The 546,815-nt window shown below is 37.3% G+C and overlaps 6 protein-coding genes, 1 long non-coding RNA gene and 1 other non-coding gene across 13 annotated transcripts; 4 read left to right on the top strand and 4 right to left on the bottom strand.

Annotated features, from left to right (window-relative positions):
- Nucleotides 1-39,458: 39,458 nt before the first annotated feature.
- Nucleotides 39,459-389,503, top strand: ARHGAP39 (Rho GTPase activating protein 39). Of its 2 annotated transcripts, XM_051971244.1 has the most exons (13): nt 39,459-39,553; nt 141,003-141,118; nt 153,156-153,315; nt 193,176-193,613; nt 267,811-267,894; nt 312,823-314,236; nt 335,607-336,168; nt 364,814-364,906; nt 371,787-371,860; nt 377,858-378,057; nt 380,920-381,011; nt 386,897-387,066; nt 388,824-389,503. In XM_051971244.1, exons 3-13 carry the CDS (start codon nt 153,236-153,238, stop codon nt 389,016-389,018), a joined length of 3,402 nt encoding a protein of 1,133 aa, XP_051827204.1. In that variant the 5' UTR covers nt 39,459-39,553; nt 141,003-141,118; nt 153,156-153,235; the 3' UTR covers nt 389,019-389,503. The 2 variants fall into 2 exon arrangements, with proteins under 2 accessions (XP_051827204.1, XP_051827205.1); XM_051971245.1 differs by lacking the exon at nt 364,814-364,906.
- An 8,650-nt stretch (nt 389,504-398,153) lies between these two features.
- On the top strand, nt 398,154-401,432 carry C1H8orf82 (chromosome 1 C8orf82 homolog). Of its 2 annotated transcripts, none has more exons than XM_051971251.1 (3): nt 398,154-398,378; nt 399,553-399,601; nt 400,357-401,432. In XM_051971251.1, the coding sequence occupies exons 1-3, from the start codon at nt 398,208-398,210 to the stop codon at nt 400,800-400,802; spliced, it is 666 nt and encodes a 221-aa protein (XP_051827211.1). In that variant the 5' UTR covers nt 398,154-398,207; the 3' UTR covers nt 400,803-401,432. The 2 variants fall into 2 exon arrangements, with proteins under 2 accessions (XP_051827211.1, XP_051827212.1); XM_051971252.1 differs by having other exon boundaries at nt 398,280-398,378; nt 398,591-399,601.
- Nucleotides 401,433-406,560: 5,128 nt separating this feature from the next.
- LRRC24 (leucine rich repeat containing 24) lies at nt 406,561-431,390 on the top strand. Its single transcript, XM_051971247.1, has 5 exons — nt 406,561-407,062; nt 426,724-426,898; nt 427,249-427,527; nt 428,687-428,855; nt 429,942-431,390. Exons 2-5 carry the CDS (start codon nt 426,734-426,736, stop codon nt 430,898-430,900), a joined length of 1,572 nt encoding a protein of 523 aa, XP_051827207.1. The 5' UTR covers nt 406,561-407,062; nt 426,724-426,733; the 3' UTR covers nt 430,901-431,390.
- On the bottom strand, nt 421,682-427,417 carry LOC127544577 (uncharacterized). 2 transcript variants are annotated; one of them, XR_007949478.1, is made up of 4 exons: nt 427,324-427,417; nt 424,812-424,938; nt 424,023-424,336; nt 421,682-421,857 (listed from the first exon to the last, which is right to left on the bottom strand). It is a non-coding gene; the product is annotated as an uncharacterized LOC127544577 (long non-coding RNA). The 2 variants fall into 2 exon arrangements; XR_007949477.1 differs by having other exon boundaries at nt 421,682-424,336.
- Nucleotides 431,391-431,793: 403 nt separating the features above from the next.
- LOC127544575 (uncharacterized) lies at nt 431,794-433,661 on the top strand. Its single transcript, XM_051971250.1, has 2 exons — nt 431,794-431,947; nt 432,270-433,661. The coding sequence occupies exon 2, from the start codon at nt 432,306-432,308 to the stop codon at nt 433,440-433,442; it is 1,137 nt and encodes a 378-aa protein (XP_051827210.1). The 5' UTR covers nt 431,794-431,947; nt 432,270-432,305; the 3' UTR covers nt 433,443-433,661.
- Nucleotides 433,641-439,580, bottom strand: LOC127544574 (leucine-rich repeat-containing protein 14-like). Its single transcript, XM_051971249.1, has 3 exons — nt 437,836-439,580; nt 435,279-435,896; nt 433,641-434,688 (listed from the first exon to the last, which is right to left on the bottom strand). The coding sequence occupies exons 1-3, from the start codon at nt 438,117-438,119 to the stop codon at nt 434,121-434,123; spliced, it is 1,470 nt and encodes a 489-aa protein (XP_051827209.1). The 5' UTR covers nt 438,120-439,580; the 3' UTR covers nt 433,641-434,120.
- Nucleotides 439,581-450,429: 10,849 nt separating this feature from the next.
- On the bottom strand, nt 450,430-474,066 carry LOC127544578 (leucine-rich repeat-containing protein 14-like). Of its 3 annotated transcripts, XM_051971254.1 has the most exons (6): nt 473,083-474,066; nt 469,407-469,527; nt 461,759-461,813; nt 458,956-459,399; nt 456,972-457,595; nt 450,430-456,205 (listed from the first exon to the last, which is right to left on the bottom strand). In XM_051971254.1, the coding sequence occupies exons 4-6, from the start codon at nt 459,348-459,350 to the stop codon at nt 455,638-455,640; spliced, it is 1,587 nt and encodes a 528-aa protein (XP_051827214.1). In that variant the 5' UTR covers nt 459,351-459,399; nt 461,759-461,813; nt 469,407-469,527; nt 473,083-474,066; the 3' UTR covers nt 450,430-455,637. The 3 variants fall into 3 exon arrangements, with proteins under 3 accessions (XP_051827214.1, XP_051827215.1, XP_051827213.1); XM_051971255.1 differs by lacking the exons at nt 461,759-461,813; nt 469,407-469,527; XM_051971253.1 differs by lacking the exons at nt 461,759-461,813; nt 473,083-474,066 and having other exon boundaries at nt 469,407-472,581.
- A 5,395-nt stretch (nt 474,067-479,461) lies between these two features.
- On the bottom strand, nt 479,462-479,571 carry LOC127546079 (U6 spliceosomal RNA). The gene has a single exon (XR_007949940.1). It is a non-coding gene; the product is annotated as a U6 spliceosomal RNA (small nuclear RNA).
- Nucleotides 479,572-546,815: the final 67,244 nt, after the last annotated feature.

Genomic DNA, 546,815 nt, shown 5'->3' on the forward strand with positions numbered 1-546,815 from the left:
TACCCTTGATGCTAATAGGTTTTGCATCAAAGAGCATGAACCGGAAAGGGGACTACTTCTCAGGGAATCTGGAATGGATTTTTTATTCAGGAAGGAGTAAAACTAGATGACTTCCGAGGTCCCTTCCAATTTTCAGTTCTGTGCTACGTGTTTCCTGATACCCTTCTCTCCAGTACTGAGTGTCTGGTGTCCAAGTATTGAGATTTATCTTTTTGTGCCTCTGTAGAGGGAGCTCACCTGACGGCCACTGGCCTTCTGAGGAGCGCCAGGCATCCGATAAGTCGTCTTTTCTGAGATCCTGTTCCTATGGCTTGACCTCAGCATTGAACTTTAAGTTCAGTGAAGCCCGTTCAGAATACTTTGGCCTAAATCTCTCCTAGGAACTTGGAATGCCTTCTTAGATGAGGGGCTCCAAATTCATGTCCAGCCCCCCGGCCTTTCCTTAATGTCCCTCACTTTTATGGACAGTGGCAGTTCAGCTCACAAATAGTTATTTGTCAATTGTCTGTTGTCTCTTAATTCAACAAAGCATTTCATAAGCTCCTTTTGTGCAACACATTATGCTGAGGACTGAGGGCTAAAAAAAAGTATAAAACTGATGAAATGAGAGCAATTGACACCAAATGTTAGGCTACTCCTAACTAGGTGGTACCTTTCCTTACCCAGTAGCCTCAGGGACTCTTTGGAGATCTCTGGATACAAGAGATGAGATAATCAGTCACCACTCCCAATGAAGGTTGCAGCAGGCACACTTTATTTGGTACAGCTCATGATGTCTCCCATGATGTCTCTCCTTCTCCCTCGTCCCTTATATGTTCCCTGCAACTGTCCTCTGTTTCCCCCAGATCATATGCCTCAGCAACAGTCCTTCCAATGGAGGGCAGTGCCTGCCCCTTTCTTGGCACATACTCCATGTATGACTATTTGTGACTTATTTCTCTTGCTGGAACACATAGTGCACACTTGTCAGCAGAATACACGCCCAGGTGCCTCAACCCAATTCTGGTTTGTACTGTTAGCCAAGGCATTGTGTTATAGGGGTCATGGGAAACAGATGGAGTAAAAGGTTTCAGGGCCCAACAACCAAATGATGAGAGGTTCAGCACCAAATGATGAGATTTGGTAGCAATTCACATGTGAAGAACTCAAAAAGGTTTTCTCCTTGCCAGAAGGTATATTGATTTATGAGGTTACAGACACAAGGCACCAGGTGTGATAAACATGAAATAAATTTGGGAGAGCATATAGCATATAGAAATAGATTTGGGAGAGCAAGGAAAGATTATTTTGGTTTTTTTAAACAATTAACAAGGGAAAAGACAAGTTCCCTAGTGGAACTTGCAATTAACTCAGAGAAAAGGAATACACCATGAGGTGGGAGTATGCCATTAATTGACAGGCTAAATCCTAAAAGGGATTTAGCATCCTAACAAAGAGAAAGATACTTTGAGACATGGGGAAGGGAATGGAAAGAAAGATACCATGAGCTAGAACTCCATGGTGCACTAACCCAAAAGGAAATCACCAAAGATTGTGTAGGTTATGGACAGATTTATTTTTTAAAGGGGAAACTTAGCCTAGGGGTTTGACATCATAACTTGACTTTCTGATTGGGGATTAAGGTGGGGTTATCCAAGACCTCCACAGAGAGTGAGATTGTAAGGTTGAGCTAATCCCCATCAGTACCCTTATTTTACCATCCTTCAGGATCTCTCTACCAATCCCATTTAGTTACTCATCAAAACCTTCTCCCTGCCCTGTATGAAACTGAGGATTTAGCAGAGGAAACAAAACAAACACATGTGAAGGAATCAGAACTAAGTGTTAAATTGCATGATATTGACACCACATACAAAAGAAATTCTGAGGAGGATAGATCATGTAGGCTGGATTATTTGAGAGAGCTGAAATTGTTTTTTACCTGACCCTCTCTTACTCACTTGTGCTTAGGTGCAAAGAGACTATGTGGCATGATGGGGGAGGTCAGCCCCAAATTTACCATCATATGGCTTCAGGGCCCCCATATTGCCTATATGACCTTGAACAAGTCTCTCCCCTTCAGTATCTCTACCAACTCTTAATATTGAACTTTAGAACACTTGCAGAGGGAGTTTTCTCACAAGAAACTTTCCTCACCAATGATATCATAGATTTGGATAAAATATAAGATGGAATCACTTGAAGGAAAAATTAATTTGAGGGCAAGAAGTTTATTAGTTCACTTTTGTATTACTTGACCTGAAAACTATGCTAAGATGCCCAGGTTAAATCACAGAAATTTCAGAAACCCTGGGACTTGTGTAAAACGTTTTAGAAATGGGATTTTCTAATGTTTCTCCTTGGTCCCTCTTGGAGGTAATAATGGAACTACAAGTTGATCTTGACTCTCCCCCTAATAGTGTTGTCAGCAGTGGTATCATCTGTAGTAGTATCAAACTTAAAGAGGTTATCTCTGTAGTCAATTGTTGACTTAGAAAAATATAAATTAACATTGTCTGTGCTGTATTATATGTTTATTTTGTTAAACATTTTCCAGTTATGTTTTAATCTGGTTCCATTTGGTTTTTCAGGCCTCAGGTTTGATATCTCTAGTGTAATAGATGGCAAACTCAACTTAAGAGTCAGGAAGAACTGAATTCAAATCCTACGTCAGACACTTAATAGCAGTGTAACACTGGACAAATCTTTTTACCTTTTTCAGCCTGTTTCCCCAACTATAAAATACAGACACCTCTTTCCCTGGGTTGTGAGGATAAAACAAGATATATTTGTAACATTCTTTGCCAGGTGAAAGTCAATATAAATGCTATTTATCATTATTATTATAAAACAGTACCAAACAGAGAGTGCAAAGTGGAGCCCTAAATAAAGAGAAACATAGATTCCCAGCCATTTTTTTTGGTTGGAGAAATTTAAAGTATATGTTACTATCTTCCACACAGATTGCTGAAAAATTACCGTGACACAAATGTTTGTGGCAGCCCTTTTTGTAGTGGCCAGAAATTGGAAACTGAGTAGATGCCCATCAATTGGAGAATGGCTGAATAAATTGTGGTATATGAATATTATGGAATATTATTTTTCGGTAAGAAATTACCAACAGGATGATTTCAGAAAGGGCTGGAGAGACTTACACAAACTGATGCTGAGTGAAACAAGCAGGGCCAGGAGATCATTACATACTTCAACAACAATATTATATGATGATCAATTCTGATGGACCTGGCCATCTTCAGCAATGAGATGAACCAAATCAGTTCCAATAGAGCAGTAACGAACTGAACCAGCTACACTCCGTGAAAGAACTCTGGGAGATGACTAAGAACCATTACATTGAATTCCCAATTCCTATATTTTTGCCTGCCTGCATTTTGGATTTCCTTCACAGGCTAATTGTACAATATTTCAGAGTCCAATTCTTTTTGTACAGCAAAATAACGGTTTGGTCATGTATACTTATTGTGTATTTAATTTATACTTTAATATATTTAACATGTACTGATCATCATGCCATCTAGGTGAGGGGGTGGGAGGAAGAAGGTTTGGCAATTGTCAATGCTGTAAAATTACCCATGCATATAACTTGTAAATAAAAAGCTATTAAAAAAATAAAATTATATCCTCTTATCCAAAAAAAGAAAAGAAAAGAAAAGAAAAATTACCATGACAGCCCTCTTTCTGGGCACTTTGAATGGCTAGGTCCCTCACCCCAATTATTTTGGGAACCCATAGCAATAGAACTCTGCTGGAAAACCTGAATGAAAGAGGAAGTGTTCCTTTCTATAGTCAGGAGCTCAAGTTAGCTTTGCTGAGGTATTCATGCCTAATGATGGGTCAAATAACTTTGATTATAGATAATGAGTACTATGTCTAATGTAATATGCTAAGTGTTAAAGGAGGCACAAAGATTAACTCATGGTAGCTTCTCTGAAAGAGCTTATGATCTAGTAAGAATGGCAATATATACACAGATAAACAGAAAATGAATTAGAATATAAGAAGTACAGAAGAACATTATAAAAGTGAAAAATCATATCCTGCTGAGGGCATTAGGGAAGATATCACAGAGGGAGCGATTGAATTGGTCTTAGAGGATAAGAACATTTCTAGGTACAAGGAAAGATAAAGATGCTGAATTCTGTTTGGAAAATAGTAGTCCATCCAGTTTGATTGAAATGTAAAATATGTAAGGCAGAAGACTATGAAACGAGCCTAGAAAAGTAGGTCATAAGTAATAAAAACTTATTTAGAATAGTTGCAGTGAGAGTGAAAAGAAATACTTGACTTACAAAGATATATAGTTAGAATGTGGCTTATCTAGCATGCGAGACCATAAAATGAGCCTAGTTAAAAATATCTTTGAGCTTATGAGCTTATAAGAGTAATGTCATTATTACCAGTATAAAAACATCCATAAGAAGACCAGGTTTGGGAGAAAAGATAATAAATTCCATTTTGAACTTGCCGAGTTTGAGATCCTGATAAGACTGATAAAATTACAGAAACTTAAGGAGTTAGAAGGGATCTAAAAAGAGGGACCTGCTCCATCCCATAGCTGAATAGTAATTCTATTTCCAACATTCCTGACAAGTAATACTCTGCTCTTTGCTTGGTGACTGTACTATGATAGCCCTTTTAACTTTTAGATATCTCTAATTGTTAGACAGTTTCTCCTTAAATAGAGCACACTAAATGTATTTAGTCTTTACCATTTCTCTTGATTTTATTTTTTGGGACCAAGTAGAATCCTCAATCACTTTTCCACATGATAACCCTCAAGTACTTGAACATAATTTTCATGTTTCCCTTAAATCTTATCCAGGCTAAATCCCAATTCCTCAACCACACGTTAGAAAGCATGGCCTTCTGTCCTTTCACTCCTAGTCATTCTCCTCTAGAGAAATTGTCTGGTATACATTTGAAAATGTGAGATAAGACTGACACTCAGGTGAGAGGTGGGGATTTGAGATAAAGATATGGGAGTCAATTGATAAATGGTGAAAGAATATGAACAAATGAAGAAATTAAAACCATTTCTTGTCACGAAAAAATGCTCTAAATCACTATTGATTAGAGAAGTGCAAATTAAGACAACTCAGAGGTACCACTCCACACCTCTCAGATTGACTAAAATGACAGGAAAAGATAATAATGAATGTTGAGAGGATATGGGAAAACTGGGACATTAATATGTTGTTGATGGAGTTGTGAACTGATCCAACCATGCTGGAGAGCAATATTGATCTATGCCCAAAGGACTTTCAAATTGTGCATCTTTGATCCATCAGTGTCTCTCCTAGGTCTGTATCCCAAAGACATCATAAAGGAGGGAAAAGGACCTATATATGCAAAAATGTTTATGGCAAGGAACTGGCAATTGAGGGGATGCCCATCAACTGGAAAATGGCTAAATAAGTTATAATATATGAATGGTATGGAATATTATTGTTCTATAAAAAACGGTCAACAGGATGATTTCAGAAAGGCCTGGAGTGACTTACATGAACTGATACAAAGTGAAATGAGTAGAACCAAGAGAACATTGTAAATAGCAACAATATTATGTGATGATCAATTCTGATGAATGTGACCCTTTTCAGCAGAGGTGATTTCAGGCCAGTTCCATTGGTCTTGTGATGGAGAAAGCCATCTGCACCCAGAGAGAGGCCTGTGGGGGCTGTGTGAATCACAACATAATATTTTCACTTTTTTGTTGTTTGCTTACATTTTGTTTTCTTTTGCATTTTTCCCTTTTTTGATCTGATTTTTCTTGTGCAGCATAAAAAATGTGGAAATATGTATAGAATTGATATATCTAACATATATTGGATTACTTGCTGTCTAGAGGAGGAGGTGGAGGGAAAGAAGGGAGAAAAAATTTGGTTTTTTGGAAGGTTTTGCAAGGGTGAGTGTTGAAAACTATGCATATGTTTTGAAAACAAAAAGCTTTTAAAAAGATAGAGTCATCTGAATAAAGAGAATAATTAAAATTAGAATGAGTAAGGTTGGCAGGGTAGAAAGTGTTGAAATATAAGAGATAAAAAGACTATTAAAAAAAAACCTTGAAAGGAAGAAACCCATTCTGAGAGGGAGAAAAAGGAACTAGGGAAGGAGTCAAAAAGGAGGGGGTCAGTGGAGACAGGATAGAAAACAATATCATGGAACATAAGGGTGAAGCAAATATTAAGGAGGTCAACAGTGTCAACTCAATCCAGGATGAACATTGAGAAAAGGCCATTACATTTGTCAATTTAGAGATTAATGACCTTGGAGAAGAGAATTTCAAGGAATGATAGAGGTGGTAGATACCAGATTTCAGAGGGTTGAAGAATATGTAGATAGTGTAGAAGTGATGGCAATGAACGTCATTTTGAAGTTTGACTGTAAAAGAGAGGGAAAGTAGCCTGTGCTATCTTGAGGCTGAAAGATGTATTTGTCTTTAAAAGATAAGGAATAAGGAAAGGAAAGAGCCAATGGAAAGGGAGGGACTAAAGATGACAAAGGAAAGGGATGATGGAGTAATTAAGATTCTATAGGAGATACAGTGAAGAATGAAGAGGTTAGTCAGCCTCAGAAATACCTTTTCTTTTGAGGAGGTAAGGTTGAGTATGGCTAGTTATTCAGAGGTTTTGAGATTGTAGTTGAGGGAGTTCCTATCATATAAGCCGAATCTCCTCTCCTAATAGAAGGAGTGGGGAGAGGGTATTAATCTGCTTAGTGTTTAAGAATCATGGAAATATAGTTGGGGCTTGCAGGGAAGTTTTGAAATAGACTCAGTGATGTGATAGCAAGTCAATAAGTCATATAAAAGAACTGTTAAGCAGCCACGAAGGCTCAGCTAACCTAATGGGCAAAATAATTGGGTTTTGTGATCTCCAGCAGCAATTCAAAATCTTTGGGCCAGCATCAGAGAAGATGGTTTATGGTGGTGACCTCGGATTGGGAATCAGAGTGGAAGTGACAGAAGGTCTAGAATAATTTGAGAGAATGAGAGCTTCCTTTCCCACCCTCACATACACATTCAGTATGTATATGCTGACATGCCTTTAGGTCCTTGCCTTTTTCCCTGATACTTTCCACTCTTGCCTTCCCCTTTCAGGGCCAGGTCAGGATTGGCCCAAGGCAGTGAAAACATGTTTCAGGAGTTGTGCTATCTGAAAATATGGCAGTGGCTGTGTATATTCTAAAAGGTGCCAGACCTGATCAAGGAATTCTAACAGGAACATAATGCTGGAGAATTAAAGGAATATAGTTTGTCTGAGTAAGATCTCTTCTCCTTGAATTGGGAGGGCAGGGAAACTCCTGGTCTTCTTGGATATGACAAAGGCTGGTCTATGGATATAGAAGTGAAAATGTCCCCTTTCTGAAACTTCCCCTAAAGTCTGATACCCTGGTCTGGGGACTCTTCCAGAGTCTCAGTGGAGATAAAGTCTCATAAGAATGAACTTAGTGTCAGTTGCAGGGATATTGAAGTTTGAGACTGACTAACTAGAAGAGTCATAGTTTCCTTGACAATTGTTGTATGGCCTCATAATCATGTTTCTGAGTGTTCTTCAGAGGACTCACAGGTCTCTTCTAGACCTTCCTAACATGACCATGAAATTCTCTTCTCTACGCGCTCACTGCATTTTAGCACAGTTTAATATCTTTCACATCAAATATTGCATCTCATTTCCCTTCCTTTGATCAAGATTTCTAGTTTCATACAGTGGTGGTACCTCCCTGATAATCCAAGAGAAGAATCTTTTCCCCAAAATCTGCCGGCAGCTAAGGATTGAGAGATGCCCAAAGTTTTTTACACTATTAAGTAAGAATCGGGCCCATATGTAGTAGTAGTTTTCACTATCAGCAATATTCTGCTGTATGGATTTTTATTTCAGGTTATAAGAAAGGAATACCACAGACCTGATCCTTGTTTTCTAACATTTCCTGGGACTAACAAACTATATTGTAAACATATGTGTGTGGTACAGAAAGCAAAATCAAGAATATTAAACCTACACACAACTATATAGTATTTCAGTTTAATAAATATCATTTATTCAATTAACAAGCATTAAATCTGTGCTAGATATTGTGCTAGGGGCTTGGGGAAAGACTGAAACAACCTCTACTTTCAAAGAATTTCCCAATCAACATTCTGTATAGGTCAGAGGTGAGAACCTTGAAATCTAGAGGCCTCTAGACTTGAATTTGATTTCTGGCAAATCCTTGAACATCTTATAAAGGGAAAGTTTATAATCTGGAAAGGAAAATTGTGACCCTAAAGAAGTATCATTGCTTCATCAAGAATAAGTCATATCCAACAAACCTCATTTCCTTTTTTGCAAAGAATAATTAGACTAGATCAGAGGTGTGCCATAAAAACACTGTACCTAGATTTTAAATATGTTTATTTAATATTTTCCTCCAATTATGTATAAAAATAATTTTTGTATTAATAGTATTTAATTTTTTCCAATTATATGTATAGTTTTCAACATTCATTTTTGTAAGATTTTGAGTTCCAAATTTTTCTCTGCCCCTCTCTTCCCTCATGTTGAACATATTTCCATATTAGTCATATTATGAAAAAACAAAAGGGAAAAACCACAAGAAATAAGAAACAAAAAACAAATTTTTAAAAAGTGAAAATAATATGCATTCAGATCTGCATTTAGATTCCATAATTCTTTCTCAGGATGTGAATGGCATTTTCTATCAAAAGTAAAAATAATTTTTAACAATTATTTTTTAAATTTGTGTGTCCCAAATTCTCCTATCCCCCCTCTCCTTCACTCTTATTGAGAAGACAAGCAGTTTGATTTAGGTTATAGATGTGCAGTCAGGTAAAATATAGTTCCATATTAGAGATGTTATGAAAGCAAACACCCCAAGAAAAATAAAGTTTAAAAAAAAAGTATTTTTAATCAGTATTCATATTCCATCAGTTCTTTCTCTGGAGATAGATAGCATTTTTCATCTTAACTCCTTCATATTGTATTAGATAATTGTATTGCTAAAAATAGTTAAGTCATTCACAGTTGATCATCATACAGTAATATCGCTGTTACTGTCTACAGTGTTCTCCTAGTTCTGCCATTTCATTTTATATCAATTCACGTTAAGTCTTTCCAGATTTTTCTGAGAGCCTCCTGCTTGTTGTTTCTTATAGTATTATAGTATTTCACCACAATCATATACTATAATTTGTTGAGCCATTCCCCAATTGATGGGTATCCCCTCAATTTCCAATTCTTTACTATCATAAAAGAGCTACTATAAATATTTTTGTGCATATAAGTTCTTTTCATTAAAAAAAATCTTTGTGATATAGATCTAATAGTGGTATTGCTGAGTCAAAGTGTATGCATAGTTTTATACCCCTTTGGGCATAGTTTTAAATTGCTCTCCAGAATGGTTGAAAAAGTTCACAACTCCACCAACAATGCACTAGTCTCAATTTTCCCACATTCCCTTCAACATATGTCATTTTCCTTTTCTGTCTTACTATTGGATCTAATAGGTGTGGGATGATACCTCAGAGTTGTAATTCGCATTTCTCTAATCAATAGTGATTTAGGAAAAAAAAAAAAAAAAAAGGAATTGGCTGAGTTGGATGTAAAACTCAACATATGATAAGCAAATTGATTTGGCTATAAAAGTCAGCATATGATGAAGCATACTATTCTTCTCCAGAGAAAGAGCTAATATTCTTTGAATACAGACTGAAGCATGCTAATTTTTTTCATTTTCTTTCTTTATTGTTTCTCTTTACAAATCAGAAAACTGGGCAGAGATAAAATAATTTGTCATTAATTACATAGCTAATACATTTCTGCACCTGAAACAGAGAATGGTGGGCTTACCAAATGCAGAGGGTGACTGGCTTTCTCACCTCACACTGCCATGCTGGGTGCTGCCGGGGGTACCCAGATCCTTCCCAGGCAGTTGCTGGACAGAACCTGCTGTAGGCTGAGATGACTGATGCCAGGATCTCTCTTTGATGGCGTAGAGGGCCGGAACTCTGGAAAGGTGTAATTGAATGTAGGTCAGCATGGTGCTTATAATTAAGTACCTACTCAAAGTGAGATAATGGTTCTCTATGGTGATGTAATGGTTGCATGTGCTCAGTGTGTTATAGTGATGTAATGGTGCTGAGATATTTGAAGGAGTCTCAGACACAGCTCTCAGCCACAGACACAGAAAAGACTTCAAGCTCCAGACTTCAGACACCGGACTCCATCTTTGACCAGCCATCTAGTGGTTGTCTGCCTCCTTCACTTCTCCACCTAAAGACCAAGGAGAGCTAGTCCAGACTTTACAGATAGTAGTTTCAAGTACCAGGGCTCAGGGAATGTTGATCATGGAGCGTGACTCTCCAATCCCGAAGCTGGGTTGGGGAGGTGTTTGGGCAAGGTTATGTGGGGTTCCCATGGCTGCTTCCCCTATTTCTGCAGGTGAGGCAGAATTTTAGTTTCCCTACAGTATTTTAGCATTCTCTTTTCTTAATATGATCTGAGTTGAGAGTAGTTAGCAAACAGAGGGACTTGGGCTATACTTTTTCTTTTATTTGATTCTTCTTGTACAAAATGAATATAGAAATGTTTTACATGATTGTACATGTATAGCCAATATTTGATTACTTGCTGTCTCAGGGAGGGAGGAAGGAGAGAAAGGAAGGAATAAAGTTATCAAATATAAAGCAATTATATCCAATAAAGATGCTAACATTCATATAGCATTTGTTTTATGCTAAGCATTTTGCAATGATGTGATCTTCACAACAACATAAATAAGCAGAACCAAGAGAACAATATTCACAATGACTAAACCTAAAAAAGAAGTTGAACTCTTAAGTAACTGAAAAAATAATCAAAGAGAAGTAGGGTTCTATTAGGAAAGAGAGATGTGGTGACTATATTGAATATTTCAGATTATTTTTGTCACAAAGGAGTGTTCTAGAAAAGGGTTGGGAAATGACCATGATGTAAAAACCAAAGGCAACTATAATTATATAAGTATGTACATATGTATGTGTATGTGTATATATATGTATTATATACCTATATCTATACATATACATATATACATACACACACACATACATATATGTATACATATTTAAGAGAAAACCAAAAAAAAATGAATTCCTGGAAAAGGGAACTAATTTTCAAAGCAATAAATAATGGACAATCTAATGCTATACTGTATTCACATAATGTAAGAAATACTGAAAAATTAGGTTTCCACAGAATGCTGTAAGCTTCAAGGTAATGTAAGATACCACTTGTAAGTACCACTACCAAATGGGTTTTCAGAATGTGAGAAATTAAGGAAAGTTAAGATTCCACATTACAATTAAGATTCAATCTTTTAGAAGCCTCGAGCAAACAATGAATTGGGGAGCTAGGAAGGCACAAGCAGACTCAGCCAATCAGAAAGAGTCTTATGGTTTTAAGAAAACCACAAGCTTAGAGCAGACCCAACTCAAACTGGTTGGAGTCAGTGACTTGACCAAATCTCTATTGTGCTGCTTGATAGGCTAATTAAATATTAAGTAACTCACCCCTCAGGAGGAGGTTTCCATCATTTTTAAACATGGGATATATGACAAGAAAGGGGAGACATGCTTATTCATATTTAGGGGAAAATATGCAGTGGGTGGAGCAGAAAGATTGTAAAATGGAGGGGAACAGACCAATTCGTTCTCTGAAGGGAGAGATTGCACCTAGCAACAAGTATAAAGCTTTTCTTTCTGTGCTCAGTGCTCTCTTCCTGAAGAGGAGGGGAGCCCACTTCTGGCCAGAAATGTTAAGAGGATTAATAAATTTTCCTCAATATCTGATTTTCAATGTCAAGTGTTAACAATTAAGTCTAACAATGTTAAGACCCCCGGCTGATGGACTCTAATAAATTGGATGGAATCTCCTTGGAGGATTTAAGAGATTACATGAAAGACAAGAGATGTCCCTCAAGATAAAAATGCATAGATTTTTAAGATCCCTTGAAGGTATATTAACAGCACAGAATTATATACTATAAATTGTAAACATAAAATAGGGTAAGAGAGACATCAGAGTAGGATAACCTTTATGCAGGAAGGATTTGTGGAGAAAATAAGATTTTAGATCTTGAAGTGCTTATGAACATGGAATAAAAAAGGCTATTCAAGATGGAATAAGGATGTTCAATCATAGAGAAAGAAATTATCATCTTACTATAACCAAGTTTTCTGATTTGGGAGAAAGGAAAGATTGAAATAAAGACAGATACTGAGTGGGTAATCTAGTGGCTGAAAGAACTTTACTGACTTGTCTCAACTATGTTCCACTCTTCATGACCCCATTTGGAGTTTTCTTGGCAAAGATACTGGAGTGGTTTGCCATTTCCTTCTCTAGGTCTTTTTGTAGATAAGAAAATCAAAGCAAACAGAGCTAAATGACTTGCCCAGGATCACACAGCTAGTTAGTATCTGAGGCTGGATTTGGGCTCAAGGCTTCCTGACTCCAGGCCTGACCCTCTATCTACTGTGCCACCAAGTTTCCCTGGAAACTTACCATTGTTCTTAATTGCTCAAAATATATTTAGGATGGTTCATCCACTTACTTTTCTTTGGAATGCTATGGACACAATAAACGTCTTAGGCTGGAGTTGAAGGAGCTCCTTTCCAAAGCACCAATGAATATTCACTCCTATTTATTGTTTTTTCAGGTTCTTTTCTGGTGTTTATTCTCAGATGAATAACAGGAACTCAAATAAAGTTTTCCATAGACATTAATTTCCTAATCAATAATCCTTATGAGGAATCTCTCTCAATGGAAAACAAAGCAGATTATATACTTTAAAAGTATATTTCTTTTAAAGGATTTTTTAAAGGATTACATTCCTTGTGGCTTCTCTGGTATTTAACAAACTACATAAATGACACTTCTGCAATTATTTCTGGTATTATCCTAAATTTAAGCCATAATTTCCAGTTGATGATACAAAGAATCATTTTTTGCTTCAGTTGAAAGGTAAAACAATATAGTAGAAAGTGGTCTTGGAATCTGGAGGGCTAGGTTTGAATTCTGACTTTGATATTCACTGGCTGTATAACCTCAAGTAAATTATTTAATGCTTCTGAGTCTGTTTTATCATATGTAAAAGGAAGCTAGTAAAAATACTTTGTAACCCTCAAGTAGAAATCTGAGTCTTTGGAATGCAGAATGGATTTTCCCATTAAATCAGTATTATTAATGGTAGTTAAGTTCATAGATATTCCAGTGCTCATAATGTACCTATAGTATTAATGATTCCAAAGAATTTAATTGATATATGTAATCATGTTTATGGACAAAGTGTTGAGTTCCAAGTTGAACACCAGAAGCACATTTCCACCTCAATGGGACTGGGAACTTTTCAGATGTTTAACCTTGTTTCAATGGGATTCATCAAACTTGAAATTAGTGGTGATAAATCCTGTGGCCTAGGACAGGGACCTGCAGCAGTACTGGAAGAAAGGGATAGAAAAAGAGAACATAGGGTGAGATGGGGAATGAATTGGGACAGTTCAAAGGAAAAGGAGTTATAAGAACCAGAAAATCTTGCTGGTGGGATCCCCTAATCCCCAGGAAATTTCTTGCCATTTCCAGTTCCCATTGCTTTTTTTCTTTTCATTTGTAGTTCCCAAGGATTTGTCTATTTCCTTTTCCACTGTTACCATCTATTTAGTTTCTACTTACCACCGTCTTTTTCCCTGATTCACTACAGAAGAGTCCTGTAATTCAAGCCCTGCTTTTCTATCCTTGAAGCAAACACGTAGCCCAATTTTTTTTTTTTTACTGTTAGTAATGAATAAAATAGAAGAAAAATCTGCCTCAGTCACTGCCAAACCAGCTTTTCTCATTTTTCCCCCTTCAGTCTCAGTCTCCAAGAGGAAGCAATGATGACTCAGTTATATTTCAAAGGATGTCAAACCCAGGTGATTGTGGGAACTTTATAAAGGGGTGAAGCTCTTTAGAAGAGGGCAGGATGGGGAACAGGGCGGGTTAGCAGATGAAATGGAAACTGGGGATGCCAATTATTTAATCCTTAGGCTTTTCACAAAGACTTTCTTATTTTACTACAGTTGTAAATTGTTTTTTGTTCTTCAAATCTCTTTGGATCCTTCCTTTGTCCTTATCACATTCTGCACTGTATCTTATTTATTCAAATAACTATCCCCTCTCTCCATCAAGAGATTATGGATAGAGCCCATGTCATTTTTCAACTTTGCATCACCAGAAACTAACACTGCTTCTAGTAGACATATAATAAATATTCATGTCATTGAGTTGACTCTACCAATGTTGGGAAGAAAGGTGACGTGCAGTGGGGCTCACCTTCCTAAACAGATTTTACTGCCCAATCTCAGACTTCTTTAGAAAAGATGAGGAAAGATAAGGCTGAAGTGGGATTGATGAGGGTTAGAGTAGTCTAGATTCCTAGTCATCTAGAGGTTAGTGGCTATAAAAGAGTTATTAAGAATCTCCTTTAAATCGGCCACAGGTTTTAGGAATGAAAGAATTCACTCATTCTTGAATGTTAGTTGCAAAATGAAAGTTTATTGTTAGATAAAAATCAATTTACCCAGAGACTGACTTCTATAGTGGCAGATCTATGGAAAATGGAGTTTTGCACTGAGAATGCAGTTCTCAGTGGACAGAAAGTCCTGGCAGCTGAGTGAGCCACTGAGGTCCCTCTGCAAAGACTTTAATTGATGGAAGCTCATTATATTGGGTATCTTTGTGGGGGCTGGGAAGCCCTAGCAGATCAGAACCAGAGGGGGCTGGGCAGCCCAAGCAAGTCAGAATGGGGGCTGGGACAACCAGATCTCCTATTGGAATTCAAAAGGATGCTTTTGACAGGATTTGTAATTGAATGTCTGGCATCCTGAAAAGACAACTTGTCTGGGGAGGATATGCCTCAGCCAGGAGGGGCTGGAAATCTGAAAGGAATCACAGATCAGTAGGAAATACAGTTTCTTAAAGGGATTACAACCCGCTTCAGGATTCCTAGGTGTCCATCTAAAGAGCATTCTTAAGTTTGGTATATATAAATCAGGGACCACTTGTATCATTGAAACCTTCCTCATATTATTATGTTCATAAAGTCTGTTCATTAGTGCAGGAAAACCCCAGCCACACTTCATTTCTTATTTCCCAGCCACCTTTTCCACAACCTTCAGTACCCTTGACACCCTACATGTACTCAAACTCCACTCCATGTGGAATCACAAATCAATTCTGCCCTTGATACCGGAAGAAGTGTGCCAATCTACTCCCTAATGCCTCCTCTATTCAATCTCTTCCTTCTACTGAGAGTCAAAATGCTCCATCTTGACCTCCACTCCCCAATGTGAATTGTCCCTCCCTTTCAGTTTATTTAACTTATTTAATATTTTATTTTTCCCAATTACATATAAAATAAATTTTTAAACATTTATTTTAAAACTTGGAATTTTTTTCATATGAAAAGATGCTCTAAATCACTATTGATCAGAGAAATGAAAATTAAGACAATTCTGAGATACCATTACACACCTCTCAGATTGGCTAGGATAACAGGAAAAGATAATGACGAATGTTGGAGAGGATGCGGGAAAACTGGGATACTGATACATTGTTGGTGGAATTGTGAACAGATCCAACCATTCCAGAGAGCAATTTGAAACTATGTTCAAAAGTTATCAAACTGTGCATACCCTTTGACCCAGCAGTGTTTCTATGGGGTTTATATCCCAAAGAAATCCTAAAAAAGGGAAAGGGACGCACATGACAAAAATGTTTGTGGCAGCTCTCTTTGTAGTGGCAAAAAACTGGAAACTTAGTGGATGCCCTTCAATTGGAGAATTGCTGAATAAATTATCATATATGAATGTTATGGAATATTATTGTTCTGTAAGAAACGACCAGCAAGATGATTTTAGAGAGACCTGGAGAGACTTAACATGAATTGATGCTAAGTGAAATGAGCAGAACCAGGAGATCATTATATACAGCAACAACAAGTCTATACAACGATCAGTTCTGATGGACGTGACTCTTTTCAACAATGAGATGATTCAGACCAATTCCAATGATCTTGTGATGAAGAGAGCCATCTACAGAGAGAGGACTGTGGGAATTGAATGTGAATCACAACATGGCATCTTTACTCTTTTTGTTGTTTGCTTGCATTTTATTTTGCTTCTCTTTTTCTCTTGTGTGGCATGATAATTGTATAAATATGTATGCATATATTGGACTTAACATATATTTCTACTATATTTAACATATATTGGACTACTTGTCATCTAGGGGAAGGCATGGGGAAAGGGAAGGAAAATTGGAACACAGAGTTTTGCAAGGGTTAATGTTGAATAATTGTCCACCCATATGTTTTGAAAAAGAAAATCTTTAACTAAAAAAAAAAAAAAAAAAAAAAAGCACTTTGAGTTTCATATTCTCTTCCTTCCACTCCATCCCTCCTGCTATTAAGGCACATGTGAAGTTATGCAAAACGTTTCAGTAAGAGTCTTGTTGTGAAAGAAAACATAGATCACCCCCCCCAATAAAAAAACCTCAAGAAAAATAAAATTTAAACAAAAAGTATGCTTTGAATTGTATTCAATCAGTTCTTTCTCTGGGTATTGATAGCATCTTTCATCATAATTCCTTCAGAGTAGTCTGAGATCATTGTATTGCTAAGAATAACAAAGCATTCACAGTTGATTATCCCACATCATTGCTATTATTTTGTACACAATACATTTTACTTTGCATGAGCTCATGGGTCCTCCCCTTTTAAAATGTAAGTTCCTTAAGGACAAGGACTATCTTTGCTTTTGTATCATCAGTGCTTAGCACAATAGCAGGCAGCATACTAAAAATTTAAATGCTTTTTCATTTATTCAATATAAATTTCATGTTATCAAATAAAACAATGTCCAAATGAGAGATTTTCCAAATTATATTTGTGGGAATTTTAGCCAGTATGTATGAATTTTCTGATGGAATATAAATGTGAGCTTTGACTAAAGGCTTTAAAAAAAAACATTCTTTACAATGATAAAACTTTTCTCTAGCCTGTTTATTTGAAATCCAACTGAAAGCTTTCTGAAAATTCATTACATTTATAGGGTTTTTCTTTCCACTATGAATTTTATGATCTTCAGTAAGATGAAAACAAAGTATGAGACTTTCCTACATTCATTATATTTATTGATTTTCTCCAGTGTAAATTCTGTAATGGAGGATATTTTAATTATAACTAAAAGCTTTTCTATATTCACTATACACAAGGTATGTCTCCATTATGAACTTGCTGGTATATAAGACTTGAGCTATGAACAAAGGCATTCTCAAATTTATTGCACTCAAGAGAATTCTCTCCAAAGTAAATTTTATGATGCTGTATGAAGACTGATCACTTTGGAAAGTAAGGACTGTCTCACTTTTATATCTGTATTGCTAGCAGCCAGTAGCCTGGAACATAGGTGGCAATTAATAAACATTTCTGAATGATTGATTAAAAGTCTTCCCCACATGCATTACAATTATGAATTTTCTCTCCAATATAAATTCTTTGAGGTAGGCTAAATTGTAGTCTCTCATTAAAGGCTTTATTACATTAATTATACTGGAATTTCTCTCCCATATGAATTTATTAATATTAAGTAAAGGTTGGGCTCCAATTAAGAATTTCCTCCTTTTTCTATACTTTGTTACTTATTGGGTATGAATTTTTGATGTCGAGGAAAATAAGAATTGAAACCAAAAGCTTTGTGAACTTCAGCACATTTGTATAGTTTATCTCCAGCATATACTCTCTGATGTAGAAAAGGGCTAGAGTTTTTCACATTTATTATACTCATATTTTTTCTCTAGTGTGAATTCATTGATGTCAAATAAGGCTTGAACTTAGACTAAAGGCTTTGTCACACTGAAAAAAATTAATGAAGCTTCTGTCTAGAATGAATTTTTTGATGTTGATTTAATGATGAGCTTTGCCTGAAAGCTTTCCCACATTCACTATATTTATAAGGCTTCACTCCTGTATGGATTGTTTTATGCTGAATAAGTGTTGAAGTACAACTTCAACAAGAAGCTTTCCCATATTCATTGCATTTATAAGGTTTCTCTCCAGTATGAATTTCTCTCTCTTCCTCTTTTTTTTTTTTTTTTTTGCTGAGCAATTGGGATTAAGTAACTTGTCCAGGGTCACACAGGCAGGAAATGTTAAGTGTCTGAGGTCAGATTTGAACTCAAGTCCATTGGTGCTCTATCCACTACACCAACTAACTGCCCCCAGTATGAATTCTCAAATGCAAAATAAGATGTCATTTTAATCCAAAAGTTTTCTCACATTCCTTACACCAATAGAGCTTTTCTCCTATATGGATTGTTTGATGCTGAATAAGTGTTGAGACCTGACTAAAGGCCTTCTCACATTCATTACATTTATAAGGTTTTTCTCCCGTATGAATTCTCTTTTGGCATAAAAGTGTGCTTTGAATCTAAAAACCTCCACATTCATCACATTCATAGGGTTTCTCCCCAGTATGAATTCTTTTATGTGCAATGAAATCTGAATTATAGTTGAAATTTTTGCCATAAATGTCACATTTATGGACTTCCTCTTTTATAAGTTTTTTTTTTCTGATGTATTATAAGGTTTTAGTTTAGATTTAAGTTTCTACCAAATTCATTACATTCTTTGGCTTTTTCTCCCAAGAAGTTTTTCCTGTGAACAATTATCATTTCTGTGAAATTTCCATCCTGAGAAAGGAATTTCCCCAGTTTCTGCCCAGATGGATCTTCTTGCTGTTTCTTTAATCTACCTTCATGTACACAAGGATCCCCAAACTTATATGCCATGGGATCACCTCTTTTAGTGCTGTAATGTTGGGGAAATTGAGGCAAGATAGAGATTAGAGAGTTTTTAATATTTTATTTGAGAGGGAGAGATTTGCTGGGAACAAAACAGGATTCATGTTGGCCCCAGGGCTGAATTGGACTCATGTCTCAAAGCATCCAACAATAAGTGAAGAATTCCAGGGATTCTTATAGGGTTCCGGTGATCAGGGGAACAAAGCAGAGTGGGGTTAGAGCTCTGGTGAGCTGGAACTTCCCGGAACGGACCATAATTCAGTTCTGACAGGTTGGGGGTAAGAAAGGATCATAAATCCTGTTAAGTTGGAAGGCTAGGAGCCAGGATGTCTGATTCAGAGGGTCCCATCTAGGTATCTGAGATAAGTCATCTGCAATTTATGGCTCTATGGAATGCTAATGGTCAGGGCTCCCAGCCCTAATTTATATCAGTTCTAATGGTCTGGAAGTAGGGTTGCAACCGGGGGGATTAAGGCAGAACAATTCAAGGAACTGAGGCAGAACAATTCAGGGAAACTAAGACAAAACAATTAAAGGGAACTGTGGCATAACAGTGTCTTCCTGATAAAATATTCACACTTTGGGGTAGATTATTTTCAGAATCTGCAAAAATAAAAAAAAATGTAAAATTTCATGTGATTCCTATGATAGAATAAAGGTAGTTGCTGATGTGGGAAAAAATCATCATAGAAAGTAATGGTTAATAATTTGGAATTATCAAGGAAAGTCATCAACCTATTCATATCCTTTGGCCTAGAAGACTTACTACTGTGCATAAATCCTAAAGATACTAAAGATTGGAAGGTCTTATACATACCAAAATATCTATAACAACATTTTTATGGTACAAAAAACCCACAACTGGAACAAAGTGGAGTTCCCAGTGATTAGAGAATGGTTGAACAAATTGCAGTATATGAATGTATTAGAACATTACTGTCCTATAAAAATGCCAATACAAGGAATTCATAAACTATAGGAAGACCTATATGAACTGATACAGAGTGCAATGAGAAACACCAGTGTGATATACAAAATGACTAATACTGCAGTGACTAATACAGGCCTCAGAAAACAAATGATAAAATATGTTTTTCTCTTTTTGGTGAGAAATGAAGAATTTGGAAGCAAAATATTATGTATATTGTTAGAGAGTATCTGTGTCAGTTGGTTTTGCATAACATCTTTTTTTTGGTTGCTGTTAATGCAAGGAAAATGGTTATTGTTGATAAAAAACTAGGATTCAGGGAATAATGATTATTTAAAAGAAATATATAGCTTTGATATCAGTAGAACTGGTCTTGAATAACTGGAAATGAAAGGAGGAAAAGTCAGCAGAGAATTAAAATGGTTTCTTTGATCCAGTCTTGATTCTTCCTGTCCTAACTGAAACAGGCCTTGGGTTGCTTAAGGAGACAACATGATACAGTAGAAAAAATACTTCTCTGAGGATCAGGCAATTTGGTTTCCAATCTCACTTCTGCTGTTAATTTAATGTGTGACCTTAGGCAATTCATTTGACTTCTTTATTTAAGAGTTTCCTAATTTATAAAATAAGAGGATTGCATTAAACAGTCCCTAAAGTCTCTTACATTCAATTTTAAAAGGATATAATAAATATATGTGGATGCTTACAATGGTGTGATAGGAATAGTCTGATAGGTCTGTTTGTGTAGGGAAGTTGTGACTGCTTTGTGGTTAAACTCTCCAGAGAGTTACCTGATGGTACAAAGAGATTAGGGGACATCCCTAGAGCCTTATAGACACATAGCTCAGAAGTAGAACTTGGTCTCCTGATCCAAAAAACATCCCTGTCCTGACAAAAGGGAAGGGAGGAAGAAACCTGACCAAGTTTTCTCCTTCTGTTTCCCTCTCTCCTCCTTCCCTCTCAGTATTTCCAAAAAACACATTTGCTCCAAACGCTTGAATTTCCTCAGCCATTTGGAATAGAATTCCTGTCTGATATAATTTCACTTCATCAGATAGTTTTCAAAATTTTTTTATACTCAGTCCAAGTTCTTTGATTGATTGAGACATGTTCTCATTTAATTAATATATCGGGACTAAAATGGGGGTGGGAGACTCGGGTCTGGCATTGGGAAGTCCGAAATTCCAATCTGGCCTCAGACACTAACTAGCTGTGTCTCAGTTTCCTCATCTATAAAATGAGCTGGAGAAGGAATGAAAAAGCATTCTAGTATCTTTGCCAAGAAAACCCCAAATGGGGTCTTGAAGAGTAGAATGTGGCTGAAATGACTGAACCCCAAAAAGAATAGGTATCATGGCTATCCTGTTACTGTTCTCTACACAGAACATATATTTAACTAGGAGGACTTGTCCCAAGGGCCTTGGCTGCCTTTAACTCCTTTATATTTGTTTTTTTTTCTGATCTTATTTCTCAAGATGGAGGCTTGGAAATGTCTACCCCTACAACAGAATGAGGGTTTGAAAGGACTGGAGAGCTGCTGGTGCACTGACCGCAGTGTCTGCTGGAATACTTGATAGCAAGAGAGCAGTAGACTGTGAAAGCAGCTGAGTTTGGGTTTGGAATGAAGTGACTGATAGTGCTGAGCTAGGGTAAGATGGAAAATGTCCCATAAATACCTTTTAAAGAACTGTTTTATGTATTGATGAGGTTTAAACATTAACTTCCCAGCAGATTATAATAGTAGTTCTAAGTCAAATTACTTAAATGCTGCTCTATTAAAGCACACTTGTGAGGAGGTATATTTTTATTTAACTTTTCTTTTGTGAATAGAAATAATTACCTATTCCAAACTTGATTTATAATGTATAGTGGGCATTTATTTTACTCTCCGTTGAGGAATTCTAGACTTATGACCCATAATTTAATTTCTACAATTAGAATAATCCTCAAGGTGGGGGGTTTAAGGAGCCAATAAGTGTGGGGGGAAAAAAGGCTCCGTCTCATCAAAGATCAGGTTTCCCATGACTAAACCTGGTTCAAACTACATCTGGATACAAAACAGGAAGTGCTGCAGAACTTCAGGCCCTCTGTGCCCAGGCTAGATTTGCACTCCCAGTACTGAACTGAGACTGCTTTTTACATAGTATATGTTAAATACATTTTTTGTTGAATTAATTTGAAGAATCATCTAATTTGAAGAACAAAAAATGTACTGGTTTATGCTGGAAACCGGTTTCCAGCCGGTGCTATATCACAGCTCAGTCATAGTTTCTGGTTTACAGGAAAAGATGGGGTTAAGAAGTTAAAATATTCTAGAAGAGTGACTGTGAGGAACTGGTTAAGCCTTCTAATGGAAGAGCAGAAAGGAATGGATGGGGGAAGGTAATCTATAAGGGAGACATTTAGGTATAAAGGATATGGATTCTAAGTTATTAGCTATTTAGTCTCTCCATCTCAGTAAGAAAACTAGGGACACTGGCCCTGGAGTTCTGGGAGAAATAGAATGTAAGATAATTCAAAAAAGCCATTTAATTTCCCCATAGCTGCGCAAGAACATATTACTGTCTCTGATCCAAAGAGAGATGAGGAAATCTTGGTCTATTTTTTCAAGCCACAGGGAGAACCTTATTTCTACTAGTCAAATCTAAATATTCAGGGCTTCTCTTCCCTCTTTCTCTTATGGGGCATAATTTTTTGTTTTATCTTTGGCTCTTTAAATCCTCTTCATTATTGTTTCCTTTTTAAAATATTTCTTCCATTCTTTCAGGGAGTGATTCAATCTCCCTAATAACTTGAAGAACCAATAGGGCACTGAAAATTTCTCCATCACCCTCTATATTTTCCAGAAGACAAAAAGCTTATTCTTTTTAATAGCCCTCCTGGCTAATCTGTGTAGTTGACTAATGTGACAAACATGATTTTTCACTACTCAGTGAGTTCAAACTAGGGTTTCTAGAAAGAGACGTGATTTAATTAGTGGTCTTCCTACTTTTTTCATGATTGGATAATGTAGCCTACTCAACAATGGTCTAGACTAAATTTCAGGGGTCCTCAAACTACAACCAGCCAACCAGAAGCAGCAGCTGAGGACGATTATCCCCCTCACCCAGGGCTATGAAATTTTTTTATTTAAAGGCCCACAAAAGAAAGTTTTTGTTTTTATTATAGTCCCGCCCTCCAACAGTCTGAGGGACAGTGAACTGACCCCCTATTTAAAAAGTTTGAGGACCCCTGGCAGATATTGGGTGCGTTTACCACCTTATATTTGGTTTTTGCAGTGTTTAACCTGAGTGTGGCTTTTATAATACCCTTATTACTTTGCCAAATGGTTTTTGGTTGGAAGAACATGAGACCAATTACTTAACACTGCAAAGATCTCTAATTTAAATCTATGTGGATCCTTATAGAGGAGGCCTCAGTTATTGTGGCCAAAAAATTTTTCACTGGGTATCCAGGCTTCTGGTAATGATTGTTCTTTGAATGATAAGCACCCTGTCCATTCCTGGGCCTGAACTCAAAACTTTTCTACTTTAGTAATGTTGCCAGAACTTTTCTTTGCTGGTCTAGGCCTCATCTTTGGTAGATTTGCTCCTAAATCTAGCACCTGAGACATCAAAAAAATGGAAGGTTTTAAATATAATGACTGGCAATGAAACGAGAAGAAGAGAATAACAAAAGTCATAATGATAAAAATGAAATAAAACATATTTAGTTTGCTTCTCTCTCACTTTTTACAGAAATTATTTAAGTCTTTTCGGTTCTCAAGCCTCCGAAAGCACTATTATCTCCTTTCTCCTAGCCTTTCCAGGCTTCATCTGAAACTCTGGTCTCTTATTTAATTAAGAAAACTGAGCCCAATCTATAATGAACTCTCTCTTCTCTGATTCTCACTTCAAAATCTGTGACATTTTCTCTTTCTCTTTCTTCTAGTTTTGAATAACAAAGAGGCCCTTTTCCAGTCCAAGGCCAACTCCTTTATATATGTCCTAGATCCATCCCTTCGAATTTTCTTCAAAAGATTGCTTCCTCAATCATCTTCCATTCTAACCTTCAACTTTTCTGATTATTCTTTCCCTCTTGTCTTCAAATATTATCAAGTGTACCTCATTCCTTAAAACGCTTCACTAAGCCCTATTATCCCTTCCAGCTATCATACTGTCATCTCTCTTCCCTTTTTCAGTTGAAATCCTTTTGTTCATGTAGACTTCCTCTCATTTTGCAAATCCATCAACAATCTGAATTCTGTCTTCCAAACACATCAATGGATTGAAACTGCTTTCTCCAAAGTTATTAATACTCTCTCACAAATATTTTAAGTAAAATTTTATTGATCTTTTTACATAACATATTTTTCAATTTATCTCACTTCCCTCCTCCTTCCAGAGAGCCATTCCTTACAATGAAAAATATTTTGAAAGGAGGGGAGGAAGTACAGTGGGTTTCTTAACAAAAATTTATCACTTTCTATATGGCACAGTTTTAAGTAAAGGGTATACAAAGAAAGAAAGAACTGACCCTTGCCTTCAAGAAGCTTATATTTTAATGGCTAAAACAACTTATAAATAACAATGAACATACAAAATAATATGGCATAGCTTCGGAAATATAGTGATAGTTTGGGGATATCCTGGACTTGGGGGGGCTTCTGTTCTAAAAATAAGTCAGTAGTCCTAAATCTTCTGGCTTTGGAAACTCCCACACCAAATCTGTCTGATTCTGACTACTCCTTAGTCAGATAGCTTCTGGCCTCGGGAAACCCCCACACCCAATGGGCCTGATTCTGGAGACCACTCCTTAATTCATTGCTGAGTGGTAATCTTGTCAGTGATGATCTGGTCAGTGAGAACCAAATTGTGAGACTACTCCCTAGCCTTACCCTTGAGCCACAGAAGTAGCACATCTATGATTGAAAGCTGTGTAAATGTGTCTCCTTGCTTCTGTTTCTCTGCTGAATTCTCTCACAATTCAGTCCACTTTGTAATGGCGTTACCATCACTTTCAATAAACTTTGCCCCTTGATTAAGAGATGGGTTCAAACTGAAAATTCTTTTGAGACACTGGTCTGGGATTCCAAACTTTTGGGCTTCCCCTTCCCAATTTTAACACAAAATACATACAGCTCCAAAGGAAGGGGAGATTGGAGTGAAGATAGTAGCAAGGTTATGGGGGCAATTGGGGAGAGGTTTTTGCCCAGGATCAACCTAGGCTAACTCTAAACCCATTTTTCTCTCATACCACTTTGTACATTTAGAATCCACTTCCGTCAGAATTTTGTGTGTGATGTGGGACAAAGACTGAAAATTCAGAGAAGTCAAGGCCTACTGAGCCAAAGAAGCAGCCATAGGGACACACAAGACGGTGATTTTTTTAAAAAATTGTGTCAGTCTTTCAAAATACAAAGCCTAAACAAAGTGGCTGAGTTTTACGGGAATACTTCCCAGCCTGGAACTTAGAGGCTTGTGCATCACCTCCATTACATTCCCTTGACATTTCCAGCTAGTAAGTTAGCTTTCCACATAGTCTACCTCTCTTCTGAGAATGTCTCCCACATTGAAAGATAAGCCAGTGGAAAGATTTTTAGAATTGCACATGTTTAACCTCTATTTCATTATTTGCTGTCCAGGGAGAGGAAGGGAGAAAAATTTGGAACAAAGGGTTTTTCAAGGGCAAATGTTGAAAATTATCTTTGTGTGTATTTTGAAAAATAAAAAGCTATTATTCTTTTTTAAAAAAATGAACCATTAAAAAAGCAAAAAGGACCCAGAATTTGAAGTCATCCTCTTGAAATCTTCTGAATTTAAGGAAGGTTTACTGGATTCAATGCAATCAACATATAATAAGTACTTACTGTGTGCAGGTACTATGTTAAGAATTGAGGATATAAAACAAGGTAAAAGACAATCCCTTTACCCCCAGAAGCTTACAATTTAATGGGGTTCAACCATCACAAAATAAATAATTTCTATCATAAGGAAAGGTGTTTGTAAAAATATAAACCATTGCATAAATGTGAGCTGTTATTACTATGAAATTTTGTTCTGAGGTTTCAATTCCCATGTCCCAGTTGAAGATCTCATACTACCAATAATCCTCATAATAATTTTTAATATAATGATAAAGTATATTTCTGTGATTTCCCAGTCTGGTATCTACTCCAAATACATGAAGAGCATTCACTAATAAAAGACAGAACTATAGAATCTTATATTTTCCCGGGATCTCAGGTAATTTACAACAAATTATACCTATACAGCAATTCCTTCTATAACAATCAGCCTTACATAAAGAACGAGATTATAAATAAATTAGAGGAACATAGAATAGTTTATCTCTCAGACTTGTGGAGGAGAAAGAAATTTGTGACCAAAGATGAACTAGAGACCATTACTGATCACAAAATAGAAAATTTTGATTACATCAAATTAAAAAGCCTTTGTACAAACAAAACTAATGCAAACAAGATTAGAAGGGAAGCAACAAACTGGGAAAACATCTTCACAGTTAAAGGTTCTGATAAAGGCCTCATTTCTAAAATATATAGAGAACTGACTCAAATTTATAAGAAATCAAGCCATTCTCCAATTGATAAATGGGCAAAGGATACGAACAGACAATTTTCAGAGGATGAAATTGAAACTATTACCACTCATGAAAGAGTGTTCCAAATCATTATTGATCAGAGAAATGCAAATTAAGACAACTCTGAGATACCACTACACACCTGTCAGATTGGCTAAGATGACAGGAAAAAATAATGATGAATGTTGGAGGGGATGCGGGAAAACTGGGACACTAATGCATTGTTGGTGGAGTTGTGAACGAATCCAACCATTCTGGAGAGCAATCTGGAATTATGCCCAAAAAATTATCAAATTGTGCATACCCTTTGACCCAGCAGTGTTTCTATTGGGCTTATATCCCAAAGAAATACTAAAGAAGGGAAAGGGACCTGTATGTGCCAAAATGTTTGTAGCAGCCCTATTTGTAGTGGCTAGAAACTGGAAAATGAATGGATGCCCATCAATTGGAGAATGGCTGGGTAAATTGTGGTATATGAATGTTATGGAATATTATTGTTCTGTAAGAAATGACCAGCAGGATGAATACAGAGAGGACTGGCGAGACTTACATGAACTGATGCTAAGTGAAATGAGCAGAACCAGGAGATCATTATACACTTCGACAACGATATTGTATGAGGACATATTTTGATGGAAGTGGATTTCTTTGACAAAGAGACCTAACTGAGTTTCAATTGATAAATGACGGACAAAAGCAGCTACACCCAAAGAAAGAACACTGGGAAACGAATGTGAACTATCTGCATTTTTGTTTTTCTTCCCGGGTTATTTATACCTTCTGAATCCAATTCTCCCTATGCAACAAGAGAACTGTTCGGTTCTGCAAACATATATTGTATCTAGGATATACTGCAACATATCCAACATATAAAGGACTGCTTGCCATCTAGGGGAGGGGGTGGAGGAAGGGAGGGGAAAAAAAAATCGGAATAGAAACGAGTGCAAGGGATAATGTTGTAAAAAAAATTACCCTGGCATGGATTCTGTCAATATAAAGTAATTATTAAATAAAAATTTAAAAAAATCACACTAAGACTTAATTAAAGTGACATTAAAAAAAAAACAAAAACAAAAAAAACAATCAGCCTTAGCTTGAAAGACCTCTAATAATAGGAAATTACCATTTCCCCAAGTCAACCCATTTTACTTGGGGTTTTAATTCAATCAGTTCTATTCCATAACTTTTTTTAGAAATACCAACTTCTCTTCAGATCCTTTTTTCCCATTTATTGGATACTTCTGCCCATCCTATTTCTAACTACTTATGCATATCCCATTTCTGTTGTGTTTTATAGTTTACAAAGTGCATTCTTCATCGCAACACTAAGGAATTCTTAAGGAGTTTCCTGAACTTGTCTTTTTGAGTTGCCATATTCTCCAGAAACACTGGACCCAAAGCATGCAGGAGGCTCTGAATGTATCTAGAATGAATTCCCCAAACTGACATAATTTGTTATTTGCACCCCAATTTGGGCAAGCTCTATGACCTTGGGAGCCAAGACAGGTGTCAGTCTGTCTACACCAAACTCAGAAACTTTTTGTGCAGCTGGGACTCTTGTAGATAAACAGAGCAGTTAACAAGAAAAAAGAATGCTGCTTTTGCCATCTTACTTATTCATGATTTCTCTTCCCCTTCTCTTTCTCTTCTCCTAAGCCACTACCATTTGGGGAAGATTACTGTTCCTCCTCTTCCCTTGTTTGCAATTTCATAAACATGCAAACTTCTGGTAGGATTGTAAACTCCTTGTACTGGAGTCTTTCATGCCTCTTTTCTCTTGTAATAAATCCAGTTGCAACAGTATCTCATTGACTTACGGTTTTTTTGTTTTGGGGTTCTGGGTGTTTTTTTTTGTTTGTTTTAAACAGGTGACATTTTAAATTCCTACTTAACAGGTAAGGAAACAAGTTCAGAGATGAGAAGTGACTTTAGGGATAACTAAATGTTCCCAAAACACTAGAAATAGGTTTCAATGTGGGGGGGAAGGGGAGAAGCAGGATAAAGATCTGAAATGGCACAAGGGAAAATGTGAGCTAGGTCAGGAAACTGGAGTATGGAAAAAAGAATCATAGAAAAGGAAAAAAGAATGACCAATATATAATTGGAACAAAAATAAATTATGAGGTTCTTCCTGAAGAGAAGAAAGCTAGGTCTTACAAAAAGTAAACAACTACTCGGTTCTAGGAGAACTTGTCCTTCCAGAAGAATAAAGGGAGTCTGTGAGTGCTAGTAAATGAGGGATTTATGCAGGAAGGATCAAAGGAGGAAGAATAGTGACTCTGCTCAGGGCTATTGAGGTAGCAGTGGGTTGACCTGGTAACAACAGGGAGATTTATTATTTTGCTGGAGCATATATTAAATATTTAACTGAGAACTTCTGACCATTTGTCAAAATAGATGGCTACCAACATCTAGTGAGTTATGAAACCAAAAATATGACAAGAAGAAACCGAAAAAGCACTGCAAAATATAGGCAAGAAATGGAAAATCAAAGGGACACAAGTCCCTTTCCTCTTCCCCTCTCTATCACAACTGTCCTCTGAAGGCAAATGATGAAAATAAGAGCTGACTGGGAATTAAAGAATTGCCTAGGTTGACAATATATGAGAAAAAAACTTTGGATTTCTGGACTATAATTTAAAATGTGTGAACTGCAGGCTTCTGTTCAGGGATTTAACATTTAACAAAGAATTGTAAAAATGTATTTGCCTGAAGCTTCTATTTCCTACCATTATTTAACATAGTTTTAGAATGTTAGCAATCACAATAAGGACACAGAGAAAATTAAAATGTTCTGAAAATATGAGTTTATTTAGGAAAAGTTTATTTAGATCTTGGGCCTCCTCATCCTTCAGCATCTTTAACTTTGGCCTTCTCACCCTGTTCTTCCACCATGCTGGCTCATTTCTCCTTTTGTTGAGTTATTTCCCAGAGCCTCTATTTTGGGGAGGGGTTCAGACTGACCAATTTTCATTCCACTTCTGTCTTTCTGAACTTCAATAGTATCATTCACATAAGGACTTTTAACCCCTTTATATTTTATATAATAATTATTATCATTATAATATATTTATAATTATAATCCCTTATAATCTACTTTATAATCTCCCTTTTGTGTTTTATATTTCCCCATTAGAATATAAGCTACTTGAAGGTAGTTACTGTTTGTAATCCAAGCACTTAGACTAAAGAAGTAAAGACTTCATGTTTGTTGCCTTGCAAAATATACATGGGAAGTCAATTTATCAATTCATCCTGAAGACATATATAATTATAAAACACTTTGCAGAAATAATGAAAGACAAATAATTGGAGGAATATTCAGAGTTTATGCTTGATTATGCTAACATGATAAAAAACGATGACATAAATTAAATTACTTTCCATATTTAGTGTTATACCAATCAAAATACCAAGGGACTCAGGTGAACTGCTTGCTGTAATACAACTAAGAAAAATAATACGAAATTCATCTGAAGAAACAAAAAGTCTAGATTCTCAAGGGAAATAACAAGAGGGAAGTATGAATGATGGGAAATAACAATTCTAGATACTCAAATTATACTATTGAGTAATAATTACCAAAACGATTTGGTACTGGTTAAAAAAAATAGGTTAGTGGAATGAGTCTAGCTAATAAAGAAGCTGAAACAACTGAATTCAGGAATTCAGTATGCAATAAAATCAAGATCACAAATTGTTTAGGGAAAATCTGCCTATTATATGAGAATTGCTGGGAAAGTTGGAAAGCAGTTTGGCAGAAAATTGATCTACTCAAGCACTTTATACTATCTATTAGGTTCTAAATGTATACACAATCCAAATATAGGTACACCATTTAAAAATTTTAGAGAAAGATGGAAGGCAATATTTTTCACAAGTACAGCTAAAAGGATCATTCTTAAAGAATAGAGGAAGTAAACCTGCCATCTAGGGGAGGGAGTGAAGGTAAGGAGAGAAAATTTTTCAGAAGGTTTTACAAAGATCAGTGTTGAAAAATTATCCATGCATATGTTTTATAAATAAAAAGCTTTAATAATAAAAAAGAGAATAGAGTAAGTGCTAAAAATAATAAAAAAATACAATATTCAAACTAAAATTTAAAAACTGTTGCATAAGTAGTCACCAAAACCATTTGGTATTGGCTAAGAAATAGATTAGTGGATCAGTGAAAAAGGTTAGGTTCACAAGACAGAATAGTCAACTATAGCAATCTAGTGTTTGACAAACCCAAAGCCCCTAATTTCTGGGAAAAAAAATCATTATTTGATAAAAACTGCTGGGATAATTGGAAATTAGTATGGCAGAAATTAGGCATGGACCCACACTTAACACCATATACCAAGATAAGATCAAAATGGGTCCATGACCTAGGCATAAAGAACGAGATTATAAATAAATTAGAGGAACATAGAATAGTTTATCTCTCAGACTTGTGGAGGTGAAAGAAATTTGTGACCAAAGATGAACTAGAGACCATTACTGATCACAAAATAGAAAATTTTGATTACATCAAATTAAAAAGCTTTTGTACAAACAAAACTAATGCAAACAAGATTAGAAGGGAAGCAACAAACTGGGAAAACATCTTCACAGTTAAAGGTTCTGATAAAGGCCTCATTTCTAAAATATATAGAGAACTGACTCAAATTTATAAGAAATCAAGCCATCTCCAATTGATAAATGGGCAAAGGATATGAACAGACAATTTTCAGAGGATGAAATTGAAACTATTACCACTCATATGAAAGAGTGTTCCAAATCATTATTGATCAGAGAAATGCAAATTAAGACAACTCTGAGATACCACTACACATCTGTCAGATTGGCTAAGATGACAGGAAAAAATAATGATGAATGTTGGAGGGGATGCGGGAAAACTGGGACACTAATGCATTGTTGGTGGAGTTGTGAACGAATCCAACCATTCTGGAGAGCAATCTGGAATTATGCCCAAAAAATTATCAAATTGTGCATACCCTTTGATCCAGCAGTGTTTCTATTGGGCTTATATCCCAAAGAGATACTAAAGGGAAAGGGACCTGTATGTGCCAAAATGTTTGTAGCAGCCCTGTTTGTAGTGGCTAGAAACTGGAAAATGAATGGATGCCCATCAATTGGAGAATGGCTGGGTAAATTATGGTATATGAATGTTATGGAATATTATTGCTCTGTAAGGAATGACCAGCAGGATGAATACAGAGAGGACTGGCGAGACTTACATGAACTGATGCTAAGTGAAATGAGCAGAACCAGGAGATCATTATACACTTCGACAACGATATTGTATGAGGACATATTTTGATGGAAGTGGATTTCTTTGACAAAGAGACCTAACTGAATTTCAATTGATAAATGACGGACAAAAGCAGCTACACCCAAAGAAAGAACACTGGGAAACGAATGTGAACTATCTGCATTTTTGTTTTTCTTCCCGGGTTATTTATACCTTCTGAATCCAATTCTCCCTATGCAACAAGAGAACTGTTCGGTTCTGCAAACATATATTGTGTCTAGGATATACTGCAACATATCCAACATATAAAGGACTGCTTGCCATCTAGGGGAGGGGGTGGAGGGAGGGAGGGGAAAAAAATCGGAAAAGAAACGAGTGCAAGGGATAATGTCAATATAAAGTAATCATTAAAAAAAATTTTTTTTAAAAAACTGTTGCATAAACTTTTGCAGGCCTTCCAAGATAAACATACACAATACAAGGAATAGAGATAAACACTCTCCATACACATATTCCCAATCAGCACAAACACATAATCTGGACACAATTAAATTTAATTCAAAAAGTATTTATTAAGCATCCACTATGTATCAAGCATTATAATAGTTCAAGGAATAAAAATACAGAAACAAAACATTCTCTACTCTCAATGACCTTAAATTTTATTAAGAGAAAATAACATATACAGAAATGAGATAAATGGAAAATATATAAACGTATAGAGAGGGAACGAGGGAAATAACTCCTCTCATTAATAACTGGGTGGATCAAGAAAAGCTTCCTTTTACATTTTGCCCTAGATGTGAACTTTGAATGGAACAAAAGATTCTAAGATGAAGTGAGAAAAAAAAAAAAAAAGCATTCAAAGAATGGAGTATCCCTTACCAAGTCATGGAGAAATTAAATTGTAAGTGTGAGAACAAGATGTAAAATTGACAGGCATTTAGAATGCTTGAAGAGAAGAAACATGTAAGTTGGAACCAAAATATGAGGGGCCTTAAACTCCAAATAGAGAAGTGTGTGTTTGATCACAGTTTGGTAGCAGCAGCAAGAGGGCCTGTGGAGCTCTCAGAGTCTGACTCATCACTGAACAGTGATTTCTCCCCTGAGGGAAGGGGAGAAATAGAAGAAGGGAGGAAAGGGAGGGAGAGATGAGGAAAGGGAATGATGGAAGGGGGGAGAAGGAAAGGAGAGATGGAGGGGGAGGAGGGAGAGAGGGGAGAAGGAAGACGAGAAAAGAGGAGGGAGAGAAAGAGAAGTTAAAGGGGAGGGGGAGGGGAGGAGGAGACGGAAGAGGAGAGATGGAGAGGAGAGACTCACCCCTCTCAACGCACACTCTGGAACCCATATGCGCCCGGGCATACTCACATGCACGAGGTCCCCAGGAGTGAGATCTGGCCGGGTGAAAGTGAACTGAAATCAGCTTGTGAGAAATAAACCTCTTAAAGTCAGAAATAGGGAGGTGAAAAGTTTAGTTTATTAGCAGTTGCAAATAAAGGGGTCTCCAATGGAATGGACACATTCCCGACGAGCGGGCGGATAACTTTCCCAAACGCCCATAGTATGCTTCCCCATGTTTTCCCCTGCTTTATCTTGCATCTCTTGAAATGAAGGTCAAGTTCGCCAGAGGCAGAGAAGATAATATTTATTACTTCATTAAGTTAGCCTAATATCTGACCTTTGCAACTTTAAAACTTGCAACTTTAGACTACCGGTTAGGCTGGAACTAGTTACATCCCAGTCCATGAAATACTTTTTGCAAGGAAGTCCTTGGAGGATTCGTCTCCTTCACAGTTATGGGGAAACAAAACATCGTTTGCTTTTATCACAATTTGGAATCCAAACTCACCCTCGCTTCGGGATCCCCCGCGTCGTCTCAAATCTCTGGCCCAGCCAGGGTCGGAAGCACTCTCCCAGCGCCCGTCCAGACTGGCACACCCTGTCCCTATCCCAGGGACGCTCTAGGCTTCCAGGAGGACCGTCCGCCTCTCTTTTCTCGCCCCAAGCCTGATCACTCTTCTGGAGCCGCTTCAAGGACTCCCAGCCTTGGAAGCTAAGAGCTCGTTCCTCCACTCTCCGCCGGCCTCTCCTCCGCCTGTCGGGCCGGCCCTCCCACGGACCCTGCCTTCTTCCTCGGCCTTCTAGTGACCTCGAACACCAGTAGCCACTCCCCATCCTTTTCCTCGACACTCGTTTACCGCAGTGTCGAGGGCGCGGAGCTCTGGCGAGGAGGAGAGGAAGCCACCTGGCTCAAGATGCTCTCGGCGTGCAGACAAATCTTCCTTCCGTGGTACTATCTCCTGCCACCTACAGTCGTGCCTAGCGCTCCCTTACCCTTGGCCCTGCCGTGCCCTCAGCCAACTTATGAATAAGATTTGCAAAGCGCTTTACATATATATTGACTGGTTTAATCCACCACAACCTTATCCGGTTGGTACTATTTATCCCGCTCGTTTTACAGGTGAGGAAACAGACTGAGATTAAATCACTCGCTCAAGGTCACACAGGTAGACAGAGAATGTGAGCTCGGGTGTCCCAGACTCACAGATCCAACGCTCCAGCCACAATCCCGCCTGGTACTCATCCCATATCATCTCTTTCCCCCTTTCTCGATCAAAAATTTAGAAAGGAAACTGTCTACACTATTTGTCCCTGGATCTTCTTCTTTGCTCGCTCACTTCTCAGTTCCTCCCAATCTGGCTTCCAAAACCTTCATTCGACTGAAACTCCAAGGTTATCCAGGATCTCCTAATTGTCCGGTCCGAAGGTTGTTTTAAGCTATTTTGTTCTTTATTTTTCTTCACGTTCATTCTTTTTTGGATTTTGTAGCATCTGAGAGGGGCCACTTCTCCTGATACACCCTTTTTCCTGCTTTTGGTTTTTAAAAGTTTTTACTCTGCTGTACCTTGATTCTTTATGTTTGACCAATCCCTAGTTTCCTTTATTCAATCATCATCTGTCCAGCCCCTGGACTCCTGAGTTCAATACTATATATTAAGGAATTTTTATATCCTGGGGTTTATGCTGGATTTCTTTGTTAAGGACTATGCATTAAACTCAAATCACCCTGGCTCTCTTTGGCCAACGGTAGGTCTCTATCCAAACCCCAGAAGACCATTGTTTGGGCCTTGATTGACTCAGTTTCTGCTTGGACCAGAGATCTTCAAGGTCTTCCCTTAAAAGTGATCATTCTTTGTCCCAAATCTTACCTAGCCTTAATTGCTGAATGGGTGTTGCCTCAGTCGAAGGAAGACCTGTTAAAGAGCTTAAGGTCTTTTAATTTTAAAAGGCCAAGGTTTCTCACTGCATTCAGGGCCATCTCTAGTTGGCTGGTCTTACCTTTGGATTGGGATGGCTCTGGAAGAGAGAGTGAGACTGATGACTTTGCAAGCCTATTCTCATTTAAATATAATTCATTTGTATGTCATGGACCTCTTTGAGAATGAAAAACAAACAAAAGCTTTAAGGGGCATTAACCAGGGAAAGGTATTTAATGGCAGACCTGGAATTTGAACTCTAAATGTCAAATCCAAAGCTCTGCTTCTAAATCAGGCATTCTTTCTAGAAGAATACCATTCATAAAGTGCTGAAAAACTTATGTGTCATTGAAACAATACTATCTAACTGACTTGATCATCTGGGCTCTTATATAAACCTCAGTTCTTCATAGCCACCCCGGATCCCTATTTATCTGTCTTCAAAATTATTGTTAGCTTTAGATTGGCTGGATTTCAAGGCCAGGTGTACACAAGCCAGGAAACCTTTAGCTGAATTGGCTTTACTATGTTATATCCTTATGGAATTAAATTCTTAACGTCTTCTCAAAAGCTATAGCAATATTTAACTGGAACTTTCAAATACTGTGCCATATACATTAATTGACACAATGTATGCTGTGCTTCAAATGAAATATTTGAATATTCTAAACATAGCAAAACCAAATTTATGTGATGAATAGTGAATAGTACAAACCCATTTTCTTAATTTACCCAGTTTAAGTACAAAGACGTGATGATAAGGAGAGAGACATACCAGATTTAAAGAACTAAAAAAGGCCATTACATTTGTGACATTGGTCCCTATATGAGGTCCCTTTGTTATATGGTGTCAATACGTGGCTTCCTTAAGCCTCTAGAAAGACTAATTACTATGTCAATTATCCAGCAGATTAGTTGACTGAATACAAAGTCTGAATTGCTTTACCAGGCATTGAACTTCTAGAACTTCCTGCCCAGGTGGTAATAAAATTGTTTCAACATGCTGGAGGTAACCTTTTCCTAAAAGGCTGAGATCTTCTCCACAAGAGGGCATTAGGCCTGCAAATGCCTAGGCTGCTCTCCCACAGCCAACCCATGCTATCTTGATGGCACCAAAGCTCTTTTGATTAATCTCTTGGTATGAATTTAATCCAATCAATGGAATGTATCCCATAATCCTAATCTTGATTTTCTATATGGAGGGTTATATGCAGGGTTTTTACTATGTTAAAAGAAAAACCTCCAAACCAATCCTTGTATTGCGTTTTAAAGCCTTGTGAAATGAAATGCTTATAAGGGGGAGTTTGTAGTTGCCTTTGTAAATATGGAATTTTTCACTTTTAACCAGGTTGAGGGTAACATGCCAGAGAAGTTAGATGGTTCTTTGGTGGGCCTTTAGGCCTAGAAGCTAGGAAGCTTCTAACATAGGAGTTTATAGTTAATTGTATTTATATTTTATTCTTCTTCCTAAATCATGAGCCCCATAAGAGACAAAAACATGTTTTTATCAAGTGCAAGTCTGCACAAAATAAATTCCTAAATATTTGTTGAATATAAATTGGAGAAAAATGTCAAGGGAAAAAATGAAAAGAACCTACCTATCTCTGTGTCTTTATTCTATTTACTTTGATTCAACTAATACTTGTTAAAGTCATTCTATGTGCAAAGCATTGTTAGCTCCTCTAGATACTACCATATAATTCCTTCATGTTAACTGAATTCCTTTCCTCTACATCCTATGATCCCACAATCCTAAATCCTATCTTTGAAAGATTGGGAGTGCTAGGCAACAAAAACTAGAGTTCCTTTTCCTATCTGCCATTTGAATGAATGAATATATGAATGAAGAAAGCATTTATTAAGTGCTTGCTGTGTAGAAACCATTGCATTAAATAACTGTTTGGACATGTATACTTATTTTGTATTTAATTTATACTTTAATATATGTAACATGTATTGGTCAACCTGCCATCTGAGGGAGTGGGTGAGAGGAAGGAGGGGAAAAATTGGAACAAAAGGTTTGGCAATTTCAATGCTATAAAATTACCCATATATATAGCTTCTAAATAAAAAGCTATTTAAAAAAAACAACATCATTGCATTAAGTGATGGTGTTACATATGGAAAGTAAGATATTTACTGCTCTGAAGGTACTCACATTTTAATGGGGGAAGTAAACATATGAAAAGTTTTAGCTACAAGAGTGATGTAAATGTCTTATGGTCCTTAGGGTATAATGTCAAAGGAGATGGCAATGCATCTTCTTGAACATCATTTTTACTGGTAAAATCATAGCAATTTCTGATGTGGAAACATCTGACATCACTAAGGGCTTTGGTGGCAAAAACTTTGCTTTCTGGGTCTTTAGTAGCTGTGACTGCAGACCCTGCAGGGGTATTGATAGTCTAATTAGGAATTGTTTCCCAGTATGATGGCGGATGATACAGGGAAAGCATTGCTATTTTCAAGGCTCTTGGTTCTAGGATGCTAGAGTCTGAGGAGTGAAGATAGTAGTGGAGGTGGTTGTGTTTTAATTTGCCCTGAACTTGCTGCTGCTTCTCAGGGTCCCTTGCTGTTTTCCTAGACTGGCTTGTCTATTATGTGCCTGGTGATTGGTGAGGATGGGTGGACTGTTTTCCACAAGAGCTATCTCCCTGGATAATGGCTATGAAGGCTAGGTTGGAAACAAGATTGGTGATTTTGGGTGCCACCACTTTCAAAGCTCAGGTGCATATGAGCCTGTTGGTGGAAGTGACCAACAGTGGTGATGGAGATAAGTAAAGTAGATCCCTTTTCCACAATGATTTCTTCCCCCATTGGTGGCTGTCAAGGTTGTGCTGGAAACAGGCCTGGTGTTTTGGGGTCCTGCCAAGCTAGGCTGGCTTGACTGACAGACTAAATATCTATTCCCTCTCTTTTCCAAGGTGGGCAGGCCTAGAATTTGGAGAAGACCTATCATGGGGTGGGTTAGGGAACTTGATATCTACATTTAGTAGTTTTAAAAGTTTAGTTAATGCTTTTTAACATCACAATTATTTTCATACTTGCCTTCTCATAGTGAGGCTTCCCTTGTAGAAAAAAAAATAGTTAAAGCAAAACCCAAGGATCTATCAACTGTAGTTGACAGCATCTGCAACATTTCACATACTAAGTACCTACCTTGCTAGAATGGGAGTGAATTTTCTAATTTCTTTTCTTGGGTCAAGATTGATTATTATAATTGCATAGCATTCAATTTCTTTTTATTGTTTTCTTTACTTTGTTGTAGTCATTGCAGTTGTTGTTTTCCTGGTTTTTAATTTCACTTTGCATCTTTTTGTCTTCTTTGAATTCCTCAAATTTCTTGAATATTTTTACTTGCAATGACTCAGGAATATTTTATTAACTTAGTTCACCACAATTTACTTAGCCATTCCTCAGTTGATGGGCATTTCTTTTATAATCAAATGCTTTCCTACCATAAAAACACAATACATGGCATATATGAAAACCAAAAGATATCATTAAAAATTAAATTATAATAAAGAATATAATCTTCCTGTGGGCAGGATATGTCGCTTTTGTGTTTGTGTCTCTGCTGTTTGCAAGTGGTAAGTAATTAATAAAAACTTTTCCTTATTCATTAAATTTAAGAGCCGTCAAATGGAAGAGATTTGATTAGTCATTCTTGGTTTCAGAAAGCAAATAGAGGAGCAGGTTTCATCATAAGGAAAAGATTTCTAATAATCAGAGCTGCCACAAAGTGGGGTGGTGATCTTTAAGCTGGGGCTAGCCAGTTGTGTCATGTGGAGGTTCTCAGAGGTAGAAGGGCATTACAAATCATCTAGTCTCATTCTCTTATTGCCTTTCTCTTCGAAGACCTCAGTTTCCTACTCTCTCCAAAGATAAGAGTGGTCCAAAGACATAACCATTTTTGCATCCTGTTACCCTATGGCTGTCTGGTGAAGGCTAGGGATTCCTTCTCGGAATATTTTAAAATACATTATCTATATCTATATCTATTTATCTATCACAAAAGAAATGAGATTAATGGAAATAAAGATGTAATGTTTTTCCTATCCAAGATCACGGACCTACGTTAAAAAACGTTTCTTAGATGATGAATATTATAGTTTTAAGTTCTATGGTCTCAAATGACCTTTGCAGTTCCTTCCCATTCGGGAAGGCTGGAACTCCATCTCCCATGATCCCCAACAGCGAGGGCTCACGCCGTGGCGTCCTCTTCTCGCTTCTCCACTTTCTGCTCCACTTTTTCCTAGCGCCGCCTGGTGGCTGGCGGTGGTGAGAAGAGGCTGCGGGGAGAGGCGTGAGGCGTGAGCAGGAGGCGGAGTAGGAGGGCGGGGGGTTGCGCTTGGTGACGGGAGGACGCGCGCGGGCTCCGTGCTCCGCGCAGGATCTGGAGGCAACAGCGGCGGCGGTGGCGGTAGTGGCAGTGGCAACGGCAGCGGCGGGGGTAGCGTCGTGGAGCAGCGTGCAGCTGCAGCCGCAGCCGCAGCAACCGGGGCCGCAGGAACCGCAGGAGACGCAGGAGCCGCAGCCGCAGGAGCCTTGTGCGGCGCGGACTGGGCCGGGCCGGGCCGATATGAGGGACTCCGTCCGCGCCGCCGCCGCCGCCGCCCCCGCGGCTCGCGCCCCGCCGGCCCTGTGAGAGCGAGCGCCCGGGGAGGAAGATGGCGGAGAGGTAGGAGCCCCGCGCCGGCGACCCAGACGCTGCGGCGGAGCCGACCCCCGGCCTCGGCATTGGAATGGGGGAAGGGGGGGAAGGTTGGGTGGGAGTCTGCTCTGGTTCTGAGGTGCTTATGGGCGGGGGTTAGGTTCCTCTGATTTTGGTGGGGCGGTTTTAGGGTGTGTGGATGTGGGGGGCTGGGTCCCTCTGGGTCTGGTGGGGTGTCCTGGTTCTAGGGTGAATGTAGGCGGGCTGGGCCTCTTTGATTGTGAGGGGGGGATTTCTGATTCTAGGGTGTATGTGTGGGGGCAGGACTCTGGGTCTGATGGGAGGCCTTGGCTCGAGCGTGTGTAGGGGGGGCTGGGCCCCTCTTCGTTTGGTGAGGGGCCCTGGTTCTAGGTGTGTGTGGTATCTTCTGTTCCGGCGAAGGGTACTGGGTGTAGGGGCTTTGTGAGGGGCTGGGCCCCTCTGGGTCTGGTGGGGGACGTTCTGGTTCTAGTATGAATGTGGGGAGTCGCTTTAGTTCGGGGCGGGGTAGTCCTGGATCTGGCGAGTATGGGGTGGGGGTTGGGCCCGTCCGGGTCTGGTGGGGGGATTCTTCTGGTTCTGGGGTACATGTGTGTTTGGGCTGGCCCCTCTGGGTGGGTGGTCTTGATTCTGGGGTCAGTCGGTCTGTCAGTCTCGCTATCTTTTTGGGAGGGACTGGACCCCTCTGGCTCTGGAGGGAGTCTCTGATTTTGGAATATGTGTGGACGAGGTTTGACCCCTCTGGCTTGTGCGGGGATGTGGCGGGGAAGGTGCGGGCCGCCTTGGGAAGAGCTGTGTGTAGGGCCGGCCCGAAGGCGCTGCTTCCGGAGCTGTGCTTGAGGAGGGTGGTGTGGCGCCCCCCCCCCCCTCCTTCCCGGGGGGCGCGCTTAGGATATGGAGGGGTATGTAGGAACGGCATTGTTCTGGGGAGGGGGCTGAAGGCCTCGAGGCCTAAGAGTGTGCAGGGATGGGGGGGGAGTATGGGGGTGAGGGAGAATAAGGGGGTATTTGGCCCTCCTGAGGTAAAGTAAGGTAAGGGTGACTGGGCTCTGGATTTGTGGGGGGGGGTGTGTGTGACACACGTGTACTCTTGCTAGTCTGGGGGGCTGGATTCCTGGTAAGAGCTTGTTCCAGAGTGGATGGTGTATAATAAGTCTTACCTCTCTAGGAAAGAGGAGAGATAAGGGGTCATTCCCCATAAGGACATCAGTCTTTGTTTTGAGGGATAGTAGGAAGTGGGGCAGAAGAGTTATTTGTGTGTGGTGGAAGCCTGGGTTGGGGCCCGATCAGGTAGAGGAGAGTGGTCATGTGGGTAGGATAGGTCTTGAGTCAATTAGGTGTTTGGCCTGAAAAATCTTTTCTTTGGGGAGTGTGGAATGGGCAGGTAGTGACACCTGGTTCTTGAGTAAATTGAGGGAATCCTGGTTTCCAGTGGAAGGGAATTGAATTTTGGGAATTTACTATGTAATCAGCTTCCCTGATGTGACATTTTAATGTCTTGCAGACAAGTGCACCCTGAGGTGACTCCTGAATGCTGCTAACCTCTGGGTCCCTGAGTTAGGTGTTTTGACTTCTGTGTTTTAGGCCAGGTGTCCCAATGAAGGGAATTAGAAATAAAGGGAAATAATTGTCATCGGTTTAGTTTAGGGGTTAGATTCTATTTGGGGAGATTAGGAGGTGAGATATCTGCGATTGTTGCTGTTAGTTCATCTGCAGGAAGCTTTGGAGGTTGAGCATTCCCTCTTATCCTTTTTTTCTGACATGTCAAAGCAGCTCCCTCTGAAACCTGGTCCCAATGTTCAGGAGCGTGTGCTTGTCGGACAGTAAAGAATCAGTGTAATTTGTGCTCCATGAGTTGGTTGTGATGGTGGTTTTTGAATTAGTGACCTTTAGAATGTCTTGCATTTTAAAACATGTGGCATATTCTGTGTACTTTGGTAGCTGTGGGTGTGTTAGATGCTGTTTCTCTCCATGCAGCTGCTTTGGGAGCTCTGCAGCTTGGAGCTGCAGAAACTGCAGAATAGATTTTTGCCCCCCCTGTGATATTAGTTTAATCAACCCTCCAGTGACCTCTGCAGAAAAATCTACAGTTGCAAAGCTTCTGTATCTCACCTGGCACACACAATATGGTGATCTGTCTTTTTAAGCCATTGAGGGAAATTTAACACTGTATGTCCAAAGTAACTTTGGTAAACAGCAGGTGGCTTGCTGGTGAGCCATACCTTTCTTTTCTTCTTGAGAGTGGGGGGTGGGGGAATGGGAAGATAGGAGATATCCTATGAGGTGTGACTATAAAGATAATTTCCATTGTGACTTTTAGAATTAGACTTGCTGCTTCATAGTTACTCCTTATTCTCACCTGCTTGTTAATGAGATATTTATTTTGCTTTGGTGTATGGTACAAATCTATGAAATGGCATACTGGTCTTGGGAGTACTAGTCCTTCAAGAACCCTATAATACTGATTAACATGACAGCAATGTTGAATTCATTTTATGCTCCAATTCATTGTTTTAATAATGCCTTGTTCCATGCCTTTTGTACTTGTACAAAGTACAGCTATATTGACTACTAATTAATCTGTGGATGGGTCATCTTTTTTAAAGTCTTTTTTTCCTTGTTCATTTGTAAGAAATCTTCAAAATTGAAGTGAACCTCAAATTCTTAGTTACCCAATTTGCCTAATCTAAATTAATACAAAATACTTTGTTAATTTAACTTTATAGTAAAATAAAACAAATTTGCAGTATTTTCATGGTACTTTAACAAATGCTGTTTTCTACTTTCCCCCTGTGAAGGCTGGGTGATGACCACTTGGGTATATATTGTCAAAGTTAGTTTTTCAAGGGTTAGGTTGTCCTAGATGTCCTCAAGAGATCCCTTTCAATCCTGAACATTTTTAGTTTCTTTTATATGTTTGGTGTAGTACTTTGTATACTGTAGACAATAAATGTTTATGGAATATATGAATGATTGTGAGTTTTATTAAGTGATAATGAAATTTTAACTAGTTTCCAGGTATTTCTATTAAGCTGAACTAAACCTGACTATCCAAAATAAAATATGTTGGATATAATACTACCATATAAGATATTGCTCATACTGTTTAAAAAAAAAAGAAGACTTTTATGTGATTAATTTTAACTAACAATGAAGAAATGAGTAAGAGAAAGTAGGCATTTGGATTTCATCAGTAGTACCCTTCTCTCTGCCCCACTGTTATCCCAGAAAATTGGATTGTTAAGATATGTTTCTGAGAAAAATGGGAAATCCTCCCAAATTTATGGAAATTATCCTTTTTCAGGTTGGGTTGTCAGTTTTCTTTTATGTCTCAGAATCATCATAGAAAAAACACATCTAATCTTATTTATATATTATGACATTGGTGTTTACTATTTATGAAGAAATTTTTCAAATTGAGTAAGATAAATATGTTTGTATACTCTAGATTTTGTAGTTGAGAACCTTTACTATTTCAAAAAAGGACAACCCCCCCCCATAGTATATTTTAAAATAACATTTTAGAAAGCTGTTTGTATTAACCTTTTCAGCTATTCTCTTCCTTGTCTGTATTAATCTTTTTTCCTAGCTGTGGAGGAAGTCTTGAATTGGAAGCAGTGTTCCTCATGGAGCTTCTGCATGTCCTTGGACAGTTTAATAACCAGTTTCATTGAATTAAACCCTGTGATATAAACCAGGATTCCAATTGGTTCTTTGGTGCTATAAGGAGAAAAAAAAAGCTTTTGCTAATTACTTCCTCTCTTGAATATACTTCTTCATTTATTGTACTTTAGCATTACTGAATCGTAGCTTGACAATTTTATTATTTCCATGTTTGAATCCAAAGGTCTAAAACTTCATAGTGCCCAGTCTTCTTGTATGTCCTCTGTAAATTATAATATAGATTGTTTCTCCTTATTTGTAATCTTGGTACAAACTTTGTAAAAGCAGATAAAATGCTTTAAAATGATTTATGGTTTTATGAAACAACATTGGATCTTGTTTTATTTTCTTATTATACCCATTCCATACTTAATTGTATAAGACTGTTCTTGGTTCCATAATTGTTACTTGCTTTATCCCTTTCTTTTAAATATTTTAAAATGAAGTGTCACTGGTATTTTTGGAAGATTTTTTCGATAGGCATATTAATAGATCTTAAATATTAGGCTTCTGTCTCTAGGGCTTTGCTTTGTTTCTGTTTTCCTACTTTTCATTCAACAGTCTTTTAATGAGCTCAGTACAGGGGGAGATAAGGAAATATAAATCGTTGATTTCTGACTCCAGTGTCTTTTAATCTTGAAATTGGGGAGACAGGAGTATATAAATGTGTAAAGATAATAAGCACCATCAGTATAAGATGTATTAGAGGAGGTCAGAGAAGGGAAAAAGTATTTGTGTGTTAGATTGTTTAGGAAAAGCTTTATGGAGGAAGTGAGATCTAAGCTGGGCCTGTAATAATCCAAAGTGAGTCTATTGTGCATTGGACTAAGGTCAGTTGGATTGGACTGGAAAGTTCATGAAAGAGAAGATTTGAAAATTATAATAGATAATGTTTACATATTATTTAAAGCATTTGTTGAATGCTTTAGATGGATTATCTCTCTTGATCCTCACCACAGCCTAGATAGGCATTGCTAATTATCTGTTTTATAGATAGTTAAGTGAGACTCTGAGAGGTTGTGACTTGTCTATTTGAAGTAGCATCTAAACCCAGATCTTCCTGATCCTCAAGTTTACCATTAATGGCCTATATTGTGTTCTGACTGATTTTGTCTTTCAACTAGATTGTAAGCCCTTTAGGAACTTTTGTGTCCCTTCTAGCAACTAGCACAAGGTTCCAATCATGTTCCACCGTTTTTCAAATGAGGAAACTGAAACCCAAAAAAGAGAAATTATTTGTCCAATAATAATAGTCACTTCCATTTGTAAGATACTTCAGGATTTGCAGAACACTATTAACATAGATTGTTTTATTTAATGCCATAAAGAGCTTTGAAAGGCAGTGTATCCTACTGGATTGAGAGATGGCCTTGAAATCTGGATGGTATGGTCTCAATTCCCACTTCTGACACATACTGACTTTATAATCCTGGGCAAGTCATTTAACCTCTCCATACCCTGGGTAATTCTCAAAGACTTGAAACTAGTTTTCAATTTTCCCACTGGGAATTCCTTTTCCCAATTAAATCACAGATGGGTAGAAAGTTACTTGGTTGAGTATTGTCATTGTCTGCATTTTACAGATAAGGAAACTTACTCTGGGATGTAGGGAATTGGCCTGCATCACCCAGTTCTCTTCTACTATACCAAACTTTCTTTCAGAATCACACAGTATAGTAAGAGTGACTTTAAGCTCTAAAGCTGGGACTTTAATTTATCCCTTCTCCATCTTGACTTTTTCCATCATAACTGATATATTGAGAGGCAGCATAAGAAATTAGATGGAAGCCATTCTCTAATTGGTAAATGGTCAAAGGATATGAACAGACAATTCTCAGACGAAGAAATTGAAACTATTTCTAGCCATATGAAAAGATGCTCCAAGTCATTGTTAATCAAAGAAATGCAAATTAAGAAAACTCTGAGATACCACTACACACCTGTCAGATTGGCTTGGATGACAGGAAAAGATAATGCGGAATGTTGGAGGGGATGTGGGAAAACTGGGACACTGATACATTGTTGGTGGAATTGTGAATACATCCAGCCATTCTGGAGAGCAGTTTGGAACTATGCTCAAAAAGTTATCAAACTGTACATATCCTTTGATCCAGCAGTGTTACTACTGGGCTTATATCCCAAAGAGATTTTAAAGGAGGGAAAGGGACCTGTATGTGCAAGAATGTTTGTGGCAACCCTCTTTGTAGTGTCCAGAAACTAGAAACTAAGTGGATGCCCATCAGTTGGAGAATGGCTGAATATATGGTATATATAGAATATTATTGTTCTGTAAGAAATGGCCAGTGGGATAATTTCAGAAAGGCCTGGAGAGGCTTACATGAACTGATGTTGAGTGAAATGAGCAGGACCAGGAGATCATTCAACAACAATACCATATGATGATCAATTCTAATGGACGTGGCCATCTTCAACAATAAGATGAACCAAATCAGTTCCAATAGAGCAGTAATGAATCAGTTCCCATAGAGCAATAATGAATTGAACCAGCTACACTCAGTGAAAGAACTCTTGAGAAATGAGTGTGAACCACTACATAGAATTCTGAATCCCTCTATTGTTGTCCACCTGCATTTTTGATTTCCTTCACAGGTTAATTGTACACAATTTCAAAGTCCGATTCTTCTTGTGCAGAAAAATAACTGTTTGGACATGTTTACATATAGTCTATTTAACTTCTACTTTATCATACTTTACATGTATTGGTCTACCTGCCATCTGGGGGAGGGGGTGGGGGAAAGGAGGGGAAAAATTGGAACAAAAGGTTTTGCAATTGTCAATGCTGAAAAATTACCCATCCATATATCTTGTAAATAAAAGCTATAATAAAAAAAAAGTAAAAAAAAATTACATGGAAGTTTTTGGGGAATTTTGTAGACAGGCCTGTAAGGAATAATGCCTAGCCAAGTGCACTGTCTGCTTTAGTAGTCCCAGTATCAAGAGAATTCAAAGAAGGCTCCCCAGCACATTGAGTGTCCCTCTAGCATATCTGTAGAGAGGATGTGGACAAGAGTCACAATAAGGGCAGAAATGGATGGGTGGTTTGCAGTCTGCATTGTTAGAGAGAATTATGCACATTGGGAAGATTATAGCTCCATTAGAATGTTGTACGTGGAAATAGTGTTGCATGAACATTAATCTGACAGTTGTATATAGTATGGATTAGTTATGTGGGGAGGTTTTAAAATTGGTTGTTTGGACATTATAATTCATTTCCCCATAAAATTGATCTAAATTGTAGTTGGATTTTTAAGGTATAATAGAGTTAACATTTATTTAGTCTCTGAGTTTTGCAAATTGTTTTTACATATATTAGCTCATTTGATCTTAACAATTTGGGGGTGGTATGCCTTGAGGTAGGAAGTGGGGTAGATGCTATTATTATCATCACTGTTTTATAAGTGAGGAAACTGAGACTTAGAGCATTTAGCTGACTTGCTCAGAATCCTATAAGTAGTAAACATCTTAGGAAGTAATTTAAACTGGGAACTGGGATGTTCCTGAAACGCTATCCCAGTTTCTTTGCAAAAGCCTATTTTATATTATTTTGCTATAATAGTAACAACTGTCCTATTCTGTATACTACAAGTCTGATAGCAGTTTGATGTTTTATGGGTTACTCTTTTGTTGGGGATAGTTTGATCACTGAAGCATTGTCTTGAATATCTTTCTATGTATTGATTCCTTCCTTGCTATTTACAAATGCTCTCAGGTGTCTTGCATCCTTTAAAAAACAAACAAACAAAAAACTTTCACTTTGGATTTCTATTCAAGTTATCCCACTATATACCCACTTGTTTTTGTTTTTGTTTTTGTTTTTTTTTGTTGTTGTTGTTCTTTCTTTCTTTCTTTCTTTCTTTCTTTCTTTCTTTCTTTCTTTCTTTCTTTCTTTCTTTCTTTTTTCTTTCTTTCTTTCTTTCTTTCATAACTTATTATTGATAGAACTCATGCCAGGGTAATTTTTTTACAACATTATCCCTTGCATTCACTTCTGTTCCTATTTTACCCACTTGTTTTCACAACCAAACTTCCTGAAAATGCTGTCTATACTCCTATTTCACTCTCATTTCACTTACTGCCCACTGTCTGGAAATCTGACTTTTAACAACGAAACTGCTCTCTTCAAAGTTACCTTATAATTTCCAAATGTGATGATCTTTTCTGAATTTTCATCCTTTTTGAATTTTATATGTCACACACAACTACTACCCACCTCCTCTCTCTTTCCTTTCTGACTTCTCTTTAATTTCCTTTACTGGATCATCCTCCTGTGAAAAATGGGAATCTGCACTATATCTTCTTGGTAATCTCATCAATTTCTATAGGTTCAGTCAAAATCTCTACAGAGATGCCTCCCAGATCTATATATCTCTAATTTCTCTTCTGAATTCTTATCCCCTTCACCAGATGCCTATTAGTTATTGTGAACTGGATGTATCATAGTCATCTCAAATTTAATATATGTTATTTTTTTCTTCAAGTCTGTCTTTCCTTTTCCCTATTTCTATAGAGGGCACCATCATCCTTCTAGTTAGCTAAATCCATAACCTCAGAGATATCCTTGATGTATCATTATCACCTTCACTACAAATAGCCAGTCACTTTCTAGTTGATGATACTTTGACAGTATCTCTTATAGCTGTACCTTTTCCTCAACTCACATGGCCTAGTTCATGCCGTCATCATATCTCACTGTACTATTATAATAGCCTCTCAAGTGGTCTCTCTACCTCAAGTCCCACCACTCTTTAATCTATCACACAGTTGCCAAAGTGATATACCTAAAGAACAGGTGTGACCTTTTCATAATTCCTGCTCAATAAATTCCAGTCATATCCCATTATCTCCAGGATCAAATATAGTGGCTTTTCTTATTTTTTGTTTTTGTTTTTGTTTTGCATTTAAAGCTCTTTATAGTCTGGTTCTATCTTTTCTTTCCAGGCTTATCACAAATTATTCCACATACTTTGTAGTCTAGCCAAACAGATCTTTTTGTTGTTCCTAACATATGGAATGTTATCTTCCATCATTGTGCCTTTTCTTTCTTTTCTTTTCTTTTTTTACGTTGTGCCTTTTCAAAGGTTGAATGCACTTAAACTTTATTTTTTACCTCTTTGGACTCCAAACTTCCTTTAGAGTTCATATTAAATACTACTGCCTACTTGAGATCTTTCCTGCTTTCTCCATGTGCTTAATAATAATCCATATCCCCACAAATTACTTTTTTACTTTGTATATTCTTGTATGTATTCATGTTATTCTCCCTGTAAAATGTAAACTCTTGAAGGCAGAAGTTATTTTATTTCCTATCTTTGTGTCTCTAGCAGTTACAATACTTGGCACATAGTTGCTTAGTAGAGTTTATTTTTTCTTTTCTTTTTGTTTTTTTTATGGAAGACTTGACAGGTTTGGTAACTGGATAAACTGTAGTTTTCAAACCTAGATGGTTGGAAGATTGATAGATGTTGTCAGGAATTGGGAGCCAGTTTAACCTCGGGGAGCTAGGAGGATGATGATTGGTTTTAAGACCTTTTAAATATAAAGGGATAGGGCTTAAAACAAACAAAAAAAAATGATGGAGATAACTTCAGTTCTGTCTGTCTCTCTTTATCTTTTTCTTTATATACATGTATATGTATTTACAATAATGATATCATAATGAGTAGTAACTATTAAGAACAAAGAAAAGCAGTTGAGACACCTAGAAATTCCTAGGAGACCAAATGCAAAAACAAAAAAAGCTGGTAAAGAAAATTTGTGGCCTGAGATGTTAACACACAGTTAATACACAGCCACTGTGGGCAGCTACGTAAGTAATGCAGTGGATAGTAACAGGAGTCAGAAAGACTCATCTTCCTGAAAGATTGACTAGCTGTGTGATCCTGGGTATGTCACTTAATCTTGTTTGCCTCAGTTTTCTTATCTGTAAAATGAACTGGGGAAAATGAAAAACCACTCTAGTATTTGTGCTAAGAAAATCTCAAATGTGTCATGAAGAGTCAGGCTGAACAACAGCAGCAACTGCTGAGCTTCTCAATTTTTTCTTCATTTTTTTTAAGATTTGTGATCTTTTGTTGGTCTGGGTGACTTTCACAGCTCATAGATGTAAAAAAGGTTTTATTATAAGCAGTACAAAATTCTAAATTTGATTGATAAGTTTAATTTTAATGCATAAAGTAACATAACTAATTTTTTCTGTTGATCCTTCTCTGTCCTCATTATTATTTTTTGTTATTCCTTTACATTTATTCTTGCCATTTATGTGGTCATAGGCATCGTGTACTCCATTTTCCTAATTCTCTTTTTCTTTCACATTACTGCAGATTTCCTTTCTATTTTTCCTACTTGTCCTTTTTAATTACATTATAGCCTTTGTCACATTAAGGTGCTGCAATTTTGTTTAACCATTGAACTGTTGAGTTTTAGTTTTTTTTTGCAATTATTTGTGTAATGATTTTATGAATATCTTTAAACAGCTAAGATTTATGTAGCATTTTAAAATTTGCAAAATGCTTTATTCATACTATTTTATTTGATCCTCACAGCAGCCCTATGAAGTACTTGCTATTGCCAATTGACATTTTACAGATGAGGAAACTGAGGCTGAGTAGTTTGAGAAGTTGACCTTCTTATTCAGGGTCATTTAACTAATAAGTGGCTATGGCAGCTTACTAGAAGTAAAGTAGGCAGGATTTGAATTCAGGTTTTCTTGACCAGTGCTTCATCCATTAGATTATTTTGCTGTCAATAAAGAAAGTTTAAGAAACCCTAACATTTTCATGATTAGTTTCTGTTAATGAATCAAAAGGGTGGTTATTTTACTTATTTTTATTGAGTATAGCTAGATTGTAATTTCCATCATAAGTAAATATTAATATGTTCAAATGGTTTAGATATCATTTCATACTATTGGATACATGGTGAATAATTTAATAAACATTTTTAAAGGGACTTTGTTTTCAAGCATTTCAGTACTCTCCTGAGTTTTGGGAGTACTGAGGCAAAAATGAAAGTTCTTTTCATTAGGAAGCTTATCTTCTACTGATAGAATAGCAGACAGATAGAGCATATAGTGAAGAAGAGAGAGAATTATTATGGGAGATAAAGAAAAACTGAGTAATTAGTAGGTGACACCTGACCTGTTCCTTTAAAAGAAGCTTAACATTCTAAGAATTAGAAGTAAGGTTGGGAGGTGGTATGTTTTTAGGGATGGGGGACAATATTCAAAGATGTGGAAATGGGAGACTTGAAATTTAGTTTGGAACAACTAAACTCAGTTTTGCTTAGTTTAGTTTAGAACTGTTTACAGTTTATAGTTTTGGTGCACTTTATTTGAGGAAAGGGGTAATAGGGCCAAAATGCTTTGGGGAAGATTATTTTAGACATTTGAAGATCTCTATTAGGTATGAATATTAAAGAGAGAGAGAGAGAGAGAGAGAGAGAGAGAGAGAAAGTGTGTGTGTGTGTGTGTGTGTGTGTGTGTGTGTGTGTGTGTGTGTGTGTGTATGCTTCTGGAGAAGAGTGAAATAATAAGCCATTTAAAAAGATGTAGTTCATGCAAGGTGGAGTATTATTGCTCTATTTCTGAGTATGAAAGCCTTATAGGAAATGGATTTTTAAAAGCTCCATGGATAATGTAAGGATATAACTTTTTTTCTCCTGGAATTTCATCATGAAAATTATCCACAGGAAATCCTTTGCAAGTAGTTTACTCTTAAAAGATGTCTGTTAAATGGAATTAACACTAGAAGGAACCTGGTGTGTCAGTTGGTGTATATGCAGGCATGAGTGTGTGTGTGTGTGTGTGGTAATTTTTTTTCGGTTATACATGTGCATTTTTTTAAACATATTTTCATATGAGTTATGTGAGAAACATCAGAACAAAAGGAAAAATCCAGAGGGAAAAAAAGTTAAAACAGTATCTACATTCAGTCCCCATATTTTTCTCTCTGGATGCAGATGGTATTTTCCATCCAAAGTTTATTGGAATTGTCTCCTATCACTGAATTGTGGAGAAGAGCTAAGTCTATTGTAGTTGATCATTATCATACGATCTTGTTGCTGTGTACAAGTATTTTCCTGGTTCTGTTTACTTCACTCAATATCAGTGCATATAAGTCTAGGCTTTTCTGAAATCAGCTTGTTCATCATTTCTTATGGAACAATAATATTCCATTACTTTCATATAACCACAGCTTATCCAGTCACTTTCCAATTGATGAGCATCCATTCATTCTCCAATTCTTTTTTTCTTTTTTCTTTTTCCTCAGTAATATTTTATTTTTCCAAATACACATAAAGATAGTGTTCAGCATTCATTTTTGTAAGATTGTGTTACAGATTTTTTTCTTCCCTCTTCCCTTCCTAAGATGCCAAGCAATCCTTTTAAGTCCTTTTAAACATATTGCCATATTTTATCATATTACACAAGAAACATCAGACCAAAAGGGGGAAAAAAAAAACATAAAAAAGAAAACAAACAAAAAAAAGGTGGAAAATACTATGCTTTGATCCACATTCAGTTTCCATTGTTTTCTCTTTGGATGCAAATGGCATTTTTCATCCCAAATGTATCTGAATTGCCTTGAATCACTGCATTGCTGAGAACAGTCAAGTCCATCAAAGTTGATCATTACATAATATTGTTACTGTATACAATGTTTTCACGGTTCTGTTTGCTTTACTCAGCATCAATTCATGTAAGTCCTTTTAGGCTTTTCTGAAATAAACTTGTTCATCATTTCTTATAGAACAGTAATATTCCATAACATTCATATACCATAACTTATTCAGCTATTCCTCAACTGATGAGCATCCACTCAGTTTTCAGTTTCTTGCCTCTACAAAAAGGGTTGTCACAATCATTTTTTTATGATCTCGCTGGTCTACAGAGCCAGTAGAGACACTGCTGGGTCAAAGGATATGGACAGTTTGATAGCCCTTTGGGCACAGTTCCAAATTACTTTCCAGAATGGTTGGATCATTGTCTTTCTTGAAAATATTATATTTCTTAAATTGTTCTGGTTTTGCTCAGTTTATTCTGTGTAAGTTCATGCACTTTTTTTCAGGTTTGTCTGACAGCTATGGGTCTTCACATGGGTTTCATTCTAGTAAATCTAATAAAAGTCAAATTACCATCTTATTTTAGAATCATCTTGCTTATTAACTATGCTTTATGTATTCTCTGGCACCTGAGATTGACTTTGAAGTGATTTAAATCAAAGGATATGAACAGACATTTCTCAGATGAAGAAATTGAAACTATTTGTAGCCATATGAAAAGATGTTTCAAGTCATTATTAATCAGAGAAATGCAAATCTGAGATACCACTACACACCTGTCAGACTGGCTAGAATGACAGGGAAAGATAATGTGGAATGCTGGAGGGGATGTGGGAAAACTGGGACACAGATACATTGTTGGTGGAATTGTGAATATATCCAGCCATTCTGGAGTGCAATTTGGAACTATGCTTAAAAAGCTATCAAACTGTGCATACCCTTTGACCCAGCAGTATTACTACTGGGCTTATATCCCAAAGAGATCTTAAAGGAGGGAAAGGGACCTGTATGTGCAAGAATGTTTGTGGCAGCCCTCTTTGTAGTGGCCAGAAGCTGGAAATTAAGTGAATGCCCATCAATTGGAGAATGGCTGAATAAATTGTAGTATATGAATATTATGGAATATTATTATTCTGTAAGAAATGACCAGCGGGATGATTTCAGAAAGGCCTGGAAAGACTTACATGAACTGATGCTGAGTAAAATGAGCAGGATCAAGAGATCATTATATACTTCAACAACAATATTATATGATGATCAATTCTGATGAACCTGGCCCTCTTCAACAATGAGATGAACCAAATCAATTCCAATAGAGCAGTAATGAACTGAACCAGCCACATCCAGCGAAAAAACTCTGAGAGATGACTATGAACCACTACATAGAATTCCCAATCCCTCTATTTTTGTCCGCCTGCATTTTTTATTTCCTTCATAGGCTAATTGTACACTATTTCAAAGTCCGACTCTTTTTATACAGCAAATTAATTGTTTGGACATATATACATGTATTTAACTTATACGTTAACGTATTTAACATGTATTGTTCAACCTGCCATCTGGGGAAGGGGTGGGGGGAAGGAGGGAAAAAGTTAGAACAAAAGGATTTGTAGCTGTCAATGCTGAAAAATTACCTATGCATATATCTTGTAAATAAAAAGCTATAATAAAAAAAGTATTTGAAAAAAAAAGAAGTAATTTAAAGATTTTAAGAGAGGTGATTGTAGAAGGAGGTATATTTCAAGTATTCAGGATAATTTGTGCACTTTCAATGAGGAAGACAATGGGAATGCTGAGCTTAGGGAACAACAGATATGTCAGTTTGGAGTCAACAAAGAGTACATTAAAAGGAATAATGTTAAATAAGTTGGGAAAGGGCTAAGGAACTCGTTATACAACCAAAATAACTTATCCAGCCAGAATGAGCATCTTTTTCCAGGGAAGAAGATGGATATTCAATGAAATAAGCAAATTTCACCTATTTATGATGAAAAAACCAGAACTTAACAAAAAGTTTGATCTACAAATATAGAACTCAAGAGAAACCTAAAAAGGTAAAAAGAAATCTTGGGAACTATATTTCTGCTATAAAGATGTATAAAGAATACATGTATACCATGTTCTAGAAACTAGAGGTGGAAAGGATATTGTAACAGAAAAAGGGTAAAGTGGGGGTACTACATATCACGAAGAGGCAAAGGAAACCTATTATATCTGAGAGAAAGAATGGAGGGGATGAATATAGTGGGTATCTTATTGCCACCAAAATTCGCTTTAAGAGAAAAATTTTAGACATATTCAATTTGTGGTGAAACTTCTCCCATCTCATTGAAATGTGGAAAGGGAAAAGTGAAAAGGGAAGGAATAAGCTAAGCAGAAGGGAATACAGAAACTGAGGAAAAGGAGTAAAATAGGGGAAGGCACTCTAAGGCGGGGAGAGGGATACTAAAAAGGGAGGGCTGTGAGGAGCAAGTGGTGCTCACAAGTTTAATACTGAGGAGGGGGGAAGGGAGAAAGAAGGGAGAAAAGCATAAACAGGAGTTAACAAGATGGCAGGTAATACAGAATTGGTCATTTTAACCATAAATGTGAATGGGGTAAACTTGCCGATAAAGAAGAAGCAGTTAGCAGAATGAATTAAAAGTCACAATCCTACAATATGTTGTTTGCAGGAAACACACCTGAAGCAGGGAGATACATACAGAGTAAAGGTAAAAGGTTGGAGCAGAATCTACTATGCTTCAGTTGAAGTCAAAAAAGCAGGGGTAGCCATCCTAATCTCAAATCAAGCAAAATCAAAAATTGATCTAATTAAAAGAGATAAGGAAGGGCACTATATCTTGCTAAAGGGTAGCATAGATAATGAAGCAATATCAATATTAAACATATATGCACCAAGTGGTGTAGCATCTAAATTCTTAAAAGAGAAATTAAGAGAGATGCAAGAAGAAATAGCAAAAATATAAGATTGGGGGAATCTCAACCTTGCACTCTCAGAATTAGATAATTTAAACCACAAAATCAGTAAGAAAGAAGTCAAAGAGGTAAATAGAATATTAGAAAAGTTAGATGTGGTAGATCTGTGGAGAAAACTAAATGGAGACAGAAAGGAGTACACTTTCTTCTCAGCAGTTCATGGAACCTATACAAAAATTCACCATATATTAGGACATAAAAACCTCCAACTCAAATGCAGTAAGGCAGAAATAGTAAATGCATCCTTTTCAGACCATGATGCAATGAAAATTACATTCAACAAAAAGCCAAGGGAAAATAGACCAAAAAATAATTGGAAACTAAATAATCTCATACTAAAGAATGATTGGGTGAAACAGCAAATCATAGACATAATAACTTCACCCAAGAAAATAACAATAATGAGACATCATACCAAAATGTGTGGGATGCAGCCAAAGCGGTAATAAGGGGAAATTTCATATGTCTAGAGGCCTACTTGCATAAAATAGAAAAAGAAAAGGTCAATGGATTGGGCTTGCAACTAAAAATGCTAGAAAAGGAACAAATTAAAAACCCCTAGTCAAACACTAAACTTGAAATTCTAAAATAAAAGGAGAAATCAATAAAATTGAAAATAAAAAAAAACTATTGAATTAATAAAACTAAGAGTTGGTTCTATGAAAAAACCAACAATAGACAAACCCTTAGTAAATCTGATAATATCTTAAATCTTAAGTAAATCTTAAAAAGGAAAGAAGAAAATCAAATTGTTAGTCTTAAAAATGAAAAGGAAGAACTCGCCACTAATGAAGAGGAAATTAGAGCAATGATTAGGAGTTACTTTGCCCAACTTTATGCCAATAAATTCGACAACTTAAATGAAATGGAAGAATACCTTCAAAAATATAGCTTGCCCAGATCAATAGAGGAAGAAATAAGTTGGTTAAACAGTCCCATCTTAGAAAAAGAAATAGAACAAGCTATTAATCAACTCCCTAACAAAAAATCCCCAGGACCAGATGGATTTACATGTGAATTCTACCAAATATTTAAAGAACAATTAACTCTAATGCTACATAAACTATTTGAAAAAATAGGAATTGAAGGAATCCTACCAAACTCCTTTTATGACACAGACATGGTACTGGTACCTAAACCAGGTAGGTTGAAAACAGAGAAAGAAAATTATAGACCAATCTACCTAATGAATATTGATGCTAAAATATTAAATAAAATATTAGCAAAAAGACTACAGAAAATCATCCCAAGGATAATACACTATGACCAAGTAGGATTTATATCAGGAATGTAAGGCTGGTTCAATATTAGGAAAACTATTAGCATAATTGACTATATCAATAACCAAACTAACAAAAACCATATGATCATCTCAATAGATGCAGAAAAAGCATTTGATAAAATCCAACATCCATTCCTAATAAAAACACTTGAGAGTATAGGAATAAATGGACTTTTCCTTAAAATAGTCAGGAGCATATATTTAAAACCGTAAGTAAGCATCATATGCAACAGGGAAAAACTGGAACCTTTCCCAGTAAAATATGGAGTGAAGCAAGGTTGCCTACTATCACCATTATTATTCAATATTGTATTAGAAACGCTAGCCTCGGCAATAAGAGTCGAGAAAGAGATTAAAGGAATTAGAGTAGGCAATGAGGAAACCAAACTATCACTCTTTGCAGATGATATGATGGTATACTTAGAGAACCCCAGAGATTCTACTAAAAAGGTATTAGAAATAATTTATAGCTTTAGCAAAGTTGCAGGATACAAAATAAATCCCCATAAATCCTCACCATTTTTATACATCACCAATAAAATCCAACAGCAAGAGATACAAAGAGAAATTTCATTCAAAATAACTGTCAACAGCATAAAATATTTGGGAATCTATCTACCAAAGGAAAGTCAGGAATTATATGAACAAAATTACAAAAAACTTTCCACACAAATAAAGTCAGACTTAAACAATTGGAAAAATATTAAGTGCTCTTGGATAGGCCGAGTGAATATACTAAAGATGACAATACTCCCTAAACTAATATATTTATTTAGTGCTATACCAATCAGACTTCCAAGAAAATATTTTAATGATCTAGAAAAAATAACAAAATTCATATGGAAGAACAAAAGATCTAGAATCTCAAGGGAATTAATGAAAAAAAAAATCAAATGAAAGTGGCCTAGCTGTACCTGATCTAAAACTATATTATAAAGCAGCAGTTACCAAAACCATTTGGTATTGGCTAAGAAATAGATTAGTTGATCAGTGGAATAGGTTAGGTTCACAAGACAAAATTGTCAATAACTTTAGCAATCTAGTGTTTGACAGACCCAAAGATCCTAACTTTTGGGATAAGAATTCATTATTTGACAAAAACTGCTGGCATAACTGGAAATTAATATGGCAGAAATTAGGCATGGACCCACACTTAACACCGTATACCAAGGTAAGATCAAATTGGGTCCATGATTTAGGCATAAAGAATGAGATTATAAATAAATTAGAGGAACATAGGATAGTTTATCTCTCAGACTTGTGGAGGAGGAAGAAATTTGTGACCAAAGATGAACTAGAGACCATTATTGATCACAAAATAGAAAATCTTGATTACATCAAATTAAAAAGCCTTTGTACAAATAGAACGAATGCAAACAAGATTAGTAGGGAAGCAACAAACTGGAAAAACATCTTCACAGTAAAGATTCTAATGAAGGCCTCATTTCCAAAATATAGAGAGAATTGACTCTATAAGAAATCAAGCCGTTCTCCAGTTGATAAATGGTCAAAGAATATGAACAGACAATTTTCAGATGATGAAATTGAAACTATTTCCACTCATATGAAAGAGTGTTCCAAATCACTGTTGATCAGAGAAATGCAAATTAAGACAACTCTGAGATACCACTACACACCTGTCAGATTGGCTAAGATGACAGGAAAAAATAATGATGAATGTTGGAGAGAATGTAGGAAAACTGGGACACTGATGCATTGTTGGTGGAATTGTGAACAAATTCAACCATTCTGGAGAGCAATCTGGAATTATGCCCCCAAAGTTATCAAACTGTGCATATCCTTTGACCCAGCAGTGCTACTACTGGGCTTATACCCCAAAGAGATACTAAAGAAGGGAAAGGGACCTGTAGGTGCCAAACTGTTTGTGGCAGTGCTGTTTGTAGTGGCTAGAAACTGGAAAATGAATGGATGCCCATCAATTGGAGAATGGTTGGGTAAATTGTGGTATATGAATGTTATGGAATACTATTGTTCTGTAAGAAATGACCAACAGGATGAATACAGAGAGGCTTGGAGAGACTTACATGAACTGATGCTAAGTGAAATGAGCAGAACCATGAGATCATTATATACTTCAACAATGATATTATATGAGGATGTATCCTGATGGAAGTGGATTTCTTTGACAAAGAGAAGATCTAATTCAATTTCAATTGATCAATGATGGACAGAAGCAGCTACACCCATAGAAAGAACACTAGGAAATAAATGTAAACTGTTTGCATTTTTGTTTTTCTTCCCTCTTTATTTCTACCTTCTGAATCCAGTTCTTCCTGTGCACCAAGAGAACTGTTCAGTTCTGCACACATATATTGTATCTAGGATATACTGTGACATATCTAACATGTATAGGACTGCTTGCCATCTGGAGAAGGGAATGGAGGGAAGGAGGGGAAAAATCGAAACAGAAGTGAATGCAAGGGATAATGTTGTAAAAAAAGTACCCTGGCATGGGTTTAAAAAGTATTAAAAAAAAAAAAAAGTTGGACTTTAATAAAAAATAAATAAGTTGGGAAAGGCTGGTTAGACCCAAATTTTGGAAGATTTAAAGTACTGAATTGAGGAATATGAATTTTTTAAAATAAGCTTTTTCTTTCAAAATATATGCAAAGATAATTTTCAACATTCACCCTCGCAAAACCTTGTGTTCAAATTTTTCTCCCTTCATTCTCCTAATCCCACTCTTCTAGACAGCAAGAAATCCAATATATGGTAACATGTCCAATTCTTCTATACATATTTCCACATTTATCATGCTGCAAGAAAAATAAGATCAAAAGAAAAAAAATGACAAAGAAAACAGAAAGCAAAGAAACAACAAAAAAAAGGTGAAAACACTATGCTGTGATCCACATTCAGTCCCCACAATCCTTTCTGAAAGCAGATGGTTCCCTCTATCACAGGTCTGTTGGAATTGGCCTGAATCAGCTCATTGTTGAAAAGAGTTGAAAAGAAAACAGTCTTGATGTTGCCGTATACAATGATCTCCTAGTTCTGCTCATTTCACTTAGCATCAGTTCTTGTAATTCTCTCCAGACCTCTTTAAAATCATTCTGCTGATGGTTTCTTATAGAATAATAATATTCTATAACATTCATATACCATAACTTTATTCAGCCATTCTCCAACTGATGGGTATCCAGCACTACAAAAAGGACTGCCACAAACATTTTTGCACATGAGGGTCCTTTTCCAACTCTTTATGATCTCTTTTGGATATAGGCTCAGTAGAAGACATTGCTAAATCAAAGGGTATGTACAGTTTTATGGCCCTTTGGGCATAATTCCAAATTGTTCTGTAGAATAGTTGGATCAGTTCACAGTTCCACTAACAGTGGAATTACTACTACAGTAGTAATTTAGATCATTTTTTCATATGACTAAGAAATAGCTTTAATTTTTTCATCTGAAAATTGTTCATATCCTTTGATCATTGATCAGTTATCAATTGCAGAATGGCTTGTATTCTTAGAAATTTGAGTCAGTTCTCTATATATTTTAGAAATGAGGCCTTTATCAGAATCCTTGGATGTAAAATTTTTTCCCCAGTTTTACGCTTCTTTTCTAATCTTGGATGCATTGATTTTGTTTGTATAAAGCCTCTTTAATGTAATCAAAGTTATCCATTTTGCTTTTCATATGGTTCTCTAGTTCTTTTTTGGCCATAAATTCCTTCCTTCACAGATCTGAGAGAGAGACTATCCTTTGTTTCCTAATTTGTCTATAATAACATCTTTTATGGCTAAATCATCAACACATTTTAATTATATCTTAGTATAGGTTGTTAGATGTTGGTTAGTGTCTAGTTATTATCTATTGTGTCTTTTGAACTTAATCTATTCCACTGATCAACTAATCTATTTCTTAGTCTGTCTCAAATGGTTTTGATGACTGCTGTTTTATAATATAGTTTTAGGCCTAGTACAACAAGGCCACTTTCATTTGTATTTTTTTTTTCATTAATTCCCTTGAAATTATTGACCTTTTTTCTTCCAGATGAGTTTTGTAAAGTAATTTCTTGGCAGTTTGATTGATATGGCACTGAATTTTTTGTTGGAGATTCTGGAGTAGGGGATTGACATAGTCAGATTTTACTTTAAGCAGAAAGACCAATTATCAGGGTCTTGTAATAATAGACATAAAAGGTGATGACCATTTCTATTTGATTTACTCCAAAGGACAGCACTAGAAGCAGTTAATAAGAATTTATTAAGCACTTGCTATATATGTCAGGTCCTGTCCTAAATGCTAGGGATACAGTGAAAGACAAAAACTCGTTCTTTTATTCATCCTTTTGTAAGATCCGGTCCTGACCTTCTTTCATACTCTATAGACTTCTTCTCTCACCTCCCTTACTTTGTTTTTCATGTTGTTTTCTGTCTTTAAAATACTTGAGAGTCTATTTGTCAAAAACAAACAAATAACTTAAACCCAGGGACTATATGAACACAATTACAAAATATTTTTCACGTTAATGGAACAACTGGAAAAATATTAATTGCTCATGGGTAGTGTCAGCCAAAGCAATAAAAATGATAGTTCTGCCTAAATATGTTCAATGCCATATCAACTAAACTGCCAAAAATAGAAACAGTCATAACAAATTCATGTGGAAGAACATATCAAGGGAATTAATGAAAAGAAATGTGAAGGAAGTGAGTGGTCCAGCCATACCAACTCTCATAAAAGTGGTATTAGAATGTGGTAATCATCAAAACTCTTTGGTACTAGTTAAGAGAAAGAATGGTGGATCAGTGGAATAGATTGATCAATCTATTAATTAGCTTGCTAATTAATACAAGCTACAGTATTAATGACTTGTAATCTTTAGTGTTTTACAAATCCAAAGATCCTAGTTTTGGGGACGAGTTCACTATTTGACAAAAATTTCTGGGAAAGATGTATAGCAGAGTCTAAGATCAAAACAGATAAATGATTTAGACATAAAGGATGACACCATAAGCGAATTGGTAGAAGAGGAAGGAATAGTTGACGTGAACAGAAGAATCTGTTACCAAACAAGAGAAAGAGAGCATTGCAAGATGTAAAATTGATGATTTTGATAATATTGATTTTAATAAAATTTTGTACAAAGAAAAGCAATGCAGTCAAGATTGAAAGGAAAACAGAAAACTGGGGAAAGTTTTTTCAGAAAAAGTTTCTTTGATAAAGGCTTCATTTTGCAAATATTTAGAAAACAGTAATTTAAAAGAATGCCAGTCATTCTTCACTTGATAAATGGTCAAAGGATATGAATAGGAAATTTTCAGACGAAGAAAGCAAAGCCATAAATAATCAAATGAAAAAATGCTCTAAAAGAACTCTATGGTACTATCTCACATGTATCAGATTTGCTAACATGATAGAAAAGAAAAATTACAGATGTTGGAGAGGGTGTGAGAAAATTGACACTAATGCATTGTTGATGGAGTTGTGAATTGATCCAAGCATTTTGGAGACCAATTTGAAACCATGCCCCCAAAGTGTTATTAAACAGCAATACCACTACTAGGTTCGGATTTCAGAGATTAAAACAAAAAGGGGTGGTGGGAGGATCTATGTGTACAAAATTATTTATAATAGTTCTTATAGTAGTGGCAATGGATTGGAAATTGAAGAGATATCCATCAATTGAGAAATAACCAAACAAGTTATGACATATAATATGATAGAATACTTATTGTGCTATAAGAAATGATGAGCAGGATAATTTCAGAAAAACCTGGACAGATTTACATGACGTGATGCAAAGGAAAGTGAGCAGAACTAGGAAAACATTATACAAAGTAACAGCAATATTTATGATAATCAATTTTGAATGATTTAGCTATTGTTAGCAATGTGATTATCTATAACAATTCTGAAGGATTTAATGTAGAAAAATACTATATTTGCAGGAAAAAAACTGATGGAGTCTATTTTCAAAGCATAACTTTTTTTTACCTTAAAGTTTTTTTGCTCTTTCACAAACATGACTAATTATGGAAATATATATTGTGTGACTGCACATATTTAATCTATATCGAATTGCTTGTCTTCTCAATGAGAGAAGGAAGGGAGGAAGAAAATTTAGAATTCAAAATAAAATTTTATTTTAAAAAATGTTTAATAGTATTTTATTTTTTCAGTTACATAGTTACAGCATTCGTTTTTGTAAGATTTTGAGTTCTCAATTTTTTCTCCCTCTCTCACTGATCTTCCCTCTCCCCAACAATCATTTTAAATATATTTCCATATTTGTCATATTGTGAAGGAAAAATCAGAACAAAATGGAAAAAAAAAAAATGAAGAAAAAAAAAAAGCAAATAAACAACAAAAAAAGGTGAATGCTTCAATCTGCATTCAGTCACCATAGCTCTCCTTCTGGATGCCGATGGCATCTTCCATACAAGTCTATTGGAATTGTCTTATATCACTATATTGCTGAAAAGAGCAAAGTATATCATAGATGATCATCACATAATCTTGCTGTTATTTGTATAATGGAATTCAAAATTTTGAAAAATTTACATAAAAATTGTTTTCATGCATAATTAGAAACAAAAAAAAAAGAATGTAAGTTTCAAGTGACTTAAGTGACTTAAGACTGCCACTGGCAAAGTCAAGGAGTATAGGGAAAAAGGGCTGATTGCCCTGGGCCATAACTCCATGTGACTTGTCTGTGATAGAAAGTCTGGGGCTTTCTGCTGACTAACTTTCCTCAGCCCATTAGCAGATTACAGTAAATATGGCACTTTATATTGAAAAAGACATGAAGTTTGCTTGTTGACATCTATTTCACGAACCACTTTAGAAGAATTATAGCCTTTGAGTAATTGTGAAGTGAAATTTGAAGGAAAATTGTCATACCAGTTGTAGATAGTGGCTATCTTGTTGTAGAGTCAAGCAAAGTGAAATTCAAGTTATATTGAAATTTCTCCCTAATATATCAGTTGTATTGGAACAAATTCATGTTTTCATCATTACATGATTTACATTTATCTTATTAGAATATGAATTCATTCATGAGATGTTACTTTTGCTTTTCTCTGTGTGCCCAGACCTTATCACAGTTCTTGTCAAGTATATAAATTCTTAACAAGTGCTTGCTATGATTCATCTTTTTCAATCATTGATTCATTCTATTTCCACTGTATGTCTGTCATTGATGTGACTGGCAATATATGTGGACATTTATACCTTAGAAATTGCTAAACAAATACTCACATGTGCCAAAATGTTTGTGACAGCCCTGTTTGTAGTGGCTAGAAGCTGGAAAATGAATGGATGCCCATCAATTATGGAATGGTTGGTTAAATTGTGGTAAATGAATGTTATGGAATATTATTGTTCTGTTAGAAATGACCAGCAGGATGAATACAAAGAGGATTGGCGAGACTTATATGAACTGATGCTAAGTGAAATGAGCAGAACCAGGAGATCATTATATACCTCAACAATGATACTGTATGAGTATGTATTCTGATGAAAGTGGATTTCTTCAACAAAGAGATCTAACTCAGTTTCAGTTGATCAGGGATGGACAGAAGCAGCTACATTCAAAGAAAGAACACTGGGAAATGAATATAAACTACTTGCATTTTTGTTTTTCTTCCCGGGTTATTTATGCCTTCTGAATCCAATTCTCCCTGTGCAACAAGAGAACTGTTAGGTTCTGCACACATATATTGTATCTAGGATATACTGTAACTTATTTAACATGTATAGGACTGCTTGCCATCTGAGAGAGGGGGTGGAGGGAGGGAGAGGAAAAATTGGAACAGAAGTGAGTGCAAGGGATAATGCTGTAAAAAAATTACCCTGGCATGGGTTCTGTCGATAAAAAGTTATTTTAAATAAATAAATAAATAAAAATAAACAAATACTCACACTTCAGAAATCAATAAACAAATCCAGGCTCAGTTTATTGTTTTGTTAAGAAAGTGATGGGGGAAATGTGAGTAATATAGGTAAAATTTAAAAATATGTTGTATTTATCAGTATACCATTGCTCATATACCAGAAATGTCCCTTTTTTGCCTATTGCCTTTATTCTGGGTATGTTTCTCACTTTCCTTCATTATCTTTTTCTTGATCTGAGTTTTACTTTTGAATGCAAATTTTTTATGTTGGTTTTGTGCTTGGCAGTGTACTCCTTAGGAATATTTCCTCAGCTAATGAATTAAAGAGAATTAAACAACATTTCTATTTGTATTACCTGCAAGTTACAAACCTCTATCCATTTTATAGAATTAAAATATTTGTATAAGCATTGGTTCACTTTATCCATCTTCAAACTTCAGCCAACACTATCAGAATATTACTGTACTCTAGTTTATCAAGAAAAATGAAATATTTCTCTTTTTAAAAAATATTTCTTTAAAAAATCCAAAAAGCAGAGCTTTAGTGGTCTAAATTTCAAGAAGGAAAATTTCCCTTTTGTTTGGAGGTTGAATAGTAGAAGAATGTTACATAGAGGAATATAAAAAGAATCAGAGTAATTATACATGTAGGGCTAATAGAATTTTTCTGAAGAGGATAGAATTGGAGGAAGAAGCGGCTTTTTGCCTTCTATGAAATGAAAAAGCACTATAGTGCTTGCAGATGAAAGATCATCCAGTCAGGGTCGGAGACATGATGGGTCACCACCGAAGCAACATTGGTTGGCCTGATAACAGTAGACTTATTGTCTTCCTGGGACATGTTTCTTAGACAAATCAGAAAACTTTCCAAAGCTTGTTAAAATAGATCACTATGATCCACTTTTGGTGACTCATGTGAGCCCAAATTATATTGCAAGAAGGGACTTAAGAAATATTGCCAAGTAATATGAAGAAAGAAAGGAATAGAATTAACAGTTTAGCACAAAAGATAGTGCCCAAGCAATGAGTTCCCTGAAAATTAGAATGATTCAAATAGAATGCTATGACTTCAAGAGACAAAAACATCAAAATAATGTCAAAAGGTTAAAAAAAAAAAAAGGCTCATATCTCTTAAAACCAGAAGGTGAAGTGGAATTAGAAGGCAGCTGCAAGTTACTCCAAAATGAAAATTCCCAAGAATAATATAGTCAAAATTCAGAGATGGCAATCAAAGAAAAATGCTGCAAACATCCAGAAAGAAAGAATTCAAGTACCTATGAGGTACAATCAGGACCACATATAATTTAAAGCTAACTCTCTAAAGAAGCAGAGAATTTAATATTTGGAATAAGTTGGAATTTAATATTTTGGAAGGCAAAGAATATAAGTTTACAAGAAAGAAATGCGTCTTTAATGAAAATAGATAACTTCCATGTATTCTGGGGGAAAAGACTAGAGCTGTACAGAAACTTTGGAGTTTGAATTGAGAAACACAAAAAGGTAAATACAAACAGAATAAAAAAGTATTCTTTATTCTTATATTAGATGATACATGTGTTGCCTTTGAAACCCATCATCTTCAGGGGTCATCGAGGAAGTCTGATTCAATAAATTTCAGGAGTAGGTCTGCCATGGTTTGTTAATCTTAATAGGAAGACAAAAAATGGCTTTATAAGGTAGGGCGAGTAGAATGGTATACAGTATAATGGAGGGTGGAAAGGAAGACAGGTGATTAAATCATGAAAAGCTTTGAATGCCAAAGAGAGTTTGTATTTGATCTTGGAAGTGATAATCACAAGATTTTATTGAGGATGGTGATGTCATGGTTGAATTTGTACTCTAGGAAAATCACTGAGGGCTGGAGGATGGACTGGAAGGGGACTTGAGGCAGAGAGACCTACCATCAGATTATTGCAATAGTCTAGGTTGATGAGGACCTAGGTTGATTTGTCAGGATCTGCCAAAATAGTGGCAGGCTCAGAGAAGAAAAGGAGATGCATTTGGGAGAAGTTAGATGAAATTGGCAGCTATTGGCAACAGTTTGGATCTGAAATTGTGGCGGTGTTGAGAACTATTGAGGGATACAGGATGACACCTAGGGGGATGATCCTTGGTGACTAGGAGGATGATGTTGCTTTTGACAGTACTAGGGAAGATAGGTAATAAATGGGTTTGAGGGAAAAATTATGATCACCCTTTTGGACATAATTGAGTTTAAGATGTTTACTAGACATCCAGCTTGACATGTATGAAAGATATTTAAAGATATGGAATAGGAGATCAGTAGGGAAATTGAGGCAGGAAAATTAGATTTGAGAATTATTAGCATAGAGATAGCAATTAAATCCATAGGAGCTGATGGAATCACCAACGGAAATAGTATAAAGGGAGAAGAAGAGGGCTAACAGAGTCCTGAGGGATACCCAACATTGATGAACCTGTCCTGGATAAAGAATTCATAACTGGGCAGCAGGAACTGGGCTTCCTTTCCTTTTCCTCTTGTAGAAATCATGTACAGTAAGTGGTGGAATGTGCATGAGCAGATGTTATAAGCCTTACCTCTTCCTTTTAGAGTGTGAAGAACACTGCAAACTCATTAGCAAGAGATGGAAGTTGTGCCTACTCCCTTTTGTGCCTGCTGTTTTTAATAAAGCTAGAAGGTGCATAAGCAGATGGAAGATACCCATCTCTTACCCTCTCTTCCCTTCAGAAACTGGAAATCTTGCCTTCAGAGGCAAAGAGGGTACAATAGAATATTGCTGTCCATTGAAGGCAAGAGGGACAAAAAAGAAGAAATGATTATTCAGGAAGTGAACAGCTAGCTAAAGAAGTTGTTATCTGAGAAAAGTAATTGGAGAGATTGAACTGAACTTAGACAAAAACTAGAAATTCTAAGAGGTAGAAAGCTATTCTAGAGATAAAAAATAATCCCATTAGGAAAGGGAAAATGGATGTCATTTGTAAGAAACGGGGAAAAGGACAGTTTGGCTGGGATGTAGATTACATATAGAGAAATATGTAATAATAATAATAATAATAATAAACCCTGCAAAAGTATGTTGGAGCAAAGTTATAAATGACAACCCAAGAAGTTTTTTTCTTACAGGTAATAGGAAACAATTGCAGTTTTTTTGGACAGGGGAATAGCATGCTCATTATCTGTGCTTTTAAAAATATAACTTTGGTTGTTGATTGTTGTCCTTTGTGCTAATAGAGGATCAAAATGATACCACTGTGTTGGGATCAAGATACAATATGTCCGACTATGGCTGACAGATCAATATGAGTTCAGAGCATTCTACCATAGGTTGGGCACAAATAGTCCATATGAACATTTGGAGTGGAGATGGCTTTAAATTTGCACATCTCACATTGTTGTTAGTTCCAGAGTTCTTCAGAGATACCCTGAGAATAACCTTGTATTAATTTTTTTTTACTTTCCTGTGAGTATTTGCCTTGAGTGAGTTCTCCATAAAGTAGTCTTTTTTTAGGCAAACTGTACATTTGGCTCCTAAATAACATGGCTAACCCTTCCCAATTGTGCTCTCTGCAATAGAGTTGGAATACTTGGCAGTTCAGCTCAAGAAAAGGACTTCAGTATCTTGCCAAGTGATCTTCAGAATCTGAAAGACAATTCAAATGGAAGCAATTCAATTACCAGGCATGGTGCTAGTATACTGTCCCAAGTTTCATAAACATGCAACAATGTTATCAGCACAGTGATTCTGTACACCTTCAATTTGGTGGGCAGTCTTAGACTTCTTTTCTCCCACATTTTCTTTTAAAGCCTGCCAAACACTGAGCAAGCTCTGGCAATGCTTTCTTCAATTTCATCATTTCTGTATATATCCCTGGAAAGTGAATTATCCACAACATTCAGAATTTCTCCATTTGCCGTAATCAGTGGTTGCATGTATGGATTGTGTGATGCTGACTGGTAAACTCTTGTTTTCTTGGGGTTGTCAGGTCAAAATTAGCTTAAGCAGCAGTGAATTAATCCCTACTCATTGGATTACAGCCTCAAAGGATGCACTGAGTGCACAGTCATCTGCAAACAAAAAGTCATCCACAAGTTCTCCTTTCACTTTAGTCTTGGCTTGTAGCCTTTTCATGTTAAATAATTTATAGTCAGTGTGGTAATTAATTGATGCTTTTTTCTTCCTCATTGAGAGCCTCTACAAAACTGCTGAAAACATGCTTTAAAAAAAAGGCATGGGAGCAAGCATACAGCCCAGTTTTACTGTTAGTGCCTGGGATTTTGCCATAATTTACCACAGGCCCCAATGATTAATAGCATCAATAGGTTGATGAGTATTGTGTACAGACCTCTGTTCTGCTCCTGCCATTTCTCCTGGAGTTGTTGGGCAGCAAACATCATATTGACCATTCCTCAGCCATTTTTGAAGCCACATTGCTTCTTGGTTAGGTGATCATCATCTGGGTGAAAAATTAGCCTATTAAGGACTCTGGAAGAATCTTTCTGGCAATGATTAAGAGAGATACTATGCCCATTCCCTCTTCCAACTCCCAGATTGTCACAGGACAACCTATTGACTTTTCCTTTATAGGGATGGACAATGGAGGTATCCTTGAATTCTTGGGAATAACCTCCTTTTGCCATATAACTTGGAAGATTTCAGTCAGCTTTTGTATGAGCAGTGGCCCCTTGCCTTGTAAATCTCAGTTGGAATAGAATCAGTACTAGGTGCTGTGCTACATGAGAGGAATTTAATGGCGTTCAAAACATCTTTTTCAGGTAGTAGTGCAGCTAGAGAGCTATTGGCTTCATCCTGAGGTATACAGTCAGGAAGTTCATCATTGGCTGATAATGCCGCATCTCTTGAGGATAATACCCATGGAAGTGTTCAGTCCATCTCTCCAGGATCATGTCCTTATCACTAATCAGTGTGCCCCCATCAGCTCCAAGTAGTTGAGATGCACCATAGGTCTTTGGCCCATAAATAGCTTTAGGGTAATATAAAAGGATTATTACTATAAGGAAAAAAACTGAAATTCGTTTGGCTACTTAATTGTGCCAAGAGTCTTGCATTTCTCAAAGCTTCACTTGCACTTTTTATGGAGTTAAATGCTGCCTTCTTAGAGACTGATGAATTGTGTAGTAAAAAATTCTCCTCTCATTGGAGAGTTCTCAGTTTTTATTTAGCAGCTTCTGAATTATCCCATCATTTTTGTCAAACCAGTCTTGATATTTGAAAGTGTTCTGGCTCATATGAGTAAATGGGGTGCTGTACACTAAATCTCTGAAATTTATCCATTCTTTTTCTGCTCCACCTTTGTCAACTGTTTGTTGGCCTAGCTTTCCCTCCAGCTTAACAATGAAAGAAGGGAAAGTGCTCCAATCTTTTGGTTTTTAAAACTTCTGGTATTTGTCTTGCTTTGGGACTATTGATGATGGTGGCAGGATACTTTGCTGCAAATGACAATTACATTGTTATGAACCTTTTGTTTGCTTCTTTTTTACCAGCTTATTGTCTAGGGGCAGCTAACTGTTACAGTCAAATAACAGATTTTTTAACACTTATTAGCTGTGTCACCCTAGGCAAGTCATTAAGCCACAGTTGCTTTATCCCCCCAAAAAAAACAACAACCCCAAAACCCCACCAAAAAATCCCTCAAGTATAAAAGCTCTTTCTAAAAATAATAACAATTAAAAAGCAAGCTTATTGACTAGATTAATTTTGAATGCAAAACCTATGCTGTTGTCACAGTATTCTTCATCACTATGGCCACTCTAGAAAAACATGTATCCAGCTCCAGCTATATCTAGGATATAGGTAATGGGACCTCCATTTGCCAACCTACTATTTGGATGTGATACTGCTGAGTTCTCTCATGGCAAGAGCTGTTTGTCTTTCAAGTCTATTGTGTTTTTATTGTCCATTAGGAGTGCACATTCCATCTGCCAGTGGTGAGTGGAATCATTCTGACAAAAAGTTTTTGTACACTTTTGATTACAGGATAAGGTCCATTGCTAAGCAAGCCAGGATTAAGTTAAGTGAAACAGACAACCTTTATTTTTATTTTTTATTATTTAATTTTTAAAAACTAATTAAAGCTTTTTATTTACAAAACATGCATGGGTGATTTTTCAACACTGACCCTTGCAAAGCCTTCTGTTCCAAATTATCACCTCCTTCCTCCCCATCCCCTCTCCCAGATGGCAGGTAATCTAATACATGTTAAATATGTTAAAATATATGTTAAATCCAGTATATGTATACATGTTTATACAGTTATCTTGCTGACAAGAAAAATCAGACCCAGAAGGAAAAAAATTGAGAAAGAAAACAAAATGCAAGCAAACAACAACAGGAAGAGTGAAAATTCTATGTTGTGAGCCATACTTAGTTACCATGGTGCTCTCTCTGGGTGTAGATGGCTATCTTCATCACTGAACATTTGGAATTTGGTTTGAATCATCTCATTGTTGGAGAGCCATGTCCATCACAGTTGATCGTTGTATAGTCTTGTTGTTGCTATATATAGTGATCTCCTGATTCTGCTCATCTCACTCAGCATCAGTTCCTATAAGTCTCTTCAGCCCTTTCTGAAATCATCCTGCTGGACGTTTCTTACAGAACAATAATATTTCAAAACATTCACATACCACAATTTATTTAGCCATTCTCCAATTGATGGGCATCCATTCAGTTTCATTTCCTTGCCACTACAAAAAGGGCTGCCACAAACATTTTCCGTCCTTTAAGATTTCTCTGGAATTTAAGCTCAGTAGAAACACTGCTGGGTCAAAGAATATGCACAGTTTGATAGCTTTATGAGCATAGTTCCAGATTGTTCTTCAGTATGGTTGGATCCACTCGTAGTTCCACCAACAATGTATCAGTGACCCAATTTTCTCACATCCCCTCCAACATTTGTCATTATTTTTTCCTGTCATCTTAGCCAATCTGGGAGGTGTGTAATGGTATCTCGGACTTGTCTTTATTTGCATTTCTCTGATCAATAGTGATTTGGAACACCCTTTCATATGACTACAAATAGTTTCAATTTCTTCATCTGAAAATTGAAGCAGACAATTTTTAGAGTACCTTTTCGAGCCCCTTCCTTACTCCAGAGATGAGTAGTACAGTCCTTAAAAACAAAACAAAACAAAACAAAAAACTTTTTTTTTTTTTTTAAGTTAAGGCCTGGGCTGCCTTCAGGCATAGTTGTGAATACAGCTCCCAGAGCACCTATGCACCTGTTTCTTCATCACTTGCCTATTGCTTTGAGGTAGGTAATAAAGTTGAAATACTATGAGGGATATCTTTTGATTTGTGCATAAATTAGATTTAAGTGAGGTAGAGATGCTCAAAGTTGTCAACCTCACTTTCATCCAAGTCCATTGGTAAGCCAAAAGTGAAGATGACTGGTTATGGCTTGGAATGCAGAGGATGACCTTGGCATCTACTACATCTAACCAAGTTCTGAGGGCCTGCTTCAGCTGTCTAGGTGGCCAGTGAAACAAATTGTTCACATCTTCCTATTCCCCTAAGAGACGTTTTCACATGCTCATGACAGATTCTCCCTAACTCACCAACAATTTTGAGATTTCCATTTATCTCCATCCTGGTTTATCTACCTGCTGAAATGGTTTTACTGGTTTGTGGCTGCTGTACATTCTGTAACTTCTCAGAGCCACAGGTGGAAGTTGGATAGCAGGTAGCTATCAAAGGAAGGGGAATAACTCCCCCAAAGAACTCTGTAAGCTCTCATACCAAAGTTCTCCTTTTCCCTGAACACCTGTATAACTCATTGCTTTGATAGCTAAATGAAATATAGATTAGAAAATAATTAAACTAGTTGAAGAAAGGACAATTAAGAGGTTATTACAATAATCTAGGAGTGTGATAACGGTCTCGATTAGAATGGAGATTATAAATGTAGAGGATAAGAATGGAAGATGGACTGCACAGGTAGAATCAACAAGATTCTGATAACTGATTAGATGTGTGGTGGTAGGAGATGAACGATAACTGAATGTGAGAATCTGAATGACTGGAAGGATTATAATAATATCAACAATAGTAATAGCATTTATGTAGCATTTTATAAATATTATCTCATCCCCACATCTACGAGTAAAGTAGGTGAAAGTAGAAAGTATTTGGGGAAGTAGGTGACTTTTATTATTCCCATTTTATTTTAATTTTTTTTCCTGAGGCAATTGGGGTTAAGCGACTTGCCCAGGATCACACAACTGTTAAGTGTTACTGAACTCCATCTTCAGTGCTCTTAACCATAATGTAGCATTTGGAGAAAGGTCAATGGCTGGATAAACAATTTTGCCATTACAGTATTACACTTAAACATAAAAAAGAATGAGTGGTTTAAGAAATATCACAGGCCTGTCACAGAGATTTAATATAACAGTGATGAGAATCTTAATTATCCAGACATCTGCTAAGTCTCTGTCTCTCAAAGTAGATAAGAACTACTTGTCTTAATGATAATTTCATCCTTTAAAAGATAGAGAGATCAACAACAATTCTGTTCTAGATCATATTCTCATCAACAAGAAAAAAAACTACTAGATTTACAGTGTTTTTTAAGCTCTGGAGTTAATCTGCTATTTGAGGGAAACCTTGGGGAAAAATATCTTCTGTCTCTCTGAATTTGGGATTAAAAAAAAGAACTGAGTATAAACTGCTGTATATCTTAAATTTTAGTACAACAGATTTATTTAATTAAAAACCAATTTCCTTTTTCAATAAAATTATAAGCCTGATAACCACAAATTTGAATCTGTGGGGAAAAAAGTACTCCATACAAAGCTGTGAATCACAGCTCCTTTTCCCCACTTCCTCCCCCCTGTCTCCGGAAAAGACCTTGTGAAGATGTACTAGGGTACATGCCAAGGAGTTGGTCTTGATAGAAGAAAAACTATCTGTTCAGAGACTGGAATAAAGGAAAAAATAGTTAGGGCTTATGTTAAAGGATATGAGATGAGGAAACTGAGGTGAGTGACCTTGATCCATTTCAGTAATATCTTCAGTTGGACGTGTCAGAGGGGAGTTTCTTTGGGAAGGTTTGAGAAGATGTAGTTTGGAACAACTACTGGGATGAGTAGAAGAAAATTGATTTGGAGTAGTAGAAGGATGGGTCTGGTTGAGATTAAAATATATGAATTTGGTAATGGATCCACTCATCGATGTTTTGAGACATATTTTCCTTTCAGCAGTACTTGATTGGGTGTGGGATAAATGATGGAAGCAATTGAGAATTGAAGTTTGGCAGGTATGAACATGCCTGCCCTTGGCAGGGCAAGGGAGCAAGCGATTGGACAACAGTATAGCTAGAGCTGCATTGCCTTCTTTGAATGGCAAGATCAAATAATATGACTGTCTTTGTGTTGCTGAGGTAGTGAAGTGGATTGAAAAAATTGAAGAACTGAGATTTTAATGTCTTTGAGGTTAACTTCATATGTGTGTGTATGAATATAAATATACATATATATACATGTATATATATATATATATAAAATTTTTATTTAGTAAGTACTTCTTTTCCATCAGCATGTAAAATTGAAATTCCCTAGTATAAGCTAAGGAAGTGAAATGAAGAGAAAGGTTGAGTCAACCACTGACTTCAATGAGACTTGAATGAGAGCATCTTAGGCATTAAACAGAGGTGATATACTTTGACCAGAGTGGCCTTGAAGGTGCTGCTTTGTGATGGGAGTAAATAATAACAAATTAAGAAGTGGCTTGGAGTATTCTGACTTCCTGCTGAGATCAGTTAACTTTCTAAAGTAGCCTATTTTATTTTTTGATATTTTGTTTTGAATTTTTTCCTTATATCAAGCCTTAATTTGCATCTGTCCAGCTTTTACCCAGTCCTCTTAGATCTGTCCTTTGAAGCTATGAACCAGGCTAATATATTTTTCTTTGTGAGTTCCTTCATTTATTTTAATATAGCCATTATATCCCCATTAAGTCATCTTTCTGCTAAACTAAATAACCCTTGTTGTTTAAACCAAGACACACATATATGGCATGAGCTTAAGAGAGTCTTTTCATCATCTTGGTTGCCTTGTTCTGGATCTTCTTTAGATTATCAGTTTCCTTTCTAAACTGAAGAAAGTACTCCTGACATAGTTTTCCTGGCCCACAATACACATGCTTAACTGTGCACACTAATGTAGTCTCTTAATTTAGCCTTAGATTTTTATTACAATTTAGGCTGGCCCCTCAGCAGTGTTGTAGCACATCGAGCTTGTTCTTCAATTTAAAAAACTTAGATTCTTTTTAGACAGATTGGTGTCCAACCACAGTTCCTACAATTCATGCTTGTTTGTGTATTAAATTTTTTTCAAGTGTAAAACTTTCCATTTATCCTTATTAAATTTTGTTTTATTAAATTTAGTTCTATCTAGCCCAAGAGGTCTTTTTTGAATGCTTATTACCGTATATACTCGAGTATAAGCCGACCCAAATATAAGCTGAGGCCCCTAATTTTAACCCAAAAATCTGGGAAAATTTATTATATCAGTAGGTTTAGGTAGCGCACTGGTGCCGGTATACGTATGTAGAGCGGTTGCCAGCATTAGTATACAGTCCGGTTACCGACTGTGATACTACAGGAACAGCCGCATCACCGTAGCAACGGTGGGCCCTGTAGTATCACAGTCGGCACTCGCGCTGTATACTACACAGCAGGAGGGCATTCAAAGCGATATTTACACATTTTTATCTAGTGACTCGAGTATAAGCCGAGGAGGGGATTTTCTGCCCAAAAATTGGGCAAAAAAATTCGGCTTATACTCGAGTATATACGGTATTTCTCTTGATTTTGTCAAATGTAAATTTGATAAGTTTGCCATCTGTGTTTTTATCCAAGTTGATAAAAATTTTAAATAGCACAAGGCCAAGCACAGATTCCTAGGATATACTACTGGAAAACTCCTTCTTTGATAGCTTTTATATCTATTCTTCTTTTTCCTTGGTTATTTGTTAAAATCTATTCTTATCTACCACAGTCTTCTTCATTGCTTCTCGATGTGAGATGTTTATTTTTAATTCATTGGAGACTTGTTTCATGTTTTGTTGTCATATGGCAATATTGATCGAATATTGAAACCTGGAAGGAGGGTCATTAAAATAGCTTTGAAGTTTTCTAAAAACTTGCTCTCCTATTTTTCAATTGTGGACCCAATTTGTTGTCTATTTGTATTGTCTATTTTAGATACACGTAGTGATGGACTCTACAGGTTCTTCATCAAAATGCATGTCTAGGCTGTGTCCATTCTTCATACATTTGCTCTTTTCTGTGTTGATGGTCAAGTCAACATATTTTAAGTGGTATGGATTTCTTCTAGGAGACCTTGCAGTATTTTCAAAAACAGGATATATGGAAGACCTCATTGCTCACAGCAAATATTTTTTACTGTCATTAATTAATTTTCAGAATACTAAATGCATTGATTACCTCATTTGTCAATGTTTTGGGAGGGGAGTGTGTGTGTAGGAGGGAGGGAAGCATACTTAAAACTACAATTAGAATTTCTGTTTTTTTGATGCTTCTTCACTAATTAAGTTTTCCTTTAGTAGTCTATTTTAATAAGACATAATATTTTACTTTTAGCAAAAGCTATATATTTTACATTTTTGGCTATAGTCTTTTAAAAAGCTCTGTGTGTTCAACATCTTTTATTTTTACATCACTTTTATTTTCTAGTATTTGTTTCCTCCACCTGTCCTTCATAAAAAAAAAATTTAGAAAAGCAAGTTGGGGGGAAAAGACAGTTCAGCCAAACTTACCAATATATCATCCAGGTCCTACATTTTACAGTGTTCTGTATCTATAGTCTTCAACCTTCAAGGGATGGAGTTTCATTCTCAGATTTCTTTTTTAGAGTCAAACTTGGTCATTATAATTACAAGCATACAGTTTTTTTCTCAATTGAAACAATCTTGTATAAAGTGAAGCACATCAGTGTGAGATACGTATCAACACATTTCATTAAAATTCTACTTTGGGATCAATGATTATGTTTTTGGAGTATCAGAGATTTTGACTTGTGAGGGACTTCAGTTACTATCTTAAACACTTCATTGTAACATATTTGAGAAGTGCTCATCAAGGTTCAACTTGAAGATCCATAATGAAGATCTACTAACTCTCCAGAAAGCTCATTACAATTCATTAATGTGATAGAAAAGGAAAATGACAAATGTTGGAGGAGGTGTGAGAAAATTGGTACACCAGTGGCAATGAACTGGAAATTTAAGGAAATGTTCATCACTTGAGGAATAGTTGAAAAAGTTATGGTATATGATTGTGATGGAATATTATGTTGTTATAAAATATGATGACCACTAGGGTGTTTTCAGAAAAACCTGGAAAGACTCACACGAACTGATGCTGAGTGAAGTGAGCAGAACCAGAAGAACATTGTACAAAGTAATAGCAATATTGTAGGATGATCATACAATTCTGAAGGATTTAGGATTAAAAAATGTTACCCACCTCTAGAGAAAGAACTGTTGGGTCTGAAGGTATATTGAAGCACAGTTTAAAAACAACAACCCCTTTCTTTCTTTTCTTTATTTTTTTTTTGGTGGGGGTAGGAGCGGGAGAAGAAGAGGAAGTGTCTTGAGTTTTCTTTCATAACATGACTAATATGGAAATTATGTATTGTATAACTGCTAATGTGTAATTATAACCTATATAAAATTGCCTACCTTCTCAATTGAGGGGTGAGAGGAGAGGAAGGAAGAGAATTTGGAACTCTAAATTTAAAAAATGAATGTAAGAAATTGTTTTTATGTATAATTACAAAACCCCTCTTTTACTCCAACAAGAAACCCGACAGTGTAAGCCCGAATACATTTTTGCATAACTTCAAGACCTTTTTATATCATATCTTAATGTGAATTTCTGCAATTTCTACCTGTTATTCTTTGTTCTGTCCTCTATGGCCAAACAGAAAAAGTCTAATACCATTTTCACATGACAGCAGCACTTAACTGAAGAAAGTGCAGTGAATTTGGAACCAGAATACTCAAGTCCTGACCTTAACATTTACCTTAGGCAAGTTCTAGACAAGAACTATTGAAATTTTATCTTTCTCATGAAAATGAAGCTAGTTTTTGTAATGTCTACCTTAGAGGGTTGTGAGGACCAAACAATTTCATGTGTGTAGAATGAATTGTAATGTTTATAACACTACTCTTCTTATTTTGAGTGTGTTACAAAGTAGTAGAACAAAGGAAAAACCATTAGTACCCAAATTAGAGAGGTCACACTCATCATTGTGTTCTTCATAGCGCCTAAAATGGTACCTTTTACATAGTAGGTACTCATTAGTTGTTGGTGAATGAATATAGCCACTGCAATGTAATTTAATTTTTGATAAATTATTTGAGTTGAAATAAATGACTGTTATTTATTTGAAACTTTTTGCAGTTGTTTTTAGATATGCATAAATTGATTAATTGTTGATAATTCCACAATGTCTTGATATTCCAAAAAGATTAGGCCAAACAAAGCATTTTATCTAAATACTGTAGCTAAGAAATAAAATATAGAAAAATGGAATTGATGAGCTGTTGGAATATGAATTAAAAGCATATATCATAATAAACCAGTAAAAAGTATCATCAAAGAATTCTATAATGCAGGAAGTGGGCCAGTAGACAAGTATGTAACTAAATGAGGGATAATAATTGCTGAAACCAGATGCTGTCTTGGGAAGACTTTGGTTTTGGGGGAATTGTCCACATTGTTGATATGACAGAGCTATTGAATTCTACACTAGAAATGGGTAATTCACAGACATCTAATTGGGATGATGAGAGCTCGGTAATACCCAGTGCTGTTATGCAAGAAAGTGAGTGGGTATAATGAAACCTTTAAACAATAGTGCCTATTTAATAGGTTTTAAATATTTGTTTGGTTAGGAGGTAACAATCCTCAGTTTCAGAGTTCTTGTCAAATGTGGTCAAAATCTTTTTAACTTATGTTAATCCTTAGGGATATGGTATCCTTTTGTTATATAATAGTAGAAGGAAGAATGTAAGGGAATAAATATTTCTATAACACCTACTATTTGTCAGGTACTTATGCTAAACACTTTATAAATATTATGTCATTTGATTCTCACAGCAACTCTATGAGGTAGATGATGTTGTTATCCTCATTTCACAGTTGAGAAAACTAAGACAGAGATTATGTGATTTATCTAAAGTCGTGGAAGTGAGAGTACCTGAGGCTAGATTTGAACTCATACCTTCCTGAGTTTAGGATTGGTGCTCTATCTAGAGCAATCCTTAGCTGCCAAAACATGTTGAAACATCAAATGACTAGTTAAGATATCTCTAATCTTTTAAATTATTTTTCTTATAATTAGAAGCAAATTTTTAAGAATCAGGGAAAATTCATGATTGTCCCAAGTATAAAAATAGAGTATACTGGAGAAGTTGAGAATAAAGAAGTAATTTAAAGGCTTTCTAGAGTACAATCAGTTTAACAAATATTTCAGGGAATCAGAATCTCAGTTGGAAGAAATCTCAGAGCCCATCCAGTCCAACTTGTATTTGACTAAGAATTTCTCTTACCACATTCCTAGCAAGTGTTCATCTAGCCATGACTTATAAACCACTAGGGGAAAGAACCTATTAACTTTTTTGAAGCAGCCCATTCCATTTTCACACATTATTAGGAATATAGTGTTTATTCATAGGAAGTTTTTTGTTATATTGAGAAATGTAAGTTTGCCTCTCTTTAACTTAAATTCTAACTATTCCTACAGGAGATATCTCAGACTGTGTGAGGACTAAATGATTTAGTGTAAGTAAAGTGACTTGTTAACTTTAAAGCAAAATATGTCAGCTGCTGTTATTATTCTGAATGAATTCCAAATTATATTACCATAGAAAACACCATCAGTCCACAAATTACATGTTGTATACTATGACTTGTTAAATGTAATATCTTCAAAGCAGTGACTTTGTTGTTGTCTTTGTATCCTTAGCACATAATTTATTTTTTTTTTTTTTGGCATAGAGTATTTGGTTAATAGGTTCTTAGATCTAGAGCTAGAAGGGGCCGCCAAGACCTCTTAATCTTCTTGGAATAAGGATACTGAGGTCCACTGTCAATTGTGTCAAATGACATACCCAAGGTCAGCCTTGATTTAAATAATAGTCCTGCCCTCTTGGGTACTTAAGTGCTTGGGAACAAGCATAATTCTGTCCTACTTGAAGGTGGTTATCATTCAGATACCCTGCTGTTAGTCAACTTAAATCTTCTCTTCGTTCAACATCCACTGTGATCTCTTGAATGCTTCTTCCCATCTTAGAATTTTTCCTTTCTCTTTCTATCATCTGATTGAGATCTGTCATTCTTGACATTGCATCTCTTGCCATCTCTTTCTGTTCATAGTTTCATTCATAGCCTCCTACTCAATTGATCATGGTAGTAGAACTAGAATATTCTTTGCTTCTATTCCCTGCTTCCATACTCTCCTTTGAGCACAATCTGTTCCTTTGAGGTTCAAATTATCCAGAGTTGTTCCCCAGTCTGATACTGGTGGCTATCTACTTTCTCAGTGAATTTAATGACTGGCTCACAGTCCTTCCACACCAACTCAAATCCTCATGCTAGGGAATTTCAATATGTACATTGGTTTTTTTTTTTTAATAGCTTTTTTATGTACAAGATATATGCATGGGTAATTTTTCAGCATTGACCCTTGCAAAAACTTCTGTTCCAACTTTTCCCCTCTTTCTCCCCACCCCTACCTCTAGATGTCAGGTAGACTCATACATGTTAAATATGTTAAAGTATATGTTAAATACAATATATGTTTACATATCCATATAGTTATTTTGCTGCACAAGAAAAATCAGATTTAGACATAAGGTAAAAATAACCTGAGAGAGAAATAAAAAATGCAAGTGGACAAAAACAGAGGGAGTGGAAATGCTATGTTGTGGTTCATACTTATTTCCCATAGTTCTTTTTCTGGGTATAGCTGGTTCTCTTCATTATTGAACAAATTGAACTGATTTGGATCATCTCATTGTTGAAGAGAGTCATGTCTATCAGAATTGATTATTCTATAGTACTATTGTTGAAGTATATAATGATCTCTTGCTGCCACAAACATTCTTACACATACAGGTCCCTTTCCCTCCTTTAAGACCTCTTTGGGATATAAGCCCAGTAGTAACACTGCTGGATCAAAGGGTATGCACAGTTTGATAACTTTTTGAGCATAGTTCTAAATCATTCTCCAGAATGGCTGTATTCACAACTCCACCAACAATGCATCAGTGTCCCAGTTTTCCCACATCCCCTCCAACATTCAGCATTATCTTTTCCTGTCATCCTAGCCAATCTGACAGGTGTGTAGTTGTATCTCAGAGTTGTCTTAATTTGCATTTCTCTGATTAATAATGATTCGAAACATTTATTTATTTACAAGATATATGCATGGGTAATTTTTTCAGCATTGACAATTGCCAAATCTTTTGTCCAAATTTTCCTCTCCTTCCTCCCACCTCCTCCCACCACCTCCCCCAAATCGCAGGTAGACCAATACATGTTAAATATGTTAAATACAATATATGTGTACATATCCATATAGTTATTTTGCTGCACAAGAAGAATCAGACTTTGAAATAATGTACAATTAACCTGTGAAGAAAATAAAAAATGCAAGCAGATAAAACAGGGATTGGAAATGCTATGTAGTGGTTCACACTCATTTCCCAGAGTTTTTCATTTGGTAGAGCTGGTTCTATTCATCATTGAACAAATGGAACTGATTTGGTTCATCTTATTGTTGAAGAGAACCACGTCCATCAGAATTGATCATCATATAAAATATTGTTGTTGAGGTATATAATGATCTCCTGGTCCTGCTCATTTCACTTAGCATCAGTTCATGTAAGTCTCTCCAGATCTCTCTGAAATCATCTTACTGGTCATTTCTTACAGAATAGTAATATTCCATAACATTCATATACCACAAGTTATTTAGCCATTCTCCAATTGATGGGCATCCAATCAGTTTCCAGTGTCTAGCCACTACAAAGAGGGCTGCCATAAACAATTTTGCACATACAGGTCCCTTTCCCTTCTTTAAGATCTCTTTGAGATATAAATGGATCAAAGGGTATGCAGAGTTTGATAACTTTTTGAGCATAGTTCCTAATTGCTCTTCAGAATAGTTGGATCCATTCACAACTCCACCAACAATATATCAGTGTCCCAGTTTTCCCACATCCCCTCCAACATTTGTCATTATCTTTTCCTGTCATCTTAGCCAATCTGACAGGTTTGTAGTGGTTCTCAGAGTTGTCTTAATTTGCATTTCTCTGATTAATAATGACTTGGAGCATCTTTTCGCATGGCTAGAAATAGTTTCAATTCCTTTGTCTGAGAATTGTCTGTCTATTCATATCCTTTGATCATTTATCAATAGGAAAATGGCTTGATTTCTTATAAATTAGAATCAATTCTCTATATGTTTTGGAAATGAGGCCTTTATCAGAACCTTTAGCTGTAAAAATGTTTTCCCAGTTTTAGTGCTTCCCTTCTAATCTTGTTTGCATTAGATTTGTTTGTACAAAAATAATCAAGATTTTCTATTTTGTGATCAATAATGATCTCTAGTTGTTCTTTGGTCACAAATTCCTTCCTTCTCCACAAGTATGAGAGATAAACTATCCTATGTTCCTGTCATTTATTTATAATCTTGTTCTTTATGCCTAAATCATGGACCCATTTTGATCTCATCTTAAGGTGTACGGTGTGAAATGTGGATCAATGCCTAGTTTCTGCCATACTAATTTCCAGTTTTCCCAGCAGGTTTTGGTCAAATAGTGAATTCTTATCCCAAAAGTTGGGATCTTTGGGCTTGTCAAACACTAGATTGCTATAGTTGTTTACTATAAAATGACTTACTTTTTTATATTCTGGGTAGTAGAGTTAGGTGGGTTTGGAACTGGTTGAGTGAAAGACCCAAAGTTGGAGTGATCACTCAAAAATCATACTATGAGAAGATAGAATTAGAATTGTACATCCTAGTGGAAAAAAAGACTTGAAAGAATAAGGAATGGTACCATTGAAACAGTTAGGTAGTATAGTGACTAGAAAGTTTAATTTGAAGTCAGGAAAGTTTAAATTCCACTTCTAACTTAGACACTTACTAACTGTGTATGCCTGAGCAAGTCACTTAAACTCTTTCAGCCACAGTTTTCTCATCTGTAAAATGGAGATAATAATAATAATGTCTCACAGGATTGTTTTGAAAATAAAATGAATTAATATGTAAATTTTTCAAATCTTTTCAATCTTTTCAAATCTTAAAGTGTCATCAATATTATTCTAACTTTTGAAGTTTTGTCACATTAACAGAGACTAGACCTGTTTTGCTGAGTTTGATAGGTCGTAACAAATTTTAGTAATAGAGAGAAGTAGCTTATAGCACAATCTTTGGAAAAAACCTATCCTTTAGAATTGTTTAAAAATGGGATGATTGCTTCAGGGAATAATGAGATCCTCATTACTGGATGTTTTCAAGTGAAAGCTGGCTTTCTTCTTGTTAGCATACCACAGGTGCAATTCTTGATTTTGATATTGAATAGACTAGATATTTACAATTTCTTCTGATTCTGTAAATGTGTCCCCTTTTTTTTTTTTTTTGTCCTGATTTTAGGATATTAGTCTTTTTTAACCTAATAGATTAAAATTTCAAATTCTTTGAATTAAAAAGCACAAAATTAAAAAAAATTGTCAGGAAAGACTTTTATCATTTATTATTTCATCTCTGTGGGGCAGAAGTTCTTAATCTTGTTTTGGTTATAGACCTCTTTGGCATTTTTGTGAAGTCCGTGACCTGTTTATTTTTAAGTGCAAAAAATAAAATAAAAACATACGAATTACAAAGGAAACCAATTATATTGAATTATGTTTGTCATGGGGGAAGAAAGCCCAAGTTCAGGGGCCCTCAGGTTAAAGATCCTTTCTCTAGTGAAATCCTAGGAAAGAAACTCCCTCCACTAATATAATTCAGCACCTTGTCTGCTATTCCTGCTTTGAAGTGGTTACCTAGAGATTTACCCACGGTCACTCAGTCCTTCTGTTTTCTGAGGAAGAATTGAACCCAGAGCTCCTGGTTTTGAGACTAGCTATAGAGATAGCTAGATAGACTTTCTGATGATAAAGATCAGATTTTGTTTCTCATGGTTAACAACTACCAATCAACTCTTAATACTTTAAAATATACATTTGGATCTTTTTTTGGTTTGAAAATTTCAGACCAGATACCTTTTTGAGTTTAGCAACATTTTGGGAATTTGTATCATTTTGCATGGCTATTGCTTATTTACCTCGGTGGGGTGTTGCTTTAAGATTTTTCCTGTCTGTGCAGGTCTTCTAAAAGAGGCTGAATGACTACTTGTTAAGGATGTCAGAGGCAGAAATAAATACAAGTTGGGAAGGTCTTCTCTTTCAACTCTATGATTCTTGGAAGAAAATAAGAAAGATACCATGTACTTACTTACAAACTTTATCTCATTTGAACCTCTCAGTAATCCTCCTTCAGGAAGAAAAATGCTAGTATTTTTCTCTTTTCAGAGTTAAATTAAGGAAACTGAGGCAGACTGAGGTTAAGTGACTTACCCAGGATCAGATGGTAGGGGTAACTGAGGCTGAATTTGAACTTAGGTCTTCTTATTTTTAGGCCCAGCACATTGTTCACTATGCCACTAAATGCTTCCAATTTTTTGGAATTCATTCATTGTTTTCATTTACAAATTTAAATCTCAAACTAAATAGGTTTTTAAAACAAAACAAAACATTGTAATCTTGTGTTGAAAACAACAGAATTTAAAGTCTTAAGTGTGGAATATAAGATACTTATTGAACATATATCATTTGCTTGACTTAGTGCCTTTTAAATTAGGTAAAATTTACATGGACTTGAACTTTTATCTCAGAAAAGCGATCTTGTTTCTAGAAAATCTTCAGTTAACAGCCATGGGAATTTAAATGTATTATATATTAAAATGACATTCTTCTCTCCCTTAAATGGGCCCATACTGAGGATTTTCCCTATCACTGGTCTTGGTGAGAGGAAAACTTTCAAGAGATTTTCGTTTTATAAAAATACTGTAATTGTCTTCTAGAAATATCCTCTATCTTGGGGAAATATAAAGAATAGGAATATCTCATTATATCTTTAACAGTCTAATTGATATAATCACTTCCTAGAGATAGATCTAGCTTTGACTCTGTTCTGAATGTGCATGGTAGGCAAGATGAATAATGACTGTATGGACAGCAGTGTAGATCATTTGTAAAGTTACATGGATGACATTGTATCCACTTATTTATTATAACATATATTACATCTTTTCTCAGAGTGTGTTGTAGTGCAGAAATATTCATTATAGAACCATGGAATGTTAATAATCCTGTAAGAAACTATAGAGAAACTCTGGTCTGTAAATTCTTCTTAATCTAGGTTCTTCTAACTTTAAAAAGTGATTTTACTAACTGCATTTTAATATAATTGGTTTCCTTTGTAATATTCTGTGGAGTCCATAAGTTTTGCCAGACTGTCAAAGGGATCTATTTCTTATTATTATTTAGCTGTTTCAGTTGTGTCTGACTTTGTGACCCCATTTAGGGTTTTCTTGGTAGAAATATTTCAGTGGTTTCCCATCTTCTACACTTGAGGAAACTAAAGCAAACATTGTTAAGTAATTTGGCTCAGGGTCAGACAAGCAAGTAAGTGTCTGAGGCCAAATTTGAACTCATATATTCCCAATTCTAGGTCTGGTGCTGAATCCACAGCTGCCCTGTTAAATCTAATAATCTTTTCCAAATCCAGTGGTCTTTTCTTACTCTTCATTTTCCTCAACTTTTCTTAGTCTTTGATACTGTCCACCTTCTTCTCCTTGATATTCTCTTTAGGTTTTCTTGACACTGTTCTCTCGTGGTTCTCCTTCTACCTGTCACATTGTTCCTTCTCAGTCTCTTTTGTTTGACCTTCACCAGATCATGCCCATTAATTCTACATGTCTCACAGAATTCTGTCCTTGGTCCTCTTCTTTTTTCTTCCATATTGTTTCACTTGATCATTTCTTTTTAGCTCCCATTTAATTTCCATCTCTATGTTAATGATTCTCTTTTTAAAAAAATATATATTTTAAAATTTTTATAATAGCTTTTTATTTTTCAAAACAGTTTTCAACATTCACCCTTGCAAAACCTTGTGTTGCATATTTTTCTTCTTTTTTTTACCTCTACCCCTTTCCTAGACAGCAAGTAATCCAATATATGTTAAACGTGTGCAATTCTTCTAAACATATTTCCACATTTATCATGCTGCATAAGAAAAATCAGATCAAAGAGAGAAAAAAAAAGATAACCAAAAAAGGTGAAAATACTATGGTGTGATCCACATTCAGTTCCCTTAGTCCTCTCCCTGGATGCAGATGGTTCTCTCCATCACAAGTCTACTGGAATAGTCCTGAATCACTTCATTGTTGAAAAGACCTAAGTGTATCACAGTTGATCATCATGTAATCTTGTTGTTACCATGTATAATGATCTGGTCCTGCTCATTTCATTCAGCATCAGTTCATGTAAGTCTCTCCAGATCTCTCTGAAATCATCCTGCTGATCATTTCTTACAGAACAATACTATTCCCTAACATTCATATACCACAGTTTATTCAGCCATTCTCCAATTGATGGGCAGCCACTCAATTTCCAGTTCCATGCCATTACAAACAGGGCCGCCACAAACATTTTTGCACATACAGGCCCCTTTCCCTCCTTTAAGATCTCTTTGGGATATAAGCCCAATAGAAACACTGTTGGGTCAGAGGGTATGCACAGTTTGAAAGCCTTTTGAGTATAATTCCAAATTGCTCTCCAGAATGGTTTGGTGCCATCACAATTCCATCAACAGTGTATCAGTGTCCCAGTTTTCCCACATCCCCTCCAACATTTATCATTATCTTTTCCTGTGATCTTAGCCAGGTATGAGGTGGTACCTCAGAGTTGTCTTAATTTATATTTCTCTGCTCAATAGTAATTTAGAACATTTTTTCATATGATTAGAAATGAAGGCCTCCCAATTTTAACCTTTTCATCATCTCTCAGATAGGCAAGCCCCTTTCTGTCCTTGTGGAAGACTCCGTGACTTATCTCTTTGACAGTTGTAATTGACTGTTGGTAGATCTCTGCCTAAATTCTGTCCCTACTTCATCCTTCATTAAGCTGCCAAAATGTTTTTTCTAAAGCTCATGAACCTAATATCTCCCTACTCAGTAAACTTCAGTGGTTCCCTATTGCCTATAAGATTAAATATGAATTTGACATTCAAATCCCATCATAACTTCTTCTTCTCCTGTCTTTCCAGTGTTCTTCACCTAGTTTCCGCTATGTACTTTTTAATCCAGTGGCATTGACTTCTTTGCTGTTCCATGAACAAGACACATGTCTCTAGACAAATTTTTTGGCTGCCCTTCAGGGCTGGAATCTTCTGTCCTCATTAGCCTCCTGGCTTATCCAATTTCTTTTAAGTCACAACTAAAATCCCATCTAATACACGAAGCTTTCCCAAACCCCTCTTCCTTCTGTTAATTATTTATTATTTATCCTGTATCTGTTTTCTTTGCACATATGTTTGCTTGTTGTTTCCCCATTAGATTATGAATTCCTCAAGGGCAGGGACTTTCTTTTTCCTCTTTTTGTACCCACAGCCTTAACTCAGTACCTGACACATAATAAGAGCTTAATTGGTGTTTACTAAATTTTCTGTAATGCTAATTGAATAGTTGTTTATTGTTTATATAAGTTTTAGTCATTTTTTGTTTATCATTAATAGAATACAATTTTAAGGAAACCAAGTTTAATTTTTCATGAATAATGAAGACACATCTAAAGTATAAAGTGATTATCCTTTTGCAGATTTCACTACCTTTATACTCTGTGTAGCTAAGACCATAAAACAGTGAGATGAATAGTTGTTCATGTGTGACTTATAAAATAATTTTCCATATGATAATAAAACTGCATATATATATGAAGGCATTTCTCTTCATACAAGTTTAGTTTTCTTTCATTCTATTCTGATCTTTCTATTCTTGAACTTACTCTGAAAATGTCAGTAATTCATTGCATTTTATATGAAATTATATCTGGCATACATATTCAGATTCAGCTGTTAGTCAACTATTTATTTATTAGATAACTGCTATGTGGAAGACACTTTGCTAAGCACTGAATATGCACAGAAAAGGAAAAAATAGTTGTAACTCATAGGCTAATGGGAGAGACAATGTGTAGACAAGAATTATAAAGGAGGGCAGCTAGATAGAAGAGTAGATTAAGCACCAGCCCTGAAGTCAGGAAGACCTGAGTTCAAATTTGACCTCAGACACTTCCTAGCTGTGTGATCCTGAGCAAGTCACTTAACCCCAATTGCCTCAGCAAAAAAAGAAAAAAAGAAAAAAGAATTATAAAAGAATAATTGGGGGGAAGTAATCTCAATGGGAAGGCATTAAGATTAAGGAGAATTTGAAGGTTTCTTGAAGAAGGTGGTATTTTAGTTGTGACTTTAAAGAAGCCAAGGAAATTAGGATGAGGAGACTTTCTAGTCATGTAGGAGAGTCTGTCAAAATATAATGCAGGATGGAGTGTTTTTGTGTGAGGAATTGCAAAGAGTATACATTGGACTATTTGATCCCATGAAAGGTGTAAGAAGACTAGCAAGATCAGAAGACCCAGGCGGTGGAGGAGTTGTTAAGAGCCAAATAGAGCATTTTATATGTAGTGAGCCATTGGGGTTTATTAAGCAGGGGTTTGACATGATGAGCTCTGTGCTTTAGGACGATCAATTTGACAGCCAAATGGGGCGGATATAGTGGAGTGGGGAGATACTTGAGGAAGAGTGACTGTTGCAATAGTTCATAATTTGTAATAGTTTAAGCATGACGTGTTGAGGCCTACAGCAGGGTAGAGGTGGTGTCAGGAGAGAATGGGGACTATATGAAAGATATTGCAAAGGTAAAAATGTCAGAACTTGAAAACTGATTAAATAAAAGTGTGTGTGTGTGTGTGTGTGTGTGTGTGAGAGAGAGAGAGAGAGAGAGAGAGAGAGAGAGAGAGAGAAACTGAGAAGTTGAGGGTAACAGTAGGTTGTGAGCTTGGGTAACTAGGAGAATGATGGTACCTCAAAAGTAATAGGAAACTTCAGAGGTGGAGAGGGCTATGGGAAAAGATGCAATTGTATCACACACACACACACACACACACACACACACACACCTCGCATTTGGGGTTTGGGATTAAGTGACTTGCTCAGGGACACACAGCCAGGAAGTGTTAAATGTCTGAGACCAAGTTTGAACTTGGGTTCTCCTGACTTTAGGGCTGTTGCTCTATCCATTGCAACACCTAGCTGCCCTGAAAAGATGCAATTGGGAAGCAAAAGGGGTATGCCAGAAAGTTTTAGAGGTGTAAAAAGCAGTTTATTGTTGATTCATCTATCATCATCATCATCATCATCATCATCATTGTTATTATTTATTTTTAAAGAAATTTTATTGATATGTTTTATTTTTATAATATACACAATTACAGATTATTTTCTCCTTTGGAGGAGCTCTCTTGTAACAAAGTAAAACAGTTAACTAAGACTAATAATATAGCTACTCATCTGAAAGCATACTCAGCACTCTACTATTTTCTCTTCTTCCTAATCCCTCCCCATTAAAAAAGAAACATTTTACATAACCTACATAGTCCTGCAAATTTCCCCATTGGCTGTATGTTCATATATAAATACAAACATACATATATTCATGTATACAATACGCAATCATATATACATGTACACATAAAATTCTGCACTACAAATCCTTTACTTCTCCATAATTGTAATTTCATTATCAATCTTATTGGATTATGAGTGATCATTATTTTTTTTAAACCTTAATTTAATTTTAATTTTCAGTTTCACATTCTCTCTCTCCCTTTCCCCAGCTCCTACTGAGAAAGCAAGAAATACTCATTTTGGGGTTATTTAATTATACATATTTATTCTATGACAGCTAATTGGCACTATGGATAGATCTGGAGTCAGGAAGACTCATTTTCCTGAGTCCAAACTTGGTCTCAGACACTTAGCAGCTATATTTTTCTGGGCAAATCACTTTACCCTGTCTCCTTCAATTTCTTCATCTGTAAAATGAGCTGGAAAAGGAAATGGCAAACAACTTTACTATTTAGTCATGCAAAATATTTCCACATTTAACTTTTCCCAAAAGAAGAATGAAAAAAATAGAAAATTATCAAACCATCATAATTTGGTGGATAATAGTTTTAGAAATCATGAATCCTTGAGAATGGGGAGATCTTTGTATTTAGCAGGATTATTAGTCTTTTTCCCAGTTGATTTTCTTTATGATATTGTTGTTACTGTATAAATCGTTCTTCTAGTTCAGCTCATTTTCCTTTGTGTAAGTTCATATAAGTCTTTGTAGGTTTTTCCGAAATCATCCCCTTCATCATTTCTTATAGTGTAATAGTTTTCCATCACATTCATATACCATAATTTATTTAGCCATTCCCCAATTGATGGACATCCTGAGTTTCCATTTCTTACCTACCATATTTTGAACATATGGATTCTTTTTCTTTTTCTTTGATCTTCTTCAGCTATAGCCCTATTAGTGGTATTGTTAGTCCTAGAGTATGCATAGTTTTATAGATCTTCAGTCATAATTCCAGATTGTTCTCCAGAATGGCTAGACTAGTTTACAGCTCTACCAGCAGTGTGCCTATTTTCCCTCATCCTCACCAACATTTATTGTTTTTCTTTTTTTTCATGGTAGCCAATCTGAGGGGATAAGGTCTGGTACTTAAGAGTTGTTTTAATTTGTGTTTCTTAAAGTTTGGGTAACTCCAAGGTCTACAGAACCATTGTGCTGGTCACATTGTTGTATGCCTGTGAAACTTTGACATTATATCAGCAAATTGAATTATTTCCATTTGAATTGTCTTAGGAAGATTCTGAAGATCTTTTGACAAGAAAAGATACCAGACATGAAGGCCTTTTCTTGAGTTGAATTGCCAAACATTCAGACTCTGCTGCAGAGAACTTTGATAGATTAGCCACATTGTTAGGGTGCCAAGTGTAACTTGCCTAAAAAAATCTATTTTATGCAGAACTCAATACAAGGCAGGTACTCACAGGGAGATCAGAAGAAGTAAAACAAGGATTCTTTCAAGATCTCTCTGAAGAACTCTGAAACCAATTATGACAAGTGAGAGAAGGGGCACAGGACCATTCAGTATGGTATGTAGCTATCAAAGAAGGCTTTTTGAGTAAATCAGAATCTTATAAGGTAGCTCAAAAGAAACATGAGATGTCTAGTCTTTATTTCATTTCTACTCCAAATGTTCATATGGACCTGAGAGAGCCCTCTGAAATTTTATTAGTCTGACTAGTCATGGTCGGACACACTGTACCTTGACCCTCAACATAGTGAAGTTATTTTGATCCTCTTCAAGTATAAAGAACAACCACTAATTTTCATTTCTCTAATTATCAGTGATGTATAGTATTTTTATATAACTACTGATAGTTTTGATTTCTTTCTCTGAGAACTCATTCAGTAATTATTGAACAAGTTGTTCCCAAATGCTATAACTTTTATGCTGTCCTTTGTTGATTATCATAAAGCCCTTGACTCATTTCTGCCTTATTTGTATACTGCAAATGTGTACACTAGACCCATAGATAGTGAGAATGCTAACATATGTCATATTCACATGGAAAACTATTCTTTAAAACAAGTCACTAAAACAGTTTCAGAAAGGATTGCTTTAAAATATGGCATTTTACAGAGCTCTAATTTAAGACTACTATGCTTCTGCCCAACTTCAAATCCATTTTTTTCCTTAGTAGAACTAAGTTTGACTTCCAAATAATCAGTAAGCACTCAATAAATTCTTTATGCCAGGCAGTCTAACCAAAACTTCTCATTAATCACTTATGTGTATAATGATATGGCCTCACTGAAAACAGATTTAACATTTTCTGTCTTGCAGATTCTTTATCCAATGATAAGAGAATACCATTTCGGCTCAGCAGATATAAAATTCTTAATATACAACAGGGAAATCTAGAGACTGAAGAGGGATTCAGGATTGAATCTGGAGGTGACATTGAACCAGAGTGGATTATGTTGATACTTTGTTTCCTCTAGGCAATACGCACTGAGACTCAGTCAAGAAGACTGAGGAGCAAAATTAAGTAACTTATTGGCACCCTCAAATCAGAGTTGAATGGGAAGAACACATTTAATTAAAGCAATTAATAGCTATATGATACAGCCTTAATAATACACTCTCAGAGTTTTTAAATGGATTTTAAGAAATGTGGAAAGTATCTTCACAAAAACTTCATCTAATATAAATGAGATACAAGTCTTCTTCATCTAAGATAGCTATGGAAAGATTGGTATTTCCTCGCCAAAAAGAAGGAAAAGGATTGATAAATATTCCTAGGGCATTTGATAAACAGGTCAATTTATAGAATCATTTTTTGGAACAAGCATTCATTAGTTAATATTATATTATTATTATAATATATTATTGTATATTATTAGCAATAATAATATTGCTATTATAGTAGCAATAATAAAGACTAATAATAAGTGCATGCCACTGGATTTGTTGTAGTTCAAGAAGCATTTATTAAATATTACTATTAGGGGCAGCTAGGTGGCACACTGCATAGAGCACCAGCTCTGAAATCGGGAGGACCTGAGTTCAAATCTGCTCTCAGACACTTAACACTTCCTAGCTGTGTGACCTGGATAAGTCACTTAATCCCAGTTGCCTGAGCAATAAATGACTGACTGACTGACTGACTGACTGACTGACTGAATGAATAAATAAATAAATAAATAAATAAATGAATGAATGAATGAATGAATGAATGAATGAATGAATAAATAAATAAATAAATAAATGTTGCTGTTGTGCCACCGTTCCCTTCTATTGTCCTGCCTCAGTTTCCCTAAATTGTTCTGCCTCCGTTCCTTGAATTGTTTGTCTCAATCCCCCTGGTTGCAATCTCCCTTTTCTGCTCATTAGAATTAAGATAATTAGGGCTGTGGAGATCTGGCATTCCAAAAGATAAAACTCCAGATGTCCTATTTCAGATAGCTAATTGGTATTTCTAAGTCCTAGACTTCCTGGCTCTAGTTAGACACCTCTTAAGTCCTCTCAATTACAGATTCCTGCTCACCAGAGTTTTGGACTCCACTCCCCTGCTTTGGATTCTACCCTGGTTGCTTAGAGCCACATGTATATATATTTCATGGGAACCTCACATTCCCTGCTGGATGCTTTGAGACATCAGCCCTGGGGGCAATATGCCCTCAGCACAATTTCTTCCTCTCAAATAAAATATTAAAAACTCTCTAATCTCCATATTGCCTCAATTTCTCTGGCATTACATTGCTATATACTGTGCATTGTACGCAGTGTTACAGAGTATATATAGAGAATGGTGCTCACATCCTAATGGGGGAGACGTTATGCAAACAGCTATGTTCAAACAATCTATGTCCAGGATAAATTGGGAAGGCTCTACTAACATTTAGGGAAGAAAGGATTGGGAAAGGTTTCATTCTAGAAGGTAGGATTTTAGCTGAGACTTGTAGGAAACCAGGAGATACAGCCAAAGAGGAAGATGTAACCAGAAGATATTTATCTCTTTTTGGAGCCCATGAAATGACTGAGATTCAAGAATGGAGTCAAAAGAGTGAATACAATCTAATTTAATTCAGTTTACCATATATGGGCAAAGAAGTGTTGGACAGATAGCTGATTTAATCAGATTTACTTGTGGAAACAGAAGGGTTGATGGTCACAAATTAGGCCCAGGTGATTGCCACCAGAAACTACAGGAGACTAGATTTAGTAATTAATGTAAATTATATAAAGAGATTATAGAAAAGTAACACAATACATTGTAAAAACTCAGCACCTAACAAATACCTAGCAAGATAGGATCTGATGGCTAGAATTATATATGTGAAGCTGACTGTCCTTCATTAACAGACACAACAAAGTCCTATGCTACAAATAAGTGTTTCAAAAAATGCTGCAGAACTTGAACCAAGAAATTTTACTGGAATAAGACCATTATCACAAACTGAACTTTGCTTTTAGTTTCACAATAGATATCTCTATTCCAAATACTAATGTAATAATCTTCAAGTTACATGGAACAAAAAGATTTTGAAATATTGAGAGCTAGCAGAGATCAAAACCACATAGGAACAGAACAAGATATTGTTCTCTCTGTCACTGGAACTGTGTTGAATATTCTTTCACAGAGCCATCTGAGCTTGAGCTTACTTCTCATACTTTTTTCAACTACCAAAAAAAATTATTCACCTTTACAGTAATCTGTAGAACATTAAATATAAAAGAATAATTGTGAGGTATTGACTTGTTCTACACCTGTTTCTATTTGAATCCCACCAAAGAAAAAAGGGAAGGAGGGTTGGAAAAAAAATATATGATAGCATCCATTTATATAACTCTTAAAAGGTTTATTTACAGCAATCCTCTGAAGATTATATGACAATTATCATTTCACCCCATATTGCCATTAAAAAAACTAAGACTTCTAGAGAATAAATATTTTGCTCTGGATCAAATACTTAAGGTAATTTGTAAATGTTTGTGAAATTAATTCTTTAATATGGAGGCATGGTGGAATAATAAAAAAGCTATGAGTTGTTTGTTGGATGTGCAAATAGGGCAAAGATTTTAATTCTAGAATATTAGATTGAATCTCTTAGGATTAAAATTAATAATGATATAATATAACCAATGTGGAAATGTTTAATATGTTTGTATATGTATAACCTATGTCAGGTTGATTGCTACCTAGGGGTGAAGTTGGGGGGGAGAAGAAATGGAAATCAAAATATTATAAAGGTAAATGTCAAAAACTAACAAATAAAAAGGAAACTTGATTTTGTAAAACAAAAAATTAATAGCGATGAATATTTCTTGTCTGTGGGTTAAATCAATTTCACAATCACAAAATAGAGGAGGCATGTGTCTAGATACCAGTTTATCAGAAAAGGATTTTTGGATTATGTAAGATCAGTATGAATAATTGAAATATGACAAAATAGCTTAATGTAATATTAGTCTGTATTCACAGAAGATGTCTTGCTGTCCTTCATACTTATAAACTTGGAGTATTCTATTTAATTCTAGTCACCTCATTTTAGGGATGAAATTGACAGTTTGGAAAGCTGCCAGAGCATAGTAACCAGGATGGCAGGCCTTGAGATCTTGACGAATGAGGAAGGAGCTGGTGATATATAGTTTGAAGGAGAGCAGACATAATTTATTAAGTGTTTTACTCTGGGACAGGCACTGTGCTGACTTCAAGTATTTAAAGGGCCATTATGTAGAAGAAGAAATAGATGTTCTCTTTGACTCCAGAGGCAGAACTAGAAGCAGTCATGTGAATGCCTGTGGAATGTAAGCTCTTTATGATCACGTCTCTGTAGATTTCCCTATAACCTAGAACTAGAGTAGGTTTTTAATGAATACTTGATTGATTGGATGAAAAGAAAATTGTGATTCAATATAAAGAAGAGCTTTCTATCAATAAGTGCTTTAGAAGTGGAATGTATTGCTGTAAGAGTTGGTGAGTTCTTCATGAAAATATTGGAATAACCACTTGTCAGGTATATGGTAGAGTAAATGATTATTTTGCCATGGGTTTTACTAAATTGCCTTTGAAGTCTCTTCTAACACTTAAGTTCTGAGAAGTCATTTAATCTCTTAAAGAGAAAAAAATTCTGAGTTTGGAATCAATTGATCTGAGTTTGGATCCTGTCTCTTACCCTATACGTGTAACCTTTAATGTTTTATTCATCTTCTTGGGAACTCAGATGTAATGTGATTTGTAAATAAAAAGCACTAACTAAATGCAAGAGTATCATCTTCATCTTCATTTCCTTCCCTTCTCCCCCATTCTCTGTTGATTAGTTTCACACAAAAATGGTCCAAGGACCAGTTGTTATCCTGCTAATATTGTTTTATATTTAATATTCTGCAGAATATTACAGTAGTCGATAAGACTACTTTTTGTAGTTGATTGCATATTGGGTTGTAAGTTTATTTGATTAATATAGGCTCTCTAAAAGCATCTTCAGGATAATTCCAGTAGCACTGAAAAAAGGGATGATATACTTGTTTAGTAACGATAACATTATTTTTTATACCTCTGAATCTTTTTGGATCGCCTGTTTTTTTTTTGCTCTCATAGTCAATATTTGTTTCCTTGTGTTTATGGATTTTTGGGGGATGATACAAGCTATGAATTTTTGGTATAAAATATGTAAATATTGGTTTATATTTGTACTGTAGTCATCATTAGTTTTCTTATAGTTTGTGTGATATGTGTGATATATTCTTTTCAGAAAGGTGAGTTCAAGTTTACCTGCAAGAAGAAGCTTGTAAAGTGCTTCACTAATAATTTATATGTAATTTAATGTATATATATGTGTGTGTATGTATATGTATATATATACTAAATATTTATGTAATAATATATATGTCAGATGTTTGAACTAATAATTACGTACATTATCTAGTCTTGCTGCTTTACAGTTTTGCAGAGAGACTAGAGTTTGTCATCTTTCTTGCTATAACTGCTCTTTCTTTCATTAGTGACGCCCAAGATATTGCTTCTCATTTGGTACAACTTGTAATTTTTCTCACATTGGAATTTTTGTTAATATATACAGCAGAAATCTTTAAGATATGTCATGGAATGAGGTTGCAGGCGGGGGTAGAGAGAACAGTGGCATGACTATAAGGGATGTATGATTCAACCATATTGAAGGTAGGAAAAAAATTCCACTGAGGAAATATAAACCTTCCCTGTTCCTAACTTCTCTATCATATTTGAGGATACCACCGTATCCTTCATCTTGGCTTGTAGCCTTGATATCATATCTGATTGCTTATACATATCTAGTCTTATCTTAATTGTTTCTGCCTTTCTTAACTGTCCTATGCCTCTTTCCTCATTCACCCTGTGGCTAACCTTCATCTTCTCTTGTCTAGGCTATTACAGTAACTTTGTTCTGTTTTCTGGGCTTTAGGTTTCATCCCACTCTGATTTCTCTCATTTATTCTACTGGGAAAATGATTTTCCTAAAGTTCAGGTCTTAGACTGTCACCCCTTTATTTCATAAACTCCACAAGCTCTATTACCTGTATGATCAAATAGAAAATCCTCTACTTGGCTTTTAAAACCCTTAACAATCTGGATCCTTTCTACCTTTCAAGTTTTCTTACACTTTATTTCCCTCCGTGTATCTTATGATTCAACAATACTGTCCTTCTTGCAGTTCTTTGCATGATGCATACACCATCTCCAGCTCCATTCCTTCTCATTGGCTAATCCTCGTTCCTGTAATGCTCTCCTTCCACTTCTCTAGCCTAGCTTCCCTCAACATTTAGTTCAAATCCTTATAATTATAATTATACAAATAATTATGATATATATAATTCCCAAGTAAACAAGACAACCAGACATTCCCACATCCTTGTACTCCAGAGGTTCTAGCTTGCTTGCTTCGGATTTCTTTACTTTTTAAGTCTTTGTAGTCAAGTTTTCTATTGATGTTTAATTGTTTATTTTTCCTTTGTGCTGATTTTTCTCCTTGTATCACCTTAAGTTTTTGAATTTTGTTTTCATTTGTTTTATTAAGGAAATGTAGAACTTCCTGATTTCCTTCTTTTTTCCAGATTCTGTTCACATTTTAACTAGGTGATGATAGCTACTTGATCCATTTGCATATAGAAAAAAATTATTAAAGTAATCTTTCCTGAAGATATTCCTTATTTTCTCTCAAATGGCTTTTGCCTTGGTTATATTTGTAATGTAATGTAATGTAAATTACTATTTGAAAGACCCTGAAAAGTTTTTAATTGTGTTGTCAAATGCTATTGGAGATTATGTTTGTTTATAGTGGTCATATAAGACTATGGCTGTTTTGGATTACTCTGTTTTAGTGCAATTGGTCTGTTATTGGGATTCCTGCATCAAATGAAAAAATGGAATTCAAATCTAAATATGTCCATCGTTTCAAAATAATTTGACAGTGATGATATTTTTGCCATCTCTTTTGATATTATAATTTTTAAAATTTGCTTTATTAAGTGAAGATTTTCACTGACCTCAGAATCTAATAGTAGCTTCTTGATTTCATCTCTTATTCTGTCTTATTTAGTCAAATTTATCTTCATCATCGTCATCATTCTACCCTCTTTTGCCCCTACTTAAGGCAATAGTAATTCTAATAATGCTTCTAAAATTAGCTTTCTTTTATGTAGATGCTTCTGTCTTTGCTTATATCCTAAACTCCATAATCTCCTCTTCTAAATTCCATTGGCAAAGTAGGAAGAAGGGGATACAGTAGTCAGGAAATAATTTGCTATACCGGTTTTCCCACCTCCAGTTCATATTTCACATTGTTGGTAGACTAATCTTCCTTATGTACAGGTCTGATCATGTCATTCCTCTGTTCAAATCCTTGAATAGCTTCTATCCATCTTTAGATATATGGTCCTATGATCATATTGCTTCTCAAGTAAAATCCAATCTCCTTAACTTTTTTTTTGGCGGGGGGGGGGTAAGTTCTTCTGCAATGTAATGTCACCCAACTTTTTTACCTTTTCTTAAAACAATCCCTATTTTAGTCTAGCTTTTAGCTGGATTGGGCTATTAAATTGTACAGTCTTGTAATTTTTCACCTCTTTGGGACTTAGTTTCCTAATTTGTAAAATAGTTGGCTTTGAACTAGATCTCTTTTTCCATCCTGATAAAATATTACTTCCTCTTGTTCTAGTTTTCAATCAAACTGGCCTACATTGGGTAGTCTGTGTCTCGGCTATGTGTTTTTGAATAGGTTTTCCTTATTTGTTTGAATTCTCTCCTGCCATCTCACCTCTCAAAGAGCCTGAACTTCCTTTTATACAGAGCTTAGATGTCACTTCCTACAGAAAGGTTTTTGTGTTGTCAATTAGGAAGTATTTCCCAAATACTTGCTATGTGCTAAGTAAGCCCCAGGATACAAGGAAAGAAAAAAAGTCTCTTCTGTTAAGGAGCAAACATTCTAATGCTGATGAAAATGCAGAATAAGTTGCAGGTAATATGGGAGGGAAAGACTGTAGGCAGTGGGTGGGACTTTTGGGTTAAAGAAATTGGGATGGAAGGTGGAAATGGAAGTGAGGTGACAGAGTATTCTAAATGTGGGAAAAGCCAATTCAGGCAAAGGAAAGAAGAAAAGAGTTGAAGTGTGTTGTTCAAGGAATTTTAAATAAGCTCATGTGGCTGGATTGTAGAATATATGGAAGAGGAGAATATTGGAAAGGTGCAAAGGGATAAGGTGATGAAGAGCTTTAAATGCCAAAGAGAGTTTATATTTGATCCTGAAAGTATCAGAACATAGCATGTGTTGATTTACATACAGTCACCATAGTTTTCTCTCTGGATGTATATGGTGTTTTCCATCCAAAATTTATTGGAATTGCCTTGAATCATTCAATCATTGAGAAGAAACAAATCTGTTATAGTTAATAATCCCACAATCTTGCTGTTGCCATGTGCAATGTTTTCCTGGTTCGGCTTGCTTTACTTAGCATTAATTCATGTAAATCTTTTCAGGCTTTTTTAAAATCAGCCTGTTCATCATTTTATATAGAACAATAATATTATGTTACTTTCACATACCATCATTTGTTCAGCCATTCTCAAACTGATTGGGCCATCTATGCATTTTTACAATATTTTGCCACCACAAAAAGAATTTCTACAAACACTTTTGCACTCATGAGTCCTTTTCCCTCTTTTATTTTTAATTATGATTTCTTTGGGAAACATACCTAGTAGAGATATTGCTGGATCAAAGGATATGCACAGTTTGATATCCCTTTGGACATAGTTCCAAATTGCTCTCCAGAATGGTTGGCTCATTTTCACAACTCCACCAACAATCTCATCAGCTCTTTTGAGAAGCTTTCTCAATTGAGGGGCATGGAGAACTTCTGCAATACTGACTAGTAGAGTCATAAAGCTTTGCAATTTAGTGCAAGAAAGGACCTTGGTGTCTGGTGCCTTCTCCTGCCAGGTGATTTTCAGAATCTCCCTAAGATAATTCAAATGGAAACAATTCAGTTTCCTGGCATGGCATTGGTTCACTGTCCAGGTTTCACTGGCACACAACAATGAGGTCAGCACAACAGCTCTGTAAACCTTGATTTTGGTGATCAGTCTAATTCCTGTCCTCTCCCACACCTTCCTTTGGAGTCTCCCAAACAAAGAGCTAGTTCTAGCAATGCATGCATCAAGCTCTTTATCTATGTGACATCCCTGGAAGGTATACTACCAAGATAAGAGAATTTATCCACACAACTTATCCACTTCACCATTTATTGTAACTGATTGGATCCATTTATGGATGGGGTGGTACTGGCTGATGGAGTGAGGACCTGTATTTCCTTGGTGCTAATTTTTAAGCCAAAATTAGCACAAGAAGCAGAATTGATCCATACTTTGATGCATTTCTGCTTCAGAGGCTTCATTGAGTGCACAATCATCTGTAAACAAAAAATCATGCAAACCACGCCCCCCTTTTAATTTTGGCTTGCAACCTTTTCTAGTTGGAGAATTTATCATCACTGTGGTAGCTGGCTTTGATTCCATGTTTGTCTTCATTGGGAGACACTGGCACAGGATCACTCAGGATAGTGTGCTCTCATTAGAGCAGGTGCTATGCCTTTGAGTAGAGCAGAATTGAATTAGCTCAGAAGAAACACGAGATGTGCAAAATTAGAGAATCCACCTCAACTGTTCATAGGGACTATTTGTGTCCAACCTGGTGCAGAGCATTCTGAGCTTGTATTGGTCAGACACACTGTAACTTGACTCTAATGAAGTGATGTCATTTTTATCCTTTTTGAGAACAAAGGACAACCACTAACTATACTGACTGGATGATCAATTGTATTCTGTTTAATTCTAGTTACCTCATTTTAGGGATAAGTTCATTGTACATAGTGGAATCCTGAAATTTTAAAAAATATATTTTGTGAATACATTTGATGGAGAGTATGCCACAACGAATAGAAAGCTAGCATTAAAAGATGAGAAGGTCTGGATCCAAGCTTTTCCTCAACACATAAGTGGCTGTATGACTGCAAATTATTTAACGACTTTGTGCCCCAGGCAGTTTTCTAAGACTTCAAAACAGTTACCTGTATAAATTGGTAGCAGATGTTCCTCCTCTGGAGCTTCTGGCATTAATGAATTCATAGGTATTTTTTTAAAAGCACTTGAATATATTGAACATATTAACATTTATTTTAAAACTTTTTATCATGATTAGATTTAATTGTTCATAGTTATTTTCATATAAAATTCCTAAATTGGAGTTTTAAAATAAATAATATTTTTTCTCAAATGTATGCAAAGATAATTTCAACATTCATCTTTGCAAAACCTTTCTCCTTCCTTCTTTTCCCCCTCCTTTCCCACAGCAAGCAGCAATCTGATATCAGTTAAACAGAACATTTAACATTTAAAAACTTATTTTTCATTAGCATTTAAAAACTTACAGCATAAAAATGTTAGGCACAACTCATTTACTTTATAATGTCTTTCCACAGAAGACTTAGAATGGTGACCCAGAAAGTTGTTTTTTTTTTTTTTTTTGAAAAAATAATTTTGTCTGTTACTGACATAAAGATTTTGTTAGTATGCCACTCTTCATCTACAAATATATCATTCTCCATCCAAGGTCAACCTTTATAACAAATAGAAAGAAAAATAAGAAGAAAAAAACAATTCAGCAAAACTAGCAAAACATTAATCACATTTGACAACATATGCAGTGTTCCATATCCATAATCCTCTGTTTTTCCAAAGAAAGCAGAGGGGTGCATTTCTTTACCTCATTTTTGCAGACTGATTTTGTCTTTTAATTAGAAAGCTTTATATTTTTCTTTTGTTCTGTCCATTTACATGTTGTAGTCCCGTCTGTTATTTTCCTGGTTCTACTTACTTCACTTTGAGTGAAGTCATATGTTTTCATATGCTTATGGGAATTCTTAATTTGTATCATTTCTTAAGACATAGTAAGAAACCATTATATTCATGTACTGCAGTTTAATTATTCCCCATCAATGGATATATACTTTATTTCCAGTTCTTTGCTATTATAAAAAAGCAGTGCTTTAGAAATATATACCTAAAAGCGAGATCTCTGGGTCAAAAGATATGAATATTTTAATAATTTAATCAGATAGTGTCTGGAGAACGCCACTGGAAGGGTTTTAATCACAGCAGAAGTCTATTATTGTGTTTGTGTTTCCACTACTCTACCACCACCATTTTCATCTTTTGTCACCATTGTTAGTTTGCTGAGTGCAAGTGGAAAAATCCAATTAGTTTAGCTTTGCATTTCTTTTATTGTTAACTGATTTGGAGCAATCCTTCACGTGTTTCACAATTTATAATTCTTAGGAGTTTATATAATAATCATAACAATTACTTCTAAGAACTTTTATTTTCATTCCCAGTGCAAAAAAGTTTTATAGCAAAAAAAAAAAAAAATACCTCATGCATACACTTACAAAAATACTTCTTTCCAATGTGATTCCTTCTGCAATAAGCATAGTGCAGGTAGATATGTTCCCATTTTAAGAATGCTTTCTTAAGACACAGTCTTACATTCACATACTACAATTTGTTTAGCTAGTTCAAATAGCTAAGTGATAACTTTTTAACTTTACAAAAAATTTAAATCAAGATTTCTTTTTTTTTTTTAAGGCAGAATTCTTTAAAGTAGCAAATTATATCAGTAGTTCAGAAACAGATACAATTTACAAAAGTATAAGATATAAATGAATATGTCAGGATGCATTGGAATATATAATAAATATTTAATAAACATTTATATTCAGATCACCATGTTATAAATAGACATATATAAAGATTAAATAAGATTAAGCATTGATTTCTGAGAACTTATTAGTAAAGGGACTAAGACACCAAAACTCAATGTGCATTTGTGTAATACCTAATCACATAAATGCAGCAGAGAAACATAAAACAAAATACAATATTATTTCTAAGGGAAAAAGTCTTTTTCAACTATGAGAATCATGAAAGCTTTTATGGAGGAAGAGATAGGTACTATTATTATCCCTATTTTATTGCTGAAGAAACAGAGGCAGTTGTGAAGTAACTTGCCAAGAGTCAGCTAGTAAGTGTCTGATGCTAGATTTGGACTCAGATCTTTATTATTCCAAGTCCAGAGTATTTTCCATTGTCAACACACACACACACACACACACACACACACACACACACACACACACACACATTCTTAAGGTTTTTAGTTTGAATTGCTGGGGGAAAAGATGATGGGTTCAGTTTGGAAGATGTTGATTTTCAGGTATTGGCAGATTATCCCAGTTGGTGTGGCCAGATATTCTAGAGGCAGTGAGAAATATGAGGCCAGACTTCAGTGGAGAGGTCAAAACTAGAGCTGAAAATTCGAGAGTAATCCCTATAGAATTGGTATTGGAAAAATGCTCTAAATCATAAATTAGAGAAATGAAAATTAAAACAACTTACCACCTCATACCTCTCAGATTGGCTAAAATGACAGGAAAAGATAATGATAAATGTTGGAGAGGAGGTGGGAAAATTGAGATACTAATGCACTGTGGACTTGTGAAATGATCCAACCTTTCTGGAGAGCAGTCTGGAGCTATTTGATCCAGAAGTGTTTCTACTGGGTTTATATACCAAAGAGATCACAAAGGAGGGAAGGGACCCACATATGCAGAAATATTTGTGGCAGCTCTTTTTTGTAGTGGTGAGAAACTGGAAATTGAGTGGATGCCCATCAATTGCGGAATGGCTGAACAAGTTGTGGTATATGAAGGTAATGGAATGGTATTGTTTTATAAAAATGATAAACAAGCTGATTGTAGAAAGGCCTGGAAAGATTTACATAAACTGATGCTGAGTGAAACAAGCAGAATCAGGAAATGTGAGATGATCAACTATGAAAGACTTGGTTCTTCTCAGTAGTTCAGTGATCCAAAGGAATCCCAATAGACTTTGGACAGAAAATGCCATCTGCAGCCAGAGAAAGAAATAAGGAGATTGAATGTAAAAACATGCTATGTTCACTTCTTTTTTCTGTTTTGTTTTGTTTTTTAATTCTCTCATGGTTTTTCCTGTTTGCTGATTTTTCTCTGCCAACATAATTCATAAAACAGTGTGTGTTAAATAAATAAACTAAGGGAAAAAGTGATATTTGAAGTTGTGAGAATAATAAATAATGAACGACAAAACAAATTGAAAGGAAAGGAGAGATAAGTAAGCATTACAGGAAGGAGCTGAGATGGCAGAGTGAAACCAGGAAGCTGCTCCAGCTTTCCCAAGTTGTTTTCAAAAACTACATAAAACTAAGCTTTTGAACTGAATCATAGAGCTTACTGAGAGATGGAATGAAACAATTTTCCAGCCCGAGATAGGTCAGAAAGACTTTAGAAAAGGTCAGTTTCACTGCAGTGAAAGGAATACTCAGCTCAGCTCAGATAGTGTCTGGAGAAAACCACTGGAAGGGTTTTAATCATAGCAGATTGGCAATCAAGTCCTGGTCCTGGCTCAGTAAAACAGTAGCAGAACAGACCAGTTGGGCAGCCTCCAGTCCCAGGTAAGAAGGCAAATTGCCAATCTGGGAAACCAGGTAAGAACTGTGGGAGTACTTCGGGCTGCCCCTGGTGATATGAGCAAGACGCCCAAAACAATGCCCCCTCTGCTCAAAGTTGCTCAAGCTTGGACAGAGCCCCTTGTACCCTAAGAGCAGAGCTTAGTTTAAAAGTCACAAAATTGTGGGGGTGGGGGTGGGAAATGGAGAAAGAAATAAAGAAAATGAGCAAGAAACAGAAAAGTACCTTGACTACATAGAAAGCTTACTGTGGTGACAAGGAAGACAAATACCAATTTAGAAAAGGACAAAATGCCTATGTGTAAAACCTCAAAAGGAAACATGAATTGGTCTCAAGCCCAAAGATCCTTCTTGGAAAAGCTAATAAAGGATTTTAAAAGTCAAGTAAGAGAGGTAGAAGAAAAAATGGGAAAAGAAATGAGAAATGTGCAAGAAAGAATCAACAACTTGGAAAAGGAAGGACAAAAATTGATTGAAGAAAACACCTTTAAAAGTAGACTTAATCAAATGAAAAAAGTGATGCACAAACTAACTGAAGAAAATTATACATTAAAACATAGAATTGAGTAAATGGAAGCAAATGACTCAGAGACATTAAGAATCAACCAAACAAACTAAAAAGAATGAAAAACTGGAAGAAAATGTAAAACACCTCATTGGAAAAATAGCTGTCCTGCACTGATGCATTGTTGGTGGAGTTGTGAACGAATCCAGCCATTCTGGAGAGCGATCTGGAATTATGCCCAAAAAGTTATCAAACTGTGCATACCCTTTGATCCAGCAGTGTTTCTATTGGGCTTATACCCCAAAGAGATACTAAAAAAGGGAAGGGGACCTGTATGTGCCAAAATGTTTGTAGCAGCCCTGTTTGTAGTGGCTAGAAACTGGAAAATGAATGGATGCCCATCAATTGGAGAATGGCTGGGTAAATTGTGGTATATGAATGTTATGGAATATTATTGCTCTGTAAGGAATGACCAGCAGGATGAATACGAGAGGCTTGGAGAGACCTAAATGGACTGATGCTAAGTGAGATGAGCAGAACCAGGAGATCATTATACACTTCGACAACGATATTGTATGAGGATGTATTCTGATGGAAGTGGATTTCTCTGATAAAGAGACTTACCTGAGTTTCATTGGAGAAATGATGGACAGAAACAGCTACACCCAAAGAAGGAATACTGGGAAATGAATGTGAACTATTTGCATTTTTGATTTTCTTCCCGAGTTATTTTTACCTTCTGAATCCAATTCTCCCTGTGCAACAAGAGAACTGTTCGGTTCTGCAAATATGTATTGTATCTAGGATATACTGCAACATATTTAACATATATAGGACTGCTTGCCATCCTGGGGGGGGGGGGGAGGGAGGGGAAAAAACGAAACATAAGTGATTGCAAGGGATAATGTCTTGTAAAAATTATCCTGGCATGGATTCTGTCAATACAAAGTTATTATTAAATAAAATAAAATTTAAAAAAAAAAAAAGAAAAAGAAAAATAGCTGTCCTGGAAAATAGATCCGGGAGACAGAATTTAAAAATTATTGTTTTACCTGAAGTTCATGACCCAAAAAAGCCTGAATACCATTCTTTAAGAGATCATCAAAGAAAACTGCCTTGATGTACAGAGGGCAAAATAGTCATTGAAATCACCTCTGGGAAAGAAATCCTATAAGGAAAACTTCAAAAAACATTGTTGTGAAGATCCAGAAGTATAATCTCAAGGAAAAAATACTTAAGGATTTCATGGCTGGGGGGAAGAGGAGGGCCACAGGGAGAAAAAAATTGTTATTTAAAGGTTAAAACTGTTTATATCCCTCTATAGGAAAATGATACTTGTAACTCTTGAGGACTGTATCTTTTATTAGGGCAATTAGAGGGGGCTACATAAAGTGTGGGTACAAATTGACTCTGATATGATATTAAAGAAAAATTAAGGAGTAAAAAAAGGATTGTACTGGGAGAACAAGAAAAGGGAGGTAAAAGTGAGGGTAAACAATCATATGAAGAGACATAAAAGAACTATTAAAATAGAGGGAAAGAAGGAAAGGGGGAATGAGTATTGTCTGAAGGTTAATCTCATCTGTTTTGACTCAAAGAGGAAATAACATATACACTCAGTTGGGTATAGAAATTTATTTTACCTTACAGGGAAGTAGGAGGAGAAAGGAGTTTTTATGAGAAAGAAGGGCAGAATCAGGAGGAGAAAGGAATAAGAGAAGGGAGAAGGGGTAATAGAAGAAAGGGTAGATTGAAGGAGGGGTTGGTAAGAAACAAAACACTGATGAGGGAAAAGAGAGTGGAAAGAGGAGGAAAAGTATATACAGGAATTATAAATAGAATGGAGGGAAATACACAATTGGTAAACATAACTGTGAATGTGAATGGGATGAACTTAGCCTTAAAGCCAGCAAGTACCAGTGTAGATTAAAAATCAGGGTCCTACATGTTGTTTACAAGAAACACATTTGAAACAGATATACAGACTAAGATTAAAAGGCTGAAGCAGAATATATATTACAACTTCAGCTGAAGAAAAAAAAAAAAGCAGAGGTAGCAATTCTGAGTCGGGCAAAGGAAAAGCAAAAACATATCTAATTAAAAGAGATAAGGAAGGAAGCTACATTCTACCATATTCTACCATAGACAAAGAAGTGGTATCATTACTAAACATACATACAAAGTGGCACAACATACAAATTCTTAGAGAAGTTAAACCAGTTAGAGGAAGAAATATAATGCAAAACTATACTAGTGGGGGACTTCAACCTCTTCCTCTGAAAATTAGATAAATCTAATAACAAAATAAGAGAGAAATTGGGGGGTGGTGGTAATAGAATCTTAGAAAACTAAGGGATGATAAACCTTTGGAGAAAACTGAATGGGGATATAAAGGAATATACCACTTATTCAGTAGTACATGGCCCCTAAACACAAAAATTGACTATGGATTAAAGCACAAAAACCTTACAATCAAATGTAGAAAGCCAGAAATGGTAAATCCATCCTTTTCAAATCGTGATGTAAAATTACATTGAATAAAGGGCCAGGGAAAGACAAAAACTAGTCAGAAATTAAATAGTCTAATCCTAAAGAATAAGCGAGTCACACATGTGCTAAAAATGTTTGTGGCAGCCCTTTTTGTAGTGGCAAAAAAACTGGAAACTGAGTGGATGCCCATTAGTTGGAGAAGGGCTGAATAAGTTATGATATATGAATGTTATGGAATATTATAGTTCTGGAAGAATTGATGAGCAGGATGATTTCAGAGAGGCCTGGAGAGACCTACATGAACTGATGCTAAATGAAGTGAGCAGAACCAGGAGATCATTATACACAGCAATAAAAGTAGAAGGGCTTCTTTTCAACAATGAGAGGAATGAGGCTAGTTCCAATGGTCTTGTGATGAAGAAAGTCATTTGCACCCAGAGAGAGAATAGTGGGAACTGAATGTGGAACACAACATAGTATTTTCACCCTTTTTGTTGTTATTTGCTTGCATTTTGTTTTTTCTCATTTTTTTCCTTTTTGATCTGATTTTTCTTGTGCAACATGATATTTGTGGAAATATGTATAGAAGAAGTGTATGTGTTTTAACATATATTGGATCACTTGATGATTAGGGGAGGAGATGGGGAGAAAGGACAGAAAAAAATTATTACACAGGGTTTTGTAGAGGTGAATGTCAAAATTATTCATGTATATATTTTGAAAGTAAAAAGTTTTAATTAAAATTAAAAAGAATGAGTGAGTCAAATAACAAGACATAGAAATAATTAATAATTTCATCCAAGAGAATGACAATAATGAGACAATATACCAAAACTTATTGGAGACAGCCAAATTAGTTCTTAGGGAAATTTTTATATCTCTAAATAATTACATGAAGAAAAAAAAAGAGAAAAAGAAGAGCAGTGAATTGGGTATGCAACTAAGGAAGTTAGAAAAAGCTTAACATTTTCTAAGTTATGTGACCCTGGGCAAGTCACTTAACCCTAATTGCCTCAGGAGGGAAAAAAAGCTAGAAAAAGAACAAATTCAAAACTCCCAGTTAAATACCAAATTAGAAATTCTGAAAATCAAAGGAGAGATTGAAAGAAAACTATTGAACTAATTAATGAAATTAAGAGTTCATTTTATATAAAACCCAATAAAATAGATAAACCTTTAGTTAATTTGATAAGAAAAAGCAAAGAAAAAAAAATTACCAGCATCAGAAATGAAAAGGATGAATTTTAACATCTATGAAGAAATTAAAGCAATAATTAGGAGCTTTTTGCCCAATTGTATGTCAACAAATCTGACAATCCGAAATAGATGAATATTTGCAGAAATATAAATTTCCCAGATTAATAGAAGAGAAAATAAAATAGTTAAGTAACCCCAGTTCAGAAAAAGAAATTGAGCAAACCATATTGAACTCCCTAAGAAAAAATCACCAGAACCAGATGGATTTACAAGTGAATTCTACCAAAATATTTAAAGAACAGTTAATTCCAGTATTATATAAATTATTTGGAAAAATAGACAAATAGGAGTCCTGCCAAATTAATAAAACAAATATGATGCTGATACCTAAATCGGGAAGAGCCAAAACAAAGAAAATTTTAAACTATCTCCTTAAGGAATATTAATACAAAAATTGTTAACAAAATATCAATAAGGAGATTACAACAATTTAGCAGCAGAATTATATGCTATGACCAAATGGCATTTATACTGGGAATGCAGGGCATTGGCATAATTGTCATATCTATAACAAAAACTACCAGAAATCATATGATATTTTCAGATGCAGAAAAAGCTTTTGATAAACTACATCACCTATTTCTATTAAAAACACTAGAGAATATATGAATAAATGAAGTTTTCCTTAAAATGATAAGCAGCATTATATATATCTAAAACCATCAGCAACTATTATATGTAATGGAGAGAATAGCATTCCCAGTAAGATCAGGAGTGAAATAGATTGACTTCTATCATCACTATTCTTCAGTATTGTAGTAGTGATGTTAGTTTTAGCTATAAAAGCAAAAAAAGAAATTAAAGAAATTAGAATAGGTAATGAGGAAAAAAACTGCCACTTTGCAGATAGCTATTTAGAGAAGTAAAAAACTACTAGAAAATCCTAGTAAAGTTGCAGGATATAAAATACACCCACATAAATCATCAGCATTTCTATAGTTGTCAACAAAGACTAGCACCAAGAGATAGAAAGAGAAATTAACTTAAAGTAACTTTAAATAACTTAAATAATTTAAAATAACTGTAGACAAATAAAATATTGGGGGTTGGTCTGTTTGCCAAAAGAAACCTAGGAACTATATGAACACAGTTACAAAATACTTCACACAAATGAAGTCAGATCCGAACAATTGGAAAAATATTATTTGCTCATGGGTAGGCTGAGCTAATAAAATAAAAATGGTAGTCTATCTAAATTAGTCTACTTATTCAGTGCCAAAAATTATTTTATGGAACTATAAAAAAAAAAAAACAGCAAAATTCATCTGGAAAAAGAAAAGGTAAAGGATATCAGTAGAACTAATGGGGGAAAAAAAAAAAAGGCAAAGGCAGGTAGCCTTCCAGTACCAGATCTAAAACTATATTATAAAGCAGCAGTCATCAAAACCATCTAGTACTGGCTTAAAAACTGGTAAAAATTCCAGTGGAATAGGTTAGATATACATGATGCAATAATTAACTATAGTAATCTAATGTTTGGCAAACCTAAATACTCGAATTTCTGGGATAAAAACTTATTATTTGACTAAATTTGCTGGGAACACTGGAAAATAATACGTCAGAAACTTTGCATATACCTTCATCTCACATACCCCATACCAAAATAAGGTCAAAGGGATTTATGTATAAAAGATGATATAGTATGAGCAAATTAGAAGAGAAAGGGATAGTTTATCAGGTCTTTGGAGAAGGGAGGAATTTATGGTGAAAGAAGAACTACAGAATATTGTGAAACACAAAATAGATAATTTTAATTACCTATTAAAAATATAGCTAATAGCTATCAGATTGGCTAAGATGACAGGAAAAGGTAATGATAAATAATGGCGGGAAAGTGGGAAAATTGGGACACTAATATATTGTTGGTGAACTGAGCCACCCATTCTGGAGAGCAATTTGGAGCTATACCCAAAAAGTACAAAGAGAAGGACAAAAAGATTAGGTGATAAGAGAGGAAAGAAGAGGAATAATAGTGAAGGTTGACAAAATCTAAAGATATTTGAAAAATGACCACTATTTTTTCAGAAGTTGGACTTTTCCTATTAGCTAACTAAGCAAAATCTGTTTTTTTTTTTTTTTTTTTTTGGGGGGGGGGGTTGGTTTGTGAAGCACTTGGGAGTTAAATGACTTGCCCAGGACACAGCTTGGAAGTGCTAAGTGTCTGAGACCACATTTGAACTCTGGTCCTCCTGACTCCAGGGCTGATGCTCTATTCAATAGAAGTTGGATTTCTAAAGAAGTAAAAAAAACCAACCAAACAAACAAACAAAAAGAAAACTCTGGTGATAGCTTGAGGGACTATTGAAATCAAGGGATGATAGGAGAGGGGAATGGAAGAGAACAAGCATCTTTAAAGCATTTACTCAGTGCCAGCTATTACATTAATAATAAGCACTTTATAAATATAATCTCATTTGATACTTAGAATAGTCCTGTAAAAGAGATGCTGTTACTTCCTCCATTTTACAGTTGAGAAAAATGAGGCTAATAGAAGTTAAATGACTTGCTCGGTATCACACAGCTAGTAAGTATCTGAAGACATAATTGAACAAGGATTGTTTTGACTCTAGGCCCAGAGCTCTCTCCGTGGCACCATTTAAGCATATTTTAGTTAAGAGAAAAGAAATTACTAGCTAAGGAGAGAGTAAAAACTAGGAAAGTAAGAAAGGAATGACTGATAGAACAAGGTGGTTATAGGAGAAACAATATAGGCTGAGATCAGATTGAAAGTATAGTTGGAGAAATGTTTTAGTAAAAAGGTCTATTTCATTCCATGGTTGGACAAAAGGATAAGTAAAGATGTTAGAAGTTCTACAGTGTAAAGAATAGATCACTGAAGGAACATTATCAGTTTCAGTCTTCTCAGTAAAAAAGGAAAAAAGGCTATCTACAGAGATGGATGGAGTAGGAGGAAAGTAAGGAGTTTGAAGAAAGAAAAAATGTCACCATGGGAAATGTGATAGGTAACCAACAAAAAATGAATAAAACCTTGATTTCATACTTCATTCCTTGTATAGGCAAGTTTTTAAAATTACTTCTTAAAGGCCTCAGCAACCTGATATGATTGTTCTGTGAGCAATATTAAACTGGTATAATGTCCACGCTAACTTTCTGGAGGATCTCTGGATCTCGGTCTTTAGGTAGAGAAGTGATGAAGGCAGGAGAGCCACCATGAGACTAGTCAAAAGATGGAGTCCAGAGTGTGGAATCTGAAGTCTTCTCTGTGTCTGTGGCTGAGACTCTCCATTCCCAGTCCTCTCAGCCCTTAAATACCTCAGAGCGATTACATTACTACAGCAACTGAGCATGTGCCAACTGTATATGTTTAACTAGAGAACCATTATCCCATCAATCACACTGAGTAGGTGCTTAATTATAAGCATCCTACTGTCCTTGATTCAAGTATATCTTTCCAGAGTTCTGGTCCTCTACAAACTGGTTTCACAGTGTTTTTCTTACTGCTTAAGAAGGAATTAAATTATATAAAACATACTCTCAAATTTAAAAAGTGAAAGGAAAAAAAACCTCAAAATATTCTGTGTGTGTGTGTGTGTATGTATATATATATATATATAACACTGTAGTAGATTAGCAGTTTTGCCAATGAAGCAGCAAGGCACAGGTTGACATTTTAACAATATTGGAGTTGAGTATCAACTTATACTAAACAAACCTTACACAAAGCCAAAAATTTTTAAGGTCAGAATAGAGTCATCAAAGAATCCTATTATACAATAAAAACAAACATAAGGGCCTATATATAATAGCATTTATATAGCACTTTGGGATTTAATCAGTAAGATACATTATAGGAGACGAGTAGAGAGTGTCTGATCAGTATTGGGAATAAAACCAAGATGAAAGATCAATCTATTAAATAATCCTCATCATTTGACTAAAATTTAAACTTTGAGAGACCTTATGTCAAATTCAGGGGACAAAAATCTCATTTGCAGACTTCCAATTTATTTTATTTATATTTTTGTGAACTATACTTTTCCTATTCAAGATATGACATGTAGCTATTTTGATAGTATTCTTCCTTAAATAGGAGTCCCTTAAAATAACAATTCAGTGTAGGTCAAAAATAAATACATTCTCTTTCCCATGTAGCTGTCTCTTACTCCATATTAATATTCTACTCTGTCCTGATTTCACCACCAGGTAGTTGCCTCTTTCATCCCTATTCTCTCACTTAGATAACTTCAGCCCTTTTTTTCTTTTGGTTCCTTCCCTATTGCCTTCAAACATGCCCTTGTCTCTCCCTTCTGCTATACCTATTATTCCATATCTTTCTTTTCTTTTGTGTCTAGAGTCCAGGGGTCCTCAAACTATGGCCCGCGGCAGCTGAGGACGTTTATCCCCCTCACCCAGGGCTATGAAGTTTCTTTATTTAAAGGCCCACAAAACAAAATTTTTGTTTTTACTATAGTCCAGCCCTCCAACAGTCTGAGGGACAGTGAACTGGCCCCCTGTTTTAAAACTTTGAGGATCCCTGGGGACTCTTTGAGAAAACTTTAAAATTGTAGTTTTCACTTCCTTTCCTCTAACTCTCATCTTGACTCTTAATAATGCCTTCTACTGTCATCATTCAGCCAAAACTAATTTCTTTATTAGAAAATATATTGGGTTTTTTTTCCTTCCCAATCCTCATTTTCTGTAGCCTTTGATATGATTGCTGACTCTCTTTGATACTCCTTCTCTCTAGATTTTTGTGACACTTTTCTGGTTCTCTTCCTTACTTATATGATGACCATTCCTTCTTATGTTCCTTTGCTGGATTTTCCCTCTATGTTATTTTATTTGGTGATCTCATCAGAACTCGGAATTCAATTATCATCTTTATGTTGATGATGTATGATGATGAAATGTGTTTATCCATCTCTGATTTCTCTGTTGAACTTTAATCTCCAACTGCCTGTTGGATATCTAACTGGGTTGTCCTGTAAACGTTTTAAATCATATATAAACTGAACTCATTATCTTTCCTCCCAAATCCTTTCCTTTTCCAAACTTTCTGTTATTATAGAGGATAGCACCACACCAATCCCGTAATCTAAGCTCATAACTGAGATGTTATCCATGACTCTTCACCCTCTAGGAGGAGTTTCCTCCTCCAGTCTATCCAATTGCCAAGGCATATTTATAATCTCATATATTTTCCTTCTCCCTCTAACACTGCTGTGATCTTAGTGCAGGCTTTTATTACCTCACATTTTGGGCTTATACCCCAAAGAGATACTAAAGAAGGGAAAGGGACCTGTATGTGCCAAAATGTTTGTGGCAGCCCTGTTTGTTTCCAGCTTCTAGCCTGGAAAATGAATGGATGCCCATCAATTGGAGAATGGTTGAGTAAATTGTGGTATATGAATGTTATGGAATATTATTGTTCTGTAAGGAATGACCAGCAGGATGAATACAGAGGACTGGTGAGACTTACATGAACTGATGCTAAGTGAAATGAGTAGAACCAGGAGATCATTATATACCTCAATAACGATACTGTTTGAGGATGGAAGTGGATGGAAGTGGATCTCTTCAATAAAGAGAGCTTTAATTGATCAAAGATGGACAGAAGCAGCTACATTCAAAGAAAGAACACTGGGAAATGAATATAAACTGCTTGCATTTTTGTTTTTCTTCCTGGGTTACTTATACTTTCTGAATTCAATTCTCCCTGTGCAACAAGAAAATTGTTCGGTTCTGCACACATATATTGTATCTAGGATATACTGTAACCTATTCAACATGTAAAGGACTGCTTGCCATCTGGGGGAGGGGGTGGAAGGAGGGAGGGGAAAAATCGGAACAGAAGTGAATGCAAGGGATAATGCTGTAAAAAATTACCCTGGCATGCGTTCTATTGATAAAAAGTTACAAAAAAAAAAAAAAGAAGAAGAAGAAGATCCCATCTTAAGTGGAGGCCAAGGTTGTCCTTCCAACTCTTGCCCAGATGCTAACCTTTACTTGTAACAATTTAGGATCACATTCCTCTGAGTAGTTTGTGGCATATTTCTTTCAGATGGTGGATTACTGGCTTGATGATCCATCAAACAATCATACCTGAATTCAAAACTCCAAATACTATCAGTTACAGAGCCAAGAGATTTTATCTTTAAATAGCAAGTTTCATTAATCAAAGCTTCAGGTGAATTTAGCTCTCAAGGGTCACATATCCTAAATAAATATTGACTATAAACTTACATTGATAACAGTAAGAGATTCATTCTAGAAAGTTCACAGCTTATCTTCATATCTAAGTAGATAGGTTATTGATTTGTGTGATGTTGAATTTAAAACCTATCTATATCAAAACACGTTCAGGCATTAATCATGTTCAAAGGGACAAAGACATAGACCATTGTTCTCATTGGGAACAACTTTAAAATTACTCAATACAACCAATTAAAACTCACATAGAAGATAGAATATACTGTCCTAATTTCACATTAAAGAACCTTGTCAGAATTAATAATAATTTCTTCAACTTTAAAAAATTGTTAATTCAACTTCCTCCAATTGAGGAATCTGTAAACTTTTCTGGAAATATAAATTAACAGGAACAACACCAATATTGTTAAAATTTCTCTAAACACAATCATTCCCACCAAAACATTCCTACTTGCAAAATTAATTTTAGAGGTTATAAATTGTCTTTAATGGTACATTCTTGAGGTTCTTCCAGAAGTCCTTTAAACTTGGTGTTCTCAGCCTCCAGATTGCAGTCTCATTCATCTGTAATGTCTGGTAAGGTCCTTTCTACTCTGCTTCTTCCAGGACTCCTAAAACTGCAAACTGCAAAAGTTTCGTTCGGATCAGCAGTCCTTACTTCCTAAGGGCTAAAAGTGATGAGGACACTGCCAGTGTATAATTCCTTAAAAATTTACTGTTTCTAGAGGGTCTTTCCCTTCCTCCCCTTCCCCAATTAAAATAAGCCAATCTTATATGGGAAAAGTTCCAATTTACTTCTAGGGACAGTTCTAATTCTTTAACAAAGCAATCCATTGATCCAAGGCAATTTAGTCTCTAACATCAATTTAGTAATCAGTTTCTTAATTGGATTCATTCTTTCCACTTTACTTGTTGAGGGCAGATGCAGATGTATGGAATTGCCACTCAATTTGCAATCCTTCCCCATTTTTCCTTATAAAATCTTAGAAGTAAAATGTTTCTTTATCAAAATTTATAGTCTGTGGCGAGACTTACATGAACTGATGCTAAGTGAAATGAGCAGAGCCAGGAGATATACCTCAACAACGATACTGTTTGAGGATGTATTCTGATGGAAGTGGATTTCTTTGATAAAGAGAGCTAATTCAGTTTCAATTGATCAAGGATGGACAGAAGCAGCTACACCCAAAGAAAGAACACTGGGAAATGAATGTAAACTGTTTGCATTTTTGTTTTTCTTCCCAGGTTATTTATACCTTCTGAATCCAATTCTCCCTGTGCAATAAGAAAACTGTTTGGTTCTGCACACATATATTGTATCTAGGATATACTGTAACCTATTTAACATGTAAAGGACTGCTTGCCATCTGGGAGAGGGGGTGTAGGGAGGGAGGGGAAAAATCGGAACAGAAGTGAGTGCAAGGGATAATGCTGTAAAAAATTACCCTGGCATGGGTTCTGTCAATAAAAAGTTATTTAAAAAAAAATTACAGTCTCTACCAGTCCATATTTAGGTATAATTTGTTCTAGTATTATTCCACTAACCTCTCTGAAAGCAGCAGAGCCCAGGGGAAAGTTTCTACCTATGCCCATTTCATTAAAACCTAACTTGAATATTTTGGAGCCAGGCTCCCTCCCTCTGGAGGGACACCTCCTCAATACTTTCTTATCCTTAGACATACTACAAATTTTTGAGATACAATTTGTTCCACAGTTACACATATCCCTATTTGCCAAATTTCTTGCTCTTACAATTCTTTGTTAAAGGGATAAAGCAAGACAAACCTTAAGATTCAGAATACAGGTCATATCTATAAACTTTGGACCATATTTCATAAAATTTATACCACATCTGACAAAATGTTAAAACATTAGCTCATATAATTTCTATAAGTTGCCCACTATGCAATTTAATTTCAAGCAACATAGTAGCTTTAATGTATTTCATCTTATTTAGGAGATATAAACATGTGACCTCTTTAGATAAGTTATCAAAGAACCAAATTTTTTTTGCTTCAAATCAAATACAGATTTAAATTTCTAATAACAGTAGTACTTCAATGTCTCTACATATATATTTCTAAAATCTTATGTCAGAATAAATAAATTCGCAATTTTAACAGGAGATAATAGTAATTATCTCATACAATTTCAGAATCAGAATTACAATTTAAACTAGCACACAGAAGAAAACTTACCTTTTCAAGTCTACAGGCTTTAAGAAATTGGCAGACTTTAGGACCTTGGGGAGAGAGTCAGAGGAAATTTGAAACCCGGTGTTCTGTGTACCAGTGACTCCCCACCCTCCATGCCAGAAATGCCTAGGAGCCATGTTGAAGATGTTGGGACATGAGCAAAAACCCTAGAAGAATTCAGGCCAGCCAGGGATGTCAGCCTAGCCAAGACAGACTCCACAAGCCTCTTCAGGGGAGAGAAGCTTGGAAAATCCCAGAGAATAGCAATTTTTTCCTTTTGCAGTTTTTCTGTAAGCCTCAGGTTCAGCCCCTCAAAAGGTTTTTAGTCATGTAAATTAAGCTTACTTAAAAATACAATAGACTGAGTTATTATGAGAGCTGATAGTTGACTGAGAGATGATAGTGCTAAACAACTTAAAAACATAGTCTCAAAAACACCAGAATCTACTAAAATGTTTTAACAGTTCTGTAAACTATTTTTGCAGACCCAAATTGGCCAGTTCTAGGTGCACAGAAGTGTCGGTTTTTTTTTTTTCTTTTTGATGTGGAAATTAAAAACTGTCCCTATCTCTGAACTAGTCCTTCCTCTCTCCCCAACTAAAAGCTTTTTGCATAAAATCAAGTGTTTTTAAGTCCCAAATAGCCAGATCTTTTCCATATTATAGAAGACAAAACATAGGTTCTGACACACACTGCTTTTCTGAATCAATCAAGCTCCCCACCTTAGGATAGAAGGGAGGAGAGGAGTTCTGGAGCCAAAGCTATAAGAGTTGGCCAACTGGGTATTGAACACTCCTTTGAATTTACATCTGGCTCGGGAGATGGACAGTTTTCATCCTAAACATTTTGGTACTTCCCCAATTCTTCCTAAAGAATTTTTCCCATCTTCCCTGGACACTAGATAGCTTTATAGAGCCTTAGATTGTTCCTTTTCCAAGTTTCACAGTATCTTATTCTCTTTGGTGGAAGTATCACACGATTTTACCAAAAGGAAATTGGAGAACCCTTATGGACTTGAACCACTTAAGAATTTCCCTATAGCAAAAAGAAATAGGAGGCTTTTATAGATTTTAACAGCTTAAATTCTCCCAATCCCAATCACCCAGGTGGTTTACTAGTTCTTGGAAAAGGTAAAGTCCTCTTATGGACTTGAACCAGTCTCTTCTATTCCCCTCTCCCCATCCAGTTTCTTGTCCTATCTAGGTTGTGCATTTACCTGACTGATTTCAAATTTTTCTCATCTGGCTTATCTCCTGAGCCAAATTAATCCTGTCTTTGCTAGCCTTTACTTTCTCTGAATGTCTCTCTTCAGGAATTTTTTTTTTCCTGATCAGAGCAGGAATTCCTGAGCCTAATCCAAGGACCATAGGACAGTTCTGCGGAGGGTGCCTTCCCAAGGATTCAATATTGAGAAAACCCTAATGAACTGGAAATATCCCCAAACAAGTCCCCAGAACTGTGTGGGACAATAACTTTTATCCAGATTAAAATCAGAGGCTCTTGACCTAAAAAGAAAAAAGGGGGGGAGAGGATTTATTACCATTTTAGGAAAAAGGTCAACTCCCAACAGACAAGGTGTCAGTAGAAGAGTGTAAAGCACAAATTGCAAACACAAGATTATATAGACCCTAAATGCAGAAGTCCCCCCCCCCCTTTTTTTATTATCTGGCAGGAATCCAGGCTTACTCCAAACATAGAAATCTATCCCAGAAACTAAAGAATACTAGTAAATAACAAACTCTTTGCCCATTAAATGCTAATTAAGAATTGGGGAACAGGAGGGGAAATGTTCATCCAATACAATGCAACACTTGTAGCTTTTTAGCTATAGCTCAAGTCACAATTAGGGCATGGGTCAAAGCCTCATCCTTATGAGAGTTCTCTAGTTTATCCCGTTCCCTTCCTTCTTTCTTCCCTCCCTCCTTCCCTTCCTTCTTTCCTGCTTGCCTGCCTGATTTTCCTCCTTCCCTTTCCTTCCTCTCTCCACATAGTACCCATATTCTTGCCTACAGGTGCTCTTAAAAGTTTTTTTTTTCCCTTTTGAATCTCTGAACCCTCCCAAGATATCCTGAGGTTTACTGACTAAATTTCTTTCTTAAAGACGGTGCTATAAATCAAAATCACTCTGATACTCATTGATTGGCCATGAATAGGTCCCAGGCCAAGTTAACATTTGTTCATTGTTTGGGTCCTAATTGCCTCTAATTAAATGTAAATAGCAATAGACCCTTAGGATCTTCCCCCTCCAGGATTTATTTGTTTATTTAGATTTTTTGGGGGGGGAGGAGATTCTTGACCTCTATTGATGTCTAGCTTTAATCACTGAATGGGACCAGGCTCAGACATACTGATATCTGTTGAAGACTTTAGCCTAAAAAATCCAAGGTCTCCCATTACATCCAGGGCCATTTCTAGTCATGTTGATCTTTATTTGGCCATTGGACTCAGATGAGTCTGGAGGGTAAAGGAAGGCAAGTGATCTTGCCTAGCTCTTTCCACTTAAATCCACAAATCCATTTAAATCCATTTATTTAGGTATGGCATAGTGTTTTTTATGTAGTATTTTATTCTTCACCTCCCACCCTCACCCCTTTACCCCCTCCCCCCATTTACATTATATATGTAAAGATAATTTTTAACATTCAGTTTTACAAGATTTTGAATTTCAAATTTTTCTCCCTCCCCTTCCTTCTTCCTAAAATGGACAGATATAGGTTATATACATGTGTTATCGTGTAAAAAACCTATTTCCATACCAGTTATATTTGTGAAAGAAGAAACAAATCAGAAGGAGAAAAAAAAAATAAAGTACATGAAAAAATATGTTTTAATATGCATTTAGAGTCATCAGTTCCACATCTGGATTTGGGTAACTTTCCTTTATGAGACCTTTGTGTTGTGGCCATCTTGATTGAGAGCTCAAAATATATGAGCCCTTTGATGTCAGAAGTGAGTTGAATGAGGCAGGAGACTCAGAGAACTCCAGTTTATTATGCCATACAGCCTTATTCATATACATTTTTGCAAGTGTGATCAGTGAGGGGACCTTAGGCAATCCCTAGTCACTATTCAGAGAAGCAGCTCGTGGGCTTTGTGTATATATGGTATCTGCCAATGGAAGGAGAGCCAATCCAGCCACATCAGCAACCTGCTCATAGGCGAGAAGCCCTGAGCAACCATGCTAGTGACCCTCAAGTCGATCCCTTTCCCATGTTGTACATCACTGCTCCTTGCTCAATAAGGGTGTTTCTGCAGGGTGGCAGAAAACTTACTGTGCATCAAAGGTCAAGGTAGCCTCTGTACTCCCTTTCAGCAGAGTCCCATACTTTAGCACCTTTGTGCTTATCTTGGATCGAAGTGTTGCTGAGAAGAGTTGGGTCATTTCATAACTGATCATTACATTGATAGTGTTTTCCTGGTTCTGTTCATTTTACTTTGTACCAGTTTGTGCAAGTATCTCCAGGGTTTCCTGAAAACTGCCTGTTCATTATTTCTGATTGCACATGTATACCATTGCAATCATATACTAGTTTGTTTATCCAGTTGATGGACATCTCAATTTTTAATATTTTGTTACCATAAAAAGAGCATCTATAGATATTTTTATACAGTTGGATTTTCCTTTTTTATGATCTCTTTGGGATACAGATATAGTAGTTGTATTGCTAGATCAAAGAATATGTACAATTTGATTGCCTTTTAGGCATCGATTCAAATTACTCTCCAGAATGATTGGGTTAGTTCATAGCTCCTTCAACAATAGGTCAGTGTCCTAGTTTTCCCACATCCCCACCAATATTTATTACTTTTCATTTTTGTCATAATTAGCCAATTTGATAGGTATGAGGTGGTACCAAAAGTCACTTTAATTTACAGTTCTTTAATCAAAAGTTATTCAATGTATGTCTTCATATACCTGTTTTTTGATTTTGATATCTTCATCTGAAAATTGCCTTTTTTATATCTTTGACCATTTATCAATTGAGGAATAGTTTGTATTCTTATAAATTCAGTCCTCTATATATTTGAGAAATGAAGCCTTTGTCAGAGTCACTGACTGTATTGATTGTATTCCAGCATTCTGCTTTCCTTCTAATCTTGGTTGCATTGTTTTTCTCTGTGCAAAAGCCTTTTAATTTTAATATAATGAAAATGATCTATTTTGCATTTTTAAATGCTATCTCATTTACTCATGAACTACTCATTCAATTTCTCATTTAAGAAATTGAATCCTATATCCACTTGGCATATATATGTTTAGTATTGATTTTACTTTATTATCTATGGTATCTTTTAGCAAGATGTAGTTTCCTTCCTTATCTCTTTTAATTAGGTCTATTTTTGCTTTTGCTTTGAGATCAGGATTGGTTTTTTCTTTTTTTCAAATACTGTTCCAGCCTCTCTTGTTTGTCTCTCAATTTCAAGTGTTTCTTGTAATCCACATATTGTAAGATTCTAGTTTTTGTTACATTCTGCTGACCACTTCTGTTTTATGGGATTTGTCCCATTCACATTTATGATTTCTGTGTATATCCCTTCATCCTATTTTTCCTCGTATTTGTTCTCTTTCCTTTCACCTTTTCCTTCCTCACCAGTGTTTTGCTTCTGTGTACCATCTCTCCTGATCTACCTTCCCTTCTGTCAGTTTCCTTTATCTTCTTCCCTCCCCGCTTTCTTGTTGGGTAAGATAAAGTTCTGCATTCAACTGACTGTATATTATTCCCTCTTTAAAGCAATACTGATGAGGGCAACTTCCATCTTCCCCCCTATTGTAATAGGTTTTTTTTCATCTCTTCATGTGAAATAATTTACCCCAGTCTACCCCTTTCATCCTTCTGCATCTAGTGTACTCTTTCTCATCTCTTGGTTTTTTTCCCCATTGTCATTCCCTCACATTCTCTTTATATCCATACCCTCTGTTTATGTATATTCCTTCTACCTGTACTATTTGTGGTACAATTTTAAAAAAACAATTTCATATATCATCTTCCCATGTGGGGACATAAACAGTTCAGTTTCATTGAATACCTTATATTTTCTTTTTCCTTTTTATCTTTTTAAGCTTTTCGGTCTTGATATTGGAGATCAAATTTTTTGTTAAATTCTGGTCTTGTGAAAACTTGAAATCCTTCTATTTCATTAAAAGAACATTTTTTTCTCTTTTAGTATTATGCTGAATTATTAATTAAAAATAATGACATGTTTAATTCTTTTCCCTTGAATTATTATACTTAATTTTGCTGGATAGAGGATTCTTGTGGTCCTAGCTTCTTTGTCTTCTGGAATATCATGTACCATGGTATCCATTCCTTTTCATGTTGCAGCTGCTAAGTTCTGTGCAATTCTGAATGTGGCTCTGATATTTGAATTGTTTTTCTAGCCATTAAAAATTTTTTTTCCTTATCCCAATAGATTTTGAAATTAATATTCCTTAGAGTTATTTTGAGATCTCTTTTCTGATATTCTGATTCTTTCAATGCCTGTTTTGTTCTCTAGTTCCAGGCTATCAGGGAAGTTTTTATGATAATTTCTTGAAAGATGCTGTTCAGGTCCTTCTTTTGATTACTGTTTTCAGATAGTCCAGTGATCATCCTTTGATTTTACTGCAAAGCTGGTTAGTTTATCATCATTACCCACAATGCTTGCTCTTGGTTTTGAAAATGTATTATTATTAGAATTTTTAGGAAACCTCAATTTAAGCCTTTGCTAAAAAGTTTTATTTTGTCAATCTTTTTCTGCATCTATTAAAATAATCATGCATATATATTTTTTGTTTTTCTTATGGAGATGGCCAGTTGTACTTATAATTTTCTTTATATTGACGGAATCCAAGCTCCTTTGACCTCCAGAGTATCATATTCCAAAGTCTCCATTCCTTTCTTGTTGTAGCTGCTAAATCTTGGGTGATCTTGACTATGTCTCTTTGGTATTTTTATTATATTTCTTGGCTGCTTTCAATATTTTCTCTTTAAATTAAAAGTTCTGGAGTTTAAATATGATATTCCTGAGAGTTTTCTATTTGAGATTTAGGAAGTGATTGGTAGATTCAATCTCTATTCAGTTTTTTGCTTTGAGATACCTGTTTGAACCAAATAGCTTCTTTAAGGTTCTTTCCCTTTCTAATTCTGTGATTCTCTGATTTAGGGAGGGCAGAAAACAAATGTTATCTGCCACTTGAGATCAGTTCATTACTACACCTACTTGTAAATTGAGCCTAGCTCTTAACCTTGGTTTTATTTATATTAAAAACATTGCAAAATCCTTCCCTTTCATTGAAGGTCTATTTTAGGTACTACATCCTCCATGAAGATCTCTCTGTACACCTTTTTTCCTTCTTCCCAAACCTGGACAACTCTTTTGAATTTTCTTTTGTAAACCAATTTTCCCTGTATTATGTTTTAAGCTTCTTGAATCTATGGTCTGTCGTCATTCTAATTACTAAACATAGTGCCTTGCCTGTAGAAGGTGCTTGAGTTGAAATACTAAGATTCCATGGAGTAGGAAAGGCTCTTAGTTTGGGTTTTGGACAATGATTTTGAGAAGGGTGAAATGAATAGGGATTTTCCAGATAAGAATAATAGATGTTGGACAGCCTAAACAATGTCATGTAAAAATATAGATGGGTGAGAATTTGGTCACAGAAGAACCAAACTTTAAAGAGGGCTTTTCTATTTGATTTGCCTCTGGATAAATTGGGGATTGGATAGTGCCTCTAGGCCTTTTCTTTGTCTTTGAATATTGCCAAGGCAGATGCTCTTTGCCATCAGGAAATATTTAGGCAGTAATGATGTAGTCATCTGTAAACATGTGGGAGCAAGCATAATTCAGCTGATATTTATTTCATATCACTTCTGTGGAGAGCTCTGTTGAACTGACTGGCTTTACTGATAATTTCTTTCAGTGTTGAAAAAGCAGTTTCTCCATTGGACCCATCTTGATTAATAACAAAGAAATGGTGGCTAAAGTAGAAATGACATTAATTTTGGGAGGCAGTGACCATTTAATTATAATCACAGATTTAGAGCTAGACATTAATTTTAGAGGTCATTAGATATAGTCTTCTTGTTTTATAGAGGAAGAGTCAGGGAAGGAAGAAGGTAATAAGTATTTACATAGACTCTACTAGGTGCCAGGTACTGTGCTAAGTACTTTATAAATATTATAGACAGGCCCAGAGAGGTTGTAGCTTTTCTGAGGTCACACAGATACTTAAGTGGTAGAACCAAGATTTAAACTTAAATTTAGTACTCTTGGAAAAATTACTTTACATTCTTCAAAGTGGCATATCTTTTAAGTTTGTGATATAAAAGAAGGAGTAATGGAAGACATTAATTTCCTCCAAAAAACTACTTATCTTTCAAAATTCCTTGTGACTTTTGAAGACACTAGTATCCTAAGTGGTTCATGCTCTAAATTTCAGTGTCAGTCTTGATTCCATACTTTACTCATTCTACTTCCTCATCAAATCAGTTATGAAATTTCATCGTTATTTCTCTTGTAGCATCTTCCAAATGTTATCTTCTCTCCACTCACAATACAACCACATCAATTGACACCCTCATTATCTTTCACCCAGACACCCACAGCCTCTTAATTGGTTTCCTGCTTTCTTTCTTTCCCACTGCAATCCATCTTCCTCACAATTGCCAAAATGATTTTCCTAAAGTACCTGTCTTACCATAACATGCTCCTTTCCAAAGCGCAATAGTTCCCTATTGTCTCTAGAATCAATTTAAAATCCTGTTTGCCATTCAGCTTTTGTTACTTAGCCTCTCTGTGGCTTTCTAGCCTTACAGATTATTCTCTTTTCTGAATTCAGCATCCAAACTGCCCTGTTTGCTCTTCTTCCAAGTGTTCCATCTCCTGTTGTTGTATCCGGAATGCTTTCTCTTGTCACTTCTACTTCTTTGAATAGCTGACTTCTTTCAAGATTCGGCCCAAATCTTAACTGCTTGAGGTCTTTCTTTTTCAGCTTGCTACTAATATCTTCACCTCCAAAAGTATCATAACCACTGTGTATCTTTTTATAACTATTTACATATTTATCATCTCCTTTGAAATGGAAAATGCCCTTGTGCACAGTGATTGCTTTTCCTCTTCGTTGTTACCCTCCACACTTAACATGATATTTAGCACATGGTAAATAAAAGGTTTAATAGATGATTGTTGATTGTTTCAGGCCACTAGCTTAGCCTTTTGAATTTGGGGAGTAATTGTTGGTTAAAAAAATTTGTGTTGGGACTTGAATACAAGTCTTCAGTGTGTCAATCTAGATACCTTTTTTTACTATAGCATACTCATGAATGCTGAGGCTTTTTGAGAACAAAATTCTGAGTAAGAAGGAGAAAATTAGGATTAAGCCCAATGTGGCTGCACAGGCAACTGTTACACATAAAGCTCAGATTTTAAATGGACATGTATATTAGTTGAAAACCTAATTAAGATTGGCAAAGCCTTATAACTCTGCATGGGCTAAATCTCAGATCAAAGAGGTTTCTGATAAGTGTTAATGACCAAACTTTTTAAGTATGATAAGGACAAAAAAAAAATCATGAAAGGGATTGTGTGCCTTGGGATGGATGGAAAAAACAGTTCTTTGAGCCACACAGAAGGTTAAGCTATATAATTCTCATTTAATTTTGTTTTTTCTTAAGATTTATCTTCACAATAAGAAATAAGAATTTTTCTGCCATATATATGCCCACAGCCTCTATACCAGGTGCTTTGGATATAGATACAAACATAAAACAGGTTCTGCCCTCGAGGAGAGCACTAGGCATAAATGTAGAGGCATATACTTGGATAAAAAGTGACAACAAAAATAAATGAAAACAATTTTTAAGTACAAAAAAGACAAGAAATGGCTTATAAAAAGCTCTGAGGGAGTACATAATTATCTTGTATATTCCTATGTGAAATTTTTTTTTTTGAATTCCCTCTTCTTTTCCTTTCTCTTCTCCTGCTCTTTTGAATATGAAATTCTTGAAAGGAAGGACCATAGTTTCACCTTTCTTTGTATACCTGGTGTTTTGCATGGTGCCTGGCATTTAGTGATTATTAAATGCTTATTGACTCATTGCTGCCCTCAGCACTGCCCCCACCCGCCCCACCCTGGTACTCATGCATATGGTCTAGGAGAGCAACTGTTGTTGAGATTTGATACTAACAGCTGCCCTTAAAAGATGCTGCAACATTCCCATTCTCTACCTCCCCCACTGAAAACCCAGAAAAGAGAATTCATCAGAAATCAATTATGGTTTTTATTGATGGAAATGATATTAAAGAAAATGCATTACTTTGTTTTGCCTTTTTAAGTGAAATCTTTAGACTTGAAATCTTAATGCAAACAGTGGCCGGAATTATTGGATATTTTCAACACAATATCACATACATAAATCTACCTTTTTAAACTTTTTTTTTGGGGGGGGGGGATGAAGAAGACAATCTTTTTTTTTTTTAATTTTAAATTTTAATTTTTAAATTAATTTTTTTTCAAAGATCTGTCTTTTTTCTTTTCTCTCCCTCATTGAGAAAGTCCCTTGGGAGGGGAAGGGAGAAATACATAGACCCAAACAAATTGCCGAATTATCCGTGTCTAAAAATAAATGAAATAAATAAATTGAAATCTGCACTTTGGAATCTATCTCCTTTCTGTGAGGAAATCTGTAGGTTCTTGGTTTGTTTGTTTTTTGTTTTCAGTGAAAAGTCACTAGAATGAGCCTAACATGTTGAAATATCCTGTAACTGACAATTTAGTACAATGATTATTTAATTTGTTATAAGAAGTTAAACTTGAGTTAATATATAGTGTTCTGAGCTGCCATTATCACTGGCAATTGTAAGCTTCTAAGCTATATAGTAGTGCTAAAGGATATAGAGTCAGAATTAAACAGTATTTTGTATTCCAGTGTAATATCTGTAATAACAGTTTGGTCAGTATAATTTAGTAAGATAAATGTTTCCTCAAAACACTGCAGTTTTTTTTTTTAAATTAAAATATAAAAAATGGTTATAAATAATCATTTGTATTTTCAAATATTTGTATTTAATTGTTTTATATATATATTTTGCTGAGGCATTTGGGTTTAAGTGACTTGCCCAGGGTCACACAGCTAGGAAGTATTAAGTGTTGCGGCCAGATTTAAACTCAGGTCCTTCTGACTTCAGGGCTGGTGTTCTATGCCATCTAGCTGCCCATATTTTTTTTAATTAAAATTTATTTTAAACTTAAGTACAATAAGAAAAGGAAAAAAGTAACATTGCCATCCACACCCCAGAACATGAGAGGATTCAATATAAAACAATAAATTTCGATTTCAGGAAAATCTATATAATAAATACACTTATTTTCATAGTTGTTTCCTTGTAGGCTTTCTTTTGTTATTTGCTGTACACTTTTTACTTTATTTTTTATAACCCTCTCTCCTTACCTTAAGGCTGCAATTAAGCACTGAGATATACATACATCTTTAAACATGAGCATATATATACATATATACACTTTAATGTACATATATGTAAGATTGTATTTTACTTATTTCCACTTGTCATCTGAATCTCTAAAGGTGAATAGCATCTTCTTTCACAAGTCCAAGGGTTTTTTTTTTTTATGTATTTCTAAATCAATCAGCTTATTTCCATCTGAGAGACTTATTTATTTTAAATTAAATTTTTAAACATTTTCAGAATTTTTAAATTTAAATTTTAAAAATTATATTACCTTTACCTATGAACAGTTAGTATTTCTTCAGGTATTTAAATCTGTTTACGTGCATAAAAATGTTTTGTTTATATTCATATAGTTTCTGTGTGTGTATTGGCAGGTATAATTACCATAATTCTTAATGCCTTTATTTTTCAAAATGCCATTAGTCTTTGTGGTAGATAAATGCATAACTGGTTTGAGTATACATTCATTTGAAAATCCATTGAAATTCTTCAAGCAAAGCCAATAAAGACAATTTAAATAATGGAAATGCAGAAATGCAAAGTAAAAATCTTAAGTCTAGAAAATAGGATCATCTATATTTATCTGGGAGAAATTGCTGCTATGGAGACAAGTTTTTTAATGGAGATTTTAGCTACAGATAGCTTGAAACAATAAGTTGAAATGATATAAGTGTATATGAATAATACATTTTAAATGTAGAGATTTTCCAGAGAAAATCAGATGCATTTAATAAGCAAACATGAATCTTTTCAAAATCATGTGTGTGATCTTTGAAGGAATAATTGCATTATATAAGAGTGTTTAAAGAATTTGCTAGGGACAAAAAGCTTCATATAAAAAAGAAAATGTTAATGCTACTTGCAGCTCTTGAAATAATCATAAGAATAATTAGTGAATTTATATAGAAAGTAATTAAACAGTATTTTGTATTCCAGTGTAATATCTATAATAACATTTTGGTCAGTATAATTTAGTAAGATAAAATTTCCTCAAAACACTGCAATTCTTAAAAAAAATTAAAATGTCAAAAATGGTTATAAATAATCATTTGTATTTTCAAATATTTGTATTTAATTGTTGTGTGTGTGTGTGTGTGTGTGTATTTTTTTTTTTTTTTTTTTTTTTTTTTTTTTTGCTGAGGCATTTGGAGTTAAGTGACTTGCCCAGGGTTACTCAGCTAGGAAGTGTTAAGTGTTTTGTATTCCTCTTGTAAAACAGGAAAGAATTATCTGTTATATGAAGACTTTTGTGATCAATTAAGGTCAATAAACATTAAGAGCTTACTGTGTGCCAGGCACTGGACAGCCCCTTGCCTAAAAAAGTTTACATTCAAATGGGAGAAGCCAACAAAAAACAGTTGAAGGAAATTGGAGATGGGGCTGGAGGACAAGGTCCTCTGGTAGGCAAAATCCTGCATACCCCGTGTTTTCCCGATAATAAGACACTGTCTTATTAATTTTTTTTTTGGACAGAAAAACCCCAGAGGGCTTATTTTCAGGGGAGGACTTATTTTAATGAACATTGACAGCAATTTTAATAAACAGGTAAATGTGAACAAAAAAAAGTACCTTTATTCAATCATGATCATGCCATCTTCTTCAACAACATTGTCATAAGTGTCCATACCCTGAATTCCATCCTGGATGTCTTGCGCCTCTATTTCCTTCAGAAGAAGTGGACCCAATCTGTCATGTCCAGCAACATAGCTCTCTTTAAATGAACATGTCTTGTCCAGGTTACCTGCTCGTAGTGCCTTGGCGACACAGCTGTCAATAATTTTATCCCATGACTTCTTCACCCAAGTCACAACTTCTTGAAGACAGGGCTTCACAAAGTTTCCATGCTGATTTCTTTCCATTCTATTTTCAATGTAGTCATTGACTTCTATGCGCAAATGGTCCTTGAATGGCTTGTTTATTGCAATATCAAGGGTCTGGAGATAGGCAGTCATTCCTGCAGGAATCATTACTTGATCTATTCTTCTCTCTGCAAGGAAGTTCTTCATTTCTTTAGCGTGGTGAGTGCTGGCTGAGTTCTTCTTTTATCCTCCATCATGCCCCCTGAGTTCTTCTTTTATCCTCCATCATGCCCCCTCACTCCCGCTTACATACCGGGTTTTTATATTGTCCTGCCTCAGCTCTCCTCCGCGGCACTGCTCTCAATGGCGCCAGCAAGCAAATCACTGGGGAAGAACAGGATGATGCGCTCACTGCTGCAGCTCTGATTGGATGCAGCTCGGAATACGGTGTGCATTTCACCTGGGGGGGGGGGGGGGAACGGTGCATACAGAGGGTACCGTAATGTAGTGTGTAGCACAGGGGATCATCTTCACTACAGTAGCAATCTCAGTAGGGCTTATTTTCAGGGGAGGGCTTATTTTAGAGGAATTACATAGTAAGGGGAGGGCTCATTTTCGGGATAGGTCTTATTATCGGGGAAACACAGTAGATGAGTTAGAAATATATCATGGAAAGGAATGAGTATCAGTTGAGAAATTAGAATCTTCTTTTTGCATTGCAAATGAATGAAGCAATAAATATAGTTAAATATGCTGATTCGATTATATATTAATATATCATTGAAATTATGATTTTTTTTTTGTTTTTTAGATATTTTGTGATAACATCATTTCAACAGAAATTTTCAATGTAATTGACAGATTTTCAAAAATGCAAATTATATTGTGAACATTATATTGGATTTTGTATTAATGGAACTTAAAGTCAAGGCAAGCGTAATTGTAGTGTTCTCTTTTTTTCAAAAATATGATCGTTCTCTGGGAGCAGGTTTCTTGGGGAGCTTCTGGAGACAGCCTTAGTTTCACTTCAGAGTAATAATCACCTCAAATGCAGCCAGGTGTTAAAAGTTCAGTCCTTTATTGTGTCTTCCAATAGTCTGGTTAGCTTTCTTTGAGGCCTCTCTTCTTGGTTCCAAGAGCTCTTGCAGCTTGTCCTTTGTCTCTTCCAGCTTCAGCTTCTCCTCTTCCAAATCCTTCATTCTCAATCTCCCGACTGAATTCTGGCTCAATCTCCCGATCTGACTCACTTCTTTCTTCATCTCCTGAAGTCTCCTCTTCCTGGAGGCTTCTAGCTTATATAAGCTCTCTAAAGGTGTGAATTCTAATGTGTAAACTCTCTTAAAGGTGTGACCTCTAATGTGTGAATTCTCCTAAAGGTGTGAATTCCAAAGATGTGAACAAAGATGTGAATTACATAAGCATTGTTTCTATCAACTCCAGTGAATTAACACTTTGTAAGGATTCTAACACATAACAACAAACAATAGTTTAAAATGTGGGCCCTGAAAAGGGACCCACATGTGCAAAAATGTTTGTGGTAGCCCTTTTTGTAGTGGCAAGGAATTAGAAACTGAGTGGCTGCTCATCAGTTGGGGAATAAGTAAATAAGTTATAGTATATGAATGTTATGGAATATTACTGTTCTGTAAGAAACGATCAGCAGGATGATTTCAAAGAGGCTTGGAGAGACACGTACACAACAAGAAGATTACATTCTGATGGACATGCCTCTCTTCAACAATGAGATGATGCTGACCAATTCCAACAGTCTTGTGATGGAAAGAGCCATCTATACTCAGAGAGAGGACTTGGGAATTGAGTGTAGATCATAACATAGCTGTAAATTCCAGATTAGCTCCTTGGAGGCCTCAGAATCAGCCAGAGTCAGGATAAGCAACAGTCCTTGATCTTTAGGGAGAGAAGTGAAGGAAATGGACAAAGCTGCCAGGAATTTTGCCAAGGATCTATCCTTGATTCTAGAGTCCAGAATCTCCACACTTTTCTCCTCCTGGTCCTGAGGCCAAGTGAAGTTCTCTCCCCTCTCTCACTCCACCCCCTAATCCTCGTCTACAATTCTCTTAACCCCAAGCATTGAGCCAGCACTAACTGAGAGAAGAGAAATTCCAAATATATGCTAATAAAGTTATTGTCCAATAGGTAATTAGCCTTGATTCAAGCACATCTTTTAAGAGTTTTGGCCTCTTACACATAGCATTTTCACCTTTTATTGTTTGCTTTCTTGTTTTTTCTCTCATTTTTTCCCCTTTTGATCTCATTTTTCTTGTGTAACATGATAAATATGGAAATATATTTAGAAAAATTGTACATATTCAACCTATATTGGATTATTTGCTGTCTAAGGGAGGGGGCAGGTAAAGAGGGAGGAAGAAAAATATGCAACACAAGATTTTGCAAGGGCAAACTTATCTTTGTTTGTATTTTTAAAATAAAAAACTATTATCAGAAAATTTGAGCACATTGCATGTTTCAAAGAGGATCACTTTTTTTCTATCTTTTTTTTATTATAGCTTTTTATATACAAAACATATGCATGGGTAAATTTTTAACATTGACCTTGCAAAACCTTCTGTTTCAACTTTTCCCCTCCTTCCCTCCACCCCTTCCCCTAGATGGCAGGTAGTCCCATACATGTTAAATAACAATATATGTATACATGTTTATTCAATATACATATATATTTATACAAGAAAGATCGGATTTAGAAAGAAGATAAAAAAACCTGAGAAGAAAAAACAAAAATGCAAGCAAACAATAACAGAAAGAGTGTAAATGTTATGTTGTGGTCCATATTCATTTCCCAGTGTTCTTTCTCTGGGTGTAGTTGGTTCTATTCATTACAGATCAGTTGCAGTTGATTTGGATTCTCTCATTGTTGAAGAGAGCCATATCATCAGACTTGATCATATAATCTTGTTACTGTGTATAAAGATCTCCTGGTTCTGCTCATTTTACTTAGCATCAGTTCACATATGGCTCTCCAATCCTCTCTGTATTCATCCTACTGGTCATTTCTTATAGAACAATAATATTCCATAACATTCATATACCACAATTTATTCATCCATTCTCCAATTGGTGAGCATCCCTTCAATTTCCATATTGGCTTTGCCTGGGAATAGTCATTATATCAGTTTAGCCTAGCCAGGAGCAATTGATATTTTTCCAGTTGTTTAAATCTGACTTTGTGTGAAAAGTGTTTTATAATTATTCATATAGTTTATGGGTTTGTCTTGGCAGGTAGATTTCCAAATATTTTATATTGTCTATGGTTATTTTAAGTGAAATCTCTGTTTCTATCTCTTGATTCTGAGTCTAGTTGATAAAATATAGAAGTGCTTATGACTTAGGGATTTATTTTATATCCTACAACTTTGTTAAAGTTGTTAATTATCTCAATTAGTTTTTTTAGTTGATTCTTTAGATTCTCTAAGTATACTGTCAAATGTGCAGTGAGTGAGTTTTATTTCCTCATTGCTTAGTTTAATTCATTCTATTTCTTTTTCTTCTTATTGCTAAAGCTAACATTTCTATTACACTTGAATAATAATGGTGAAAATGGGTGATGATAATGATGATAATAGGGATGATAATGTTTCTCCTGATCTTAAATTAGGAAGATTTCTAAAGGTTCCTCATTACAGATATTTGTTAATGGATTTGGATAGATATTTCTTAACACTATTTAATGCTTGTGATTTTCTGTTGTTTTGCTTGGCTTGGAGATATGCCTATTATTGGGACAACTGATGGTGGGGAAAGTCACTAGTTCAAGCTGTGAAGTGAAAGTATAGCTTTCTGGGACCAAAGGTTGATCAGCCCAAATAAATAGGGAATTTAGGCAGGAGTTATGTCTGGAGTAGGGGTCCAGAGTGTGGGGATTTGGGGATGAGGGTTGGGGGGTTGGGAAAGGATCAGCAAATGAGGTTTGTTTGGTTGGGTTTTTATTTTTTGTTTTGTTTTTAAATACAAAGTCCCTGAACTAAATGAGATTACAACCTAGTGGAAATTTATTTAATATTTGTTCCAACTCTATTTTAGATCAGCAGATACTTATTAAGCTCTAAAGCCTGTTGGAAGTTTCTAGCTGGATATTTTCTAAGCATCTAAGCTTGGTGGAACTCACTATTTTCATATTCAGTTCCAGGTGTCTTCTTAAGTTTCTGTGTTTCTGTCTGGGATACCATCATCAGGTTTACCCTGCTCCCACTCCTTAGTCCCCCATCAAATCAGTGCCAAGGCTTTTACAACATCTATAATAATCTGTCTCGTCATTCCATGCATACTACCAATACCAATTGGTACCACACTACCATACTACCATACATACCATACTACCAATTCTATGAATTCAAGTCCTCATTGCCTCTTATATAACTAGCTTTCTAATTGATTTTTCAGTCTACAGTCTCTCTCCCCTTTGCAATCCATACTCTCAAAAGCTGCTTAATATATGTTTGAAAGCATACTAATAATTATCTTTCTCTTGTTCAAAAGTCTGTAGTGGCTGCCTTTTGTCTCTAGAATAAAATAGAAATTCTTCTATTTGGTATTTAAAGCTTTACCCTTCTTTACATATTCCAGGGTCTGGCCAAATTGGTGACCTGGTCTTTCTCTTATATAATATTCCATTTCCAAAATCATCTTCTGTACTGGTTTTTCTTGTCTGGAATTATTTCTTCTGCACTGCCACATTTAGAATCCTTGTTTTCTTTTAAAAATTTAAAATGTTGAATTTAAATAGAAAAAAAAAAGCCTATTCCTAGATAGCCTGTAGAAAACAAAGAAACCATGATTTTTCATTTCATATTATTTTCTTTCTTTAATTTTTAATTGTAAAGCTAGATATAGATCAAAACTAACATCAAATTCTTATTAGCCACTAGTTGATAAAGTGCTGTATTTAGAGGCAGGAACATCTGAATTCAGATATTCTCTCAGACACCAGTTTTGTGATACTAGCAAAGTTGTAAATGTATCTGTCTTTGTTTTCTTTTTTAAACTTTAAAATAAATTTTTAATATCACTTTCAAAACTGTCCAGTGTATCTGTGTTTTCTTATGATCTTCCTTGTTTTTCTCTTTTGTACATTTTTAAAAGTGTTTCACTGTTCCATTTTGGGGGGAAGGTATATTGATATTGTTGACCTGATCTTTCCCATGCTTACTCCCCCCAAATAAAGAAAGGCCCCCCCCTCAATTCCAGTAACTAATCATCTTCTGTTTACTGTAGAATGTTTCTCTTATCATTTCTTCTGAAATATGGAACCTAGAGCTGTTTAGAATATTCCAGATTTGGCTTGACTATAATAAAATATGTATGACTATTATCTCCCTAAATATATTCTCTTTATTAATATAGCATGTCCCAAAATTCTTAGTGTAATTTTAAACTTTAATAACTTAAAACTGCAACAAGAATATTAAGATGTTCTATATCCCGAGATCTTTTTTGGCTTTTTTGATAGTTGGATAATACTTTTGAATCATAAAAGAGCATGATTTCCATTATCTTCTCTCATCTGTTTTTAAGAAGTTTATTTTTTGAACTAAAAATTTTGTTTTGTGTATTTCAGGCCATTCTTCCAGACTATGGCAGTCCTTTTGAATATTTATTCTCTTATCCTATCTGTTAGCTATTACTTACAATTTTGTTTTATCTACAAATTTCATAAGCATCTCACAACTTTTAAAACTGTTAATACTGTGGCATGAGGCAGATTTCTGCTATTAGCACACTGCTAGATAACTCTTAGATTAGCACAAATCTACTTAATTAATGCTTTTGAGATGTGATTGTTAAACCACTTATTCTCTTAACTGTATTGTTGACTAATACTTCAATTTTTTTTACATCATCAAAGAATTTTCACATTTTGCACAAATCTACTTAATTAATGCTTTTGAGATGATTGTTAAATCACTTATTCTCCGAACTACATTGTTGACCAATACTTTTATTTTTATTTTTTTAGTGTCATCATGAGTTTTCACATTTTGCTGAAATCAGAATGTTATGTCTTTCCTCTGATCTACCAGTTTTGAAACCTTAGCAATAAAGAAAATACTAATTTGTTTGTCATCCTTTAGCGAAGTGTTATTAGATTCTAATGATAGTTTCTTTGATTTTTACAGCTCATAAGCTATACATTTAATAAACTGATTATTTTCTGTTACAGAATATTACCAGTTATTTTCCTGATTCTGGACACTACCTTTCTTTCCTTTTTTGATCTTGAAAAATACCATTTTATCTTTTTCCCATTTTCTTGTTTTTTTCTTTTTTTTCTTTCTTTTTTTCTCCTTGCCTTCCTATTAGATGATTCCCTAGCTTGAGACATTGCATGAATGTTTATTAAATTAAATTGGTGATATAGAGTCTCTATTTTAAGCAACTCAGTGCTTGTTGATAAGTCAATAAAAGAATTTTGAGAATAATTAGTACTTGCTTATAAAGTAAGTTGCATTGTTCCAAAGTCAAGTGGATCATTTCTTGAGCCTAATTTTCCCAGACCTTTTCTCAATTGAACAACTTAATTCATTTTAATTCTTAAAGATTGTCCTTGACCCCAGTATGGTTTTTTATTTTTTATCTCATGCATTATGTTCTTTTTTGGGGGGTTGGGCAAGATAATTGGGGTTAAGTGACTTGTCCAGGGTCACACAGCTAAGACGTGTTATATCTGAGGTCAGATTTGAAGTCAGTTCCTCTTCTATCCACTGAGCCATCTAGCTGCCCCAGTCTCATGTGATATGTATGATAGTACATAAGTACTGTAACTTAGAAGATACCTTGATTGAAATTCTTAAGTATAAATGCTGTTTCTTGTGTGAAGATATTGTGTTTTTAGTTGAATACCATGTTCAGTTGTAGTGCTAATTTATAGCAAAATTATAAAAATTTAAGTTACATAAAATTTTACTGTGCCAAAAGATCATGCTGTTCCTTACTTGTACACAATGTGAGATTTTGTTAAGTGATTTGAGTAGCATACCTTAGAGATTATGGGTTCAGTTCTAGACCATTACAATTAAGCAAATCATAGAAATTTTTTGAATTCCCAGTACATATAAAAGCTATGTTTATACTATATTGTAGTTTATTGAGTATGCAATAGTATTGTTAACCAAATTATATATAACCTAATTGACAGTTCTTAAAAGGATCAGGTAAAATAATATTTATTAAATGTAAATTTTAAATGCATCAATATGTTAATGTTGACTACATATTAACCTAAGTACTCTAGAGATCTGTTCCAAACTTACCAATCTTGCTGCTAACTCAAGCCTTGATCTATAATATTTCTCTTAGTTTTCTCTCCTCTTAGGTTGGAGGGCTGTAAGATACAAGGATCAAATTTCCCCATTCCTGATTTCTTTTGAGGTTGTCTTATTAGATTATAGGGACTGTCTTTTTATTAATTGTATCCTGAGCATGTATCATAGTGTCTGGCAAATAATAGGCAGCTAATGAATATTTTTATTGGATTATATTGGTTTGAATTGGAGAGAAATGGAAACAAAGAGGACAGAATACTTGAACAAAGGCAAGGAGACAGAACAGACAAACTTTGTCTAAGTCCTGGTAACTGCTTTTAATAAATACTATATTTATGGGCTGGGTAATATAAGAAGAATAATCTAGCCAATTCTTTTGAACTCTTCATTTTCTTATTTGTCCTGGTTTTGATTTCTTTGTCCAGGCAGAACCAATCAAAACCCAATCAAAATTGGTCATCTTTTCAGCTATTCAAAAAGCTTAGAATCATCCAATGCCTTCATCTTAGCAGAGGATAATAGTTATTATTTTATGGTGGTATGTCAAGCATGATCCTACAGACCTTACCTATCTTTCAAAATGACACTCTTCGAAAATTTCATCTATACTCAATAACTCTACTTGAGACCACTTCCCATTTTTCTTTAAGGTTTTGTTGATGAGGTGTTTTGACATTGTTGCCCTCTTCTGAGTTTGTGTCTTGATCTTCCCTTCTCATTATAACTTTCTATGGTCAGATCTTTTTTTAAGGTATTTCAGAGAGTAACTAGTCCAACCTTTTCACTTTACAAAATAAGGAAACTAAGCCTGAGAGAAGCCAAGTGACTTATCTAGGGAAATATGATCAGAAAGTATCCAAGGCAATTTTTGAACCTAGGTCTTCCCAACACCAAGTTCAGCACTTTATCTACTATAATATATTGCCATTCATTAAGCTCATCGTTATTCTGGGGTCTAAAGTCCAGTAGTAGAAATGCTTTTTAGAGTAGTAAATGCTATTCATAATTAATTGAAACTGATTCTGTAATTTTGTCTATTGGACATCAGAAGAACTTGGAAATCAGAAGGAACAAGACTCTAACATCATATTGTTATTGTTTTTCAGTCATGTGTGACTCTTTTTGGAATGTTCTTAGCAGAGATACTAGAGTGGCTTGCCATTTCCTTCTTCAGATCTTTTTACAGCTGAGGAGATTGAGGCAAAGAATTAATTGATTTGACCAGGGTCACACAGCTAGTAAGTGTCTGAGGCTAGACTTTAACTCAGGAATAGAGAGTCTTCCTAACTACAGGAGCCAGTGTTCTTTCCACTGTGCCACCTAGCTGCTCACAACACAATATAGTATATACATTAAAATGGAATTCAAGTGGATTGATTGCCTTTTGCTTTAGCTACAAAAGTAAGAGTAATCTCTACTTTTTCCTAGCCAAATAACTACAGACTGGACTTTGAACAGAGTTGGTACTAGACAACGGAAGGCAAGACTATGTCTATGTTTCAAAACCACTTAGATTTTTTTTTTGTTTGTTTTTAACTCTCTGTTTCTTAGCATTAATATTATGGAGTAAAATTAAATTGTAATCTAGAACTTGATAACCTCAGGTTAATTCCCACATTAGGGCATCTCAACAAATGTGCCTGGGAGATTTATTTATTTATTTTCCCCCAAAATTAATTTTACTTGAAAACAGAAGAAGCAAAAAAAAAAAAAAAAAAAAAAAAAAAAAAGGAATACAAAACACAATGAAATAAAACAGAGAAGAACATTATCATGTGCCCAGCAGAACATAAGGGAGGATTCAAAATCTATGTCAACAAATAGCAATTTAAGAAAGTGTATATATATATATATATGTATAAAAAATTATATTCATGAGTGTCCATCTTTTCTTTATTCCTTATAAATTGTTCTTATATCTGTGTTGCGTACCTTTCTTATTTTATTCTTTTTTCTCCCTTTCACCCCCCCCACTCCCAAGAAGGCTATAGTTAAGAAAGGATATATTTATATATACATATGTAGATATAGACATACACAAACATACACACACTAACATACACATATCTCTCTTTCATCTCCCCAACATCCTGAAACAAGCTACCATTAAGAAAAGATGTATTTATATATACATATGTACACACACACACACACACACACACACCAGATACACACATCTTTCTTATCTCAGCTGACTTTCATTAAATTCTGCTCCATAACTTGGTTTACTATTAACCTTCCCCTACCCAGAGATCCCTCCTTTGTCGTCTTCCCTCACCTTTGCTTCCCCATCCACTCATCCCTCCCCTTCTCATTTCTTTATAGATTTTGAAGGGTGCTGTACCTTTCATGGTATATATGTAGTGTTGCCTATTGAACTCATTCCCAATGTGAGTAGATTTTCAGAATTGCATGCCCTCCTCCCCCCTCTGATGCCCAAACATTTCCTTACCAAGACTTTATACCACTCTGTCAGGATTTCTGCCCCCTCTAATGCCTCTGTGTCTATTCTTCTTCTGCATATCATTTGCATAACACGATTAATATTTGTACCTTTATTCTGCCAATCTTTCTTTTGAGCTTACCCTATTCTTGATGTAAATCTTAAATATAAACTATATATTTCTTATGTTAAAAAAATAAACCATTTGTCCATGTTTAAACAGGTTGTCCATGTTGAGTTCCTTAAAATTGCACTTTGATATTGGTTCTTATATGTTAAATTTTCTGTTAAGTTTGGGTTTGGTTAATAGAAAGTCCTGAAAATCTGCAAGTTTGTTGAATGTCTGTTTTTTTCTCATTGAAAATTATAGATAATTTTGCTGGATATATTTTTGGCCAGAGGCTTAGTTTTTTTGCTTGTTGGTAGATTGGATTCCAAGGCCTGTGGTCTTTTATTGTAGCTGCTGATAAGTCTTGTACAATTCTAATTGTAGCTCCAGCATATTTGAATTATTTTTTTTCATTGTTTGTTGTAAAATTTTTCTCTTTGATTTGGGGGTTTTGAAATTTGGCAATAATATTCCTGTGTGTTTTCCACAAAGGAACTCTTTGAAGCTGTGATCAGTGGATTTTTTTTTCCCATTCCTACCTTCCCTTTGTGTGTGACGAGGGCTAGACCCCCTTACCCAAATTAACTAATCAGAGACCTCTTCAGTTAGAAAGAGAAAGCATTTATTTAGTCCTTACCTGGAGAAGTCCAAGCACACCTGGGAGGCATAGGAGTTCTCAGCTTTCAGTTTGTGCTCCACTTGACCAGAAATAGGAGAGCTGTTTAAATAGCAAAAAACCCCAAGCCTTTTCATTGGATGTCCTAAAAAAGAAGTAACCATTATTGACTAATGATCATCAATATTGTCTACTTCCTGTGGGTCACATCAGTTCCTGTCATTTCCTGAAGCTTAGACCTCAGTTCAGACCTTTCTTGTCTTAAAGAATTCTAGATCTAGAGATCATGTGACTTCTTTAACCTGGGCCCTAGTCTGACCTACTTCATCTCAGACTTTTAGAGAAAACTTCACCTCATGTCATTCCAGGACAATTTTCTAGGATTAATTCTTGCATTATTGTGTCAAAGTTATCTTTTTGGTCACAACTTTCTGGCAGTCCAAATTATTCTTTTATTTTCTCTACTTGATCTGTTCTCGAGATTTGTTGTTTTGCTTATGAGATGTTTCATATTCTGTTCTATTTCCTCATCGAAAAAGAATTTATTATTTCTTAATCTCTCATAGCTTCACTGGCTTCCCTTTGCCCAATTCTAATTTTTAAAGAATTATTTTCATCTTTGTACCTTCATTTCCTTTTCTAATTGGTTAACTATTTTTTTTTCATAATCTGTTCCCATAATATGTTTAAGTAGTGGGATTCTTTCTTTGTCAATTCGTTTCTTTCTCCCTTTCTTTTTCTTTCTTCCTCCCTTTTTAAAAATTTATTTATTTTGCTGAGGCAATTGGGGTTAAGTAATTTGCCCAGGGTCACACAGCTAGGAAGTGTTAATTATCTGAGATCAGATTTGAACTCAGGTCCTCCTGACATGAATTCAGGTTCTCCTGACATGAATTCAGGTTCTCCTGACTTCAGGGCTGGTGCTCTGTCCACTGTGCTATCTTACTGCCCCAGTTCATTTTTTAAATAAGAGGTATTAGTGTCAGTACCTCTAATCGTGGAGTAGGGGGGATGATTCTTCAAGCTTCCCTTCAGCTCTCCCCTTTGACCAGGAACCCCAAACCAAGAGCTCCACCCTCCTGCAAGTGCCCACAGCCAATGTGTCTTACATTTAGATTAAAAAAATAAATTTTGTGAATAGGAAGAGTTATGGATAGACAGCAGTTTGTCTGAAAAAGATAGGAGCAGTTTTATTTAACTGAAAGCTGGATATTAAATAGGTTATATATCCAAGAAAATTTTGACTTCATTGAGAGGCATAACTTCAGGATTCACGAGTGTTAGACTTTCTATTCTAGACCATGTTTCAGACATGTTCGTAATATTATATTTTATTTCAGTTCCATGTTTCATTAAAGATAGTGATAAGTGTAAGAGCATCCAGAGGAGGGAACTGGACCTCCATCTCATGTGATTGAAGATCAAGAGACTGGGAATGTTTTTAGCCTGGAGAAGAAAACACTTTAGAGTAGACAAGATAACAAGTTTCAGGTATTGGAAAATTGTGTCATATGGAATAGAGATTAGAATTGTTTTACTTAATCCAGAGAGCAGAAGTAGGAGCATGGGTATAAGTTACAATAAAGACTTGATGAAAGGAAAAACTTTATTAAGAGTTAAATAGAAGTAGAATGGACTGCCTGGGGGAAAGATTTTCATGCAAAAGCTGATGATTACTTGTTGGATATGTAGTATGGTGTAGAGCTATTTTAATTTTTCCCTTTACTTATAAAAGTGTTTTTTATTCTCTGCTTCTATATCTTTAGCATTCATTCACTTTTCAAGTTCTGTAATCTGTTCTCCATATTACAACTTATTTTATAAAATGTACTAATATATATATTTTTTAAATGACAAACATCTCCTGATATTTTTTCATTTCTTACAGCCTTCCTTTATCAGAAAGAAAATCAGTCAAGCGATATCAATCAAGACATCAAATGATCCTGACAGCATATATAACATCGGACATCTATAGTCTTTTACTTTTCTGCTGAGGAAGAGGTATGTTTTATTACCTGATCACTGGAGCATTGATCTTTGCTTTTTGGATGATTGATGCCATTACTCATTTCAGCTGCCTTTTTAGTGGTATTTTAATTTGTATGTTAGTTGTATACATTTCTCCTTGCTTTTTCATTGTATTAAATTTTATTCTTCCCCTTATTTCTGTACAGTCCTTATGGTCTTTGTTTCTTCTGATGCTGTTATGTTCCATAATATTCATATATCAAAATTTGTTAAATTGATGCTCACCTACATTGTTTCCAGCATTTTTGCTATTCCCCTAAAAAGGACAAACATGGATATTTTGATTTATATGGAATCTTTATTTTATTTTGATCTCTGTATAGAGACTGCATGTCTAGAATAGAGATAAGTCAAAAGCAATGAGACTTGAGTGTTTTTTCTGACAAAAAACCAAAATCGTTTCCACAGTATTTAGACTAATTCATGGCATGACTATCATCTCATAATTCTTCCAAGATGGGCTTTCTAGCTTTTATCATTTCTCCTCTCTTCCACTTCCCCCCTCTCCCAATTTGGTTGGTGTGAGGTAAAAGATCAAAATTGTTTTCTTGGAAAATCTTTAGTTATTAGCACTTTGGAGTATTTTCTTCCTTGAGATTGATGATTTGCTTTTACATTTCTTTTGAAGATTGTTCATTTCCATTTTGCTGTTGGGGGCTGGCTCATTGTAATGCATTCGTGTTGATTCTTTTTATTCCTTTTATGATCTTGGATATTAGATACAGATATATAAAATAAACTTTTATTCTTTTGTTTTTAATAATATCAATATTTCCCCAGTTTCTCGGTTCCCCTTCCAGACAACTATCCCATATAACAAATATTTTAAAGGGGAAAAAATAGAACAAAAAGTAGGGGAAAAGATATGTAAAATTGAATATATCAAAAAATCTGAAAATATTTGCAGCGTTCCATGTTCATGGACTTCTCCCATCTGCAAAGGAAAGGAGTGAGGAGGAATATCTTCTCACAATCTCCCTGCTTTGAATTCATGCTTTTCCTGTAATTTTGCAATACTCACTTTCTCTTATTTATAGTAGTGGGTCTCCCCATTTATATATTTATGTTGTAGTCATATTTTTTGTTTTCTTGCTTCTGTTTATTTCACTATGCACCATTAAATATCTCCATGCTTTGTTGTTATGATATTTGTTGATTTAAAAAAAAAATACACACGAATATTCCTTTATAATCATGTACCACATTAGAGAAATTAGAGAAATGAGGATGCAAAGTTAAGGAGACAAAGCCTTTCAGCCAGTGAAAATGCCCATAATCTGGAAGTAAATAGTCCCTTTCAGACACAGTAAGGAAGCTAGTTTCATTGGATCAAAGAGTAGCTATAAGGGAGTAAGATGTGATACTTGAAATTTAGGAAGGAGCCAGTTAAGAAGAGCTTTAAAAGCAAAAGATTTTTGTGTATTTGATCCTAAAAGTTATAGGGTGCCCCTGGAGTTTACTGAGTAGAATGATAGGAATAGAATTCTGCTTTAGGAAGGTGAGTTTGATAGCTGATCAGAGAAGAATGGAATGGAAGGGGGAGAGATTTGAGGTAGGGATACCAGTTTGCAGGCTATTGAAATAGCCAAGTGTGAGATGATGAGAGCCTGCATGCATGTGTATGTGTGTAAGTGTACGTGAGAGAGAGACAGAGAGAGAGACACACTGACTGAGAGGAAGAGAGGGAAGGAGAGGTTGAGAGGGAGGTGTGAGGGTGGGAGGAAGAAGGGAGAGGGGGAAAGAGGAAGAGAGACATTGAGAGACTGCATTAGTTGCATGTCAAAAATAGAGAATGGGTTTTTTGTAGCAGGTATGAAAGTAGAATCAGCAAGCTTTGGAAACAGATTGGCTCATAGCATGGGAAAGTGAAGAATTGAGTATACGCCTAAATTGTGAGTGAGCCTGGGTGAATAGGAGGATGGGGTTATTTTCGAAAATTATGAACGAGTTAGGAATGGAGTACAGTTCAAGGGAGAGAAATTCCTTTGTTTAAGATGTCTTTGGGACATCTACTTTAAGATGTACAATTGACATTTATTAAAGAAATTTAATACAACAGAATATCATACTTTTAATATATATCTGATGCAAAGAATTTTCCTGGAGTGTTAGCTTACTTATTCAAATGGTGTTTCTCCTGTATTTCAGAGTGTCCATTAGCCAAAACAGAGAGGGAATGGAGCTTTTCATGGGAACAGCTCTGTTTTATGAAATTCATCTTCTGTGTAAACCAAAGAAGTCATAATATGCAAACTTAGTGGTACTTTGTTCTTGGCTTTTATACTTTTTTTGTACCCTATAAGAGATTGCCTTCAATGAATGAATGAACAAATGAAAAACATTTTTACTTAGCCTGTGTATAAAATTGTGCATATAACATTTTATAAATGGAAAAGCAAGACATTTTCTCACAAGCTTATATTCTAATAGAAGAAACAACATATAATAGGAAATTTCATAAAACTTCAAGTCAAATAAAAAGACCTTGTGGTCAATCTGTGGCATGAATGGCAAAACTTATGGCAGTTAATTTTTTTCAATGTTGTTTGCATGAATAAAATATAGTCCTTTTCTGATACTGAGCCATATGATAATGTCTAGAACTTTTTTTGTGTCTTCAGTGCATACAGAGGCATTTGCCAGGTCACATCTCTATAATGTCTGTCTCATGGACAGTAGCTGCTAGTAGTTGTTTGCAGACTCAATTTGGATGACACAAATTTAGGACAGAAGTTCCAAAGTTTAACACCTCCAGGGGAAGGTCTTGTTTGGTCTGGTAGGAGAATATAGATGTGATCAGATAGATGACAAGATTATGGCCATGATTAAGTATGGTTATATCTGAATGTGCAGATCCAAGATACCTTGAACCCAAGGTAGTTTTATTGGGTGTGGTATTGGTGGAGGAATAGCTGTAGAGATGCTACAAATGCTTTAAATAAATGAAATAATCTTAAAGTATTTGTACAGATATATTTGCCTGGTATATTAATCCTTTCTAGTACTTTATCCTGTTCTCTCCATTAAATGATCATTATTTTGATATATAGAGTTCCTATTTTCTCTTCTTTGCAGAAAACCTACTTAAACATGCCCCAAAATTGTATTAATTTATCACTATTTCAAAGATACATATTATAGACAAATATAATGTGTATATGTGTGTGTTTATGTATGAATGTATCTTTTTTAATCTCTATGCAGTCCAAAGTTTTTATTTTAAGGGACAGGATATATATTGGTATGTTTTTGGGGTTTTTTTTTAACAACACACAAATGTGTTTGTTTTAACAGTTGGAACTGATGTCACAGAGGAATGCATATTTTGAAGATATTGCTAGCAATGGCTCAACTCTGTGAACTTTCATAAATGACATCTAAATTCAATAATTTGATGAGTAAAAGATAATTTTTTAAATTGTTCTTCTGAATTTTAGGAAATTGTTCCTTACAAAGGAATATTTTCTTTTTTTATTCTAAAAATTTCCTTTGTAATTGACTATGCAAAGTTGGTTGTATGGCCTGCTTAAAGAAAATAAATAGAGCCTCGATAAATAAATAAAAGCAGGAACTTGTCTGAATGTTCCCAAATTCCTCTCCAAACAGTGTTAAAAATTGCCTCAAAATAATTCTGAAGCAGCAGAACCAACAAAAGGACATATTAAAAAAAAAATTCCAGCCGAACCAGCTTAAAAAATTGACATAAAAAATTTGTCTCACTGAGGCGAGAGTGGAGTTTAGTCCAGCAGGGTGCATACCTTTAAGAAGGTGGCAGCAGATTTTGGGGAACAATTGCAGCTTCTGAAGCTCTCAGTCCATAGAAGATAAGGGGGTCTACTACTGATCAAAAGGAGATTACAAGGGAGTAAGGATTCTGTTGCATTGCTCACAGAGAGAGAGAGAGACAGACAGATAGACAAAACATCATCTTTCAAGAAATTATCAAAGAAAACTGTCCTGATGCCTTAGAACTAAAAGATAAAATAGAAATGGAAAAAATCCACCTATTAAACTTCCAGGAATATTATAGCCAAATTCCAGAACTCCAGGTCAAGGAGAAAATTTTCCAAGCAGCTAGAAATAAACAGTTCAAATATTGTGTAGTCAGAATCAGGCTAACCCAAGATTTCAAAAGATCAGAAGAGCTTGAAATATGATTTTCCAGAGTGCAAAGGAGGTAGGATTACAACTAAGAATCACCTACCCAGAACAACTGATCTGTCAGAGGGAAATGAATATTCATTGAAGTAGAGGACTTCCTACCATTTCTGATGAAAAGATTAGAACTGAGTACAAAATTTGACATTTAAATACAAGGCTTGAGGGAAGCATTAAAAAATAAACATAAAAATGAAATCATAAGGGATTCATTAAGGTTAAGCTGTTTGCATTACTACCTAGGAAGATAATAATTGTTATACTTAAAACTTTATTATTATTATTATTATGGCAGTTAGAAGGAGTATACAGAGATAGATGTCATAGTTGTTAGTTGATTGATGGGATGATATCCAAAAAAAAAAAAAAAAAAAAAAAAAGGAGGAGAGAGAGATGCCTTGGGAGAAGAGGGAAAGTGAAATAGAATGGGGTAAATTTTTTTTGCATGAAAGATAAACCAGTGAAAGATAGATAAAGAAAAAAAGTATGGGCCAGTAGAATTTCAATAGTTTGAGTCTTGGAATTGGTACATTAATGTGCCCAATCTTGCATTCTACTGAGATTATTCTAGTATTTAGAATTAGTGTTTAGCTTACAGAAGAAAAGACTTACATAAGGATACAATATTTTTCTTGAAATGTTTCAAGGGCTATCATGTTAGAAGAGGGATTAACCTTGTTTTCCTTTGCTTCAGGAGGCAAAGCAATAATCAACAGATGGAAGGTGTAGAGAAAGAGAGAGGTACTCTTAATATTAGGATTATTAATTAATATTAGGAAACATTTGTTAGAGATATATAACAGTGAGATCAGTTGTGTTAGAATACATAGCTCCAAGAGGTCATCAGGTCTAGTTTGAAGGTGTCAAACATGCTGCTGGTAACATTCTTGAGTTCTAGGGAACCAGATTCAAAATGTGCTTGTGAAATATTTTTAAAAATGAATAAAATATAATGTCAATTTGTGGCTTTCTTAGCCAATATGCATCCAGTAGGGACCTACAGTTTAGTGTTTCCATTTCTATTTGAGTTTGACATCACTGATCTTGATGATCTCTTCTTGGAGATGTAGAGCAAATTAGATACTCTATGAGGCCTTTCACAGAAAGGATTTGATTAGATGAAGATTAAATCAGGACCACATTGTTGTGTAGATATGAGTTGGAAGAGGAAGAGTTTTGACATTGAAAGGGAAGAGCAATTATATGATGAGGGTGTTAGTGACTATTGACATGGATATGAACTACCGTATTCTTATTTGTCTGTTCTTCAAGTTTCCCTTATTCCACAGTGTTTTAAATATGTTGGAATTTCCAAAATTTAGGAAATACTTCTGCTAGTTTTCATTTCTTTCTTAAACTTCTTTGTTGGCTTTGGTCCTTCAAGACCTCTCTCTTGAACTGCCTCTGTTTCCCTTTGTTTATGTTTTGTAGTTTTGGTCATGTAGTTCCTGACTTTCACTTGGCAGATAGATTCCCAAATATTTTATACTGTCGACAGTTATTTTAAAAGGAATTTCTCTTTGTATCTCTTGCTGTTGTATTTTGATGGAGATGTATAAAAATGCTGATGATTTCTGTGGCTTTATTTTGTATCCTGCAACTTTGCTAAAAGTGTTGATTATTTCTAATAGGTTTTTAGTTGATTCTCTGAGTTCTCTAAATATACCATCATGTCATCTGCAACGAGTGATAATTTGGTTTCCTCATTACCTACTGGAATTCTTTTAATCTCTTTTTCAATTCTTATTGCCAAAGCTAGCATTTCTAATACAATATTAAATAGTAATGATCATAATGGGCAACCTTGTTTCATTCCTGATCTTATTGGGAATGGTTGCAATTTATCCCCATATGATGCTTACTGACAGTTTTAAGTAGATGCTACTGATTATTTAAGGAAAAGTCCATTTATTCTGATACTTTCAGTGTTTTTAATAGGAATGGATATTGGATTTTATAAAATGCTTTTTCTGCATCTATTGAGATGATCATATGGTTTTTGTTAATTTGGTTATTGATATTGTCAATTATGCTAATAGTTTTCCCAATATGGAATCAGCCCTGTATTTCTGGTATAAATCCTACTTGGTCATGGTGTATTATCCTGGGGATGATTTTCTGTAATCTTTTTGCTAATATTTTAGTTAAGATTTTAGCATCAATATTCATTAGGGAGATTGGTCTATAATTATCTTTCTCTGTTTTCAACCTACCTGGTTTAGGTATCAGTACCATGTCTATGTTGTAAAAAGAATTTTGTAGGAATCCTTTAATCCCTATTTTTTCAAATAGTTTATATAACATTGGAGTTGGTATAACATTCAGGGCTGGTTCTTTAAATGTTTGGTAGAATTCACATGTAAATCCATCTGGTCCTGGGGATTGTTTCTTAGGGAATTGATTAATACCTTGTTCTGTTTCTTTTTCTAAAATGAGACTATTTAAGCCATTTACTTCCTCCTCTCTTAATCTGGGAAGCCTATATTTTTGAAGGTAGTCATCCATTTCACTTAGGTTATCAAATTTACTGGCATAAAGTTGAACAAAGTAACTTCTAATTATTGCTCTGATTTCCTCTTCATTGGTAGAAAGTTCTCCCTTTTCATTTTTACGACTAACAATTTGATTTTCCTCTTTCCTTTTTCTAATCAGATTTACCAAAGGTTTATCTATTTTATTGGTTTTTTCATAAAACCAACTCTTAGTTTTATTTATTAATTCAATAGTTTGTTTTTTTTTAACTTTCAATTTTATCAATTTCTCCTTTTAATTTTAGATTTTCAAGTTTAGTATTTGATTGGGGTTTTTAATTTGCTCTTTCCCTAGCTTTTTATCTTGCAAGCCCAATTCATTAATCTTTCTTTCTCCATTTTATTCAAGTAAGCCTCTAGAGTTATAAAATTTCCCCTTATTACCACTTTGACTGAATTCCACACATTTTGATATGTTGTTTCATTGTTGTCATTCTCTTGGGTGAAATTATTAATTGTGTCTGACTTGCTGTTTCACCCATTCATTCATTAGGATGAGATTGTTTAGTTTCCGATTACTTTTTGGTCTATTTATCCTTAGCTTTTTGTTGAATGTAGTTTTTATTGTATCATGATCTGAAAAGAATGCATTTACTATTTCTGCCTTTCTGCATTTAATTTTGAGGTCTGTATGTCCTAATATATGGTCAGTTTTTGTGTAAGTTCTATGAAATGCTGAGAAGAAAGTATACTCCTTTCTGTCTCCATTCAGTTTTCTCTAAAGATCTATCATACCTAACTTTTCTAATATTCTATTTACCTCTTTAACATCTTTCTTATTTGTTTTGTGGTTTGAGTTATCTAAATCTGAGAGTACAAGGTTGAGCTCTCCCACTATTATAGTTTTCCTGTCTATTTCTTCTTGCAATTCTCTTAACTTCTCCTTTAGGAATTTAGATGCTATACCACTTGGTACATATATATTTAATATTATATTGCTTCATTGTCTTTGCTACCCTTTAGCAAGAGATAGTTTCCTTCCTTATCTCTTTTGATTAGATCAATTTTTGCTTTTGCTTGATCTGAGATAAGGATGGCTACCCCTGCTTTTTTGACTTCACCTGAAGCATAATAGATTCTGCTCCAGCCTTTTATTTCCTTGCTTAAATGTGTTTCCTGTAAACAACATATTGTTGGGTTCTGGCTTTTGATCCAGTCTGCTATCTTTCTCCGCTTTATTGGGAGAGTTCATCTCATTCACATTATGGTTAAAATTGCTAATTCTGTATTTCCTGCCATCTTATTATCCTCATATTATGCTTTTCTTTTTCTTACACTCCCTCCCCAGTATTAAACTTATGGACACCACTTGCCTTATGCAGCTCTCCCTTTTTAGAATCCCTCCAACCTCCTTTGAGTCCCTTCCCCTTTCTTGTACTTTCCCTTATTACTCTTTCCCTTTTCTTTTTTCCTCTCCCACTTTTTAATGAGGTGAGAGAAGTTTCTCTGTAAACCAGATATGTCATTTATTTTCTCTTTGAGCCAAATCTGATGAGAGTAAGATTCACACAATGTTCCTCCCCCTCTCTAAATTCCCTCAGATATGATAGTTTTCCTTTGTCTCTTCGTGGGATGTAGTTTCCCTCTTTTTATCTCCCCTTTTCAATTTTTCTGATACTATCCCCTTTCCCAATTTATACATGCACTCTTTATGTATGTCCATAATAGAAATACAGTTCTCAAGAGTTCTTTTTACCTTTTTCTGCTTCTCTTGAATCCTATGTAGAAGCCAAATTTTTTGTTTAGCTCTGGTTTTTTCATTAGAAACAAATGGAATTCACCTTCTTCATTAAATGTCCATCTTCTTCCCTGGAAGAAAATGCTCAGCTTAGCTGAAAAGTTTATTCTTGGCTTCATTCCAAGTTCTTTTGCCTTTCAGAATATCAGATTCCAGGCTCTTCTATCTTTTAATGTGGAAGCAGGTAGATCCTGAGTGATCCTTATTGTAGCTCCTCGGTATTTGAATTCTTTTTTTTCCTGGCTGCTTGTAACATTTTTTCCTTAGCCTGATAGTTCTGAAATTTAACCACAATATTCCTTGAAGTTTTTATTTTAGAGTCTCTTTCAGAAGGTGTTCGATGAATTCTTTCAATGCCTATTTTACCTTCTGATTCTATTACATCTGGGCAGTTCTCTTTTTTGCATCATAATTTTCAGGAAGTCCAAAAAAATCCTCAGATTATCTCTCCTAGATCTATTTTCCAGATCTGTTGTTTTTCTAATTAGGATATTTAACATTTTTTCCTTTTTTTTTTTTTTTTTTTTTTTTTTTTTTTTGGTTTTGCTTGACTAATTCTTGATGTCTCGATGAATCATTCATTTCTATTTGTTTGGTTCTGATTTTTAATGAGTTATTTTCTTCATTAGCTTTGTAAACTTCTTTTTGTATGTGTCCAATTGAGTTTTTAAATGAGTTGCTTTGCTCTATGAAATGTTTTTCCATTTCACTAATTTTTTATTTTTTTACTGAGTTATTTCTTTTTCCAATTCACAAATCCTACTTTTCTGGACATTCTTTACCTTTTCAAATTTATATTTCAGGAAGTTGTTTTCTTTTTCCACTTTATCAAAATTTTTTTAGTAAGTTATATGCTTTTTCTGTGCTCTCTTGCAGAGCGTCTCTTTCCTTTCCCTATTTTTCTTCTAGCTCTCACTTAAGATCTTTTATAGTTTCTTCTAGGAGAGTCTTGTGTGATGGGGACCACATTACATCCCCCTTTGGGGTTTTGTCTGAAGACTGTCTGCTATTAACCTCCTCGGGTTTGAAAACCTGCTCTCTTTCTATATAGAAGGTATCAATGTTTAGAGTTTGCTTGGCTTTTTTACTCATTTTTTTTTTTTAAGACTTTAGGGTCTGCCTTCAGGGCAAGGAGGTTACCAGCTTCCTCTGCAGAACCGGTATAGATAATATGGATAGTAGTTGTCCAGCAAAGGGACTGCTAGGAGCAACAGAGCTACGGCAGTGCTCTGGGAATAGCCCCACACAAAGGAAGTGTCTCTGCCCTGGGAAGCGAGGCAGTGGTGTGGAAGTTCTACTGCCCTTTGCAGAGCTCCCCCTCCCCCTCAAGCAGAGCTTCCCCCCGCCCTCCCCTCCCCACTCCCCCTCCCCGCTGTTCTGATTTGTGACTACCCTGGGCAAAAGCCCCCTGCTGCAGAATGCAGCTGCACAGCTGTGCTGTGGTCTGTGCTGAGTCACTTCCAATGCTGGGTGGGTGTAGCCAGATCCTGTTAGATACTGGCGTTTTGGGGGGTTCCTTTTACCTTTGTCATTTGTGTAACTTCTCTGCTGATCTACTGCCTTGCAACTAAAGCAGAGCAGACAACCTATGGTAGAATCCTCCCTGCAAATTCTCCATCCATGGAGACCAGCCCGGCCCTGATCTGCTCAGTGTGTTAGCCTCTGTGTTCTCCCTCCCTGCCTGCACTGGCCTGTTCCTGCTGATCAGGACAAACCTTTTCTGGCAATCTTCCAGATTATCTTTAGTTGGTATTTTGTGCTACTCCCAATGTTTGTGGATTTTACCAGTCAAGCACTATTTCTGAGGCTGAATTTGGTAATTCGTAGTACGGGTAGAAGAGGAGGTTAGAATGATACGTGTGTCTTCTCCATCATCTTGGGTCCGCCCCACATGACCGGTTTTGTAATGGAAATACCACTATCTACAAAATAATTTTTTGTTATAATTTCTGTTTTCATGTGACTTGTCAGTGATGAACTTTAAAGTAACAGACTTAAGCTTTAGGAGACAATGGATTGGTCACCTATGGAATAATACATATGTGAATTTAATTTTACTTTGTACTTAGATTTATATTTGTACTTTGATTTGATCTTGATATTGTACTTGAAGTATACTAGAAATTTGATTTTTATATCTGGTGCACAGGACAGAAGTTCTAAAATGTTAAAATCTGAGTTTTAGAAATCCAATATCTTTGATACTAACAATCTTATAGCAACTATACTTAGGCTAGTTTTCCAAATGATTCTAAAATTTGGGCTGTATTTGACAACTAGTCTGTCTGTTACTTTTCATACTGTCATTGTTTTCCTGACTGCTTGTGATTTCATGTAGGAGATCTGAATTTAACATACAAGAAAGAAGTCACAATCCATTTTTTTGTACCTGATGATTATTAAACACTTGAGTTTGATTTATTGCGGGGGGGAATCTCAATATATTAAAAATATTAAAGTAGAAAAAGATGATAATGATCTAAAAGTGGGAAGTTAGAAACTGGAAATATTTTAAAGAACAAGTTTTGTTTTGGATTTTTTTTTAATTTCACAATGATTAGATTAAACTAGTGCAGGGAATCAAAAATAGATTACTATTTTGGTAGGATTTTTAAGATTAAAAAGGGTTTTCCTAACAGTAACTCTTTGTGGTATGTAAAAATGTCATTACCTCAATTTTATTGATGAAGAAACTGAAGTTCAGTGAACTTCACTTCAGTGAATCAGTGAAGTTAATTGATTGTTTAATATAATTTTAGATAGTAAGTACAGTTGTCATGGTAATCTTAAGCTGACTCTAGACCCTGACTTTTAACATTAAACTACATGTTGCCTACAATGGCATAATAATGACTCTGTGTAAAAGTCTAAATGGTCTGTATTTTCACCTTAAATAAAGTAGCAACAGCCATTTCCTGGCCCTGAATCAAGGATTTTCCTTTTACTCTCCATCCATAAATTTTCTGTTCACTTTATTGCATCTGGATCCTATGAAGAGCATTTGAAAAGATGAGACCTTGTTTTAGGGGAACTTAAGAATGACAGGAAGAGAGACTAGAGAGGATACTGCTACTTTCTTTTATAAGATTGGGATTGCATATGACCTTTTTTTGAGGAGACCAAATTCTTTCCTTTTAACAAAAGAGGAAAAGATTACCAACCTATCAAGTGTCATTGTTCATCACTATAGTACCAGACATAGTACCTTGGTGGCTTGTTGAATATAATGGTGAAATGTTAGAATGAATAGTTTCTATTTAGTTTGTTAGAATTAAATTTCTTGATACGAAGATCTTTCTTTTTGGATGCCTACTGTATTGTACTGTGTCAGAGGCTATTATTGAGAAAATCCAAATTTTTGTCATTAGAAAGCCTTCACTACCTTTGAGTCTGTTTTACTTTGGTAAGATTGGTTGTTCTTTGTTGGCTGAAAGAAAAATGAGCTTCCTTTGGTTTCTAAGTCACAAAATAAAAATGATTTCTCCCTCCTCCCCTATAACTGAAGTTTTTAGTTTTCTTTTTGGAGCTTAGGAGCAGAAATCTGAAAATTTGTGTAAAGATACTTTTTTTTTTCCTTATACAGCTCGTCACCCTCCTATTTGATGGTGAAAGCCTAAGGATGAGTCAGTGAGGTCCCACTGATTGCTGTGGTAACAGACTGAAATGTCCCAAACTCAGGATTACGATTGCCGGAGTCATAATACTGATATACAGGATCCTAGGAGTTCTGGATCAAGTGCCAGGTAAGGAAAGGGGAAGGGGAAGGAGGAGAAATCCACATCAGTTTTTCTGGAATATGTGATCAAGTATATTATTTTAATTTTAAATAATTCTTTTATTTATATTTTTTGCATATTAGCTTTTAATATATTGAGTGTCAGCATTATTGTTCCTGGGTTTGTTTGGTTTTTTTCCCTATTAAGAAGATGATCTTTATACTGAAAAAGGTAAACCAAAAAAAAATTATTAAAAGGAAATTGAAAATCATAATAAATGAGAGAATAGTATGCAAAATCCTGTCTGCCTTCATTGAGTATAAAGCAGCCATGCTGGATAAAGTATATTGAAAATATTTGTATCTGTAAGTATTTAAGGTCTATTAAAAAATTGAGACAGCAGGAGAGAACATTTTCTGAAAACTTTAAACATAAGTCTCCAGAAAAATTGTTGAACCAGATGACTAAACAGATGGTTTTGGAACAGTTAAAAAGAGATAGAGTGATCACTAAGAGACTACATGAGTCAGAAAAAGATATTTCAGTTTCTTTTTGTTTTTTCTTTTAACAGGATTACTAAATTGATAACCATACAAATATAAAATCTCAGAATTAGAAAGTACCTCAGTCATCAGCTGGATCATAAGTTCATAGTTTCAGAGCTGAAAGAAAATTTAATGATCATCAATTCCAAATTCCTCATTTTACTGATTTAAAAATTTCATTTCAGAAAAGGTTCACTTAAAAGCTTACCTAAAGTCAACAGCAAGTAATTGTCTGAGGCAAGATTTGAACACAAGTCTTTTTGTCTCCAAGTTCAGCACCATCAACTATGCTACACTGACTTGAAGTCTAACATATCTTTGTAATACTCCTTATAAGTGAAATTTTAATCCCTGCTTGAAAGGGGAAATTTCATCACCTCTCTTTGTAATCAGTTCTACTTTTCTGGCAGTTCTGATTTTTGATTTTGTTTTTTTTCCTTCTCACATTGAACTGGTCTGTTTTCTGAGACCAAACAAAATAAATTTAATTCTTCATGATTGACAGCTAAAAATACTTAGTTCAGTTATTTTTTAGAGGCATTGTGATGTTATGGAAAGAATACTGAATTGGGAAATAGAGAATCTGAGTTTTGATCACTTCCTTACTTTTTAAATAACTTGTTGCCTCATATTATTTTTCTGAGACTTGTTTTCTTTTGTAACAATGAAGTACTTGAACTGGATCATCTTTAACTTCCCTTCCTATTCTACATTCTGTGATTCCATACTAACCTTATGTCTTTTCTTCATGTTAAATATCCTTAATTTCTTCAGCTAACCCTTATAAAGTATAGTTTTATGTTTCATCACTGTCTTGTTTACCCTTTTTTAAACATAATTCATCTTGTCAGTAACTTTCTTCAAATATGGTGGCCATTTCAAATATGTTTTGACCAGGGTATATGAGTTTTGATTATCACTTCAATTGTACGTTTTTTGTTCTAGACACTATTTCAATTACTATTGATTTGATAGTTTGGACTGTTGTGTACCTGTAGTTTACTCAGGTTTTAACAAGGAATTTGATGATCTTTCATATCCTTGTAGACAAGATAGGTAAGGTGGGTTATAATAGACCCCTAAAAGGACAGAATTCTAAGGTAATTTAAAATCCCTCTCAGCTGGGAGGGATCTTAGGCAGCATATGATGCTCCCTGTACCTGAACAAAAGTTCTCTCAAATTAAAAATAGAAAACACAAATTGAGGCTAAGAGAACTTTAGTGGTGTGGCCAAAGTTTCATGGCTGATAATTGGGAAACTCAGGCATAAACTCCAATTTTCTGACTTCATATCCAGAGAATATGGTAAAGGAGAATTAAAATTATCAACATGAAAATCATACATCCACAAACTTCTGTCACAAAAATAAGACATTAGTACTTTACCAAAAATATAAATACTTTATTCCAAATGAGAAATAACAACATAGTTATATTAGAAGTGGTTAGGGAAAAGAGTAGTGTCTAGCTTTAGCCACACCCTTAAATATCAAAAAGATATTTCATTCTTTTATAGGATTCTCCAAAATGAGTTTCTAGTAGCTTCTTGTCTAACCTCTGTTTGAGGAAGCCATCACTTGTTAATGCCAGAATTGAGATAGAAATTCATGTTTTCTGATTCCTATTCCAACATTCTTTATTCCATATATATGGGTCAATTTAAAGCTGTAATAATAGAATTATACAAACTAATGCAGAGTCAAGTGAGCAGCAGAATCTCTAGAGAATAGTTGAAGTATTAGCAGCAGCATTGTAAATGGAATTAATTGGAAGCTAAAGAACTTAAATCATTTTGATGAGCATATGCAGCTTCAAAACACCAGTGGTAAAATGTTATTTCTACCTCTTTGAGAAAATGTTAAGAGTTTTAGGTTTAGAATGATATGTATTTTTTAAAGATCTAATAGAATGAATTAAATTTTTTTAATAATAATAGCTTTTTAAAAAAATTCATGTAGAGTGTGCATGTTTTATAACATTCACACTTAAAAAACCTTATGTTCCAAATTTTTCTCCCTCCCTTTCCCCCCAGACAACAAGTATTCTAATATAGGTTAAACATGTGCAATTCTTCTAAACATTTACACATTTATCATGCTGCGCAAGAAAAATCAGATCAAAATGGGGAAGAAAGGAGAAAGAAAAAAAGAAGCAAGCAAAGAACAACTATCAAAAAAGGGGAAAATATTATATTGTAATCTGCCTTCAGTTCCTACAGTCCTGTCTTTGGGTGCAGATGGCGCTCTTTATTACAAGTCTATTGGAATTGGCCTGAATTACCTCATTATTGAAAAGAGCCCAAATCCATAAGATTTGATCATCTTTTAATTTTGCTATTGCTGTGTACAATGTTCTCCTGGTTCTACTAGTTTCAATTAGCCTCAGTTCATGTAAGTCTCTCCAGGCCTTTCTGAAATCAGCCTGTTCATCATTTCTTACAGAATAATAATATTTCATAACATTCATATATCATAATTTATTCATCCATTCCCCAGTTGATGGGCATCCCCTCAGTTTCCAGTTCCTTGCCACTACAGAAAAGGCTGCTATAAATATTTTGCATAGGTGGGTCCTTTTCCCTTTTTTATGATCTCTTTGGGATACAAACCCAGTAGAAACACTGCTGGATCAAAGGGTAATATCACAGTGTAATAGATCTTTGGTTATAGTTCCAAATTACTCTCCAAAATAGTTGGATCATTTCACAACTTTACCAACAATGCATTAATTAGTGTCCCAGTTTTCCCACATCCCCTCCAACATTTGGCATTATCTTTTCCTGTCATCTTAGCCAATCTGAGAGATATATAGTGGTACCTCAGAGTTTTCTTAATTTGCATTTCTCTGGTCAATAGTGATTCAGAGCATTTATTTATATGACTAGAAATAGTTTAAATTTCTTCATCTGAAATTCATTCTTTCATCTGAAAATTGTCTGTTCATATCCCTTGATCATTTATCAATTGGAGAATGGCTTGTCTTATAAATTTGAGACAATGAGGCCTTTATCAGAATACTGGGATATAAAATTTCCCCCCAATTTTCTACTTCCCTTCTAATCTTGTCTTGCATTGCTTTTGTTTGTACAAAACCTTTTTAATTTAATATAATCAAAATTATCCACTTTGTATTTCATAGTGTTCCTTAGTTCTTCTTTGGCCATAAATTTCTTCCTTCTCCTCAGATTGATTGTTTCTTATAGAATAGTAATATGCCATTTAATTCACATACTATTAACTTATTCAGCCATTCTCCAGCTGATGGACATTTATTTCCTTGCTAGTACAAAAAGAATTGCCACAAACCTTTTTGAATTTTTTCCTCTTTTTTGTGATCTCTGAGATATATAGACCCAGTAGAGACATTGCTGCATCAAGAGGTATGCACAAGGGCATAATTCCAAATTGCTCTCAAATGGTTGGATAGTTCAGAACACCAATAATTTATTAATGTCCCAGGTTTTGTACATCTTTATTTATCATTATCATTTTATCATTATCTTTTAGAATGAAATTTGTAGTAGCAATAAATATAAAATACTGAATTTTGGGGATCAGCCAATCCAACAGGTTTGCTTATCTAATTTGGAAGAGAAATGGCTTGATACCATGAAAAAAAGCCTTAGGAATTTTAGTAAACTGAAAGCAGGAATTGAGGCAAAAATGATCTTAATGTCTTCTCCCCCTTATTTATATTTCTCAATCCAATCTACTTTAACAAGAAGAGGGTGGGGGGGGGAAATGCCTAAAAACTCACTTTGCTGCAAATTAAGACAACTCTGAAATATCACTACAGACCTGTCAGATTGGCTAAGATGACAGGAAAAAATAATGATGAATGTTGGAGGGGATGCAGGAAAACTGGGACACTGATGCATTGTTGGTGGAGTTGTGAACAAATCCAACCATTCTGGAAAGCAATCTGGAATTATGCCAAAAAAAAATTATCAAATGTGCATACCTTTTGATTCAGCAGTGTTACTACTGGGCTTATATCCTGGAGAGATCTTAAAGGAGGGAAAGGAACCTGTATGTGCAAGAATGTTTGTGGCAGTCCTGTTTATAGTGGCCAGAAACTGGAACATGAATGGATGCCCATCAGTTGGAGAATGGTTGGGTAAATTGTGGTATATGAATGTCATGGGAATATTATTATTCTGTAAGAAATGACCAGCGGATTAATACAGAGAGGATTGGCGAGACTTGAATGAACTGATGCTAAGTAAAATGAGCAGAACTAAGAGATTATTATATACTTCAACAATGATACTGTATGAGAATGTATTCTGATGGACGTGGATTTCTTTGACAAAGAGAAGATCTAACTCAATTTCAATTGATCAAGGATGGACAGAAGCAGTTACACCCAAAGAAAGAACAGTGGGAAATGAATGTAAACTGTTTGCATTTTTGTTTTTCTTCCTGGGTTATTTTTACCTTCTGAATCCAATTCTTCTTGTGCAACAAGAGAAGTGTTTGGTTCTGCACACATATATTGTATCTAGGATATACTGTGACATATTTAACATGTATAGGACTGCTTGCCATCTGGGGAAGGGGGTGGAGGGAGGGAGGGGAAAAGTCAGAACAAAAGTGATTGCAAGGATAACATTGTAAAAAATTACTCAGCCATGGGTTCTGTCAATAAAAAGTTATAATTATTAAAAAAAATTTTAAAAACTCACTTTGCAGGGGAGACACCTTTCATTTCTAGGCATGATAAAAGCAACACAGATTTGTTTTACTTGGCTATAATTTGGTTACAATAGAGGACTTTTATTTGGCTGGGTGAATCAGCTGATAATAGTGATTGGGGTGGGGGAAGTGGCATGAAAAAAGAAAAGAATATTAATGAAACATTTAAAACATACTGAGAGAAGACCAGACTGTGCTGTATAAGAGTTTGGTATTTGTCCATGTTAGTTTTAATTTAATGACTGTGGTTGATGTGTTTTTGACTTGTTTTTTTGAATATTTTGTCTATAAATTCCATTTAAGATTGAAGGTGGTATCTTTCTGGTTTCATTTATAATTCAGTTTTCTGGCCTATTTAACATATAGACAGGTATATGTTTGTTGATTTCATGGTTCATAATAATTTTTCAAGTCTATTTTAATAATAGAACCTAATAAATAGAATTTAATGAATAATTGTCAAAATTAACGAGTGTTAATGATGTATTAAAGTCTTTGCTTTTTAATCCTGTTCAATTAAGACTTTATAAATGCTTTGGATGAAGAAATGTATAGTATATCTATCTATTTTAGATCTGTAGTCTCAAAAATATTATAAATGGCTGTAACATTGTATTGAATTTAATGCCTTGAGTTTTAATAGTTATAAACATTCCATTACTTTCATATATCAACCATTCCCCAACTGATGGCCATCCACTCAATTTTCAATTCCTTGCTAATATAAAAAGAACTGCTACAAACATTTTTGCCCATGTGGATCCTTTTCCATCTTTTATGATTTCTTTGGGATATATGCCCAGTAGAAACACTGCTGGATCAAAGAATATGCACAGTTTGATAGCCCTTTGGGCATAGTTCCAAATTGTTCTCCAGGATGTTTGGTTCAGTTCACAACTTCACTAACAATGCATTATTGTTTCCATTTTCCCATATTCCCTTCAACATTTATCATGATCTTTTCCTGTCATCTTAGCTGATTTGTACTTCTCACTTTCTACTGCTGCTTCCCTACTGATTAGAGATGCCTTTTTTTTATATCCTAATGTTTCTCCCATCTTCAGAAATCCTCACTTGATCCATCTGTCCTTATTAGCTATCATGCCATATCTCTTCTCCCTTTTGTAGTTAAAAATTCTTTCTTGGAGGCCTCATTAACTTCTCAAACATTAGTTTCATGTGACAAGGGGAGCCTGAAACTGAAGTGGGATCCTGAAACTTTCTCCTTGAAGGAGTTTCAGAGAATGAGTTTTGTCCTGGTCAGGGAACCAAATGATGAGGTTAGTGGCAGGTTTGGGGTTCACAGAACCAAATGAAGACGTTTGGGGTTGTGTCCTCAAATGATGACGTTCAGCACAGGGTACTCTCAATTCTCCTAGGATTCAGCACAGGGCAGGAAGTTGTGGGAACCCCTTCTGGCGGCACAGAGGTCCTTTCTAAAGGAATTTACAAACCCGAAATTATTGGCATTGGGAAGTCAACCTTTGCTATGAATGAATAGAAAAACTGAATTCCTAAGTGGCAGGATCCTGATGGAGAAGTAAAATTTCTTGCAGAGAAATCCTGACAGAGTGGTATAAAGTCTTGGTAAGGAAATGCATGAGGAAGAGATAAAGAGGGGGTAACACTGAAAGAGAATATCATTTCAGCAGGCAGAGGGTTGTAGCTTATGCCAAGTGGGGGGCTGGGGTGAGGGAGAGGAATGTTAGGTCCTCTGCAAGGACGGAGCCCTACCTTGGCTAGAAACTATGGGGTTGCTCTTAATAGGGGCTGGATGAAGTTTATTTTTTTTGTTTTGCTGGATGAAGTTTGAGCTGGTATCAGAATAGAAAATCTTGGAATTGAATGAGTGCCTCTGGGCTAATTTCCAATTCAATAGGGAGCTTGATCACTAGTGAGTGTTATCAGTGGGGATGGTATCCATCTCAGGATAACAGAATGAAGCTGTTTATCCTTTTTCCCTCCAGTGGGGTCTTTTACAGAGGCCAGAATTCAAGGAGACTTTCTCCTTGGAGTTTCAGAGTCCCCCTTCAGTTTCAGGCTCCCCTCATTATATGGATGACTCCAAAATCATTTCCTTAGTGATGGGCTACCATTTTTTGAGTTTCCCATTTCAGTAATTAAAGTATTGATCATTAACACCTTATTATCTGCTCTTAGTCCTTGCTCTTCTGGCTTCCTGGATTGAGCACACCCAATCTACCTAAAGACCACCCTCAATTCATCTGGAGATTATTTCCTTACCCTTGGATTACAGAATTAACATATCTATGTTTGAAAGCTGTATAAGTGTATCTCCTTGCTTCAGTCTCTTTTCTGGATTCTTAGAATTCAGTCTACTTAGTAATGGTGTTACATTGCTTTTAATAAAATCTTTGCCCCTTGACTAGGATAAAAATTAGTCATAATAACTTCTGCTCCTATTTCATATACAGTCAAGTTTTATTGAATCTGCCTCTCAAGTCTTTCCTGTTTCTTTTTTTTCTCTATTCCCACTTTTCCCACCTGCTTGAATTAATGACAATAGTAATTAGTCTTCCCAGCTCCCTTTTGTTCCATGCTCTCTCCATTCCTCTCCCCTCCTCTTTCCCTCCTACCCCTGCCCAGTGTTTCCTTCTCCCCCACCTAACTGATTTTCCTTATTCTTGTATCTGGTGTGTCACTCTTGTCTTCAGTGACTTCTTATCTACTGAATTGCTTAAATTCATCACTATTCAAAATGTAATATCATCTTATATTTATTTCCAGCCTGGTCTCACACAATTCCTGTCTAGATATGATATATTTTGTTTCACATTTATTTTATTTCTCTGTTCTGGGTAGATGCCCTCTATGTTGCAGGCACCTGCCCTCCCTCATTGCAATATCTATTGAAATCCTCTCTTTATAACTTTCCTCAAATATCATCTCTACAGTGGTCTGATCAGAAACATCCTTTTTATATCAGTTCCTCATTTGTGAAATGAAACAGTTGGACTAGATGAACCCTTAAGTTCTGCTCAAGCTGAAAGTTTATGACTCTATTTTCAGACATTCCATCTGGTCACCCTTGAGAACAGGAACTATGTCAATTTTCATCTCTATCTTGCATTCAGTTTTGGTCCTTGAACATATATAATGAGACATTTAATTAGAGTTCTTTGAACTTAAGTTAAAAGGGTATCTCTTACTTCCCCCTTTTTCTATCTAATGCATATCATGAGATGAAGCAAGGTATAATGGAATGTTTACAATATGGAGTCAGAGAACTAGGTTCAAATCTCAGTTAAACAGATAAATTAGTACCTGTAAAATGAGAATAGCAGATTCAGTGGCTTCCAGTTTCTTTTCAAGGATGATTCTGTCACATAAAAGTAAAATGGAATCAACTCCTATGTTTTCTTTTACTTACACATATACATACATACATACATACGTACGTATATAATACATGGTTAGACTTTCCATATCTTATCTGAATCACTTATTCCATGTTCCTCATATCTTTAAACAGATAAATTTTTATTTTGTAACACTTTGGCTTTTAAATCAACATTGTGAGTCTATGCTGTCTTGATTGTTTGAATCAGTTAGTTTGAATAGACATAGCCTGGATCCAGCCTATGCTTCATTTGCATCTGACTAGTTGTCACCTTTCCATATAGTCTGCTGTTATGCACACTACTTCTATTCCTTTGAACCAGTTGTAAAGACTTGTAGAATATACTAAGAGAATGAGGAACCAAAAATAAGTAATTCCTGAATAAATTCACAAGTAAAATACCTAAAAGAAGAAATTTGGAATGAATGTCTGTCATAAATTACAGCTCTCAATACAGTAATAAAAATTTTACATATACATGTAAAATACATAGTGTATATAGTTTATCTAAAGAAGCACAGTTTTTAAGAGATTTGAAATGCAAAAATACTAAAGTAGAAGAAAGTTTCCCTCAAAAAAAGCAAAAGACGAAATATTAAAGGTATATGGTCAAATTATTCTGAAGACAAGCAACTTAAGAATTTTATATATCCTAGAAGAAAATGATTGGTCAAAAGAATGTTAAATAACAGATGGAACTAATACAGATTTGCCCAGAACTTCTGAATACAGTGAACTGAGCACCAATCAAAAGAATCCATAGGTCATCTCCATTGGACAGTGGGGAAGATTGGGTGAGAACTTCTTCTGTTCTAGATACCTACATTCATGAAACATTCCTTAAAACCCTACTCTTTATTACAGCACTCTGCTCTTTGGAGGAACTAGAATATTTAAATAAGACCACTCACAGATGATTGTAATGGAGAATATAAATAATAAGTCTGTTTAGTATAAAATAAATTAAGAGGACATCAACCAGAAAATATGTATTATCTACTCACTCTCTCTCTCTCTCTCTCTCTCTGTATGTATGTATATATATATATATATATATATATGTCTCTCTGTCTCTCTCTCATACACACACACACACTCTCATAAAGTATATAAATATATTTATATTATGTACATATATTTGGACAGTTGAGAATATTTGGACAGTTGAGTGCAATGGATAGAGTGTCAGGTCTTGAGTCAAGAAGACTCATTTTCATCTTCATGAGTTCAAAACTAGCCTCAGATGCGAGCTATATGAACCCTGGGCAAATCATTTAACCCTCTTTGCCTTGTTTTTTTCATCTGTTAATGAACTAGACCAGGAAATAGTAAACCATTATGTGTACTTTGCTAGGAATATTCCAAATAGGATCATGAAGAGTCAAACAGGAGTAAAAAAAAATGTCTGTATAACAAATTCATATTGATTTCTTTCTTTTAGCTTTTTAAATAGTAAATCACCTCAGAGGCAAGGATAATTTTTTTCATATATCCCCATTATAAGAAACTATATATATATTTAAATGCTGATAAATTAGACAATGATTTTTAAAATAGTGTTTCTAAACAAAATTTGCATTATTTCAAGTGGTAACAGATCTGTGAATTTAACACAGACCAAGATTTTTCTAAGCCTCAGATTTGCTGAGGCTAAATAATTGATAATCAATAATAATAATAACAACAACAACAATAATTATCCCTACCAGCCTTATCAGAACAATACTTTCCACATTTAATCTCAATTACCCCAGAAATGATTGTTGCTACACAAAACTTAATGGCTTTCTGGCTTAGTGGAACTTTCCCGAGGCATACAATTAACAATAGTATCAAAACAACTTTGAAAGACTTAGGAAGTCTGATTAGCATAGTGATATTGTTGTTAGGTTATTTCAATCATGTCTGACTCTTTGTGACCCTTTTTGGTTTTTTTGTTTTTTGGGGTTTTTTTGGAAAAAAATACTGGAGTGGTTTGCCATTTCCTTCTCTATCTTATGTTATAGATGAGGAATCTCTGAGGTAAATTGAATAAAGTAACTTTTCCAGGGTCATAGTGAAACCAGATTTGAACTTAGGAAAATGAGTCTGGATTCCATATACTCTGCCATCTAACTGCCCAACCATAATTCTAGAAGACTTTTAATGAAATATGTTGTCCATATCTAAGTATAGAGAGGTGGTGTTCTCAGAGTCTGGGTTTAGGCTTACGTTTTTGTTTATGCTTTTTAGACATAACCAGTGTAGAAGTTTGTTTCATGTGATTTTGTGTGCTTGTTTTGTTTTGTTTGGGGGGGGGGTGCTGCTTTTTTAGTAGGGGCAAAGAGAAAATTAGAAAGAGAGAATGGATATCTGAAAATAAAACAAAATTGAATTTTTAAAAATCTAAAACAATTTTTCTCTTATTTTTTCTAGTCTTCCCTATAATTTTCATTTATCAATCCTTTTTTTTGTTTGTTTTCTTGTGTCAAGTAGAAAAATTACTGTAGGTTTCTTCTATATGAAGATGTGTTCACTTTTTACCCCCATCTACCTTTTTCCACAAATTATCTTCATATATGTGATTACAATTCCCTGATTGAGTAGTTTCTTGCCTCAAGCAGTGGTATAAAGGAAGTAGTACTTTGAGAGGATTGGGGTTTGAATTCTGGCTGTACCATTTTATTGTAGTACTTTCAAATTACTACTAAAGTAGTAATTTAACTAATGTTAAATTAGTCCTTTGATCTCTCTGGACTTTACTTACCTCATCTGTATAATGTGCAGTTTGAAATAGTTTTTAGAATCTCTTCCAATTTTGAGTCTATCTGCCCCTTCTTCCCTCAATTTCCTGCTATTTTTATTACATTATTAATACTTAGAGCACCGTATATATTTTTGTTCTAGGCTGAAATGAGCAGGTCTCATGAGTTTCCTATCTCTGAACCCTGTCTAAAGGCTTTTTCCTTATGATAAAAAATTTGTTCAAAACATAACATCAAACTTGCTTACGTTCACAGTGTCCTCTGGCTTCTAAGTTTCACTTTGGGATCCTTTTGCAATAGATTCAGTGTGTGTTTTTGATTATGGTGATTTCTTTTTTACTGTTACTATTTTGGTCTAGCTGTATTGCCTACATTATGGGATGCAAGTAAATGGGTACCTATGAAGCTTGTCTGGTCAATATGGGACCAGTCAATACAAGTATGCATGATGAGTTTGGCCTGAGAGCAAATATAGTAGTGGACTAAATTGCCTTCAGGAAGTTAAAGTTCCGTTAGTGACTCTTCTCAAAACAAAAGACTATCTTTGTAATGCCATCATCATTCTCTTGTTGGCTTTATAATGCAAAAAACCATGGACATAATAACATTTTCTAAAAAAATCATAAATCACTATCCCAGGACAGGATAGAGGCATATGCTAGGTGTGAACAGGCTTCAAGATACAAATGATGAAGACCTTTGAAAGTAGAGGATTCCAGGTTGGAAATATAGGATAGGAAGAGAAAATGGGACCCACATAAATCATTAGCATTTTTATATATTATTGACAAAGCCCATAAGTAAAATTTAGAAAGAGAAATTACATTTAAAATGATTTTAGACACAATTAAGTACTTGAGGGTCTATTGGCTAAGACAAACCCCAAAACTATATGAACATTACAAAACACTTCTCACACAAATAGAATCAGATCTAAACAATTGGAAAAATATAAGTTGTTCATGGTTAACCCGAACTAATATTATAAAATTGTAAAAAATGACAATTATGCCTAAATTGGTTTACTTTGTTAAGTGCTGTACCAGTCAAACTGCCAAAATATTGTTTTCTAACACTAAAAAAAAAAAAATAATAACATAATTCATCTAAAACAAAAGATCAAGAATATCAAAGGAATTAATGGGAAAAAAAATACAAAGGATGGTGGCTTAGCAGTACCAAACCTAAAACTGTATTATAAAGCAGCAGTAATCAAAACTATTTTTACTGGCTGAGAAAATGGGTAGTCTTGTGACAAGAGTGAGAGATGGAAAATAGGCAACCCAGGATTTTCCTTTGAATATCCTTATGATGTTATGACCAAGGCCTCTAACATATTGGAAGGATCCCATGTCACATTTAGTAGGAATCATAGGTAAGAGCTGCTCACAGTTACTAGGTTATGGATAGTTAGATGACATTTGGAGGGAACATTCAGAATGATGATTTCACAGAACCATTTGCAGGTAGGGGTCTTTAAAAATACCTATTTGATTTTTATATCACATTTCCCACTGAATCCCTTTATGTTCGTCTTCCCATAGAGCCATTCAATGTAACAAATACTGAAAAATGAGGAACATACAGAAAGAGTGTGAAATTTGTAGTGTTAACAGTCATAGTTGCCCATTTCTTTGGATGTCCCTGAAGCATGGGGAAGAGTTTTTTCATAGTTCTTTTGGTTTTAGGTCAAAACATTATAATTTTATAGCTTTTATTTTCAGTTGTCTTGTTCCTTCCCTTTATATTATTGCCTATTTATTGTTTTGCCTTTGTTTACTTTACACCTATACAAATAAGACCTTTCATCTTATATGTATTTATCATAGCAATTTCACTTAACAGTAATATTTCATTATACGCAGGTAACACAATTTATTCAGCCATCCCCAGTCAATGTATATCTACTTTGTGTATTTGTTTCTAGTTGTTTGCTACCACAACAAGGGCTACTGTAAATATATTTGAGACCTTTCTTCTTGTCACTAAACTTTTTGGACAAATATGCCTAACAGTGAAACCTGTTTTTTTATGGTTATGGGCATGAAAGTAACTTTCTTTGCATAGTATCAAATTTTTCCACAGTGAAAAATTCAGAGCTCCAGCGATAATACATTATTCTTCCTATTTTTTATAACATGAACAGATATATTCAAAAATAAGTGCAGTAATAACACTCTTGTCTCAGTGATTCCTAGATTTAGTAAGGTGCTAAGGAGTTCCTACAGTCATTTAGTAAAGCAAGTAAGCATTTCCTCAACTTGAAATATTTAAATTGAACAAGCATATCATTACTTTTGTGTTAAAACACTAAAAATGTCAAACACAGACAATTGTGAGGTTTTGTAATGTATAATAAATTCAGAATAAGCAAATAATGAAAATTAAAATTTACTTGTGATCTCTTTCAGATGCTGTTCTTTCCTTTTTTCCTATTTAGTCAACCTTTCATTGTAGGAACTTGGCACCTTTTTCACTAGAATGACTGAATTATATATTAGAGTGGCTGGAGCACACAGATATAATCTGTGCAGCCTGAATGTCTTGATATCTTAGTGAAATTCTCAGCCCCATTGGTAAGAATGTTGGGTGCTCTAAATGCTATGTTGTAAAGCTTTAGTTGAGTTTAGGAAATATTTTTTGCTTCAAACATTATAATGCATTAGGTTGTTTCACCCCTCTGTAGAATGTGCAGACAGAACTCCTAGGAAGAAAAATAGTTTTCCAAAGAGTTAACCAGTACTATGACAATGTATTTGATTTGGCAACAGCCAGCTATTTCCCTCCCTTAAGAATATGCTTCTTATTTCTTCCCAGGCTCTATCTATTGCCTCATGGAACGGTTTTTCTCATTTATTACCTGCTTTTGATTCACTATCCACTTCTCACCCCATCCACAGCCCTGTTTTTTTCCTTTTTCATTTGGCCCATAATTTTCTCACTGTTAACAATATAATATTTCAATATTAGCAGCTGTATTATCTCTTTTGGTTTCTTCATTGATGTTACATTGTTTCCATTTTAAAGACTTATCACTCATATAATTAAAGAATCTTAGAGTCTTGGAATCAGAAGGAACAGCTCTTTGGCTCTCTGATAAAGACTATGGATTCCTTTTCAGAATAATTTTTTAATGCATAAAATAAAGTTCATAAGATTACAGAGGGCACCTAGGTAGCACAGTGAATAGAGCCAGAACTAAAATCAGGAAGACATTTTCCTGAATTAAATCTGGCTTCAGACATTTACTAGCTGTGTAGTCCCTATTTGCCTCAGTTTCCTCACTTGGAAAATGAACTGGAGAAGGAAATGGCAACCACTCCATTATCTTTGCCAAAAAAAACTCCCAAATATAAATGCTAGGGAAACCAATTATATCAAAATACAATTACACACAATACTTGGACTTACATGGATTAAAAAGATGGTGAAATATAGTTTTTACTCAAGTATTTCATAAGTAAATAAAAGTGAGTAAGTGAACAGAATATATGTATTAAATGTTTACTATGTACAAAGCATTGTGCTAAATACTGGAGATATAAAATATAGAGACAAATCACCAATCTCAAGAAACTCATTTGAATATGGTAGAAAACAAATATGGGTTTCTGCTTGCAAGTCAACTGGAAATATCTAATAGCCTATAGTAAAGCAGATAGGAATATTTCTTTAATGTCGTTTTTAACTAATAAAATCATAACTTTATAATGTTGAATAGTTCAATAGTACCAAGGAATTGGCAGCAAGAGCTTTCTTTTCTGAACTTTCAGTAGCTGTGGCTTCTAAAGAGATTAGCATTTCAGTACTTCCCCATTGGTGTCAGGTCTGTAGTAGCTAGAGATTGCTGGACTAGAGGAATGGTGACTTAACATGCCACAGGCTGCCTCTTTTCTCTTAGTCATGGTGCCTGCCTTGCTACTTCCTGTGGGCTGGTATATTTGCCCCATAGGTGACAGTTGGGGTTAATTGATGCCCTTACAATGAAGATTGCTTTCCTGAATGATGGCTTTTAAAGTATTGGTTTAGAAAAATTCAGGTCACTTTTCCCTCAGAAGAAAAGTAAGGTGACTTGTTTTCATACTAGCTACATTCTTCTATATGTGGTAACAACTGAAAGAAATCCTTAGCCCTAGAAGACAGAACTAGGACAAATAGATAGAAATTACCAAACTATAGCTGTTTTCTCAGTATAAGGAAGAACATTCTTTAAGAGTTTGAGTTCTCTACAAGCCTGATCAGATTGTTTTAGGGTGGAAAAACTTCCTCCTTTCTGGGTATCAGGGATTCTGTGATTTTAAGTACCCAGCAAAATTATTATATTTAACCAAAGAAAGATCATGACACAGTGTGGTAGAGCCCTGGGCCTGGAATCAGGGAGACTTAAATTCAAATCTAGCTTCAGATATTTACTAGCTGTGTGACTCTGGGTAATCACTTATCACTTTCTACCTCAGTTTCCTGAAGAAGGAAATGACTAACTACTCCAGTATCTTTGCTAAGACTCAAATGGGGTCATGAAGAATTGTACATTACTGAAACGAATAAATAACAAAAAAATAACTGATAATTGACACAAAGCCTACCTGATTTAAGAAATGTTTCTTCCTTACCAACTATTATATTGTATATGTCTCTTTCTAGAACTAATTACTACTATAGTTAAGATTTTCATCAACTCTCACTTAGATTGTTGGCAGTTTTTAATCAGCTTTGCCTGAAATCCTTCTCCACAATAATCCACCTTCCACTCAGCTGCCAAGACGATTTTGATAAATAATAGGTTTGACTGTATCAGTCCCTTGCTCAGTGAATTCCATTGGTTCTTTATTACTTTCAGAATTAAATACAAACTTATTTAGTTGCCTTTTAGAAGCCTTCATAACTTGGATTCTTTTTACTTCTCCTACATTCTTTACACTTTTTTTCTCTTCCATGTATTCCATGATAACAGGTACATAATCCTACTTAAAGTGCTGTGAACATGGCATTCCATTTATTATCTAACTCCCAACTCCCCACCTTTGCACTTGATTTCACCACACCTGGAATGGAAGGAGTAGGGGGGTGTTCCCTAACTTTCTTCAAGAGTTAGTTCATATCCTATCTACTTCAGAAGATTTTTTTTTTTGTTCTTATAGTTACTAATGCCTAATGTCTTCTCTTCATAACCTGCCTTCCCTATATATAGTTTTATTTACAGTTGTTTGTTTGTTTCTCCATTACAATGTAAGCTTCTTGTGGTCAAAGAACTTTTCTCTTCCCTCAATTACCCACTTTGTTACCATTCTTTGTATTTGTTGATTTTTAACCATTTGTGCCTGGCACATGATAAGTAAAGAACTAAAGAGTGTTTTTGGATGGTTCAGCTCCCCAGTTTATTTGGTTTTAATAACCTTGCATCTCATTATGCTTATGTATGAAGAATATCAATTTATTTGTGTATTCTTTTTTCCTAAAATATATATATATATATATATATATATATATATATTTAAATTTCAATAATATTTTATTTCTCTAATTACATGTAAAGATAGTTTTCAAAATTCATTTTGTAAGGTTTTCATTTCCAAATTTTTTCCTCTTCTTTCTTCCTATCACACAATGTGATAGGAGTTATACATGTACCATCATTTTAAACATTTTCATAACTGTCATGTTGTGAAACAAAAATCAAAACATGGGGAAAAAAACAAAAGAAAGAAAAAGCAACCAAACTAAAAGTTGATTCACATTCAGTTTTCATAGTTCTCTCACTGAATGTGGATGGCATTTTCCATTTCAAGTTTATTGAAATTGTCTTGAATCAATGTATTGCTGAGAAGAGCTGTATCTATCATAATTGATTATCACATGATTCTGTTGCTACTGTGTTGTATCTTCTGTTGTAGTTCTCTGGGGGCAGCCTTCTTTTCAGTAGAGTAACACGAGAATAGCCAGGTGTTAAAGTCTCCTTCACCTGGTGCTCAGCTAGCTTTCTTGTGGCCTTCAGACCAGACTTGGTTTTCAGTGGAGAAGTGCAGGAGGACAGGCCAGCCACCACAAGGCTGATGAAGATAGAAATGAATCTCTCTCTCTCCTTGGCTCTGACAGTTTGAGCTCCCACCTCCATTCTGCTTGTCTTCTTTGGCTCTAAGTCTGAGTCTCTCGATCCCCCAGGAGAGCCACCAAGAGCCTGACCTAAGATGGAATGAATCTCATCCAGTTCTTGCTGGCTGTTATATACTCTACTATAATTACATTATCATAGGTGTGAATCTTGTGGAATTATATTAAGTACTAAGTACATGTACTGAACTAGAGAACTATTAATCACCATGCTAAACTAGATAACCATTGTCTTTATCAATTCCACTGACTTAACACTTTGTAAGAATCCTTGTTTCAGAGTTCAGAGTTCTGGCTCATAACACTATTGTATACAATTTTCTTCTGGTTCTGACTTATTTTAATTTGTACTTCTCTAATCAATAGTGACTTGGAGCATTTTTTTATATAACTACAGATGCCTTTAATTTAATAATCTGAAAATTACCTGTTCATATCCTTTGACCATTTATCAGTTGGAGAATGATTTGTATTCTTATTAATTTGATTCACTTCTCTTTATTTTTTTTGGAAATCATGACTTTCAGAAACTAGGCATTGACCCACACCTAATATACTATACCAAGATAAGGTCAAAATGAGTTCATGGTTTTGATATAAAGAGTAATAGTATAAGCAAATTAGAAAAACAAAGGATAGTTTACCTCTCAAATATGTGGAGAAGGAAGGAATACAAAATGGATAATTTTGATTATATTAAGTTAAAAGGTTTTTATGCAAACAAAACCCATGCAGACAAGATTGGAAGGGAAAAATAAATTGGGGAAAATTTTTTTACATTCAAGGGTTCTGATAAAAGCCTCATTTCTAAAATATATAGAGATTTGATTCATTTATAAGAATTCAAGCCATTCTCCAATTGATAAATGGTCAAAGGATTTTCAGATCTTTTGACGACAATTTTCAGATTAAGAAATTCAAACCATTTTTAGTGATATGAAAAGATACTATAAATCACTATTGATCAGAGAAATGCAAATTAAGACAACTCTGAGGTACCACTACACCCTTTTCAGATTGGCTAAGATGACAGGAAAAGATAATGACAGATGTTGGAGGGGATGTGGGAAACTAGGACACTAGTACATTGTTGATGGAATTGTGAAATGATCCAATCATTCTGGGGAAGAGTTTGAAACCATGACCAAAGGGCTATCAAACTATTCATATCCTTTGACCCAGAAGTGTTTCTACTAGGCTTGTATCCCAAAGAGATCCTAAAGGAGGGATGTGCACATGTGCAAAAATGTTTGTGGCAGTCCTTTTTCTTAGTGGTAAGAAAATGGAAACTGATGAGTGGATATTCATCACTTGGAGAATGGCTGAATAAGTTATGGTATATGATTGTCATGGAATATTATTGTTTTAGAAGACATGATCAGCAGAATGATTTCAGAAACACTTGTGAATTGACACTAAGTGCAGTGAACAGAACCAGGACATTATTGTACATGGCAACAGCAAGATTATAAGATGATCAATTCTGATGGATGTGGCTAATTAGAGATGATTCAAACCAGTTCCAGTGGTCTTGTAATGAAGAGAGCCATGTGCACCCAGAGAGAGGACTGTGGGAACTGAATGTGGATCTTTTTGATGTTTGCTTGCTTGCATTTTGTTTTCTTTCTCATTTTTTTTCTTTTTTGAGCTGTTTTTTCTTATGCAGCATGATAATTGTACAACTATATATAGAAGAATTGCACGTGTTTAACATATATTGAATTACTTGCCATCTAGGGGAAGGGAAAAATTTTGGAACACAAGGTTTTGCAAGGGTGAATGTTGAAAATTGTCCATGCATATGTTTTTTTTTTAATAATTGTAACTTTTTATTGACAGAACCCATGCCTGGGTAATTTTTTACAACCTTATCTCTTGCACTCACTTCTGTTCCGACTTTTCCCCTCCTTCCCTCCATCCCCTCCCCCAGATGGCATGAAGTCCTACATGTTAAATATGTCACAGTATATCCTAAGTATAATATATGTGTGCAGAACTGAAAAGTTCTCTTGTTGAACAGGAAGAATTGGATTCAGAAGGTAAAAATAACTCGGGAAGAAAAACAAAAACATGCATATGTTTTGAAAATAAAAAGCTTTAATAAGGAAAAAAGAAATGATGCCTTTATGAGAAACAGTGGCTGTAAAAATTGTTTTCAGATATGACCTTAGTATTTATATTAAACTCTCTCAAAGTATGTTAGACCAGTGGTCTTTAATAGGTACAATTCATGGAGGAACTGAAAGAAAATAATGGAGCTTCTATTTACATTTATTATTAACTAAGCTTTACAAATAATTACATGGATTGACACTGGCACCTTCACTTGATTCTTATGTCAAATGATCACATGTCATGCATAGTTCAATTCCTTGGAAATACAGGGAACTTGATGATATTTAGAAATGAGAACAGGTTTGGGTTGTAAATAGGAAGTCTTTTGCTCTATTTTAAGGACAATCACCAAGGTCTTTCTTCTTCCGTCCTTCACATGCCTTCTCCTCTTTCACCTGTCTAACATAAAAAGTTTGCCCTACTATCTGCCAAGGGAAATGCCTCTGCTTTCAAAAGGGATCCCATTTCATCCATCTCTCACAGATTGCTTCTTTCATCATTTCTACTTTCTCATTTATATTTTATTTCTTATCTGTTTAATGGCTGCTTCCCCTACAGCCTTACATTTTTCAGAAATTCTCACTTGATGCTATCATCCTGTATAATTTTTACCTTTTGTGGCAAAACTTTAGAAGATCCTTTGCTACAGATGCCTCTATTTCATTTTCTCTCATTCTTTTCTTAATTCTTAATTTCAATCTCATCTTTCAACTGAAGCTGTTCTTCCCAAAGTTAGCAGTGATCTCTTAATTGCTTTTTCTCAGTTGCCATCTTTCTTGACTTCTCTGTATCCTTTGAGAATGTCACTCAGCCCTTTCCTCCTTGATATACTTTTCTCTCCCCAAGCTTTCAGGATGCTACTTTCTTCTGGTTTTCTTCTTACTTCTCAGACCACTCCTTAGTCTTTCTGACTAGATCTTCATCTACATAATGCCTGCTAATCACAGGCATTTACAGTGTGTGGAACATATTGCTAGGATATGGATTTTGATTAATATGTATAAATTGTAAATCATGTTCTTTTGATGTTTGGGACGATTTGGATGTATTTGGCAGGTTCCCCTTTGTAATCTTATTTCCTGCTGAAATATCGTGACTAGAAGGGTAGACAGTACTCAGGGGGATCAGCACAAGATACAATTTTAACACACCTATCAGGATCCAACACTTTTCTCTACAGGATTTTCTTACCCCCCCTTGAACCTAGGCATCAAAGCTCCTGTTTCTCTATCCCCTGGAGAGTTACTCAGGTCAAATATGTCTATTTTATCATATCAGTGCAACATGTCAGTGAGAGATCTACCTTTAGTATTTCAAACAACCAAGATCTGACATATTTGATATTGGTAACTCCAAGAGAATATGCTAGTTAGCATTGGTGGAGTTCTCTCTCTCTCTCTCTCTCTCTCTCTCTCTCACAGACACACATGCACACACACACAATTATGTGTATACACTATATACATGCATACATATGTGATATATCTACACATATATGTATGTATATGTCTGTTTATATCTATGAAGTGTACTCATATGTCTTGGTGATCACAAAAGCTTGATTTGAAAAGTCTTCAAGATCTAACTCAGTTTCAATTGATCAAGGATGGACAGAAGCAGCTACACCCAAAGAAAGAACACTGGGAAATGAATGTAAACTGTTTGCATTTTTGTTTTTCTTCCCGGGTTATTTTTACCTTCTAAATCCAATTCTTCCTGTGCAATAAGAGAACTGTTCGGTTCTGCACACATATATTGTATCTAGGATATACTGTGACATATTTAACATGTATAGGACTGCTTGCCATCTGGGGGAGGGGGTGGAGAGAGGGAGGGGAAAAGTAGGAACAGAAGTGAGTGCAAGGATAATATTGTAAAGAAATTTTTTTCAAAATTTAAAAAAAATAAAAAGCCTTCAAGGGGGATATTCCCTTCAGAAGCTAAATGGTTTGTATATTCTGCACAGCACCAATTTTCTTTTAAATGGCAGAGAAATGGGAATATATGGGAAAATTTTTATCTAGGCTAGAAGTGGTTCCATTAGTACAACTTCTTCTTTGGCATTCATTTGTGTTTGAGGACTTTTTGTTTCCCACATCCTGCCACCTGTTATGGCAGAAGATGGGGGGGTGTGGAAATCTCATAAAAATCTAGGCTTATCATACCAAATTTAAGTAGGTGTAGTTACTATTATTGTTGTTATTAATATTTCTTTACCAAAGAGCTATTTCCCTGTTTCTCTAACAGCTAGTTTTTCTTTAACATGTCTTATTTTGTTATAATAAATTTCTAGCCTTCTTTCTATGCCTGTTTTCTTGTAGATAAGACATCAGGTTTGGAGATCAGTACTGAATGACTTTTCTAGGAGATGATAAACTCCATTTTGAAATTTGTGTGTGGAATCATACAGTGATTATCCAGTTTTCCATCAGGTGTGAACTAACCAACTGCAGAGGGGGTCCAATTCCAACCTTTCTATAACACTTCCTAAATAGAGTATTGCACAATATCCCTGGAAGGCATTCAAATTTGCATTTATGAAAGGCATTTTGAAATTGGCAAACCTGAATTTTAATCTGTGGTCTTAACATTTATTGTCTACGTGATCATGGTAAGCTCTTTCACCTCTGAACCTACATTATCTCATCTATAAAAAGGAAAAGATAATACTTTTATTCTATATCTGATAAGGTTTTTCTGAGGAAAGTGGTTTGCAAAAGTGAAAACACTACGTAAATATGGAGTATATCACTGTTACTGTCATGATCAGTATTATTTATAGACAGCTTTGTGCCATTATGTTTAACTTTTATGATCCAAAGGGCTACACTTGTTGAAGTATAAATCTAATAGATTTTTGGATTTTGAGACCATCTATTTCACCTCTTTGATTTTACAGTTAAGAAAATAAAAGGAGACTCAGAGATATAAAACATTAGTGATAAAAGGAATTCATTTATATATGTCTTTTATTGTTCACAAAGTGCTTCACAATCTAGAGAGATTCAAATCTAAATCCTATGCCAAGGAGTTGCTCCCTTTGGGTTATCACTGAGTGTTTGAGGGATTGTCTTTCTCTTGAGGATAGAGCCATGTAACTCCTAGGTCATTAGCAATTGAATCAAAATTTCTCTTCAACTTACCAGTAATAAGACAAGGCAGATTTTCTCCACTTTCCCTTTTTAGAAATAAGTGTTTTCTGTGTTAATTTGAGAAACAATCTGGGGGGGAGGGGGAGAGAGAGAGAGAGAACACGAACAAAAAGGGGCAGCTAGGTGGCACAGTGGATAGAGCACTAATCCTGAAGTCAGAAGGACCCAAGTTCAAATGTGCTCTCAGAAATTTAACACTTCCTAGTTATGTGACCCTGAGCAAGTTCTTTAACCCCAATTGCCTCAGCGAGAGAGAGAGAGAGAGAGAGAGAGAGAGAGAGAGAGAGAGAGAGAGAGAGAGAAACAATTTGCAAGGCTTTTACCAAGCCCTGGTTCTCTAGCCAGTCTAGGATCAGTCTTCTACAATTTTTGTTGTACCCTCTTTCCAGCTATGATGCCCAGTTATTGTACTTAGTGGCTGTGAGCTTTGTCAGAGTTTTCTGATTATAAAGCTAATGTGGGTGTAAAATTAACGTTTTAAAACTTGGGGCCACTTTAGCCATAACATTTGTACATTGCATTATATACAAAATAATAAACTTAAAAGTCAAATTCTGAAGTTTTGCTTGTGTGACTTTTATCACAGAAGTTGCTTTTTTTTTTTTTTTTTTTAATGGAATGATAATGGAATGGTTACTTTCCTGCTGAGCTTTTGGGTTTGTGACTTGCATGGTTTTCATAGTTTATAGTTCAGATTTTTTTATGTCCCTCTGCCATCTAATGTTGTTATTTTTGTTCAGTCATTTTTCAGCAATACCCTGGTCTTTGAAATTCCATTTGGGGTTTTCTTCACAAAAATACTTGAGTGGTTTACCATTTTTTTCTCCACCTCATTTTATTGATCAGAAAATTGAAGCAAACATTGTACCCAGAGTCACATAGCTAGTAAGTATCTGAGGCCAGATTTGAACTCAGGTCTTCCTGACTCCAGTGCTATTCACTGAGCCACCTAGCTGTTCCTTTGCTATTTATTTTTATTTTTAATATTTCATTGAATAATTTGGAAGCTACACCATTTGTCATATTTGTCAATATGATTAATATTGATACTAATTCATTGTCTTTGGCACCTGTCAACAAATTGTAGTTTATCTGTTTTAATCAGGTCTATTTTTGCTATTACTTTGAGATCATGATTATTATACTTTTTTTACTTTATCTGAAGCATTACGAATTTCTGTTTCAGCCTTCCACTTTAAATTCTATGTATTTCTTTCAAATGTGATTCTTTTAAACAACAAATGATAGGATTCAGATTTCTAAGTCATTCTGCTATCTTCTGTTTTATGGGTGAATTAATCTCCTTCACACTCACAATTCTAGTTCCTTGTTACTTTCCCTTTATCTTATTTTCTTATCTTTCCATCTTTTTTTCCCTCCACTGCTTCCTTTAAGTATTTGTTTTGCTTCTGACTTAATTGTTTCCTTAATAACCCTTGTTATAACTCACTTTCTTTTCCTTAATCCCATTTTTTCCTTCCTTTTTTCTTGTTGGGTTATATATACTTCTATATCCATCTGTGTTTGAAAGTCATTTTTGTCTCATCTTTGAAATTTCCATCAGTAATGCATGAAAACAATGAGATAATTGATGCCAGTTCCAATGATCTTGTGATGAAGAGAGCCATCTACACCCAGAGAGAGAACTGTGGGAACTGCATGTGGATCACAACATAACATTCTCACTCTTTTTGTTGTTCACTTGCATTTTGTTTCCTTACTCATTTACTTTCTTTTTTTGATCTGATTTTTCTTATGCAGCAAAAGAATTGTATAAATATGTTTAAACATATTGGATTTAACATTTTAACATGTTTAACATACACTGAATTGCTTGCCATCTGGGGGAGAGGTGAGGGGGGAAGGAGAAGAAAATCTGAAACACAAGGCTATGCAAGGGTCAATGTTGTCAAATTATCTATGCATATGTTTTGAAAATAAATAAATTATATATATATATATATGGAATGCACAGAAAGTCTTCTTTTTCATTAAAAATCCTTCCCCCCCCCCCTTACAAGATTGTATTCACTTAGATCTTTTGCCTTCTGGAAGATAATATTCCAAATTCTCCCCATCTTTATTGTGATGGCAGATAAATTTTGTGTAATATTTACTGTAGTTTGTTGGTATTTTTCATTTTTCTTTGACCTAGAAGCCTGGATTTTGAAGATCCATTCAGAAGATGATCAACTGATTTCCCCTTCCTATTTCTGCTTTTTCTTCCCTTCTTCCTGGTTCTTAGCATGGCATCTGGCACATACTAAGTATTTAATAAATGCTTATTAAGTTGACTACTCCCATTTGGTACTATTTGCCATCTTGTACTCCTAAACATTATCCTCTTTCTGGGTTTTCCTGGTAATACTCTTGCTCTTATCTTTTGGCCATTCTTTTATTAGATTGTTCATTATCTCTGTCCTTGCTCCCTTGGTGGGGATACCCTAGAGCAGTGGTTTTCAAACTTTTGTTCTCAGTATCCCTTTATACTATGAAACATTATTGAGGATCTGTCCAAAGAGTTTTTGTTTGTGGGGGTTATGTTTTTAAATATTTACCATATTAAAAATAAAATTTAATTTTGAATTTGTGGCTCTGCTAGAAGGGTTTCAGAGATCTCCAGGATTCTCTAGATCACACTTTGAGAACCACTGCCCTAGAGCTTTGTCCTGGACTCTTTTCTTTCTTTCTTTTTTTTTCACTTTTAATGTATTTTCCTTTAATTACATGTTAAAACAGTTTTTAACAGTTTTAATTTTGAGTTCCAATTCTATACCTCCCCTTTCCCTGAAATGGTGAGCAATCAGATACAGGTTAAATATGTGTATTTATTTAAACCATTTCCATGTTAGTCATTTTGTGCAAGAAAAGTTGAATAAAAGAAAAAGAAAGCAAAATATAGCATGCTTTAGTTTGTATTCAGATAAACAAAATGAATTCTTTTTCCATTGGCTGATCATGTGCTTCATCATTAGTCCTTTTAGGATTGTCTTAGATCCTTGTATTGCTGAGAATAGCTAAGTCATTCACGGTTTTTCATTATAGCTACTGTTGTTGCTGTGTACACTGTTCTCCTAATTCTGCTCACTTCACTTTGCATCATTTCTGATGTTTTTCTGAAATCATCTTGCTTGTCATTTCTTACAGCACAGTAATATTATACCATACTCATACATATAGTTTGCTAAGCTGTTTTGTAATTGATGGTTATTCCTTTGATTTGCAGTTCTTGGCTACCACAAAAAGATCCACTGTAAATATTTTTGTACAAACAGATCCTTTTTTTTCCTTTTTTTCCCCCCTGGGGACCTTTGATATATAGATCTAGCAGTGATATTGCTCGATCAAAGGATATGTAGTTTTATAGTCTTTTGGGCATAATTCCAAATTGCTCTCCAGAATGGTTAGATAAGTTCACAGCTCTACCAACAAACAGTACATTAGTATCCTAGCTTTCCCATCTCCCCTTCAACATCCATAATTTGTCTTTTCCATTTTGTCCAATTTGTCCATAATAGGGTCATATTAACCAATGGTGGTTACTTAAAAAGTTGTTTTAATTTATAATTCTTAAATTAGTAATGATTTAGAGCATTTTTTCATATGACTATAGATAACTTTGATTGTTTCTTCTGAAAACTGCCTGCTCATATCCTTTGACCACTTATCAGTTGGGGAATGACTTACATTTTTATTAATTTGACTCAGTGATATCAGAGACACTTGTTGCAAGAGTTTTCTAGTTTTCTATTTTCCTTTTCATTTAGATTATATTTGTTTTGTTTGTACAAAAACTTTTTAGTTTTTATGTAATCAAAATTATCTATTTTATATTTTAAAATTCTCTCTTTATTTTCCTTGTTCCGAATTCTTCCCTTTTCCATAAATATGGTAGATAAAATTTTCCATTCTCTTTTAATTTTCTCATGAGATTACTCTTTATGTGTAACTTATGTACCTATGTTGACCTTAAAACATTTTTCCAAGCTTTATTTTCCTTATCTGCAAAATTCATGTAATATAGTACTTGGACTACTTTCTTTGCAATGCAGATGTATGAAAAATTCTTTGTAAGCTTCACTGTTTTAAGTAAATTTGATAATAATTAAATTAAAGTAAAATTAAATAATACTGCTTAGTTATGTTTGGGATTATGGCTATTCACCATTTTTGGTTTTGCCCATGGCTCCTGGGAACAAAGATAGGTATCTAGATCCTGGGAGTGAATGCAGCATAAAGCCTGCTACTACTCTGTGTTGCAAAGAATGACATTAACACAGCTGTTCTGCCTTCCAGAAATTTACTCTTTTGCTAGTGGTGATGATTTGTGGGGTGACCAAAAGACATTCCCATGCTATGCACACATACCATTTGTTTCTGGTTTGCAGTTGCTCTTTCATGAGGGATCTTATTTTGACTCTGCTAACTTCTCGCAGTTGGTCTAAAACCTTTATTCAGAAAAAAAGGGACTTTTTGGCTAAATTAACTGTAGTTTATTCTGAATAAAAAAACTTTTAGGGAAGACAGAATAGATATTTTATAGTATTTGAAAGAGTACCCTGCAGAAGAGGAGTTGTAGTAGTTTTTCTTGACCTCTAGATGACAGAACTGGAAGCAGTGAGAGAAATTACAAGGAAGTAGATTTTGACATAAGAAAGCACTTACAGGGCTGGAGTGGAAAGAGCACTGGATTTTCCTTTGGAAGTACTGGATTTGATCCATGATTCTAAAGAGTTAGTACTTGTGTGGCAATAGGAAAGTTACTTCAAAACCTGGGCTTTGGTTTCATGATCTGTTAAATGAGCAGATTAGATTTTAAAAATAAGATTCTTTCTGTCTTGGGAACCTATAAGTAAAAACAACTGAATGGACTGTTTAAGACATACAGTGAGCTTGCTGCCATTAAAAGTATTCAAATAGAGGCAGATGAGTACTTGTTTTGACTATTGTGAAATATATTCCTATTTTAACTGAGTCTTGGAACTAGATGTCTTCTGAGACCCCTTCTTTTCTCTAAGGCATTATAATTTCTTCTTTCTATATGCTTACAAGGCTTATCTGCTTGCTTCTGTTGTTTCTTAGCCTTCTGTTAATACATGTCATGCTGCTTGAAGGCACAGAATTAATTATACTAATGAGGCCTCAAAGTCTTCCCAGTTCCCTGCTTCTAGATAATTCTTCTTTTGAAGCATTTTGCTTCAAAATTTTTTAATCTTGTTTTTTAAAAAGTGTAAAGCTGTAGTTTATGCAAACTATTCTGCATCTATAATTTCTTACGTTGTTCATAAAGCCTTTTTCAACAAAAACAAAGGAAAAATGTTCCTGTATCTCCCATTCTACTTCTTTCCTAATGTCTAACTTAAATATTTATCCTGTTAGTGGAAATGAGAACTATCTTATTTGCATGAGAGATCCTTTTCCATATTTCTCATCTTGAAACTGATCCATCCTAAATTTCCATGATTTTTCCTAACAACTTTTAGTCTCATTGGCATGGCTTATCCTGAAGGAAAATGTTATTTGGAAATCAGAAGTTAGACTAATTAAGACTTTAAAAGCACTTTTCTAAACCTTGTGTCAAGAAACCCTTTAACAAAATTTGTCAGCATATTGATTGTTCTTATAGGTCATATTGTAGTCATTTTTCTTGGCTCATTTAGCATTAGTTTTGTGGGGCTATATTTGTTGTTAGGAGAAAAGATATCTATAAATGGAAATTAAAATGTCATCTTTAGCATCATAGACAGTGTTGCAAGAATAAAACTATTCTGTTAAAAACCCTTTCAATTATAAAACTAAGAATAGTGTGGAGAAAATAGGATTTCTTCAGTATTAGGATCTTACACTTATGTATTTCTCACTAAGAATAAATTTATTCTTATAGCCCAAACCTAGAATCACCCAATAAATCTCATTTTAAACATTCATGAAATAAGTCTCTCCAGGGTAAATGTTTAGAATAATGGCTTAAAAACCTGAATGAAGGATTATGTAAATAAGCTGGTCTTGCTAATCTTGTTATTTTTCCAGCAAGTCTCTATACCACCTCTGGGTCATATAGACAGCTTAATTTCCCATGGCATTTGTAGTATTGTGACAAACTACAAGATTTAGCATATATTCACAAATTAGAGATTTAAAATACTAAATCTTGTGGAAGACACATAATTTACATTATAAAATAGTTTTGAGATTCATTTAAAGGTATTTGCTTGTCTTATTTAATATGGAATGCTTTCAATTAATATGCTGTATGTGGGCCTGGAGTCCAGAAGACTTATCTTCATGAGTTTAAATCTGGCCTCAGACACCTTTAGCTATGTGGCTTGGACAAGCCACTTAACTCCATCATTGCCTCAATTTTTTCTTCTCTTTAAAATGGGCTGAAGAAGGCAATGGGAAACTAGTCTTTGCAAAGAGAATCATAAATGGAGTTTCAGAGTCATTTGTTTCTAAAAAACAAAAGAGAGCAGTGTTACATCCATACTTGTTATCACCAGTAGACTTCTTGTTACTTTATAGTATAATGAGTAGAACTTGATTAATTACTTTGTTTCAGCATAGTGTAGTGTATATATCTATGATTAGTCAGATATTTATTAAGCGTCTGCTATATGCCAGCCACTGCGCTAACTTCTGAGAGGACGTTGTGATCTAATGAGGGAAATACTACAAATTGTTATGTTCAAATAAGTTACATATAAGAAAATAAGAAATGATTGACAGAGGGAAGGCACAAGATTTTGTGCTGGTCTTTGTCTGACTACGTGAGCACTGCCTATTTTGGGGGAAGTTGTGGTTCATTTCTGTAGACATGACTCAGTAGACTTTAGGCTATCCCAGATGCTGGAGATATGTGTTTAATAAATACTAAAGGATAATTAAATAAGCTCTGAGTGGGAAGACTAGTGTCACATACACACACACACACACACACACACACACACACACACAAAATTCATTAAAGCATCCCACTATTTAAAGACTCATGGAAATAATCAGTATACAATTTAACTTAAACGTAATCACAGAATGTCCCTTAGACTTAGTTACCTTAATTTAATTTTATTTTCCCTAGTTATACATTAAAAAATCCAACTTTTTTGTTATATACATCCATTTATTTTTTAAAAACATTTCCTTATAAATTATATTGGGAGAGAACAATCAGAACAAAAGGGAAAAACTATAAGAGGAAAAAAAACAGAAGGAAAAGAGGGGAAAAAGTGAACATAGTCTATATTGATTTACATTCAATCTCCGTAGTTCTCTCTCTCCTTGCTTGTAGATGGCATTTTTACTTAAAGTTTATTGGGATTCCCTTGAATCACTGAAGCACTAAGAAGAACCAAGTTTGTCATAGATGATCATCACACAAATCTTGTTGAATATATTCTTGGTTCTGCTTGTTTTGCTCAGCATCAGTTCATGTAAATTTTTCTAGGCCTTTATAAAATCAGCCTGTTTGTCTTTTTTTTTAGAACAGTAATATTCCATTATTTTCATATACCATAACTTATTCTGCCATTTCCCAATTGATTGCATCTACTCATTTTCCAATTCTTTGTTACCACAAAAAGAGCTGCTACAAACATTGCTTTACATGTGTTTCCTTTTCCCTCCTTTATGATTTCCTTGGGATACAGACCCAGTAGTGGCACTGTCCTAGATCAAAGAGTGTGCACAGTTTTGTATCCCTTTGGGCATATTTCCAAATTAGAGCTAGTTATTTTATCAGCAAATGTACTGTTGTGGTGTAAAGCATCCTAGGAGTTTGTAGACAGCTGGAAGAAATTGGGGCCCTTGGTGATTTTTTTCCCTTGATTTTAGTCATCAACTACTTTGAAGATGAAAAATTTAACTGTTCTTTTTACCTCTTTCCACATTCCCATATTGTCCTAAGGAAATATGTTCCCTGAAAAAAAGCATTTTGAACCTATTTAATAACTTAGGTGTCCCAATTTTATATACATAATTTTATTCAAATAATTTTTATATGATTATTAAGATTTAGAGTTAGAAGGCAACTTATTGGTCATAGAATATCAGGAATTAGAGCTGGAATTAATCTAAGAGACCAACTGGTCTAGCCTCCCTTTTTTACAGATAAGTAATTTCTATAAAGATTTAGTGATTTGCGCAAGATCAGCATCAAAGAAGTTCTTTTTAAAAGAAAAAGATGAAGTGGAAAAAAATTAACAAAACCAATCAACATATTGAAAAAAATCTCCAAAAAGTAATAATTTTTCCTTTATCTTTTCCTAAGCCTCTTTCTCCAATTTCTTTTTCTTATTGATAAGGCTAATATTTCTAGTATACTATTGAATTATAATGGTGATAATGGACATATTTGTTTTACTACTGATCTTGTTGGAGAAGCTGCTAGTTGATTCCTTATTATCCATAATACTTGTTCTTCATTTTAGATTGATACAGCATATCAATTTAAAGATTTTTTTTTTAGAAAAACTGCATTTATTCCTGTTTTCTAATGTTTTATAACAGGAATGTGGGCTGGTTATATTTATGTAGGTTCAAGAGTGATATGTCGAGGTTTCCTAGTTCTCTTGTAATTTATTTAAAATGCAGATTTAAATGTTGTCATAAGAAAGTGGACAATTTTGATAACCTAAAAAAATTTTAAATTGTGTATAAGTAAAGCTAATTCAGCTAAAATGCCTACCTTAACAAAACTCTCAGCCCTAATCGTAACCGTGTTAGGAATTCTAATCGCCATAGAACCTAATATACTAATAAACAAAATACCAATAAAACTCCTAACCCATACACATAACTTCTCAAACATACTAGGGTATTTTACACATATCTTCCACCGACTAAACCCTCTAGCAAGTCTTCAAGTAAAAGGAAAAGCAATAATTTGGTGGAGGGAATGAGAAAGAAATTTGCAACAAATTTTTCTGGTAAAGATCTCATTTCTAAGTTTTATAGGGAACTGAGTCAGATTTATAAGAATAAGAACCGTTCTCCAGGTGATAAATTACCAAAGAATATGAATAGACAGTTTTCAGAGAAAGATATCCAAATTTATAAATAACCCTATAAAAATTGCTAAGCTGGAATTGATTGGCAACAGTTATGAAATGCATAATGATCCATCTGAGGAGGATATGGATGGGAGTGTGCGTGACATAAAGTGAGGAGTTAAGGATGACACCTAGATTGTGAGCCTGGTAAAGAAGGTACTGAGAGATGGTAGTGCCCCTGAAAGTCATAGGAAAGTTTGAAAGAGGAAAGGTCTTGGAGAGAAAGCCAGTGAGTTCTGGATATATTTAAGATGTCTCTGGTACATCCACTTCAAGATGCCTAGTAAATACTTGGAGAGGTCATAAGAGAGGTTAGAACTATAAATAGAGCTGAGAATCATTAGCATGGAGAAGATTAATGAATCCATGGATAGTGGTGAAATCACCAAGTAAAATTAGAGAGAAGATAAGAAGGCCCAAGACTCCTGTTTAGTTACATGAACTAGATGAAGATCCCACAAAGAATACTAGCAGGAGAACCAGGAAAGGGCACTGTTATTCAAAGCTAGCGAGTGAAGAGAATAGCAATGTTAAGAAGGTGATCCACAATATCAGAGGCTGAAGAGATGTTTTAAAAAAAGAAAAAAGGAATATGAACCAAGAAAAGACTAGTCAGTTTGGTGATTAAGAAATGCTGGGTAACTTTGAGAAAGCAGTTTCAGTGGAATGATGAGATCAGAAACTATACTCTAAAGTATTAATCAGAATCAGAGGAAAGAAAGTAAGGCAACCTATTGTGGTTGGTTTTCTCAAAAAGTTTAAGCAAAATTGGAAGGAGAGATATAGTATGATAGCTATTAGAAATGGACAGGTCAAGTGGAGTTATTTTGAGAATAGACAAGACATGTATTTATACAATATTAATAGTAAGGCATTCTGTCAGTAGGAAGAGATTGAACATTAGTGCAAGCTTGATGAGAGAGGGGCCAGTCTGCCGGAGAAGACAAGATGGAATGGAACAGTATTTGCATGGGAGGGTTTGCCTTGGCAAAGAGAAGGGCCACTTCTTTATATGAGAAAGAAGTGTAGGAGGAGATAGTGGCAGAAGGCATCCAAGTTATGCAAGTTGAGGAGGAGTAGAGAAAAAGGAGATCTTAGCAAATGCCCTCTAATTTTTCAGTGAAATCTGAGCAACATTCTCATCTAAGAGAGTGATAGAAGCAAGAGTCATGGGGATGTTATCTTTTATAGACCCATGTTTCTAGAAAATTGGCAACAGATGATTTGGAAAATGTGATCCAATGATACAGAATAAATTTTGTCCATGAGAAATGTGGGAGTAATAGTTCTGACACTCACCTGTGTTGAAATATCTGTTTACAGTAATATAGTTTCTATAATATTAAAACATTATGTAACCATAGATGCTTGATAGAGCTACTATACAAATAAATTTAAAATATTCTGATGCCTTCAATATTATCTAATTTAGTTCAGTTTGTAGCCAAGATCACAATGACATATAACAAAAATAATTATATCAGTTGACCTAAAAATACAATATATGTGTGTATGTGTATACTCTTAAAAATCTTCCTTTTAAATGAATATTAACTGTTTATTCTGAAATATACAAGAATTTCAAGTACAAAGCCTTCTGCCACATAAAACCATTTCACAGTATTTTCATGTCTCATTTGAGTATTAGAAGATAGGGTGAAAAACACATTAATAAACCTCATTCAGAGAGCTAGAAAGTAAAACAAGTGGTGTCTGTATGAGGGAAAGAGGGGAAGAAGGGTGGGAAAGAGAATCCCTCAGCATGCTGAGGACCAGTTTTAATGCCATTTGCCTTATTATTAACGTCAAAAACTCCTTGTGTTTTTTTCACAAATTTACTTTTCCTTGTATTAATGGATGCTTCTACATCGGAATCAGCCTGAGCAAAACTTTTAATAAATTCTTGTTTTCAGGCAAAAGTCTCTCCTTTTTTAACTTGTAGGTTCTAAATCACTTTTAATTTTAATAAGCATAATAACCATATTTGAATTCTCTTGAGCATTTTTTATTAAAAACAAAAAACTTGTGAGTTTATACAGTAATAAAACTGCTGTTTGTACCTTTGTAATATGACCTTGTGATGGAATGGAAAAACTCCTGCTCTACTGTATCTCATATCTGAAGCTTAATCACTTTTTCATCAATAGTTATTCAACCACCAAATTTGTAAGGTTATACATTAGCTGAAACCTCTTATTTGTAAGCTATAGCAGTAAATTGACCTGTCAGTAATGATGGTATATTTAAAGAGATAGACTTAAGCCACGTGAATGGCTTCTCTATGTTCCCTGCCCATCTCTTCTTCTATTTCATCTCTCATTCCTTGGAGCTGTAACTTCAATCCAGCCAGCTCACCTTCTCATAAGAGTTGCCCAAAAACCAAGAGCCAGCAAAGTTAAGACAAACCCACTAAGCCCAGCCACTGTGGCCCTTCTATTGTGCCCTACCTTTGATCTACTCATTCAGTTTTAAACTCTATGAGGTCTAGCTTTTGAACTCATTCAATTGAAATTGCTTTCTACAAAGTAACCAGTGAGCAAATCTAATGGTCTTTTGTTACTTCTCATCTTTCTTGACTTTTCTGTATCTTTTTGTTGTCGATCATTATTTTTTCCAGTATAGACTCTCCTCTTTGGATTTGAATGAATGGATTCTTCTGATTCTCCTTTCTTTTACTATTCCTCACTCTTATTCTGCTGAATCTTCTTTTAAGCCATACTCACTAATCATGGATGCTCCTATCCAGCCTCCCAAGTCTGATTGTAACTTCATCCTCTTCTCTTCTCCCTTTATATTTTCTTACTTCACTGAAGAGTGACTTGGTCATTGTTTGATGAGAATTTTTATTTCTTTCAAAGTTGTTTTTTCTTGACTTTGTTGTTCTTCTACTCATTGTTTTATTGGTTCTGCTCACTTGACATTTAATGTTTGTACAACCCAGGAGACTCTGGAAACTCTTGTTTCATGATTTCTCCTACATTAGTGATATCTTAATCATCAGTTTTATCTATTCCTGGGAATTCAGTAATCATCTCCCTACAGATCTTAGATCTGTAAACAACATTTTAATCTCTTGAACTGAATGTCTTTTGAATACTTGAAACTCACTGTCCAAAACAACTTATCTTTCTCCCAAAATCCATATCCCTCCTACACTTCTCTATATTACTGTTGAACACACCACCATTATCTCTGTCCCACAGCTTCACCTATCACCCTTTATTCTTCACTCTCACTCACCTGACCCATCTACTCGTATTGTTTTGATCTTCACAATTTCTTCCATATATATCCCCCTTTTCTCCAATTATATAACTATCATATTGGAACAGACTCTTATAACCCAGTTTGTTTATTTTTAATATAAACAAAACCTTAACAAAAAACAAAGTTTGAACAAAAACTCAACCAGAATTCCTAGGAAATATGAAGCAAGAGAGCTCTTGAGGAAAAGAGACAAGACTATGAAAGGAAGACTAGGAAAAAAGAATTGACAGCTTAACATGGTTTTGCAGAGCAACAAACTCCTGGAAAATTAGAATGGTCCAAATAGAAGATAATAACTACCTGAGACAATAAGAAATATTAAGATAAAGACAAGAAAAAGTAGAATATGTTGAAATTAAAGCCATTATTAGGAGTCTTTCCTCCAATTATGTATCCATAAATCTTAACAATTTAAGTGAAATGACTATTTACAAAAGTATAAATTACCCAGATTAGCAGGAGAGGAAATAAAATGCTTAATGCTGTCTTAGAAAAATAAATTGAATCAAGGCACAAGTGAGTTCCCTGAGAAAAATTCTCCAGGACTAGGTGCATTCACCAGTGATTTCTACCAAATTTTTTTAAAGCTTTTTATTTTCAAAACATATGCATGGATAATTTTTCAACATGGATCTTTGAAAACCCTTGTGTTCCTTTCCTTCCCCCTAGCCCTCCCCTAGATGGCAAATAATACAATATATATGAAACATGTTAAAAATATATGTTAAATCCAATATATGTATACATATTTATACAATTGTCATCCTGCATAAGAAAAATTAGATCAAAAAGGAAAAAAATGAGAAAAAATGCAAGCAAACAACAACAAAGAGTGAAAATGCTATGTTGTGATCCACATTCAGTTCCCACAGTCCTCTCTTGTGTAGATGTACTTGGTGTAGATGGCTCTCTTCATCACAAGGGCATTGGAACTCTCCTCAATCTCCTCATTGTTGAAAAGAGCCATCAAGGGGCAGTTAGGTTGAGCAGTGGATAGAGCACCAGCCCTGAAATCAGGAGAAGAGAGGCCATCAAAATTGATCATTGTATAATGTTGTTGTTGTCGTGTACAATGATCTCCTAGTTCTGCTTATTTCATTCAACATCAGTTCATATAAGTCTCTCCAGGTCTTTCTGAAATCATCCTGCTGATTGTTTCTTATAGAACAATAATGTTCCATTACATTCATATACCATCATTTATTCAGCCATTCTCCAACTGATGGGCATCCATTCAGTTTCCAGTTTCTAACCACTACAAAAAGTTACCACAAACATTTTTGCACAAGTGGGTCCTTTCCCTCCTTTAAGATCTCTTTGGTATATAAACCCAGTAAAAACACTGCTGGGTCAAAAGGTATGCAGAGTTTGATAACTTTGAGCATAGTTCCAAACTGCTCTCCAGAATTATTGGATCAGTCTACAACTCCACCAACAATTCTATCAAATTTTTAAAGAACAGTTAATTCCCTTAATATATAAACTGTTTGGGAAAATAGTAAAGGAGTCTAACAAATTCTTTTATAACAAAAATATGCATTGATACCTAACCAGGAAGAGACAAAATAGAGACCAATTTCCCTAGTGAATATTTATGCAGAAATTTGAAATAAAAAATATTAGCTGGAAGATTACAGCAATATAATCACAAAGATCATACACTATGCCACATACATGTAACCTTTAAGGGGAAGACACCACCAGTCTCCTTCTGAAGCTGGCACTTGAGCTGAATCTTTAAGGAAATAAAGAATTCCAAAAATGGATATGAGAAGGGAGAACCCTCTAGGCTTTGAGGACAATCCAATGTAAGAACATATATAAGTGTGACCTAATGTTATATAGTAACATGAAGGAGAACTTTATGGTTAGACTATAGAATGAGTAGATGGAGGGAAATGGGAAAGATATAAAGGGACCAGATTATGAAAAGCTTTAAATACCAAAAAAAAAGAGTTCATATTTGTTCCTAGTGATTATAGAAAACCAACAGTTTATTAATGTGTTTGTGTTTTCAGGGAGAGTGATATTCAGACTAACACTTTGGAAGCTATGTGAAGGATGGATTGGAAAGGGGAGAGGCATGAGAAAGAGCAAAATTAGGAAGCTCTTGAAATAGTCTAGGCAAAATGTGATGAGACCCTGAATGAGGGTGCTGAAAAAGGTTGTAGATTTAGAAATGGGATTTGGCTATTTATCAGATAAATGAAGAATGAAGTTTCAAAGGTAAACACTAATTTTGGGAACGTATGTAAGTAGAAGTTCAGAAAAGAAGAAAGTTTGACTGGGGAAAGAGCAATTTCTGTTTTGGACATTGAAATGCCATGAGAAATCCAATTCAGAATGTGCAAGTCTCTTGATGATGTAGAAACTAGAGATCAGAAGACAAAGCCCAGAGCTAGATAAATTTTAAAGATGGATAGATTAATGGAAGAACAGATACATACACACACACACACACACACACACACACCACACACACACACATATCTGGGAATCATCTGCATAGAAGTAATAATATATATTCTCTATCCTCAACTAAATCATGATGACTGAAGAAACAAGAAGTCATAGCTGTGTATAATAATTCTGATATCTCATAAGTTGTCTTGTACAAAGTGGATGCTCACTGTTTATTGTATACTATAATCCTACTCCTAAAAATTTTATTACTCTCATAGCTTAAGACAGCCATCTGGAACCTTGGGATATCTTCATAGTCTTGCCAGTGATTAGTGGTGTGAACTTACAGATCTTTGAGTTACTTATAGCAAATGAATAAAAAATTCAGTTTTTATATAACATTAGCATTGGCTGTTTTAGAAAAATAATAGAGGATAGATGAGTTAGTGGTGTAAAGAACTTTTGGTGCCATAGAACAATGACTTTAAAAGTATTGAAAACATTAATTATGAAGAATAAAGACTTACATAATTCTTTGAGTTCAACAGATGAAAGTCTGAGTATTGGTTAGTATATTTTTACAAGAGCATCATCATTTTATAAGATTTAATTAAATGTTTTACAAATGTTCTTTCAGCGGGAGACTGAGGCTAGTCAGTTTCCTTTTGCTTCATGATCATACATACTAATGTTGCTTGAGTTAAATTGTATTTATATTTCCTACTGAAGAACTCAGATTGATGTGCTTTGTGATTTTATATACTTCTTTGTGCAGCTGGTTCTTTTTGTAAGCTTCAGCTGCTCTATGGGGTAATTTTGGCAGCTGTTGACTGCCAGTTGTCCCTTGTTCAAGGTATGTCTAGATTGTCAGTAGTTAAACCAATCAGGAAATGCCAGAGCATGTAGAAGGGGAAATGTTTCTGTTTAATAAGACTCAAAACCAAACAGAAACAGCAAAAGTCATTAAAGCTTAAAGCAAATCCATTCAAGCAGAGCACTGGCCAGCCTGTGTATCTATCCTCTAGGTGACATTATTTCTAGATACCTACTTTACCCATCATTATCATTCTCTTTTCATTGTTTCCTCCTATTTTTGTTGCACTAAAAGCCCAGGAGATGAGTTGATGATGACTTAAACATATGAACCCATATGAACAGAGTTTAATTTGTGGCTCAGGAAGGCTCCCAACCAGAATCTTAACTTTTCCTCCTTCTCCTCCCAAAAGGTGTAAGCTGCCTGATCTTGTAAACATGATAATCTTGGTTCATCTTTTTGGCCTAGTCAGCATACTTAGCCTACTTTTCTGTCACTCAGCATTTTAGTGGATCAGGAACTAGCTTTAAAGTTAGAAAAACTTAAGTTCAGGTTCATCTGACACATACTGTTGCACCCTCAACAACTTTCCAAGACTGTGTATCTATATAAACATAGTTACTTATCTATATATGTTGAATGAGTTATTTATACCAATGAAATCAGTTCTGAAACAAAAAATAGGGATTAATGGGATAATTTGGGGGAGAATATGGTGCTAACTTAATAAAGCAAATCTGTTTTAATAATAACTAACATTTATATAGTACTTACAGGTATTATATATTTATACACACACACACACACACACTACAATTAGCTTATATTATTTTCACAACAATCCTGAGAGAGAGGACTAGTATTATCTTCATTCTACAGATAAGGAAACTGTGGCAAACTGAGGTTAAGTAACTTGCCTGAACAAGTTCCTACAGCTAGTTAAGTGTCAGGCCAGATTTTAACTGAAGTCTTTCTGGCTCCAGGACCAGCTCTCTATCCACTATCTTACCTAATTACCCCTTTCTATCTATCTAAGAGATAGATTTTCCAGGATTGAAGGCTTAAAACATATTATTTGGGCCTCATCTTGCAGAGACCAAATGCTAAGTGAGACATACCACAAATTCACAGGAAAAGAAAGCAATAAAGTGGTGGTTGTTGTCCTTTGTTCTTGAAGAGGACCAAAATGACATCACTGTTAGAGTCAAGTTACAGTGTGTCTGACTGTGGCTGATCAGACCAATACGAGCTTAGAATGCTCTACCACAGGTCAGATACAAAGTCGGGGAGATGTTTCCCAGGATGATGACTATAGAGCTGGGCTGCATGCAGGATTGTATTGCCACTTCCAGAGCTCTTGGGTTTTCTTCCTTTTTGGTTGCAGTTGGTTTTGGTATTGATGAGAAAAGTAGTCCTGACTGCAGGGCCAGTGATCTGGAGGTCTCTTCTCTTCCCACAACTCTTGGGCTGAGAGAGTTGGGCTGTCTCCATTGAGGTCTAAAGAAAGGGAGGCGTTAATCATGATGGTGGCTGTGGCTTGACTGTCCTGGCACGTGCCGCTTCCTCTTTCCCTGAATGCTTCCTCTTCTGATTGTACCTAACAGACATTCTCTTTTTGGTGTTTTCTTTTTCAGGCTAGAATGGGTGGAAATCATCGAGCCTCGAACACGAGAACGCATGTATGCCAATCTCATCACAGGCGAGTGTGTATGGGACCCACCTGCTGGCGTGCGGATTAAACGTACCAATGAGAACCAGTGGTGGGAGCTTTTTGATCCAAATACATCTCGTTTTTATTATTATAATGCCACCACTCAGAGAACTGTATGGCACCGGCCACAAAACTGTGACATCATCCCTCTTGCCAAGCTTCAGACTTTGAAGCAGAATACAGAATCCCCAAGGGCTTCAACAGAGAATAGCCCTGGACGCAGTAGCAATGTCAGTCGAGAGGGCAGCACCAGCTCTTCCCTGGAACAAGAGCTAGAAGCTAGCGAGAAGGCTCAGGAACAACAGGCCCGAGCCAATCGACAGTCAACCCAATTTACTGCAGTGAAAGAAGAGAATGAGAGGTAAGACGGGAATCAAATGTAAACCAGAGAAGGTAGTTTGTCTTCTTTCCCAACTGACATTTTTTTAAGAGGATTTTCTAGCTTTTGTTTGGCAGAGAATGAGACAACCTGTCATGACTGCTCACAGTGCCTTTAAGCTATTTCTCCTTTTGCTCTTATTTGATACAAGACACTTGTGTTAAGGGAAATGGAAGATTAAGTTTCTCCAGGGTTATTGTTTTGCTCAGCCTGTGTCTTTTTGCCTTTCCTTAAACAAACAAACAAACAAATAAATAAATTTAGTTCATTAGATATTTCTCAATTACATATAAAAATTTTTTTAACATTCATTTTTTTTTAAATTTTGAGTTCCAAGTTCTCTTTCTTCTTCCACCCCTCACCTATCTCACTTGAAGGCAAGCAATATAATGTTGATTCTGCATGCAGTTATACAAAACATATATCCATATTACTTGCTCTTCATTCTTGATATGATTTCCCTCTTTGCAAGTATGTTTCCATGTAAAAAATTTTGGGAGGATGAAGGAGAAGATGGTTACTGTTTTCAGTTACTTAAAGGGCTTTCAAAGGTTAGACAGAGGAAACTTTTTTTCGTGGTGTTTGAGGACAGAAATAGAAGCAATAGATGAAAAATATGGAAAGTTTTATGTCAATATGAGGAAAGACTATTCTAAAGCTATCCGGAAGTGAATTGGACTTATTTCTGTGCTTCCCAACATCTCCACCCACCTCCCTTTAAAAAAAGAAAATCTTCCTATATGAAATATAAAAGTATAGGTTAGATTAGATGACTCCGGAAATAGAGTCATTGAGGTTGAGAAGCTGAACTGAAAAGTTTTCATAGTGTTGAACCTTGTGCTGACTTACCCAGACACTTTTGTATCTCTGTGCTTGGCTTCTCAATTGTAAACTGCATTAGTGATCATGGAGTCACAGAGGTGTGTATAACAACTTTGAAGATTAAAAAGTCTGTAAAGTGTTCTTAAGTGTTAATTTCCACTTTTCTCAGTCTGACTTTGCTTCTCATAAGCCTTCAAAGACTTAATCTTTGAGAATAAGAAGTCTCAACTTACTTTTGTAGTGTAGAGTAGCTTACTCTAGGTTTCCATAGAAAGCTGAAGGAAACTGGAATTAAGTCTCAGGTGAGGTTGTAGGTATATAATATGGGTACAGAGAACAAAAATGAGGGCTTTCTTCCCCATACTCAAACTGGGTACTGGCTTTATATGAATATACCTATGCATAATCTACTTACCAATCTTATCTTCAGGCATGGCTTTAAGTGCCTTTGATGCTCATTTAATCCCAGAAAAGCTAGATGACCAGTTAGTTAGTGTCTACAAGTGACTTCTCCAGAAATCACAATGTTTTGGTTCCTTGACTTGTTCAGCAAGGGATATTTCTAGAACCTTGTCAAAGATGTTAGAAAGTTCAAGAAGTTCTGATTAAGCTAAACTCCATATTAGCTGACATCCACTTGCTTAGAGGATAAGTGACTGCTCCTTGTGGGTTAAGTTACCCATGTGACTTTAGAGTCTGTTGCAAAAAGCAACAGAAAACAAATGAGAGTCAACATGAAAGAGCTGCCCCTTGTCAGCTGCTTCCTTCTTTCTCTCCTTAGATGGAAATTCCATCTGATAAACCCTGTCTTTGCAAACAGCTGGAGAGTTGTTGATTTTGTAGTTGACACTACTCTCTGAACTTTTAGCTTGGCAGGCTGCAATCTTTGTTTCCATTATTGATGTAGCTAACCAACCCCTCCTAGTCATATCAGTAGCTGCATTCCTTTCAGTCTCATATCAGAAATATAATGTGACAAGTGGCCAGGGGCAGCTGTCCATTTTGATGTTTTGTTAGGAGGAGGGGAAGTGGTGTGGTGTATAGCGGAGGGAATAGTAAAGTAGGAGAAATCAAGGGACCCTGAGATATGTGACCCTGAATAAGCAATTAATTAACTAGAGCTAAAAGAACCTTACATCCCATCCAATGAAGGAAATCAAAGCCTAAATTAGAGAAAGAGAGGGCCGCAGAGGCAGAGAGATAGAGAGATTTTCCCCAGATCACACCAATTTTTAGGGCAGACTAGAAAGCAAATCTTAGTTTCCTAACCAGAATTTCCACCTTAATTTCCTTCTCTATAAAAAATATCTATTAAAAATATTTTTTAAAAATCAGACTTCAGTTTGATTCAGTTCAATACATATTTTGTTTGCTTTCTCCTATCTGCAAGATACTCTTGTAAGTCCTCAAGGAGAAGAACTTACATTTTCCAGGTTGGAGAGCTTCAACATATATATTGATAAAGATTAAGTAGGTATAAAAAGATAGAAAAATCAAGTTATGAAAAAAATTTTAATTTATTTTCTGTCACTGGAATTTCCATATAATCCTTTTTTCCCCCCAAAACCAAATTGCATACTCTTATAATTAAAGGATGAAGAGGAAAGGGGATGAGGAATTTAGCAATACTAACCAACACGTTGACCAAGTTTAATGGTATATGCAATATTTACAATCATATTCCCTCCACCTTTTCAAAGAAGGAAAGGAAGTTAATTTTCTTCATCTCTTCTTTAGGGAATAGTTTGTCTTCACAGTAATTTCGAGAGAGAGAAAATGTTAACAACTGAGGAGAACAGGAAAAGCTTTGTGAATTGTAATACATAGTTAATATGAATTGGTTCTATCATTTTGAAAAGCAGTTTGGAAAGCTAAGAAAGTGACTACAATTCTCATACTTTTTTGGACCCAATTATCCTACTCTTAGACATTTTATCTCAAAGAGATAAAAAGAAAGGCTCCCATGTATACAAAAATATTTGAAAAAGCACTTTGGTAGTAGCAAAGAAGTAGAAAATTGTTGATTTCCATTGACTGATGATAGCTCAACAAATAATGATACAATATATGAATGCAATCAGATGTGCTATAAATGTTCAACAGTTGGCTCTTCAGGAAAAAAGATGGTGTACACATGACATAACTTATTGAAATATAGGTGTTAAACATTTTTTTCTTAAAACCAGTTTGTTTATCCCTAGAGAATGAACTAAAATAATAGTTGAAAGTTTTCAAAGTTACAGGATTTAAATAAGCTTATATAAATCAACATTTTTATGTACTATCAACAAAACTAAGCAGGAAAAAATAGAAAAATTCCATTCAAAATAACTGCACCTAGTATGAAATAGTCAGGAATCTTCTTGCAAAGACAAATTTGTTGCCAGGGATTATATGAACACAATTAGAAAATATTTTTTGCACAAATAAAGACATTTAAACAATGGGAGAAATATTAATTGCTCATAGATAGGCCAACCCCATATAAGAAAAATAATAATTCTCCCTATATTTATTTAGTGACATACTAGTCATCTTATCAAAAATTATTTTGTAGAGCTAGAAATAATAACAAAATTAATCTGGAGGAACAAAAGCTCAAGAATATCAAGGGAATTGGTGGGGAAAAATATGAAGGAAGGTGACCTAGCAATATATTTCAAAACAGTAATCATGGAAATCTTCTAGAAAGAACTAAAAAATAAGAGTGATGCATCTGTGGAATAGATTAGGTATGTAATCCAAAGTGAGAAATGACTTTAGTAATCTAAAAACTGATAAATCCAAAGATCCAAGATTTGGGGGTAAAAAACTTACCATTTGACAAAAATTGCTGGGAAAATTGGAAAGCATTGTGGAAAGATTAGGCATAGACCAACATCTCATACTGTATAACAATATAGGGTCAAAATGGAAAAGTGATTTAGACAAAGAGTTATAGTGTAAATAAATAAGGAGAGTATATGGAAAAACAAAACTGTCAGATCTATGAATAAGGGAAGAATTTATGACCAAATGAGATAGAAAGCATCACTGGAAATAAAATGGGTCATTTTGATTACATGAAATTGAAAAGGTTTTACACAAGCAAAGCCAAGTACAGCTAAAATTAGAAAGAGAAAATGGAGGGGATTTTTAGCAGATTTTTTTTTTTTTTTGGTGATGGCACCATTTGTCAAATATATAGAAAAATGAAACATTTCTAAAAATACAAGCCATTTACTTTCTACATAGACACTCCAGAAATTAACTGTTATTCTAGCAACTCCTTAATTCTTTCTTTTTTGTGAGGGTAGAATATGGATGCTGGTTAGTTCTTTTAATACTGATTTTTCTTCTTGCTCAAAAAGTAATGGCTAATAGTTTCCAGTTTAAGTGTGATGGAGATTCTCACTATTTCTCACCTTTTCCAGGAAGTAGGGGTGGGCAGAAGATACCAATGTTAGAAGACAGATTTTTCCCCCCTGATATCTTGCTCAAAATTAAAAGAAAAAAAAAAAGCTAAAAAAAAATCTTTCTACATGTAATTAGATAATATTTAATGAAATAAAACTATATTAGCAAACCAGTTTAGAGAACCTAGAATAGGAACTCCTAATCTATAAAACCAAGAAAAAAATCATTGAATTTGACGATTAAGATATCCTTAGTAACTTTGAAAAGAGCTTTTTTTTTAGTTGAGTAATGAGATCAGAAGCCATATTGCTTGAGGTTGAGGAGTGAGCAAAAGGAGAAGTGAAGGCAATGAGTGTAGACAATTTTTTAAAGGATTTTGAGGAAGGAAGAAATAGCTTGAGGAGATAGTAGGGGCTAATGAAGTAATAACTTTATTATTGTTATCATCATTATTTTATGGATAGAAGAGATAGGCCATGTTTGAAATCATGGGAAAGAAGGGAAGGAAGCTAGCTATAATAGGAAGAAATTTGAGAATCATGAGATTACAGTGCATTCTGCTGGAGAATATGAGAGGGGACAGAATCAAGGGCATATATCTACATGTTAGATTTGATAAGAAGAAAGGTCATCCCTTTGTAAGAGACTGGGGAAAGGAGAAGAGAATGGGACATGATGTCAAGTGATTTTAAGATTTAAAAGGACTGGAAAAGGTATAATTCTCCTTAAATGACATTAGTCTTTTTCAGTAAAGAAGCATGATCCTCCACTGAAGGTAGAGAGGAGGCCTTGAAGAAGAAAGATTTAGGATAGGATCTATGGGAAGTGAGATAGGAAAACAGATTAGGAAGGAATCAGGGCTTCTTGTAACAGTGAGAACTTATTTTGTAATGTTCCTAGTCTTCACAGTTGGAAGACCTCCCCAGCACATTCATCAATTCAAAACTAGGGGTTGTTATATTAATGTTATATGATTTTTAAGAGAAGTTCAAATCCGCTTTTATAAATGACACTCTCAGGCTCAGTTAAAGTAAAGGTAAAATTTAAATACACAATGCACGGGATAGAATGCTTGCAATAACAACACATACAGCAAATAATACACAAGAGGCAAAGAATAATAAGGATTATGATTAGAATAGCAGAGAAAGAGAGAGAATACATTACTCAGTACGATCGAGGGAGCTTCAACTCTAATTGGACGGCTGGGAAGGCCCCGATATTTCAGCCTGTGAGTCTCGATCGGGAAAGTCCTAGGCAGATCGTCATCTCCATAGGTGAGGCTTCAAAGTGGAGAATGCTTTGCCCACTCTTTATAGGGGTCCAAACAAAGAAGGCTTTGGGCCAAATGAAGACCTCATCTAAGACAAGGATGCACCAACTAGGGCTCCAGGTGGTTATAATCAAATGTTGCATTGATAAGGGGGCCAGTCCTTATCAACAGCAACAGTTCCAAGGAGTGGCGAGTTCCTGGAATCATATAATTGGAGCTAAAATACAGGTGGTACATGCCTGTCTTATAGATTAAAAAGGAAAGAGTTGAAATCTATGTTCTTATGGGTCAAGGAACAGTCAGGTTTTCATAGGAGAAGGAGTTAAAATATATGCTCTTGGGGTGAGAGAGCAGTCAAGTCCTCACAGGGGGAGTCACATCCTTCCTCGATTGGGTTCTCATGGTTTACATGGGAATTAGGTTCATATGGGGAAAGTCACGTCCTTACAATGATTTGAAATGAACTTACTACTAATAAGGAGATTTCTTATTCAGGGGTGGAGAGAGATGGATGGAGGAAAGCAATCTGGGGTGAAGATTTGACAAAAGAAGAGCATCATTTAGAAGAGAAAGCAAGGAATTCAAGGGTGGAGGGCCACGGGGACTGAACTATTGGCTTGAGGTTGGAGAATGAGGAAATGAAGTCAGAGCAACGGGACATTTTAAAAAGTACTAGGCAGAGAAACAATCAGGGAGCTCAGTGAGAGCAAAGACAAAGATACTGGAAGGAGCATGCATGAGAAGAGGTAAATGACGGGAGGCTATGGGAAATGGCCAGGGAAGTAACCGTTTCTAATTAGGGAACTGGAACACTTGTGAATTTGGCAAGATCTAGTGCATGATTATTCCCATATGTTGGTTCCATTGTGATAGAAGGAAGGAGTCAGTCATAAGATTTAAGGAGGTAGGGGAAATGGGAAGTTATGGGGTCTGTGCAAGCATCTACATGGATAGAGAACAAAAATAGGAGAGGAGACGATGGTCAGCCATATGTTAAACTCCTTGAGAAAGGAGGCTTTGGTTTTGATTGAGTATACTTCAAAGGAAGAAAGATACTGACTCAAGGAAAGAGAGTCTGGAAGTGCAAAGGGGTAGTAAAGAATATTCCTAATTCATTCTCTCCACCTCCCCAGGAACTAGTCTGCATCATCTCATTCATTAGACTTGATCACTATATAATTTTGTTGTTGCCCTGTATAATGATCTCCTGCTTCTGCTCATTTCACTCAGCATCAGTTCACATAGGTCTCTCCAGGTCTCTCTGAAGTCATCCTGTGATCGTTTCTTACAGAATAATAATATTCCATAATATTCATATATCATAAATTATTCAGCCATTCTCCAGCTGATGGGCATCCACTCAGTTTCTAGTTTCTTGCCACTACAAAGAAGGCTGCCACAAACATGCACATTTTGCACTTGTGCACTCTTTAGTGTCCCAGTTTTCCCATATCTCCAGCATTTGTTATTATCTTTTCCTGTCATCTTAGCCAATCATATGACTAGAAATAGTTTCAATTTCTTCATTTGAAAATTGTCTTCATATCTTTTGACCATTTATCAATTGCACAATGGCTTGAATTCTTATAAATTTCAGTCAATTCTCTATATATTTTAGAAATGAGGCCTTTATCAGAACCTTTGAATGTAAAAATGTTTTGCCAGTTCATTGCTTCCCCTTTTAATCTTGTCTGCATTAGGGTTTTTGTTTGTTTGTTTGTTTTGTTTTTTACAAAACCTTTTTAACTTAATATAATCAAAATTATCTATTTTGTGATCAATAATGATCTCCACTTCTTCTTTGGTCACAAATTTCTTCCTCCTCCTACTCTCTTTAGCCTTTTTGTTTTTTTGGGGACGAGCAGTTTAAGGGAGGTGGGAGGTAAGCTCCTTTTTTTTTTTTCTCAGAAAGCAATGGCTAATGGTCAGGGTGGCTCTCGTTTGAATGATAGGACATTTTTTGTCTTTTCACCATTTCTCATTTGGGGGACAAAAGAAACCAATATTAAAGGATGAGTTTTATATATGTGTGTGTGTGTGTGTGTGTGTGTGTGTGTGTGTGTGTGTATATTTCACTCAAAATCATTAAAAACAAAGTAAAACAAATATATAGACTAGTTACTGTAAGTTGAATTTAATCTCTTAAACTCAAAAGAAAAGAGATTGGACATTTGGATTTCAATGTGTGGGGATTATTTGCTAATACCTCCTACTTCCTAAGGGCATTCTTTAAAAAAAAAAAAAAAAAAAAAAAAACCTGAAAAAACAAACAAAAACCCATACTAATCTGGGCTAGAGGACTCTGATCAGATTTTAGAATTTAAAGAATGTCTTTGTCTTTGGAGCTGACAGAGCTTTATACACCAGTAAATTCAGTCTCTTCATTTTGCAAATAAGGAAACTGAAGTCTAAAATGAAGACATGACTGACTGGTCTACCCAAGATAGTCAGGCAGAATTGTAATGCTGGAGAAACTGAGGCAAGATAGAGATTAGAGACTTTTTAATATTTTATTTGGATTTTTGAGAGGGAGAGATTTTCTGCAACCAAAGGATCCATTTTGGTCCCAGGGCTGATATCTCTTCTTCTTCTTTCTTCTTTCTTCCTTCTTCCTTCCTTCTTCCTTCTTTCTTCTTCTTCTTCTTTTTTTTTATTTTTTTTCTTCTTGCATCTTTCTTCTTTCTTTTTTTTTTTTTAATAATAATTTTATTGACAGAACCCATGCCAGGGTAATTTTTTTACAACATTATCCCTTGCACTCGCTTCTGTTCCGATGTTTCCCCTCCCTCCCTCCACCTTCTCCCCTAGATGGCAAGCAGTCCTATATATGTTAAATATGTTGCAGTATATCCTAGATACAATATATGTGTGCAGAACCTAGCAGTTCTCTTGTTGCATAGGGAGAATTGGATTCAGAAGGTAAAAATAACCCAGGAAGAAAAAGAAAAATGCAAATAGTTTACATTCATTTCCCAGTGTTCTTTCTTTGGGTGTAGCTGCTTCTGTCCATCATTTATCAATTGAAACGGATTTAGGTCTCTTTGTCAAAGAAATCCACTTCCATCAGAATACATCCTCATACAGTATTGTTGTTGAAGTGTATAATGATCTCCTGGTTCTGCTCATTTCACTTAGTATCAGTTCATGTAAGTCTCTCCAAGTGTCTCTCTATTCATCCTGCTGGTCATTTCTTACAGAACAATAATATTCCATAACACTCATATACCACAATTTACCCAGCCATTCTCCAATTGATGGGCATCCATTCAATTTCCAGTTTCTAGCCACTACAAACAGGGCTGCCACAAACATTTTGGCCCATACAGGTCCCTTTCCCTTCTTTAGTATCTCTTTGGGATATAAGCCCAGTAGTAGCACTGCTAGATCAAAGGGTATGCACAGTTTGATAACTGTTGGGGCATAATTCCAGATTGCTCTCCAGAATGGTTGGATTCGTTCACAACTCCACCAACAATCCAGGGCTGATATCTTAAAGCATTCAGCATTAGCATCAAATGTGAGATGCCAATGAATTATATATGTGGCTCTAAAGGAGCAGAGTAGACAAAGGCAGGGGATGGAATCCAAACACTGAGAGCAGGAATTTCCAAGAAGGGACCATCAATCTGGCTCTGACAGTTGGGAGTAGGACCATAAATTCTGATAAACTGGGAGTAAAGGGAGTAGTCAGTTCCAGACAAAAAGTCTGGAACTTTGAGATAGAGGATGCCAGTTAGGTATCTGAGAGAGGATATCTGGAGTTTTATCTTTTAGAATTCCAAAGTGGCCAGATCTTTATAGCCCTAATTATCTCAGTTCTAATGAACAGAAAAAGGGGGTTGCAACCAGGCGAAAAGAGGCAAAAAGCAGGAAAACCAAGACAGAACAATTCAGGGAAATTGAGGCAGGATAATAAAAGGGAACTGAGGCAGGACAATTTAGGGAAACTGAGGCAGGACTATAAAAGGGAACTGTGGCACAGTAGAACCAGGACAAAAACCAAGTGTTCTTGATAAGGTTTAGATTTAGGCAAATGAGATTAGGATTTCTGGTGGTCAGGGAGTTAAATGATAAGGTCTAGTGGCAGGTTTGGGGTTGAGGGAACCAAATAGAGAGGTTTGGCTCCCCTGCACCCTCTTGGGATTCAGCACAAGGGTAGGGAGTTTGGGAGAACTCCCTTCTGGCAGTGCAGAGGTTTTCCTTTAGAGGTTTATTATGGGGATTGGAAATAAGGTTAAAAAAGGTTTGGCAATTAGTGCTGTAAAATTACTCATACATATAACTTGAAAATAAAAGGCTATTTAAAAAAAAAAAAAGGAAGTAAGATTAGAAATCCTGACAGAGAGGCATAAAGTCTGGTTAGGGAAATAGGTGAGGGTAAAGAGAAGGTGACATTGGTAAAGAATATTCCAGTGGACAGAGGCCCTTGGCATCCCAAGCATGGCATAGCTGACATGTTTGGAACCTCTGCAAAGAGAGGATTTTAGTTTGGCTCTTTTACATTGAGTGTCCTCCTGGGGGCTGGGAGAATCCAAGTTGGCTCAGACCCAGTGGGGGCTGGGGCAAGCCTGGATCTCCTCTTGGAATTCAAAGGGGTGCTTTTGACCAGGATTTATAATTGAATCAAAGGCTCTGGCATCCTGGAAATACAACTTGTCTCCTCAGCCAGGAGAGGCTGGGAATCTGAAAGGAATCACAGATCAATAGGAAATATAGTTTCTTAAAGGGACCACAACCTGTTTCATTCTGAGTATACATCCAGTGATATTTGTCTTACTGTGCTGCTTCTCATACTCACTCACTTTAATGTCTACTTGTGCATGACAGTAGGATACATGTAAACCGTGTTCCTTGCTTTTATAACAGGGTTGGTTTCAGGTTGGCTTCACGACATCTGGCTTTATCAAACACATGACTGGCCAGACTTCAGCACTGCACAGAGATTTTCCTATATGTCCATTGGATTGGTCATTGCTCGTTCAGACCTACTTTCATCTGCTGGATCCAAATTCTCTGCTTAACTATTCTACACAGTCCTTTTCCTCTTTATCAGCTGTGCATAATTGCCCTTGATTCAGGGCATAAGGCATCTTAAATGCTAACTAGTGGGAGAAGAGCTCATTCACACCTGTTTTTCCCACACAAATAAGGAGCACTTACTTGATTTCTTTTCTTTATTTCAGACAACCAAATGAAAAGGAGTTCGAAGGTATCTCTTGCTGCTCCTGTGTGAAAAGCAGTCATTGCCCTTTTCCCCCCACCCCTTGCCATCTAATTAATCGGTCAGAGACTTGTCTTAGGAGAGGCAAAAAGGGATTTATTGCTGTCTTATGAGAAAGAACATCCCCAACGTCAACTGGGTCAGCAAGAGAGTGCAAGACTGAACAGTTCTCATCAGATTTATATAGATGCCAGAGCAGAGTCTCCCTCTCTCTGTTTACCCCCTCTCCCCACTCTTCAGTGCTTCCAGTGGTGAATTTTCCCCAGCAGCCAAAAAGCACAAAACTAAGATGTTTGCTCAACAGGTAGGGTAGGGAGACCTAGTCTCGACCTTCTCCACCAAGCAGCTTCAACAATGCAAAGCTAAGGGGGATGGGGGAAGGTTCCTTTTAAATCTCAGACCAGGCCCACATCACAGAAACCCAGTCCCTGTCACTAAGGAGCTTACATTCTTATATTCTTTCTTGGGGAGATAACCTCCACTCCTACCACTTGCCTGTGTCCCTGTGGGTCTCAGTTTTCTAATTTAAGTTTCATTTTTCAATTTAATTTTTATAACTGTAGATACCAAACAAATACCCATTTCTCACACTTCTGTTTAGTTAAATTCTAAATCTTAGAGAGGGCTTTGCCCTTTCTATAATATGGCACTGGTATGGTATAAATATGGCACTGACATGGAAAAAGAGACAATCAGAGCCATGTAGAGTTTGGATTTTGCATTCTAATAAGGAGTCAGCCATGACCATACAATTCCCTCTGCCTGGAAAGTGTATTTGGAATACCTCTTTTCCAAAACCTCTCTGCTCTGATCCCAAGAAATTATCCCAGGAACTCTGAATTCTCCTATAGGAAGCATTCATTGAGTACTTGTTTTTGTATGTAATACAGACCTACAGGTCTGGTTTGTATTAATTTGACTGTCTAATTTCTATTCAAATGCTTTTAAAAAAAAGTCCCTTCTTCCTTTGCCAGAAGCCAAAGTTTCTTTGACTCTTAGTGATTGTGGCTTCTCTATAAATGATTTTCCATACTGTTTACTGATATTTTAGGGAGCTTCTCTTCAACATGTTGATGTGCCAAATAACTTTTGTTTACCAGTTGAAGCCCAGATATTCTTTCATGCTATTCTTTGTGTTTTCACAAAGAACAAAGGTGTCTGTGTTGAATGACTTGTTTTGTGCCTCTGTCTTTGTTTTTAGTTTTAATCTTGAGAATAAATTAGAGAGAATCTAGGAATAAGAACAGCATTAGCTTATGGACCGAGTAAATGTAAGCAGACATCTTGTTTCGCACCTGTCATTCCAGAGAGAGAATCTTGGAATTGCCCTGTGGACTTTGGGAGTCTGGGAAAGAGAAATCAGGAAACAAAAGCAGGGGGAAATAAGAGGAATCTTGACTGGTTTTGGTATTATTGAACTTAGGACAGTGTCTAGAACATGAATAATGCTCATTCATTCCAGGCTTTTTCTGTTTAGTCTATGGCTTCTGTTAGAACCTAACACTGCCTTTATAAGTATTGATGTCATAACTTTTTTATGAGCAGAGACCCTCAGTTCTAGACAGCTTCTCACTTGCCAAGCATTTGTGAATTCATGTTTAATCCTCAGCATCTGTTTTTTATTAAAAATTGATAGGCTCAGTTTAGTCCTTTGAAGAACCACCAGTAAGTAAATGCATTCAAGTAAGTATATGAATGTGCACCCTTTTTTTATTCACATTAAAGAATATTTCCTATTGACTTCATTGGAACTTGGTTCATTAAGGCATGTTGCTGTTCAGAAATGTAAATTTGTCCCAAAGGATTTTTTTAAAATAATTTTCATTAGTGATAAAATATTATGTCCTTGTTATGTATTTGAACTATTTGTTGTTTGAGATATGTCTTGAGAACGAAATTAATGATTGTGCTTTAGTAATCAAACAGCCTCATTATATCTGTGACATTTACTGTGAGAAATAGCATAAGAGCTGAGGCTATAACTGCTTTTCTGAAATAATGTGCTATCAGTAGCTAGTATGAAAAAATTAAACATGGGTCTCAGTTTTCCATTTGTGAAGTAAGGTGGAAGAACCAAATTTATTTTTAAAAATTTTCTGGGTATAACTTAACTTTCTGCAACTTACCAATACTTGGCTACTATTATTTATGCACAAAACACAAGTCAGACAACTTCATAGAAGAGAAAGAAAAAGATAATAAGTTTAAAAATCTACTGCTGGTTGGTACAGTAGAGAGAATACTAGATTTGGACAGTGAGACACCTAGCTCATATCTGGCCTCAGACACTTGGGTAGCTTATGTGTGGGATGGCAAACCACAATTCAAAAATACTCAGAGATATCTCAAAGTAAAGAACAGAAGCTTTATTAGGATCTCCCGAGAAACAGTTCTCTCACTAGAGTCCCAGAGGGAGGAGGTCGGGTTGTGAGATAATTTAAATGATCAGTGAAAAAAAAATTTATAGAAACTATTCTTCCACCCACTTCAAAATCATTGGCAAACTCAACATTTATTCCTTTATTTGTTTCTGGAATATAGGTGGGCTTTTGTGGCACTAAGGTCTTGGTTATGCAAGACTTGTTTCAAAAGAAAGAAAGAGTCTGTTCTGCTTCTAAGGTTAATAATCAATTAAAATAGTTTAGGGAGACTTGGTTTTACCTCAGGCTTTTCTCAATCAACAAATAGATTAGCCCAGTTTGTAGACTTCTTGAATGTCTCCAGGCCATTAAATAGTCAGATTCTTCTTTAAGCAGTTATCTCTTAAAAGTTTTCTCTTGGAAAGTCTTTGTTGTTCTTCCCAGAGCCTAATGATTAACAGGCCCTTACTGTAAATCTGGAATTGTCAAGTGATTATTCTGAGAAGTCCTCAGTTTCCCCATTTTGCTCAAATCCCCCATCTTATTAACATGAGGATTTCTCATCTTTGTTTCAATTCCTATAACATAATCTCGCAAGTTTAAAACAATAATCAGGAATCAGGCTTCACTCTCACCAATTCCCACCATTTGTCTTGGAAACATTCATCACAGCCTGGGGCCTCAGATCCATTATCACATCATTCCCACCTCAAGCAGTCCAGACCCAAACTCATTTGGGAAAAGGGGTGAAGATCATGTTTGCTGAAGCTTCTTCAGGCTGGTGAGGGTTATATAGCTGACCCTACTGGAGTCCAGGCTGAAGAGCGGAGACGAGTGAATTGTAGGTGAAAGCAACGTCAACATCTGGTGCTGAACATCAGAATCAGGTCTCAGGTGATTGCAGATTGACCAAGTGGTTGAAATTTCATGTCTCAGAATCTGGGAGAAGCAACTCTCACAACTATATTAAAATGCAAGGACTAAATATGAGGAAAAGAGAAAGAATAAAGAAAGGTAGAGTTAATATAGAGGTTACTAGGGACAGTAAACGGGAACCCCACACAGAAGAAGACTGGGAGGGGGGATGAGATTATCTTAATTGTCTCTCATCCAGACAGCTTTCCTAGGATAGATACCAAAGAAGGTTTTCCCCAGATTCTTTGATTTTGTTTCCTCAAAGGAATAAGTGCAATGGGTAGAACATGTGCCCTTCAGTGAGTATGATCTCTCCCAGCAAAAATCCTACAGCCTTATGATGGAAGGTTTTTATCCAATTAGTATAGGTGTGAATAAAACTAAAAGTAGTTTGAAGTCTCTCCAAGGAGCACATGAGGAGGCCCTTTTCAAAATTTACTTGCCTGGGAGGTATGAGGGAATGCAGGAGAGGAGGGGCGGAGGGAGGGAATTAAAGTTGCCAAAGTCAGGGGCAAACAATTAGCAGCATAGGTAGCTGATCTGTAAACCTGCTCCCTTCACCTGGAGTAAATTCTCCTTCATTTAAGAAACAATAGAAACCTCTCTAGGTCCATGGTAGTAATTGTTTTCTCTGCATATTTAATAGAGAATTGTTTGGGTGTCAAAAATTCTATCTTTCCATATAGCTTCCCCATGATCATGCAAATATCTTGTTCTGACTACAGATATTTGCTACAAGAGGAAAAATCAGGATCGTGATTTACTTAAAGCAGTTTTACTTCAGGTACCTATCCTAATTTTATCAATTCCATCTTAAGCTAGACTCAGAAATAATCAGGTGGGTTCTTCTTCAAAAGAACACCACTGGGAAATTAAGTCACAAGGATCTTACCTTTAGTAGAGGCCAAGATGGTCCTTCTAATAACTTCCACTTATTGCTTTTTCTCATCCAGATCTCTTTCTTAATGGACATCTCAGCATTGTTTAATTTCTTCTGATTTAGTTATTTTTATAAATATGTGTATAAACTTTTAAATTTCTAAAATCCTATTTATTCCATTTCTGTAGAACATGGCAGGTTTTTTAAAGAAAATGTAACATAGTAATTTCTTACCATGTCCCAAATCTGTTGTTTAAAAAATAAAATCAGATCAGAAAAAAAAAAAAAGAACTTCCACCTATAACAGCTTCTTCTGAGTAGCTTGTGGCATAGTCCTTTCAGATGGTGGAGCCCAACAAATTAAAAACCCCCAGTCAAACACTAAACTTGAAATTCTAAAAATAAAAGGAGAGATCAATAAAATTGAAAGTAAAAAAACTATTGAATTAATTAATAAAACTAAGAGTTGGTTCTATGAAAAAACCAACAAAATAGACAAACCCTTAGTAAATCTGATTAAAAAAAGGAAAGAGGAAAATCAAATTGTTAGTCTTAAAAATGAAAAGGGAGAACTCGCCACTAACGAAGAGGAAATTAGAGCAATAATTAGGAGTTACTTTGCCCAACTTTATGCCAATAAATTCGACAACTTAAAAGAAATAGAAAAATACCTCCAAAAATATAGCTTGCCCAAACTAACAGAGGAAGAAGTAAATATCCTAAACAGTCCCATCTCAGAAAAAGAAATAGAACAAACCATCAATCAACTCCCTAAGAAAAAATCCCCAGGACCAGATGGATTTACATGTGAATTCTACCAAACATTTAAAGAACAATTAACTCCAATGTTATATAAACTATTTTAAAAAATAGGAATTGAAGGAGTCCTACCAAACTCCTTTTATGACACAGACATGGTACTGATACCTAAAGCAGGTAGGCTGAAAACAGAGAAAGAAAATTATAGACCAATCTCCCTAATGAATATTGATGCTAAAATCTTAAATAAAATATTAGCAAAAAGATTACAGAAAATCGTCACCAGGATAATACACTATGACCAAGTAGGATTTATACCAGGAATGCAGGGCTGGTTCAATATTAGGAAAACTATTAGCATAATTGACTATATCAATAACCAAACAAACAAAAACCATATGATCATCTCAATAGATGCAGAAAAAGCATTTGATAAAATCCAACATCCATTCCTAATAAAAACACTTGAGAGCATAGGAATAAATGGACTTTTCCTTAAAATAGTCAGGAGCATATATTTAAAACCATCAGTAAGCATCATATGCAATGGGGAAAAACTGGAACCTTTCCCAGTAAGATCTGGAGTGAAGCAAGGTTGCCCACTATCACCATTATTATTTAATATCGTATTAGAAACACTAGCCTCGGCAATAAGAGTCGAGAAAGATATTAAAGGAATTAGAGTAGGCAATGAGGAAACCAAACTATCACTCTTTGCAGATGATATGATGGTATACCTAGAGAACCCCAGAGATTCTACTAAAAAGCTATTGGAAATAATTCATAATTTTAACAAAGTAGCTGGCTACAAAATAAATCCCCATAAATCCTCAGCATTTTTATACATCACCAACAAAACCCAACAGCAAGAGATACAAAGAGAAATCCCATTCAGAATAACTGTTGATACCATAAAATATTTGGGAATCTATCTACCAAAGGAAAGTCAGGAATTATATGAGCAAAATTATAAAAAAGTCTCCACACAAATAAAGTCAGACTTAAATAATTGGAAAAATATTAAGTGCTCTTGGATCGGCCGAGCGAACATAATAAAGATGACAATACTCCCTAAACTAATCTATTTATTTAGTGCTATACCAATCAGACTTCCAAGAAAATATTTTAATGATCTAGAAAAAATAACAACAAAATTCATATGGAACAATAAAAAGTCGAGAATCTCAAGGGAATTAATGAAAAAAAAATCAAATGAAGGTGGCCTAGCTGTACCTGATCTAAAATTAGCAGCAGTCACCAAAACCATTTGGTATTGGCTAAGAAATAGATTAGTGGATCAGTGGAAAAGGCTAGGTTCACAAGACAGAATAGTCAACTATAGCAATCTAGTGTTTGACAAACCCAAAGCCCCTAACTTCTGGGAAAAGAATTCATTATTTGATAAAAACTGCTGGGATAATTGGAAATTAGTATGGCAGAAATTAGGCATGGACCCACACTTAACACCATATACCAAGATAAGATCAAAATGGGTCCATGACCTAGGCATAAAGAACGAGATTATAAATAAATTAGAGGAACATAGAATAGTTTATCTCTCAGACTTGTGGAGGAGAAAGAAATTTGTGACCAAAGATGAACTAGAGACCATTACTGATCACAAAATAGAAAATTTTGATTACATCAAATTAAAAAGCCTTTGTACAAATAAAACTAATGCAAACAAGATTAGAAGGGAAGCAACAAACTGGGAAAACATCTTCACAGTTAAAGGTTCTGGTAAAGGCCTAATTTCCAAAATATATAGAGAACTGACTCAAATTTATAAGAAATCAAGCCATTCTCCAATTGATAAATGGTCAAAGGATATGAACAGACAATTTTCAGAGGATGAAATTGAAACTATTACCACTCATATGAAAGAGTGTTCCAAATCATTATTGATCAGAGAAATGCAAATTAAGACAACTCTCAGATGGTGGAGCCCTGGTTTGATGATCTATCCAGACAGTCATACCTGAATTTAAAACTCTAAATAAATATCAGCTGCAATCCCAAAAGATTTTATCTCCTACAGCAATGATCATTAATCAAAGCTTCAGATGAACCTTGCTTTCAAGGATCACAGTAAGAGATTCATCCTAGAAAGTTCACAGGTTTTATACAGCTTATCTTTCATATCTAAGTAGATGGTTCTAAGTCCAGCATTATTACACAGATCATTTTGCTTTTAAAATACCCAATACATAGAAAATTCTAAACTGCATATTGTCCATAATAGAAACATTCTCAAAGGGATAAAGACTAAAAATTATTATTCTCAGTGTCCCTTTAATTAATGATATAATTTTAAGATGACTCAATACAATTAAAACTCACACAGAACTATTTTCACATAAAAGAATCTGAAAATTTCTTTAAAAATATCAATTAAACTTTTAGAAATAACCCTACCAAATTATAGATTATATTTGTGACTATATTCCTTAAACAAGGAAACCATTATGCATTTAAAGAAATAAATATTCAGTCAATTAACACCTTGTAAGAGCAGGCTGTCCCTTTAAATCACAGTTTGCTCTCTACAGCAGAGGGCCAAGTGGCTGCAATATTTACAAGGCCCTTTCCACTGCCTCTTACCTGCCACTCCCCAGTTAACCTCTTAGGGTGTCAAGTTCCTCTCTTTATCCAAACAAATGGCAAGTTCCTTCCAATAATATTAAAAAGACTTGCCTCCCTCTTTTAACATGCTTTTTCCCTCTGTTTCTCTTACCAATATTATCTCCCCGAAAACACATCCCATCTCTGTCTCTCTGTGACCACCCTTCCCAACAAGTTCCTTCTGTCTCTTTCCAACTGATTCCTTCCTAAAATCATCCTACCTGTCAATTGTTGCTACAAATTAATCCTTCTTATCCCAGTTCTTCAAAATCCCTCTCTTATCTCCTTTCCTTTTCTTTTCAAAACTTTTACGATTCACAGTACAATGAATAGCTGAATAATTTCATAAAACTCATACACATGGTCAGGAGAGCTGACAGAATTTAAAGTGCAACTTATAATGTTTACAAATTACCCAAAAATGTTTCAGAAAGTGGCATAACAAATTATTGTTAAACTGAACCAAATCAAATACAACTTTAAAAAGTTTTTCTCTTTAGTAGCAGAGTTTCAATATTCAAACAAATTCTTAAGATCTTATATTCAGAATAAATCTAATATGCACAATTTTATTTCCCACAATTTCAGATTTATACTACCTCTTTAAAATAAGACTAAGTTCCCAAAATTCCTAATCAAATGTTGAAAGCAAACTGAATTACCAATTCTTCTGTCTGAGTGAAGCCCTTGTTTTTTTTTTTTTCAAAATGATCTTCAATCAGATCTTTTCTTTTTCCCGATCTCTCCTCATATATACCTTTGTTGCTTCTTTCAATAATTCACCATTTGACTTTTTACTCCATCTTTCCAATTTTTGCAATTTCTTATTTATGTCTGGCCATGAATTGGAGACAAAATATAGCTTTATCACATTTTCTATTTCTGGATTTTCTAAGTTTATTCCTGAATATTTTTGAATCCCCTCTTTGAGATGTTCTAAGAATCTAAAAGGTGATTCATCCTTTTTCTATATAACCTCTAAGACCTTATTAATATTCTGTCTTTCGTGAAAGGAATTCTTGGTCCCAGTAATAATTAGGTCCCTTAAATCTTGCACATTCTGCCGTATGCTTGATTATTATTATCCCATTCTGGATTTACTAGCACATATTGTTCTGCAGTCACTCCTTCCACAAGGGGATGATGTTTCTCCCACTCTTCACATAGCTGCCTTTCTAATAGCTGATTTTTCTTCTGAAGTGAAGAGAGTGGCTAAGATATATAATAATTCTCTCTTCAGCTGTTCCAATTCTCTTCCCAAATGTCTACATACTAGTCCCTTGCAGGCTTCTGTTGCCCCTTGATTCTTCAGTTTAATCAAGAGAGACTACTCTGTTGATTCCACCTCCTCATAAGGTGGAGGGACAGCAATTAAAAGATTCCAGGGGTGAGATGGGATTTTCTTAGTCTCTCGCTCTTTTTCCACCTTTTTCTCCATCTCTTTTGCCTGACTTAAAAACAGCCAGTCTTTTGTCCCTGGAAGCCAGAGGCTTGCATACACTGATTCTTCTGTATTGAAAGGACTTTTCCCAGTAACATACAGATTTAATTGTTGACATGTCCAATTATCAGAGGAACCACATTTTTTTTTAAAATAACTTTTTGACAGAACCCATGCCAGGGTAATTTTTTACAACATTATCCCTTGCACTCACTTCTGTTCCGATTTTTTCCCTCCCTCCTTCCACCCCTCCCCAGATGGCAAGCAGTCCTTTACATGTTAAATAGGTTACAGTATATCCTAGATACAATATATGTGTGCAGAACCGAACAGTTCTCTTGTTGCGCAGGGAGAATTGGATTCAGAAAGTAAAAATAACCTGGGGAAAAAAAACAAAAATGCAAGCAGTTTATATTCATTTCCCAGAGTTCTTTCTTTGGGTATAGCTGCTTCTGTCCATCCTTGATCAATTGAAACTGAATTAGCTCTCTTTATTGAAGAGATCCACTTCCATCAGAATACATCCTCATACAGTATCGTGTTGAGGTATATAATGATCTCCTGGTTCTGCTCATTTCACTTAGCATCAGTTCATGTAAGTCTTGCCAATCCTCTCTATATTCATCCTGCTGGTCATTTCTTACAGAACAGTAATATTTCATAATGTTCATATACCACAATTTTCTCAACCATTCTCCAATTGATGGCCATCCATTCATTTTCCAGCTTCTAGCCACTATAAACAGGGCTGCCACAAACATTTTGGCACATACAGATCCCTTTCCCTTCTTTAGGGTATAAGCCCAGTAGAAACACTGCTGGATCAAAGGGTATGCACAGTTTGATAACTTTTTGAGCATAGTTCCAAATTGCTCTCCAGAATGGCTGACTGTGTTCACAATTCTACCAACAATGTATCAATGTCCCTGTTTTCCCACATCCCCTCCAACATTCCGCATGATCTTTCCCTGTCATTCTAGCCAATCTGACAGGTGTGGAGTGGTATCTCAGAGTTGTCTTAATTTGCATTTTTTGATTAATAATGATTTGGAGCATATTTTCATGTCTATAAATAGTTTTAATTTCTTCATCTGAGAATTGTCTGTTCATATCCTTTGACCATTTATCAATTGGAGAATGGCTTGATTTCTTATAAATTAGAGTCAATTCTTTATATATTTTGGAAATGAGGCCTTTATCAGAACCTTTGACTGTAAAAATGTTTTCCCAGTTTATTGTTTCCCTTCTAATCTTGACTGCATTTGTTTTTGTACAAAAACTTTTAAATTTGATATAATCAAAATTTTCTATTTTGTGGTCAATAGTGATCTCTAGTTCTTCTTTGGTCATAAATTCCTCCCTCTTCCACAGGTCTGAGAGGTAAACTATCCTATGCTCTTCCAATTTATTTATAATCTCATTCTCTATGTTTAGGTCATGAACCCATTTTGACTTTATCTTGGTGTACAGTGTTAAGTGTGGGTCAATGCCTAGTTTCTGCCATACTAATTTCCAATTTTCCCAGCAATTTTTGTCAAATAATGCGTTCTTATCCCCAAAACTGGGGGTTTGTCAAACACTAGATTATTAAAGTTATTGGCTGTTTTGTCCTTTGAACCTAACCTGTTCCATTGATCAATTAGTCTATTTCTTAGCCAATACCAGATGGTTTTAGTAACTGCTAAAATTATAATATAGTTTTAGATCTGCTATAGCTAGGCCAATTTCATTTGATTTTTTTTTTCATTAATTCCCTTGAAATTCTTGACTTTTTGTTTTTCCATGTGAACTTGGTTGTTATTTTTTCTAGGTCATCAAAGTAGTTTTTTGGGAGTCTGATTGGTATAGCGCTAAATAAATATATTAGTTTAGGTCGTATTGTCATCTTTATTATATTTGCTCACCCAATCCAAGAGCATTTAATATTTTTCCAGTTGGTTAGATCAGACTTAATTTGTGTGGAAAGTGTTTTGTAATTCTGCTCATAAAGTTTCTGATTTTCCCTTGGCAGATAGATTCCTAAATATTTTATACAATCAGTAGTTACTTTAAATGGAATTTCTCTTTGTAACTCTAACTGTTGGGTTTTGTTAATGATATATAAGAATGCTGATGACTTATGTGGATTTATTTTGTATCCTGCAACTTTGCTAAAGGTATAGATTGTTTCTAATAACTTTTTAGTAGAGTCTCTGGGGTTTTCTAAGTATACCATCATATCATCAGCAGAGAGTGATAATTTGGTTTCCTCATTGCCTATTCTTTTTCTTTAATCTCTTTCTCAACTCTTATTGCCAAAGCTAGCATTTCTAATATAATATTAAATAGTAATGGTGATAGTGGGCAACCTTGTTTCACTCCTGATCTTATTGGGAATGGTTGCAGTTTGTCCCCATTATATATGATGTTTACTGCTGGTTTTAAATAGATGCTCCTTCAGATTGGCTTAAGATGACAGGAAAAAATAATGATGAATGTTGGAGGGGATGCGGGAAAACTGGGACACTGATGCATTGTTGGTGGAGTTGTGAACGAACCCAACCATTCTGGAGAGCAATCTGGAATTATGCCCAAAAAGTTATCAAGCTGTGCATACCCTTTGATCCAGCAGTGTTTCTATTGGGCTTATACCCCAAAGAGATACTAAAAAAGGGAAAGGGACCTGTATGTGCCAAAATGTTTGTAGCAGCCCTGTTTGTAGTAGCTAGAAACTGGAAAATGAATGGATGCCCATCAATTGGAGAATGGCTGGGTAAATTGTGGTACATGAATGTTATGGAATATTATTGCTCTGTAAGGAATGACCAGCAGGATGAATACAGAGAGGCTTGGAGAGACCTACATGGACTGATGCTAAGTGAGATGAGCAGAACCAGGAGATCATTATACACTTCGACAACGATATTGTATGAGGATGTATTCTGATGAAAGTTGATTTCTATGACAAAGAGATCTAACTGAGTTTCAATGGATAAATGATGGACAGTAACAGCTACACCCAAAGAAGGAACACTGGGAAACGAATGTGAACTATTTGCATTTTTTCTTTTCTTCCCGAGTTATTTTTACCTTCTGAGTCCAATTCTCCCTGTGCAACAGGAGAACTGTTCAGTTCTGCAAATATGTATTGTATCTAGGATATACTGCAATGTATTTAACATATATAGGACTGCTTGCCATCTTGGGGGGGGGGTAGAGGGAGGAAAGGGAAAAATCGAAACATAAGCGAGTTCAAGGGATAATGTTGTAAAAAATTACCCTGGCATGGATTCTGTCAATATTAAGTTATTATTAAATGAAATAAAATTTAAATTAAAAAAAAATAGATGCTCCTGATTATTTTAAGCAAAAGTCCATTTATTCCTATACTCTCAAGAGTTTTTAATAGGAATGGATGTTGGATTTTATCAAATGCTTTTTCTGCATCTATTGAGATGATCATATGGTTTTTGTTAATTTGATTATTAATATGGCTGATTATACTGATAGTTTTCTTAATATTGAACCAGCCCTGCATTCCTGGTATAAATCCTACTTGATTGTGGTGCATTATCCTGGGGATGATTTTCTGTAGTCTTTTTGCTAATATCTTATTTAAGATTTTAGCATCAATATTCATTAGGGAGATTGGTCTATAATTTTCTTTCTCTGTTTTCAACGTATCTGGTTTAGGTATCAGTACCATGTCTGTGTCATGAAAAGAATTTGGTAGGACTCTTTCATTCCCTATCTTTTCAAATAGTTTATAAAGTATTCGGGCTAATTGTTCTTTGAATGTTTGGTGGAATTCACATGTAAATCCATCTGGTCCCGGGGATTTTTTTTTAGGGAATTGATTAATAGCTTGATCTATTTCTTTTTCTGAAATGGGACTATTTAAGCAATTTACTTCCTCCTCTGATAATCTGGGAAGCCTATATTTTTGGAGGTAGTCATCCATTTCGCTTAGGTTATCAAATTTATTGGCATAAAGATGGGCAAAGTAACCCCTTATTATTTCTTTAATTTCCTCTTCATTGGCGGAAAGTTCTCCCTTTTCATTTTTAAGACTACTAATTTGATTTCCCTCTCTCCTTTTTCTAATCAGATTTACCAAAGGTTTATCAATTTTATTGATTTTTTCATAAAACCAACTCTTAGTTTTATTTATTAGTTCAATAGTTTTTTTTTTACTTTTTATATTATTAATTTCTCCTTTTAATTTTAGAATTTCAAGTTTAGTAATTGATTGGGGGGTTTTTAATTTGGTCTTTTTCTAGCTTTTTTAAGTTGCAGGCCCAATTCATTGATCTTCTCTTTCTCTATTTTATTCAAGTAAGCCTCCTAGGATATAAAATTTCCCCTTATTACCGCTTTGGCTGCATCCCATAAATTTTGGTATGATGGAGGAACCACATTTTTGCCAAATTATTCCTCCACCCAAATCTTGTCCACCCCAAACCAAACAGCAATACTTTATCATCTTTTTCTTTTTGTACTTTGGCAATTCATTCCAATTCTGCAGCTCGTTCCCTAATGGACTATTGGCTGGCACTCCCTGACCTGGTTCCTGGCTTGGGGTTTTTTGACTGCACTTTCCCCATGATTGGAAAGGACCATATTCCTGCCCCAATCCTTTTTTGGTAAAGATCACTATTTACCACTAATCAACCAAGAGCTGTTTTGGTGAGTCATTCCCTTGAGATCTTTGCAGCCTGACAACATACCTTAATTTAGTGAGAGCTAATCTCTCTGGTTTCCCTCAACCCAATCAATCGATCCCTAGACTCCTGAAGGCCTTACATTGGATTGTACATACAAGTCTTTCTAGACCCTGAGCTCATACACTTTCAAAACAACAGGTTTCACTTTCCTTCTATCTTCATTGAGTGTCTTTGCCTCAAGCCTCTGCTTAGGAGAAAGGAGAATGCTGCCAAACCCCAGAGGCTTAGGGACAAATGATCCCTAGGTACCTTTTTGGTCTCCAAAGTCACGCTATGATTGTTCCCTTAAACAAGCCCCCAAACTGGGTGGGATGGCAAAATTACTCAGAGATATCACAAAATGAAGAACAAAAGCTTTATTAGGATCTCCTAAGAAACAGTCCTCTCACTGGAGTCCCAGAGGGAGGAGGGTCAGTTTTGCAAAAGCTGTGAGATAATTTAAATGGTCAGTGAAAAAAAAAATTACAGAAACTATTCTTTCACCCACTCCTGTTGATCTTCCTAAAATCATTGACAAACTCAACCGTTATTCCTTTATTTGTCTCTGGAATATAGGTGGGCCTTTGTGGCACTAGGGTCTTGGTTATATAAGACTTGTTTCAAAAGAAATAAGTTCTGCTTCTAAGGTTAATAATCAATTAAAATAGTTTAAGGAGACTTAGTTTTACCTCAGGCTTTTATCAATCAACAAATAAGAGATTAGCTAGTTTGTAGACTTCTGGAATATCTCCAGGCCATTAAATAGTCCTATTCTTCTCTAAACAGTTATCTCTTAAATGTTCTCTCTTAGAAAGTCTTTATTCTTCTTCCCAAAGCCTAATGATTAACAAACCCTTAGTGCTAAATCTGGAATTATCAAGTGATTATTTTGAGAACTCCTCACTTTCCTGTTTTGCTCACTTATGATTTTGAATGTGTCACTTTAACTTCTACTTGAGTTTACTCATTTCTAAAGTGAAGATAATACCATTCACCTCCCACAGTTGTCCTGAAGATAAAATGAGGTTATCATTATAAAGCATTTAGGAAAAAAAAAAAAAAGGAATGTCCTCAATGTAAAATAAAAGAATTAAATAGGCAAAGAAAAATAGTTACTAGTCTTAAGGTGTTGGATGATGCAAGAAGATAAGGAACAAAGAGAAAAAGGATCACTGAACACTTTGCAATAAGAAATAAATATAAGATCTGTCCTCCAAAGGAAGGACTTGGATCTTCTGAGGAAGAAAGAACTATTTGTCTTCCAAAGGAGGGTACAATAGAACCACAAGTAGTGAGTGTCAGGAGAGAGATCATTCAAAAACAGTTAGATGAAAAGATGTTTGCCATTGGTAGGTGACAGAAGTCTGAGGCAGTGATTTGTGCACCAGACACAATCTACACAGTAGCCAGCTATCTTTTCCAAGGCATGTGTGCTTCTAAAATAGGTCAGATTGGATAGCTATTATCCACCCCCTACTTCCCAGTTCTTCTGAATTCCTAACAGTTCACTTCGGGGAAGACAACAGAGCCAAAAGGCACAAACATGGCAAAGGATTATAAGATTTGAGGAAAAAAAAAAACAAAGACAGTGGGAGTTTGGTTTGTCATAGCTGCTGTCTTTTGAAGACAAGGATTTCAGAGGAAAGATGCACATTTAAGAAGTAAATAGTTGGTTATAAAGTAGTATCCAAACTGTGCTTAAAATGCAAGAATGATGGGATTTTGGCCAAGGATGGAGTTTGTTAGGAAATCTGGTAAAATTATATATATAACGTCTTGCTCATCTCATTATTTATTTGTTTGTTTTTGGTTGATGTCTTTTGATTGCTGCATACATTGGAGCTAAGTGAGGCTGAGGTGTGCTCAGTGTCAGCCTTGCTCTTCCAGAGCCTCCACTGCTCAATGATAGGACAGAGTCAAGATGACTGGAGAGGACTCCAGATGCAGTAGATGACCTTGGAGTCTCGGACATCCCACCAAGCTCCCAATGCCCACAGCACCTGCTCTACCTGCCTTTAAGGCCGTTGGAACAAACTGTTCTCACCCTTGAGTTCCACTAGGGGAAATCATCCCTTCACTCACCACAGGGTTTGAGACCCCTCCGTTATCCTCCATCTGGTGTAGCCCATCTGCCGAACGGTTTACCAGAGTGTGGCCACTGTGTGTGCGGCAGCTTCTTAGAGCTCCAGAGTTAGTGCATCAGGTGGACACCGAGGGGGAAAGCAGCCCTGTAAGGGGTTCCCCCAGAGGGACTAGTCTTCCCAAAGCTTTAAAATGAAAAGAATTAAGGATAGAGAAAAGCTGCCTATATGTAACTTCAGTGTTGTAGTAGATACTATTTGTTGTCATTCAGTCTTTTCCAACTTTTCATGACCCATTTGGAGTTTTCTTGGCAAAAATACTGAAGTGGTCTGCCATTTTCTTCTCCAGCTCATTTTACAGATGAGGAAACTGAAGCAAAAAGAATCCAAATCTTCCTTGTGCCATCTAACTGCCAATAGATATACTATAGGGGATATCATACTGTGTAGGTGGGAAGAATAACTCTAACTCTTCTTTTCTCCCTCCTCCCCCTCAAAATTTACATATGACAAAATCCAAGAAAAAGGATCCAGTCATAAAACCTGTGGCTTCAAATATCTATACTAATCCTACAGAGTGTGAGTAAGAAGCAAGGTCAACTTGAGAACTTAAAGTAAGGAGACAAATTTGGTCTCAGGTTTTCCTAAGACTTGGTAGGGTAATGATTATCCTTGCTATTTGCTTAACATTTTACTGTTTAGAAAGTAATTTAGGTAAATAATATCATTTGATCTTCATAGGAACCCTTGAGGTAAAATAGGACATATAGAACATATAACTCTGAAAAGATATAGTTAAATCAAAGAAATAGAAGAGGCAAAGATGGAAATGAAAAGCAAGAGTTAGGATTGTTTCTTAATATATGCCTATGTGAGGACATCCGGGAATTAATCGTGGTAGTATGGGGGAAAAAATTGGAGAAAAATACAGATTATATTTTCATTAGAGTTCATTAAAGATCACTTGAGCAAAAAGATGAATTGATGAATTTGGGAAACAGATTGCAAGCTTAGAATAGAGGCATGGTGAGTAGCAGTTTGATAAATCAGTTTTCTGAATATATTCCAGTGTTCTTTCACTACCAAAAACAAAGAAACTAATAATTCATCCTTCAGAGGTAGAAATAGTGGAGGAAGAATAGTTATTCTGCATGTGATTCTCACCAATGAGGAATATTTGGTGATTAAAGTAGTAGGATCATAGATAGGATCAAGAAGTTGTTGTTAAACCTTTTTTCAGTCTTGTCCAACTTCATTGACTCTATTTGGTTTTTTTTTGTTTTTGTTTTTGTTTTTTTTGGGCAAAGATATTATAAGGGACTGCCATTTCCTTTTCTAGTTTTATACATTAGGAATTGAGGCAAACATGCTTAAGTCATTTACCTAGTGTACACAACTACTAAGTTTCAAAGGCCAATTTGAACTCCACTGAACCACCTAGCTGCCAATCATGAGGACCTGAGTTCAAATCCTACCTTGGATATGTACTAGCTGTATGACCTTGGGCAAATCATTTAAGTTTTCTCAGCCTGTTTCCTTGTCCATAAAAATGAAGATGATAATAGAGTACCTACCCCATTTGATTATTAGGATGAATTGTGAAAACATATAACATACATTGCATCCTTAAAATTATATGTAAATGCTAGTTATTATAAAGCCTCTTAGATTTATATAAGTAAACAAGTAAAAATAGATAAAATATTTTATCAAATGCCCAGTGTATAAAAGGGCAAAAGAGTCATAAGCTAAGTACTAGCCCCTGCTTTTAAGGAAGGTTGTAACATTTACACAATTAAACACAATATATTTAAGGAGGGAGAGATAATTAACAGGGAATCAGGAAAGGTTTCCTTTATAGGAGACCTTTCAAAATTAAGTGAGATGAGCCTTGATGAAATCTAAGGATGAGATAATTTATCAGTTCCTATTTGACTAGGAAGTCTAAAAGAGATATTCAAAAGAAGAAAAAAGATCCTAGAATTAGAGTTGGAAGAAACCTTGAAAGTCACTAAATCTTAACACCCTCATTTTCCACATTCAAAAACAGACTGAGATTAAGTAATTTACTTGCCTAAGATAGTAGAGGAAGGTTACAATTCACCTTGAATTAAGGTTTACCTCCAAATCCATGTGTTGTTATATATGAACAGGTAATTATAATAAGTATTATTTAAATGCATTAGTAATAGCTATTCAAATTTGTCTCTGGAGAAGATTTGAGAAAATACACTTCTCTCCCTTTTTTGACTGAGGTGTAAGAAGAGTTTCCATTGTGAGTGGAATATTGCAAATACTGTTGGTGTATTGGTTAGTTTTGCTACAGTGATTCTTTTTCCTCTTTTTAAATTTTTGTTTAAAAGGATGACTCAGGGTAGAGGAGAGGGAAGTAATGTATTTAAAATGAAGATGATCTAAAAATGATAGTTGTCTGTAAAAATAAGATAAAGAATGAGTAATACACTGGTAAAGAAAATTAATTATGGGGCAGCTAGGTGATGCAGTGGATAGAGCACCAGCCCTGAAGTCAGGAGTTCCTGAGTTCAAGTCTGGCCTCAGACACTTAACACTTCCTAGCTGTGTGACCCTGGGCAAGTCACTTAACCCCAATTGCCTCAGCAAAAAGAAAAAGAAAATTAATCATTTCTATTTTTGCAGTAGTACTTCTTTACAATGTAAGCTACATATTCACAAGTATTATACTCATTTTACAGATAGAGAATCTGTGGCTTTGAGAGATTAAGTAATTTAACCAACTTCAAATTGTTACGGTCTGCAATGGAACTCAAACCCAGCCCTTCAGCTGTGTTCTGTTGTAGTTGTTGATTATCCATTGCATCATGTTGCTTCTACTGTGTTTTGGCTGGGGGAAGCTTTTTACCATCTTTATTTTTTGCAATGTGTTAGTCATAGATGACTAGACTAGGTGGTACACCGGATAGAACATTGGACCTGGAATCATCAGATTTAAAGTTCAGGTCTGACCTCAGATACTTATGAAGTATTTTTTGTGAAGTTCCTAGCACAAGGAAAAGTTAATAGCAGAGATTGAAGACTATTTCATCCTTTGTAGGTGAATAATCTGTCTTATTGAACCAAGGCACTATCTTTGGAAAGTAACACAAATATTGGGGGTCATGTCAGGCATAGTCATAGGCACTTTTTATCACTGAATGTGAATCTGTGGTTTGTTTTGCTTAGAGAAATTATTGGACTTCTTCATTGTCATAGTCAACCATCAAGCATTTACTGAGTAGCTGCTATATGATAGCTTCTGTGCTAGGGTGCTAGAGATACACATATAAAAAGTGAGACTCCTTGCCCTCAAAGAACTTCAATTTTAATAAGAGAATATAACATTTAAGATGCCCTAATCTAGATCATTCCCTCCAATCTTACATACCCCCTAGGCTTCTATCCCAGCCCCTCTCCTTATAGTGATCTCATTAGTTCCCATGCAGTTAATTAACTTCTTGTTGTGTGCTTTTAATCCCCACTCTGGAGTGCCAAAATATATCATCCAGACTATCTCTCTGGAGAATCTTGGGACCAGCCTGAGACCTTGGTCTTAGTGGAGAATTGATGAGGGGAGATTCACATGGATGGTCAAAACATGGAGTCCGTTTATTCCAAATTCTCTTATTCTCTTTTATACCCTCATGCCCATATATAATAAAAACAACACTGTGCATGTGCTTAACTATACCCTATGCATGTGAGACCACATAAAAAACTTGTTATTGTGTGTAGATGACTCTTTGTCACCTGCTTCACCTGGTATCACTCTGCTTCAATCACAACAGAGGCTATCACTGCCCCCTGACTTCTTAGGAAGTCTAAGAGCCCTTAGGGGAGATGGGAGTAGAACCAGATATTATCATCAAGTTGCCTCTTACACCTTACCCAGAGTTTCCCCACTGTCTGTGGCCCTTTTACAGTTTAGCTTCTCTGTTCTATTAATTCTCCAATGTACCCATCTTGCCCCAGACTCACTGCTCACCTCCCATTTCACATGTCCAACTTCCTTTCAGAATTCTCAAATTAGATATTAAATAGACTACTACCTTCTCATAGAAGTAGTATTTTCTCAGTCTCTTAGATGTCATCCTGAACTTATCATTATCTCTTACCCACTATATCTAATCTGTCAATTTCAGCTATGCAGCATCTCTGATATATGCTCACTTCTCTTCTCAGATACTACAACCACTCTCATGTAGTCCCTGATTGCCTCATGCTATGATTACTGCAATAGCCTAATGGGTCTACTTGTCTCAAGTTTCTCCCTATTCCAGTTCAACTTCCATTAAGTCACTAAAGTGATTTTCCTGAAGTACAGATCTGACCACATTACCTACTCCCTCCCACTAACCATTGGTGTCCCCCAAGGCTCTGTTTTGTACACTTTGCTCTTTTCCCTCCTTCCTGTTTAACTTGATCTTTTTCTCAGTTCTTATGTATTCAATTATGATATCTATACTAATGATTTTCAGATTTACCTTCTCCTGACTTATAATTTTTTAAAATTTTAAAATTAAAAAAAATTAATTTATAATAGAAAACTGATCTAACTAGATTTATACGTAAGAAAGTATTCTGGCAGAAGTATGAAGGATGGATTGGGGAAGGAAAAGGAGTGAGATTTTATCAGGCACTACTTTATTCTGATGTCTACCCTGTTTTTTTATCATAGATATTTTTCCTTCTCAGTAAAATTGCAAGTTCTTAGAAGGTAGAAAATATCACCTCTACTCCTCTGTGTTCTTCACAGAGTTCTTAAATAGAGTAAGGACTAAAATATTATTTGGTTTGGAAACTAATAGGTGAGTGAAGACGAGTCTGGTCCTCTAATCTGGACTGTCTCCTCACAGAGAGCCAATGTTTCTGATAGTCTTTTGTGTGAAAAGAATTCTGTTAATGTTTTTAAAACATATTTTTCTCCTCTCATTTAAATATTATGACACTATATACATTACTTAGTGTCACTACTCTGCTACATCATCAAGAACAGATGCTGATTACTTGTTTCTCCCATCCCCACTCTAGTCAACAATCTCAAGTGTCTTGAAAAAGGATCATTCTTTCCTTCATATTAAATGCTTACTAAGTGCTAGGCATACTCCTCCCCCAAAAAAAAAAAGTTTTTTAAGGTAGTAAAAGTCTGTCCTGACAGAGTTCACATTCTATTGGAGAAAACAACATGTAAATATATAGATTAGATAGAAAGTTATCTCAGGGGAAAGGGCTCTAACATAAAAGACTATGCATTAGATGGGATTTTGAGCTGAGTTTTGAAGGAAGCTAGAAATAAGTGAGGAAGAAGAGCATTTGAGGAATGGGGGACAATCAAAGTAAAGGCACACAGACAATGCAGCAGCATTTATTGAATACTATCTATGAACTTGGCACTGTATTAAAGTGCTAGGGATACAAAGAAAGACAAAACAGTTTCTGTTTTCAGGAAGTTCAGTCTGTTGGGGTTTAGGGTAGTATATGCATAGAACTGTGTGCACACACAATATAGATTTTTTTAAAAATTGGAGATGATCCTTGGAGTGAAAGTGTTGACATAAGGGAGTTCGGGCTTCTTGTATAAGTTTGAAGTTTAGCTGGAATTTGAAGGAAGCCAGGATGAGATGGGGCAGTTAAGTACGTGGACTCATCTTCCAGAGTTCAAATCTGACCTCAAACACACATTGGCTATGTGACCCTGAACAAGTCACCTATCTTTATTTGCATCAGTTTCCTTATCTGTAAAATGATCTGGAAAAGGAAATGGCAAATTGCTCCAGTATCTTTGTCAAGAATATCCCAGGTATGGTTAATAAAGAATCAGACATGATTGAAATGACTCAACAACGACAAAAGAAGGTGTAAGGAGAAAGTGTTCTAGACATGAGGGGATAGTCAGTGAAATTGCATGGAGTTGAGAGATGAAGTGTCCTTTTCAAGGAATTACAAATGGACTATTGGCATTAGATTAAAAAATACAGGTAAGAGGAGTCAGGTGTAAAAAAAAAAAAAAAAGCTAGAAAGGTTGGAGGTGGGGCAGATTGTGAAGGCTTTAAAAGTCAAACAAAGAATTTTGTCTTTGATCTTGGGTCTTATAAGGAGCCATTGGATTGCATAGAGAATTGAGATGATGTGGTGAAAGACTTATGGCTTGTTTGGAAAAACCACTTTACTGATTGAGAAAGAATGGATGATGAATGAATATGGATTGCCTTCCTCAATGAGGAATTTTCAATTTGAAATTAGAATGACTGGGTGGGTCAGCAAGGTTCTGGGCTTCATTCCAACTCCCTTCAGCAATACATGCAAAGGTGCAAAGGAGGCTGATCATGGGAATAATCCAGGATTGGTGTTTAGCAAGACATGAAGTCAGAGAAGACAAGAGGCTGAGGGATTCAAAAGTATAGTTTACTCAGTTTATCCAGGGGTTGAGATCAGAAAGGGAAGAGGTGATTAGGAAAGGATTAGAGGTTACTATAAAAAGGAAGACCATATTTAGGAAAAATAAGGCATTTGGAGAGTTAGAATGATAAATAATTATAATCAGATTAAGGCTGTTAGAGTTCTTGAACATGGGAGTGGAACACTGGTAGGTGATTGCAACATAATAGCTGATAATAATAGCTATCATATACACAGAATTTACATGTTAGTCCATTTGATCCTCACAATATCTTGTGTTACATAGATGCTATTTACTACCCCTACTTTACAGAAGAGGACTGAAGTTGAGAGTGGTTAAGTGACTCACATTGCTAAGTAATTGTATAAATTGGGATTTGTAATCAGGTCTTCCTATCCAGCATTCTATTCACTGTGCCACTTAGCTATACTTTTATATGAAATGATAGGACTTGAGAAGTTGAGCTTTTAGAGAAAATGGCTAGTTTGAATATTTGAGAGAATACAGATATGTATATTTCAGTCCCCTAATATTGAGATTAGTAGTGGAGTGACTTTAGTCATGTAGTAATTAGTATTGGAGCATTAGTAATGGAGAACTTGACTATGAGCTAAGCACTGAATTTATTTAGAAAGGAAGGTGAATGACCTAGAGATGAGAAAAGATAATAGCCATTAACATCTATATTAGGGGATGAATTTAGGCAGGATGAAGAAGTAGCTAAGTATTAGAAGCAGAGGAATAGTTTAGAAGTAGCAAGTGGAGGTTAGGGGAGAGGAAAGATTTTTGTGACTTTACTACTACATTTGAAATGTCAAATGACCATGAGGGGAAAAGCAGTCAGTTCTGGCATAACTTGGACTTCAGTGATATTGATATTGAATAATATTCCATTATCTTCATGTACACAACTTATTCAGCCATTCTCCAAATGATGGGCATCTACTCCCTTTCCAAATCTTTGCTACTATAAAAAGAGCTGCTATAAACATTTTTGCACATGTGGGTCCTTTTCCCTCTTTTATGATTTCCTTGGAAGATAGACCCAAATGGCACTGCTGTGTCAGAGGGCATGCACTGTTTAATAATCCTTTGGGCATAGTTCCAGATTGCTCTCTAGAATGGTTGGATCATTTTATAACTCCATCAACAGTGCATTAGTATCCCAGTTTTCCCACATCCCTCCAATATTTATTATTATCTTTTCCTGTCATTTTAGCCAATGTGAGAGGTATGAGGTAGTACCTCAGAGTTGTTTTAATTTGCATTTCTCTAATAGTGATTTAGAATTTTTTATATAATTATAAATGGCTTTAATTTTGATATCTGAAAACTGTTCATATCTTTTGGTCATTTATCAGTTGGGGAATGACTTGTATTGTTATCAATTTGACATAGTTCTTTATATATTTTAGAAAAGAGACTTACTGGCTGTAAAGATTTTTTTCCCAACTTTATATTTCTCTTTTAATCTTATTTCTGTTTATTTCATTTGTGCAAATCCTTTTTAATTTAATGTAATCAAACTTGTCCATTTTGCCTTTCATGTTTTCTAGTTCTTTTTTGGTTATAAATTCTTTCTTCTCCAAAGATTTAATGGGTAAATTATCCCTTGCTCTCCTAATTTGTTTTTTATGCCCAAATCATGTGTCCATTTTGACTTTATTTTGGCATGCAATGGGAGATATAGGTCTATATTGAGTTGCTGACTTATTTTCCATTTTTCCCCGTTTCAAATAGTGAGTTCTTATTCCAGAAGCTGGAGTTTGGGTTTATCAAATACTAGATTGCCCTAGGCCTTGATTACTGTGTCGTGTGTATCTCTTCTATTCCACTGATTCACCACTCTATTTCTTAGCCAGGACCAAACACTTTTGATGACTGAAGAATATAGTTTTAGGTTTGGTACTACTAAGCTACCATCCTTTGTATTTTTTTTTCATTAATTCCTTTGATAGATTTGACCTTTTTTTTCAAATGAATTTTATTTTTTTCTAGTTCTATAAAATAATTTTTTGACAGTTTGATTGGTGTGACACTGAACAAGTAGATCAATTTAGGCAGAATTGTTATTTTTATTATATTAGCTTGGCCTAGCCATGAACAGTTTATATTTTTCCAATTATTTAGATTTCATTTTATTTATGTAAGAAGTGTTTTGTGATTGTGAAACTCAGTCTTACAAAATAATTGTTTAAAACTATCTTTACATTATAATTAAAAAATAAAATATTAGATGAAAAAATAGTATTTGTTTAAAAAAACCTTTTTTTTTTTTTTTTTAGCCTGAGGCAATTGGGGTGAAGTGACTTGCCCAGTGTCATATAGCTAGGAAGTGTTAAATGTCTGAGGTCACATTTGAACTCAGGTCCTCCTGACATCAGGACTGGTGCTCAATCCACTACACTATCTAGCTGTCCCTTACATACCTTATTACTTAAAAAAAAAAAAGTTAATCACAATCTAAGCCTTCAGCAAGTCTTAATCTTACTAGTAGAGATTCTTGCCTCAACGTTGATGGCTGCTGACTGATCAGTGTGGTGATTGCTGAAGGTTGGGATAGCTGTAACAGTTTCTTAAAGTAGATAGCAACAAAGTTTGTTGCATCAGTTGACTCATGGAATATTTCTTTGTAGCATACAATACTATTTCATAGCATTTTACCTACAAAATCAGTCCTCTCAAACCCTGCTGCTGCTTAATCAACCAAGTTAATACAGTATTCTTCAATATTGTTTCTCAAGGAATAGGGAGGTATGAGGAGAGGGAGAAAGATGAGGGAACAGCCAGTTGGTTACCAGTCAGAACTCACACAACACCCCACATTATCTGAGAAGTGCAATAATACAAAGCACAATGGATGGATAGAGACAGTACATTTATTAAGCACTTACGCAAAGCACTGAACTAAGTGCTAAGGATACAAATACAATCAAATAAAACTTCTCGTTCTCAAAGAGCTAACATCTATCGGGGAAAGATAGTAGTACTAAAGGGAAGCTGGCAAAATAGGGTGTTATAGGTGTGTTATGGTATAGAGATGTCCAGGATGTAGCTTGGAGATTTGGTATTGGTCATGATAAATAAAACTTCATGTATCAGAACCTGGAGATCAGGACTGTCATTCAGATATGGGGGTAAGGGATATGTAATGAAGTGGGTGATGTCACTAGGTAGCATGCCAAGGAGAGGGTAGTAGCTTGGAGTCCTGGTTCCAGGAAAGATAAGGAAAAAGTTAATCTGCTAGAGCTGGAAAACTCAGAAACATGGTTTGATTTTCTTTAGAGAAGACATAAATGGAAGAGGTTTAAAATGAGAGGAAGTTCATTTATTATGGATCTAGACTTCCAAAGGGCACAGTAGGAAGAGAAATACAAGTCTGGAGTGGGCATCGATCAAGTAGATTTGAAGTTGATGGGAACATAAAAGCAGGCTGTTATGAAGGAGGATGATTTGTTCATTGGCATGCAAAAGTTCTCCACCTCGGTATCACTGGGATGGGGAGAATGAGAAGAGATGGGAATGTGCTGATCATTGGGAAATGAATCAAGACAGAGTGTCTGTGGATAGAATAAGGCCTACTGATAAAATTAAGTGATTAGAAGATTCAGAATCATCCCTTAAAATCTCAGCACTCAGCTTCATGGCATCTACTTAGCAGGGTTAGGGCCTGCTTTTTAGCAGACATAAATTGGGTGTCTATATTTTGGGACACTAAACTTTCAGACATCTGATAAATTAATTCAGTAAATACTTTTCTTTAGTTTTTTGGTAGCCAGTAAAATTCAGTACTTTGTAGGTAGTTCTCTGGTATGAAATCTCACACTTAATGTTTGGATTCTGGATGACAAAAGGATTAGTCATAGGACACAACACTGAAAGTGATGTTTCTATTCTCATAGGATACTAGATCTAGTAAGGAAGGAAACAAGCATTTATTAAGTGCTTACTATGTGCCAAGCACAAATAAATATTATTTGGTCTTCATGTCTTCACACTATCTTCCTGTTGCTCTAAGGGAGATTGTACATGGAAAAGGAAAACTGGTACTGAGTGGATGTTAGTAAATCTTTTCCTATCATCATCATCACCACCACCACTGGTATTTATATACATAGCACTTCAAATTTACTGAAGCACTTTTCCTGTAGTTCATTTGATTCACAGTAACCTCATGAGGGAAATGTGGATATCTATGCCCCTTTCTAGGTGAGGAAATTGAGGCTGAAAAAGGTAAGTGTTTTGGCCACCATCACATAACTACTGAGTGTCAGAGGTAGGACTCCAATCATAGCACTCTATCTCCTTGATTTTTTACTACCTATCCTAAGTGTGTATCACTAATTGCGAAAGAGGTAATTTCTTTTTAGGCATTATTACGAGATAGTGCTTCTCTCATACACTTGTGCAGTCAAAAGTGCTAGTAACATGATTGTGTATCTTAATACCTGGATTTATAATGAGTATCAAAATTGCTAACACTTTTGAATTGAAAATCTTAATGAGAATTTTTGATGAAACCACTACTGTGGAAACTGAATGAAAGTATGTTTTAAATGGAAAAAAGTGGGAAAGTTTTCTCACCCGAAAAATTAGGTCAATCTAGATAGATGACCTCTCAGATCCTTTCCAGCTCTACATCTGTGATCCTGTGAATGTGTTAAAACATCAGGAAAAGTGTGAAAATATCAAAGTTGTTTTAATTTTGGGGAAAGGATCAAAAGCCATTGGGAAATGAAAGTTTCTGGAAAGTATTTACTGACCTACTTTTGGCCCTTAGATTCTGAACTCATAATGCCTTCCTGGACTCATCACCTTCCTGCACACACAAACATCCACACACAGAGCCATTGAGAGGGAAAGATGCAAAATTAAATTTAGAGGTTAAAAAAATATTTCCACATAACTCAGACATAGGGAGAAAAATATTTTTGGATCTGAGTGTACAGCAGGTAGGGCTATGAAGAGATGAGGTTTCCATTAATTTGGGTAGAAATTGTACATTCATTGATTCTACAGAATAGTTTTGGGCTAACATAATCCTTTTCCCCCAATGCTCATATTTAGAGCTTGAGGGGGCCTCAAAGATAATTAAACCTTTCATTTTTTAAATGTGACCTAAAGAAAACAGGCTTTTAAAAACTGATCAAATAAGCAATCTCTCTTGAATATGAGATCATATTAAATTAATAAATCAAGCATTTATTAAGTGCTCACTATGCTGCATTCTGGAGATAAAAATGAAAAAGTAATACAGTCCCTACTCTCACAGAGTTCATTTTCTCATGGTAGAGGCAACACTTGGAAGAATTCAGCTGTAAATCAGATGGTTTCATTCCATGGTCCTTAGAATGCACTGACAAAGAATATGTTAAATGTTCTACTCTGATATTAATGTTTTACTTTAATATTATTTCTCTAATAGAATATTATCCCTAATAAAATAAAATAAATAATCCCATATTGAAACATTTGAAAGTACTGAGGGCTTTGATGGCAAGAAGTCTTTTTTTTCTTGGTCTTCAGTAGCAGTGGCTGTAGCTACTGCAGAAGTAGTTGCTAGGCTTCATCTCCAGTTATTTCCCAGAATGATGGCTAAGGGCAATGGGTTAGAAGTATAGCTATTTCCAGGGTTCTTGGGTTCTGGGTACTAAGAAGCCTCTGTAAAGTACCTAAGAAGAGATTGTAGTCAAGATGATGGTAATTTGCCTTGTCTGGCATATAGTGCCTCTTCTCTTTTCCTCAGTGGGTCCTTCCTGCTCTAAGCTAAACTGACTTTGCCTGCCTCTCTGTGGCAGTTCATTATTGGATAGTAGGAGTGTCTGACACCTTCTTCATCAAAATAACTTTCCCACGTGATGGCAATGAACACTAGACTGAGAGCTGAACCAATGATCTGAGAGCTGTTGCCACTCTAGGACTGCTAAACTGTGGTGTTCTCTTCTTTTTTATAATATATGATGGTTCTCTGTGAGCACATTTCTTGGGGAGGTTTTCTGGAGGCAGCCTTAGTTTCAGTTCAAAGTAATAATCACTTCAAACGCAGCCAGGAGTTAAAATCCAGTCCTTTATTGTGTCCTTCAAAGTCTTGAGCTTCAGCCCCTAGTTCTCTCTGAATGTCTCCAGCCAGCACAAAGGTGGAATATGGAATGAATCTGTCTCTGCCTCCGTGAGTGGGCTTCTGTGTTTCTGTGTCTGGCCCTGAGAGCTTCTTGCTTATATGCTGTACACTGAGTACACACCAATCATTATATCACTGGGAATTTCTTGTAGGATTAAATCAATTCTAAACTAGATTTAAACATTGCTTCCTCAATTCCACTTAGTACCTTGTTGCAAGTTCTGGCCCATAACATCTCCTTATAGGATCAGATCAATCATACTGAACCATGTTAAATTAGATAATTATTGTCTCTATCAATTCTAATGACAACACTTTGTAAGGATTCCAACACTATACCAATTGCAGTTAGTGACAATTGGTCATAATTACTACTGTTGTAATGAGGAAGATGGCTTACCTATCCACAATAATTTCTCTCTTCAATGATGGTTGTGGAGATAGAAGTGGAAACAGGCCTGGTGGTTGATTGGCCGCCGCTATTCACAAGGTTTTTGGATTAAGCTGTTTTCAACAAGGTCTATAGGAAGGTGATAGGCAAGATGGTTGTGGTGGTTTGATTTGCCTGGTAATATGCTACCTTCAGTCTTTCCCTCAGAATGCCTTGCTGCTTCCAGTATTTGTTCCAAATTTAACAAAATCTCTCCTGGTATCTTAATGAACATCCTGTGAATTCTTTCTCTTTGTATGTAATCTGTTTTTACCAATTTGGGGGAATTAGCAATTTCTTGAAATAAAGTGTCCAAATTATTTTGTTTCTCAAATTCTCTGAGTAATGCCAATATTGATATTGTTGTGTTGTAGTCTGCCCTTCTAATATACTATTCAGTCGATATGTTTACCAGTCATTTGAATAAATCAGTTACTTTTGGAGCCTCTCTACTTAGTCATATAATTGATTAAAAGGCATTAAAATAGAAAATTTTATTGTACTTATTTGTTATGAGTTCAAATGTTGGAATTCTTGTTCTTCTCAAAACACAGCCAGTTTAGCTTAGGGCCTTCCGAATATCTCCAAATCCAAAGGTTCTGTCCGTTAGCCTCTGCCTCTGCTTTCTTCCACCTCCAACCAGCACAGAGATGGAATGACTCTCTTATTTCCTTCTCTTGGGGCTCGGCTAGCTTTCTGGTGAGTCTTTCAGACCAGCTTGGTCTCAGTGAGGGGCATGCAGGAGCCTAGCCACCAGCTACAGTGGTGTGAGATGAAGATGAATCTGGTTGTCCACTGAACTCTCCACTCATAGCTTTATCCTCTGAAAACTCTTCGTCTGCCACCAGCCAGCGAAGTGGAAAAAATGTATTCTCTCTTGCCTTGCCTCGGAGAAAGGGCTTCTGGCGTAACTCCACTGAAATCTGACCGAGAGCCTCTGTCTGTTTCTTTTATCCAAGAGGGAGGAATTGTGGGATACGAGAGAGAGGGATTATGGGTTTTCTCCCATAGTGCTCTCTGGCCCAAAGAGCTTTAAGGGAGGTGTGGACTCCCTTGAAGTTAGAAAGTTTACTTTGTGAAGCTGGCATACTTGTGAACTCCAATGAGTAAAGGTGTGAACACAAGCCTTGTATTAATTAGTTCTACTTAGTACCTTGTTTCAGGTTCTGGCCAAAATCTTTTTGTAAGATTAGATCAACTCTAATTAGTTAGCAGTTAGTAAGGATTCCAACACTTATTGATAATGATAAAAAAAAAAAAAAGTAAAAGCAAAATTATGCCTTAAAGACTGCTAGACATGCTGCCTCCCATTCATGAAATTCTTTCTCCTTATCTTTACCTCCTGACTTTGTTCAAATCACAGCAAAAATCCTACCTCTCAGAAAGCTTTTCCTTTCCCGCCTTAATTATAGTGTCCTCCCTCTGTTGATTATCTCCAGATATCCTTTTTGAAGGCTTGTGAGAGCCAAAATGGCAGAACAAGCAGAAATTGCCTGACCTCTTTTAAATTTACTTCCAAACAGTCATAAAATAGGGCCTCAAAATGAATTCTGGAACAGCAGAATCAAGAAAAAACAGAGTAAAAGATTTTGAGCCCAAGACAAAGCTAAAGGTCAGCAAGGAAAGGTCTGTACCAGTTGGTAATGGGGGAGCACAGTCTAGGGCAGGCAGTATTCCATTAAGCCAGTGGGAGGTTCTGACTTGAATGAAAGTCAGTGACCAAAGGCCCACACCATGTGGGTGCAGTTGCAGGCAAGCAACCAATTTAGCATTATTTATCCCCTTTTTCCCTCGGGTACCAGGGCCGCACTAGATGAGCTGCCAGACCTTCTGCAGCCCAGCACACCACCAGGCCCAGGAACAGAGCTTACCTTTAAAATGGGCTGGAAAAATGAGAAAACATAACAACAAAAAACATGATCACAGAAAGTTACTGTGGTGGAAAAGAAGCTCAAAATACAGACTAAGAAGAGAATATTGTCAAAATACCTATATGCAGAGCCTCAAATAAAAGTTTGATTTGGTCTCTGGCCCAAATAAAAAAGAGTTCCTATGAAGAACTCAAAAAAACACTTGTAAAATCAAAAAAGAAAGGTAGAAGAAAAACGGGGAAAGAAATGAAAATGATGAAAGAGAATCATGAAAAAAATCAATAGCTTGATAAAGGAAGCACTGTCCAAAAAAAGGTGGAAAAGATGTACAAAAATTTCCTCAAGGAACCTTAAACAGTAGGATTGGCTAAATGGAAAAGGAAGTAAAAAATTAACTGAGGAAAATATCTCCTGAAAAAATTAGAATTCAACAAATGGAAGCTAATGATTCTATGAGTTCAAAAGTCAAACAAAATTTTGAAAATCAAAAATAAAAAAGAAAGAAAGAAAAAAGATAAAGTGAAATATGTTAGGATTCATACAAGGTGCTAAGTCAGTGGAATTGAGGAGACACTGGTTAAATCTAGTTTAGTTTGTTGTAATCCTACAACAAAATGGTTTCCTACTGATATAATGATTGGTGTATACTCAGTGTGGGACATATAAGGAGGAGCTCTCAGAGCCAGGAAGGACAGGCATACTAGAAGCTCTCGGAGGCTGACACAGATTCATTCCATCTTCCACCTTTGTTGTGGCTGGAGACTGAAGTAGAAACCTTTGGAGTCCAGGAGATTCAGAAGCCAGAGAAGGCAGACCTCTCAGAACCAAGGAGAGAGAGAGAAGCATCCAGAAAAACTAGCCAAGCTCCAAGTGAAAGAGATAAGACTTTGAAGGAGACAATAAAGGATTTGAACTTTAATCCCTGACTGCACTTGTGATTACTGAACTGAAACTAAGGCTGCCTCCAGAAGCCCTCCAAGAAACCTGCTCCCAGAGAACATTATATTTTAGAGAAGAATATTACAGAAATATCTCACTGGAAATTACATCCAGGAGAGATAATTTAAGAATTATTGTACTACCTGGAAGCCATGACACCCACTTCTACTCTCCCACCCATTGTAGATGTTACATATTAAAAAATCATTAAAAGAGAACTGTCCTGATATCCTCGACCCAGAGATAAGAATAGATTGACTCCAATCATCTCCTGAAAGAGACCCCAAAATGAAAACTCCCAAATTCTAAAATCCCAAAACTAACCAAATTCCAGAAATTCCTACAAACATCTGGGGAAAAAGTCAAATAATGGAGAGCCACAGACAGAATTACACATGATTTGGCAGCTTCTACATTAAAGAATCAGAAGATTTGGAATATAATATTCTAAAAAGCAAAAGAGATAGGATTACAACCAAGAATCATCTACTTACTAAAGCTGAGCATAATCCACAGGCAAAAATAGACATCTAATGAAATAGAGAATTTTCAAACACTCCTGATGAAAAAACTACATCTAAACAGAAAATTTGGTTTTCAAATATAAGACTCAAGAGAAGCATAAAAAGGTAAACAGGGAAGAGAAAACAAGTTATTCAGTGAGGTTAAACTCTTTCGATCCTCACATGGAAAAATGATACTTGTAATTCTTAAGAATTATATCACTATTATGGCACATAAAAAGTATGTACATAGAGGGTGTAGGTATAAATGCACTTTGACAGGATGAAATGTTTTTAAAAAATACGTGATGAGAAAAAACATTGTACTGGAAGAAGAAATTGGCTCAAAGAGGGAATAGTATACACATTTAGTTGGGTATAGAAATCTATCTACCTTATAGGGAATTGCAAGAAGGGATTGCAATAAAAAGGGATGGACTGAGGGACGGGAACATAGATCAAAACACTGGTAAAAAGGGAAAGACAGAGATAGAGTCACCATCTTGAGAGATTACCATCTTCCAGGTGAAAGATCCACTTAAAAGGAAGACTCTGGCAAAAAAGAAATCTTGCCACCACTGACTAAGAGAGAGACATTCATTCCTGTAATTGTCACAGGACAATCTATATTTATATATCTTTTCCTTATATATGTAGACCAGAGGCATCCTTAAATTCTACTGGGGAATAATCTCCTCCTGAAAGATTTTATTCAGCTTTTGTATGAGCACTGGATTCCCTGCCTTGTAAATCTCAGCTGGAATAGAATCAGCACCAGGCACTTTGCCACATGAGAGTACCCTAATGTCATTCAAAACCTTTTCTTCAGTTGGAAATTCAGCTAGAGAGGAGCTGATTTCTACCTGAGATATATGGCCAATGGTTTCAGTATTGATAGATGTCTCTAACTTAGTTAGACACCATGGAAGTGTTCAGCTCATCTCTTTAGGATCATGTCTTTATCACTTATCAATTTGGCTCTATCACGTCTTTAGCCCATAAATAACCTTCAGAGCATCATAAAAGTGCTCTGGATTATTACAGTCAGCATAAAACTGAATTTCACGTGCCTTCTTATTGAGCCAAGAAATATACATCTCTTTAAGCTTTGCTTGCACTTTACTTTTGATGGAGTAGATGAACTTTCTTATTGGTAAACCCTATGATTTCTCATTTTTCATTTATCAGCTTCTGAATTTCTGCATCATTTTTATTGAAACCAGTCTTAATGATTGTGAGTGTTCTGGTCCAGATGAATAAATGTGATCTTGTACACCACATCTCTGAAAGCTGCACTCCTTTTCTGCCCCACTTTTGCCAATTATGTGTTAGCTCAGGTTTCCCTCCAAGTTAGTAACTAACTGTTTCCACTTAGGGAAGCACTCTAATCTATTGACATTAAGTCTTCTGGTAGTTGGCTTTCCTTGGGGTGCCTGCTTTTATTGAATGTGAATATTTAGCTTGGAGAGGAGAAATCTGTGGTCAGTCCAGAATTCTGCACCACCCATATTGCCTTTGTCGCTCATATCTACTCTTTTCCTTGCAATAACAGAGTCTATTAAATGTCAATGTTTGCTGTGAAGTTGTATCAAAAAGTTTTATTGTAAAACTAATTAAATCTAACCACAAAATAAAGAAGAATTTAAGGAGGTAAATAGAATTTTATTTTGTCTACAATAATTTTAAATGGAATTTCTTTTTCCATCTCTTGCTGATGGGCTTTGTCACCAATATACAGAAATGCTGATGTTTTATGATTTGTGTCGGTTTATTTTATATCCTGCAATTTTGCTAAAGCTGTTAATTGTTTGCAGGAGTTTTTGGGATGATTTTCTAGGATTCTCATCATATCATCTGCAAAGAGTGATAGTTTTATTTTCTCATTGCCTATTCTAATTCCTTTAATTTTTTTCTTTTCTTATTGCTAAAGCCAACATGTCTAGTACAATGTTGAATAATAGTGGCGATAATAAGCATCCTTGTTTCCCTTCTGATCTTATTGGGAACGTATCTAGCTTTTCTCCATTACAAATAATGCTTGCTGTAGGTTTTAGATAGACATTGCTTATTACTTTAAGGAAAGCTCCCTTTATTTTATCCCTGTACTCTAGTGTTCTTAATAGGAGTGGGTGCTATATATTATTAGAAGTTTTTTTTCTGCATTTATTGAGATTATCATATGATTCCTGTTGTTTTTGTTGTTGATAATGGTCGATTATAATAATTGTTTTCCTGATATTGAACCAGTCCTGCATTCCCGGTATAAATCTCACTTGGTCATAGTGTATTATCCTGCTGATAATTTGCGTAATCTTTTTGCTAATAATTTATTTACAAATTTTGCATCAATATTCATTAGGAAGATTGGTTTGTAATTTTATTTCTTTGTTTTGATTCTTCCTGGTTTAAATATCAGTACCATATTTTGTCATAGAAGGGGGTTGACAGGACTCCTTTAATTTATTTTTCCAAATAGTTGACATAGTACTGAAATTACTTATTCTTTAAATGTTTGGTAAAATTCACTTATGAATCCATCTGGTGCTAGAGATTTTTACTTAGGGAATTCACTGATGGCTTGGTCAATTTTTGTGAAGGTGCATTGTACTGCCAGGAAAAAGGTATATTCCTTTCTGTCCCTATTCAATTTTCTCTAGAGGTCTGTCTTATCTAAGTTTTCGAGGACTCTATTAACCTTCCTAATTTCTTTCCTGTTTATTTTATGTTTAGATTTGTTTGATTCTGTTGGAGAAAGTGATTTAAGTCCCTCACTAATATAATGTCCTGTAACTGGCTTAAAATCTAGGAATTTGGCTGCTCTACCACTTGGTGCATACACATTTGGTGTTGTTACTATTTCATTGTTTATGATATCCTTTATCAAGATGTACTTTTTACTTCCTTATTTCTTTTAATAAGATCTATTTTTACTTTTTGCTTTATCTGAGATCAGAATTGCTACCTTGCTTTTGTTTTTTTACTTCAGCTGAAGCATAAAAATTCTGTTCCAGCCTTTAACTTTATTCTATTTCTTGTAAACAACATATTGTAGAATTCTATTTTTTAATCAACTTTGTTTCTGTTTTATAGTAGAGTTCATCCCATTCACATTCAAGTTATGATTACTAGCTCTGTATCTCCCTTTATCCTGCTTTCTTCCCTATATATACTTTTGTTCTCTCTTTCTACCCTCTACTTAGTCATGTTGGGTTTTTTTATTACCCACCTTACCCTCTACCTTATGTTTATCACCCTTTCTCCTCTTCTCTTACCTGGATTTTTCCTTGTGTTTCTGCCTCACCTTCTATCCTACTCCCCCCTTTTCTTTCCTTTTTCTCCTCCTACTTCTTTATAGTGTTAAATAAATTTCTATGCCCAGCTGAATAATTAAATTATTTGCTCTTTAGAACCAAAACTGAGGAGATCAAGTTTTAGACAATGCTCACCCCCTTCTCTTTTTCCCCCCAATTGTAATAGATCTTTTGCACTTCTTCATGTGAATTAATTGTCCCATTGTACCTCCCCTTCTTTTTCCACTACAGATCTGTTTCCATCCCTTAATGTCTTTTTCTTTAATGTCATCCCATTAGATTTCATTTATAACCACCCCCTCAGTCCATGTGGTACTCCCCCTTATCTGTCCCAGTGACAGTTACAGTTCTCAAGAGTTACAGATATTATTTTCCCATCTAGGGATGTAAACAATTTTATCTTTAAACAATACATATTTTTTCCCTATTTGCCTATCTATGCTGCTCTTGAGTCCTAGGTTTGTAGATTAAGTTTCTTGTTTAGTTCTGGTTTTTTGAATAGAAATGATTGAAAGTTTCTTACTTCATTGAAGTTCTATCTCTTCCCCTGAAAGATAATGCAGAGTCTCTCTGGGTAGTTAACCCTTTTGTATCTGCAGGTCTTTTGCCTTCTGGAACATAGTGATATAGGCCATCCAATCCTTTATGGTAGAAGTTGCCAGATCCTGGGTAATCTCTACTGTTGCTCCTTGATATTTGAATTGTTTTTATCTGGCAACTTGCAGTATTTTTCCCTTGAGGTTGTAGTTCTGGAGTTTCACAACAATGATCCTTGGAATTTTCTTTGTGGTATCTTTTTCCAAAAGAGATTGATGGATTCTTTCAATGTGTATTTTCCCCCTTTGTTTCTAGAATATTGGAGCAATTTTTCTTTATGATCTTTTGAAGAATGATATCTAGGCTTTTTTCTCTCTTTTTGGCAGGGGGTGGGGGGGATCATGGCATTCAGGTAGGCCAGTAATTTTAAGTCGTCTCTTCTGGGTCTGTTTTCCACATTGGTGAATGGCTGAATACGTTATGGTATATGAATGTAATGTGAAATTATTGTTCATCATAATGATGAGCAGACTCATTTCAGAAAAGCCTGGTAAGATTTACATGAACTAATACTGAACGAAGTGAGCAGAAGCAAGAAAACAATAGCAAGATTATGTAATAAATCAACTAAAATAGATTTAGCTTTTCTCAGCAATTCATGATCCAAGACAATTCCAAGACATGGGATAGAAAATGGCATCCACATTTCAGAAACAACTATGGAGACTGAATGTGGATCAAAACATGCTATTTTTCCTTTTTTTGTTGTTTACTTTTTCTTTCTCATGGTTTTTCACTTTCACAATATGACTAATATGGAAAAGTGTTTAAGGTGATTGTACATGTATAACCTATATCACATTGCTTGCTGTCTTGGGGAAGGGGACAGTAAGAGAAGGGAGAAAAAATTAGAAACACACACAGTCTTACAAAAATGAAGGTTGAAAACTAATTTTACATGTAATTGGAAAAATAAAATACTGTTGAAATTTTTGAAAAGAAAGAAAGAAATGATAAGCAGGATGATTTCAGAAAAACCGGGAAAGATTTTCATGATGCAAAGTGAAGTAAGCTTCACCAGGGGAACATTGTATCCAAAAACAATATTGTATGATGAGCAATAGTGAATGACTTAACTATTCTTAGCAATACATTGATCTGAGATAATCCCAGAGGACTCATGGTGAAAAATTCTTGATCTCCTCCAGAGAAAGAATTGATGATTTCTGTATATAGACCACAGATAGCATTTCCTCCCTTTTTCATTTTCCACCACAAAATGTTTTATATGATTGCACATATTAGATTTGCTTACTCTCTTAGAGAGGGGATAGTATTAGGAACTTAAAACTCTAGAAGAAAGAAATTACCTCTTGAAACTTTTTATGTAATTGGAGAAAAAATTATTAAAAATAATTATTGAATTCAAAATGAAGACATCAAAAAGAACTCACCAGTGGGAAGAGGATCATTGCAGAGGGTTACTACCATGTGGCGGGAGGCCCCAGGTAAGAGAAATTCCAGGATGAGAGAATAGTTGGGTCTGAATAGGCACAATTTAATTGGGATCAGAGTGGGCTGGATTGCATTTGGGAAACTGCCAGTTGCATTTGATGATCTAAGCATCTCCCTGAAACAAAGGCCTATCTTTTAAAACAATTTTCTTCCAGTGATACAGTCTGTCTTTGAAGCATGAAATGCCCCTGTCTCTGAAAATTTCAAGCTTTATATGAACAGGCATTGGAGAGAGAAAAGATGGGCATAAGGAGGCCCACAGCATCAGTAGCAATAAAATATTGCCTAGGAGGTATGATGTAAATTAAATATTACCCATGAAAATTATGAATATTAAAGGAAGTAAAAAGTGAGGGCTTAATTAATGAATATCTTAATTGTTTCATTGTTACCTCATTGTTTTGTTTCTTAGTGTTGTAAACTCTTCAGTTTATCTAGTAGACCCCCTATTGACAAGAATCACATAGGATAAAAATTTAAGGGTGACTTGCAGTCTGTACCCCACATTGATTTCAATTTAGTTCAATTAGCATTTATAGAATTTATATCATCTAAGCTTTTATTTAATCACATCTATCAGTATATAAGCCAATTTTTGTTTAATTTATTCAGATAGGTTATTTATCCTTTCATTTTATGTGAATATTAATGAGAATATCTTGTATGTTTCCTTTTCTATTTATTTTGCTTCTAGTCCTTTAGCTAATTCACTTGCTTTATAACATTTTATGTTATATTGGCACTCCATGCATTTTTTAGTTTGATTTGTGTTTTTTTTTTTTATTACAGCTTTTTATTTATAAGATATATGGATGGGTAATTTTTCAGCATTGATAATTGTAAAACCTTTTGTTCCAGTTTTCCCCTCCTTCCTCCCACCCCCTTCCCCAGATGGCAGGTTGACCAATACATGTTAAATATGTTAAAGTATAAGTTAAATGCAATGTATATATACATGTCCATACAGTTATTTTGCTGTACAAAAAGAATCGGACTCTGAAATAGTGTACAATTAACCTGTGAAGGAAATCAAAAATGCAGGTGGACAAAAATAGAGGGATTGGGAATTCTATGTAATGGTTCATAGTCATCTCCCAGAGTTCTTTCGCTGGGTGTAGCTGGTTCAGTTCATTACTGCTCTATTGCAACTGATTTGGTTCATCACATTGTTGAAGATGGCCTTATCCATCAGAATTGATCATCATATAGTATTGTTGTTGAAATATATAATGATCTCCTAGTCCTGTTCATTTCACTCAGCATCAGTTCATGTAAGTCTCTCCAGGCCTTTCTGAAATCATCCCGCTGGTCATTTCTTACAGAACAATAATATTCTATAATAGTCATATACCACAATTTATTCAGCCATTCTCCAATTGATGGCATCCACTTTGTTTCCAGTTTCTGGCCACTACAAAGAGTCCTGCCACAAACATTCTTGCACATACAGGCCTCTTTGCCTCCTTTAAGGTCTCTTTGGGATATAAGCCCAGTAATAACATTGCTGGATCAAAGGATATGCACACTTTGGCAACTTTTTGAGCATAGTTCCAAATTGCTCTCCAGAATGGCTGGATTTATTCACAATTCCACCAACAGTGCATCAGTGTCCCAATTTTCCCACATCCCCTCCAGTATTCCACATTATCTTTCCCTCTCATTCTAGCCAATATGACAGGTGTGTAGTAGTATCTCAGAGTTGTCTTAATTTGCATTTCTCTGATTAATAATGACTTGGAGCACCTTTTCATATAGCTAGAAATAGTTTCAATTTCTTCGTCTGAGAATTGTCTGTTCATATCCTTTGACCATTGTGTGTGTTTTTTAACATGTTTTTAATCATTTCTCTTGTATTAAAAACTTCTTTTTGTGGCATATATGATTAATCTGGTTCCCTTCAACTTAGATCATTCTCTTATACAGACATTTGGGGAGCAGTACTCAATAATAGTTACAAAATTGATCATATCCTTTGTGTTGTTATTTTCTAGGAGAAAAGGGATTATATTTGTAGGAAAAATAAACATTATAAAATTATGTTGTATTTGTAACAGCAAAAAAAAAGTCATCATATATGGCCAGTAATTGAACAATAAGTTAATAAATTAAGTTTGTTAATATTATGGAATATAGTGCTATAAAAGTTAAACATATGAAGTAGACATACACTATGAAAAAGTCTGATAATTTCAGAGTTCGAATTTATGTTGGCGACGATTGAAGCTATTTTGTACCTTGAACATAATTCAACATATATATAGTATGACAGACAAGTAATCATCCATCCTTCTTTATAAACTTCCAGTGACGGGGAACCTGCTACTTTCTGAGGCAGCCCACTTCATTTTTGAATAAAAGACTATATGAAGTGATATCAAGTCAGTGTTAAGGGTGACTCAGTCAGACTTTAACAGAGAACAGAATCTTTTTTTGTTTCTGCCATCTTTGTTCATTTATTTGATTCTAACTTACTTAATCCTAGGGACTTTATATAACATTTTACTCTTTAATTTTTATTTGATTGCTTTAGTTAATGGGATTATTTAAGTTTATAATACAAAATAATATTATAAACTACAGAAAAGTCAGAGTGGCTATGATCTACAATGAAACAAACTTTTAACTCTAGGATTAGAGGACCTGGGATAAAATTTCTGGTCTGAATTTTCAGATGAAGAAATTGAAGCTATTTCTAGTTATATAAAAAGGTGCTCCAAATCACTGTTGATCAGAGAAATGCAAATTAAAACAACTCTGAGATAGCACTACACACTTCTCAGATGGGCTAAAATGACAAGAAAAGACAAGGACAAATGTTGGAGGGGATGTGAGAAAACTGGGACACTGATTCATTGTTGGTAGACTGTGAATGGATCCAGCCATTCTGGAGAGCAATTTGGAACTATGCTCAAAAAGTTATCAAACTGTGCATACCCTTTGACCCAGCAGTGTTATTACTGGGCTTATATCCCAAAGAGATCTTAAAGAAGGGAAAGGGTCTCACATGTGCAAAAATATTTGTGGCAGCTCTTTTTGTAGTGGCTAGAAACTGAACGTTTGAATGGATGCCATCAGTTGGAGAATGGCTGAATAACTTTTGATAAATGAATGTTATGGAATATTATTTTTCTGTAAGAAATAACCAGCGGGATGATTTCAGAAAGGCCTGGAGAGATTTACATGAACTGATGCTAAATGAAATGAGCAGAACCAGGAGATCATTATACATGGCAACAAGACTATGTAATGATAAGTTCAGATGTGACTCTCTTCAAAATTGAGATGATTCAAACCAGTTCCATTTGTTCAGTAATAAAGAGAGCTATCATATACGGCAACATATCTAACATATATAGGACTGCTTGCCATCTAGGGGAGGGGGTAAAGGGAGGGACGGGAAAAATCGGAACAGAAGCAAGTGCAAGGGATAATGTTGTAAAAAAAAAAAAAATTTCCCTGGCATGGATTCTGTCAATATAAAGTTATTATAAAATAAAATAAGATATTAAATAAATAAATAAAGAGAGCCATCTACATCCAGGGAGAGGACTGTGGGAACTAAATGTGGACCACAATATAGAATTTTCACTCTTTCTGTTTTTGTTTGCTTGCATTTTTGTTTTCCTTCTCAGATATTTTTATTTCTTTCCATATCCATTTTTCTTGTACAGCAAGATAACTGTATACCTATGTATACATATATTGGATTTAACATATATTTTAACACATTTAAAGTGTATTGGACTGCCTAGTATCCAGGGTAAGGGTGAAAAGGAGGGGGAAATTTGGAACAGAAAGTTTTGCAAGGGTCATTATTGAAAAATTACCTACCCATATGTTTTATAAATAAAAAGCTATAATTAAAAAAAATTCTGATCTGTCCCTTCCAGATCTGTGATCCTAGAGTGAAGTCAGAGAAAAGATTAGATGATTCATCTGCTGAGAGTGTTGATTACTTTGAGAAAGCTGTTGGATGATACGAATACCTAGATTGTTAGAGGTTTAGAAGTGAATGGGAAAAAGAATTATGAACTCTTAATTTTTCTTACCTTTACCACCCCCCTCCCATAATGTAACTAATGTGGAAATGTTTTATGTGATTTAATTTATTTAAATAGGTGTTATTTTTTTTTCCTTCTGACTGGGTAGAGGAGATGGTGAAGAGATGGCACATAATTTGGAACTAAAAATAAAAATTAAAAACTTAAAAAAAAAAGAAATGAATGAGTAGTGAGGATGCTAAGATTTAAAGAGTACAAATTCCTTCTTTGATAATGAAATTATTGTTATTGTTATTAATTCCTGTTTGATAATGAAAATGGAGTGGCTGAACAGTCAAGCAGACTGCCTTTACAACGTAAAAATGAAATGGGCTATCTCAGAAGGTAGCAGCTTCCTCCTCTCTAGAGTTGGTCATCATGCTGCTTTTTTATCCTACACTTAGAACAAACTTCTTGATCATTACAATGACACATTCAAGTGAAGACTCAACAACTTGTTCTCATTGCTGTTCCAGTCCCTAATTTGCCAGAATCTTATCTCCAACCTCCCTTCTTCTCTCTCATATATTCCCACAACTTTTTTTGAATAGTACCTTACTTTTTCAAATATATGCAAAGATAGTTTTCAATATTTACCTTTGCAAAGCCTTACGTTCCAATTTTTTCTCCCTTTTCTCTCCCATACTCCTTCCAAAGACAACAATCTGATATAAGTTAAACATGTGCAGTTCTTCTAAACATATTTCCGTATTTGTCATGCTGCATATATAAAATCAAATTAAGAGGAAAAAAACACAAGCTAATAAAAATAACAAAAAGGTGAAAATCTTGTGCTTTGGTCTACATTCAGTCTCCATAGTTTTCTCTCTGGGTTGCAGGATGGCACTTTTCCATCATGAGTCTATTGGAATTGTCTTGAATCACCTCATTGTTGAAAAGAACCGAATCCAGCACAATTGATCATCACCTGATCTTGTTGTTACTATGTACAGTGTTCTCTTGGTCCTGCTCATTTCAGTCAGCATCAATTCATATAACATTTCCAGGATTTTATGAAATCAGCCTGCTCATCGTTTCTTATAAAACAATAATATTCCATCACATTCATATACCATAATTTATCAGCTAATCTCCAACTCCAAATCCATCCACTCATTTTCCAGTTCCTTGTGACTACAAAAAGAGCTGCCACACAGCTCTATTTGTAGTGGCTAGAAGCTGGAAAATGAATGAATGCCCATCAATTGGAGAATGGTTGAGTAAATTGTGGTATATGAATATTATGGAATATTTTTGTTCTGTAAGAAATGACCAGCAAGATGAATACAGAGAGGATTGGCGAGACTTACATGAACTGATGCTAAGTGAAATGAGCAGAATCAGATCATTATATACCTCAACAACGATATTGTATGAGGATGTATTCTGATGGAAGTGGATTTCTTCGACAAAGAAGATCTAACTCGGTTTTAATTGATCAATGATGGATAGAAGCAGCTACACCCAAAGAAAGAACACTGGGAAATGAATGTAAAATGCTTGCATTTTTATTTTTCTTCCCGGGTTATTTATACCTTCTGAATCCAATTCTCCCTGTGCAACAAGAGAACTGTTCGGTTCTGCAAACATATATTGTATCTAGAATATACTGTGACATATTTAACATGTATAGGACTGCTTGCCATCTGAGGGAGAGGGTGGAGGGAGGGAGGGGAAAAGTCCGAACAGAAGTGAGTGCAAGGGATAATGTTATAAAATATTACCCCGGCATGGGTTCTGTCAATAAAAAGTTACTTAAAAAAAAAAAAAAAGCTGCCACAAACATTTATTTGTACATACGGGTCCCTCTCCCTCCTTTATGATCTCTTTGGGATACAGACTCAGTAGAGACACTGCTAGATCAGTTCACAACTACACCAGTAAGTTGCATTAATGTCCCAGTTTGCTCACATCCCCACCGACAATTATCGTTATATTTTCTGGTCATCTTAGCCAAACTAAGAGGTGTGATGTGGTTCCTCTGAGTGTCTTAATTTGCATTTCTCTAATTAATAGTGATTTGGAGCATTTTTTCACATGGCTAGAAATGGCTTTATTTTTTTTTCATCTAGAAAATGTTAAAATGTCTGTTAATACTCTTTGACAAGCAATTGGGGAATGGCTTGTATTCTTACAAATTCTTATAAATGTAATTCTCTATATATTTAAAAAATGAGGCCTTTATCAGAAACACTGGATGTAAGAAAATTTTCCCAGCTTTCTGCTTTCCCTTTATGGCTGTGTTGGTTTTGTTTATGCAAAACTCTTTTATTTTAATATAATCAAAATCATCCATTTTGCATTTTATAATGTTCTTTAGTTCTTCGGCCAGAAATTTCTCTCTTCTACACAGATCTAAAAGGTAAGATTAACCTTTGTTCTCCTAATTTGCTTATATTGTCATCCTTTATGTCTGATTTGTCAAGTAGTGAGCTCTTATCCCAAAAGCTGGAATATTTAGGTTTATCAAATACTAGAATACTAAAGTCATTGACTGTTGGTTTCTGTGAACCTAACCTATTCTACTGATCCATACTCTTTCTTAGCCAGTAGCAAATGGTTTTCATAACCATTACTTTTTATAGTTTTAGGTCTCTCATCTCTGCGCCACCTTCGTTGGCATTTTCCCTCCACTAATTCTCTTGAAATTTTTGACCTTTTGTTAATACTTTTCTATCTCTTAAGTAACTTTTTGGCAGTTTGATTGGTATGGCACTAAACAAGTAGATTTATTTAGATAGAATTGTCATTTTTATGATATTAGGTTAGCCTATCCATGAGTACTTGATATTTTTCCAGTTGCTTAGCTGTAACTATACTTATTTGAAAAGTGTTTTGTAATTGTGTTCATGTAATTCCTGGACCTGTGTTGGCAGATAGACCACTAAATATATTATAGTTATTTTAAATGGCATTTCTCTTTCTATCCCTTGCTACTGGGCTCTATTGGTAACATATAAAAATGCTGATGATTTAGGTGGATTTATTTTACATCCTGCATTTGCTAAAATTTAAAATTGTTAATTGTTTCTAGTGGGTTTTTTTAATTGATTATCTAGCATTCTCTAAATAGATCATCATATCATCTGCAAAGAGTGATAGTTTTGTTTTCTTACTACTTAATCTAATTCCTTCAATTTCTTTTTCTTCTCTTATTGCTGAAACTAACATTTCTTTTATAATATTGAATAATAGTATTGATAAAAGCCAGCTTTGTTTTACCCCTGATCTTCTTGGGAATGCTTCTAGATTATCCCCATTACATATAATACTTGCTGATGGTTTTAGATATATGCTACTTCATTTTAAGGAAAATTCCAGAAATTTAAATTTAAGGAATTTTTTTTTCTCCTTAGGAAAATTATTCCTCTGCTCTCTGATGTTTTTAATGGGAATGGGCATTGTATTTTGTCAGGTGCTTTTTTTTGCATCTACTGAAATAGTTATATGATTTCTATTGGTTTGGTTATTGATATGGTCAATTATCCTGATAGGTTTTCTGATACTGAACCAACCCTGCATTCCTGCTGTAAATCCTACTTGGTTATGATGTATTATCCTGGTGATAAATTGCTGTAATGAGTGTTACTACTGGGCTTATATCCCAAAGAGATCTTAAAAGAAGAGAAAGGGACCTGTATGTGCAAAAATGTTTGTGGCAGCCCTCTTTGTAGTGGCCAAAAACTGGAAACTGAGTGGATGCCCATCAATTGGAGAATGGCTGAATAATTTGTGGTATATGGAATATTATTGTTCTGTAATAAATAACCAGCAGGATGATTTCAGAAAGGCCTGGAGAGACTTACATGAATTGATGCTGAGTGAAATGAGCAGGACCAGGAGATCATTATATACTTCAACAACAATACTATATGATGATCAATTCTGATGGACATGGCTCTCATAAACAAGATGAACCAAATCCATTCCATTTGTTCAATAACGAATAGAACCAGCTACACCCAGCAAAAGAACTCTGAACCACTACATAGCATTTCCAGTCCCTCTGTTTCTGTCAGCTTGCATTTTTTATTTCCTTCACAGGTTAATTTTACATTATTTCAAAGTCCAATTCTTCTTGTTCAGCAAATTAACTGTATGGATATGTATACATATATTGTATTTAACATATACTTTAACATATTTAACATGTATTGGTCTATCTGCCATCTGGGGAAGGGGGTGGAGGGAAGGAAGGCAAAAATTGGAACAAAAGGTTTTGCAATTATCAATGCTGAAAAATTACCCATGCATATATCTTGTGAATAAAAAGCTATAATAATAAAAAAAAGTAATGAGAACCCCCCCAAAAAAAATAAATTGCTGTAATGTCTTTGCTAATATTTTATTTATGATTTTTGCCTCAGTATTCATTAGGGAAGTTGGATTATAAATTCCTTTCTCTATTTTAGCCTTCCTGGTTTAGGTATCATAAAAGGATCTATTATAAAAGGAATTTGGTAGGAGTCCTCCCCCTATTTTTCCAAATTGTTTATATAGTATAAAAATTAATTGTTCTTTAAATGTTGGGTAGAAGTCCTTTGCAAATCCATCTTGTCCTGGAGATTTTTTCTTAGGGAGTTCATTAATGGTTTGTTCAATTTTTTTTTCTAAAATAGGACTATATTTAAGTAATTTATTTCCTCATCTGTTAATCTGGGCAATCTATATTTTTGTAAATGTTCATCCATTTTGTTTAGATTATCAGATTTATTGGCATACAATTGGGGGGGAAAGCTCCTAATTATTGCTTTAATTTTTTTTCTTCATTGGTGTTAAGTTTACCCTTTTCATTTTTGATATTGGTAATTTGGTTTTCTTCCCTTTTTTAAATCAAATTAACCAAAGGTTTATCAATTTTGTTGATTTTTTTTGTTTATTACTTTAATAGTTTTTTTAACTTTCAATTTTATTAACCTTTGATTTTCAGAATTTCTGATTTACTATTTAATTGAGGTTTTTAAATTTGTTCTTTTTCTAGCTTTTTTAAGTTGTATGCTAAGTTCATTGATCTTCTCTTTCTCTGTTTTATTCATGTAAGCATCTAGACATAATAAAATTTTCCCTAAGAACTGCTTTGGCTGCATTCCATAAGTTTTGGTATGTTGTTTTATTGTCATTCTCTTGGATTAAATTATTGATTATTTCTATGACTTGTTGTTTGATCCCCTCATTCTTTAGGATTAGTTTAATTAGTTTCCGATTAATTTGTCTATTTGTCTAAGGCCCTTTATTACAAGTATTTTTTTTTGCATCATAATCTGAAAAGGATGCATTTAATATTTTCTGCCTTTGTGCATTTGATTATGAGGTTTTTTATGCCCTGATACATGGTCATTTTTGTGTATGTGCCATGTATCACTGAGAAAAAAGTCTATTCCTTTTTTTGCCTATTCAGATTTCTCTAAAGATCTATCATACCTAAATTTTCTAAAATTCTATTCACCTCTTTCATTTACTTATTTTATGGTTAGATTTATCTTGTTGTGGTAGAGGAAGGTTTAGATCCCATATCAGTATAGATTTCCAACTCACAACTTCTTGCAACTCATCTAATTTCTCTTCCAGGAATTTGGATGCTATACCACTTGGTGCTAATTTGTTTTGTATTGATATTAATTCATTATCTATGATACCCTTTCTCAAAATGTAGTTTCCTTTCTTATCTCTCTTAATTAGGTCTATTTTTGCTTTTGCTTGATCTGAGGTCAGGATTGCTACCCTTGCAGCTAAATCATAATAGATTCTATTCTAGCATTTTACCTTTGCTCTGTAAATGTTTCTTGTAAATAACATTGTAGGATTTTGGTTTTAATGCACTCTGTTGTGTGCTTCCATTTTATGGGAGCATTCATCCCATTCACATTCACATTTAAGATTACTAATTCTGTATTTCCCACTATCCTGTTTTCCCCATGTTATACTTTCCTTTCTCTTTTTACCAGTATTTTGCTTCTGACTGCCACCTCTCCTAAAGAGATCTTAAAGCAAAAACCTTTGTGGCAGTTCTCTTTTTAGTGGCTAGAAACTGGAAACTGAGTGGATGCCCATCAATTGGAGAATGGCTGAATAAATTTTGGTATATGGATGTTATGGAATATTATTGTTCTGTAAAAAATGACCAGCAGGATGATTTCAGAGAGGCCTGGAGAGACCTACATGAACTGATGCTGAGTGAAATGAGCAGGTTCAGGAGATCATTATATACTTCAACAACAATACTATATGATAATCAATTCTGATGGACGTGGCTCTCTTCAACAATGAGATGAACCAAATCAGTTCCATTTGTTCAATAATGAATAGAACTAGTTACACCCAGTGAAAGAACTTTGGGAAATGAGTGTTAACCACTACATAGCATTTCCAATCCCTCTGTTTTTGTCCACCTGTATTTTTTATTTCCTTCTCAGGTTAATTGTATATTATTTCAAAGTCCAATTCTTCTTGTGAAGCATAATAACTGTATGGATATGTATACATATATTGTATTTAACTTATACACTAACATATTTAACATGTATTGTTCAATCTGCCATCTGGGGGAGGGAATGGAGGGAAGGAGAGGAAAAATTGGAACAAAAGGTTTTGCAGTTGTCAATGCTGAAAAATTACCCATGCATATATCTTGTAAATAAAAAATTATAATAAAAAATATATATCATCTCAGTATAGGGTGATATTCATCTTCAGTATCATCTATTCCATAAACATCAATGTTCAGTATGTAGAACATATATATATATATATATTTTTATATATGTGTGTGTGTGTATATATATATAATGTGTGTGTATATTTCATCAAATTTATTTTTTAATTTCTTCAGTGTATTTTTTTCACCAATCTTTATAGTAGCTCTATATGGTCAGAGATCTTTTTGAATTTTTGTTAATTTTAAAAAATTGAGGTCTGTTCCTAAGGTACAGAGGAGATTGTTTTGAGTTTCCTCTGCAGAGCCACAGGGGCTTCTCACTGACTCTGCTGATTGGTAGTGCTGCATGGTTCCCCACCGTGCTTGGTTGACATGTCCAACCTGATTTCTGTTTTGATTTTATACAGCTTCAGGCTATCTCTTCTATGTCTTTTTAAACTGCACCAGTGAGAAGTAGAGTCTTATGTCAATTACGGAGGCTGTTTTACTATGCTCTTAGCACTCGAATGATTCATATAGTCCTAATGTGATTTCATTGATTCTGTTCTGGAAATGAGCCTTCTTCCAAGCAGAGGCAATCTGGCAGCCACATTGCATTCATTTAACACTTGTCGAGCACCTGTTATGTTCTGGACTTAGTGTTCAACTCTTGGGGGTACAAAGATGAAACAGCCCTTTCCCCTCAAGGGGGGAATAGGACTAAGACACAACTGGTTATGACAGAAAGTAGAATGTGATGGGGATAAAGGAGAGATACAGTTTGAAGAGGGAGTAATGAGGGATTATGTGGTATTGGTAAAGAAAGTTTTCAAAGTGGGAATCATTCCACTAATCACTCCATTGTATGTTGAAAGAAAAGAGATTTCAAAAGGTAGATAGATATGAGGAAGGAACTGTATCATAAATATAGAGACACCAAAACAGAAATGGTGTTTATGAATGCAGTGGGGCAAGCAAGGAAAGCAGAACAAGAGTTTGACTTAAACCTGGAATACTAACTACAAAGGAACTAGAAAGATAGATTAGAACTATATAGTAGAAAGTTTAAATGCTAGCTTAAGAGAATTTGAATTCTATTCTGACAACAGTGGGGAGCTAGTGAAGCTTCTTGAGCCAAGAAGGTGACACAATCTTTAGTCATAGTAGGAGGATTTTTTATTGTTTATGGAAGAGAGTAAGTGAACTCAAGGATTAGCACACTGTATGCTTTTTTTAAGTCAGCATTCAAAAGGAAGTATTGCATGTGTCTAGAAGTATAAAAACAGACAAAAAACATCAAGCTTTCTTTGTTCATTCAAATTGGATGTTTCTGTGTCAGTGGATATGGTCTTAGAAAAAATACTTTTGCACTTGGAGGTATGTGAAAAAATATTGTCAACCATTATTTTTCAGATATTGACTCCCTATCTTTAATTGTCTCTGTTGGTTCTAGTTAGGATTTTGATAGCCAGAGTTTCTAATAGACCACTTAAATAACTACCGCTATTATTGCTTTTATTTTTTTAAAAATTTTCTCTTTTTTTTTTAATGTCACCATAATAGCTAAACCTATTCTTCTCTACCTTAGTCAGTCAGTAAATATTTAGCAATTAACTTCTGTATGCCAGGTACTCTGCTAAGTGTTAGTGATATCAAAAAATGCAAAAGAGATGTCCTTTGCTTTAAAAAGAGAGAATTTTTTTTTCATAAGACAGTTTGGTATAACTTCCTAGGTCTGATATTATGTGAAATATCCCTGTATTCAGTCTCAGTAAAGAAGAAAAAGAAGTATATTTTTTCATTTTTTTCTATGGAGTCAAGTTAGCTAATTATAATTAAAGTGTTGAGTTCCTCTTTTTTGTTGTTTCCATTTGTTATTTTTTTCATTCATGTCCAAGCCTCTTTGAGCCCATTTGGGGTTTTCTTAATAAAGATAGTAGGGTAGTTTGCCAGTTTTTTTCCAGCTCACTTGACACGAGGAAACTGAGGAGAACCAGGTTAAGTTACTTGCCCAAGTTCACACAACCATTAAGTGTCTAAGGCCAGACTTTAACTCAGGAAGACGAACCATCCTGACTCTAGGCTAACATAATATCTTTATAATAGCTCTATATGGTTAGAGCTCTTTTTGAATTTTTGTTCAATTTTAAAGATTGAGGTCTGCTCCTAAGGTACAGAGGAGATTGTTTTGAGCCACTTCTTTTTATATTTACAATGTAATAATTGTGTGTACTGTTATGCATGTTGTCATTGTGTTATAAAACTGAATTGATCTATTTGGTTTTTTTTCTATTTCTTTTTGTTTTGGACCTAAATTTTTATATGTGTGGAGAATCTCTGACATAGAAATTTGCATCTTACTCTCCCCCTTACAAATCACCAAGTTGCCTAAAACTTGCCCATTAGTTGTCTAGGATCAGAGGGAAGTCTAGTGACTTGCTCTTCATTATACAATTTGCAAATGTCAGGGAAAGATGTGAAATTCAGTCTTCCAGATTTGACTTTGACTTTGCCATACTGCATCCTTTGGGACTCATGACATGTATGAGAAAACAGGAATGTCAAAACAAGAAGGAATTATTTAGATGTTTCTGAAGGAGTTTGGCAGTATTCTGCAGGTTAGCAGAGTGGAGCCTTTAGCCTTGCAGCTCATATATCAAGAATTATATCATGTTAGCATTGAGAGTAATTTAGAGTTTATCTAATTCAACTCTTTCATTTTTCAGTGAAAGAAGCTGAAGTCCTGAAATAAATGACTTGATCATGCTAACCACTAGAAATGTAGCAAGTGGGGCTTTGATTTCAAACCTCGAGCACTTTTCTCTATATCACATTTGTTTAGACTTTTTTTTTCTTTTTTAACCAAAAACTTAAGTTCTTAAGGACCTATAGAAAGAGGTAAGTACTTCTTTCTGTCTGAGAAGCTGTCAAAACTTAAAGGAAACATCTTGCGCATTAGACCTAGGCCTCAGCATTACTGCATTTTCATTGCAAGAAGCACTTATCATCAAAGGAAGCTAGATTATCTTTGACTTTAGTCATAACTCCCATCTCCAACATCAGCTTTTCCAGGGAAATGTCCTCTGAAGAGGCAGGAGATCATGAAGATTCAACAGTTCAAGTCAACAAACAATGCTTATGTGCAAGTCACTGAATGCCAAAATGTGAGGATACCAAGAAAAAAAGGAAACAGTCCCTGTCCTAAATGAGCTTACGTTTCTCTGAGGCCTATGGGGCCTATCATACACCAATTAAATTAAATTATTTTTAATTACATAATAAATAATGTCATGCTATAAAGATTTATATGCACAAGTAGTGGATATAAATATCATGATCCTCATTTTGCATAAGGTGCACCTTTGCAAAAAGGTGAGTGACTTGCCAGTAGTCATAGGAAGTACTTCAAGCTGGGGTCAGACTCAGGTCTCCTGCCTCCCTACAAGGCTGCTTTTCACCATATTTCCTGCTTCTGGGAAGCAACAGGTGCGTCTGGAGGCAGAGTAGTGGCCTCTTCAGATTATGGCAACAAACCTTAGGGGACAATATTCATGCCTGTAAAGTGAGGTTGCCAAAAAAAGGAATTTGTGCCCACATAAGCTCCACATGTTAACAGTTTCTCCCAAATCCTGTTTTTCATGAGATTCCTGAGAAGAGAGAGGGAGAGGCTGCAAATTGGTTGGGACCATTTGTTACCATTTGCTGGCACAGTAGGGGGCTTCTTGTGCTGCTAAAGTGATGGGCATGACACATCGGCATGATTGGGGATTAGTGCAGTCTGTCTTGCTCACTGTATGCTGCGTGCCAAACACATGACAGATGCTTCCCCATCTCTTTCCCTGCCCCACCCCCATCTGTTTCTGACTTCGGGCCGTGTTTATAGGATCCAGGCACGAGGTGGGGAGGGATTTCTGAGCTGCAGTGCTGTGCAAGATGCAGCCTTGTGAGAGGGAGCATCCCAAGTTAGTGCGGAACTATTTAATTAGGTTCTGTGATGCAAGTAAATTGTGAATTACAGTGGCGTGGTTGGAACCACAGTATTTTTAAGACTGCTGAGCATGAGACAGTCTAGGCTCTCTCTCTTTAGAGCGATGGGTTTTTATAATGCGTCACCAAGGCACCATTAGAAAGACTATGGTGGTCATGTGGCATGAGTCACAATTCCTGCTAACTAGCTTTGTGATTTTGAATGTCACTTAATTTTTTCAATCCTTAGCTGAGATAAAACAAAAAGGTTAGACTAAATTATTTTTAAGGCTGTAACAACCTAACAGAACTTTGATGTAAGAGAAAGGGTTTTGTACTCGTCATAAGAAGATTTAGGTTCAAATTCTGAGTTTGCCCATATGCTAACTGTGTTGAACTTGGGCAATCCAATTAATCTGCTCATCTAAATAATCAAGTGCCTGAAGCTTTTAAATCGGGGAATGGCATGTTCAGACCTTTGTTTTATTTACATCACTTTAATAGTGGTGTAGTGGATAGGGGAGGTAGGAATTCATGTGACTTAGCAAGTTTGCCTCCCCCATCATAAGTCTATCTCTGTTAACTATATAGCCAAGATGAATGAGAGGATTCTTAGCCTACAAAGTTCCAAGGAGAATCCTTTTGATCATAAGGTTCTCTTAGACATTAGATCTCTTGATTAGAAACTCCTTTGCGGCCTTTATGCCCTGGAATAGGTGTGAGCATGTAACTACTGGGCTGAGATTGGCAACGGAAACTTCTCACCACCACATGAAGTGGCTGGCATAGACAAACATTGCCCAGACCTTCATGGATTTCCCTGCTTTAGTTAATATATATTGCAGCTGTGCCCATTTGTCTTCTTGGCATGGTATGTGGTCAGCACTTATTTTTCTCTTTTCCTTCAAAGCAGTTCTGCCTGAGGAAAATAAGATAATGATTTCTCTGGCATCTATTCTCTCCTTAGATCTTTCTGTATTACTATGAGTTAGTGTCTTATACTTTCTAATGGACAGCCCTTTCCTATAAAATTATTTATCAATTGGAGCATGAAAGCAGAAACTGATATTGAGGAAATGGATAGCATTATCTGTATAAGTTTAAATAATGGAAGCAGAATGTTCCTAAATCTTTGAAACTTGGATCTGAAAAGGAACTTAGAGATCATTTTGTTCAACTCCTTTATTTTGCTGAGAAGGAAATTCAGGCCAAAAACTAAAGGAACTTCAAGATTCTAATTTTTAGGTCTTTGATCCATTTTCCCCTGCTGCATTTTTGCAGATTGAACAAACTTGTCTGTGAGACTATGCATAAGTCCTGTCACCGAGCTGGGTCTCAGTTTCCTCATCTATGAATTTAACTTTGGTATTCACAGTTTAATGATATTTCATATTTTAAGACTATCTTGTAGTATCTTTAAGAATATCAAAGAGTTGTCTTTCACACATGAGCACACGCAGACACACACACACACACACACACACACACTATTAAGCCTTAAGGGCTGAAATTGTCAGAATTATTTTTGTTTCCTGTGCCCAGCATAGGACTCTGCACACAGCAAGTCCTTAAGAAATAATTGTTGGATTGAATTGACTAGCATAATATTTGACTTTTTCTTCATGATGATTGAGATATCTATGAAATGCTCAAACACAGAATGCCTTCTAGCAATTATGAACTGTGGCAAATAATCATTTGGTTTAATAGCTTAGATAAAGTTATACTTAAGTAATTTAAAACTTACTTTGTTTTGAGATAGATATAGATAAGTACCGCACACATCTACAAAAATACCCTTTCACCACCAATTACTTGCATTTACACATATGAGTATATGTAGTTTAGGGGGGGGGTGTGCATGCACATGTACATACACTAGAAATATTAGCAAGAAGATGTTGAATGGCAGGCCCTTTGTATCATCAGAGGCCTCGCACAGAGCTTGGTAAGTGTAGGTGTTGAATAAGTACTTGATAACTGATTGATGTACTGTACTATTTCAGGATTTCTGACTTTTTCATTGTGCCACAAGCTCTTCCCTTTTATTTCTAAACTCCACATGTCCATCTTAGCATATCCAAAACGGAATTAATGACCTTTCCACTCTAGGCCTTCCTTTCTTTCTGATTTTTCTGTGCTGTCAAAGGACCCATTTCCCTTCTACTTACCCAGTGACCAACCTAGGGATCGATCTTGTCTCCTTTGTCTCACCAAGTTGAGTCAATCACATGCCCAGTCCTACCAATTCTGCCTTCATTGCCACTTTCTTGTAGATCCCCTTCTCTTCTCTGACACTGCCGATATCCTAAGGAAAGTTCTTATTAACTATAACAATAACTAGTTGGTAAGTATATCTGCTTTCAGTCTCTCCCCAGTCTAGTCCATAGACCATGCAGCGGCCCGAATCTTCTTAAAGTCTAAGTCTAGTTATGGTAACTAACCCTTTCTAATGCAGTCAACTCTCATTACCTCCTAAGATCAAATATAAAGTCCTCTAGTTAGCTTTTAAAGTCATTCCAAACCTGACCTTTATGGTTTTTTCCCAGTTTTTTCTCCTTACTCCTCTCCACATATCACATTCTGTGATAATATACATGGACCTTCTAGGTGTTTCTTTGAACATAACACTCAGTTTTCCAATTCCAGATTTTTTTTTTTTATAAAGAATGTTTACTTCGGGGGTTATAATAGACTTTTTTTTTAATTTTATTTTTTTAATAACTTTTTATTGATAGAACGCATGCCAGGGTAACTATTTACAGCATTATCCCTTGCATTCAATTCTGTTCCGATTTTTCCCCTCCCTCCCTCCACCCCTTTCCCCAGATGGCAAGCAGTCCTTTACATGTTGAATGGGCTGCAGTATATCCTAGATACAATATATGTGTGCAGAACCGAACAGTTTTCTTGTTGCACAGGGAGAATTGAATTCAGAAGGTATAAATAACCCGGGAAGAAAAACAAAAATGCAAGCAGTTTATATTCATCTCCCAGTGTTCTTTCTTTGGGTGTAGCTGCTTCTGTACATTCTTGATCAATTGAAACTGAATTAGCTCTCTTTATCGAAGAGATCCACTTCCATCAGAATACATCCTCAAACAGTATCATTGTTGAGGTATATAATGATCTCCTGGTTCTGCTCATTTCACTCAGCATCAGTTCATGTAAGTCTCACCAGTCTTCTCTATATTCATCCTGCTGGTCATTCCTTACAGAACAGTAATATTCCATAACGTTCATATACCACAATTCGCTCAACCATTCTCCAATTGATGGGCATCCATTCATTTTCCAGCTTCTAGCCACTACAGACAGGGCTGCCACAAACATTTTGGCACATACAGGTCCCTTTCCCTTCTTTAGTATCTCTTTGGGGTATAAGCCCAGTAGAAACACTGCTGGATCAAAGGGTATGCACAGTTTGATAACTTTTTGAGCATAGTTCCAAATTGCTCTCCAGAATGGCTGGATGTGTTCACAATTCCACCAACAATGTATCAGTGTCCCTGTTTTCCCACATCCCCTCCAACATTCCCCATTATCTTTCCCTGTCATTCTAGCCAATCTGACAGGTGTGTAGTGGTATCTCAGAGTTGTCTTAATTTGCATTTCTCTGATTAATAATGATTTGGAGCATATTTTCATATGTCTATAAATAGTTTCAATTTCTTCGTCTGAGAATTGTCTGTTCATATCCTTTGACCATTTATCAATTGGAGAATGGTTTGATTTCTTATAGATTAGAGTCAATTCTCTATATATTTTGGAAATGAGGCCTTTATCAGAACCTTTGATTGTAAAAATGTTTTCCCAGTTTATTGTTTCCCTTCTAAATTCCAGATATTTTTACTGGCTGCTCCCATATCTGGAATTTTCTCCCTTATCACCTCAACCTCCTGGCTTCTCTGGCTTATTTCAAACTCCAGCTAAAATACCACCTTCTAAAGAAGCCAAGCTAAATCTCTCATTTGGTAATGACTTTCTTCTGTTAATTATCTCCAGATTTTCATATGTATAGCTTGTTTGTATATATTTGTTTACAACTTGTTTGTATCCCTCTCTACTATCCCTTTATAATGTAAGATGTTGGGGAACCAAAACTATCTTTTGCCTATATGTGTTCTCTAAAACCTGATAAAAGCTCATTGATTTGAGTTCTACTCTTCTGTGCCTTCATTTGTGGTTTTTATGATTTGCTAATGGTGAAAAAAAAAAAAAAAGTCATCAATTGGTGACTGATATTCTACACTTAATGTGGCCAGTCCTTGAATTAATAACACAATCTGTCAAGATTTCTATTTGAAACCTTTAAAGTTTCATAGCCCCCTCTAGCACTTCTGCTCTGTGATCTTCAGAATCTCGGGATTGTCCTTGTACCATAATCAGGCATTGAAAGAATACTCGTAAGAGATAAACCCAAACACAAAAACAATGATCTGGAATAGAATCTATTAGGGAAAAAAAAATTAGGGGTAGTAGATCTCAGACACTGTCAAAGTTAAAAAAAAAAAAAAAACGAATCCAATCAAGAGAGAAAACTTTGTGTGTGTGTACATACAATATAAAGAGAGAAGGGGGCATATCTCCGCATATGTGTGTGTATAAAAATAATGTGTGTGCAGGTGTATATATACATGTAAACGTAAATATATCCGTGCTTAACTGTAGTCTGCGTGGAGTAAAGTGGAAGAAGGAGAAAAGAGGAGGAAGAAGAATAAAGTAAAAAGTACATAGCAGAGGATAAAAGAAAAACTACAAAAAAAAAAAAAGAAAAGATAGACAATTATGAATACAATGTTATATTATATATTCTTTCTTGAAATGGAAATGCATTGCCTATTTTGAAGCTTCCCTGATGTTCTACTGGGCACAGTGCAATTTTCTTTTTTTGCATTTATGTTTTAAATAAATAAATAGAGGGAGAAAGGGAAAGAATGAACAAATGAACAGAAGGAGGGAAGAAAGAAAGAAAGAAAGGAAGGAAGGAAGGAAGGAAGGAAAGAAGGAAGGAAGGAAAGAAGGAAGGAAGGAAAGAAGGAAGGAAGGAAGAAGGAAGGAAGAAAGAAAATCATGCTCAGATGAGCATGATTCTATTCAATTGTGATAGAATGCTAAACCATAGAATCAATGGAAGCCTAAAATGAAGCCCTTCCTCATTCCCTTAACTTCTAGGGCCCCTTTCTTTCTAACGTGAAGCCCTTCCTAAACCCCACAAATTATGGAGTACTCCTAAATTATCTTGTATTTTAAGTATTTTGTATTTGTTCTCTACATAGATAAGAAGTAGCTAAGTAAATGAATAGAACACTTTGTGGTCAGGAAGGTGAGTTTCAATCCAGCCTTATGTGACTCCTGGGCAAGTCACTTAACCACTGTTTGCCTCAGTTTCCTTATTTGTAAAATGAGAATAATAATAATAACATTGATCTCCCATGGTTGTCATGATGATCAATTAAAATAATAATTGTAAAGTATTTAGCACAGTACCTGGAACATAGTATTATATAAATATTAGCTGTTATAATTATTGCTGTTTTGTTAAATATGTACTTATCTCCATTAGGTGCTTGAAAAAATAACCTTTTTTGTTCTTTAAATCAGATTCTAAATGCCTAACTGTGCTTGACAAATAATGCGTGCTTTTAAAATGTTGGTAATTGATTGATTGATGATCCACTAGTTCAAGGGAATAATTGAAGATGACAAGGTCCAGGGGAAATAGTTGAATGGGTATTAAGAATAAGTAATCCTTTAAAGGTATCAACTCTCTGTTGAGTTTGAGTATCTGAGAATCCCAGAGAATCCATCAGTTTAGGCTGTGAAATTCATAACAGTTCTGCTGCTTTGAGAGCAAACTCCCCTTTTTGTGGGGTTTTTCCATATTTCCCATTAGTGAATAAGAGAATTTTGGATTGATAGAATTTTCTTCTCAGAATAGAATAAAATTTTAGGATATTGGTTGAATTGAGTAGGTACAAAAATTTTTTTGACAAGTTGTAGCACCTCTTCTTATTTAAAAGCAAAACAAACTGTTAAGAGTAGAGATAAAGAAGAGCTTTTTAAAATATGTAATATAACATATAAGTATATATAATAATATAAGTAGTATCTGTCTAAAACCAGGAGCTAGCATTATCTACAATAGGAATAAGCTAAAGGACTTTCCAATAAGATCAGAGCTAAGTAAGGATTTCCATTTTCACCATTACTATTCATTATATGGCTAAAATATTCGTTATATAGCAAAAAGAAATGAAGAAGAAATTGAGAATAAGCATAGGCACAAAAAGGAAATCAAATTATTACTTTTTTCAGATGAAGTTGTCTTTTTAATAGTCAATTTAAAAACTAGTTAAAACAATTCCCAACTTCAGCAAAATTGCAACATAAATAATACAATCATGTAAATTATTAGCATTTCTGTGTATTACTGAGAAAATCCATCAGAGAACTAATTGCTCATGGGTGGGTTAAGCTATTACGATAAAAATAATAATAATAATAATAATAATAATTGTGTTAGACTAGTCAAACTACCAAAGAATTACTTTATAGAGCAGAAAAAAAAAGTAGCAAAATTCTTCTGAATGAATAAAAGATCAAGAATGTAAAGGGAATTGGTGAAAAACCATGGGAATGAAGGAGGCCTAGCAGTACCTGACCTCAAACTATACTTCAAAACTGTAATTATCAAAACACTTTTGTACTGTGTAGGAAATCAAGTTGATCAGTAAAATGGATTAATTATACCACATACAGAAGTAAATGGCACAGTAATCTACTGTTTGATAAACCCAAAGATGACAGCTATTGGGGCAAAAATTTGCTATTTAACAAAAATTGTTGGGAAAACAAAAGAACCCAGCTGTAAACTAAACTCTCATACCATTTGCCAAAATATACTCCAAATGCCTATATGATTTAGATATAAAAGTTAGCATTATAAAGAAATTGGTGTTGCATGGAAAAAAGTGTACTCAGATCTAAGGATATGGAAAGAGTTCATAAGCTAGAGAGAGTCATGAAAAATAAAGTAGACAATTTTGATTATATTTTAAAATTTTAATTGTTTATAAGCAAAGCTAATTCAGCTAAAATAAGAGGAAAAGCAATACATTGGTATATATGGTACATGGTGCAATGAAAACTTACTGCAGATTTCTCCTTACTGCAGATTTCTCCTCACTCCCTCAATTTTTTTTGGTAAAGATCTCATTTTTAGATTTTATAGGAAACTGAATCAAGTTTATAAGAACAAGAACCATTTTCCAGGTGATGAATAGTCAAAGAATATGAATAAAGAAAAAGAGAAAGATATCCAGATTTATAAATAATCATATTAAAAATGTTCTAAATCACTAATAATCAACAAAATGCAAAGTAAAACATCTCTGAGATACTATCTCACAACTATCAGATCAACATAATTGACTAAGAAATAAAGTGATAAATTATAGAGGAACTGTGAGAAAATAGGCATGTTAGTGTACTGTTAGTGATACTGTAACCTGGTCCTGCTATTCTGGAAAGTATGGTAAACTACAACCAATCCTGAGCTTTCAAGGGATAACATTCCTAGAAAATGGCTTGAATGTTTAAAAAAAAATGTGAATATTGATACATTGAATTTATGGGGAAGAGGAGGTTAGGTTCCTACTCAAAACTAATCCTTCTCTAGAGATTCTGATAACCTATAAAATGGCAGTACACAAAATGAAATTGGTGACTTGCAAACATTTTTCTTCAATACTAGCACACTAGAATTCTGGGACCTTTTGTACTAATATCTCAGTTTAAAAAATATTTTAGAAAATATTCACTTTTTTAATAGATGAAATCCACAGTACCAAAATTATTATATAGCAAATAAAACCAAACTAAACATTTTTTATTTTGAATCTTACTTTCCACAGGATAAGATGGCAGTGTAAAAGACTATTATTATAGTCTGTATTACTATGTAAAAGACTATATTCTATATTGCTGTAAACTTTCTGCTTTGGGCATAATCTTAAAACCTCTGAAGAGTTGCTGAGACTTTAGTTGCCTCTCTCAGAAGACAATAGAATTGGCAAGATTTTGATACCACCTCTGACTTTGTTTTTCATGGCTGGTAGATGGCATTGGAGATTGTGAAGGATACCATTTTGAAATAATCCATCAGTGATGTCAGGTTTGGTTACAAGAAAGTTCAGAAAATCTTCAGAGTCATTAAATGTCCATTTTTAAAAATTCATTGTTATGAATAATTTTGCTAGCTATGATATTTTTAGCAACAGGCCTGGTTCTTTTCATTGCTGGTATATATGATTCCAGGATCTTTTGTTTTTTATTGTGGATGCTGCTAAGTCTTGGATAATTCTAATTGTAGCTCCAGCATATTTGAATTGTTTTTTCTTTTTTCTTGCAAAATTTTCTCTTTGATCTGGAGGTTTTGAAATTTGGCAATGTTTTCACATTGTATTTCCATAAAGGATCTCCTTGAGGTGATGATTAGTGGATTTTTTTCTATTTCTACTTTCTCCTCAATGTTCTATCACTTCAGGACAATTTCCTTGGATTATTTCTTATATTATTGTGTCAAGATTCTTTTTCTGGTCACAGCTTTCAGGTAGCCCAATTCTTATTTTTTTTCTTCTTGATCTGTTCCCCAGATCTGTTGTTTTTCTTATGTATCACATTCTGTTCTATTTTTTCTTTCTTTATATTCTGTTTTGTTATTTCTTATTATATTTAGCTTCACTGATTTCTCCTTGCTCAATTCTAATTTTCAAAGAGTTACTCATCTTTAAGACTTCTCCTACATCCTTTTCTAGTTGGTTAACTTTTTTTCCCCCATAATCTTGTTTTTCTTGGTTGGTTTTTATTTATTTTTGTTTTTTTCACTGTCTCTCATTTGACTTTTTTTTGGGGGGAGGGGTTTACTTATTTATTAGTTTGTTTTTTGCTGAGGCAATTGGGGTTAAGTGACTTTGCCCAGGGTCACACAGTTAGGAAGTATTAAGTGTCCGAGATCAGATTTGAACTCAGGTTCTTCTGACTTTAGGGCCAACTCTTTAGCCACTGTTTCATCTAGCTGCCCCTCTCATTTGATTTTTAAATTCTTTTTTGAGTTCTATAAATCCTTTCTGGGTATGGAGCCATTTAATGTCACACTTTGGGGTAGAAGAAGATTTTTTTACCTAAATGTCTTTCTCTGAAGCTGAAGCCCTGTCTTCCCTATTTCCATAGTAAGTTTCTGTGGTTGGGTACTTCTTTGCAGGTTCATTGTTTTGTTATGTTTTGTTTTCCAGTGGGAAGTATAAAGGCCTCTAATGGGAGAGGGTGATTCTAGCTTCACTTAAGCTTTCTGTTCTTACCTGGAACCCCAAACCAAAAATTCCACCCTCCTGCAAGTGTTGGCCAATAGTAGGGTCCCTGCCCACTGCTTTTGGGTATGCTGATTTCTCCTTATCACAGGCCCCATCTCTGCAGCACAGCTGGGCCTGCTGTTCCTAATCAGCCTTCCCCAACTTAGACCACCAACTATAATGGGCTGAAGCTCTTGAAGCTCTCTTGTACTGAGGTCCCTCTTAGCACTTGAGGCTAATTAGCAATTGGGCAATACTCTATTAATATATGCTTGGAGAAAGAATGGCCCTGCCCACTCTCTGTGCAAGCTGGATGTGTTGTATAGGAGATTGCAGAGGATTTGGTGGGTGGAGTAAGAGGCAGAGGCACTGTTGGTCAGATTCGTGTTGTGACTGCTCTCATTTCGTATTGCCATTTATCCCTTCACCTCCGCAAAGAATAAAGATCAAGGATTTTCCCTTATTCTGACTCCAGCTGATTTTAATATACTCTGGGTGCTAAATGGGGTCATCACAACCAATTCCACAGGAAGTCCTGGAGGTGAAAGTTTCTGTGGCTCCAGCCAAATCTAGCTAGCCTCAGGGCTCCCCACTTGTTATTTCTAGCAAGTTAACTAGAAGTGTTTCCATTTCACAAGTTAGTCTCCCACATGGCTTCTTTTTTGGGATCCTGGGTTGTACCAGGAGGACCCCTGTTCTGCCTCAAATCTTCCTGATTTTTCACCAATCTATGTATGCCTTGAGGTGCAGATTTGTTCTGTGTGTGAGTGAAATCTGGAGAGATTTCAATTTATTGACCTACTCCCCCAGACCCTTCATTTAAGAAAAATCACTTTCGCTGCTGGGGTAGAAGAGATTACAGTAGAATTAGACTTGAAACAGGTAAACTATGATGGTATCTTATATATAAATAGTGAAGTTTAGTAAAGTTAGAGGGTTGGAATAGGACCCTGCATGTAGACTAGAAAATACACACCCTGAAGGTGATGTGGTTAGTGGCACTGCAGAGAGTTGTGGGAATCCCCTTTGGTCAGTGCAGGTCCAATGTAAAAAGAATCCACGAATCCAAAACGTCTGACTGGCAAAAGGGAAGTTTATTGTGTTGGCACTGAGAAGCCAGCTTTGCTAAAAAGACTGACTTCTTAGTGACAAGGGCCTGGCAAAGAAATAATAAAAGGTTATCACTGAGGTCTCTTCACAGCAGGCAGGAGTCCTGGTAGGCAACTGTTCCAAGAGGAGAGGTCACTTGGCAAAGCATACTACTTCAGACTTCTGCAAAGAATGGAATTTAAAAAATTTTTTAATAGGAAATCTGAGACTGGGGTTTCAATTGAATGAGATTTCTTCAATGTTGTCACTGTTCCCAGGCCTAGATTTCCAGTTAAATGAGACTACTTAAGTTGGAACTAAGTAGGGAGTGGTCCTGGGCCAATCTTAATAAAACCACTTAATTGCACCAAAGTGTGGGTCCCTGACAGAAGAGTGTTTCAGGGTTCACCCCCATCAAAGGAACTGCCCCATTTTAACAGAAGCCCTGAAGCATCTGTATGTTGACTTGTAGAATGGGAAAATTTGGTTGAAACTGGATTGTTTGAGTCTAAGGATGGCTTTATTCTTCCTGCCTAAAAAGTAGCCTACCAAGGGCTGCAGACTGATTCCTCTACTGATCATGGGCAAATCAGTTTCTCTGGATCTATTTCCTCACTTTAAAATAGGAATAATAATTGTAGTTATGAACTTTCTGGGTTGTTGTAAACATAAAATCAGATAATATTTGTAAAGTGCATTTTAAACCTTGTATTTCTATCAATTGAATTCTGATGGTATCATTGGTGATATCAAGTAGAGATTGAATGATTGTTTATGTTACAGAGGGAATTCTTGTTTTGAGTACAAGTTGAATTAGATGGCCACTGAAGTCTGTTTTAACGTGGGTCCCAATAAACGATGTGTTGGATTTGCGCACACACACACACACACACACACACACACACAGTGTGTATGTACTCCTAAATCAAAGATACCATGATTTGTCATATGTTAAAGTTGCTTTTGCTCAGTCTAATATGTATTTTTCCTTTTGCTGTTTCAGTTCTTCCCCATCAGGAGTATTCCTTGAGAAGGACTATGAGATTTATCGGGATTACAATGCAGAAGGCCAACTTCTTCATTACAGGTAGTGAATGTTTACTTCCATGTTTTCGTAGCTGTCTTTTATTAGAAAGAGGAGTTCTCTTCCATGTATTTTGAGATTCAGTAGGGGGTGGGAGATAACCTGACTCCTGAAACAATCAAGATAAACAAAGTTGTCTGTCTTTCACCAAATGACTGCTGAATTCATATTAAGGGATCTCTTCTTGGAGATGTTTATCTATGTGTTTAGCAAACTGTTTAGCATCTTTCTTTATCAAGCTAAAATTTAGCTTAGATCAATTTATCTCATTAGTTATACCAGTTTTTTTCTTTGCCTTCTCATACCTCATCTTATACATATCAGCCACATCCTATTGATGTTTTTTTGTGTTATTTTTTCCATTAGATTAACTTTATAACTTCTTGTAAATTCTTTTCATCCTTTTGGCTACCTTTTATTCTTATCTTCTTTTTATCTAATTCTCTGGCAGTCAACACAATATCCCTAGAGTTCTTATCTTTCCCAGTTAATTTAGCCCCACTCTCATAAAAAGGATAGAATTTTCCCCCTCCTTTTAGTGAAAAATGCATATATACATTCCATACCACATATGATCATGGCCTTGGGATTGGGAGAAAGGAAGGTGATACTATAGGAAATTATTTATGGTAATATTGACACTTCTTTGCTAGAAAACTGGTTGTGTACCAAAGCCTCAGAACGGTAATCTTTTCTTATTTTTGTTGTTGTTCAGTCATGTCTGACTTTTTGTGATTTCATTTGTGGTTTTCTTGGCAGAGACACCGAAGTGTTTTGCCATTTCCTTTTCCAGCTCATTTTACAGATGAGAAAATTGAGGTAGACGTGTGTGAGTGGCTTGTCGCCAGGGTTATAGTCATATTTGAGGTCATATTTGAATTCAGGAAGGTTTTCTTGACTTTAAAACTGACACTGTATTTACTTTATCATCTGGCTATTTTCTTTTCTTATTGCTATATGTTAAGTATAATGAACAGTGATGATCAAGGAAGCAAGCATAATTATTATGAGGGAAGGGGTGGAATCTTTGTTGTGCTACTGACAATTGGAAATGCAGCTCGTGCTATTGTCCAGGATTCCCTTGAAATAACTTTATTTCATAGAGCAGCACAGTTGCTAGAGCTCTCATCCTGGAGCCAGGCAAACTGGATTTCAAATCTGTCCTCAGACACTTACTGACTTTATGACCCTGGGCAAGCCTTTTATCTGCTTTAGGTTCCTTATCTATAAAATGGAGATAATAATACCCCTACTCTCTAGATCATTGAGAGGATCAACTGAGATAATAATTATAAAATACTTAACACAATGCCTAGTGCTTAAGAGGTGTTATATAAATAATCAGCATTTTTTACGTATATCATTATTCCACTATTGTACCAGATTTGCAATTTTGTATTTTTATTAACTGTATGTTTATTATATCTTATTTACAAGATTATAAACTTCCATTAATGCAATGACTGTATCTTACTTAAACTTTCAATGTTTCCCAGCACAGGTCCTAAGAAATTCTTTTATCACTATTATTCTCTCTACATTAAATATTTTTCCTGGTGTAGTCTTTCCATTCCTACTCCTAAATGTTTCTCTATTATTTCCTTTCTATGTAATATACTCCTCCCCAGATTTCTCTACTTTGTCTCCTTTATTATCTTCTTTATCATTAATTTCTGACTTCTTATACATATTCACATTGTTTAGCAATCTATCCATATCCTTTGGTTATCTCATCCTTCACTCTAGTGTTCTTGGTTTCCATTTCATCTGTTTGCACTTTCTTCCATGGCATTTCTGCTTCTTGTCTCTTGTCTATATACCAGGGATAGGTGAAGAAACTAAAACTCCTCCAGAAAGCTAAATGACAGATCCATTCATAATAATAATGATTCATTCTTCTTCCCAAGCTAAAAGAGAACTGCTTCCTAATTAGTATAATCAAAAAATTTCCTTCTCATCTTTTATAGTTTCTTGTCTCCCAGCTGATCACCAAACACCACTAGATAGATAGTTCCAGTGACTCATTCTATTCTGCCTCTGAGGCAAATGTTGCTAGAAATAATGGGTTTGGTTCTCTGACACACTTTCATCTTTGTAGAACAATTGTTAGAATTCTTACAAGGTGCTAAGTCACTGGAATTGATAGAGACAATAATTATCTAATTTAGCATGGTACTTAACAGTTCTCTAGTTTACTAATGTACTTAGTACTTGTTAGAGTTCCACAAGATTCACACCTTTAAGACAGCATATATAAGGAGGAGCCCACCAAAGGACAAGCCCATGAAGAGACAAGCCCACTCTTGGAGTTGGAGACAGATTCATTCCATATTCCACCTTTGTGCTGGTTGGAGACATTCAGAGGGAGCTAGGAGCTGAAGCTCAAGACTTTGAAGGACACAATAAAGGATTTGGATTTTAACTCCTGGCTACATTTGGGGTGATTACACTGAACTGAAACGAAGGCTGCCCCCAAAAGTCCCCCAAGAAACCTGCTCCTAGAGAACTTTATAATTTAAATAAGAACATTACATTTTGGTGCCCGAATGTGGGACAGACACAATCCTGATTCCAGTGGGAAAGCCTCTGATCCTGATTTCAGTGGAAAAGTCTCCTCGACCCAGAAATTAGGGTGAGTACAAAAACAGACAAGGAAACTTTGTTAAAGGGCTAAACTAGTATTTCAACTAAAATGGGACAGATGTTTAGAAAAGAGCCTTCTTTTCCAATTCAAGGAAAATGTTTAGAGAGCATTGTCAGACTTATGAAAAGCCAAGGTTTGATTATAATTTGGGAGCAGATCACTAAACTTTTAGAAACTGTACAGTACATATCTCCTTGGTTCTCTATGGGAAAAGAATTGGATCCAGATGAATGGAAATTAGTAGGAGAGCAATTAGGTGAATACTACAATTCCAATCCAAATTCAATTTCCAAAAATACACTTAATACATATAATTTAATACAACTGGCTTTAAGAAATTATATGTGTTAGAATAAAGAAAAAGAAGAAAGAGCAGGGGGAGGTACCAACTAAATTAGGTGAAAAGGATGAAAAATCACATAAGAATGGAGTTAAGTACAATTCTGAGTGTGGCACTTCACAACAGAAGCATTTCCCATCCCCTGACCTACTTCCCTCTATTAATTCTTCATGGGTGGAGGGAGAAGGAGGAGGAGGGGGAGAGGCAGTGACACAAACAGAACTACCTATTAAGCAGCCTATGACAAGATCACAAAAAGCATTGGTTAAGGCAAAAAAGGAAGGACAAGATATATCTGATTTAAAATTAAATGCATATCCTGTGATTGAAGAGCTTGACTCGTCAGGTCAAAAAAGGAAAAGATACACTCCTTTTGATCTGGAAAAAATTAAGGATTTGAAAAAATGTTGCACTCTTTATGGGGGTACATCGTCGTATGTTAAGATGTTACTAGATAATTTGGCTTATAAAATCTTAACCCCTAAGATTGGAAATCCATAGCAAGGACATGTTTAGAACCTGGACAAAACTTGTTGTGGCTTTCGGAGTATCATGAATTATGTAGGATTCAAACCCAAAGCAATAGGCAAACAGGAGTTAATGTACAAATCATTTTTGACCAACTAGCAGGTAAAGGTCAGTATGGAGAGAATTCAGAACAGATTAATTACCCCATAGAAGCGTATGAACAAATTGCTATTGCTGCTAGAAAAGCTTGGGGTACCTTTGCAGGAAAAGATCAAGGGGAAGCCTTCACAGAAATAGAGCAAGGTCCCAATGAACCTTTTGCTGATCTTGTGGGATGTTTGCAAATAGCTGTCACAAGAACCATTGAAGAAAATGCAGCTATAAGAATAATATTCAGACAACTGGCTAAGGAAAATGCTAATGAGGTTTGCAGAAGAATTATATGGGAACTACACAAAGATGTTCCATTAGAGGAGATCATAAGACACTGTGTCACAGTGGGCACAAGTGTTTATTATACCCAGATTATGATGAACATGGGAAGACAGGGTCCCTCTTGGCAAGGGATTTCTAGAGAAACTCGTCGTTGCTTTCAATGTGGAAAAATAGGATATCTGAGAGCTTAGTGTAGGTACAGAGAGGACAGGGTGAGAGAAAACCCAAAACCCCATGTCCAAAGTACAACTGAGGCTTCCACTGGTCCTCAGAATGTAGATTGACCCAGGGAAATGAGAGGCAGGGCCCAGCTCCAAGATATCATACAAAAGACAGAGGGGGCATTATGACAGCTGAGTTTACACCCAGAGAGTCTTTAGAAGGTCAGGACTCTGATGTGATCTATCAGCTGAAAAGCAATCACATGGCAGAAAGGGATTACATGATCAACCAGCAGAAAAGCAATCAGATAGCAGAAAGGGATTACAATTGGGGAGAATACAGGCCTTTTAAACCAACAAGGCAGTGTCCAGTGCAAACAGCTCCAATGTAGTTACCAAATGATGAAGAGAGATTTAGAAAGTGGTAAATAGAAGGGACTAGATAGGTTAAGTGCTTGGGAGAAAGGATTTGCTTGTATTCCTACAGATGGAAAAGGAAACAGATGGGTGGCAGTGAGCACCTGGAGAGAGACAGAAAAGGAGAAAAACCTCAAAACAAAGGAGATCTAAGAAACATCTGACACTGAAAGAATATGGCTGATAATGAGACTGTTGCAGGACTTGAAAACCAGCAGGAATCATTGGATTCCCTAACACAGGATGAGACTATTGCAGGACTTCAAAGCTTGCAGGAATTATTGGATTCCTGGCACATGAACCAATGGACAATAGATCTTTTTGGACTATTTCTAAGACTTATGGACATGTTGATTCATGTTATTTGTTACATCTCTACTAGCCTGTTATGTTACTATGTGCTTATGTAATTTATGTAAATTATGTATATTGATGAATACCTCCCATACCTGTTTTAAGAGTGAGCCCCTTAAAAAACCCACTAATCTGATTTGATTTCCCATTTCCTTCGGTGTTTTCATCTCTCTTCCTGAGATGTCAGGGAGGATGTGATCACCTCTTTTTATGGTGTTTTCACTCCTTTTTTGAGCAGTCAGGGAAGGTGTGATCACCTTCTTTTTGGGGATTCTCATCTCCTTGAGAAGTCAGGGAGATCATAAATTACCTATGTTCTAAACCAAAAGAAAGTGGGAGATGTTAGAAATTCTTACAAGGTGCTAAGACAGTGGAATTGATAGAGACAATAATTATCTAATTTAGCATGGATAAATTAATTAGCATGAATCAAAAATTCATTCTGTAATGTTCTTAGTACTTATTAGAGTTCCACAAGATTTAAGAGAGCATATATAAAAGGAGGAGCCCACTAAAGGACAAGCCGACAAAGAGACAAGAAGCCCTCTCAGAGTTGGAGACAGATTCATTCCATATTCCTTCCACCTTTGTGCTGGTTGGAAACATTCGGAAGGAGCTAGGGGCTGAAGCTCAAGACGTTGAAGAACACAATAAAGGATTTGGATTTTAACTCCTGGCTGCATTTGGAGTGATTACACTGAACTGAAACGAAGGCTGCCCCCAAAAGCCCCCCAAGAAACCTGCTCTCAGAACATTATATTTTAGGGAAGAACATTACAAACAATGTCTATAGAACCATCAGCTTGCTGTCCCAAAGTGAGTAAATTATTAATCCTTGAGCTCTGTCTTGTCCAGACATTATTATTTTCCAGTACAGTAGCGGCCCATTTTCTTAGGAAAGGTTCTTTATTTTCTACACCATCTTTCTCAGTATCTATCCTGTATTCTAACTTTGTGGTTGAAATTATTTCCTTTTCAAGTTATGTCTCTGTATCTAACATCCTCCCCAGAGCTCTCAAAATGTCAGTTCCCACAAGAAATTTTTTGTCTTTACTACGATGAAGCACTAGTCTCACTATATAATCCATTGTCAATTTCTTGATTCTGAGATTATACAGGAAGTTACCTCAGAGGTGATCTCATCTAACCCACATCTGAATAGGAACCTTCCCTTTAGAATTCATCACTACTAAATCGCTATCGAACCTGCACTGTATCACTTCCTGTGTTGAAGATATCACTACTGCTGATGCCCTTCATATTTCTACTTTGTTTCAACTCTAATTGTGGGAAGTTTTTTCCAAGTTGAAATCTGCATCTCTGCAGCTTCTACCCATCATTCCCAGCTTTTCTGTCTTGCACCAGGTAAGGTCAGGGAGGCCTTTCTACTTGATAGTTCATTAGATAAACAACAATTACATTTTTCAGGCTAAAAATCTCCACTTCTTTTAGCCTATCTTCATATGGCATGACTTTCAGTCCTCTTACCAACTTGGTTCCTCTTGATATGAGCAATTTGTCAGTTTTCGTTCTAAAGTGTGGTGAAGCATACTGTATACTATGTCATTAATTCAATGAAATGACAGTAGCTTATTGGAGTTCTTATTTCTTATTACATGATCTTGCTTAGTCTATGAATAAATTAGGACCACAAAAAGATTAAATACATCTACTTGTAATAATAATTCATATCTGTATAATATATTTCTCCCTGGAAACATTTGAGATCAAGTGCATAAAAGGAGATACCTCGTTTTACAGAGGAATCTCATAGAAGTGCAGTGATTTATTCAGGGTCACACAATTAATGAGTTTCTGAGGAGAGAATCTGTGACAACTACACTAGCACCCAGGACGTCCCAGAATCCAGCTGGAGTCAGGATAAGCAAAAGTCCTTAGTCTTTATTCTTGGTCTTTAGGGGTAGAAGTGAAGGGGATGGAAGAGAATCTCTACAATCGCCTTCTTCCTCGTCCACTGCAAAAAGTGACTCTGGCTTGTCTTACTCTACCCCCTAGTCCCTCCTATAATCCTCTGTATACACCAATCATTGAGCCAGCACAGGATAGTGAGAAGGACCATTTTCCAACCATATGCCCATAGAGTATTGTCCAATCAATAGTTTGCCTCAAGTACTTGAACCAACCTCAGTGCAATGACTCAAGAGTTTCAGCCCTCTACAGGAATCAAACTCAGGTCTCTTGGCTCCAAGATCATCCTTTTTTATGTCTTGCTGTCACTCCTCCCCTACATTCATTTGCTTCTTGTCTGCGTAGGTTGGCATTTTTCAGAACCAAAGATAGACATATGTATATCAACCCTTGCCTTTCTCTGTAGCTATGATGTGGCAAGCTTATTCTTTCCCATTCTGTGCTTATCTAGTTGGTTTTTTAACTTGAAGATGACACATTACATTTATGACTGATCAATGTCTTCTTGTCTTCTGTTGACTTTGTCCCTGCAGAGAATTTGTTTTGATTTTTGATTCTATCATATTTGATTCACTAACTCTTCTCAGATTTTGTCATCCTCAAACTCTTATATTAACGACAATAACTCATGTTCCTGAAGTGCTTTAATGTTTACAAAACGTTTTCCTCACAGTGATGGAGAGAATACAAGTATAGTGTCCTAAAATTACATATCAGAAAATGGATTCATTAAGGTAAAGACCTTTCCATAGATACATATTTAGTAAATTTTTAGAGATGGAATACAAACCCAAATTTAGCTCTTTTTAGTACACTACTTATAAGGTATTTTGTGCCTTTATACAAATCATTGATTAAAGCATTGAACAAGACAGAACTAGAGACAGCTTCTTATTTATATACAAATAAAAATCTTCTCAGAAATGGGAAGTCATGTCGTCTGATCTATTCTGGAACAGGATTCCTATTTACAATAACCTAAAAAAAGTAATTATCTGGCTTCTGCTTAAAATCCTACCAAAGCAGCTGATTTTACTTTTAGATAGTCCTGATTATTAGTAAGTTTCTCCCCTTGAGGACAAAATCTGTTTCCTATATGTGACATTACTAAGTCATAATAAATTTGTAGTTCACTAAAAGTTCTAGATCTTTTTTCACATGAATCATTTTCTAGTCATACTTCACTTCTCCTATACTGGGATAGGTGATTTTTTTTTTTTGTAAATCGTAAGTGCAATATTTTACTTTTTAAAAATTCTTTTCATGTTTTCCCTATTTTCAGTGGTATTTTTTCCCCAGTTACAGGTAAAGATATTTTTCAGGATTTATTTTTATAAAACTTTATGTTCCCAAATTTTTCTCCCTTACCTTCCCTTTCCCAAGAAGTAAGCAATATGATACAGGCTAAATATGTGCAATTCTTTTAAGTATATTTCCATATTTGTCATGCTGTGCAAGTAAAATCAGACTGAAAGGGGGGGAAAAAACATAAGAAAAAAGCAACAACAAAAGACAAAAATACCATATATGCTTCGATCCATATTTAGTCTTCATGATTCTCTCTCAGTATGCAAAGGGCATTTTCATCACAAGTCTATTAGAATTCTCTTAAATCACCTCATTGTTCAGAAGAGCTAAGTCCATCAGAGTTGATCATCACATATAATCTCGCTTGTACAATGTTCTCCTGGTTCTGCTTACTTCATTTAGCATCAGTTCTTGTAAGTCTTTTCAGGTTTTTCTGAAATCAGCCTGCTCATCATTTCTTATAGAATAATAATATTCCATTGCTTTCATATATCTAAATTTATTTAGCCATTTCCCAACTGATGGGCATCCACTCAGTTTCGAAATCCTTGCCACTATAAAAAGGATAGCACAGTATTTTCTATTTTCCACTTTTACATTTCATCTTAGTAGTTTTAGTTCATTGTTCTAATTTATCAGTGTCTTTTTAGATTCTAGTTATGTTATTCACTGCATTAATTTTTTCCAATTCCATCTAAATGCACACTTAGCAAATGATAAATATGTCCTCAGTACTTTATTCCAGGTTATTAGTAGTGCTCCAGCCACTGCATGAACATTTCTGTGATGATAACAGCCCATTCAGATAAGAATTAAGTTGTTTTTGCCTGTTATTCTTTTCACTTCACACCATCTTCTGCATACCATAAACCATGCTTTCATTGTTCATGTTTTTATTCCCAACATAATCGGCATGGACTGCATCTTAAAGACAATTTCTTATCTTTTGCATTTGCTATTTAAATGGGCATTTCATAAATTACAACAGCTGAGAAAAAGATATAGTTTGTAGGGATTTGAATAAAGACGTTTCCACAGTTTTTTAGCTTTACCAAGGCAATGCAGGATGGCCTGTATGACATTGTTCCTAATACCATAATGGAAAACAAGCCTTCATGGTATGGTCCAGGCCAGGAACAGTGGTATTATAAAGAGCTAACTCCTAAAGAGTTTTCTGTTCCCCACAGTTGAACTTCTTAAATACTTACGTTTATTTTGTTGTGATCAGGTAAAGATAAATGAAACAAAAGAAACTGTACTTTCTGCTCTCTCCTATTAAGTTGTCTTCCTAAGCAATATCTTACTAAACAAACAAACAAAAAAATGTATGTCAACAGTGAGGCAGCTTTCCCTGGTTAACCTAGAGGGCCTAATCTGGCTAATCTCTTCCCTCCCTAATCCAAGGCAGCCTTGGTTTTATCTTGTCAGTATTGAAGATACATAAAAGCTTGGTTGTCTCAGAATCACAGTCTTTTAAATTAAAAGGGACAAACAAATCTACTGTTATGGAATAAAGAGGATAAAGTGTACAGGAAGGGAAGCTACATGAGGATACAGTCTACCTATGGAAGGAAACCAGTGGCCCCAGGGGAAGGACTTTGAGAACCATAATAGAAACAGAATGAATTAATCAGAAAGTAGGAACAAATGGATCAGAGGAGGGAGTGATAGGAAAGATGGGTGATGGGATTTCATATTGGAAAGAGTTATGGAAGGATAGAATGCTCTGGTACATTATGGAGTGGCTAAAGTAGTCCCTTTACCTCTGGGAAATATCCCCCTAAATAAGATGGCTCTTGGTGGTGATGATGATATAGCTTCCATTTAGAAAGAACCTGTCCTATTCCAAGTATTTTATGACTTACTCCATTTGATCCTTATAACAACTCTGGGAGGTAGGTGCTAGTATCCTCATTTTATAGTTGAACAAATCAGAAGCAAACAGGTTAAGTGATTTGACCAAATTCACAGGCCTAATAAGTGTTTGAGGTTAGATTTGAACTAATATCTTCCTTTCTACTAGGTCCAGGGCTTTGTTCATTGTGCTGACTACCCAACCATGACTGGAATCCTAAAGTTGTTACATTTGAGAGTGATTATAACAGGTCATAGAAAAATTGATTTATAGGGGAAAAAAAACCCCTAAAAGTCCATCCTTCTCACTTTATAACTGTTGAAAATGAAGTCTAGGGAGGTGAAGTGACTTGCCCAAGATATAGTGTGGGAGATAGCTTTGAATCTAGATTTTTTTGGCTCCAGCTTCAGTTCTTTAATCATACACTGTGCTCCCTTTAAATTTATGGAGAACATTTTTTCAGGCTTTTCCCGAATTATAAACACATTACTTAGATCTTTGACTGGCTAGTAGTTGAGAAATGATTGCTTGCTCCTTGTCTCAGAAGCTGCTTCAAACAATAGTCTCCCAATTTTGGATTGATAACACCTGTTATCTACTATGGACAGCTGTATCTGGCCAATAAATTTTCTGCCAATACTTCCTTTTTGCCAAAACAAATACTAGTCCCAACTTTTTTCTCATCTTTCACAGTTTAATTAACTCTGCTTTAGAACTTTCTTTGTCACTTGTTGACATTTTAGATTCGTTCCCCTCTAAATTCCTTTGACCTTCTCTGTCCTGTTTATGTGCCAGATAAAGACCCCAGATAGAAATTGTCCATTGGAGTTGGTATAGATGTCTTTCCCTCAATGTAGGCATCATTTAAAATGAGAAGATTGCAAAATCTTCTATCTAAAAAGCCCTTGAAAATACCCAGTTATGTTAAATATGGTGAGTAATCTCAATCCCAGAGAAATTATTATGAAATACTTCTCCTTCATCTAAAGGAAAGATTTAAGGGAGTTGGGAATAATAGAGAGATGAAATCTGGTATATACAGTTAGATGTGTTTACTGTATATTAGTTATTTTTGCATATTTTTTATTTGTTGTGAGAAGCGTTCAATTCTGGGAATAAGATTAAAGGGCACAACCTTTTATATAAAGACAAAAGAAATTAAACTTTTAAAAAATGTTTTTATGTAAACCACAAATTAAATTTTAAAAGTTTGATACCTAGACATCCTCTTTAGACTCTCTATGATAAATTTTCACCTTACTGCCTGTCCTACCTATAATTAAATCAGCTTTTCTTTTATGCTAGCAAGCAAGAAAACTGAAATTTAATTATTTTTTTAAACATCAATATTTCCATGGTAATGCTGTATGGTTGTGAATCATCATGGTCTCTGAAGAATCCTAGTTAAAAGTGACCCAATAGACAATTAAGAGATGAATAGGAGGTTTGTAAGTAGGTTGTAGCATATTGGAAAACATGAGATTTGGAATATGATCCAGAAAATGTGTAATTGATAAAGAAGGTTAACTGATTATTTATTTAAAGCAAAAAAAAAAAAAAAAAAACCATGGAAAGTCCAAATGCTGCTATTTCCTAAAATGTGTTTTTTTAAAAACCACAATGACAACTTGGAGGAAAGCCTCTTTTGTGTTATGTAGTTCTTCTCTAGAGAATCTAATAGAACACAAACAAAATAAGTTTGGATGACTTGTATTCTGTATCAGTGAAGGGCATGTTGTTGTTTAGTTTTTTAATTGTTTCTGTTTCATGACCCCGTGGACAGTAGCACACTAAGCCCTTCTATCCTTTATATTTTCTAAAGTCATAAAGTCAATGCTCATATTGATTGCTTCCATGACACTATCCATTTCATCCTCTCTTATTCCTTTGTCTTCAGTCGTTCCCATTATCAAGTTCTTTCCCAGTGAGTCCAATCTTGTCAGTATATGGCCAGAGTATTTAAATTTCATCTTAATATTTGTCCTTCCAATAAATAGTCTGAATTAATTTCTGTCAGAATTGAGTTGATTTGATCTGCAAAGGATTCTCAAACATCTTTTCTAGCTTCATAATTCAAAAGTGTAGATTCTGCATCATTCAACTTTCTTATAGTTTGACTGACACAGCTATATATTGCTATGAGGAAAAACATAGCTTTACTGTATGGACATTGTCAGCAAGGGGAGGTCTCTGTTTTTTATTATGCTATCTAAACATCTTTTAATTTCATGACTACATTTGCCCATCTGCAGTGTGCTTTGAGTCCAAGCATATAAAAATCTGACACAGCTTCTATTTCTTTTCCCTTTATTTGTCAGGAAGTAAAGGGACCCATTACCATGATCTTAGTTTTTTTTTAATGTTAGATTTCAAGCTAGCTTTTTTTACACTCTTCTCTTTCACCTTCATCAAAAGGCTTTCTTAATAATTATTCATTTTCTGCCATTAGAGTGTTATCTGCATATTTCTCCCAGCAACCTTAATTCCAGCTTTTAATTCATCCAGCCTGGCATTTTGTACCTAAGTTTAATTGTAAGATGATGATATGCAACCTTGTCATACTTCCTTCCCAATTTTAAACTAATCATTCCTTGTTCAATTCTAACAGTTTTTTTCTTGACCAACATACAGGTTTCTCATGAGACAAGAAAGATGATCTGGTATTCCCATCTTTTTGAGGATTTTCCACATTTGTTTTGATCCAGCAGATCTTGAAAAATATTGTGAACTTTGTCTTTAGTTTGTCATGTACTCCATCTGCCAGATCTAATCCCTTAAGTATCTATCACCTTCACTCTTTTGGGAATGTTATTTAGGTCATACCTATATGATCTGTTGCCTTTCCCGACTTTCTTCCATTTAAGTATGAATTTTACAATAAGAAGCTCATAATGTGATCCATAGTTAGTTCTGGATCTCATTTTAACTGATTGTTGAGAGCTCCATTTTTGGCTGCAAAGTATCTAATCAATCTTGATTTCAATATTGACCATTTGTTAATGTCCATGAATAGAGCTGCCTTTTAGGTTGTTGAAAAAGAGTGTCACTATGACTAGCTTATTTTCTTAACAAAATTCAAATTATCAGTCTTTTTCCTGCTTCATTTTGTATGACAAGGCTAAACTTGCATATTGTTCCAGTTATCTTTTGATTTTCTAACTTAGCTTTCTAATCCTCTGCTGAATGTGACTTTTTTGTTGGTTATTTCTAGAAAACATTTTTAGGTCTTGGACCTCCTTGGCACCAGTAGTTAGAGCATACAGTTGTATTTCTGTGATGTTGAATAAATTGCCTTGGATTCTAACAGATACCACTCTCTCATTTTTGAAATTGTATACTGGCATGACTTTTCTCAGCCTTGTATTGACTATGAGAGCTTCATTTCTTCTAAGGCATTCTTGCCTACAACCTTAATACTTGAGCAATAAAATCATTTTGTGAACTTTAAAGGACTTCATAAAAAACTACAAGTACAATGGAAAGAGTGCTGAAAACTAAAATGTTTATCTCCTTTGACTTAGCAATACCTCTGCTGTGTATTTTACCTCAAAGAAGTCAGAGGCAAAAAGAAGGTCCTATGTAGACCAAATTATTTATAGTAGCATTTTTTATGGTAGTAAGCATTTGGAAATGCCCATTTAATTGGTGAATGGAGAAATGAATTGTGGCTTGTGTAACAAAATTTTGAACTATGAAAAATGACAAATAAGAATTCATAGGAACTTAGAAAAACCTCATCAATTCCCTTGGGTTTAATTATCACCTTTAAGCAAATGACCCTAAGCCTATCTCTCCAAGTCATATTCTACTGATCCAGCACTGTTTCTTAGCCAGTACCAGATAGTTTTGATGACTATACTTTTATGTTACAGTTTGGAATCTGATATAGTTAGACCACCTTCCATCACATTTATTTTCACTGATTTTCTTGATAATCCTTCACCTTTTGTTTTCCTAGATAAATTTTGTCATTTTTTTCTAGTATGGTATGGCACTGAAAAAGTAAATTAATTTAAGTAGAATTATCATCTTTATTATATTATCTCAGTTTTTCCATGAGTGATTAATATTTTTCCAATTATTTAGATTTGATTTTATTTGTGTGAAAAAATATTGTGTTCATATAGGTGGTGGGTTTGTCTTCATAGATAGATCCTAAATGTATTAATTGGTTTACAATAATTTTAGATGGAATTTTCTTTCTCTCTTTGAACTCTGTTAATAAAGTGTAGAAATGCTGATCATTTATGTAGGTTTGTTTTATGTCCTTGAGCTTGTCTAAAGTTGTTAATTATTTCAATTATTTTCAGTTTTGTTTCCTTGTTGCCTATTCTGATTCCTTCAAGTTTTTTGTTTTTCTCTTATTGGTATAATTATCATTTCTACTACACTATTGAATAATAGTGGTAATCATGGGAATACTTGCTTTATTCCTGGGAAGGTTTTTAGCTTATTCACATTACAGATAATACTTGCTGATAGATTTAGATAGATACATATGTATCTGTGGAAAACTTTTTATTCCTTTACTCTCTAGAGTTTTTAATAGTGGATATTTATATTGTCAAAAGTTTTTTCTTTTTTTTTAAACTAGTATCTTTTTCAATTATTTGTAAAGACACTTCCTAGCACTCATTTTTATAAGATTTTGAGTTCTAAATTTTTCTCCCTCCCCCACTTTCCTTTTCCTAAAATGGTAAGCAATTTCATATGGGTTATATATGTACAGTCACGTAAAACGTATTTCCACATTTGTTACGGACCAAAAAACAAAACACATTTTAAGAAAGTGAAAATTTAATATGCTTCAGTGTATATTTAGAGTCCATCAGTTATTTATCTGGATGTGGATAGCATTTTCCTTCATGAGTCCTTTAAATTGTCTTAACTCATTGTATTGCTGAAAAAAGCTGTGATTCATAGTTGATTGTCACACAATGTTGCTGTTACTGTAAACAATTTTTTTTTTTTGTCATATTTGTGTCATTAGCAGAATTTAGTAGGATTTTTTTTTTGCCCATTTCCCCAAATAATTTATATGGTATTAGAATTAAATAGGCTTTATTTTTTTTAATAACTTTTTATTGACAGAACTCATGCCAGGGTAATTTTTTACAACATTATCCCTTGCACTCATTTCTGTTCTGATTTTTCCCCTCCTCTTCACCCCCTCCCCCAGATGGCAAACAGTCCTGTACATGTTAAATAGGTTACAGTTAAATACGCTTTAAATGTTTGGTAGAATTCATTTGAGTTCTGATGATTTTTTTCTTATGGAGTTCATTGATGGCCTATTCAATTTCTTTTTCTAAGATGGGGTTATTTAAGTATTCTATTTCCTCTTAATCTGAGCAATTTATACTTTTATAAATATACATCCATTTCACTTAGATTGTAAGATTTATTGTCATAAAGTTGGTCAAAATAGCTCCTAATTATTGCTTAAATTTCCTCTTCATTGCTAGTGAATTCAATTTTTTTTAATATGGGCAATTTGGTTTTCTTTTATTTTTTTAAATCAAATTAACCAATGATTTATCTATTTTATTGTTTTTGGTTTGGGGACTTTGGTTTTTCATAATTTAGTATTTGGTGTTTAATTGGGGATTTTTAACATTCTTTTTCTAGCTTTCTTTTTTTTAAGTTACATACTCAGTTCACTGATCTGCTCTTTCTCCATTTTATTGATATAAATGTTTGAAAATAAAAATTTTTCTGTAAGTGTTGACTGCATCTGATAAATTTGGTATGTTGTCTCATTGTTAACATTCTCTGTAATAAAGTTATTGATTATTTCTATGATTTGTTCTTTTTCTCACTTGTTCTTTAGAATTAGATTATTTAATTTCTAATTAATTTTTAATCCCTCTTTCCACAGTCCTTTATTATAGGTGATTTTTATTGCATCATGATCTAAAAAGTATGCATTCAACATTTCTGCCTTTCTATATTTCATTGTGAGGTTAACTACATGGTCATTTTTTTATATATAAATATCATGTACCGCTGAGAAAAAGATACATTCCTTTCTACCCCATTCAGTTTTCTCCAGAGATCTATCATCTAACATGTCGAAAATTCTGTTTACTTCCTTAACTTTTTTTTTCTTTTGAAAGCAAATTGGGCTTAAGTGATTTGCCCGGGATCACACAACTATTAAATATTTGAGGCTATCTTTGAGTTGAGGTCTTTCTGACTTTATTATTGGTGTTCTAACCACTGTTCCTCTTAGCTGCCCCATACCTCCTTAACGTCTTTCTTATTTATTTTGTGGTTAGATTTATCTAGTTATTGTGGATATCCTTTTGATCCAGCTGTGTGTCTACTGGGTCTGTATCCCAAAGAGATCATAAAAAAGGGAAAAGGATCCACATGTACAAAAAATGTTTGTGGCAGCCCTTTTTGTAGTGGCAAGAAACTGGAAGCTAGTGGATATCCATCATTTGGAGAATGGCTGAATAAGTTATGGCATATGACTGTCATGGAATATTATTGTTCTATAAGAAATGATCAGCAGAATGATTTCAGAGAGGCCTGGAGAGAATTACATGAACTGATGCTAAATGAAGTGAGCAGAACCGGGAGATCATTGTACATGGCAAGATCAATATTATATGATGATCAGTTCTGATGGACATGACTCTTTCCAACAATGAGATAATTCAGATCAATTCCAATAATCTTGTCATGAAGAAAGCTATCTGCACCAGGGAGAGGACAGTGAAAACTAAGTGTGAATCACAACATAGTATTTTTACCTTTTTAGTTGTTGTTTGCTTGCTTGCTTTTTTCTTAATTTTTTTCCTTTTTGATCTGTATACAAAGTATAACAAAGGTGGAAATATGTATAGGAGAATTGCACATGTTTAACCTATATTAGATTATTTGTTTTCTAGGGAAAGGGATGGGGATAGAACGGGAGAAAAATTTGGAACAAATGATTTTGTAAGGATGAATGTTGAAAACTATTTTTGCATATATTTTGAAAATAAAAGTTTTTTTTTTAAAAAAAGATTAATCTATGAGAGGAGAAAGCTGAAGTACTTCACTAGTATAGTTTTACTATTTCCTCCTATAACTCATTTACTTCTCTTCTAGAAATTTGTATGTTATACCATTTGGGGCATTTATGTTTAGTGTTGATATTGCTTCATTGTCTATGGTACCTTTTAGGAAGAGGTAATTTGCTTATTGTTTAATTAGATCTATTTTTTGCTTTTTCTTTGTCTAAGATCATGATTTTTATCCCTGTTTTTTTAACTTCAGCTGAGGCATAATTGATTCTGTTCTGACCTTTTACCTATATTCTTATGTGTGTCTCACTGTCTCAAATGTATTTTTTGTAATCAGCATATTGTCAGATTCTGGATTTTAATTTATTCTGCTATACATGTCTCTTTTTTTACAGGTGAATCCATCTCATTCACATTGACAGTTATGATTACTATGTTTCTCCCTCTCCATCTTCCCTCGCGCTCTCTCCCTCTTTACCTCCCTTCCTCTCTCCCTTTCTGTTTCTGTCTCTGTCTTTCTTGTCTGTCTCTGTCTGTCTCTCTCTTTTTCTCAATATCATATTCTAAGCCCTCTAGTCTAATGTAGAAGCTGCCATGTCCTGTGTAATCTTGATAATTTTAGAATTTGGGAAGAATATTTCCACTGTGAGGACTATTTTAGGAGGTGATTGATGGATTCTTTCAATGACTATTTTGCCCTGTGGTTGTTGTTTTCTTTGATAATTTCTTGAAAGTTGTAGTCCAGGTTCCTTTTTGTAAAAACTCATGGCTTTCTATTAGTCCAGTAATTCTTAACTTATTCCTCATAAATGTATTTTTTAGATCATTTATTTTTCCAGTGAAAATTTTCACATTTCTCTTTTTTATTCTTTTGATTTTATTTTATTTATTCTTATGGAGTCATTAGCTTCCACTTGTCCCATTCTGATTTTTAAGGAATTATTTTCTTCATTTAACTTTTTGCACCTCCTTTATCATTTGGCCAATTGTATTTTTTAAGAAGTTCTTTTCTTAACTTTTTGCATCTCCTTTATCATTTGGCCAATTGTACTTTTTAAGGAGTTCTTTGAGTTTTTGCATACCTTTTTTCTAATTTTGTACTTTCTTTACTAAACTCCAGACTCCTTTTCCCCCTATGATTCTATTACATAAATCTCATTTATTTTCACAATTTTTCTTCCACCTTTTTTTTTTCAAAATGAAATTCATATTTTTCTTTGAGGCTTCACATGTAGGCATTTTGACATTGTGTTTTGATCTTCTCTCACCAGTTCTATGGTAAGGGTTTTTATTGTTTGTTTTTGCTCATTTTTTCAGGCTATGACTTTTAAAGTTGAACTCTACTCTTGCAGAACAGAGTATATTGTCCCAAGCTTCTTGCACCAGGAACTGTGAACCCAACCTGTGGCTGATTGCACCAGGACTGCTGGGCCTGATGGCTTACCTGTTGCATCAAAGTTTTTAGGCCTGACTGTGCCTGCTATAGTGGGCTTGAAAATCCTTGATTCTTTATCTGTGCTAGGGGTAGGGGCCTCCTGACTTGCCTAGAAACCACCTTCTGCTCTTCCTTTTTATTCAGACTTTTCCTATAGTCCTTCTAAATATCCTGGGCTGATAAATTGTTCTACTGCCTCTCCAAAATTCATTTTGAGGTGGGCTTTAAAATTGAATTTAATTGACCCAGTCTCAGAGACTTCCAGAGAAAAAACTAGGACCAGAAAGATTTACAAGAGAATGCTAACAAATATTTAAAGAACAGTATAAGATCACTAAAAGAAAAGTTTGTGTCTGTTTATTTGCTTTTAAAACCAGCAAAGTTCAAGATAAGACCTAATGAAATCCAGTGTCCAGAACTTTGTAGGGCACATGCATATTTGGTCAGCATGACAGAGCAAGATTCAGCAAAAGAGACTGATAAAGAATTGTCAGACAGGTAGGAAGAGAAACAGGAAAAGGCAATAAGAGGAAAGCTGAGGGAAGAAAGATTGTATCCAGGAGAAGATGATGATTGACAGTGTCAGAGGCTTCAGAGATGTCAAGAAGAATGAAGACTGAGAAAAAGCTACTAGATTTAGATATTAAGAGATCACTGGTAAATTTGGAGAGAGCAATTCTTATTAGTAATGAGATAAGAGACCAAACTACAAAGTTTTGAAGAGAATGAGAGGAAAGGAAGGAAGAAAATAGAGGCATGAATTGTAGATGATCTTCTCAAATTTATTCAAGAAAGACAGAGAGAGATAGAATGATAATTAGTAGAGGTGATTGAATCAAGTGAGGATTTTTTTTTTAAGAATGGGGGGATAATGGCATACTTTTCCAATATAATATAAACTCCTTGATGTCAGAGACTTTCTTTTGCCTTTTTATCCCAGTGCCTAGCACTGAGTAAGGGAATATAGACAAGGAACTGAGCCTATGATTTCACTGATCAAGAGAACTCTAGAGTGAGGAAACTTTTTCTATTCATGCAGGTCAGTACCTTCTCTACAACTTTTGTCTCAGAGAATAATGCCTAAAAATTTAATGAATTGCCCACAGTTATATAGTATATATGAGAAGCAGGACTTGAATCCAAGTCTTCTTGGCTTAAAGACTGTTCATTCATTTTATTATGCTGATTCCCCAGCATAGGGTAAATGTTTAATAATCATTGTCTTGAATTGAGTCATTGTCTTCAACAATCTGTAGAATTCTCGTACATAAAACTTTTTTTTTTCCTGATTAAAAACAGTAATTGAATTTTACAACAAGGTAGATTTCAGATCAACATAAACATTTCCTAAGTAGAGCTATCCAAAAGTAAAATGAGCTGCTTCAGCAGGTAATAAGACATCTCTCTTCACCCTACCCCAACACAGGAAATCTTCAAATGGTATCTTTTAATTTGGACATTCTTATTTTCCAGGTTACACAAATCATTTCATTTTGGCTGGAGTGATGACAGATACAGAGGGATGAGCCAGATTTGGACATACTCATAAAAATAGGCAGTTTGCACTTCAGGAAACCAATTAGCTATCCACATCTATATAAAGCCTGCCAGGATTTTTGAAGAGCAGAGGTATTCAGAAAAGACATGCTTCCCCTTCCCATACTTCAGCAGGCTTTGCCCCACACAGACTTCCTTGAATCTTAGGTAAAACTTCCCAGCTAGAACCCCAGGAAGTCTGCTTGCTCTAGCCTGCCCAGAATCGGGGCTCTATGGGAAAATATTTCTAATAAACTGGGTAGGATTCTTACCAAGATGTTTATAACTGTGTGTTCCAAAAGAGAAGCTGTCTAATCGCCTAAAGAAAGATGAGCTACTGATTGGGTTCAGAAGAGAGAAGAGGATTTTGTTCTCTGACTCCTATATTGGTATATGGAGAAGTTTTTTACCATAGATAGAAGAGAGGGCAGAGGTAATTTGATGTAGTAGAAAGAATTCTAGTATATGTTGAACTTGGAAGATATGGATTTGAGTCCTGACTTAGGTACTGTTACCAACAAAATCTTTGGATTTCTATTTCTTTATCTGTAAAATGAGAATAATAGTTCTTTTACTACCAACTCAACATTATTATGTGAAAAATATTTTGTAAACCTTTAAGTACTATAGAAATAAAATGTTAATATTAATTAATAACTTGGATCTTTATCCTCCTTTCTCCATTTTCCTCAAGCATTTAGAACCTTAGGTATTTACCAAATATTTGATGAAATTATATTCATATTTTTGAGATGATCAAGTCTCTCTTAAATAGTATTTGAACCTAGATTCCATACTGTAGTAGAATCAATTAACCCTGGCACTCATTTTGTAAGGAGCTAGAATAGCTCTAATTCTTAAAATTATATACTTTGATTCTTGAAAGATCCATGATTTCTTTCTTACAAATCAGTTTTATTATATACTATATTTCAGGTACTTATAATTTTCAATTTAAACTCTCAAGGAGCTTAAGTTCTATTGAGGAGACAAGCTTCCCCCATAAATGTTGATCATACCCACTCTATGCCTTAATAGATTTATGCATTTCTATGACCAGAAAAATTAATCATCACCAATCTTCTAAAGGTGAATTTTTCTACTATTAACTAAATTACATCAAATCTTGGGTACCAAGTAGACCTATACTAAGTATCAAAGAAGTTCAGAATTGAGTAGGGTGCCAGTGACTCTCCTGTCCAAGCTATATCTGAAAAATGATTACCTTCTACAACTTATCCAGCAAGAAGTCATACAGCCTTTGTTTAAAAATGCATATCAGTTTTCTTCCTGAAAGGTAGCTTCAAGAAATTGACACTATACTCCAGGTATAGTCCAGGTGGTACAGAGTATAATGGATCCTGTGTGCCATGCCTCTGTTAATATAAATGCCAAATTAGTTTTCTTAGCTGCCATATAGTACTATTGACTAATATTGAACTTCAGTTTCACTAGTTGATTAGTTTAACCCAAAAAAAAAACACTTTTCATTTATTTCTTTTATATTCCACCCCATTAGATTTGGCTCTTGTGTTACAGCCTATCCGGATCCTTTTGACTCCTGAGCCAGTCATCTAGAGTTCCATGTTTCTGTCATCAGCGTTATTTAATAAGCATGTCATCCTTGCTTTTAACCAAGTCATTAAATAGCATCCCTAGGAAACTGCACTAGATACATCCTTTGAAGTTGACACCAAATCATTAATGACCACTCTGCGTCTGGCTGTTTAAGCTGTTTGTTGTTCAGTTATTTTTAAATTATGTTTGACTCTTAGTGACCTTATTTGAGGTTTTCTTGGAAAAGATACTTACATGATTTGCCATTTCTTTCTCCACATCATTTTAAAAATGAGGAAACTGGGGCCAACAGGATTAAGTGACTTACCCAGGATCCCACAGTTAGTGTCTCAAGTTAGTGTCTCAGGAGTCTTCCAAACTTCAGGCTAGGCACTTTAGCCACTGTGCTACCTAGCTGCCTATTTAGTGTTTGGATTCCACCAAATTCTGTACTGTCTTTCAAGCGATATGATTCCAGTTTTTCTTACAAGACTAACATAATAGTCTTTATCAAATACTTTGCTAAAATCTAAATAAATAGTAATTTATAACAGGAGTCCCAAATCATGGCCTACAGGTTAGATCTGTTTTTTTAGGGCTAAATAATTAGAAATGGTTTTTCACAAGCCTTACACAGATAGTGGATCATGGGATCCAGTTTGTTAGGCCTACATCCTACATATTCCTCAGCCTAATAACTCTTATAAAGGAGGAGGAGATAGGCATTTAATAATGCTTTAAAGTTTGCAAAATAGATTAGAGAGGGGAAGAGTGGATAAGCATTTGTATAGCACCTGCTTAGGTGCTAGCATAGTGCTGAATGGTTACAAATTTTATTTTATTTTATTTTCACAACAACCCAGGAAGATTGCTATTATCTTTATTTTCCCTTGAGGAAACCAAGACAAACAACAGTAAAGTGACTTGCTCATCTGCCATTAATTGAACTCGAATTTTCTTGGCTCCATGCCTATATCTTTATTCATTGTACGACTTTTCTTTTGTCAGTAAAGGAAATAAGGTTAATCTTGCAGGACTTGTTCATTTATAGGATCATAGATTTAGACTTAGAAAGGACCATAAAAACCATCTAATCTAACCCCTTCATTTTACAAATGTGGAAACTAAAGCAGAAAGTAGCTTGCCAGTGGTCACACTTGTTCTTTGTAATAACCTCTTTTTCTCTAGATATTCACTATCTCTTGATAATACATTCTAGAATTTTACCAGGAATCAGTCAAACTCACAGGTTTATAGTGTGGAGGGTAAACAAATCAGCGATGGTGGGTCACATCCTATTGGCCAGTTCTTTTCAGTTCAGGTGGCAAAGTTCTTTACAAATTCTTATAGGCCATCTAGTTTCTCATTTCTGTCATTATTTCTCTTGGGCATCAATTCCTTATTAATAATTTTTGTCCTATGTTGCAATCTAAAGATGGTTTTCTGTGGTTTAAAAAGCAGAAGTGAAATCTGAATTGAACTGTTCTGCCTTTTCAGAAGTTTTCATCATTCTATTCACCCCAAGCAACAATCTTGACTTTTCTTGGATGTTCATCTTTTCCCCAAAAAAAACTTTTAATACCAAGTTTTTTTTTTCCCCACAAACTATAGCTCATTACTAAACTTGAATATCCCTCCCACTTTTCTTATAAGACGTGACTTTTTTTCCTCATTTACATAACTTGACTTCCTTTTTTTAATGCTTTTTTAAACAATCTAAGTTAACTAGTAGATTTTCCAAGCATTCACTTTAATCTCTTCAGATAATTGTTTTTCTTCATTATAGAAATTGTTCTTCTCTAATTCTTCAGAATTTCATTCTTGATAATGCCCTGTTCCTCTGGGAATGACTTAATCTGTAAAACTTTCTTCTATAGGATCCCAACTATTTTTTGTGAACCATTTGAAATTTGCTCTCCCAAAATCTAGAATGCTTACCCAACTGTGTCTTCCTTTTCTTCCCTTTATCACGAATTCTCTGGTATAACAGTCCCTTTCTCCAAAATTCCCACTACTTCCATACCAGTAATCACTTCTTGATGATTTTGGTCTTTGTATCCCCTGGGCTATATGTTCACTTAAAAAGAGTTAAGTGAGTCTACCTTCCTTGAAATGTAACCTAGCCTACAGCAAAGCAGAAAGTAGTGAAGAGTTATGATTTTGTTGAAGGATCTTGCCTTTGTTACACAATAAGGTACCTACACATATACACACATGGCTCCAAAAGCTAAAATTACTTCTAGGTACAAAGGAAATTTTATAGCAACAGCAATGATAGGTGTCCATGTTCAATTTAATTTCGGACTAGAAGAAAAGGTAACCATATAGTTAGATTTAGAAATTGTTCAATGACTTGTCCCATTGTTTAATGTCTCGATGTCAAACTGCAGAGAGATCTTAAGTTGAGAATCCTAGGATTATGTGGTAGACTTTGCCTGTATTCTTCCATATCAATCACTTAGATAAAGGGATAGGTGATATGCTTATCAAGTTTGCAAATGATATCTAGCTAGTATGAGAGGGAAGGAGCCACTGTACTGGAAATAAGAGTCAGAATGTAAAGAAGATCTTGGACAGCAGGATAGTGTCATTATTAACCGTAGCTAAGATTAAATTGAAAATTTTCATTTAGATTCAGAATGACTAAATGTACAAATAAAAGATGAAGATGGCAGGGCTATAGACAGTCATGTGTATAGATGAAAATGTGTATGAGAAAAGAGCTCTAATGTTTATCACATTGCAAACTCAAAATGAGTCAGCAGATTTGCATGATGACCAAAAGTAATCTAATTCAGTCTGAGACTCTGAGGAAAAGTGCTTTCACTTCTGTAATCTGATTTTATTTTCATAATATCTGATAAGATTGATAGGAAATAGAACATTCCACTTTGAAATTACTAAAGCACATAAAGGTTAAGTGGCTTGCCCAAAGCCATACATATAAGTGACAGAACTTTGAAGCAAACCCAGATCTTGCAAACTCTGAGCTCAATATTTTTTTCTGTTACTTTCATGAATGCCCTTCTATCCTAGTATGACCATGTCTGGAGTGATCTGTCCAGTACTAGAAGCCAAAATAGAGTAGTTATAGAAGAATTACTGGATTGGGTAGGAAAATAAAAACTATTCAAAAGGATGATTAACTAAAGTAGCTGAGGATGTTTTGGGGAAGACTACATCCAAATCTTTTCAGGGAGGTCATAAGGAAAAGAAATTTGCTATGTCCTTTTTGAGAGAGCAGAACTGAGACTAATGGATGAATGTTACAAGGGAGTCAAATTTGAAAACAATGTAATAGAAAAGTTTCCGCTGTGATTAGATTTGTCTCAAAATAAAATGAACTTCCTCAAGAAATAGTAGCTCCCCACCATTGGAAAATTTCAACTAAAGGCTGAATGACTGCTTTTCAGAAAAATTGCAAGACTCCTGCTTAAGTAAAAATGTATTTCCTGTATTTTCCAACTCTAAAATTTTGTAATTTGTTTCTACAAATTTCCAATGTGATCCTCAGAATCATAGATTTATAGCCAAAAGATACCATTAGAGGCCATCCCAGTCCAGTCTTTTAATTTTTGTCAATAAGGAAACTGAGGCTTAAATGATTTAATGTGGTCATAAAACTAGTAAATATTAGAAGCAGGATTTGAATGCAGTTCTTCCTAGCTCTATTTCCAATACTCTATAATACCTACATCTTAATGTACCTTAATTATGTTAGATTTAACATATCTTGTTTTTCTTTGTCTTCCCAAAATTTGAGAAACCCATTTCTGGATGTGGCTTGCTCTCTATACTATAATGTAAAGCTACTTTTATCTTTATTGAATATCTAACTAGAACTCTGCAGGAAGGCAACTTCAACCTCTTCGGAAAAACCTGTGTTAAATTGCCAAGATATAGATCAGACCAAATCAGAAATAGGAAGCCTTAAAGCACTAAACTTAACCCTGAGATCTGTGGCTTCTCAAGCTTTGGTAATTCTTGGTTTGGTGCCAGCATTCTATGCTGTCATGGCAGGAAGAGAAACCCAAAGAGAACTGATCCAGGCAGAAGAAAAGGCCAGGACCTTAGGTTGTTCCCAACTTCTTGGGAATGATGGGATCCTTTTTTTTCCTGACAGAACTATATGCCAAATCTCTCGGGAAAGCATCTTTTCTGTGGTAGACGCAGTTTAGTCCTATCTACCTGGACTCAGGATTATCCCAGCACCTTTTACTGTTCTTATGTAAGGAATAAAAATGTGGAATTTCTTCCCCTTTCTGAGAAAATGAGAAAGGTTGTACTAGATATGATTTAAGGTTTTTTTTAATATAATGATTTAATTATAAAAATCCTTCTTTCCTTAATTCTCTTGGGACCTAGCAGAGGAAAATACTCTCATTTTGTCCCAGAATGTCAACCCCAGAGGTCGTTGCTATAAGTAATATCAGAGACTTTATTGTAGGATATTAACTAACATAATTTGGTACTACCATTCTCCAATATAATAATAGTTTATGTTTCTATAGCAATTTAAGAGTTAAAAAGCACATTTTGCATAACAATCTTGTGAAGTAGGTGGTACAAGGATTCTTATACTCATTTTATAATGAGAGAAATGTAATGACTCATCCCCAGAGTCACAAGAGCTGGTGTCAAGTACTTGAACTTAGGTCTTTTGATTCCAAAAGCAGTGCTCTCAATAATGAACTCAAGAAGCTAGTTTTAGGTTTGGGGAGGCAGGAAAGGGAAATTACATTGAAGAAAGGCGTACAATATTCAGAATAAAAGAAATAATATACAATATGTCTTCACTGAGATTTATGACCAGAAAAGAAGATGAGTTGCTCATGTGAGAAGTGAGAAATTGGTTAGCCTATGAACTCTATTTGGAGGCGATAAGAGTGGACATAAATAGGTTATATTTTCAAAGAGAATATTCACATTGATGAAATCACAGATCAATCAAAATGAATAAGGAAAATCCTACTTTACTATGTCCTGGTCAGACCACATTTAGAATATTATATTGAATTATGAGCATCACTTTTCTGGAAATACCAAAAAACTACATATGGGTAGCCTGGATAGTAAAGGGCTTTGCTTCCATTCCATATGAAAAATGACAGAACTAGGGATGTTTCACCTGAAGAAGAGAAAAAGTTGGACCAGTATAATTATTTAAGTATTTGAAAGATTATTATTTGGAAGAGGAATTAAAATTGTTGTTCTGCGTCCAATGGCTATCAGGCTGTGATACCCTTTGATCCAGCAGTGACTCTCCTAGGCCTGTATCACAAAGACATCATAAAAAAGAAAAAGGACCCACATGTGCAAAAATGTGGCAGCCCTTTTTGTAGTGATAAGGAAATGGAAACTGAGCAGATGCCCATCATTTGGGGATGACTGAATAAGTTGTAGTATGTGAATGTTAATGGTATATTATTGTTTTATAAGAAACAATCAGCAGGATGATTTCAGAGAGACCTGGAGAGACTTATGTTGTAATGAAGAGAGCATCTGCACCCAGAGAGGAGACTATGGGGGTGGAGGGTGAATCACAACATACTTTTTTTTTTTTTACCTTTTGATATTTCTCTCTCTCTCTGTCTCTCTCTCTCTCTCTCTCTCTCTCTCTCTCTCCTTTTTGATTTGATTTTTCTTGTGCAGCATAATTGTGGAAATGTGTATAGAAGAATTGTAGGTGTTTAACATATTGCATTACTTGACGTCTAGAGGAGGGAGAAAAATTTGGAACACAAGCTTTTTGCAAGAGTGAATATTGAAAAGTATTTTTGCATGTATTTGAAAATAAAAAGCTATTAATTTTTAAAAATTAAAAACAAGCAAAAAAGAATTGTTGTTCTTAACCCAAGAAGGCAGAACTAAAAACGGCTACAAATGGCAAAGAAGCAAAAGCTATTGCAAAGGAGTGATTTGTCTGATAGGAGAACTAGTCATTCTGGAGTCAGAATCATCAATAGTTACTCATTCACCTTCATAAAGGCAAAGAGAAACTGGTATGGCCCTCTGACAATTAGCTACTTGCTCACATGGCCCAACACATTCCCACTATGCTTGCTTCAAGCCTTCTAGAAGTTGCCTATGGCAAGGCTGGTCTAAGATTATTCTCAGCAGATAGGAAGGTAGATAATAGATCTGACCGCTGGTTCCTGAACATTCCCAAAGAAATACAAAATTTGGAAGTCTTGAGGAACTTGATTGGTCTCTTCAATGTTTCCACTGCAGCTCTTTTGCTCAAATTCTGCCCAGCTTTCTTAAGAGAGCTATAGTTTCCTTCTTTATGATCTCCTTAGCTCAGCCAGGCTCCTTTTCAGAATGTTACACACCCTAACTCAGGCACTTAGTATGTTACCTTGGGCAATCATTAACTTATCTTGGCATCAGTTTCTTTGTTTATAAAATGGGGGAATTGGATTAATCATACTAAAGACCTTTCCAGCACTTGCATTTTGTTTCTATTATTCTTGTCCATTCATCACCTCATTTGCTCTTCTTGCTTAAACCACTTTAGCCTATCTTTAAAACACAAGACCATAAATCAATCAACAAACATTTATTAAGGCAAGTTCTCAGGTGCTATGCCTACAAACACAAATATGAAACAATTGCTGCCCTCAAAGAACTTAAAAATAACTTGAACATCAGTGGTATCAAACAAATAGAATTGGATCTCTGCTTACTTAGAAAATGACAAATTAATTTTGTCTTTATTTTATTGTATTTTATTTGTTAAATTTTCCCCAATTATATTTTATTCTAATTCAAGCCATACTTTGCAAATAATGGACTGTGTATAGCAGCTGCATATTTGACATACCTGTATTTTAGGAAAATCATTTTGACAGCTATATGTAAAAGAAGGGAGAAATAGGAAAATTGAGACAAGAAGACCAGTTAACAGGCTATTGTAATAGTACATTTGACAGAGCTTAAATTTAGGGTTATAGTTTTTGGAATGAAGAGAAGGGGACACCTGTGAGGGTGTTGTAATGATAAAAATCAACAAGATTGGTGTCGATTGATGTGTGAGGTAAATGAAAATGTAGAACTAAAAACGACTCTAAAGTTGTTAGCTAGATTACTAGAAGACTATTTCTGCCCTTCATTTTTGTATTATTGTTGGAGCCAAGAATTGGTTCAGCCATTCTGGAAAGCCATTTGAGCAGAACCAGAAGAACAGTTCGTGCAATTACTACAACATTGTAAAGAAAAACTACTTTGAAATTCTTGAGAATTCCTATGCGTGTAGTGATCAACTATAATGCCAGAAGACTAGTGATGAAGCAAGCATGCTTTACCTTCTTTACAGAAAATGTACTAACAGTTTTGTAAAACAAAACATATATTTTCAAACAAATGCTTGTATATGCTTCCTTACTTTAAAATGTTGTTGTTTCTTGTTTTTTGTTTTTTGTTTTTTTCCCTGATGGGGATTTGGAGGGAGGAGTACTAGTGATAGCGATACCATTAAAAAAAAGAAGAAAAAGGCATCAATGAAACATTTAAAAGAATGCACAGCAGAAGAAGGTTTAGAAGGTGACACAGGCAAGTAGGACAGCTTCAAAACTAAGTAGTTGAATGTATTATGTATTTTATAAGGGAAACAGCTTGGACTTAGCAAGGATTCATGATTTCATTTGCATTCGTTTTCTATTTATAAATAGGACTATCATGTTGGTGTTTGTCAGCTTCAGAAGAGGAAAAAATAAACATATTTTAAGGGTTGGGGAAAAAGCAATAATGTTGCCTTTGATAAAAATAAGAAATCAGGAACAGACATGGATTTGGGGGAAATAATGATTTCTGCTTTGGACATACTGAATTTGAAGTGCCAGTGGGACATCCATTTGTAAATATCTCATAGAGAGTTGGTCATGTGGGACTAGACTTCAGGAGACAGACGAAGCTGATTCTATAGACCTGCAAGTCATTTGTATAAAGATTAACAATAAAACCCATATAAGCAAAAAAAAAAAAAAAAAAAGAGTATAGCAGTTCAATGGTAGTATCTTCACATGGCCATGAGTCTCTGAGATTTCACCTAGGAAAGTCATGGGATATACTATTCTATACATAGTCAGTGGGACTGATTGCCCCTTTCTTCAAGGCTCCCCATAGTTCACGTCTCCAGATATCCATGGGCTTTGGTGTTCTTTATTTGCCAAAAATTATAGAAATTATTATTATTATTAAACTCCATTGACCTCTGTAAGGCATGTCCTAATGAGGAAGGTTTAATGGAGAACTTTGTCCAGTTTTGTTTTGCTGTATTTAGACTGAGGTTTCAGACCTGCTTGTCTTAGAACTCAGGCTGACCCTCTGCAAATCCAGAGATACTACTCTCTCCTGTAATTCATGCCTGTAACTTTCCTCTAAGCGCTGACCCTTTGGAGATTAGACATGTATTTAGGTACGTGGAGGGGAGGGATTAGGATTTTCCCCCCAACATCTTAGTTGTTTAAACATCAGTTTAATGTGGCAGTATTCAGTTTGGCAAGAACTTCTACCCAGCATGAATATACATTTACAATTAGGTAAGGAACCTTTGCTTCCCGATTTAATTGGAAATGGAGAGAAATTCGGTGACAAAATGATTCTGAAGTCTCAACTGGCTGCATTGTGCACATATAACAACCTAAATCTGTCTTTGTCTCTCTCTAAGCCCTGCCCTAATTCACTCCTCAATTCTTATCCTTTAAGGGTAGGATGATAATTATGGAAAGAGAAGAGTCATATTTAGTCTAGCTTTGCATCATACCCAGCATATGTAGTGGTCTTGTGCTGTTATATACATAGTAAAACTCAGCAAAGTTTTAGTCAGTTGAATTTTGCTAAGTGTCCATATCTTCAAGGAAAGATCAAGGCATTGATTTCCCCAAGTCCAAGACAGGCTAACTTTTGCTCAGGAGGCAAAATAAGTCTATCTTTGAGTGAGTGAAGTCAGATTTGTAGTTGGCATCCTGATAGCAGCCCCTGGGTTTGGCTGTTTTTGCTGGCATATCCGGCCACCGATGATTAGGATGGACTCCCACGGGCTTCCATGTAGTGTTTTTTCTGCCAGCAGAAGAGAGTTAACTGTCTGTAAGGCCAGCATTTTCACCACCCACTTCTAGGGTCCATGTGGGTTCAGAGCCTTCTTTGTTCATATTCATTGAATGTAAGGGCATTTCCATGAAGAGGAAAGCTGGGGAGGAAAGGGGGGTGGCAGGAAGTTTATCACTAGGCTCATTGATATCTAGTTGGATAGAAAATGTCCCAGAAGTAGATCTGCAGTTGTACTTTTGTTGGGTTACTGTCAATTGAAATCTAAGGATTTAGGGCCCCATGATAAAAAAGAAATATTTTTAGAGGATTCAGATCCTGAGGAACAGCAAGTCCAGAAGATATTGAAAAAGAGGAAGTGAAAAGGGCAGACAGCTACTTATCACCAATTAGCAGGACCAGCAGTCAGCAAAGGGTAAATTCCCATGGGTTACAAGTCATACAGAAGTTTTAATTTAGGGTTCGTATCCTTGTCACTTGTGTGTACAGTCAAAATCTGATCATAAAATCATATAGTTTAGAGATAAAAGATCTTAGCAAGTATTTAACCCAAACTTCTCTTTTTATAGAGGAAGAAAAATTTGAGGCCCAGGGAGGTGATATCACTTCTAAAAGCATGACCCCTCACTTAGTAAATTAGCAGAGCCAAGATTTTAAACCTAGGAACTCATGGCTTCAGAGCCAGTGTGCTTTCTCTTTCACCATGGTATCACCATCACACATACACTTGGCATATATACCAAGTCTTTATTGTGGCTGCTTCTAAATGAAGTGAGCCTGCTCATATTCTGATTACCTTGGCCAACCTTTTGAGCTTAAATTGGTGAAGATGGTGATCATGTCCTGCAAACTGTTCCCTTGGTGCCCTTGTTAGAGAGAGAATTCTGACAATGGAACCTGATTCATACCCCGTGGCTAAAGTAACCCAGTACTTTAGATTTTGAGATAAAAGGCCGCATTCTGAAAAATATCTCCTATATTTTGGTTTAAAAAAAAACAATTGTAATGCCTAGAACAGTCTTCTGTGTTTGACATTGACTTAAGACTCTCATCTTCAGCCTAACAGTGAATTGTGTGATTTTCTGCAAAGTTGGAATATTAGATGAAGGTAATGATGCTCCTACTACCCATTTGACTATGAGGATAAAGATAATGCTTTGTGGGGTTTGTATGGTATTTTTGATGGCTTTGGAAAGAAATGCTCCATGCAGTCCAAAGGCCTCTCTTTCCCTGCAATGGACCCTAAAGGTAGAACCATTATAGTCTAATGGATAAAGCACTTGAACCTGAAGTAAGGAAGCCCTAGCAGACTTACTTAGCTATGTGATTCTGAACAAGTTACTTTTACCTCACTGAGCCTTTGTTTTTAAGAGCTGTAAAAAGCACTTTGTGAATTTGTAGGGTTATTTGGAGGAGCTAATGAGTTATAATGTATGTTAAATTGTTTTGTAAACTTTAAAATGCTATATGAATGTTACTGTTAGCACAGTATTACCTTATGAATGTTGGACTCTGAGTGCATCAGCAACACCAAACTTTTCTTGTCATAGGGCAAGTTTGAACCATTTCCCTAAAAGAGTGAGAAGGAAGGAAAAAAAGAGTTGGAATAATATGTGTTGTCTTTTTTGTGAATTTCCTTTTGTTATTAGAAGAAGAAGAAGACTTTATTAATGACATTAATTAGTGAAGTTTTTGACTTTTCTTCTAGATCGTGATGGTGGAGTTCTCTTGCATGCTCCTTACATGGTAACTTCCTCTTTAAAATAGGATGACAGATACTTTAGAAATCATCTAATCCAACCCCATTTTGCAAGTGTAGAAATATTTTATAGAGATGGCAATCTTCTCTCTACTAGAAGCAGAGCAACTGATAATTTCTTGACTTGTTAGTGATAATTTCATCCTTCCACAGTTGGAAGAACCAATTAAGGGATGTTCTATTCTGGATCTGGCTCTCACTTACAGGGAGTAACTGGTTAGTTGGAATGGAAATGATGAGAACTTTAATGGAAGCAATCATTCCATACTGGGATTTGTGGTAGAAAAGGAGATGAAATCTGAGTATAGTCTAATCCAAAGCTTATTAAACTTTTTCCATTCAAGACCTCTTATCACCCAAAAAATTTTTACATGACCCCAGTTATATAGATATATAAAATATAGGTATATAAAACAAATATTTACTGATAATTTTTAGAACTCATAATTTAGAACTCATATGGGGTGACAACTTACTTAAGAAGCTTTAGTCTAATATACTTGCTTGATTTGGAGAAAGCAAAAAGAGGACTCAGAGGAAAAATAGGTAGAATTCCTGACTAAAAGTCAGTTGCTCAAAATGAAATCCTGAAAATAAAGAGGAAAACAATTTCAATTAAGAGGGGGAAATAGTATTTGTCAAAAGAAAGAAATGTGGTTACAGAGGGAATTCACAAACCAATTAAATTTATAAAAAGAAATTATAAAAAATGAAGCAAGGACCAAATAACAGTGAATATAAATGTTGTATGGTTTTGTAAAAATAGCTTCAGGAATTCTAGAGCTTAGAATGGACTGAGACTGGTAAAGAAGCCTAACAACAACAATGAGGAGACTTTGGAGAGAGAAGCAGGCAATTGGAGTTAAGTGATTTACCCAGGGTCACACAGCTAGTAAGTGTGTCTAAGGCTGGACTTGAACTCAGGTTTTCCTGACTCCAGAAGCAGGTGCTCTATCCACTGTGCCACCTAGCTGTCCTAATAAGGAGACTTTTAGACCTGTATTGGAGAAAAATATTCAAAGAATAGATAGAATCTTTGCTGATTGCTAATTGGATATTGATAACTAATAGCATAGGAAATTCAGAGCTGCTCAAATGTTATTTTGTTTATTTTCTCTCCCAAGAAGAATGACCAACATAAAGAGAGTATCTACTAGCCTTTGATATAGTCCTCTGAACTAAATGAATTGCTTTGGGGGACCACAAGATTAAGGCTCAAATAGAGTCATAATATAAAAAAAAATCTCATAACTCTCCATTGATTTATGTATTGAGCTTGACTTAGATTCTGGTAAAGTATCAACTAGATCATTAAATAGGTCGTTGGCAAATATTCAAAAAAAGTAGGCAATGATTACAAAGAGGCAACATGGTGTTACCAAGACTAGTTAGACATCAAACTAAACTAATTTATTTTTAATTAGATTACTAAACTTATAAATAAAAAAATAGAATGGAAAAACATTTAATAATCTTACTTAGTTCGATAATTACTTGGTACTGTACTAAAAACTGGGTATACAAACAGAAAAACAATACAATCCCTGCTGACAAGGAAGCTCACATTTTTACTAGAGGTGACAACACGTTAAGGAGAGGTTATATTCAGTTCATGACATTTGAAAAGCTAAGAAGTCTAGGCAGGCAAAGTAGCAGTACAGCAAAGTCTTTAGGGAATAATGGCAGGATAAATAGTTCACTACCAAGGGGGAGAGAGTTCAAGTGGACTCTGGAACATCTCCACCAGAGGTAAGTATGTGGGGGTCATTAAAAAGCTGACAGTGGGTATGTTGCATTTAGTGAGAGCTGAGCAGTAGGACAGAAAACATCAATTAGGAAAGAAATGTCGTATCTTCCCCTCACCTTACTGTCTCTTTTCTTCTGTTAGAAGGAGAAAGGGAAGAGAAGCCTCTCTGGGAGCTATGAAATATTGTTTGCCTAGATTTTAGGAAGCTTTAGATAAAGTATCAGGTCATTGCCAATCATCCTGACCTATGTCTTGTCCCTGGAGTTAGATGACTCTAGAGGAGAGAATAAGGCTTGTGGTTTTGCATAGCCTGCATCATTTAGATCCAGTTGACTTGCAAGTCAAGATATTACTCTCATGATGTCATTGGTTCTCTTCAAGAAAGAAGGATGACTCCTGTTCAATAGACCAGGGACCCATATTTAAGCCATGGGCTTTGTAATTTTTTTTCACTCTATTTTTCCCATTTTATTAATGACAAAAAGATAACACAAACTGAGAGGGTTAGCCAATCTGCTTGACATTTAAAGTCAGGATTCAAAAAATATCGTGATAGATTGAAGGATTACGTTAGGGAAAATGTCAAGTTTTACACTTAAGTCCAGAAAAATAACTCATTTTAAAGATGCAGAACTAAGGCAAACAGAATTAGGTGTGCTCAGAATCACATAGTTATTAAGTGTCTGAAACTGGATTTGAATTTATAAAAATGAATCTTCCTGATTATAAGTTCTGTGCTTTATCTATTATACTATCTAGTTGCTCCCATTAATTGATGGATACACCTTCAGTTAATAATTTTTGCTACCCCCAAAAAGAGCCTTTATATAAATGTTTTTCTACTTTCTTAGAGTTTATTTTGCTTAGAACTAATTCTTCCCTTAATTTATACTCCCAATAATCTCCTTTCTTTCTTCCTTTTTCTCTTCCCCTCTTTTTTTCCTTGTAAAGTGAAATATATTTCTGTACCTTACTATATGTGTGTATGAGTCTTTTTCCTTCCTTTGACCACTTCAGATTTACTATCAGCAGGTTCAATAGTCATCCACCTTCTTAGTCGTTTGCATAAGCTGCTATTAATATAAACTTTTTCCTAGCCTTTCTTTCCTTCATCCCTCCCTTTCTTTGTCTAGTATATTTCTCTTTTCCTTTCTGTTAACATCATCAAGACATAGCAGAACCACTTTCAGGTCTTGTTATAATTAGACTCTGTGGCACCTGATGATGGTAGAATTCAGAGGAGGTACACATATCCTTTCCTCATATTCGAATGTAACCAGTTTAATCTTGTGTAGTCCTTCATGATTGTTCACTCATTTGCCTTTTATATTTCTCTTAATTTCTATGTGTTTACATCATTTCTATGCAGTTTTAGTCTTTTCATCAGAAATACTTGGAAATCCTCTATTTCATTAATTTTTTTTTCTTTTCCTCCCATAAGATTACATTCAGTTTTTATGGGAAATTTATTCTTCTTCTCCCCATTTATATTTCTACATTTATTGTACTACACAAGAAAAATCATATCAAAAAGGGGGGAAAATGAGAAAGAAAATAAAAAACAAGCAAACAACAAAAAAGATTTTGATTCACATTCAGTTCTGCAGTCCTTTCTAGATGCAGATGATTCTTTTCATCACAAGTTTATTGGAATAGGCCTAAATCACCTCCCTGCTGAAGAGAGCCATGTCCATCAGAATTGATCATCACATAATCTTGTTGCTGTACACAATGTTCTCTTAGTTAGCATCTCTTCAGTTAGCATCATTTCATATAAGTCTTTCCAGGTCTCTCTGAAATCATCCTGCTGATCATTTCTTATAGAGCAATAATGTTCTATAACATTCCTATACCATAACTTATTCAGCCATTCTCTAGCTGTTGAGCATCCATTCAATTTTCAGTTTCTTGCCACTACAAAAAGGGCTACTATAAACATTTTTGCACATGTAGGTCCTTTTCCCTTTTTTATGATGTCTTTGGGATATAAGCCCAGTAGAAACATTGCCGAATCAAAGGGTTTGCACAGTTTGATAGCTCTTTGGGTATAGTTCCAAATTGCTCTACAGAATGGTTGGATCAGTTCACAACTTCTCCAACAATGTATCAGTGTCCCAGTTTTCCCACATCCCCTCCAACATTTATCATTATCTTTCCCTGTCATCTTAGCCAATATGACAGGTGTAGTAGTACCTCAAAGTTGTCTTAATTTGCATTTCTCTGATAAATAGTGATTTAAAGTATTTTTTCATATGACTAGAAATGATTTTATTTTCTTTATCTGAAAATTGTCTGTTCAAATCCTTTGACCATTTATCAATTAGAGAATGGCTTGTATTCTTATAAATTTGAGTCAGTTCTATATATATTTTAGAGATGAGGTCTTTATCAGAACCTTAAATGTTAAAAACAATTTTCTCTTCTGCTTCCCTTCTAATCTTCTCTGCATTGGTTTTGTTTGTACAAAACCTTTTTAATTTAATAAAATCAAAATTATCCATTTTGCATTTCATAATGTGCTCTAGTTCTTCTTTGGCTACAAATTCCTTCCTTCTCTACAGATCTGAGAGGTAGACTATCCTATGTTCTTCTAATTTGTTTATAGTATCGTTCTTTATATCTAAATCATGAATCCATTTTGACCTTATCTTGGTATAGGGTATTAGGTGTTGGCTATGAAACTATACCTTGTTTCTATCATGCTATTTTCCAATTTTCTCAGCAATTTTTGTCAAATATTGAATCAATTGTGTATTGTGAATTTAACCTATTCCACTGATTGACTATTTTTTAGTCAGTACTAAATGGTTTTGATTAGTTTTGGTATAGCTAGGACCACCTTCATTTGCATTTTTTTTTCATTAATTCCCTTGAACTTCTTGACCTTTTGTTCTTCCAAATGAATTTTGTTGTTATTTTTTCTAGGTCTGTAAAATAATTTCTTTGCAGTTTGATTGGCATAGCACTGAATAAGTAGAGTAATTTAGGTAGAATTGTCATTTTTATTATATTTGCTTGGCTTACCCATGAGCATTTGATATCCTTCTAATTGTTTAGATATGACTTTATTTTTGTGGAAAGTGTTTTGTAATTCCCTTTGTTTTGGCAGGTAGACTCCCAGATATTTTATATTATCTAGAGTTATTTTAAATGGAATTTCTCTCCTGCTAGACTTTTTTGATAACATATAGAAATGCTGATGATTTTTGTGGATTTATTTTGTATCTTGCTACTTTGATAAAGCTGTTATTTCTAGTAATTTTTCAGTTGATTCTCTAAGTATACCATCATATATATCATCTACAAAGAATGATAATTTTCTTCATTATCACATTTTCTACTATACCATCTAGCTCTAACCCCTTGGATAGTTTTCTTTTGATAGTAAACAGTATATAACATTGTAGAAAATGCGCACTAAATTTTAATTCCAATTCTATTATTTTCTCCTTGTGTGACCTTGACAAGTCATTTAAACTCTTTAGGCCTCAGTTGTCTTACCTGAAAAAAATAAAAGATCCTGAGTAGATCATATCTAAGGCTCTTAAATCTTTTAAGTTCACAACACAATACATCAAGCCCTAATTTGTAGTACTGGTCAATTTCCAAAGTATAATAGTTTTCATCAGAAATTTAACAATAGGTCCAAGCATGTTAGAGCTATCTCCAGCATTACTGGATATAACCTGCTGGATAGGTTCTACAAAATTCCTGTATTGAAGACCATTTAATAATCATCTTCTGTTAGTTTTCTTCCTATAATCAAGAGGCATATCCCTGTAGTCTTCATTTTTAAGGAGGGTGATGTGGACAGTTGAAGAAACAATCTAGGCAGCATTTTTTATATTCTATGGGAAAGTATTTGAAGGTTAATGTTGTAGAGGCAGAATATGCTGAGGTTATAATGATTCCTATGTATGAATTATTAATCATAAAAAAACTTATTGCAAATTCCAATTAGAAATAAAGTAGCTAAGCAGCAGATATGCAAGTGGAATGTCAGTTTCTACTCTGATATTGAAAATGTAATTCCTGAGGTCTCTCTGATGTATCTTAGATAGCTAAAATTGTAGAGATAGTTATACCTTTTTTTTCCATTCTTTAGTGTTCTTTGAATGGAGAAGTCACAGAGATTATTCAGCATATTCATCTTGGTTATGATTCAGTTTTGTCCAACTCTTTGTGACTTCATTTGTTTTTTGTGTATGTATGTTGTTGTTGTGTCCTTTTTTGGGGAGGGGAGGAGATGTTGGAATGGTTTTTCATTTTCTTCTCCAGCTCATTTTACAGATGAAGAAACTGAGGCAAATAGAATTAAGTGACCAGGATTACACAGCTAGGAAGTGTCTGAGATCACATTTGAAGTCAGGAAGGATGAGTTCCTTATTTCAGACCTGCCTCTCTGTACTATGGCGTCATCTGGCTTAACTACATTCCTTCAAGTACAGAAGCTATTAATTATAAGGTGTGTTCACTAAAGACAATGAAAAAACCCTTTATTTTTTGAGAAGTCACCCCATTTAGGTGCCTTATCTTGATGAGAAGTGAACCTAAGATTGATTTTTTTTTGAGTTCTTTGAAATCGATTTTTATTATTGGCTCTTATATATTAAGTTTTCTTTTTAAATTCAGATTTGGTTGATAGAAAGTCCTGAAAATCTGCAAGTTCATTGAATGTCTATTTTTTCTCATTCAATATTATAGATACATTTGCTGAATATAACATTTTTGACTACAGGCCTAGTTCTTTTGATTATTAGTAGATATGATTCCAGGACCTGGGGTCTTTGTCTGCTGATAGTCCTGTACAATTCTAATTGTAGGTCCAGCATTGTTTTTTTTTGTTTGTTTGTTTGTTTGTTTCTTGCAAAATTTTTTCTTTGATCTGGGAGTTTTGCAATTTGCCAATAATATTTCTATGTTTTTCACAAAGCATCTCATTGAGATAATCAATGGATTTTTTTCTATTTCTCCTTTTCTCTCATTGAGCCTAGGATTCTTAAGGAGTACAAGCTCTGGCAAGACCTTAGACTGGATGATTTTGAATATCAGTCTAGTGATAGATACCATATACCTGTCCTTCAAGTATAAGCCTGATATTTCTTGAGAGCTTGCTGAGAGAATTTTAAAGCATTGTGCCTGGCACATAAGTATTATATAAATGTTAGTTATTGTTTTTGTTGTTGTTGCTGCCACTGCTGTTATTATTAGTCTCAAGGTAATAATTCTTTTAGACTATAAAACTTGTGGAAAACCATCTACAAAGGTATGGAAGGATTGCATTGATGGAAGGGATGTACCCATAGCAAATAACACCATTTACCATTCAAGTATTTTGAATAGGAAGCTATCCCTGTTATTGACTTTTCAACCTAACTCACTTTAGCAAATATTTATTAAGCACTTCTTTGGTGCCCCAATGTACTTAAGGCTAAGAGAAATAGGAAAAGGCAAAAGGATAATGAGCAATGGAAGGTCCTGAGTAATTCAGTGAATAGAGTACTGGAGTCAGAAAGACTCTTCTTCCTATCTTCAAATCTGGCCTCAGACACTTATTAGCTGGATGACTCTAAGCAAGTCACTTAATCCTGTTTGCCTCAGTTTCCTTATTTGTAAAATGAGCTGGAGAAAGAAATGGTAAAACCAGTCTAAAGTATTTTTGCCAAGACTCCTCCAAATGAGGTCATGGAGAGTCAGACATGACTAAACAACAAATAATTGCTTTGCTCTCTGAGAATAAAAATGATCAGAATCTCCCATAGCATGAGAAACAAGGCTTTCCCTATTTGTTTTTTTTTTCCTTTCTTCTCCCCAGTCTCCTTCATCCTATCACCTGCCTTAAAATCTTTCTATTTCTAGTCATTTTTAACTCAGGATCATGAGTAGGAACAATCATTTTTTTCTTGCTACTTAACAGTTTAAAAGGATCCCCCTATGTTGTGCCTCACATAGCCTATTCCTGGGCTGAGATAGAACTGATTCATGTAGCAGGTCCAATTCTGTCCTTGAAATGAGAAAGAGATAATAGGAAAGTTCTAACACAGATGTAAATCAGGAATTAAAGTCCTTCAGTAAGTGTTCATTAAATACTAGTGCCTGTGCTAAGTATTGGGGATACAAAGAAAGGCAAAAAAAAAGTCTCTGTTTTCAGAGGGCTCACAGTCTGATGGAGGAAACAACATATAAAAAATATTACCTTTTTTTTTTTTTTTTTTTTTTGGCTGAGGCAATTGGGGTTAAGTGATTTGCCCAGGGTCACACAGCTAGGGAGTATCTAAGTGTCTGAGGTCAAATTTGAACTCGGGTCCTCTTGACTTCAGGACTGATGATCTATCCACTGCATTATCTGGCTGCCCCAACATATAAAAAATTAGAGTAGATAGAGAAGGTACTTTCAGGGGGAGAGGATAGGGGCAAAAAACAAAATAAATCTAAGCCTTCTTTTACATGAGAGTCCTTTAAATACTCAGATCCTGTCCTCACTGAATTTACAGTCTAAGCAAGGAGTTTAAGTAATCCATGGAATGTTATCAGAGAATAACAAAGAAATAAGGGGGCGGATCATTTTAAAAATCAACAAAACAAAAACAAAACAAAAAACCTCTACCATATTGTTAGAAGTATTTCTTTCTTGCTTTTTTTTTTTTAAATAATAACTTTTTATTGACAGAACCCATGCCAGAGTAATTTTTTACATTATCCCTTGCACTCACTTCTGTTCCGATTTTTCTCCTCCCTCCCTCCACCCCCTCTTCCAGATGGCAAGCAGTTCTATACATGTTAAATAAGTTACAGTATATCCTAGATACAATATATGTGTGCAGAACCGAACAGTTCTCTTGTTGCACAGGGAGAATTGGATTCAGAAGGTATAAATAACCCAGAAAGAAAAACAAAAATGCAAGCAGTTTACATTCATTTCCCAGTGTCCTTTCTTTGGGTGTAGCTGCTTCTGTCCATCCTTGATCAATTGAAACTGAATTAGCTCTCTTTATCAAAGAAATCCACTTCCATCAGAATACATCCTGAAACAGTATCGTTGTTGAGGTATATCTCCTGGCTCTGCTCATTTCACTTAGCATCAGTTCATGTAAGTCTCGCCAGTCCTCTCTATATTCATCCTGCTGGTCATTTCTTACAGAACAATAATATTCCATAACATTCATATGCCACAATTTACCCAGCCATTCTCCAATTGATGGGCATCCATTCATTTTCCAGCTTCTAGCCACTACAAACAAAGCTGCCACAAACATTTTGGCACATACAGGTCCCTTCCCCTTCTTTAGTATCTCTTTGGGGTATAAGCCCAGTAGAAACACTGCTGGATCAAAGGGTATGCACAGTTTGATAACTTTTTGAGCATAGTTCCAAATTGCTCTGTTGGAAGTATTTCCAACCAATAAGACAACAAGATTTAAACCCCTTGTACCTTAATTAAGGAATTCAGATATCTTCAGAAATCCCTTCCGAATCTGCTTTTCCATTATTCTGAGGCATTAGAGTTACCACTTTTAGTTATGGTGCATGTGAAACAAGAGGTAAAGAGCACAGGATCACAAATTAAGAATGTTCTGGAATGAACCATTATATAGTCCACTCCCTCAAAAAAGAGGCTTAGAGAGAATAAATACTTCTTAAGTTGGTTTCTTTCACAGATGCAGGATAAAGTGAAGATCAGGATGCCCCCTTCCCCTTACTCTCTTCTTGTTGAACCCCTGGTCTAAGTAGCTACAGATTTAAGTGTCACATACCTTCATCCTGGAACTACCAACTTCTGCAGAACTTCTGCTTCTTAGGCAGCTGAGACCATCATTGTCAGATTCTACAAGTTACCTGCTCTCCAAGGCAAAAAAATCTTTTTTTTTTTTCCTGTCCCTGGTTTAAGGGAACCTCGGTGACATTCCAGCTAGAAAGAGAGCTAGAATAGGCATTTGGTTCAAAGAAAGGAACTCTACTTTTGTTCATTACTCTTTTATAGCTTTTGACATGAACTGTGTCACATTTCAAGCCGATGGTATTGAAATGAATTTGCTCTTTATAATTCCACCAGGAGCATAAGATTTAGATCTGAAAGAATCATTTAACATGAGTTAGCCCACATCCATTTCTTTTCATTTTATATATGAAGAAACAAAGCCCTAGAAAAGCAAAAGGATTTGCCCAAAGTCAAACAAGGATGAGCTGAAATTTGAATCAGCCAGATCCTCAGACTCCAAAATGTACCACTGTATTTGTTTAACTCCCTACTTTCTCATAATATTTTTCCTCAAAAGAAATATCTCTGAGGTGACCTATAGTTCAGAAACCAAGATCTAATGCCAGTAGAGACTAAAGAATCAAAATGAACTGGTTCCTTCTTATTCGAATATGTATTGAACTAGATAACCTCCAATTTTCCCTTCTTGCTCTGAAGTTCTTTGTGTCTATGTTATTGCCTCAGTTTAGCAACAACACTTACTTTGAGTTCTCCCCTCCCAATTTCTGGAAAATTGGAACTAATATTTATGTGATCTTAAAGCATAATATAAATGGAAATTATTACTTTGAATCTTTGATCTAATCAGTACAATTGTTCTCTTTATCAGTGCAGATTACAATCCCTTTGTCCTTTCTTCTCTTCTTGTGGCAATAATTATTACCATTGTTTATTGCCATAAATCCTCTAAAGAGGCTTTAACCAACATTTTAGAGGTATCAATGCAATAAGTGTATCAATGCAACATAGCATTTATCCATCTGCATCCTTCACCTTTACTCAGTGTCTGACCCATCTTATTTTCTGTTCTTAAAAATCCTTGATAATTTCCCTTATGCCAGTCAGTCAGGTAGAATGAATTAGTGCATAATGTGTGCCAACGCTGCTGAATTCTGGGAATACAAAGAAAGTCCTCCCTTCTAAAAAGTTCAGTCCCTCTTCTCAAGGAGCTTACAGTCAAATAGGGGAAACAATATGAAAACAACTTTGTGCAAACAAAATATAGACAAGATAAATTAGGGCTAGTTTCGGTGATAAGATACTAAGATTAAAGTGAACTTCTTATAGATGGTAGATCATTGGCTGAGATTTGAAGGAAGGCAAGAGGCAAAGATGAGAAGGGAAAACATTCCAAGCAGTCCAGGGGGACAACCAGTGAAAACAGTCACAATCAGGAGAAAGACTGTTGTCTACAAAGAATAATCGGGATACTGGTGTAATTGACCTCTGCCAGCAGTATTATTGTCATAGTTTTTCCATGGCACAGTAGGTCCTTTCCTTTTCGAAGAATCCATCTATTAGACCATCTAATTCAGTGCTTTCATTTTGCAATTGAGGAAATGTAAGCCCAGAGAGGTTGTGATTTTCCCAGTATTACTCAATTAGTAACAGAGCCAGGATTTTGGAGCTAGATCCCTTGACTTAGTCTGGGTAAAGTGCTATTACCATCCATGATAAATCAAAAGGTCTTTCCAGCCTTGTGAAGTAAAAGGGAATTTAGTCTTAACTCAACTTAGCTTTGCTTTCCTTAGTTGCTTGATATTCTGCAGGCTGATTTAGGTTTAAAGTGGGACAAAGAAGTTCTTATTTAGAAGCCAGTTTTTCCTATTTCAGGTAATGGTCTCTGTCAAGTTTGGCTCCCCCCCCCCTTTTTTTTTTTAAGGAGAAAGCTTCTAATAAAGTTTTAATTCAAAGTTTACATTGTTTGAATGGGAATATAAAGCTTTTTATCATCCAGAATCTATGTCTGGAGCTCTTTGTGAGTCTGTGATAGGAGTTTATATAAAAAAGAGCCCAGAATTGATTTCCTAAAGCTGAAACATAGCATTTTACAAAAGTTCTCATCTTGCCCTCTTCTTTCCTTTCCCCATCAGTGAAAGATATTTGTAAATCCCTTAGCATAAGACCTAGCACAGAATAGGCTTTGTCCAAACAAGCCCAAGACTGGAATGACAGGGGTGTCAAACTCAAATAGAAAGACTCTCTGAAAGCCTTTTTCGACTTAGAAAACCATTACCTCAGCTCTTCCAGTATTCTGTCCCCTCTAACTCAAGAGTCAAGACTGTTATATTCAAACTTTGCAGGACTTAGGAAGTCCTGTCTATATGTCAGCATCAGAAAAGATAATTCTGTGTGAAGAATAATAATCACACTGTGGGAAAAGACCTAGACAGGGGGCATCCTGAATGAAAAATGAATGAACGAACGAATGAATGAAACAAGCATGTATTAGTTTTATCACAGGCATGATGCTGAGTCTTGAGGATACAAATACAAAAGTGAGATAGCACTTCAGTAGTAGCATTGATTTTATTATTATTTTAGAGTAAAAAGTAAAAGGAAGGGAAGAAAAAGCATACCTGTTGAGACCAGGCAAATAGTTAGAAGGGATGAGGTAATTTGAGGACAGTGTGACCCAGAGCTGGATTACCACTAATAGGCAGCTCAACTTCTCCAGAGCATAGTCTCTGAAAGTCTGGATTAGAATATGTAATTGCTGTGGGATCAGTGGCAAAATGACCAGGGTAAATCCTGGAACAGAGACTATTCTAGGTGGGCCTTTACTCAGTAATCTTTGCCTGGCACATTTCTCAGAGCAGTGTATCTGGACTGTGACATTCTGCCTACTACCACGTATCTGTATATGTGCCTTAGCCTCCCAATTATGTTTTATATCCTTGAGAATAGCATGTTGCGCATAGCAAGCTTATAATAAATCTAGATTATTTTAGATTTGGATCCAAGGATGAAATTGGGGGGAAGAAAGGAGGTTGCCTTATTAGTTGTTTACATTTGGTTCCTATTGGTTGTTATTATTCACAAAAGGAAACACTGCAGCAAAGGACAAATAAATGCTTATTGTTGTGAGTGTAAAGCTGTAGATCAGCTACTAAAAGGGCTTATTTGCCCTTTTGGCTAACCCTGTGTTTCTCTTTTTCTTACTTAGGACCTCATCCTTGCGCTGGAACACAGGGACCAAAGAACGGATGCTCATCAAGGTGACAGATAGGGAACCAAGCTTCCTTATGCACCAGGGAAATGACTACCCTACAGACAACCAGCCAGGACCCCGTTCCCGGAGGCCTTCAGGTGGTCAGCAATCCCCCAATCTACAAACCTTTGCACCAGAGCCTGACAATTCAGTCTTCTTCCCTGAGAGGAAGCCATCACCTTTCTTGAAGAGGGCCGAGCATGTTGGTAGTTGCTCCCCTCTGCTGGGTCGTGGAGACCGTGACTCATTCTGCTCCCCTCTCCAATCCCAGCACCGAAAGCACTCAAGTGAATCACAGCCATCTTCACCCCGCTATGCCTATGAGCCACCCCTCTATGAGGAGCCCCCCATGGAATACCAAGCCCCCATCTATGATGAGCCCCCCATTGATATGCAGTATGAAGCAAGTGGCAGCTACAAGGCAGGTTCCCCACAGAAATCACCCATCCGAAAGCCCCACCCCTTCCTGCAGTCACCCAAGCAGACCTCCAACTCTCCCTATCAGCAGTTGGTGCTCACCAAACAAAAATGTACTGACCGTTTCATGAGCCTGGAGTATAGCCCTGCAGGCAAAGAGTATGTCCGGCAGCTGGTCTACGTGGAACAGTCTGGCTCCAGCCCCAAGCTCAAAGCAGGCTTGCACCACAAGTACTCCCCGAATCCGATTGGGGGCTCCTACTCCCTACAACATAGCCCCTGCCTTGTAAGAGATCAGCGCCTAGAAATTAAGTCAGGAGACTACAGCAGCATGGAAGGATCTGACTTCAGGCATGGGCAGCCCATTTCCCAGCTTCCTCATGGGGAGGACTCTATGTCCTGGTCCAGCCAACAGGACACTATGTCTTCAACAGGCTACTCCCCTGGTACTAGAAAGAGAAAAAGCAGGAAACCTTCTCTTTCACAAGACCCAAATACTTCTTCAACTGATGGCTCAGGGGATCGGGACCTCCTAAGTGAGCAGCTGGGGAGTGAAGACCGACCTCTGTCGGGCCCTACCCGCCCTCAGATGAGTCGCACAGAGAGCAAGTCAGTGGAGGCAGATATGGTGCGGGGCTTCCCCGAGCCCTTCCTGGCACAAGCACGGCTGGCCTGGGAGGCCCAGCAGGCCCACTACCACATGAAGCAGCGTAGCAGCTGGGACTCCCAGAAAGATGGCTCTGGCTATGAGAGTGATGGAGCTCTGCCCCTCCCTATGCCCGGACCTGTCGTGCGTGCATTCAGTGAGGACGAGGCTTTGGCACAGCAGGAAAACAAGCACTGGAAAAGAAACACTTTTGAAAAGCTGGGATTCCCACAGATCCTCTTGGAGAAAAGTGTCTCTGTTCAGACCAACCTGGCCTCCCCAGAGCCATACTTACATCCGTCTCAGGTAATCCTCCCAAAGAGACCAAGGGAGGGGAGGGCGGAAGAGAGTAGGGTTAGCATGCCACCCCATGTGGGCCAGCTGCCCGGCCTTCAAAAGATGCTCTCTACCTTACCCTGGGCTGAGCAAACCCTGGAAGGAGATCCCAGGAGCAATGGTTTGCTATATATTTCCTATTCAGTGTGGCATTGTCACTGCTTAATCATGGTCTGAATTTACCTTGTACTTCCCAAAGCTGTGTCATAGGAGAATAAGTTCTGGCAGATGCCACCAAATTAGAGTCACCTTAGGAAAGCCCTGGCGATAGATTGACTGTTGCCCAGAGACCGGCCTAAAGTTGGAGAGAATCATCACCAGAAAGAAGGGAGGTTACAAGGTGATGAAATTTTTTTCAATCCATAGTATTTAACAATAACTGTCTCATAACTCAAAGAGACATTATAACCACAGGCTCTTGGAGTCATACATGAGGTTCTGTTGTCTGTTAGCCTTCCAGCGTCAGAAAAGAATAGCCAGAAACCAGACCTCTAGCCTCACAAAAAAAGTTTAGCATCCACACCGTGACGCTGGCCGTGGTGGATACTCATGGTGAAGTGGAAAGAGCACTGTATTTGATGTCCAAGTGCCTCACTTTGAATATTGACAGTCTGTTAAGAACTTCTCTGACTGTAATGTTCTGTTTCATTTTCTTGGGGGTCTCTGGTCAGTCTTCTTTTCAGTTCAGTAATCACCATACAAGTAGCCAAGGGCTAAAGTCCGAATCCCTTATTGTCTCTTTCAAATTGTTGTCTTCTTTTCTGGGACCCAGTTAGTTTTCTTAGAGAATTATCTCTCTCTTCCTGGTTCCGAGAGCTTGAGCTCCTGCCTCCAGTCCTTTGTCTTCTCTGCCTCTGCTAGCTTCTCTTCTGTGGCTCTCAGACCCTGCTTATAGTCTCCACACTGAGTACACACCAATCATTATATCACTAGGAAGCCATTATTTGTTGTAGGATTAAATCAATGCTAAACTAGATTTAACCACTGTCTCTTCAATTCCACTTAGTACCTTGTTTCAGGTTCTGGCCCATAACACCTAACCAAGTGACTTCCCTCTTACTTCAGAAATTAATAATGCAGGCCGTGATGCTGAGGAACACCCATGGGTGCAAATCATTGCATCAGAGGGCTCTCCATTAGCCACAGCTCTCCTTCCACTCCCTTAAACCTCATCACCAGTGTATACAGAAAAATGATTCTGAAGTCAGCACCCCATTCAATGCAGGATCTATTTGTAAAGGTTCCAGTCTTCTGGCCTCACTGCCAGTCAGAGCTCTATCCATGGGAGCTAATCAGATCAAATCACTACCTAGGAATCCAGGGGTCCAGGCTACCCCAGTGCCATTGCTATCGGCCTTCAAGAGCAGAGATCCTTATCACCTTTTCTTACTCTACAAAGGGCTGGACTCATGGTCCCTGCTCATTTCTCTTGGTCAGAGAGCTGTTAAGCTTCTGCCATGACTGAATGAATAGTGCATGTAGATTCTGGTTCTAGCAGTTTATAGTTATGGTAGAGAGTGAGGGGAAGGTTGAAGTTAATCCAGTGTTACACTGAGATACATTAAACTAAATGATAATAGCTAATATTTCTATATCACTTTAAGATTTGCAAAGTACTATACATGTGGCATTTCATTTTATCCTGACAAAGACTCTTGGAGATAGCTGTGGCTCAGCAAGATTTAAGTGACTTGTCCAAGACTTGAATCAGGAAGTAAACTTGGGTGTTTCTGACTCCAAAAGTAATCTTAATTTATTATGTCACTTAGTTTCCTATATGCATAGCACTGTTAGCTATTAGCTTTATAAAAACAAAAAGAAAATAGTTCCTGTTCTCCAAAACCTTCCAATTGCCAGGGAAAAATAGCATTAGTAGAGTTAAGTTAGGAAGGTAGGACCAGGAGCACCAAGGCATGGCAGGCACACTCAAGCAAGAAAGTAGTACTCCAAGACAGAGCTACAAGTGCTGATCCAGGGCAAATCTACAGGGAGCTTGGCATGGAGGCCCCAATTCCAAGGAATTGGGTTTCTCATGAGTACCAAGAGGCATGGCCTTGGAGGAAAACCAGTAGACAGACCCTCCTGAGAAATGTGGCATTGAGTCAGAACCCAGAGTGTAGGGTGGGACAGTAAAAAGAGCACTTGCTCTAATTATAATAGAGTTTATATGTTAAATTTTCAAAAATATTTTAGGGTTTATATATTCATTTGGGGGGAAACTTATTATTTGTTAGTTTATATAGATAATGTAGTTTTGTTATATAATTATGGTCACTAGAATGAGTTTTTGTAGCATCTACAATAAAAATAAGTTCAGTATCATAAAGAATGACATTTTTATAGTTTCTGATACTCTTGAATCACTATTTTGCATATCGCCATTTCTGTGTATTCAGAAATCTGAATTTTGTTCTGTCTCTACTGATATGTTACCAATTGAATAAATGTGGATGTTGCCATTTTGGGGGGAGAAGAGCACTCGACTTGGAACTGGAGGACTTTGCTTAAAATTATGGCTTTTTCTCTCTTTCTGTGACTTTGGGTAAGTCACAATACCAGAAATCATGTCATTGATTCAGATATGAGACAAGAAGAGTCAGAGAATAGACAACAATTGGAGATAGTGGCATGTAGGGCAGTGAGCACTATCAACAAGAAGATACTGAATATTGAGACAGTCTCTGCCTCTCCATGATCTTGGAGTCATACATGAAGTTCTGTTGTCTGTTAGCCTTCCAGGTTCAGAAAAGAATAGCCAGAAACCAGACCCCCAGCCTCACAAAAAAAGTTTAGCATCCACGTGACGCTGGCCATGGTGGATACTCATGGTGAAGTGGAAGCATTTTTTTAGTCATAACAAACATGAAACAAAGGGTAAAGGACCTTTCAGCGCCTAGATGTGGGAACTAGAGTGCTAAGTAGAGGCAATAAGGCCAGTAAATGAACCAGGATGGTTTAGGGAATTGGGAATTTAAGCTCAGGACAAACCCTGAGTTTTTACCTGTTGAACTGAATTTCATCTTTGGGCTAAGAAATGTAGACTGTGAGTAGTACCAGATTAAGCATATTATAAGGCTGCAGCTGAGACATTGGTGGTTCACAGAAATAGTCTTTAAATCATACCCTTTCCCTTAGTTTTCCACAATCCATAGATATTTTTTTTAACTTCATCAGCTTAGAAATTCTAGAAAATTGGATCTCAGGGCTTTAAAAAATGGGGGGAGGGGTGTTGAACATGAGTTTCTGGTTACATGGGGTCTCTTTTCTCATGTCATAGCCAGGCATACAGCAAGGGATGTTTCTTCTTCATGATTATATGTATCCCTTTATTGCATAACTTCATCATAGGCACCAGAGGTATGGGAGGAAGAGTACCACAGGGAAATATTGTCCTCATAATAGAGGGGAAAAGAAATCATTTTGAACTGAGTAGTACTGGTTTTTGAATGCCTTCATTTGTGAAAGTTCTGAAATACCTCAAAGCAAATTTTTAGATAAACTTAAATACAAACTGTACTGGCACAGTAAAGGGAAAGCACTTGGAGCCTTTGAAACAGAAAACCACCTCCTAACACTTCTAAGGTGTGTGTCTCTATTCAAATTAGTTAACTTCTGAACCTGTTTCATCATTGCCATTCATCTTGGAAGGCAGTCTCCCAAGGAATTGTGCTTGGCTGAATCTGAATTTGAACTCAGGAAGAGGAGTCTTACTGACTCCAGGCTCAATACTCTGTCCACTGCATCATCTAGATGCCCTAGAATGAACTGATTTCAATTCCACACTGTACAGCTGACTGAATGTGGAGGAAGTCATTAGAATCTCAACAGGAATCCACTTAAACTTTGTGATAGTATACTCTCTCTGCACTATATCAGTAGAGGTCCTCACCTATATACTAGACAAAATCAAGGCCATTTGATAATAGCTGCTACTTATCATCTTAGTGGCCTTTGATATCATTTCCCAGGATTTTCTCCTTCATTCCAGTATTTGATGAAGAGGTGGCCCTCTCACTAAGGTCAGCTACTCGATGTGTATTCATTTTCCTATCCCCTTACATCTCTTCCATCAGATTAGGATTACAGCATAGGAGGACTAGGAAATGAAGGAGACTGCCAGCCATAGGGAATACTACGATGGTATTGAATAAGTACAAGAAACATAAATCCTCTGAATTTGACTGCAGTTTAGTATACATGGGAGAGAAATAGAATGACATTAATACTGAAAACATAAAGAAGTACCAGATTTTGAAGACTCCCTAATGTTGGGCAAAAGTTTCTGGACTTTATTGATATAAGGATCAGAAAAGTAAAACAGTTAAAGTGATTTGAAGTTTCCTGAGGAGCAGATCAGGCCTGGAATCAGGAAGCAAGCAGCTTAAATGACAGGTTGGGATTTTAGCTCAGTGGAAGGTTTTCTCCCCAGCTTCCCATGAGCCATTTATTGGTTAGGCAGCCTGATTTAGTAGAAAAGGTGCTGGACTTAAGTGACTTGGCCAGGGTCACACAGCCAGGAAGTGTTAAGTTCTGAGGTCAGATTTGAATTCAGGTCTTCCTGACTTCAGGGCTGGTGCTCTATCCACTGTACCACCTAGCTGCCCCTCATGTTGATATTCTAGAAGAGCTCTCATTTGAGTCAGAAAAATTGAGTTCAAGTCATCCCTCTGTCACTACATTGACAATTCATTCAGCAATTCAGGATAGCTAAAGAAAAGGCACAGAGTTGGGTGGAGTATCTTACGTGAGGCCCCTAGATGCCTGAGTACCCAGAGGGGAGTGAGCTGTAAGAGGACTAGAAGCTAAGAGAAGACTTTCAAAGCCAAAGAGAACATTTTCTGTTTGGTCCTTTGGGAGACAAGCAATGGTTGTAGAAGTGGTTGAATGGGAGTTTGATACTTGGTAGATCAGTTGAATGACTTTGAGAGGGAGATCAGCCATTATTAGAGTAAGGCAGTTTCAGAGGAGAAAGAGGAAACAGGCAGGGGATAAATGTTATGGAGGGAGACTTGGCAATCAATTGGACATGGGAGGGGTGAGGGGAGAAGGCTGAAAGTGAGGAACCCAGCCTATGGGATTGGGGAGATAGGCATTCCCTTCAAAAACAGAGTTCTTCTGACCTTTCCAATCTTGTCACTATCTTCTTTATTCCCATCTACAATCAAGCTTCACTGTTTTACTTGATGTTCTGTCTTCCATACCACTAACAAAATCTTCCTGAAGCATGGTTCCAACTATGTTATTGCTCCTCTAATCAAAAACTTTTTGTGGCCCCATTTTGTCTTTAAATAAGTTGTTGATGCTTCAGCTCTAGTTTAGACACTAGATAAAATATTTATTCAAATATAAATAAATAAATAAATAAATAAACTAATAAATATAAATAAGCTAAATAAATAAATATTTATTAAGCTGTTATGTTCCAGATGCTGTACGAAGTGCTAGTAACAGAAATACAAGCAAGAAAAAAAGTTTTCTTCCCTCAAGAATCTTACATTTTAAGAAAACATAAAAAGAACTGAAAAGGAACAGAGGAGAAGAGCATTGATGTGAGAGATAAATATGAAATATCAGGAGCTAAACTGACATGGGGACTTCTTCAAACTGAGGTTCTGAAAGAAGAGACCATAGAAAGCTCCTGCAGTAGAGCTAGAACATAGTCTGGGGATCGGTAGCTAAGCCAGGATAGAGCTTTATTTTTTCTAACCTCTGTCTTCCTCATTTTTCTCAACTGTAAAATGGGGATAATGATAGCACCACTATTGTGGTGCAGGTCAAATAAGGTATCTCTAAAGCACTTAGTATAGTACCTGCTATTTAGGAAGTACTTCTTTCCTAAGGTCCTCAGAGGAAAGGCCTCCTTCACAAGCAAACAGAAAGCTATTTCTTTAACATGAAGAGTTAGATTGCCTGTTTATGGCAGAGAAACCAGCTTTATTTTTCAGACATGAGCAGAAAAAGTAAAGAAAGCTGGTCTCAGCTGCTTGCTCAGCCAAAGACCAGAGCTGCCCTCTGACTTAACTTGAATCATTTAACCTTTTAGCACTGAATTTCTACCCCTACGGTCTCCTCTGACCTTTTTTTAGCTATTGTATTCAAGCCCTTTAGATGAAAGGCAAAGCATTGTACCAACTCTGGCCAGAAGCCATCACTGCTACCACTCTGCCTTAGGGAATTGTGAGTCTTCTGAAGGAACCAGCTGAATCTCTCAAGTTCTTCTTCTCTTGGCCCAAACCCCGTTCAGAAGGATGAGCCTTTCTTGCCTCCTGCCCATCTGTGTTCACTTTCCCCACAGCTTCCTAGCAGGAGTTTCCTAGCAGGTATTCAGGAATACCTAAGAATTCAGTATAAAGGCAGGGGTGTATGTTTTCCCCCAACTTATTTGTCTTCTCCTAGCATGAAATACGACCTACTTTCTCTTATTTTCCATCCTGGCTAGACAGCTCTCTAATGTGTCTTGTGTTTCCCATATCAGAGCCTTTGCTCACACTGTTCCTTATATCCTTCCTCCTCTTTGTTTGTTGAATGCCTAAACGACCTTGAAGATAGACTGAAATGCTTCCTCTTCCACAGAGACTTCCCTAGTACTCTCATTCATAACAACCTTTCCCTTCAGATGTTGCAAAGCATCTTTTTCATCTATCTGATATACTTATGTAATATTCTGCATTATGTCTAGCTTTAGTCCTGTCTTTTCTCTAACCCTTCTCTTCAGGCATGGATACAGTCTTATCTAAACTTTGTGTCCTTATGTAGTGATGGGCATCTATAGTGGATCCTTAATAAGTCTTTATTGAATGAATCTGTAGATCTTGATCTGGTCTCTAAGGTAGCATAGTGGAAGCACAATCACAAGTTACTCTGAATTTCAGCATATTCATTTATAAAATTAGAAAGGTAGATTAACATCCCTTCCAATTCTAAAATCCTTAAAGGGCTGAAACTCTTAAAAGGTGTGCTTGAATCAGACAATGAGCACTTAAGGCTAATTACCTAGTCGATGTGAGACAATGACTCTATTAGCATATGTTTGGATAAATGGCCCTTCTGACCATTGGTGCTGGTTCAATGTTTGATGTTAAGATAATCGTAGGCAAGGATTAGAGGATGGGGTGAGAGAGACTCACTTGGCTGCAGGAGGAGGGGGAGGAAAAAGGTGGAGATTCTGGACTTCAGAATCAAGAAGAGATCTTTGGCAAAACTCCTGTTAGTTTGCCTGTCTCTTTCACTCCTCCCCAAACCAAGACCAAAGACTTTTACTTATCCTGACTGGCTGATCTTGAGGCCTCCAGGGAGCTAGCTTGGACTTAACAAACATCCCTTCCAAAGATCTATGATCTTGTCCTAAAGGGCCTTAGTTATGTTGGCCTAGTAAGGCTCTTTGGCTAAAACAAAAGCCTTAGCCATTTTGCTGTATGTCAGCCTTCCAAGCATTCCATCTGTCTCTAAGTCAGTAGGAACAGAAACTATTTTAGTTTTGTTACTTTTATCCTTTCCTGTAGGTGCTCCCCTACTTCTCAGCTAACTGACCTGACAATCAAGACAGCAAAAAAACTGACAGATTTTGGTAATGTTGCTTTATTGTTTGAAGTCGGGTCTGGAGGAGTTAGGCGGAGAGTCCCAGTCTAGAAATGTACAGTGTCCAATCCACAAAGAAGCCAGTCTTAGGTTTCAGGAGGCAAGCGTGCTTCTCCAGAATTCCAGAAAGCTTTACAGTGTACAGGGTCTTAGGAGAGAAAGCATTTGCTTTTTGCCTGCTCAGTGTGGGCTAGGTTGGCCTTGCTAGAATAGCACAGTGTTGTAGAAAGTAATAATAGACTAGAAGTCAAGAAAATTTAGTTCAAATCATGGCTTAGATACCACTTTGTTATGTGATTTGGTGACCATCCCTTCCAACTCTGACAGTCTATGATCATAAATAGAAAGTTGGCACCTGGAATTTTGTAGTGAAAAGAGCATTATATCTAGAGTCAGGAGGACCTAGCTTAAAATCCCAGCTCTGACCCTTATCAACTATATGATCTTGATCAAAGCTATTATTTTCACTGAGGCTCTTTTTCTTCATCTATAAAATGAGAATGATACGTGTAGATAATTTATAAAGATATAGTGAGAAAAATGTTCTATAAACTGTAGTGTTATATAATACTGGATCAGTGATTTCATTAATCTAAGGAAATCTCAGGTAAGGAAACTCCCTTTAAGGAAACTCCCTTTACCAATTCAAGTCCAGTACCTTTTCTTTAGCTACCAGTCTCAGAAAGCTGGCCAGGGCACTGAGGAGACAGAAGTACACACGCAATATGTGTCAGAGGGATCTAGATCCAGATCTTCTAGTAGCATCAAGGCTATTTCTCTATAACATTGCTTCTTAGGACTCCTTAAGAAATAACTGTAGTTCAGCAGGTATTTTTGAGTAGCTATTCCTTGAAAAGGAGATACATAGATTTATGTAGCGCTCTTAGATAAGACAGTAGAAAAAAAGTACTTGAAATTCCAATCACAATGTTTATATGAAGAAATACAAACATCTCTAAGGGAGCAGAGGAAGTGTGGGCCTAAAGTCCACTGGTAGGACCCCAAAGGGAAACAAACTGACTTGTGGTCAAACCTGGAGCTTCCTCCTGCCAGATGTCACATGGGTTTGAACAGATGAGAACATTTCCAGATAAGGCAGTTCAGCCGTCTCATAGTTTTTGAATTCTGGTTTGGACTCTTATAGGAAAAGGGGCAGTCATAAGGAGGGAGGTTGGTAGCGAATTATTTCCACGCCCTGAGGAGCCTCCTGGAGTATGGCCCATATTGGTAGGGACACTTTGTTCTCTAGATCTAAGAAACACTTCCAGAAGCAAGGCCTGTACCAGTGTGAATGCCCTGCATTGTAAAGCCCTCAGGGAGTGAGGCTTTCACCAGTATGAACACACTCCATTGTGTAGCCCCCAGAGCCTTCTGGCAATTGGGCCTGTGCCATTGTGAACACTCTGCAGCCCTGGGGAGCCTTCTGGGAGTGGACCCCACAAGAATGTAAGGATGTGAATGCTCTGTATTGTGAAATCCTGAAGAATCTTCTACAGCATCAACTAGCTCAGCCTGTGGAAGTAAGGTCCGTACAATATGGATACTCTGCATTTCTGCATTCTCAATTTGTTATAACTTTTTGTTCAATAGGACCTGCTGCTTCCAAGGTGAGAATTTAGTTTGGGGGAGGGTTCAGGGAGCAAAGATGGGTAATTGGTCTCTTTCTGTAACCTTGAATTCTTGGCCCAATGGTCGATGTGTCTCATGAAAGATGCAGGACATTTCCCTTGCTCTCTGATTTACTGCTTAATGAGAAAGGGTGGAATAAGTTTTTTACAGTCTGCCCAGCAGCTTGCCAGTGGTGGTGCTGACTCAAGAATAGTAGATCTCTTCTTTTGGGGGCATCCTCCTTGCTCTACTTCAGCTCCCCTTCATTTCTTTCCCTTGTGCAGTTTCCCTGTTACAGATTGTCTATTGCACAGACTACTCCAAATACAGAACCAAAGCAGTTTCCTTATTTCATGCTTCTTTAGGTTTCAGTGGGTAACATGTCTGATCTTGACACTGGCCCTCCATATCAGAGGCCAGAAATTGTCCCAGAATCAAAATACCCTTCTCATTATATCAACATAAGAATAATTTGATTAAAAATTAATGCTTTATTGCTCTGAATTAGACATATGATTGTAAGGTCATTCTCTCCTGGGGGTAAGAGGAACAGACGATTTTAAGATATATATGGAGTCTTTGTGGCCTTATTCCCCTCTCCCTCCTTATTTGGATAAAGAACAAGGTCATAATGTCATATAAAGAGAATTTGGAATCTTAATACCTGGATTTGAATCTTAGCTCCATGAAATAAGAGCTGTGTGTCACTAGATGAATCACTTTCCCTCTCTAGGCTTCATGTTCCTCATCTATAAAATGAAAGGGTTGAATTAGATCAGAACTTCTTCAGTCTATTGAAGCCTTTGGTCTCCTCATTATGATGTTTTTAAATGCATATAGTAAAATACATAGAATTACAAAGAAAATCAATTCTATTGAAATAATATATATATGTATATACATATACATATATATAATATATATTTTTAAAAACACTATGTTCATGGATCTCTGCTTAAGAACTATTGAACTAGATTAACTCTAAAGTCCCTTTAGTTTTAATTGAGCTCTGACTGCTTATTTTCCATGTTATTTGAAAAGAAAACTTTCCCAAAAGGTCTGGATTGCTGGCAAGAGCTGTCTTGTCAAAGGTCTGTCTCCCCTCTTTCCCCTCAAGTTTCATTTTTTTCCCCTTGTAGGTGGTACAGAGTATTAAGCTCATATTGAATGCCCTGGATTGTCAGTGAGGCCTTTAGTCCCTGGACAGCAACTGATAGGAGCAAATGTAAATAGAACTGTTAGGTGGAAAGCAGGAAAGCCAACACTTGGATGACAGACGTAGTGTTCATTATTAATGGCCCAACAGTGGGGCCTTGTTTTCAATACCCTTACTTGCTTATATAATAGCATTTATAACCCAAAAATTTAACACTCTCAAAATCAGAATGGGCTAAATACAAAGTAGTGACTTTCATAAGGCACCAGAGAAATATTAAAACAAAATCAAAAATTTACAAGTGTATATATTCTATCAACAAGTAAGCTAGAAAAAAGAGCAAGAAGAAATAATTTTAGAATAATCAAACTACCTAAAAATTATAATTTGCCTCCCCTTCCCCCTCCCAAAAAAAAGCCTGGATACTACATTCAAGAAATCATAGATAAGAAATGCTCAGATCTATGAGAACTAAAGATTCAAGAGAAAATACAAACAATCCACTGGTTGCCTTCTGAAAGAAACCCCCAAATCAAGATTCCCAGGAACATCATAAGCAAAATCCAAAGCTTCCATGTCCAAGAAAAAATACTGTAAGCAGCCAGAGAGAAAGTTCAAGATCTAAGGAGCCACACTCAGGATCACACAAAACTTGGCAGCTCTCCCCACAGAATAGGAAAGTTCTGAATACAATACATTCCAAAAAACAGAGGCTTATAACTAAAAGTAACCTATCCTACAAAATCTAGTGTCATCCTAGTAGGAAAAAAAGACAGATCTTTAATAAAATAGGAAACTTTCAAGAATTCATAATGAAAAGAACTGAATAGGAACTTTGAAAAGTAATTAATGATGTCAGGAATCTTATTTGTTCATGACTGGGAAAAAAATGATCCTTATTCTTTTAGTCATAAGGTAAAGTTACATAAAGCCAGAAAGAAACCTTAGAGATCATCTAACCCAACTTCCTCATTTTTTGAAGAAGCAAACAATGAATGGTGGTGGAGCTTGCCTTGGGACACATAGGTTGTAAAAGGGCAGAAAGCATGTCCTCTGATTCTAAAATAAGGAGGTTATAAGTCATGGACTGAAAGGCTCAAAACCCCCTCGTGCTCCAAACTGAGTTCAACACAGACATACCCCTCCCCCACCATCAATATAAAGATAGGCTGCACAAATCTTATTAGGTAAAACGTGTGTATGAATGGCTCTGAATCAGCTAGTATGTGTCAGGAGTGTAAACTTGCTAGTTTCTTGGGTAATCTGCTCTGTTGTATTGGTAATTATTTATTCAGCCAGTCTCTTCCTTGCCACCACTATTATGTGCACATGAGAGCTCAGTGTGGTGGAGTGAATACAGATGTGACTCCAGAGCAAGACTCAAGTCCTGCACTTGACACATAGTAGTTAATGGAACCCTGAGCAGGTCACTTAACAACTCCGTGCTATGTTGCTTCAGGGAAACAGCAGATCCACACTCGCAGAAGTTTCTTCATCTAGGTGTATCAATGAAAGCATAGGTCCAGCTCTTGTCCCAGTATAAACAGTGCTATGCTAGGCACAAGATACAAAAGAAACTGCAGATAGTCTTCTTGCCTGTTCTCAAGGAGCTTCAGGTCTAGTTGAGAAAGCAATATAAAATATAAGAAACTGCCAAATTCTCATGCCTTTTCACTTTCATACCACTTATCTATATGGCATCATACATTATGAGTTAGAATCCTTGTGTACATATATACGCATTATGGATGATTGACTTACATGATTTACATGTAGTAAAACAATGTTTAATAAGGATACATTAAATTCAACAAATAATTAAGTCTAAACTTAAGATTGTGTGATTATATGACCAAATTTGGCCTTAGTAAAGAGATTAAAAATATTAAAAAGATGGAGAGGAAGAGAAATACAGGTATAAAGTGTTGCATCTGCTTTCAGATAGTGTTTGGTTTTATTGAACCATTTTTTGCTTGTTGTAGTTATATAAAGACAGAAATAAAACAGTTCAAGGAACTTTCACGACATTGCTCTCCTTGTTTTCCTTCTTCCTATCTGACCACTTTTTCTAAGGCTTCTTTATAGAAATCTTCCAAATTATGCTCTGTAAATGTAGATATTCACCTAGCTTCTATCCTGAACATCTTTCTCACCTATCTCTATCCTCTTTCACTTGATGATCTCAATTTAATTTCCATGGGTTATGACATCACATCTATGCAATTAAAGCTCATATTATTTATATATGTGTATGCATATATTCATGTATAGATAAAAACACAGATATTCCTAGTTTCTCTTGTGTTTCTGTCCCACATCACTAACTGCCTTAGGCATTGCAAACTGGATGTCCCATGGACATTGAAGACTCAACATATCCAAAACAGAACTCATTGTCTTTAAAAAACAAAAAACAAAAAAATCCTAACTTCTCTATTGCTATCTTGCATACTACAGTCTTCCAGGTTTCCAATTCTGGAGTTGCAAACTCTTAACTCAAATAGTCACTTTGTTCAATTTCATATGTCCAAGAAGTTTCTGTTTTGTCCATTTTACCTTTACAAACTCTCTTGTATCTGCTCTACTTTCTCCGTTTCCATAACCATCAGTCTAATTTAGATACTCATCACTTCACCTCTAAGAATTCCCCAGGTTCCAGGCTCTACCTCAGTGCACCTTTCATACAAATAGTGTTATTCTTCCAGAAAATCTGTCCCCTGCTCAAGAAGCTCCAGAAGCACCAGTCCTGAAGTCAGGAAGAACCGAGTTCAAATCTGGCCTCAGACAGACCCTGGGCAAGTCACTTAACCCCACTTGCATCAGCAAAAGTAAAGAAGAAGAAGAAGCCTCTCCGGAGTTTCCCTCTTGCCTCTATGATCAGATTCAGACTAATGTATTTGACAGGTGAAGCCCCTTGCATCTTGGATCCGACTCACCTTTTCAGGCTTGTTAGACATTATTTCCCTTTGCATAACTGGAGTCTAGTCAGACTGGTCACAAGATTGTATCTTCTATAAGATGTGTTGATCATTTCCCTTCACATATGATTTACATTCTGCTGGAGGGATACAACATATACATAGTTAAGGAAACATATAGCATATAGAAGATAATCCAGAGTAATTTTAAGAAGGCAAGAACACTAATAACTGGGAAAGAAAATGTAATAACATATTGAGTTCTTTACAAACCTTAAAACATTGTGTAAATCCTAGCTATTATTTAATCATGTTAATAGTACACATTAAGATTAAGATTCACAAAAATCTGGGAAATTATATAATATAAGCATTATTATCCCCATTTTACAGATGAGGAAAATGAGATTCAGAGACATTAATTGACTTATTTATGATCACGCATCAGCTTCCTAATTCTATGCATTTCTCTCTTTAACATGTCTTCTCTAACATTTTAATGGCATTATAATTGTTCTGCTCATTTCTAAAAGAAATAGAGGAAGATTTTGGCTCACTCTAATGGACTTCCTAATCATCAGAGATGTCCAAAAGAAAGAAATGAACTTTCTTGTTAGGCAGGGAATTCCCTATCACTGGGAGGTCTTTTTTTTGGAAGTAGGTACATGTTCAAGAGGATTCAGTTTTAAATAAGAATTGAATCAAATGTTTTCTGTAGTCCCTTCCATCTCTTAGACTACATGATTCTAGGAAATAACATTGGAACAGCCCAGCTCCAACACAGTTATTGGTCTGACAGGTGGCAGGGGACTTGTCAATCATTTCCAGATCCACTCAGGGAGAGATTGATATGATCTGAGGTTAAAACCTTTTTATTTCTATTAATGTCATTCTTTCAGAGATTTTTCATTTAGAAGACTTTGTCTTTGCCTTCAGAATTCTAACAGCTGAAAGTCGGGGGATAAGGCCTATCTGCATAGAAGTCTACCCGGGTACTTTGACTCTCAACTCTTTTATCCTATTCTAAATTAGCTTTTACTTACCAGTTCCCAAGGTGATAGCACACTGCCTTGCTACCTTGGAAAGAAAAAAAAAATCCAGACCCATCTTTCTTTCCCTTTAAACTAAGCATCTGTGATTGGCTGTACTTCTATTCTTGCAAGGCCATTCCTTCCAGCGTCCTTCAGCTCTGCAATTATCAAGAGTTCGTATGCATATCTTGGGTTCAGACAGTTATTGCTTCTTTTATCACCAGGAAAATGTTCATCAAGAACCCCTCTAGAATTTTATAATCCAATACATATATAGCAGGACAGTTAAATATACATATAGTTCCTCTAAAAGGAATATTTTTTCATGGGAATCTAATCCAAGTCTCTGCCTACCATCAGTAATATCTTATTTATCATCCAGCCTCTGCTTGGATTCCCATTATTGAAGGCTCCCTAAGGAAAAGTTCGTATATTAAGCCAAAGTCTAATAGTATTATGTTTTCGAGTATTGATTTCCATTTGGTATGTCACATTTTAGGAAAGAAATTGGCAAAGTGGAAGAGAGCCAAAGATTTACAACGTTATTATGAAGAAACTGAAAAACAATGTTTTATGATGGAAAGAACACCTTCTCTGGAGTCAAAGAACCCTATTTCAAATCTCATCTCTAACAGTGACCTTAGAAAAGGCATTTAAATCCCTTCCTAAGCCTCAATTTCTGTAATGAGGGGAGTGACCTAGATGGTCTCTGAGGGCTTTTCTAGTGCTAAAGCTGTGATTCTATTGTGTCTTACCTATATCTATTTTAAAAAACCTGGGGGTGATTCCATGAGATGGGGGGGGGGGAGTTGTGGACACACAGTGCCTTCCCCTATGGGGATTTGTGCTTGGCCCCAGAGGGCAGTTCTGGGAACAGTGAGGACAATGTTGCTAGCAGGCATCCATGTAAAGAGAAGTTTCCTAATAATTAGAGCAATCCAAAATTAGAGTGGATTGCCAACAGGTATTGAATTCCTCATCCCTGGATATTTTAAATAGAGGTTGTAAAGCCTCTTGTTAAGGCTTTCTTCTCAAAATACAGGCTGAACAAGACAAGACTAGTAGGAAATACTACAAAATCTCTCTGTCAGGTGTACTCTAGTTCTTCCTAATCAGAATGAGTACAGAACCTTTTCCATTCACCAGACCTCCTATTCCAGGTAAGCTTACAAGTCATGTGAGTGGCACAGACATTAAGTGCTCTTAAGAATTCATAAAGTGGTTAAGGTCATGGTAAACCAGCTTGGAGTTGTGTCCTCTCTACCTGAGGTACCATAGGAAAAATATCAGAGGTGGTATTTTTAATAGGGGGAAAGACAGAAGGCAAGTTAACATCCTTCTTCTCTTCCCCCCTGCTCCATCCAACCTCACTACAAAACATGTATAAAAGCCAGAAAGTTGAAAATTATCTGAATTCATGTATAAATGGAATCACTCTTAGAAATGAGATGTAGTATTGTGTAGTGACAATAGGAAGGGATTGAAATCTTGACTTTCATATTACCCATTACACCAAGGACAAGTTACCTTTTTAAGCCTCAGTTTCCTCTTCTACAAAATGGAGGTCAGACTTATATCACATACATAACAAATGAGTTTTATAAATGAGTTGTTAACATTATTTGTAATAATTGTAACAAAAACATATTTGTAGCAGCTGGTTTTAGTACTATAAGCTAAGAAAGAGGTCATCAACTAGGGAATGGTTAAATAAATCTTGTTTACTGAGTATAATTGGAATGTCATTGCTTTGTAAGAAATGGTGAAAGGAAGGATTTCAAAATAATCTGGGAAGAATTGTATAAACTGTTGCATGGTAAAGTGAGCAGAACTTGGAGAACAATTTACTGTAGTAACAACATTGTAAAGACAAACAACTTTAAAAAGTTTAACTTGGATCAGTGCAATAACAGCAATTCCAGAAGATCAATGAATACCACTTACCTTGCTGAGACAGATGCAGGAGTGTCCTGGATCAAGCCCATACCAGTTCTGAAGAGGTGATTGTTCGATTTTTAGTGTGAACATTCACACCTCAAAAATCAGCAAGTGCTACAAACCAGTTTGAATTATTGTTTTATTCATTGTCTAGTCTTAAGAAAAGTGGTAGAGAAAATATTAATAATTCAGATTAAACTTAAAAGTGTGTCATGTATGCATGTTTTTAGAGCTATTGTTTATATTTATCAGTAGAGAGAAAGAGAGAGAGGATGTACTCAAGATATATAGAGACATACATTTTTCATGTGGTCATTGTGATGGTTTGTTTTGCTTGATTATGCATATTTTTTCAAAGTTAACTTTTTCTTTATTTTTCCCAGGGGAAGGATGGGGAGAGAAAATGAACTTGTTAAAAGTATATAACTAAATAGGAATTCTAGTCTATATCCATTTCCTTTTTATAAATCCCCTGAGATAGTAATACTGTTATGATCACCCATTTTGTTATTAGATGATGTTCCTAGACTTTTTGTTAACTGAAGATTTCCAGTGACCTCAAAGTTTTTAATTTTCTCTTTTCATATTGTTCACTTGCTTTTTAGTCACATCTGATTCTTCATAATCCCATCTGAGATTTTTTTGGTAAAGATACTGGAGTGGTTTTCCATTTTCTAATTATTTTACAATGAGGAAAACTGAGACAAACAGGATTAAGAGATTTGTCCAGGTTCACAAAACTTGCAAGTATCTGAGGCCAGAATGTAGGAAGATGAGACTTCCTTACGCCAGGCCCATCACTGTAGCCACTGTAGACCTACCTGCACCTTCATATGCTAGTAACTTCTCAATTTTTGTAGTACCAGAGAAAATGAGGTGAGATAGAGGTTAGAGAGTTATAATTGTTTAATTTATTGTAGAGTAAGTCAGTTGACTGGATCGGACTATTGTCTTCAAGTATCCAGTATTGAATGTGGGGTATAGAGATTCTTTATAGGGAGTGAGAACCAATAACATAATAGGGAGCAGATGGGGTGACATGATAGGGAGGCACCAGAGATGGGAAGATTATCTGATATTCTAATAGATTGGGAGGAGCAGCATCTCATATTCTAAAATATAAGATCTTTTATCCTTATCAATTATTCTGATATGATATGGTAGCCTGAGGTTTGGGGCAGAATGACTGAGGTAGGGCAATTCAAGGAGACTGTGGCATTACATTTTCATTTTTTCTTCATCTCAAAATCTAAACCAGGCTCTCACTGCAGAAAAGCAATAGTCTTTTAAAAAATTGGAAAAAAGAATAAAGGAAAAGGTGTACAGTAGAAAACAAAAGAATAACTTACAAGGAAGGCAAAAAAAAAAAAAAGGATGGACACTCAGTAATTCTATTATTATGTATGCTTTCTTGATATGGAAATTTTTTGTTAAATATTTTGAATTCTCCCCGATATTTTGCTGGGCACATGAGAATGTTTTGGTTTGGGTTGGTTTGGTTTTCCTTTTCTGTCTTTCTTTTTCTATTCTGTTTTTTCTTATTTTGTATTTGGTTCAATAAAAAAAAAAAAAAAAAAAAAAAAAAAAAAAAACATGACATCTGAAAAAAAAAAAAGAAATAACCAAATAGTATTTTTTTTAAAGGAAGGAAGGCAGTAACAATATAAAGTATAGGAGAAGAAGAATGATATTGTAATATTCTTATTTATCATAGTGGAATAAAAATAATTTAAATACTTTTTTACTGAAAAACAAACAAAATAAAGTTATACTGGTCCACAACACACATATGTTACTAGGAGTTAAGAGTTCTGTTGTCATATGAAGCAGTTGCCTACTAGTGAAATCTGTTTCTATTTACTTATACAAGTACATAATAAAAATATTCAAGTTTTTAACATTACTAGCAGTTACGGTACTAGTATTTCTGATTTGTTCTGATACATCTTGCCTTCTTATAGTACCAAAAATACAAAAGAGAACCACTCACTCCTCTGTCATCCACGTCAAACTGACCATCATGACAATTGCAATCCTATTCCATCTCTCAGTTTCTTAGTTTCAAAGGATCAGTTTCCTCATGCTGACCCATGTGTAAAGCCAATCATTAGTATTGCTAGAATCCAGTTGCTCAGAATTTCATGGTTCCTGTCAGGTCTACATAGCTACTATAGTGATTTTAGGACAGAGAATTCCCCTGAATGAAAGTCATCTCATTCCCTTAATTTGCTATTGTCCCCCTTCCTCACAACATGGACCATGAATTGGCTTTGAAGGAATTGTTGTTAATGTTGTTGATCATGATAATAATCTAAACTGGGATGTTGGCCTTAGGAGCTGAACCACCAAACATACATTAAGCATTTACTATTCTGAGTGTTGGACATACAAAGAAAGTCAAAAATATATTTTCCTCAAGAAACTTAAAATGAAATGTATTTAACTATGTATTCAAAATATATAAAGTATAAATGGAACTTAAGAAAGGCAGGAAAGGGAAGACTTGGAAAAACCTCCTACAGTAGAAGGTCAGATTTAAACTGAGTATTGAGCCAGAGAAATCTGGAAGTAAAGATGAGAAGGGAGAGTTTTCCAATCAGTGGAAACAATAAAAAAGAATTGAGTCAAGTTGTAGGAAACCAGATACATCAGTGTACTGTTGGTGGAACTGTGATTTAGCCACCATGTCTTCTACTACTAGTGATATGCTAGACTGCATCAGAAGATTTGGTTCAAGTTTCCAAAGTTCATTCAACAAATATTTATTAATTTGTTCATTTGTATAAGATATTATATTAGGTACTGGAGACATGAAGACAAATAATGCATAGTCTTTGCCTTATTCCTTGAATATTTTGAGTGCTAGGAAAAGAAGAGTAAAGATACAAAATGTTCACAGATGAGTATAAGATGTGATGGAGGCAAAATTTATCTAGGAAAGTAATTAGTTATCTATTTGTTTTTTATAGCATGTGAGGTTAAGCCAAATTTATTGGACTAGATCTTATCCAATAGACTCTGACACATGAGTGTTTCTTTTTCTTTTGTAAATTATATGATGGTTCTCTGTGGAAGAGCAGGTTTCTTGGGGAGGTTTTCTGGAGGCAGTCTTAGTTTTGGTTCATTTTTTTCCAAATTAAAAGGAGTGTATCTTCTCCCTTTTTGACCCAAAGAGTTGAGCTCTTCAATCACAGGATATGCATTTATAAAGTCAGATATATCTTCTCCTTCATTTTTTGCCTTAATTAATACCTTTTCTAATCTTGTCACAGGCTCCTTAATAGGTTGTTCTGATTGCATTACTGCCTCTGCCCCTTCTCTTTTTCCTCTACCCATGAAGGGTTAATTGAGGGGAGAGGATCATGAAATGTGGAATGATCTAATTTCTCCTGCTGTGAAGTATCACACTCAAAATTGTACTTAACTCCACTCTTATCTGATTCTTCCTCCTTTTCACCTAGTTTATTTGGCACCTCCCCCTCCTGCTCTTTCTTCTTTTTCCTTATTCTAACACTTATATAATTTCCTAAAGCCAGTTGTATTAAATTATATGTATTAAATATGTCTTTGGAAATTTAAGTCAGGTCCATTTTTATTGTAGAATTGACAAAGATCCTCTCCTATTAAATTCCACTCCTCTAGATCCAATTCTTTTTCCATAGAGAAACAAGGACATATATACTTTACAATTTCTAAAAGTTCAGTGATCTGCTGCAAAATTATAATCAAACCTTGGCTTTTCATAACCTTGACAATGCTCTCTAAACATTTTCCTTGAACAGAAACAGAAGGCTGTTTTCTAAACATCTGTCCCATCTTAGATGAAATTCTATTTTAACTCTTTTAACAAAATTTCTTTGTTGTACTCATCCTAATTTCTGGGTTGAGGAGACTTCTCCACTGGATTCAGGATCAGAGGTTTTTCCACTGAGATCAGGAACAGAGTTTTTCCACTGAATTCAGGATCTGAGATCAGGGTCCTTTCAGTTCCATGTTTGGGCACGAAAATGTGGTGTTCTTTTTCTTTTGTAAAATATATGATGGTTCTCTGTGGAAGAGCAGGTTTCTTGGGCAGGTTTTCTGGAGGTAGCCTTAGTTTCAATTCAATGTAATAATCATTTCAAATACAGTCAGCTGATAAAATCCAAATGTTTATTTTCTCCTTGATTCCAAGAGCTCTTGCAGCTTGTCCTTTGCTTCTGCCAGCTTCTGCCTTTAACTCAACTCCAACTCTTGGCAATCTTCCAAACTGACTGACTGAAGCGCTTTTTATGCTCTTTTAGAGGTGTAAACTCAAAGATTTCCTCCTCCTCTGAGAGTGGGATTATGGGAGGTGTGAATTTGGATATCTCATATTGAACCCTGAAATCTCCCAAACAGGGTGAACTAATGTGTGAGCTAATGTGTGAACTCTCAAAGGTGTTAACTTAAGCATTGTTTCTATCAATACTAGTGACTTAACACCTTGTAAGGATTTGCTCTAATGTGTGAACCAATAAGCATTGTATCAATTCCATTGAGTTAACAGTAGGATTCTAATAATAAAATTTTGCCTGTTAATAACTTTCTTGAAGGGAAAGGACTATTTCATTTTTATCTTTGTGCCTTCCAGTACCTGACAGAAAAACATATAAAGCATAGTCAATAAGTTGATATTGTTAGAGATAAGACCATCTTCTGAAGTTACCTAACTTCTCAGTGCCTCTGAAAACTTTCTAAGACTCTTAAGTTTCAGAACAGATACTACTCTGCATTAGTGGAAGGAATTTCATCATTAGGAGTTCTTTATGCCAATGAAATTAGAAATCTAGCCTAAAAATTATTACCAGAGCCTAGCACAATGCATGTTTGCTAGGTAGTACTTAATAAATCTTGTTTATTGCCTCATGATTCTTTCTTCTCCATACCATGATTTTCACTATGTTCACATTGCTTATTTTAGTTTTAAGTTGTTGTCTCTCTGGTCTTGAATATAAGAGAGCTACATGGATGTAGGGGCTATCTAGTAATAGCATGTTGATTACACCCTGGGAGAATAGAATTCGTTTGATGATATCCACATACCTGCTCAGATTACTAACGCATTGTTCTACCTGTTGTTTCTCACCCAGTCTGAGGACCTTGGTGCCTGTGCCCAGTTTGAGAGTAGTAGACAGAACCGGAACATGATGCCAAGTGCGAGCTGTGTTTTTCCCACCTTCACATTACGCAAGCCATCTTCTGAGACAGACATTGAAAACTGGGCCTCAAAGCACTTCAATAAGCACACTCAAGGCCTCTTCCGACGGAAGGTATCTATTGCCAACATGCTGGCTTGGAGCAGCGAGTCTATCAAGAAGCCTATGATTATGACCAGTGACCGGAATGTGAAGAAAGAAGCCTGTGAGATCTTCAAGTTGATCCAGATGTACATGGGTGATCGGCGGGCCAAAGGGGATCAGCTCAGTGTGGCTCTGGAGGTGGCCACCAAAGGCTGGAGTATGCAGGGTCTGCGCGATGAGCTTTATATCCAACTTTGCCGACAGACTACAGAAAATTTCCGTTATGAGAGCTTAGCACGAGGCTGGGAGCTCATGGCAATCTGCTTGGCTTTCTTCCCACCCACCCCCAAGTTTCACTCATATCTGGAAGGCTACATATATCGGCACATGGATCCAGTCAATGACACCAAAGGTAAGGTACTATCGAGTGCTGACTGACCTTTACTAGTTTTTTCCTCTCCTCAGTGCTACCCATGCAAAAACTGGAGCTGACATCCTCATATTGCTTTAGATCCCATGTCCTCAGGACAGACCTCATGCCAACCCTCATACAGAGTAGCCCTAACCCTGAAGGTATTCAACACTGGCATTTCATTACTGGTACTCTGCTTGGGAGCAGGAAGAACTTCCCATATAATTGAAACTCCAAGAATAGAGGAACATGAAGTCATTTCTGCTTACCTTAATAATTCATATTTCTTTAACGCTTTAAGATTTTCTCACATTGACACTATTAAACAAGTATTTCTAGAAGGTGAAGTAACTTGTCCATGGTCACAAAGTTAGTATGTTCTTACTGTATTGGATAGAAACATAACAGTAATGTGTTTGAGGATGAACCATCCTTTACGCAAGAAGCTCCTAAAGGGCCTGTTGGTTATGGTTTAAATTGTTCCTGAGAAATTCTCTCACCCATCAGGTTCTGGAGGGCAAGATATTTCTAATAATTTCAGAACCTCATTATGGAAGGAAAAGGTGGTCATTGGGTCTTCTCTATTGACCTCATCATTTAAATGATACCTTTGCACTTGCCTCTCAGGTAAGATTCACTATTGAGTTAACATATACTCTGCCAGCTAATTGATTACTGATAGATGCTGGAACCCTGCCTCCAGGTTTGTCCAAAGGCAGGAACTTGCCTTTAATCCCAGTTTCTAAAAGGAACCAGAGATGCCAGCATGGATGACAGCATGAAGCAGTTCTAAATCCAGGGTGTAGCCATAAGTGTAAAACTATTAGACCCAGACTATTACAATGTTGACCAAACTATTCTTGTGGGGAATCTAAAAACCACAAAGAAAATAACATTGAATGCTTTAGAATTCTGATCTATGTAGTGACCAATGGGATCATTGACAGTGAAACATGCTTCTTGCTTCTAAGCAAAGAGATGATGAGCTGTAGATGTGAAATGATGCATATATTTTCACAGTCTAGATGTCAATTTATTTGACTGTATTCATTATAAGAATGAGATTTTTTGGGGGGGAGAAAGGGTAATTTTCAGAGACAGTAATATATCAAAAGATAAAAGCATGAATGGAATATTTTAAAAAGAAAAAGAGTGGGGAGAATCTGGGTATTTACTGTTCCAGTAAATATAGTAATAATAACTCCCTTTCTATAGTGCTTTTAAATTTACAAAGTGCATTTCTCACAAGACCCTGATAAAGAAGGCATAACTTTGTTTTTGATTAACATTTGCCATCTCATAACAAAGAATGAGAAAATGAATAGATGCCCATCAATTGGGGAATGGCTGAATAAGCTGTGGTATATGAAAGTGATGAAATATTATTGTTCTATAAAAAACGCACAAGCTGATTTTAGAAAGGTCTGCAAAAATTTACACAAACTGATGCTGAGCAAAACAAACAGAATCAGGAATACATTGTACACAATAATAGCAAGAATGTGTGATGATCAACTATGAAAGAGTAGATTCTTCTCAGTGGTTCAGTGATCCAAAGCAATCCCAATAGACTTTGGCCAGAAAATACCATTTGCATCCAAAAGAAGAACTATGGAGATTGAATGTAAATCAACATATGCTATGTTCACTTCTTCTTTCTGGGTTTTTTTTTTCCTCTCCTGTGGTTTTTCCCTTTTATTTTAATTTTTCTCTCCCATCTTGATTCATAAAGCAATGTATATTAAAATAAATAATTTTTTTTTAAAAAGCATTCACCACCTCACATTGGCAAAAAAACATTGGTTTATTTCTTAGTTTCAAAGAGTAGTCATAGAATCACAGAATATTAAAACTTAAAGGAACCTTAAATCATAGAACATAAACTGTTAAGGCTTGGAACACAAAACATAAAACATCAGAGCTAGAAGAGACCTTAGAACATAGAATATCCTCTAAACTTCCTTATCCCTATTGAAGGCATCATCATCCTCCCAAACTTTCAGTTTCACAATCTCTACATTATCTTGGATTCCTTCTTCTCCCTTACCCCACATAATGAAACCGTTGTCAAATCTAGGCTTTTTTCCTTTACAACATCTTTCATGTGTGACCCCTTTTCTCTAATCATGTAGCTACCACCTTAGTTTAGGACTTTATTGCCTCTTAACTCAATTATGAACACAGGGTCCTCATCACTCTTGTCCATCCTACACACTGCTGCCAAAATAATCCTCTTTAGTCTCAGAAACAACCATATTATTCAACACCAGTAACTTCCTAAAACTTATAGGATAAAATATAAATCCTCTGTTTCATTTTCACAGCCTTCTTTATACAACCTGACCCCAGCCTCACTGCATATTATTCTTCTTCCCATACCCTTCATATAGTCCAGCCAAACTGGATCTCTTCTCCTGTCTCCATGCCTTTGTACTTTATCTCCCACCTGCCATCTCCTGTCTTTCCTTAAGATGCAGATCAAGCATTATCTCCATGAAGCCATTCCTCACCCCCAACTACTAGTGCCTTCCCTCCCAAACTACCTTGTTATCTGACTACTTTGTAATATATTTTATATGCACTTGTCTCCCCCATTAGAATGTGACTTTCTTGAAAGTAGAGTCTGCTTCATTCTTTGTGTGTATATTCCCTTTATCTAACATAGTGCCTGACACATTGTACCTTGACTGATTAATCATCAGAACTGGAAATGATTACAAAACATAGAGCATGGGCTGTTAGAACGAGAAAAGATCATAAAATTATGTTAGATTTAGAAGAGACCCTAGAACAGAAAGCCAAAGCTAGACGGGGCCTGAGAGCTGAAGTCTGGAATGGGACCTTCATTTCATCTATCATTGTTGCTGATTCTCTCCTCCCACCCCCCGCATTTGTAGTCTGCCTTTCCCACAAGAATAGGCAGTGGTGGCAGCTGGAGCCTCTTCTCCTACAAGCTCGCTGCTAAGGACTTCACTGGCATATGCCATCACCTTTTTTTTTTTCTTGAAATCATACCAAGTGTTGCATGAGACTTCCTTGTGCAAGCTTCCTGGATGTTTCTTAATGATGTTTTGGCTAACACTCAAACCGCTTTCTGAGTCCAGCTATATCTCAGAAGCAGTTGGCCATTTCTTTATCCTGACTAGCCCTCTGATTGGGTAATCTCTCCCTTTAATTGATGTTAAACTGAAGGATTCAATGTAGTTTTGGCCTCGTGGGTGGAAGCTCTGTATCTCTGAGATGAACTGCTCTCTCTGCCAAAAACAAACTCTTAATTTGCTTTAGTCATAATTATATATTTCATAGTGTAGGAGAAGCAAAAGAGAAAATGGACCTGATTATTCTGGACCTCATAGAGTAAAATGATAGGAACTTTCTGAGAAAATGACCACTGTCTTTTGGAATTAATGATAGAAGAGAAAAGGAAGGATAGGCATATACCAAAATTTGGGGAGAACAGATGTCAAAGGTATTTATAGAAAGAATAGGTAGTATCTCGTGGACTCAAATCTGCAAAGGAAAACAATTTTGATAAGGAAAAAAAAGGAGGGGGAACTATCTAATATGGATTCTAAGGAGCTCTTTGACCAACTTATATTTTTCAAAAATATGTACAATGCATGAATGAGCATCTAAGATGGTATATTGGATAGAATACCATGTCTGGAGTAAGGAAGACTTCTCTACCTAAGTTCAGATCCAACTTCAGACACTTACCAACTGTGTGACCTTGATAAGTCATCCAGTCCTGTTTTTCTCAGTTTCCTCACCTGTAAAATGAATTGGAGTGATGGACTTGGCTTTTTTCAACAATGAGGTGACTCAAGACAATTTCAATAGACATGTGATAAAAAGAGCTATCCGCATCCAAAGAGAGAACTATGAATTTGGATCAAAGCAAGTCACTTTTGTTGTTGTTTGTTTGCTTGGTGTTTTTTCCTCTTTTTTTCCTTTCACCTTTGATCTGATTTTTCTTGTGCAGCATGATGAATATGGAAATATGGTTAGAAGAATTGCACATGTTTAACCTTAAAAAAATTAAAATAAAATGATTTGGAGAAGAAAATGGCAAACCACTACATTATCTTTGCCAAGAAAACCCCAAATGGAATCATAAAGAGTGAAACACTACAGAAAATGACTGTGCATCAACAAATGATGAAAGCAAGAGCAGGAAAATGGCAATGTCATGCTTAGAATCTGAAGGAAATTATAAAAATGGGATGTGGATCCATATAGTGTAAAGAACACCAAAATTTAGAACGAACTGAGACATACTCTTTTTCTACCACATCTTTAAATGCTACATACATTTGTCAGTGTTTGTCTTTGTGTCAATATTAAGTTAGGAATGAGGGCCATCTCCATTTGTCCTGATCTTGTACTCAGATGGCTCTGGAGTAGCAAGTGAGACTGGTGATTTTATACAGCCCTCTCTCACTTAAATCCAATTCATTTGCATGTTGTAGCATCACCTCCCTGATATCAACACAACTCCTTTTCTTTTTTCCCTTCCCTTTCCTCTGTCCATATAGGATACTGTACTCTCACCTGCAAGTGCTTTATCCTAAGGAATGTAAATTTTGATCGCTAAAACCTCCTTAGATATATTGGTGTTTATAGGCTAGGACCTTTCCTTAAATCCAAATCAATCTGGCTATCATTGACCTACAATAGATCCCAGGCCAAAGCCTCACTTTGTTATTGTGTGGGCCCAGATTGGCTAAGAGTGAAAGTGAATAGCAATTGTTTGTGTTTTGCCAAAAACACTAAGGATTTTCACTTCCCAAATATATATGTATGTATATTTTTGACTAGGTAAAAAAGGCCTTTCTCTGCTTCAATTTTGCTTAGCCTTAATCACTGATTGGGCATTTGCCTTAGTCAGATTGAGAAATGTTAAAGAGCCCAGCTTGAAAAGGCTGAGTTCTCCCACTGCATGCAAGGCCATCCCCAATCATCCTGATCTATCTCTGGCCACTGGACACAAATGGCTTTGGAGGGGAAAGTGAGGCAAGGGACTTTACCTCTTTCACTGAAATCCATTTCACTTATTATATCGTGGCATCACCTCCCTGATGTCATGGTCCTCTTCCAGAACAAAAGACAACAACTAATTAAAAGTACTAGAGAAGGGGGGAAACCCTTCTTATCCCTTTTCTAAATAAACAGATAGAAAGGAAACTCCAGCACCAACTCACAGTTTACTCCTTAGTAAAAGTCCACTAAACTGAGCATGCCCAATAGGATGGCTGTCTTTAGTCAAGACCTTCAATCCCTTGAACAGACTCAGCCCTGGAGCTGTTAATGGGTTCTTCTGGACCATTAGCAAAAACAGTTCTTCATCTCATTAAGCCCTCAAATTTTAGATGAATTTACAGCCAGGCCATCACAACTAAAGTTCTCTACCTGTCAACAGTGAAGGAGAAACCAGGCATGAAAGGTTTTAAAAATCTTCCCTTTCAATTCAGCAGATACTAATTGAGGCTCATGTTGTCCTTGGCTAGGAGCTAGAACAGAAGCAAAGTGTCCCTGCCATTAAAGAAAGGAATTACAGATCTCTGGGGACTAAATGCCTTTAAAATTAATGAGCCACTGAATATGTAGGAGCTTCAGATAAAATTTCCCTGCTATCCCTCAAGAATTCAAGGATGCTTTTTGTTGATACAATCAAAAGAACTCTAACCTAGATTTTAATAGTGATCTAACTGGTCTCCTCTTCTTCATTCTTATCTCTCAGTGCCATTCTTCACACAGTGAAATAATCTTTCTGATTATCACATGTAACCATATCATTCTCATGCACAAAAACTTAGTGTCTCCTCTATTGATTGTAGGAAAAAAACATATAGCCCTTAGCCAAACCTTTAAGTCTCTACAACTTGACTCCAACATGACTTTTCAGCTTGACATGAGATATAGACATTGAACTAAAGAGCCAATTGAGCCTTTTAGTTCAGAGATCATGTGACTTCAAACATCGGTTTTCTCGCATAAAAAATTGGGAACTGGAGGGTAGTGGCATAGGGAATACATGACCATGACTATGACTACTACTATTATATAATACCTAAGAATCCTAAGAGTTCAGCCATTGTATACCTCTGCAACTTGGCCAATATACCGGCATCATGCCAGGAAACTGAATTGTTTCCATTTTAATTGTCTTAGGAAGATTCTTCCTCCTCATATTAAACTGCAGAGAGCACAATTCCATCAGGCTGGCCACATTGTTCGAATGCCAAATGTATGCTTGCCAAAAAGATTATTTTACGGAGAACTCATAGGGTAAGTGCTCACAAGAACACTTTCAAGGTCTCTCTTAAGAACTTTAGAACCAATTGTATGACATGGGAGACACTGGCACAGAATCACCCAGCACGGCATGCCCTCATCAGAGAAGGTACTGTACCCTATGAGCAAAGCAGAATGGGAATAGTTCAGAAGAAAGGCAAGAAGTGCAAAGAAACAGGTCTCCATAAAGTACCTATTTTCTTCTGCAGAGAGAAAAATCTCAGAAATTAAACTACATCTAGGAACAAAAATCATGTAAGTACAATGTGCACATTAAAATGAGTTTGATGAGGTTTGATTCATTAAGAAGGCTCATAAAAGATGACCACATAAACCTATGGCCTCCAACCAACTTGTCCCTTGTAACCATCAGAACCCCATCCTATCCATTGTTTTGGATAGGTAATAATGGCATTTTTGATTGAGAGTGCTTAAATATGCCATATTGTGAAAATGTGGTCAGGACTCTTGGGCTAAATAATCAATCAGAAATTGTTTATTAAGGGCCCACTATGTGCCAAGCACTGTACTAAAGCCCTGAGGCTACAAAAAAAAAAAAAAGGCAAAAGACAGTCCCTGCCCTCAGGAAGCTTACAATCTGTGGTAGTGTTTGTCCTCCTTTTTCTGAACAGGATTAAAATAACATCACAATGTAAGTGTCAAGTCACAGTGTGTCTGACTGTGACTGATCAAACCAATACGAGCTCGAAATGCTCTGCCACAGGTCAGATATAAATAGTCCCCATGCTCATTTGGGATAGACTCTCTAACTTTGCACTTCTTGCCTTTCTTCTGAACTATTCCCATTCTGCTTTGCTCATAGGGTACAGTACCTTCTCTGATGAAGGCATGCCGTGCTGGGTGATTCTGTGCCAGTGTCTCCCATGTCATACAATTGGTTCTAAAGTTCTTAAGAGAGACCTTGAAAGTGTTCTTGTGAGCACTTACCCTATGAGTTCTTCGTAAAATAATCTTTTTGGCAAGCATACATTTGGCATTCGAACAATGTGGCCAACCTGACGGAATTGTGCTCTCTATAGAAGAGTAGGAACACTTGGCAGTTTAATTTGAGGAAGAACCTCAGTGTCTGGTACCTTCTCCTGCCAGGTAATATTCAGAATCTTCCTAAGACAATTAAAATGGAAACAATTCAGTTTCCTGGCATGATGCTGGTATATTGGCGAAGTTGCAGAGGTATACAATGGCTCTGTAGACCTTCACTAATAATCAATCTAGTATCTCTTCTTTTCCACATTTGCCTTCAGAGCTTCCTAAACACTGAGTAAGCTCAGTAATATTAATCTCATTATCAATATGGACATTCCGGAAAGTAAACTGCCACGGTAACTGAACTTATCCACAGCATTCAAAACTTCTCCATTTATTGTAATTGATGGTTCCACAAATGGAGGTGGACTGATGGCTAATGAAGGACCAGTGTTTTCTTGGTGTTAATTATTGGGCCAAAATTAGCACAGACAGCAGAGAATGGATCCAAACTTTTTGCATCTCAGCTTTAAGGGATGCATTAAGCGCACAATCATCTGCAAACAAAAAATCATGCACACTCCTCCCGCTTTAGTTTTGGCTTGTAGCCTTTTCCAGTTCCAGCCTTTAAGAATTTACCATCAGTGCGGTAGCTAACTGATTCCATGTTTGTCCTTAATGAAAGTGTCTGACAATATGGCTAAAAACATCATGTTGAAAAGCATGGGAGCAAGCACACAGCCTTGTTTCACTCCATTGGTAACTAGGACTCGAGAGGTTGCCCGTGGTCCAGAACTTGGACATGATGTACTGCACTGATGAACTTCCCTGAGCAACCACACTGTGACAAAATGTTCCATAAGCCCTCATGCCACTCAGTATCAAAGGCCTTGGTTCGCCTCAGCCCTCCTAAACCCACACCGGCACTCAGGTATATGACCTTTTTCTAGGTGTAGGGTTAGCCTATTAAGGAGAATTCTGGCAGGAATCTTTCCAGAAATAACTAATAGAGAGATGCCCCTGTGTGATTGTCACAGGACAATTTATTCCCTTTACCTTTATAAAGGTAGACAATGAAAGCATCCTTGAATTCCTGAGGCATAACTTTCTCTTACCACATAATCTGAAAAGTGTCAGTCACTTTTTGTATGAGCAATGGACCCCCCACCTTGTAAATCTCAGCTGGAATAGAATCAGCATCTGGTGCTTTACCACACAAAAGTCTAATGGCATTCAAAACCTTTTTTTAAGTTGAAATTTCAGCAAGGGAATAATGGATTTCACAGTAAACAGTCGATAACTTCAGCATTGATTGATGAAGGTCTGCTGAGAACATGATGGAAGTATTCAGTTCATCTGTAGGCTCATGTCCTTATCAGTAATAGTGTGGTACCATCAGCATTGAGTACTGGAGAGATGCACCTCTTTGGCCCATAAATAGTCTTCATTAAAAAAAACTCTTTGGATTGTTACTATCGGCATAAAACTGAATTTCATTTGCCTTCTTACTGAGCCAAGAATGTTGCATCTCTTTTAACTTTAGATTCTTCTTTACTTTTGATGGAAGTGAGTGCTATCTTCTTAGAGAGGGATGAATTAACTTGTTGGTAAAGCCTATGAAGTTCTCATTTTTCATTTAGCAGCTTCTGAATTTCCCCATCATTTTCATCAAACCAGTCTTTTTTTTTATTTGAAAAAACAGAGTAAGAAAAAAAGAAAAATACAAAAGAGAATATTGTCATGTGCCTAGCAGAACATAAGAGAGAATTCAAAATATATAACAAATAATTACCAGATCAAGGATGTGTGTGTGTGTGTGTGTGTGTGTGTGTGTGTGTGTGTGTGTGTGTGTGTGTGTGTTTTCTTCCTTGTAAATTGTTCTTTGGCTCTTGGCTTTTTTTTTTTTTTTACTTTAATTTATTTACTTTATTCTTTTTTTTCCCTTTCATTCCCTCCATCATTCCCAAGCAAGCTACATTTAAGAAAAGTCTATGTATACATATACAGATACATATTCATACACACACATAAACACATGTCTATCCTTGCTGCCTCTTTAAATTCTGCTCCATAACTTGACTTGCTATTATTTAATCTGTATCCATCCAAGGATCCCTCCCTTGTCTTTTTCACTCATCCTTTGCTTCCCCATCAGCTCATCCTTCTCCCCTTATTTCTTTATAGATTTTGGAGGGTGCTATATCCTTCATGGTATATATGATGAGTTGCTGCCTATTGAACTCATTCCCAGTGTTAATAGGTTTTTAGAACTGCAAGCCCTCCTCACTAGTGCCTCTGTGTCTATTCTTCCTCAGCAACTCATTTGTCTAATATAATTGGTATTTTTACCTTAATTCTACCAATCTTTCTTATAAATTATCCTATTGTTGATGTGAATCTTATATGAATATGTATGTGTGTATAATATGGTAAAATATTAAAAAAATTAATTTGTCCATGTTTAAATAGTTTGCCCTTGTTCAGTTTCTTAAAATTGCTCATTGATATTGGCTCTTATATGTTAAATTTTCTATTAAGTTTGGGTTTGGTTGATAGAAAGTCTGGAAAATCTGTAAGTTTTTGAATGTCTGGTTTTTTTCTCCATTGAAAATTAATATTCAAAATTTGTCTTTTTGATTTGGAGGTTTTGAAATTTGGCAATAATATTCCTGTATGTCTTCTATAAAGGATCTCTGAGGTGGTGAGCAGAGAATTTTTTCTATTTCTACTTTCTCCCCATGTTCTATCATTCCAGGATAATTTTCTAGAATTATTTTCTGCATTATTGTGTCAAGGTTTTCTTTTTGGTCACAACTTTCTGGCAGTCCAATTCTTATATTTTCTCTTCTTGATCTTTTTTCCAGATCTATTGTTTTTCTTATGAGATGTTTCATATTCTGTTCTATTTCCTCATTCTATAATCTGTTTTGTTATTGGTCTCTCATAGCTTCACTGGCTTCCCCTTGCCCAATTCTAATTTTAAAAGAATTATTTTCATCTTTGAGACTGTTCTTTTTCTAGTTGATTAGCTTTGTTTTTCATAAGCTTCTTGTTTTTCCTGGATAGTTTTAATTTTTTTCTTTAGTTTTTCCTCAGTGTCTCTCATTTTTTAATTCTTTTTTGAGTTCTTCTATAAATTCTCTCTGGGCAGGAGCCATTTCATGTTACTCTTTAGGGTAGAAGTTTTTTTTCTTTTTTTTTTTTTAACTAAAATATCCTCCCCTGAAGATTTTTTAATAAGAGATATTAGTGTAAGCATCTCTAATCATGGGGTGGGGGTGGATAATTCCTCAAGCTTCCCTTTATCTCTGCCCTTTGACCAGGAACCCCAAACCAAGAGCTCCACCCTCCTACAAGTGCCCACAGCTACCAGTGTACTTGCCCCACTGGTTCCTGCGTGCCCAGGGCCATGTCTCTGCAGGCACAGCTGGACTCAGTGTTCCCAGTTAGTCAAGGTTTGCTCAGTCCTTCCCTCACTCAAACTCCTACTCTACAAACAATCTGGGAGGTGAAAGTTTCTGTGATTCCTGCTGAGGCTTCAGCTATACTCACAAGCCTGAGGAGTCCCCACTTGATGTTTCTGTGGAGCTAGCCCAGAGGTATCTGCATTTCAGACAGGTTAATCTCTAAACCTGGGCCTTTCTTCAGATTTTCTCACGTTGTATTGGAAGGACCTCAGTATGCCCCAAGTCTTCTTGATTTTTCAGGAATATGAAAGTGTTCTGAAGTGCAAATTTGTTCTATTTGTGGGGGAAATTGGGAGAGCTTGAAATTTGTCAACCTACTTAACCATCTTCCTAAAATCCTCTCCTCAAACCAGTCTTGATGTGTGAGAGTGTTCTGACCCAGATGAGCTCATGTGATCTTGTACACCAAAAATCTGGAAGCTACCCACTCCTTTTCTGCTCCATTGTTGCCAACTAGGTGTGGGTTCAGCTTACTCTCCAAATTGGCCACAAACTGCTCCCTCTCAGAGAAGCACTCTAATCTGTTGACATGAATTCTTCTAGTAGTCTTTTTGCCTTGGGGCCACCTCTTTGGCTGAATGTGAATATTCAGCTTGGAGAGGATAAGTCTGTGATCAGTCTAGCACGCTGCACCCCACATTGCCTTGGTCACTCTCACATCCTTTTTTCCTTCCAATCACATAGTCTATTAAATGCCATTGATTGCTGTGAGGATGCATCCATAAGGTTTTATTGCCTTTGTGTTGTTGATGAGGAGGTCGCGAGATGCCCAAGTTCAGCAGTAAATGACCATTGCTGTTGCTGTTTCCAACTCCATTCCTCCCAAGGACCCCTGCCACATCTGCTAGTCTGAGCCCACTCTAGCATTAAAGTCGCCCAGAATTAGGAGCTTGTCCTCCTTTGGCACACTGATGATAAGGGTCTCCGAGTCTCCTTAAGATTTTTCTCTGACCTCATCAGGGTTCGTCCTGGTGGGAGCGTGGGCCTTGATGATGGTGATATGGGTTGTCTTGGAAGGGGCCATTGCTCCTTTGGGAAGGTGTGAGCTTGTTTACTGGATTAGTTTTAATTGCGCTCCCTTTCACTGCAGCCACTACTTCAATAAGGAGGCCTTCCTTGCCAGCCTTGTTTCCCCAGGGCCACTGTTTGGATGTGGTAACCCTGTGTTCTCTCCCAACAAGAGCTGTTCTTCTTTCAGGTGGACAGATTTTGTGTTGTCTGTAAGTGTGCGTGCTTTCCGTGTTCCGCTGGTGAGAGCAATCAGCTGTCGAGGAGTTTGTGTTCATTCTGTAGTGCGGGATCCCCGAGGTGGTCAGGCCAGGCTTGGGGAAGCACACGGTTTTTAGGACACTTTTCTAGCCCCTTCTTCACATCAGGGAGTCCTTAAAGGCTGCTCAGACACCTGGGGCTGCTGAATCCCAGGCTGCTTCCAGAGAGAAGGCAGCCCTATGGCCTGGGCATAAATGGCAAAACTCCATGAGGATGCTTTTGCCACGTACATTGGATCTGAGTGAGGCTGAGGTGCTCAGTGTCAGCCTCGCTCTTCCAGAGCCACCACTGTGGCAGGACAGAGTCAGGATGGCTGGAGAGGATGACCTTGGGGTCTCGGACATTCCACCACGCTCCCTGTGCCCACAGCACCGGCTTCACTGGCCTTCAAGGCCGTGGGAACAAACTGTTCTCACCCTCGAGTTCTACTAGGGGAAGTCACCCCCTCACCCATCACAGGGTTTGAGACCCCCTCGGTTACCCTCCCCTAGTGTAGCCCATCTGCCGAACGGTTTACCGGAGTGTGGCCGCTGTGCGTGCAGCAGCTTCTTGGACTCCCACAGGAGAGTTAGGGGGATCAAGTGGACACTGAGGGGGAAAGCAGCCCTGTAAGGGGCTTGGCAGCCTTCGCCCCAGAGGGACTAGTCTTTCCAGAACACACTCTATGCCTCACAATCCAATGGGGAAGACAATATGCAAACAAAAATATATAGAGACCAAGCTGTGTGTAGGATAAATAAAAAGTTATTAACAAAGTGAAGGCCCCAGAATTAAGAATTAAGGTTGGAACAACCAGGAGACTATTGGCAGCAGTAAATTGAAAAGTATCATGTCAATGAGTATAGTATAAGAAGATTGGAAAGGTAGGAGGAGACATGATGTTGAAGAGTTTTTAATGCCAACAGAACTTTTAAAATTTGATTCTGGAGGCAATAGTGAGGTTCCTACAGCTTATTTAATTAGAATAGTAACAGTGAATGGTTCAAGCTTTGCTTGAGGAAGTTAACTTTAGTGGCTGAATGGAGAGTGGATTAGAGTGCAGAGAGATTTGAGACTAGCAAACTGAGTCAAAGCTAAGAGGTATAATTAACAGACAGATGCAGAGCAGGATGAAAGGAAGTTAAAAGATAAAACAGGAAGAATGGTCTGTCTTCCGATGGAGAGTAGACTCAACAGATGTTTCGGGATACCAATGTACCCAACCACATAAGCCCAGGAGACCTTAATCACTTCCCTGTGACCTGAAGCTAGTCACATTCTAGTTCATCTTTGTTATATCTTTCTGGGTATGTTTGGCTTTAAAAAGACCTAAGGGAGACATGATTACTCTTTGGTTATTTGAAGAACTCTCATGGAATAGGAATTGGATTTATTCTATTTGATCTAGAGAAGGAGGATCATTCATATTGGGAGGAAGTTAGTCAAATTTAGATGTGATATTAAGATAAGCTTCCTAATAATTAGACAGAGGGAAAAAGGTAGAATGGGCTGTATGGTTTTTCTTTCAAAAAAGAGGTTAGATGACTTCTTGTTTCTATAGTAGAGATGACATTTTGAGTGTAGGTTGGCCAAACAGCTACTGAAGGCCATTCAACTCTGAAATCCTATGCTTCTGTGATACTTCTTGTCTCCTTACAAGGGAGACTGCCCAGCCTTATAGAAGCTCCTTTTAGTGACCTAAAATGTGAAATCATGATGTACCTAGAAAGAGAATTTTGTAATATCAGAAAAGCTGACTTGCAACCATTGCTCTAGTGACTGAGATCCTATACCAGACCGTTTCCTTTTACTTAATCACACTAGGGCCAAGCGATATAAGAAACATCAGTGATTATCATAGTATGAACCTTTGCTCAGAATCTATATCCTGGAAAAGGATTTTAAATAGTTTCAATGAGTATTAAATGGCTACATTGCAGTACATCTACAGGAATCACCATTTGCAAATTGATAGAAGAGGGAATTCAGGGAAAAAACCTTGATTCAGGATTTTAACAGTGGAGATAATTAAGCATATACATATATAACATAAAAGCATAAAGTTATAACATTTACTAAGTAAATTGGAGGTGAGAAAGCAGTGGAATTATTGTTTTTAAACTCACTTTCCTACTAAAAGCTATGAGACTTGTTAACCATCTTCAGACACAGATGTTTCAATTTTCATGAGTCAGGAAACAGATGTTTTCTGTATTTGTGAAGTTCCTATCTGCCAATTTATGCATGGACCAGTATATGTAAAGATGGATTGATTTTTTTAATGTGGGCTAAAGTACAATTTAAGATTTTTCTAGGTAATTTCTCTTATTCTGTTTTTGCTTTATGTGCCTTAATACAATTATTTCTTTTGAAGCTGAAAGTTATCTATAATTTTTAAATCTCAGATTTGGAAGGGTCCTTAGAACAGATACAGTCTAACCACTCATCCAAGTAGTAATATCTTAAGGTATGTGCACAGCATTTTTATAATGGACTTGATGGAGGCATAGATGACATACATAGCAGAGCTAAATTGTTGATATCATGTTGTGAAATTCTTCATCCAGTTTAAATAACATAATTTCCAGCATTCAACAGCTCCAGCTCACTCTTTCTATATACACTTTACTTTGGTTTTGCCCTTTTTGAAATATAGCAACCAGGGTTGGACATAGTATTCTAGATATGTTCTGACAGGGAGGAGAATAACAGAACTGCCACCTCTCTTATTGGGAGAATGAGGGAAGGCAGGAGAGGAGATAGGAGAAAATGGACATTACACTCTATTAATGTCACCTAAGATTCTGTTAGCTTTTTTGACTGCCAAGTAACACTGCTGATTCATAGTGATCTTGCAGGCTACTAAAGAGGTGGGTCAAACATGGGGAGCACCACTATCCCCCCTTCCTGGCAGGGGGAATTGATAAGTATTAGATAAAACAGGAGCAGAGAGGTTGGTCCACTTTGGTATGTAATAGAGTTTGTTACAGGAATGAATATTTGAAATAAGCCTATGGAAAGTTCCAGATGGCCCTCAAAGGCCAGGATCAAAAATTTATACTACATTTAGTAAACAGTAGGGAAGCCATGACAATTTTTAAGTGGAGGAGTATCACGATCAAGGATTTTATTTTAAGACCACAATGTACAGGATGGTTTGAAGTATATAGATATTGAAAACCGGAAAAGTCTTAAGAGTTCTATTAAGTTAATTACCCAACCTGATGACTAAAGTGATAATGATACTATTGCTAGAAATAAGGACAGGACATGTTTGGAGGAAAGATGATATCCTCAATCATATCAGATTGCACATAGCAAAACAATTTTTAGAAATTATTTATTATAGGATTTATACCATACATCTAAGGCTAGTTCAGCATCTGGCATAATGTTAATGTTTATATCTAGCTATATAAGAACAATAGAAACATTTTCATTAAATACTGAAAATGAAGAGGTAAAAGTATGGTTATTTGTAAATAATATGATAGTGTAACAAGGACATCCAGTTATCACAACCAAAAGATTAATAAAAACAAATGAATGCAACAAGATCATAGTATATAAGTATATTAACCCAAAAAGCTATTTTCATTCTCATTGCAGCAAAAATCTAGAAAATGTCATAAAAGATATTTAAAACCATCAATATTTGAGAATTAACATGCAAAGAAACTCACATAACCTGTATATGGATAACTATTTAAAAACTATAATCATTGATAAAAGAATACCTAAATAGAGAGACTTTCAGTCTATGGACAGGTCAGAATAATATAGCAAAATAGCAATAACTCCCCAAGCTTATTTATACATTCAATACAACATGAGCCAAAAAGGTTAAGTTCTTTATAGAATCAAAGAAAATCATAATGAAAATTTATATAGAAAGACTAACATGCAAAAACATCAAAAGAAATGTGGAAAACAAAAAAGCTTATGAAGGTAGTCTTATCCTCCTGTGCTTTAAAATCGTCAACAAGATTGTGCACCTGTTCAGTATATCAAGGACTTGTGACTCCAGAAGTTCCTTCCACAGAAGGAACTTATAATTTAGTTATAGAGAATTAATTGGGATTATATAACTTAATTGCATAGGTAGTGATTGCATCACTATACTTTACTTTTATCCCTGGTATAATCTTTCATGGACTAGAATGAGAAAGTACAGGCATCTAAATCTCAATTAGAGACATGTCTTCACTTACTCTCTTTTATCACAGGGCCCAACATGAAGTTCTCTTGTTTGACATTTAAAGCTTTTCATAAACTGGTACTTTTTTAGTCTTGAACTTGACTCCCTTTCACACACTCATTGGCCCCTTACTATTTCTTGCATACACTATTCCATCTCCTCTGTCCATGCCATTGCACTGACTATCAGACCTGGAACACTCTTCTGGAATACTTAACTTCTCTGTTAGTTTCTCTGGTGTCCCTCAAGACTCACTTCAAATCCTACTTTCTGATCCATTTTTCCTAACCCTAGGACCTTCCTCTCTGAATTTGCCTTCTACTTACTCTGTATGTACATATGTGCATGTGCATGCACCAATCACATACCAATCAAATTTGTAGAGATAATTAAATACAATGTATCCTACTATTGATGAGATTATGGAGAAACAGGCATGTATATTCATTAATAGTAGAATTCCAAACTTGTAGAATCTTTGGAGAGTGTCATAAAAGTTACAAAAATAATCATATTATTTGGCCCAGTAATTCCATTTCTGGAATTGTAAAGTATTATAAAAAACAAATGCCCTCCAAAAGGTTTTCATTGCTACAAAAACCTGAAAACAAATTAAATGTCCAATAGAGGAATGGTTAAATTAGTTGCAGTACATAATGTAATGGGATACTATAATGTAATTAAGATCAAAGGAATATAAAGAAATCTAGATTATGAAATAGGGAAAAGCAGTTTTAATATATAACTACAACCATATAAGAAGTAAATGAGAATAAAGAATCCTTTGAATACTTAGAATGACTTCTCATTTAAAAATTTAATTCATTACTAATCCATAATAATATTTGGAGATATTGCAGGTTTGGTTCTAGACCACTGCAATAAAGTGAATATCACAATAAAGCAAGTCACAAATTTTTTATTTTCTGGTGCATTTAAAAAATGTTTACATTTTACTGTAATCTATTAAGTGTGCAATAGTATTATGTTAAAAAAACATACATGCCCTTAATTTAACAATATTTTATTGTTAAAAAAAAAAATGCTAACCATAATCTGAGCCTTAAACAAAATATAATCTTTTTACTGGTGAAGGGTCTTATATCATTATTGATGATTGCTGACTGATCAGGTGGTGGTAGCTGAATATTGGAGTGGCTGTGACAATTTCTTAAATAATACAGTAATAAAGGTTATCACATAGATTGACTATTCCTTTTACTTGAACACTTAAGAGACTATTGTAGGGTTATTAATTGGCCTAATTTTAATATTGTTGTGCCCCAGGGAGTAGGGAGACCAGAAGAGAGGGGAAGAGTCAAGAGAACATAATGTATCAGTTAAGTTGGCAATCTTTAAATGGACATGATTCATGGCACCCCAAAACAATTATAGTGGTAATATCAAAGGTCACTGATCATAGATCACTGTAATAAATATAATAATAATGAAAAAGTTTGAAATATTGTGAGAATTACCAAAATGTGATGGAGGCACAATGTGAACACATGCTGTTGAAAAAATAATTCTGATAGACTTGCTCAATGCAGAGTTGCCACAATCCTTCAACTTAAAAAAAATACAAAATCTTCAAAGCACAAATAAAGCAAAGTGCAATAAAGTGACATATGCCTTATAACATTAATTTTATAAATCATTTTAAAAAGAATTAAAGAAAGCAAAGTCCCTAGTTCAGCCTTTTTTCTCCATTACTCTCAGGTAGATACCCTTTTTATTCATCATGCAGAGGCTATTTCCAACAGCACTATTGTCTGTGATTAACAGGAATCTGTTAGGATTCTTACAAGATGCTAAGTAAGTGGAATTGATGAGATAATGATTCTCTAATTTATATGTACGTAGTGCTTACTATAATTCCACAAAATTCACACCTTTGAGAGAGAATATATAAGGAGGAGCTCTCAGGGCCAAAGAACAGAAGCCCACTAGAAGGTCTGGGAGGAGGAGACAGATTCATTCCATCTTCCACCTTTGTGCTGGTAGAAACCTTTGGAGTCCAGGAGATTCAGAAGCCAGAGCTCAAGTTCTCAGAACCAAGACAACAAAAAGCCTCTAAGAAAGCTATCCGAGCCCAGGAAAAGAGACAAGACTTAAAAGGAGACAATCAAGGATTTGGACTTTAATACCTGGCTTAATTTGGGGTGATTACTCCTAACTGAAACTAAGGTGGCTTCCAGAAGCCCCCCAAGAAACCTGCTGCCATAGAAAAATATATTTTAGAGAAGAACACTACAGGAATCCTACTTCTTTACCTCTTTTGAGAGCCAAAGTATTAATAATCTATTCACTATGATTTTTCATTCCTCCTATGTTTTTTTTGCAGAATGATTTAGAAAGTGTTAACCATATCTTTAATATTACGAAGTTTAAAATGTCTTTTAAAAGACCTAAGAATTACCCATAATATCTTGAATTGCTTATTCAGTCTTCAGCAGAACACCCTTCAGAAGGATCCTTCAATATGAAATTATCTGTGCTCATCTCAAACATGAAACATTATGAACACTACATCCATAGATCATTCCAGAGTTAGTCAATGGAATTTATCCAGGTAGAGCTGTTAAATTTTAATTTAGTATATTTACTCTACTTGTCCTTGGAGCAGAATTAAAAGCAGTGGGCAGTGGCAATTTCATGCCAGAAATCAGGATTTCATCATCATGTAGGAAAAACTTTCAGATTGTCCAAAAAAATCCTTAGATCATAGTTTTACAACTAGAGGGTACCACTTAAGCCATATCTCCCAGACCCTTCATTTTACCCAAGATCAAAAGAGTAGGACACAAAAGAAGTAGAATTTGAACCCAGGTTCTTTGACTCTGGAGCTATTTCACAGTACTATATGGCTACCCCAAAAAGTAATTAAATTCTGCCTCTCATGGAACAGAGTGGATGACAACTTGTCAGAAATTATCTGGGTGCTACATTTTACATTTTAGACAAATAGGAGTTTGCCCAGTTAGATTTAGTGAGGGAACAGGAGTCCATTTGGAAATTTGCTGAGAGAATACTAAATGTTAGGTCTGGTGTTTTGAAGTCTCCAGGGAGATGTAACTGTTTTCAAGTATTTGAAGAAAAGAGATTAGAGTTGCTTTAGCCCCCAAATTTGGATAAAATTAAGGGAAGTGGATGTATTTTTCTATTCACTATAATGGAAATTTTGCATATCAGTTAGAGTTGTCTAGAAATGAAGTGCATTACATCTAGAAATAGTGGGTTCCTCATCACTAGAAGTCAAGTGGAAACTGGGTGATCACGTGTCTAGGATGTTATAGAAGAGATTTCTGGTAGGTATTAGACTAGATGATAACATCGTCGTCATCATCACTCAAATTTATATCGCACTTAAATGATTTGCAAAGGACTCTACCTATGTTATTTTATTTGATCCTGACAGCAGTCCTATTATAAGCTGGTGCTATCTTATCCTCACTTGAGGAAACAGACTAAGAAAGGTCAAGTGGCCCATAGCTCGTGTCCTACAGGATTCACACTGGAGTCTTGGTGTATCTTCTGCAACCTGACACTAGAGTTTGCTGCCAACTCTGAGATGCTGAGAGGAAGGAGGAAGAGGAGGGGCTGGTGTGCCAGTAGAGGCATCCCTCCCATAAAGGACTAGATTAGACCCAGGTAGAGAGCCATTTTGTCCCTACCACTAAGGTCAGTAATCTAAAAACACAGAAACATCCTGACAACCTGGCCATGGATCAGAATGGCTTCCGTGCTCCACTCTGCATCGAGGGAGAGTTAGGCCAAAGTCATAGCTTCTTGGTAGCATTAGCATCTCCTGTAACACCTAGGAGATGTTTTTATATGCTGTCTCCCAGCCTTTTAAGGAAAAGATGTGACCCAAGTCCACAGAGCGCCATTCTGTGTGACAGGCAGTTTGGGGAAGCGTCTTGTTTTGGGTATTTGCCCGATGGGGGTAAAACTTCCTTTCTGGGAAGACAAAGCTCTCCTTTTGTTCTCATGCCCAGCTCTTAGCCTCAGTGCGGCCTCCTGGAGTTCATGTGTGAGGAAGCTACACAGAGCAAGGTCTGTTCTCCTCTAGGGTCAGAGGCCAGCGAGTTCAACTGCTTTCCACTCCCTCCAAGTTTGACGTCATGTACTTCTTAGCCCCCTCTCTGTTCTTGTGGCTGCTCTCCCTGATGGGCCAGTTCTTCCCCGGGATGTGGGCCTGTAAGAGAATGCCTGTATTCCTTTTTATCATGATGTCCCCTTGTACAGGCCGCAGAAGGAGCAGAAGGGCTGCAGCTGCAGCAGCCACTCCCCAACAAGCCTGTGCCCTTTACACCATCCATTCCTAGAGCCTCCATGAGAAAAGATGGTCACAGTGTCAGCCTCCCAAAAATAAGGGCTCATTTTTTAAATTTTTCTTCATAAGTGCTCTGTGGATTAACTCATCCTGCCAAGAAATGTCTGGCTTTCCATCAGGAGTCTGTCTTCCCCACAAAGTAATGAGTTCATCTCCTTTCAGAGAGAAAGTGCCAAACTGTGCCACCCATATGTTTCCCAGAAGGAAACCAGTATTTCACTCCGGCACCACTTTAGCTGGTTGTTGGGATTGAAAGGTCACCAGTGTGACAGCCCAGAGCCAAACTCATCCCTTGGGCTTCTCTTTGCCAGCCATTCTAGGGAAATCCAGTCCTGGCCCATCTTTGATGACTGAGATCTGAGCAGGCTGGCAGCAGTGCAAGTGTGCCTGGGGCTCTCCAGACCACTAGCTGCCCCTAAAAAGAATATTGAAAGAAAGCTTGGTGAGAAGACATAGATCATCTTCTGTCCTCATCCTCATGGTGGAACCCCATCCCCCAGGGTGAAGAACACAAAAGTGCTCATAGAAAGAGCAACTAAAGAAGACCAGAGTTTGAATCCCAGGTTACTAATGTTACAGCTTTGAGTCATACCTTCTCTGGGCCTTCATCTCCTGTCTGTCAAATGAAGGGGCAAGATGAGATCACTTCTAAATTCTATGGTCCTATGGATTCTGTATTTATAGAGTGGTCATCTATGTATGATCTGGCTCTAGTATATACCCAGAAGGAATCTTCACTGTAATACCCCTTATAAGGAGTCATCCAACTTCTGCTTAAAGTCTGCCAAGGAGGGAAAACCAACCACTTCTTAAGGCAATCTGTTCTACTCAGGGACACCTCTGATTGTTAGGAAGTTTTTCCTTATATCAGAATCAAATTTGTCTCTTTGCAACTTTCACCCATTTTTCTTGGTTCTATTTTCTCAGCAGAAGACTCCCCATGGGTTTCATTTGGAGACTGTGTGTGAATCTGTGAAAACTTATGGCTGGCTAGTTGGGAAAGGTTTTATTAAGAACATAGTCTAGAAGCTGACACTTCAAAGAGGAGAGACTACTTGATTTTTTTGGAGCATGAAGTAGAAGACAAGGGAAAAAGGAAGCCTAAGTGGAGGAAGAGTTGGAGCCCTTCAGTCTTCATTAGGTTAACAAATTCAACAGCCTCTGTAGATTAAATTAGTGGAGGAAGGAACTACTCTGAAAGACTAATTAAGAAACTAGTATGTAATAGTTTGGTAAAAGGTAATTAAAGTTTGAACTCAGGTAGCATCTTTCCATGGAAAGGAGGGAAAGAATCTCAGAAACAATATAATGGAAAATGTGACTGATTGGATATAGGGGATCCAGTGAAAGAGAGGTATCCAAAGTTGAAAGCTTTGATGTTTAGGAGAACAATGGAGCCATTAAGAGAGCTAGCACTGTCATTAGGAGGACCACATTCTAGGCTGTATTAACATATAGCCTTATAAGTATAGTCATAATGTGGTTCAAGTCCCACCTGATCAGTACAGATCAGTACAGCCAGAACCAGGTTAAAATATAATTGGAAACTGTTTAACGAAATAATTTAAAATACAATACAATATAGGTAATGTTAGTTTGGAGTTTTTTAAGTATACACAAGTTATCCATATGTTTGTAACACCACTATGATAGATCATACCGTCTAAGATCCAAAGGTACTAGAAAATAAAAAATTGGGGAGGGAGAAGGGATGTTAATGAGAAGAGGCATGATTACTTTCTTTAAGGATTTGAAGGGCTGTGATGGATAAAAAGTACTATAATCATAGAATCTTAGTTGGAATAAAATTCATTTGCCATCTAATCCAACCTTTACCTAAACAGGATTCCTCTCAATCACATATCTGTCAAGTGATCATACAGACTTCACTCAAAAACCTCTAATGCTCCCTTAAAGTAGTCCATTCCATTTTTTAAGGTAGTATCTAAGAATATTTGGAAGCTTTTTTTTACATGTGTGTGAAAATCTGCATATCTACAACTTCCACGCATTGTTCCTAGTTCATAGGACCACAGCTTAAAAATCAGATGGTCTTTAAGAATTTAAAAGACCCTCTCATTTTACAGATGAGGAATTGAGTCCCAAAGAGGTTAAATAATTTGCCCAAGATCATCCAAATTATAAGTAACAGAGTTGAGATTCAAACCCAAATTCTTCTAATCCCAAATCCAATATGCTTTCCATTATGCCATGTTACCTTTAGAATATTGGGCTGGATTGAATAAAATGAAATTTGATGTGAATAAATGTAAAACTGTAGCTTGGGTTTAAAAAAAAATCAACCTCATAGTGTAGCAGTATATTCAAAATAAATGTGGAAGTTTTAATGGACTACAAATTCATTATGAGTCAACAACTAAATATGGTCATGTGATCTTACTCTAGGATAAACACAGGGTATAAGACTAGAAAAGTTTAGTATCATCATACTGTCCCATGCAATGGTTGAATATTATTTAGAATTCTGTATTTAGATCTGGGCACTGCATTTTAGGAAGTTTTAAAAAGGCTATACCAGTTCACTTATCTTTCCATTGTCTGAATTTCTAGGATTCCCTGGGTAAAATCCCCAGTTCCCAGCTAAAATGGTCCAACTTGTCAAGGTCTTTTTGCATCCTGAATCTGTCAGATAGTGACCTAGCTATCCCTTTTAAGCTTTATGTTCTCCACAAATTTGGCATAAACTTGAAGCAGTGGTGAAAATTGTTAAAACTGCACAAAGCCAAACACTGATCTCTGAAGTACTTCTATCAAATTCCTTATAAATTGATGTGGAATCATTAATGACTGTTCTTTGGATCAGATCATTCAACTAAGTTCAAAATCCACTTTAATTATGCTATTTTCTAGCCTGCTTCTCATCATCTTATCCACAAGGATAACATGTCAAATCTATTAGTAAATTAGCTCTACAACATTCTCAGACAGACATACCAGTCAATTAACCCTTTTTCCAAAAAAGAAATGAGATTAGTCAGGCTTAACTTGATCTTGATTAAGCTAGTCTTTCTCTTTGCAATAACAACTTCCATTGCTAGATATTTACCAGCTATATCTTTGATAATACATTTGAGAATTTTGACAAGAATCAAAACTATGCTTGAATTAAGTTTGCAAATTCTAATCTCTTCCAATTTTAAAATATTGGGACCTTTGCCAGTCCTATAACACTTTTTCTATTCACTACAATCTTTCACAGATCACTGATACTAGTTCAACAATTATAACTACTTGTTCTTTCATTACCTTATGTTTTATTTATTTTGGGTTTGAATCTATCAAAGGCAAGTAGGTACTCTCTTACTAGCTGTACTTATATTCAAGTTGAGAGAAGTAAAAGATTTCTTGAATAATAAAACATAATTTATTGATTTATACAACAAACATTACAACTTTTATACTACCTATATATTACTACTAAAGTAATTTCCCATAAGTGCAGGTCTGTCACTCTTGTACTCACTCCAACTTTCTTTCTGGGATAAAAATAAACTCCTGTTTTGTTTTTAAAGGCCTTCATAATCTGGCCCCAAACTATCTGTTAGCACATACTTTTTTAGTCCTTAAGGAAAACTGTTTTGTCCACAAAGTGTATTTTTCTTCAAAATAATGATTAGTTATATGTGTATGTGTGCATGCAGTCTTCTTGAAGTTCTTCCAACTTCAAGAAACCCTATGTGGAACTATAGATAAATTAACTCCTCCATCTGCTGGGCCTCTCTGCAGGTCTTTGCTTGTTTTTTAATAATTAATTAAAACAACACTATTTTGTCTTGACATTGTTTCATTTTCAACCGTACTTTCCTTTGTGATTTGATGTCACTGATCTTATTTCATAGGGGCTTGAATGAACTTTGAATTGCTTGATTCTCCCACAGCAGTAGCCATTACAATATCTATAACAGTTGCTGAAGTGTGCTCTTTAAAAAGCACCTTTTACAAATTCCTTGTAGCAATACCATTCTTAATAACCACACTATTTAAAACACAACAAAAGAGAGCTATGAAACTCATGTATATGCCTTAAAGCCAGCATCCATCTAACAGAGAACTAACCAAAAGTGGAAAAATTAATGTACCTGGTTTCATATGGTCATCACACATTTTTAGCCTGCTCACAATCAGACATTTTCACTTCCCCTCTTTCCTGCCCTTTTGCCTTGCCCTACCCATTCACAGTAATTGGTAGTCTTACTTTCTTTGAGCTTCTCTTTTCCCTCATAGAATACAAAAAAATCCTTTTTGTTGTCCTTACCTCATTGACCTCAGCTCATTCTTAACTTTCTCTCTTGTCATTCTCCTTACAGGACATACCTGATAGTAAAATGCTATACTTTTTCAAGTAACCTGACTTTATTGTTAATATTCTAATTAACTCTGGATGATACTACTTTCAGATTTCAATTGAATGTAAATAATAGCTTTTTAACAGTTAAACCTATCCATATGGTAAAACATACTTTTAGTAAAAAACAAGGCTGCTTCAGCAGCAAAATGTTGCATACCTGTTAAATGTAGTCACTTGAGTTTTGTTTAGCTTCTTTGATATGAAATAATTCATCGAAGAAAAGAACATACTGGGAAACCATTGTGGTATAAAAAATCAGAGTACATCATTAAAACTTTAAAAAAAAAACAAAAAAACAAAAAAACACCACAACAGCTGACTGTTAGAATAGATTTTATCTGGAGAAAATTATTTCCCCTAAGGAGTAATCAGGCAGAGGCTGGATATTGTGAAGTATGTTGTTGAGAGGATTTCTGCTCAGGTACATAGTAGACTAAATAAATTCTGAAGTCTTTTTCATCTCTCTGTGATTCTGTGTTTGGGATAGAAAGATAGTTCAGTTTAGACATTAGATGGATTTAAGGAGCTGGTGGAACATCTAGCTTGATATATTCTTTATCCAAACTTGACTACCCACTTTATTCTCAGTATCAATGTTAATGGTCATCCTTCAATAAATGGTTATTAAGTACCTACTTTGTGAAAGTACTTACAATCTCAAGAAGCCTCACTTTGTAGCAATCAGTATGTGGTTGGAACAAACAGATGGAGACATTATATACACCTGAATTCAGGAACATACCTTGAGAGGTGTGACTAATGAAAGGACCTGTGACAAGATATGAAATTATTGGAACATTGGAAGTTAAATAGAGACTTTCCTTTAGTGAGTCTGACCTTGAGTCCTCCTTGGTTCTTGGCTAGTTTCTAGAGGAATAAATGCAAATGAAATCTAATGATAATTTCACCATTGGGGCCTAAGAATGATTTCAAAAGAACCTTGTGAAACGAGAAAATGACAGTAAATAATTTAGATTTTAATTAGAAGCTGTAATCAGAAAATAGGGCAAAAGATGAGGCAAGACTGGTCTTTAAGCAGGAGTCATATGGCAAGAAGAGACTGAGCAGGTAATACTACTGAACAAAGGTCAGTTTGAGGTAGTGAAAACAGTGGTAGATTTGGAATCAGAGGCCCCAGTTCACATCCTAGCTCAGCTACTTATTACTTTTATAATCTTGGCAAATTATTTAATTTCTCTGGGACTCAGTTTTAAAATGATGGAGTTGAACTAGATGATCTTCAAGTCCCTTCTAACTATAAAATCCTAAGAGCCTTTGAATGCTCATTCTACAAAATGGCTTTAGGACTGGGCATAAATGATACCCAGGGAATGGGAAGAAAACATCTAAACCCCTTGGCTCTATTACCAAGTACTTCCTTGCTTCCTGCTGCCTAAAGAGTTAAGAGGAAGACAACCCAGGTGATTCAGCAATAAGCAGCCTTATTTTTCTCTTCAAGAGGAGGTGGACTTTGAAGTTTGGGGAACTTATTAATTATGGGCTTATGGTCCAAATTGAAGAGTGGGAATCTTAGGTGAATTACAAAGATCATTTGGTACTGACGAGTTGTTTATGGTTATATAGTATAATGGAAAAAGCCTTAGACTTGAATTTATGAGACCTCTGACCTCATATGACCTTGAACAAGTGGCTTCACCTTTCCAAACAAATTAGATAACAATAATAACCTAAGCTAGAATATTAATTTCCATAATATTTCAAAGTTTACAAAGTACTTTCTTCATCACTACCCTTAAAAAAGAAAAAAAGCCAGATAGTATGCCATTATCCTATTTTATCCTATTTATCCTATTTATTTTGATATGATTGAAGTTCAGAGAAAAGAAAATGGCTGCCTGAAAGTCCCCTCAACTCATAAGTGTCAAGCACCTCCCCCCATCCTCATATCCTGACTCCAAGGCCATGCTTTATACTCTGAACCACTTTTAGCTGTAGGTAACTGCAGAAATCAACGTACATTGTTGTTAACATTATTATTAATTAGTTTTGCCTAAAATTAGAGTGGAAATGGCTGAAAGGTAAGTGATCTTTAGCCATATGAAATGCTTCTCTGGTCTTTGCACAAGAGGCCATGTCCCCTGTGTTCCTTAAGAAAGCTGCCACCCTAGGTTGCCCAGCAATGAAAAGCCAGTGTTTCATCCTTTAGTCTGCTTTGGTTTTGTAAGCCAATCAACACTCAAAGCTAATTTTATACTTGCCCTCTCTTTATTGGTTTCTTTTATTCTATAGCTTATTTTTTTTTCCTAGTGTCATTTTCTGTTTGCAGAGACCTTGTTTTCAGACCCTGTGATCAGGTCTGGACCAAACTGAGCTATTGGACATCTTGGGATTCTGCGGTCTCCCTCATCCTGGCCCAAAAGAATATGGAAGGCCTAGAGTCCAGACCAAATTTAACTCACTTTATTTTGTATCTACAATGGGCTAGGTTAAAGTAAAATGTCCCCTTGTCTCCTATTACCCTTTGGTAAAGGCATTTGGAGGATGGGGGATGAATCAAGGGAAGAAGTTGGAGACACTGAAACTCTTGCTGCCTAATTCCTCCTACACAATTGGGATCAATTCAGCAAGCATTTGCCAAACATCTATTATGTATATTGGCAATAAAAGGAATCGCTAAAAGATAAGTCTAGCCTTCAGTGTCTAACGACAGAGGCATTACATGGAACTAAGATGCAAAATAAAATAAGTGCACAGGCAAGGGCCACACATGTGGATTGTTAGTGCCTTAAGATAGGGATTTGCCATTTTTTAAGTTTATATTACTAACATAACTCTACATACATAGAGCTCTGTATATAATAAAAACTCAAAAAAATTTTGAAATGTCAAAATGATGTTTAAGAGAGAGCACTAATAGGTCATTCTTTCATCCCCCTGAAAAAAATATCCAGAATCATCATGGAGATCCAACAATGAGAAACTTCTATAATGGACTTTCTTTTTTGTTTCCCCCTATTTCAGCATTTCACGTCTGCCCAATATGATAGACCACGTGCAAGTGTGCACACACACAGATCCCTACCCACAATGCATTCCTCTATGTGTTATCACTGTGAGATTCAGCCCTCCATACACTCCCCTCACAGTATCTGCCTAGTCCTTTTCTCCTGAGACTAGAATTTAAATCCATTTCTACCAGATTCCCCTTGAAGTGAATCACATTCTTCTGTCTTCACCTTTTAGATAGTGCTAAACCAAGAGCCTTTTATAATGGACCCAAAAGACCCCTTTGGAAGAAAATGAAAGACTTCTTTCCCTAGGTAGCCACTAAGGTTACCAATTAGCCAGTATGACCACAATTTTATTATACAAATAGCTAATTGCTTCTTATAGTTATGTTATATTATAGGCTATTGGTGAGATGAGATGACCAAAGCAGTGATTTCTTCCTTGGCCAATCGATGCCACCCAGAACATTGACTTCATGACTCAGACAGCTTCTTCCAATTGCTTTGGGGGGGTTATTTTGTTGTTTTTGAAAGATTTTTATTTTGGGTTTTTTATTTTGTTTTTTTTGTTGTTGCTGTTGTTTTTGAAAGATGAAATAACAGGTGTCTGTAATATGGCCACTGACTCACTAGCTCTGAAAACAAGGTATCTTTTTTGTCATGGCTGTTTCATGGGGGAGAGAGAGAGAGAATGTGAGAGAGAGAGAGTGTGTGTGTGTGTGTGTGTTTGTACATGTACACGTTTTTGTTGTCTTCATCGTTTTGTTTGCTCCCCAGTGACTCAGCATATAAAAGAGCTGCTGGAAAGGAACACTAAGAAGAAATCCAAATTGAGAAAGAAACCCAAGCCCTATTTTGAAGAGCATGATGGTAGGGTCCATCCACCACCTCTTCTCTTAGCAGCTTCCTCTCTAGATCTCTAAAAAGCAAACCTGCTTTTCTCCAGTCTCTGTTTTGACCTCCTCTTCTTGTAATATTCTTGGGCTTGGGCACTAGCCTCTCCTTGCACAGTGGGCTCGAGAAAAGTAATAGGGGGAAGGGGTGCCAAAACCCTAACTTACTGGGAAAGGTCACAGTATTCCTATTTAGTTAAAGTACTCTAGGGGATAGCCTAAAGGAGTCTATGCCTCTCACTTATGCCTTTTTTTTTTAACTAAGCTTTTTTGAGGGATGGGGGGGATAAGAGAATTGGCATCATAGAGCCAGTTAATTAAATTTAAAAATTTAAACCAGAAATTGAATTTTTGAAGTTAATTTTTTTTCCCTCAGATTTCCCCCCCTGAATTTGGTGGGACTAGGAACTGACAATGGAGATAGACATTTTTAATATCTGGAGACTGTAAGCCCAGCCCTCTCTGGCTAACTGTGCCTCTAATGTCTTCTTATATCTTATTGCTCTAGGGTATTTTCATGCTAAAATCTCTGCTTTCTGTATGAGGATATATGGGTGGGAATGGGAGCAGGGCCACTCTTTTCATGCCAAAATGTTGGCCTAGATAGGTAAGTATGTGTCACTGGCTACTTCCTCAAGGATGCCCACAGCCAGCCACTGTAAATTGTCTTGATCAAGTCTTCTCTGTAAGTGAGATAGACTCATTTTTCTGGACTGTAGACCAATAGTAGCCTAATCCACAGCCTGGTCTGCTGGGGAATGACCAGGCTAAGAAACCCATGGAGTTACCTGTTGGAATCCTTACTAACTGCTAAGTAATTAGAGTTGATCTAATCTTACAAGAAGATGTTTTGGGCAGAACCTGAAACAAGGTACTAAGTAGAACTACCCATAATCCCTCTCTCTGGAAGGAGCATAAATAGGCCAATGGGCCAGTCGAAGAGGGGCTTGAGAGTGAAGACGCTACAAGTCGAGATTTCAGCGGAATGACATGAAGAGTTGGAGCTGGCCCCACGTTGGGCGCCAAATGTTAGAGTTCAAATGTTGGAGTTTGTTCTTCTCAGGGCACAGCCGGTTTAGAGGCTTAGAGCCCTTCGGATGTCTCCAAATCCAAAGGTTCTGTCCTTCAGCCTCTGCCTCTGCTTTCTTCTGCCTCCAACAGAGAGGGCTTCTGGCGTAGCTCCACTGAAATCCGTCAAAAGTGTTCTCTGCAGCAGAGTCGTTTCTCTCGAGTCTAGCGCGATCAGCCAGCCAAGAGGAAAAAATGTATTCTGGAATGGCTGTCTCGCCTTATATGTGAACCTTCGAGAGAATGGGATTATGGGTTTTCTCCCATAGTGCTCTCTGGCCCAAAGAGCTTTAAGGTGTGGTGTAGAAAGTGTACTTTGTGAAGCTAGCATACTTGTGGAGTCCAATGAGTAAAGGTGGGAACACAAGCCTTGTCTTGATTAGTTCTACTTAGTACCTTGTTTCAGGTTCTGGCCAAAACAATTTCTTGTAAGATTAGATCAACTCTAATTACTTAGCAGTTAGTAAGGATTCCAACAGTTACCCGTCCTTCTGAGCTCCCATTTACAAGGGAATATCTTCTCATAATACACTGCTTTTTTACTGCCCCTCAGATTTGGTCTTGTTGGGGCAGATGTACAGGAGTCCCTGACTTTCTTTCCAGATGCCTTGGCCTATTTATCTCTGCAGAGAAGATTTCTCCATAGATTGTCTTCCTACCTCTGTCAGACAGTAAAAACTCTGTCACAAGGTTCAGGAAAATGGAAAAAGTAGAGTACTTGGCCCCATTCCTTAGGATTAACAAGCCCACAGAAGCCATACTTGAGTCAGTAAAATATATGGGAAAAAATGCTAGTCATAAGAAGATGACTGAAAACTGGGACAAAGAGAGCTAAAACATTGATAGAATCAGGAAGGTTTCCAGAGGTCCCAACAGGATGGAGTGATGAACTGAATGGAATAAAATGGAATATTTCTTACCTTCTTTCCCTTGAAATTATTTTGTCTTTATTAATATTGAAATTCAATAGGGATAAATATAAAATTCACAGTTCACGAGATGGAGGAGGTGTAGCAATGCTCTTGCATTAAGATCCGGAAATCTTAGTGGAATGTAAGTTCACTATAAATTAGCATTGTGCCATGGCAGCCAAAAATGCTAACATGATCTGGACTGCATTCATTGAAATAGTGTCCAGAACAAAGCTATTCCATTCTTCTCTCCTTTGGTCAGACCATATCTGGATTTTTGTATCACATATTACAGAAGCTAATAAAAAACTGAGGTAGGTCCAGAAAAGGGCACCAGGACAGAGAGAGGACTGAACACGAAATTGTTTAAGGATCACTAAATGAACTGGAGATTTTTTTAGAAAAAGAGAAGAGTTAGAGAGGCAGGATAACTTATCTTCATATACTTGGCTGTAGAGGGCAGAGACAGGGCCAAAGAATAGATTGTAGAGCTGCAGATTTTTAGCTCCATAGAAAGAAAAACTTCCTAACAATTAGAGCTGTCTAAAAGTGCATGGGCTGCCTTGTATAGCAATTAGTTTCCCATCACTCAAAGTCTTTAAGGGAAGAATAAATGACCACTTGTCCAGGATTATTTTAATAGCTATATCTATTTTGGTATTGTTGGAATCATTAATTTAACAAGTAATTATTAAGCTCCCACTTACATGTCTTGTACTGTGCTAGGTGCTAGGAATTCAGAGAAAAACACTCAACAGACCCTGCCCTCAAGGAGCTTAAAGTTGTTGAGGAAGAACATAATATGCTTAGATAAATTATTTATGTTTATGTGTGTGTGTATTTACATACATACATACACACACACACACACACACACACACACACACAATAGACCTTTCCAGACTTATTCATTACTTTCCTTCACATACTCTACATTCCACCCTCACTAACCTTGTTACTGTTCTTCATGTACAACCTACTGTTTCCCCTCTTTAGCTTTTCCACAGGTTTCCTCATGCTTGCAATGCCCTTCCTCATCTGCACTTGTAGAATTCTGATTTTCTTCCAAAGCTCAGATCATATATGGCCTTTCATAATCCCCCCAGATGCTAGTACCCTCTTCCCTTGAAGTTACTTTGTCTTCATTTTATATGTGTTTTTAAATACTTAGGTATATAAAATTATTATAAAATGTACATTATAAATATTTATTATAAAATTAATTATGAACATAATTCTCTCACAGAAAAATGGAAGAACTATTTCATTTTTGTTTAGGCATTCCCAGTGCTAAAAAGTGCCTGGCACAGAGACACCTCATAAATGCTTGTTATCTGATTAGTTGATGAAGAGGGGAGCACTAGTAACTGAGACAGTCATATAGGAGGTAGTACTTGAGCTGAGCCCAGGAATTCTAACAAAGCTCCTGATTCCTCTTTCAACTCTTTTGTTGTAGTCTATGACTACTTTCTGGGACAAAGTGCTTTCTAATGTGCCATGTGAAAAGCCTGGTACTCCAAAGCATTACAGCTTCTCTAATAAGGAGAAGTGGGAATGCATCCTGAGAATTAGCCTTTATGAAATCCTACAGCATCTGGAAAGCCGCCAGTAGGAATGGAGATAGAGTCCCTCATTGATAGAGCCAGGAGAAATGTGCCTTGAAGGTGATCCCTGTGGAGTTGTATAAACACACAACCGGAAGGGCCATGATCCCAGAGTCTTTGTGGAACCCCACAGCAGCCTTTATACCACTGAGAGCTGTGTCCCTGCACTACAAGAGTGGGAGACATCTTTCTGCCCACTGACTTCCCACAGCCACTCTCAATAGGAATCCATGTAGACCGCTTCAACCTTCCTATGAAGAAGTCGTAAAGAAAGTCATAAGAAATCATAATAGCAGTGTGCATTATTTGTTAGTAAATACCAACATAGTGGAAAGAGGCCTAGGTTTAGGATCAGAAAACCTGGGTTTGAATTTTAATTCCATTACATAGTGCCTAAGACCTTGGACAAAGTATTTTCCCTCTCTAGGCCTCCATTTCCATCTCTATAAAACACAGGATCTGGATCAGATGATGTTCCAGTCCTTATCATAAGAAGCTCTGATTCACTGCCTCATGGAAAGAGGAAAGCAAGGGCAGAAGTTCTGAATCTCTCTAGCCTGACCCTGAAATGCTCTTGAAACCCTCCTCCCACCTCTTCCTTCCTCCTTCAGTCACCCTCTCCTCATGGAGTCCAGGACCTCAGAATTAGAAGGGAGCTCAGAAGTCATTTAACTAGGGCTTCTTAAACTTTTCCACTTGTGACTCCTTTTTGTCTGAAAAATTTTTACATAACCCCAGATTTATAGGCATATAAAAGAGGTTTACAAATCAAATATTTACTGATAAGAAGTCATAATCTCGAGATCCCGTATGGGGGCACAACCCACAATTTAAGAAGCTAGGATTTAATCCAGCTTATTTGAACAGATTTTAAAACTGACGGTCAGTCAGCCACAACTTATAGATCTTCAAAGGTCTTCACTACCTAGCACAGTAGTTCGTGCCACTGTTAGATTATTAGAAGGTTTTCCTTATCAAATCAATATATCTCTTTTGTCACTTCCACCCATTGTTTCTGGTTAAGCCCTCTGGGGCTAAATAGTGACAATCTAATTCCTTTTCCACATGACAGTCCTTCATATACTTGAAAATAGCTCTCATATCCCTTCTATTTTCCAGGATAAACATTCCCAGTTTCTCCTCATGTAGGATGGTTTCCTGTCCCCCTCACCATCTAGGTTCCCTTCCTCTGGATACTCTCCAGCTTTTCAATATTCTTCCTAAAATATGCTGTCCAGAACCAAACAAACTATTCCGTGTGGTTGGTCTAAGGCAGAATTTAGCGGACTGTCACCTCCATATCATTCTAGCCTTTTTGCCCAAACCCATATTTAATATGACTTCTAAAGATATCCCTATCAGCTTCCTTTCTTAGGAGGTTTCTGTCCAGCCCCAAATCTCCAGCATGGTCTTTTGCCATAGCACTTGCTATTTTCATACTTTCCTCAGTTTGGAAAAAGAAATCTGTCTTGAGAAACAAAGCAGCTGCCTCAATGAATTATTGAAATGACAGAAATGAGGTGTGAAAACATCCCTAATTCTACCTCCTACTTTCCCCTTATTTCCTCTCCCTAAAGCAACCTGACTCCTTGGAATTGATAAATTATGCTTCACTGGAGATCCCCTTGTTTGACATGTCCATTCAGGTGATAAACTTAAGTTTGCTATTGAGCATTCATTTTAATTCAGTCCTATAATAAGTTAATCAATATGCATTTACTGCCTGCTATAACCATGACATGATATAAAGGCATCATGTGTAAGATAAGGCTGTTAATGAAGACAGCAAAGTCAAAGATAATACAGTGACATTCTAGTCTAATTTTATCTAAGCAGAAATTTCCTCTACTGTGTCTCCAACAAGAGACCATCCAACCAATTCTTGAAGACTTCTAGTTATCAGGATTTCTGAACTAACTCATTTTACCTTCAAGACTAGTATCAGGTTAGCAAAATTAGATGATGCAATCAGAACCAAGATTCTGTGGCCAATAGGACTAGGCCAAGGAAAACAGTGATTTTTTATTGTTTTATTTACTTATACGGCTTTTACATGGCACTTTAAAGAGCTTTTTGCAAAGAGCTTTACAAATAACTCACTTGTTGCTCCCAACAACACTGTGAAATAAATGCTATTATTATCCTCATTTTGCAGTTGAGGAAACTAAGGCACATAGGTAAAAATGACTTGTCCAGGGTCACACAGCTAGGAAGTATCTGGGGCTGCATTTGAACTCAAGTTTTCCTGACTGCAAACCCAGTATTCTATCCACTGGGCTACCAGCTGTCTCACTATAATCCCAGAGATGTCTAGATTTGACCATTAAAGGCTCAGCCAGTAATTAGGACAGTTCCTACCCTTCAGTAAAGCAGTATCAGAGGTATACTAGAGGCACCAAGATGTACTGGCAGACTCACAGGGCAGGAAAACAACCAAAAATAATAAATACAGATCTTGTGTTTAAAACACCAAGATTTACCAAATATTTTCCTTATGTCCCTGTAGTATTGATTATCTTAGGAATATTATCTTTTCTGGAGATGAGGAGACTGAGGCTCAAACAAGTGAAATGATTTGATAGAGGTCACCCAATTAGTAATATTGGAACTAGCATTTAAGCCCAGCTTCTGCTGCCCAGTCCAACATTCTTTCCATTTCACCCCTCTAGACCTGCTAGCAAATAGAAATGGCATCTGGGGTCCTCATCTAAAACAGAAGACATGCCTCCCCTCTTTAAAAAAAAAAAAAGTGATAGAGAGCTACCAATGTATCTTTGGCTCTCGTTCCCAGAGGATCAGTGGGTGGATGTTGATATTAAATAAATTCATGCATACACCTACGCCCTCCAGGGAATGACACTGGTACACTCATTTTCTGATAGTCATAGATTGTAAACCATGTAGACTCACCTATAAGCTAACACAGCCATGTTCTTTTATCTATACATTCTTATACTCATATATACATGAACTAAAACTCAAATACAAAGACTCAAACACATGGACCCACTTTTACACTGTCACATCACACTGACAGCAATACTGTTGTTCCATTTTCCATCCACCTTCTTGGCTAGAAGACACAGTTCCATTTCCTAAAGGGTACTACTGCTGCAGAAATTCTACCAGAGTTCAAGTTTGGGAGTTCCAATTTAGGGAGTTTTTGCCCTTTCTTTTTTCCATTCTTCCTTCTGCCTACTAGAGCTAGGTTGAACTAGATTCCAACTTCCTTCATGAGGCATGGAGGTTTAACTGTGTTTATTTTTTCTTTCAGGGGTGGCGATAAGCACATATGCCAAGTATTGTTACAACAAGCTCCAGAAGGCTGCTTTGACAGGAGCCAAAAAGGTATTGGTCTCTTTCCTTCCTTTTCCTTTGGCTCCTTTTGCAGGGCTGGTAGAATGGGCCTGGGCCACCTGGCTTAGAGAAGGATCCCCAGGAAAAACTTCTCCAAGAAGCCTTCTTTGTTCCTCTTAATCTCAGAAGGAAGGAGAGGGGCAGAAATTGTATATGGTAGCACATAGGCTTGTCAGTGTAGACAACAGGGCCCTGCTGAATGTTTATATATATGTACTTGTATGGTTCATCTTCTTTCAGATTTTTCACTCAGCCTCTCCCCTTGACTCTAACAGATAATATCCTGGCCCCTTCCAAGGCAGTCCTATGCAAACTCTAATGCCACAGCCATATTTGGAAAGACAGTTCTGGACATGAAATGCTAAGAGCTTTACAAGTAGCAAAGGCAAGATAGGCCAGAGCCAGAGCAAAGACAGGAGAGGGATCCTTGTGAGAACAGGGTAATCGAAAAGTTTTTATAGAAAAACTAGTGTCAAATGAGCAAGACCTGGATGCTAAGTTACAAATCCTTCAAGCTTGTGTTCTGAAAGAACTTAAGCAAAAGGATGTCAAGAAACTAGTCTCCCAATATCAAATCACAGTGACCCTATCTCTAGCTGTCTACACATACTTTCCCTGCCTTGAAGAGCCCAGATAATGTTGATGATAATTATGATTAAGGTATTGGAAGCTTATAGAGTACTCCCTGAGGCACTCAGAATAAAGGCTGTTACCTTCCCTTTGGCATTCTACAAAGGGTTCTTTCCACTGCACTTTGCTAGGCAGAGAGAGTTAAGAAGCTAAAAAGGTAAAACTGTAGCCAGAGATTTACCCAACTTATGAAGAGGATCCCTGGGCACAAGGGCAGTACCAGGAGCCCTGTGAACACTTTTGCTCTCACTGGACTCTGAGAGATGGCTTTTTATGATCCTCATGCCCTTATAGCTATTTCTGAGGAATCTGGCTTTTAGGGAATAACAACACTGGCCATTTTGACCACGTGGTGGCAGTCGTATTCCCCAGCAGGGACTCCATAAAGAAACGATAGGATTGAGGATTTAGAGCTAGAAGATATCTACAAGGTTTGCTGTTAAAACAGCCATCTTTTCACAGGTAGAAGTGTGTACACAACCCACAATCTGCATTTTTACTGCATCTTTAGTTTTCTTTAGTTTTCTCAGTCAACTAAACAATAACTTGAGCCCATTTCTAAAGTGTAAATGCTCACACTAAAAATGTCAGGCTTGGAGCTGGATTCAGCACACTTCTGCATCTTGAGTCTCTTGTGCCAGCTACTCTCTTTCTGTAGTAGTAACTGACTATCATTACCATGATTAAATATAAAATCCACTGTTTGGACACATACACACACTCTCTCTCTCTCTCTTTCTCTCTCTCTCCCTCTCCTTTTCCCTCTCCCTCTCTCTTCCTCTTTCCTTCTTTCTCCCTCCCTCCCTCCCCCTCTCGAGGTACTTTTTCATACAATCGCCTTGAACAAGACATTCCATCTCTTGGTTCTTGGCATTTTCACTGGTTGTGAAATATATTTACATCTCTCTCTCTTGGCTTCAAGTTCCAAGTGAAATCCTATTTTCTACAAAAGCTTTTCCTAGTCTCTATTAGTTCTAATGTTTTCTCTCTATTGATTATGTTTTAATCCTGTGCATAGCTTGTTTGTACATAGTTATTTGCTTGCTATCTTCCCCCATTAGATTATCAACTCCTCAAAGGCAGAAAATGTCTTTTGCCTTTGTTTTTCCACCCAGTTCTTAGTACTGTACTTGGCACATAGTAGGCACTTAATAAATGCTTATTGATTAACTGCTTAAACTAAAACTTGCCTATCTGCAAGTATCTCCTTCTCCATCACCCCGTTCTTTCAATTGACAGTCACAAAACCATATAATTTTAAAACTGAGAAGAATCTCAAAAAGGAGTGACCATCCAATAACTAATTAGCAGTCCACTTCATAATATCTTTTACAAAAATATTCTAACCTTCCCTAATCTAGTGAAATTTTCCTTCTAACAAAGATTTCAAAAGAAAAAAGAAAAACAGTTATGCAAAAACCAATCATTAAGGCAACTAAGTGGTGCAGTGGGTAGAGCACCAGTCCTGAAGTCAGGACTACCTGAGTTCATATATGGCCTCAGACACTTAATGCCTCCTAGCTGTGTGACCTTGGGCAAGTCACTTAACTCCAATTGTCTCAATCAAAAAAAAAAAGAAAGAAAGAAAGAAAGAAAAGAAAAAATAATCATTATATTCACCGAGTCTTGACAGCATATGTACCATAACGGAAACCCCTTTGCGTGAAGGAACAGAGATACATTTTCCCAATTCTTCTATATTGCCAAGCTTAATCATTATAATTATACTATGTTCAATTTCTTTGTACTGTTCTCTTCCATTTGCATTTCTGTCAATGTATATGTTATTTTCCCAGCTCTATTTAATCGTTTCATTTTATGTGTCTTTCCATATTTCTCTGATTCTTCAAATTTATCTTTTCTTATGATGGCACAGTCATGTCCCATTATATCCACGTGCCACAACTTGTTTAGACATTCTCTGATTGGTGCGCATTCGATTCTTTTTCAATTCTTGACAATGTTAAAAAGTGGTGCTGTGAACATAGCCCCACATTTTCATAGTCAATAGACCCATAAAATTTTATACAGTTCTTTATATAAATTCATATTAGGTAAATTTAAGAATTCTGAAAAATTCTCATTCCCAAAAATTACTGTTAACTTTACTGTATAGAACTGTGCTTTCTCTCTTAATCTTTCTATCTACTCCTGCATCTCGGCTCAGTGCTCTGTGACTTATTACCACCTCCCATCAAAAAAACTCTCCAAGTGAAAGTAGAACTGATTCAAAGAGACCATCACTGCCACCAGATCTGGAGCCTAACTTAAAACCCTTCTGCCCTGAGAAAGGAAACCTTTGTCCTATTTTACCCACCTTCCTTTGTGTCTGGTCCCTGCATGTCTGCCTGTCATCCATCTTAGTTGGGTACCTAGTGTCTGGCTCTGGCCCCTGCAGGTCACCCATCCATCCTCTCTTGTCTGTATCCATTTCCAGCCACCCGACACATGTGTGCCCCTGGTATATTTTTTTCTCTTGGTTCTAGCCAGGCCCAACATGTCTGCCTCCAGCTCCAATGTTTTTCTCCTCCTGCTCTCACTTCTCTGTCCCCAGCCTCCATTTGTATTTGAACCATGTGCCGTCACCCTCCCTCCATAGACCCAAAGCCACCTTCCTCCCTCCTTCCCTCTCTTCCCCAAATTTTTATTACATAAAAATTGTTTTATATAGAAATCTGTAAAACAGTCCACTTCTGCAAAGTAAGAACTGTCTGTACATATTTCCCCAATTCATGATTTGTCATTTGGGTGCTTCCTCTAGGTGAATACCTGGAAGGGAAGAATATTGTATGACTCCTTCTCCCTACATGCCCAGTTTCTATAATAGGCTCATCCCAGGACCAATGAGGACAGTGACATAGCATGTGACATAGCATCACTATCTCAAGAGTTCAAAAGAACCCCCAGGTCATCTAATCCAATCTATACCTAAACCAGAATTCCTTAATAACATTCCTTCAGCCTCTGCTTTGAGTCCCCCAGGGAGGAGTAGCCTACCACCTCTGGAGCTAGTTCATTTAAATACCTCTATAGTTAGGAAGGTTTTCTTTATGTCAAGTTTAAATGTATGTGTTTGTCTTTGCAACTTCCACCTGCTATTCCTAATTCTGTCCCCTGAGTTTAGGCAGAATAAACAGAATCTCTCTTCTCCCGGTGAAACATCCCTAATTTTTTTAGCTAATCCTCCTATTGTAGGTCATCTTCACAATCAGAATACTCTATTGCTACTTTCCATACCCCTGGGCTGTTGACTGCCACTGGAAGAATTCAAAGATATGTTGGTAGGATGTACTCCAAATTGACATTATATGATCTCATCTAGACTTCCTTGATATACAGGCATCCTAATATTCCCTCCAGCATACTCCTTTCCAGACCTTTTTCTTTCTCTTCAGGCCCCCAGGATTTTACTTTGCTCACTAGTAGATGACTTCACATTCTAGTTTATTGAGAAATTTAAAAATATCTGTAATACAATTTTTTATTCTCTTATTCATCTCAGGATTTTTCTGTATCATCCTCTATTCTTTCATTTTTTGCTCTAATCTTTGAGGAAGAGATAACTTATCTTGTCAAAACCTACCTTTCTACTTACACTCCTGATCCCATTCCCTTTCACATCTTCCTCATTCCCTTAATCATTCTTTTTCTCTCATCATTAATTTTTCTCTGGCTCCTCCCTTGTTTTCTATAAACATACTCAGGTATTTTAAATCCCAAGAAAACCTGATCCTACTGTTTCTATTCACATTTCCTCTGTGTGTGTGTATGTGTGTGTGTGTATATATATGTGTGTGTGTGTGTGTGTGTGTGTGTGTGTGTGTGTGTCTATATATGTGTGTGTGTGTGTGTGTGTGTGTGTCTATATATATGTGTGTGTGTGTATATATATATGTATATATATATATGAGTGTAAATATACAGCATCTATGTGTATTATGTGTGTACGTGTACAATATATGCATGCATATATGTGTGTGTATATATATATGTGTGTGTCCATACAGTCTTAAACTTTTTAAAGCCAAGCATTTAATACTTGTTAGCTTTATACTCTCTATCTATGCACTCAACCCCTTTACATTCTGGCTTCCAAGAGTACCATCCTATTAAAATCGTTATCTCAAATATTATCAACAATCTTTTAACAGCTTAATCTGAAGGCTTCTTCTCTTCCTCATTCTCATTAACCTTATATTCATCTTTTGACACTGTCAGCCACATCTTCTTGGTTAGTATTCTGTTTTTCCTTGGGTTCTGTGATACTGCTCACTCCTGATTCTTCTGCCTAGCTGACAAATTCCTCCTCAAAGCCCATTGCTGGACATCAGTCATTCCTTGGCTGTTCAGTATGAACATTCCACAAGGCTCTGTCCCTGGTCCTTTTCTTTTCTTGTCTCTCTTCTGTATACTATATTCCTTGGTGATTTCATCAATGCCTAATTGTGCAATTATCTACAGACAGATGACTCTCAAATACATCTATCCAGTGCTATGATCTATTTTCTTTCATCTGAAAAAAAGGTATTAGATCTTTTAGTGGACTTGTGAAAGCTCAGTATTGTTGAGTTAGTAGTGTGACATAACAACCAAAAAACCTTATGCAACTTCAGTCTACATAAGGAGAGGCATAGTGTCCTAAACCTGAAGAGCAAAAGTCCTTTCTGATCAGACCTCAATTTAGCCATTCTGTTCAGTGATAGGCACTATTTTGTGACCAAGATGGTGAGATTCCTCAAAACCATAGCAAATTGGAACTTATTGTGTTAAGTCTAAAAAAGGGGCCAACACACACAATAATAGCCTTTGGATATTGAAAGGCTGTCATGAGGAAGAGGTACTGAATTTGTTCTACCTGTCTAGAAGACCAAATTAGTAGTGATAATTAGAGCCACCCAGAAATTATATGAGATTTGGCTGGAGTCACTAGAGACTACTTAATGACTATGTTATAGAGGTGATTCTTGTTTAAAAAAAAAAAAAAAAGGAATTGGACTAATATGATCTCTGAGGTTCCCTCTGTGACTTTGAGGTTATTGATATGTTTCAAACCAAAAGTTGGGTTTTCTGCTGCCTATGAGCTTGAATTCCTACCTGTTCTCACACACACAAATACATGTATATAGCAAGCTTTGTTTTTCTCTAGCTCTGTGATAGGGGAAGACTTTATCCCATGCCTATGGTACTTGGATCCTGTGTGTTCTCCAGAGTTCCTTGAGCATCATGATCATATGGGTTTCTCGTTCCCTTTGTTGAATTTTCCTCCCAGACCCCCATATTGTTTTCCCTAAGTTCCCTGGCATAAGGTTACCTATAAAACCCTATTCACTTTATCTTTCAACATATTTACCTTCCTAGGGCCTGAAGAAGCCTAACATGGAGGAAATCCGACATGCAAAGAATGCTGTCTTCAGTCCATCCATGTTTGGCAGTGCTCTTCAAGATATTCTGGCTATGCAGAAAGAGCGCTACCCTGATCGACAGCTGCCCTGGGTGCAGACACGACTTTCTGAGGAGGTGTTGGCCCTCAATGGGGACCAGACTGAAGGCATATTCAGGTACCTTGGGACAGGAGCTGGGGAAGCAGGGCCACAGGTCCCGGCCTGTTCCCCATAGGGTGACAATACACCAAACAAGGGCTGGATTTATAGTCCAAGGCCCTGGGTCCAGATTCCAGGTCAACAAGGGAGTGGCTGAGGAAGCAAAGGTTCCAGCTCTTAGCCAGGTTATCCTGGGCACATCACTTTACTTTTCCTGGGTGCAATTTTGTAAATTGGGAGGAATGGCCTCTAAATGAATCAATGAAAGAAAAAGTATCTATTAAGTCCTTATTATATGCATATCATTGTGCTGTTTACTGGGGATACCAAAAGAAAAGCCAGACAGTCCCTGCACTCTTGCAGCTCACTTTCTATTAAGTGAAGACAGTTGCAAGTCAGATGGAAATGCTCCATGGTCCTTAGGGTGCACTGCCCTAATAGGATTGATAGGAAAACATTTTCTTGAATGACATTTCCATTTACAAAACTAATATCTGTTTTTGGTATTAAGCCATATGGTTGGTTAGTTGTTGTCCTTCATTCTTAAAGAGGACCAAAATGACACCACCATGTAAGTGTCGAGTCACAGTTTGTCTGACTGGCTCATCAGACCCAATACAAGCTCACGATGCTCTGTCACAGGTCAGATACAAAGAGTCCCTATGAACATTTGGGGCAGCTTCTCTAACTTTGTGCATCTCCCATTTCTTCTGAGCTAATTCAATTCTGCTTTCCTCTTAAAGCACAGCACCTTCTCTGATGATGGCACACTATGCTAGACAGTCCTGTGCCAGTGTCTCCCATGTCACACAATCAATTCTAAAGTTCTTAAGAGAGACCTTGAAAGTATTGTTTTTCCTGACCATCTTGTAAGCACGTGCCTTGTGTAAGTTCTCTATAAGATAATCTTTTTGGCAAGCATACATTTGGCATTCAAATAATGTGGAGCAGCCCAACAGAGTTGAAGCCATATGACACTGCTAAGAATTTTGGTGGTAAACCTTTCTTTTCTGGATCTTTAGTAACTGTGATTGCTGAGGAGGTAAAGACTTCTTTCAGAAGAACTTATTAGGTTCTATCTCCATAAGTGTTGCTCCCTTGGATAATGGCTATGAAAAAAAAAAAAAGGTGGCCTGATGGACAGTGATTTTACTGGGATTTTGGGGCTTACCTCTCTGACTTTGAAAATTGGTCATTGGATCCCCTCCCCATCAAGATCCAGATAAGCTTGCCTGCTTCTTTAGTGGTAATTGATTAGCAGCCAGTTAGTTGTAGTCAGTCCCTTCTTCTACAAGACTGCTCTCCTAGGTAGGAAATGTCTGTAGAGAAATTCATCCAAAGTTATTTCCCACACCATAATCTGTGTCATAATAATAGAGTCAGAGAGGAGGAAAGGTGGCCTGCATAGTTCTGCAGTTCTCATCCTGGGTCTGGCTCTGGAAGCCACCAGAAAGAACTGAGTAATCTCTGACTCCCAAAGAATCAGGGTGCTGCTGCAGTTCTTGCCCTTAGATCCTGGATGCCAGGATTAGTTCCAGTCTAGGCAGCCCTTCTGAGGAGCCTTGCATGGAGCCCACATTACCAGCTACTAGCTTTCTACCCTGCACTGACTTCTTTTCCAGCATTTTCTCTCTGCCTAACCCACTTTGTTACTAGCTGCTAAGTCTTTCTTTATCTTATCCTTTATTCCCCCTTCACTCAAGCATCACATTGGAGTCTAGATGGGGCCTTAGAAGTGGTAGAAGTTAGAAAGCACTGCTCTGAGAGTCAAGAGAAGTTGAAGTAGAGGCCCAGCTTTGGAAGCATGATTAGATCACTTTGTATCTTTGGACCCTGGGTTTCCTTCTGTGTAAAATGAGTTTGAACTAGATGATTTCTTCTGTGCTGTGCGTGTAACCTCTCAGAGGGTCAGGAAGACCTGAGTTCAAATCTAGCCTCAGGCATTTAATAGCTGTGTGACCCTGACCAGCTCCACTGGCTTTGCTGTTCCTTGTACTAGAAACTCTTCTCTCTTGATCCCATTCCTTTTTTCAGGCTTGCCCACCTACTACATGCTTAGCTATTTGCATATTGTCTCCCCCATTAGAATGTAGCTCCTTGCGGACTGGGACTGTGTTTTGCTTTTTATTCTATCCTGAGCATTCAACACAGTGCCTGACATATAATAAACACCTCAGTCCTGCTGGTTGAAGAAAAATGCTTTGCCAGTTTTTAGACCACCATAGAAATGGGAGCTGCAGAGTCACAGATGTTGGTCTAGAGCTCACAGGGGCCCCAGAGACCATTCAACCTAGCCTGGTTATTTGGGAGATGAATAAAGAGGGGAAGGAGCTTGGGATATGTTCTGCACCCACAGATCAGTGTGTGTCCCCCAACAAAGGATGGAGGCAAGTCATGTTTCCCAATTCTTAAGACACAGATCAAGAACACCCAAAATCTGGGTGAGGGCAGTGAGAAGAAATGAGTCTTTTGTAGTTAACGGTAAATGGTCCCCAATGCCCACTTTGACAGTTTGAACCACAAGAAACATCAAAGACTGTGTGCCAGACTGGGTATTGATTGCACAGTGGTTAGAATGTTGGCTGGGCATCAGGAAGACCAGAATTCAAATCTAGCTTCAGTCACAGATTAGCTGTAATCCTGAGTAAATCACTTCACCTCCATTTGCTTCAGTTTAATCGAGGTAATAATAGCATCTATCTCCTGGTGTTATTGGGTAAAGTACTTAGTACAGTGTCTGGCATGTAATAGGTGTTAGATAAATGCTTATTCCTCCCTCTTTTATGATAGCTTACTGGGAATAGGAAATGTCTTTAGAGAAATTCATCCAAAGTTCTCTGTCTCTCTCTCTCTCTCTCTCTCACACACACACACACACAGAGTCCCTGGAGACATTGATGAGGTGAATGCTCTGAAGCTTCAGGTGGATCAGTGGAAGATCCCCACAGGGCTGGAGGACCCCCATGTCCCTGGTAAGTGTGGAGCAGAGAGAAATATTGAGATTTTAGACATAACACATCTACCCTCCTTGACACAAGGTCCAACATTGAGGAAAACTGCAGAGAAGACCCAGGTTTTCTTGGGAGCTAAAACTTCTATCACTGTAATATCCATCACTAACTCTCCTCTACCTCATTCATTCCTGAAGGGTGAGATAGTTAAATACTATAATGTCTATCCTAGCCAACCTGGCCTACTAGGCCACAAGATGGACTCTCCTGTATCTTCTGCATGCAATGTAACTCATAGAAATTAGCAACCTAACACATCACACATATCCTAGTAGAGTTATCCACAAATACACTTCCTCTTTCAAAATTACATATTCAGTTTTAGTGAATATGTAATGAATATTATGATATACATGCCACATATATTTACTGCATAGACATCATACATAATTACCATTTAAAGACCTGCTATTTCAGAATAGTTCTATGTTCAATCCTGAATATAATATAAAGTTTAAATAAGGTAGTTCTGGCCTCAGGGTGCTGATAGTCATAAGGAGGATATGATAGAAATAAGGAAGACTTCATAGAGAGTTAATATTTAGATGGAATTTTAAAGGATAGAAGAGATTCATTGGGCAGAGAAGCAAAGTGAGAACACTATAGACAAGGAAAATAATGAGGCCAGGAGTCAGGAAAATGGAATGCATGCTTAGGACAAAGTGACTCATCCAGTTTGGCCTGAACGATTTGTACATGAAGAGGAATGATGTAAGATTAATATGGAAAAGTTAGTTAGATCCTGATTGTGGAGGACACTGAATGCTAAACAAAGGAGTTTGAACTCTATTTCATAGATAAAATGTTTTTTAACCAAGTAGTGGCCTGTCTGGATTTGTACACAAGCACAATTGTTTGGGCAGCTATATAGAAGATACACAAGAGAAGTATGATAGATAAAAGATAAAAGAAATGACTGAGGAAACAAAAGTTTATTCTCAGCATATTGAATTATTATTTTTAATTTTAAAGCTTTTGATTTCCAAAACATATGCATAGATAGGTTTCAACATTCAGAACTTTGTGTTCCAAATGTTTTTCTCTCCCTTCCCCCACCCCTTCCCCTGGACAGTAAGGAATCCAATATATGTTAAAGATATGCAATTCTTCTATCCATATTTCCACAAATGCTGCACAAGAAAAATAAAATCAAAAAGGGAAAAAATGAGAAAGGAAACAAAATGCAAGCAAAAACAAAAAAGGTGAAAATGCTATGTTGTGACCCACACACAGTCCCCACAGTCCTCTCTCTGGGTGCAAATGGCTCTCTCCATCACAAGATCATTGGAACTGGCCTAAATCACCTCATTGTTGAAAAGTCACTAAACTTGATCATCCTGTTGTTGCCATGTACCATGATCTCCTGGTTCTGCTCATTTCACTTAGTTCCTGTAAGTCTCTCCAGTTCTCTGAAATCATTCTCATCATCATTTCAATAATATTCTATTACATTCATATACCATAACTTATTCAGCCATTTCCCAACTGATAGGCAGCCACTCCGTTTCCAGTTTCTTGCCACTACAAAAAGGGCTGCCACAAACATTTTTGCACACGTGAGTCCTTTTCCCCAGCATATCTATTTAGAAAGCAGTGCATGGCAGTTGCCCAACAAACTGGCCCCAGATCTCCACAGCTTAGGTCTGGGTCCAGAAAATGGGAAGAGACAGACTTTTATGCATTAAAAACAATCAAATAAGGTCAACTAATTAAAAGACAACAATGCAGCATTAAATAATCTGATTTCTAATTAGATGAAAGATTAAAGATTTTATAGATTGGATGTCAAAGAGCAAACAGGTGCATTTCCCTGAATTCAGGAAAAAGATATGCCCCACTACCCCCAAGTGTTTATAAACAATCAAAGGAACATGGAAGTTAATTGATCAGTACAGGGCTAATTTACAGAGAAGATATATGGGTTGTTTGAGATGTTCAATTGTTAGAAGACTACTTGCATCAATTTTTGGATCTAACTCCTTTATTAAGGCTCTCTAAACAACAGGTAAAGTTGGTACAGTATCCCAGTTGTACAGGGCTAGCTTTAAATAATACAATAAGATTTTCTTCTAGTTCCTATAATTGAATCAAGTTTTCTCACAAGACAGAAGTTGGACTAGACTATAACTGAATAGAAATGGAACTGAAATAGCTCCAAAATTGAGTTACAATTCCCACAATTAACCACTTGCTTTGCTAATCTCAGTTCTCTTAGAAAAAAGAAAATGGACTCAGGGAGAGTAATTCTAGTTTAGTCAAGAGGTAGTAAAGATATGAATTAGGATGGTTGTTTGGTTAGTAGCAAGAAAAAGAGAGAAAGAGAGAAGGGGAGGGGGGAAGAGGGAGAGGTAGAGGTTTTGTTAGTAGCAAGGGGAAAAAAAAGAATAAAGAGAGATGTAGATTTACCAATAAGACTTGGTAAATGATTAAATGGTACTTGAGAGTGAGGAAAGAACAAACTATCACATGATTAGAAGGTTACCTTCCCCGGTTTCTTTGCATAGATGGGGCAATATGATTGTGGGACCCAAATATGTCAGATTTTTTTGATGTGTTGGTTAGTTTTACTGAACTGGAGGCTGCTGTGTGATTCGGTAGATAGTGCACTGGGCCTGGAGTCAGAAAGATCTCAGTTCAGATCCAGGCTCAGATAAGTGTTCACTTTGTGACTCTAATCAAGTCACTTAACCCGTTTTTTCCTTAACCCACTAGAAAAGAAAATGTCAAATCACTCCAGTACTTTTGCCAAGAACATCTTTTCAAGGGCATTATCGTTCAGAGTCATGAAGAATTGACTATGAATGAGCAATAAATAAACAACTATTTCTCTCCTCTTTTTTATTCTTTGTTATAAGAAATGACTTTGTGATAGATAAAAGGGAGGTAAAGATGATATGAAACCAAAAAATATTAACAAAAACTTTTAGAATTTTTTTTTAAGAATTAAAGATTTTTAATTTGTCAATCTGAGTAACTGGGAGTTTGGTAGTACCCTCAATAAAAATAATGTAATTTAAGGGATTAGATTATGAGTACCATTTTGTATATGTTGAATTTGAGGTAGTAATGTCCAGGTGAAAATGTTTAGGAAACAGGGTTTGTTTTTTTTTTTTTAAAGTAACATTTAATTTTTCCAAATACATACAAAGAAAGTTTTCATCACTCACCTTTGCAAAACTTTTTGTTCTAAAATTTTCTCCCTCTTTTCCCCGCCCTTCTCGGTGTCCCCCAAGGTAGTAAGCAATCTGATATAGATTAAACATGTACTTTTCTAAACATATTTCCATATTCATCATGCTGTACAATAAAAACCAAGAAAAAACATGAGAAAGGGGAAAAAAACAAGCAAACAAATAACAAAAAGATGAAAATACTATGCTTTGATCATAGTTCTCTCTCTGTATGTGGGATGGCACTTTCCATCCCAAGTCTATTGGAATTGCCTTGAAGAACCTCACTGTAGAAGAGACAAGTCCATCACAATTGATTATCACTTAATTTTTTTTGTGTGTATGATATCCTTTGGTTCTACTTACTTTACTTAGTAAAAGTTCATGTAAGTCTTTCTAGGCTTTTCTGAAATCAGCCTGCTGATCATTTCTTATAATATTATTTTAGGAAGCAGTTTGTAACACAAAACTGTATAGAGAGACTAAGCCTAGCTATATAGATTTGGGAGTCATTTGTGTAAAGATAATAATTTATCTTTCTTGATGAGATTAATAAGGGTATAAAGAGAGAATGAAAGGGAGTCCCTAAAAAGCTTTAGGAAACACCCACATTTATGGGGCAGAAGAGAGAGACTAAGGGACACCAAGAAACATCTTTTAGGCAGAAGAATAAGGAGGGAGTATTATTATAGAAACCAGAAAAGGAGAAACTCATACTAAGAGAATGTCATCAACAGTGTATCAAAAGTTGAAAGTGGAGCAAAAGGTGTGATGACAGAGAAAACAACATTGAATTTAAAAATTAAGGGATTCCAAGTTATATTTGAGTAGTTTCAGTAGAGTGTTAGTGTTAGAAGTTGGATTTCAAAAGAATTAATAACCAAAGAGAGCATAAAGTTTTAGGACCCACACGTGCAAAAATATTTGTAGTGGCAAGGAACTGGAAACTAAATGGATGCCTATTAGTTGGGGAATAACTGAATAAGTTATGGCAGATGAATGTTATGGAATGTTATTGTTCTATAAGAAATGATCAGCAGGATGATTTCAGAGAGGCCTGAAGAGACTTATGTGAACTGATGTTAAGTGAAGTGAACAGAATCAGGACCTGATTGTACACAACAACAAAAAGATTATATGATAATCAATTCTGATGGAGGTGGCTCTTTTCCACAGTAAGGTGATGCATGCCAATTCCAATGGTCTTGTAATAGAGAGAGCCATCTGCATCCAGATGTGGATTACTACATAATATTTTCACTTTCTTTGTTGTTGTTTGTTTGCTTTTTGTTTGCTTTCTCATTTTTTTCTTTTTTGATCTGATTTTTAGTGTGTAGCATAACTGTGGAAATATGTATAGAAGAGTTGCGCATGTTTAACATATATTAAAATACTTGCTGTGCAGGAGAGGAGCTGAGGGAAGAGAGAGAAAATTAGAACACAAGGTTTTGCAAGGATGAATGCTGAAAACTATCTTTGCATATATTTTGAAAATAAGCTATTATTTTTAAAAAGATTGATAAATAAATGGACTTTGAGGGAATGGAGTGGAGATTGCAGATGCTGACAATTATTTCTAGGATTTTGGTTATGAAAGGAAGAAGGGTTATAGATTCAGAATTTCATGGAGGATCACAAGATCGGTAAAAGTTTGGAAAAACCATGAGGGAAAAAAAAGGGAAAATAATAGTATGCCTCAATCTTCAATGTTCTCTCTCTGGATACGGATGGCATTTTCTATCCCAAATCTATTGGAATTGTTCAAGCGAAGGTTTTTAAAGATGTAGAAAAGTTGGGCATGTTTGGAGGCAAGTGGGGAAGGACCCACTAAGCTTAATTTATTAAGCCTTTCTTAGAGCACTTAATTTGTGCTAGGTACAGCTCAAGGGATACAAATTCAAAAATAATAGTTCTTGTTCTTAAGGAGTTTATTATGTTCTATTAGATAAATAGAACTTGAAGTAAAAGCAAGAAGATGCAGAAATAATCAAGTAGGCAAACTCTTAAAAGACATAGAACTCAGAAGTAGAGGGCTTACCCTTCACAAAAGGACTAAATTTTCTTCAGACATTGAGCAAAGGAGAAAGAGCCCGGTGAAGATATAAAGAGGCTTTTTGCTACATTGAATAGGGGAAATGAGAAAGCCCATGATGGCCTTAGTTTTCTCACTGGTGAAAAGAGATTTCAGGATCTTGAAATGAACAGAAAAGGTTTGGAATAGCCACTCTGAGGAGTATGACAGTCAACCACAGAAGAGTAAAAGCAGTGAGGACCCAGTTTATAACATGAATTTCTAGATCTGTTTGGCACAATCCTTTTAGTTGCTCCTGTGGTGTTCAGCAGTATAGGAGGAGGAATGGAGAAGATTTGGAGGGGTTAATCTTGCTGTGAAGGCACAATTGGCCCTAGATGCAGCTATTCTTTCCCTTAGCTTTTCAGTCCAGGCTAAGCCTGGAACATTTGTTCATAGTTCTCTCCTGATCCATACTGTTTTTTGATGGAATGCCAAGTTAGCCTGAATCTCTGCACTTATTCAACTCTCTCTCACCTGCCTTAACTCTGAAAGGACCAGGGCTCCACTGAGTACCACCTGCTGAAGCCTCCAGCAACCTCACCACACAAATGCTGATGGGCTGGTCTCCCCCTTTTTCTCTTTTTGTCTTCTTCCCCTCCCAGCATCACTGCTAAAGCTCTGGTATCGAGAGCTGGAAGAGCCCCTTATCCCCCACGAGTTTTATGAGCAGTGCATCACACACTATGAAAACCCTGAGGCCGCCATCGCTGTCGTCCACTCCCTGCCCCGGATCAACAGAATGGTGCTCTGCTACCTCATCCGCTTCCTCCAGGTAATGGACCCTGAGCCTCCCAGCCCTAGAACTAGACCTCTCTGTGTTATTGGGTTCTAAGAACATGAGACCTAGTTTATCACAACAGGAGTCCCTCAGAACCTTGGCACAAGTAGGAGGTTTGGGCATAATCAGGGTGTGCCCTTAAAGAAGGGCCATGTCCTGTAGTAGAAGATAGATGGCTCCCTGGAGCCAAGAACATTGGAGACCTCAGCTAGAATTCTAGATTGGACCCTTCCTAGCCCATGATTCTGAGCTGATCTGCTCCCTTTCCATTTTACTTGTATAAAGAATACTCTCTGTCTCAGTTTCATCATCTATAAAGTAAGGGAAGTCATACTTGAACCCCACAGTGTTATTATGAGATTAGCATTTGATTAACATTAAGGCACTCTAGAAGTGAAAGCTACTGGAGCAGCTGGTACAGTGGAGAGAGCCCCAGTCCTAGGGTCAGTAAGGCCCAAGTTCAAATCATACTAGCTGTGTCAGCCTGGGTGAGTCACTTAACCCTACTTGCCTCCAAGAAGAAGTAAGATCTATTATGAGCAACCACATGTGCCTTTCTAAAAAGTTTTGTTGTCAAGTACTTTCCTTCATTTATTGTGTCCTGGGTATTCATTTTCTCTTAGTTCCTGTAGAATAGGAATAGTGGAGTGAAACACCCTGGCCCTCCTGTAGAGGACAGTTGTGAATCAAGGCTAAAGATTGTGATTCCAATGCCAGGAAATAGAGCTCATGGCTGTCATGTAGAAGCCGGAACAGAAATTTTGGGGGTCCAAACTAGAAGCATTGAGATAGAAGCTGGACTGGAAGACTGTGTAATGGCTTAGAAATTTGCTGGAAACACATGGACCAGTCACACAACCTCTCTGAGTTGTATCTAGTAAACAAGGATAAGCAGTACCTTCCTTACAGGCTGGTTGTGAGGCTCCAACTGGTAAGTGTCATGATAAACCAGACTTAAAGTAGACTACAGAAGCTATAAACAGTAGGGAGAGAGTGAGAAGAGACTGGGAGCCAGAAAACAGTGCTGTCAGGAGAAGGATGTCACAGGCTTGGCTCTGCCAGGAACTTTGAACCAAAACCGTCCCCTGTCTAAGCTGATTTTCTTATGTTAAAAATAAAGGAGTTTGAATAAAGGGAAAGGTTTTTGTTTTTTTTTTTTTTCCCCATCTCTGGACTCTTGTGAATCCAGCTGAAAGAGTTACCATCATGGAGCTGATCTAGTAAAGTGGGCCTTCTTTCATAGGATGTGGAGGCCTTAAGGATTGCCTAGATCAATCCCTTCATTGTAGAGATGAGGGAACACATGACTAGATAGATCACAGTCACACAACTAGTCAATAGCACAGCCAGAATTGGGACTCTTAGTCTAAACCAAGTGCTCTTTCCACCAGGCCATGATACCTCCTGGCCCAGGCCCTGGAACCTCAGTCTTGAGCACTTTCCTGTATGTGGGCCTGAGCCTCAGGAGAGAGCAGGAGTGACGAAGAAGAGAGAATGCAGGGCAAGTTCTGGGAAGGAAAAGTCAGCATTCCTAGGGCAAGTCAAAGGATGGAGATGAGAACAGGACTCACCAGGAGGGAGTTATTTCTTGACAAGAATCTCTAAGCCTCTGGAAGGCTGTGAAGTAAAACAGGCCCCGATGGAGGAGAGCTTTGAGTATCTCCCGTACACACATTCCCCGTTCCCAGTCCCCATCGGACAGCTTTCTTAACATTCCTTAGCTTTCTTAACATTCTTACTGACCCACACAGGTGTTTGTGCAGCCTGCCAATGTGGCCGTCACCAAGATGGATGTCAGCAACCTGGCTATGGTGATGGCACCCAACTGCCTGCGCTGCCAGTCAGACGACCCACGTATCATCTTTGAAAACACACGTAAGGAAATGTCTTTCCTTCGCGTCCTCATCCAGCACCTGGATACCAGCTTCATGGAGGGAGTACTATAGCACTGCAGGGGTCGGCCCCCATGCCTGCCCACCCACCTGCAGCTCCCCACCCTGCACAGAGACGTAAGACACAGACGGGGACTGCCTGCTGGCCAGGGCTCCCACCTGCCCCACAGGGGTCCGTCTGCATCATCCCAGGCCAGGGAGATTTCTCCAGGAATTCAGTTGGGGCCAAATGATGCCCAGTCCCCGCCCCCTCCTGCACTCTTCTTCTGGGCGTGGCGGACCTGGCCCACTGCTAACTAAGAAAAACACCGGAGGTCGGGGGGAGCCTGAAGGGGATGGGAAGCTGAGCTGAACCGAGCCAAGCCAATCCCAGGCCTGTGGCCAACCCCCAATGGGCTGTAGCCACTTGGCTGTTCCTGTTAGCACGGGAAGAGGAGTGAGGCACCGGTGGGCCCAGAGCGGTGGAACAGGCAGACAGGCACCCTGTGGGGAGGACACAGCACAGGGTGGGGAGACAAGCTGGGTGTGTGGAGAAAACAGTGGGGTGGGGGGCCCAGCCCTCACTGCAAATCTGCAGCTGGGGAGGGGGGAGGGGGGTGGGAGGGGAAGGGAAAGGGGAAGGGAGGGGAAGGGGGGAGGGAATCTATTGGCCCCTGAAATAAGCATGACTGGTTATTAGCCCAGACCAGGGCCAGGCTGGGCAACACAGAGAAGGGCTGCACCTGAGCACGACTCACCAGCCCTGGGGTTTGGTTTTGCGTTTGTCCATGTTGCATTTACACAGCAGGTTACCACCCATGCCCATGTCCCATTCGGCCAGGACGTGGGGGACTGGCTGCTAAGGGTCCCCTTGGCAGAAAGGGTCTCATGTGTGTCTTGACCTATTCCTGTTCCCATACCTCAGCCCCTCAGCCCTTAGAAGTTAGAAATTTCCTTGGGAGAGCATTGTTAAAAGCACTTTGTTACCTGACCTTCCTCTTTGCTTCCCTGGCTCCAGACTCAGGCCAGGCCCCCATTTTTACCACCCACTTTGCCTGACTCTCACTTTTCTTCTACCCCAGTTTCTGACCTTTCCTCTATTGTCCCCTTCTCCTGCCCCTGCCTCAGCTTCAGGCTGGGGTTTGGGTCCTCATGATTTCCTTCTTATTCTGGCTCCTGCCTCCTGTTGACTCCCCCAAATCCCTCTGTCCCTATGACTTCCTGTCTCCTTCCCTAACATTGGACCTGGCACAGTGGAGGAGCCTAATACCTCTCCCAAAATACCCCAAAGGAGCTAAGGGACCAGATGTGACTTCAGGTACTCTAGTCGCTGTTGGCCTCCTCCCTTTTCTCCCTCAGCTATCCTATTGGCCGTGGCCTCTTAGAACTACAGGATATCAGGGACAAAAGAATCTTGGAAATCATCTAGACTGCCCTACCTCCCCCCTCCAATTTTACAGATGAGGAAACTGAGGCCCAAAGAGAAGATGTTTGTCCAAAATCACCCAGATAGTTAGAGGAGCTGTGATTTGAGCCCAGTTCTTATTCCAAGCCCAGGGCTCCTTCCACTAACCATAGTTGTCCCCAAACCAGCCCATTCCCTCAGATTCACTGTCAGGTACCCAGGGTCACCATGGGCAGGGACAGGGATCCATTGGGTCCAATCAGTCCCATCCCACCCAGGGAACCTTGGACACAGCAAGGGGCAGGACAGGCAAAAACCCCCTTCCCCATTCCCAGCAGGGTGCCCCAAGAAAGTGCCTTCTGCTCCCCAGAGCCAAGCTGTCACTGCCCCTTCCCCTCCTGATACTCTCCCACCGTGGGAGGATAGAGTTACCACCACCACCCTAGCCAGCCCCTCTCCTCCTCCCCTGCTCAGGGCCGGCCCCTGAGGACTAGGGAGGGGATTGATTTGAGGGAACCAGGGGCCACAACTCTGGGGCCTTCCTCCAGCCTTTCCCTCCCATTTTCCATTCTTCCTGTCCCCAGGACATTTCCAACTTTGCTCTCTCCAAGTCACTGGTCCCTTTTCTCTTGGCAGATACAATCCCTGGGGATCCCAGCTCCACTTCTCACTGTCCTTGGGGGCCAGCAGGTAATCCCAGCCCTTCCCAGGGAGCTTCCAAATCTAGGTCTATGGGAGGCATGTCTTTGAGCCGTGCTGGGGCCCAAGTTAGGCCTAAGTCGGCTCCTCTTTTCCACCCGAACCGCCCTTGCTGGCCCCAGCCCCAAGACCAGGCGAGACTGAGGTTGTCCCCTGCGTTTGATGCAGATCCCTAGATGAAAGGAGAGGGGAAGTTCCCGAGGCTTCAGACCCTTGGATTCAAGCCTTAGATGCCACCAGCTGCCATGTCCCCCTCCCCAGCCCTGTCCCTCACCTTCTGCCTCAAGTGCCCTTCCCCCACTCCTCTGGGGCTTCTCCCAGAACAGCCCTCTGCCCTCTGAGCTGGAGGGCTTCAGGGTCCCTTGGGGCCAGCACTGACTGTCGGGGGCCCAGCGAAGTAGAGGTTTCCCTGGGCCTTCCTCAAAAACGGCTGAAGGACTGGCTCAGTGAGATCTCCCCATCCCCCCAAACTCAAGCTGGGGCAGAAGAGGCCGAGGGACCGAGGCAGGGCTGTGCACAGGGTAGTGTGGGAGCCGGGGGAGGGGGGTAAGAGTATTTTTTCTTAGTGTAATTATAAATTCAGAATTTATCCCGCCTACTCATTGTGGCAGCGGAGCCTTTGTATAGAGATATAAATAGAGACAGAGTGAGAGATATAAGGACTAAATTTGCTAATGAAATCCTTTTAATCCAAATGCTATTTATCTCCCCAGTCATCACCCAGCCTCAGCCCAGAGCAAGTTGGTATCATAGTTTTCTTCTGCATCTTTTCTTGGCTCGTGACCAAAAAGCAACCCCACCCCATCCCAAGCTCCCTGCTCTATACCTGGCCCCATGGCAAATTCAGAGGAATACGGATGGGGGGGAGGGGAGGTCCAGCAGGGGGTCCCTTCCACCCCGACACCAAAGGAAATGAACTACAGGGAAGGCAGCTTCCGAGTAAGACTGGTTGTCTGCCCTCCACAGACAAGACCCAGCAGGGAAGGAGGGAGACAGCAAGCCCACCGAGTGATACCTTTTGAGGGCCCAAGATGGTCCTTTGACCTTTGCAATAAATGCCAGAAAAATCGGCATCCCCATTTCATATCCATTTCAGCCAGACCTACACCCTCATGGGATGTGGAGAGGGGTATGTTTGCCTGTGCAAAGGCAAGACTCTAGGAACAAGGCTATTTGGGGAAGAGGGGATCCCAGTGCCAGGGTAAGCCCATCTTCCAGTCCATGTGGAAAAGCCCTTCTTGTATACCATTTCTTCATAGCCTGCTTGGGGGGAGGGGCTTGGGCGGTGAGGAGAACAACAGGGCCTGCTCTGTCCAGTGTTGTGGGGCCCCCTCCCAGTTTGTACATTTTCCATGTTGGAGTTTTTTGGTTGTTCTGGTTGTTGTTGTAAAACTTCATTTGTTTTCCTGTTTTTATATATCTATTTTTTTTAGAATTGTTTTTATTTATTATTAAAAAAAAAAAAAACAAACAAAAAAAAAACTGAACAAAATAATAGCCCCACTCCTCCTCCTGCCTCAGCCCTGGGACTGGGGTGAGGGAGGATGGAGAGGGAGGAAGGCCGAACCAGTTCTGGCCTCAAGCCCCTGTGGGACTCTAGCCACGTCCCCAAACTGCCAGCCACACCCAGCAGGATCCCCACCCCTTCCTTGTCCTCTGGCACCAATCTCTCCCCACCAAGGACCGGAGGCTGTCCAAGGCAGGTCTCTGGGCTGGTGGGGTTGGCATAGGTAACATCCTTCCTCAGCCTCCCATTCCTCCTCAGATAGCCATCTCAGGAACTGGGCCAGCCATGCTGGGGAGGGGGAGGAATGCACCCTTCCAGTGAGGTGGGGGGAGGGGGGAGGGAGGGCCAGGGCTACAGCCCCACCGTCTGACTAACTCTGTAATTATGACGCATGGACATGTAGAGGCGGCTCCATGTCGTGTGAATAAAATACATATGGACACTCTCTGCTGTCGTCCCTCACTCTGTCATCCACTTGTCTTTGCTACCTTTTCCCCTTAGGACGCAGCTGAACTGGGCTGACCCGAGTGAGAAATAGTCGCTCGTTTCCATAGCACTCTGGAATTACAAAGTAGATTCATAGGGATCGTGGAAGCCGGAGTTACTTGGAAACTTAATGGCCTCCTTGCCCTAAGCATCATAAGGAAACTACGATACAAGAGTAGGATTTTACTGTAGGCCAAACACAAGATTCTGACAGCATACAATAACAACTCAGAGCTTTGTGAGCTAGCTGAATACAAATATTATCCCCATTTTTAAAAGGGGAAGTTGAGACTCAGAGAAAGGACTTGCTCAGACTTATATAGCTACCAAGTGGTAGAGCCAGATTTGAGCACAGTGCTTCAATTCCAGCAATCTTTCCACTATGGTGCTTTGTCAGCCTTCTTAATATATATAAATATGGTTTATTATTATAATCCTTGCAGTGACAATAAATGAATCACATTCATTCTTGGAGGCTTATCCATAATATATTTTATAGCTTTGCACCCAAACCAAATTTGACTCTTGTAAGGTCTCCATGGGGAAAAAAAAAAAAAAAAAAGGCTTTCATTAGCACACATATCTCTCACCCCTGACCTCAGGCTAAGGATACAAAGTAAAGAAGGACATCTGTTTTAATCCAATAAAAAGGGGGAAAATGCATATTTGTATTAAATAAATAACTACTACTTTTCCTGTGGGACACCACCCTCCTCAAGGATCTATACAGTCCTCCCAATTTACAGTACTGTCACAGATAAATACTTGAGGCAAGAAGAACAATTAGGAGGCTGTTGTCATTTGTATAAGAGTTGATGAGAGTCTGAAGTAAGGTAACTGAATGGGGTCAGATAAGAAAGATTATGAAAGTAGAAATAGCAAGATTAATAACTAATTAGATATGTGAGATGAGGGAAAATAAAGATTCCAGAAAAGGCTAAGGTTGTGAACCTGGAAAAGAGTGATACATTGGACAGAAACTGGAAAGTTTGGAAGAGAATTTGCAAGGAAAGGTAATGAGTACAGGTCTGGATATGTTGACTTTAAGATGTCTCTCAGATATCATTTTGAAATATCAAATAATGATTGGTAAGGCAGAACTGAAGCTCAGAAGAGAGACTGGAACTATATTCTTAGGTCTCTGTCATCTGCATAGAGATAGTTAAATCCTTGAGAACTGGTGGGTAATAGAGATTGGCCACCTTTTAATGGAAGCACTACAAATGTCAGCATCAGAAAAGAGAGTGTTGGGGAAATTGGTGGGACTCCTATGGGATTTCTAATTAGGAAATGTACCTCTTAGTTTTAACAAAGATAGAAAGCCCAAAAGAGCCATCATTAGAGGGAAACTCAGGGAATCTCTTGAATGCCAGGAATGGCCTATCCACAAGTCAAAGGTTCATAGACTTTAAAGTAATCTTAAAGGTTGCAGTAATTTTATTTATTTTTTATTAAAGTTTTAAAGCTTTTTTTCCAAAACATACATAATTTTCATTCACCCTTACAAAATCTTGTGTTCCAAATTTTTTCCCTCCCTTCCACTCATCCCTTCCCCTTGATCGCATGTAATCCATGTTAAACATGTACAATTCTTCTGTATATACATACTTCTACAATTATGCTGCACAAGAAAAATCAGATCAAAAAGAAAAAAAATAAGAAAACAAAATGCAAGCAAACAATAACAAAAAAGATAAAAATACTATGTTGTGATCCACATTCAGCCCCCAGAGCCCTCTCTCTGGGTGCAGGTGGCTCTCTCCTCATAAGATCATTGGAACTAGCCTGAAACATCTTCCTCTTGAAAAGAGCTACATCCATCAGAATTAATCATCGTATAATCTTGCTGTATACAATGGTCCCTTGGTTCCATTCACTTCACTTAGCATCAGGTCATGTAAATTCAGGTTTTTCTGAGATCAGCCTGTTCACCATTTCTTATAGAAAAATTATATTCCATTACATTCATAATATTATAACTTATTCAGCCATTCTCCAACTGATGGGCATCCTTACAGTTTCCAGTTTCTTGCTACCACAAAAAGAGCTGCTATCAATATTTTTGCACATGTGGGTCTCCTTTTCTTCTTTAAGGTCTCTCTGGGATACAGGCCCAGGAGACACACTGCTGGATCAAAGGATATTCACAATTTGATAGCCCTTTGAGCATAGTTCCAAATTGCTGTCCAGAGTGATTGGATCAGTTCACAACTCCACCAACAATGCATCAGTGTCCCAGTTTCCCTACATCCTCTTCAACATTCATCATTTTTTCTTGTCAGCCAGTCTCAGAGGTGCGTAGCAGTACCTCAGAGTTGTCTTAATTTGCATTTCTCTGATCAACAGTGATTAATCAGAGCATTTTTTCATATGACTAGAAATACATCTGAAAACTGTTCATATCCTTTGACCATTTATATTGGGGAATGACTTGAATACTTATAAATTTAAGTCAATTATGTATTTTAGAAATGAAACCTTTATCGGAATCCTTGGATATAAAAAAAATTTTCCCAGCTTATTGCTTCTATTCTAATCTTGTCAATTGCAGTAATTTTAAGTTTAATCCAATCCAGCCTGCTTTTTTACAGACAAGTAAATGGAGATTCAAAGTCACAGAGCTAGCACCAAAAAATAATGATTCAAATTCAGACTTTCTGTTTATCAACCAATTAATAGGTTTTAGGAAATGAATTGGGCTTATGTCTAATGAGACAGATTTTCAGAGGACTCTGTTTTATAATAATTTTGCCCTTGGAAAGGTGGATCTGAAATGATTTGTGATTATACAAGTTAGCAAAAAAAAAAAAAAAAACACTGCAACAGTGGGCTGAAAGCCCAATTCTGATTATAAAGGTCTCTCTAGCTTCCCAAAGATGTTCTATGCCTCATGCTCCAAACAAAAGGGACACCAAGAAATGTAAAGGCAGAATCAGTCATAGGTGTTAATGAGAAATAAAATTATCCATCAAATTCAGTCTTTCATAGAATAAAAGGACAATTTAAACAATCCAGATTCTCACACAGCTGAAGCAAGGGGAGAAAGACCATCACAATCTTTGTTTTTTCTCAACCTTGTAGTGACCAAAGTGAGAATCCATTTAGTCAAAACTCTTCCCTTGTCCTTGTAGAGTTCATCTGCTTCTCTTGGAGTCTTGAATTTTAAAAAGGTAACTTCAAATGTAACCCCCTAAGACTAACATGCTCCCACCTTGGTTTCACATCTCAAGGAAATACTCCTCTCTTCCTCTCTGGAAAAACTTCAAAAACTTCTCCTGTAAGAAGGGAAAAAAACTTCCCTCTCTAGTTTTGTTCTCTTATTAACTTCCTCCTTCCCAGGCTGTAAAGATAGATCAACTACCTGGATTAACTTGGGTCCCTCTTTAGGCAGCCAGTCAACCGTTAGCCTAGAGCAGTAACAGTAGAAAAGAACCTGGGCTTAGAAGGAAGGATGTAGAAGGAGAAGTTTTGGAATGCGGAGGGGGAGAGAAGGGAGGTTGGATATTAATACTGTGCTCAACACTGGGGACACCAAAGTAGACAGGAAAGGCTCTGTGAAGAAGGTGGTCCTTGAGCTGAATCTTGAAGGAAATCGTGGTTTGTTTTAAGAAACAAATAGGGGGAGGGCATTATACTCTAGAGAGGGAGACAGGAAAATGAGGGATCTGACAACCAGGATCAAGAAATATTCTAAAAAGCCACAGAGGAGAGTCTGAAGAAAGGGCAATAAACGGTGTCAAATACAGCCCAGAGGGCAAGCAGGACCAAGACAGATTCAGCATTAAGGGATCTTTATTAATTTTGCAAAAGTGGTGAGACTGGAAGCCAAATTACAGAGGAGTGGAAAAGAGAATACTGGGACGAGGTGAAACCAACTATAAACAGCCTTTGCAAGGGCCTTAGCTGAAAAGGGAAAGAGCTGAGATTGTTGTTATCCAACTCTTCACGACCCTCTGGACCCCATACTGTCCATGAGTTTGGTTTTTTTGGGGGGGAGGTTAACTTTTTGTTGGGTTTTGTTTTTTGCATTTTTTAAAACTTTTTTGGCAAAAATACTGAAGTAATTTGCCATTTCCTTCTCCAGGGGATTAAAGCAAACCGGTTAAGTGACTTGGCCATACTACTTAGTAAGTACAGACCCAGATTTTAACTCTCCTCTTCCTGACTTTAGGCTCAGTGCTGTCTCCTTTCTAATATGATCTAGTTAGGTTTTTTTGAGGATGGAAGAGGCAGTAGGGCAGGAACTAGTAGATGGGCAAATTGAAAATTACTGGCATTGATCTACTGGAGACAGGGAGGAAATGTTATCAAGGATGCTTATGCAAGATTTGGCCTCGATGAGGAAGTTTCTTATCAGAAACTGAAGCAAAGGAGAAAATGACACAATGAAAGCAGCTCAAGATGAGGAATCAGAAGACCTGGAGCCCTACCTAGCTCAGCCATCAGTCTGCACAAAGGGGCTGCCAATCTGTAAAAGATCTACCCTCGTAGACGGATTTGAAGGGACCTAAGGGATCATCTCTTCAAACTGAGGCCGAAGAGCTAGATAGTTGGGCCCTGCTAGTTAAGCCAGATTCTGTTACCTGTGGGTGGGGTTGAGGGGCAGGGATGGAGGGGGGAAGAGGGGAGGGGGCAGTAGGCATTCCAGAAGACCGGCTCCATGGTATATGGTGGGACAGCTCAGGCTCCAGAAACCGCCGCTTCTCCAGAGTGAAAAAGATTCTGGTCACGTTTCGTGCACCACGGATTGGCAGCTAGAAGGCACCTCGTGGGTCTCCAGGCCACCCGCCACGGTGGGCACTTAATAAACGCCAAATGACTACGTCCTCCCCCCTGCATTTTGTAAATGAGCAAACTGGCCCTGAGAGGTAAATCTTGAAACACCGTTAATTTCCAAAACATCAAATCAAGGTACGATGAGTTTTATTGAGGGGCACATGCCATGTAAACAGACTCAGAATATCGCCAACAACCGAGACCGGCCAAGTCCCGACGTTCCAGGTCGCTTCTCTCCTCCCCTTCCCCCCGGAACTCCAGACCAACGGGTGTCCGCGGCCGGGAGACAAGTGCTCCCACAGCACCGCCCCCACCTCCCCATCCGTGACCGACCGGCAACTTCCGGCTCGGGAAGCCGGGCCACATCCGACTCGGGTCAAGCTGCGGCAGGATGTTGCCGGTGAGTGGCGGCCTCAGGCTCCGAGCTGGGGCCCTGCCCTTGGCCTTTTTTCGCGGGGTCGGGGCCCGGGCAGCCAGCAGCGAGGGTCCCTCCTACACCCAGGGCCAGAGCCCAGAGCCGAAAACCCGCGAGTATTTCTACTACATCGACCACCAAGGCCAGGTGAACCGGGGCGGCGGGGAATGGGGAGGAGAGGAAAGCGGGGGAGGCGGGGGGAAGAGGAGGAGGAAGGGGCGGGGCCCCGCCGAGATGCTCCGGGGAGAAGGCTCCCAGCGGGTGGCGCGGTTTGTTCGGTAGGTACTCAGGCGATGAGTGTTACAGCCCCTGCGGACGCGCGGCTTGTTCGGGCGCTTGATTCCGTGCTCGTTTGTTAGGCACCTGAGAGCTGTCCGGAAAGTGTCCTGCACCAGCCTTAATTAGCAAACTGCGTAAAGTGGGCGGCCCCGCTCGGCCGGCCTGAGGAGGAAAGCGCGCTCTCCGGCTCAGTCCTCCAGGATAGGCCGGGGCCTGCCCAATGAGACCAGCCTCGGGGAGCCCAAAGCCAGCGGGAGGCCTGCGGTTCACACTGACGCTCGGCTCGCCCGAGGAAGCTCATCGGGCCGTAAAACCAGACCCAGAATCACAGCCGTTTGAGAAGGGAAACGCCCGTGGGACTTTCAGGGGTCCCGAGTTGCTTTCTCCCACACATAAACCCCTCCTTTTAACCCCAGTGCGCTTCCAATAATGCTGCGTGGTTGAGAATCTCGGGACACCACAATTTTGGAAGAATCAAAGAGCAATGAGATTGCTTGACATGGAGAAGCAGACTTCCCAACGGGCTCTGTGTCCAAAATAGGATGTAAGGGATAACATCCAAGAAAAGGGATAGGGTAGTTGCAAAAGCGAGAGATAACAACAGACAGTGCCCATAAAATCTCAAAGCATGAAGAAGAAGGTGTCCCCTGTGGAGGGTCTCTGGGTGTACATGCACATAAAAGAAATGCAGAGATGAAAAGGTGCAGGTGTGTTGTAATTTGCACAGGGGAAAGAATACCTCGTTAACATGATCATAGAGCTCCTTGAAATAGTCAAGTGCAATATGATGGACACTGGAGATGCAAAGAGAAAAATGCCATCCAACCCCTGTGGGGAATTAGCAGCAGGGCCTGAAAAGGCAGTAAAATAGTATTGCAAAAGCCACGTGGATACACACAAATGCCAGGACATGCACATGTGCGTCCCTGCATGTTCCTGCGTGCACAGGGCACACTGCAGGATCACCACTACCCTGCTCCCTAAGATGGGGGAGTCCACCTCTTACTCCTCTTTCTCTATCTCTCTCCTGCCTGTCCTGCAGCTTTTCCTGGATGATGCTAAAGTGAAGAATTTTATCACCTGTTTCAAAGGTATCAACCACCTACTCCCAGGCCTCTCTGAACCCATCAGGACACTGAGACCCACTTCATCTGTTGGTGAACGCAGGTCTCTTCCCAGGACTCCTGCTCCCTTCCCTATTCCCTTTTTCTGAAGATGATGAGAGTGAGCTCCTGGCTTTCAGCACCAATGAGTGTTGGGTCTGATCTTTTCAGGGTCCCTTCCAAGGCAGATGAATCTCAAGAAACTGGCCTCTCTCATTTTCCCCAGACTCATGTCTGCCTGAAATGGGAGAAATAATTATATTGGCTAAGAGCATCCACTTCCTGAGGAGGTGAGGGAAAGACTGACCCTGACAGGATTTAAGGGACCTTGGCTGTTGTAATCCAACACCTCATTTTACAGAGGAGAAAACAGGGGTTCCAACAAGTTCAAGTCTCGCCCAAAATTATACACATTATAGAAGAGGCAGGATTTAAATCCAGATTTCCCCCCGCAGCAGGCAGGCTCCCCTTTGGGCAGCACAGGCTTCAGTAATAATGGCGATCTCTCCCAGTGCCCAGCCAGCCTGACTCTTTCCCCTGCCCTTCCCTCATCTTCCCACTGCCAAGACTCAGCCATGTGATTTCAGGTGAATTTCTTCCCCACCTGAGCCTTTAGCTTTAACAGACTTAAGATAAGAGGATTGGACTAGATCATCTTCACACTCCAGTATTCTTTGATTTTGTGACTCCCTCTCCCTCTTTCATTTAGGGGCTTTCTAACCACCATATCCTCTACCCTGCAGACCAGAAGTTCCTGGTCTTCTTCTTCACCCGCCTGAGGAAGAACCAAAGTGGTCGCTATGAAGATGCCTTTCCCTTCATCTCACTTTGTGGTCGTGAACACAACTTTGTGCGCTGTGACGATCTCCCTGTGGTCTTCACACACCTGCTGGAAGATGGCCCAGGATCCACACGCCTGTCCTATGGGGGAGCGGGGGAGGCCCTGGCTGTACCCTTCGAACCTGCCCGACTGATGCCCCTCCCTGCCAACGGACGGCTCTATCACCCAGCGCCCAAACCGGCTGGTGGTGTGGGGCTGGTCCGCTCTTCCCTGGCCTTTGAGCTCAGTAGCTGCTTCCAGTACCCACCGGGAGGGGCCACCCTGCCCACCCATATCTTGTGGCAAGGCCAGAAATACCCTCTAACCATGGACCTTGCATCCCTCTTTCCTAAATCCTGTGGGCCCTGAAGCATTGTACCCCCTTCTTCACCTGCTGTCTTCCTCTGGCTCAGGAATGTGGACGTCAGGAAGGTGGGGGTCCAAACAGATAGTAACGTTCAGGGACATGACCGGCCTAAGGTCCCAAGGTTGCTGGTGCTGAGGACAGTGGAAGGAGAGCCTTAGCAAAGATGAGTCCTAGAGCTAAAGCTTCCTAATAAGGATTAAGAGAAAGTCCTTCCTGTGATGTGCTTATTGTCTTTTGGTTACTGAGGTTTTGACGGCCCATTGATCAAGGGAAGGAGAACAGGATAGAGTAGAAGGGTTAGAACCAGGGCGTTCTCCCAGCAGTGGGGATTCAGGAATGACCTTGGGGAGCTGTGGGATAGAAGGACAAAGAGTCCTGTTGTAGTGTGCCAAGAGGACTGAGTGACAAGGCCTTAAAGGAAAAGGCCTTCATCCTGTCCCTATGTAAACACCTTGGGCCTCTGCCACTTCTTCCTGAGGATGGAAGCAGGGGTGGTTCAGGTTCATGCTCTACACACCTGAATTCAGTTAAATGCCAAAAACATTGTGACTGCTACATGCTAGGCCCTGTTCTGAGCACTAAAGATACAAACATTAAAAAGAACAGTTTGCTCTCGTGGAGCTTAAAATCAACATTATGTCTCTCCTGATTGCCCTAATTACTCATGCCCTCCCTCCCCCAAAACACTGATTGCTGTGCCATGGTAGTAGGAATACAAAGACAAGACTGAAATATAAAAATACAAAATAGAAAGTGGTTTTGGAAGGGATGCTTGTGTGAGTAGAAGGAAGAAATTGTATCCAAGAGATGTGGAGATAAAAATGACAAAATTTGACAGCCAATTGGGTATATAGACTAAGGTTGCACACCTCGGAAATGGGAAGCATGGTAGTGTCAAAACCAGAAGTGAAGAAGAGAGGCTTGGTCTGGAAACACTGAACAGAGTAATGTTTTTATGTGAAACTTAAACCCATGGACAAAAAGCAGCAATGATACAGTACTTGGCAGTTTTGCATATATCCTCTCCCTTGATCTGATGAGGTCACCAAGTGAGAGTTTTGAGAGAAAAGAGAAGACCCAGGAAGTTATGTGGAGCACCTACAGGGCTTTGCTGGGAATGAGGGTCCTCCAGCACAGGAGATGGGGTTGGTGGGAGAACCGGGACAGGGCAGTGTTCCCAAAACTCAAAGAGAAGACAAATATCCACGAAGAAGAGAGAACAGTACTGGATCAAACATTTGGGTTTGACTCTGGTTTAAGAGACTCTTGGTAACTTTGGAGAGAGCAATTTCAGTTGTGTGATGAAGTCAGAGCCATATTACAGAGGGTTTAGAAGAGAGGAAACTGAGGATCCAAGTGATAGAATTTCCAGAATCCAGTTAAGAAAAGGAGAGGAATGCAGCATTGATGGAAGGGATTTTTGAGAATAGGGACTTGGGTGTATTTATAAATAAGAAAGTAATGGGAGTGATTAAAGGTGGGAGTGGGAGACAGTTTTCTGAGGAAAACAGGAATGAGATCAAGGGTACCTGGTGAAGTATTGGTCTTAGTATGAAAAGGACCCCACTCTTCATTGAAGATTGAAGAAAGCAAGAAATACTGGCAGGTGATGCCGGATGGTTGAGAGGAAAGGGTGCTGGGGCAAATGGCTTTTTTTGGAAAGAAGGTGTAAATTATAAGATGAAAACTTCAGCTAAGAGGATGGAGGAAGGATATAGTGTGGGAAAGAGAATGGAAAATAGAGGTTTAGAATCATGAAGAGTGGGATAATGAATTAGGGAGGAATAACATATATCAGCCCAGTTGAAGTTAAATTACAAGTGTCTATGATGGAAGTAATCCACAGTTAAAGTTTGTCAGTATGAGAAAACCAGTGAAGATGAGATGTGAGAGTGGAAGATTATATAACTAAGCCCAGAGCTGCTCTAGCAGAACTTCATTCCACTCTGTGCATACCAATGTGATTTCCAAAGCACCTTTTAGGACTATGAGTTCTATCAGAAAATATGTATGCATACAGATCTCTGTACACCTTTTTATCAGCAAAATGAGAACAAAAGCTCTAATTCAGCATTTTCGTCACAATCAATAGCCCCAGAAGGAAGGAGTGCAAATATTAGTCGCTTCAGTATTTCAAAAGTCTTTTAATAAGAGATTATTTTGGGGAGAGAACTCTGGCTATTGGAATATTCAGAACAGGGCCTCTTATAGTCAGTGATCTAATTGGGTCCTCCTTTCACCAGTAGCGATTGCTTCAGTTTCCACATCTTAGTAAATGTTTCTTCCTGAATTGCTAAAACCAAAAAATTCATCCCTCAGGGGCCAACCATCTTATGAAGAACTTTCACCACTCGACTGGTGCGCAAAGATCAGGCACATAATCTTCATCAGAACTGTACTTAAGAGTCTAGCTTAGTAAGACTTTGCAGAATTTGTATACCTCTGACCGTCTGAGGAATCATAGGAAGAGGGTTTTAATAGAAGTGTGAAATAATTTTCCTCATTTGTAAAATGAGGAAACGAAGATTTCAGAGAAAAGTAACTTACAGCCTTATGAATAGTAAGGGCATCTGACTCCGAAGTCCATTGTTCTTTTCACCATACCAAAATGCCTCTTAAAGCACTAATTTATATAGCACTTTATAGTTTACAAAGCACTAATTTAATGGAAAAATCCCTAGAAATAGAGGTAGGGCTCCATACAGAAGCACAAGATAGTATAATGATTTTTTTCTCAATCCACCAAACAATTCCTTCTATGGGCAAAGACTAAGTGCTGGGGATACAAAAATGAAAATTACTCCATGGCTTTGTGTATCTTGTAATCAATTGGTATATGTATATTAGCAATAAAACACTGCAAGAAGAAATAAATTCCATTTAAAATAACTGCTGGGAGGCTACTTATCAAGGCACATAAAGACTATATGAATACAATTACAAAGTACTATTTGTAGAAACAAAAGATTGGCCTAAATAATAGAGGGAGGGGGGAAGTCAGCTAATTCATGGGTAGACATAATAAAAATGACAATGATACATAAATCAATGCCATCGATTAGGTTACCAAAGGATGCTTTATAGAGCTGGAGAGGCAGGGGGAAGGGGGAGAGGTCACAAAATTCAGGTGGAAAAATAAAAAAAGAAATGATGAAGAAAAGTAGTAAGGAAGCTAGGTATACCAGATCCTAAACTATAGCATAGAGCAGTGATCCTCAAAGTGATTTGATTTTGATAAGATTGGTCAGTGAAATAAATTCACAACAATGAGAAGCAAATGCAATCCATAGAGTTTCATATACTTAAGAATCCCATTACTGAGCCAAGCCACCCATTACTTGCAAAAAAAAAAAAAAAAATACAACAACAAAAGATAAAAAAGGTATGTGACTTAGACCAAAAAAAGGAAGCATATATTAGTGGAGTAAGGATCTATGAACAGGAAATGAACTGACCAAACAAGAATTGGAATGAGAGAACATTAAGGTTTTACACAGCCATTTCATCTAAAATTTAAAAGGAAGTAGATAACTGGGTGGGGAAGAGATTTTTTTCTAATAAAGGTGGGTTTTTTCCTTTTTTTTTTTTTTTCCTGAGGCAATTGGTATTAAGTGACTTGCCCAGGATCACACCGCTAAGAAGTGTTAAGTGTCCAAGGTCACATTTGAACTCAGGTCCCTCCTGACTTCAAGGCTGGTGCTCTGTCCACTGCGCCACCTAGCTGCCCCTGTAGTTCTCATTTCAAAGAGAGAACTGATTCATAATTATAAGAAAAAGAGCCATCTGACAATTGATATATGGTCAAAAGATAACAGTTTGAAGAAATTGTTTTAAAAAGAAGACTAACTAGTAATCTGAAACATTTAAATTAAAGGAACTCTGAATTTCCACCTTAAACCCATTCAATTAGCAAAGTTGCCAAAAAAAGATCAGGGAGCATGCCAAGTCTCAGAGGACCTGCAGAAAAGAGGCTTTTACGCTTAGTTGGTAAAATTGTAAAATGATTTAACTATACAAGAAAGCAATGTGGAACTATGCTTGAAAAGTCACTAGATGACGTATCCATTGACCCAAAAATATCAGTACTAGATCCAATACCCCAAAGAGATCAAAGAAAGAAGAAAATCTTCTATCTTCTATCTTCAACAAATTGAGCAACTCTTTTTATAGTGGCAACTGGAAACTAAGGGGGGTACCCATCATCAATTAAGAAATGAATTAATAAATTGAAACATATGAGTGATATGGAATTGCACCATAAACAATTATGAAAGGAATAGTTTCAATGAAACATAGCAAGACTTGTATGACTTGATGCAGAAGGAAGTGAGCAGATTAAAATGGTTTACACAATAACTAAAATGAAACAACTTTAAAAGATTTAAGACCTCTGATGGATGCAATGACTAGCCATTATTGCAAAGCTTGCTGCCAACCTGCTGATGGAGAGATAATGGACTTAGGATACAGAATGAGACAATTTTTTAAAATATATTCAATGTGGGAATTCATTTTTCTTGACTGTATAGTCATCACAAGGGTTTTTTTTCTTTTTTCCAATGGGAGGAAGAAGTGGAAAGATACATTTCTGTTAATAGGAAAAAATTAAATCTTAGTTTAAAAACCTACTTGTTCAGTGGAAAGAATGCTGGATGTGAAATCAGAAGATCTGGTTTCAAATTCTGGCTCTGCTATATTACATTTTGAAATTGGACAAATTGTTCAACCTCTTTGTATGTCAGTTTCCAATCTTTAAAATAAGAAAGTTAGACTTAATAATCTCCAAGGTCTCTTCCAGTTCTAGATTTATGTTCCTGTGACCTGGATTCTAATTTTCAGTTCTGTCACTAGCTGTATGACCCTGAGAGAAGTGACTTGCTATCTCTGAGTCTCACTTTTCTTATCTTTAAAATGTGAAAAACAATTTGTTCTACTTGTGGGAAAGGTACTTTGAAAACATAAAAACGCTATTTTTCACAACAATCTTTGAAGAAGGCAGTGTATTACCATGTGCACATCTGTATCCTTATTTTTTTCCCTCTGCACAACTGCAAATGCATGTATCCAAATATCTATATTTCACACGGGCTTTCTATAGTTTTGTGAGTGTTTTTCTTTCTTTATATCTTTAATCTTAGTAGAATCTGCAGATCTATGGAGGTAGCCTCTGAATGTTTCCTCTCTTCTCCCTCTAAATATTTTGTCAGCTTTGGACGGGGGATTTATAGAGGAGGAAAGAGACCCCAAATATGAAAGGAGGAATTCCAGGCCCATCAGTCCCTTTCCCTTAGATATTCATTTCTCCCCAACACTCAATTCGACTTTACACTCTTTGATGGTTGTCTCCCCGCGGTAACTGTGGGTTATGAAGAGAGAGCTCTCCGTGGTGCTGAGGACTCTTCCGTCAGTATTAGGCCTGAGATGGAAGACTTGAACACCCGCAGTTGAGAAAGCTTGGTTCTGATACGGATCTCAAAGCTCCTGACCTAGTCTCCCTGCCAATCGGAGCCCCAAGGTTGTTGGGACAGTGGCTCCGATTTCTAAGGAATTTGCAATTTACAGAATGATCTGTTGGAATGCCCTAGCTATGGCCATCCTAGCCTTCTCATCTGTGGCCATAGAGAGATCTCTTCCTCAGAGACTCACACACGCCCCCTTCCTCCCCAGGATCTGTTTGGGTACCCGAGTCACGTGCCTGGAGAAAGGCTCCCTAGTGGGGAGACGGAAAGGGAAACGGATCAAGATCTCCTCTCGTGGCTCCCCTCATCCCAGAGGAGCGTGGAAAGAGTTAAGGAGAGAGAGCGCCCTACCCCCACCCCCTGTGGCCCTGACATCACGAGGCGGCCTTGCGATTGGCCTGGAGAACCCATGACGCGGTCCACGGGGGGCTCAAGACTTGAAAAGACTAGATCTGAGGTGGGGAGAAGGGGAAGCTTGAGGCGAGGATAAGGAAGGGGGAGGGGCGGACGAGTCTGGAAAGGCGCACTAGCTTCCATCCACCCGCACGCGCTCGGAACGTTGGGCACCCTCCCCTCTGTAGCAATTCACACGCACGACACGCGCAGACACGCGCAACGGCTCGGGCCTTTGGGCGCGTGGCCCGACCCGCTCTCTGGATCAGTCTGCGTCTGGTCTGTCGGGCCCGCGTCCTCCCTCTGGTGTCCCGTCCAGTCCTGTCTGGTCCGGTTCTGCCCACCCCGCCCGCCCGGGGCCGAAGTGCCGCGGGGCCATGGCGGGAGCCGCTCGCCTGGGGACCCGACAGGTGAGGGGCCGAGGGTCGGGAGGGCTTTGGGGAGGGGAAGGCAGGGCACCCCACGGGGGAGCTGTGGAGGGAGAGGTGTCAGCATTCTCCAGGCCCCTTCCCTCTCTGCGAGGACCGCTAGGCTCCGGGGCAGCGCCCAGGAAGACCAGCCCAAGGTCAGTCTGCCGGCAGCCCGGATTCTCGCACCCCCACCTCTGGGAGCGACTGGAGCTCCTCGCCTGGCCCTAGTTCCCTGGGCGGCTGCCCAGTTCCCCATCCCCCTACAGCTCCCCAACTCCCGGCCAAGCTGTCACCCCTAATCTAAACCCTTGTCCTCTGACCACCCTCCCCCTGCCCCTGATAATGACACTGATCCCCTGGGCAGCCATCTATCCTTGGACTCTCTCCTAGCATTCGGCTCCCACTCATCCTTTCTACTTTGGGCAGCTTTTCACTAGCCGAGTCGTCCTTAATAAAGCTAAATGTGGGCAGGACTGGGTGACTGGCACAAGAATCAGGTTGAGGAAGAATCTGGCTAAACCAGCTCCCGGTTCCCCCTTCAACCCCTTGCTTGTAATCCTTGGCTACCCTTTCCCAGCACAGTGGGTGATACATAGGAGGTTCTTAAGAAATGTTGAATGAATGAATGAATGAATGAGTAGTCAGTGGGAGCAGGTTTCATGTGCTCAGTCTTTGGCAGCTTCTTTACCCTCCCAGCCTGCAGGATGGTCAGGCAGCAGGCTTCGGTCCCCAGGGATTATCTCGGGAGTCCATTAGGTGTCCTGATGGACGGCTACTTTACATGTGCCCTGGATTTTGTGTCCAAGCGCCTTTTAGTAAATGTATGACAGAGAGGTGGGGCTGTTGGCTGCTGCCCCCTTTTGTGTCTCCTTCAGGAGCTAAGAGTTGGAAGAATCCCAGAGGCCATTTACTCCCAACTTGTGCTGAACAAGAATTCCCTCTAGCTCATAGCCAATAAATGGTCATTTAACCTTTACTCGAACACGTCCAAAGAGGGGGAATCCAATATGTCCCCAGGAAGCACAGTCTCATTTTTGAAAAGCTTGTCTTGTTTGGTTTTCAATATACAAAGCCTAAAATTTCCTCTTTGCAATTTATCTTGTGCTCAGTTGGAGGCCAAAGAGCCAAACAGAACAAGTCTCTTCCCTCTATTCCAGGGACCATCCAAAAGTTTGGATATGTCAGAGATTCTAGACTAGCAAACTGAGGGGGCAGGGACTCAAGGTGTTTCTTGAAAAAGGGGTAGTAAATTACCCCAAGATTCTAGGGGCTAATTAAATATGGTTGGTTCAGAAAAGGTAGGAGGAGTCAAGAGTGCCAGAGGTTGGTTTCTTTCAGATGCTAAAGCTCTACCGGGACATGTCAGTGACGTGGTCTGGATTTACAGGAATGGCTAGTGCTAGGCAAATAGCCTCCTGCGAAGCAGATTGTCGCCAGACAGCTGGCAGGCACCTGTTCCCCTGAGTTCTACGGTAATTGAAATTTGCTATGCCATTGAAAGCTTTCATCCAGAAGCCCATGGGCAAATCTGAAGACCCATATTCAGATCACCATATAAAAGCCCTTGACTCCAAGGACAATCCTGGTGTACAGCCTTTTTTTTTGACCAGACCTTCCAAGGCTGACCAGAAATTGCATTTTATTTAATAATTTAGGATTTAATTTAGAGCTGAAAGGGTTTATTTCAATCCCATCACAGGGAAACTAAAGCCCTGAGAGAAGTGAACTACCTAGTCATACTAAGTACCTACCCATTACAAGGAAAACCAGGACTCAGCTGCTTCTCTGTAGTGCCCAGAGGCTCCTTCTTCTGCTCAGGTTATGGTCTATGGAGAACTACTATTTTTAGGGAGCCAGGAAAAGGGTTTGGAAGGTCAAGAAGAAGAATCGAGGTCAGGTTAGTGAAAGTTAAAAGGATTTGTGTGATGTATATGAAATGGAAGAAAAGGAAAATCGTGGTTATAATGATCCCTCAGGAAGCCAAGGGAGAATAGACATGTTCATTAGTGTCAGTCAAAAATTCCTTTAGAGCAGAAATCAGTAGGACTGCACTGGGCTCTTCCAATAATTCCAGTCACATAAATCACCTATGCTGGAAACCATAACCATCCATATGAGCATAAAACTCTCTTGCTAGACCTTGCCAGCTAATATTCCTGTTGATTAGACGGGACCAACAGGAGCCATAATCAATGCTAAATGCTCAAATTGTGTGGGATACTCTATAAAATGCAACCTGCGGCTCAAGAGTGATCAATAGATGCATCATGAGGCCAGAACCCCCTGAACCCTGCAGGGCTGTTTACCCTGCTGTATTTTTTCTCATTACTTTGTATGGTTCATACTCCAAGCTGTGCTGTACTTTCTGATTTAGCCAGAAAGGTCCCTTGTGCAGAAACAATGTCAACAAAGCAGATGACATTATGAGGCTCCTGACTATTTCTGAGCTTGCAGTCTATATATCATCCCTTAAACTTTTCATTGTGGAGGGAGTGACCTCCTTGGGACTGCCTATCTGGCAGAGAAGAGAGTATTAATATAGAGGACAAAAACTCAGGCTGCAAGAAGCACTCACCATACATGTATCTATTCCCCATAACCTTGTCTGGCTCACCCTTGGAAAGTCATCCAATCTGCAGGGTGTTAATGATCAGCATCTCTGCCCAAATTCATCCTCCCCTCCTTCCATCCTCATTCATTGCCTTATTCTGAGCTGCACTGAGCTGTGAGGTGCTTTCTGATGAGTAATAGATTAAGGCTAAATAAAATTGTTCTCCTGCTTTAACCTGAAAGCCTGAAACTGTGTGATAGAGGAAAGGCCAGGGCTTTGATGCAACTTCATGCCAGCTGCTCAAGGAGTAAACTGGAATGTAATGAATGGCCAGGTATTACTGGACCCCTCCTCACCCAATATTGGGTGAAAGCAATTCACCAGCAGATAGTCTGTTACTGTATTTATCTGTACAAGTCAGCTGCCTCCTTTTACAGAAGAGAGAAAAGAGGATCAGGTGATCATCATTCTTGTGAGATTGCACATGTCAATTTACCCCATAAGTTTACAGAACAAGAGTCAAAAAATTTAAGAAAGCATGCACTTATTTAAGAAAAGAGAGAATGAAATGAGAGGAAAGATACTTTGTGAATAGGATCCAAAACACTCATATATTTTAAAAACCACTTTGCCAGGGGCTTAAAGGTTTTATCTTGTATCAGTCAGTATTACCAATACTTTTCCCAAGACAATCCTTTAAAAATGTCTAAGATTGTTGGGTTTCATTTGTCTCCTATTGATAGTGATACTTGATTTTCAAGCATTTTAGAAGTTAGTACATTTTTCTTTGGCATCATTGGCATTTCATTTGAAATGTACATTTCTTTAAATACTTTGTTTTTCAGCATCAATATTGTGCATTTTCTTTGAGTATTTAGATTTAAAACATTTGTTTTATTTAGCCTCTTTTTCTTTTCTTTTGTATACTCAATATACCATTTGTTTCCAGCATGTATATTTTTGTATATAATAAATTTATTTTAAGCTGAAAAAAAAAGAAAGAAATTGCACATATCAGCAGACAGTCCCTCAGACTATAATGTGTACACCTCTAGCCGCACAGCATTCCATCTCTACTTTCCCAGATCTTCTGGACTGAGACCCCACCATGAGAGCCGCCTGCCCTTCTTCACCCTGCCAAACTCTTACAAACTTTTCAGGAAATCCCCCTTGGGCCCTTTGCTAAGCTGGCTAAGTCTACAAGGCAGGTCCCTGTGAGGGTATTTTCTCCAAAGTTCTATTCTTGGAGTTGAGTAGTTGTCACCAAGGAGACAGGGAAGCCACATAAGTTTCCCAATATGGAGTCTCTTAATATAATACATGCTTCCACTCAAAAATAATTTTTCTATAAAAAATTAAACTTGTGAAATAGTTCAATGCAAAAAGTATTTTCTAATCTACTATAAAGTGATTTGCAATTTAAAGTAAGTTAAAGAAATACAAATATCTAGCCACAATTTAGTACCCTTTTAACTAATGTTTATTTCTAGTCATCAATTAACTATCTCTTAGTTTGAATAGTGCTCTCATAAAAATTTTCTTGGCTTTCCTGGAGATTTTCTAAAGTTCGGAGGCCCCTAATCCTTGTTGTTGTTCAGTTGTTGACCATACTGTCTATGGGGTTTTCTTGACAAAAACACTGCAGTGGTCAGTCCACCATCTCCTTCTCCAAATTGTTAAGGCAGAAATTAAGTGACTTGCCTAGGACCACACAGCAAGTATCTGAGGGTAGGTTTGAACTCTGGTCTTTCTGACTCAGGGTCTGGCCCTCTCTTCACTGAACCACCTGGCTGCCTTCTAGGCAGAAGGAGGTGAAGTATCTTGTAGGAGGTCACAAAGTTAAATATTTGAAGGTAGATCTGAACTCCAGGCCTCTAACCAACCCTAACCTGTGTTAAAAGCTGATAGAGTTTTACTACAATTTTTTACTTACAATACAGCAGAGGTTTGTTTTTATTTTGTGAAGATATAGAAAGCGTTTCTCTCACAGAATCTATTTGTGGAAAAAATTTTTTGCATGAATCCATCTACTAGCCACAGCCAATAAGCCAGCGTGAGCCAGAGACAGATCTGACTAGTTTGTTCACTCTGAGGGTAACACACTCTACCGGCAGTTGTAGAAATGTGTGTCATTCACAATTCAGTTAGTAATATTTACATGTGAAAAAAAAAAGATGGCTGCAGATAGATGATAATTTTTTTGTGTGCTCATGAAGAAGAAAATACATCACTAGCTACCGAAGCTAGAGAAAGGATGCGTCTTTATTAGTAGAGCTAGTTGTACTAAATTAAAAGTAACTAACCACACATCCACCATCAGGCAGGGTACAGGGAAGGAACATTTCTTGAATTGTTGAACCCTTCTTTCTGGAGTAGTTCATTGTAACCAATTAGGAGGGTAAAAAGGACAATGAAGGAAAGCAACTGCTGCAACTGGTTCTGCAGTTTGACAGCAAAATGTTGAATTCAAAACAAAATGGAATCAATTATATCCTCTTACAGATCCACATCAGCACTGGGCGAGCTCTTCTGCCCGCAGGAACACAGGCAACGGACTAAAGCTTGGGCAGTAGAAAATAAAAGCCCTGATGCCCCTGGTCCTCCAGAACGTTACCCAAACAAGGGGATGCTTCCTTTATCAAATGCATTGGCGTTCCCACTCCCTCCACAGCTTGGGGGGGCCTTCCTTTCAAGGTGCAGCTAGCTCAGGTTCTAAGCTTCCCCCAGTGCTGACTTTGCCCTTACCTTGAGCTTTAGGGAGCCACTCTCAACGCTTTGGCTCCCTTTTTTATGTCAGATAATATGGGTAATAAGAGAGCAGATCCTGCCATGGAGAACTTCCTCTAGAGGAGGCCAAAATTGTTAAGAGTGAAGGGGCTACAGTGTTTGTCCTGGGCTGCCGGGATAAAATCAGAAGTTCATAACAAGGGCATGTGAAAACGTATTTGTCATTTTAAAAGAATGCACAGAGAAGAATAGAAGAAAGACCAAAAAGAATCACAGATAGGCAAGAGGGTTTTGAAGTTTCGTGTTGAATTTATTCTCAACTTAGAAAAAAAGCAAATTGTACATGAGAGACTCCTAGTTTCATATACAATCTTTTTCTCTTCTAGCACATATAAGAAAATGTGCTTTTACTCGATATTTGTTAAGATTAGAATAACAGCAACAAAAAGAATTTTAAAAGTGAGGGAAAAGACAAGTCTGTGTGCATGGTGCCCTTAGCCCTGAAAGGAAGGGCTGTGAAACATTCTCCCTGAATTTTTCTGTGGAAGGACCAATGAGACAGGAAGAAAAGCATCAGGTGGAAATGACAAAGTTTGGACAAAGAGTATGTCTGTAGAACGAGCGATGTCAATTCAAGGACTCTGTGGCCAAAAGTCCCACTGAAAAAGTCATCACACACACACACAAGCGTGCACCCACGAGTGCATACACACACACACACACACACACACACCCGCACTCCCTTGTGGGTTAGCCATTGCCCTGGGGAGCAGAAGGGATTTTGAGAGCTGAGGACAGCTGGTTTGCAGCCCAGGAACATCAGAAAGATTATCCTGAAGGTGCCCAGTTGGAGTCTAATGCTGTTCTAATTCCTTCTGTAGGGGATTATTCTAGAGCAGACTTCATCAGTGGGGATCCCAGAGGGACAGGAGGCAGCAGCTTTAGTCCCAACCACCCCTGAACTGGTCTTGGGAGGGAGACAGATCTGGGGCATCAAGTGGGGTGCATCCACTCTCCTACTTGAGAGGGGAAAGGTGGGGGCAGTGCCTGGCCTAAAGCAGCCCAAGTGGGGACAGCTGGCCGGGCTCCTTTTCACTATGGAAGACGGGCTGAGCCTAACACTGGGTTCAGTGCCATGCTATGTATCTTTATCACATTTGAATCTTAGTTACCAATAGATAGAAGGCTAGATTTGGAGTCAGGAAGATTTGAATTCAAATCCTGCCTCAGACACTTTCTTATTTGTTTTGTGATTTGATTTATCTAAGTCTGAGAGTGCAAGGTTGAGATCTCCCACTATTATAGTTTTGTTGTCTATTTCTTCTCGCATCTCTCTTAGCTTCTCTTTAAGGAAGTTAGATGCTATACCACTTGGTGCATATATGTTTAATACTGATATTGCTTCATTGTCTATAGTACCCTTAAGCAAGATATAGTTTCCTTCCTTATCTCTTTTAATTAGATCAATCTTTGCTTTTGCTTGATCTGAGATAAGGATGAAATAAGCTACCCCTGCTTTTTTGACTTCACCTGAAGCATAATAGATTCTACTCCAGCCTTTTACCTTTACTCTGTATGTATTTCCCTGTTTTAAATGTGTTTCCTGTAAACAACAGATTGTAGGGTTCTGACTTTTGATCCAGTCTGCTATCCGCCTCCTCTTTATGGGAGAGTTCAACCCATTTACATTTACGGTTAAAATAACCAATTCTGTATTTCCTGCCATCCTAATATCCCCAGATTATATTTTTCTTTTTCTTGCCCTCCTTCCCTTCTTCCCTAGTATTAAACTTATTGGTCCCACTAACGTCACGCAGCTCTCCCTCTTTAGTATCCCTCCCTCCTCCCTTTGAATCCCTTCCCCTTTCTTGTACCCTTCCCTTATTACTCTTTTTCCTTCTCCCTTTTCCTCTCCCACTTTTTAATGAAGTGAGAGAAGAATCTCTGTAAAACAAAATGTCAATTGTTTCCTCTTTGAGCCAACTCTGATGAGAGTAGGATTCACACAATGTTCCTCCCCCTCTCTAAATTCCCTCATATATGATAGGTTTCCTTTGCCTCACTATCACATGCAGTTTCCCTCTTTTTATCTCCCCTCTTCTCTTTTTCTGACATTATCCCCTTTCCATTTCTACTTCCCTTATTTATGTTATAGCAGTAAAATCAAATTATACACATGGTTTTTATGTATATCCACAACACAAATACAGTTCTCAAGAGTTCCTTTTACTCTCTCTCTCACCCATAATTTTCTCATGTAAAATGCAGATAATAATAGCAACTACCACAATACAGTTATTGTGAAATCAACTGAGATACATGTCAAGTGCTTTACACCTAAAACTATTTTAGGAATTTCAGTTATTATAAAGATATGTTAGTAAATGTTCAACAATCAGCTCAAAAAATGGAGGGTTTTTTTTAGTGGTATTGACTTTTATTTAAGCAAAGAATATTTTATCATTGAAACATCTAAACTATTAGCATTTGCTAAACATCTAATATAGGCTAAATATGTGCAATCTTTTAAAGCATATTTCCATATTTCTTATGCTGTACAAGAAAAATCAGATCAAAAAAGAAAAAAAAAAGCCAAAAAACAAAACAAAACAAACAAACAAACAAAAAAAAAAAAAAAACACACAGGTGAAAACACTATGCTTCAATCCCCATTTAGACTCTCTAGCTCTCTTTCTGGATGTGGATGGCATTTTTCATCCTAAATCTATTGGAATTGCCTTGAATCATTAAATTGTTGAGAAGAGCCAAGTCTATCATAGTTGATCATCACATAATCTTATTACTGTGTACAATATTCTCTGGGTTCAGCTCATTCCACTCTGCATCAGTTCAAATAAGTTTTTTGCAGGCTTTTCTGAAATCAGCCTGCTCATCATTTCTTATAGAATAATAATATTCCATTATATTCATATAGCAAAATGGAGATTTTTAAAAATACAGGACATACTTTTAAGTTTAATCTGTATCATTAACATTTTCCCCATCACTTAAGTTTGTACAAAGCGATAAATCAAGGCTGATTTGTAGCATTTGTTGATTTCTGAAATCTTAAATGCTACCACTGAAAATGTAACCATTAGGAGCCTGTAGGTGTGGGCTCCAGCACAGTCCTGGCTTATTGCTGCTTTTCTTTTGGTTTAGCTGGCCCCAGTCTATGATTCTTTTGTTCTCTCCATGCTTTTCAACCACACAGACCCTGCTCTTCCCGGCTGCTCTCACTTCACAACAGAAGTGTTTCTGTTCTGGCCAGAAACTCTGAAGATCTCCTTCTCTCAGATGGATTCTTCTGGGAAGTCAAACTAGGCCATCTTTTGCCTCAATTCTTACCCTAGGCTTTAATCATTGAATGGGTGTTGTCTCAAACAAACTGAGACCCAGGAAGGACCTGAGCTTAAAAAGGCATCCCCTCTACTCCCCCGAGCAATGGCTGACCCACAAGGGAGTTCAGGGTGTGTGTGTGCACTCGTGGGTGCACGCTTGTGTATGTGTGATGACTTTTTCAGTGGGACTTTTGGCCACAGAGTTCTTGAATTGACATCTCTCGTTCTACAGACATACTCTTTGTCCAAACTTTGTCATTTCCACCTGATGCTTTTCTTCCTGTCTCATTGGTCCTTCCACAGAAAGATTCAGGGAGAATGCTTCATGGCCTTCCTTTCAGGGCTGAGGGCACCATGCACACAGACTTGTCTTTTCTCTCACTTTTTAAATTCTTTTTGTTGCTGTTGCTATTCTAATGTTCTCAATTCTAATCCAAGGCCATGACCATCTGTCCTGATATGTGTCTTGCCACTGAACTCCAAATGACTCTAGAGGAGAGAGTGAGGCTGATGATCTGGATGGCTCTAGCTCACTTAAATCCAACTCATTTGCAAGTCAAGACATCACCCTCTTGATGACATTGACCTTTCCTTCTCCAGGAGCACCAGTGACAACTCCACAATCCCACCAGTGCTCACCTGTTCCCCCTTAAACAGGGTCTTTCACAGCTACTTTGGCCCCGCTTTCCACAATGCTGGCTGGGTGCTCTGCTCTGAAAAATTAGCCTTAGAGAACAGGAATGTTCCTGAGGATGTTTTCATCAGCTCCTCAAAAATCACAGAATATTTTCTTCCCTTGGTCCTTTATCTGAGAAATGTTTGAAGAATAGGTTGGAAGGAAGAGAATAAGTATTTATTAAGCACCTACTATGTGCCAGGCACTTCACAAATCTATATTATTTGATCCTTACAACAACCCTGGGACATAGGTGCTGTTATCATCCCTATTTTACAGTTGAAGAAATTGAGGTTACCTAACTAGTCCAAGATCACATAGGTAGTGTCTGAGGTCAGATCTGAATGCAGATCTTTCTGACCTCAGGCCCCCATTGCATCACCATCTGCCTCAGGATCATCGGCCTCTTGGTCCACAACTGGGAGAGACCATCAAGGCAAGAGTCATCCACAGCTTGGACTTTGGGGCACAGTCCCTTTTGTATATAATGGTATTTCTGGTTTGTCCATCTGGGGGCACAACATCCTTGACCCAAAATCTAGGCTCTGCTCAAAACCCTCCAGTGATGATATTAGCTCATATTATGTGCTTGAAGGTCTGCAAGTATTTTATATATGTAATAAGTATGTACATATATAAATATATATACACATATATGTGCGTGTGATCTCATTTAATCCTCAAGTGTATGAGGTGGGTTTTACTGTCAGGTCCGTTCTACAGATGAAGAAACAGGCTTTTAGAAGTTATGTCCTGTGAATGGTCTAACAGCTAGTCAGTGCCTGAGGTGGGATTTGAATTCGGGTCTTCCTGCCAGGAAATCCAGCTCTCTCCACACTACACTCTGCCCACAACTTCAGGAGTCCACCTGCTTCAGTTTTGGGCAGCCGTCAGGCTGACATCTGCCTTTGCCATCAACCCGGCTCTGGGCTCTGCCCAATGGGGCAAAGCAGAAGGAATCTCCCCCGGGAGAGCCTGGTGCTGTCGGTCTGAATATGGCCACGTCCTGCATGCTGCTCTGCAGGAGTGAGGTCTTCCGGCTGCTCCCCCTTCTAGCTGCTGCCCCTAGACGGGCTCCCTTTCTTCCAGGTAGAGAAGGGAATGCAGTCCCCCAGAGATGGTCTGTCCCACCCCCTCTTGTTCTGGATACCAGGCGCTTTACTTTTTTCTGCTGCCATGTCACTCTGTTGACTCATTGATCTCTTGGTCCACTGAAACCCTCAGGTCCTTTTCACAGGAGTTCTTATCTGGTCCTATATTTGTGCAATTGATAGTTTCTGAATCTTGCTGTGGAAATGACATACATCTCCATTAAACTTCATTCTGTAATGCTTAATTGGGCAGGAACAAGATGTACACACACACAAAATAAATACTGTGTGTATTAAATAAAATCATTTCTGGGAGGGGGGAGTATTAATAACTAGGGGAGTCAGGAAAGACTTCCTATGGAAAAGACCAGAATCTCAAGGGAATCAGAAGGTGGAGATTAGGCTTCCTGGAGACAAAAGATAGGGAGAGAGAACTTGGGCCTGGCCTTGCTAGGCTTTAGAAGGAACGCAGAACGTGATTTATCTGGGAACAGTGTGTTGTGAGTCTGGAGTGACAGGTTGGAGTCAGCTCTTTGAAAGGCGTTTCTATTTTAACCAGAAGCAATAGGGAGCCACTGAGAGCTGTAGGAGGCGGAGGAACCTTTGCGTTAGGTCCTTCAGTTTGGAAGTTGCGTAGAAGGGAGTCCAGGGAGGGAATCCGGAGGCGTGAGCCTGTACTGGGCAGGGATGGTGTAAGGGAAGAGAATGTCCGTGGGATGCGGACGCTTGCCACGGACTGGCTGAGGCGGGGCGAGGGGGTGGGGGGTGTGCGACCGAAATGGCTCCCGGGTTACTGAAGGCCCGCGGGGCCGGTCCTTGACCGGACTCCGGCCACTCTGGAAGTTCTGAAAAGCAGAGCGCTCAAGACCACAGGGCCGGAGCCGAGGCGAGGCCGCGGGAAGAAAGGAGCCGGAGGCGGGAGCACCTGCAGCTGCTAAGGAAGAACCAGGCGGAGAAAGGGGAGCTAAATGCCCCTCTTCCCTCTTCCCTCTTCCCCTACCACGGCAGCTCCTTCCCTTCCCCCTCCTCTCCGCCCCGAGCTGGGAAAGCTGTGACGAACTTCAATCCTTCCTTTCTCCTCCTGTTTTCTCTCTACCAGCAAATGGCAGGAATTTTACTGCTAGATTCCCCTTTCTTTTGTCAGTTAGAATCCCAATTGTGTTTCCGTGAAAACGATTTTCCCTCACTTTAAAAACAATCATTATCAAGGAGTACCGTGTGTCCACATAGAATCATCCACAGGAGAAAAGGGGGAAAGCTGAGAGGCGATTCCCAGCAGGAAAATACTCAGAATCTCTGTTCACGTGGCAGGGATTAATCTGGGGGCTCCAGGCTGTGATGATTTTATTAATGACTTTTTATCATTATGTAAGCCCTCTAAGTAAGCAGGGGAAGGGATCCACATGGACAACGAGCACTTGTTCTTGGGGTACCTCAGTTAAAATGAGCCTGTTGTCGCCTTCCTTCCTGCACCCCGCTCTGGCCTCGGACCAAAGAAGAGCCGGGTGGGCATTGGGAGGAGTGGTGGAAGGAAGCCCAGTGGGAGGCGAAAGACGTAGATTCCAAGATCCAGCTCCTTCCGCTCGGCTCCACGGCAACCGTGGGCTGGTTCCATATGGAGAGTTGGCACAGGTGTGAAATACTTTGCGCTGGCTGCGAGGATGCGGGTGGGGGGTCAGGAAAGGCTTCTTGTGGAAGGTGACATGGGAGGGAGGCTTTGAAGGCCTCAAAGGTGAGGAGAGAGTGAGTGCAGGGATGGGGACAGCCCACAGAGAGGCCCAGAGACAGGAGCCGGTGTATGTCATGTGTGAGGAAAAGCAAGAAGCTTAAGGTGGATCATAGAGCCCAGAAAGGACGAATGTATAATCAGAAAACGGGAAAGGTAGTTTAGGAGCCAGGTTGTGAATGTTTCAAAGCCAAACAGTGTTTTATATTTAAACCTGAAAGTTTGAGGGAGCCAATGACATTACTTGAGTAAGGGAGTGACTGCGGCCTGTACTTGTGCTTTAGAAAAATCACTTTTAACAATTACTTGAAGGCTGGATTGGAGTGGGAAGTGACTTGAGGTAGGGAAAATTATTAGGAAGACATTGTCACAGTCCATGTTGAGTCCCTGAAAACCCAACCTAGGGTGGTAGTTGTATAAATAAAGAGAAAGAAGGGGAATGGATGTCACAGAGGTTGTAATGTAGAAATGATAAAATTTGGCATTTGTAGGTCAAAGAATCTCATTGAATTTGTAGACCTTAATGACTGGAAGGATAATGATACCCTTATCAGAAAAATGGAAGAAAAGAAAGATGATGTTGCATTCTGTTTGAGACATAATGTGCTTGAGATGCGGACATCCAGTTTGAAACCAACAGGAAATTGAAGATGGGTTGCTATAGCTCAAGAGAGAGAGAGAGAGTTTTCTACATAGGGAGTCCTCCACATAGAGATGATTATTAAACCCACAGGAATCAAGTGAGATCAAGAGAGGGAATAAAAGGGAAACAGGACAAGAGGTATTTTATGAATGGTGACTTTGCTACAAGATCAAAAGTCAGTGGATACAAGATTAAGATAGAGCAGTATCATAAAAACCCAGAGAGAAGAGAGTACAAGATTAAGATAGAGCAGTATCATAAAAACCCAGAGAGAAGAGAGTAAAAGATCAAAGTTCTTATTTGGACACAATGAATTAGAGAAACCAGATGTAGATGTACAAGCAAGCGTAGATATATAGCAATTAATATAGGCTTGGAGCTAGCAATTCAAGAGAGGATTTTGGGAGAAGTAGATCTGAGAATCATTTGCATAGAAGGGAGTATTCAAAGAGAGTGTAGAGAGAAGTGAAGAGGTTCCAGAACAAAGTTCTAGGGTATACCCATAACATGGGGGTGAAACATTGTTTATGACTCGGAAAGGAGACTGAGAAAGAGCAGCCAGATATGGAAAACAATCAGGAGAGGGTCATGCCATAAAAACTCAGAAAGGAGAAACCAATAAAATAGGAACTCCATGAGGACAGGAATTTCTTTGTTTTGCCTTTGTACATCCAGAGCCCAGCATAGTAACTACCACATTAATAAGATATTTTAATAAATGATCTGTTCAATTGAAATGCAGTAAGAATTCAGAAGGAAAGGGAGGTCTAGTGTCAAAGTTATAGAGGACTAAAAAAGGATAAAGATGGATAAAAAGCCATTGAATTTAGCAAGAGATCAGTGGTGATCTAGAAGAAAGCAGCTTCAATTGAGTGACAGAGAGAAAGCCAAATTGAAAGGGATTGAGAAATGAGCTGGAGGTGAGTAGAAACAAGAGTACAGTTTTTCTAGAAGTTTGGTTGTGAAAGGTAGGAGAGATCAAGGATAATAGTTTGAAAGAATGTGATCAAGGTTTGTGGGTGGGAGAGAACTGGGCACATTTTATAAGCAGCAAGAAAAGTACAAAGATAAAGTTTGAAAATAAAGAAAGAAGATGATCAAAAGGGCAAACTCTTGAAGCTAAAAGAGGATAGACTCATCCCTTTTATGCTTGAAAAGAAAAAGTCTGTCTGTTTCACTCAAGATTGGAAGAAGGAAAATAGAGGTCAATGTTGGGAAGATTTGAAGAGTAGAATGGGGGAAAGAGCAAGCTTGCAATCAATGATGGTCTCAAATTTTTTTGAGGTGTAATGCTTAGTGGCTTCTTTCCATAGTATCAGGCTAAGCTGAAGGATTTACCTCAGTAAAATAGGAAATGAGGTCCTCTGTTGAAAAGGAAAGTTGACACATGCAAAAATGTTTGTAGCAGCTCTTTTTGTGGTGGCAAAGAATTGGAAAATGAATGGATGCCCATCAATTGGGGAATGGCTGAATAAATTGTTACATGAAAGTAATGGAAGATGATTGCTCTATAAAAAATGATGAACAAGTTGATTTTAGAAAAGCCTGCAAAGATTTATATGAATAGATGCTGAGTGAAGCAAGCAGAACTAGAAAAATATTGTAGAGAGTAACAGCAAGATTGTGAGATGATCAACTACGATAGACTTGGTTCTTCTCAGCAATCCAAGGCAATTCCATAAATTTTGGATGGAAGAAAATGTCATAATATCCAGAGAGAGAAAACTATGGAGACTGAATATAGATCAAAACATTATTTTCACCATTTTTTCCCTTCTAGTTTTTTTTCTCATTTTCCCCTTTTGCTCTATTTTTCTCTCCCAACACAACTCATAAGGAAATATGTAAAAAATGACTGTACATGTATGACCTAAAATTTTTTTTAATAAAAATAAATAATTGGTGTTTTTTCTACGGCTTCTATCTAGTAACAAAACACAGTAAAGTCTCTTTACATGAATCTCTGAGTTGAGTTTATATATTCTTTAGGAGTTCCTCAACCACTCAACACTTTAGGAAAGCAAGCTCAAAGGCCAGGGCCTAGGGAAAAAAGAGAAAGTAAGTGGGAGACTTGAGATGGCAAAGGAAATAGATTGTCAATAGGAGGTTGGAGAATTGGTGAAAGATCTTCCTTCCCTGCTGTCAAGCTGGCTCTGATTAGCTTAATTGGACAGCTGCGGCTCCTTCTTGGCCCAAATCAGATGTAATTTAACCTTCTGACAAGACTCTGGTACAGAGGGAGGAGAGGAAGTACTGAGCAGAGTAGAGGGAAGGGGCAGCTGGATGCAGGGAGGAAGGAAGATGGGCAGAAATCTAGGTCATGTAACCTCTTTACTTTTTTGACAGGATTACTGAACTAGGAGATGAGGGAAATTACTCTAGATATAGTTTATCTGGATTTTTAGTAAGCTTTAGATAAAATATCTCAATATTTTTATGGAAAAGATAGAGGTGAGATGGGCACTAGACAATAATCCAATTCAATGTCTTCAGAACAAGTCAGTTAGCCAGCCTTGGACTCATTAATGGTTGGATGTTGTTGTGGCAGAAGCAGCAGTGGAGCACCCCAGGATCTGCCCTTGGCTTTGCTTGACATTTTAATCACTCAGTTGGATAAAGGGATAAATGGCATGCTCATAAACGTTGCCTCTGACAGGCTAAGCTTGGCTAAGGTGCTGGATGACAGAGTCAGGGTCCTAACTGAAAGCTGCCAAAAGGAAAATTAGTCTTGATGTAGTCTTACATTTAGATACCTCCCCTCCCAAATCATCTTGGGGGGCAGCTTGGTGAGATAGTTGTTCTCTAAAAGATGGGGAGGGGATTCAGTGGACTGAAAGCAGTCAATGAGAAAGCAGGAGGCACAACAACAGGGGGGCACAGTGGTCCCAGCAGCCTCTGCCCTGGTCAGACTGCAGAGGATGGTGTAATCCATCATGGGCACCGGGAGTGTCCAGAGGAGAGCAACAAGATGGGAAAGGCCTTGGGACAACTTCCCAATGACTGAAACTGGACAAAAGTGAAATAGGCTGCCTTCAAGGTCCTGGGTTTAATCTCCGTGGAATTCTTCAGTCAGAGGCTAGATGACCACTTACTGGCCACATTATAGTCGAGGTTCCTTCCAGGCTGGAGTTGGACCGGATGGGTGCCATGTCCCTTTTAATTCCCAATTCTGTGATTGTTTGACATTCTCAATTATCTAGATAAATCTAATTTCCAGATTGCTGCCTAAAAATCAGGCCACATTGCCAGTAAACGATCAGACCCCACTCCAACCTGAAATTGAACATTTGTTGTAAATGATCCAGAGAGTGCTTATTAACTTCAAGGAATATTTATCGACTCCCTACAACATGCACTGTGCTAGGGACTAGGGACAGAAGTAGAAGGCACACTTCTCTGGGGCTGTGAGTGAGGGGAAGTGGATCTGTGAGGCAGTGGATATGGAGGCAAGCCTTCCAACCTTGCAGTCAGAGGCCTGGCTTCAGATTAGCCTCCGCTCCTTACTTACTTACTGCCTATGGGACTTTGACTTCTTGAGGACTCCATTTCCTTGTTTATAAAATCAAGGGGGATCAGAATGGATGAACTTTTAAAACCCCATCCAGCTCTGAATTGATGATCCTTTCACCGCATTTTATTTCTTCCTTTTTCCCTAATTTTGTTGGTATCTGCACGTGGATTTCACTTAAACCAAAGGGAAATGTGTTTAGAGACCAGATTTCTTCTTTAGAATAATTAGATAGATAAACCCTGTCAATAGCATTGCTTTCACCTATCAATCTAATAACCCATTAATGGCTAAGCCATTTAAGATGAAAACTGAGAATTTAGGAACATCTTGTACAATGCAGAAGAAATGTTAATTTGGCCTGACCCAAATGAAATCTCTGTGATCACCATTTCTGGCTAAATGTTTACTAACTACTTTTTTAATAATATGTTCCAAAATTTTGTCATATCAAAGTTCATTGGAACCCGAAGACTGATTCAATTCCCTTTTTAAAAAATTGATCTAAATGCATTCATTATGTAATACTTGGCAGGCAGCTAAGAGAGAGAGCTGTCCTTGAAGACGGATTTCAAGTTCCTCCTCTTACACATACTAATTATGTGACCTCGGAGCAGTTCTTACCCTCAGTATTCTAGGCAATTCTTTAAGCTACTAAGAAAATCAGGGACCTGGATTAGTGGAGACAGTTTCTCACCTGGAAGTTCCATATAACAGTAAAATCCAGATCCAGCCCTCATCCTTATTCCTGTGTGCCAGATCCTGCTTCTTGTGGATAATTGTCCTCCAATACCTCTCCCATTCACCACGGCTTGTGTGCATCATGGCCAATGCTTATCAGTCCTATCTGCCAATCCTTCTCGAACCAGGGCAGCTAAGTGGCACAGTGAGTGCGGTGGCAGAAAGTTCCTGGAGTTAGGAAGACCCAAGTTCAAATACAGCCTCAGAAACTTGATAGTTGTGTGACCATGGGCATGTCACTCAGTCTCTCTTCTGCCTCAGTTTCCTGCTCTGTAAAATGAAAATAATAACAATAGCACCTATTTCTCAGGGTTGTTATGAGATTCAAATGAGATAATAATTGTAAAGCACTTAGCAGTGTCTGGCATACAGTAGGTGTTACATAAATGTTAATCCCATTCTCTCTTCTCTCATGTGCTCTGTGTGTGTCTGTCTCCCCTCTCCTTTCCTTCCCCAGAATATAAATAAGGCCAAGGCATCAGAAGTGCACAGTTGGGAGTGGGAACTGGGGCTAGCCCAGGGGACTGCCACCCCCAAGTCACCCATGAGTGAAGGAAGCTAGAAATCAGACATCTCAGCTCTAAATGTTTTTCTCTCAGGAAGGTGCCTTCATTGCCTCTTTAACTCCCCCTTTCTCCAGAACTTTCTTTTGAAAACATCACCCTAGTATGGGGCCCAGTCTCCTAGCAGGTGTATTGGCAGTGCCCACTTATGGACCTACTGTGCCTAGGACTGAGCCTCCTACCTGGAGGTTGACAAATTCTATCCTTGTGCAGTTATTCAGTTCTCCCTCTTCACTGCCTCAGTGGCCACTGACTTTGAGCACCTCTGGCAACTAGAGAAATCATCTTTCTCGAGAAGCTTTCTGACCTCTAGAAGAGAAGGATAGGATTCCTGTGAGGATGGGACACATCCCGTCCCAAAGACAAGGAAGGAGCTACAGTAGCAACACAAGCCCTGGCTAAAGGGGAAAAGAAGACCACAGAATAAGGGACTTCTCTCCAGTCCTGGAGTCAATTCCCACCTGCCCCGATTGCCCAGGTCTTTTTTTAGACCCTTAAATCCCAGTTTTTCCAGCAAGACCCAGAATGGCCAATCCAACATGCAAACTTGTCAGATTGTAAAGATTCCTCATTTTATGTGGGGAGACACTCTGACACCTCTTTTAGCTAGGGAGTCAATGAACATTACAGTGAAGGTACTTCTACCTTCATCCTGCAGTCAAAGGGGAAATGGCCCTGGGCTAGAGGTGAGCAGCAGAAAGGGGAAGGAAGGGAACAAGCATGTATTAAGCACCTGCTGTGAGCCCAGAGCTGTGCAAAAGCACTTTACAAATGTTATTTCATTTGATTCTCACAACCCTGAGAAGATTTATTATTAGGCCCATTTTACAGGAGAGAAAACTGAAGCTAAATGATTTAAGTGTTCATGGTCATCCTGCTAGGAAAGGTCTGCGGCTAGATTGGATTTCAAATGCAAATGCCTGACCCCAACTCGTGCTCTTACTTCCAGCACTCCAGAGTGGGCAGAGGGGGCCAGGCTTCTCCCCACCATCCTCTCCCCTCCAACAGACCCACTATATCACTGTTTTAATTGGAAGTAGCCCCAGATTTACTCTTCCCTCCTTAACTCCCTGCCCTCTGTGGTCTAAGGAGTAGGGAGAGAAGGCCTCACATCAAGCCCTGATGGGGGCCACAAGTCCAGATTGAGCACCTCCTCTGGTCCCTCAGTCTTATGACCAAACTTAGCATATTTAACTACATTCCCACAGTTTGGGAAGTCTCAGAGCTGGGGAAACTTCTGTCCTGACCAGCCGGTGGTCCCTAATGCAGGGGACCTGCTACCACCTTCCCCTTCAGTGGTGGCCCTGACCAGTCTGGGAACCCAGGTCATATTTGTTTACTGCTTATTCCGTGCTAGGCCCTACACTAAACACTTTACAGTGATTACTTCATTGGATCCTCACAACTATGGGAGTTGTTTTCTATATTTTATGCTTGAGAAAGCTGAGGCAGACAAGTAATCCAGGGCCACAGCTACTCTGAGGACTTAATGGGCATCAAGCCAGGCTCTGGGGTGGGAGATGCTGACCCTGAACAAGGCAGTTCCTGGCTTCATCCCTAAATTAGGGTAACAGGATGAGGTGGTCTGTCAGCATTTACTCACCAAACACTGGTTAAGTATTTGCTGTGAACAGAACGCCAAGACAAGACACAGACTCTGCCCTCTTGCTGCTGGGGGGGGGGGGGGGGGATGGGGAGAGGGACACAGAGGGAAGGAAATATGGACAAGTATACTCTCCAATTGTGTCCCAAGTGCATTATAGCTGCAAAAGGAAAAGGATGTGAGAGGTCCAAGGGAGTGGGTCATAATGGAGCAGGAGCTTTAGGGATCTCTCATGAAAGAGGCAGAGCCAGGCTTTGAAGCTGGGGTCAGCCAGCCATGGGAAGAGCAGCTGCAGCAGTGAGGCAAGCAGTCCAGTTAGATGAGATTACTGATTGGGCAATTTCTGCATGTTGGCAGCGAGAGTGGTAGAGGGGGGTTAGGAGATCCAGTGACTGCAGAGTCCCCTAGGGAAGGGGTGGTATATGTGAGTGAGGGTGCGGGCCCAAGGGCAGGCCAGGGGATGGGCCCACAGCCTCTGTTCTCTCTGACAGCTCCTCTAAGATGGCCTTGGGGGAGTCCATGCTGGCCAGCCTCCTCCCCATCCTGAGCCTCCTGCTGCTCAGGGGCCAGGGCTGCCCCACTGCCTGTCGCTGCTACAGCATGACCGTGGAGTGCGGTTCGCTGAGCCTACAACACGTTCCGCCTGGGATTCCATCCATCACTCAGGTATGGGAGCAGACCTCGAGACTTTCCTCCCCAGGCAAGGCTGGACCGGGCCCGTAGATCTCTGGGGAATAAGTGGAGTCCAGCCTAGGAATATGAAGGCAGTAACGGTATATGACAATAATTCCCCTTTCCATGGAACTTTTAATGTTTACAAAGTACTTTCTTCACAATAGTCCTTTGAGTTATAGAATGCAAAAATTATCCTCTTTTTACTGGGGAGGCCCGGAGATTGTGCTCCCAGGGGAGGTGACTGATTTCTGTCTTCCCTCACTGGACATCCCTCACTCCTCCTATTCCCAGCCTGAGCAGGGATCCCAAGCTTGATTCTGATGTGTGTGTGTCCTTCCCAGACAGTGTTCCTGCAGGATAACAGCATTACCCAGATCCACCAGGCAGACCTGGCCCCACTCTCAGGCCTGCAGTACCTCTACATGCAGAACAACAGCCTGTGGGCCTTAGAGCCGGGCGCCTTCCTTGGCCAACAGCAACTTCTGGAGTTAGCCCTCAACCGGAACCGCATTCACCTGCTCAACAGCAGCATCTTCAAGGGCCTGGACCACCTGCGGGTGCTCTACCTGGCAGGGAATCAGATCACACGGCTCCTTGACTTCACTTTCTGCTATCTGCCGGTGAGCATCACATGGTTCCCAGCCAAGCCCAGCTCTGAAAAGCATCCCTCCTCTCAACCCCGTTAGGGAGAGGCCTAAGGCCTGCCCCAGCTCCCCTTCATCCATCCATCCCTGCCTGGCTGGAGGGCAGCAATGAGGCAGGGCAGCCTCAGCAGGCACCCAACCCAACTTGGAAGTGGGCAGCCATGAGAGTAAGTGTTCTGGGGATCTAATGAGTTACTGCCCCAACCAGAGCCAGAGGAATTCAACTCAGTTCATTTGTATACATCTATTAATCACCTGCTAATTCCCAGAGGAGATCCAAAGTCAAAAAAAGCCACCATGTCAACCAAGGAAAGAAGCTTGAGATAAACATAAATTAGGACATGAAAAGTGAGCCAGAGGCAGAAAACAAAGTACAGGATCGGATCTGAGGGCAGAATTGACTGGGGACACGAGGGAAACCACCATACAGAGAAGGGGCACACCGGGCACGGTACTGCTGGCCAATGGGTATATAAAACACCAAAGCCCCTATGCTTTTGGAAGGGATACAACATATAAATGGACAAATGTTTGTCTGTTTGCTAGCGCTGGGATGGCTTCTGTGTAGTTTCATTTGATTCTCATTATAAAATACTAATTAATCCTATTCTAGAGATAAGGAAACTGAGGCTGAGGTAAAGTGCCTTGCCACTATCACCAGTCTGAGGCAGGTTTTGAATTCAAGTTTTCTTAATGGGAAAACACTAAGAAGCAGCTTAATTTTTACTTGGTTAGCAAAAGGAGCCCCAGAAAACCAGAATGTGCTGAAAGGAGAGCACTGGTGTTCATAGTGGCAACTCTGAGGCCATCCAGGGGAACCTCCTCCCTTTAAAGATAAAGAGTTAAACCTAGACTGGTTAAGTAACTTCCTTATGGTCACACACTGACCACAGAAGCAATGCCAGGGTTAAAAGCACAATCCTCTGACTCCCAATCACACTGTCCAGGTCCTCCTTCCTTCATAACCTGTTGACCATGCCACAGTTAGTCCTGAGCAGCGAAAAGGCCCCAGCCTGCCAGGGATCCCCAAGAAGTCTCTGGAAGGAGAGGAAGAACCGTGGAGCTGCTGAAGACTATCCCAGCTGCTTTCCTTGTTGATCTTCCTTCATTCCATGGTCCTTCCCCTCCATTTCAGAGGCTGCAGGAGCTGCATCTGCAGGAAAACAGTATTGAGCTGCTGGAAGACCAAGCCCTGGCCGGCCTCTCCTCCCTGGCTCTGCTTGACCTCAGCAAGAACCAGCTGAGTACCATCAGTCGAGATGCCCTGGTCCCCCTGGCCAGCCTGCAAGTCCTGCGCCTCACAGGTACTGTGTAAGGGCAGGGGCCCACGCTGCAGGGGAGTGGGCAGGGCCCAGCCATTCTCCCTGTCTGTCTCACACTCCTACACACCCACCATTCCTAGCACAAAGTTCACAAGCCACAAAATGGACACACATAGACACGAAGGAGCCAAGACTGAACTGCTAACGAGAGTATTGTTCTCTTGTGTGACACTTTGAAAATGAAGGGGAAAATGAGGACAGTCCCCTCCAACAGCTTTGGGAAAGGAAGCCCCACGGGTTAGAGAATATGAGATTTAGAGCTAGAAGGAGCCCTGGCCAGGAGCTTAGTCCAGAGGGAGAAGCTAAGACATATCTCTATTTTTACCACCAACAAAAAACACCAATTATGTGACTTGCCCAAAGTTAAACAGATGGCCAAGCCCGGCTCCTCAGACCAGCTACACTGTACCACACTGTTTTCTGTTGGGCAAGGCAGAGCTGGGCCCCCAAACAGACAGGGAGATGCATCAACCTTAATTGGACTTGGTCATAGCTATGACTCCAAGGGACCCCTAAAGTCTAAAAGAATAATAAGGGTCTTGGAAGGCGGCCTGTCCCCCAAAGCACAAATTCAGGAGGACTCTCCATCCTTGTACAAACAACAGATTCTCCCATGCTAAGATAAGAGCATGGGGAAGTCCAAGTGGAGCAGCCCAGCCCCGCCACCCCCAAGGCCCTCAGGGTGGGTGAGAATGTGCCCAGTTCTCACAGACAGGGTCTCTGTCGGGCCTTTCTGGGGCAGCCCGAGGCAGTGAGCACCATGCGGGGGGGGGGGGGGGGGGGGGGGGGGTCCTGGATCAGTGGGACAAAGTAGGAGAACAGTCTCAGAGAGGGTTGTGAGCAGGGGGTGATGCTGGGATAAGAGGAAGATGGTCAGGGCACTGGGGGCCCAGCTCTAGCCTGACTTGGTTTTTGTCAATGGTAAGATGTTTGTGCTGGTCTTAGAGGAGATGGGAAGGTCCAGAAGGATGGGGGGGAGGGGGAGAAGAGAGAGAGGGCAGCAGGACTCCGTGTATGGGTGGGGATGTGGGGGGCGGGGGAGTCAACTCCTCTGACCTTTCCCCTCAGAGAATCCCTGGCGCTGCGACTGCGCTCTGCACTGGCTTGGGGCCTGGATCAAGGAAGGAGGGCAGAGGCTCCTGAGCTCCCTGGACAAGAAGATCGTGTGTTCCGAGCCCCCACGTCTGGCCCACCAGAGCCTCCTGGACATCTCGGGCAACAGCCTCATCTGCATCCCCCCTACAGTGCATGTGGAGCCAGTGGAGGCCACTGCCCGGCTCGGGGACGACCTGCGGGTCTCCTGCCAGGCCTCCGGCTACCCCCAGCCTCTGGTCACTTGGAGGAAGGTGGCCCAGTCCCGCCTGGGACTGCCTAGAGCCAGCGTGCGCTCGGTGGGCGGGCCCCTGGGGGGGAGCGAGGGAAGCTTAGGGGAGCACCTGGCCTCCGACACAGGCAGCGGGATGCTCTCCCTCACCAACATCACCATGGCCCACGCTGGAAAATATGAGTGCGAAGCCAGCAACCCCGGGGGCAGCACTCGGGTGCCCTTTCTACTGCTGGTGAACCTGTCCCAGCAGCAGCCGCCTCGGGCCCCGCCCCCCGCCTCGGGAGCCGTCAGCCGGGAGCCCCTGTACGAGGCGGGCAGCATGGACTTCCGCGCGCTGGGCGCGGCCACGCAGACGGCCATAGCCGCCGGTATCTCCCTGCTGGCCCTCACGGCCCTGCTGCTGACCGTCATGATCTGCAGGAAGCACCGAAAGAGGAAAAAAGCCAAACAGGAGGAGAGCGTCCTCTACGTCAATGACTACTCGGACGGGCCCACGACCTTTGCCCAGCTGGAAGAATACCGGGACGAGCGGGGCCACGAGATGTTCGTCATCAACCGAAACAAGCCCCTCTTCCCCACCTATGAGGAAAGCGGGGAAGGACCGCCCACCGGCCGCCCAGGCCTGGTCCCTAGCTCCGAGCCCCTCCAAGACCAGGGCCTCTTGTTCCAGCCACAGATTGCCTATGAAATCCACTGCTGAGGACCTGGGCCGGACCAGGGGGTGGGGAGGATGGGGAGGACACCAGACAAGGGGGGGCAGGGGAGCGTGCAGAGACCCGATAGGGAGACTATATCGAGAACACACGGGGTGTGCAGAAAAGGGGGCACTCGGTCCGAGTGGGCACAAACCAGAAGGGGCCTGCAGAGATCGTGGGAAACCTGGGCTGGGCAGGCACGGGAGAAGGGCTGTATAGTCCCTGGACCTAGCGGGTGACTGGGTGTAGTTGGGGAGGGGAGCCGCAGCAGCTAATTGTGGTTTATGATAAACTTCCTACCCTCCCCCCTTCCTCCCCCCCTCCAAGCTTCAGTCATGCACAGTAGGGCAGTACTAGAGGTTTTCAGTAGAATTCTAGGTTGATAGGCGCGGTCCCTCGGAGGGGAAGCAGCCCCCAAGTTCCTCACATGACTAGAAGGCGCTCTAAAGTCTCCACCATCTCTAAAGGAGTGAGAGTTATCTAGCACCTACTATGCTAAGCACTTTACAAATATTTTATCCCCAGAATCCTGTGAGGTAGGATTGTGGTTATTCCCATTTTATAAAGGAACTAAAGCAGAGGCGAAATGATCAGCCTAAGATCATGCAAGTCCAGATCTGAGACTGAATTAGAACTCAGGTCTTCCTGACTGCAAGTCCCGTGCTCTATTCACAGCGCCTCTAGTGGCCTCAGCTCCGAGCCGGAGTTAACGAAGGATGCGCCGAAGACACCCAAATGGGCGGGAATCGCATCCCCGCTTTACCGAGTTCCCCCACCCACCCCGCCAGGGGGCCTCTCACACTACCCTCTCAGCCTTAGAGAGTCCCTACTCTCCGGCTTTACGTCACTTCCGTCAGAAGAGGGCGGGAAGGTGGCACTCTAGGCTGCGAACTCGTCTGCTCCGAAGTGAGAGCAGACAGAGTGCGCGCGCCGACTGGTGACTCCTGAAGAGATCCAACCTGGCTCCTTCCTCCCTCTTCTGGCGGTTTCTGAGACGCGCTAGGCTGGCGCCGCGACAGAAAAAAGGCATCGCCCGTGCCCGGAACTACCAGGTAGGGGGTAGCTGGGATGGAGGGCCGGCCGGCCGGCCGGAGGGAGGGGCCGGCCCCGGTGTTCCCATGGTGAGGCGGGTCTTGGGCTGAGGGGTGGGATCCACACCCTCTGAGGTAGGCTGTACAGGAGGTGGAGCGACGGGCCCAGGCCTCGGGAGGGGGAGGGGCGGGGTCGGGGCGGGGTCAAGGGGAAGGGATCAGGGGCGGGGCCCGGAGGGTCCTGCTGGGAGGGGGGGCGGATCTTAGGGCGGGGCCTCGGCGGGCCACGGGCCGTTGGACTAGGCTCCTAGCGCTCCCTCACTCCCGCCATGCCCCATCTCAGGACCCCGCCGAGCCGCGGGAAGCTTCGGCTGGAGCGATGCCCCGGAAACGGCGGCGGCGAGGCGGCGTTCGGGGAGTCCCCGGCCGGGAGGAAGGCCGGGCTAGCAGGCGTAGCGTGTTCCCGTTCGGCCTGCTGCCGGTGGACTGCCAACTGCACATCTTCTCCTTCCTGACGGAGGCGGAGAAGTGCACGGCGGCTGAGGTGTGCCGCGCTTGGAGCCAGCTGATGCGCACGCCCCGCCTGTGGCGCACGGCAGACTTCATGCGGCTGGGCGCCTTCCAATCGGGCCTCGAGGTGGTGCTGGTGTCGGCGCGAGAGTTTGAGCGCTGGAAGGACTGGGTGCACCAGTATGCCTATCACCTCATGGCCCGCGGAGCCAGCCTGCTGCGACTCCGGGCCAGCTTTGATCTGGCTGACCAGGGGGCCCGCTGGGCCGACTTCCTCTCTGGCTTCCTGGAGGGTGTCCACTGTGGGGATCTGCGGGACCTGGAGCTCAACTGGACCCTGACGCACCTCGAGCCGCCTGACTTCTACCCACCGGGCACGTGCAGCATGACCCAGGTGAGCCTCACCAAGCTGGATCAGATCCACAACTTCCAGATGCTGTTGGAGAGGCTGCTGATCCGGGCACCTCGCCTTAGCCGGGCCAAGCTCCCTTTCGACTGGTCGGCGCGATCAGTGGCGCTGCTGACGCGCTTCCAGCAACTCCATACCCTGGAGCTCAAATACTTCTGGAGCTTTAAGGGGGTGTGCCCAGACACCATGCAGGAACTGACCAAGGCCCTGCCCAACCTCAAGACCCTGGTCCTGCACGTACTCGTGCCAGTCAAGGACCTGGGTGTATCCTATGCACTTGAGTCCCGATCCCTGGAAACTCTAGATGTGTCCCAGAGCCGGGGCTTAGTCTTCCGCCACCTTGACCTGCCAGCACTTAAAGCCCTTCGCGTGAAGAAAACAGTCCGGGGCATCATCCTCAACTGCCGCACTCGCCTGGCCCTGCAGAGTCGCTGGGCTTGCCTCTACACACTTCTGTGCCGGGGGACTCCCAATCTGAGAGTCTTCAATAACCAGATCCTGCTGCCTCACTGGCGGGAGCAGGCCTATAAGGAACTACATGCCTTATTACTCCAGGCCTGCTACTGTACCCGCCACTCAGATACCTGGCTCCTATGAGGGAGTCTGGGAGGTCCCCCCTTCCTCTATGTCCTTAGCTCTCAGGGTATGGGCCCACCAAACAGTAGGGAAATCAGTTGTTACCCCCATCCCTCAAAAAGCACCAAGTTGGAGTAGGAAGCGGGGTCAGGGCTGAGGAAATGCTGAACAGGGGGAGGTTGGTTGGGTTCTTGGGGACTGTTTGTAATGGAGGACACCTTTACATTGGTATTGCCTTTATTCTTCTTCGTGTTGTGGTCTGTGATCGTCTGTGACAGGTGGTGGGGTGGACTGATGGGATCATGACCAAAAAGTTCAGGTTTTGCACAATGACTCATGGGTCCTAGAATTACAAATAAATACCCCTCTTCCCCTAGGAAAAGTTGAACTTCAGGGCCTAGAAAAACAACTCTGTCATGTCCATGTCATCATCATGGACAGGGGCATAGAAAAATATAAACCTTCAAAACACAACCCATATAAGAGCACATACTGAGTAGGTAGTCCATTCTGGTTCTGCCAAAACTCAGAGCAAGAGGCACTTGCCACCTTGGGATAATCTTGCATCAATAGCACAACAGAGGAATACTGCCTCTTGATCTCCCTGCACTTCTCTTCTTTCCCCTACAGACACACACACACACACACACACACACACACACACACACACACACACTCACTCTCTCTCTCTCTCACACTCTATAAGCTGAAGTAGTCAAAACTGTTGTGGCCATAGATGTCCATGGTCCACAGCACATCACGGCGCTGTATGGCCTCTATCAACTGCTGCAGCTCAGCCTGCACACTGCCAAGCTTCTCTTCATCCACAGTACCCTCTAAGAGACTGGCTGAAGTTGGAGGCCAGGGCAGGTCCTTATAGCAATCCACAGGGACTGGGTATACCACCAGCTGAAGCTCAGACAAGGCCTGTAAGTGTTGGAGCAAGGTTTTCAGTCCAGCACTAGCAATAGGGTTACCATAGAGACCAATGTAGCGGAGGTGAGTACAGGAGCATAGAGTGGGCAAGATACTAACAAGATGGACATCCATAAGCTGGCATTCTGTAACATCCAGACATAGCAGGGAAGCTGAGGCTTCCCTCAGTAGTTTCTGAAAGGGGCCCAGAAGGTCACCAGACAGTTTGTTGCCACTGAGATCCAGCTTCTTGAGATGGGTGGCATGGGGGCTCTGGGCCAAGTAACTCAAGTCCCCAGAAAGAAGGGCACAGAAGGGAAGTTCCAGGCTTTCCAGAGGGCCCTGTAGGCCGCTGCAGAGAAATATATAGGCACTGGTCATTTTAATAGGAGTTCTTCAACTAGAAGCCAAGATACATAGGCCCCCATGGCTGCTGCGCCAGGCTAAAATTCTTTTATACTCTTACCCTGACCGTGACCTCTAAGACCCTCTACTTTGCCAGCTCCCTGGCCAGGCACTGGTCCTAGGAAAATATAGCTTTAGGGGGGAAAAGGCATGTATGTATGTACTTGCCATTCTAGCATTCCTCAATGATTTTAACCCTTCCTGCTGTGCTGACCACCCCCCTCTCCCCCCTTTTCCAAGCTCTAGACCATTTTGTCCATACCCAATTCTCCCTCCCAAGCTGTATACCCAGGGGATTTATTTCCCTTTCCTACTGTGTTAATTACTTTCCTCTCTTCCCCAAACACCAAAACTTCTACTTGGGGTAGCTTTTACCCTAACAAGAGCCCCAAGCACTTACGGGCAATGTCAAGTAAATCATAAACAATACAGTAAACATCAAATTGCAGCTCTACTCATGGGCCTCTTATGTGCCTCTCCCTCTCCCATAGTTAATTTTTAAAAACCTATCGTTTGGGGGAATCTAGGTCCACTTACCTAAGGAGCTGATGAAGGCGTCCTGAGAGTCGAGAGGAACCCATGTTGAGTTCCTTAAGGCATTTCAGTTGTCCAATCGCAGAAACAAAGTGTTGGAAGCTGCCCTCGGCTTCAGTGGTGAGCCGCCGCACATCCACATTACTGTATTGTAACTTCAGGCTCAACAAGTGGGTGAACTTGGCCATGTGGGGCACAACCATACACAGGCCTGAAAGTCCCAAGTTGTTGAAGCGTAGATCTACCTGGCGCAGGCACACTGGATCCAGCAACTCCAAGAGAGCTACAGTGCTAGGACCTGACAGCTCCTCAGCCCAAAGGTCCCTGCAGCGAAGGCGAAGGGGGCCACAAGTGCTGGTCAGGAGAGCCTCCTTCAGGACACTGTAAGAAGTTCGGTTCACTAGCAGGTCAGTGTGCACTTCCACAGGACTAGCGACAGGGACTTGAGGCTCCAGTTTGCGGCGTTTGGCTAAGCGTTGAGCTGCCCTGGCCTGAGTCTGGGCACTGAGACAAGTCCTTGCAACTGCCACTGAGCGAGCCCACATGCTCATGGTCGTGGGGTCCTGTCCACAGCTGGCATCCAGGAAACCAGTCATGTCCAACACTCGAAGATGAGGCTTCCTGCAAGGAGAGAAAGGCTGAGAGCATGACCTGGACAGAAAATTGGGGCTGGCAGATGTCCCAGGGGAAGATCAGGACTTTGGGGCTCCAGGCCTAACTAGCCCTTTTCCTCAAATATCTATCTAGCTCAAGGTCCTGCTCCCAGTACTTAAAACTTTCCCACTACTGTCTAGGTGTGTAGATCCCTGGTCAGTCACATCTTGCCTGCCTTTTTTGTTGCATTCAGGATTCTAGATCTAACCCCTTTCTTTCCTTAAAGTTTTCTCCATCCTCCATTTGATAGCCAGATCCCTAAAAAGGGAGAAGGTGTGTGAAACCTTTAGAAGTAGAGACACACTAATCAAATAAGGAATGTGGCCACACCTCAGTCATCCTCAAGGCAGCATGAATACCAATAAACCTCTTGTCAGTGATCTCCAGTTCCACAATTCCTCAGGTTTAATTAGTTGCCAGGTCCTAACCGTGTCTATCTCCACAAAACCTTGATCCCTTCCTCCATAACCACTACCACTACCCAAGCTTCCATGTACTCTTATAACCTAACTGGACCTTGCTTCTAGGCTGTCATCTAAAAATTAATCCTTCACATTATTATGTAAGTTATGGTTGGACTGATATGTCTTTGGTGAAGTGAGTTGATTCATAGATTTTTGAACCCACAACATCAAGGATTTAGAGATAGGTGACGCAAAGAATAAAACACAAAACTTAGAATCAGGAAGACTTGAATTTTGAGAAGCTTCTGACACTTAGCTGGGTGACCCTGTTTGAGTCAACTTCTATCTGCCTGAGTTTCCTCATCTGTAAAAATGGGGATAAGCACCTACTTTACAGAGTAATAGGGAAGATCCAAGGAGTTAAGACATAAAGTGCTTTTCAAACCTCAAAGCTCCATATAAATGCCAACTATTATATAGGTGGAAGAAAAGATCTCCCTAATTTCCTCTCCAATTAGAAGACCTCCACAAGTAAATGAACAGATCAGGACTTCTTAAAACTTATCCCACTCACAACCCTGTCTGTGCCCTTTTTTCTGGGGACTAAAAGTTTTTATGTGATCCCAGGTAGATAGATATATAAAACAGGTATCAAATAAAGCATTTACTGATAAATCTTAATTTCACAACTCCCATAATCAGTTATGAGATCCCATATGGGGTCACCAACCAAAGTTTAAGAAGGTGGGCAATAAGATGCCCTTGAGGAAGACTTAAGATTCTGCCCTGGTTCAGTCCTTAATTTGGCAGTACCAAATCAGGCTCCCTTTCCCTTTCCTCCTTTCATCCCCATGAAAAAGGAATGTTGGTCAGACCCCTACATGCTGCTAGATTCCCTACTGGGAAAGCACAGATATAAGTGTAAAAAAAGAGACATGCCTCAGGAATGACAAGCCTTTAGATAATTTGTGCAGATACCTCAGTTACCCCATGTACGACAGCTTATTAGAAGCTTGAAGCTTCCAAACCAAAGGCCAAAGTGACCACCTCCTCGGGCAGCCACTGGCAAAACTATCCCCTGACCCTTCAGAGTCTGAACCGGAAGGCTCCAGGGGCTAGCACATGACATCAGTGACACGCAATTCCTGTTTTGCCCCTCTAGTTGGTTCTTTCAAGGATCACTTATTAAATATATTCTGTGAGCGAGCAGGTAGGTGGCACAATGGATCGGAAGAACCCGAGTTCAAATGTGTGACCCTAGGCAAGACACAAACCCAACTGCCTCGCAAAAAAAAAAAAAAAAAAAAAAAAAAAAATTACACGTGTGTGTGGGGTGTGTAGGTGTGTTCTGTGGACAGAACCCTAGAAAGCAGGCTTTCTGATGTGAGTATGTGTGCGTGATATCCCTCTCTATTACAGAGGAATTTACAGGGCTCACAGCGGCTTGGAGTGAAAGAACATCTCCCTTCCCCATGCCAGGGAGTTGTCCCAGCTTGGCTTACCTGCGCGGCGCCGCGAGCAGCGCCAAGATCACGGCTTGTACACTCTCCTTGCGGGGCTTCTCGGGCCAGCCCATCTGCTTGGGCTGTGGGAGCAGCTGCCGGAAGCTGAGGCACGGGAAGGGCCATGTCTGCACTAGCGCTTGCAGCACCAGCGTTCGGCCATTCATGAAGGCGGCCCGGAATAAGGCCGGGTACAGTTCCCGAGGCAGGGAGGCCAGAGCTCGGCAAGCCAGCGTCTGGTACCGGGTCACCTGCACAGCACACAAGGCCAGTAGCGACTTCATTTTTGCGGAACCAACCTGCCACCTTTGCGCAGGCGCGACTCTGAGGAAGGGATTCTGTCTACGCAGGCGCGCCTCCCTCACCACGCCCAACCCCTCCCCCCCTTCCTCTCAGCGCAGGCGTGAATGAAAAGGGGCTATGCGCAGGCCAAAGCTGGGGAAAGGCGACCGGGTAGCTGACGAGGGAGGCCTGCCCCAGCCCCTTATTGGGGCCGCCCCTCAAACCCTGCCCCTCGACCCCGCTCTCATCCTCTTAGTGGAAGTAATCAACAGCCAACGGCCAAAAACACGACCCGGGAATCTAGGCGGGCGACGATCGCACTGGATGATGGCGTTTTGACACTCCATTGGGTGGAGACAAGTCGGGGCTGAGAGCTCCCAGACGATTGGCTGTCAGGTGTCCCTTTGTTGCGCCGCCCTTCGTGGTTGGCCAAGGAGCTGACTCTCAAAATTCCTCGTTTCCCTGTTGCGTTTTCTGGCTGCAAGACGCCTACTCTGGCTACTGGGCTGCTCCGCGCCTGTCCGAGGCTACCTGTCACTTGTCTTGGGCACGTGTGATGGACATTCAGTGCCCAGTAGAGAGACCCTTCCTCTCTGCCTGGATCCAGCCCCTTTGTCTAGCAAAGCCAGCCCAAGTATCGCATTTAGTATTGGGCGACTTTCGACTCCTGCTTTTCCTCAATTTATTGATCTTTCTTCTTTCCCCGATGACTGGCTCTTTCCCTACAGCAAGGATATGCTCATCCTTTTAAAAATTCTATTATTTTTCTCTACCACTCCCTCAAGCTGATGAGGTTTAGGTTTTGGAGTTCCTTTTGGACAGGGAACCAAAAGATGATGAGGTCTAGATTTAGGGTTGTCAGGGAACCAAGTGATATTAGATTCAAGGAACCAAAATGAGATTAGGATTTCTGGTGGTCAGGAGTTAAATGGTGAAGTTGTGGTGATTTTTTTTTTCTTCTTTAAAATAATGTATAAGATGATGGTTCTCTCTGGGGGAGAAGGTTTCTCGAGGAAGGTTTTCTGGAGGCAGCCTTAGTATCAGTTCAGATCAGTAATTACCCCAAATGCAGCCAGCTGGTAAAAATACAAACGTTTATTTTCTCCTTCCAAAATAGCCGGGTTGGTTGAGAGGCCTATCTCTCTGCTTGGTTCCAAGAGCTCCCTCCGATGTCTCCAAATCCAAAGGTTCTGTCCTTCAGCCTCTGCCTCTGCTTTCTTCAGTCTCCAGCCAGCACAAAGATGGAATGGATCTCTTGTCTCCTTCACTTGGGGCTCGGCTAGCTTTCTGGTGAGTCTTTCAGACCAGCTTGGTCTCAGTGGGGGAGGTGCAGGAGCCCAGCCACCACAGAGGTCTGGTTGTGCTTCTGAGAGAGCCTTCTCAATCTTCCGCTGAACTCTCAACTCGTAGCTTCTTCCTTTGAAAACTCTTCTTCCACCACCAGCCAGCCAAGTGGAAAATATTCTTGAATAGATCTCTCTTGCCTCGGAGAGAAGGCTTCTGGCGTAATTTCGCTGAAATCTATCCAAGAGCTTCTGTCTGATTCTTTTATACGAGAGAGAGGAATTGTGGGATATGAGAGAAAGGGATTATGGGTTTCTCCCATAGTGCTCTCTGGCCCTAAGAGCTTTAAGGGAGGTGTGAATTCACAAAGTTACATAGTTTACTTTGTGAAGCTGGCATACTTGTGAACTCCAATGAGTAAAGGTGCAAACACAAGCATTGTACTAATTAGTTCTACTTAGTATCTTGTTTCAGGTTCTGGCCCAAAACATCTTCTTGTAAGATCAGATCAATAATCTATCAACTCTAATGAGTTAGCAGTTTGTAAAGATTCCAACATTTCCCCCTTTCTTTTGTTTTAGAACATAGGGTGGTCATGACCTCCCTGACTTCTCAAGGAGGTGAGAACCCCCCAAAAAAGGTGATCACGCCTTCCCTGACACCTTAGGAAGGGAGATGAAAGCACCAAAGGAAATAGGAAATCAAATCAGATTAACAGGTTTCTGAAGGGGCTCACTTGAAACAGGTACACATAAATCCATCATGGGCCAGAACTTTGAAACAGATATACATGCTATACATAAATCCATCAATATGGGAGGCATTACACATGATTTACATAAGCACATAGCAATATAACACAGGCTAATAATAATGTAACAAATAACATGAATCAACATGAAAATTTAAGTACTGCAATAGTCTCAACAATTTTTCATCTCAAGAAATCCAATGATTCTTGCAATTACATAAAATACATAAGCACATAGCAATATAACACAGGCTAGTAGTAATGTAACAAATAACATGAATCAACCTGAAAATTTATACATGTCCATAAGTCCTAGAAATAGTCCAAAAGGATTCCATTGTCCATTAGTTCATGTGCCAGGAATCCAATAATTCCTGTAAGCTCTGAAGTACAGCAACAGTCTCATCAATAATTTTTCATCTCAAGGAATTCAATGATTCTCGCTGGTTTTTCAAGAATTAAAACAGTCTCATCTTGTGTTAGGAAATCCAATGATTCCTGAAGATTTTAAAAGTCCTTTTAACAGTCTTATTGTCTAGAAATAGTCCTACACCAGTGTGGGTAGAACAGTGGCCCTTAACAAGAGATAAAATTCAGGCCTTATTAGATATAGTATAGGAGCAGCTTGACCAAGAGCACTTACAACCTTCTCTAAGTCCTTGGAATTCCCCAGTGTTTATTATAAAAAAAGAAATCTGGGAAATGGAGGATGTTAAGTGATTTAAGAAAGGTAAACGAACAGATGGAAAACTATGGGAACTCTTCAGCCTGGACTTCCATCTCCTACTCAGCTGCCTTGCGTTGGTGGCCAATTTAGGGGTTGAAATGACTTTAACCACAGATGGCTTGACATTAACCTTGGGCTTGTAAAGTTTGTAAAGATTCCAACATGAAGTCTAGTGTCAGGTTCGGGGTTCAGGGAACCAAATGGAGAGGTTTGGGATTCGGCACATGCGTAGGGAGTTTTGGGGACTCCCTTCTGGCGCTACAGACGTTCTCTGTAAAGGAATTTACAAACCGAAAACCTAGATTCATAAAAGAGGTTTATAATTGGCATTGGGAAGCTATTGCAAGAATAGAAAGGCTGAATTCCTTAGTGGAGGAATCCTGGTAAATAAGTAAAGTTTAGAGCAATCCCGTCTATAGGGAAATAGGGGAGGATAATAAGAGGGTGTTAGAATCCTTACAAGCTATTGAGTCATTAGAGTTGATAGAGACAATAATTATCTAATTTAACATGGTTCAGTATACTGATCTGATCTTACAAAGAGATGTTATGGGCCAGAACCTGAAACAAGGTATTAAGTGGAAGTGATAGAAACAATGCTTGTGTTCATACCTTTAGAGAGCGCATATAAGCAAGAAGCTCCCAGGGCCAAGGGCACTCTGGGACAGACAAAGAGGCACTCTGGGAGATTGAGAGCCAGAAGCCCTCTCTCGGAGGCAAGACAGATTCATTCCAACTTTCACCTTGGTGCTGGCTGGAGACAGAGTTGAGTTAGAGGAGTCAGATCCATTCCCTCCACCTCTGTGCTGGCTGGAGGCTGAAGGACAAACCTTTGGATTTGGAGACATTCGGAGGGAGCTCTTGGAACCAAGGAGGGAAAGAGGCTACCAAGAAAACTAACTGGGCTATTTTGGAGGAAGCAATAAAAGATCTTAACTTTTAATACCTGGCTGCATTTGGGGTGATTATTGATCTGAACTGATACAAAGGCTGCCTCCAGAAAAACCTCTCCAAGAAACCTGCTCCAGAGAGAACCTTCATATTATATTAAAGAAGAACACCACAAGAGGGTAGCTCTGGAAGAGAATATTCCAGCAGAGTTTGCTACGTCAGGAAGAAAGCGAGTTTCTTTGGCATTTTAGCTCCTCTGCAAAGAGAGGGTTTAAGATTGCTCTTTTTATAAGCCTTGGCTACAAGCTGGGGGTTGCTCTTGATGGGGCTGGGTACAGCATGAGCTGAATTGAATAGAAGATCTTTAATTGAATAGGATTGGAATTTTTTATCTCAGGACTCAACCAGCCTCACCTGGATAAACCCCTTTATCTGATTTCCTGAGGTAGTCTCTCACTGAGGCAGGGTTGAAGGAGAATCTCTCCTTTAAGGAACTTCAAGTACTTTCTCAAAGTCGAGAGAGAGAGGAGAGAGAGGAGAGAGGAGAGAGAAGAGAGAGGAGGAGAGAGAAGAGAGGAGAAAAGAGGAGGAGAGAAGAGAGAGAAGGAAAGAGGAGGAGAGAGAAGAGAGGAGGAAAGAGGAGGAGAGAGAAGAGAGGAGGAAAGAGGAGGAGAGAGAAGAGAGGAGGAAAGAGGCGAGAGAAGAGAGAGAAGAAAGAGGAGGAGAGAGAAGAGAGAGAGAAGAGAGGAGGAGAGAGAGGAGAGAGAGAAAGAGAGAGAGAGAGGAGAGAGAGAGAAAGAAGAGGAGAGAGAAAGAGAGAGGAGGAGAGAGAAGAAGAGAGAGGAGGGAGGACGGAAGAGGGAGGAGGAGGAGAGGTGGGGGGAGAGAGAGAGAGAGAGGAGAGAGAAGGAGAGAAGGAGAGAGGAGGACAGAGGAGAAGAGAGGAGGACAGAGAAAGAGAGAGAAGAGAAGAGGAGAGAGGAGAGAAGAGAAAGGAGAGAGGAGAGGAGAGAAAGGAGAGAGGAGAGAAAGGAGAGAGGAGAGAGAGAGGAGAGGAGAGAGAGAGAGAGAGAGAGGAGGAGGGGAGAGAGGAGAGGGGAGGAGAGGGGAGGAGAGAGAAGAGAGAGGAGGAGGAGAGAGAAGAGAGAGAGAGAGGAGGAGAGAGAAAGAGAGAGGAGGAGAGAGAGAGGAGGAGGAGTTGGGGAGAGAGAGAGAGAGGAGGAGGGGAGAGAGGGGGGAGAGAGAGGGGGGAGAGAGAGGGGGGAGAGAGAGGGGGGGAGAGAGAGAGAGAGAGAGAGAGAGAGAGAGAAGAGAGAGAGAGAGAGAGAGAGAGAGAGAGAGAGGAGAGAGAGAGAGAAGAGAGGAGAGAGAGAGAGAGAGTGTGTGTGTGTGTGTGTGTGTGTGTGTGTGTGTGTGTGTGTGTGTGTGTGTGTTTTGGAGCTCCCCTAGTCAAAGCTACTATCTAAATCAATCTTCCCTTTCTCAGCCAAATTTATAGAAAGAAAACCTGTTTCTTTTCCTGATTTTCACCCTATCACTTTTCTTTCATTCCATCAGTTATCTATAGATTCAAATACAGAAAATGTGAGTTATAGAGGCTAAGCTAAATATCTCAATACAAGGAAGTAAATTTGAGCAAATTAAGTTAAAACTATCACTAACACTTGGTGGGATGAAATGACTAGAAAAATTCTAGAAAGCTGCTTCTTAAGGAATAGAATAAATTTTAAAAGGGCAATCATTATCATATCAATAGTGGCACCAGTTCAAGTTGTCTTGTGAGCTGACTCTGGTAAACCTACAAGATGATGCCGTTTGAATGGTCTCAATTAGTGGTGGTCAGGATATTAACAACAAGAGAGTTGTTAAAAATCTCTTTTAAATCAGCTGCAGGTTTTAGGAGTGAAAGAATTCACTCATTCCCAAATTATTAGTTGCAAAATGAAAGTTTATTGTTGGATATAAATCAGTTTATCAAAAGACTGACTTCTAAAGTGGCAGATTTGTTGGAAAATGGAGTTTTGCACTGAGAATGCTTTCTCATTGGACAGAAGGTCCTGGCAGCTGAGTGAGCTCCTTAGGTCCATCTGCAAAGACCTTAGTTGAAGGAAGCTGTTATATTTGGTATCTTGGTGGGGGGGCTGGGACAACCTGAACAGATCACACTGATAAGGGTCAGACTAGGTGGGGGTCCGGGTTCCCAGGCTTAGACTCAGCACTTTTCAGCCTGGATCTCCTTTTGGAATTAACACTTCAAAGGGGTGCTTTTTGATCAGGATTTCTTATTGAATCAAAGGTTCTGGCATCCTGGAAAGATAACGTGTCTAGGAAGGATATGCCCAGGAAGAATCTGAAAGGGATCACAGACCAAAAGTTTCTCAAGGGGACCACTACCTACTTCAATTATAGCAAATAGTTGTATTATTTAAATTGGACCTCAGGAGCTACCTCAGTTATTCTCTGCCTCATGCTTGGTTATAACCTTCAAAAAGCTTACAGTATCCTCTCTGACGACCAGAGGGTACTCCTCATGAAAACACAGGCTCGTCACCTACCACCATGGCAGTGGCCGGATTGAATCTAAATTTAACTGATACAGAATATTGCTCAAAAACATGGACATGAAATCCGGAACATCATGATGACTTCCTTATGGTCATGACCCCATGCTTTCACAGGCTCTGACCCTTCACATACTGTAATCACATAGTTTATTGAATATAATGAAAGAATAAAAAGGTTAGTCTCTCCTACACAACACCTACTCACTCCAGCTATTTCTCCCCAAACTTTCTTCTTCATACCCTCAGTTGTTTGGGTGTGGTCAGAGAATTCTGGAAGCACCAGGGCCAGCAGACCAAGCAGAGAGATTAGAAAAAATGTACTTTTGTGTATGTGTGTGGTGAGGATGGGGGAGAGGGGAGTAAGGGGTGGTTCTGGGATGTCAAGTCCTTGATCTAAAAATCAAAAAGGTAACCTGCACTGACAAGTTTTAAGGCTTAGAATCCTCTTTCCTCCTCACTTTCCAGTGCTCATCTCTGGTTCAGGATCTTGCTCACCTCCACAGGCTGGCCCCTGACAGCCAGTCTACAGCTGCAGTAACATCAACCATGGCTGTGGATGTTCTGGATACCTCATGGAAACCGGGCAGTCCCTAATGACTCAAAAGGGGTAGAACAATTAAGAGTAACCCCTCCTCTTGAATTCTGTGTCCAGTTTATGTCCATCTGCAGTGTCTGTCCAAGATAAATATATAGATGAACCCACAAAATGAGGCTATCCCATTGAAAGTCATAGGGTGAACAATAGGTATTCTTCAATCAAGAAGCATTTATTAAGCATCTGCTGCACATCAGGTACTGTGCTAAGGCACTAAGAATACAAAGATAAATTTGAAAACTTCTTGCCCTCAATTACATTCTAATGATGACAAACTGTTTACATAGATGTTATGAGAGTTAAGAAATCCTGGTTGATTTCCCCCGGTCCAAATGATATTACAGAAAGGGTGAGATACAACCAGGTGTTAAGATTTTAAATGTGATATAAGAGTTTATATTCTTATTCTTTTAGGAAGAAGAACGTTCTTACAAGCAGATAATGAAATTTAAAAGTATTTTATCATTGATTGTCTAAAAATGGGCCCAAGAGAATGAATGTTGGGGTCCTGGGCCATGAGTTGCCCTGGTGTTTCTTGTGTATGTCTTACTATCATTCTGTATTCTGTATACACCAACTATTTGCACAGACTATGTACTCCAGGTTTAAAAGGGAACCAAAGATTCTCTTTGGCAGAGAGTGGGAAAGAACAGCATTCCAGGAATGGGGAGACAAGCAACACAAGGGTAGAGGGGTTGCGTCATGTATGAATAGCAACCAGTATGACTGGACCACAAAGTTTGTACAAAGAAATGAAGTACAATAAGGGGGTGACATGGTTAGATCTGTGCTTCAGGAAAATCACTTTGGCAGTTTTGTGGAAGATGGAGTACAGTGGAATGGAGAAAGACAAGACAGACTGATCAGGAGGCTATTTCAAAAGTTCAGACACAATGAGGAGGAGGACCCATACTCTAGGGTGGTGAGGGGAGAAGGGAACTGCATGGGGCTGTTGACAAGATTTGGTAACTGAACAGATATGAGGGATAAGAATCAAGGATGATAGGGTTTAAAAGCTGGAAAACTAGAAGGATGGCAGTCCTCTCAATAGAAATAGGAAGTTCAAAGTGGGGGAGGGGGAATGGTGGAGAAAATGTATGAGTTCTGTTTTGAACATTCTGTTTTGAATATGTCCAAAAGGCAGTGGATGCTGCTAGATTGGAGCTTAGGAGGAAAAAGTAGGACTGGTTATTATCGTATGAGTCATCTATATAGAGATAACTGAATTGTGAGAGCTGATGGAAGTCACCCAGATAAGAGGGCCCAGGATAGTAGGACGTGATATGAATAATGACCCAGCAAAAGATGTTGAGAAAGATCTGTTAGGATAACCAGGAGAGCTAATGTCATGAAAACCCAGAAACAAAGGGGATTGAGGAAGAGATGGTCAGTAAAGTCAAATGCTTCAGGCAAGGTTGAGAAGAGGACATTAGTCGGGCAACTAAAGGATTACTGGCAACTTGGAAGACATCAGTTTCAGCTCAGATGCCATATTTCAAAGGATTATGAAGAGCAAAAGAAAAGTGGAGACATCTGATAGTGTAGGACAAATGTTTTCTTAAAAATATATTTTTTTCAGGGGCAGCTAGGTGGTGCAGTAGATAAGAGTCCTGAAGTCAGGAGGACCTGAGTTCAAATCCGGCCTCAGACACTTAACACTTCCTAGCTGAGGGACTCTGGGCAAGTCACTTAACTCCAATTGCCTCGGGGCAGGGGAGGGGGAAGATATACATATATATATATATATATTCTACTGTATGAACTTAATACCAACACAATCATTTCTATATATGAACAGATAAAGATTGTATATGATGCCACAAATCTCTAATACGTATAGCTTTTAAAGTTTTTTTTTAAGACTAGAGTAGACTTGGACATGTTTTTAGGGATCTCTAAGGAACCAGCACCCAGGGAGATATTTAAGACTATAGGAGGATGATAATCAGAGTAATCTCATAGAGAAGACAGGAGGGGATGAGGTTAAGGGCATGTATAGAAGGGTTGGCTTTGAGATCACTTCAAAAAAAAAGGAATCATGGGGAATTGTAAGTGGGTGAGGAGGCAGAGAAGATCTTAGCCAACTGTTTAATTTTTTTAAGTAAATTCAGAGGAAAGAACCTCATCTGGGAGGACAGGGGGAGAGGCTGATGTAGGAAGCTTAAGACTAAAAGATTGGATGAAATTGTTATGGAGATAAGGAGCCCCCCCTCCCAAAAAAAATGCTTTGTTCCAGCAAGAGCCCAATTGAGATTAGATTTACAGCAGATTCAGTCAGCATGGATATAACTTCAGGAATATTTAAGAGAGGGGCAGGTGGGTTGGAAGTAATCCAGCTCTGGAGTAATTTAGCAAGGGATGAACAGTGATAGAACGAAGGAGCTAAGAATTTGAAAGTAGAGAGCAGTGTATAATTGGAATGGCTCCCCAATGGAAGTGATGGCTTGAAAAAATAGCAAAGAATGAAAAGATTATAGATCATGGTGAGAAAGAAGAAAAGATTTGATAAATGGAAAATGGGGGAAAGATAGGAGATGATTAGAGGAATTTCAGAGTTCTGGATCATGAAAATGAATTTATAAGATAGCAAGATTAAGGGTACAACCATCTGTATGTAAAACCTTGGAGTATAGATCATGGGAGTTGAGTAGATTGAACAGCAGAAATAAGGGTGGTCTAAGGGAAATTCCCTAGAATGAGAGAGAATTCGAGCCAGGCATGGAACTCATTGAGGGAGGAGGGAAAATGTCCTAGGAATCTATAGTTAGCAGCTATCAGTATGTCTCTGGATCATGTGAACAATTTTTATCAAGAGAATCTCAGGGTAGCAAAGGGACAATGTGGAAGTAGTGGTGGGGATCGAGGAGTTTCTAAGACCGGGCAATCTGGGGATATAGAATTGAAGTGGATAGGGACAGCAAAGTAGCCAGCAAAGGTTGGGTCAGGCAGTGGTGCTCTTTGGTAGTCAAATTCAATAACACAAGCTCTGGGAGAGCCAAAGGGGATAAGAACTGACCGAATAAGGAAAAGTCAAAGAGTAAAAGATCCATAGCTGAAAGCTGAGCAGAGGGCCTGGTCTTCCAGCCTTGGTGCCTGCTGTAGTAGCCCTGGGGCTGGCAGAGAAGGGCAACACAGTGGATCCAAGTGTCCAGTCTGGCTCCAATCTCAGATCCAATCTTCGTCTCAGTAAACAAGGTGGCCTGAACCTCTGGATGGTGGGTATGTGGACTATCCTGTCATAATAGTAATCAATAATGGTTCTGTCAGGTTGGCAGATCTCCATTGGAATGCCCCATGGGGCTATCTTTGATCATGCACTTACAACCCACTCCGTTTCTTGCTCCAGTCCCACTGGTTTGTGTCCCAGATCAGCTAACACATGCTAATTGTCTGAAAATGACATAAAGCTAGATTACACATAACAGGTGAGACACAAGATCCCAAATGATGTTTATAGATGAATTCATTCTAAGATTAAATTCAATAGGCATAAATACAAAGTCCTACATCTAAGTTCAATATCGAATTTTGAAAGTACTTGGGATGAGAAGGCGGAGTAGAGAGCAGTTCGTCTGAAAACATCTGGGTTTCGGTGGCCTGTGAATTCAGTGAATTATCAGGGCACTAGGGCACTAAAATAAAAAGATGCTATTTTGGCTTTGACTAGGAGGGATGCTCCCTATAACAAGGAGGGCTAGTCCTGCATTCTGCTCCAAGATTGCATCTTGTGTATCATGTTATATATTTTATTAAGACAAAGTGCTAAACCTGAAGGGAATAGCAAATAGTGACCGACAGCACGATCCATGCCATGTGATTGACCAAGGAATATTTAAACTGAAGACTCAGAACACAATAGCTCTCTTCAGGTATTTGGAGGTGTAAAAGACGTATTTGACTTATTCTGGTTGATCCCAAAAGCTAGCATGAGAAGCTATTAAAAGATGCACACGTACAAATTTAGCCCCTTTGGACTGGAATACTAAGTGATATAAAAATGGAATAGGGCTGCTTATAAACATGAAGGCTGGATGTTAACTTAGGATGTTAGATTCTAAGAGGTATGACTAGATGGCTCAAATTACCACCAACTCTTGAGATTCTGTAATTTTCCTCCCTCTGGACAGTTTATTATTGCAGCTCCAATATTTTTAATCCCAACAGAGACATAGTTGTGTCTGAGGATCTCATTCATAGGAATGAACTACAGGACCCTGGTTCTAGTCCTAGAGCAGCCTAACATGTACAGCCAGGACTGCCTCCTAGACTGAAGGGTCTAAACATTTAAAGTTTAAAGGAACCTGAGGAATGGGTAGTCCACCCATCTCATTTCTGTGCAGGGTTCTTAGCCCACCCTTTAAGTCTGGTGAAATCTCTGGGCCCGTTCCAAGATGCTGAAATATTTTTAGGAATTAAAAATACAAGGGATTATAAAGGAAAATAAGTTTTAAACATTAAAAAAAATAAGTTCATGAACCCATTTTAAAGAAATGATTCACCCAGGAAGTAATTATGTCAACCAAGATTTGTGATTCAGAATCTTAGGTTGGGCTGAAGATCTTGAGGGTACATATCTCTGGATCTTGCTTATTCGTGCTGGGGTCTAGTTCCTCTTTTGAAGTCTGTGGGCCAGTTCCTTATTCCAGAGAGCAGACATCGGTTGCTCTCTCTTCCCTGCACTGCTGGGGATGTGACATCTCTGTAGACCTACTTACAGTAGACAGGATTAGGAACTGTCCCAGAAATGGCCTCTGCCCTTCCATACACATTCCACATGTTAGAGGCTTGTGAGGATATAGGGGTAGACGGGAGATTTCTCAGATCAGAGACTCCCTTTTCTCATTGAGGACTCACACAGGGATCCAAGGAAACATGCATCCCAACTTTCAGCAGAGATGGTGACTCCATTCTTAGAAAATCTGTCCCTCTCCAACAATAAAATGAGATGTCACCTTCCGCCTGGCAGACACACACCCATACCACTTCCCCTAGCTATGACTGACACCAAAGAAAACCCATGAACCTCTCATTCTAGACCTTTTAAGGGGCAGTGTGGTACAATGAAAGGAGAGCTAGACTTGTTCCAGGGGACCCGAGTTCAAATTCTAGTTGTTCACAACTTCTGGGTTACAATTTTCTTAATTGAAAAATGAGACGACATGGGCTATGTGCCTAAAGACCTTTTGAAGGTACAGAAGTGAGTGGTTCCAACCACAGTCCAGAGCTAGAAGCCAAATGAGCACCTGCTCTGTGAGGAAAAAGAAATCCTTCCCTAAAACCAAGCCCTGGTGGTTCAGCCCCTCTATCATAGACAGTGTAGGACTTATCAAAAGGACAAAATAGTACATATACAGCTTGTAAACCTCTCAATGTGCACGTGCATTAGGAAACAAGGACTAGAAAGGGGAAAGGGCAACTAAATGCAGGTCACAGATCTCACTTTTTTTTTTTAATAGAACCCTGGTTTCTCCTGGAGGTGATAACATGACTCTTCAGCAAATTTTAACTTTTAACAAATATTTATTAAGCGCAGAGCACCAGGGTTCAGCGCCGAGGGAGATACATAGGATGGATAAGACACAGTCACTGTTCTTCTGGAGGTCCCACAATCTAGACAACACTATCAAGCAGTCCTGACCTCCCCCCCCCAAGGCCTGAGAAGGCACAAGGAGATATACAAGGAGAGTGCACACTCATCTCCAAATCCAGGGTACCTCTCCCACTCAACAGGATCCCCCCAGCCACTGATAGCTATTCCCCCATAACCAATCAAGTTCTTTCAAGTATCCAGCATCCGATGAAATAGGCTCCGTGGTGAAAACTGGAACCTTCCCAGTCCAAAGGCCCCAAAAAGCCAGGGGGAAGTTCCCAAGATAGGGAAAGGGGTATTTTTCTCTTCCACTGAAGAAATTCAGTAACTGGGAATCCAGGCAGGGGAGCTGAAGGGAAGGCACAGCTGAAGAGGAAGTAGTATAACAGGCAGGGGGTGAGCAGGTGGTGAGGAGTTTGGTTCTGAGATAAACAAGTTCTGGAGCTAAACAAATAGTTCTTTCAATCTGTCAAGTCCAGAAGTTGTTCTGCTGGCCTTAGTATCGTTGCTTTTAAGCAGCCACCTTTTTCAAGTTCCTCTGTATTCTCCTTAGTTGGGCAGCTCTAGTTGACCACCCTCTAGGCTTTTTAATTCCAGCAGGCCCAAAAGATATGAACTTTTTTTACAGGTAGAAAGATGTTCTTCCACTACCTCCTCACTTAATAAGCTTCTAACAAACATTAACATGGGCCCTCTAAAAGCAGAAAACACTGTGCCTGGGTTGAGGGGAGACACAAAAGATTAGGTAAGATAAAATCTCTGCCCTCATGGAGCTCACAATCTAACAAAGGGATGCATCACACACAAGTAACTATAATACTAAACATTCTGTGTTTATAAGTGCATCACAGGTGGTGCAAGCAATGGTGTTTAGGGAGCAAGGGAGCAGAAGCTTTGTGACTGGGGGAAGGGAGACATCGCTTGAGTTGGACCTTAAAGGGCTACATAGGCTTTAAACAGAGATGATTAGGGGGGAGGGAAAACAGGGATAGGAAATGATGTAAGCAAAATCACAGCAGCAGGAAAAAGCTGGACATAGGTGGAGGGGAAGGACAGAAAGGGAAGCAGTACAGATTGTCTGAAGCACTGAGCACACCCTATGGGGTATCTAACAAGACTGCATAGTAAGTGTGAAAGCATAATAGCACGGAGTCTTGACTGAATGCGAGGCTAAGAAATTGAACAGCTGTGAGAAAGATGAGTAAGGCTGATGTCATCAGATTCCTAGGTCCCAATTCCCTTGGATCCAATCATGTTTCCTTCCCAGGTGTGAAAAGCATAACTGCAGTTATATGAACTGCTGAGAGGCAGCAGTTAAGTTAACTTATGAAAACTCACTCAATTATCTTGTTTTGCAACTGTTCTCTGCAGGTTTATCTTTTCAACAGCATGAACAGCATTTTCAATGACTGTAGATGAGAGATGATTGATAACTTTTTTCAGTGACAAGATACTGCACTGAGGCTCATCCAGATGATTATCAACCTGAATATCTGAACACCTAAAGCAATGATCCAAGGAGTACCTCCCAGGCAAACTTTTTGTTCTTTCTCAGGGCCTACTACTCATCATCTGTTACTCATACATTTCCCTACTTTTGCCTGTAGAGCTAACCTATCTCCATGATTCCAGGCCTGTTAACACCTCAAACACTTCATCTTCAATGTCTCCAGTCTTGCCCCTTCCCAAGCTATCCTTTGATTTCATAGAGCCTTTTTGTGTTTAAAAATGACTTGTTTCTGCTTTCTTACTTTATGAAGTAAAAATTCTGATCCTGTCCTTACAAACACTCTCCACAATCTGATTTCTATACTTTCACAGCCTTATCTCATACTACCCGATCTCCTTTATACAATCTACCTGTCAGCTAAGATGGACTACTCATTATTTTTATCTCATCCTTTCCCTTCTCTATTGCCTTTGCTTACATGGCCCTCACACCTAAAACAAAAATTTCCAGTTATAATCTCTCAAGATTCAACTAAAGTGCCATAAAAAGTCTTTTCCCCTCCTAAAATCTCTTTTAGAATTATGTCCATCTTATTTCCTCTATTAAATCATAACTTCTTGAGGGCAGGGCTTATGTCTTTAATCTATCTTTTAATAATCCTCCCCCAAATCAGTGTGCCTTAATCCTACGACAAACTATGTTTGTTGAATGGAAGATGAATATCAAAGTAGCAATGGATCACAGAGGTAAGATTCCCAAAGAACTCAGGCTGGAATGATGGATCAAAAAAAAAAATTTATCAAGGCCTTCATTTAGGTTGAAAAGCAAAGCAGTTTCCTAAATATTGGCTGGATAACAGTGCAGCAGTTCACTTATAGACTATCTCAATTACCCTGACTCCACCTCTATTCAGGTCTAAAGGCCATAGCCATTTTGGACTTTTTCCTCTAAGGTTCTTGGTAGAGATGGTGAAAAGGCTTTGAGTAGGTAAAACTGACATGGCCCCAGACAGATCAGCTTTGAACCTGGGAACATGCTGGGGTCAGAATCAGGTTTACATAAGTTCTAGTCTGGGATGCTCCCAGGGATTGAATTCTGGGATATCACTGATCAGTCTTTAAGAGAGATACCAAGGACCTATATATTTCTCTGTCTGCTCCAGCACAGGAGGAAACACTAGAGGATAAGACTGGGTTTGGTTCTCCCTTCCATCCCTTGCAGTAAAAGCAATTTTTTGAATCCCCCTCAGCACCCAAGAGTTTGACATGCCTGCACATATCTGTCACAGGCTTATATGCTGGTGTGCAACTCCCCCGACCCGCCTTTGCAGGGCAATGTGGGTACTGAAGGGAATGATGAAAACTCAAAAGATAACAGTTCCAATAGTCTGTCCACAGAGAGCAATCTGAGGACCCGTCATTTCAACTTGTAAATTCTTGGCAGAAACTGGGTGGCACACAGCTCCCCATGAACAAAGTTGAGATTCACAAAGATTCCAACAAAGTGGACCAAGAAGCGAGATTAAATTTAGCAGGAATGAATGCCATGTCCTTCCTTCAGGAACAATTCCATCAGCATTGGCTGGGGAAGTCAGCAAACAATTCATGTGGAGTAAAATCCAATTACCCTGTTCATAGCTTGAGACCTTCCTCTCACTCCTATATTTTCCCATATTTAGCCAAGATCGTATAAGGGCTCCTTTTACCTTCCTTCTACCCTGGAATCTTGATACGCTCAGGTCAGGGTGAGGACTCCAGAGAAAAGAAGGTTCACTACCTGTTTCGCCCAGGTAGGTGATTATGAATCATCTGTGAAGCAATGCAGTCCATGCTGTGTCAACCTGGATAAGCAAAACGTCAACAGGTCCCCAATGCATGTGTTAGCCATAGCTGTTTTTTTTAGGAGTCAGGAAACCAAGTCTACACACAGACACATATATAATCTTTCCTGCTCCAATGTCTAGGGAATAACGAATAAAGAAGCAAGGGACAGGGAATGAAAGGGACAGGCACTAGTTCTGCCAGGCAGCTTTTTCCTCTGGGGTGAGGAAACAACCAGCTATCACTGTGACCTCTCTCACTGGGCTAAGCACCATGTACTCCTGGAATCCTGGAAATAAAAGGGATTGTCTTCTGTGAAATCTGGCAGGGGCAAAGTGGTATTAAATAAAATGCTGAATTAGTCTTGTTTCTGAGTAATGGAAAAATGAAAAATAATACTTCAGTGACACATAGTTCATTATCACCTCTTCCTCTAATTTGGGTAGAAACAGGGCAGATATTTAGCAATCTGATTATATAAGAATGTGTGTTATCTCTGAGCAGCAATCAGGAAGCATCCTGATTCCAAATGGTAACTGCTTTGGAAGAAAATCTCAAATAGGCAGTGGGATTCTGAGACAAGTTTTGTTGTCCTCTTTTCTGGGGCCCGAGAGGGTGTGGGTAAGGTTTATAGATGAAAAGAAGTTCACTAGGGCCAACTTAAGACTAAAAAACACCAGAAAGTTAAGTATCAAGTCTGTTCTGGAATTAATTTTTGTTGTAACTGATTGTAATTATCTTGGTTGTTATATTGTTTCCAAATCAATACCCTCTACTTTTAATTTAGGAATAAATTCTAGACAATATGTGAAGTACGGAGAAACAGGGTTAAGAAGGAAAAAAGGGACCAGTGAAAGCAAAACTAGGTATTCTGAGAGTGGCAATAACCATTAAAAAATAGGAAGATACATCAGCCAATGTGAGCTCAGGAGGAGCACAAGCAGCCCCAGGGACCAAGTGATGCTAGCTATCTCAAGCCAAGAGATTAAAAATCAAATGAGATTTGAAAATAATGAAATATTAAAGCCTTGGCAAGTTCAAAGAGGAACATGAGTCCTGGGGGAACTGAGGAAAAACCAGGCCTGAAGGTCCAAGGAAGGATCCCTGAGGCTGCCCTTTTCCACTGCCTGCCTCTTTGTGCCACTGAAGGGTGAGATGAAGGAGTAGCTAAGGCTGATGCAGCTGAAGAAGGGGCTAGCACCTGCCTAAGCTCAAACCCTTCCAGAATGAGGTAGAAGAGTAAAAGAAGAAAAAAAAAGTTGGCGGGACACTTGGAAAAGAGAAACCAGGAACTTAGGAGAAGACATGAGAAACTAAGTGGGCCTCTTTAGCCTGGCAGAAGAGAAGTTCACAGCAGGAGCTGTGCATTCCAAAGGGTGGGTCAGGAAGGAAAAAGCTGAAAGGCTACAGCTTACTCTTGACCAAGAAAGCTTCCGAGATATAATTCGGGAGCTCCAGGGTCTCAGCTTGGTATATGACCTTCCATTCCTCAGTAATGTACGCCAACTCCCTTCGCTCACTGGAGGATGGATACAATTATGCCCTTCCCATAGGAACAGTCAACCGAATGGGGTTCCAGAAGAGTGGGCCTATCCCCCTGGATGGGAGCTCCTCATTCACACTAGTCCTCCTTAGCAAGGATCCTTCAGCTGAGACACAGGTTGAAGCTTCCCTGTTAACTAGTCCCATTCCCCTGTCTGAAGAGAACAGGAAACAAGAACAAAGGTTCTGTGGCTCCCTACCTGTCCCCGAGAGCTGCTGCCCAGGAGGTGAGGCGGCTCTCCTGCCAGGCCCAGGGGAAACAGGTGACTGCAAAGGTCTCCCTGTCCCTGGCAGGCAGCCATCCTGTCACAAGCTAAAGTAGTCGGGCATATTTGGGCCATAGACATCGGTGGTCCACAGCACATCAGCCCGACCTGCTGCTATCAGCATCTGGTGCATCTCTCCCTGAACCTGAGCAAATTTCTCCTCGTCGATATAGTCCTCCAAGAGGTTAGCAGACAGGGGCACCCCAGGCAGGTCCTTGTAGCAGTCCACAGGAAACGGGTACACTACCAGCTGGAGGTCAGGCATGACCTCGGAGCGCGACAACAAAGCCTTTAGCCCAATGCTGGAAAGGGGATTGTCATAGAGACCAAGATATCGCAGGCGGGTGCAGCGGGACAGAAGGGGCAGGGTGCTGATGAGGTGAACATCCATAAGCTGGCACTCTGTCACCTTCAGACACAGCAAGGAGGCTGATGCCTCCCCCAAGAGTGCCTGGAAGGGGGGCAAGAGGTCACCTGACAGGTTGTTGCCACTGAGGTCTAGCTTCTTGAGGTGGGGAGCATGGGGACTCTGGGACAAGTAGCTCAAGTCCACAGGGAGCAGATAGCAGACGGGAAGTTCCAGGCTTTCCAGGGGACACTGTAGACCACTGCAAAGAGAGACACAGAAATGCTATTATTTTCCAGGAATAATGGAATAAACACAAAGAAATTGGGATAGTGCTTCATCTTCCTGGGGCTTGTTCTTCGGCACCAGCTGACCAGGCAATACTTTATTCCTGCTGAAAGGGTCAAATTTTGTCCAAGGTCATGGTAAGGAAAAGCACATACAGGAGAAAAGCTGCAAAGCTTTAAGACAGGAAACACAGTTCTCTGCCTAATGACAGAAACACTCACTCTCCTAGTCTCTTCACTGTTTAAAGAGTTTTCCTCACACTGGTTCTAAGAGGAAACTAGAGTATCAACTATCACACCCTTCCCATTTTCCCCAGGTTAACTCGATTGCCCAAAGTTGTCCAAGAGTGTACTAAAAGCTGGTGGTATTTAGTGTTATCCATTAGGATAAAAACTCTGAGGAGAGGGAATGTTTTATTTGTCTTTGTATCCTTATTTTTTATACATTATAGACACTTAAGTGTTTGTTAAAGGGAAGTTCTGGGGCAAGGATTTCAGAACAGTTCTCCCACAGTCCTTTTATTCTAACATGTTTGTAAAAGCAAAAGAAATTTAGATTTAAGCAAAGAAAAGGAAGGGGACCTTCAGACAAAGATTTGAGAGTATATTTTTCTCAAGCTGAACAGTTCCTGTTTGTGAGTTTCATTCAGAGCTCCCTTTTACCATAAGCTTCCTTTCAGCTAAAGATCCTGACCAGTTACTCGGAGCAAGGGCAGGTAAATGAATAAGAGGCTCACTCACCTGAGCAGCTGCCGCAGCTGGCCAGAAAGCCAAGAGGTGCCCAGATTAAGCTCCTTGAGGCGTTTCAGCTTGCTCATCTCTGAAGCCAGGAAGCTAAAGGTGCCTTCCAACATGGCCCAAAGTCGCCACACATCCATGTTGCTGTACTGAAGTTTCAAGCTCAGCAGATTAGTAAACTTCATAATGGAAGCTACGATCTCCCATACACCCCCTGCTTCTAAAGTAAAGAAGGACAGGTCTAACCGGCGTAAGCTGGAATGGTCTAATAACCCCAGAAGATCCACAGTGATGTCTGGTGGGAGATCTTCAGCTCGGAAATCCCTGCAGCACAAACGCAGGGGGCTGACAGCATTATTTTGCAGGGCCTGCTTCAGAAAGCCACTGGAAGAAGGGGTTACCCAGAGATCTACACGCACTTCCACAGGGAGAAGTGTGCACGGCAAGTCCTCAACCTTCCTGCACTTGTTGGGGCTTTCGTTTGGCTGCTCGACTTTGTCCAAGAGGTGACAAATGCCAGTTTGGGCCATGGTCATGGTACGGGCCCACATTTTCATAGTTTTTAGGTCTTCCTCATAGCCATAATCCAGAAGTCCAGTCATGTCTAATAGCTGCAGTGGATGTCTCCTGAGAAATGGACAGAGAAGATGAGACCCTGTGCCAGGATATACTACAAATACTGCTAACTACATTCTAATTTAGCCAGCATATTCCGGAAATAACTAAATTTAAGAACTAAATGAGGCTGTGATAAAATAGAGGAGAAAAAGGGCATGGAAAGCATAAAATATAATACCACAATTCTGTGGGATCTCCTTAGAAGTCAATATAATCCAATTATGCCTAAAGAATCTCCTCTATAATATATTCAAAAGGTGTTTTTCCAGTTTTTTTTCAAAGATCATCATTGGGGCCTAGAATCACCGGATCTTAAACTTATTAATAAAAAATTTGGTTGAAAAATAGAAATAGAAAAGAAGATGTAAGCCAAGACCAGAAACATCTGAATCCATAACAGTGCCAAGTGTGTGATAAAAACTTAGACATTCAACTACTGTATTAAGGACAAAAATTTCAGTGAAAGAGCAGCTACTAGTCTAGCTTTGGAAAGGTAATGATCAAGTAGGCCCAGCAATCAAGCTAAAATCTGCTTCTCTGCAACTAATATCCACTGTTCCCGATCAAACCTAAATCAAGTCTCATTCATCTTTCACTCAACAGTCCCCCTTAAATATTTAGGATTCTCAGCAAATTTCATGAGGAATGGCATTCCAACCCTCTCTCACCATCCTGCCTATCTAAGGCTCTTGGTAAATTCCAGTTTTGCAATGTCCTTAGTTAGGACGTAAACAAAATGGAAGTCTGACCAGAGTAGATATTTTGCCTGTTAATGCTGCCTCTTTCTTGTATTTCACAGGGAGAATACCAAGCTGTTCCATCAATACAGACAATAATAATGGGTCACAGCCTTTGGCTAAGACAGCACCTGAGTTATAGTTTGGGCTGGTGATACCTTTAGATATCATTAGACTTGCTCTAGGGTCATAATTTAGCCTAAAAATAGCTGTGGGAACCTACTTCTACTTCTCAAGGATTATTCTCCTAGTTGGCACTTCCTAATAAATCCCAGGCAGCTCTTGAAGCAATGAATTTTCATTGCTCATTGCCAGAGGCCCATGGATCATAACAGTCTAACAAAAAATCCAAGCAGCCTCTTTTTCCTAACTTGGAACATCTGCTACTTTAGGAAATGTGTTTGACTATGTCCTTTAACAAGACTAAGGCCTGGCACGCAGATTCCTCATGGCCCTGATGTCTCTGAAGAGCAGGCATTCAATAAATGGTGGTGTCAGGATTCTCCCCTTCTGCTGTTGTTTCTAAAAAACTATGGGTTCTGAAAAGATTCTCTCCTATGAGCTGAGGTCCTGACTGCCTCTCCAACTATTACCAACTTCTTACCTCAAGTCAACAGCAATTAGGCATTTACCTATAGAGCGACTGCTGGGTTCCATTATCTGTTGCTTCTTCCAGCCGAGCCTTGACTCCCATGATCATTGCCTGTACCAGCTCTTCTGCAGGCCGGTCTTGAAGCAGGGCACGCGGGCAATTTGGACACTCCTGGAGGAGGGCCCGAAGGCAGTGTGGCCAGTCCTGCCTCAGAGCCCTGCGGCAGTGTGGCCGATCCTGCAATAATTGCTTGAAACTGAGGATGGGGTAGGGCCACGTATGCACCAAAGCCTGGAGCAAGAGTGTCTTCCCATGCATGAAGGCTGCCTTGAATAGGACTGGGTACAGGTCCTGCGGCAGAAGCTCCAAGGCCTGGCACGCAGATTCCTCATCCTTGATCACCTGCTGGGCACACAGGAACACCAGCGGACGCATAGCTGAATATGGTGGGCAGCTGCCACCTATGACGCAGGACAGGTAGTACCTGCCAGGAGGAAAATCATTTTACATTGAGAATGGTTATTTGGGAATCAGACTAAAGAGTTGGGCCTGATAGCTCCATGGCCTCTTCTCCACCCATTGCCATACCTTGGGCTCCAAGTTATTACAATATTCAGCACTAAATTCCATCACAGACTTCTCTTTGCTTTTCTAGTAGTTATCAAAATCCAAACCAAATTTCTGAATGCTTGCTACGTACTGGGGTCATGCCTTACCCTCACCATTCCCACTCTGAAAGATTCTTGTTCACTAGTTGATCTACATTCGAATTGCTACAACCTCCTGCCTTCACTGAGGCTTATACTTTCAGAATCTTCCATTTATATGCCAGGAACGACTAGACTGGGTGCTTTTTCAGATATTTTCCAACACTAGATTCTAGGACATAAAGACTTGGATGGGATGATGGGATGAAAGGCTTTGGGGTTATGGCCACCACTGTTGTCCTCGGAAACAAGGAGGTTCAAGGGCTAGGCACTATGGGACACAATAGTAGCCAATGACAGGCAGTGAGGTATATCATGGAGCAGATTGGATTCTGATCCCAGGTCCTTCAATTACAAATTATATGACCTTAAAAGTCCCATGACCTCACTAGGTCTCAACTTCCTTATTTTAAGTGGTCAGATTTGCACCTTGGGAAGATTATTTTGGCAGTCCTGGGAAGGACTAAGGGTAAGAAAGGGAAGAGTAAGAAATGTCTATCAGATAGAAAGCTAGTAATAGAGAGAAATGATGGTTTGAAACAGTGATGAAGTGAGAGAAGGAACATAATAATTATCTACATTGTGGAGTTAGAATAGCTAGAAAACTTGGAAACTGACCATATTATAATATGTAAATGATAATATTATGATTATAATTCAAGCTTAGGTACCACCACTGAGTTTTAGGGGGAAAATGATCAATTTCATCCTGAATATGTTAAAGTTTGACATTTTAGGGGGCATCAAGACACCAAGAAGAATGTGGTAATGTGGTAGTAATGTGGTATGAGTAGGGCAGACTGTGAGGACAGGTTAAGAGTCATCTGCATACAAGTAATTTTTGAAGCTATTTAAAATAGTGCAAACCTCATCTCTGACAGGAAATTTTAAGTGAGTCATGATCAGCAGAGAATTAAGATTAACATCTACCTTTTTTCCAAAGTAGTGACAATGTTTCAACTTTTCCAGGAACTATTAATAAGGTGTCACTTTGTTAGAACTGAGCTAGAATGCTGCCCCTAAAGCTCAAGTGGATGCACCTCAGCATTGTGAAGGGGAAGGCAATTGGGCTGGGTGAGAAAAGGAGAAAAAGGTAACAAGGAAATGAAGGAAGGAAGGAAACTGGAAACAGCAGAACGAAACATGGACAGGATAAGACCTCAGAGAGAAGGCGTAAAGGCAGAATGAGTAAAAAGAGGCTGTCAAAAGAGGGAGACTGAAGACAGAGGAAAAGCGCTGGGCTAGCAAGAGACATGAATGCTTAGATTTAAATCACACTTCTTAGTTGGGTGATCTTGAACAATGCTCCATTTTTCATCTACAAAATAGAATTGAACAAGATGGAACCCTAGCATTCCTTCTAGGTGACATTTTAGGACCACAACCAAATCAAAGAGTAGTTAATGATTCATCATCTTACAACAAGCGTGGGGAACCTTTTTTCTGCCAAGGGTTACTGAATATTTATAACATTATTTGCGGGCCATACAAAATTATCATGTTATAAAACTCAAGCAGGGGGAGGTTATTGTACCTGGCTTTCAACTTATCACCACCTACAGTGGCCTTAGAAAATCAGTTCACATGATCAGATGTTTCCCACTCCTGTCTTAGAAGTTGCTAGTAGAGAATACCAAGGATGTATCCTTAGCCCTGGGCTATGTAATATTTTTTATCAATGATGTAATGAGATCTTACCCAGTGGGCAGAAGATATCTTTGAACCTGGTCTTCCTAAATTCTACTTCAACACATTAGCTGTGTGACCTGAGGCAAGTCGTTAACTTCTCAGCAACCCAAAATACTCACCCTCTAAGACTGTAAACTACAGATAAATTATCAATCTGCATTGGTGGATGGAGTGTCCATTCTGGGATTCCCCTCCACCCCCATCATTCTCTCACAGAGCCTTAAACAATGATTTTAATAAACTGACATACTTAACAAATTTGTAAATCATAAAACAAAGACAACTAACATATATGTAAGTCAAGATCCAAAACGATTTCAATAGGTTAAAACACTGAGTCAAAATTAAATTGAAATTTAATGAGAGTGAATTAGACAAAGTAGCAGATAGAGTACTAGAGTCTGAGTCCAGAAAGACCTGGGTTCAATTCCTTCCTCTGACACTTACCAGCTGTGTGACCATGGACAAGTCAATTAACCTCTCTGAGCCTCAGTTTCCTCGTCTGCAAAATAGAGATAATACCTGTAGTACCTACCTTACAGGTTTATTGTGAGGCACAAATAAGATAATGTATATAATGTCTTTTGAAACCTTAAAGAGCTATAAAATGTCAGTCATTATTACAAATTTAGGCCTATAATTTTAAAAAATCAATTTAAACAAAAGATAAACTAGACAGCAATTTATATTAATAATCTCAATATAAAACTAAAAATGTGATTATAATAAAAAAGGCTAATTTAATTTCCCAATCAAATCAACAAGCATTTATTAAGGGCCTACTATGTGCTAGGTACTGTGCTAAGGCTACTATCAAAAACTGCAGAGGCAAGAATACCATTGTACTCTACCTTGGTCAATCTTTGTACTGTTTCTTATATTCTAGTTACTGTAATTTATGAAGAATATTGATGAGCTGGACTCAATCCATAATTGTGATCAGGATAAAGAAGTGTTTTTGAATCAACCAAAGGACTAGAAAAGGAAAGACAGGGTAGGAAAAATAGCTATCTTTAAGTATATGAAGTATGGTCACATGGAAGAATTAGGTTTGATTTTAAAGGATAAAACCAAGAACAATGGATGATAAAAAGAGCTCTATTTTGGCTTGATATGAGAAAAAAAAATTTCTTTAATTATTTTTATCTGGAGAATGTTCCTTCAGAACATAATGTTCCTCCTTCTCATCAGATGTTCTCAATCAAAGACTGAATAATGTTAATATGCTGGAATAATATAGTTGGACTAGACCACTTCTCTGAGATTATGGGAAATGTTTGAGATGATAGGAAATGTATGATTCTTTTCAAAGGAATAAGAGATTAAACCAAAAACCAGTAAATTCATATACATAGGCTAAATTCTCACATGTATTATTAAAGTTTATGAGCTTTCAGAAACGTTAATCACTAAAAGGAGAATGAATTGTTTAAGCATATATTGATGACAGCAAGGCATGTGATTTAAAAAAAAAGCTAATGTTTACATCAGTAAATGGAGATATATAAGCAATTTAAATGTCTAAAGGGAAGTCTCTAGTAGTCAGCACCACCGATCTGTCCTTAAACCGGTTTTATTTCATACTTTTAGAAAATGAAGGTGATAGGTTTACTATTCTTTTTCCCTAGCCAGATTACATGTAGACTACTATGTTAGTTCTAGATACATTTTAGAAAGCATACTCACAACTTGGATCACATCTAGACCCTATCTCTTACAATCCATGATGGTGACAGAGCCAGAAAATACCATAAAAGATAAGATCAGCAAAAATGAAGATATTTGGCTTGGAGAAGATATTGTGAAAGAGAGATCAGACTAGAAGAAACATGGGAAAAATAAAACCATCAATATTTGCAAGTTTTATTTGTATCACAAAATCTCAAGAGTTAGACAAAAAAAATCAGAGGTCATCTAGTCCAACCTATACCTGAGAAGGAATCCTCATCAGTTGTTCCTGGAATCCATTCATCTAATGAGGTAGTACATAACACTTTTGGATAACTCAAATTGTAGTTTTTCTTTATAAGCCCAAGTCTGCTTCTGAAACATTCATCCATTGCTCCTAGTTCAGCTAAGATAAAGCAAAAACAAACTTAATCTCTCCTTTCCATATGATAGTCAAACACTTGAAGATAACTGTCCCACCACCAGAAATCTTTTGTCCTTTTTCCTAATCCTTCCTCCTGTGGAAGATTTATGGGAAAAAATGGGAAACAAACAAGTTATAGCTAGATTACAATCTGACAGACTGAATATAGCATGCAATGAATTCAAACATACAAAGGCCACATTAGCGGTTTTAACTGCCAGCCATGTCATAATGTTGACTCACATTGAGTCTGAAGTCTACATGGCCTTTTGTCTAGTTTTAACGCCCCCCCCCCCCTATTGTTAGGGGATTAGTATGACTTGCTTCAAGTCACTGATAAAAATGTAGAACATTCTTATGTTTAAGGATATTCAATAAGGTAAAACCTCTAGTAGAGGGGAAACCCTTTTACTATTTGACAGAATGTTTTTGAGCAAAGTACTTTGTATCACATAATCATCATCACCATCTTCAAACAAATAATTAGAATGGTTCTAACTGGTGGAAAAAATTATTTTATGGCTAGTGAGCCAAGCTCACTAGAAATCTTCAAAGTCAAACAATGGAACCATGACTTGTGTAAGGTTTGAATTAGATGACAATTCAAGTCTTTTCTACTTCTATGAGGGTGATTCAACCTTCCAAATCATGAACAAATTTCCTTCTGTATCATCTCCAACAAATGGTTTACTTCTGGTAAGTTAACCGAAATTATGCAAATTAATTCCCTTTTTTGGACAGGTTTAATTTTTACCATTTCTTTTTTGTTATTGTTTCCTTCTAAGCTAGTATCTGTATCTCTAACTTTCAACCACTAGTAAGTCCTACCCTTTTAGAACAAAGCAATCTAAGTCTAATCATTATTCTATATGACTACCAACCTGCTGGCTACCTGAAGGAGACCAATAAAAAATCACCCCACCCCTCTTCTTCTCTGTATTAAATATTCCTCAACTGCTCAAGATATGGTTTAACTTCTTTTATGCCACAGTGACTCATCTGGATATGTTTCAGTTCATCACAAACCATCTGCTGTGGTACCAGGAACCAATCACATAATAACCAGTACTAAGCACCACAAAACTCACTACCCTTATACTCTGAAAACTGATCATCTTGCCCACTTTGTCATTACCCTTCAATTGCCATTTACTTCCCTACTTCAAAAGCCAAACTATCTACATTTCTTGCTATTTTCTATACATGTCCTGAATTTTTTTATCCTTACAGGAGACCCATCTCTGCTGATACCCAGATTAAGACCAAGGAATCAGGTACATTCAGGTTTACATAGAAATCATTACATAGAAATAGGATTTTTATTTGCAATGGATACACCCCCAAATTTTTATATACAGACGTACATAACACACACACATACGTCAACGAAGGTTTTTCTTAATGTGGGCTCCAGTAGACACCATATATACTATCTTAAAATTCTCTCATAGTTTCACCAGATCACCCTATAGAAATTCTTAGAAAAAAGAGTGGATCAATAAGATATGCTATCCCGAGTATGAGCCAGCTGTTGTATTAAAAATCTCAGACCTGTGATTTCTATGTAAATAATGCTGCTCAACTACCTATATACCTTCTTTTTGTGATTTCAAAACAATGCAGTTCTTTCAAAACATATACAAAATAAAAGGTCATTTGGGAGAAAGAGATTAATGAAGGCTTTATGTTTAAGGCATTATTTCAATTGTTGCAATTAGAGACAGTGGTCTTGCAATCAGGAACACTCATTTTTAAGAGTTCAAATCCAATCTCAGACACTTACTGTGTGACTCTGTGCAAGTCACTTAAGCCTATCTATCTCAGTTCCTCATTTATAAAAATGAGTTGGTAAAATGCATTTCAGTCTCTTTGCCAAGAAAACACCAAAATAAGGTCATAAAGACTTGGACACAACTGGATAACGAATTCTAAATGGCAGTGGGGAGGCGAGAGTGAATTCCAGGCATGGAGGAAATTGCAACATAAAGGCAGCCTAAATAAGCTGGAAAAAGGTTTGGCTGGAATAACAAGTGAGTAAAGGAAAAATTGAGGCCAGACTGTGAAAGGCCTTAAGAATATAACAAGTTCTTATTTAATTCCAGAGGTAACAGAATACTACTGGAATTAGAGTGTCATTTTGGCAATTGAGTGGAAGATGGATTGGAAAGGGAACAGACTTGGGAAACCAATTTTAGAAGGTCTTATTTAAAATGATGGCCTTATAAGTGAAGAGAAGGGAACTGATTTAAGAGGTCAAATAGTGGTCTTACAAGGGTAGGGACCAAGGTTCTGAAGATGTTCTCAAACAGCAAGGGTAGAAGATGATTGCATCTCACCCTCCATACAATAACCAATCACAGGGTTTCCAACCAAGAATAATCAGAGCTACTTTTATTCCCCCCTCTCCCCCTAACACTCATCAGCTTTGCCTCCTCCCTATAATATACAAAAACTCACTAGTTTCCCTTTTTCAAAGACCCTCTCATAAAAGTCCCCAGAGGTCAGTTTTAACACAACAATCATACAAAAGCTACTCAGAAAATACAAACCATTGCCCAATTATAATTCAATAGTCATACAACATTCATTAAGAGAATCCAAACCACTACTCTACACACACTAGGTCATTTCATAGCTGTGATAAAAGCCCTTCATTTCTACACCTTTTACATTTTAGGTGAAAAAGAATGAATCATACCAAAAGAGTAGGACTAGGTAGGATGTGCCCTTCATCATGTATGAACAGTACTTTCCCTCCAAACCTATTCCTTTTCCACATTCTTATAATTATCCAGATTACTATTCTCAATGTCATTTTTGGACTTTTTTTTTTATCATCCTACATTTTCTCTCCACATCTCCCACACATCCTTTTCTTTTTTCACATGGCCAACACCCTACCTCATGTCATCATTACCTTTCATCAACAATATTGCAATAGCCCAATTGCTCTTATCTCAAGTCTCTTTCCTTTCAAATCCATCTTCCACAGTTGCCAAAGTACCTTTTCCATAGCAAAGGTCTAATTGGTTTAACTTCTTTTATGCCACAGTGACTTTGCTACTCAAAGTACTCTACTGTCTACTGTATTTAGGATCAATTATTTCAGCTTTATTTCTTTAATTTTTTTTTCATGTTTCACAATATTCAGAATTAGAAGGTACAGCAGTATATATATGGAAATTTATAAATTAGCAAATGTTTTTATCTTTAAGGAAAATTTGAGAACACTATAGTCAAAGTTAAAATAGTATCTCAAATAATTAATTGGCTATATGAGGTAACATTTAAGAAGCAAGTATGACTCTGAGGTATATGTGGACATGGACTCTGAGGAAGCCCTGAAGATTCATGGGGATCAATGCAATTAACACAATTTAATTTACAAATAAAAACATCTCAAATACTTAATCCACACAGGAGTCCATTTTCATTTGGATGTTACAAAACACCACAACAAATATCTTTTGTGAGTGTGTCTTCTTGGTTTTTTGTTTTAATATAAATGCTCAGGATCATTAATGTTTTCCAGGTTTGTATCTATAAAATAATTTTACATAATGTCAACATGAGTAAGAGAAACCTTGGATGAAAACTTATAAGAAGTTTGTATTTTGCTCTAATAAGTCAAATGACTTTTAGTAACCAGCAATAGAATATATACCTCAGCCAACAGTTTCAAGATGTTTTAACTAGTCTACAAAAAGCCTGCCTATCCCTTTCTCATATTTTCACTAAAGACACTCTCTAATTGTATAAGTCACTCCCAAAGATTTTACCTAGAGGTAAGTAGATACCGGAGTCCATAACTCCTATCTTCCTGGAAACTTTTTTAGGTACTATTTTTTTCTTTTGAACATTAAAAAACATGTTGAAAAATCAATTCTTATCCCCTTCTGAGCTGGTCACCTCCAATACAAGTTTCATCTGTACATATGTGGTCAGGTCATCTTTCTTCCTAAGCACCACTTCTACTTTATCTGCTGTCAGCATTGGTGGGAACAGATTGCTATATAAACACTGGCAAATCCTTTTCATTTCACATGTCATCATCCTTCCAGTTTTATCTGTAGTTGCCCTCAGATTGATATGGTTTAATTAGGTTTCACTCCAAGCTTTCAGCAGGCTTGTTTCCTCATCTAATAACTTTTCACTCTTTTGATACTGCTCTGAATTTTCTTTCCTCTTCTATGATGTTTTACAAACAAGATTGGCCTCTGAACAAGTGTTGCCCTTGGCTGTCATAACTCCCAATTCACTGAGACTAAATAGATGCTTGCTGGCTGAAGTAGTTTATGGGCTCTTCTAGCTGCCTGGTTGTAGCAGATGTTTTATATTTGTTAAACTTCTCTAAAAAGTCGTCATAAGCAGAATAAAGCTTCTTTACTTTTATCCGTTTCCTGTAGCAAATAGTTTAAAGAAATTAAGTTGGAGTTGCTATAACTTGCATGTAGTCTTCTCTTCATTGATTTTTCATGTTGGTGCTTGTTGGCCTTTGCAGTAAAGTACTTATCTACCAAACAGGTAGCCGAATAATTAATTCCCAACCTTCAAGTACAATGTTACCCATTTCCCTTTTGTATATCAAAAAATTTCACTGTAGCTGCATTGTTAGAAGTAGTTTTGTTCTGGGTCTGGATCTGGGATTTCATTAGTGTGGGTACTGCTACTTCTCAGATTCCTTTTTCATTGATGCAAACTGCTTTATTTCTAACTTAATAGTCTTGGAGAATTGCTTAGGGTCCTGAGAAGTGATGTGCTCATGGTAACACAAGAGGCAGAACTTGAACCCAGGAGTTCCTGACTCCAAGTTCTGCTCTCTACTGACTACATAGCCTCTTCAGAGAAAAGACAAAAATGTAAATCCAGTTATATCTTAAAATGAATTTTATTATCCAGAAAAGCATTTACATACATTTGAAAAATTATAGTATACATGTTCTAGACATTTATTAAGTCTACAAATCTGTTTAGTGGATTCAAGTCATTCAATTAAACAAACCCTTCAAAATAATTCCAAAACTTCTATGGTCCTTGAGTAGAAGGCATGGGTACACTAAAGTCTTTTTTGTAGTGGTGTTCAAGGGTTTACTACATCCAGCATCTTCTGACTTTTCTTGAGGAGGGGAGGAAAAACCATTTATGATATGTAATACTTAAGCCTTACATCTTTAGTCTCTCATTTCTTAAGCCCAAATGAAAATTTACAACTTTTCCCACTATTTCTTCCTATGCCCACCTTCACACTGAAGTTACCCTAAATACATGTTGACTTGGTCTAGAAAATGTTATCAAGTTTTTTTTATATTATTAAGTACATAAGCTGCAATTATCTTTGTAATGTTTACACTTACCACAGTGATTGTAATCCATGACCCAAGTGTCCCATAAAATGTGGATTTTATTTTTGTTGCTTGAGGGCATAATTCAACTCCCTTTAGCAAACACTTAAGGGTCTATAATGTATAAAAAATTAAGGATACAAAGACAAATAAAACATTCCGTTCTCCTCAGAGTTTATATCCTAATGGATAACACTAAATACCACTAGCTTTTAGTATATTCTTGGACAACTTTCTATTTATCACATTCTCTCTAGTTTCCAGCTTAACTCAAAGCAAAAATGTTAATAGTGATATAATTCAGTTACTCTAGTCATAGGAAACAACCTTTTCATTGTCAAAAGGATTAAAAAACTCCAAATTATAAGAGTGTCAGCAGTTAAGTTTAAATTTGTTTAACTTTTGTGTACATTCTATCTTGTATCATAATCAGTTTATATTTAATTCTCCTAGAGGACCACAGTAGTCCTTCAAGCCTAGAACAATCCTTTACACATAGTAGGCATTCAATAAAACGTTTGTTGAATTTAATTAAACCAAAACCCCTAAGTCTTTTTCACTTGAACAAATAGTGAGTATTGGAAGTTTCATGGAGGAAGGAAAGGACATGTGTAGCTAGGGAATAGCATGAGCAAAGGCAATTAGGTAGAATGACACCTACTGTACTTCAGGAAGATGTGAAGAACCAGGTTACCGTCTTTTGATGAACTTAGGGGTAACAAGCATAAAGTTAAATTCTGATCTTGCTGAGGTGATGGTGACATGCTCCCTGTTTATATTACCTTGGTTGGAGGGAAAAGCATTGAAAAAGTTAAGTAACAAATATGCATAATAAAACAAAACGTTTTGTTACAAACTCCCTGCCCCATCTCCCCCCAGAGGGAGGTATGAAAGAAAATAAATGCTTATTAATTGAAAAAAAAATCTATTTCTCTATAGAGAAATAGGGAAGAAGGGAGAGAGGAGGAGGGAGAAAGGTAAATGGAGAGAGATATTTTTTTAAACTACCAATTGCAAGCTTGACATATTATCAAGTGGTTTCCTGTTGAGCCTAGGAGAAATGAACCAATGAGCTCTATTCTGCAAGTAAGAGTGAGTAGAAATATTTTCAGTAGAAAAACTTCAAGTTAGATTAGGCAGATCTGTAAGTGAGCTAGCACTTAATAATACTAGATGGACTTATCTGGTGATACAGTAGATTGGATTTGGGAGTAAGGGTTTAATGATACTTATTACACTGTTTATTTACTAAGTGATTCTTGTTGAAACTTAGGATGGATTCTGCAAAGGGTGGTTTGTAAATATTAAGAGAAGTGGTGATCACCAAAACTAAGTATAGGCTAGCCCAGAAAAGATTATGTCAAATTAATATTATATCTTTTTTTTTTTAACTTAAAAGATGAGATGTCATAGAAAAGTACACATGATTTCAGCAATGCTCCTCAAGATGATCCAGTGGTCAAGAAAAGTGTTAATGAATTGAGAACTGGTACCTAATCCTAAAAAATAGTGGTAGTAGACTGGGATATATTAATATGAAGATGATCTCTCAAAATACCTCAATGATCTTATCTCATCTCTGGGCAATTCAACATCTTTAAAAACGATAGTGCTAAGCAAATGTTAAATAGATGTTTGAATTAAAAATTGCTTGGATGACAGCATTATTAACATACTTTTCTAACTTGCATTGGGCATCAGAAAGTTTGGATGAATAGGTACCATTTAAGGTAATATTATTAGGATATACAAAGAAGAGACTAGAACAACAAGACAAACCCAAAAAGGTGAAATGTAATCTGGATGAATACCAAGTAACGTTTACTTGAATTAAAAAAAAAATCAATACATAACTACAGTTTGAGAGACAAATGGCTACATAGTATTTACTATATGAAAAAGGCTTGAAGATGACAGTAAACTGGAAAGTTCAATGAATCAAAATGTGATGATGGCCAAAAGAACAATCACAACCTTTCTTAGATTGCAGTAAGAGAAGTACAAGCAAAGAGCTTAAAAAAAAAAAAGAAAAAGAAAAAGACTGGTAACAATTCCAGTGTAATTTTCACCGGCCAAACTGCATCTGAAATATCTTCTTCAGCTCAGCTACATTTAAGGAGGACATGGAGAGACCAGAAGCCAGACCACTATAAAAGGATAAGGTGACATAACAGAGGCATTTCAGCATAACACCTTGAATGAGGGGAAGGAGAAAGGAATAAATAATGGTCTTCACTTATTTAAAAGTCTATTAGAAAGAAGCATTGAATTTATTTCATCCCAGGGACAAAATTAGGAAAAATGGGTAGAATTTAATGCAGATTTTGCAAAACTTACATAGTCAGAGGTATTTAGCTATGGAATGGGCTACTTTAGGAGATATAGCTCAAGAAAAGATTCTTTACGTGGCCACTTATTGTTGGACTATATATCCTGAGTTCCCTTCCAAAACCAAGTTTTGATGATTATTATAGAACATTCATACATGAATGGTACCAATAATCTTTTTCCGTCCTTTCATATTCTTGAATCACTTTAAGATAGTTATTTCTCAAGGTTTGATTTTCAGCCCACTATTATCTTCTCTTCCTCAACAATTCCATTCACTGCTGTTCATTCAACTATCAGCTTTATACCAATGGGTCTAAAATCTATCTCCACTTTTGATCTCTCTTCTAAGTTCCAACTACTTCTAGAGTGAGAGCTTACTACTTAAAGAGCACTGTGCTAGGGACTGGAAGAGATGCAAAAGTCAAATAAAACATCTAACCAGTAGCCTCAAATAATTTTAATGTATTTTTCAAACTGGTACCATGCTAAGCTTTAGGGCGATGAATAGATGGCCATGACATCCTTGCAATAAAGGAGTCTTACTATCTACAAAATAAACTTCAAACTCAATCTAGTACTCTAAAGCTTGATCTTACCTTATAAATCTTTTCTCATTTTACTCCCCCCCCCAAATGTATCTATTAGCTGATCTAGTTTATGTTACATAATGTTAAGGTGTCCCAGAACATCAAAGTGCCCAAATGCCAAGCAAGAGAAACAAAGTTTAGCCTTTAGACATGAGTGACAGCTCTTTGACCTCAGGGGCAAATGAACAATAGGTTATAAAGAAAAAAAAAATTGCTCTATGAAACACCCAGCTGCTCTCACCTGACCTAGCGCACCCCTAGCTATCTTCAGGCCAGAAGACTTACTGGCAATATGATATAGAAAAAACATATGGAGAGTCAGGAGATAACCTGTTTTCAAAAATCTGGCCTAAGTCACTTCACTTCTGAGTCTGAATTTTTTTATCCATAAAATAAGGATAATACTACTTTGTGGCACCTTCCTCAGAAGACTGGGGGGAAGGGATCTTAATGAATTTTGAAAAACTCAACTATAGGAATACATTATTTTTGGCAATAGTTCTTAACTATATGCATTTGTGAGGTTAGATAATATTAAAACAAATTCAAATATTAGTGATAACTCATACTACCTCCTCATTCAATACGTTAAGGAAAGCATATAAAATATGCTTTATAATTGTAATTAAAACATATAAGATATGCTTTATAATTATAATAAATATGCTTTAATAAAATACATAAGTGATTCTTTTTAATCACTACGGTAAATATATTTTTGTTAAGGAATACTTTTGGGGGCAAAATATAAGATATTATCATCTTATTTTATTCTTTCTGGCCAAAAGCTGCTTTGAAGCTTCCTCTTTCCCCTCACAATCTCCTACTAGGGGTCACTCTTACTCTTAAATCAGTCTTTCAGCTTCAGTCTCCTTCCCAGATATCCCCTTCCCAACAGAGGCCTTTTTGCCCCTCCTCCTCACTGCCCCCCTCCTCTTTATGCCCCCCCACCCAGCAGAGGCCTTTCTACCCCGCCTCCTCATATAATCCCTCCCACCGGAGTCTTTCTGCCCCTCCTCTTTATATCCCCCTCCCATCTGGTCTTTCTGCCCCTCCTCCATGCATCCCCTCCCACCAGAGGCTTTCCTGCCCCGCCCCTCCCACCAAAGGTCCTTCTACTCCTCCCCTTTGTGCGCCCCCACCCATCACCAGAAGCCGTTCTTGTCCTCCTTCTAACACTCCCTCCCCTCACCAGAGGCCTTCCTACCCCTCCCCCCGGAATCTACCCCGCCGAGGAGTCGGCGGCAGCTCCTCCTCCCCCCCAGCTGAGGCCTCCTCAAGTTCCTCCCTCAAGAAGGCCTCAGCGCCCCGCTTCCCCCTGCCTTCCCCACTCCGGGGCGGGTAGGCCCGAGGTTCTGGGAGCGCTAGGCCTCAGGCCTTGTAGACCCCCGCCCCCGCCCTGGACCCAACAGCCCTCACCTAGCCCTCGGCCTGATCTTCGCTCTTCTCCCCGTCGACGCCGTCTTGGCCGCCGTAGTAGTAGCCGCCAACGCAGCCCTTGCCCCTCACCACCTTGGCCGCCGCCGCTGCCCAGCGAGCGGGAGTACGCCCGCCCCCGATTCTCCGCCGCACCACCGGAGAGCGAGGGACCACCCGCCCCGAGCTCCCGCCGCAGGCTGGCGAACAGGCGCCCGCCCTGAGCTCTCCGCTACAGGCCAGCGAACGAATACCGGCCCGAACTCTTCTCCACTGTCGCCGCCGCCGCTGCCGCTGCTGCTGCCCCCAAAGCCTGCACCCACCCGAGCTCTCCGCACCACCACAGCCGCAGCCAGCCGCTCCCACCGCCGCCTCCCCGCGTTCTGAGGGCGCGGCTGTCACTGGCGTCACAATGAATCCTGCCCCGCCCCTCGCCCGGAGGCGCGAGCTGGAGAGGCTTCGCGGTCCCCATTGGCTGCTCATCGAAAGCTCCCCCGGGGATTGGTTGGCCCCGTTCCTCCTCTCTGGTTTCTTCCCTCCCTCCTAGGCCCCAGGCGTTTGGGGGGGATTCTGGACAGCCCTGGAGTCTCCGCCTCCGGCTTTTCTTGCCAGAAAGTGGGGCTGGGGGACTGGAATGGAGTTTCTGGACCGCGGAACTTGCCCCTCCACACCCGGTCTGGCCGCCCTTCCCCCATCATCCTGGGTTAGTTATCCTCCCCGCTTTGGGAAGGGTAGTAGCTGAGCACTAAAAAGTTGCAGGAGGGTCTGCTTTCCTCCCGTGTAATGGGCTGCAAAGTCGAAAGGCCGAGAGAAGTTCAAAGGGTGTTTCTGGGTGACCTTGCAGCTTGCCCTTATCCCCTCTGTGCCCCAAGCAGTTCCCTAAAACTTGATGTTTAGTCTCTGCCAGAATTCAAGCTATGCACATCTCTGAAATCCTACGCAAGGACTAATAAATGAAAATGAGAGATCTGTATTCGATTGTAAGCTCTTTGAAGGCAGCCTATTTTTGTCTTTCTCCATAGAGTACAGTCCCTGAAACATGGTCCTGTCATAGATGCTTGTGACTTAAATGTGACTACATTCACAAATTGTCTTATTTCTTTCGAGCATAATTATATTTCCCCTTGGTGAATTATGGACAGATTTCAGGGAATCCCTGAACTTGGATAGAAAAAAAATTTACACCGTTATTTTCACTAACCTTTTCAATTTAGATTTTAATTATGAATTAAATATTTAAATTAAAAAAAAAAAAAACTTTGGAAAAGGGATCCATGACACACACACACACAAAAAAAAGGTTAAGGCTTTATAGACCTAATAGTCAAGAAGCAATTAAGCACCTACTATGTGCCAGAGGCCTTGTAAACTCCCGGGATACAAAGAAAGTCAAAAAAATAATCCCTGCCTTCAAGTTTCTGGCAGTCTAAAAAGAGAGAGACAACATACAAACAACTATGTACAAACAAACCAAATTAGTGATAATCAACAGAATGAGGGGGGAATTGGAAAGGTTTCTTGTGGAAGATGAGATTTTAGTTGGGATACTAAGCTAAGGAGGCCAAAAGACAGAGGTATGGAGGGAGAGAATTACAGGCATGAGGAACAGCTTATGGGTCAAGTTTTATGCTTGAGGATGAACGAGATGAGGTGAGATCTTTCAAAACAGTTGTGGAAATCGAGTAAGGCTTCATGTACTTCAGAGTTTGAGTAGGTCTAAAGGACTTTGAGCACTGATCCAAGGACATACCTATGGCCCCTTCCTGTTATCCTCCCATGACATGGTTTTCTCCTTATTTCAGTCAAATATGGGCACCTATGTACTTATTGGTCAAGTTCAATTTCTTAGGTAAATTCCCGAGTTTAGAATGTAAGATCCTCAGCCAATGAAGGTGAGAGTCAGTGATGGGAGAGGGTATTTGCATTAGGGATTAAAAGTGTTAACTCTGCCCCAGAAGGGGCTTCCTCCCTTTGATTGTTGCTAGCAGGGTGGGATACCCTTCTCTCAAGAGTGTATAATAAACTTTGCTTTGCTTCTAGAGAGCTCTCCAGCTTTTTTTTTTTTTTTTTTTTTTAATTAAATGGTGAGTCCTCACCATTTCTGAACCACACAAGGAGATGTGGACACCAGTGTTACTGGATCACAGAATATGTGAAGGGGGAATAAGGTATAAAAATAAACAGAAAGGTAGAAAACTATTGGGTTTAGAAGAGCTCTAAAAGCCAAATTAAAGGTTTTATATTTGATCCAAAAGGTAATAGCTATTGGAATTTATTGAATAGGGAGATGACAGAGGTCAGATCTGTGTTTAGGAAGATCATTTTGACAGTGGAGTAGGGGATAGAAATGTTAGGGAGAAACTTGAGGCAGGAAGACTAGGGCTCTGGCAATAGTCCAAGCATGAGGTGAGGGCAGCTTGCACCAGGGTAGTAGCAAGGTTAAAGGAGAGAAATAACAAATTGGATACGAGGAAATAAGAGAGTAAGAAGTTGAGGACAACACTTGGGTGTAAGGTGTACAGAGTGTTCAGGGAGGACCAGAGCTGCTGGTGTGAAGGCTGGGTGAGCCCTTTTCGGGACTGCTCCTCCACTTTGGTTGTCCATCTTATCTGTGGCTCCAAGAAGCAGCATGTGCAGTGGTCATGCCCCAGTAAACCCATCTCGGCAGACAGGCTAGACCAGGTTGAGGGAAACCAATGGGCCTCAAACCCGTGGGTGAATGTCTACTCCAAGCATGTGAAGACTTCCACTGGCAGAATGGGTGATGGGAACAATTTGTTCTAAAGGCCATGAGAGGTGCTGTGGAGTGCTAAAAGTTCAGTCCGATATTAAAGATGCCAAGGTCATACACTGCAGTACGAGCCATGTTCAGTTATCCTGACCGTTGTCCTCTCACTGGACTGTGATGACTCTAGAGGAAAGAGTGAGACTGATGACTTTGTGCAACTCAGACTCCCTTACAAGTCACTCAAAAGTCAAGACATCATCCCTGATGTAGTTGGTCCTCTTCAAAATCAAGGACACACAAGAAGCCTGGATGATTGGCAGAACAATACTGTGTTCAACAATAATAGAAGGGCTGGAAAGAGAGGAGGGCAGAGGTATAAAGGGAATTAGTTCAGTTTTAGGCTTGTTTGAGTTTAAGATTTCTACAGGACATCCATTCTGTGATGTCTAATGGGCAGTTGGAGGTGTAAGATTGATGAGGTTTAGATTTGGGGCACCCAAATGAAATTAGGGTTTCTGGTGGTCAGGGAATTAATTATAAGGTCTAAATGAGGTCTAGTAACAGCATAAGGGTAGAGAGTTCTGGGATTTCCTTATGGCGACACAAAAGTCCCCTGTAAAGGAATTTACAGACCCGAAAACCTAGATTGATAAAAAAGGTTTATTATGGGGATTGCAAGTAAAGTTAAAGTCTAGTTAAGGAAATAGGTGAGGATAAAGAGAGGAGGACACTGGAAACATTCCAGTGGGCAGAGAGTCCTTGGGGTGCCAGGTGGGGTGCCAGGTATGGTTTAGACCTTCTGCAAAGAGAGGATTTTAGTCTGGCTCTTTTATAATAGGGGGTTTTGGCTACAAGCTGAAGGGGTCTCGTGGGTGGAGTCCCAGGTTGGCTCCTTGCTGAATCTGAATTGAATTCAATGGGTTTCAGGACTGAGCCAACCCCACCCAGATAACAAAGATGAAACTGCTTGGGGTGGAGTCCCCTCACTGAGGTAGAATCGAAGGAGGTTTTCTCCTTTAAGGTTTTTCAGTTTTGGGGTTCCCTCTTCAAGATGAGAGGTCAGGAAAGAATTGAGTGCTGGATAAATAGATCTAGGAATCATCTTCATAGCGATGATCATTAAATCCATGAAAGCTGATGAATTCATCTAATGAAATAGTATAGAAAAAGAAGAGAAAGACCAGGACAGAGCCTTGGGAAATACCCAGTTAGTGGGTATGACCTGGAAAAAGATGCAGCAAAGTAGACTGAATAATTAAAATAATCAGGAGGAATTTCAAGAAAAGATAGGATCATCCCCCCCCTAAAAAAAAAAGAATATCAGGGAAAAGAAGTTAATAATAAAAGGCTACAGACCTTTTAAAAAAAAAAAAAAAAGAGTAAGAAAAGACCATTAGATTTGGTAATTAAAAGATCATTGGTAACTTTGGAGAAACCAGTTTTAGTGAAATGATAGATCAGAAGTCCGATTTCAGAATTAAGTAAGTGGAAGAACCTAATGTAGACAGCTTTATAATAGCAAGTGGGGAATGAATGGATTAAGAAAAAGTTTTTTGAGGATGAGGGGAAACATGTACATGTTTGTAGGCAGTAGGGAAGTAGCCAGCAGATGAAACCCAAGAAGAGAAGAAAGATTACAGAAAGTAAGAATTAGCAGAGGGGACACTCTGCTAGAAAAGACAGATTGGAATAGGATTCTACATTGGAATAGGATAGAGGAATTTCCTTTAGCAAAGAAAAGTACTATCTCTTCATGTGAAATAGAGGTGCAGGAAAAGATATTGGCAAAAGGCATGAGAGTGAGGAAAGAAGGAAGTGATAGAGGGAGTTGTCAGCGAATAGCCTTGATTTTTTTTTTTTTCCAGTAAATATGAGATTATCTTCTCAGCTAAGAGGATGGAGGAAGAAGGGAAGCCATGGAAGATTTGAAGAGGGATAAAAAGATTAGGAAAATATGCCATCACAGGTGGAATAATGAGTCATTTTGATAGATGGAAAAGGATTGCTTTGCTGAAGTTGAAGACCCAGTTGAGATGAAGTAACAAAAATTTATAGAGGATTCCAGTCATCATTATTTTGTGATTTTCTCTAGCTTTGGTCAAACCCATGACAGCAGAAGGGAAGGTGTGCACTGTCCAAGTCTGAGGTTCTCCAGAGCAAGATCAGCAATTGGATAAGAAAGCAACATAAGAGTAAATAAAAGACAGTACACAGTTGAATTGGTTTAACATCAGGTCAAGATGGGGAAGGTAAGGAGAGTGTTGCCAATGTAGGAATAATAATCCCCATGAGGAAGAAGAATAGGGTCAGAGATTGCAACCTAGAAAAGAGATAACAAAGTATTATCTTTGACTCTTTGCTAACCATTTGCCCCTTGCTGACATGATATAGCTGTTCCTTTTTGGTTCCTTTAATAGACAGAAGGAAGTCAAGGAATATGGAAAAAAACAATCTCTTGGGCAATAAAAGGAACTACTACTGCATTTGGCACCCTTCTCACCTTTCTCTTCCTTGGACTTCCAGAGAGGAAGAGGAAGGGATTCCTCCACCCATCTTTGCAGCAATAACCAGGAGAATATAAGCTTGCCCTTAAGCTGAGTTTTATTGCATCTTTCTGTTTCCTATTTTCTTATCTGAACATAGACCCATGACCAACGAGCATGAAAATTAGATATTTCCTGACTTCCAAGCCTCAAGAAATTTCCAAATCAGATGCCAATTGCCCCCTGACTTGAAACACTAAAGAACAAAAATGCAAGCAGAAGGAAGACAAAGAAAGTTCAAAGCCTTTTGTAGTGGCTAGAAACTGGAAACTGAGTAGATGCCCATCAACTGGAAAATGGCTGAATAAATTATGATATATGAATGTTATAGAATATTATTGTTCTGTAAGAAATGACCAGCAGGGTGATTTCAGAGAGCCCTGGAGAGACTTATATGAACTGATGCTAAGTGAAATGAGCAGAACCAGGAGATCACTGTAAACTTCAACAATACTATATGATGATCAATTCTGAGGGATGTGGCTCTCTTACAACGAGATGATTCAAACCAGTTCCAATTGTTCAGTAATGAGGAGAGTCAGTTATACTCAGAGAGAGAACTATGGGAAATGAATATGGATCACAATATAGCATTTCCACTCTTTCTGTTATTGTTTGCTTGCGTTTTTCTTTTCTTTCTCAGTTTTTTTCTTTCTTTCTGGAGCCAATTTTTCTTATGCAGCAAGATAACTGTATATATATGTATACATATATTGGATTTAACATATATTTTAACATAGTTAATATATATTAGACAATCTGTCATCTAGGGGAGGAGGTGGGGGGAAAGAAGGGAAAAGTTGGAACAGAAGGTTTTGCAAGAGTCAGTGTTGAAAAATTATCCATCCATATGTTTTGTAAATAAAAAGCTATAATAATAATAATAATAATAAAAAGTTCAAGCCTGCCCAGGCTGAGCAGGCCATGTGGATAATTCACAAAAATGAATTATCTAACTCAGGAACACTACAAAGCTGTCTTTGCCTTTGGAAAGAGTATAATATATGTCAGGGACTATTATTTTGTGCTTCTGTATTTGTTAATGCTTATAAGGTTTTTTAAAATGTATTATTTACAATAGTAAATAAAATAAATCATTGTCCTATACCTGATACTTCTATTATAAATCATATGCCTTTCATGACATACTAATGCAATAGCCATGCTAATCTTTTCTGTGACTTTCTAACTTTAATATTTATGTTCTGCTAAACTGAGAACCACTGAGTACTTTTTTTACAATGGACCCTGTTAACCACTTTTAGAGGAGCTCCTAGACAGAAGCCATATTTAAGTTTTGTTTTAGAAATGTCTGGACTTCTGAGGTGGGGGCAATGAGGAGAGAAAAAATAAGAGAAACTTGACCCTCTTATTTCATTTTAGGGGCAATTAGGGTTAAGTGATTTGCTCAGGTTACACTGCTTGTAAATGTTAAGTGTCTGGGCCCATTTGAATTCAGGTCCTCCTGACTCCAGGGTGGATACTCATCACTACTCCAGACCCTTTTCTTTTAAGGATCAGGTCTACCTTAGATTAAACTTAGACCAGGTGAATTCAGAGCCAAACTCCCTTTTGGACCACATATCTTTCCTTATAAATTCCAGGGGACAGACCTCTATTTGATATATTTAAATATTGTCTTTTTATTAACAACAAAGAAAGAAGTGCAATCAGAGGTATTTCATTCCATGACTATAAAGGCATTTCATAATGATTATGGGACATTTGGGTCTTGACTTCCACATCACTACTAAAATGATATTCCCAAAGGTCAGTTCTGACCATATCACTCCCCTGTTCAAAAATCTCTAGTGGCTCCCTGTTGACTCTAAGATCAAATACAAATTCTTCTGTTTGACTTTTAAAGTGCTTGATAGTCTGGCCCCATTCTTCCTTTAAAAGCTTATTATTTATTACCTTCCCTCATACACTGTATCTTTATGCTAAACTGGCTTGCCTGATATTTTGTGTACATTATATTCCCTCTTCTTCTTCATGCTTTTACCAGGGCTGAATACTGCCTCGAATACATTCTCCCCACTTTGAGCTTTCACCTCAACTGAAAGGTGATAGAAGGTGATAATCTTCTATAACAAGTCTAACCCTATTCCTACAGTTGCTAGTGCCCTGGCCCTGGAAATCACTTTGATGTATTTTGTGCTTAACTTTCTTGGTAAAAATTATTTTCCACAAATAGAATGTGGGTTCCTTGAACATAGTATAATTTTGTTTGTCTTTATAATCTCAATGTCTTCCACTGTTCTCAGCACATAATAAATTCAGTAAATGCTTATTCTTTTTTTCTCTCCTCTCTTCCATCCCCATCCCGACCTCCTGCCCTACAAATGCTTCCTTCACTGAGTTGTTGTGAGGATCAAATAAGATATTTGTAAAGTGATTGTTGTGCCACAGTTCTCTTTTAATGTCCTAACCCAGTTTCCCTAATTGTCCTATTCAGTTACTCTGCCTCAGGTTATAACTATTCCCTCTTAATGTTTGATAGGATAAAGGTTCCAGGGGTCCTCAAACTTTTTAAATAGGGGGCCAGTTCACTGTCCCTCAGACTGTTGGAGGGCCGGACCATAGTAAAAACAAAAACTTTGTTTTGTGCGCCTTTAAATAAAGAAACTTCATAGCCCTGGGTGAGGGGGATAATCATCCTCAGCTGCCGCATCTGGCCCGCCATATTATGAGGACCCCTGAATTAGACCTTAGGCTAATTCCCTCTTAATGTTTGATGGGATAAAGGTCTTTATTCATTTTAGACATCATTAGAATATCAGGAGCCTCTCCAGTACCTCCCATTATGTCATCCTAGGTGCCTCCCCCCATTTGGTCATCCCCATCCAGGTTCCTCCCCCATTATGTCATTGATTCTATAAACGAATCTTGTATCTGACATTCAGGGCTGGATTCTTGGAAACGATAGTCTCATTCAGCCCTGGGACCAAACCATAGATCCATTTGGTCCCAGTAAATCTCTCCCTTTTAAATAAATTATTAAATTGTTCTCTAATCGCTATCTTGCTCAGTTTCTCTGACATTACATGATGATCAATGCCAGCTACTTAATAAATGCTTATTCCCTTCTTGTTTCCTCTGGTAAATTCTTAATGAATTGAATTGTTGATCTGAATTGAATTCAAGATGATCAAAGGAAAAAAATTTTTTTTTTACTAGTCAAAAGAAGTATGTTGTTTAAAAAAAATTCTGGAGGAGAGAGGGAGTTTATAAGCAACATCCTGGGTGCCACAGACACTTTTACCTAATATGAATAGGCGTGCCCAATCAAAAACCACTGAATTTCCACAGTGTTGAATTATTCTTTGAGAAATGTTTTTCTGCATGTAGATTCCCTGCCAGAAGGCCTCTCACCTAGACTTTTGCAATATCCCCAATTTGGTCTTGTACCTTCAACCTTTTCCCTGTACCAATCCAAAGCTGCCAAAGTGTTTTTCTTAAAGTGCAGGTCTGATCATGTTACCCACCCACATTCACAATAAACTTTCTCCCTACCTCCAGAATTAAACATAGGTAAATCTCTTCACAGCCTGGCACCTTTCTACCTTTTAGTCTTCCTACATATTATTCTAAGTATAAACTCAGTGGCAAAATCACTCTGGCATCATCAATTCACAAAGGATTCTCTCTTTCCCCTGTCTCCATGCTGGGGAGCTGGCTGCCTCTCTCCTCCCTTCAACCTCTTGGAATTCCTGATGAAGCACCACCTTCTACCTCAGTGATTCTTAAACTTTTCCACAGTGGTAGAGATCCTCTAAAATTATTTTTTAATATCTATTAACATTAAGTTAATTTTTTTAATTGAAAACCAAGTCCTTCCTGATTTCAAGCTCCTTCTCTCCCCAAATGACTTTCTATGCATTTTCGTGTTTACAGATATATTATTGTACTGGACAACTGTTGTATGGGTACAACATTATATACATGTATATGCCACATATGGATATATATTATGGAATTGTATATTTTTTTAAATATTCATACACAAGCCATACCTGTTTATAACACCAATAGTATGAATACATATTATGTATATAAATATATTTCATGTTACATAAATTATGTAAACATTTATGCTAATATGTAATATTAACTAATATAGCTAATATATGCTAATATATCATATCAATTAAAATGCAGACTCCTCGAGGGTAAGGTCAATTTTGACTTTGTATCCCATTGCCATTTGGCTCATATGGTACTCGGCATATAGTAGGTGTTTAATTTTGTGTTTAATGTTTGTCATTGATCAAAATATTCCAGGAAATGTTGGTTTGGGGAGAAATCATTAAATCTGGAACTATACCTTAGCACACTTATGGAGACCTGTAGCCTCAATGTTTAATTACACCTTGCTGGACATGCTAAGAATCCTGAATAGAAGACCTAATAGAACCAACATGTGTGACATTTATTTTTTTCAAACCTTCCCATTTTCCTCTTCAAAAAGGGGGAAAAAAGCAAGAAAAATAAAACCCTTGTAACAAATTTACATAGTTAAGCAGAACAAAATCCCATCCATGTAGCATTTCTTCTAGGACCAATGCCACAATTTTACCTCATTTGTGTTAGTGTTTGAGAGAAGGCTAAACTTTTCTATAGACTTGCACTTTGGGGTTTCAGAAGGTGGAAAGACAGAGGTCCATTATTAGTATGCCTCTTGGCTAAGTCCTGGCTAAAGCAAGCCTACCATTTAGCTACGACTTCAGAAGTGCTCTGATGCAATGTTCTAAGATGTGTGTATCTGTCTGTCTAAATACATAGGGAGGGCTCCCAAGTAGTGTGAATAGATATGATCTGTGGTCTGACTTTCCTTTACAGAAGTTATATCCGAGGTACTGGCTAGGGGAGGAGTAGGTAAGGTCCAAGACCATTGAAAGCTGGGAAACTTCTTTATTTCTATGTGGTATAGAATAATATCTGTCTGTCTCCCATCAAATATCTCTAGTGAATATTGATGAGGGTAGGGTGGTGAAGGAGAGATGTGGCAGGGATGGGTGTGCGATCCTCTTCTCCAAGACTCGGACAGGCTCCTAGTGAAAGAAATTCACTTACTAAAAGGCTGTGATAAAAAGGCTTTTATTGTTAGAAAGACACTAAGAGAATGCTCTTGGCGGGCAATATCATTCTCAAGAGAGAATTGATTTTTGCAAAGAGACATTTTCTGAAGACCTACTTTATACAGAAATAGAACAATAGAACAGAATAGGCAAGACCACTTAAGTTTGTATATGAAAGAGTACATTCTCTGGATATTCTTCTTCCTGGTTCCAGAGGGTGTGGGACCATTTAGGTTGGTACATGAAAAGACTCATTCTCTGGAAGTTCTTCCTGGTTCCAGAGAATGTAAGTCCATTTAAGTTTATATTAGGTTTTGTTGGTGATTTTACATAACTTTACAGGGCTGTCTGGTTTTGCTCTCATCAAATATGAAAATATGTTTAGAAGAATTCCACATGCTTAACCTGTGTCAGATTGTTTTTTTGCCTTAGAGAAGGGGACAGAAAGAAAGAGAAAAATTTGGAACACTAGGTTTTGCAAAGATGAATGTTGAAAATCATTGTTGCATGTGGAAAGATAAAATGCTATAAATTAGAAAAAATATCTCTAGGGATATGATATTTAGGGTTCAAAACAAAAGCCATTTTTCTAGGATATTACTCTTAAGTGAGGAAATGAGGGTAGCCCTCAGCTAATAATTGCAAGTTTAGTTCTTTTCCATCAAATGCTAGTCATATAAAAGACTATCATAAGCAATTATAAATCAACCCACTTATCCAAATAAAACAATAAACAGAAGTTGGAGAAATTCTACAGATTAGCTTGTACCAAAGAATACACAAGAGCAAATTAGCTCTTCAGCTGGGAACCAAATAAGACTTCAGCTTAAACCAAGAGGGAGGAAGAATGATCCCCTTTAGGGAGATCCATTCTCAGCAACATTTAATATCCCAGAGGTTAAGGAATATGATAAGGCTCCGCTCCCACATGTATTTGTGACTCCAATCTGCCCTTCAGAAGTCTGTAGAGAGCCACTGTGGAGCTCCTGTCACACTTGTGTCTACAAAGGGTCCCTCTGAGATCACTGCCTGAAATGGACTCATTATATTCAGAATTCTTTCAGCTAATTAAGAGTTCCTTCTCCTTCTGAGAATACAGCCCAGGACTTTTCCCTCTTTAAAACGTAATTAGGACGGGTCAGAAGCAAGGTGAAGATGATATGGAGCTTCAGATTATTGTCAAGAACTTCAGCAAGGTTTCCTGAGAAATCTTGGTATTCTGGAAACCAACAAGAGCATAGATTGATTAAAAGAAATTTATATCAAGTAGTTGAGGGCTTGGGCAAGTTGACAAGTCAATGAACTAAGAATATTGCAGAAGACATGATTACATATCTCAAGAAAACTGTACCAATGTATATGTGTCTAATTTATATTTTGGCTATAACTACATATGTTGGTATGTGCTGATTGAAATATCATTATGGAATGATGTTTGTTTTTTTCTTTTCTTTATTTTTAATGGTTTCTTGTTATTTGCTTATGAACCATGGCAGGATCAGTTAAATTGTGAATACTACAATATATTGCACGCCTAGTTTGTTATTGCTATATCTCTTTTTATAATGTACATAAGAATATGTTTACTAAGATTTTTGAAAACTGCAGAGATTTTCTTCCTTTGCTTGCTAGAAAATGTACTAAGGGAAAGTTCTAAACTCCTTAAATAAAAGCACTTATTGTCTCTTCCCCAAAATAGCATGTGTGAAGGTCATTTCCAAGGCCTTCATCAAGAAGCAGTCCAGTTATGTAGAGATAAAGTGAATTACATTAGGATATTAGAGTTTCTACTGTTTCCCTACTCACCTGTGCAATTATGACTTATCCACTTTTTAATTCATATTCTTACACTGCCAATAGAGTTTTCTCATTTCCCCAAATTAAAATTTAATTATTTTATTTAGGTAATCCTAAATCCATTTAGGTAATCATTGTATTATAAGCTCTGGGAACTATAAAACATTACTGAATTATGTCAAAGTTACAACCTTTTCTTTGTAAAAAGCAAAGGTAGGAAGTTGTTTTAGGATTGCTTCTGAAACTGGCTTGCTAGTAACCCCATCAATCACCTGGAGTATTGTGATCTACATAAATCATGTGGGGATGAATCTGCCATCTCCCTCCCCATAAACTGACCTTCAGCCTAGAGGTCCCTGTGATGACCAAATAGCCAATATATGCCCAAGTCAAATGCATATCTGAGAGTTCACAGACCTATCCCTCTTTTTCTTATCTTCTTGAGATCTCTGGGGTTTTAAGGACACATTTTAAAAAATAAACTTCATTAAGATACATAAATACATAGTACATAAATACTCTTTGATGAGGCAAGCTTATTCCAAAGTCATGCGTTTAGGGAGAAATTGCTCCTAAATGTAAGATATAATATAGAATGGAGTATTTTACCAATTCCATTTTCTAATTGGAAATTGGAAAATATTTTCTAATTATTCCTGAGGACCCCAAAATAGCATTAATTCATGTGTCACCGGTATGTAGGTGCTATTGCTCTATATACATATGATTTCTTCCATGTAAAATTTAGACATTTAATCACTGAAGCAACTCTATCAAATGATGTTTTGTGTTGTGTTATAGCACTTCATATGATGTTAATATGGATGTTATATAACTTACACTAAAAAATAATGTATTGAATTGGGTGCATTGAATCCCGGATATTATGTAGAATTCTAATATATGGAAGAAAAACAGGGTTCATGATGCATTTTTAGCCAAAATCTGTCAGAGACATATTATTAATGAGCATACAATTTGCTTGGAGAAAGATTATGGTAAATAAATTAATATAAGCAGAGACTTCCCTGAATTTCCAACTTATATTTCATAGTAATAGTGAAGTATATAAAAGATTTCAAAGCAAAAACAAAACAGAAAGCATAGAGTTCTTAGTTGTGATTTTTGAATTTATCAAAGGGAATGATAATTATGTGAATATACCCTTGGAAAAAAATCTGCCTTCTCAGGAAACTAACCCAGATATAGTAGAAAGAATATCCTGACTCTGAAATTAGTAGCTCTTGGTTCAAATCTCCCTCTGATACTTACTTTCTGTATAACTTTGCTTTATTTTTTATTTTTTTAAAAAGCTTTTTATTTACAAATCATATGCATGAGTAATTATTCAACATTGACCCTTGCAAAACTTTCTGTTCCAAATTTTTCCCTTCTTCCTCTCGCCCCTTTCTCTAGATGGCAAGTAATCCAATACATGTTAAATATGTTAAAATATATGTTAAACCCAATATGTGTGTGTATATATATATATATATATATTTATACAGTTATCTTGCTGCACAATAAAAATTGGATCTAAAAAGAAAAAAAAAACTCTGAGAAGGAAAACAAAAAATGCAAGTAGATAATAACTGACAGAGTGAAAATGCTATGTTGTGGTCCATACTCAGTTCCCACAGACCTCTCTGTGGATGTAGATGGCTTTCTATATTACTGAACAATTGGAACTGGTTTCAGTCATCTCATTGTTGAAGAGAGCCACGTCCATCAGAAGTGATCACCGTATAGTCTTCTTGTTGCTATGTATGATGATCTCCTGATTCTGCCCATTTCACTCAGATCAGTTCACATAAGTCTCTCCAAGCCTCTCTGAAATCATCCTGCTGGTCATTTCTTACAAATCAATAATATTCCATAACATTCATATACCCACAATTTACCCAGCCATTCTCCAATTGATGGGCATCCACTCAGTTTCCAGTTTCTGGCCACTACAAACAGGGCTGCCACAAACATTTTGGCACATACAGGTCCCTTTCCTTTCTTTAATATCTCTTTGGGGTATAAGCCCAGTAGAAACACTGCTAGATCAAAGGGTATGCACAGTTTGATAACTTTTTGAGCATAGTTCCAAATTGCTCTCCAGAATGGCTGAATCTATTCACAGTTCCACCAACAATGTATCAGTGTCCCAGTTTTCCCTCATCCCCTCCAACATTCATCATTATCTTTTCCTGTCATCTTAGACAATCTGATAGGTGTGTAGTAGTATCTCAGAGTTGTCTTAATTTGCATTTATTTGATCAATAGTAATTTGGAGCAACTTTTCATATGACTAGAAATAGCTTCAATTTCTTCATCTGAAAATTGTCTGTTCAAATCCTTTGACCATTTATCAATTGGAGAATGGCTTGAATTCTTGGAATTCATGGAATATTATTGTTCTGTAAGAAATGACTAGCAGGATGATTTTAGAAAGGCCTGGAGAGACTTATATGAACGGATGCTAAGTGAAATGAGCAGAACCAGAAGATCATTGTATACAGCAACAAGATTGTATAATGATCAATTCTGATGGATGTGGCTCTTTTCAACAGGGAGGTGATTCAAGTCAGTTCCAATGGTCTTGTGATGGAGAGAGCCATCTGCACCCCAAGAGAGAATTGTGGGGACTGAGTGTGAATCCCAATATGGCATTTTCACTTTTTTTTTATTTTACAAAGGAAGTATTTTTATTTTAATTGATGAAATCTGGTATTGTCCTGTAGTTTATTATGAAAATTTTTTATTATAGCTTTTTATTTACAAGATATATGCCCAGGTAATTTTTCAGCATTGACAATTGCAAAACCTTTTGTTCCAATTTTTCCCCTTCTTCCCCCCACCCCCTCCCACTGATGGCAGGTAGACCAATACATGTTAAATATGTTAAAGTATATGTTAAATACAATATATGTATACATATCCATATAGTTATTTTGCTGCACAAGAAGAATTGGACTTTGAAATAATGTACACTTAACCTGTGAAGAAAATAAAAAATGCAGGCACACAAAAAGAGAAGGATTGGGAATTCTATGTAGTTCACACTCATTTCCCAGAGTTCTTTCACTGAGTGTAATTAATTCTCTTCATTATTTAACAAATGGAACTGATTTGGTTCATCTCATTGTTGAAGAGAGCCAAGTCCCTCAGAATTGATCATCATATAGTATTGTTGTTGAAGTATATAATGATCTCCTGGTCCTGCTCATTTCACTCAGCATCAGTTCGTGTAAGTCTCTCCAGGCCTTTCTGAAATCTGAAATCATCCTGCTGATGACCTGCTGGTCATTTCTTACAGAACAATAATATTCCATCACATTCATATACCATATCTTATTCATCCATTCTCCAACTGATGGGTATCCATTCAATTTCCAGTTTCTAGCCCCTACAAAGAGGGCTGCTACAAACATTGTTGCACATGCAGGTCCCTTTCCCTTTAAGATCTCTTTGGGATATAAGCCCAATAGTAACACTGCTGGATCAAAGGATATGCAGAGTTTGATAACTTTTTGAGTGTAATTCCAAATTGCTCTCCAGAATGCATTTTCACTTTTTTGTTGTTGTTTGCTTGCATTTTGATTTCTTTCTCATTTTTTTTCCTTTTTGATCTGATTTTCCTTGTGCAGCAAGATAATTGTGGAAATATATATAGAAGAATTACACATGTTTAACATATATTAGATTACTTGCTGTCCAGGAGAAGAGGTGGGGAAAGAAGGAAGAAAAACATTTGGAACACAAAGGTTTTGAATATTGAAATCTATCTATGCATATGTTTTAAAAAATAAAAAGCTTTAATAACAAAAAAAAATTTGAAGTTATAAACTATAATTGATAAAATTATCATTCATGATTCCAGAGGATGAATGGTAAAATATGCTATCCCTTACAAAAAGCTGATGCATTTAGGGTACAGGATGAGAAATATTTTTATGTACTATTGGGAAAATTTGTTTTATTTGATTATGGATATTTGTTATAAGAAATGTACTTCTTTCTCTTTTTCTCCCCAATAGAATAAGGATAAGAAAAAGAGAAAACAAATTTCTGTTCATTTTAAAAAATAAAGATATGTGAATACTGCCAAAAAAAAAAAATCTCCATGAAGAGGAAATTGTGTTTGCTAAAATTTGCTTAGGTCTACCTCAGTTTTGCAAATATGTATATGTTGTATTTTTAATAATAACATAAGAATATTCAGATAGATGGAGTTTGAGATGCCCTAAGGGACTTCAGCTCTGGGCTCTTGATAGGCCTGGAATTTAGTCCTACAGAAGCCTGATCTCTTAGGACCAATCTGATTCTTTCTCACATTTCCTGGCTCTGTATTCTCCATCTTGAAGTTCCAAAGAAAACCACCTAAAGCTTAAACTTGGTTTATGCCCAAAGTATCCCCAAATGGGGATGGGAAGTTAACCAAAGTATGATGTATATAAGGTATATGGTCTATTTACTTGCTCATAGAACTGAAATGCTTAAAACATAAACTTCAGAAGTACACATTGACAAAGATTTGAAAAAGATGAAGTAATCAAAGTTTCTGCTGCTTCTCCCAAGGGTTGATGCTTAAAACATGGAACATTTAGTGGGACCATCAAATAAACAGTAATCTATCAACTATCAAATAGACATCTCACATCACCTTGATTCTACATTATCAGAATAATTCCCTTAGAGTTTGTGTCTTCTGGCAAGTCTGGCCCGGCTGGGCCACAGCTCATCTTCTAGTTGGTAATCACATCCTCCGACAGCTATCTCTGGGGGTACAGCAAGCACTGATTGAGGAACCCAGCTCCGGAGGTAGCTTCCCAGGCTGGAAACATCCATCTCAGTGTTGGTTCCTAAGGCCAGGAAAAGAAACACAAAGCGGCTGAGGCAGCCAGGACCTTGAGAGTGAGTCTGAGCCAACACACGTTCTTGTTGCTATGTGAGAGCAGCTGCTATTATCCAAAGGGAGAAGCTCCTCCTTTGCCCCTAAGAAATCCTAGAATGAGGTGAGAAATAGAGAATGAAAGTCTGTTCCTTTACTGTCTAATGCGTGGGCCAGTTCTTCCTAATTCAGGGACCAATTTCCCCTTTCCTGAGCTAATGAAAAGCAAGAGAATGTTGAATATCCCAAAACATTAAATCCTTCAGCACTGAACATGTCCCCAGAAATTGGCTGGGGGGAGGGGGAAGACATGCTACATGTATTGTATATATACTACATGAGCTGTATTCCAATTTAAACCCCATATGTATGTGTGTATACATACAGAATAGCTTTCTCTACATATATGTGTATGCATGCAATTTTTATATATGTATATGTATACATATATACACATATACATATTTACACATACACAGACTAGCTCTATGTATCTATATGTAAAATGTAGAATCACTAATAATAGGTTTTTGTTATAGTATTGAAATCTAGGGTTGTTTTTTTGTTTGTTTTGTTTTTCCATTTGGAATTGTTGGATTTTTTTCCCTGAGGAAACTGAATTTTTAATCTCATGCATAAAGTTAGAGATAATCTGGAACATATATATCCCTCCCTTATTTCCTATCATGAATCCTTAGTGAAATGAAACAAGACCAGAGAGTTCCCAGGTGTTGACTACTGCAATATGAACCATATGCAATACTGGAAAAATCATTTAATCTATCAATCTCATTTTCCTGTTCTGTAAAATGGAAAGGGCTGGACTTTTTACATTCTAAGGTCCCTTTTAGCTCTAAGAGATTATGATCCTATGTTTTATTGTATAAACTCAGACACTTACACAGAGACATATTTGTGATTATATGTATATAGTGGTATGTATACTGTATATATGCACATAGACACCTGTGTACATTGTGTATGTATATATGTATGCTGTGTATATATATATGGGTATGAATGGATGGATAAAGATATGTATAGATTATATGTGTGTATTTTCAGATTGTAGATTTCTTTCCTTCTCCAGTGAGGAAATGAATAGATATTTTCTGAATATTCCTTCCTTTAGCAAAATCAGCCTATAGACAAAATCTAAACCTTAACCATTGCTAATTACACATGATTATAAGTTTGGTACTATGGCCATTTTGCTTCAGTACAAAAAATAAAGAATTTTTATGATCTATTGAGTCAGAATTACCTCCTTAATTTTGAGAAAAGGGAGCCCAGTCTAGGACTGTGTGTTTCTAGGTTAAAGGTAAAGAGCAGCTCTGCTCCACTTTCCCTTTGTAGCTCTGAATCCTTCAATCTTCCATCTCAAGTTACAAGAAGCAGCACAAGTAGCTCCCTTAATTTTTTTTAAATCCCTTTTCATCCAATATGTAAGCCTTGAGTTAAGGTAGCAAGGGTTCTAAGATTTTGTGGGTCCTAGTGAAAAGGCACTCCAGCTTCATTCATGGATATTTTTTATGTTTCTGGGATATGGAACTTTATGATTAAATGAAGTTCTCCTGCTTGTGTCAATTTTTTTCTAAAAAGGGACACAACAAATGCAGCTTTGGCTTACATAGAATTACTCTTTTGAAAAGAAGATGAATTCTGAGGTTCTAAAGCATAAGATGTAAGGTGACATGAGAAAATTAATAAAAGAGGAATCTCAATTTCATGATTTAAAAACTCACAGTGTAAATCAACAGAGAAATTTAAAATCTCAAAGCAAATACTGACACTTAAATATATATATATACATATATAATATATAAAAGTGATATATAAAGGAAGTTATTGATACGAAGAAAGTCTCTTGATACACTAAAGTACTTAGAGCAGCACTTTTTGTAATTGTAAAGAATTGTAAACAAAATTGATGCTTATCCATTGGGGAATAGCTAAATAAATTGTAGTACATAAATGTAATGGAATAGATTACAGAGAAACATGGAAAACTGATGAACTGATGTAAAAGCCAAGACAATGTTATACACAATGATAACAGCAATGTAAATGGTTTCTTTAAACTTTTTATTAAATTTTTTTAAATTTTTGTTATAGCTTTTTATTTACAAAACATATGCATAGGTAATTTTTCAACATTGACCCTTGCAAAACCTCTGTTACAACTTTTCCCCTCCTTCCCCCCACCGCCTTCCCTAGATAGCAGGTAGTCCAATACATGTTAAATATGTTAAAGTATATGTTAAATACAACATATATATATATATATATATACACATATTTATACAGTTATCTTGCTGTACAAGAAAAATCAGATCTAGAAAGGAAGAAAAAAACCTGAGAAGGAAAACAATATGCAAGCAAACAATAACAGAAAGAGTGGAAATGTTATGTTGTGGTCCACACTCAGTTCCCAATGTCCTCTCTCTGGATGTAGCTGATTCCCTTCATTACTGAACAATTGGAACTGGTTTGAATTATCTCATTGTTGAAGAGAGAGAGCCACGTTCATCAGAACTGATCGTCATATAGTCATATAGTCATGTATAATGATCTCCTGGTTCTGCTCATCTCACTCAGCATCAGTTCATGTAAGCTTCTCCAGGCCTTTCTGAAATCATCCTGTTGGTCATTTCTTACCAAATGATAATATTCCATAACATTCATATGCCACAATTTACTCAGCCATTCTCCAATTGATGGGCATCCATTCAGTTTCCAGTTTCTGGCCACTACAAACAGGGCTGCCACAAACATTTTGGCACATACAGGTCCCTTTCCCTTCTTTAGTATTTCTTTGGGGTATAAGCCCAGTAGTAGCACTGCTGGATCAAAGGGTATGCACAGTTTGATAACTTTTTGAGCATAGTTCCAAATTGCTCTCCAGAATGGCTGGATGTATTCACAGTTCCACCAACAATGCATCAGTGTCCCAGTTTTTCCACATCCCTTCCAATATTCATCATCTTTTCCTGTCATCTTAGCCAATCTGAGAGCTGTGTAATGGTATCTCAGAATTGTCTTAATCTGCATTTCTCTGATCAATAGTGATTTGGAGCACCTTTTCATGTGACTACTGTAATGGGCCAGAACTCTGAAACAAGGATTCTTACAAGGTGTTAACTCAGTGGAATTGATAAGACAATGGTTATCTAGTTTAGCATGGTGATTAATAGTTCTCTAGTTCAGTACATGTACTTAGTACTTAATATAGTTCTACAAAATTCACACCTATTATACAAAATTGACACCTATGATGATGTAATTACAATAGAATCTAGAAGCTGGGACAAACTCAGCCAGAGACAGTCATTCCACCTTCTACCTTTGTGGTGGCTGGCTTCTCCTCCTTCATTTTTCCACTGAGACCAAGGCCTGTCTAAAGGCCACTGAGAAAGCGAGCTGGGCCCCAGGGAAGGAGACGGACTGAAGAAGACAATAGAGAATTTGGACTTCATCCTTGGCTCTTCTCATGGTGATTACTCTGCTTAAAAGAAGGTTGGTCCAAAGACCTCCAGAAAACTAACCAGAATGCTACAACTACAAATAATTTCAATTTCTTCATCTGAAAATTGTCTGTTCATATCCTTTGACCATTTATCAATTGGAGAATGGCTTGATTTCTTATAGAGTCAATTCTCTATATATTTTAGAAATGAGGCCTTTATCAGAACCTTTGAATGTAAAAATGTTTTCCTAGTTCATTGCTTCCCCTCTAAGGAGAGAACACTTTTTAAAAAATAAAAATGAATGTTGCAAAATTACAGTGAACAAGCATGGCTTGAAAGAAGAGATAAGAAAAAACATTTTTATCTCCACTCCTTTGAGGAGGCAAAAGGTCCATGAGCATAGCATGTTGCATATATTTCCATACTTTTCTTTTGATGTATTGATCAGTTATGATGCTTTTTCCCTCTTTTTCTTTTTTGTCTTTGGAAAATATTGCTAGATAGAAGAGGAAGGAAAGGAGAACTATAAGAAATCATGTTGACATATGAAAACAAATGATATCAATACAATCTCATTTTTTAAAAAAGTTAATATGTGCTCAATTGTTAAAATATGTAAAATCTAAGGCAGGATAACAGTTGAAGACTTAGTGAATTTAATTTTTTTTTACATTTTTACATTTTTAAATTTTAGGCAGAATGCTACCCATTTATAAGCCACCTATTCAAGGTGATAAAAACAGACACTTCTGAGATGATTCCCATTTCCTTATTGTTATATCTTGAATCACTTACAGTACAATGGTTTTCATATGGTTCTTTTAGGAACTCACCCTTTCAGGGGATCAGTGAGATCAAAACTATTTTTTTAATAATAAAATGTTTTAACTTCAAATGTAATAAATATAGATAGATTTACCTATATTAATACAAGCTCTTTGGAAGTCTCAATAATTTTTAAAGTGTTAAAAAGTTCTAAGATCAACAAGTTTGAGAAACACTGTTATGGAGGATCTTACTCTTCAGGCCCATCACTTGAATGACCTACACTTTTCCTGAAAGAAAAAGAAATCCAAGTCACAGCCAAAGAAAACATGTATGTATCTATACATATACACACACAATACATATATATGGAGGGGTATATATGTATATATAACTTTTACACATATATGCATTATAATATATAGATATAATATACATGTATTGTATGAAAATATGAACAAACATTTGGATCACATTTTTTCTTATTCACATAAAATACACATCTAGAGTTATCTTAATTTTCTGGCAGTAATGCTAATTCATATAATTAATCTATCCTGTTTAATGTGGTTTTTCAGAATAACTTAAACAATTTTGTTCAATGCTAAGGATTTGAAAAGGAAAAAGAAACTTAATAAAAATGTTATATGAATTAGCACATATACCAGAAAATTAAGATAATTCTGGGTGTGTATTTTATGTGAATGAGAAAAAAGATCCAAATGTTTGCTCATGTTTTTATATATATATGTGTAACATACATATATAATATACACATATGCATTGTGTGTATACATACATATATATACATATATACATATATATATATATACGTCCCCAGAGAGCAGCTACTATTCTCAGTAGGTTCTAGGTACCTTGTGAGTCTGCATTTCTAACATCAGAGTCTACAAGCCCTGACTAGTGGGGTTCCGTTGAACAAAAAACTAGTAAACACTCAGTAATAAACAGTGTCCAAAGGAAAACTAGGCACAAACCAAATGTACAATGTTGGTGAGACATATGTATAGAACAAACATATGGCCAAGGCAACTCATTACAGCACTCTCCCCTCAAAAGTCCTTTCTTTCCTGTTAAGCCCACACAAATTTCTCCCTTGGGTGCAGCAACTCTTTTATACAGATTGCTCAGCTAGATTCTTGGGGTCTGCTGCTCTCCACAACTCAATTCTCAGTTTCTAGGGCCCTCTCTTGGGTCTAAACTCTCCTCTCAGATGCCAGGAATTATTCTTCTTGAAGTGTCTTCCTACCTCAAGTATGTGTGTCTGGAGAGTGACACTTTGTTTCCTAACTGTGCCTTAAATTGTGAGTGAATTATGTGTAAATAGATGCTATGGCAGATAAGGGTGAGGCTCCCTTGCAGGGGTTTCTATCAAAAGCTGTTCCTGACCTGTATTCTCTCATACTGTCTTTTTTTTTTTTCATAATTATAACTTTTTATTGATAGAACTCATGCCAGGGTAATTTTTTACAGCATTATCCCTTGCGCTCACTTCTGTTCCGATTTTTCCCCTCCCTCCCTCCATTCCCTCCCCTAGATGACAAGCAGTCCTTTACATGTTAAATATGTCACAGTATATCCTAGATACAATATATGTGTGCAGAACCGAACAGTTCTCTTGTTGCACAGGGAGAATTGAATTCAGAAGGTATAAATAACCTGGGAAGAAAAACAAAAATGCAAACAGTTTATATTCATTTCCCAGTGTTCTTTCTTTGGGTGTAGCTGCTTCTGTCCATCCTTGATCAATTGAAACTGAGTTAGATCTTCTCTTTGTTGAAGAGATCCACTTCCATCAGAATACATCCTCAAACAGTATTGTTGTTGAGGTATATAATGATCTCCTGGTTCTGCTCATTTCACTCAGCATCAGTTCATGTAAGTCTCGCCAGTCCTCTCTGTATTCATCCTGCTGGTCATTCCTTACAGAACAATAATATTCCATAACTCGTTCACATACCACAATTTACCCAACCATTCTCCAATTGATGGACATCCATCAGTTTCCAGCTTCTAGCCACTACAAACAGGGTTGCCACAAACATTTTGGCACATACAGGTCCCTTTCCCTTCTTTAGTATCTCTTTGGGGTATAAGCCCAGTACATACTGTCTTTTTTTAAGGATCTTCCAGGAACAAATCTAAGCAGTGAGAGTACTCTCTCCAACTTGCTCAAAAGTATTCAAATTTGTTAAAGGGATTGCCATGGTAACCTTTATTAGTACATTAACAACTCTTTATCTGTGATGACATCTGAACTGATAAAACTAAATTCTTTCTTGCATCTATATATAGAGATAGATTGGCAAACATTTAACATTCAAATGAGAAAAGGGAAAGTATCTGATTTGTCTTGGATTTCAATTTGAACAGAGATAACGACTTTTCAAAGATACAGCCAGCTGTACAGAAAGGAATTCAATTTATGACCCCATAGGAAAAAAAAAAGTTAATGGAACATCTTCTTTGAGCCCCCCTCCCAACTCATACTAAATTGGCTCTCCCAGAGAATCATTATCCCAGATTTTAGGTAGTCTGTCAGTATCCCTAAAATTGTAGCTCTTAAGAAATGACCTCTTCATTCACCATAATTAGAAGTTGATACAATTAACTCAATGAAAAAGTTTTTACTGTGATAGCAAAGCAAGATAAGTGATACCAAAACATTGTCTGTTGGAGATACCTTAGGAGAGAGGGGAAGAAGAGATAGAAATTCCTTCTCTTTCTTTTTACACTCTCCAAGAGATAAAAAGGAAAAAGGGAAACAGAAAAATCTTCCCTTCAGATCTGCCTCTCTTCTCAGCAATCAGAGCTCCTTATTTAAAATAATCCATAGAAAGCTAGATGGCACAGTGGATAGTATACTAATTCTAGAGCCTAGAAGATCTTGATTTAAACAGGTCTCAAATTCTCACTAGCTGTGTGACCCTCAGTTTCCTCATCTGTCTAAAAAGTTGTAGAAGGAAATGGCAAACCATATCAGTATCTTTGCCAAGAAAATCCCAAATGGGGTCATGAAGAGATTGAACTACAAGGTTAATTTACTTCTTTATTGGCTTAAGGGACTTGGCTGTGGGGAGTATGTGTTTGTGTGTGTGTATGTGTGTGTGCGTTTAGCATTTCACTAAGATTGTTAACTTGAATACTGGAAATTCAAATATTTTCTCCAGCCTTATGGGATCTTTATTCTAGCATTATTAACTATCTCTTGACTGATGTCAGGTCTCACTATTACCGAAGTGGGGATTATACAGTACAACTTTATTGATCTTTTTTATAACAGACGTGTCTCAAATTTTTTTGTTATTTTCCCAGAATGGTAAAAATATTTTTATGGCTCCAATTCAGAGGACAAACTGTAGAATGTGTAATATATCATTAGAAACTGTTGAGATAAATAGCTATTCATTAAGTTAATTTTAATTTTTTTTGCCTTAAAATGATTTGAATATTCCTCTGTGTGCTAAGATTTCCTGATATGATCAAAGCATATTTAGTTTCTGAAAATGTGTACTTTTTAAATAGAAGAACTAGTTATTAAATAATTACTAAAATGTGCCTGGAAAGAATGTAAACTATGTCTATGACCTAGACAAAAATTTTAAATGTTAGGATTTGAAATGCTTCAGGTATAATTTCAAAATGAAAGGCAAGTATGTGTCTCCAATATAAACGCAGACTTTTTTTTAATAGAAAAGTTGTTGTAATATAAACTCTTTGGAAGCCTTAGAAGATAAAATTGTGACACCAAGAATTTAGTCTCTTACAATAAGGCATATGTATCTATTTGGGAACATGATGTTTTCTCTGAAAAAAAATTTATAGCAATTTCCAGTTCCAAGGAGTACTTTCTGTACAAATGAAAAATGTTTTATGATTTAAATCATTTCACTCAAATAAGAAATACCATCTATACTTTAATGGACCTTTACAGATATTCAGTAGTTCTCATGTAATGATAAAGAGAATGCCTCTTGGATTTTAAAATTTCAGATTAATTATAATTAAAGGCTACATGAAAATTATAAATTTAGATAGGCGAACACTACTACTTTTTCCTTATTGTTTTTGCTACTCTAATTATTCCTTCCTATAACTCAGAATGAGAGAATGGGAGGGACAGTAATCATGAATTTAGTACAATAAAGACAACAAAACAATGCAGTGGATTGTGTTGGTCAGAAAGTCTTCATTTCATATCCAACCCACATCAAAGAAGGCACTGTGCTTTATGAGCAAAGCAGAATTGCAATAACTCAAAAGAAAGGTGAAATGTGCAAATTTAGAGACAGTTCCATTCCAAATGTTTATGTGAACTCTTTGTGCTCAACCTGTGTTACAGCTTTCTGAGCTCATATTGGTCTGATCAGTCACAGTTGGACACACTGTAACTTGACTCTTACATAGTGATATCATTTTGGTTCTCTTAATGCATGAAGAACAACAATCAATTTGTTACTGCTTTGTTTGAAATGTTTTCTTTTTCAGATTAAGCAATGTAAATGCAGAGATCTGGAAATACTTTGGGCTTGCTTGTTGCCTATCTGTGCCTACTTATAATCACTGCTTAAAAACGATTTATACAGTAACATGAAATACGAATTATGGTGATTTTGTGATATATCTCTTTGCTATGACTTGTTTAAAATAATGATTTGCCCTATTATATTATATGTAAAATTCGATATCGTTTTATTTTTGTAATTTGTATCATTAATGTTTGATTTGAAAAGTATAATGGAAAGGACTCTAGCAGGTCATATTTATGAAAGAAAAATGGGAGTTAGAAATTTCAAAAGCTAAGGAGAAAAAATGAGCTGGCAGTTTTTGGAGAAACTCTTAGTGAAGTTAATAGGCACAAAAGATGGGTGTTTCATGAACATCATGTATTGTGCCACAAATATACACCAATTCCAAGACTTGTTGATACAGATGGTGATAGTTACCTATTAGTTAGAATTATAATTAATACCTATTAGTGATAGCCATACCAAGTTAAAGTTGGAATTCTTAATCTGGAATCCATAAACCCTCCAAGAGGTCCATAAATACATTTCAGGAAGCTGGGTAGGGAAAAGTTACATCTTTATTTCAATGCAATTCAATATAATAATAAATTGCAATATTTGAAATCTTACATATTTTATTTTATGCATGTAAAAACATTCTTTGGAGAAGAGGTCCATAGGTTTTATCGGAAGAACTCCTAACTTAAAGATGATTGTACACTGCTTTGATTGTGAGTGTTAGAACTTGTATGAAGTAAAATATTTTGGAATTATTACTGTGATTACTCTATTGCATTACACATTAGTGTGTGATTAACAAATCTCCTAAACTGGTTGAATTATTCAAATTTATACTATATGTCTTCACTGACCATATTTTAAATAATTATATCTTCAAATAGTGTGAATTTCATACATAATACACTTTGGGGATTTTATTATTTGGGACTATAATCTTGTTTTGAAAAGAATGTTATTTATGCTGATGATCAGTAACCTGTCATATAAGGGTCAATTCTTTACAGGCCTCTTCCGAAACACTAAAGTTTTAAGCTAGATTTGGGTTGATATACTGTGTTGCCAAGAGGTTTGGGAATGTTTTTGTAATGGCAGTGGCAGGATTTGCTGACCCATTTCCTGCTATCCTACTTCTTTCCTTTGAATCTTTCATTTGTTTAACCACTAGCCTCCCTATTATACCCCTTAAAACATGTTTCAATAGTCAGACTGATTATTCCAAGGAAATTTTCTGATCCAGAATCAAATAGAACTGAGAAAGTTTTATTCCAGCATGCTAATGTTGGATCCATCTAAAATTTTTAGATCCAGACCTGATAAATCAGTTAAAGATTATTAAAACAATTTCTTGTTTCCCATGTATACTATAATTCTGGTGTTATAGGAAATACCTCAAATGCTTTACAATACTTCAATTTTACCAAGCATACCTAAATCAATAATAACAAAAATAGTCAGCATTTACAAAGTACATTACAAAATTTAATTTCATTTTATCTTTATAAACAGCCTGGGAAATAGGTGCTATTATTATCCCCATTTTACAGAAGGGGAAACTGAGAGAAACAGAGATTAAGTGACTGCTCAAAGTCACATAACTCATAATGTCTGTGGTCAGATTTTAACTCAGATTAATCCTGACTTTAGGTCTAGAAATCTTTCTGCTTGACTACCTAGATATCTAGGTGATATCAGGAAAGTGGTACATGCCTATAATCCCTCCTGCTGAGGAGACCGAGGTTGGCCAATCACTAAAATTCAGAGTTCTGAGTTATAGTAGAGCAAAAGCCAATTCGGTGTCTGTACAAATTTTGGCAGCAATATGATGAACTCTCAGAGAGTGGGCTACCAGATTAACTAAGGTTGTATGAAATGGGCCAGGGCTGAAAAGAGTATGTATCATGACTGGAATCGGACCAGTGATCAGTTCATGGTCCTGGGCAAGAAAGAGAGATCTAGTCTCAAAAATAGATATAAACAAACAAATGCATAATAATAGAATTGGAAATTTTCTTATAAAAATCAGTTACTTTTCTTAATTATTCTATAATCCTCATTTTCAACCTCTCCATAATCAGTGACACTATCAAATTGCCTTCTTTTCTTCAATTACCCTTTCCTTGGGTTTTTGTGACAATACTTTCTCCCTTGCTTCTTCTGATTCATATTTTTATTCATACAGACCACAAAATGGCACATATGAGCAAAATAGGGATGATTATTATTGGGACAATTAGCCCCCTTTGTACTTCTTAAGTCGTCCCATTTGTCCAGAATATAACATCAAGAAGAATAAATAAAAGTAAAGGAAGCACCTTATTCCCTCAGGAGAATCTTTTATTTAAAATTAGAGTGCCATACACCTCTCATATTGGCTAAGATGATAGGAAAAAAATAATGACGAATGTTGGAGGGAATGTGGGAAAACTGGGACACTGATACATTGTTAGTGGAAATGTGAACAGATCCAGCCATTCTGGAGAGCAATTTGGAACTAAGCCCAAAAGGCTATCAGACTGAGCATACCCTTTGATCCAGCAGTATATCTTTTTTTTTTTTAATTTTTATTTAATAATTACTTTATATTGACAGAATCCATGCCAGGGTAATTTTTTTTTTTACAACATTATCCTTTGCACTCGTTTCTGTTCCAATTTTTTCTCCTCCCTCCCTCCACCCCCTCCCCTAGATGGCAAGCAGTCCTTTATATGTTGGATATGTTGCAGTATATCCTAGATACAATATATGTTTGCAGAACCGAACAGTTCTCTTGTTGCATAGGGAGAATTGGATTCAGAAGGTAGAAATAACCCAGGAAGAAAAACAAAAATGCAGATAGTTCACATTCGTTTCCCAGTGTTCTTTCTTTGGGTGTAGCTGCTTTTGTCCATCATTTATCAATTGAAACTCAGGTCTCTTTGTCAAAGAAATCCACTTCCATCAAAATATGTCCTCATACAATATTGTTGTCGAAGTGTATAATGATCTCCTGGTTCTGCTCATTTCATTTAGCATCAGTTCATGTAAGTCTCGCCAGTCCTCTCTGTATTCATCCTGCTGGTCATTTCTTACAGAACAATAATATTCCATAACATTCATATACCACAATTTACCCAGCCATTCTCCAATTGATGGGCATCCATTCATTTTCCAGTTTCTAGCCACTACAAACAGGGCTACTACAAACATTTTGGCACATACAGGTCCCTTTCCCTTCTTTAGTATTTCTTTGGGCTATAAGCCCAATAGAAACACTGCTGATCCAGCAGTATATCTACTGGGCCTATATACCAAAGAGATCTTAAAGGAGGGAAAAGGACCTGTATGTGCCAAAATGTTTGTGGCAGCCCTTTTTTTCCCTCTCTTTTTAAAACTTATTATTTATTTATTTTTTAATTATAATAACTTTTTATTGCCAGAACCCATGCCAGGGTAATTTTTTACAACATTATCCCTTGCGCTCATTTCTGTTCCGATTTTTCCCCTCTCTCCCTCTACCCCTTCCCCTAGATGGCAAGCAGTCCTTTACATGTTAAATAGGTCACAATAGATACAATATATGTGTGCAGAATCGAACAGTTCTCTTGTTGCACAGGGAGAATTGGATTCAGAAGGTAGAAATAACCCAGGAAAAAAAGCAAAAATGTAAACAGTTTACATTCATTTCCCAGTGTTCTTTTTTTGGGTGTGACTGCTTCTGTCCATCCTTGATCAATTGAAACTGAGTTAGAGCTTCTCTTTGTTGAAGAAATCCACTTTCATCAGAATACATCCTCATACAGTAGCGTTTTTGAGGTATATAATGATCTCCTGGTTCTGCTCATTTCACTTAGCATCCGTTCATGTATGTGGCAGCTCTTTTTGAAGTGGCAAAAAAGCAGAAATTGAATGGATGTCCATGAGTTAGAGAATGGCTGAACAAATTGTGGTATATGAATGTTATGGAATATTATTGTTCTATAAGAAATGGTCAGGAGGATGATTTCAGAGAGGCCTGGAGAGACTTACATGAACGGATGCTAAGTGAAATGGGCAGAACCAGGAGATCATTGTACACAGCAACAATAAGAGTATATGATGATCAATTCTTATGGACATGGCTCTCACCAATAATGAGATGATTCAGACCAGTTCCAATAATCTTGTGATGAAGAGAGTCATCTATACACAGAGAGAGGACTGTGGGAACCGAGTATGGACCACAACATAGCATTTTCATTCTTCCTGTTGTTGTTTGCTTGCATTTTGCTTTCTTTCTCAGTTTTTTTTCTTTCTTGATCCAATTTTTCTTGTGCAACAAGATAACTGTATAAATATGTATACATATATTGCATTTAACATATATTTTATGTATTTAACCTGTATTGAATTACATGCCAGCTAGGGGAGGGAGTAGGGAGAAGGAGGGGAAAATTTGGAACACAAGGTTTTACAAGGATCGATGTTGAAAAATTATCCATGCATATGTTTTGTAAATAAAAAGCTTTAATTAAAAAAAATAAAGTTAGAATGGGGGGCAGAGCCAAGATGGCAGATTAAAAGCAGGGACTCACAGTGCTCTCCCCCAAACCACTACAAATTCCTTTAAATAATGACTCTACATAAATTTTAGAGCATCAGAATACACAAAAAGATGAAGTGAAACATTTTCTATCTGAAGACAAGTTAGAAGTCAGCAGGAAAGGTCTGTGGCACCAGAGTGGGAGTCAACTGTCTGAAGTCCTGGTGCAGACTGTGCTCCAGCCCCAGCCCACACCAAAGCAGAAATGGGCCTTTGGGCAAATGAAGCAGCAGCAGTAATATTGGTTTCTAGACCTCTCAGTCCAGAGTCTTAGAAGATCAGTAAGAAAAGTTTTTCAGTAGAGTGAGAGACCCATGAGAAACCAGCAAATCAGGAATGGATGTAGGTCTAAGTGGCAAGAGCAGCTAGCTTCTGGAGGTCACATCTCATAAGAGATTTCTTTACTAACACTGAGAAGGACTATGTTGCTTTAGCACACTAGAATTTACAACCACATGGGAATACTCTTCAAGTTCCAGGGCAGAAAAGAGTGCTTGTAATCAGGTCCCTGGAAGGATCTCTGAAAATAGCTTGGGACAGTATACTCTCCACCCTGGAAATGGAGCCCTATTTTAACAAAGATTTAAAAAAACAAGTAATAGACAACAAAAAAAGATTTTGATTGTAGAAAGTTACTATGCTGACTAGGATGACTCAGAAGACAACTAAATCAAGCTCCTACATCCAAAACCTCCAAGAAAAATGAGAATTGGTCTTAGGCCACGGAAGAGTTCAAAATGGATTTTGAAAATCAAGTAAGAGAAATAGAGGAAAATTTGAGAGGAGAATTGAGAATGGTGCAAAAGAACATACGAAAAGCTAATGAGGAAAAGAATGCCTTAAAAAGAAAAAATAGCCAAAATGGGAAAGGAGGTAAAAAGGTCGCTGAAGAAAATAATTCCTTGAAAATTGGAATTGAGCAAATGCAAGCTAATGACTTTTTGAGAAATCAAGAAACAATAAAACAAAACTAAAAGAATGGAAAAATAGAAAATAATGTGAAATATCTCATTGGAAAAATACCTGACTGGAAAATAGATCCAGGAAAAATAATTTAAAAATAATTGGTCTACTTGAAAACCAGGATCAAAAAAAGAGCCTACATCATCTTTCCAGAAATTATCAAGAAAAACTATCCTGATACTGTAGAATCAGAGGTAAAATAGAATTTGAAAGAATTCATCAAACACTGAAAGAAATCCCAAAATGAAAACTCCCAGGAATATTATAGCCAACTTCCAGAACTCCCAGGTCAAGGAGAAAATATTGCAAGCATCTAGAAACAAACAATTCAAGTATAGTGGAGCCACAGCCAGGATAATACAAGATTTAGCAGCTTTTACATTAGAAGATTGAAGAACTTGGAATATGATATTCTAGAGAGCAATGGAGCTACTCAACAAAACCAAACATAATCCTTTAGGGGAAAGGTGGACATTCAATGAAAATAGGACATTTTCAAGCATTTGTGGAGTAGACCAGAACTGAATAGAAATTTTGATTTTCAAATACAGGACTCCAGAGAAGCACAAGGATTTTGATGGAATTGAACACAGAGATGGATGAATTTACCAACCTATTCTGCCATCTTCCCAGAATCCTCCCAGAATCCTCCCCCCATCAAACCAGTCTTGATGTGTGAGAGTGTTCTGACCCAGATGAGCTCATGTGATCTTGTACACCAAAAATCTGGAAGCTACCCACTCCTTTTCTGCTCCATTGTTGCCAACTAGGTGTGGGTTCAGCTTACTCTCCAAATTGGCCACAAACTGCTCCCTCTCAGAGAAGCACTCTAATCTGTTGACATGAATTCTTCTAGTAGTCTTTTTGCCTTGGGGCCGCCTCTTTGGCTGAATGTGAATATTCAGCTTGGAGAGGATAAGTCTGTGATCAGTCTAGCACGCTGCACCCCACATTGCCTTGGTCACTCTCACATCCTTTTTTCCTTCCAATCACATAGTCTATTAAATGCCATTGATTGCTGTGAGGATGCATCCATAAGGTTTTATTGCCTTTGTGTTGTTGATGAGGAGGTCGCGAGATGCCCAAGTTCAGCAGTAAATGACCATTGCTGTTGCTGTTTCCAACTCCATTCCTCCCAAGGACCCCTGCCACATCTGCTAGTCTGAGCCCACTCTAGCATTAAAGTCGCCCAGAATTAGGAGCTTGTCCTCCTTTGGCACACTGATGATAAGGGTCTCCGAGTCTCCTTAAGATTTTTCTCTGACCTCATCAGGATTCGTCCTGGTGGGAGCGTGGGCCTTGATGATGGTAATATGGGTTGTCTTGGAAGGGGCCATTGCTCCTTTGGGAAGGTGTGAGCTTGTTTACTGGATTAGTTTTAATTGCGCTCCCTTTCACTGCAGCCACTACTTCAATAAGGAGGCCTTCCTTGCCAGCCTTGTTTCCCCAGGGCCACTGTTTGGATGTGGTAACCCTGTGTTCTCTCCCAACAAGAGCTGTTCTTCTTTCAGGTGGACAGATTTTGTGTTGTCTGTAAGTGTGCGTGCTTTCCGTGTTCCGCTGGTGAGAGCAATCAGCTGTCGAGGAGTTTGTGTTCATTCTGTAGTGCGGGATCCCCGAGGTGGTCAGGCCAGGCTTGGGGAAGCACACGGTTTTTAGGACACTTTTCTAGCCCCTTCTTCACATCAGGGAGTCCTTAAAGGCTGCTCAGACACCTGGGGCTGCTGAATCCCAGGCTGCTTCCAGAGAGAAGGCAGCCCTATGGCCTGGGCATAAATGGCAAAACTCCATGAGGATGCTTTTGCCACGTACATTGGATCTGAGTGAGGCTGAGGTGCTCAGTGTCAGCCTCGCTCTTCCAGAGCCACCACTGTGGCAGGACAGAGTCAGGATGGCTGGAGAGGATGACCTTGGGGTCTCGGACATTCCACCACGCTCCCTGTGCCCACAGCACCGGCTTCACTGGCCTTCAAGGCCGTGGGAACAAACTGTTCTCACCCTCGAGTTCTACTAGGGGAAGTCACCCCCTCACCCATCACAGGGTTTGAGACCCCCTCGGTTACCCTCCCCTAGTGTAGCCCATCTGCCGAACGGTTTACCGGAGTGTGGCCGCTGTGCGTGCAGCAGCTTCTTGGACTCCCACAGGAGAGTTAGGGGGATCAAGTGGACACTGAGGGGGAAAGCAGCCCTGTAAGGGGCTTGGCAGCCTTTGCCCCAGAGGGACTAGTCTTCCCAGAACACACTCTACTCACAATAACCCTGTGGGTAGGAACTATTATCATCCTATTTTATAGAGAAGGAAACAAGCTGAGGAAGTTTAAATGTCATAATATCAAAGAGTATCTGTGGAAGCAGAATGTGAACTCAAATTGTCCTCACCTCAACTTTACTTCACTATCTATAAATGCCTGCATGATTTTTTTGTTTTGTTTTTAATTAAAGCCTTTTATTTTCGAAACATATGCAAGGATAATTTTTTACCACTGACCCCTGCAAAATTTTGTGTCCCAATTTCCCTCCCCTTCTCTCCACCCCTTTCCTTAGATGGCAAGGCAATCTTTTGAATAATATATTTGCAATAATTTTTTTTATATTCAGGATAGATCAAAGACTTCCTTTTAAGAAAGCAGAACTATTATTTTTAGTAAAATGCTTTTAAAAACAATTTATTCAGAGAGTTTATTCATGATAACAGAGTTACTCACTTGATAGGAAAGATTGTAAAAGAAGATCAGCAAGGTTTTGTGAAGTGAATTATATTTTCACTGCTCACATATCCATGAGGAGCAATAGAACAATGAAATTGAATTCTTAAGAATCATAGGGCTAAATTCAAAAAGAATTGTGATAGAAAGAGCCATCTACATCCAGAGAGAGGTCTATGTGGACTGAATGTGGATCACAACATGGTATTTTCCTTTCTGTTGTTGTTTGCTTGCTTGCTTTATTTTCTCATTTTTTCCCTTCTGATTTGATTTTTTCTTGTGTAGCATAAATGTGGAGATATGTTTTGAAGAATTGCATGTAAAGGGCTTGCTTGCTGTCTAGAAGAAGGGGGAAGGAGGAATGGAGGGGGAAATTTTGAAGCACAGGGTTGAATGTTAAAAATTATCTTTGCATATGTTTTGAGGAGAAAAGGGATATATTATTTAAAAAAAAAAGAATCATGGGGCTAAAATGTGTGCTGACTAGGTTTAAGCAGCCACTTTTTGTTTAATCCTGATGAGTTTAATTGTAACATCAACTATCAACAGGACAGGAAGACAGAAAATGTTAATGAGTATATCCCAATGATGTCTTTTACAATTGGTTAATATTGCTTTGAATTTTTGTACTGCATTACTGTGAAAGTTCTCAAAGGTTTTTCACCGGCATATGCAAGTTTCCTTGTCCATAGTACCAGAAAGGGTGGTCTCTTCATTCAGCCTGGAAATTGAGTTCACATGAAGGCCCATCAACAGAAATTCTGCCTGGAAACATGCTGAAAAAAGCCACACCATGACCTCCTTCCTACCAACACTGCAGGAAAGTATTAAAACCTCTCTACTTGGATTCATATTTCACTCTGTAAGATGACATCCGCTCCAAGCAACATTGGATAGCCATCACCTGTTTCATTGGAGTAATCCCTGTCAACTGGCAACAAGTCTTATGCTAGCCAGCAGGGTAATATAAGTCTAGTGATCAGCCAAGTGCCTACTGATAAAGAGGATTTGCCATAGCATTTCTGCTATGCCCTCTAGTCAAAGTCAAGGTCACCAGCCAGCTTCTAGTTTCTGAAGTAGACATGGCTATTTTCTGATGGCTGTTGCTCAGTGAACTATTTTGGATTATTATTATTACTGTCTGATACTCATTGAAATCAGCAACTAAACACAATTATTACAATATGTCCAACTTATTGTTCTGGACATGATCATCACCTTTTTAAAGTGATTATAACAGTGCCATCCTCTATTTTCTTTCCAGTTTACTAAACATGTTAACGTTTCTAAATGCTGAGTAGTTTTATGTTCTTCACTACATACACATGGTATCCCATGATAGCTATATTTTTGATATTTCCAAACTTTATATGCTTTTCCTTACTCTAAGAAATTAACCCTAAGTAAAAGATTATCAAGTTATCAGAAGGCACAGTGAATAGACTCCTGAAATCAGGAAGATTTATCCTCCTGGGTTCAAATTTAGCCTCAGACATTTATGCAACTTAACTCTGGGCAAATCACTTAACTCTGCTCCAGTTTCCTCATTAAATGAGGAATGAACTGGAAAAAGAAATGGCAAACCTTTCCAGTATCTTTGCCAAGAAAACCCCAAATGGGGTCGTGAAGAGTCAGATATGACTGAGAATGGCTGAATAACAAAAAGGTGTTATTATCTGTTTTAATTATGCTGAATGGAAAGTCAGACATTTTACTGATTGATGTTATCCAAATCCATGAAAGAAAAACTCCACTAAAAATTCCTTGTCTCTGTATTTGTCTCTGACCTAATAACTTAGGGTTTTTTGTGTATTGTTCCCAAAGGATCAGTCCCAGAATATCAAAGGACTATAATTAAACTGAAACCAGACCTAATTCTATCACAATCAAAGGATTTATCTGCCTAAATCTTAAGTTGATTCACTTACCGGTAGAGAACTTTAATTCTTAAGTGCAATGACTATATCTGTTGCTCTTCTGCTTACTGTTGATTACTCCATGAACTGTTCAGGATCAAACTATATTGAGATCTTGACCTTCTTTAATCCCATCAGGACACATTAAAATTTTTTAAAATAAATAATTTTTAAAGGAAATAAACTTAGTAGCATACTCTTTCTATTTTATGGAAATGTTAGAGCTTTTAAAGATATAAAATTTTTATTTACTATAATAGTTCTTCTAGTAAGGTTTAGGCTCAATCCCAAAGGATCTCAATTACTAAAGATCCTGGGACTTGTATTTCTTCCTAAAGGAAGGAAATAGGTCAGGAGTGGAAGGTGGGGTTTTCTCCCATCAGTTACAGTTTAGAGAATCTCTCCAATGAGAGGAGACAAGACAGTTGGAGAATAAAAAGGTTGTGAGGGCTCTTCCCTAATACAAAAAGGCTCTAATTTTTTAGAAATTTCACCTGTGAAAGTGTGGTCACAAAATTTATGAATGGCTCATGATGATGGCCCCAGTTAAAGAATGAACACATTATCAATGGTCAACTCTACCCTAGATAAGGTCACTCTCTACTGTACCCTGGAACTGCTAACAAAGCGACACGAGGAAATTCAAAGGATGGGTCACCCACAGGTGTTCATAAGAAATAAAATTTGTTCCACCAGATGCAGTCTTAAACAGAATAAAAAGTCACATTTAGAAAGTCACGCAGTGGTGTGCATCCAAAGTAAATTGGGGGTAGAAATAAGGATAACCAGTTGCTCTGTATTTTTTTCCCTTAAGAATTCTAGCCAATCTTTTCAACAATGAGGCAATTCAGGCCAATTCTAATAGACTTGTGATGGAAAAAGCCGTCTGCATCCAGAAAGAGGACTATGGGGATTGAATGTGGATCACAACTTTTTATTGTTGTTTGCTTGATTTTTTCTTTCTAATTTTTTCCTTAATGATCTGATTTTTATTGTGCAGCATGTGGAAATATGTATAGAAGAATTGCACATGTTTGATATATATTGGATTGTTTGCTGTCTAGGGGAGAGAGAGTCGGGAGAAGGGAGAGAGAAAAATTTGGAACACAAGGTTTTGCAAGAGTGAATGTTGAAAACTATATTTGCAATTATTTTGAAAATTAAAAAAAAACCATTGTTAAAAATATAATTTAATTTTAAAAAAGAATTCTAGCCAAATAAATATACAAAATCCCCACTTCTCTTTTTGTATCCTTAGCTTTCACCTTATAATTTAAATTACATAGTTTAGGATGAAATGTAAATAACAATTGTTTTGCTTCTGGTCAGAAACTTTAAGGGTCTTTACTTCCTAGCTTGATAGTTTTGTGATAGTAAATTAAGCTATCTTTTGTCTGTTTCTTATCTAGTCCTTAATCACTGAGTGGGTATTGCCTCAGACAAACTGAAATCTGAGAAAGCCCCTAATTTAGAAAGACCAAGGTTACCCCCATGTCCAGAACCATTGCTTATCTTGATTTTTCTTTTGCCATTGGACTTTAATGAATTTGGAGGAGGAGACTGACAATTTTGAGCAGCTCTGCCTCACTTAAATCCAATTGAGCAGTTCATCCAATTGATATCCTTGGTCCTCTTTAAGAACAAGGATGAACAATAACATGTTTGAGGAAGCCAACTGAAGATATCACTGTCATACATACAATTATGCTACTTTTCTTTATGTTAGGGAAAGTGCTCAATCAATAAAACTGTATTAGATCTTTATTATGTGACAGGCACTATGCTAAGCACTGGGGTACAAAGAAAGGCAAAAGACAGGCCCTGCTCTTTAGAAATTCATACTCTCAATAAAAATGATAATTGTTTCTAAATTAATTTACTTGATAAATCAATCAAACTATCAAAAAAGTATTTTGTAGAGCTAGAAAAAATAATAAAAAAATTCATCTGGTGAATGTTGGAGGGGATGCGGGAAAACTGGGACACTGATGCATTGTTGGTGGAGTTGTGAATGAATCCAACCATTCTGGAGAGCAATCTGGAATTATGCCCAAAAAATTATCAAATTGTGCATACCCTTTGACCCAGCAGTGTTTCTATTGGGCTTATATCCCAAAGAAATACTCAAGAAGGGAAAGGGACCTGTATGTGCCAAAATGTTTGTGGCAGCCCTGTTTGTAGTGGCTAGAAACTGGAAAATGAATGGATGCCCATCAATTGGAGAATGGCTGGGTAAATTGTGGTATATGAATGTTATGGAATATTATTGTTCTGTAAGAAATGACCAGCAGGATGAATACAGAGAGGACTGGCGAGACTTACATGAACTGATGCTAAGCGAAATGAGCAGAACCAGGAGATCATTATACACTTCGACAACGATACTGTATGAGGACATATTTTGATGGAAGTGGATTTCTTTGACAAAGAGACCTAACTGAGTTTCAATTGATAAATGACGGACAGAAGCAGCTACACCCAAAGAAAGAACACTGGGAAACGAATGTGAACTATCTGCATTTTTGTTTTTCTTCCCGGGTTATTTATACCTTCTGAATCCAATTCTCCCTGTGCAACAAGAGAACTGTTCGGTTCTGCAAACATATATTGTATCTAGGATATACTGCAACATATCTAACATATATAGGACTGCTTGCCATCTAGGGGAGGGGGTGGAGGGAGAGAGGGAAAAAAAATTGGAACAGAAATGAGTGCAAGGGATAATGTTGTAAAAAAAAATTACCCTGGCATGGATTCTGTCAATATAAAGTAATTATTAAATAAAAATTTTTAAAAAATTTATCTGGAAGAACAAAAGATCAAGAATATCAAGGGAATTGTGGTCTAGGAAGGGTACCCTAGAAGAATCAAATCTAAAACTATATAGCAGCAATCATTAAAAAACTATTTGATACTCTCAGATTGGCTAAGATGACAGGAAAAGTTAATGACAAATATCAGAGGGGATGTGAGAAAACTGGGACACTGATACATTGTTGGTGGAACTGTTAATGGATCCAGCCATTCTGGAGAGCAATTTGGAACTATGCTCAAAAGTTATCAAACTGTACATACCCTTCGATCCAGCTGTGTTTCTACTGGGCTTATACCCCAAAGAGATCTTAAAGAAGGGAAAGGGACTTGTATGTGCAAGAATGTTTGTGGCAACCCTCTTTATAGTGGCCAGAAACTGGAAAATGAAAGGATGCCCATCAATTGGAGAATAGTTGGGTAAATTGTGGTATATGAATGTTATGGAATATTATTGTTCTGTAAGAAATGATCAGGAGGATGACTTCAGAGAAGCCTGGAGAGACTTATATGAACTGATGCTAAATGAAGTGAACAGAACCAGGAAATCCAAGTACACAATAGCAAGATTATACAATGAGCAGTTCTGATGGACGTGACTCCAACAATAAGATGATTGATGCCAGTTCCAATGATCTTGTAATGAAGAGAGCCATGTGCTCCCAGAGAGAGGACTGTAGGAACTGAATGTGGATCACAACATAACATTTTCACTCTTTTTGTTGTTGTTCATTTACATTTTGTTTTCTTATTCATTTTCTTTCCTTTTTAATCTAATCTTTTTTTGTGCAGCAAGAGAATTGTATAAATATACTTACACATATTGAATTTAACATGTATTTTAACATGTATAACATAGATTGGATTACATGCCATCTAGGGGAGGGAGTGGGGGGAAGGAGGGGAAAATTTGGAGCACAAAACTATGTAAGGATCAATGTTGAAAAATTATCCATGTATATGTTTTGAAAATAAAAGGCTTTAATAAAAAAACTTTGATATTGACTAAGAAATAGAATGATGGATCAGTGAAATGGGTGGGATACATAAGGCACAGCAATAAATGACTATAATAATCTACTATTTGTTAAAACCAAAGACCGCAGTTTCTGGTTAAGAACTCACTCTATGACAAAATTGCTGGAAAAACTGGAGAACAGAATGGCAGAAACTAGGCATAGAACAACATCTCACACTCTTTATTAAGCTAAGATCCAAATTGGTACATAATTGGGAAGACTTAACATGATGCTGAATGAAGTGAGCAAAATCAGGAGAACATTGTAATAACAATATCATGTAATTATCCCTATGATAGACTTTGCTCTTCTCAGCAATGCGATGATCCAAGACAGTTCCAAGGAAAAATGCTGACCACATTCAGAGAAATAACTATGGAGTCTCAATGCAGATTGAAGCATACTATTTTCACTTTGGGTTTTTTTTCCTCGTGGTTTTTCTTTTTTGATCTGAATCTTCTTTCACAACATGACTAATGTGGAAAACAGTCGGCTATATTATTCTAGTTGGTTTAGAATAAATAGAGGTGGTCTGAATTAATACAATTGATGGATTAAAACAATGAGATGAAGAGAATTATCTCAGGTCCTAGAATACTATATCAAATATCATAAGAGGGTTAAAACATTGATGTGACTATATGGCAAGTTACAACATGAGCTACAGAAAAGAGTTATGTGGTGAGTTTTCTATATTAAACATATTATATAAAACATGAATTTGAGTTTCTAGTTCTTTAGTAGCTTGAACAATAGTTAAAGGAGTAATAATAATAATAGCAATATACTGCTGTAAGATTTGCATAGAGCTTTAAATGTATTATCTATTTTATCCTCACAACAACCCTATGTGCTATTATCATCCCTACTTTACAGTTGAGGAAATTGAGGCAGGAAGAAATGAAATGACTTGCTCATGCTAGTTAGTTTCTTGGATTATAGTTGAACTTAGTTCTTTCTGACTCCAGGTCCAGGACTCCTTCTACTATGTATGATCATGATGGTTCAATTAAAAAGTATTTAGAACTTAATAGTAACACTATTCTGTTGGTTGACTGGGCAATAGGTACTCCCCTGAATTGTAGCCACTATAAAATAGATATTCTGACTCCTAACATCATTTTCTACAATACAGCTATCATCAGCACCAAGTGATTTTCTATTCCTTGTGCTTATCCAATAGATTTGAGTATGTTCTATAATAGCTCTTCTATCTCTTAACTATTGTACACACTGAAGCTAGATGGTTATAAAGGTCAGAAAGTCCAATGATTCCCAGTTCCATATGAAACATTTGTTATTATCCCAAGAGTAATTATTATGACTTTTTAAGCTTTTTTGAAGACTTGATCTCTCATACTAACAAACCAACAATTAATAATCCCATAATCCCAATAGAGCTTGTAAATTAGGACTCAGATTCTCTTAATGGATCCAGACTTGAAAGTGGCTTTACTTCCAACCTTTGAATCTATATGAAAAGCTCCATGACTATAGGTCAGAAGGAATTCCTTAATTGTTATTCTAATTGTATGGACAATGTTGAAAAGTGAGGTTCTTAAATATGATTTATTTGGTCATTCAAGAAAAATCCAACTCTCATAGTACATTCTGTTCCTTTGACCTGCCATGGAACATTCAACAAATTTATCTATTAGGAAAGAAGAAAACATGCAAATTATTAAGCAGCTTTGAAGTTCTGTGCTAAGCACTTCACAAATATTATCTTATTTGGGAGTTCTTAGGTGGTTACCTAATGAAAAAATAATGTGAAATGTTCCCAGACCCAACTGGAGCTAATTCACTTAGACTCCTGTCATAAAGCCAGTGGCTTACTCTTACTGGTGTAAGCCTCCCAGACTTCATCGCAGAGGTGTCCAGTGAAATCTCTTCAGTCAATAAGGGCTCCCAGGGCTAGTCGGAGAGCTGGGTTGTGACACTTGGGGAACTGCCTCCTTGGAGCAATGAGGGAACTGAAAACCAAGGTGATTAAATAAAGGATAATTTTATAAATTCTAGCATAGCATTCATAGCCATCCACCTCTTCCCTCCTCTTTTAAGATTTTTTTAATGAGATAGTAATAGGGTCCCAACCCACTCATATGGACAGTACAAGAAAACACAGCTATATCCCTTCCCTTACAAAATGCAGTGATATATTATAAACAACATATAGGGTCACCAGTGGTGGGAATTTGCATGTCAATCATTGCAGATCTATTTGTATAACAGAGCATATCCCTGTCAGATATTATCTTATCTTGTAGGCGACAGGCAGCTGTTCTAAAGCCTGGGTAATTAGAGATCCACATTCCCAGCTGAGCCTTCTGGAATTCCCTTTAGAAAAGATTGGCCAGAAAGGCTCCATTTAAGATCTTTCTGCCTTAGAAATGATAAACCTTGCTGCTTGACAAATTCTCTTCTTTGAGAAGTTACTAGCATAGTTACCCTCCCTTTCTTGCTTTAAATTTTAAAGAGTCAAAAGGTTTTTTTTTTTTTTTTTTTACTGAGAGAATCATGAATTGAGCCTTGAAGACCCTGGTATTTAGCAGTCATATTGGAAATTAACAGTATCTGGTTTCAAAGTCTTTCAGCAGTTTCTTTCTAACTGCTTTGAAGAAGGCTTGAGGGGAGGGAAAGTAGGTTGGAGATGCCAACCCTTGCCCCAATATATACAGATTCATATGTTTATATGGATATAAGGATATATATTCATAATTACAACATTTAACCAATTAAATAAAATGATTTGCCGTTAACAAAAATGTTCCTATGAGAGGGACACTCCTCTTTTTGTTTTGTTTGGTTTCTCAATGTTATGAATCTGATAAATGGGATAACTATGGGGATAGTTTTGAATTATTGAAGAATAATTAGTTCTGTACCAAATAAGAGGGTCAAAGTTGTTTTCCAGTTCTGGATCTATGATCCCATCAAATCAATTTGGACTGCAGCAAAAGGACTGCCATACCTCACACCTTTGCTTAAAGGGGAATCAGTTTAAGATCAATCAGGGACCCTGTTGCTTTTGGCCATAACACTTCAGGCAGAGGCCGAGAAGAGAAAGCTGACCTGCTGGACAAGAAGTTTTTCCCATAGTCTCGAGATCTAGTGTCTTGGAGTAAGACTACTCAGAATTTAAAAAAAGAAAAAAAGGAAATGCTACAGAGAAAATCCATCCTGGTAATCTACATGGATTAGGCTGCAGAAGCAGCCTTGGGGGTAAGTGTCAGAGTGGTACATGTCCCCCTCCCATTCTTCTCTGCAACCCCAATTTTAACTCGCAGGTGTGGACACTGGGGTTTAGGTAGGATGATTCAAAACTGCTCGGAGCTTATAGACATACTGAAAGGGACGGAGCTCCTAGGAGTTCCTGGGAGATTTGTTGTTTGCTTCTGTCCACTAAAAGCGTTTAGCTCAAAACCCCCAAATTACAGCTGAACTGGGGGATGATCACTTCCCAACTCCTTTCTGCTCAATGAAGGCAGAAGAGGGAGGGGAGCGAGAGACAGGTGATTTGTCCCTCCTGGGCTCCTACCCAAAAGTGAGTGTTTACATTTCTGTTACCTTGACTATTAATCCTTTCAGTTCAGATGCTATTTCATTTATTTGATATAAAAAGAAAAGCTGGTGGCCATCAAAAGCCTGGCTGATGTAATTTAATGACAAGTGGCTCAAAGAAAGATTTGGAAGAGCATTTGCCCTCAAAGCAACTGCAGCCATTTTTAGACTCCAATGGGAGCTGAGGTGAGATGGGAGTAGGAGTTGGGGAGGGAGGGGGAAGAAAGCCCCTAGATTCCTATTGGAGAGGGAAAGAGAGCATATAAATCAGACTAATCCCCCAAATTAGTAAGAGACTAAATATGTATTATTATTATAATTATAATTCCTGGGATTAGCATCATTATTATGTACGAGCAATCCTTTTACATGGGTAGCAATGTTACAAATAAGACCTATCATAAGCATCTTTATCAAATGGGAACCTATTCAGACACATGTATAGCCCAGTTACATATCTACCTTACACAGGGGAATTCAGTATAACAATGCTACACTGGAGTTTACTGTCAAATTGAAGGACAACACATGAAAAAAAAAAAAGCTGAAAATATCACTACTTGAGCAGGTGTTCTGATGGCTGGATTCAAAACTTAGGAAATACTATAGCTAAAGTCGAGAGAAATCCTTTGTTCGTCCTGCCTTTTTCGAAGCTGGGTCTCCCCATCTTTCCAGAATCAGACATATAATAGCCACTCATAGTCCTGATCCCAATACAGGTCTTAAAAGAAGTTTTAATTTGTACCAGTTCATGCCTCCTTACGAATTCTGGGGGCTCTCTGCTTTTCTGAACTCACAATGTATAAGTTTGTAACTATTCATTCAGATACCTGATGGACTTCAACCTCATTGTGGCTCAGAATTTCATGCTCAAGTGATCTACCAGATTCAGTCTCCTCAATAGCAGGGATTATAGTCATGGGCCATTATGCCTAGCCATCTTGTTTTTCTACCTAAAATTTTCCTTCAATTCCCAGTGTTCTACCCTACAATTCCCAAGTATTTAAAATGCAGCTTTGTAAGTTTCAAAATTATTGATTAAGACAATGATAATATTATAAACAGTTAAAATAGAAAAGATAAATGAAATGTAGTATTTTCAATTCTAAAATGTTAGTCCAGTTAAATACATTTTTGAATTATTACATGCAAAAATATTCCATGGATATGTCTCTTAATATGGGCATTCCATGCTGGTGATAAGAAGTCAGCATAATTGTTATCAATAGTAATGTCACACTTAAAAAGATGTTACACTGTTTCTATTGATTATTATTTATAACATGAGATGAACTATGGCATGGATAAAAATTGTCCCATAATTTATCAAACCCCATCTTAATCAATCAATCAGCAAATATCAATTAAGTATCTACCAGTCACATGCCAGGGATTCTGTTCAATGCAAACTGCATAGTCCTACAGTTTGTTTTATGATTCCAGTTATCTTTTCAAAATCTAAACCAAAATACTATTGGTTGAAAATGAGAAAAATAACTCAGTGATACAAATGAAATAAGAAGAAATTTTTAAAAATTGAACTAATAACTCCAGAACATAAACAAACCCAAAGAACATAAGTTACTTAAGGAAAAGAACTTTGAAAAGAACTTCTGGCAAAACTAGAAATAAATTTGACAGAAATTAGAAACTGTCTTGTACCACAATAAGATCAAAATGAATATGTAATCTTTATATTAAAAATTGAACCATAAAAAACTAAAACAAATACATTTCACAATTAGAACTAAAGCAAGAATTTCAAAACAACAACAACAACAAAAAGAGAAAGGCAAGGGGAGTAGGAATGTATTAGAGCCAGATCAAACTGGCTTATGAAAATTGTTAAATTTTCAGTGTGATCATTCACATCTAGAAAATTGATAAACACTAAAAATCAAATCAAGGTATTTTGGGGGACTTTTGGTTGTCTAGACTTAAGAAAATGATGGGGAATATGTTAATAATACAAATTAAACTTTAAAATTATACTGTACATAATTTTCCCCCAAGAGAGCTATTGTTAGACATTAATCAGTATACTCCTGGATAGCAATAAGCATTCAATTACATGAAACTGGAAAGTTTTTGCACCAAGAAAATCAACGCAACTATGTTAAGTAGTTGAAAAATTATATTTATGTAAAATATCTTGGATAGGGATCTGATAGATAGCTAAAATATATAGAGAAGTAACATCAAAAATCATTCCCTAATTTGGATATGATCAAAGGATACAAATTATTGCCAAAAGAATTGAAAACTATTAAGAATCTTGGCTCTTTGTTTATCTTTTCATCAGCACAGAGACCAGAGTACGCCATGGATGTTTTAGCTCTTTCATCTTCAGAAGTTTTGAAATGGTGCCCTTTCTAATGACTGCCCTATCTGGCATACGATTTCATTTTTTAAATAGCTTTTTATTTTTCCAATTACATGCAAAGATAGTTTTCAACATTCACCTTTGCAAAATCTTGTGTTCCAAATTTTTCTCCCTCCTTCCCCTCTCCCCTAGACAGCAAGCAATACACTGTAGGTTAAACATGTGCAATTCTTCTTACCATATTTACATATTTGTCATGTTCTGGCATACTATTTCAATCAGGCTCCCACTCATGTCCCTCACCCAGCTTTCCTGGTTTCCTTCAAATTTCATTTAAAATCCCAGCTTCTGCAAAAAGCCTTTCTAGATCTGCCTTAAAGTGAGTGCCTTTCCTCTGAGAATACGTCTGATTTATCCTATAGATATATACAAATACTAATTTACTGAGTGGTTGGCTGATTCTGGGAAGAGTGGGCATGAACTCACCACCTAAACTCTTGAATTCCCAAATGGCTTGCTCCCTTGACCTTTTGAAACTTAAAAGTTTTAGCCCCCACCATCCTGGAAGTTGATACACTCTGGACAGGTTCATAAGTGTTGGTTAATCTCTCATGTAGATTGCTTTAAAAAAACATATAATAAGTCCTATACATTAGTTTCAAAACTATTCTGCTTATATAGATTTCCTCCTTCATTTTTGTGCATTGGAAAAAAATGTCAAAATGGACATTTTTTTGTGTGTGTGTGGAAGAATCTCATTTGTTAATCCTTTCCCTATTAAAACTAAGAGAAAGAAGGGGGAGGAAATTGTAAACAATTAGCATAGTCAAAAAGAAAAAATATATATACAAATAAATCCACATAATGGCTATGTCTAAAACTATGTTTCTGTACCTTAATCTATTACCTCTTTTAAAAGGTAATGTATTGGGGCAGCTAGGTGACTCAGTGGCTAGAGCACCAGCCCTGAAGTCCGGAGGCCCTGAGTTCAAATCTGACCTCAGACCCTTAACATTCCCTAATTGTGTGATCCTGGACAAGTTACTTAACCCCAGTTGCCTCAGGAAAAGAAAAAAAGTAATGTATTTCATCATAAGTATTCATGAGGCATATTTGGTCATTATATAAATTGTTATCCTCATTCTACTAATTTAACTTTGTGTCATTTCATATTATTCAGGATTCTTTGAGATCATCTTTTTTTTGACAGTTTTTACAGTTCAATTATATTCTGTTATTCAAATGCCACAATTTGTTCAGTCATACCCTAATAGTCTAAGGGGTGATCTAAGGCCCAGCTTCTTTTCTTTCTTTTAAATTTTATTTATTTATTCTTTTAATAACTTTTTATTGACAGAAACCATGCCAGGGTAATTTTTTACAGCATTATCCCTTGCACTCACTTCTGTTCCGATTTTTTCCCTTCCTCCCTCCACCCCCTCCCCCAGATGGCAAGCAGTCCTTTACATGCTAAATAGATTACAGTATATCCTAGATACAATATATGTGTGCAGAACCGAACAGTTCTCTTGTTGCACAGGGAAAATTGGATTCAGAAGTATAAATAACCTGGGGAAGAAAAACAAAAATGCAAGCAGTTTATATTCATTTCCCAGTGTTCTTTCTTTGGGTGTAGCTGCTTCTGTCCATCCTTGATCAGTTGGAACTGAGTTAGATCTCTTTGTCAAAGAAATCCACTTCCATCAGAATACATCTTCACAGGGAAAGATAATGCTGAATGTTGGAGGGGATGTGTGAAAACAGGGACACTGATACATTGTTGGTGGAATTGTGAACACATCCAGCCATTCTGGAGAGCAATTTGGAACTGTGATCAAAAAGTTATCAAACTGTGCATATCCTTTGATCTAGCAGTGTTTCTACTGGACTTATACCCCAAAGAGATACTAAAGAAGGGAAAGGGACCTGTATGTGCCAAAATGTTTGTGGCAGCCCTGTTTGTAGTGGCTAGAAGCTGGAAAATGAAAGGATGCCCATTAATTGGAGAATGGCTGAATAAATTGTGGTAAATGAATGTTATGGAATATTATTGTTCTGTAAGAAATGACCAGCAGGAAGAATACAGAGAGGCTTGGAGAGACTTAACATGAACTGATGCTGAGTGAAATGAGCAGGACCAGGAGACCATTATATACCTCAGCAATACTATATGATTATCAATTCTGATGGACGTGGATCTCTTCAGCAATGAGAGGATCCAAATCAATTCCATTTGTTCAATAATGAAGAGAACCAGCTACACCCAGCGAAAGAACTATGGGAAATGAGATTGAACCACTATATAGCATTTCTACTCCTTCTGTAAAAATCTGCCTGCATTTTTTATTTCTTTTACAGACTAATTGTACATTATTTCTTATACAGCAAAATAACTGTATGGATATGTATATATATGATATATATATTGTATTTAACATATACTTTAACATGTATGGGACTACCTGCCATCTAGGGAAGGGGGTGGGGGGAAGAAGGAGAAAAATTGGAACAAAAGGTTTTTACATTTGTCAATGCTGAAAAATTACCCATGCATATATCTTATAAATAAAAAGCTATAATAAAAAATATCTGATATCTTTGTGTTTTTTTTTTCCTACTATTATGGCCTGTTGCATCGGAGTAGCTAAGTCTGATACAAAAGTTCAATTCCTCCAAGAATTAATTTAACTTGGAAAGTTTGATATATAATGCAAGTTATATCTGGTGTATAATATTTGTATATACTTTTTTCCTAGAAATTTCTGATCTCAACAAGAGAACCATACTCTTGAATAGTAACATTAATGGGATAAACATTCAAGATGATCAGCAGTCTTGATCAAAAACCACAAGTGTAAAGATTGTCCACTTAAATCTTTTCTATATATGGTCAGCTCTAGCTTAGAGCCTTCTGGTCAGCTTCATAGTACCGCTCCCTCAATTACTCAGGTCCAGAAGGAGGCTCTCTAAATTGTCATTTGTTGGATTGAAGTCAAATGGGGAATATTGTACATTCTCTGAAATGCTGAAGGGTTCCTCCAGCAAGAATATCTGGAAGCAAGCCCACTGGAAGCTTCCATGTACCTTCCTAGAATGCAGATGAGCATGTGCCCGTGGGGGTGCCAGAGTGGTACTACATTATCCTGCCCCTTCAGAAACACATCAACATTTTGTGGGATGTCCGCAATCTAGCTACTGAGAATGTTCTTTATTCTCATTATAAAGGGACCAAAGAGAGCAACATCCTTTCCCATCTCCCCATCCCCATTCCTATGGTGGGAAAGGTGTTTTCCTATTTGTAAGTCAATCATTCACTTCCCATTTTTCCATCCAATCCAAAAGGAAGCATGAGAGAAAGAAAAGCTTCCCTTTTCAGCTCCTAACCAAAGCAGCCGGCTTACTTTCATATTTATATTATTTAGCCTATTAGAAAAGAAACTATATGATCATATACTATGCATCTATTGGTTTATGAATGGAGTCAGAAATAGATCCAAGAACCATGGGGAAAAAAACTATTTCAGGAGGAAAGGAAACTTTTATTTACATCCTACCTTTGTTACTTATTACTTGAATGAAATTATTTCATCCCCATAGATCTCAGTTTCCACATTTGTACAAGGAGGGTGTTAGACTAGCTGACCTATAAAGTCCCTTCCTAGATTCTGTGTATAAAACCGGATTCAGAAAGAGGGGAAAGCTAAGGGCAGAAGCTTGAGGAGGAAACCCAGTGGGGAGGAAGGGACTTTATTTGTATATTTTGCTTCTGCACTTCATTTGAAGTGAAGGACAATGAAAGAATCTATTTTCATAACCTTGAAGAGAGTAATGAGTTCTCATTATACCCTTAGACTTATTTCCTTTAAAAAAGCTTCATGAAAAATAGGGACAAGCCAGAAAGCCTCCTTGCTGTGAGGAAACAGCTGCTTTTTAAACTGAGGTCATCTTCGGGGGCAGTTGCCTGCCAAATCTGATACTGCGGCCTCCCACGTGGAGGGATGGGAAGATGAAGGGATTTTCTAGTGTGAACTTTGCGGAGATTGCAGCTGACTCTTCTAGCCTTAGGCTTTAGAGGATTCCTTGCATTGATTAAACACTCCCCTAAGTGTCTCCATGTTCTATGTAATAATTTGCTAAGCAATCCAGATTAGTTCTTATGGTTAAGCAAATAAATCAAAATCATCCTATTTGAAAATATTTCCTTTCCCCAAAAATATTTCTTCAGAAACTTTACCTTCTCCCAAGGCACCTTGTTTCCCTAAGACTATTTTCCAAGGGTTAAATATTAACTTCCACTTTAAGTAGAAAAGAAGGGAAAAAATATTAAAAGGACAACACCCACAAAGTGGGATTCTTCTGGACTGGATAAATGCAGCTGCCTCAGAGGTCTCCACACTATCTCCTGCAAAACTGACTCCAGTTTTCTTAGGGGTGGATTCTCTTTATTCTTACATAAATTCAAGGGTGAGTGGATTCCTCAATGACATTTTCAAGTCTTAAAACATAAATTTGATAATAACCTCCGAGATTATCTAAGATTAACTCTAATTTATCTTGTTATCTATGTTGTTTGCACAAAGTTGTTTGCATGTGTCTCCCTAATTAGATTGGGAACTCTTAGAGGGTAGATAGTATTTTTGCCTCTGTTTCCTCAAGACTTAGTGCAGAGCCTGACAAATAAAATGCTGACTTAAAACGATTCTCTTTGTAAATATTTATTATTGACCTCAGGCTTATATCAAATTATTTCAATAGTTCATATTGTTAATTATTATCATCAACATTATCAACAATCATTTTTATATATTTAAGTCCAATTTGCTCTAAAATCACAAATTTCTCCAGCCTCTTCTTCCAGTCTTATTATACATCACTTTCCTTTGTGTGCAAACTAGATTGGCTTCCTTATTGTTACACACAAGATTTCATCTCCCATCTCAGTGCCTTTGCGTCCTCTATACTTTGTACCTAAAATTCACTCCCTTATTACTTCCAACTTTAACAAATTTCCTTCAAAGTTCAGCTCAGATGCTGTCTTCTATGTGAGATTTCCCCCCCCCCGATCTCTTTTCACCCATAAATCCATAAACATTAAGTACCTATTATGGGCCAGGCATCTGCCTTCAAGGAACTTACAATCTAATGAGGGTGATAACAAGCATTAAATAATATACAAACAAATTATATAATGAATATATGTGAAATAATTAAGAGAAAGAAAACAGCGAATGTCTCCCACTAAATTAAAGAAATAAAGAAAAAGGATTTCGAGATTGGGCTAATCTCTCTTGTTTCCAAATATGCTTGGGAATTTCCAGGCAGTTTCTTCCTAATTTTCAAGACCAAATGGGAAAGACTAGGAGTTGTCCACATACATATTATAGAGAGAATTTGTACCAGCAAGGCCAACAGAATCCAAAGCAAGTAGTTACGGACACACATAGAATTATATATTAAAAAATACCTCTTTGTGGATCTGACCAACCTGAATTTATTTTTTTCTAATAGATTGTATGAGACTAAATGAAGAACCAATGTTACCAATAATTGACTCTGGGGGGAAAAACTTTTAGAAATTTCAAAAGGTCTCTTACTTTTTAGTCTGGTGCTGAAGTTTTCCTATGTAATTCAGAGTCTGACTGACTTTTTCAGGCATTGGAATCTGAGTAAGTGGCATTAAGAACTGTATAAGAAAAACATAAAAATGCATTTAGCATTTCAGCTAAAATTTTTAACCTGGTTCTCTGTTTCCTCACTCTGCCTCAGAGTTCCTCTTTTCCTTTAAGACATCACAAAAGTGCCACTTAATTTTAACGTTGTTATTCAGTTGTTTTTCAGTGATATCTAATTCTTCCTGACCCCTTTTGGGTTTTCTTGGCAAAAACACTGGAGGGGTTTGCCATTTCCTTCTCCAGCTCATTTTATAGCTGAGGAAACTGAGGCAAACAGGGTTAAGTGACTTTCCCAGGGTCCCACAGCTGGCAAGTGTGTGAAGTCAGATTTTATTTTAGGAAGCTGAATCTTCCTGATTCCAGGCATGGCACTTTGTCCACTTCATCATCTAGCTGCCCTATATCACATAATACAAGGAGATTTTTCTGATGTTTCGCCGTGTGCTCCCTCCCTAACTACCTTGCATTTATTCTTTTCATTTATTCTGCGTATACTTTTCAATGATGTGAATGCTTAACAATTGTCTCTCCGAGAAAAAAAATGTATGCAGGACACATCGTTTTGAGTTTAATCTGCATTATTAACATTTTGTCCATCACTTTCTTCACGTTAGACAATATACAAAACAGTAAATCCCCTGATTGTGTAGCATTGGCCAGTTTTTGATATGTAAATGTTCACACTAAATATTTAACAATTATCTCCCCCCTCCAGCACATCCCTGGTTATATATTTAGATACACACATACATATGTACATAAATGAATAACATATATATACTTGCCTTCCTGCTATAGAATACAAGCTCATTGAGAGTAGGGATCATTTCATTCCTTGTATTTGTAGTTCCCATACCTAATAAAGGCTTCTTGATTAATTATACATACTCTCGATACGGGAGATAGCGAATATAAAGATGCAGAGATAGGTGACAGTGTGTCGTGGATACAGACACACAAGTTGGCCAGTATGGCTGAATGTATGGTGTACAAAGGGAGTGATGGGTCAGATTAGAAAGGTAAGATGAAACCAAGTGGCAAGGATCTTTAAGTGCCAAATGAACAAAGATTATTTTTCATTCTAGACGTAATAGGGAGCCACTGAGTCAGAAAGTGACATGATCAGATCTGTTTCTTTAGGAAAGTATTGGGTGTCAATTGAATGGAGAATGGATTGGTTAATAGGGAGACCAAATAGGAGGTCACTGTCATAGCTCAGGTGAGAGGTGATGAGAGTCTGAACTAGGGTAGTGACTGGGTGAATGGAGAAGTGTTAGAATCCTAGTGTTAAGTCAGTGGAATTGATAGAAACAGTGCTTATGTGCTTGAGTTCACACCTTTGGGAGAATTCACACATTTAAGAGAGTTTACACATTGGCTCACACATTGGAGTTCCCAAATCAGGAGATATCCAAATTCACACCTCCCATAATCCCACTCTCGGAGGAGGAGTCAACCTTTGAGTTCACACCTCTAAAAGAGCATAAAAAGGAGCTGAGTCAGTGGAGTCAGTCAGTTCGGGAGACTGACAAGCTCGAGAGTGCAGTCGGGCAGAACGAAGGATTCGGAGGAGGAGAACCAAGATTCAGAGGGAGCTGGAGGCTGAAGCTGGCAGACAAGCTGCAAGAGCTCTTGGAACCAGGAGGGAGAGAGGCCACCAAGAAAACTAACCAGGCTATTTTGGAGGAAGCAATAAAAGATCTGAACTTTTATCAGTTGGCTGCATTTGGGGTGATTATTACTTGGAACTGAAACTAAGGCTGCCTCCAGAAAATCTCCCCGAGAAACCTGCTTCCCAGAGAGAACCATCATATTTTAGAAAAGAAGAAGAACATTACAGAGAAGGGACATGTAAACAAGATGCAATAAAGGTAGAGACAACAGTATTTGTCAGGTGGATTATGTAAGTGAAGTGAGAGTGAGTTTGAAAGGTGGCTCACTGGAAGGATGGGGCTGCCTTCCACAATAATAGAAAAGTCTAGGAAAGGGAATGTTTCCAAGGCAGGGAAGGGGAGATGTTTTGAACGGGTTCATTTTGAGATGCTTGAGGCTTTCCTGTTCTGCATATCCAAAAGGCAATTCGTGATGAACTCAGGAGAGAGACTAGGAAAGAATATATAGTTCTAGAAGTCATTTGCTTAGAGATGGCAATTGAACCTATGGGAGACAATGAGGACATCAAGAGAAGTTGAGATTCCACAATTTAATAGGCATGGTGAACTGCTGCTAGATGGTTTTTTTAAAATTGTATAGCATATGTTTCTTAGCAATACAATGATTTAAAAATACAAGTGGTGACCACTATAAATCATGGATGTGACATTTTCCCCAATAAGTTCTCCCCATTCGTTCCCAATAATAGTAATATCAGTAGCAATCCTACCTTATTAAAGCAAGGCATTGAATTATTTTTTTTCCTAGATGCAATATAATGCAGTATATTTTTACCATTCCCCTTGGAAGTATTGTTTAAAACAATATCACCGAAAAATAATAAATTGTATTAAAATAAATGTGATACATCAGCATAAATATCCTTTATTTTTAATTAACTTATCTCTCCCCCAACACTTATTGGGCAATTTTTTTAAATTCCCAAAATAAAACCTTTAATACATATTTTCACAGTCCAGCAAAACAAATTCCCACATTAACCATGCCCTCAAATGCATATCTTTGTTTGCATTTTATCACCTTTCCTCTTCATCGTTTTGTATTTGTGACTTATTATGTTGTTTGAAGTTTTTCTTTTCAATGTTGTTTTCATTATATAAATTTTTCTTTTGGTTCTGTTCACTTTGTTCTGCAGTGCTTAGTCTAAAGAGATTATCTAAAACACTCTATTTTTTTTGTTTTTCATTTTTAATTTTCCCTCCTTTCTTTCAGGGTGACCTTCAGGATCAGAAATGTTGTTTTGCTTAGGACTATTTTCTTACTGATGTTATCTTCCTTAACCATCCATTTCATATTCCATCTTGTTTCCCTATTTTATATATTTCTAAACCAAAGTGTGTGTGTGGGAAAAGGGGAATGGGAAGAATGTGATTAAAGTTCATATGATGGTCACATCTGACATCCTTCCCTCCATGTTTGTATATGCTTTTTCTCATGGTTCCCGATTATGATACTTGTTTCTTTTCCCTTTATTAGAAAATTATTTTATTAAAATAACCATATAACTCCTCCAACTTTTCAAATAAATCTTTCCAAATTTCTCTGGACATAGGTTCATATTTGAAAGTTTCAATTTAACTCTGGTCTTTTCTTCAGTGATACTTGAAGGTCCTCTGTTCCATTAAAGATCTATTTTTCCCTGTAGCATGAAACTTAGGTTTGCAGGGTAAGATTGATTTATTGATTTTAGGCTTCTTTTGACATTTAGAATACCATAATCCCAGATCTTTCTCATTTTTAGTAGATGTTGCCAGGTCTTGAATGATCCAGTCTAGTTCCTTATTCCTTAAACTGTTTCTTTCTGGATGCTCAAAAACAGTTTTATTTGATGTAGATTTTGGCTATGACATTCCTGGAACTTTTCCTTTTGGGGCTTCTTTCAGTAAATGATTATTAGATTCTTTCTGTCTTTACTTTACCCGCTAGTTCTAATTGATCTGGGCAGTTTGTATTTAGGATATCTTGAAATATAATATCTAAGCTTTAAAAAAAATTAGGTGGAATTCATTGATTCCTAAATTATCTATCTTTGACCTATTTTCCTGGTGAATTATTTTTGATAAATTTTACTTTCAATCCTTTTATTCTTTTTTTTTTTTTTTGCTACTATAGGAAGCCTTCCTCAACTCTTAAATCCAGTATCTTCTGTTTGTGAATGATATCCTATTTAACCTGGTCTCTACTTGATCTCTACTATGCAAGGTTTTTGAGGGCAGGGACTATCTTTTGCCTCTTTTTGTATCCCCCCATGCTTAGTATTGTACCTAGCAAATAGTAAATGCATAATAATTGTTTAAGCAATTGAACTGAAAAATGGCAATGGTTTATTTTAGTTGTCAAGGATTCAATTTTTGGAAAATGCTTATTATTTTATTTCTTTTCAGTTCTTTCCTTCAGAATTTTTATTTCATTTTTCATCTTTTGCTTCATTTCTTCTTGGTGTTCATGTAGTCTCTATGGAAAATCCATTTTCCCCACTTTGAGTCTTTGCTTAACATTGTTAAGAAGTTACTTGCAAATTGAGTGGATGCCCATCAGTTGGGGATTGACTGATTAAGTTATGGTATATGAATGTAATGGAATATTATTGTTAATAAGTTAGTAGAATCAAAAGAATATTATACATAGCAACATTAAGTTTATGTAATCTTCAACTGTGATGGACTTGGCTCTTTTCAATAATGGGGCAATTCAGGCCAATTCCAATAGACTTGTGATGGAGAGAGCCATTTGCATCCAGAAAGAGAACTAAGTGGATTGAATATGGATCACAACATAGAATTTTCATTTTTTGTTGGTGGTGGTTGCTTGCTTTTTTTTCTCATTTTTTCCCTTTTAATCTGATTTTTCTTGTGTAACATGATAAATGTGGAAATATATTTAGAAGAATTGCACATATTTAACCTATATTGGATTACTTGCTGGCTTGGAGAAGGGAAATGGGAGAAGGGAGAGAGAAAAATGTTGGACACATTTTTGCAAGGGTGAATGTTGAAAACTATGTTTGCATGTATTTTGAAAATAAAAACCATTATTAAAATTTTAGAAAAAAAAGTTACTTGCTCCTTCTTTTTGGAAATTTCTAGATTTGCAATGGTTTTTTTAATATCATTTAGCATTTTCTTTGCTTTACTTATCTTTCTATCTTTAGTTCCTGAATTTGGGCATTGTGCCAGATCTGAACACTGGGCTGTTATGCTGGCCATTGCTTCTTGCTGCCATCCTCAGGCACTTTCAAGGTTTCTACTCTGGCATGAGAACCCGGTTCTTTTGTTGTTTCCAGGCACATGACCTCAAAGAAAATATGTATTCTTGGCCATCTCTGCTAGAACTGAAAAGTTCCTGTGCATTAACATTCCATAGCCACAGGGCTCTGGCTGACTTTTTGTGCAGTTCTAGAATAGAAAAAGATACTTGCTATACTTTCATATTGAACTTCTTGATTATTATTAAGTCTGATGAAGACGTCAAGATTTTGTTGCTCTTTATGACCTCATGGACCATAGCACAATAAGACTTAGATTTATTCATCTCATCTTCTGCCAACCCTTTCTCCTTTTGCCTTCAATCTTGTGCAACATCACGGTCTTTTCTAATGAGTCCAGTTTTCTCATTATGTGACCAATATATTTAAGCTTCAGTTTCAGAGTCTGACCTTCCAAAGAAGAATTTGAATTAATTTCTTTAAATATTGATGGATTTGATTTCCTAAAGTATCCCTCTATTATGTATTTTTTTCTTTTTGGTACTGTAATACTTATTTTAAAATAAATTTATTTTATATAATTTATTGCCCAAATGAATTAATTTTAAAAATAAATTATATATGCAAGAAGAATAAATTATACATGAATCAAAAAAAAAAGATGTTGTTGCATTAGATATGTGAAAACTGGTCAGTCTGCCTCCCATTTAGGTTTCCATCTTAAGTGGAGAACTATTAATATGCTATAATTCTTCAACTATGATGCCGAGACATGAACACAATGTCCAGAGAAGGTTTATCTGGCTGAAGCAAAATGCAATAAGACTATCATTATCTCTCTACTTCTGGAATTTATCCCTTTAAATTTAGCCCAATATTGCATTAGATTGTTCACTTTAGCACAGCCTCTGGAACACCAAAGGTGCTTAATAAATGTTTATTGGCTGACTGACAAACTGACTGCTCTATCACACTATAATCTCATGTTGATATTGCAGTCCACTGAAACCCCCAGATCTTTTTCAGAACTATTATCTAATCAATTATCTCCTCTCTGTAATGGTGAAATTGCTTCTTTTCTCTCCTAAGTGTAAGACTCTAACATCTATCCCTATTAAATTCTATCTTATTAGATTTAGCTTGGGCTAAGGTCTTTTCAGATCCTGCCTCAGAAGCACCTCGGTGACACAGAAGATAACAAAAGGAGAGAGCTTAGGACCTAGAGTCAGAAAGCTCTAGATAACATTTATATAGTTCTAAGGTTTTCAACCTTAAGATGAAAGGTCTTTAACCCTGTTTTCCTTATTAATGTTTTACAAACATTATCACTTATTGTCCTTACAATATAGAAAGTAAATGCTATCATCTCCATTTTATGGACTTATACAGTTAAGTGACTTGACTAGAGTCACAAAGCTAGTAAATAAGTTTCAGGCTGGATTTGAATCCAAGTCTTCTTGGTTAAGTCCGGTGTTCTATCAACTTTATTCCCCATACACAATGTTCTAAGTCTAAGTCACAATGCCAGGGTGAAGAGGAGCACTGATAGTTGGTCACAAGGGAGTAGGGGTCCTGGACTCAGTACTAAAGCAGAGAGGAGGAGTGCTATCTTGTGAGGTGGCAGGGAACCACAGGCCTTCCTGGTTAAAACTAGAGGGAAAACCAGAAGAGCAGTGACCACACCTTTCCCCCAAAAAAACTTGCAGATCCCCAGAAATAGCTCTGAAAACAACAACATAGAATAAGTCTAAAGCTTGGGACAGGGTCTCCCTACCCTCATTTTAGCAGAGCTCAATTTTAACATAAAGTGGAAAATCAAAAAATTGTCTGGAAAAATGAGTATCAACAACAAAAAATAATTTAACCATAAAAAGCTATTATATTGGCAGGAAAGACCAAGACATAGATTCAGAAGTCAATAATGAGAAAACAGCTACCAAAAACACCTCAAAGAAAAAAGATACGTGGACCCAAGCCCAACAAAAAAATTTTTTTTAATTGAATAGTTTTTTATTTACAAGATATATGCATAGGTAATTTTATAGCATTGACAATTGCCAAACCTTTTGTTCCAATTTTTTCCCTCCTTCCTCCCACCCCCTCCTCTAGATAGCAGGGTGACCAATACATGTTAAATATGTTAAAGTATAAATTAAATACAAAATAAGTATACATGTCCAAACAGTTATTTTGCTGTATAAAAAGAATCGGACTCTGAAATATTGTACAATTAGCCTGTGAAGGGAATCAAAAATGCAGGCGGGCAAAAATAGAAGGATTGGGAATTCTATGTAATGGTTCTTAGTCATCTCCTAGAGTTCTTTCACTGGGTGTAGCTGGTTCAGTTCATTACTGCTCCATTGGAATTGATTTGGTTCATCTCATTGCAGAAGATGGCCAGGTCCATCATAATTGATCATCATATAGTATTCCAACAAAAAAATTTGAGAGAGTTAGAGAAAGAGATGGCTAGTGGAGGAAAAATTAAAAGGAAAATAAGAGTGATGCAAGAAAATTATTAAAAAATTAATAGCCTGTTAAAACACCACCAAAAAATACTAAAGAAAACAAGATCTTTAAAAATAAAATTAGCCTAATGATAAAAATATCACAAAAATTCAGTGAACAAAAGAACTTCTTAAAAAGCAGAATAGGCCAAATGAAAAATGAGATATTAAAATTCACCAAAGAAAAGAATTCCTTTAAAAGCAGAATTGAGCAAATGAAAAAAAAAAAAGAGGTACAAAATCTCATTGAAGAAAATAATTCCCTAAAAATCAGAATTGGGTAAGTGGAAGCTAATGACTCCAAGACACAACATAAGACAAAACAAAGTCAAAAGGATGGGGGAAAAAAAGAAGAAAATGGAAAAAACAACTGATCTGGAACATAGATACAGGAGAATTAATTTAAAAATTAATTTCAGGACTACCTGAAAGCCATAAGCAAAGAAAAAGCCTATATATCTATTTCAACAAATTATCAAGAAAAACTGCCCCAATATCCTAGAACTAGAGGATAAAAATGAAAGAATTCATCAATCACCTCCTGAAAGAGATATCAAAATGAAAACTCCTGAAAATATTATAATCAAATTCAGAACCTCTAGGTCAAGAAGAAAATACTGGAAACATCTAGGAAAAAAAAAAAAAAAAACAACAGTTCTAATATTATGGAGCTATAGTCAGGATCAAACAAGATTTAGCAGTTTCCACATAAAAGGAGTGGAGGTCTTGGAATGTGATATTCAGAAGGCAAAGGAGCTAGGATCACAACCCAAAATCCCCTACCCAGAAAAACTGAGTATAATTATTTAGTAGAAAAATAAACATTTAATGAAATAGAGGATTTTAATGAAACAGAGGACTTTCAAGCATTCCTGATAAAAAAAAAAGACCAGAACTGAATAGATCCAGTGCTCTGTCCATTGTATCAGCTGGCTACCTGAGTCTGCATCATTTCCCACATCTGTAAAATGAGGATAATTTTAGCACCTACTTTGTAAACTCTAAAGTGATATTATCTATCACTAGCCAACGTTATCCTCATTATCCAATGTATAAGTTATACATCCGCAGCTTTGTGTCATCTCAAAATTTGATTAGCATGATCTCTGTGCCTAATAAAGAATCCAATGGAATTGAGATTTCAGACTTTCTCTAGGAATAACCACACTCTTCCAGATTTCCAATGTTATATGTTCCTTTTACTTAGAATTAATTCAGTAAACATAATGAATACACATCAAAGCAACAAGGTGATGCATACAGGGGATAGTGTGTGGAGCCTGGAATCAGAAGGAAATGAGTTAAAATCAGGCCTCTGATACTTACTAATTGTGTGTCCTTGGGCAAGACATTTCACCCTATTTGCCTCAGTTTCCTCATCTGAAAAATGAGCTGGAGAAGGAAATGGTAAATCATTCTAGTATTTGTGCCAAGAAAACCCCACATTGGGTCACAAAAGAGTTGGACCTGACCAAAACGATTCAATAAGAAAGTGTATTACGGAGTTTGCTAAACATTAGGGATCAAAAGAAAGGCAAAAATAGGTTAAGAAGATTATATTCAAGCAGGAAAAAAGACAATACGTAAATAAGATTCAAACAAGACATGTGGATATAAACATTGACGAAACTAACATTAGAGGAAAGAACTTTAGCATCTAGAGGGATGGAGAAACATCTGCAGAAAATGAAATTTGAGCTTTTTTTCTTAAAGTTTTTATTTTCAAAATATAACATGGATAATTTCTCGACATTGACCCTTATAAAACCTTGTGTTCCAAATTTCTTCTCCCTTTGCAGCATGCCTTCCCCTAAATGGCAAGTAATCCAATATATGTTAAACATGTCAAAATATGTATTAAATCCAATATATGTATAATATTTATACAATTATCTTGTTGCACAAGAAAAATCAGATCAAAAAGGAAAAAAATGAGAAAGAAAACAAAATGCAAACAACCAACAACAAAAAGAGTAAACATACTATGTTGTGATCCACCCTTGGTTCCCACAGTGCTCTCTCTGGGTGTAGGTGGCTCTCTTCATCACAAGATCATTGGAACTGGCCTGGATCACCTCATTGTTGGAAAGAGCCATGTGCATCAGAATTGATCATCATATAATCTTGCTGTTGATGTGTGCAATGATCTCCTGGTTCTGCGAAATTTGAGCTACTCGAAGGAAGTCAGGAGTTATAAGAACTGAAAATGAAGTGATAAGAGCATCCCAGACATAGGAGACATTTAGTGCAAAGATAAAAACCAGGGTGATGGGATGTTGTGTGGGAGGAACAACAAGTATGTCAATATGACTGGATTATAGTTTGTGGATGAGGGCAGGGTGTAAGAAGACTTGAAAAGTAGAAAAGGACCGATTTGTAAAGAGCTTTAAATGTCCAACAAAGAAGTTTATAGTTGATACTACAAATAATAGCTTACATGGTTCAAAATTAAACTCCAGAAAAATTCCTTTGTCAGCTTGGTAAAGGGTGTGTGTATGTGTGTTTGTGTGTATGTATGAGACAGAGAGACAGACACACAGATACACAAAGAGAGACAGAGATGCGTGGAGGAGGGAGGGACAGAGCACATTTATGAGTGCTTACTATATATATGTTAATACACACATATATATGTGTTATAGCATAGCATTTTCCATTTTTTGTTGCTGTTTTATTTGCTTGCTTTTTTTCTTTCTCATTTTTCACCCCGTTTGATATGATTTTTCTTATGCAGCACGATAAAGGTGAAATTGTACATGTTTAATCTATATTAGATTACTTGCTAAGGAAGGAAGGAGGTGGAGAAGAAGAAAATTTTGGAACACAAGATTTTGCAAGGGTGAATACTGAAAACTCTCTTTACATATATTTTGAAAAACTAAAAAGCTATTATTATTTTTTTAAAAAGCACTGTTTTAATAGCTATACAAATAAAACATTCTAGATAGTTCCTGCCTATAGAAGTTTGCTTTAAATGGGAAAAAACAATTCCTAAAGTGGAGCTGGAATGCTTTAGATAGGATGGTGGGATACATCACAGTGATATGGTTGGAGATAATCAGGGAGTATGATTATGAAGGTCTAGACCTGAGCCAAAACTAGCCCATCAAAACCTAAAGAGGTTCCAATTTTCCAATGGGAAGAGAGAAAAGGTAATAGGCCTGAGTGGGGAGAACAAGACTGGATATGTCTGGGAGTGAATGAAGAAACAAGTTCAAATCTAGCTTTTCAAATCGCAGGATGGTTATATCAAGCAATGGAATCTGGGGGTCAAAGGATGCAGACATTGTAATCCCTTTATCACTCTTGCATTTTAATGTCATTTTCATTTACATCATTGTAATCATGATTTATATTGCACAGTTTATACAAGTCTTCCCAAGTTTCTTTCAATTCTTCTGGGACCTCTTGCCTTTTCTTATTTCTGTGGAAACATTTTCATCCAAAGCAATTAATCATAAAGAAAGAAAAAAAAAAACAGAAGAAACAGATTTACCTGTTAATGGAAGTACTTTGCTTTTTATTTGGACAATGTTCAAACCTTCTGTAACTGGTTCTTATCTTCTAGCCACATGATGATGAAAATCATTGATTATACGATTGATTAATGAAACCACAGCTGTGGTCAGTTGGTTAGTTGATTGGTATTTATTAAGTGCCAAAAACTGGGCTAATTGCTGGAGATTCAAATAAAAGCAAAAACCCCACTGTCAAAAAGCTTAGTCAAATCGGGGAGACAACACACAAAGAACTTTATACAAACAAGGTAGATACAGGATAAACTAGGGGTGGTCTCAGAGGAAAGGCACTAAGATTCAGGAGCAATGGGACATAGTGAGACTAATTGAGACTTGCAGAAATTTAGGGAAGATAAGAGGTAGAGATGAGGAAGGAGGGTGTACTAATCCTGAATAAGTGCTGAGTCTGGACATAGAGGATCACATTTGAGTAACAGAATTCAAAATATTATATATAATTTTTAAAAAATAATAAATTTTAGCAACAACAAGATTATATGATGATCAATCCTGATGGACGTAGCTCTTTTCAACAATAAGATGATCCAGGCCAGTTCCAATGATCTTGTGATGAAGAGAGCCATATAGACCCAGAGAGATGACTGTGGGAACTGACTGTGGATCACAATATAACATTCTCACTCTTTTTGTTTTTTACTTGCATTTTTTCTCATTTTTTCCCTTTTTGATCTGATTTTTCTTGTGCAGCAAGATAATTATATAAATACATATATATATTAGCTTTAACATATATTTTAACATGTTTGACATATATTGGATTATTTGTCATTTAGGGGAGGGGGTGGGGTGAAGGGGAAAGAAATTTGGAACACAAGCTTTTGCAAGGATCAATGTTTTTTTTTTAATTTTATTTTATTTAATAATAACTTTGTATTGACAGAATCCATGCCAGTGCAAGGGTCAATGTTAAAAAATTATCCATGCATATGTTTTGAAAATAAAAAGCTTTAATAAAAAAATGAGTTTTTTATTTTTCAAAATGTATGCAAAGATAGTTTTCAACATTCATCCTCGCAAAACCTTGTGTTTCAAATTTTTCTCCCTTCCTTAGACAGCAAGTAATCCAATATAGGTTAAACGTGCAATTCTTTTATATATATTTCCACCTTTATCATGCTGCACAAGAAAAATCAGATCCAACAGGGGAAAAATGAGAAAAAAAACAAACAAGCAGACAATAATAACAAAAAAGGTGAAAATACTATGTCCCTATAGTTCTCTCTCTGGCTGCAGATGGCTCTCTCCATCACAAATCTATTGGAGTTGGCCTGAATCATCTCATAGTTGAAAAGAGCCATATGGGTCCATCAGAGTTGATTACAACATAATTTTGTTGTTAGGGTTAGTGAAGGATCATTTTCAAACTTTCAGGTGTTGTAGAAGAAAACTAAGAGAACTAATACCTTGTGAACTTGGAAGTCAGGTATAGAGTTTATGTCAAGTTTAATATCCAGCAAATCCAGCAGCAAGGTCCTAAGCAGTCTTTGGGATCTATCCCCAAAGAAGCTGAGACATAATCTAAACCAGTGGCTAGGCTGTGTTCGCAAGTGAAATCGTAAGGCAAATATGATATAGAAACTGAATTGCCTGATCCCTCTCTCCTTAGGAACCAAGACAGGATAGGGGAGATTGTGCCATCTTGGTGTCCAGATCAAAAATTCTACTTCAGTTTTTTCTATATCTTCAAACTAAATACTCCTTTGTAAAAGTGATTGGTACTATATCTTTAAATGGAACAGGGACATTAATCACTGGGGATTAGCAGAGATGGGACAGGGAGGAGGGAACACACTGGGATGGATGCTCAAGCCACTAGCATTAGAGAAATAGACCTTCAGAAGATGGAGTCAAAGATGGTGAAAGGAAGCAGTAAACCCAAGCTCCCAACTAACCCTTCTCCATAATGATTTGCACCTGATCAAATTCTGAATGGGAAAGCTAAGGAAAACTCTCAGTGAGTCATTTTTCTACTCTAGGGTGGTCCAGGGAGACAGAGAGGGTTTTGGCTGTTAGGGACACAGATCCAGGGTGGAGAGAAGTGTTCATGTGTATGAGCTCTAATTGTATACTTAGCAAGGAACAAGGTCTGACAACATAGCTATATGACTGTAATGTTAAACCAGCATCTATTTCTACAATAGAATAACTAGGGCAGGGGTTCCAGACCCAAGGAGAACTGAGAGTTCATTCATTCTGAACCTGCAGAGCCTCTTGGAGGACTAATAATGACTGAGTCCAGAAGTTCCCTACCAAAGACAAGTCAATGGTCCCAAACCTGGGTCAGAAACTTTAAAAATTCAAATGCAAAGGGCAGTGAACAGACCTTGTTCCAATTGTTCCACTTTGAATTCCTGGAATGGTTAAAACAAGGGTTTTTTAAAAGAGTATAAAAATTATTTTAAAAATTAAATGAGAATACTAGAGAAAGAAATGGATAAAGAAAAGGAAGCCAGGAAAAATAGAATAGAATTGACAGTGTGAAAAAAAACAGGCACAAAACTGTATTGTAGAAAAGAATTCAAAAATTAGAATTGATCAATCAGCCAACATTTATTAAATGCTTATTATGATCCAAACACTATGCTAAGCACTGGAAATACAAAAGAGTAGAAGCTAATGACTATATGATATAACAAGAATTAATAAAAACAAAGTTAAAAGCCTAAAAAAAATAGAAGAAAATGTGAAATAGGAAAAACAATTGGCCTAAAAAACAGATCATGGAAAAACAATTTAAGAATCACTGAACTATCTAAAAGTGATGAACAACAGCAGTCTATATACCATATTTCACAAATTTTTTAAAAGATAACTGTTTAGAGAGCTTATAACTAGAGGGCAAAGTAGGAACTGAAAGAATTCACCAGTCACCTCTTGAGAGAAGCCTCCAAATGAGATGGATACTTCCAGTCTAGAATTTTGAGGGGGAGACACAGGCAATCTAGTTCTGAAAGAGTTAATCTGGAATTATTGCTAATGTAATTCATGTGATTCTCCTAGATCTTTTAATTAGAACTTAGGAAAACAACAGTTCCAGGGACTAAGAAATGAGCAATAACACTACACTTGGATAGCAATCTTGACCAGAGATGTTAGCCTACCTGGGAGCCATCATAAGGTCTCAGGAGGGCAGGTTCCATGCCATGGCCAGAATCAGGCAAGATCACTGAAAACCAATAGCTTCCATGCATTCATTCTGTAGCAGATGAGCTGAAGGAAACATCATTTCCCCCACTTTCCATTAATCCATGAACTTCAGAAAGTGGAGAAAGAACCCTCCTTCAAGATTTACTAATTTAGGAATTATTTCCATCTACAGGAAAGTTGGAAGACTACAGGCATATATGTTGCCATTTTATTTAATTTTATAATTTAAAAAATATAATGTTCTCAATATGTTAAGTGTTTGAATCTATGTCTGCCACTGGAAGGACCTTAGAAAGTGAAGTGTTTTTAAGAGATGATGGCCACAAATTTAGATATAAACAATACCTTCCATTTTAAAATAATTGAGCAATAATCCACTAGATCCTGGGAGATGGGCCAAATGTCTTTGAGGCAAAATGAGGCAAGCAGTCAGCCCCTCTAAAAAGTGAAGAGACAAAGAGCTTGCTTGGCAGACCAGGAATGGATTGAGTGGACTGTCACCTAGTGTCTAATTCAGATATTACACACTGAGATAATTCTTGGCTGGATTTTTACTTATGAAACCACACCTAGGAACATTGCAATGTTCCAAATGATTACCACACTGAATGTATTTACCTTTCCCTTTGAGCTTATATTATATAGAGAGTAGGAACAAAGTCACTATTATATTCATCATTTCTTACAAGAAGCTAATGATGTTATATTTCTACTACGTTTAATATATATTGGACTACTTGGTGCAAGGGGGAGAAATTGGAACACAGGATTTTGCAAGGGATAATGTTGAAGAATTGCCATGCATATTTTGAAAAAAAAGCTTTAATTTAAAAAAAGAAGCTAATGATATTTGTTATATTTACATGCTATAATGTGTTTATCCTTTCTCCAGCTGATAAGCACTCAATTTGTCCTTAGGTTTTTTCTACTACAAAAAGCACTGCTATGATTATTTATAAGATAATATATTTAGGGACAGGTAGATGACACAGTGGCCAGAGCCCTGGGCTCTGGAGTCAGGAGGAGCTGAGTTCAAATGTAGCTTCAGACACTGGACACTTTACTGTGTGACAATGGGCAAGTCACTTAACCCTGATTGCCCAAGCCTCCCAAAAATCAAATATTTAGAGCTCTTAACCTTGATTGCCTGAGCATCCCAAAAATCATATATTTAGAGCTCACAGAGATTTTAGAGATATCAAGCTCAACCACATAATTTTACAGAAAAATATATAACTTGTGGCTGAGTTAGGATCTAAATCTAGGCTTTCTTCATGGTTTCAGGTCCAGGTCTCTATCCATTACATCATAAGGGCTCACAATTATATATGAAAACTTTTCTTTTTTATCATTAACCTCTTTAGGGCCTGTGCCCAGTAGTGGGTTAACTGGATCAGAGTATGTATAGTTTTGTAACTTTTTTTTTATAATTCCAAATTTGCTCCATCATCTTTATCAGCAAAATGTTAGAATGGCTGTTTCCGTCATTCCTCCAATATGAGAACACTAAAACCCTACTTCCTCCCTTTTCATCCTAACCCCAATTGTGCCTTGCCAAAAAAAATTAAAAGTTTTGACTTTGTTATTTACTACCAACTTGGGCAAATCACTTAAGTAAATTCTCTGAGCATCAGTTTTCTTATCTGTAAAATGAGGGGGATTAGATAACCTGTAAAGTCTCTAAATCTATCATCTCATGATGATTTTCTTGATTTCTTTTGCCCCTATTTTGATTCCCCTGTCTGATTTTTGGGAATAAAGAAAGAGGAAAAATTAAGAAACAAGTGACCTGGAAAATAGATATCTGAAGTCCTCTCAACTAATAAAAATATAATAACTCATCACGACTTCAGAGGACTTCAGAGTAACATATCTTCCTCTGCCCAGTACAAAAGTGAGAGGCTAAGTATTTCTGATAAAGGCATCATTTCTAAAATATATAATGAACTGTGTCAAATTTATAAGAATAAAGAATAAAGGATTTTCTTTGCAAAGATAATGGATTTGCCATTTCATTCTTTGGTGTGTCCCTTTTTTAAAGATGAGGAACTAAGGCTGATAAGGGTTAAATCACTTGCCCAGGGACACACAGCTAGTAAGTTTATGAAGTCAAATTTGAACTCAGATCTTCCTGATCCCAGACCTAGTGCTCGATCCACTGAGCCATCACTTAGATGCCCTTCTCTGTTATATATTTTTTTAGATATACAGGGTTTTTAATCTACATATGTATATATAGATTTAAAATATCTATATGCACATATATGTACACATGTATATATGAGAAATTTCATATAGCAGTACCGACATGATCTTGTTTTTGAAGTCCTCTTCTGATATTCCTTCTGTTTTCTTTATGTGTTTTTTCAGTTATCAAGTATTTACTTTTTTCTCCTCCTTCCCTTCTCCAATCACAACCCCCCACATCCCACACACAGAGGACAAAAATACAAAACACTTGTAACAAAGAAGCAATCAAGCAAAACAAATGCCAAATTGGCCATATCCAAATAAGTGGATAGCATTCATCACTGGTTCTCTGATCATTGCATTAATCAGTTCTTACGTTTTTCAGAATTTTTACAATATTCCTGTTATTATTCTTCACTTTATGCTCACTTCACTCTGCATTAGTTCATTCAAGTCTTTCCATTCTCTAAAACCATTTCTTTCTTCCTGTCCTAAAGCAAAATTATATTTTGTAATATTCACATACCATAATTTGTTTAGCCATTTCCCAATTGATAGGCACCCCATTAGCTTCCAGTTCTTGTTGCTACAAAAAGTTACTCTAAATGTTTTTGATATATAGGAATTTTTCCTCTTTCTTTCTGTCTCTTTGGTCTGAGTCACCCTCATTGTTGAAGAGTCCATCAGTTGATCATCACATAATCTTGTTCTCTTGATTCTACTCATTCCACTTAGCATCAGTTCATGTGAGAGAGCTTTCTAATCTAAACTGCATTGGATTTTCTTTGTGTGTGCAAACTTTAAAATTTTATCTAATCAAGATTATCATTTTATCTCCTGCACTCCTCTTTATTAATCATGGACTATTTCTCTAACCATAGATCTGAAAGCTAATTTCTTCTATGTTCTAATTAGTTTATGATGTGACCTTTTTAAGTCATGTATCCATTTGGTGTTATCTCACTGTAGAGTATGAAATATTGGTCTAGTAAAATTTCTGTAAACTGCTTTTCTTAGTAGTTTTCTTAGTAGTTTCTCTCAAATAGCGAGCCCTTATCCCAGTAGCTGGGATCCTTAGGTTTATCAAACACTATATTACAAGGTTCATTTGTCTCTAAGCAAATAATTTAGATAGTAGTTGTTATTATATTTATCTGCCTTACCCATAAGAAATTAGTATTTCTCTGAGTATGTAGGTCTATGTCTATACTTAGTGTATAGTAGAGTAGTATAGTATAAAATAGTATAATACTAATGTTTTGTAGTTGTATCTGGGTAATTAGACAAGAATTTTATACATTCTATGGTTAAACAGAATTTTTCTTCCTGATATTTTATATATCTACCCAGTAATTTATGTGACCTTATTTAGCAACTATATTCATAGCAGCTTTCAATGGGAATGTGTCAACCCTAAATTGTAATCCAGAAATCCAGATCCCATTCCCAGAACTTTCCTATCTAGCTGTTCACTTCCCAAAATAATGAAATTTCTGTGTGTGTGTGTGTGTGTGTGTGTGTGTGCACGCGTGCGCCTTTAAAGAGCAAAAGTGATGAAATTTAATTCTTTATGTTATTAAGCAACACCCTTTTGGGTATTTGTGTTCTTGATTTCATAATCACTGGCAATGCTTCTTGGATTCCTTCTGCAATTGCCATAGTAGTTGTATGAATCATCACAAGTGTACAGCTATTACTCATTTTGATAACTCTTGGGAAATTCTGTTATATCTTAGATACATGCTCCAGAAAGACAATAGGCATTTCTGTTGTTACTGAATTAGGAAATAGCTGTCTCAGTATCATTGAGCAGAGAATCACCAATTGATCATTTGGTTTTTTTGCTCTTTTACCTTCTTCAGAGAATCCAGCTGAGTTTACAAAGAGCCCCGAGTTAAATCCATTTTTAATCTCTAAATGTACATAAAGATTCTTTTCCCCTTCTTTTTCAACTCTACATAACATTCTTTTATTCTCTATCCTTCTAATAAGGGTAGTCTCCACTTAGCACTCTTTTTATACCCTCTTTTAGAGTCTGTTTTGGGAGTTCTTCATCCTCCCAAACAGTGTAAAGAGGCATCCTTCTACTCCTTCACCCATCTTTGGGAAGCATGCGTGAATGGAACGCCTTTAGTTGTAGCAGAAATACAAATATTACAGAATCCATGCAAGTCACTACATAATTTGCCCCATCATCTGCAACGATTGAAATTTTTATCCTTTCTTGAAATTACTCATGGGTATTTGCACTTCAATACGAAATATCTAGCAAAAACTTTCTATAGCCTATTAATTTTTAAAAGTTAAAACCATTAAGAAATGATCAGCGGGAACTTATATCCCAAAGAGATTTTTTTAATATTTTATTTCATTTTATAATAACTTTATATTGACAGAATCCATGCCAGGGTAATTTTTTTACAACATTATCCCTTGTACTCGCTTCTGTTCCAATTTTTCCCCTCTCTCCCTCCACTCCCTCCCCTAGATGGCAGTCCTATATATGTTAGATATGTTGCAGTATATCCTAGATACAACATATGTTTGCAGAACCAAACAGTTCTCTTACTGCACAGGGAGAATTGGATTCAGAAGGTAAAAATAACTGGGAAGAAAAACAAAAATGCAAATAGTTCACATTCGTTTCCCAGTGTTCTTTCCAAAGAGATTTTAAAGAAGGGAAAGGGGCCTATATGTGCAAAAATGTTTGTGGCAGGTCTCTTTGTAGTGGCTAGAAACTGGAAAAAGAGTGGATGCCCATTAGTTGGAGAATGGCTGAATAAATTGTGGTATATGAATATTATGGAATATTATTGTTCGGTAAGAAATGACCAGCAGGATGATTTGAGAAACGCCTGGAGAGACTTATACGAACTGATGCTGAGTGAAATGAGCAAAACCAGGAGATCATATACTTCAACAACAATTCTATATGATGATCAATTCTGATGGACATGGCCATCTTCAACAATGAGATGAACCAAATCAGTTCCAAAAGAGCAGTAATGAACTGAACCAGGTACACCCAGAGAAAGAACTCTGAGAGATGACTATGAACCACTACATAGAATTCCCAATCTCTCTGTTTTTGTCCACTTGCATTTTTGATTTCCTTCACAGGTTAATTATACACTATTTCAAAGTCCGATTCTTTTTGTACAGCAAAATAACTGTATAGACATGTATATATACATTGCATTTAACTTATACTTTAACATATTTAACATGTATTGGTCAACCTGCCATCTGGGGGAAGGGCTGGGGGGAAGGAGGGGAAAAGTTGGAACAAAAGGTTTGGCAACTGTCAATGCTGAAAAATTACCCATGCATATAACTTGTAAATCAAAAGCTATAATTATAAAAAAAAAAAGAAAAAAGAAAAAAGAAATGACCAGCAGGATGATGTCTGAGAAGCCTGGAGAGACTTACAGGAACTGATGCTGAGTGAAATGAGCAGGACCAGGAGATCATTGTACACAGTAATAAGACTATACGATGATCAATTCTGACTGATTCAACAAGGAAATGATTCAAACCAGTTCCAATTGTTTAGTGACGAAGCTATATACACCCAGAGAGAGGGTCGTAGGAACAGAATGTGGAAGTGGAATACAACATAGCATTTTTCACTTTCTGTTTTTCTTTGTTTGCATTTGTTTTCTTTTTCATTTTTTTCCTTTTTGGCCTGATTTTTCTTGTGTAGCAAGTTAACTGTAGAGATGTATACAGAAGAACTGCACATGTTTTATGGGACTACTTGCCATCTAGAGGAAGAGATGGGGGGAAGGAGGGGAAAAGTTGGAACAGAAGGTTTTGCAAGGGTCAATGTTGAAAAATTACCCGTGCATATGTTTTGTATATAAAAAGTTATAATAAAAAATAAATTAAACAAAAAAAAATGCACATGTTTAACATATATTGGATTACTTGTCATCTAGGGGAAGGAGTGGGGGGGGGAAGAAAGGGAAATTTGGGACACAAAGTTTTGCATGGGTCAATGTTGAAAAATTACCCATGCATGTTTTGAAAATAAAAAGTTATAATAAAAAATTTTTAAATGTCTCTTGTTTTCACATCACCTCTACTTTTCAATATTTCCCTCTTCCTCTCTTCTAAGAAGTAATTCTTATAATAGGCTCTTGCAAGTATTGAGTTTTCCAATATAACTCAAGAAGATGAACTTGATTAAGACAAAGAGATTAAAAAGAACATAACAAACACAAAGCAGCGAGTCATATTGATACTGACAAAATTTCAGGGTCATATGTGTATAAAATACCCTTCAGTGGCTACAACGCCATCTGTAAACTGGAGATAGAGACTGAAGGACTGAATGAAAATAATTGCAGAAATTTGAAAATCTGAAAGTGACATATAAATATTAATATATTCCTTGGAAGATGGTTTTTCAGTATAAGTATGACAGCTGTATATGTACCCTTTTCAATGGATGACTTCTTGGACCTATGTGACAACACACAACTACTGGTTCCTGTTGGATGATATCATGTCACTTTTTTCCTCCATTCTTTCTTTTGGAGATAATACAGCAAAGAGGAGTTAATTGAGCAATTTTTTTCCTAAAGAAATCACCCTCAAATTGGAAATTAGTATGGCAGAAACTAGGCATTGACCCACACTTAACACCGTACACCAAGATAAGGTCAAAATGGGTTCATGACCTAGGCATAAAGAATGAGATTATAAATAAATTGGAAGAACACAGGATAGTTTACCTCTCAGACCTGTGGAAGAGGGAGGAATTTGTGACCAAAGAAGAACTAGAGATCACTATTGACCACAAAATAGAAAATTTTGATTACATCAAATTGAAAAGTTTTTGTACAAACAAAACAAATGCAGAAAAGATTAGAAGGGAAACAATAAACTGGGAAAACATTTTTATAATCAAAGGTTCTGATAAAAGCCTCATTTCCAAAATATATAAAGAATTGACTCTAATTTATAAGAAATCAAGCCATTCTCCAATTGATAAATGGTCGAAGATATGAACACACAACTCTCAGAAGAAATTGGAACTATAGACATATGAAAATATACAACAAGTCATTATTAATCAGAGAAATGCAAATTAAGACAACTCTGAGATACCACTACACACCTGTCAGATTGACTAGAATGACAGGGAAAGATAATGTGGAATGTTGGAGGGGATATGGGAAAACAGCGACACTAAATACATTGTTGGTGGAATTGTGAACACATCCAGCCATTCTGGAGAGCAATTTGGAACTATGCTCAAAAAGTTATCAAACTGTGCATACCCTTTGATCCAGCAGTGCTACTACTGGGCTTATACCCCAAAGAGGTACTAAAGAAGGAAAGGGACCTGTATGTGCCATAATGTTTGTGGCAGCCCTGTTTGTAATGGCTAGAAGCTGGAAAATGAAAGGATGTCCATCAATTGCAGAATGGTTGAGTAAATTGTGGTATATTAACGTTATGGAATATTATTGTTCTATAAGGAATGACCAGCAGGATGAATACAGAGAGGCTTGGAGAGACTTACATGAACTGATGCTAAGTGAAATGAGCAGAACCAGGAGATCATTATACACCTCAACAATGATATGTTTGAGGATGTACTCTGATGGAAGTGGATCTCTTCGATAAAGAGAGCTTTAATTGATCAAGGATGGATAGAAGCAGCTACACCCAAAGAAAGAACACTGGGAAATGAATATAAGCTGCTTGCATTTTTGTTTTTCTTCCCGGGTTACTTCTACCTTCTGAATCCAATTCTCCCTGTGCAACAAGAAAACTGTTTGGTTCTGCACACATATATTGTATCTAGGATATATTATAACCTATTTAACATGTAAAGGACTGCTTGCCATCTGGAGGAGGGGGTAAATCAGAACAGAAGTGAGTGCAAGGGATAATGCTGTAAAAAATTACCCTGGCATGGGTAGTGTCAATAAAGTTATTAAAAAAATAAAATAAAATATTTTAATAATTTTTTAAAAATAAGACTAAAAAAAAAAATCATCCTCCATAGGTTCAACCAAGTCAATCTACAATAACCAATAATGGCAGTTGCATGATGTACTAATAAGTCAGTGGGTGTATCCACAACCTCTATGAGAAATATGGACAAAAGTTCTTGATCAAATAATGG

Source organism: Antechinus flavipes, chromosome 1, assembly GCF_016432865.1.
Source record: "Antechinus flavipes isolate AdamAnt ecotype Samford, QLD, Australia chromosome 1, AdamAnt_v2, whole genome shotgun sequence".
Classification (NCBI taxonomy): Eukaryota; Metazoa; Chordata; class Mammalia; order Dasyuromorphia; family Dasyuridae; genus Antechinus; species Antechinus flavipes.

What these genes read in the sequence shown, in the direction of transcription:
- LOC127544578 (XM_051971255.1), bottom strand. Translation starts at nt 459,350, where the DNA reads ATGCGTCCGCTGGTGTTCCTGTGTGCCCAGCAGGTGATCAAGGATGAG. An exon ending in ACCCAGCAGTCGCTCTATAG is followed by an intron (nt 457,596 to 458,955) that starts GTAAATGCCTAA and finishes TCCATTTCTCAG; the next exon opens with GAGACATCCACTGCAGCTAT. An exon ending in CAGCTGCGGCAGCTGCTCAG is followed by an intron (nt 456,206 to 456,971) that starts GTGAGTGAGCCT and finishes CTCTCTTTGCAG; the next exon opens with TGGTCTACAGTGTCCCCTGG.
- C1H8orf82 (XM_051971251.1), top strand. Translation starts at nt 398,208, where the DNA reads ATGTTGCCGGTGAGTGGCGGCCTCAGGCTCCGAGCTGGGGCCCTGCCC. An exon ending in ACATCGACCACCAAGGCCAG is followed by an intron (nt 398,379 to 399,552) that starts GTGAACCGGGGC and finishes CCTGTCCTGCAG; the next exon opens with CTTTTCCTGGATGATGCTAA. An exon ending in TTTTATCACCTGTTTCAAAG is followed by an intron (nt 399,602 to 400,356) that starts GTATCAACCACC and finishes TCTACCCTGCAG; the next exon opens with ACCAGAAGTTCCTGGTCTTC.
- LOC127544574 (XM_051971249.1), bottom strand. Translation starts at nt 438,119, where the DNA reads ATGAAGTCGCTACTGGCCTTGTGTGCTGTGCAGGTGACCCGGTACCAG. An exon ending in CTGCTCGCGGCGCCGCGCAG is followed by an intron (nt 435,897 to 437,835) that starts GTAAGCCAAGCT and finishes CTCTCCTTGCAG; the next exon opens with GAAGCCTCATCTTCGAGTGT. An exon ending in CGCCTTCATCAGCTCCTTAG is followed by an intron (nt 434,689 to 435,278) that starts GTAAGTGGACCT and finishes ATTTCTCTGCAG; the next exon opens with CGGCCTACAGGGCCCTCTGG.
- LRRC24 (XM_051971247.1), top strand. Translation starts at nt 426,734, where the DNA reads ATGGCCTTGGGGGAGTCCATGCTGGCCAGCCTCCTCCCCATCCTGAGC. An exon ending in GGATTCCATCCATCACTCAG is followed by an intron (nt 426,899 to 427,248) that starts GTATGGGAGCAG and finishes TGTCCTTCCCAG; the next exon opens with ACAGTGTTCCTGCAGGATAA. An exon ending in TCACTTTCTGCTATCTGCCG is followed by an intron (nt 427,528 to 428,686) that starts GTGAGCATCACA and finishes CCTCCATTTCAG; the next exon opens with AGGCTGCAGGAGCTGCATCT.
- ARHGAP39 (XM_051971244.1), top strand. Translation starts at nt 153,236, where the DNA reads ATGTCCCAAACTCAGGATTACGATTGCCGGAGTCATAATACTGATATA. An exon ending in CTTTGACAGGAGCCAAAAAG is followed by an intron (nt 371,861 to 377,857) that starts GTATTGGTCTCT and finishes TTACCTTCCTAG; the next exon opens with GGCCTGAAGAAGCCTAACAT. An exon ending in ACCTCATCCGCTTCCTCCAG is followed by an intron (nt 387,067 to 388,823) that starts GTAATGGACCCT and finishes TGACCCACACAG; the next exon opens with GTGTTTGTGCAGCCTGCCAA.
- LOC127544575 (XM_051971250.1), top strand. Translation starts at nt 432,306, where the DNA reads ATGCCCCGGAAACGGCGGCGGCGAGGCGGCGTTCGGGGAGTCCCCGGC.